Source organism: Motacilla alba, chromosome 9 (genome assembly GCF_015832195.1).
Source record: "Motacilla alba alba isolate MOTALB_02 chromosome 9, Motacilla_alba_V1.0_pri, whole genome shotgun sequence".
NCBI classification, from domain to species: domain Eukaryota; kingdom Metazoa; phylum Chordata; class Aves; order Passeriformes; family Motacillidae; genus Motacilla; species Motacilla alba.
The window spans coordinates 1,532,989-2,037,623 of record NC_052024.1 but is presented as its reverse complement, the minus strand read 5'-3'; the positions used below and the strand labels follow the sequence as shown (position 1 = coordinate 2,037,623).

The following is a 504,635-nucleotide window of genomic DNA, read 5'->3' as shown; positions in this document are numbered from 1 at the left end:
ATGTGGGAAGAGAGGCAATTCTCGGCGACAGATTCTCAGCTTTGGAGTTTACTCCATACAGCAGCCAGCTCCTGAACCTGGTGCTCTGCAGCTCTGGCAGCCGCGTTTTGAGCCGCTTCCCGCAGAACTGAGGCGTATGTGATCACCTGTGTGTCAAGGCAATGCCCGTGTGCTTCCCCAAATGAGCTTGCAGGCTTTTGGCCAGCGTCTAACTTGGTCCGCGACAGACAGAAGACTCAGCGATCGCTCCTGAGCCTTTGGAGAGCGGTTGTTCTCTGTGCAGAAAGGGGAGGGAGTCTGCCCGTGCCTCAGCCGGAGCACTTGTGTGGGCTTAAACTTTACAAGATAGCAGAAACCCCCCACATAAACACCATCACTGTGCCCTCCCCCCCCCCCCCCCCCCCCCAAATCAGAGATTGTAGCTTTTGGATTAGTCAATCACCCAGATGTGCAAAACTACATGGGAAAATGGTGTTGTTTATCCCATTGCTTCAGAACTGCTTGTTCTCCTGAGGGATAGGAGAAGTGACTGCAGAGTAGGAGCCATGGGGAGTGGAAGGGTGGCAGTAGGGAAAAGTTTGTTGCTTTCCTATGAAATGACCTAATGATTTCCTCTTAAATCTTCCTAATTAGATTAATCTGTGAGATACGACAAAGCAGCTGGAGAGGACAGGGAAAATCCCTGCAAAGACAGGGAGAATTTTGTAATGAAGATCATGACTGAGGTGACACATCATTACCACCAACAGTTAATAGCTTTGAGTCAGATACACCCATACTGTCCAAATCTTAATTCTCTCACAGATGACACTGTGCCTTTTGGCCTCTTGCATCATCTCTCAGTGATGCACAGGCTTAGAAACCCAAGGCTTACAGAGTCCCAAAATACGCCTCAGCTTGGAGCTTGCTTTGGGAGCTTTCTGGACTGTGGAAACACTGTTGTTCCTGGAAATATGTGGGGGAAAATCTGCCATGGATGAAGCATGACTTACCCTGTTTTTAAATGAAAACTCTTTTATAAATGCAAAAGTACTGCACACTTCAGAGCTTACCAAGTAGGTTATGTGGCACGAGGTTATTTCAGCCCATATTCCTGGGGATTTTTTTTTAATTTTATAGCCATAGCCCTTTCCTCTCCCCAGGCTTTGAACATATCACTTGAAGACCCATGTCAGATGTCTCATCTAACTAATCTGAGTACAACAACAGCAGAAAAGAAGCAGCAGAGGAATCTGTACCTACAGTGCCGTGACTGGAGGAACACCAGGATCTTGTTCCTTCTGTTGGAAAACCAGAGTGAAAGTCAAATACTTGCAGACACACGGGTAACAACAATCTCACTTGAGTCTGTTGAGGGGAATGAACTCGAGGAATGCAAACTCCAAAGAGACAAAGTACTTGATAGAGAAGAAAGGCAGAGTCATAAACCTTTTATCTGGTGTGGCTGCACAGAATGACTTGGGGTGGGTGACACGGGTGACCAAAATAGTTCCCAATTTCCTCTTTTCCTTTTCAAAGCCCAGGATTGGGTACTTGTTGCCATTGTATATCCACTGCTTGCTTTCAGCTCTGCCTGTAGTGACTTTGGGAAAGCTCTCTGTGAGCTGTGGCTGCGCCCCAAGGTTGCAGCACAAAGCTCTGTGCACTCACACAGCTGCTGGCAGGGCAAGAACTGGGGCTGCAGCCCTTGGGTTCTGGCCTTGGAGCCGTCCCCTGAGCTATAGATCATTTCACAGGCCAGAGTATTTCCCTTCTTCCCATACATCTCACTTGCCCCGGCTGGTGACAGTGCCCGCGGCAGGGGCTGGGGTGGCGTCGCTGCTGATGGAATCCTGGGAGAGCTCAGCACGCTCGCTGCTGTTCCCTGGTGAGACACCAGGCTGCCAGCCCCAGCACAGCCCACACTGCCAGCTCCAAGGCTCTTCTGAGAGCTACAGCTGAGCTACAAGCTCTGCTGCAAGCCTCAGTCAGTAAGTGACCACCAGCAGGTCATTTAACTCCTAAACAGGGCTAAGAGTGTTTCTTACCTACCACCTGCCTTTGGGACGCTCACATACTGTCATAATGAGAAGCTTAATAAGTAGACAAATTTGAAATGAACCCAAGCTGATACGAGCTCTTCAACAGAGAAGATATCTGCAAGTCTGTGCAGGATCCAGTCCTGAGCAAACAAATCTTAAATGGTGAGGCACGTCTCGTTTTGCTGTGAAGTTTTATACACATGCAGGGTTTGACCTAGGTGCATTTTAAGTAAATTGAAATAAACGTCTTCAAAGTGTCGTGATGAAAGTGTATTTTTGGCATCCATTATAAATTGGATTGTCTATATCTGAGGACCAGATCCAGTTTCTGAACATCCTCAGCTAAAAGAATGGAACTTGGCAAAAAGTAAACAAAAGATTGTCCAAAAACAGTCAGAAAGAGCTAGAACTGGGAAAGATATGAAAAGGCAGAGTAAAACACAAAGATGAGTAGACAAAATGCAGAGGAGGCAGAAAGCACACAGCCAGGCAGCAAGATAGCCAGAGGAAGACAGAAAATCCATCCTGCTCTGGAGATCACCTCTTGACAGTCCCGACAAAAAGCACTGCCCACTGAAAAGCTGATCCAAGCATTATGAAGCAAGAAGGATGAAGAAGAGCCAAATCATCTGGCACAAGTGGGGAAAGCTACCCTTTAAAAACAAGAAGTGAACAGAGAGGCTTTCTACAACCTCAGTTGTCACAGGGACATCTTTATTTCTCTAGCACTTTCCAAAACTTCTGCAGTGCAGTGGGCTTGCCTCTCTTTTACACCTTGATGCAAGTCAAGAATTGTACAGGCAGCAAACAATTACACCCACCAGACTTCCAGCTGGCTCCAAAATGGACCTATGCTGAGTTACAGCAACCTGGAATCTGACAGCAAAACCAAAACAGGAAAAAACACAGTTTTTTTTTCAAAATTGCCCTGTATCTTTGATGCCACATAAAAAAAATCAGTGCATTCTCCCTTGAATTCAGAGGTTTTTCTACTTTTTTCCCTATGTGTCAAGTGCAAAATTCATAAGCATGAGGAGTGAGGAAGGAAAAGAGATGGGCAAAGCCTGACTGGGCTACAGCTTCCTCGCTCCTCCCAACCCATGGAATGAAACCCTTTGCCCCTTCCCCTTAGCCAGTTTCATGATACTTTTGATTCTCTGGCAGCATCAGCAAATCTGGCACCTTTAGATTAAAAATCTTCATCAAAGCAGGAGTATCTCAGTACCTCTTCTGCCCAATCCCTTTAATCTCTGCAATAGCTGTTTCCTGCAGGATTCATGAAAGCCCCTGCCCCCCCCAACACTGGCTGGTGTTCAGCAGAAGCTGGACATGTGTTTTTCTGAATCAAATCTAATTAAGTTATTCAGAGGATTTACTAGATTACACCTTGCTATCTACAGCTACTTACTTCTTCACTGGCTCTCCCTTCACTGGAAATCCGGCATCTTCTCCTCCCCTCTGCTCACATTCCCCCAGGAAGCTTTCCTGACGTGCACAAACAGCACGTGTCTGGTTGTTTTGATCACCAAAAATATCAGATCAATCCCTTCGAATTGCTGGGGCATCTATGTACAACTGACAAATCCAGCTTGATCTCAGCTGACTTTGTAAGACACCATTTGCCTTCCCAAAATACCAAGACCTTTTGGGATTTGTGTGCTCAGATTAATTAATCAGGGATAGCGTTCAGTGGATGTACAGAACAGGGGACCCTTCCCAGGTCTTGAGGGAGCCAGACTGAGGCCCCAGGGCAATGAAAATCACAATTCTGGCTGCTGAGGAACAGAGGAAGAGGGGCTGCACAGAGCACAAGTGCAGCAGTGTACGCCAGGGCTGTGCCAAGCTGCTCCTTGACCTTTGGTGGAACAGACAGATTCCCTTCAAATGGAATTTTCATTTCCCCAGTGTGGCTAGTACTAGGAATATTAGGAACAGCTAAGTAATTTCAGACAGAGAATCAGGCTAATGCAGGTAATTGCCACTCTGTGCTGTGTTTTGAATTGAACCACACAGTTTTACAGCAGCGACTTAAAGGAATGTATTGCTTAATGACCTCTTACCAATGACTCCACCCTGCTAGACTGTACTTGTATTATATAAGAGTCTGAGATTTCCTAGTAGAAAGAAGTCTTAAAGGCCAAAAAATAAATAAATTCTATAAACCTGTTATAGAAACTGCTGTTAATTTGGTCTGCCCCAGGAAGTACATTTCATCCTTTCTGGGAACTTCCAGTAAAGCTTTTCCCACTCTCGAAAACATACACAGCAATGAACAAAGGATATGGACATGGCACTTGAATCTGATTTATACTTGGAAAGCAGAGCTTTGATAGTATGAAATGGCTCAAAATGGCCCCCAAAACTAGATGAGAAATATCTCCTTTCAGCATGCCCTATGGTGATGTACAGAAGATTCCTTCCCACTTCCTGCAAAAGTTGCAATCAGATGACTTCCTCTTAAAATTCAAGAGGTTTTATCCTGAACCTAATGGGTTTTGAAAGAGATTTTTCAGGTAAAAATTCCCCCTCGTTCTCATTGTCATCTGTCTGTGGCGCTGGCCTAAGGAAAACATGAGCAGGAAGACAGTCTGTTCCTGGGAATGCCAGCTCCACAGCCTGGTCCTGAGCACTGGTCCAAGGCACATGAGTGTGGGATAAGCATCCCAGACTTCTTTGAGAAGAAAAAGTTGAGAAGAAAAACTCATTTTGATATCCCACATTAACATTTCCAAATTTCTTTATAAAGAAAAGGATGCTCTTGTTTCACTTGGAAACTGAAAGAGTCTCAATCAGGCTCTAATTAGTTTTATATTCACCTCCTATGGGAAGAAACTAACAGAAGGGGAAGGAAAAAAAGGAATACTTTGTGAGCTACCAGTCATTGAAAGGACTCAAAGCCACAAAATCTGGCCCTGATTTTAGTCTCAAACCTGAATCTGCGTTAAAGTCTGTTGGAGGTGCAAACATCAGTCACATAAGAGCACAATAGATGCAAGTTCATTATATTGTAAGCTTTTCCTGGTTTATCTTTTCCTTTAACGCTGACAGAGGAAAAAGAGAGGGGACTGGAAAGCAAAGAAAATAAAAAGTGTCACAATATGGGCATCTGGCATTCCTAATGGAACTTCTCAGCTGGCACTTTATCCTCAGCTGTTGCTACATTAAACACCACAGACTAAAGCACTTTGGTGAATTAATACAATTACCTTGAGTTCTGCTCAAGCATGCATTTTTTCCCCCTCACGTTCAGTTAGGTACAGCAGAGCCTGTTTTTTTAGGGAAACTGACTGTGAGGAAACACTGATAGGGCTGGACTTCAAAGCACCCAACACCTGCAGCTCAGAGCAGAGGCTCTCCCACTCCAGGCTATGTCTGTGCTGCAGGAAACACCCAGCTGGTGTCAGCCAGGGGAGCAGGTAAGCCTGGCTCAGCACCAGGTAGCTGGCAGGACAGCTCAGCAAATGTTGGGCAGCTTTCCACACACAGGGGAGAAAATCTGACCTGGAGTTTGAAGCTGTGTCCTTCTCGTGCACTGTTAGTAAGATAATTACCAGGTGACACACATTTTTAATGTGTGCCAGCTTCACTGCTGATGTAACAGCACATGAGCAGAGTAACAGCTGGAATGGATTTGGGCCAGTGTGGCTTTCATTCTAAGATCTGTGCGTTTTGTAACACAAAGACAATGAATGCATCTGCTGTGGCTGTGTCATCTCAAAGGCGCTCCAGGATCAAGCCCCCAGAAGACAGAGGGATGCCAGTGCAGGTGCAGCAGCTCATCCTGGCCCAAGATTAGGTACCCGTACAATTAAACATCCTCATGGAATGTTACTGTTTCTTTGCTCAGTGCTGCATCCAGTGTTGGATTTTTCAAGATGCCAGACAACACAAACCCATCTTCTTAAGATTAAAAATAGAGCTCTTAATCTGATTTAATTTCCTCAACTTGCTAGATGCCAGAGAGCATGAATACAAGGAGATGCAGAGACATGGAGTGTTAGAACTCACCAGGACACTCAGTTTCTTTCCAGCAGGTGTTCAGTTGGTTGCTTGGTTTGTTTTTACAGTGCTACTTTTGAGCATAGCCTTCAAAAGACATTGTCTGTGATAGCTATGTATTTTCACACCACATACATAATTTTGTGTTAGGAAGGACTTTCCTTCTGTGGCTAAAGGAGCAAAGCTTCGTTCCCTTGCCTCTATTGTAGCAGATGCCAGGGACATGGCTTTTTAAAGCATTTTAAATAGAAGTTGGTGGACTGGGGGACCCTGGAGCACACTTTCAAATCTTCCTTGCTGCCTCACAAAAGCTAAGCAGTTAGGTGCAATGACTCACTCACACTGACATTTTTGGGAGAGAATGATGCCTTTTATAATAACACTGATATTCCTCCATTGATGTCTCAACACTAGGTAATTTAGAAAAGAAACATGTAGTGCAAGGTTGAAAGGTCACAGGCCAGCAAAGAACTCATGAGATCATGGGACCATGAAAGAGGCTTTGGCTTTAAATAAAATACCCTTTTTTCTTTTTGTTTCCTTTTTTTTTTAAGGAAGAGAAAACTTTTCTGAAAGGCCAGGAATTTAATCTGAACTCTTCTTTCACATACTGTACAAATAAAAACTACACTGCAGAACTACTTGGGGGGTTCAGTAGAGTTTATCTCCAGAGGTCACTTTAATCTATATTGAGTAGAGAAATAGAGGGAGAAGGAAGGACCCACATTCACTTTTAGAAAGCTGCCAGACCTGTCTTTAAGCTCTGACGTTACCATTGCCAAGCCAGTAGCCTTCTTAGATTATTCTCCCAACAGCCTAGTGGGGACTCTGCAGCCTAGTGAGTGTGAAATTAAATTATGAAAGATGGGATTATTTGTGGCTGTTGTGTTCTGCTCTATCCACACTGTTCTAGTCCTTTTGCCAGTCTCCCCTATTTTTCCCCTGTCAGGGTTAAAGGAAAAGATAAACCAGGAAAAGCTTACAATATAATGAACTTGCATCTATTGTGCTCTTATGTGACTGATGTTTGCACCTCCAACAGACTTTAACGCAGATTCAGGTTTGAGACTAAAATCAGGGCCAGATTTTGTGGCTTTGAGTCCTTTCAGTGACTGGTAGCTCACAAAGTATTCCTTTTTTTCCTTCCCCTTCTGTTAGTTTCTTCCCATAGGAGGTGAATATAAAACTAATTAGAGCCTGATTGAGACTCTTTCAGTTTCCAAGTGAAACAAGAGCATCCTTTCCTTTATAAAGAAATTTGGAAATGTTAATGTGGGTTATCAAAATGAGTTTGCAGAAACAAAGGAGATCTAATGTGCTGTGTTCCCTCTTCCTTCCAGTGCAGCAGCTAACAAATATTATTTGTTGATGCAATATATATAGTCCATATATCTTTAGTGTGAGAATTTGTTATTAAACCAATTAGGCACAGAGTGCTTTCATAACTATAGCTGCTCAAAATGAAAAAGACAAAGTGCTTTCCTAATGGAACATGCAGTTGATAAGAGAAGAAATTATTCTTTCATGTTTGCAGATATTAAGAAAATAAAGACTAGCTCCTACAATGAAGCAGCATATATTATCCTTGCTGTCCTCCCAAACTTGCATAATCAAATGCTTAATTCCTCTGCTTTCTTGTTTCTATAACATTAACAAGGTCCATAAAGTCTGAGGTAACTGAATCTAAGACACCTGTAAAGCTCACTGAGCATTGGGAAGAATTTATCACAGTCTTAGAAACAGCATGGATTTGCTTAGCCAAGGAAGGGCTTGTGCTGGATCCCAGCATATCCAGAGTTCTCTGCTTACAAGGAGCCTGACCCAGTGTCACAAGGGAGAGCTTTTTGAAGCCTCTGTCTGCCTGTTCCTCCAAACTCCAGCCTGCTGGAACAGCAGGACTCCCTCCTGACTCTTGACACAATGTCTTAGGATACAAGGTGTGGCTGGGGTGTGTTCTATCATCATCTCTCAGAGCTGGGGCAGTTCTCTGCTGTTCATGGGGCAGTTTTCTTTATCTCTCCCACAGCCAACCCTCCCTCCAGGAGATCTCTGCTGTCCATGGCCACTGAGTGTCCCTGCATGGCTGATCAAATTCCATCATCCCATGGGGAGATGCTGCGCCCAGGGCAGGAGCCAAGCATTCCTGCCTGGATACAATCTGAGCCTGGAACAGCACAGCAGCCTTTGCCCCCTGCATTCCCAGAGGAGCAGCTTTCTTCTCACTGCATTCCCAGAGGGAGAGCAGGCCCATCTCCAGCAGCCCTGGAGCTGCAGAGGAAAACTCCAGCCTTGTCCAGGATCCCTGCTCCAGCAGAAGCACAGCTGGCACTGCAGGAGGGCTGAGCCACCATGGAATGGCCCTGCTGCCACCACCCTGACACACAGGGGGTCAGGGCATGCTCTGACTCTGGCAGTGTTGGTTTGTATCACTGCATTTTTAGATTTTATTTTTATTTTCTTCCCTACTAAAGAACTGTTATTCCTGCTCCCATATCTTTGCCTGAGAGCCCCTTAATTTCAAAATTATAATAATTTGTAGGGAGGAGGTTTACATTTTCCATTTCAGGGGAGGCTCCTGCCCTCCTTAGCAGACACCTGTCTGTCCAAACCAAGAAATACAAGAAGCTCATGAGTACTTGCCTGTAATAAACGTGTGCCCTGCCTGGCACTGTGACACCCTGTCCTCATACAGGCTGCAGGCTCCAACATCCCTGTGACTGGCACCAGCCTGAGAGCTCAGGTTCAATCACCAATGCCTTTATCAGAATTTAGAGCTGTTCATTTAAAAGCTGCTCCCATGACCTCAAGGCAGACAAAAGCTGACCCATCAATGGCTGCCATGGATTTGATGGGTCACAAGGTAAAAACACCATGCAGTTTGTCCACAAGGGCCTTCTTGGGTATGGAAACACAGCAGTGTCTGTAAATCCTTATAAATTATACCAGTATGCTAGCTAACCTTCTTACGTAGGCTTGGACAATTTCCTCCCTCCTCCCATTGCTCATTTTCCACAACTCACAAGTGTCTGTTTCACACAAACAAGAAAAATGAGCTGGCAAACACCCTGCCCATAACTCAATTTTAAGGCAGAGAAATACAATTTCCCCCAAATCTTTCCTTCCTAATGTTTTGTGAAATGAACTGTTCAAAGCTATCTATTGAACAGAAGATGAAAATCCTTCCCTTCAAAAAAAGAAGCATAATGAATGTACTCTTCACTCTTCAAGAGCTGCAGCATAGCCTGCCAGAGAAAGCCCTCTTTTTCTCTATTTATGGGGTTTGATTAGGTGTTCTGTTCATATGGATTTGAAAGTTTTGATGCCATCCTTTTACCTGCTGGTTTTGTGTATGAAAAACAAAACCTGAGATAGCCAAATGCAGAGGTAAAACTGCAAAATTCTCTTTGTCAGCAGGGATGGCTGAACCTCTTTGCTCAAACTGCCCTTAACATCCATGGGATTGTCTGTCACATTGCTGTTTATCCCAGATATGATGTTTGCTGGAGAGATGCTGAGGCACAAGGGGCTGGAAGCTCTGTTGTGCGCTCTCCCTACAGAGCCACTCGTGGCCATTGCCAAAGCCAGCCCTGTGCTCTGACCCCTCTCCCTGCACTTTTCAGACTCTCAGTTTCCTTCTGTGGGTATCTGTTGTATTTGCAGGGACCCCCATGGCAGGGAGGAAAGATGAATCTGATTCCATGTTCTCAGAAGGCTAATTTATTTCTTTATGATACTATATAATATTAAAGAATACTATACTATACTGTGCTAAAGAATACAGAAAGGACACTTACAGAAGGCTAAAAAGATAATAATGAAAACTCCTGACTCTTTCCAGAGTCCCAACACAGCTTGGCCCTGACTGGCCAAAGAGTGAAAACAACTCCCAGCAGAATGCAATGAAACAATCACCTGTGGGTGAACAATCCCCAAACACATTCCACATGAGCATAACACAGGAGAAGCAAATGAGATGAGAACTGTTTCCCTTTTCTCTGAGGCTTCTCAGCTTCCCAGGAGAAAAATCCTGGGCAAAGGGATCTTTTCAGAGAATGCGAATGCCACAGGTATCTGAACCCATTTCAAGTTACAGCTTCAGGAATAGCAGCAGGAAGAACTCCTTGGGTGCCTCCAGAGCAGCACATCAATCCCAGGACCAAGCTCCAGGGCTCCTGTATGCCTGGAGGGGGATGCTGGGCACAGACTCCTGCCCTCTGTCCTGTCCTGCAGGGTGCCAGGAGCCTCCTGGGCATGGCTGGGCTCTCGGGGCATCCAGAGAAGAGCGCTGGTGTCATGTAATGCTTAGGAATAATTTGGAGCAGGAACAGGTACCAAAACCCTCAGGTTTGTGAATGCCTTAGGTGTGTTTGTGAATGTCTTTGGTGTATTTTTTTTTTGTGAAGTAGAACATTGAAAAAAAAATTTTTTTGAAATTGATAATAATAAGATGTTAATTTTTTTGGGATTTGTGAAAGAGAAGGGAGTTTAGCTTATAGCGGTTTCATTTTTTAATGACTTTATTAATTTTTTTGAATATTTTGAAGTAACTTTTAAGAATTGGAGGGTTTTTTATGAATGATAAATATTGGAGAATTTTAGGGATTGTTTGTTGGTTTAATGTGGGTTTTTGGTAATTGTTTTTAATTAATTTCTTAGGGTAACTAATTTTTTTTAGGGGTTATTGGTTTATTTAGATGTGATTGTTTATTTTTAAAGTTAGTTTTAGAGTGGTGAGTGTATTTGTGGTCTATTAAAATTTACTTTTAGTTTTACTTTTTATTGAGATAATAAGGGGGTTTTTTAAACTGTAATGGGTTTTTTTATAATAAAAGGATGAATAATTGTTGGGGTTTTTCAGGTTTTTAAATTTTAATTATAGATTTATTTTGCAGGTATAGAGTGGTATTTTTAATATTTGTAGGGGTATTTAGGGTTGTTATTAGTTTTTAGGTTTTTTAGGTGGTTTTTTTTCCCTTCCAAAATCGATATTTTTCTGGACCATATAGATATAATGATGCCAATAAAGAACACAAGTTACAGTTGTCCAGGAAAGTTCATAAGAACTCTTCACTCCTCCATCATGATGCAATCCGTCTGTGCAAACCCTCCAGTAATGCTGTGTCCTGGGCTGTAAGGTAAGTGTGTGTTCTATTCCCATCTGTCAGAGCTGGGGCAGTTCTCTGCTGTCCATGGGGCAGGTTTCTTTCTCTCTCCCACAGCCAACCCTCCCTCCAGGAGATCTCTGCTGTCCATGGCCACTGAGTGTCCCTGCAGGGCTGATCAAATTCCATCATCCCATGGGAGATGCTGCACCCAGGGCAGGAGCCAAGCATTCCTGCCTGGATCCAATCTGAGCCTGGAACACCACAGCAGCCTTTGCCCCCTGCACTCCCAGAGGAGCAGCTTTCTTCTCCCTGCATTCCCAGAGGGAGAGCAGGCCCATCTCCAGCAGCCCTGGAGCTTCAGAGGAAAACTCCAGCCTTGTCCAGGATCCCTGCTCCAGCAGAAGCACAGCTGGCACTGCAGGAGGGCTGAGCCACCATGGAATGGCACTGCTGCCACCACCCTGACCCACAGGGGGTCAGGGCATGCTCTGACTCGGGCAGTGTTGGTTTGTATTACTGCATTTTTAGATTTTATTTTTATTTTCTTCCCTACTAAAGAACTGTTATTCCTGCTCCCATATCTTTGCCTGAGAGCCCCTTAATTTCAAAATTATAATAATTTGTAGGGAGAGGGTTTACATTTTCCATCTCAGGGGAGGCTCCTGCCCTCCTTAGCAGACACCTGTCTGTTCAAACCAAGACACACTGTATGTAGTCATTTTCTTCCCCCACACTCCATGAATTCCCTTGCTTTCCCTGCCTGCTGGTTTTGTCCTGTACTCGACTAGAGGGGTTCCTTTAGGATGCTTTTCCTCCTGTTTGGGTAGATTGCTTTGCCTGTCTAATGCTCCTCCTGGTCCTGCCAGTCCTGGGAGCACGAGGCTCCGGAGGGGAGCTGAACTCACATCTTCCTAAGAGCAATCACAGAACCTGAGGTGGATGAGCTTCCATTTGCCTTGTTTTGAATTCCCTCAGCAGTGACCCACAGCCATGAAGAGGTTTTGTCTGCTTGCAGGAATCAAGAAAGTCAGGAGCTCACCTCAGAACTTGCTATGCAGGGTTGCTTGTAGCCATAGCTCTGGCTCAATGATTCATCAATTTATTTGATTGACAGGGTTGGTAGAAGATCTTAAGAGCTCTCCTGAGAATCAAAATCAAAAGAAAATCCATATGTGAGGGTGTTTATATCTTTTTAAAGCTTCTCTTATTTGGGAACTAAGCTCATCTACTTTTAATTTCATATAATGAGAAAGTATGGACTTAACTTAGTAAGAACATGGCAAATATTAATTAAGTACTAGAAAGTAAAAAGAATCTCAGTAGCTACCAGGGAGGATAAGTCTGAGAGATTGGGGTTTAGACTATATGAGGCTGAAAAAAAAATAATAATCAGAAAGCATGAGAATTAAAAGAAGTGCTTGTTAATTAGAGAATATTGAAAGCAGTGGCATATTAAAAAATGTCCCCTTTTCACCTGTGACTGTGGAGACAACTCCTTCCTGGAACTAAGTTTCTGTGCATGGTGCTGTTAGAGTGGGGTATCACATCATCACTATTGGATCACTTAATGACATAGAAGCATCAGATGGTGCCTTAATGTACCCTTCTCCCCTAAACCCTGTGGTGGTTTTTGGCTGACCTCAAGCTGAAATACCCATTTCTAAGAAACTCTCACATGGAAAAAAATGTTGCTCCTACACTGGCAGAAGTTCAGGGGGGCACCTGACTGACTTTCTGTATCCGTGGCTTCCTTCCCAGCTGAGCTAAATCAGCTCACATCAGCTGGGGATCTGCATCACACTTCTGCTTTCAGAGTGAAACCTGCTTTATTGGGAGGACAGAGACAAATAAACTATAAATAAAACTGCATAAGGGCTTTACAAAACAGTGCTTTAAAAACTTAACTTTTCATCAATCTAACTGCTGCTCTGCTCTCTGTGATGCCACTTTATCTCAGCAGAGACACAGGCAGCCTGTATTCTTTTAACCTCAGCAGGCTGTCACTGGTCTTTGATACAGCAGCTGTCTCATAGCTACCACTTGATTTCAATTAAACCAGGCTATATTTAGGGTGAAAATAGGGCTATTTTGAACTGCCATACCTGCCAACTTTTATTCATTCTCAGCAGTAGTTATTTTATTTGATGTACCTGGTTTTAAGCTGCGCCATCCATAAAATTAAAAAGATACCCGAAACTGTGATGTATTTCACATTCACAACACCAAAAAATCTATCATTAAAAGCAGCAGTTCTCCAGAGAAGAACACACTTTAAGGTGATAAATAACAAAATGCTCTCTACACAGGGCTGCTAGCACAGCCTTGCTGTGGTGAGGTGATACAAATGATTCGCTGGTGCCAAGGAGAACTAAACTGAAAAATGTATTTATTTTTCACTGATCACAGGGGTCTGTTGCTAACATAGAAAGGCTTGGTGTGTGGAACATCAGCACAGCACTTTTGTGTGGTGGTCCAACATAAAATGCTTGTTTTAGGGACAGATTATATGATTTGGGATTGAAGAGTTCTGTCTCCTCACAATTTCACTTCAGTCATTCTTTTCCTTCTCCTCTATCAATATCACATGTGCTTTGTCAGCAGAAAACAGGGGAAAGCCCCATTAACAGAGACCTCAACCCTTGTTTCCCTTCTTTATGGTGGGGAACACTGTATTAAAATATTCTAAAATACTGGAATGCTCAGGTGAGTGTGGTGCACTAACTGCCATAAAATCTGTGCCATGCACAGGCACCCTGGGACGCTGCCCTGGCACTGGGAGTGCCCCTCTGACAAAACGTGTGAGAAGCCTATGTGTTTAGATAATGCAATTACCTGCATGAAAAGATGGGGCACAGTTTTACATGAACAAGAAAGAAAATCTTCTTTGAGTCATCTAAAATTTAATAGGCTACGAACACAGCTAAAGCAAAAGATAACTCTCTCATGCAAAAGCCTTCTCATAAACAGTCTGTAATTACACTTGTGCTGCTGTTTGGTTGATGGCACAGGCTTTATTAAGTGCAAGAGCTGTTTTTCTGCAAGGAAGCTTACTGGAGAGTGGATTAAAACAAGCATGATCACATCCTGACATGCATAAAATGCTGATTGTCTCACTTGCCCTATATGCCAAGTGCTTACTCTTGCAAGGTATTTGGAGCTGTCAACGCCAGCTGAACTCAGTGAGGCAGAGAGGTGCTCAGCACATCTTAAAAAACCCTTGGCATGGAGAGCAGGCCTCAGACACACTTGATGTTTGCCAATAAAACATACCAGGGGAATGATGGCAATTACAGAGCAGCTATTTGTGTGAGCATTACTGGAACTCCATACCCTCCTTCAGAGAAAGGACGAGACCAAAGGGGGACGCAGAAGTGCTCCAGCTCTGGCTCACAGGCTGGAAACCTGCCTGACCCTGACAGAATAAATAAAGTGAACCTGTGGCTCGTTGCATGCAAATCCAACATGAAAACAAGGCTGTTTAAAGGGCCACATGGAGCCACCCTGAGAATGCCAGACTGGTTAGACCTCTGCAATGCATTGTACTGCAGCCTTCAGCTGTGTCTGTTTGGGTGTATTCATCACCTCCTTCAGCTGGGGCATAAAAGGGACAGGGCACACCAGGGCACACTCACTGGGGCATTGGGACATTATTCAACATTCTGCTTTAACACTGGTATTCCAAGCAAGGCCCTAAACACTGCCTTGTTCACTGTAATACCACCAAGCCCAGCTACGAAGACAGAACAGAATTTTTATTGTGTTTTTTTTTAAGTGGCAAGACGGTATCAGAGCACTTCAAAGCATCATAGAATTTATGTCCACAACAGATACCAAATACTCATCCAGACTGTTTTGTTGTTGTTGTTTTTTTAAACTAGTGAAAACAAATAAACAACCCAAAAGTTGTGCTTCCCTCTCCTTATTCTTGCACATACTGGATCATTTTGGATGAAACTTACAAGGAAAAAAAAAAAACCCAACAAAAAGCACTACAAGTACTTCCTTACCTTGGAAGGAAAATAACCCTGACTGGAAAATGAACCTAACGGTTCCCCTTTGGAAAAATGATGAGCAATTGGTAAGAAAAGAATCCTACAGTAAGCAGCGTGGGGCAAGCATCACATATCCCCAAGGCTGTTAAAGAGTGAGTTTAGTGCTAAGTGTGTGAGTGGAGAGGGAATGCCTCAAAGCAGAGAAGGATCTTCATTACCTGAGAGATACAGGCGTAACAAAAACCTCTGAATGGCAGCGATTCAGATGAGATGAGATTCTTCTTTTTTTAACCACTGGGGAAGTAGTTATGAGAGCAGCCCGATCAGGGATGTGTTAAAAATTCCATTTCTTGAAATCTTAGAATCCCCAGCAGACACACAACTGAAGATACATTGGTTCCAACAGATGCTGGGGGCTCAGTGCCAGAATCCTCCAGTGCATTGGGCAGAGCTGTGTGGGATGGTGGGCTGCAGAATTCCTCCTGCCCCCGACGCTCCTCTTCGTACAGTGAACACACTCTACTGCCATGACTGTCTTGTCAAGTGCATGAGTTTTTTTTGTTCTGAAACCTATGGCTATTGCTTTTTGGGTAGTCAGAGATCTTCTAACCCATTTTCCTCTTTCAGTGTGCACACCAGAGTTCTCCTTTCCCTGGAAGCGACGCCATGGCAGCGGCTGGTCCACACAAGACCAGGGTGCAGCAGAGATTGTCTCTGAGCCTTCAGAACAGTTCTAGTGAGTAGGAGTTTAAACTGTGTACTCAAAACCCACTGGCTTCCCAAAATTTTGTCCATGTCTCTGCAATCACCAACAGACACACAACAGTTATTCTGCAAAACCTCCTGGCATCCCACAGATCCTTCTTCTGTACAAACCAGAGCAGAAGACCAAAAACTTGCAATGTTCTTTTCTGTTTGATTACCATAATTTCTGTCTCTTCTGGCTTCCTTTTGCTGGAGCTTAGCACCATCTCTTATATTTTACCTTTTCTTAGCAATGTTTACAGATTCTTCACCTTTTGTTCTAATTCAGAACCATTCCTTGGAGCTTGTGTGGTTTTTAACTGCACGCCTAAAATACACCTTTAGTTCCTTGCTGGATTTTCAGTATTCTTGAGCTCCAAGGCCTTCATGCTTCTCTAACCACTCCTTATCAATTTATTCCACCTCTGATTCCTGTGTGCCAGTTGCCAATTTTTTCCCGTTGTTCTTTATTGTGAAGCTGACAAGGAGCACAGCAAAACTGACACAGCAAGGCACAGAAATGCTGCAGGAGCAGCTCAGAATTGACAGGTGACAGCCAGAACAAGTGGCAGTGACCAGGTTTTCTCCCTGAGATCCGATTTCACGTTCAGCATTCCCTGAGATGAAACAGGAATAAACAAGTATTTTGGTTTTACTCTTTTCTGTGACCTCTGCTATAGAAATAAGATGAGTTTAGACCCATTTGACTCAGTTTGGCTGGGGTTATTTGACAGACAATAGGCTGGCACTTATTTCCTAAAGCTAAAGCAACAGACATATGACTGGGGGGGAAAGGGAGGACTTCAAGGAAGGCCAGTGGGTCTGAGAAAATCTAACCGAATGTGATGGTGGGGAGGAACCAGGCAGAGACTCAAAAGAGATGAGATTCTTCTAGTTTTAACCACCAGGGAAGTAGGTATGAGAGCAGATCAGTTTTGCTGGCCCGTTGAAGGCTCATCAGTGTGTCAGGAAAGGCGTGAGGCTGTGGCCCCAAGTCCCCAGTGCCAGCCCCACTGGGCTGTCGGGGCCAGGGCTGGGGGCAGCTCCCTCTGGGCACAGGAATCTGACCATGGAGACAGCTCAGGGCCAGGCCCTTTGTGCTCCACCTGCCTGGGGACACCAGGACAAATGCAGAGAGGACCTATTTTAGTCACTGCATAGAAATAGTAGCCACCCACTATAAGTACTGCCTTTGTTCTTCTCTACTCCAGTCCAACACATCAGGCTTCCACAGCAGCCTGACCTTAAATCTCAATTCACTCCCAAATCCCAAGGGAGAGGGAGCTCTGTGAGAACTCCTGGAGATGGGTCATTAAATTAACATTTTTGTCTCATTAGCTTTTGAAAGCAGCAGTTACAGCACGAGGGACTTGACCTGGTGATATGCCTACACATGCACAGCATGCTTCTACTAAACCCATTAGACCACATCTGCCTAGAGTACATCCTTGTGGCCAGAACCCATAATATTAATCTCTGCTGTGTCCTACATCCAAAATCTAATTTTACACTTACTGTATTGGGAGATGCTGCATGAATAAAGGGATATGTCATCCTCCTTCCTTTTGCAGATGGAGCCACTCTGGGTCCCAGTCCTGTGCTGCAGGAATCACAGTCACTTTGGCAATGACATGGGGACCCAGAGGACACCAGAGGCCCAAGAGCACTGGTGGGAGCAAGGATGGATGGGGCTCTGGCACAGTGGAAGGGTCCCTGCCCATGGCAGAGGGCTTAGAAGTAGATGATCTCTAAGGTCCCTTCCAAGTCACACTGGGATTCTGAGAAACTGCAGAAAAAGTGTGCAGAATACACCATTCTGGATGGATCTGGTGGAAAAAAGACAAAGCTACCTCTCTGTGCCAATGCTGATGTTTCTATACAGTTACAAAATTTGATTAACACATCTAATAGGACAGACAGTACCTAGCAGCTGTCAGTAATTATTCAGCCTCTGGCTGGCTTGCTTATCCTGAAAAGATTAAAGAAGCTGCAAATGTACTTCACAGCAGAGACAAGGAACTAAACAAGATTATTAGCCTTTATGAGAATGAACACCAATAAAATGACACGGCAGGGCTCAATGCTATTTCTTGAACAAGAAGTCACTATTCTTTTTAAACTGAATATTTCACAAATGCCAAGTTCAGGTATCTTGGGAAGAACAGTGGGAAGTACTTAGGATCACAGATCCATTCCCTAGGCACAGGTACTGTATGGGATGCAGTCTGTGAGAACGGGGCAGGAGTGCCCCAGCATGGAGACATGCCATTCACAGGAGACGTCAGGTTTTGAGATGATGGCACAGAGAACAGGAGTTATCCTCAGGAACCAATATCCCCTGGGTTGTCTACTGCATATGTGTCATTAATCTGATGGTGACATTTGGGGCTGCCTCATTTTCCTGCTGCTCTGATTGTTAGGATTGCCCTCAGCACAAGTTTACTTCTAAAGCTTGGGCATGCTGAATCCCAAATTCTCAGGAGTATTGATGCCAAAATTTTGGGCAAAGCAGTGAGGAATCTCAAGAGTCTCAAGCTGTGTCAAGGGAAATACAGGTTGAATATGAGGAAAAAGTTTTTCACGGAAAGGGTGATAAAGTTCTGGAATGGCTGCCTGGGGAGGTGATGGAGTCACCATCCCTGGGTGTGCTTAACAAAGCCTGGATGTGGCACTGGGTGCCAGGGTTGAGTTGAGGTGTTGGGGCTGGGTTGGACTCGATGATCTTGAAGGTCTCTTCCAACCCGGTCATTCTGTGATTCTGTGAATTCTGTGAATTCTATGAATATTGTATTTCCCCAACAGCCAGGAGAAGTCAGAGCAGAGAAATGGAAATGGATGGAAACCAATCAGCAGGGAATCCAAGTGATTTAATGGATATGTGGCTCTGCCAGGCAGTACCATACTAAAGGTTAAACCCGGTTTTAAGTGAGACACTACACATTTAAAGCACCTCCCTCTACTTAAAGCTTATTACAGCAATCTACAAAGTCAGTGGATTGCCTTTTGATTACATCTAGGAGACTGCAAACATCTCAGAGATGGGGTCTTTCCTCTCCTAAGTATTTGCACAGCGTGCAAGACCAGAAGTGTCTTTGTCAGGCACTCAGGACCGTAATGAAATACAAACAACAGTTACCAGGAGGCAGCTGCTCAGTGCCACTGTTACCTTAGGCAAGGATAATGCTTTGCATTAACTAGAAGTGACATTGAAAACAGCTGAATTAGCCCAGTATTAGAGGTGTGTATTCCATACTGTGCTGTGCTTCGAGGAATTTGTGAGCTAAACACATTTTCTTGTCACCTACCCATGAAATTTTGACATCAGAGTACAAGAGAATGAAATATTAACTGATTCCTCAGAGGTTTAGAGATGATTTCTTTCTAAATAGGCGAAATAGTTAAAATCATAGCTGAAATTTTAAAACTCGGCAACTAACTTCAAGTTACAGCAAATAAGTGGAAGATCAGAGCTGATATTAGAATTGTGTTCCCTGGCTCCTGGTCATCCTCTCTTTCATTGTTTCCCTCTTGCAGACGCAGTGAATGTGAGTGACTGGTGGCAGTCAGGGGGGTATAACATGTGGCACCTTAGGAAGTGTAGTTTAGCATTAATTAGCATACACTTTAGATAAAGTTAATGGCCAACATAGTTGTCCATTGACTAAATGAAACTTGAAATTAGAGTCTAACTATCAAAGGAAGAATTTAAAGAGTTTTTCTCAATTTTTTTGCCCTCTAATTCTGATTAAAACCTAAATCAATGACCAGGTATAGCACAAGACTGTGTTTTAGTTTTGCTTTTTGGCTTTTTAAAACATCTTTTACATGGAGCAAGTTAAATGCACTGACTTTCCTTTAAGTTTAAATCTGACAAGGAAATAAGTGCTAGCTGTGTTTAGCAAAATGAGGCCATATTTGTGGAATACTAATTAGGAAGCCCCAACCCAAAACAATTCTCTCCCCACTGTTTAAATGGAAGGCTGGTGCATATCGAACTCTGTCATCAGCTATTATTCAAATTGAAATAGGTCAGGTCCCTGAACACCAGGAAATTAGCCTGGAAATTCCCTCAATTAATGAAACCCTGCCTGCCTGAATTCATACTGCCTTACCCATAACACTGGGACAATCATGGCTGTAGCATGTAAAATTAATCTCACTCTGTTACTTTCTGTGGAAGGGCATTTTGATTGCGCTCTGACCCCTGAGAAAAAGGTTAATACTTGTTCACTCTCCTGCACACTTTGCTCAGCAGACATCCAGCTCCTGCAGTCCAGCTCCCTGGAGCTGGCATGGGACAGAAAGACAGAAACCACAGTTGCCCCCAATGCATACCTTCAAAGCAAAATGATAGCCTGGTTTGATGAGACACCAGGGTACAGCAGCACTTTATTTTCTTATACTTTGTCTATTGACACAGAATTTTTCATATTTAATTTACCTTAAAAATTGTTCTTTTACAAAAATTCCTTCAGTTACTTAAAATGATGTGGTGGTTTTAGTTTGAAACTGGGTAGAAACACTAATTTTGTGTAGTGGTTTTGGTTTGTTAATTTGAGATTTTGTTAATTTTGAGATTTCTTGGGTGGTGTATTAATGAGTGTGGTGGGATTTAGTGTTGGTTAATCACTAGTGTACTTATTTTTTTGTTGTGAGGTAGGATTAGGAGAAAGTAAAGTAGGTTTAAAATTTTAAAAGGGTATAAAGAAAAAAATTATTGATAATGATTAAATGAAAGAGTAATGAAAATTAGGACAAAACTTTTAGAATATTTTCCTTTTCTTTACAACAACTATCAGTTGTTCTGTCTCCTTCCCTTTCTGCACACAGGATTTGTCCTGGAGCACCTCACTGTGCTGCAGGGTGCCATTGCCCCTGGCATTTACAGGCAATTCCACCCAACCAGATATTCACCCTTCCTGGAGTTTGCTTCAGGCTTCCCACAAGAGGTTCAGCTTTGCTGTGCTGGGTGTGAGGAGCTGGGCCACTCACTCTGTTTGTAACCAGCTCTGACCCTGTCACAGATACGTGCTCTGGAAACTGAGAATGAACTAAATGATTGCTCTTCCTTCAATCAAATGTGCCAGCTTCAACAATAATGTCATTGTCACAGTGATTCAAAACAAACAAAGCAGGCACAATGCAAGTAGCTGAAGTTCAGGGGTGGATTAAGTTCAGCTTGTGCATAACACCAAGTCCTGGTCCTGGTTTTGATGGCGTGGTCTTCAAGCACATGGAAGAAAATGCTCATTTGCACTCGCTGCCAACGTGAGTGCCATCCCACAGCTAGGGTAAAATAAAGTCATGTGTGGAAAAAAAGGTACAGAGACAGGGAAGGATTTGAAATATTAAATACTTGGCTAGGAGGAGAGACATCCACCTTACCCTCAGCCTGTACAGGGTGTGCTGTCCCACTAGGGCAGTGAAGTGCTCAGCTCTGCCTCAGCCTGCCTCTCCTGTCCTAAGGCCTTGGCCCCAGGCTGGCTCTGCCATTGGCTTCACAGGGGATTTTGGCCAAGGCTCTCTGCCTGCTGCTCTCTCTCGAGTCTCCCACCATGCCCCCTTCCTGTGACCTTACCCCTGCTGCTCCCAAAGTTTCACACTGCAGATCCTGCCTCTGTCCTTGTGCTGGCAGACTCCTTCTTCCAACACAGCCTTGAAATGGAATTTTTACCCTCAGGCCCTAATTCAGTCATGTTCTGCCAAAATCTGGTGTTGAAGATAACTGCTGCAGAAAATTATCAAAGTGCTCAGTCTTCAAGGAAGACTCAGTTCTCCTCACAAGAAAGAAACTTGTCCTTTCCTTTCTTTTCTAAATTTTTGAAATCCTTTGTTTTATCTAAGTGAACTTAGATTAAAATGAGCTTATATATAAATGTGGATATGAATATATATATAATGGCCCTAAGGGACCCATCAGATATGAGCTGAGAACAAACCCTGAATGAGGTAAGATGTTTCTGCTGGTCAGGACCCAGCTGAAACGAAGTGTACTCACCTGGCAAGAAACAAGTGAGTTATAAGTCACCTTCTCTGACCAGAGGTGCCCTTAAATCTCTTTAATGAGGTAGTCAAATTAGAGATGAAGTTAAAAGAGCATGCCTAATTTACATGCCTAATTACATCAACCATATACTCAAATTATGGCCTGAAGCTCTGCCCTTAAAGAGGCAGAAGCAAGAAGAGGATGAGGTGGGACTGCAGAGTACCAGGCAGTTTCAAACTCAGACCAGCCTTATGGCCAGAGCCCCTTATTTGGAACACAAAGCCTGGTTGTGGCACATGAAAACGTGGGCTCTGATCTTGCAGGGCTCCCTGGGCTCACACCCAAGGTTCCTGCCCTGGTGGGGATGGGCTGGATTGCTCCCTGCGCACAGAGGGCTCACCCTCACTGCTCTCTGCCACATAACACACTGCTGCAAGGAGAGCTGATCCCAGGCAGTGCTATTTCTAGAAAGGCTGTGCCAGAATAGCAAAAATCCAAGAGTTTAAGAAATGTAGAGCATTTTGCTTAGGAACTGTCACTCACTTGAGGCTCACCCTGCCCTGTTCAGCTGCTGTTCCCATCTGTACCCTCTGTTTGCTTTTCTATTCCTATTCTGAAACTGAATTGGCAAGCAGAAAATTTTAGTTACTGAATAAACTACTGCCAAAAATCTCTGAAGAATACACTGAAAAGGAATGAGGCTGCTGTGTGATAGGCAAAGAACAACTTCCAGTCCATCAGGCAGAGAGAGACTCTGAGCATCACAGCCTGTTGGGCCACGCGCTTGTCCCACAGGAGGTGGGAGCTGCTCCTGTCCAGAAATTGAATTGTGCCATTTTTAAGAACAACCTCTGAGTGACTAATGGGATCAGCTGTCCTGGAGTCTCTGGTACACAGCAGCTACTCCCAATGTACCTGGCACTGAGAGACTGGCAGCAGGTGCCAGCTGAGGGGGCTGACACTGTCACCGTGACGTGAGTTCTGAAGAACACACTCTGTGTGAAACTGTCCTGCAAGGGCAGGATTTCTTATGGCTCAGGCTTGCTCCAGACTGTGTTTTCACTTACTACACTGTGATGCCTGAAATTGGCTTATTAGGAGCATTCAGCTTATCAGTTAAATGGATTTTTGAGTAGCTCTTCATCATCTCCCTTCAATATTGTCAGGTTTTGAGGGAAGATGTTTATAAGCCATTATACAGAGATGTCTTTTATGTGCGATAAAGAGCTTTCTCCAAGATCTCTACACTCACACTCCAACATATAATCAGCTTTTACAGCTATATTAAAGTCTTCAGAATAGGTGGTTGGTTTCTGCAGTGGGAATCCCTGGTATATCTCTTAATTACACCATAGCTCAATACAAGAGTATAGGAATACATTTAATATAATACATATAACATTTTATCAGGAAAACTGCAGTTATTTTCAATAGAACAACAGTTTCCAGCCAGAAAAGCTGACCTGACTGTTCTTCTCCTGGCAAATGCTGAAACCAGCACATGCTGAAACCAGCACTTACACGCTGCAATATAGAAGAGGACAGGACAAATTATAAAAATGAATGCTTATACTGTAAATAGCTTTAAATGCCATAGGACCTGTGTGTAAATTAGGGTACCATTAGGCTATGCTCATTTACACCAGGCCTCTAAGTAGCCTACAACCCCGTACAACTCCAGGATTAATTGCTGGGGCTTTGTTAGTGAATGGTCTTTTGTTAGTTCTCTCAGCAGGCGTCTTGCCTCTCTGGGTGGATCGCCTCACATGAACCTGATACACCAAGAGCTGGGACATATCCTGTGCTCTCCCTGCAAGGGAAAACAGAAGTCTTAACAGAAGTTTTAATTGTCTCTTCTTATTATATCTCAAAATACGCTTCCTTTGTGCTTGTGGAGAATGGAGCAGGAATGACAGCGGTTTAGTAACAGCGAGCCTTTTCCTAATCTTTGCAATCAGATCTTTGGGATTTTGCTACCATCACACAGAGCAATCACTTCACACAAGTGAGAAATCAGCACAGCTTCAGCTCCTGACGAAGTTCAGGACAGGAACGAGCTAAGCCTGGGCATGCCACATCCATCTTTCTGCTCAGTGCTCTGTTTTGACAACTGCTGTGTTTGTGTCCTTTCAGATAATATTTGTCTAACACTAACAAAATCAATCTAATTTGAGAGTCAAATTTAACATGTCTCAATCTCTACCTAGGCTCCATATGTTGTGCATTCTGGTCTGTATTAACACAGCTGAGTGCCGTGAGGCATATTAACAAATCTCATCTGCAATTTGCTACTTGTTCTAAAAGAACTTTGTTGTAGAAGTTCTGCAGACAATTCACTGCACGTGTGAAGTCAGCAGAACAACTCATTTCCTACTCCAATAAGACTCCAGTCTCTGGCTGGGATGGTTGGTTGCCAGAAGAAATGGCTTTCTTAAAAATGGAAGCACACAATTGCCCTTCTTAGCTGCCCTATTATTCACTGTCAATCTAATGGCTTTGCCATTCATTTTTTCAGCGTTGATTCAGAGTTTTCTTTTGCTTTGAAAAGGTCACATTGCCTTTTCCTCCTCCCCTCAGATAACTTTCTTCATTTTTGTTACTACTCGTTTTCAGAGAACTTCACTCACATTTCCACCTTATCCTCATTTCTCCACCAAGTGTATGTATTGGCCAGCTCCTCAAGCAGCACAGGCAGATCCAATTCCAGTGACTCTGGCAAACCCACTCCAAATCATCTCAAAGTTTGCCGTGTGTTCCCAAAAGGATCAGGTAGCTTCTGGAAGTCATGAACACGAACAAATAAACTATCCAAAGCTGCTGTGCATACGTCAATGCAGTCTGGAGGGTTTGCATGGGAACCAACATGGTTTGATCAGGAAGATGTGCATTTTCCAGCAGTCCAAAGCGTATATTTTTAACTCGTAGAAGCTCTTGTTTACTCCATGTATTTTCCTTTTCTCCACAGCTGTATTACTTAGTCTAACAAAAAGGTTCAGGTCTCCCTGCCAAGCTTTCTCATAATTAGTAACTGTGAGCAAGCTAGCTGCTGTTATCCTTGGCCACTCTGGTGACACTCGGGACGTAAAACCATAAATTAGGTCAGTTGTCCTCAGCAGACTCTCCATTTCCTTTCTGTATTTTTACTGCACTTTTACAAAACCGCTCAGTACAGAGAAAGAAGAAGAATAATCTCATGCAGAGAACTTTTAAAATTCAGGTTAAAAAGGCAGGGAGAGGGTAAAGAAATGTTTTAGAATTTTATGCATCTGTGATTTCTGGGCACTGATGAGTGAGAGGATTCCCTGATCTGTGTTTATTTTTCCAGGATATCAATTTAATTTGTCTGTTTGAGTCCACTGCATTTTCACCTATTGTTCTTGCTTTTCCTTTGGGGTTAACTGAAGTAGTGCTTTTTTCCAGCTTAGAAACATTTAATAGTTTTCAAGGATCTATCTCTAAATGAAAGCAGAAATTAAAGCAGTCGGTTTGCTACAGAAGACAATCTGTTTTCTTTTATAGCTTTCCTGGCTGCTCAAGGGAAATACAATCAGGATAGAAGTGCTTGCAGTCTTGATAACCACTGATAATTTTTCTGTTAATTTTCTGACAGTCTTCTGTTACTACATTTATCCGAAAAAAAACCAGTTGTGAAGTTTTCCACTCAGTCCTGGCCCAAACAGCACAATGCCCTTGGGCACTAGTCCATATTGCACCTATTAATATCGTGACATGACCTGAGACTACATTCTCTCCTTCAATACCCTTAAACAGCTCTGAGAACATGGCAGGGCACTGAATCTCGTTATTAACTCATTCGTACTGAGCCTTCATTTCTGTCATGCTTCAGCCACATTGGGACAATAAAGGGTTGTTTTGTCTACCTAACTCAAAGCATTAGCTCTTTTTATAGCTTTTAATTTTAACTTAAGTAGGATGCCTCTTGCTAAATCCATCTTTCTTGGACTGCTGTCCGTGTGGAGGAAATGAAGCCAAGTTCAGTGAAACAGATCAACTAAATATTACAAATATGCACTCATCTCTACCCCCTCACACACAGAGCAGACAGCAGCACTTGCTACTGAGACACATAAAGGAAAGAGATATTTCATGAGTAAAGTTTTTTCTGAGCCATGTGAACTTGTTCTGCTTGCCTTAAGTGTGCTGTACTCACCAACAGACTTCCCATCAGTGTCTGTGACACCTTTAAGGGAATCACATCTCAAAAATATAAAGTTTGCCTCAGTAAAAGTCACAGAAACCTTTATTTAGTCCCTGTCTGAAAGACTAGAGAATATTCCTGAGACCAAGAAATTATACATAGACAGACAGGGTCAAAGTTCTTTAAGACAATGTGGATTGCAGAACTTTATTTTTACAGACACTTTCTGTTCTGACACCAGTCTTGATCCTGATACTTTTAATGTATCACTGCAAAAACCATCCAGAAGTATAGAGAAATAAAATAATTTTCTTTTTTAAAAATTCCCTCTTCATAAGGAGTTTGACTTCAGTGCTTCAGTGTATCTCACAAGTACTGAGTACACAAGAGACTTTGGCTTACTATCATTAAGAATGAGTTAGAACAAACTGTGAATCCCAAAGCTCTAGTTAATAGAAGCATAAAGAGGAAATTGGCAGGTAACAGTGAGGCAGTGGGCTGAACAGCTGCCATCAGCAAGGCCTATAAATAGATTTTTTTAAAGACATACACATTTTATTACATACAAACATAATGCATTTTTCCACTTTGGGCTAGTAAGAGATCCTCATTATTAAGAAACAAGGAGAGCAGCCACTTCACAAGTTTGTCTCAAGAGCAGATTCAAGCACTGCATTTTTATTCAACTTCCCACGTGCTTCTCAGGCCTGTTGTCTCTGCTGCAGAACAACACAAAGCTGATGTGTGACTCTAACTTCCCCTTGGACACACGCACTCTCAAACTGCATTTATGTGTTGGAGGTTTGCACAAATGGGACAGGACTGCTGGGATGCATTCTTTGAGTTTTATTGCAGCATCAGTTTCATTACATGGTTGAGACAATTGAAAGAGGGCAACAGCTCATGTCTTGCTAGCAGCAACTAAAAATTCCTTTGCAACAGAGTATTTTATAAAAATATATATTTATTTAATATATATTTATTTAAATATAATATATTTAATATATATTTATTTAAATACATTTATTATTAAAGTGTAAAAACTTTCTAGCCAGTAACATTGTTAAAGCTTACAGATAATTGTTTTAGCTAATCACTAAAAGCACACATACACCTTTACTTATCTTTATTGCTTCCCACACATTTATAAGCACTTTTAAAAGTAAATCTGACAGGTCTTACGTTGAGTAGAATCTGTGTGTGAGCAGGGGCAGGGCATGCAGTGCTGCTCCTGTGCAATGCTCACTCTCCACGTTGGCTTTGGCAAAAGCAGCAGCCAGCACTGCAGGAGAGCCTGAAAGGGCCATTAGGGAGTGCTCTGAACACTCTCCAGGAGAGCAGGACAACTGCAGAACCCTTGACTGGGCTTTTCAAAACCACCTGCACTTGTCAGACTTCTTTCCAGTGCAGCCAACAGCAGCTCTACCACTGCTCCCAGTAGCAGAGTAATTGGAGCAGGGCTGAAGCGCTTTCAAATGCCTGAGGGGTCCACACACAAATGGTAAAGCAGATGCAAAATGAAAACTGCTCGTGCAGACACCAGCAGTGATAACTGCAGATAACATGAGCTCAAATTTGGGCACCTTGCTCACTGAAGCACCATGGAGATGGATTCCAAATGACATTATGCTCTCTGTGAAAGTCCAAAGCAACCAACCCGCAGCTGGAGTGGATCTGTAGGATTACCTCCCTAAACCAGCCTGAGATCCCACTGTACTTCATGCCATGCCTCTCACTGGAATTATTCCTGCCAGCCTAGGTGGGGTAGTACCAAAGTCAAATAAAAAAGGGTACAGTTCCTGATCAAATGAAAGTGGGGTAGTACACAGGTCAAATGAAAAAGGGTGCAGTTCCTGGTCAATCCTGCTCGCTGTGCAGGATGTCTGATTTCCACCTCTCCAGGGCATCTAAGAACCCGGTCTGATGATAATTCACTGGGAGACATTTTCTCAAAAATACTTCAGGATGGAAGCTGCCTCAGGAGAGAAAGTTGAAGGAGGTACAGGTGAAAAATACAGAAGGCAGATGAAAAATGAAATAGCAGGTGAGAAAGAAGAAACCAAGACATAAAATAGACAAACAAAAAAAAGCAGGATTGGCACCCAGCAAGAATACGAAGCAGATGGAAACAGGTCTCTTCAACAACCTTTTCGTTGGTTCTGGTTTGGAAATCAATATGTTGATTTAGTGAGCTTTGGAGGAGTTTTTGTTTGTTCATGTCTACCTTTCAGAAATCAACAGCTTTCAACCTTACAGTCTGAGCTAAATTCACAGGCTTCAGAACACAGGCAATAAAAAATGACATAGAGCAAAGAAAGGAATATTGTGTCGTAAGGCTAAATACACGGTGCAGACAGATATAATTACTCAGGTTTCCATACACCACCAAGCTCAGAGCAGCAATATTAAAAGAAAGACAAAATGAGTGACTGCCACTGAAAAATCCCTGTAGTTACACTTCTGTGCCAAACGAAGGCAGAAACCAAAGGGTCAGATGCTTTTGTTTGGAAGTGATGTTGTAAGCAGGGTTTAAGGCTGGCCACACCTGCCTCCTCCTTTGCTGTACAAGGCAAATGATGTTAAATCCACACTGTAAATCAGCTCCCAGCAAAACCACAATTCAGGCAATAGCCCTGTAGGTTTCCATTACAAAATGGACTATTAGGATTAATGTTTTCGGAGATCATTTTGTTTAAATGCAATTTTTCTTCAGCATGAGCTCATGTTGTTCTAGTGGTGGGAATGATTACTGTTCTGAATGCCCTTGGAATCAAGATCTCCATATATTAAACCAAGTTTTGAATCAGACTCTAGGGAATTTTTCCTTCTTAGCAAGTCACAACGTGGCTGGGTACAGAGACTCTGCTTCAGCTGGATGCTTAATAGAGAATCTACTCAAATTCAGGTACACAAGAAAAAAAGCTGTGAGCAGCTCTACCCTCAGTCTCCAGGGAAATCACTTTTCATTTTGGGTATGTTGATGGATCATAGGGCAACAGCCATGGCACACACAATGAACTATTAGTGAGTTTGTCCCATAAGTTATCTGCACTTGAGATAGAGAGAAAAAAGTTTCATTTGCCTTAAAGGCAGAAATGTTCCACCAGAGGGGAATGATTGACTGACCTTGGAGCACTAAGGCTGATCATTTGGCACCAGTGTAAATGAAAAATTCAACATTACCAATGATTTTTGACTGCCCTAGAAAAACCAAATATTAATATGGTTTAATGCAGCACAATTGAAAATCCAGAATGCAATAAAACTTTCCTATCATGCTAGCACAGGGATTTCTTTGTGCTATTCATTCAAAGAGCAGGATATTCTCCCTCTCTGTTTCAAGTCATTCTTTCTGGAACCAAAACAATGTGGAATTACACAGAGTACCTGTCACCACCCTTCCAATATATGGACTCACAGGTGTTTTCAGTCTCAGAGAAATGATAAAACTTCTGTCTGCATCTTCCCACAATTTGTGAACACAGAGTCCTTGAGTTATTTCCCTAAGAAATATTTGGATACATGCTTTGTAGCAGTCTGTGAGGTACTTTGGCACTAGGAAACTCTGCTCCAGAGGAAAAGCTGAGACAGAAAAAGGGATTCTCTCCTGAGACAGGCGATGGTGACCTTTAGAGGCTCAGAGCTGATAAACAGCCCAAATCTGTGACATAGAGACCCTCAAAAGTCAGAGGCCAAATATAAGATTTCATATTTTTCCTAATCTGGAATTGGGATGCCACTTGTAGAAAAAAAAAATAATAGTCTACCTTGGAATAGTGTAAAATACGAACTAGCCACAGGGGATTCACATTTTCTAATTAAATGCCGATTAAAATCAATTAAGAAGCTATAGCAGTCCTGCACTAATGAGGGAAATCGTATTATTACCTCTGCATTAAGTACTGTATCATCCACTAATTCCATTTAATCACAGTGAAATTTTTTGTAATACAAAGACCTTGACTAATATTGCAGCAGATTTGAACAAAAAGTGATGCAGTTGCAGTGTTTCCCAGCCAAAGTGACACATTTTCCTATGGTGGCTCTAAATGCAATCTTGTGACAATTATAAGAGGCATCATATCCGTTTTTTTAATTCCTTCATGTTGGAATAGGTTGTTTTGGTTTTTTTTTAACTCAAAGGAGTGCCAGTAGTAAATTTTACTTGTCTTGTTAAAATGCAGGTAGAATGCTAAAGTGTTGTGACACATGATTTCTAAAATCTTGCTGCTGTGCCTGAAGGCTCCGGTAAGGAACAAGAAAGAGCACAAAGGTGAAGGCAGTATGTGATCTAGAAAAAGAACAGAAATAGGCATATTCATCAAGGGGAGGAGACAAAAGGATCCAAACATCTTCAGGGTCATATGATGTCCTAACTTTCCAAACAAAAGAATCATGAACAGGCAAGGAAAGAAAGCTAGATCTTTCCATTTGGTTTATAGAGAAGAGCAAATAATCTTGTGGTCTGGGTAGCACAGACCCAACTTCAAACAAGAGCAGGAAAGTCATTCCAGTAGGAGTTCTCCAGGACACATTGAGCCTTGACTAGGTTCAAATAGCTAACTGACCTCCTCAGGAGCAAGTGAAAGGCTGCAGAAGAGAAAGAGCATCTCTCTTATTGAGTATTAACTTGGATAACACACTCTGTAGTTTCTTTTCCTTGTAACTTAGTGTCATTATCTCAGAGTATGTTCTGGTAGCAAGCAATAAAGCTGATTCTCTAATAACCTACAGACAGCCCAGCATCCCTCTGCTCCTCCAGGCAAAAGCAAATTTGTTACTCAAGGGTGTCCTGCCCAATTCCTGGAGTGTGCCATCCCACTGGATAGGGGAGTGGGAAGGTTTTAAACGTCTGGAGAAGCCAGGGCTGGAGCTGCAAAATTTGTTGTAGCACTTTAACAGACCTTGCCCCTTTGTAGGGAGTCAGAATTGGGTTGGAAGGGGAAGAGAGGCTTTGCCAATGGGAACAGTGAAGTGAGAACCTGAAACTCAGAGCTCAGGCTTTCAGTGGCCTTTGCTGGTTGGATTCTGGTCTCTGTTTTGTAGCTGCAGAACTGAGTTGCAGCTTCCCACTCTCACTAGCCACTAAACATAAATGTGTATTAAAATGCTTTACAGCTATTGTAATGTTAGGTTGAATGGTGCTGACAATTTATTCATGGGTTACCAATAATGATGATTTTAATGTGATTTCTGTACTTCCCAAGGTTTTTTATGCAATCTCTCTGTGAAACATCTTTACTCTGTCATTACACAGAGAACTGGAACAGAAGAAAATCTACAACTATGTTTGCAAACATTATTGCAACTAGAGGGGGAAAGGGAACAAATGTTGTTTTGGAGAGTGGCACTGCTCACCACGCTGGCACTCACAGAGAAAAGGATCCTATGCTGCCACAGCATCCTCAGGGACTTTGGGAAATGCCACACTCCGTCCAGGCCAGCTGGTCCTGCAGCCATCTCTCAAGGGTGCCCAGCATGAGCCATTCATGCAGAGACACACAAAACTGCACAGGGAGGTTGGAGAAACTAATATTGATCATTATTTTAGAACACAAACTCATCAGTGCAAAATTCCTGGTAGGTGAAGAAATACTACACTTTGTCCCAAATCTAAATGGAGCATAGTGACACAGAGAGCAACAGATCCAATGATTTGTAGTGACTCAGGGGGCTGAACATGGGATAAACCCACTGTAATGGAAAAGATTATTGTACATTGGGTGTATTACTCAGAACACTCAGCCCTTACTGAACATTGCTGAAATCTCTGCTATGGAGGACCCTCTGGTAGCCAGACTTTGCTGTGGGTCCCAAGCAGAGCTCCAGCAGCCCATGAGGGCTGCAGTCCTACATACCCTGGAAACTAAAGCATGGTCACTATAATAATTCATGTGGTTTAGGGAATGAGTAAAAAAAAAAAATCAGAGAATAAAAGAGGAAACCACTAACAAGCAAAGTAATGAGCTGCAAAATGTCTTTAAAGTGAAATAGTGTTTATCTAAATCTCTTTCTTCTGAAACTTTCAACCTCTTCACAAGTCTTGACCAGAATCACCAAGCTTACAGCCTGGGCAATTCAAGCACTTTCTGTCCAATAAGAGGAGACTTACCCACGTGAGTTCTCCTCATTTTGGGCTGAGCCTTTACACCTGACGAAGATAAAAATCCAAAGAGGGGTTGGTAGTACAGCGTGCAACTGACAGAAACAACACTTTGAATGGTGTACATTGTCAAAAAAATTTCCATGTTGGCTTTTTATTAAAAAGCTTGCTAAGCCTTTCTAGGACTGACAGAGAGAAGGGAATGTCTTGCAGCAGTCAAGGCTCACAGGGCAATTGTTGCAGTTTAGAGCTCATCATTTTTCCTTCCTTTCATTATTCCTCAGCCCACTGTGGCTGACATTATGCATAACCAGCTCACAATCACTTCCTTATTGCATTTGATTTCCCATGTTTCACCCTGTGGATTTTATCTTGCTAATGAAACCCAGGGTATTTGTCCTCAGGTATTCACATGGTCCCCATTGCCAGAGAGCCCGAAGACCTGAACATCTTAATGGAGCCTTACAAATTCCACTGGCTGCTTCTGAACCACCCGAGATGAAAACAGACTTTAAGTCATTCAGGCTGGGTCACTGGTGTTGTGTATCAATTATGCAGATTCCCTCAAACGGATTCTGAAAGCATCTGTCACACATGAAAGAAAAGCTCTGTGAGCCTTTCCAAACAGAAATGTCTTTTGTTCTCTGACGACTTGGTACATAAAGGTGTGAAACGAGACGGTTCAAAGAGGCTTTCCTGTGACAGGAGCAAGGGGAGCCTATTGCAGGGATGTGGGGAAGATAGCTTTTCATGGATCCTAAGGACTGCGTGGCTGAGGTGGGGGCTGCCTGCCCCCAGCCCAGGACTCACCCTGGGGCAGTTCTCACTGAGGGAAGAGCATAAAGGGAATTCTGTTCCCTCTCTGAGCACACAGGAACTTTCCAAGAGGAAATGTGCACAAGCACAAGGCTATGAAGGTTTCAAAGACTCTATAATGAGAGTGATATGCTGATAATCAGCTTAATTCCCATTTCAAACACCAAAGTCCTTTTGTGAATCTGGCCCTATAGACTTAATCCTGCATATAGCTTAATTAGCTTAATTGTTGGCCATGTCTGGTGAAGGGAGGGTGGGCAGGACAGTGTGCTCTGGGGAAACTGTCCGCACCCAGCAGGTCAAAGAAAAGCTGATGGTGGATGGGGCTTGGAGGGCTCTAAATGGAAATGGCTTTGTTTCGGGAACAAGAAGCCTGGGAAGAGGCTGCAGAAGTTTGTGTTCAGATAGGCAGAAGTAACTGGGACTGAATGAAGAGGAACCTCTTAAAGCTTTTCAGGACCAGAACAGTCCCATGCCCAGGGCACTGAGGATTGCTTTTTCTTTCTTGTCTCCAGACAAATGTCTAATTTCACTGTTCATGACAGGAAAGTGAGCGTGCAAGGATCCTGTGACTTACTTCTGCTCCCTCTGAAAGAGCACAGCTCAAACTCAGCTGGATTTCCTCCACTTGCCCCTTTCCTTCCCTGGACAGAGTCCATGTGCTGGTACCTTGGGACACCTTGCAGCACCAACATCCCATTGCTCTGCCAACTGCTTCCTGACAGGCAGGGAGAACGTGAGCCTGTGCCTGGGGTCCTCCTGTGGAGGGGACTCTCACAGGCATGGAAAGGGCTCTGGGACCAGAGCTGCTCCTCTGCAGGGACACAGTCTGCCACATGCCCCTCTGGCTGACCTTTAGTCACCCTACACTTCAGGTCTCTGAAGTTACACTTGCCCCTAAAAATCACTAATAATTTGGCAAAAACATCATCCTTTCTTTAAAAACAGTAAAATAGAAGTTGGTCTTGGCTGGGCAACTTCTGGGAAAGTATTTTCTGTTGCATACAGGGGACATGCAATTTTGCTTTATGTAGCAAAAGGCAGGTATGTAATTGAATGAATCTCTTCCTAAGTATCCATACAACCTTTTTTAGGTGATTGAGACTACCAGAACTGAAGTGGATTGTAGAATTTTTTTTTCTTTACCCTGGTATGCATGGTTAAATGAGGAGAAGTTGGGTCAAGCTGTCTCAGTTTATAGAAGCCTCATTAAAAAGTAAAATAAGCTATCTTTCTGCAGTGATGAAACCATTAAATGTAAGTTCCATAAATATTTACTCACGTGAAAGAAAACCTTAATCCAAAGAGTTTGAGAGTAAAACAGTCTTGTTTTACTTGTCCTACTATAAAAAGAATCCGAGCCTGTCCAACCTGATCAAGCTGCCTCTCTAATATTGTAAACATGTGTATGGAATTGGTTTTTACATTTTCCCACGAGGTCCCAGAGGACAGCATCGTATTACATTACACACCAAAGCCACAAGCATTTAAACAGACAGAAAGTTCATCCTGGCTATCAGCTAGTTCCTCAGCCAGTCAGGCAAGGCAGTCAAACTGGAGTTAAAGAGCCTTTAAAGAATGTGGAGTCATCCACAATCCCAGATCTTCGTTGTACAGCAGAAACTACGAGACTCTGGGGCACATTTAAACAGCCAGAAAAGGGGAAGCAATGTCCCTAAACTCCTGTCCCTGTCCCCAGGCAGTGCTGTCAGTGTGGTTTGTGCAGCAGATGATGGATGCCTCCCTGGCAGTGGAGACTTGGCTGGAGTTTGCCCTTCCTCCTGCCCAGCACAGCTCACACTGGGGCAGATCTCCACAAGCTCAACAAGGCTGCTCACCTACCAACCAGGTGCTCTGCACTCCTCAGCATCAGCATTAAAAAGTAAAATTCCTGCTTTGGAGCTGCACTCCTAAATGTAATGTGAACACACACCAGCTTGAGAGAGTCACCATTCCTGCTGAGAGAGACTGGGGCCTCCCAAATGCCTCCAGCTTTAATGTTTGAAGCAAAGCCTGGCTCCTGGCAGAACCAGGCTCCCTATGCGATGGCATTCACACAGGTGCTGATGGACCTGTGCAGGATGGGCACTGCTGAGCTGTGAGAAGCCCTCTGAGCTCAGCAGCACTGCCCCTGTGTAAAGCTCTCATTTCTCTCTGTCTCTGTTAAGCTGAACAAAGTAGCTGTCAAACACTTCACCTTCTCTCCCCAGTGCTTGACTTGCCTGTTATTTCGGCTCCTCACACCATACTCTTTGTTTGAAGCACTAAGTATTAGCATGTCTTTCTCCCCCACCCGTGCTCTCCAATCTGTTCTGCTGCCTCAGACAGGTGGTGTGCCTTGGTAGACCATGCCTCTCCTGTTCCTCTCTGTCCTGACAGTCTCTGACCCCCTGCACACACTGTTCACGCCTCTAGTCAATGGGCATCTGTTTTCTCCTCCTTATGGGAAGGTTTCACCAAGTGCTCACCAGACTCTGCTCTCTAACAGTCCTTCAGTAACTCCACAAATAAGAATTTTTTAGAGGAATTTTGTTTGACTGTTCATACAAAAGCCTCCTTTCCTTTTGAACACACTTGTTCAAACTTACTTTGCACCTAGTTTCTCCTGTAAAAATAAACATATGCAATATGTTTTTTTCATTTAAGGCATAACTGTATTAGTCTATTAATATAAAAAAACCCAACATCCTCTGTACTTTTCCATTTCAAAATTGTGGTCCTGACTTGCAATAAACACTCCTTACTGAAAGCTTAATTGATGCTTTAGCACGGGAGCCTATTATCATTCAGTGTTTGCTAATATAGACAGTGGCTAGAATTTATATTTCTCACAGAAGTAGTGTTTAATTTTCTCCCAGTGTTACCTACCATTAGCAGATTTAGCTTATCAGAAAATGCAGCAATAAGCATACATAACTCCCAGCCTCTAACTGGGGCAAGTTAAAATTCTTCAGTTGGGATAAAAAAGAAAAGTGAAGGCAGCTTTTTGAAAGGCCCCCAGTCTTACTTTTTCCTGAGTTTTTTAAAAAAATAAACATTAATGAAAATATATTTGGCAGGAATAATTTCTAGGCAGCAGAAACATTACTGGACCTACCTCCTTTCACTCACACAAAGCCACTGGCCATGCCCTCAGGTCGCAATTGCTGTTTTGCTGCACCCTTCTGTGGCTGTTTGCATGAAAGATTAATGGAAAACTCTGGCTTGAGAGTCTTCATGGGATTGTATCGCAGCAGTCAGTTCACATGAACATGAGGCAAGCACTCTTTGCTCTTTTTGCCTTGTCCCTCCTACAAGAAGGGTTATCCCTTTGCTGTCTATAACCACCTAGTTCCTGATAAAAAAAAAATTCCTTTATGTAAATTAAGTAAATTAAGTAAATTAAGTAAATTAAGTAACATAGACAAAGTTCAATTAACATAGACAAAGTTCATTTAGACCCTCTCAGTATTCAGAAGAAAACTAAAAGTGAAGCTGGAGAAGCTCTATGCAGCCATGGCTGAGGCTTCAGAGGGAAGTTTGCAGGAGTGCACACACATATGTGCATGGAAAGTGTGTGTGATTGTATTGATATTAACTTACAATTTATGGAGATTATACCTGGCATCTCCAATTTTCAGGAGATTTAATTTATAAATATAATTTATGATTATATTAATTTATAGTAATTTTCTGGATCACTTGTGTGAAGTCACCACTTCATTTGGCTTTTCTGCAAATACTGTGGGACTTTGAAGATGTTTAAAAGCCATCTTTTCCAGACATCTTGTGAGGTTATTTTGACAGGGTTTATCCTTCTTAGAACCTACCAGTATTACAGAATAAACATATAGAAAAATATATTCACATTTATTGTTTCCAGTACTTTATCCAGGCGAACACATGCACATTATGGACATCCACAAACTCTCCATACAAGATGCATGTGGGATTTTATGCAATGTAAACTATATGCAAAACATGTGTTGGGGTTCCTGCAGGTAGGAGCTGACATGGATGTATGCAGATATATTAAACTGGACTGCAGTCTAGTTTTATTTCATTAAAACTGTACAGGAAGAAGTTGGAGTACTTCATAAAGGCATATACCAAAGGCTGCTGTATTCCCCCCCAGAGGAAGGCATGGGGATTTAGAAGGCCCTAAAAAGCTGCCAGTATTACAGCAGAATAACAGATATTTAAACTGCTGCTTCTGATCCACAGAGTTTCTGCAGCAGGGACAGAGGGAACGACTCTGGGACACAAGATCCCAAGGCTTTGATCAATCCCTGCTCATGCTCTGCTCCTGAGTCCCAACCAGTGATTTTGTGTGGGTTTGTTTTTTTTTTTAAGTGACTACAGTTATCCAGACTTCAACTATTTTTTTTTTTAATTTTGCTACAGAGAAATACAGATGCAGCATGAAACTCCTTATGAAATTCTGTGTGGGGAATCCAGAGAGAGTCCCAGTCCTTTTTGAAGAGGATTATCCATGTCCTCATTCCCCTCTGCAGGGACAACAACAGAAGCTACTGCCATCAGTCTGTCTCCATTGCTCTGCCAAATCCAACAGGCAAGGTCCCTGCTGACACAACGCCATTAAAATCACTGGATTTTCACCTTTGGAGATTTTCAGGGATTTCCTGGGAGGCAGAGCACAGATTGACCTTGAAAAGAAATTAAAGGCTCTGTCATCGATTGCCAATATTTGAAATTCAACAACCATAAGCTCAGGGAGGAGCAACACCTGGAAAGAATTCCACAAATCCTGTGGATAAAAAACATGCCTAAACAAAACAAGCACATGTTTCTCTGCTTAGCCCCCAGCAATGGGAATGTCATGTATAATGTGTGTGTAAACAGGTTTATTTCTAAGTTTTTGAGAGCCTGTGGTACACAATGCTATGGGTACAGAGTAAAGCCCATTAAACACACTGTCTAAATGCTTGGAAAACAACAAAAATGAAGAATCACAACATATTACAACCCTTCATTTCCAAAGTTTGGACTCCTTCATTTGAAATAATTCACATTAGAATTTGACATGGATTAAATGTTTTTGGGATCTCTTGATACTCAACCCTAAGTGTACATGAGAAGAATTCAAAACCAGACCTCCTTTTTCCACCCAAGCTTCCTCCTCCTGCTGTAGTTTCCAATGAAGTCACCACCCCCTGTAGCTCAGCACAGTTGTCACCAAGTTGAGTGAAGCTCTCTGAGTTGCATCAGGGATGAATTTAGAGCCTTATGTTGACTTTAACATGGGAACCTGTGGAACCAGACCTGCATAAGAAGGAAGGGCTATTTCAAATAAACATCTGGGGAAAAATAAAGGAGACAGGAGAACTCAGTGCTGTGCACACATCTCGAGCTGCTTACAGCTAGGTTTGCTTACAGCTAGGTTTGCTACAGCTAGTTATGGTGGGTAGGCTACACCAGGGTTAGCTGGAATCTATCCCTGGGAATTTTCCTGAGTGCTGTCAACAGTATGCCTGGCCTGGATCTTATTTTAGCCATCCAGCTTAACCATCATCTGTCTAACTCCAGAAGTGATGCACAGCCTCTCCTTCCACTGTGGTTCCTCTCTAACATCAAGAGACAGAAAACCATGCCCACATCTGTCACTGATTACCAGACAATCCCGTCCACGGGCCAGGGGAAGGATAAACAACATTTGGGGAGCTCTGTGCAGTGCCCAGGAAATTCCCTGCACAGTGGAGTGACACCAGGCTCAGGTGCTCAGGTCACACAGGAGCAGTTGTGTGCCACCACGCAGCCTGGCTGGCTGTCACCTGCCATCTCCCAGGCCTGCTGATGTTGTGCTGTTTGTTTGCTATTAATGCAAGGCAATGAGGATTTGGCATGATTTACTAAATGGATGCACTTTCCTGGCAGGACAAGCAGCAGAAATACTTCCTTCCAAGGAAAACAGTGCTCCTGAGACACAGCAACCACACTGAATGCCCTCAGTCCTCTGCAGTCACTGCTTCCCTACTCACACTGGGATATGAGATGGAAGAGACTTTCCTGCACAGCTCCAGCGAGCTTGTTTACATCAATAGATCAGACTGCTGAAAGATGAGATTTGAGGGGGGTCTGGCTGATCATTTGAAGCCTCAGTGGACTGGTTAGTTACCAATTAATTAGAAACAAAACTCACACTTGTTAAAAAAAAAAAAGAAGCTTTGGCAAAATAACAATTAATATATTTTATCTCAGTCCACACAATGATGTGTATTTCACAGTTTAAAAAAGCAAGAAGAGATAGAAGATTAACATGTAAGGCAAAAATGTGAAATACTCTTTGCAACTACTTTTTAAAGCAATTTTGACATCCTCAAAATGAGAAATGTTTGCTTTCCTAATATTTTCTTCCTTTTCTGTAGTACAGAGAAAGCAAAAGAGAGTGAATAAAAAAAAAAAAAAAAAAAAACCAAAAAAAAACCATCCCATTTTTTCCCAAGAGTTTGGATCACTTGGAGGACAGAGCAATAGTAAAAGTGGGCTGCTGACTCTCAGGAAGGACGAGGGTTTGCAGAGCCTGTGGGAGCCTCTGTGTGCAGTGGGTCTGAAACTCTCAGTGCTGCAGGACCAGCAGGAATGCATCCCTGCCCACAGCAAGGGCATCCACAGCACAAAACTGCCTGAATTGTGCTCCTCAGCACTGTCACCAGAGCTTTATGCTTATCTGTGAACTATTTGGGCAATGGCTGGGCTGAACCTCAGCCTGTGTCTGGGTTCTTGGTGGTGTTTTCAGTCTGAGCTGGAAATGCATTTTCTGCAGGCCAGCTCAGACATGTTTACTAAGACTGCAAGGGCTGATTTTCAACACCTTTAGAAAAGGCCTTCAAACTGCTTTCTGTTTCTTTCTGGCTTTTCCACAATCAGCTATCTCGTCTAATTCTGTAGATCCCACTGAACACCCCAGAAAACCCTGTCAACGTGTGCTGCCTCAGTTTCACCTTTGGAAACTTGAGAAAAATTTCCATAGTATTTCTCCCATGAAAGAAATCCTGCAAGCACTGTACTCTGTTGAAAACTTGCCTTTCACAGAACAGTGCCTTAATCAATAATCAAGGGAACAGCTTTGAATGCATAAAATGACGCAGGTCCACTTCACCACAACTATATGCTGAAATTTATTTTTGAACAGCAAAACATTTTCCAACAGATTGTATGTTAATGACAGTGCTGCTGGCAAAACAAACTCCCTTCACCCCGAGCTGCTTCCAGATGCTAAACAAAGCCTTAATAAACCAGACTGTCCTTTAGAGGTAACTATCTCTGAACCCGTGTGAATGATTTAACACACAGTGCTGTACATTCACTATCACTGCTATGTAAGATATTACCTCTGAATATGCAATGAGAGTTTTTGATTATAGCATAAACAGAATGAGAGATTAACAACTTCTATGAGGTTCTGCAGCTGGGTTTATTCAGCAGTTGCAGAGACTGTACAGAAATTCACTTTGTCCAAGATAACCATCTCAAAATGTATTCTCTCTATATATTTTTTCCCATATTATTTATTTGTTTCACACCTATGCACCTGCTTCAATACAGAGAATGAAAATAAATTCTGGGAAAGTCCTGCTGCTGGAAGAATATGGTAATCTCAAAAGAGTGATATTTAATCCTTGCCATTTTGCCATATAAATATTATATCCCTAATTTCTTTGATGAAGCCAGAGAAAGATGACAAGTCAGTTTACACCTCTGAAAACATCTTCATTTTAAAATAATTTAAAAAATCAAAATCATAATAAGCCAATGTGTTCTCTTCCAAAGACACATGTGTATTGGTAGAAATAGACTGATAAGATAATGCTTTGGCAAGGAAACAAGCACAGTCCTGGTGAATTCGGCATCTAAGGTGTTAATAACTCGCACTCTATACCTGGCATGATTCTCTAACTTGGAAAAAAAAAAGGAAAAAAAGTAAAATAGAAAAAACACCCCTGTGTTCAGGGCAGCACAGAAAAGCAATGCTACAACAGCAAAACAAATCAAACCCTGATCAATGACCCTGTGGTCACCTGTTAACAAAGACTCGTGCTGTGCTTCCGGTGCACTTTGTATTGCAGCCATAATATCCCCTTTCCCTGATGCTTTATGGAAATTGGACACATCTGAAATCACTTCTGGAAGAAGGACAGCCCTCCTATTTTGCCTTCACACATCCTTTGTGGTGGTGCCTAAATTACAGATGAGGGCTGGAAAACAGAGCTTGCAGCTAGATCAGAGTGAGGATGGCAGAAAGCCATCCCAATGACAGAGCTGAAGGACTTCAAACAGGGCTCAAACAGAGTCACTTCTGTCATGTTTTGGTGCCATTAGTGCCTGTTTCAAGCAGCTTCTGTCCTTCCCTCTCCTGGAGGGAGGGGACTATTCTCATGGAGCCTGGAAGGCAGAGAGCAGGGCGGGGACTATTTTGACTTTCTTGACTACTGAGGAATAAAATGAAAGAGTTCTATTTCAAATACAAGGACCTAAATTTTAAGTTCTCCAGCGGGCTGTTTAATTTACAAGAACTATTAACAACGGAGTAAAACCCCGTGTTTGCTCATCCCACTGCCGGATGGGATTTGTCAGGGTAGCAGAGTTGCCAAGCCCTGCTGCTGCTCCCTGACCAGTATCCTTGAAGAGGCAGCCACTATCCATGAATGAAACTTTGGGAAATGGGCAGCCCCACACAGCAGGGCACTGCTCAGGGGTGCTCCTGCCTGGGCACAGTCTGGCAGCAGAGCAGCTGGTCCAAGCACAGGGCTGGTGCTGACACCTCCAAAATGACAGCAGAGACATCTCTGAGCAGCACAGCTGTCTCTGCAGCCCTGGCTCCTACAAACACCTGCAGTGGAGGAGGTCCCTGCTTAATTCTGCAACTACCAAAACAGCAGCCAGAACATCTTGGGACATTTCTCAGTAAAAGGGGACGGGAGGCTGGGCTACAACAGGAATCAAGTAGATGGTAGAAAAAAAAACCCAAACCAAACCATCCCCCTCACTAAACATGCTCAGTCCCTCTGATTTCCCACTGATGTAATCAGAGTCAAAGCCACCTCTGAGCAATCCCACATGGCCAACAACCCTTCTAACTGCAGGCTGAGCTTCTGCTGCCTTAGTTCAGGCAAAGGCCTGGAAAGATGAGTTTTGGCCAGCCTGGACCTGCGGGACATGAACCGAGAGCATCTTCATGCTCCAGGTAAATACAGCTGCATGTGAGACCCTTCTGCACAGATCCTCGCTCCAGTGGGAATGCAAGACAGGACATTTCCTGGAGCCCAAAGTAATAGATGAAAATATAATAGGAGTCAAATAAGATGCAACTTTTTAAAAGAAAACCAAGTTTTTTGTAACCTTTGAAGTCTTTGAGCAGCAGTAGTCTCCCTCCCTTACCTCTGCAGCAGAAGCAACCCCCCCACAGGCAGCTGGGCTCCATCCCTCCATGGTTTGACAAGGGTGGGGATGTGTTTTTGTGTAAGGCCTGCACTTGACCCCTTGGGCCAGATAAAAACTTGGAAAAGACAAGGAAACTTTGTACTCTCACCACACCCCATTTCCATGGAAAGCTAAGCTGCCAAGCAAGGCTCTCATGTAAAAAGCTTTGCATAAAAATACAAAAGAAAGAAAATCAGTATGTTTTCCTGATTGCAATGACTTAATACCACATTATTTAGGGTCCTACTTAGTTCACTATCTTATCTTTATAGAAAGAAAATAAAACCCACATTTTGTTCGAAAACCATCCATATTTTCTTCAGATGTGCCTCACAGTCTGGGGTTTTCCATTGGCAGTATTTTATCAAAGATCTGATTTGTCAGGATAGCTTCTCATTCCTTTCAGAGAGTCTCTATAAGATGTTTCAAAAGGAAATTATAGGGATGCCCATGGAGTGGAGAGTTGTCATTAGTAAAGGTTTGTGTTGGAACCCTGATTGCTGAGAATTTTAGACTTTTTGTGCTGACAGGCACTGACCCCCAAGAGAACACTGCATTGACCCGAGGCCATAGAGAAGACTTCCAAAATTAAATAATAGAACTAAGATTATAAATGCATAATTTGAATAGAAGTATATAATATCACGTAATAGAAAACTTAGAGTTTAAAGTTTTAGAATGTAATAGTATGTGTATATATGTGTATATATATAACAAGATAGAAGTTTAAGAGCAGAAACTAGTCCTCCTTCTTCATGAGTTTGAGTAGTATTGGGTAATTGGATAAAAACGTCCGCATTGTGGACCACGAGTAGTTAGTTATTAAGTTAAAAATAAAAATAATTTAAGTGCCATTTCTTAATTAAACAATTTATCCTCCAAAATCCTTGTATAAAGAAAGATACAACTCAATTTTTAGTAAATTAGAATAAAGTACTGTAGAGCTTACAATTTGTGAAACTGTAACATAGAGTAAAACTAATAAACATCTAAGTCCAAACAAAAAATACCATCTCACACATTTAATCCTGACCTTAACAAAAAAAATCCCAAAGAACCCACAGGTTTAGGTTTGAGCTACAAAGGAAAGATTAGAACCCATACTCATAATTGCAACTGTGCTGGCAATACACAGAGGGAGCAGAGGGGGAAGAGCCCCATGCCCTGTGCCAGGGTTCAGGACACCTCACCTGTGTCTATTCTGCTCAAGAAACTCTCCTATAGACTGTCCCCAAATAATTTTCTGTGCTTTACTGGAAGTATTTAATTTTCTAACTTGAGGATGCAAATTTCTACTTTTGATCACAAAAGAACAGAGACAGATGAAAAGCAGCCCAAGCGTGAGAGCTCTGTAGGAGACAGCTGGAAGCAACCCCGCCCCCCACCAAGCTTTGATGCTAAAAACCTAACACAAAAATCATCTCCTCTTCTTCACAGGCTCTAAAGAAAACTCACAGAAGCCTGTCCACCATCTAATACAAGTGTTGCCCTTCCAGCTCCTGGGATTCCATCTGCTCCTCTCACAGATCCAGGTGACAAACTCCCAGCTTCTGCAGAGAGCTGCATTTTGGGATGACACTTCAGAGAGGAGATGCAGGCACAACCTCTGGCATCATTTAGCAACAAGCTAATGTTGGCTTTGGCCAACTTGCAGAAAGCATGAAATAACTGTGTTCACAACCACCGGGGTATTTTAGGGAGGATCTTAATGAGGCAACACTACTGGGAAAATGGAGTGTCTTTGACAGAAAAAAAATAAAACAAGTCTTCAAGTAGAAGAGGTTTTTTCCTGTCTAATCTAGATAAAAGAGGTAAATAGGTAAAAAATACATAAATTTGGCCTGGCCTGAGCCCAGGTTAGCTATGGAAGAAAGCGATGTGTGTACATGACCATTTAGATTGTTTTCTTTCTGAGCTCACACAAAATCTGCTCTCAGTGCAAAGTTTTCATAGGGACAGTGGAAATCATAACAAGCTCTCTGGAAGCAAAACTCCATGAACTCCAAGGTTATTGCAACTCTCTCCTACTTTTTTGTGATTAGAGCACATCATATCACCTGCCAAACCTTCTGTTGTTCACAGTAGAAGGTCAAAGTGCTTTAATAAGAAAAGATACAGCAGATGTGCTTTGGATAAAACTGCATTTTTGATCTGGCCACAGGCTTTATGAATGCCATTCTAATTACTTCATAAAATCAAACTCAGTTTTAATCCTACTCTTCTAGAGACTGACTTTCAGCCATGCTTTAATTAGAGATTAAAAACACACTTTCAAAAAAGCCCTCTTTGGGCAACAAAACACCTTGAGAGCACAGTGCACACTTTGCCACAAAAATCCCCATCGTACTGCTCTTCTAAATCACTTTTCCTTGAGTCAGACAAGGACAGACTACAGAAAAGACCCACCCCTGAATTCCCAGGAACATGCAGCTCAAAGCACAGCCTCAAATCTTCTCAGTCTGCTATTGACTACTGCCATCCCAGCTAAAAAACTCAAGCCAGAGTTTTCAGGTGTGGCCAATTCTTATTCTCTTACTCTTCCGACTGCCAGACCAAAAAAAAAAAAAAAAAAAAAGAAATCCCCTTGCTGCCCCAGGTGCATTCAATCAGGCAGCAATGAAAACAAACCCTCAGAAGGCAAATCCTCTGCCAATCCCACCCAGCCGATTCCAATTGCATAATAAGCCCAACCGATGGAGGCTTTCAGGTCAGTTCCTGATTTCCAGTGAATTTCCAGTGAATTCCATATTCAGGTTCACACAGTTCTGGGAACTCCTTTACCTATGGGGTATAATTTCTGATTTATCACCCTGCAATGTCTGAAATTCTTTCCCACTTTCCCACCAATGACAGCAGCAGCCACCTTGAGTCTCCAGAGCTTTGAAACATAGAAAATTGAACCTGTGGCATAATGGCTGTTTCCCTGCCCCCCAGAGCATGTTACCTAAAACAAGAGCCTGCTATGCTTATGTCTAAAGGAGGATTCAGATATTCCCATCTTTCTTACAGATCCACGTTTGTAGGCAGGGGTTTTCAGAAAGAGTACTGAAACTCCATTGGCCAAAGCTTATTTTAACTGGAAAGATGCAGCTCTTAGCTCACAGAGGTACATTTTTAACAAGCAACAGAGAGAGGAATGCTCTCAGTCCCCTGGATCTGCAGCAGGTACACAGGCACTGGTAAACTGTTCCCAAGATAAATGAGTGGAACAGCCAGGTCCAGAAATTTTGGAATGTTCCTATCAAGGAAACTTGCCTGGGTATGACATACTAGTTGAAATCTGTTCCCTCAAGCTCTCCTTTCATTTTCAGCAAGTCCCAACACGTAGTGGTGCAAATTATAGAAGGCACCAGTAAATAACAGAATATGAGACTATGAATGAAAAGGGAACAGGGTTTTGCAAGCAGTCTAGTCAAGCTCTGACCCACAGTGCATTGGTGGCCTCAGTTAATACCTTTTCAGATATTTCCCATCCAAGCCCTCCTCTTGCACTTGTGTGGGGCCACTGAACATCAAATGCATGTTTGGTGCAGCACGACAGCTCTGCTAAAAGCCCTGTTCCTGTTCATTTCCATGCAGTGCAGCACAGAGGGAAGAGCTTGTGTTCCTTGGTTTGCAGCAGAGAAGCTCCTTCCCCTTTGGAAACGCCTGTCTGGCAGCCAGGCTCTCCTTTCAGAGGCAGTTTTTCCAGAGGTGGTAATCTCTGATTACCCCAAATTACCTGGTAGCACAGTTTAGTAATGAAGGGTCTGGTCATTCTCATTCAGGCAGTGACTCTCCTTAAATGGAGGTGATTTCATGATATTCTGCATTATTTTCTTACAAATCTTTGCCTCACATAAGGAATAGTGGTTTCATTGCTGCTGCCATAAACAAGTAGTAAACTGAGAGAGCTCTGAAGTTGGACATCCCAGAGAGTTCAGAAGCTTCTCAATAATTGTAGGGTAAATGTTGTACAAATGTCTATATCATGTCAAGTAATGGTCTATGTATCTTGGATGCTTTTTAAAAAGCAGCCTGGAGTCAGTAAGTCATGCTGACACGTTACCCATTTTGGCCCTAATTGATGATCTGCCTGAAAAGAACAAAGCTGCTACTTTGGTTTTGGTTTTTGAGACTGACCACAAATGTTCACATCCCAAGACTGCTGGATTTTATTTGACTGCTCCTAGTAACAGAAATGCCTCTGTTACAGCAGAGCCAAGAAGCCAGACTGAAACCATATTGTGCTCAAGGCACTGCACACAGACAAAAGTACAAATAGCCAAAAGAGGAAAGGGGGAGAGATGAAGAGGATCAGCAATAGGTAAAACAACAAGTAAAAGAGCACATGCCTGGTCAGCAGAGGCACTTAAAGCACTGACAACTTTTCCCTAATGGGCTTGTCCTCTGCCAGAGCCGTTTGTGGAATGATGCTCCTCTGAGCCTTACCTTGCTTAACAAGCTGCTTTTCCTATTTTCCTGCCTTCTTGGGGAGAACAGACACTGAGGTTTCTATAGGACACAGGAAGCTAAAAGCAGCTTTTAACTAGGAGTGGGGAGAAGACCAAGGCCCAAAGTCCATTCCTTAAGGGGGGTGCAGAGAGAAAGAGGTTGGAAAGCCATATATACCCTCCCCCTCTGTGTCTCCCTCTGTCCCTCATCCTCCCTTTTGCAGAGGAGTTGCCATTCCAGTGGCATTCTCAGACTGCACCAGGACAGGTCCCTGGAGTTACATGAGAGCAGGAAGACACTACATGTTTTTACGGAGAATGTGAGCCTGCACAGTGTGGGAATTCTGGATTTGGGGAAATATAAAAAGATCCACACCACCAGGCAGCTTTTTAGATAAATCTATGTAAGATGACTTTCTCTGAGTTCACTTGGGGAAATTCTGGCTGCACAGCCCAAAGCATTGGGCTTTACATTTCAGAGAGCTGGCAGCAGGAGCAGCCTTGCAATGTGTGTGTGGCAATTTCAGAAGTCACGTGGCCAACGCAAACCAGAGCTCCTGGCTTTTGGGCCCATCATCATCTCGGTGTGGGAGGTCTGAGGGAGGACTCTCCATGCACTGCTGGGTGTGGTCCCAATTGCATGGTCACTCCTTGAGCCCATACATGACACCCAGACTGCACAGAAAGAGCCAAATCTGCCTGGGCATGGGGAGCAGCACAGCTGCACTGGCAGAGCTTCCTGCCCAAGCACAGCACCATTCCAGGGAGGAAGCCTGGGTACCTCTACTTGGCATAACACTGGATACATGCAGATCTCTAATTTCAGAGTTAGAGTATTAGAATAGACACAATATGCTCTCATTCTTTATGTAAGACTTTAAAAAAAGAAAAAAATCAATTCAAGCAACAAAGCAAATTTGATAAAAGTTTGATGAAAGTGTTTTTCCTGGGCCTGTACAGCCCTTAATAACATTCAGGATGGATACCTCTGCATGGACTTGCTGCTTTGGACAGTGTTCGGACAACACTGGGTAGGGAAATCTTTCCAGCAGTTTCCCACACAGCACCCCTGCACCCACAGGGAACAGGGATCAGAGGCAGCCAACAAGCCAACAAGATCTGAAGGAGATCAGCGGGACACTGCGGGATTATATTATTATGCCAGCCCAGTCATTCAGCTGAATACATGTTAAATTCAGCAGCTGGCTGGGGGCCAACCACCTCTTTCCCCTCAAGGCTGAAGAGCCAGCAGTGTGCTTGCAGGAGCTGCCCTGCACAGCCAGGCTGCTGGGCTCTCTCTGCACTGCTCAGCCCTTGCAGTTACAGTGTCTGGAAAAGCACAGCCTGTGCTGCTCCTGAGAGCCTCCTCTGCTCTCCCCACGCAGCACCGGGCACTGGCCTCCAACACCCCCAGAGGGAGGACTGGGCCCCCCTGCAGAACAAGTGCCTACCAATTAGTGACACTTACTGATTATATCTGTAGAGAATCATTATGAAAAATGCAGAGCATTATGCACCCACTATTAATCTTCTGCTTTTGTTGCGTTTACTCATGGTTTATGGCCCTCTGAGAAGGATAAATGATCAAGGCATGTACTCACATTGTTATTTGTCTATTTGTCTGCGCAACAATACACATGCTCAGCACTAAGTAGAAGTTATTTTTCATGAGGAATGCAGCTTTAAGGCTTTTCAAGGTCAGAAGGCTTCCTGAGGAAAAAAACCTGCAAGTGACTCCGGCTCATTTGCTGCCAGCTCTTCCTTTTAAAGTTACAACCCACACAAGACATAAGCAGGCTAAGACTCAGGAGGAATGGCCAGAGGAGTGCTGAGGAATTTTTGTCTTTTGCTAGGGCACAGTATGGCACACAGGTGTGTGTGTACATAGGTTGTTGTCAAATTGTTGTCAAATGACAGCTCCTGTTCCAAGGTATTTAACATATTGCTGAAACACCCCTTCCACTCTGAATTTGAGACAGTGGAATCTCTAGCTACTGCTCTCCTCACTGGCTTATAGCTCATTGTGAGCAACTATTTTGGCCAAGTTTTGTTTATAGCAGGGACTTATTTCTAGAGGTTAAGTTCTAGCAAATTCAGGCTTTCGTGCATCTGCGGTGGTGCTTAACTAGCCAGCAGACACTAACAAATAGCACTAAGAAATGTTCTTTGGCACTGCACAGCTCTTTGCAGGAACGGCCGGCTCTGTTATGAACACAGAGTACTTAAAACAATATTAGTTCAAACCTGGGAATGCAAAAGCAATACAAATATTTTAGTAGCTGCTACAGAAACTACGTTCTGGTTAAAATGATCAGATTTCCATGTTTACTTTGAAAACATGCAGACGTAAGTTCAAACCTCTCCTAAGTTTTAGTCCTAATATAGAAACATGATATTATGGTAGGGGTGGCACTCTGTTGTTTGAAAGATGATAAAGATGAGAGGCAGTATTTTCCATCTAATAGTTACATGGCAAAACACAGCATTTGTCCCTTCCTTGCTCAGAGAAAGAGCAAGGCTGAACCGGAGCCAACTGTGTCAGTGCAAGTCTTCCTGTCACTTCTGCAGCTTTTGGATCTGGCCTGGAAGCCCTACAAGACTATAAATACAAACCATGGCCTTAGCACCGTGTCACACACAACAGGGAAGTAAAACCTGTTGCCAAAGTAGATATCAGGTAAGGCCAAACATCTGCTGCCTGATTCCCCAAACAAAGCTCCATTCAGGCAGAGGGTTATAGCAAATATTTATAAAACACACTCACAGAGGAACTCGCTTTCACACCTCACGATTATCTTTTCTTCCTGTCTCTTTCAAGTCAACCAAAAATAGCAAGAGAAATAGGAGAAGATGAGTTTTCCCAAGATACTTGTTAAATGTATTCCTTAACATAGATTTTGTTTCCAGAAAACTGTTCAGTGCTCACATTTGCATGTATCAGATCCCTTCAGTCATTTCCATCAGTACATCAGCAGTTCAAGCAATCTAATTTCAGTAAGTCAAGATGTGCAAAGAGCAAAGCTAGTGGAGTATTTGACAATAGATATTCAGATATCATGGAGGACATTGAACAATATTTTCAAATTCCTTAATGAGATATGACTGAATAGATCTTGCCAGGTGATAAATGGGCACTGTTTGAATAGCAGGTAGTTTGCAGAATATTATCAATGCTATGCCAAGAATATTGTATTGCTAACAATAAATGTTTTGACAGATAATGATGCATTTATATATAAATCAATCAGACAATATACTCTCAATTACCATACTGTTAATTGTTCAGTCTTTTTAATTGTTGTGAATGGTGCTTTCATCAAGAGTTTTTTCTGTTATAAATCAGAATGGTTCATTTAACACCTCAATTTATCTTAGTCAAAGTGCAGAGATGTGAAGAGAGTAAAATTTGGCCTATAATCTTTGGAAATGATGGATTTCTCTTAACCTAAAATGTCTCCTTTGGCTTTCTTTATAGCAGGTGCTGGCATTGATACATGCCTTTTTGGAGACTATGGCTATGTCCAAGCTCCAAACATTATCCTGCAGTTACAAAGGTGTAGGGCAGGAGAGTCTAAACAGTTCTCTTACATTTGAAAATCAATGCAAACGCCATACACCATTTTTCTATTTATATTGTTTAGCTACAAAGATAGATTTCTATCTCTGCCTTTGGCGTTACTCTGAGTTGCCTACACTTTCTCCTGTTACCATTCCTGTAGCTGCTGCTCTCCCTCCTGGGCACACCTGAGGAAATGCTGTTGTTTGAGTGCTCTGATGAGATGGCACCCGTGCTTCCAGAGTGACCTGACCTACTTGCCACTTTGCGCTGCTCTACAAGTTCACTTGCTGCCCACCATCATTTTTGGGCTGCACATCTATTGCCTTCTGTGCCACTGAATCTCTGGGTCTGGAGTTATTTTTTCTCCCAGATGTCCTCCATATTGGTTTCTTCCCAAGCAGATTCTTATTCAGTGGCATTTAGGTAATATTACTAGTGCCTATCCTTTTTGCTCTGTCTTTCCTTCACCTTGAGCAGTATCCATACCAAGTCCACTCTGGCATTGTATCTGCTTTCAAATGCTAAAAAAACATGTTAGGCAATAATGGTTCTCATATGAGTGTGATCATTTTAACTAGATATCATTTTCATCAATCCCCTGCTTTTATTTCTAATTGTTTCTTTCCCTTCTGCCTGTCAGCAAGCAAAAGACACTTATGAATTCCAAAATATTTCAAAATTAAATTTTATGCATAAGTTTTCACCAGAAGCCACTTTAGTATCAAGTCAAGCCTTCTTCATACACAACAATCCAGGTTTCAGGTCAGGTTTCACTCTTACAGCCCAGTACAAGGCATGTGTTTGTGACTTAGCAGGGGGTGCTGTGCAAGGTACCTGAGCAGTCTCACATGGAAACCTCTGCTACTTGAAAAGGAGAGATCAGTTCCCCTTGCCAACAGGAGCCCATGACAGGAGGAGAGCAGGAGCAGGCATCCCTGCATGCAGGGACACTTTTGTGCATTCCCTCTGAGCACTAGCTGCTTGTTTGAGGCTTGCAGGCATGGCTGGAGTGGAAGCAGCAGCTCCACCAGAGCTGTAGCTCCAGCTGGCTGGATTGCACAAACAGCCCCCACACAAGTGCCACGTGTCCTTGCACACACACACTCCTCTCCTGGGACTCAGCAGAACTGCCAGGAAAGTGTTGAACGTGTACCCACACTGTGGTAGGGCACATCCTCACAGGAACTGTTCAAAAAGCATCAGACCAACCACACATCTGCAGGACGCCTTGCAGAGGGTTGGCATAGGCTTTACTTTCCATTTGGAAAACCCAGAAAATGTATTCCAGCCCTGCCTGTACAAGAGCAGAACTTTGTACCAACCTGTCTCTGTCCCTGGAGCTTCCTTAGTGGAACAAGTCTGTCTCTGCTGTTGCAGAAGGGACTGGGCGCCTATGTTGGCAGCAGACTCAAGGAAAAGATAAAAAGAGGAGGCTTCTGCATGTCAGACCTCCACCTGTTTCAGGAGAATCTGTAATTGTCAGGTGTGACTGACCTTTCTGGTCATCTCTGCACTGAGGCTTCACTTTAAAGGAATCACCTGCTCCTAGTGCTGACCTTCAGTTTCTTTCCATGGTCTTACTAGAGCTTGAAATTAGATCTACCAGACAGGAACTGCCAGGCTTTTCTGAATTCTGGTATTTCTAAAACATTCACAAATGCTAGACGTGTCTCTCTCTCACCTTATACATCCTAGAGGTCAGAGGGAAACCTCAGAAAAGCGTGACAACTCTGAATCCAGAAATAAAAGCTGTCAGACAGTTGATTTTTATTAGAGTAATGGAAGTTATCTGACAGAAATAAATGAACCCCTAAGAACATTCTCCTGTGCACACACACTTAGAAAAATAACCAGCAGAGGGAAAAGAGAGCAACCAAAAAAACCTTTTCCAAAGGCTCCTGTTATGTCTTTACTTTTATAACTTAAAAACTAGAGAGCAAAACAGTGGGGGGGCCTGGGTTTGGGGCATGACCTTTGTTCCCGGGCCCTTCTTTCCTTGCAGTGCACAAACGTTTGCTGCTCTGCATCCTGCAGAGCCCCTTGCACAGGAGGCAAGTGCCAAGAGGAGATGTGGCCCTGGGATGCAGGAATGAGCTCCTTCCCAAGGTTTTGCTTCCAACCAAACCTGTCATGGCTCTGTCACCATGGCTCTGTCACTGAGAGGATGGGGAAGATCTTGTCACTGCAAGGTTCACGTCCCCCTTCTACCTCAGTATTGTCCACTCTATGGTACTCGCCTGGGAGCACTGGCACTGGCTTTGAAATGAGAAGACTTCCTCTCAGAGAAGTTTTGTGCCATAGTTCTCTAAAACGCAGCAGGTTTCAGTGTGTTGTACCTGCATTGCATTGCCAGGTAGCAATTAGCAATTCCTGTCATATGGGCCCTAAATTCTGCAGGTCCTGCACTCATTTCCAAACCCAAAATGTAGACGCCCAGATGGTCCTTTGGGTTATCTGCCTTGGGAGTCCCTTGAACAAGGGACCAGGTGGATGCAGTTTGGTGCTGCTTGTCCTGTCCTCTCCTCTTTGACACCCGTTGTTTCTGTATCCCTCTGCTCAGTCCTGTGTGTGGAATCAGCCTGTTTCCTGCCTGGACTCCTCCCAGCTGTATGGAAACAAGGGCCTGAATCCCCAGACTTCGTTACTCAGGTCTGCACCACCATTACTGCCATCACCTACAAAAACTAAAAGCTTATGTATATTCTTTATCTTGTGGATAAAACGTCTAAGTCCTTCCATGTGCTAAACCATCTCATTTGGTTTGCTTCTAACACTTCAGCATTATATTTCACACAACAATTAATTCATCCTCTATTTCTCACCACACTGAAGGCTGTACCTTTATTGAAGTCTGTATCTGAGCAGAGCTAGTAATTCATCAGCACTCCAATATCTCTACATACAATGTGCTCATTTTGCTATAATGGGCTTTTTTAATCTTGCTGACAATTGAAATGTTGATATTGTTAAGGTTAATGACCCACTGATAAATACCAGAAAACACATTTACCCTCAAATAGTTTTTAATCACAGCTGTTGCAAAGTGTGACAAGAATGCTTTGTGCCTAAACAGGCTTTAGGAACAGTATTTTCTAAATATCTGAAGCTCCCTTTTACTACACCAGTGGTTTCTCTGACAGTTACTGGGTTTGCTTGCGTGCCAAGTTCTTAGGTTTATTACACTGAGTTTGTGTATGAACTGGCTGGTTTTTCTTTCACACTTCTTAATGGTCTGCATTGTGTGTTAGATGTGCTGAGATGCCTTCGATCTGCACTTTACAAATGATGAAATCAATGCGACAGAGTGAGCTAATAGAAAAGAAGAAAAGCCTGTGAGAGTTTTATTGGGGTACAGTCACCCCAAAGGTGCTCTCCCTGATAAATTAATGCAGCTCTGGGGACAGGGACGTAAGGAAGCAGGATCAACACTGATTTTTCACATTCTAACACAGAGTTGCATGTGAGGAGATGTTTGCCCTGTACTAAGCAAAAGGCATGCCCAGTTAATTCATGTGATCACTAAGCCAGCATGCAGAAAGGGCTAGAGAAGAAGTTTCCATTTTTAATCCACATTGTTTTTTGGCTGGATTTCTTCCAAGCATTGAACCAGCAAAAGAAATATGAAGCATTTTACACAGTGTTCCCAGAGATACTGCCCCAACTCTCTATAACCAAAAAATGTCAATATAGCTCCACTGGTGCCTGAGCAGCACGTGCCTGTCAGCTGATGATGTGACCCTAAACAGAGATTTCTGACTGTGTGAGCTCTGTGAAAGCAGACAGCAGAAATGGATATCAAGGAATGCACAGTACGAAGCGATGGGAATGCAAAAAGAAAATTTGCATTCAAAGCGAGCAGTATTTTGCAGCACTGAAGGAATTCAAGAGGGGAAATGAAATCCAAGATGTGGGTCTCATAAATTCCATGTATTGTCTCTACATGAGGGAAAGAGAGCCCTATTAGGCTTTTACTGCCCTTGATTTGTCCTCTTAATTCCTACTGAAGTGGCTGTAGAAATAGCTGGTACTTGCAGAGGCTTTCAGATGAACTGAGTGTTGCAGAGCATGTTAGCCAAATGCCACTCAGATCCATCTTGCCTCTCTCTGAAGCCAAGCAACTGAGCCAAAGGACAGTGCTGGGGAAGGACAATGAACTAATGGAAATGGCTAGAGATATATTACCTCTGGAAGTAAGAGGCTCGGTGAGAAATGATCCTTGCCATTTGCATGATGAAGTATAGCTGCTTTGGGAAAGTCAAGGTAACCATTTCCCTAGGGAGACTGGCCAACACGCCTCAGCTGTGTTCTGAAACAGCCTGTGCTCCCCGGGCTGGCACGAGGGCAAGCGCAGGGAGATTGCCCCTTCTGATTGCAGGTTGGACAAGGAATGGGCCTCTAGAGCCATGGCTGGACCTGACAACTTGCACTGCTCAGGTACAAATTACACAAACAGGAGGATTTAGGAATTGCTTCCTGGGTGAAACCAATGGATCCCTGGACTCAGGATCCTGACTGATCCAATAGGAGAAACTGTTTAGAGAGAGCCTGTCAGTCTGGTCACTCTCTGCTCTCCATTTACATTTTACTCCCCCAAAGCTGTTGTATCAAGGATGTTGCAGTGTGTATTGCACAGCCCTCTCAGTATCCATTTCTAGGCTCTTGCTCCATGAATGTCTAGTCCCTTTGTGCACCTGCTCATACAAACACGGTCACAAGACCAAGAAGTTCGCCACCCACTGCATAAGGAAGCACTTTCTTTTATCTATTTTAAACTTTTTTTACCAGCTCCACTGAGGTTTGTGAACACTTGAAGGGATTCAAACAGTAATTCCTGCTGCATCTCAAGGTAACAGTAAAAATACATATGTAGTCCCTGTTCCAGACATGAGAATTCCAGAGTCCTACAGAACCTCTTGAAAGTCTCCATGATCAAAGAATTAATCACACTGTTGGACTGATTCAGTTCTAAAGTACACTAGCAACATTATGTGAGTTTAGCCCACATACAGCACTCAGTGCAAAGGAAAAATAAAAAAAAACCCTCATTTTATACATGCATACACACATACCAGATGTTCTATATTTTTAGCTTGTCTGCAGGTGTTTGTAAAAGCAGTTTTGGGACTCATTGATTGTGGAGTTCTCCAGCCTGTCTTAAGCTTGCACCATTCAAAAAGAGATATAGTCCTAAGAGCCTTGCTGCTAACAAGCTGAGCCCTTCACAGGAGCTGACTTTTGGTTTGGATACATTTATTTCAAATTGTGTTATTCTCTGCTAATTAAACTTTTGAAAAGGAACATCGCTGACAAGAAGCTCGGAGTAATTTGCTCAGTCCTTGACATTAGTCAGGGAGCCTCAAAGCAGAGGCCACAGAAGTACAAGAATAGTAACCTCCAAGAGAAGAGACAACAGTCCTTAATTAGAGTCTTGCCTCAGATGTTGCTGGGAGGAGCGAGCGGAAGATATCAAAGATATCCAAAACCCAGATGATGCTGGTGGTAAGCGATCAGTTCAGACACACTGTGGCTACTGGATCCCTAGAGGCAAAAAGAAATGGAAGAAAGTCTGAGTACAGCTTGGAGACACAGATGCAGACTTGGCGTTTGCCCTGTGGAATTCTTGGATGCACTTGAAAGGTTCCTCTCAAGGATGAAAGTGCAGGCTCTGATTGTTTTTCTGACACCATCACATTATCTCACTCATTGGCAAATGGTCTCGTCCAATGGCTGCAACTGTTATTACATTACAAAATATGCAAAACAACAGATGTCTGCCAAAGTAATTGCCAAATGATTAATTGCATGTTAATGAAACAAGAATTTAGGAACAAAATTTAAAGAAAGAATCAGGTATGAAGGAAATCTGAAAACTGATGCCTGCATTTTCAGGCTCTATCTTGCTAAAGTGCACCATTAGCCAAGGAGACACTTATTTTTAGAGTCACGAGCAGCACATAAGTTTTTCCCACTCAGAGCAGGGTTGGTAATGGAGGGAGATTTTACCCTGCCCTCAAACTTCAGTGGAAGTCACTGCTTAAAAAATGAGTTCAAAACCACTCCCCTACTCCCTTCCCTTGCTCCAGCCAAAACTACCCTCCAGCAGGGATTGGCCAATGCAGCCTTTGTGGAGACTTGGAGAGAGCCGTGCCTTTTTTACACAGCCTTGTGTACACAGATCAGTGCTGTTGATGTCTACAGCAACAAGGGACTCTGTGAGCAAATGACAGTATATTTATTAAAATACATACTTTAACACCTCTCTCCCACATGAGCCACAGATTTAGGCACACCATGGTAATAATTTGGGAAGTATAGGACATAGACTAATTGAAAAATGGAAGGGCAGTAGCTCTGTCATCCAGCAGTATAAAAAAAAGGACTTGATTTAACATCTTAGAAGAACCAATCACAGGCAAAATGCCCATGGCACAAGTCAGACTCAAACTACTGCCTGGCACTGCAGCTTCTTGGCACCCAAACTAAGGGAGATTGCAGGCCCAGCCCAAAGGCCGCTCAGCCTCTGTCCACTGGTGGCCAAAGCCCTGCACCGTGTCCCTGCCACCCCAATGCAGTGGGGAGCTGCTGGGCTGCTCTCACACTGCAGCAGGCAGAAGCAGTCTCCTGGGCAGCAGTGGAAGTGAAAATCCTGGCAAGCCTGGCCTGTGGTGGAAATACCGAGCCTTCATCACTGCCTCCTGTTTCCTACAGATCAGTGATGGGTAAAGCCAGAGGCATTTGAAGGAGGAAAAGCAAAGCACTGCCTGTGATGGCAGTCCCCATTTTTCTTTTCCCTTCGTATACAACTGCACTCAGCTATGTATCTTCAGTTTCCAGGCTCAGGCCAGCACTGTTGGCAGCTCTCTGCCCACCCCAGCAATGCAAGGACACCCCGGGAGCACTCTCAGAGTCAGCTCAGTCTTGCAGCTCCCACTGGCTCTGCGTCAGGCTTGAATACAGTCAGGATTGAGCTAGAAACACCCAGACGTGTCCCAGCTACATCATGTTCCCTGGCACCCCCAGCCTGGTGCCTGACAGCAGGGATCGTGTTCCTTTCTTCCACATACAGTTAATTTATATAAACCAGCACTGACATTTATTTAGCTCTGCATAACACTTTCTGAGAGGCTCTGGAAAAGCAGGGCTTTGTCTGGGATCCTGCACTGTGTCAGGCCTAAGCACAGGAGGCAGAGGTGAGATGGGGAGTACAGAGCAGTGCCCAGTGTCTCCAGCCCCTCAACACAAACTTTCAAGGCATGGATTACTGTCAACTTTCATAGTATGATTCCTTAAACATTATTGTTCTGCCCTAGGTCACTGTCAGTGTGTACAGCATTCAGAGAACTAACAGCAACTGCAGGAAAACTTCACAGCAACTGATTGAAAACTACCAGGCAGCGATGTATGTTTAGGTAGTCAGTCAGAGCCAGAAGGGCAATTTGCTTGCTCCTACTCATGCTAGAAATGTGTGCTGACAATTTTAACTTTCCTAGATGTAATCTTTCGTGTTTTGAAGGATACAGCAGCAGAGCTGTAGGACTCTTTTGCATCCCATAATCAGCATGTACCACTTACAGTCCTTTTCCAAGCTGTCTGGCTGTTACCATTAGGAAAATACCAGAGCTCAAAACTCTGTTAAGACTTCCTTATTAGCCCCACTGACTCACCTCAAATCCACAACTTTGTACAAGGACCTCAAAACTTCACCAAGAAAAATACACTTCTTCTGTTCTCTTGAGTTTCTGCCAAGCTGCCTGAATGCTTCACCTTCCCGTATGTGATGGGGAGCCTTGTTCTTGCTGTTGGCCTGAAACACACCAAAGAAAATCCCAGTTTGAATCTCACTTTCACTTGGCTTCGGAGAACTTGGTAAAGTTTGTTTTGGGACATGTCACTATGGTCTTTTTCCTTTTTTAGTTACCATGGCTGCCCAAGAGAGACATGACGTGACAGAACATCTGCAGTGTGTGTAGCTCTCCTCCCCAAGAAGCAGACCAAGAAAAACAGCCTGGCAGTGCAGTCAGGTAAGTAGCACAGGACAACTTGGGTGCTTTTTGCTGCTGTTAAACCATTCAGATTCCTGTGGACGCTTCTACTTTGTGTGTGTGTGTGGTCCTACGTGTTTCTAGCAGTGCTTCATGAGATGGGCTCTACCTCTGCAAGCAAAGCTGTTCCAGCTCTCTTCTCCTCTGTTTCCACTGCTATGCAATGAAAATACAGTTGGCTGCAGTTATGGGGTGGAAAGAAAACATGCAAGGGATGCATAGAAGGAAGATGTATAGTCAACTTTCTGGGGGAAGAAGTGGGAACGACCTCCCAGCAAATATTAGCTACTGTCTCAATTTTTTCAAGAGCTTGGAAAAACAACGAAAGGAAAAAAAATTGCAGGAAAAAGTCTGTATATCTAACCTTAATTATGGTAATGGATCACAAGTGGCTTCTGGCACTCAGTTGGAAACGTGTCACCCTGTCAATGACCAGTGAGATGAAGCACCAGCTTGCAGCCATAAGCCAGACCAAGACAGGCTAGCAGTTGTGAAGAGAGCCCCAGGAAATCCAAAGTAGGAGAGAGTCCAGCATTGTCACAACTCTGAGCACAAGCTGGCTGGGTACCCTGCTCAAAATCATCATGCACAGTGAATTCACCACATTGCTCTTTAAATGCATCTTTCTGCATCAAATGGCTTGTAGTTAGGCTGTGTCATTTCACATTGCATTAACCTGTATCATATCATTTGGCAGTAAAATGATATGTCGTAACATATACATAACCTGGGACATGTCACACCCTATATTTACAGTATTTAGTATATTTTATTTGATTATGTGACCACCTTCTCAATTTTTTCGCACCTTCCTCTTACTGAAGCTGATGGAAGAAGCATATGAAGAACTGACAGGATAATCGGGATCCAGAAGCAGAAGGAGAGGATGAGTGACAGTCTAGTTCCACTAACTTATTACCAGCAGCATCATTTCAGTTAACCTCACATAATTCTAATTCCCCTTTCTGTCTGTGGAGCATCCCCTGTTGTCATAATGTCAGCAAATGCCATTAAGCCTGGATAGTCATTTGCAAAGCCCTGAATAATCCAAAGGAATAAAGCTGAATTTTATTAAAGCTGTTCAGTGTCTTCATTTGGTCTCTTGCTTTCCCAAAGATATCCGAAGGAATGTGGTTGTTTTCTTCTTGCCAGATAAAGTCTTTTCTTTCCTGGCCTAAATGAAAGACTATATGGCATCTTTTGTTGATTACCAACAGCCAGTTATAACAACATAATGTGTAATATGTCATCTATATCTGTAAATATGATTACATGATATTTACTTCTGTGAAATCTTCCTCATCCATGACAGGACAAAAGAGTTAAAAGCAGCCAGTGACTACATACTGTAATAGCACTCTGAATTTCTTCTCAGCACTTATCAGATCAATATCAATAACTGGAAAGAAGCTGGTCTGGAAAAAGACATGAGGATACAAATTTGTCATGATGCTGATGAGGCTCCAAGCAGAAGCACACTGCCAAGGTGGTGATGAGAAGAGACATGGAAGAGCTCTGACAATAAAGCACCGTTTCCCAATCTCCTACAATTCAAGTGCTTCACTTCCAGCACACCTGTTCTTCATAACTAATCTGCTCTTGGATGAAGACTTACACAGAATTGAAATTAAAAAATATCTACATCTCTCCCAGTCACAGTCACAACCAATCACAATGGACAACCAATAAACACAATATATGGTATGTTCAGTAGAAGACAGAGTAAAATTAATGAAGATACCCAGCCCTGGAACCCGTACACAATCATAAAAGCAGAGACAACCTCTCTTGTTACAAAACAAACTCTGTATAAAATTGTATATTGCTGTGCACAGGCAGTTTCTGGGCAGTTTCTATGTTACAGCACAGCAATAATTTAGCTGCACACAGCAGCCCTGCCTGGCAGTTTATGGAGAATCCATAAGGCAGCACAATATCCAAATAACATGTCGGGGGGATTTAGATGGGCACAGTGCAGTAACTGCAATTGGATTTGGGATGCTCTCGCAGCCTCGCTCACAATCAATTACAAGGCCCTTTGGAGCTGCACACGATCAAAACCTTCATTCAAACCTCCCCAACAGGCTGCTCTCAGGAACACACTTAGGAGTGGGAGGGCATAACACACTGTCACATCCTCCTGCCTCATTTTCCCTGCTCACAGCACCCCAGGGATCCCAGGCTGGAAGGTGTGGTGTGGAGTGGGCAGTGGCAGTGACAACAGCTCAGGGCCACATCTCTCCCTGGGGGCTGAGTGCAGGTTAAGTGACCACCTGGGTTCTCCAGTTTAGTTAACTGGGCTGCCAATTTATGCTCTTTCTTTTAAAAACTCACTAATAGAACAATTCTTTGCTTCAGATGAAGCCTCTGACTCTGTTTCTCTAAAATGACCTTTTCACGAACAGATGAGCACTGTTTATGTTCTCCCCCTTCCTGTCCCCAGTTTAACAGGCAATGCTCAGAGGCTGAGATGACCTCCATCAGATCTTCTGCCATCTAAGAATTGTAACACAGGAAATGATTGAGATTAGAGCCCATGAAGTCTATCTGCATGTCAAACACACTGTCTGTTGGTGTCAAAGGCCAGCACATAACGATACCTGATGTCTCAATTTCAAATTCATTTCAATCAGCTAATACTAAAGATGCATGAGAAGAAACAAAACACAACCAGTACAGCAGAACGATAAAATGAAGGAGCCAAAAAAGGTTGACTGACCCCATTTTTTTTCTGGACCCATAAAATGTGCCAACTCACTCTGCTCATACCTATGTCTGGCAGACATCTGACACCAATATGCTTTAAAAACCTGATTATCCCCTTTGGGAAAGGTAGACATCACTGAAGCCCACATCTTAGAGTTTTCCCTGCAGCTGGGCCTATTTCTGACCATCTCCAGCTGCTCTGTGGCACAGCTTTGCCTGTGGGATATGATGGGCTCCTTCCCTGGGTGCAGTGACCATGGGAAATGGGATTGGAGGTCCTGACAGTCAGCCCAGAGTACGTGGGCATTACAGAGCCAAATTCCAGTGGGCAGTGCTGGTGGGAAGGGGGTGATTCCCAGCATTGAGGTGGGACCCCAGCCTCAGCAGTGGTTCTGGGGGATGGTCTCAGTAGTTTCAAGGAACGTGTCTCAGCTAGAGACACAGCACTCAGCCACTGAAGGGAAAACATCTGCTAACTTGGCTCTGCATTTCTTTAATATTTCATATGATGTACTTCAAGTCACTCACTTTCTGTTTGTTTGGGTTTTTTTTTTTCTACACTGGATTAAAAGCTGGACCATTTCCTGATCCAAGTGGAGCTTACCAGGTTAAGTTTCATCCACGGCAAGATGTTACAGCATCTTGAATCAACAGTACAGTTTGGTGCCTACTGCTTAGTTCAGAGTTAAAGAGAAACCTGCAGGGTTAACAAGTAACAGGAAGCAATTAATTAAAGCTTTGATAATGTAATGTTCCTCTGTCGTTTCACTTCACAATAAATTTTACATCCTAAAGGAAGAACAAAACCTTGGAAAAATGTGTGCCTAACGTAAGAGACTGGCAAGCAAGGTGGACTCCTCAGCACTGTCCCAGGAATTTTGGCAGCTTTAACACTGTTTATGGAGTGCAGGTCTTTATTCAGAAATGCTTAGTCATTGAAGTGCTTCCTTAAATTGCTTTTTGTGATAAAATAGTCCATAAAAATTTGGATGCCTTCTCGTTAAAAATTCACTTTTGTTTGATAACATCCTCAGAACATTTGCAGCATAAGTTTCTTGTTTCTTTACCTTGAGAATTAAATCTTTTTACCAAAGAAGTGCAGCACATGTATCTTCTGACACATTCAGTGTCAGCCCCTCCTGCAGACAAGATGCCAGACTGGACAGACATGACAGCTGCTTTACTAAGGTTGTTTCTGCAGTACCAACAAACATAAAGGAATTCCTGCAAAGCCTTGGAGCCTGCAGTGGGCTCCACGAGTCTAAATGGTCTTGCTTTCCTTTGTAAATCAGAGTTCCAGAGTCTAAATTAACTTCCCAAACTGAAAAATCCACAGATTTGTCTTTTTAGCCTAAGGAGGATTGTCACCTAGAACATGAAAATTTTGGCTTTTAGTTTCTCCATCTCCCTACTTTCCCAAGGTTTTTCAGAACACAAAAAGTCCCTCTTTCTTAACCAGTGAATAACAATAGACATATGAACATGACAAGAAAATGTGATAGATGACAGCTCTTGCAAGAGCAGCTGAAAGCCAGGGCCCCCAGCACAGTCTAGCAAGTGCACAACATTATTATAGTTACAGATGAGACCTAGGGATGGATTCATGTGTGCAGTACTGATTGTGCATCTTAACACATTGCTAACTGGCATTTAACTTCTGGAATAGCAGCTTAAATCCGGCCATTAAATTCATTTTAATTAAATGTTTGTGAATGCTTTTTGCTCTTATACACCACAGAGATACTGCTAATGACTGCTCCATTAGTCTCCACACAGCAGTATTCCCTGTAGCAAGCCCCTTGCTGCTTTGCCCTGTTTTGGGGAGGGTGTCAGCATTAGTCTTTATGCACAGGGCCTGATTTTTCTGCTGCTGCAGGAAGACATCTCATTGCTCAGGCTGTCACTGCTCATCCCTCAGCACTGCAGGGGATCAGCTCCAGGGAGCCGATGCCGAGGATGGAGCAGGGCTTGCTGTGCTCACTGCTGTAGTCCTCAGTGTTTCTCTTCTGCTGCCCTTCCCCTGAGGCTGTTTCTTGCTTTCTCATAGCCTTGAACAGAGCTCCTGGGTGTTTACAGAAACTTAAAGGATAGAATCCATTTCCAGAAGGTTTCGTTTTGCTTCTGTACCTGTTGTGTTCCCAGACAAGCCTGAATGCACACGCAGGAATCCACAGGGGTCCCTGCAGTCACTCACCTTTCATCTCCCCACCTCCCCCAGAACCTTCCACAGCACTGAGCAGCACAGCTAGTCAAGCAAGGTGGCTTTAGAGGCTGTTGTCATAGCACCTGCCTAGTGACAGAGAAGGAACTTCCATTATCATCAAGCTTATCACCATGTCCACCCCACTCCTGCACGCAACCACACCATCCAAGGAGCTTCACCAAGTGATCTCTTCCCCCGATAATCAGATCCTCTCATCAGTCGTGCTGTGAGCTGCCCCAAAGCTTACCATGCTTCCAGTAAAAACTTCCATCCACACTCCATTTGTTAAGGAGGAGTTTGGCCTATTTGTTTCCCTCCCTTAAGCATGAAAAAAATAGGTTTAAATGGTTTTGAAGGAGAACTTTCGAATATTTCCCTGCCTCAGTCACCTCTGGTGCTATATAACTGTGCAGCAGTCAGATATAGTAGTAGTTAATCTTTTTTCTAATACCTTAGCATGCATGTATCACAGAAGAAAGAGGTTTAAGGAAACATTTTTTTAATCTACAGTGTGATCAGAGTTAGGTGGGTGGGAGGTTAAAATACCAGCAAGGATTCACAGGGAGACAGAATACTCTGGGTGGTGAGCAAATCCCAACTTCTTTTCTGGAACTGGTTAAAGATGATTTTGGAAGGGGTGTCACAGCATGACTTGGTTAAGCCTTCTGTAAACTTGACAAATAAAACTCTGTCAGAATAAATTGAGAAATACTGTTTTCACATGCTTAAAGCACTAATCTCTGGAACAGAGGGACTATTAGCAGGACAGTCATCTGTCTGCAGCTGCCAGAAGAGCCAGGAAGTGGGAGAAACAATATTCTCTGCTGCTCATGGATGGATAGACTTTGCTTGGGTTGGTGGGTGAATGGAAGGAAGATCAACTCTGCAGAATCAAGAAATTACAGCAACAGCCATCATAACTTGCTGCAGAAAGCACAGGAGCCTACAGCTCACGGGAGCTCTGAATTCCCACTGCATTAAAGTTCACAGGCAGAATGTAATTGGAAAGTTAATTCTCTTGTTTAAATAACCCTTAAATTTTACCACAGAAAGAGATTTGAAGAAAACTCCAAGCACATCACTGACTACCACAATGAGGAGGGTTGTCCAGAGTCATGAGTTGGTGCCTCTTTTCAAGATCCCAGTCTTTCAGTCAGGACTGGGGAAACTCTGGGAATGTGCATTTAGGATGTCCTCCAACAGGCTCTATCCAGCAGCAGACTGCTGGGAAGGCAAATGGAATGGCAAGGAAGTGTTCCCATTGGAGAATTGTGAATAAAACCCCAAGTGTATTCCAACAGAGCCTTTTTTTCACTGCATACCTCAACTTCCTGCCTGTGATGCCTCAGGTTTTAGCTTTTATATTTTTCACATTCTGGGCTACTTTAATGTGTGGGTCTCACATATTAGGGGATGGTAGGGATGGTAAACTCTCATCACAGAGTAGGGAGCCAAAACAATTCCTTCTCTACCTGGGCACCAAGGACAAATGATCCAGATCACAGGCCCAAGAGCATAAACAACAAGGGCTGAAGAGAGAAAAACAAGAGGGATGGGACTGCATGGGCTAAAGCTGTAATGGGACAATGAACTGCAATATGCAAATGGAGCAGAACTGATAAAAGTGAGAGACCCCATGAGCGGTCGTGCGTTTTGTGACCATTTTGGTTCATCCTGGGTGCAGCCCTGGCTGGGCTCTTGCGCTGCCCAAGGTGGATCCATTGAGGCCTCCTAATAAATCCCTACTTTATTCTTTAACTTTGCCTAGCCTCTGTTCTAGGTCAGCCTTCTCAAGGCATCACCTGAGGGGCAGCCCACTGGAACTTACACAGTGCTCTGGGCAGGACTGTTGTCAGGACAGCAATCAACTGAATCAGAAGGTCCAAAATTGAGGAAGTGTTCAGACACATTCAAGGAGAAAGAAAAGGATTTTAGACAAGCATTTCAAAACTGACTCCTGAGATGCTATTTCAAGAAGAGACATATCACTTCATTTTCCAGACCACTTATCCCACAGCTCCCACTGTGATGAGTAAGAATTTCTGGATGCTCAGCAGTTTTGGAGAGCAGGATGCCTCATTTGGGAACAGACGAGCAGTGGCAGCAGGAGTGTGGTGGTGGCTCAGCAGGAGCCCTGCAGCCCTGGGGAGGTGGCAGAATGCTCACCTGCTCCCATTCAGGGGGCAGCCCTGTCCAGCTGCTGGCCTTGGCATTTCCCAAAGCTCCCTTCACAACAGATTTCCCTGGATGCAGCTGTGCTATCAGGCTGCAGGAGTTGCCCACTTTATTGGTCCAAGGCAGGCCCTTGCTCCCAGCCCTGGGAGTCTCTTCAGCCCTGCAGGAGGAACAAGGGCACAGGGTTTGCTGCTACTGCCTGCAGGCTGTGGGGGTTTATCCCTGTGGGGAGATTCATCCCTGAGCACCAAAAGCTGGGAAGGCATGGGCATCAACCTTCCACTTTAAAGAGAAATATTTCACATGAGTCAATGGAAAAGAGTGAGCTGCTATGGATTTGGTGCATTGCTTCCTCCCAAAAGATGCCGATGCTGAATTTACACGTCCACCCAAAAAACCCCAAACACAGGTATTTTAGCTGATTCAGTTCCACATCCAGTGGGATGAAGAATCTGAAGTTTATCTTCCGGAAATGAAGGAAATATTTTTTGGAAAGCTGAAAGAACATGGGAAATACACTGAGGCTTTACCAGCCTTTAAAGTACCAGTGACTTATGAAAGAGAAATTTTTGGTTTCAGACTTTCAGAGTAGAAAGCCTGAAGGGCTGACTTTAATTAATTTACAATTTCTTGCAATAATCTAATTTAGATGTCAAACAAAAAGTTCTGTGTTATTACTTTTTGGAGAAATTACAATGTAATTGTTATTGTTTTCTGCTATAAATACTCTGATGGAATTAACAAAGGATATTTTTAATAAGATTTGCTTATCTGAGAGATAATACTTGAACATAATATAAACAGAATTCAGCCTTCATTCAGTGCTGTAATATTTTCTGTAGATGTGTTCACAGTAACATCAGAATTTAGCTAAAGGGAAACCTGTTTCTTTGTTGATTTTGCATCTCGCTTTAGCCATATATATCAGCAGCAGCAAGTGGACAACAAAAGTCTTGCAAAAATAACAAGTTTGCTATTTTCATTTGGAAATTCATATACTGGGCAAAAGACCATCACTCTTGTTTGGAATATGTCAACATATGGCCCTGTACTTCAGTGAAGATTACAAGGTACATCTGCACAGGTCCTGCTGTCTGTCAAGGCATTAATTTGATCATTTTGCTGTCTTTAAACAGAGTGTGCTAGCCACTGTTTTCACATTGAACATCAAATATTAACTAGGACAAATATACTTTGTAGACAGGATTACACCTGGAAGCATGGACTGCAACATTTACAGTAGACATTTTGTAGGAAAATCACAATGCTTTATCATAGTCAAAAGTTTCCAGTTTTGTTTTCAACTTGTAAATCTGAAAGGCATCATGAAGTTGAAATTTAAAGGTCTCACTTGAAGTTTCAGATTTCAGCATTGCTCTCTGCTATTTTTTCCCCTTTTTTTGTGAGGCAGCCAGCATTTTGATGACCAGATTTGCACAGAAGTCACTGGCTGACCATGCATGTGCGTACGTTCTCTTCCATACAGTCATGTTTGCTGTAAAGCAATGAGGTTTCTCATGGGATTTGAAAACTCTCTCCATATTTGTATGCAGCTGGATGGATAATCTCTCTATTTAAGCTTTTCACCTCTGTGGCTGGGGACTGTCCTCTGCACAGAGTCCTGGTAAGGGCTGTGTCAGATCTACAATACACAGCAGTATTTTCACAGACTTAAATCATGGGAGTTCCCACAAGGCAGTGACCTCTGTTTATAGAGCTAAAGTTTATGAGCTATATATTTTATTATATGACTGTCTGAAAACCATATTGTATTAAGTACTCTGCATTGCCATGAATCACTGTGGGACTGGCTGAGAAAATGTACAAGGGTCTCTCCTGCAGGGTCAAGAGTACATTCCTCTGTGACCCTTCATTTCAACATGAGGCAAGCATGGAAAATACCAAAGGCACTTTTTCCACTGATTGGATTGGAAATGGCTCAGAGTTTATTAAACAGCAGATAATTCCACTATCAATCTAGCATCTTAAAGTGGGAAACCACCAACAGAGAATAGACAAGCATGAGCCAACATTAAAATATAGACACACACACACGGACAGAACCTGCTATTTGAAGCAAGCAGCCCTAATAAAGCTCTTTTTGTTTTTCTTTTTTTTCTTTTTCTTTTTTTGAACATATTCCTTCTATTGCCTGAATGACTGTGGTCCTTTTTACCTTAACTATTGTGCCCAGTGAATTAAGGCAGTGTAAATTATTCAGGTATGTCTTGTGAATCTTTAATGAAGAACCTCCGTAGCAAAAGAAAAAAACCTGAACATGGAATTGTGTCCATCTGCAAAGGCCTTCCCTAATTCTATTCAAATACAGAACATTTTATTAGAGACTGAAATCATAAAAATAACAATTCAATACTGGTCTGTAAATTTCTGAAATCCTAAGAATTACATGAGCTCAGCATTGTTTTTACTGTCAGATTTTTCTCATTAGAATTCTGATACAGAATGCTGGAGAAAGCCTAGAAATTGTGTATGACAATAGTTAATTTCTGCAGGTAAAGTACAAAATCCCCTTCCTTTCAAGGATCTCAGTTTTTCATTTTAACAAGACAGATATTGTAGTATCTAATTTCATAAACAAAAATATTATCCACTTTAATCTACTGTAAGCATCTAGAATAACTAGAGGAGCTATGTTTTTATATATTTCATGTGAGTTAAAAGTGTTTTTCATGAAGAGATAATCGATATTGTGCTTTTAGAGCAAACTAGTGAATAGAAATGTTTTGCAGATAAAAGACATTGAAAGCTTTAAAGCAAATATACACCTTAGATAGCCTACCCTAATTCATCAGGCAGTTATTCACAATGGCAAGAAATACAGGCTTGAATCTTATAAGAAACTACAATTTTTTTTTTCTTGAAATTTATGAAAGAAAAGATTTGTTTGGAAATGTGAGTTTTCACAATGAGGCTTCCAAAAATGGCTACCTCTTGGTTTGAACTGGGCAATTAAGGCAGTGTTTAATAGAAATTCCCTGTATTTTCTTAAAAAACTCCAAAGAGAATCAACTCTTGCAGCATCAGTCTGACCTGACATTTGCTCTCAGATTCAAAGTCAGCTGAAAGGTGTGGGGTTTTTGTTTGGATTTCTTTGAGTGGTTTTGTTGTTGTTGTTGCTGTTGTTGTGGGTTTCTGTTTGGTTTTGTTTGTTTTTATTTTTGTTTTGTTTGGTTGGGGTTTTTTTGTTTTGGTTTTTTGTGGTTTTCCTTTTTTGTTTTGTTTTTTTTTGTTTTGTTTTTTAGTGGGGCCATAAGTTTCAATGCATGACCTTACATTAGGCACCCAAATAAGATGGCTCGGCCCTCAAAAAGGCTTAGTATAGTGCAATCTAAAGAAACAACATCTAAATTGTTTTTTAAAAAAAACAAATCAAACATTCTCATGCTCAAATATATCTTTATGCGTCTAGCTGTAAAATATGAGTGCTAGGACTTGTGATTTTCTTCTCCCAGGTGAGTGGCCTATTTGCCAGGCTATAAAAAGTCATTTACTCCTTCAGTCTGGCCCAATTAATATTTAATTATGTCAGGCAAAGTGGAACAGCTTGAGTGGAAGGACTTGAGGGTCCCCACACAGCCAAGGGTAGCCCAAACTTACAAATTCATGTGGCACAACAAAAGAAAAAGTGAATCCAGGTCTTCTGCATCCTAAGCAAATGTCCTAAATTGCTGGCTAGCAGGGAAAAAATTACCTCTTCTGTCAGCTCTATTTGCTGCTGAGGCCAAACCACTGTAGATTTGCTCTGAGGCTCAAGAGCCTTTGGGGAAAGGAAGACAGACTCTCAGGTTGTGAAGCCTGGCAAGGATTAAATGCAAGAGAAGTGCCCACCTAACCCCAAAACTGTCAGAACAATGCACAGCTGCGAGTGCTGTGAGGCAGCTTCAGCACCCAGGCAGAGGATTCCTCATCTTGGATTCCTGCAGCTCGGTGGCAGCCAAGGAACCAAAGCCCCTCTCTGACCTAAGCTCTGATCTGGGGCCAGATTTTGACTTGACAGCTGGAAGTGACAGGTAGAGGAAGAGAAAATGAATCCATTTGCCTGCACACCTTGTCTTCTAGCTGCCATTCAGTGTTTCATGGCAGGTGTTTTATATGCAGGAGGTTACAAAGAGAACTGCTTTGCTTTGTGTTTTCTTTATGTCTAAAAAGGGTACTCTTTGAACATTTGGGTTTGTCTCCCTCAATTCAAAATACACACTTCCTGGACTGAAAAGGCACATCTTCCCACTGACACGAGAGAAAGATTTCCAGTTCCCACCACCATTTCATAAATTCAGTTTGCAGTTCCTAGTAGAAGCAAAGCTCTGTTTATGCTGTTATACTGCACCTGAAAGCTTTAGGCAACCAAGGGCTAAGGTGAATTAACTCAGTGTTCTCTGTTCAGAGAAAATGAAATGTGGATGTTAGGGATTAGACATTTAGCTGAGAGGCCTGTGTGTATGAACAGCCCCTAAGTTTAGACAAAGCCCTAATGTTGAAAGAGCACAACTTAACCCAAAGCAGATTCTGGGTCCTGAGTTCACAGTGCCCATGGATCAGGCAGGGAAGGCAGCATGGGGAGTGGGTGGGAGGGCTGTGCCTGTTCCCAAGCCAGAATCCCTGCAAAGATGCCCAGATGGAGAGAGTTTGTGACCCCTCCCAGCCTTGTGCCCCACAGTGCTCCACAGAGCCCAGGCCTCTCACGCTTGGAGTTCATCTCCAAGCCCTGCAGCTCCTCCACTCTCCCAGTACAGAACTCCTGTTTCCTGAGCTCCTGTCCCAAATGTACTCCAGCTCACATCTTCCCTCTATCTTTTTTATCTTGGAAATTGTGCCCCAAAGCCTCCTGTATGCCACAGACCTGAGCTGCTCAGTGCTTCTGTTCCACATCCCCCTCTCTGCCAGGCTCCCTCCTGTCTGGCTCTGCACCCACCACAGCATCCCTTCACTCTCAGTGCCTCCATCCATACCCACTCCCCACCTCAGGCCACAGGCTCTGCTGGGCTCCAGCTGTTCTGCTTGTGCTGATTATTGACTATTGATTTTGTGGCCTCTGCTGTCCCTCACCCAAGCTCTGACACACCCCAGCATTTACTGCCACCTTCTAACCTCCCAGTCCAGCCAACCAAACTCGTGTCTTCCCAGGACCCTGCAGGAAAGTTGTTCTGACTTCTGCTCCTTGCAAACATTTTCAAAATCTGAACACAGGCTACACTGACCCAAAATCTGCCTGGATCAGCTCTGAAGAAATTAAAAATAAGCCACCTCCATGAATAGGATGTATGGAAGCTATAAAGATCTGCTAGTGTGAATTGGCTGTTGGGCCCCCAAAATAAGCAACTACCAGTCTGATTTCTCTGCACACAAATGTGGAACCAGCTTTGGTTTCCACAGTGCCTTTAGTCCTATCTTCCAGTGACTGGATGGTGCTGCAGGGGTATGCATGTTGGAAACACTGTGAAGAACCCTGGTGCTTTAAAATGTGACATAAATATCAATAAGCTGTCATCACAGAGCTAAGCTGTAAGCAATGCATGTGGGCTTATCACTGTCACAGCTTGGTGCCTGGGAATGGCTGCCTAATATATGTTATAGAACTCCCTTTTGCTCAGAAGCAGCAGATTAGAGTATTTTGTGACTTCTTTTAGCACGTGTTGCACATTTTTCAGAGGCCAGGCCTGAAAATGAGTTATCTGTAGGATATTCAACCAGGCCTGACATCCAAGTGGGACAGGATTTCTGTGGACATCGGTGCTGACTAGGCTGACTACTCTGTAAGTGTTGTTCACATAAGTCCTTAGTCAGCAGTTAGGGATGGCTCACATCCTGCTGATGTTCTCCAGTTTGGGGGGTTTCCTGCATTTAGCAAACCATGAAAATATGTAAAAAGGTTGGGGGTTTAAGTATTGCCTTTGGGGTTTCTTCTAAATATTGTGCAAGAATAATTCATCTTGATTTTAATGGATCTCATCTCCAATCTTACTTTCCAGTAATTTTATTAATTATAGGAATTTTAATCATTATTTTTAGCATTTCTAATCTCTATTAAGTTGATTAAATAAATATTTGGTGATATATTTAGATATGCATGTACTCAGATTGCTATGAGTATTCCCTGTTCAGTGAGGTTAATCTGTTACTAGAGGAAGAGAAGAGAAGAGAAGAGAAGAGAAGAGAAGAGAAGAGAAGAGAAGAGAAGAGAAGAGAAGAGAAGAGAAGAGAAGAGATAGCATACACTGCATCATTATGGAGACTGCAGTGCATCTAAATGTTTTTACCCATTTTTTGAGAAAAGGGACACTTCAAATGTCTGCATATTTGAAAATCTGCTACTGACCCGAGACATTAAATACATTCATACAGGTTTTGCTATTTCTAAGACTATTGTCACTACAATTTATGAATGTCATATAGTAACTCTGAAACTGTTCTGTGAACTCTGTGGATGTTGAGTCAAAATTTCAAATACTCAGCCCACAAAGATGGACAGGCATTTTAAATGGGCTTGTTGTTCACACAAGAACCTGCTTGAAATAGTCTGAATTTCAGAACAGCTCATCCACCAGCAGCTGCTACAACCATCAGCATCTTACTCCTGTTCAGATCTTGCCCAGTATCTCCCCTAGTTTTGCTCTAAATGCAGGCTTGAGCTGCAGCTGAAGCCAAAGCACACTGTCTGCCTCAGGACACCTCTGAAAATGCACAGTTCTGCCTAACAAAATGCTCGGGCAGCCTGAAACAGCTATATTCTAAGTGCTACAAAAGGCAGACAGAGACTTAGAAAACCTTCCCTTGTAATTAGAAACTTTGTGGATCTCTAGAGTTTTATATAATCATTTAGTAAAGAACTGAACCCACAGAGATTTTTCTGTGAGGCTCCTCAGACCTGTGTGTATTAAAGCAGTAAATATTTCATTTTCTTTATAAATGTTAACAGGAATAAAACGGAGCAAGATGCAACAAGACTCGGATATGTAGCACTTGGCTGGGGACACAGAGTGTTCTGTCATGTTTGTGGAAGTCAGGGCAGCTGCTGGAGCAGCAGAGCCAGCAGTGATGCTGAGTGCTGCTCTGCCTCCAGACTCGGTGTCCCAAAGGAAATCCCCAGCACACTGTGTCCCACTGCATCCTGTGACCTCCTCCCACTGCCCCACCGCATCCCCGGCTGCTCCTCCCTTGCCCAGGCCAGCTGCCCTGGCTCCCACCTCCCCCTCTGCCCAAGGGGAGCTCTGGGAATGCTGGCTGGGAGAAGGGAGGCCAGCAGTGCTGGGAACAGCTTCCGTGGCCAGGCAGCTACAAAGGCAACTTCAGAGTATGAATGAGAGCCTGGGAATGCCTCAAAACCAATTTTCCCCTCCATTTCTAACAGCAGGGACATTTTTACCCATCTTTTCCATAAATGCTCTGGGAAGGAGCTTATGCTGGCACTAGCATCATGTCACTCCAGAATAATTCCATCAGACTTATTACATCTAAGTGCTTCAGTAAATATTTAAAGACTCTGATTGCAGCATATACAGTTCCAAGAGATTAAAGAGAAATGTTACCTTACAGTAGCATATAATATAATTTACCTAAGATAATTAAATCAACTTAGTTAATCACTGAATCAACTAAATTTGCATTACCGTGACACGCTTAAGGAGTACAGGTGATGTGTGGCTGGAAATGTTAAAGTAATAATAATAACAATGGTTGGTCGGTGGAGCTTAATTAAAGTGACATTAAACCTCACAAAGTATCTTCACCACTAATCTTAGACAAAAGTCAAGTTTGCACTGCTGAAGAGGAAAGTACTCATTCAGTTGTGAAAAATATAGTTTAGACACTTATTTACCACTTCCCCTCTATAAATACTAAATAAATATCACAATGCCCTTAACCATTTCACAGGTGGGAAAGCAATGCCCTGCAGCATATACCTTCCAAAGCAACCAGTGGTTTTCATGAGGCCTAATCTCCTGGCCTTTTATTTGATACTTCACTGAGAACCCTTCAGTGGAGTGCTTACAGCTGTCCAGTCATTCCCTACTGTCGTGCTTAGGATACTCCAAGGTGATTATTCAATATAAAGGTGGCTGGTCAGAATCATTTCACTGCCAAAAAATTGAAAGTAAAGGCATAATAGCAGAACAACAGCCAGAGAAGAATAGTCAGAGGAATTAAGTTTAAGAACAGATGAACTACTGCCATTAGCAGCAGGAAAAATAGCTTTTTTTTTCTCGTGAAACAGTGCCACTGTATGGCTCCACTTCCCATTTCATTTGCTCTCTGCACCTCTGTGTATCACATAGCACCTGGATGCTGCTGAACTTGCACAGACACTCCTTCCTCAGGAGGAAACTGGCAATTGTCACTGCACACTGCACACAACAACAGCAATACACTCAAGGAGTCAGAGCTTTTTTCCAGGGAAAAGCTGAACTTCTACAATTTTACTGTTCTTTCAAGATGTAACTTCTTATTAAAGTTTCCTTCAATCAGAGACTTTCACTGGCAATACTATTGTTCCTCACCAACATCTCTGTAGCAACTGATTACAAAGAGAGCTGGTTCTCAGCAGAAAAATATTACAAACTCTAGTGCCCCAAATGGGAAGTAGTCCAGTTATGATTGCTGACCACCAAAAAAAAAGGAAAAAAGAAAAAAAAAAAAAAAAGGAAAGCATTAAAATTAAAATTTAACTCTTAGAATATTTTTTATTGTTACTAATAAAATTAATAATAGCTTTTCAAGACTTGAATGATCTGAGCATTTTTTTTCTGTCTTAACATCTCCATAAAACCTGTAGTTGTCTGTATTCTTCTTGTTACAGTCCTGAGAAACAGAAATAAGGTAATTCCATCAAAAGCAATGGATGAAATGCTACAGTGGGACCAAAATTTACTTAAAATCATGATTAACTCTTGTAATCCACCAGCCACTACATGTTAGGAACCTTCCTTCCCTTGTGCTGATCCACTGGGATTTTTAATGTCTTGCAGTTGTCAGCCTGAGAACCATCCTCATTCAGGCATATGCAAAGGCTCGTATTTTTAGCCTGGATGTGTTGATCCAGGTGGCACCCCCTAAATTTCCATTTCCTGGGAGTCCATCCAAGAGGAGATAAAAATCATCTCGGCCAACTGCATTGCAGGAAATGGGCCACGAGTGAAAAACCACGGCTGAGCATCAGCACCCAGCAAGGAGTGGAGCTCCTGGGAGGCCAAAATGCAGAAGGGAGGTGGGAGGGAGGAGCTGAGAGAGCTGGAGCTGCCAGCACAGCCAAAGGAGATCTGGGGAGTGAAACATTTGTGCTTGCTCTGCTTCAATCTGTGGTCAGTGTTCTCAGTTGTAATGCAGAGTCTCATCCCAGTTATTTTGACAAGAGTGAATTCTCTGATCAGATGAACTAGGGGACAGCTACATTTCAAATCCTTAACCCTTGCAGTTTAGAGTCACCTTTCGTGGCTCATCCTTGCCAGCACTTTCTGAATTTTCTGTTCTGGTATATAATGTACAATTTATATTCCTTTATTTTTAATCACCTTTACTGTGTAATTTTCTTAGGTACTTATCTACCATTTCATCCCCCTGCTTTGCCTAATTACCTGTCCCTTTCCTTCAGATGCTTCTTTTATTCCCTTCTTACTTTTCAGAATCATTAGCATTGCATTATTATTCTTAACAGCAGTACATTTATGTTTATTATGCAGTGTTTGCAAATAAATAGAGAACTGAATTTCTGGCTGTATTTACCTAAAGCTAAAAGGAGAAAATGCAATGTGCATTGAATTCTCATTTCATTTACTTGCTTATTTTAGAAGGAATAATTTTTAAAGACTTTTAAGACCTCTGCTTTACAATCAGTACTTTTTATAGCTTCAGTGCTGCAAGGAATGTAGGAAATTTTTTTATCAAATCATATCATTTTAATACACAAAAAAGTACTAATATTGAATCCAGTTTTCTTCTTCCTTGGATACTGCTCTTTTCCTTAAGGAAATTCTTGTAACTACATCAGATAACTGAAATGATCCTGAGTAAATGGTGACATTCTGCCCGGTGAAGCACTTCTTGCTCACCCGTATTTGACGCTATAAACCTCGTAAAAGGATAAACCTACACACATGGTGTTTTACTGCTGTTACCTGTTGGACTGTAATTTTTTTTTGCCTGGCTGTGTGGTTACCTTGCCATGGAGTAAGAATACTAAAGTGTTGCCAGGCCCTTCTCCCATTCAGGTGAAGGACAAATAGTCCGACAATACTACAGTGGAAGCAAAGCTAAACTCACCCAAGGCAAGCGTGGGGCTGTGCAGTAGCCACATTTAGGTCCAAAGGCCTATTAAATGCATAAGGATCAGTCCAGACATCCCTACCTGATCAAGGCCCAGCATGTCTGCTGATCACAGAGCCACAGATTCATCTGCTTTACTTTTGCAGAAGCAGGAGGAAGGTGGAAGCTGTTGGAGTATACCATTGCTTTGTTTGAGCTCATTTTGCTTAAAATTAGCTCAGCAATTATGGTTTTGTATAAGCTAGTCTTGCTTCCTGACAGCCTGAGCACTGACTGCCATACCCACAGCAGGCTCTCAGCCAGACTACATTAAAAAAATTGACACTTCACTTTCATCAAAGGCGGAGAGAAACTTAGCCTTTGAAGAAAGAAAAAGACATTCTCTCTTCCTCAGGGTGAGGCAGCAGTGCTTTTAATTAATCCAGGGAAACAGGGAGCTTCTTCCACCAGGGAAGGTCCCAATTGCCCAATTCTTAGGGAACCATTCACTTCGTGACTCCGTTTCTCTTTCTCTGCTGCTCTCTATTTAAAGCCCTGAGCTGTGTCTCGTGCCCTGGGCTGCTCTCACTCCCTGGACTGCCACACCCCATCCTAACACGGGGGCTGTGGATAGCCTGAGTCTCTAGGTCCCTTCTATGGCTTGTATTCATAGGAAAGAACACTTGTTAAACACTAAAAACTAGACAGGAAGTGACCCCAACATCTCAGTATTAATCCAAAGGTGATGTGATTTGTTACATGCATTCTTTTCCCTTTGTCAGCAGTAGATAAAACTATCTGACAATTCTGTGCCTTGCCCATTAAGTGTTGTCTGAGGCTCCCAGGACCAGCTGGACTGTGAGATGTGTGGTTCTGTGAGGACAGGAAGCTGGCTGGTGGCTGCTGCACGGCCCTGCTCACACAAGAACACAAGCCCAGGCTGCAGCTGGGTTCACAGAACCTGTATGGCTCTGGCTGCCGACAAGCAGGAGCTGTGAGCTCAGGGGATCCCATGGCACTGGACAGAGGTTGAAACAATAGAGTGGCAATTATTGCTTGTTCTTCTCCTAAGAAGTATCACTGGGCTAAAGCTGCTGCTTCCATTTCTTATTTTGATCTTGTTTTATCCCAGACAGTGGGATATTACCAGTCAGTGAACACATTAAATGATATACAAAGCAAAGCACTTATATCAATCTTTCCCTATGAAGCTCCAGTTGTGTTTTATTAACAGAAACATTTCAGTTTCATAAATACTTAATGAAGTGACTGCCTATAGCAGGGAGACACTCCTGAGCTAATTGTTGTTGTGGTCAAACCACCAAGCTGCTTAGTATTTGCTTGCAGCGTCACATTACAATGAACACAGCTGACAAACAGGTTATTAAAGTATTGGAAGCATCTCCTCCAAAACTGGGATTGTTTAGTTAGCACAAGTTATGGGAATGATGTGGACTTGGTGCAATACTGCAGCCAAGGTAATCAATGCACCTGTACAGTAAAACCAGAGAGCTCAGACTCTGGGCAAACTGTCAGTGACAATCTGTTTGTACCCCTTTATTCTCACCAGAGGAACAACAAGCCTGAAGTTATCCTGCTGGATATACTGGCGCAGCAGCCAGCTACAGACCAGCAGGGGCAAGAGAAAGAAATCCAGAAGGACAGAGGTGATCCCAGGAGAGGTTTGGCAGCATCCAAAGGCACACTGCTGAACCCTACAGCACTGCCAACAGGAATGGGATAGAGCAGCCACTGCTCCCAAAAGAATCAGGGGGATGCCTTAGGATTTTAGCTTGTATGTTTTCCATATATTTGTAATCCTGCAGTTCATTAGTGTATAACTCTCTCTGAACTCCATACACAGTGTGAGCTGCTGCTTTCCCATTTTGGGCAGACACAACAATTCCTCTCCAGGCCTGGCAATCAAGGACACCTCACTGCCTCAGGCCACAAGAAATATAAAAAGGGGAGCAGACCTGGGGTAAATGACTTCCTTACCTGAAGCTGTAATTGGAAGATGAACCCCAATATTCAAATGGACCAAATTTATAAAAGTGTGAAAACCCGTGACCCATGGTCCATTTTAGGGTGTAGCCCCTGGGGGGCTTCATCTGCCCAAAATGCACCTGAGGGCCCTTCATTAAATTTATCCACTTTTTATTCCCTTAATTTTGTCTGGCCTCTTAAGTAAGCCCTGAAAAAGGCATCAAGGACAGTGCTGGCTGCCCATCTCTTCTGAAACCAGGCAACGCAGAAAGGTTACTGCAAGATTAAAGTAGATGCAGAGGTTGTACACATGAGATACTGAAGAGGGGAAATGGTAAACCAGCATCTAGACAAGCCTGAAACATCAAGGTGTGAAGCCTTACAGTCAAACTAGTTTGGACAGCCACCAAGGGGTTTCTCTCACTGATGATAAAGTAAATTTAGTGTATGTTAACTTTGTAGGATGTTGAGCCACATTGACACAATGAAATTTATATCATTTTCTCCAAGATACTTTATATCACATATGCATTCTCATACCTAACAGAAGGGCACTAACACGTAAAACGAAGGTAGAATGTCTTCTTCCTTCTTTTATCCTTATTATTATTATTGAACTAGCTTACACTATTTATTTTGGCTTGCCCATGGGACAAAGCCTGACTGGGGATCTGAGAGGACAGAGGTGTGCAGCAGAAACACACCAGAAAGCCTGGGTGTGATAGAGTAGTCCCAAAATAACCTCCCCACTTGCTGCAGTGTCATCCCCATGTTCACTCAAAAGGCAGCACAAGAGAATTCTCATTCACACTGGGGTTTGCAGCCCAGAGCAGCCCAGCCGTACTGAAACCCCTGTACATGAAGCCCAGGGGAGAAAACAAGTAGCAAATATTACTTGAGTAGTACTGTAGCCTGGAGCTTCCAAAAATAATCATCAGCTGGTCTCACTGTGGGATGGGTGAACTCCAGATGCCGGAATCACCATGTAGGGCCTGAGGTATGCCTGGATTAGACTGACTGGATATGACTGACTACAGATTTTTTTGCTATTTCTATCATGACTTCTCCCTGCTACACTACACAGTGAGTCAGATTTCATGGTTAGAACAAGTGTGAGTCATACCAGGAATCGGTCCCCAAACCTGTAAAAGTTAATGTCTTTATTTTCCTTTTCAGAGACTCTTGCTGATCATCCACTGCTGTTAAGAGGTATGTAATGCAGCAGTCTGATAGGATTCAAATATTGAACCAAAAAAATACAAGCTGAACCAAGCACTGGAAAAAACAGAGATCTCACTGAAATGGGGTTTAGAAGTAAGTTTCAGAGGAAAAAAAGCCACATCAGGTCAAAGTCTGTTGAGCTGTGAGTCTGCAGCTGGCATTCTCAAAGGGTCGCCTACAACAGGCAATCTGTGAGAGCACCGGATTTCATTTCCAGATGTAACAGGGATTAAAACAAGGAAAGACAGCAGAAAATATAAAGTGGCATTGGAAGACTTCTGAAAGGAAAACACACATGGTTGATTGAAGGAAAATTTAGCTGGTGATTATGTCAGCATGTTGACTACAGATAGATATTTAAAGTGATAAAAATGCAAGTGAGAAAATAATAGAAGTTTTGCTTTCACATTGTTCCTTTCCCTTATGCATCACATCTCTATCTCACTTGGTAAGTTCCTTTCAGAAGTTTTCAAACTCAGCTCATGACTTGCTGTGGAGCTACCCATGGAACATCACTGCTCCATGCACGGGCACTAAGCCACATAGGACTGGTTGTACTGGGAAACTCCCTTGTGCAAGAGCGCCCTGGCTTCTCACCTACTTCTGTACAGCACATCCCGGCAAGCACTCAGCACAGTTCTGGGGAAATCCTGCTGTGAGGTCAATGGCTGCAAGGACAGCAGCTTATTTGGTGCTTTCCTTGAGTTTGGTACTGTTGAAAAGGAGATTTATGCTCTGTTGAGGGGAAGCCGGCTAGGAAGCATAAAAACAAACAGGGCACATCCAAGCCCCAGTGGAATGTGCTCCAAGCGCTGAGGCGGTTGCCAATGTCACTGTGAGGCCCCACTCAATTATCTCTGAAAGGTCATAGTGATCAGGAGATTTTTCTCAGGATTGGAAAAGCAAAGCTTCCTTTTATCTTCCTCCTAAGGAAGAGGATCCAGGGATCTACAGGCAAGTCAGCATCACCTTCATCCCTGGAAAGGAGAAAGTCCAGGGAAGAGTCACAAAGGTGATTGAGGAACTGACGTGTCTCTGGTGTGGAGAGGCTGAAAGAGTCAGGACTGCTCATCCTGGAGAAGGAAAGGCTCAGTGAGACTTTACCTCTGTGTGTAAATACCTGGTGAAAGAGTACAAGGAAAATGAGCCAGATGCTTCTCAGGGGCACCCAATGAAAGCACAAGAAGCAGTGGGAACAAACTGAATAGACAAAACCCTATTAAACACAAGAAAAAACTCCAAACATGTCTTTTACTATGAGGATGGTCAAACCCTGAAACAAGTCATTTATTGGAGTCTCCATCCTCTAAAATACTGAAGACCCAAGCAGACCTTGTTCTAAACAATCTGCTTTATAGAGGTTGCTTCCAAATGCCAGGATTCTGTGATGATTTTGTGTCATTCTGATTTTGTGTTTAACCTGGACACTTTAGCTGAGACTAGATTCTCCTGGATTTATTTTCCTAGAAGACTGTAGGATGATTTGAAAGCTCTTTTCAAATCTCTTATGATCTTCAAATCTGAAGACCTTAGACTAGAAAGGTCTAAATTGTGGACTAGCAAACTGAAGATCATCTTTTTCCAAACTAGTTTTTTCCCCCACGAACACAAGGTACACCTAAGTGCAAGGAAGAAGTTAGATGTGACCTACGTGGTCTGTCCCCTCCCCAACCTTGTTTACTGCTTTCTTTTCTGGACTTTTGTGATGCTGTGATTCTTGCCAACAAGCTCCGAGAACAGGTAATACAACTTAAAATCCCAGACTCCTAAAGGTTTTCAAGTGGTCTCCGTATACCACAAAATTCTGCAATGACAGGTTGATAGGAAGATTTTTTTAAAACACTCTTTACTATAATCCTCCAGATAGCACAAGGAGCCCTAGCTATAATATTTTCTTTGACTTAATGTAAAATTCATTAAATCCCATTACTTTAAATTACTGGCTGTTGGAAATTGGCGTAACTCCGCTGAAACCAGAGGAATTAAACCAACTGACTTTAGAAGATGATCCCACTATTAACCACAGTGCAACGGAATTTCACATTAAATCTGGGAATGCAGGTCTTTGGTGACAGCCACAAGCAATCTGATTAAAAACCACTCTGACTTTACTCCAAATCACAGAACTTTATTTCACAGACTTCTCAGGAACTTTAGGGTTTATAGGACTATCTGACAACCCAGTGATTTCAAGTCACTTAAAAATATAAATCCTGTGAGTCTCCCCTGGCCTTAAATAATATTAAGATATGAATTATGGGCCACAGCACCTGATCTCATCACCACATCTTTCCTCAAACTCATCAGGAAAGTGATTAGTTTCCTGATTAATTTACATTTTTTTAGTATTGCTATGCCTACACTACTACTAGGTTCAGCTTTTTCCTCTCACTTCTAGACATCAGCCATCTGATCCTGCTTTTTTTTGTTTTATGGAACCGGTTCTACACCCTGTCTCTGATACTACCCCACAGCACATACCTGGAGAACAATTATTTTGCCAAAGTAAACCAGCTAAGTCTGCTTAGTCTCCACTTAAGGGACAGGCTTTCCACCCCCTAGCGTCATTGTAGCTTTTTCCTGTACCTGTGAATGAATCCCTTCTGAACACAAACGCCTGAAATCATTCACACTGTTTAAGATGAAGTTAACAGAGAACCTATGGCTAAGCACAGTCTCTAGCAGAATAATATTTTAGGTTCATACTCATCTTGCTTACAGTGACAGGCATCTTCTGGTAAATGAATCTATTTCTGCCTTGCTTCTCCTTTTTCTTCCTTTTCAAATGTAGAGCTCCAATAGCATATAAGAAACTTATTACTGGTCCCTAGCAGCACAGACTTGCCCTGGGCACTGTGGAATTACTGCTCACTTTTTAAAGTTCAGTTCTTAGAATCCTCCTGCTTTTCCTGTATGTTTTGATCTGCTCAATTTTTGATCAGCTTTATAAGTGTACTCTCACCTAACCATGCCATTAACAATTATATTAAGCAAGATCAATCCATCTGTGAATCTAGTCTGACCTTTACTCCCCCCTTCAGCACAGCCTACTGTTGTCTCACATTCAGCCCACTTAATTCTTGCCTTGTCCATATCTTCATCATCCTGACTATGAAGTTACCATCTGGCAGGGCCACATGGGTTGCACACTTGCTGAGGCACAGAATACATGTGCGCATCCAAGGAAGGAAAAATGACTGTCAAAGACAACGGGATTAAGCAGAGGCTCATTTTAGGAGTGTAATCAGTTATTATTACTGATGTGTGCTTTGAGGATTAACATCTGAAGATGTGAAAATCAGACCATTAGGTTTTGGAAATTAACTATAGGATAAAGCTCACTTTATATCCAGCTTTAACTGAATTTATGTCAGTACCTTTTGCTCATGCATCTAGAGATGTAGACTCAAGAGAAATCAAGGACATAAACAGGCATTAGAAGATATGGCTTCCAGTGCCAATTTGACTTCCTTTCCATCCATATCCAGCCCTGTAAAAGGGCATTAGTGCCCGTTAGGATCTTTGTTTGATGTTCAGAGCTATGGATTTCTAAGCATTTCCCCTCCATACAGACCCTGCCTCAGTTACAAGCACTGCTAATATATGACTGCAGCATTACTCCCACAACCTGGAAGGCAACAGAAAGCATTCAAGGCAGCAAACACACAGCAAGAAGGAAAGTGAAGCTAAATTGCACATACTTCCAGTGTTAAAACATGCACACCTTTGGGGTCCATTAGCCACAGCTGTCTCTGAGTACCAAATGCAATCACTAATACCACATGAAGTGAGCAGGGCTTGTGCCTGTTTTCTCACCCCATCAGACAGTGTGTGGTACCATATGCAGTAAGCTTGCTATCAGTGAAATATACTATATCAATTATCATAACAGCAGAGAATTTCTTGAAAGGAAGATTCTTTGTGTCTTCCTTTCAATGCTGTGCTGTTTTCCCTGCTCTGTGTAAGAAATGTTGTGTGCCATTGCTGTCTCTACAACAGCCAGAGACTGGTACTAGAGGCTAAACAGGAGGAAAATGTTGGTGCTGCCAGAGCTGTCCATTTCCCCTACAAAGCATATCTGAGCAACCTCCTGGCAAGGCAGGGATAAAAGAAAGCCTATCCTTGCTAGTAAGCTCCTCATACTCACTTGTAAGACCAGTTGCAGGTTCCACTACACCAGAAGTAAGAGAAAATCATGACTGCACGCTCCCAGCAGCAGCAGACTGACAACCTGTGCTACTTGGGTACAGCTTAGAACAGAGTGCTGAGCACCTGAACCCAGAGAAATAATTTTCAGGTTTTTTTGTAAATAATCACTTGTTTTTTACCATAGCTTCACCAAACCTTTCAATAAGAAATCTGCTGAGAACCATTATTTCACAATATTGTGCTCCTCTGTCAGGTTACAGGAGGGGTAGCAGCCCCACAGACAGCACCGAGGCAGTACAGCCCTCTGTCAGGCTGAATCCTGAGATGCCAACAAAGGACACGGCCTTAGGAAGTGTGCTTGTTAAAGCCCCTTGTTTTCACATGCAGCGCTGAATTATTTGTTAAGCTCCCACAACAAACACAAAAGACAAAAGGAAATAACCACAGGGCAAACACCCACCTGCTGCTTTTAAGATGGAAGAAATTAGGTACCTTTTACATTAAGACCTTTTGTTTCATGGAATAATTCTGTTGTTCTAGTTAAACAATCCACACCTGGCACGGGCTCATTCCCATTGTTCCCAATGCTTCAGAGGGCTCACAGTGTAGAGAAAAACCACACTGCTAATGTTTCATTTCACTCCCCCTCTGATGCATGTTGTGAATGACTAAAAGTCAAACACACCCCTATTGGGATTAGAAATGATAAATTATTATAATCCTCCTACTGCTGGGCAGAATGGTTAGCAAGAGTATAAATGAAAGGCTGGTACTTTAGCACAACAAGCAACTGTGAATAGAAAAGGGATGGAGAGTTGTGGACACATAGTTATGGAGGAAAATGTGCCATGATTGATAGTCATGCTGTGAAGAAAGAAGTAAAAAGCCACATGCCACCTGGAAGAAATGCCTGTGCTTTGAAGGACTTAGAGAGAGAGCATGGTTCCCTTTATCAGCAACATTTGTGAAGCAATAGGAGGAAAGTATAAGGGAAGAAAAGCAGCCACTAAGTTATAGTTCCAGCAGGCATTACACCACATGAACAACAATTTAGTTATAACAATTGCAGTATTTTTGTTATTTTACTTCTTTCTGGTCCTGCCGCACAATAGACATGTGTCATCTACGTATGACATTTCACTAATGCCAGAGTATTGTCTCAGCTCCATGTGCTTAATGAATCATTATAACACTTGAAGTGCAGATTTATTCACAGGAACTAGAAATTATTCCCCTGTTTGGTCTGGGAGAAATAGGGGGCATGCAATCACCCTTGCACAGCCTCTAACCATTCTTGATCTGAAGAGCAATATGCTCCCAACTTTCTTTTTTTTCCCCCTAAATCCCTTCTGGACCCTGCATTCAATAAGCAGATACTCCACACCCTTAAGTCTGCTCACTTAGCACAGCAAAACCACAGGGTCATTTGGTCTGTTCCTGGAGAAATACTTCCCTCTCAAGTCCTTTGGAAAAGCCTGGAAATGTCCTGGGCTGGCAACACCACGCCTTTGAGGTTCTGCTGCTGCTAAAGGTGCAGTACAAACCCTGAGAGTGTTTCCAAGGAGAAAAAGGAACTGGAATAGCCCATGCTATGGTTGCCTCTGTAGAGTACTTCAAAATAAAAACCTGCAGAGGTGGCTACTGAAATCTCACTATTTGTTTCACCGCTGAAATGAGGCAGATTTAGAAACCATTTGTACGCTGTCAAGCAGTTGCCAACATTCATGCTCAGAAGGGTTTCTTTTGCATGGGCTGAAAAGTTAGTTCTTCCATTTACATGAAAGTTTAGCCTCTGGAGAAGTGGATGCCAGCAACAGAAGTCTCCCAGGAAACTCATGTGCTGGCAGCCTTCTCATTTTTTCCAGGGCAGAAGGATTTTGCAAGCCTGTCAGCAGTGAACTGTGCTTACTACCTGTCTTCCGGGGGGTTTGTATTTTGAAGCCTGTTACACTCAGCCGAGAACATCTGACACTGCTGCTTTAAAGCTGTTAGTGGAGATTATTGACATCTATTTCAGTGTTTGCTCCTTTGCTGAGCATGGATACTACTCTGGTTTTCACACATGTGTCAGCTCCAAACCTCTCAAAGGTCGACAAAAGCATTTGCTGGCTCTGATGTGCAAGGTGGCCCCAGCTGATCTGAAAGCAGACATTCCTCAGTGCCATCTCCTCTTGCCTCAGGTAATAGATCAAACCAACCAAACCTCTTCCAAGTTATGCTGTTTACTGCACCCAACAGCAACCAGGGGCGCTTTTTCTCCTTGCTCATTTCAACGATTTGTCCACCAGAGAGGAACTCTCAGAGACAGCCAGCAGTGCTGATGATATGCAACACTAACATTGCCCCTGTGCAGACCCATGCCTTGTTGTGGTCCCCAAATAGGGGTTTGGCTGAACAATTTCATTCATTTTTACAGAAGCCTAAAGCAGATAGATGCTTCCACAGTCTTCAACTCAAAAACCCTTACATAAGGAAGACCTGATTTTTCAGCACTATGAACTTCAGCTAGAGGCTAAATGAATGTTCGATGAATGAATTTAAGCCCTGTGGTCCTGCCTTTCCTCTGGATTACACAAATTAGTTGCCCTTGAAACAATTTATCAAATAAGACTTCAAAGGGGATTAATTGTACTCATGGGTTATTTCAGACACCTCATATTCCATTGCATAAACTATGTGTAGTTTGAAGAACTGATATTGCTGGACTTGATAATTAAATGTCACAAAATCTGGTTTATTTTCCAATTTTAAAATTTAATGAGGCAATAAGTAATAAAATGGACTGGGCAGTTTCCTCTACGCTCCTCCTTCCCAAATGTCAGCTCTGTTTAGCAGCCATTCCTGTGACAAGAATACTGTGAGAATCCAGTGTAAATAATACACTCCAGATCTGTGCAGACCAGACAAAACAGAGTAAATATCTGGCAGAGACAGAAGTGACAACTGCTCAGTTTCATTGCAGAAGAAATACTACCCCGTGCCTTACAGGTGATAGTCTCAGCTAAAGGTTTGCTCTCAGCTCAGGCCAGAACAACATCTAAAATCATTAAGCTCTAGACCTGACAGGCAATGTGAAATCAGCTCGACAGGGCCGAATGCAATGAAAGGATTTATTGCGTGTTCTGTACTTTAATTTTCATTTTTTTTCTGTGTGAACTTTAATTCTAGAAATAGTTGAATTAAAAAATAAGCAAGTAAAGTATGAGACATTCCTATGCTGGAATAACAAAGTCAAACAAGGCTAACATGTGCATCACAAAGTACATATGAAGGGGTAACAGGATGCAGTTTTAATGACTACTTCAGAGTGCTGTGAGGGAAATAAGCAAAAGCAGGAACACCCTGTTTCCAATTCATCTCAACAATGGGTCTAGAAATGGTTCTTGCAAAGCAAAGCCCAGTTAGTGGCCTGCTGAAACCTAATTATCTCCTTTACAAGCACCATCCCCACAGGGACCAAATCCAAAGACATTGTACGTAGACTGAAAAAACTCAGGATCTCTTTCCTATGGGAAATTCTGGTATTTTGTGAGAGCTTTGTTCTGAATTAGAACAACAAGAAGAAATTTAGAAATATCCAGAATTAAGGACATTGTGGAAGAAAAAAAAATAGAGAAGAAAACTGTTTGTTTTGTTTTCCCCTGAATGAAACAGAACAGTTTAATAACAGTTTAACAGCTCCCAGCTCTGGAGGATTTTCTGTTTTCTTACTCTGAGGGACTTCACAAGTCCTTGAAGTCATCAGTGGGATCCTACACAGAGAAGGACAAACCCTTGAACCTTTTGAAGGTCTCTGCCAAGGAGATTACAGTAAGCCACCTCACACTGAAGCCAGGGGTCCCAAAGCTTCTCCTTTCTAGACCCCATACCTGAGAACCTACAAGGCCTGAGGATCCCAAAGCTCTCAGACCACACATAAAACCTGCCCTTAAACGGAGTCCCTCAGCTCCCCAGCATCAACAAGGCAGCAAGAAACCACACAGCTCTCTACTAGAAACTCACGAATGTGTCAGCAATAGGTTGTCAAACAGCCAGGTTTCCTCAAACATTTTGGTTTCGACATAAGTGACATTTTCCAGCAGACTCTCTCTTCTAGGGGGGGAAAAACCCCCCAAGCTTGGAAAGTTCCCATCCAACTGTACTTGTGATATACACCTACAGAAATAGCATTGCATTTGAAGCCATTTCAAGCTTGATTTATATGAACCTTACAAAAAAAGTACAAACGCATGTGCTGAGTGTCTAATGGCACGCAATATCCTCCTGGGGAAAAGCACCATATCTACGTAACATTCCTGTATCACAATCTGTACATGTCTGGCTCTTAGTCATCGAAATAACACCTTGATATTTCATTTTTGTGACTGCTAATTAAAGCATACTACCTTTCTTTGTGGCAACATTCTCATGCACAGCTTGACATTACAGCGCACACAGATTGCCCAGAGAAATGCAAGCTTTTTCTTTTTTTTTTGGTGTGATAATTGATCTGAACTTGCCTGCATTCATTTCCCTCAAGATGTTTCAGATTAAATGAATGAATCTCAGGGCTGCAGTAGAGTGAGTATTAAAAGGATTATGCTCACCACAAGAGAGCCAGTACTCCTGAATCCACAATCACTTTTACACACTTTCTATCTGCTCTTCAGACTACGATGTCTCCTCACTAAATGTCAGCAGGTTATGGAGTTCTGCTGAGTTTAGAGATGCCATGACATATTTTGCTCAGGCAGACTGCATACTAAGAAGTACTGCTGGGGTTAATGACCTAATGGTAACAGCAGAAGACACCTTTGCAGGCAGAAGTTCACTAACAGAATTACTGAAATGATGATGAACTTTGCTCTCTTCCAGTTTTATACATCCCTGCACCCTAGGAAGGTGCAATCTCCTCACAGAATCACAACTTGTCATTTAGCAGCAGTGTCTTTACGCCTAACGATGGCTAGGACAACCCTTTGTCGTCTTCAGGAGGGGGAATCACTGTCTTACTTGCACTAAAATGATTTCTGAAAATGTAGGCTGGAACTAGCAATTATAACCACTGAAGGAAAGGTCACGAAACAGCAATTGCCACAGGTCAGCAGCATAGCAGAGTTTGCCAGCATTTGAACAGAGGAGATAGTGGCATTAAAGTGAAGTCACCAGCAGCAGGTACAAATATCTGTAGCTCTCACCAAAGAATCAGAATTATGTTCTTTGCCACAGATGTCCCTCCCTGCTCAACTGGACCCTTGGGGAGTAGATCAGTCTTACAAATGGACCTCTGGCCTCTGCTCTTTAATCTCCCATCTGACAGTAGCTGATACAGACCCAGCTTCCCCCACTCAGCAGGATCCCCCTCCAGATCCAGAACAGATCCCACAGAACAGATCACCTTCTCCAGCTCTCTGGTCAAAGCACCTCATTGCTTAGGGCCTTCTCTGCTAGACTGAATGTCCCAAACATCCCAACAGCCCCCACACAGCACCTGCACTTCAACTGTGAGCCCTTGAGTCCACCATCACCAGCAGGCAGCAAGAATCCAGATGCTCACTCTCCACTGGGATACAAACAATCCCCTTTGGTTCCCTCCAGAATGGAAACTTTAAGTTTGTAAATTTTGCATTCATATTAAAAGTCCTCCTTATTCCAGGGTTGGACCCAAAGTCATTTCTCAGAAGGTAGATACAGAAGCAAACAAAAACAGCAAAATAAGGATTTTATCAAACTTTACTATTTAAACTACCCATGAACCAGGCAGTTAGTGCTGGGCTACACCAGAGCCAGAAAGGAAGACCAGTAAACAGGAAGACAGGGCACATCAAATGAGAGACTGCAGAGAACACCTAGTCACTCTTTTAAATGCATGCATTAGATGGTATTTTATAGAGCAGGGAAGGAAAGTGTTTCCTCACCAGCAGTAAAGAAGCAGTCAAATCAGATAGCAGGAATTACAGGCACCCAGGCATTCTTAAACTGATTTTCCCTGTTTGTGTGCCAGAAATAAGAGGAGGGGAGGGGAAAAAAAAGTAACTTGCACATATGCTGCCTCCCTGCCTACATCTCCAATGAAACGAAAAGTCATCCTGTAACCACACATTTTCCTGGGAATGATGACTTAGATATGTCATCCCATTCTTCCTACACACACATGCACATAAAAAGCCACCACAGCTCCCCAGTTGTGGCCACTGAATGATACCATCTTTGTGTTTTAACCATCCAGTTCCACACAGAACCACTGTGACCTGATGGTGCATCCCTCTTACCTGCATTTCAGTGGCTCACCTGGGGAATATAATGCAGGAAGACACCACTTTCTTCAAAGTCTGTGGCAACTCTGCACATCACATAGGGCTGGAAAGAGACCACCACTGGACCCTACTGGAACTGCAGGTACACCACTCGTAACACACCAAGCACAGCAAAAGTAGGGCCAGGCATAGGGCCAATACACACACTCTTGCTAAGGGACCATCACACCAGCACTTGCCTCTAGCATTCAGTGCCCAGAGACTCTCACCTTGTCCCCCACACAGGCTGTAACACCTCTGCTCTAGCAGGAGAAACAAAAGGAATATCCATGAGATAATGAGAAGATGGGATTGATGGAGGTTAAGAACTCTCCCAGACAGCTTTAAAATGCGGCCTGTGTTTTAGCTTCCCTATCCCCCTTTCTGAAGGGAGAATCACTACGGCCACAAAATCAGCACCTGTGTGTGTGGGTTGGGGGAACTTCAAGTGAGAGAAACAGATTGCTCTTTAAAGCTCTTTTACGTAACATGGCCACAGAATCCCTCAATGGCCCTTAAAAACACTTCAACCAGAAAAACACATCGGATGACTGAGCAGCACAGGGGGAACAAAGTGCAGCTCTATTCTCAGCCTGACGTCTGAGAAACTTTTTAGATAGAAGTGGGATGGGAAACTCTCGTGATTGTGCTGTGCAGGAAATTAATCAGGGCTCCATGGGAAGCACTCCATTAAGGAATCAAGAGTATTCAGCACCTTCAGAGAGTGTGGGCCAGGAAGGACAGTGGGCTTTGGAACACAGAAGATGAGAGAGTAAGAATTTCTGCAACTGATTCTTTGTCAACGGGGTTGACACAAGAGGCAACCTTTAGAACACACTAGCATTAAAAAAAACTGCCCATGTTGATATAACAAGGTAATGTTGAACTATTTTTTCAAGGCTTTTTTCTTTTTTAAAAAAAAAATATATGATGTATTGGGGGAACCATACAAAGAATATTTTAGCAACCATAGCAACAAGTAAGCTGGCATTTAAAGGCTACTTGGATTTTCCCTTTGTTTTTAAGAAAAGCTTGAATCTTTTAATAGAAAAATGGTATGTCCAGAAAGGCATTTAAGTAGTTCTTGAGTAAATACCTCTGCTCTCCCCTGTGGTTCCTTGCTCACAAGGAACCTGGACTAAGCAAATTCACCTGTAGGTCACCCCTTGCAAGAATACAATTATCTGATTTATTAAAACACGAGCAAGTTGCTATTTTCAGTGAAGCACTGGAATTCCTGCTCTCTTCTGCTTTTTCAGGACAAGCTCCCTACTAGTGCTAAGTTCCATCTGTTGGCTAAGCAGAGAGCAGGGTTGGAAAAACAAAGAGCAAGGCTGGAAAAACCCATTTCAAGGAACTGAAAACAGACTGCACTATCAAATCAGAACAAGATTAAAATTGCTCCATTTGAAGTCCTGGAAAAATGTAATTTAGCTCTAGGGTGAGTGTCAATAAAAGCACTCCACTATGATTTCACACCTTATGTCAAAGCTTTACTATTCTTGCTGCAGGTAAGTTAGAAGGAGAAATTTATTGCTTTTTCACACTGACAAATATGTAACTTGTGTGAGTTGTGAGGGTGTGTTAGCCTTGGAAAAATAAAGCACCTAAAACATGGAAACCAACACGTTCCCCAGAAGTCACCCGTGCCAGATGCCTTCGCTGTCCAAGCGTTTTCCACAGTCAGAGCTGCAGCCAGCAGAGGCCTGGGCTTGCGAGGAGCTCAGGCTCTGTTTACCCAGGTGGGACAGGCTCTCTTGCACCACTTCAGGAAGGAACTGGCACATTCGTTAGCTGCTCTTTTGGGAGTTGCAGATGGCATCCCTCCAGCAAAACACGGTTTTCAAGTACTGACATGAAAACCCTGGAGAGGAAATAAATGCACAACACACACCTAATATCAATAGCTCTGCTTCAACTGGCTCCAGTGCCCCTCCAAACCAGCTCACTGTCCCTTTGCAGTGGACATACAGGCTTACATAGAGACAAGAAGGGGGAAAAAAACCCCAACTTCCCACTGTGACAAAACAGGTAATTATTTTTTCATTTAATAAAAAAAATACTTTGGAGATGGTGCCACCATCACCTGTGGAGAAAGAGAGCAAAGCATTCTTCTCCCTGTGGATAGCATGGACCGATCACCACAGGATGGCTGGGAACTTCCCTTTCTCAGAACACACCACCCACTCCAGCCTCATCTCCAACACCATTTCAATTACATGTCTGTGCTGCAGGGCTGGCAATAGAGCCAATGCACTGGGGAGGAGACGAGACATTTCTGGGGTAGCTCAGCTCTCATTAAAACACCAGATGCCTTGCTCACTGTGAGAGAAAAGCTGCGTCATTTGGCTGTTTTAACTTAGTCTTTGTGTGAGACGATGGCAAGAAATATGCTCTAAACTCAGCTTGACTTTGGATCTTCATAGAGTCATATAATCATTGGAGTTGGAAAAGACCTCTAAGATCATCCAGCCCAACCATTAACCCAGCACTGCCAAGCCCACCCCTAAATTGTGTCCCCAAGTACCACAGCTCCGTGTCCTTTAAACCCTTCCAGGGATGGTTACCACTGTCCTGGCCATCTGTTCCAATGCCTGAACACCCTCTCAGTGAAGGAATTCTTCCCAGCATCCAATTTAAACCTCCCTTGGAACAACCTGAGGCCATTTCCTCTTGTCCTGTTACTTAGGAGCAGAGACCAAACCCCACCTTGCTACAACCTATTTTCAGGTAGTTGTAGGGAGCAATAAGGTCCCACTAAGGCTCATTTTCTCCAGGCTGAAGGACCCCATCATTCTTGCAATACTCAAGGCATGGCAGGAGTATTAAGGCAAAAAAGTCAGAGCCACATTTTTGAATTTTCAACATGCTGAACTGCTTATAAATAAACTGTAACCTCTTGTGAGACTAAATCCCAGTACAACAACAGGGACTTAATGTTCTTTAAGCTTGATTTCTTATCTCTCTCCAGTTTCTCAACTCACCTCAGTGGTTTCTCACGCTCTTCTCTTGAGCTGTGGCCAAATGCTCCTCCTTCTGCAAGCAACCCTTCAACTCCAGTTAGTGTCTATCCTCACACCCCAAGCAAACAGGCCACTCCCACCTACCTCTTGCAGAAGAAGCTTGTTCTCAAACATCCTTAGCCAAGTAGCCACCATCATCCAGTGTCCTCTCCAGGCTGTTGCCAAGGAAAGTGGTGCAGAGTCCTAGGCCAGGAAGGCTGCAACTGCCTGATCCAGAAGTTTATCTCCTGCTGAAGGGAGACACAAGGCAGAGTCATCTGGCAGGATCTTGGCTACTGCATCCAGTCTCATGCCTTTATTGGGGCACCATCAGCTGATGCTTTTCACTGAACTGTAGCAGGTACCTGGCAGCTCCTGCTGCACCAAGTACTTGAGCACAGCTTGCTGTCTCCAGGGAAAATGTGACAGAATACCTGGAAGCATCCCAGGCCAGCCCTGAAATTAGAGCATTACCACTTAGGCTCCTTTATCAGAGTTTGTGAAGGAGGCTTTGGATGTAACTTCCAAAGGAGTGACCTCCATATGAATGGATCCAATTCCTCTGTTCCTTTAGGAAGTGTACAACACATTGGAACTCCTGTCTCTTCAGAATTCAGGGTGGGAAGGGAGAATCATTTTGCTTTGTAAAGGACACAGCTTATTTTATGCTGTGGGTATGACCCAACAATTGGAATAGCATGAGGCAGGTCTGACATTTTAACTTCGTGGTACAGCTATTAAACACTTTTGTTTATGCAGAATGTAGGTAGCAGAAAATTGGCCCTTGCTCAGACAAACCCCCTCAGACTACAGCAAACAGTGGTAGTGAGCACTGACATGCAACACCATGTCATTCTCCAAAGGAACTGCTTGTATCCCTGGCAGAGATGGAAGAGAACAGAGACTGGACATCACATACAGGTCTAGGGTTGGTCTAGAAGTGGAAGGGAAGACTGAAGAAAAAAAAATAGACTTGACTAGTTATGCAGATAAATGGAGGCATTTCATACAGACCTCTGTCAAAACAGGTAATGAGAGGCAGGCAGCAAAACCACTCCTCATGGATAGCAGCATGACTTATGTGGTATCCAGAAACACGATCATGTAAATGAAATAAATTATCCAGTATGTTGGCAATTTAAACAGAAAGTCTTGGTTTAAGAAATACTGTCAAATGTCACAACAGTGTACAATATGCTGTCCTCCGGGCAAAATAAAGGCAGAATATTTTTCTGCTTTAATTAATTTTTAGGAAAGAAATGTCCACATCAAACTAGGTCAAGATGACAAATCACCGTAAATAAAGCCTGCTATGTTGGTTCATCAAAATTATGTTCTGCAATTTGTTTTTTGGTCTAATTGGGATTCCACAGCACCCAGTAAACCTGGCTGGGCAGTCCATGTTAAGCTGTGGGAGCAGGGCACCAGAAAAAATTCAGCATGCCAGGATTTTGGAAGCTGCAATAGTGCCTGCAGAATCAGCCAACTTAGCATGCTCCTTCCAGAGGAGAAGTAAAGTGTTCCCACAAACCACACTGAGGCGTCATTAACACTGAACAAAAGTACAATAGTACTCTTGAGCAGGAAAGGGTGATTTCACAGCACTTGCAGATGAAAGACAACACGCCCCATAACACAGTATAAAAATATCCCCAAGCCTCCTGCTTCACAAAGTGATTCAATGAAGAGCTATAAATAAGCAGGAGGGAGTCAGATGTTACAGTGAAAGATCTTGGTGACTTAGTGACACATCAAGCTGATTTGGATAGTTAAGAATCAGTATGTTCCCCTAGCAATAAGATAAATAAGCATAAAAAGAAATATATAAGCCTTTCCACAGCTCTTGACAAGATAAACAGGAGAAGCTTTTCTATATACACTGATAAGATTATAAAAATGTGACCAGATGTCTTCTATGCTTCATAATAGCCCATGAACTCTCGAGACATCTGCAGAAAATGCTTTGAGGATATCATTTTGATTTGCTGCCTTCTGCTTCCCTTCAGTAACGTTGTTTCCCTTAACAGTGGACACAGATTGACTTCAAGCAGCTGTTCAACCCAGAGCAATCCGGTTCTCTTCATTTTAACAGGATAAGGAGGCTACAATAGCTCTGTTAAGTTGAAGGCCCTAGAGGAATAGTTTCTTGCTTAAATAGTACTTGCACTGGCAATCAAAATCAATACAAAGTCAAAAATGTAGAACCTCCCTCTGTCAGACAATGCCTATATTTCCAGGTTAGTCACACAGCATCTTTAAAAGCTGATCTATCAACCTTCTCTTTAGTGCTCAGTGGCAGAACTTAACCAATAGCATAAGATCAGTTTTGTCTTATTCCATTTCATAATCTGTATGAAGCTGGCAATAAAGCAATGGATGTTTAAGGATTGGCTCAATGTGCTGTTTTTGATTCACTTGAACCAATTGCTGAGCCAGTGGACCTATGACCAGGAGTAACTGGGCCACTCATTACTTGAACAAGGGCTGTTAAAAAAAGCAGTTGGTATTGGTGGCCCACTGACTATCTGCTGGATGAATAATGCTACTTTATTTTGAATTTATTTTCAGATTACCACTAAAGAAAAAAAAAAAAAAAGGAAGCTGAAAAGTATGAGAATAAAAGACATCCAATATACAATAAAAAAAAAGGTTACATAAATGCATGTTTCAAAGTTAGAAAAGGACATGCATTACCTTATGGTGAAAGAATTTCATGTAGCCTGAAGATCCCCAGATCTGCCAGGGAGACAGCGGCACTGGTTCCAGTGAACCAAACCTGCTGCTGCTGGACTCCAAGGTGAGCTCTGGGGATTTCACTCCTCCAGCACAGTGGTTCCGGGGCTGTGCAGGACTTCAGAGACAGCCACCTTGCATCTCTTTTTGCATCAACTTCACAGAGACCCAACTGAGGAAAGGTGTTTGGCAATTCATGTGCCAGACAGATGGGTGGGAGGAATGGTACTTGGAATGTTGACTAGTGTGAATGAAGCATTTGGGAATGGATTTGAAACATTATATAGTGAGCACAGTGTACTGACTAAATCACTGGAGCTAGAGAATCTGATTATGCATTAACAGAGCAGCCAGTTCCTTAGAATTTTACCCTGGTTTTGACTCTAGGCTTGCCTCTGTAGCCTTTCAGCAGACACCACTCCTACTAAAAGTCAGTCGTATTTACACCATGGTGGAAAAATGCATTGGCGAGTGGCTAAGACTAATTTTAAAAAGAACTGACAAAGTGAAATTTAATGAAGAGACAGGGGACTAGAGAGTGAACATTATTTAGATGTTTGTGGAGGAGTAAGTCTGCCTTTAGCTCTCAAAAAGTCAGGAAAAGTTTGCAGCTAAGGATTAATACAAATTCTCTAATTAATTTTATTTTCTATATATGTCTGCATGCAGAGGAGAGAAATGGGAGATGGAAACAGGGAGACCAGTCAACAAGAGACAAACTGAAGAATGTTGGCGTTCTGCATTTTTAGTGGGGTGTCTGAGATAAAATTATTCTCATTCTCCTTTTTTTTTACTCAGGTTCAAATCAAAAACCAAGGGATGGAGATATCTCCAAATGCATATCCTGTGAATTTCCCTAAACAAGCTTTGTATTTGGGATTTGTGGAGTCTTACTTAGTTATTCTCTCTCATTTATTGTCTGGACTACCATAACACAGCTTTAGCTTTCATTAAGTGTTCTTAAAACAAATCTGCCTTGACTGAAAGCTTCCTTATAAATTTCATGCTTCTATACTGCTTTTGGTTATCACTCTCTAAATTCTCTTTAACTTTCTGTCCATAAGATTAGAAATGCAGAGATACATTCAACTGTGAGCATCACTTTTCTTTTCACAATTGCCAGCACATGCACAGTCCAAGTAGCTCTTCTCTAAAATTTCTATTTCTGCAAAGTCATTTGAGTTATGTCAAAGAAACCTTCAAGACCGTGACACCAGATATAGATGATGACACCACACCACTGACATCTATTCATGCTGCTGTGTCATCACTGCCAGTGACGTGAAGATCAAGGTGGAAAACACTGGAATGGTAACTTTTTTTTTTTAACCACACAATTTTTTTTCTCCAGTGGCCTCTGCATGACCTTGCACAAGCTGTTTTCTCTTTCTTTTACTTCCCCTCTACTTTTACTTGGAATTTATCATCTTTAGGAAGGGCCTGTCTATGAATAGGCACAGCACATACCACTGTGATCTCTCATTTCAAAGCACTAAGTACTGACAGCAAACGATGACAAAGGTCTCAGAAATTAGAGAAGATGTGCTATAAGAGAGATTCTGCGTTGCCTCTTTAGATCCACTACAACATGAGAACTTTTCTCATGGTAGGTTTAGAGCTGGAGCAATGCATGCCCAAGAGTGCTTCACAGCTCATCTATGCATGATGCAATGTTTTACGCTTACGTTTCTGTTTTACCCATGTTCAATACGGGGGTTGTGGTGAAAAGCGAGGGAGGAAGAGCGCAACAGTACAGCCGGAAAGGTGATTCGGGGCAGGAAGAGACCCTGCGGGAGGTTTTTAACCCGCTGGGACGAGCACCCCGAAGGGCCGTGAGCCCGGCACTGCGGCTGCTGAGCCGGCTTCGCAGGGACACAGCCCCGAGCGCACCAGGCCGTGCAAGCACCTGCGACCGGGCCGGCAAACACCCGCTGAGGGCACAGAGGAACCGCCTGAGGGCAGCGGGAGGGAATTCACAGAATGACCAGGTTGGAGGAGACCTTCAAGATCATCGAGTCCAACCCAGCCCAAACACCTCAACTAAACCCTGGCACCCAGCGGTGTTTTAAACACATCCAGGGACGGTGACTCCACCACCTTCCCGGGCAGACCATCCAGAGCTTTATCATCCTTTCTGTAAAAAACCTTTTTCCTAATATCCAACCTATATTTCCCTTGGCACAGGGAAGGGAGGTGTCCCGGCCCAAAACAAAGCCCCAGAGCGGCACGGGAAGCACAGCCAGGCCGAGCTCTCGCCGATGCGACTGCAAGGACGGGCAAACCATTCAAACAGACCGAAAACCGGCGCACAGCAAACCCGGGGATGGGCAGAGGGGCCGGGCCGGGCCGCGCCGGAGGAGCAGCTCTCCCGCACTCCTTCCCTCAGCCGCCAGGAGCCGAGCGGACACCTCTCCTCCCCTTCCCTCACCGCCGCCTCTCCCCTCACGTCGCCGCTGTTCGGGGCTCTCCCGTTTCCCCTCAGCGGAGGTGGCCGGGGCAGCCACGTCCCTCATACAGCTCCCCGTGTCCCCACGAGCACCAAAGGCCACCCTGTTACACCGGCGGGGGTGGTAGGGTTGATAATGCACCCAAGGAGGCCCAGGTGGGCAGCACCTTTTGGGTGAGGGGATGAGCTCCCCGAGCCTGGCAGCCCTGAGTGTCTCTCCCTCCCCTGATGAGGGTGGCCGGGGCTGTGTCCGCTCCACCCTGCTGTCAGGGACAGGGCTACCTTGTGTAGGATGTGTTTTTGGGGGCTGGAGTTGTGCTGGGCTCCTGAGCTCCCCTGAGGGGGACATGGCCACCTGGCCAGCCCCTCCTGAGAGGGCTGCAGTGCCCAGGGCCCTCAGGCCATGTACCTGGGCATTGTCTGGCCCCATGTCCTGCCCCTGTCCCCTGGGGTTGGCCACCACTGGGGACGACACTCGCCAAAGCCTTTCCTTCCACATGTGGGCCAGGTCCAGGAGGAAGAGATGTCCTCTCCTGAACCCGTGGAAAGTGTACAAAAACACATGTAATGTCCTAATCAGGCACCTGTGCCTTAGGAACAGCCAACCTTTTTGAAGGGTGGGACAAAGCCAGTCTATTTTCTAATCTATATTTGAGCCCCAAACTATCATTAAAAACAACCTTTTTCTTCTCCACTTGACAGTCAGTCAAGTAGGCCAAACTCTCTCGACGGCTTTTTTATATATAGCAGATTCAAACCATATTGCTGTGAAGCTCCCATAGGGTCTGTACACTTGCTCTATTTAAGTACCTTTTAAGTATTCCAGTCTTTATTGATGTTTTTGTGAAATTTTGTGTGAAAAGAGTTAAGCAAACTAGTCCTGGAAATCAGAGCTTACTAAGTATTTTTTCACTATCATTTTCTGCTCCTGTTTCCTCAGCTCACCTTCCTTTCCCCTGTCTTTTGCCTTGCCCAGTGCTTTTGCCACTGTTCACTGTAGTGCGTATCTTCTTTCTCTCTCTCTCTGTGTTCATCATATCCAGTCTTCTTTTAGAAGAAGGAAAATGCCACATGATGCAACTGTCTAATAAACTACTTCAAATAAATTATTTTATTCCATGTGGGAATAAATCAACACAACAGATGCTGGGGTTTCTGACCTCTTTACAGGGCTTATCTTTGCCTTTGGTAGCAAATGAGAGGGTTTATTGCTGAAGGAGCAAAAGATAAACCAATCTTATTTAGTTTTCACTTTGCTGCTGGCTGTTGATTAGTGCATCTGGAGCAAGATGAGAAGCAGGATCAAAGGGGTTTGGGCACATGCATCTGCCTTAATTTGGATGTGGGCTTGGTCCAGCTGTCTGGCATTGGAGCAACCCTTGGTATAAATTACTTGAATTAAGTATCTAAGTCAAATGTGGGTCTTGCCCATAGTAGGACTGCTTAAAAGGAAATGTCTGAGGGAAGCCATTAGGAGAGAAAGAGAAGCTGAAAGACTCTAAGGAAGGTTAAACCTCGCTAGAGAAAACCTGATAAAATAAATTCTCCCATCTTCTCCCCTGCTGCACACACAGATGTTTGCCAACCCCAGTGGAGCAGGACAGATTACAAAGGAATTTCTTCCAGAGGATATCGTCAAAGGATGTGCACAGATGTATTTTAAAATAAATTGGGTGGGTATTGAATTCACATCATTATACTATATGTACTGCTTGTTTCTTCCTTAGTGGGTGACTCTTGGGGATCCTTCTCTCATTAGGTCCCAGACAGGAAAAAAAAGCACTTCTTCCTTAACTGGAGAACTGTGTAATCTGTTTTTTTCATTGATCAATTAGTCATCATGCACAAAGGCCATAAAGTCCGGCAGGGACCACATCACAATCTCCCATGGATAGCCTCTCTTTGATGAAAGCACAGTAGTTATCAAACATTCTTTATACACTGAAGATTAGGTTAAAGATGGACTTAAGCCTTCACCTCAGCTCATGAGTTACATGTACTCATAACTGCCTCTTGAGTGGAATAATAAATTTGTTCCTCTGTATAATTTATACTGCAAAGGATGGTAAGAAAGAAAAGCAAACCCAATATAGTCTTAAGAGAAAATATTTACCCTTCAATAACACAAAGAATTTCATTTTTTTTTCTCATATTGTTAATTTTCCTGAGAGGCTGTGAATTTTCCTTCATATGTAGTAATAAAAGGTGTCAATAACAGGAATAAAATGTGAGAATGTTTTTACCCTGTGACTTTTCCCTGATGTTAGAGTATAACCTTCCTTTTGCTCCACAAATGACATTTTACAACTTCGTGCTTAGTTTGCTCAGACCAAGTCTGTTTTTTTTGTTTTTTTTTTCCCTGTCCAGGACAAACAAATGAATAAGGATGACTTTGGGCAGTTTACTTCTTTCTGTTACTATGATCTGCTGCTCTTTCTCATTTTATTCCTCCTACTCCCCTCCAAGATAGAGAAGATGAGTCTGGGGCAAACAATATATGGAATTTGGTGGTGATGAATTTAAGTTAGAGGTTGAAAGTGGGATTGGGGAAAACACCACCTCTTTTTCACCTGTCTTACACCTGCTGGGCATGCTCCAGACCTTGCTTAGGAGCCTAGTTGAAGACTGCCATCAAAAGTTGGTGGTGCTCTCCCTCCTGAATGACTTTGCTCATGTCTAGACCTCCCTTCAAAGGTTAAATACTGATAAGAGGCAGAAGGAAAACTCCTCTTGGAGCGGAGCTGAAAAAGAGATCTAGAGTGATTATTTTAATGAGAGGATATTGTAAAGGCAGAATGGTTAGTAAATAGCATGAAAAAGGTTAATGAATATCTGTTGATATTCTAACAACAAATATGAGGAAAAAAATGTTCTGGAAGACAGGATCTAGGAGCATGATGGTAGGTAGCTCAACATGCTAAATGGAAATGTTTACAAAGCAAAAGGGATATCAAAACCAGGTTAAGGTTTTGCAGTGGTTCAGGAGGGTGCTGGGGACTCTAGATCCATTGTTACAGCAAATACAGAGCATAAAGTGAAATCCTGCAGGCAGATGAAATATGCATGCATGACTGAGTCCATTATTCTTTATGAGTTTGCAAGTTTTTTGAACTTACCTTGCACCTTTGTCTTTTCTACTTTCTTTTCTGAGACAGGGTATTTTAGACAGAGATGGGGCACCAGTTCACCCAGGAATGCCTAATTCTTTAGGTCTTCTCTCTGGGACTCTTTGAGTTGTGCTATTTTGGTGGATATTTTATGCCTTTTTTTTTTTTTTTACCTTTTAATTATGGTTCCTTCAATTTACTGATTTGCCTTCTTTCTAAACATTATGCTTATTGATTTTTGAAGATAACCATTACAGACGTGTACTCATTACCATGTACCATGAAGTCATTTGGGAGTTCACAAAAGAACATTTGCCCAGGTAATGAGAGCTGACAGTTCACTGACCTTTGCTCATGTGACAACACAAAGTACTGTCTTATACCATCATTAAAGTGAAGCACCTTGAAATCAATTATTATATCACTGCCTTGTTTTGATCTCAGTAAATGATGAATTAAGCCCTTTTATATCTAACCCAGAGTCTGTAATTCAGCCACTTTTACATTTTCTGCAGCCTCGTGCCCCAAGTCTGGTGCCCCAGAAATGCTTGCAGAAATACTCTGTCTTTACTTTTTTGTAGAATAAGTCCCAGATATGTTGAGGACTACAAGCCTAGGAATCCACAGAGGAGTGCCCATTGTAGCCAGCCAATACAAAATGTTCCACGGTGGTTTGTGCTTTTGGCTGTCTAAAGCATGGCCTCAAGTGATTTCTGTGTCCTTTTTCAGGAGAACAAAACACCCAGCAGTGAGCAGGACTGTCTCTTCTCTTACCTTCTGTGAGATCCCACAGCCCTCTGCTACCCAAGAGAGCAAGAGGTGTGCCCAGAAACAAACCCCAAGGGACTGCCTGAGACATGGGAGGCTCAGGTGTGTCTAGTTAACTTGTTCACTGAGAGGAACATTCCACTTGTTTTAGGGGCATTATTATTTTTATATTTAATACATTTTTTCCTTTTGAAATTGCTGTGTGAGCCAGCCCTCTGGAGCCTGTAAGATAAACCAGCTTTTCTCACAAAAGGACCTGAAGAAACCTACAGGTACATACAGGTGTTTCTGCACAGCTCATTAGCTATACATGGAGAGAGAAAGTGATAACAGTGCAGGACTCCTGCTGATCTGCCCACCTTCAAGACAAACCTAATTTCTGAGGCGGAGTTGAGTACTGAGTAATAGCAGAGCTGGAGATGGCTCCTGGCTGCCAGCATGGGCAAAAGGTAAAGGGAGAATGACCCTATAGGTGTGCTCTGCATCATCTTGGGGCCACCTTTAACTCTGGCGTCAGTTTTGGGGACCCCAGTTTGGAATGCAGCTGTTGACTGAGGCAAAGCAGGTGACATTGACAGGTAGGTTTTTCAGCCAGTACAGGTTTGAATCTTGCTGCTTTTGCATGTGCTGCCATGTGTTTCTGTGAGGATGGAACCCATTTGTAGGTTCTGCTCTGCCCAGGGATGAGTGATCAGGAGTTAGCAGGGAGCATCCAACAGGAGGAAGCATATTCCTATTAGCTCATTTTGCTCTGGGCAAGTATCAGCCTTGTGCTTTTGACTGTTCAGACAAAACAAGCTCCTAGTTCCTTGCCTGTCTGTGGATAGGAACATTTTCTTGGGAGTAGCATCAGAAAGTCAGTGCATTTACCAGTGCATTTACCCCAAAGAATTCCTGTTCTGCCCGTAAGAAAAGGTCAGGGAAGTAACCACTGTGTAGTGAGTTAGCACATGCTGATGTTCTTGATTGGTGTTGATTTTTTTTTTCAGATTTCACCCATGGCAAATATGATTTCTTCTTTGCATAGAAAAAAAACTTAAGGCTCCGGGAGTTTAATGAACGTGTTCATTCACAATGTTCTAATAGGTTACATGCCAGAGTAGGAGCCAAAAACATGAGTTCTCATTGTGGTTCTGACATGCAATGTAAGAGTGCTGTTCCCTGAGGTTCATTTCTCCAGACAGACAATGAACTATGGGGCTCTTCGTCTGAGGTTAATTGGAGTCTCTGCACCTTTCCTTAAATTAAAGAAATTCCCTGAGGAAATTGATGCACCAAATGTGTCTCAAGAAGTGTACATCCAGTTTAAGGTGGAACTGAGAAAGACAAGTGTGACCTCACCAGAGGAACACAGCAGTGCACTTGAGGTGTGTGCGTACCATGGACACTTTCCAGGGAAAAGCAAAGCCACTGCCACCCTTAGAAGTTTCTAATTCCTGAAGGATCTGAGGTTGTTCACATTTTAGACCCAGTAGGACCAAGATACTTTCTAGTTCTGCAGACCAAGTTACTCTGTAACAGAAGATACCGATTTTGCAGCTAGAAAAGTCTACCCACTTCTGGCTGAGAAAACAGAGGGCAGGCACTGTAACAGTTTGTGCTACGGGATAAGAGAGCAGCCTCCTGCTGCCCCAGCACTTGCCTGCATCAACAAATAATGAGTCATATGAAAAAGAGGTCTTTAGGTTTTAAAGGACAGCTCTGAAACTGAAGGGGTGTCTCAGGCATAATTCATTCCTTCCTGCTCCTGGATGGAGGAAGATCAGCAGAAGCTCATCTCCTTTTCTTCATGCCCTGTGGGCTTACCTGTGGAGCATCCATAACATTGTCTGCATGTGCCTTAATAAAAGGGAATGGCAGATGATGTGGGAGCCACCGAGAACCCTGGGGCAGAACGTGGGGTCCTGCTGCGAGAGACACCCTGTGTCCTCACCCCCTTGGGATCAGGGTACAATGCCTGTGGGAGCAGGGGAGGCAACCCCATAAGGATTGAGTCTTCTCTGGGGGTTTTCAGGTTCTAGGAGTTACCTTGGATCTGTGCTGCAGAGCCATAACTCCACAAGAAAACGCAGAGTAAGCGCTGTGAGTGAACAGGGCTCACATCTGGTGTAATCTCCTTCTGCTTGCTCTGGCAAATCCCTTTCATCCATATGTTGTTTTCTTGAAAACATGCAAGATGGGAAAGTAGTAGTCTGTGGTTGTAGGACATAATCCTGTAGGTGTAGGACATGGGTTTCTCTTCCTTTGGAATTCCTTATTTCTTCTAAAGTTAACTCTGAGTCTCCTTGAAGACATAATAAATGCAAATAAAACCTGTCTCTTTCTTACACAAGCAGAAGTATTTTCAGTTTGCTCTTTTAGGATGGTGGTAGTTTATGTTGGGTTCCTGAGTTAACCATGACTTCACAGGCGTTCTTTCCAAAAAAAGACTGTTTATTTTCAGATGTAAAACTGAAGTGTAGGAAGACTTCCTACACTGAAGTCACAGTGCCTCTCTCAGTATCATAAGGCAAAACATCATTCTGGTAAGTCAGTGGTTGTGTTTGGAGCTGTTCCATATTGGAACTCCTGAGAAAAGGTAGGCCAAATGCATTTTTTTTTCCCTGGAGTTTGGGTATGACCAATTCCTGATGTTTCAAAGCCAAACTGACATATTGCTCATAACTAAAACCAAACAACAAGAAGAACAAAAAAAACCCCAAAAAAACAACCCTGAAGAGGAAAGATGTAGATTGCTGATGGGAGAAGCGTGAAATGGATCCTGTGTCATTAGGCTAAGCAGAAGAGCCAGTTACTCACTGCAATTAAAGATCTCCAGTCCAAGATATGAACTCCAGCACCACTATTAAAGAGTGTCCTCGAGGCACCTCATCAGATCTGATGTATTCTGAGTATTTTTGGAAAATACATATGGAATCAGGTGAGAAGCAAAGCCTTTAAATAACCCTACAAATTTGAAGTGTCAAAGAAGCACTTTTAAAGCATCTTTGGGAAAAGAAACAACATCCTTTGAAGTGGAGGCAGGTTGGATTTCAGAATGAAGCAGCTTTGCAGATTTAGACACCTGCTTAATTAGAGGATGAATGTGAAATCCTTAAAAGGCTTTTATGAGGCAGCACTTCAGAGAACAAGCATCTCTTTAGCATCGGCAGAGAAGAGCTGTTGGCTATTATCTTTGGAGCTGGGTCAAAACCGAATATATTAGCAAAAAGCACTCTCCATACATGGTGGGATGAGCTGTATGCAATTCCCGGACCTCACACAGGAACTCTTTTGAAAGAATCAGGAACAGCTGGAGTCATGGATGCTTTAGGAGGCAATATGCGAATCATTATGCAATCAAAAAACAAATTGACTAAGAAAAAAACGGGTAGGTAGACAGGAGGCACACAGTCATGTAAACACAATCAAGATACATTTTGTTCATGATACTGTTGTGCTTCAGTGGTCCCTCTACAGTCTTCAACCAATAGTACCAGAACAGGAAGTAAAAGAGAGAAAACCTTTCCCACCAACTTCTAAGCAAGAAAAAAACCCATCTGTTTTGATAGAGCAGTGAAGAGAAGGTCATGGAAATGAGCTGTAAGAAATCCTTATGACAGCAAAGGTCTCTGCTGTGCCACTTTAGGTAGAGACATCTGAAAAAAAAAAAAAAGATTTGTTTTACCCCCCTCAAATAAAGGAAAACTGCGAAGTTTGTAACTGAAAAGTGATGAGAACATGAAGCTGACAGAAGAGAGTTCCTTTTCATGGTACACTAGCCTATATGAAGACAGAGCAGCAACGTGCTCCTAATCAAAACCATGGGAAAAGGAAAGGCTTTTAACAGAACACACAGTGATTGCAAGAACTCTGTCAATAGAGAACTCAGTTCTGACTGTTTATGTGGGAATTAAAGTTTTTTTGGAAAAGTCCTACCTGTTGTGGGAGGTGTGTGGCCTTTACCCAGGAGACCACTGCACGTATTGCATCTCTTCAGGGGTACTGAGAGCTCCCAGGAGAGCAGGTAGGCACCTTTACACCTGACTGTGCTTATTTCAAGAGAGGAAGAAGAACAATAAAGGAGTTATGTGCTGAAGAAACAGACCTTTCCTCGCCAGGCTATGGCCAAAATACAGAGTTCCTCAGCAGTTCTCAATGTCTGCACCCTTTAAGCAAAGCATCATCTGAACAGATTAAAATATATTTAAGATTTTATAAGCTTTGTAACTTATATCACGGATGATGAAAAACACTTAGAGGGAAAGAACAGATATTTTAATAGACAATGACAATTTCCTGCTGTGTATGATTAATTTTTATTCCAAATCGCAGTTCACTGTCTTTTACAAAGCATGCTGTTTAACTTTTCAAAGTAGCCTTGTTCTTCTTTCAAGACATTGTTCTCAGACTGTTTCTTTAAACTGCCTGTATTGTATTCAATGCTGAAAACAAGCAGAAGAAAATTGACGAATTTATGCAATAAAAATATAAGCAGATATACTGCAAATAAAACATGTACTTGAGAAATAGAAATACATATTAGAGCTTGAACACAGCTGAGGCCAAAACCAATCTATTCCAGAACTTAAAATACCCAAGATACAACTAATGTAAGATAAAAATGGAGCAGCCTATTAATTCCTGTAAAGTAAAATGAACTAAAACAGACTAGGATGCCATAAACTAGTTATTTAAAAAGCTAAATGGCAAAGCACATATTTTACTAGAGTTTCTATCCCAGTGTAGTGTAAACATCCATGCTGTGTTACTTCTGATACCAAAGAAGAGGAAGTAGCTGTATTGTGCAACAAATTGCAAGGTTTGGTGTACTGGCTTCCATTTTTATTCCAATAGGGCTCCATAGAATAAGTGGGATACAAAAAACATTCTCTGTAGTATTGCTGCTCCAACAGCCTGTGCCCATCTGCAGCTGCAGTGTTTTGGGAGGAGGTTTCAACCCTGTTGCTCACGCCTAATGCAAAAGCTCAAGTAAGTCAGTTAAATGCATCTCCTCATTTTTCAAGGAGCCCCCACTGAGAGCCTGACTGCTTTGTGGACTTGTCTACAGCTTTTGCCTACACATGGTTTGTTACCTGTGAGCCATAATCCTCAGCTTTTTTCCAGCCCAAAACAGAACTAAAAGGTAGATGTGCTCTTCCATGACAACCAGGTAAACTCTGACACTTGCACCAAACCCAACCCCACTCAGGGGCATCTTTGTGAGGCCTAACATCCTGCTTTGGTTTCCTTCCAAGCTGGATGTTTTGCATAATATAGAATAATGCTTGTTTCTGTTCAGAAGAAATTTAATTTCTTCACTACAGAACTGCAGCAACTCAGGAATTTGTCATTTTGCTAATCTGGAAACTCCAGGATAATTTTACCTGAAACTGAAGGCAAAGACACACAAGCTTCAGCTGAGGCAGAGCACAGCTGCCTGCCCTCTGCTGTGTAAGCTTCCCTGAAGACATCAAAGCTACCATCAGTCTTCTCCAATGAGTCTCACTTAATTTTTGAGACTAGTTCAAGACCTGGATCCTGTTTTAACATGAAACAGAAAAATCAGACTTGATCTGCCTCAAAGCTTGATGGGTATCAGCAAACCTTCTCTGAGAAAGAATTTCTACCCTAGGAGATACTCACAGAATAAGTATCTCCTTGTAGCCCAGCGACAAAGGTGTAGAACCAACTGCTGCTGCTGCCCCTGCTGTGCCCTAGAAAGGGACAATGCCAGAAGACTTAGGGCATCCCATGTCTCACAGATTTGTGTTACAGGCATGGGACATGGTCTGATCGGTGGCTGGGGCAATGCAAAAGTTAAGCATGTTTTGTAATCCCTGCAGTTACTCTTGATTTTCTGCACCTGCAAAAAGAAGGGCAGGAATTCCCATTCTTGGGCTGGATATGTATGTCAGGGTCAATTTACATTGTTAAACTGAAATCAAGGAAACTGCACTGATCTATAGGAACTTAAAGTCTCTTCCCGTATTTCACACCTCCAGAAAAGTATCTTTATTTTTGATGTCTCAATTTTCTATGCCTGGAGACTGTAAACATATTTTTTTCAGATCTTCTTTTTAGAAAGATTGAATTATTTTCCTCAGTATTTTGTGCATTTAAATAGAAAATTACTATTTACCTAGAAGCTTCCTTGCAAGATTGAAGCAATCTGGTTTAATTTCCACAAGTTTAACACAGTGTTCTCAACTTCTGAACTGAATATGCGTATACAGAAATGTGAAAATTACACTAGTATCTATATTCTTGAAGTCTTACTGCTTTCCTGTTTCATTACTGAATAAAACAGGCTACAAATCTGGGATGCTGTAGTTAATTATGGGAAAGTGGTATCAGACTTCCTCCATCTTAACTGCATTTAAAATGTCAGTAACTATTTTAGGTGCAATAGCCTAAAAGCCTAGCCTAGCTCATAAACCCAGAAGATGTATGAAAACGTGCTTTTGCATTCCCCTGAAAAGTAATTTTTACAACTGTGTATTTGCAAGGAGTTCACAAAACTAGCAATGCATTTATTTTTCAAATGAATTGTCCATAGCCTGTAGAATAATTCAAACAGGTGCTAATTAGGTGTACAGAAAGGCCACTGAGGACAATTTATAGATCCCCTTGCAAGAGAAAAAAACCAGAATAAATATTAATTGCTTATATTATACAACTAATTATTTTTAAGATGGCAGTAAATTAACTGCAAATATTATAATTACAAAGTACTGAGTAATTTCCTAAAGATTAATTGAAATGATTAAGTGCAAACAGCATAATTTTGCACTTTCTACATGGAAAAAAGAGACCAGTGTGGTTGTTAGTGGGTATTTAATGAAGCACTTCAAGCACATTGTGAGAGCACCAGTGGCCTCTCTTTGATGTGCTCTTCTCCTGCAAGGGAATTACAGGATTTCCATGGGGGGAAATCCTTGTAGTGTTGGTAATGACCAGAATGCCTAAACCAGTCTATTTTAAGGACAGTGACATGGAGTGACACAAAAAAAAATTTCATCATGGTCTGTCCAGCAGCCTCTTCTCAAAGCTACAGCAACTGCAGCTGCTTCCTGAGTAAGGACTGAGGCAGCTGCATGTGCAGTTGGAATGCTTTCTTTGCAACTGGTAAAAGGACTTCCACTGCAAGCAAGATATTGGAAATATCACTGTGCTGCAATAGTTTTAATTCACTTTGAATTCAGTAGCAGCTTCCTGCATGCAGGCTTCCTGCTGTGCTGTGTGAAGGTGCAATGCTGATGTACCTGGAGAAGGGAAAGGGACTTGAAAAACTCCTCTAGTCCGTGGGTGATTTCTTTCCTAGGAGTATTCTCCATGTTAAATGCAGGATCTTTTTCTGAATTTATTCTCTATTTATTGCAATCTCTCACCCAGTATTTATTTTTTGGTGGCTTAATATTTAATACAATTCAAATGTAGTTATCTAGAGAGTGACGATAGAACACAGAAGAGAATTCAGTATTGAGAATAATTCTAGACTTCTGAGGCAATGGGAGGAAGATAAACTTTTGTCCTTTTTGACTAACACATGTCAGAGCAGTAATGACATTGACAGAAAGAGGTTTCACTTTTCAGTGACACATATGGCATATGTCATTACAAGAAGCATCAAGAGCAGTAAAATGCAATAAATGCTTTGTACTTATGGCCAGTTGTAACATTAAGCCCTTACAATGTGCAAGATAGGGAACGTGTCCTACAGAGCTAAACTTGACCATGTGAGGAGACATGAGGAAAGCATGTATATCAACTGATTTCCCCTTTAAAATGGGTAGACTGCTTATCAATTTTCAATAAAAAGCTGGTATCCCTCTGACACATGCTAGCTAGGAAATTTTGACTCTAAATTTTGTTTAATGGGAAGAGTTCCATTCAGGAATGTAGGAACTTTATGGATTTTTTTTTTTGTCCTACTCAGTATCTCACTTCAATGTGTGTTTCAGCTTCTTTCACCTGAATAGACCTTGCTTAAACCTAATACTGTGCAATATTGAATATCTCAGTAAATATGGGCAAAAAGGCTTGACTAATATTAAAATCAAATCTACACACAACATTCATTAGGACAACATGAAGAAGACTCATACAGGATGAGAGAGTCAAATTTAAATTTTCTCTGGATGTTGCAGTCTTAGTATCAAAAGGGAATAGGGCTATTTTAAACACAGATCTGATTTAAGAGATCAGAGAGATGTGAATCTCACAGCCAGATACCCACGCACAGAGCCTCTGAAGTCAACGCAGCTGGACAGTATTATTTGTGTGCCCTTATCAAGCTCTGACAGACATTTTTACCTCAAAAGGTTCATTACTGAGAGATCAGAATCACAGTTCCTTATGCAATAATGAAGTTGCACTAGATGAGAGGGCACAGCACTGGCAATGTGCAAGCCAGAAAAAAGTGTGAGAGGCCAGACTGTGTAAAGCATCTAAACTGCAAAAAAAAAGTCCAATTCCTAGCAGGTGGCTGTGAAGTTGTCTGGAAGTGCAGTCTCTTGATTCTCTGCTGCTCTTTCCCTGGCCAGTCTCCAAGAGATGATTTGGAGAGGTGTAAAAGCTGCTTGAAATTAGCTGAGAACACTGGGCTCGGGACTCAGAGCAGCCAGCTGGAGGCTGCCATGCCCTGGCACCCTGCAGCCACCCACGCCTCTGCCCACCCCTTCTCATCCTCCCCTGGTGCTTCCACAGCCAGAAAGGGGACTGGGGACAGGCAGACCTGAGCCTCATACAGGAACACAGAGCCTGATGAGCACTGAAACACTAAGAACTGACACTGTGCCCATGGCAGCTTTGTCTGATTTGGTAAAAAGCCTGCATCACTCCCAACAGCAAATTGTACATTGATTTTACTCACAAATGTATGACAGCAGTTACTTTCCAGTGCTGGCATTAACAAATGTGGGCACAACAAAATACTCAAAGAAAGTCATAGCAAAACAGTAAACAATCAGAAAGCAGTGGCTAAATACAATTCATAACTGTTAGGCACAGCTACAGCAATGCTCTTAGACTGGTACCTTATTTTACACTGAGATTACATAGACAAGTTCTAAAGTATTTTGAATTTAGACCTTTGTAATTACATCATAATTACAGTGTCCTGGGTAACAAACTAAGACTTTGTAAAGCAGGTATCTTATTCATCTGAAAATGAAAGCTTCCTTTATCTGACACAGCCAGTGGGTTTTACCTTTGCTGGTGTAGATGGTTTGTTTGATGGAAAACATTGTAAAAATATAAATGCAACTGATCCTGAGGGAAAAAAATATAATAAACCACTAGTAAAAATAAACTGCATTGCCCTTTAAAATGGCACAATTTTTGATGCTCATTGTGAACATATTGCACGCTGGTTTGATCAGTACTCTTCTTACAGTGTAGAAGTGTTTTTGCATGAAATGTATTAATTGATGTAGAGCCCTCTTCCCTCATTCTGCAGCAAGTTGTGTCCATCAAAACATTGGTTGAATCCAATGAAATGAGTTGATTCTACCTCACCCCACGATCTGAACTTGTTGTGTTTTGTTACAGAAACTTTTAAAGGGTTTTCTTGTTTATCTTGAGAGATGAATACAAATACTTGCCAACCAATCCCCAAATCCAAACCCTTGATTTTTCAGAGGTTTCTGTTCAGCAAAATTATGACATTTAGCAACAACAAATAGCTCCCTGGGTGAATTATTGCGTACTTGCCTCCTGTGGGGTTTCTGCAGCTCCCTCTGCTGCAGCTGAACATGCGGCTGGCAAGATCACTGCTAAATCTTTTCCAGACCAGACCTCAGAAACACACCTGGCTCTGGCTGATCAGGTTCCCTCTCTGCAGCTGAGAAAAATCTGAAAACTCCCAACTGCACAGCTGACATCTGGCAGGATTGGAGCCCAGGCCTGAAACCTCATCCTTAGGAATCCTGATGGACACTCTCAGTGCCTGAATGATGACTGAGCACTGTACGTGTGAGAACACTAAATCAGTAGTCAGGCTGACAAGCATCAGACAGGGATTGCTCCAGTGAAGCCAGAGTGCTTGGTGGGGCAGGTGGTGAGTGTGAGCACCCGGGGCACATTTCTGTTTGTGCACAGAGAGCTCCTGTCTGACTCTGCCATCATAGTGCAGCATTCTCCAAGAGTGCCAGGCATTACAGAGTCCTTCCAGTGCACAAATGATGGGACCTGCACAACTCCGCAGGTAAAACAGCACTTTTCCAAAGGGCACCGAAAATGAACACAAGAAGCAGCATTTTTAATTATGGTTCCATAGAATGGTGCAGCTCACAAACCCTGGAAAACACAGGACAGCCATTTAAATACTTGTGGGAAAACTGATTTTCACTGATCGGACTGGGAAGCACTCCTTAGGGATATTAATATCCTTACTGTTGTGAAAAGTCAGAGTTAAAATATAAAATACTTGATGTTAATGTAAGTATCTTCTCCATTTTATTTCCATGTTTCAACATTAAAGTTGAATTATCTTTTAGAAAATTTAGCTGCTGCCACTTTAGAGACGCTGCCTTTGCAGCTGGGTGCATCCACGGTTCTGATCATACCTTTATGTCGTAAATATGATCTAAGAACCAAAACTGGAAATGAAACTCAAGCCCCACTTTCCAAACACAATTAGACACGTTCACTGATAACTGTCTGGAAAGGTGCAAGTGTAGTGAGCCTTTGTTCACTTACTGTCTGCTTATTCTGTACTACTGTCACCTCCTGTGAGGTGGCACCCAGCAGTAATCCTGGCCCACGGCACCTTCTTTGAGTCTGGCTTCTGTAATCAAAGTTGCCAATAAAATGCCTGAAGCTGGTCAGTGAGACACAGGGCTCTTCTTCTGAGTAATCTCGTGACTGGGTAACACCAAGTATCAAAGAGATGTTTTACAAAAACCAAAGGCAAGTGTTTTACATTAAATCTTACAAAACTGTACATAAGAATAGTCTACAACATGAAAATGGCCATTAAACGGTTGTAATAGTTATGAAATGTAGTAAATATAACAATTCTAATGTTTCATATATTTATCATATTAATCACTGTATTCATACAGTTGTGTTTGTATACATATATTCAATGGCACTGTAAACAGTTGTTGGAAAACACACATTAACTCTTAACCCATTAGAAGTTACTATAGTACTTTTTCATCCAAAAAGTTAAAATGCATCAATGTATCATTGACTTAAAAAAAATAGCCTTGTAATATAATGCACATTTGACATTTTCTAGGGTAGCAATCAAGATGAAGCATAACAGAGAATGTTCTAGATTTCAGAATGTTTTACATTTACACCTAACGTGATACAAAATTTTAAACATTAAATGTAATTAAATAATACAGTTTATGAAACAGTTGATTGCAGAGATCCATAATGCAGAAAATCTAGTTAGTGTCTAATGGGAGTTCCCAATAATTTATATCTCTGGGACCTTTATGGAAAACTTAAGATGGTTTCTATGTAACATCTCATAGGCAAAGTAAGTTTTAACTGAATTATCTTTTTTTTTTCTTTTTTTTTCTTTTTTTTTTCTGTACAGAGCTGCATTTAGGTGGATAAAACATTATTATGTTTATTTATGTTTCCCTTTGCTGGACATTCATCCAATAAGCCTTGAGCATATGCTTAAGCATCTGGTAATGACATTTTGTGGGACAGGGAAACTCACTATCTGTGTCTCTCAGTAAACAAAGTGGTTCTATTTTTTTCCACAGTTAAGGCAACTATACTGATATATTAGACACACCATATGTTTTTATGTTGCTTCCTACAATCTAAACAATAAGAGTGAAAAGAAGTTTCAAACATGCTTTGATCTTCTTGACCACTCAGGAGTTTCATCAAGCTGGTAGAGGGCACTTCCCCCTACAGGGCAGCAAGCTGGTACCTGGGCTGGTGGGAGGTGTCCCTGCCCACGGCAGGGGGGCTGGGACTCGATAATCCTTAAGGTCCATCCCAACCCCGTAACATTCTACCATTTTATGAACTGTAGCACAGCTTGTTAGCTGCTCGCTTAAAAAAACAAAGTATGGATTGCCTTGAATTTGAAGACTGACCATTCATATAACTTACCAGAAAAATTAAACAAATAAACAACAGTCAGTCAGATTCTAGCAAACGAAATTGATAAAACCAGTAACACACACATACACAATTTCTGGGTTTTCAGTTATTTCTACCCCATAACTTAAGCTACGCAGACCCTTGTGATCATCCTCGCTGTACCTTGGGTGGGCTTTGCCAAAAGCTATCTTCAGACATTGAACGTGATGACACTTGGTATCTGCCAACTCCAGCATTTCACTTCTTATTTATCCTAACAAATCACATCAACTAGAGAGCCATTTCCATTTGTTTCCAGTCGGGTAAGGCTGCAGGTATCAATGACAGTGAACTGGAGCACTAGCACAGCAGCTGCAGGGCAATGCAGCTACAGGGGACAGTGCCACAGAACTGCTAGTGCTGCCAGGATAGCAAGGGAGGGACTCAGGGCTGGGCTGCTCCCGTTGCCAGTTACACTGTGTTTGGAGGATGACTTGACAGTGCTTGTGGTGGTTGTGGTGTCAATCTTTTTCACGGTTGGTTTTGGTTCATTTCTGTTTTCTGGATGGGTTTTCTTGTCCTTGAGTATATCTGAAAACATGAAAGTGAACATGAGATTAATCACACATCTTTTAAATAGTGCTTGAACATATTTAAATATTGCTGGAACACGGTGTACACTCACTCTGAGTAACTGAAACATGGATGGAGACTGATGGGGCACTTACACTCATGTTTTAGCTGGGCTCAGCAGGGCTGCTCCGTCCTCAGCACCCACTGTTTTGCTCAACACGTCTCCTCTGCCTGCCTGGTGGCTACTCACAGACACAGCCTGAGCAGAATAACAGCTGTTCTGCATTGCAGTGGCTGGGCTCAGAACCTCTTCTCTCACAGAAAGTACCTGCAGTTTCACCTGACCTGGAAACTAGCTCATGCTTTAAAACGTGGAGTTAGGATTGAGTGGATTTGTAGCATGTTGCAGTGAAACGCCCTCCAGGCTGGTGGGGTGCTGTAGGAGATTGGATATTGACTCAACAGAATCCCAAAATGGTTTGGTTTGGAAGGGACCTAAGGATCATCTTGTTCCACCCCCCTGCCATGGGCAGGGATACCTTGCACTATCCCAGGCTGCTCCAAGCCCTGTTCAGCCTGGCCCTAAACACTTCCAGGGACGGGGCACCCACAGCTTCTCTGGGCACCTTGTGCCAGAGCCTCAGCACCCTCTGAGTACAGAACTTCTCCTAGTATCTAACCAAAATCTCTCCTCTTTTCATTTAAAATCACTACCCCTCATCCTTTTCACTGTCTGCCTGTGTAAAGGGTCACTCTCCCCGCTTTCTGTAAGTCCTTTGAGCACTGGAAGGCTTCTCCCTCCAGAAGCATTTTGAGGCAATTCCATGTATTTTCATATAAAGAATTGGATTCAGAAGAAAGTAGGAGTAGCCCTTTATTGCAAAAACATGGATTTGGTTTTTTTATAGGGAGAAAATAATAAATCTTCAGTTATGAAGACATTTCCAAGCTATTTGCAAATATTACTGAGACCATATTGCCCTTAAACCCTCTCATTGGCATTGTGGAGAAAAAACAAACAAACAAACAAACAAAAAGACTATTTCATCTGCTGAAGAGATGATGATTTTATAGTCAATCTGTAAAAGCACACCTGAGTGCTTGGAAAGAACAAATGCCTACCTGGAAGAATTTATAATTAACAATAAGTGTTCAGGTCCAAGTTTAAAGGATTTGTGTAAATAATGAATGCAGTGCACATACAAAAGAAAGAAAAAGGCATGGATTTGTAATGCAGATGAAACAGCAGTCCAATCTTAAAATGAAAACTCTGAATCACAGAAGCAAGTTCCTGGCAGAAACTGGAAAGATGGAAAGTATTCCAGAAATGTAAATGCAATCTGAGATCATTGTCTGCATGTCAGTAGTTCTGAACAACCATCAATAAATTCACTTGATACTAAAAATGAGCTATTGTATTGGGAAAGCACACATTGTTCTTTTGCCAGAATAAACTGTAAAAGAAAGGCAATGAATTCCTCCATTTTACCATAATATCAACATTAATCCCAGAGGAATGTGTGATTCCTACACCTGACTCAAGAGGGACTGCAGTGAGGGGACAGCAGCTGGCAAGGCATACTTTGGGAAAAGGGTATTCTGACATTGTGCTTGAAATTCCTTATGGCAAAGTGCAGGCAGAGCTCCTCTGTGATGGCAACTTGCAGTGGAGCTCACAGAAAGGAGGGGGAGAAAAAGCATGCTTGAAATGTTTGGAAAATATCAGTATTCTGAGGACATTTAAAGAAAAATGGACAACCTTCAGACTGTCATTAAAGTAAATTAAGAATAAATCATGGAAATAGGTGTGTTCTGACACTGCCTCGAGTCCTTTCCATCACTGTCACTCTCCTTTGCAACTGCAGGAAAGGCACTATTTCTCTGCTGCCTCTTATATCATCCCAGCCTGCTGACTTCAGCTCTCTGGGGCCAGCTGATTAAATTAAGACCTCACTCAGGTAAATCTACTCCCCTCTTTCAGCTGGCCATGTCCAGCATTGTAACTTGATTGGCGTCTATAAATTGGGCAGACTGAAATGTATTAATTCGTTTATTTTCTTACTATTGACTTTAACAAAAATCTAGGCTAAGATTTAATGCTATCAGAGAGACTGTTGGTTTTTAAAAGCTTTCCTCTCAGTCACTGCTTAATGCACTACATAACAAGCGTTAAATAATACATTAGAAAATTCTGCCTTTGTCCTTTCCAGGGAAGGACTCCATTCTGAATTCTCTCTCTGTCTTCACAGCAGAGGAGCTGCCGATGCTATTCATGGCCAATTCTAATTTGGGATCTAATTGTGCAAAATTGGCATTTTATTTATAATGCTCTGTTTTCTCCTTTCTTATAAAAAAATAAAAATAGCTTAACTTTCAATTCAGTTCAAAATCTTTTTCAATCCTCTATTTGGTTTTCAAGGCACAAATTTCAGCAGTATAAAGATTTCCCATTTTATTCCAGTTTCCTCAGAGTTCCTGTTGCTTACTCACTCCACGATTTTGGCTGAGAGACTCTGAGTTAAATGAGTTTTTCCTCTTAATTCTTTTCCTCTGAGTCAGAGATGGTTATGTTCAGTCTACTACTGACATTCAAAAGGCAAAAAATACTGATCATGCTGGGAAAGAAAAAAACGTTAGTGTGAAGACTAGCACAGAAATGAAACTTCAGTCTCAACAGAGCAAACCCCAGATGTTCAGCACCCATGAATTCAGCCCCCGGAGTATGACTTCATAAAACCAACCCACCAAACCCCACAGCTTTGGTTTTTCTCCTATTTACCTTCTGAGTTTTAAAGGCTTTATGGTTGCCCACTAGAAGCTTTCTCCATTGCTAGAAACTTCCTTCCACCATCAATCCCTCTCTCTGTTCCAGAAATGGAGTGGTTGAACTCTCTGAAGGCTCCAGCTCACCTCAGCCTGACAAGAGGATGTCCTTTGGAGCCCGGCACATGAATATCGTTCTGTGCTGTTTATTGTCACTGCACCATGGTGCTGATACAGCCACTGCAGTGGCGGCTGTGCTGTTCCCTCACCCAGCTCTCAGTGAGGATATTCAAATCCTGCCAAAAAGGGTGCTTAGTGAAGGCAGCTGAGTGCCAAAGCAGCCTTTCTGAGCAGCCTTTCGGGACTCCTGCCGAGGACAGGGTCTGCTGGGGTCACTGAAGATGGCTCAGAGTTCTCCAGGCCCCGTGACTACAGCTCATTTAGTCCAGGGGATTGAGTCCACTTCCTCAGCTGAACTCTCATCTGTGTTAACTGCTGCTGAACTCACATCTTGACAGTATAAACAAAGCACAGAATGAAAACGACTTGACCTCAGTGTTGAGAGTGTTCAGGATTATCTTCACCTCCGAGCTGTAACCACAGATTGCTGCCCAGGAATGCACATGCTGCTCTGATGGCACCGAGCTACTCATAAATACCTCTATGGATCAATACTATTCCTCAGAGACACCAGCTCAGGATGACAGGAGAACCAAAACTGCCACTGACATCTAATTTAGGAGGAGGAAACCTCCCCTATAGTGAGGACTGATTATGCCTTTCACATGCATTCAGTGAGTACACCTGAATCAGAGGCAGTAAAGATTCTGGGGCAGAACAATGCCATTATAATTTTTTAGGTTATTACTAGGTCATCAGACAGAAGTTCAAGTCATATTGACACCCAAGCCGTCAGCTCTCCCTTCCTAGGCCAAATAATTTTCAGTTTGCCACTGCTAGGGGTTATCAAAGATAAAACTATTTACTGGTGTTCTTGCATGCTATTGCTCTCTAGTGAGCGGTATCAGCAGGGTCTGCTTTAATCTGTTCATTTTTCCTACTGTCTTGCCAAGGGATGAACAAGTTCAGCTACTTAACAGAAACCTCCTTCCATTTTTGTCCTTCTCTTGATCTGATCTGAGCTCAGTCCTTTCTCTGTGATGGTTAATGACAACCACTGCTCGTCAGGCACTGCACTGTGACTGCCCAACAGCCTGCGTGCCTCTAAGGCTGCAGATCCTCTCACCAGACAGGGGTACAGCCCCTGAGAGGGGAGGCAGAATAAAAACAAACCAGAGAGATTTGCCAGACCAGTCCTGTAAATGTTAATTACAGCAGCCTTGCTCCTAATGGAGTGGGGCACTGACAGCAGAGGATCCGTGCTCATCAATCCACTGTGGGGATTCTGGACACGTTTCCATCAGTTTTAACCTGGAGCTACTGGAGAGAACTTTCAACCCAGCTATCTGGGAAGACAAAAGAAGCAGAGATTGTTTATTTCTGCTCTCCCCACGTTAATTACATCAAGTCAGACCATTTCTAGACTCTTCCTGTCCATTTCTTTCTAGACTTTCATGCAAACACTGTGCTTTGAAAAGACAGACTGTCAGCATCTACGAGAGCAAATTAATGCCTTGGTCTTGAATGCCTCATCATGGGTGTAATGACACTCATAATACAGGTCTGAAGTGAACTGGTCAGCACCTGCAGTTACTCTCCACATTGGAGCTCAGTTGCTTGATAAATTTCCCTTCGATCACAGGCTTGGGTTTGGCTGACAGCTTCATAAGAAATTAAAGCTAGGTGCAACTTGGTGGAACAGGCTCTTAAATTACAGTAGATGCTGCAGTGTTATTATTAGCTTTTTATCACCTCGGGTAGCAAAAGCTGAAATTACTTTTACATATTCAAAGGAAGAAGCTCTGAAATTGCAAAACAATGCTGTCGCCATAAAATGTACCAACAATTTCCAAATAATCCATTATCTTGACATTAGGACCAGCAGTAATTATTTCCAGTTACAGCTGCAGCAGACAAATGGGAACAGGAATGCTGTGGAAATGGGAATGTGAGAACTCCTAAAGTATGATAACTCGTGATGCAATTCTCCAAATTCTGGAGTCTGTTATTTTGGTCTGTATAATACCAGTCAGTAAAAGGTGGGTGTAATGTATGCTTTGTGGAGCCAGAAGAAGGGAGCAATGAACAGCTCTGTATGTACTGTTCTACCATTTTCTATTTCAGCCTGAGAATGCGGTGTCCAAAGAAGCCTTTTCCCCACATACCTTTGAATGAAAACCTGGTGTTAGGAGGAAAAAAACCCACTTAAATCAGAAAAAGAAAGAACTCCAGGAGTTTTAGGTGCATAGACCACTCTCTCCACTGAATTCCTGAGTGGCATTAGTTCAAGCCAGCCTTTCCAGAAGACTTGTGGGACAAGATTATGGGGGTAAGCTGATGTGTCCCGTTGATTTGGAAATATTTCCATTTCTCTCTTCAAGAACTTTCTCTTTTTTAAAAGAATGAGTAAGGGGATAATCATAAATTTGGACCAGGATTGTCTACTTCCACATTTTAGTTCTATATTAAGCTCTATGTGATGTGATCTTTGGCAGACTGCCATTCCCTGTGGACCAGTGAGAGAGCTACTTTACTTCCTGCACATTTTGCACATTCTGGATGCAAATTCTTTTGTCTGAGACCCATACCCACTCTGTGAAAGAAATAACATTGGCTGGAACTTTCAGAAACTAATTCAAATGTAATAAAGAAAAGGCAGGAACAGCCATGAGACATTTTGAGTTGTCAGGTGCCTGGAAGCCACACTTGCATGAAATGGCAGCTCCTTCCCCTTTTCCCAAGCAACCTTTTGGTCCATAACATCTGAGTGCAACATGCACATGTACAGAGAGAGCAGGACACTATCTCAGCTGTCCTGCTCTAAGGAAACCTGCCACTGTATGTGTTTGGCTTAGGGCCTTAGCAAACCCTGCAGGATTTTCAGGAGCCACAATACAACTGTATTAGTTCTGGGTTTAAAAGTAAACCTGCCCGTAGAACTGCTCCTGCCATGGTAAAATGTCAAGCACGAACAATCCATCTTTTCCTTGGGAAGAAATAATCCAACCTAGCAAACCTCGTGTGATTCAGCAGTACTTCCATTAATCAATCAGTCATTTGCAAGAAAAGGTTTTGTCATTTTGTTTATATTAATATGGGACTTACTCAAAAGCAGACAAGCTGAAAGTATAAGCTTAAAACATGCCAAACATATTTTACATTTCCTGGAAACATCTGTTTTTAGTCTGGTCCTAGGCACATGTTTGTGGTTGCATGTTTATGCTTGTTTAGTTTGCCCGATACCTCGTATGTAGTGTAGCACAGCTGACATGATATCCTGAAACACAGCATGGAAGTATCTGTAAAACATGATGTTCCCAGTAAATCTGTGGAACATTTGTTGTAACTTTCTTGTAATAAAAGAAACAACTCAAAAGCCCTGTGACAGCCTTCTGCCTGCACTGTATGGTGCAATTAATTAGCTAAGTTTGGAAATTGTGTACATGCCTCACTGGTACTATCAGGAAGACTGAGAGCGATCCTGATCCCGCATGCCTCGCATGCTCCAAACTCCTATTAAACTTAATGGCAGTTCGGGGGGATGCAGGAATGCAGGGCTGACCTTTATGGTTAAAGATGAATGTGAGCTCCAGACTTCAAAGATTAGGTGCCCCTGCCAGTCTGGAGTGTGCAAGTGATCAGCACGCCAAGTGCTGAAGGCATCTGCTAAATATCACGCCACAGCTCAAAGCTGTAATTAAGAAAAATATAAACTGGCTCGAGGAAGAAAAATATTAGTAATAATTGAAAATGCTTTGGCTCTTGCTTTTGTCCTGATGATCTCATTAGTTTTGGTTACAGAAACAGTTCTCACACTGGCTGACGTGGGGCATGCTTTGTTTGTGCTCTCCTTCTACCCACATCTTTCCCAGTTAACTTTTATTGCTCAATACAAAGGTCAAATCGAAGGCTTAATTAAATTGAATGTGGGGAAACTATAAACTTATTTTGGAAGGGAGTATAAAAATATTTAAAGCCATCCCAACTCCTCTCCCCCAGACACTCCTTAATTTCTTGAGAAGAAAAGGAGCATGTGTTATTGGCACTCTTTCCCTTAAGGAGAAACTGCACCTTTTCTGGATTCAAAATTTACATTTTATGAATATCCAACCTTTTCATAACCTGCTAATTGTATTTGCAATTGACATTTGTAATGAGGATTTTAATTTAGCTCTGCTGCTCTAAACACAGAGAGCTCCATTTTGTAACAGGCCTGGATATGACCTTATACTTCAGCAGAGTAAGTTCAACTTACAACCAGGATTGGAAGTTCCCTTAAACTTTGCTTAACTTTAAAAAGAACTTAGAGCACCAAGATAAACACTATTACCCACCTGCTTAAGCTAGGCATGTCTCTCAGCCCTCAGGTCTAGAAGTGAAAAGTAGTTCTGAAAACACTGCCAGGTCTACCTGGGCAGCATTTACAGTTTCTTCATGCCATGAGAAGACAACCACATAGCTTGAGAGTAAGGTCAGGTCTGAGTAGGCTAAAACCTGTGTACAGCAAGGCCAATCCCAAGGAATTTCAGGCTTCCTTGTGCCAGGCTGCTGCCCGAGCTGTGTCCATGCGCCAGTGAGGTTCTCAACGCTCCCAGTCAGTTTTTGCCCAGCCCTAGGGGCAGAAGGATTCTCTGGATCATTCTCCATCTCCAAAGCCCTCCATGGCTTGTGTTTGTGCAGCTGGCTGTGCACACGAGCCCTGGCAGCTGTGCTGGAGGTGGAGGATGCTCTGCAGGTCTGCTCTCCTCAGCCAGACCTTGCCAGCACAGGCCTGTGGGATCACACCGAGTGCAGGAGAGCAGAGAGGAATCTGCCAGCTGGGGCAGCAGTGACAGATGGTACCAGGGCTCAGACCCCTCCTGTGAGTGATTTACAAGGGGTGCTTGCACCCAGGTCTCTTGTGCACTGTCCAGTCAGAGGAGTTGTGCAGGGAGGGACATCTCAGCCTGAAGCAGGCTCTGCTTGGATACCTGGGTCTACCCTGGAAGCAAACTGGCCCAAAATACACTGTAAAGAACTAATCAATTAACTAACAGGGTGTCAGCCAAAAGAGAAGTGACAACAGGAACTGCTCTGTGCCCCTGCATGAGATGTGTTCATGCCTCCCCAAGGGGATGGCAGTGCGGGGCAGGAGCATGGACTGCTCTCTGCTCAGGAAGCCATCCTCTCACATTTCAGCATAAGCAGATCCCGTATCTGCAAGAAGTGAACAGGAGAAAATCAGTCCCTGCAGAACTCCCCTCCCACCAAGGGGTTGGGACTCAGGGCAGAGCCTTTTAGCTTAGCAGCCTTTAAAGAGAGGCAGGGAGAATTCAACACAAGCACTGCAGGCAGCTCGGCAAAACCCCAAGTGAATGGCCACAACTCACATCAACTCCAGCATGGCAGCCACAGGAAAACAATCACAAGCATCTCTAAAAGATATCTGAAAGGGTCTTTTCACCCTGCAAGCAGGCTGCTCTCATCATTCCTCATTCATTAAAAGCCAGTCAAATTCCTGCCCTTATTCCCATTGCTCCCTTAGAAACTTGGGCAGATACAATTCCTGCTTTAAGATTCTGAAGTCACCAGATCTCAATGGCAACAGAGAGCGTTTAAGATGCTTCCTGTATTTCTGTCATTTTTGAGCAGCCACAGAACCTTATACTAAACATCTCTTAAAGAGGTTCAAATAGGATATAATAATAATAATTGATGCTTAATTACAGAATAAACATTGAAATCACCTAAATCTACATAGCATCTGATTGCTTTTAATCTAGATGATAAAAAGGATTAGTAGTAATGCCAAACAATACTTCTAGTCCTTATACCAATCAGTAGGACTTTTTTTAATTGAATCTTTTCAGTATTTCATTTCACTCAGAACTGAAATCAAAAGAAACTGTGGCAAAATACTATCCTGGATTAATCATTTGAGCCTGAACATCAGGAGCAGTACAGAAAAACATCGTGGCATTATGCTTGCTTCAGCTGTGGTATGGGGAACTTTAATTAGTCTTTTCTGCTGCTCTAGACTGGCAACTCTTCAGCACTGCACATCCTCTATTTCACATTGCTGGTTTATCCGGCCGGCCAGAACCCCAGCTCCATCACAGCTGACAGTTATTGACAGGGAGGATGATTAGAGCCATCGCTCTGCTGAGGAGCTGCAGCAGCAAGAACATGTTTCATGTGAAAATACCGAAGGGCTTAAAAGCATTATCTTATTAGTAGCATGCAGTGAAACTGATGAACCCTTATCACAGTCAGCAGGATGATGAATACCCAAATCAACACAAACGGAAAGGAGATATACAACCAGTGTAAAAATAAACTTTTCTAATAGAAACTCCTACAAAACGAAGCCCCATCCATTAGGGTATGCATAAGGCTATGTTCTGTCAGTGTTCAGGCTGTGGGGCAAATTAAAGGAAGGAAATTCTTGTTTGGAGCTGGCAACGATCCCTTTCCTTTCCCTGCTCTGTTTTTGTAAGGATGTGAACTGCTCCCTCCAATTCTCATGGAGTCACCAACAGCAAAAGCACCAGACTGAGCTGAACAAGTCAGCCAACATTGGTACATAACAGACTGAGGGCTATAAATCATCCCTTTTTTTTGGGGTAACAACACTGCTTAACTTCACCTTGGCCAGGGTTCTCTCACTTGGCCAAAAGGAAAAAAACATTACTGCCATTAGCTCTCATGGGCTGAACCCCCCTTGAGGCATTGTCTCTATCATGAGAATGCTTAAAAACACCATTTTGAGAGTGATAAACCCTGCACTGGAACTCAAAGGTCTGGCTTCTCTCTGCAGTGTTGTGCCCAAGCTTGACTGCCCAGGTGACACCAGTGACAAAGCCCAAGGTCCTTCTGCAAGCATCTGTGCATGGTTCCAGGGGATCATGCTGAGGGGCTTAGGGTGGGTGGTGGTGAGAAAAAGCGCTGTTTTTTAAGGACAAGGAAGCTGGAGATCATGCTAGCATCAGGGTGTGGCTGGAAACATGGGGAGAGCAGTGGGGACCCCAAATCAGGGAATTCAGTGGGCTTTGATGAACATGAAGGACAATCTTTGCTGCTTCCATGCACTGAACTGGCATGAACACACACAGAAAACTTCTCAGGTGACTGAGCAGGTGGCTTGACCTCTGTGTGTTTCCAGCCAGCCAAGGAAGCTTTGACAGGCCTTCAGCCTGCTCTGAGATGTATCAGTTATATGTATTTTCTTTACTGCCTCTTCTTCCTGTCACAGGTGCTCCAACAAAGGGAAAACCCCCCTGGAAGTTCATGAGAGCTGACACCGTGTGCTGCGATGGATCTGTTGGCACTGCTGTGGTCCGTTATGCAAATACACATCAGTGGACTTTGTACAACATAAATTATGTAAATATCCGTGTAGAGACTCTTCAAAATGCAGATTACTTGCCTGATGTTTGGAGACAATAATTGAGATCTCTGATATGAACCTGTACTTGGGATTGCTGTGCAAGTTGGGCCAGCCTGTGGATGTGTAGGCCTGGCAAACCTCCTTTCACATGCAGACTCCATCTTGGTAAGAAGAAATTTGCAGTCCAAGTTGACTGTGTCATAATCTACTTAAGCCACATACCACCGACACCGCAGGTTATGAAAGATCCTGGAATTTACAGCTGCAGAAGGGCTCCATAAGATCCCATCTGGAATTGAGGTATACACTTGTTCATTCGGGATTATGAAGGGTTTTCCTTTTTAATTAAGAATTTGAATTTTACTTTGATGTGTGCCAGACATCCACACATCTGCATGAGGGCAGGTGGCTCATCCTTCTGCGCGGGCAAGGGTTTGAGTTCTCCAGGGGGTTCTCCACCCCTGCAGTCTGCTCCTGGCCTTGGCTGAGACCTGAGTCATAACCAGCACAGACAAACTGGACTTTGGGCTGGACCATGAGCTCAGGTCACCAGTTTGACACAGCAGGTAGGGGTCTGCTCCTCAGGGCTCCCACTCAGGAACCAGCTCAAGCAGTGTGGTGGTTTAACCCCAGCTGGCAGCTGAGTGCCACAGAGCTGCTGGCTCAGTCCCCTGTCACTATCTCTGAGGGCAGGAGAATAAAAAAAAAAAAATCTAAAAAAGTAAACCTTACAATAAGTAAATGAAAAGGAGAGAGGAATAAAACCCAAGAGAAGTCAGTGATGCACTGCACAGTTGCTCACCACCTGCTGGCCATGCCCAGCCTGTTCCCAAGCAGTGGCCAGTGCCTCCTGGCCAGCTCCTCCCAGTTTGTGTACTGGGAATGTGGGATGGAATCTCCCTTTGGCCAGCTCAGGTCAGGTGTCCTGGCCATGCTCCCCCTCAGCCTCCTCTGCACTTCCTCGCTGGCAGGGCATGAGAAACAGAAGGCCTTGACTCAGGGTAAGCTCTGCTCAACAGCAATCAAAACATCAGTGTCTTATCAACATTGTTCTCATCCTGAATTCAAAACACAGCACTGTACTAAGATGAAAATTAACCCTAGCCCATCTGAAAACTGGATAAAGAGTTGGATTTTTTTTTTTCCCAGAGAACACTAAACATCTTAGATTGGGCTCAACGGGCCCATTCCTGTCACCTGACATCTTACAAAAATCTAGGCCAAGAAATATATCCTTTGCTGGAAAAGAAAAACATCACAGACTGTCTACTTGGGTAAGGAATTTGGAGAAACTAGGTTTTCAGGAATAGTAAACTGAGCATCTGTTGGACTTCATTAAATTCTTATTTAACTTGAGTTGAGATCAGTGAAATTAACCTTTATAGCTCAACTGTGTTCTTCCTGCTTGAAGCAGCTGAATCAAAGCAGCTTACCAAGGGCATCCTTCTGCTTTATAACTTCAAAGAACATTTATTCAGAGACAGCATGTGAAGATCACATAACTGGAGCCAGATGATAGAGAAATCACTGCAAACTGAGGTAGGCAGGAAAAATACCTAACTTAAAGATAGATTAGAGATCTAAAACAAAGGTTCATAAAGACTGGTGTGTTACAAAGCAGAGGTAACAATTTCCCAGACAGGCAGAGACAGTGCAAGGTGAATGGAAGAGTCTTTTTAACCACTGCTGCTGAGTAGTGCTCCCTGAACCACGAACTATAAAAAGAAAAGGAGCTCAGAAGATGATTTGCAACCATGCAGTTTTCTTTACTGGCCTGTGTAGGCTCTTCAGGACATAGACAATAATTTCTGTCCACCTACAGTAGGCAAGGTTGTGATCTTGACTGGGGCATTCATACACTACTGTCAAATCAAAAATAGGAAGCTATAAACAGTGGTAATTAAAGGGCAGCAAAGAACAACAATGGACATTTTAACATTCAATTAAAACCCAACATTTACTGGTATCCACAACAGTTACCAAGTTACCAGCCATCCATAAGGTTGCAATCAAACCCTACACTAGAAACCCCAGTGATCAACAGCCCTCTAGTTACAAACTTATATTAGAACTATTCAAAATAATTAGAAGGGATAGAACTGATCACTTCACTGAATCTTCTCCAACTGACCACAAGTGTATCCAAGTCTGGGATATGCACTGAGACATCCCTCTGTCATTGACCTGGTACACTCAAGCACTACAGGCTCCTGACATCTCCAAAGCTGAAAGCAAGTCCAGGCTGTTGTAGCAGGAAACAGAAATACTCCTGTGATGTGTCACCCAGCCACAAGAACCCCTCAGTTCCACCATGGATATTCCAAAGAGCAGAAGGTATTGTGAGATGAGACCTTGCAACACTCAGAGCATTTATTTCCAGCTCCGGAGTGGGGGAAGGCAGGAGAAGATATGATCTTATATCTGTTTCTCTGCAACAAATTGTTGCACCTCACTGAATATCAAAAGGCAGTTTAGTTCTGCCATTGGTAGTAAATGAAAAAAATTGCTGTGGAGTGACAGTGGTCACGCAGCTCTGTGCAACTTTAATGGAACTAATAACATAGTTTCCTTGTAAAACACCAAGCCTTGTTTGTGCAAGGATTACTGTAGTAACATCCCTTAGGAGCAAAACAATTCCTTGTATATGGGCTGATGCACAATCTCTTCCCCACGCCACATTTCCACCAGCTTCCATTAAAAAATTAGAAGCAAATTGCTTGACTTGTGAGTTACGAACCTTACATCAATGTGCATTTGAAAGTGGACTGGGAGAAATGCCTGAAGTTTGCTCTGGACTTTACTCTCACTATCCAGTTGGGATGGTGATGCTTTTTGATAATAGATTTTGCTTAAAAGTGACACCTCTCAGAGAGAGATAATTTTACTAAACTGTCTCCAATTAGTGTGGCAGAGCATGGGCAGGCAGAGAAGTGGTGACCCCACACAGCTCAATCAGGTGTACCCCTGTTCAGCCAGACAGGAAAGGCAGAGGATGGTGGCATGGGGCCCATGGTGACAAACAGGAGAGCAAAACCTCCAATTGCACTGGCAGTGGCATGGATGTCAAGGGCCACAGGAAAGGCCCATCAGCAGTGAGAGGGAGACCAGGAGAAATGTGATAAATAGTTCAGGGGGACAGAAGACACTCAAAAACGGAGGTATTAAATGCCTTCTCTGCCCTGGCTTTGCTAACAAGGTGATTGCTCAGGTTCCCATGGCTCAGTCTGGGGAGTGAAGATCCCAGGACAGAGGAAAATCAAATTAGGGACTGTGTGTTGCAGTGGGATGAGGAGCAGCACTAAGGCTATGCAGGCAGCTGCCTATGGGAGGCTGTGAAAGCCCTCTCGGTGAAGGTTTTAAAACCCAGATGAGGCACACAGGGATGGGTTTGTCAGAGCTGACTCTGGCCTGGGACACTAATCCATCCTAGAGAAGCTTCTCCATCACTGTTTTCAATCTTTCAATTATCCATTCACTTTGATGAGTCTACTCCATGTGAAAAGCAAATGAAAACAAAGTATTCAATCAGTTTGTGACTAAATTTGTAACTATCTATAAAAACCAAGGGTGAACATCTTGTAAAAAGAATACACACTGGCAGCTATTGCTGATGAAGTGCTATCGATAGGCATTAAAGCTGCAAATGGCAAGGTGTTGGCAAAGCGAGAGGAATTGCTGCAGAAAGTAAAAAGCCAATCTGTATGATGAACAGAGTGTACATAAAGTACAGCAAATTACCAGACACACAGCCATGGGAGTACAGAGGCATGGGAGCTGATTAAGAAGTCCTTGTGAAGAAATCTTGAAGGCTGGCCAGTTCCCCCTAATTCTCTGGCAGGCGCTGCAGCCGCTCAGCCAGTGAAAAGAGCACTGTCTGTGATGTGAGCACACGCAGTCGTGGATTACAGGGAGATGATGGATGTGCCATACCACAGCAAATGGCTGCTTGGAACTGCCACCCCCTTTCAGAACAATCCTGCTTTTCAAAGCCTCAGTACTCTTGGCTAAAGGCCAGGGAGGGAGACTTGAAAGGCGCAGCTCGCGGGTTGCTCTGTGAGGAATACGCCGGGCGCGTGGCGGGATGTGCCGGGCGTCACCGGCACCTCGGCCGGGTGACATTGGAGGCTCTGCTGCTGGGCTGTGCTTGCTGAACACCTGACCCTGTACATTTGCAACCTGAGAGGGAGATGATGGCCATAAGTCCTCAGAAGCCAAACAGCTTCTTTAAACCTAAACAGATCTTCTTTAAACCTAGGAGCTTGATTCTTATTTATTTTTTCACTTCCTGGGTTTTCTCAAGACATTCCTTTTTCCTATTTCCTTCTAATTAAATACAATGGAGCCTTGCTCTTTAACCTGCTAACTAGAGAAAAAAAGTAATGACTTTCTGGTCATTTTAAGAGCCATCGAATTGTTTAGACTGAAGAAGACCTTTAACATCATGAAGTTCAACCTCTAACCCAGCACTGCCAAGTCCAACACTAAATCCTGTCCCTAAGCACTGGGGCAGGAGCTTGGACTAGATGACCTTTAACAAAGGTGCCTTCCAACCCAAGCTATTCTATGATTTTATGAAAATATGAATTATTTGAGTACTGTTAATAATGACTTGTGCCAAGGAAAAGTTAACAGAACAGAATTTGATTTAACTGAAAGATGAACTTGGCTTAGAGTCACAAAAGGACTGATTAAGCTCAGGGTTTGTACTGGAGGACTATTCTCTGCTTTACCAGCTCTCCAGGAAAACTTCAAGGCAGCAAAATCACAAACACAACTAAATTTAGTCTGATTTACCTGTCTATGTAAAAATTACCAGTGCTTTAATTCTTCCCGTTTCTGAGACAGTCTGCTTTAAATGAAAGCTGAGTACCCAGAGGTAGCCTGGTAAAAAATTCATTACTGTCTTTTTGCTTATCTATTGAAAAGGAAAGACTCCTCCCAAATTACAAACAAAACTGCTTTAATTGGGGATTCTGGGTGCAGCAGCAATGGAAATAATAAAGCATGCACGAGATTATGATTGTTGAACTTTCATCAGCTTACTTCATCGCTCTACAGCCAAAAATAATCGGAAATAGGCAATTGCAAACATCAGCCAAATGCTATTCCAGGGGCGTGTCTAAGTAATTTGTCTTGTTTTCAGACAAACCAAGTATCTGTAACTCCCATTAGAATCAAGACCTTGAAGTGCATCTCCAGGAAAATCCCCCCGTGGTGCTGTGGCAGGGCCAGGGAGCACAGCCGAGCAGTTTTCACTGCTGTGCATCCCCAAAGCAGAGCAGCAGCTGCTCCGTGCCCAGAAACACTTCCAGGAGTGTTCCACTGCCTCTCTAACAGGGCACACACAGCAACAAACGAGCACCACTTGTTTCAGGCAGCTCAGTACCTGGGACAGCTTTCCCTGGGGAGCTGCCCTCAGCACAGCCCATCCCACACAGGGTACAGCACAGATTAACAGCAGCACTCGGGGCAGGTGGAAATGGCAACGTTTCTGCTCTTCCTGTGTGGAGTGGAGGAAGAGGAGGGTTGTGGAAGAGTGTGGGGATGTCATTGGGATGGGAGGAAAGGTACAGCTGTTTTCTGCACCTTCCAATGTGCTTTGGTCTAAACCAGCAGGGCAGGCTGAGTTGTGTTTTTCTTTTCACAACTGCAGCTTGCACATGCAGCTGGGGGGGCTCTTCCACTTCTTTACACCCTCCTACATCACATCTGCCAGCCTGCCAAGCACTGCTCAGCACTGTGTGCACTAGGAGAGCTGGCTTTGTTCTGGCAGGGCTCTGAGCCACAAAGGTCAAAACATTTACAGGTATAAAACATACCTTTGACTCAGGTGTTATTGTGCCCTTATGTAGCCTTTAAAACCACTAAATTAAACCCCTGTTTTTTTTCAATAGCTCTGAAGCTGCGCTGCAAGTGTATTATGTGACTTCTGAAGGAACTGCCTGTAAAATGTGACAGAAAATGAATGCAACTAAACCCAAACAAACCCCTGCCTCACTCCCAGAAACACCACATCTTTTACATCCTGGAATTCTTCAGTAGTTAAAGTCATACTTCAGTTGAATTTCCACTGTTTAGGTAAAATTTATGATGCAACAGCCAAGTAATTTATATTCTTGTTTGTTATGAGAGTTCTAAATTCTGCTTTACTACAGATGTCAGCCACTCTACTATATTCTATCATTTGCCAGTGAAAGCTTTTCTTTGCAGTTAAGACATTCAGATGAACCACGTTTTCTTTGCATCTTTTTTAAATGAAAGGTTTCCTTGTCTCTGTAATTCCCACTCCCATCCTCCAGTTTCTGTTGCTCTCACTCTACAGAGACAGACTGAGATATTTATTCCCTTACTTAACAATGAATAGTACAACATATCAGTGAAAGCCTTTCTGAAATCAATGAGACTTTTTATGGAGTGTGCTACTACTCATTGTGAGCAGGAGTGTTTCGGTTTGGCCTGAAGAAAGACCCAAGATGACATAAGCTGGAATGAATAGAGTTACTCAGCACTACAATACACATGTTAAAGAGACCTGGGTAGATGGAAAACCATTTCAGCAGCTGCCAAGTGTTCTGACCCCCTAGAGCAGGTAACAAGAGACCCTGGCAGTTCTTAAGTCAAAGCCTGACTGTCTTGACAGTAATTTCAGAATAATCAATGGAAGAAGTAACTTTCTACATTCCTAAAAAGTCTTTAGTTCAAGTCTTAACAGACATTACAAACAGCAAGTATGGCAGCACTCCTGGGAAGTATCATTCCCATTTTTCAGAGGAAATGTCAGACACAAAGTGGCTAAAATGACCCAGGTGGTGTCACAGCAGAAACCTGCAATGGCCTTCAGAGTCAGCACTATACTTCCATCTTCAGTCCAGAAACCAGTGCAGCCAAATGTCAGTTCATTCCAAATGTGGCCATTTACTAAAAGCTAATTTACTGTATGTCCAAATCAAAATCAAACTGTAGGTGGTGACACACTGGCTTTCCAGCCTGCAGCTCACATGTAGCTCGTGGTTCTTAGCCCACAATAGCTGACGAGGGATTGGATTGTCTTTGTTCTGTTTGTACAGTCTGATCTAATATCAGGGTTCCAGGAATATCTGGATCATTCATTTATTGTAATTAGTTGGGGTGTACCATAACTGAATGCCTGTCCTTGTGAAAAACAGGATGGGCATCAAAAATAAAAAATGTGGAATGAAAAATAAACAGTAAGAATCAGATGTGATGACAGAAGTACACAACAGCTGCTGCTCTTGTGAGGTGCTGTGAAGTCCAAGCTGGAAGTATCAAAGCAGAGTTATGGTAGAGAAAACCGTCAGCAAACAGACATGAAACAGTGCAAGATGAAATAGCCTTCCCCAAATTATGCAGTCTGTGACAGGTTTCACATGTGATGTGATACAGGTTATCACATGTGATACAGTGAAGGTCCAGTAAGTTCAGTATTTCTGTGTGTGAGTGTGTGATTTGGAGTTTTTTTAATACTTCCTACACTGGAAATGAATGGTGCCAGGTCCCTGAAGCACAATTTGATAGACTACAAACATCCATTTACTTCAGACATTCTCAGCACCTGTGGGAAGTTACAAAGCCATCCAACCTACCTCTAAAAAAATAAAGGTATCCAATGACAACATATGCCTCAGCATCTGGAGATCACCATGCAAACCTTGCTTGCACAGGCTGAGACAGGCAGGAGTTTGCTTTTTATCTCACCTACTACATTGTTAGATTGTAATCCTTGAAATACACTGAATGATTATGAAAAGAACTTCATGCCTGACCAAGTATACAATGCAATTAACATTTTAAAGCCACTCTGTACACGTCTAATCTTCCTGCTGTCTTCACCTTCGTCCCTGTTTCTGTAGTGACCAATACTTATTTACCTGTGTCTCAGTTTGAGACACTTGCCCCAAGTTTCTGGAAGGAAACGAAGATTCTTTCCTCAGGTATCTCTATGCAATTTGCTTTTTCCTCTGACATTTCTGGCTTTCTGCACATCCTGATTGCTTCCCCTAGTCAAAGTACTATTTCTTCTGTTTGCTCCAAATGTTTTTGGGTTCCCTGTGTGCTGAAGGGAACAGCACAAGTTCTCTGACAGGGAGGGCACAGCCTGACACTACCAACAGTAACACCTGTGCAGAAACAGAGCTCAGTCTTTTTCAGGGATTGGGGATCTATGTAGGGAGCTCTGCTGGAGGGCACTGTCCTGGCACAAAGGGACCTTCACGGACTGCTGGCATGTAAAACCTTTACACCTGCCTTGCATCACAGCAGGAGAGGACACCGATTAATGCACAAAAATATTGAGTATCATCTGTTCTAAAAGACCAAAAAGCCTTGGTTAAGCTCTAGAGGGAGCAAACCCAAAGCTCCCATTCATATCCCCTCTCTAAAAGTGAATGGAATGGCTTTGCCCATATCCACACTCTCCAGGAGGGACTGCCATCCTGCACAGCCACAGGCTCTTTCAGGCAGTAATCAGCCACTGGAAGTGAAAGAATTCATTTGTACACGTAGAAATGCAGCATTAGGAATGCGCAGTAGCACGCAGAGCAGTCATTTCAATTTTACTTGTTTATGTACCTCTTGTAAAAATAATCATTTATGATCATTATAAACCCCCTCTAATGTAAATCAAATGAACAAACCAGTGCATTACTGCTGTCTGCTCTGCTCAGGTTATTTGGCAGCTGGGTCTGTCAGCACTGTCAGAGCCCAGGTAATCAGTCACCCACAAACGAGGGGGGTGAAGAAGATGTGGATGCCACGCTGAGGCTGACTTCGGAGAGTGAGGGGTTGCTCATCCCCCTCTGTGCAGGAGGCAGAGTGGAGCTGCTGCTATGATGCCTTAGGAGTTTAGCTTTTTTATTTTTCATATATTTGTAATCCTGCAATTCTTTGGTGTGCAACTGTAAAGCTCCATAGTCTGTCAGCTGCTGTTCTCCCCTTTTATTCAGACAACACAATTCCTCTCCAGGCCTGGGAATCAAGGACACCTCACTGCCTCAGGCCCCAAAAAGTACAAACAAAAGTGAACTGGGGGGAGCAAACTGGGGGTAAATGACTTCATTACTTGAAGCTGCAATTGGAGAATTAACCCCTGATATGCAAATAGACCAGAATTATATCTGTCTGAAAAACTTGTGACTATTGTCCATCTTGGGTGTAGCCCCTTGGGGAGGCTTCATCTGCCCTTAACGAAGGCCCTTCATTAAATATGTCTGCTTTTATCCTTTGAATTTTGTCTGGCCTCTGTTTCTAGGTAAGCCTGAAATAGGAATTTCGTGTTTGCACTCCGAAAGCAAAGGAATTACAGAACTTCATGTGATACCAACCCCATTCCTTGATAATCTTCTCATTATTCCCTCCTAGGTGACTTCATTCAGTGACAAAGTGGCAAACCAAAGAGAGAGGAAAACATGGGGAGCAATGCCTAAATCAAAAGAAAGGCTGCATGGAAAAAACTTTCCCTTGAGACTTCTGGCATCTCAAAACACAAATTACTTATTTTTACTGGAGAGCTGCCTGGAATAATCTGGGGAGAAATAAGGGCCTGTGACTTGCTCCAAGTTAAAAATACTGTTGAGAGGAAAGCTGAGGGCACTTTTTGCTTGTACCCAGCAACTTTTCTATGCAGTCTGATAGGTATCACATTATGTTATGCATGAGCACAAAAGAGAGCACAGAGGAGCCTGCTCCTCTAACAGAACCTCAAAAATAAAAGAGATTTGAAAGGAGATTTTTTTTCCCCTCTTGAAGAAGTCACTTATCAGCTCAAAAGAGTCCCTGTGGGGAAATAAACCTTCAGAATCCTCCAGTAAAAAGCTCCAATGCATTTAATCCTTCTTGAAATATAACCTTGGGTGCCAAGCAGGAAAAGAACGGGGATAATGGGGAGGAGAAGCACATATACCAAAATATCCCAGACAACATCCTGGGCTGTGCCCCAGAGTGAGGAGCTGTCCCCCAGACAAACCTTGGTGGGCTTCAGTTTCCTATGGGAACGTGCCCCCAGGCAGAAAATCCTCAAACCAACCATATTTACAACCTCTATTGCTAATTTATCTCTATCAGAAATACAATTTGCATCTTGGTGTGGCTCAGAAATGAACACATTTGTAAAGCAGACAGAGCACCTCTGAGTTCTACAGCCTTTAAGGAAAGATGCTATGAAATCCTGCAGTTGTCTGTATTCCCTGGGCAACATCCTGCACAGTGTTACCTGCTCAGCATGCAGCTCAAAATGAGTACAGACAGGTATTTGCTCTCATAATTACCATTTGATAGCAGGGATTATGTTCTGTCCTGAATCTGCCATCTCCCCCTAAAGCAAACCTGCCTGGATGATGAGCATTCATCAGAAATGAACTGATCAGGAGCTGGACTTGACATCAATGGTTTCCTCCCGGGTACTCACATGCCCCTTTCCATGGGTTGGGATCCAGTAACTCTCACTGGCACAGTGTCCCCAGAGCTCAGGGGTTAATGGCATGAGATCTGTGAGTGCAGAGCAGAACACAACACACACATCTCGGAACTGGCACTGGCAAGTGTCACCCTGCACAGGTCCACACACCATGGGAGCACTGCCAGCCCCAGTGAGCTGTGCAAGGGAGCTGCAGCTGAGAATCCCCACTGCTCCCTTCCCTGCTTGCTGCCATCCCTGTTGGGATTTATCTGTAATTCCCCATGAGGGCCAGCACTCTGGTTGTTCCCTCACAGTCTTTGGGTGAAGAGGTGATGAGAAAAGAAGTCCTGTAAACTGGAATAGCATCATCTCTGGATGGTATCTTTTTCAGTGCTGTCTGGGAAGCACAAAAAAGCCAGACCTAAAGGGTGCTGTGTGATAGACCTACTTCCAAAGATGACACCTCTGGTAGAAGGAAGCTGTCACCCAGCATGGACATGTCACCAACAAGGCCACAGAACACATGCAAAGGGACTGACACTTGCTCTCTCTAGAAACATTTCCTGTACCCCAAACACTGCCCTAGAAAACCAGACTTCAAGGCAAAGCAATTCCCCAAACAAACATTCCCAAGTGGCACCTACTAAGAAAATCAGCCTTGCAAATCACAGAATCACAGAATGACCAGGTTGGAAGAGACCCTCAAGATCATGGAGCCCAACCCAGCCCCAGCACCTCAACTCAACCCTGGCACCCAGTGCCACATCCAGGCTTTGTTAAACACACCCAGGGATGGTGACTCCACCACCTCCCAGGGCAGCCATTCCAGAACTTTATCACCCTTTCTGTGAAAAACTTTTTCCTAATACCCAACCTGCATTTCCCTTGGTGCAGCTCGAGGCTGTGACCTCTGGTTCTGTCAGTGCTGCCTGGAGAAAGAGCCCAGCCCCAGCTGAGCACAGGCACCTTTCAGGAGCTGTGAGAGTGATGAGGGCAGCCCTGAGTCTCCTTTTCTCCAGGCTGAGCACCCCCAGCTCCCTCAGTGGTTCCTCACAGGGTTTGTGTTCCCAGCCCCTCTCCAGCCTCATTGCCTCCTCTGGATGCACTCAAGCCTCCCAAGGTCCATCCCAAACTGAGGGGCCAGAGCTGGGCACAGCACTCGAGGTGAGGCCTTGACAGTCACAATCTGGCAAATCTGATCCTTTCTGGATCCCACTTCCAGCACTGTGGAAGGGATTTATCTTCTTCACGAGGTTGGTGAGGGAATAAAATCACTGTGTAAGTGTAGATGCTACAGTGACAAGTCAACCCAGTTCTTGAAGTATGTCCTACATCCTTCTGCATATGAAACAGATTAATCCTGAGGGACTGACACTGAAAGGTTTCTATGCTTTTTCGTCTTCAAAAATAGAACAGAAAAAGCACAGCTGAGATTCTTGGTGCTTGGTGATAACTGATGAAGGTCTTACTGAATCTTCCCCCAAATTTTTCATGGTAGCATTTGATCAAAAGGTTACTTTTCTGTACTAAGAGAGGATAAATTCTGTATTTTTTGTTAAAGGCAATTCTTTATGGAGGGAGGTGGGATTCTTCAATGCTTATATCAAACTCATAATAAGAAAATCACATTTCCTAGCAATTTCATAAGCCTCAAGGAAATTTTGAAAGTTCGATACTTTAAAACTTCCGTGCTTTTTAAAAATAGTTAGCCTTGAAAGGAAAATACTGTTGCAGCATATTTCCTATATGTAAATAGACCTGCTAGCTGAGAAGTCTTAATTACTTTCCAACTGGAAGCAAACATTCATCAATACACCAAAAAATCTCATGGATTTGATTCTTTGTTGTAAAAGACATCAAAGTGATGATAAACATGAATGAATGAATGAATGAATAGAAATGCAATAGAAAACTTGTCCATTTTTTTTTCAGAGATTTGCTAATGTAGTGGAAACAAGAAAATAAATTAATGAAGTTCCACCGCGTATTTACAAATATTGTGGGAAACATTTCTTTTACTGAAGTTGTCCAAGAGTTTGATTTTATCTAAGCCACATTACTGAAGAAAGCACATTTTAATTAAAACTCTTACTGCACTGAACACCTCAAGTCAATACTTACATACTATTAACATCAAAGAGATACACGTCAGTGCCCTGCTGAATGGGGACAGTCTGGTCATTTTGGGACATTTCTGCCACGAATCAGCTTCTGCCAGCTCCAGAGGAATCTCCTGACAGCTTGTCTCAGTGCTGGACAGCCATTCAGAGACACCAGCAGAGACATCAGCTCTTATGTCTGAAGTCTCAAGAAGCTACTCTTAATGAAACAGAAGAATTAAATAAAAAAAAAATGGAGGTACAGAAAGAAAGTTTGAATTCCACGGAAAGTGCAAAAGAACAGATGATAAAATATTGCAGTTGCAACTATTTGTGTGGACAATATGAACTTCTGCACAGAAATAAAAAGCATTTGACTGCACTCCCTGCAAATGTTAGTGCCTGTGTTGTATGAGGAAAGGAAAAGAAGAACTGGACAGTTCTAGGCTGAATCACCTCTTATTTGTTTTAAGCCAGCTTTACTGGCTTCAGTGAAAAGACTCTTGCCACTTAGCTTTGAATCAAAGATTTTAGGATTCTCTTGGGTGTGAATAAACAATTCCTAGGACTTTTGCATGCTTTCTTTTCAGACAGCCAACCTTTCTCTCCCTTGTCACTGAGGAGGTGGCTGTTCTCTGCCACTCCGAGCTTGTCACCGCTACGCGTGCCCCCGATGGGCTGGGCATCACTGTGGGAGCAGCAGACCCTTAGAGCAGCATAGCACATCTCATAGGGGCTGAACAGCCTCCCCTGAGTGTTCCTGATACTTTCACCCGTGCTCCTGCTCAGGATTGTCCTTAGAGGCATCAGCTCCATGGCCAGCAGGGCCAGCGGGGTCTCAGCACCTGCCAGGATAGTGCCCATCCCTTTCTGAAGCCTTGCCTGCCAAGAGAGTGTCTCTAACACACCCCTCCTCCCTCACTGCTGCTCTCCAGTGCCCCAGAAAGCAGTGGCTCAGAGTTCAGACACAAATCTGGCACAGAAGCAGCAGCTGACTCAACAAGCTGCCTGGGGAAACAGTGCCCTTTTGCAAGCCCATGCTGGCAGTTTCTGAGGTGTCTGGCTCCAACAAGGCAACTGCTGTTTGCTTTTACCATCACAAATACAGAGAAATGCAACTTTGGTTGAAGAACCTGCTGAAAACATTCAGCACCATTTTCCTACTGTCTACTTGAACTCTGCGTGTGCCCTTTTCCTCTCAGCAGCACTCCAATGGGAGGTAATGGTCTGTGACTGCAGAAGCTCCCAGGTAAGCTAGAGCTCTCTCAAGCTCACAGACATCCTCAAAAGGTCAATTTTGTGTATGTCTTGCTCCAACAAAACATTTGGAAGAACAGTTTAAGAGATTAATCAATTTTTTAACGAGTTGGGATTTTTCACTGCATGTATTTTCCTGTCATTTAGTCTTACAAAGATTGACACTGCTCTGATAAACAGACTGAGTTGGTGTAGTTCATCAGGAATTTCAACAACACTCTCTCAAACTTCTAATTCCTTTCTCTTAAACCTTGTACTGTGGAAATCCAAGACCAGATTTTGCTTCACCAAGCTCTAATAAAGTGTCTCTGTACAAAATTTATATACAAATCCTAAACCAGACCCAAGTATATGATTTTAATGGTCTGAGGTCATATTACTGAAGGTGCACAGCTCACAGTTTACATGACCTGCTGGCTGCCTTGTTTATCGAAATGTGTGATGGTGGCTAATTCTGTTTTATATGTCTGGGCTGGGCTGGGGTGAAGGTCAGCTGGAGGAGACAGCCTGGGGCCGGTGGAGGTCACTGAGGGAGCTACAGACAGACAGACAGAAGACAGCAGCCTGCAGACACAGAGCTGTGGGAACAGGGCAGAGGAGAAGCTGGACAGAGCACAAATGTGGCACGTGAGTGAAGGCACAGGAAGCCCAAAGCCCAGACAAGGAGCGATGTGCTTTCCAAATTCACCTCCTGCAGCAGGAAGCATGGCAGAGAGAATTCCAGCAAAGAAACTAGAGGCAGAGGCAGAAGAAAGAATTGAGAAATAAAACCCTGGGAAAGCATGTGGGGCAGCACAGGGGTGAGAGGAGAAGGCCCAGAAGGCAAATGGAGGGGACAAAAGTGGAGTGAGACAAAAAGAAAAAGGGCGACAAAAGCGTGGCCAACAATGGCACAACTGTTGCCAAAGAGGGGTGGCTGTGACAGAAACACTTCAGCCTTTGGATGCAGTCAGCAGCATTCAGAGTGGCCTTGTGCAGCCAGAGCTGGGCATGGGGCCAGGGCAGACACACAGGGCCTGAACTGGAACCTGCCCCATGCCCGTGCTGGGAACGGCGGCTCTGGAAGAGGGATGGATCCGCCAACCGCCAGGCTCGCTGCCTGCCAACGCAGGGGTCCCCCTGACATGGGTGGCATCAGCACTGACTCCACGATGCAGAAGGATGAACCACTGCTTTATTCTTCTATACTGTATTACTATATTCTTACATTCGCCTTCCAGCCTGTGCGATACAGCTTTGACCTGACTGGTCAACCAACCAAACCAGCAGCACCCTCTGGTAAACAAATCTCCATAACACATTCCACATTTGCCTAGCAACAGGTGCAGCAAGTGGAGATAAGAATTGTTTTAATTCTTTCTCTGAGCTTTCTCACAGCTTCTTTCAGCCTTCCCCAGGGAAATGCCTGGGAAGGCCTGTTCCTGCTCTCTGTGGCCGGAGAGCTGCTGCCACAGCTGCCAACGCGGGGCCTCAGCACCTCCGAATGAACCGGGGCTGAAATGTCCCGTGGCTGGATCTTCCTCGGTGATTTAACCATTACTGCAAAAAGCCTGCTGTGGATTTGCTTGGGTATTCCTGAAAACCCCGTGTGCTGCTAGAAAGGTCCTTTGAAAATTCACCTCAACACAGATTTGCACGGCTAAGTTCCAGCGTCCAGGTTTGGAAGTGCTGACAGAGCTGCCCAGGATAGCGCTGGGAGAGCGGCTTAGCTTCAGTCTGTCGAGTAGGGCTGGCTTAATTCTGCTAAGAACCTTTCCAGCCAGGATTTAAAACAAAAATAAAGAATTCACCTCCAGTTCCCTGTATGACGTATGTTGAGATACTTTGTACTGAAAACTTTTTCAGAGTAATTCTGGAAGGACAACCCAGTTCAAAGATACACCACGTGTTGGTGCTGTCATTTCCCAGACTACCCTGTTCCGCTTCAGCTCAAAATAAGAGAAAAAGATAAAAAATTAGAGAAAAACAACATCCTCCTGCATTTGTCTGCTGAGAATCAAGGAATGGAGTTTTGTTCTTTTCCTGTAAAAGAACTTGAGTAAGATCCTTTAAAGCCAATCTTTTAAACCCCACAGAATGCACTGCACAGGATTACATAGCCAATACTATAAAGTTTTTGCATACAAGCCCAAGTACATGAGCACAGGTACACATGCACAAAGAAAATAACATTTATCTTCATCAGCTGCAAGTTAACACATCCCTAAAAGGGAGAAGACTTGTACTCAGCAAGTGGGTACTCTGGGTTTGCCATTTAATATCTGTAAAGATTTCCTGCAGAATCCCTTTTTTCTTTCCAAAAATTCACATGCAAAGCACATTCGAGCCACCCATTTAAAGAGAAACTGTCTACTTGAGATAAGCTGCTCCCTACACATTTCTGCATTTATAAAATATGACTTAACTGAGAAAACAAAATGAAAATCTATTAGCTGCAATTCAGAGCTGTGACTGCAGTGTAATGGCTTCATTATGAGCGGGGTGATAAACATTCCCAACTGCAGGCTCTGTTTCAGCAGCAGCTACCCAACAGGAGCTACACTTGAGCTCAGTGACACAGCACACAGTGCCCAGCCCTGCTGCAGGGCAAGGACCTCAGGCTGGACTTCCCAGGAGGTGCATTCCATCCCCTGCCCCGTAGCCTTTGGAAAATGAAATGTTTTCTGTGTCTTTGCATTCCCAGCCTGCACATGGGAGAACAAAGGCAGAGTAGGCTCTGTTTTATTACAGCAACTGGCCATGAAAACATCTTCAGAGCCTTAAGGATTTATGCCATAATACAACAGCAGCCCCGGTTTTCTAAGGATTTTCATCTAGCCCCTTATAAGGGTCTGAGGAGATATTGCCGTGGTTTGGGGAAGTGGAGCCGTTTGCTGGGGGCTCTTGAGAAATAGGAGAGCTGGGCTTTGTTAGACCCTGCCATGGCCCTGTGCAGAGAGGATCAAAAGCCACCCCCTCTCCCTGTGGCACACTGTTCACCCCCCCAGACACACAGCTCAGGGCCAGAGCCTGCTTTGTGCGAGTGATCAGCTCCCCCATCCCACAGCAGCAGCTGCAGGCATTCCCTGTTTGGAGAATGTTCAGCGTGAGGTGCAAAAGCACACGTAGAGTTCAGCTGCTCCGTGCACTCCCTTTGTGCTCAGCTCGAATTAATTGCTTAAAAATCCAAATATGAATTACTCACATATTTGCCTATAAATTAGAAGCTTTCACAGCAAACATGGGCAAGTTATTTACTACCCACACAGAGCTCAAAGCAACCTTTAATAGTAGTAGCCACAAGGCCAAGTCCTGAGCTAAAAAAGCATCAAGCTTATGAGCTTTACAAACACAGAGTTAAAAAACCTGCTCCTAATCTGGAGAACAAATAGGGGATTTATTCAGAGAATGCCAGAGGGACTGTGGTAATGCCAGCAGACTGCTGCAGCCAGCCTCGTGGAAGGTGAGCAAAGTTCAGACTTGGTACACTAAAGCTCTTAGTCTAAGTCAGGACAAAAAAAAGGACACGAAAAAAGACAGAAACTGCAGAAGGAGCTTGAACCAGCATGGCTAGAGCTGATCAGGGAATAGATCAGGCTGCTTTAGGTAAGCACAGCGTAGAAGGAGGCCAAGTTTAGACCCACTCTCCCAGAAACACAGTGACAAATTCAGTAAAACCCATACCCTCTTGGTAATGCTGTGGGTTTATGCTGTTTGTTAGATGATACCCTGGTTTGCCCCAGGGCTGTGTTCCCCTGGCACTGAACTCAAGCTCACACTCAAGTTCCCACCTACAGATGCAGAGACACCCTTCCTTCCTTCCAGCAGAGCTCCTGACACATGGGGCAAGGTGTGGTGCTCATGGCATGGCCTCTCCCTGACCTCTTTGAACAGCTTAGAAATTATGAGACTTTTTAAACAAAGATTTTTTTCTTTCTTAGACTAAAATAAACAAAAAACCAAAACAAAACCAAAACAACACAACCAAAACCCACACAAATTCTTATTTATTTTGTGTTTACAAAGTATGTAGTATTTTAATTCATTTGCTTCTACACTTCCCATGACTGTATTTTTGGAATATCCCTTTTTTTTTTTTTTCTGGAACTGATTACTCCAAATGGGGTACCTTTCTCTAAGCCCCTAATTCCTTCCCCAGTGCTTGGTGAAGAGGAACAGGGTGAGTTGCACTCACTTGAGAAAGCTGATGTTTCACCCTATCTTTACACAATAATGCAACTGAAGTTTGAGAAATGGAGCGTTCAGGGATCAGGAAATGTAGACAGAAGGTGGAAAATTTACTGTCTTCAATTTTAGGCTTTTGCCATACAGTCTGATTTCTGTCCAAGAGGGAGAAAAATTTAAAATAAAGTTTCTCACAACACAGAATCAACCCTAGGAAGTCCCTAGGATACAGACTGATGGAGCACACCAAGGGCATTGCCACTTTTACATTTGCAAGGGTTTTTTGTCAGATACAGATCTCTGGCAAAATTAAACTACCCTTACACTCATATATTCTGATTCTAAATTTTAAAATAAATTTCTATGTTTACCTTAAAAAATTTGAGAATTAAAAAAATCTCCTACAGAAGTTTGTTTTATAAAATTGAAAAATTTAGCCAGCTCTCCCTGAGTTAAGCCAACCAAACTGCAGCTGCACACTTGACAGAGGACTCCTGAATGCCCTGGAGAACACAGACCTTTAGTTGGCACCTTCAGGTAGTGTAAGATGAACTCTCAGAATTTCAGTTCTATTAAACACCTCTTAACTACTTGGCACTGGCAGAATTTATCCCCAGTAAACTTAATTTTTATATTAATTAAGTACTGCTTAACACCATTCTCTATCATTAGGCAAAACCAGTTTTCTGGGAAAAGTCATCATCTAGAGGCAACTTCATTTCAGAGTGATCCAACTCTGAGCAGTGTGTTGTAATAAAGTTCATTTCTAGAGCACCTCAGCAGCACCATTTCACCAATATTCTGTGTGCAGCCAAGGCAGAGTCCCAGCACAGCAGGGCTGCTGAGGACAGCAAGTGACAAAGGACAAGGACAGAAGAGAGTGTCCCAGGTGTGCCTGCAGATGTGGCAGGAGGCTGCTCTGGATCTGCCACTGGGGGTGATGGACAAGAGAATTGGGAAACTGCGGAAGAGGAGAGGAGAGGAGAGGAGAGGAGAGGAGAGGAGAGGAGAGGAGAGGAGAGGAGAGGAGAGGAGAGGAGAGGAGAGGAGAGAACATGACACGACACGACACAAGAGGCCTTAGACTGAGATTGGTTTAGCTGGGATCAGTGAGAAGAATGAGATTCCCAGTCTGATACTGGTCTGAACTGAGGAAGAAGGTTTGTGGGCTAGCAGGACATGGCAGCACTTGTGTTTGCCCACGTGGGTGAGATTCCTGCTGCTTTTGTGGGAGCTCAGCTAAGGCCAACCCGACTGCCTGGGAAATCCTGCCCATGCTGCTTCAGACCACCAGCACAGGACACTGCAGTCATTATTTCTCGTTAAAACTCAGTGTCCTGAGAAACAGCTGTGATGCTCTTTAGAGTAAATTTCTGCCTTTCCATGAGTGATTTAGAAGCCCTTTAAGAGTTCTTTGTATATACACTTACTAATTGGTTCCTATAACTTTAAAATGCAAGTGTCCCAGCAGCTGCCTTGTCCCAGCCTCTGTAAGCATGTGGTCATCCTGATGATCCAGAGAATGCAGGAATACAATATTCCAACTCATTGTCCAGTCAATAAAGTGAAAAATGCCATTCCTGTTTTAGCAGATGGCAGCAGAAACGCAATACAAGGAGCAAGAACACTAATATAGAAATCAATATCTATTACAGTTTAAATCACATTGCAGTCCTGAAATGATAATAGCAATCCTTTAAAAGCTAATGCTGATCCTGTTTGTATTAGAAATCGGTTCAATGTATTTCAGGTTTTAATTCTGTTACAAAAATAATTACCTTTTAACCTAGACCCCCCAGTCCCCAGCCCCTCCTCCTTCCCCAGCCCCTCATCCCACAGAAGAAAAACAAACCAACCAGCAAAAAAAGCCCCCAAACAAACAAACTTAATCACTTCCTTCCTTCCAGTCTATGGCTGGGGAAGGGATTTTTATAACGGGAATTCCCACAGCAGCATGGCACGGTCAGTGCAGAGGGATTGTTCAGGCAGCTCAGTCCATTGCTGTGCAAAGCCCTTCTGGACAGCTACAGAGCAGCATGAAGAAGGAAGAAAAGAAGTCTTTAGAAACTGCTGACAGAGAAAACACTTCCTTCTTTGAGTAAAACTAGTGCTTTGATGCTAGAACAGCATCTTTTGATACAATCAGAAGAGCTACTAGCACAGCAATGCTGGCAAACCCCATCTCTGCTGGTTAATGGTCTGCCATGATCAGCAGGTGAGAACTGTCTGGGGCATCATTTCCACGGCAGATAGCAAAGAACAGACACTGGGAAATGCCCTCCAGGCTCTGGGTGTGCTGGGTCACCTGAGCAGCCTGGCAGCAGCAGGAGAGAGCCTCCAGCCTGGCTGCAGCACCCCAGCAGCCCCTGGCCCGAGCAGCTTTATGGCTACAGGGACCACAGTGGCTCAGGCATAGAGCAGGGGAAAACCAAATCAATTCCATTACCACTGCAGCCAGCAAAATCCCACATTCTGCACTGGTGTTCACACATCAGGGGAGAGCGTGATAAATCCCCAATGGCTCTAAGTCCTGAGACTGATTAAGGATGGGAAAACACATCTTACAGTGACAGTCTCAAGGAGTTCAATTTATTTAGCTTATCAAAGATTAGGTTAAGGCATGTCTGATCACCAAGTAAATACTTACTTGGGGAAAGGGAAACTGATAAGAAGAGGCTTTTCATCCTAGCAGAGGTGCAACAGTCCCAGAGGCAGAACATGAAACCAGGCAAATTTAGGCAGGCAAAAGCCACACACTTTTAATAACAGAGGAATAAACCACTGGACAAATTCCGCATAATTTTAGAATTATAAATGGGTATTTCTTTAGGAGATGCACTATACCACAGAGTAAAATTTTGGCTAGCTCTCAAAGTTGAAAAAAGCCTAGAATAAAAGGTAATTTTATTAGCTTTTTGATTTTTCATTTCCTCTCTCCATAGCATTCAACAAATGTTGTTTGATTCAATAAAAAAGCCTCAGTATCATAGATGTTGTTTCTAGCTCATTTTACCTCTCCGAAACCTACTCCTTTCTACTTTTTAGTACAAAACTACTCAAAAGCTTAATTTGCTTCCTTTTTTGAGTAAAACTGAAGTCTTTTTATGCCAGAAACAATCTTTTTCATTTCATTTGTTTCTTCAGCTTCATTTGGAAGAATTTCTATCTGTGTTCTTAATGGTGCATGTGTGTACGCACACACACTTTACATGCCAGGGCACAGGGACTGAGGTCAGGCTCCTTTACAGCACGTCCCGTTCAATGCCTTGCTGTCCTTCATCCACATGTCCAATTTCCCAAGAAGTTGTTTCTCATTTCTGATGACTTCCTGTCCTTCCCAGTGAGCAGAGGTGCAGGGCTGCCCCTGGTTTCCCTCTTGCTGGGCTGGGGAAGAGGAACCCTGCACTTCCCTTCAGCTTCACTCCAGCCTTTAGTGCGCTCAGTGCGCTGAGCCCAGCGGTGGCTGCAGGGGTCCTGCCATCTCCTGAGGGCTTCTGGAAAGATCTAAGATGTGGACTCAGTCATTTTTTCCCTGTGCACTTGCCAAAAAGCAGTGTCTTTTTTGCATGTTTGCATTCAGACTGGCAGAACTGGCCCTTCCCTCTGTTGCTGGGCTTCTCCTGATGTCTCGTTTCCTCGTCCCCTCCCACACACAAGGGAACACTCTGTTTCCTCACTGCTCCTGCTGGTCAAGAATGAACCTTCAGCCTCTGCCACAGAAAGAGGAACCTTCAAAGTGCAAACCTTTGAGATCAGCCTCTCAAGCACAGAGGCAGGCAGGTCCCAAATCCCTGTCCCTTGGAAAAGCCACTCTGCCTGTGACAAGTCATTCTTGGCAGCAGCCACGAGCAGTGAGCACAGGAGACAAGGGCTTGTCAAACACCTTGGAGCAAAGGGGGATTTTAAGGAAAAAAGACCAGGCTGGAGGGACTGCCACCATGTCCTGCCTTGGCTGACATCTGTGGGACTCACCCAACAGCTCTGTGTCTGCCCATGTGAGATGCAGCACACTTTATTCAATCTAGCCCTGATTATTGCTAACTGAATGGCCAGTGTGTGTTTGCCCAGCAATTCTGGCAACAAAGCCAGTGGCCCAGCAGGCCACCTCCTGTCCAGGGCACAGCTGAGTCCCAGCAGGGTGGGGTCAGATCACTGCCAAGAGCTGCTGCCCTGGACAAGTCCTCACCCTCTGCCTCTCCTGCTGCCAGCCATGCTTGCTGGATGTTACTTAAGTAAAAACTTTTGGTTTTTGGGGGGAGGGATCAGTGTTTATCCAGTGCTGTGATCCTTGACAACAGCTCCTGCATTTTGCAGTGACAGGAATGACATGAGAGCCACTTGTCCAAATGGTTTTGTCCACAGCACTCTTGACACCAGAGATCTGAAAAACAACTGTGCAACTGGAGTTTTCATATTCACTGATTTGAGAAAAACTAACCAAGCTTCATTGTGAACAAAATCCAAACTTAATTCCCACAGTCTTAGCCCAGCTGAAGTCTCTGGAAATTCTGGGTTTAACTTAATATTTGAAAAAATTTTCTTTATTGTCAGTCTCATATCTGAGCGGCCGAGATCAGTCAGCGTACACAGCAATGTACACATCAGCCTTTGGATCAAAACCATAAACGAAGATTTTTAGGAAATCTTGACAAATACTGAACAGTTCAAACAAACACAACAGCTAATAGGCTACATACATCACTTAGTATAATAAACCTCTGCTGATTTATTATGTTTTTAATTCTTGCAATATGCAAAACACTTAAATTAATCATTTCTGTAGAGGCGTAATAACACTGGGCTCCAATGTCATATCTCTGCAGTGCAGTTTGCCTGGAGGACTAATAAAAACTGATCATTAAAACAACTGGATTTGGCTTTGATTAGAATCACCATAGAATAAAGGGAATAAAAGGAATTACAAAGAAAAATGAGAAAAGTAAATGAAACAGACAGATACTAGTGAATACTGTACATTAATATTTACTAAGGAATTAGGATAAAAACTTTAATATGGCCAGCAATGAGGTGTGAAATACACCATATTAGCAGGTTACTCACTGCTGCACCAGAATATAAACCCACAGAATAAGGTGCAATCAGAGGTCATTTCTACACTAAATTACCCTCTACCCGATTTGGAAACACAAACAAAGCTTTGAAACAGAACCACAAAATCCCCTGCATATACACGCATGAAAAATAAATTACTTTGTTAATCATGTTAGACTGGAGATCAGATTTCACCCTGCTCCCACCATGACTGCTCCTGTCACCATTTCTGTACATTTCGCAGTCAAATGTGTTTTTCCTCTGCAAAGTGGCAACTTTCTACTTGAAAAACTACCAACTGTTTCCTTAGCACAAGTGGCAAAATATTTAATAGAAGATCAAACACTGATTGCTCTTTTAAAATTTCACTTAAGTTAGCAGTTCCCACATCTCCCTTTCAAATTAGTCCCACTAATATCTAGAGGTAGAGCATATTGGAATTTACACTTAATAGTTTTTTGGCAAGGACATGTTTCTGGTTTGCACATTCCATCCTGCCTTCATTTATTATGAGGAAGAGAGGGTGCAAAACCACCTGCTTTGCTGAGGTATCCGTGCTGCTCCTGCCTGCACTGAGCTGGCTCTGCAGTTCCTCACTCCAGCGTGGGACCCCATTATGCAATCTGCAGAAGTCACCACTCACAAGCAGCAGTTTTGATGATTTCAGTGTAACTAAACCTCAGAGGAGGGGACACCTTGCATCATGGAATATTTACAGCATTGAGGGACAGGCTAGTAAACTATAAACTTCCAAAGCCAGACATAAACTTGGCTTTACTGGGCCTCTCCTCCCAGTAGCTGCCATGTCTGAAGTCATTTGAAGGCCAGAGGAAGAAGTGAACTGCAGGCAGTGTAAAATGCAGGTTTACCACGTCACATTTGATTCTGTTCACGTTTAATTTCTGTAATTGAGATGGGTGATCTGTCAGTTTGAAAATGGGCAGTGAGAATAAGTCTTTAATGTGTCAATATGGAACACAGGGATTTCACGTTTGACTATATGCTGGTAACTCTCTGGACAAAGCTTTTAGGACTTTCCGTGTGAAAATCTCAGTGCCTGAACACTCTCCATATGAAAAAGCATTTGGATCAGGCTCTGAAGACAGAGGTGCTTGTTTTTTGACTTCCTGAGCCTTGACCCTGTACATTGAGTTCTGAAACACAAATGTAACTTAGCTTCACTCTGGATCTAGGACAGAAAAAAAGGACAAATACCTTTTCCCTAAGGCAGATGATTTTCATCAGGCACTGGCTGTATGTATGGTAGCTGGGATGGAGCTGAAGTGTGGACAGTATTAGCAGTATCACTTTAACATCAACATCACTACCAGCGCCCCAGCACTAACAAATGAAGTCATGACTTGTTTTTCACACTCTTCTCCTGGAAAGATACCTTTAACAGCTCTTCAAGGGGGATCAAAACTAGCAGTGGTAAACTTTCTAGGACAAAACCCATGCATAATCAATGTAATAAACGTAACTCCTATTGTCAGTGCTACCTATTGTACAGCCCCATTGATCAGTCCCAGCCTCTGCAGCCACTTGGGCACAGGGCTGAGCTGCACAGTGGGACCCAGGCTTAGTGACCTGTGACCCCTCAAGGTGAGCACTGGAAATAACTGCAAGCCAAAGAGGTATCTATTGATTAGCTCAACAAAGGAAAATGCACTCGAGAACCTGTTTTCAGAAGGTCCCTTAAGAAATACTGGAAAAAGAATCCACATCCCTATTTTATACTGTTTTTCAAGGTACAGCCTTGAAACCCACCCCCCAAAGCACAACAAAAGACCTCACCACAGCTGAAGTGGTGGCTTCCCAAAAGGTCTCTCTTGGATAAAAGTGGCAGATTTGAAAGGTCCTGGGGGCAGAAGCAGACTGAGTGTCCCCTGTGCCCTAAGCTTGTACCCCATGGACAATCCCTGCCCACCCCTGTGCACCTGCCTGTGGGCCATTATGATATGATGGGAGAATTGGCAAGTTTTCAACCCAGATCACTTCAAACCTCATCACAAGTGCACAGGCAGAGTTATGTGCCAGTAATGGAAAGGGAGGAGTGGGACAGGAGTAAACAGGGAAGCAGTAATGCAAACTGCCTTTTCAAAACCCTTTCACCCTTCATGCCTTGCTCCTATTAGGAAAACCAATACAGAAACGTGCCTGGGTCACTACATGCTTTGTTGGAGTGTGGATTCCCAAAACTCAGTTGCATCTCCAGGGTGGCAGAGCTGAGACAAAGGAGAACTTTCAACAAAGGCAGGGTCCCAAGAAGGGCAGAGCAGTGAAACACATCCAGTCCAGGCAAAGCCAGCACAGGGAGCCCGAAAGATGCAGAGGAGCAGCTGCCCCTGAGCCATGGACAGGAGTGGAACCACACGGAAAATGTATTTGACAATATTTAATTGCTCAAGGTACGAGTCCCAGATTGATTTTTACTGTTCTTGTACTTTGTTTCCCATTCAGGAAAGAAGACAAGGCAGAGCAGGAGATGCACACAGCAACCAAAGCAGAAATTAGAGACAGTGAGAGAAAACAGAGAGAGCAGGGAGTGTCACTGAGGGACCTCTTGCTTCCTGTGATACCCACAGATAAGATGAAACATTTGTATTTTCCAAGCAAATAAAGACTTGCTTTGACATCAATAATCTACACAGCACATCCTTCTAGTGGCACAGCACTGCCTCAGCTCTCAGACAGGGATTAGATCATGGGATACAAGTGTGCCTTTTACACTGCAAGCAACCTGTAAGACTGCAGGTAATGCACAGGATGAAGCTGTGGAGTAGATAAGCCCAATAAAAGTCAGCTAATATTTTTATGCAAAATAGGTGTTGTCAATAACAAATCAAAAAGAAAGAAAATTCCCTGGGTTACACTCCACAAGACCATGTTGATTAATAATGATCATTTCATCATTGTGATAAGGTTTTTATGTGGGGTTTGATTTAGTGCAGCATAATATTCTGGTTAAAAACAAATTATAACAAGTCAACTGAAAAAATTAAAGTGCTAGCTTGCCAAAGGATCATCATTAAAAGAGATTTCTAATGGAGCTTCCTAATGAATTTTTACTGGTCTCCCTTTATTTCCCAACACTTCCACCCATGCTCCCGATGGGAATAAATTATAACTGCTACGAAAACCTGGGGGTAACATAGGTAAATAAAGAAAAAAGGGTATCTGTACAAAGGAATACAGATCACCCATCTCAATTACAGAAATTAAACGTGAACAGAATCAAATGTGACGTGGTAAACCTGCATTTTACACTGCCTGCAGTTCACTTCTTCCTCTGGCCTTCACATGACTTCAGACATGGCAGCTACTGGGAGGAGAGGCCCAGTACAGCCAAGTTTATGTCTGGCTTTGGAAGTTTATAGTTTACTATTCCAACATTATGCACACTGAGTCACTGAGATATGTAATCCCCAACACCAAAGGCACTGTTGGGGAAAGCAATCTGAGTAATGAAAAACATTATTGCACATTTTGTACAGTGCACTGCTGTGCTCCCAGTGTAAACGGCTGCAGCAATCAATGCCTGACAAAGGAAATCCTCCTGCCTCTCACCATTTGTTTCTGCTTCCTCATGTGCCTTCTGCTCTTTCCTGCTGCTGCCAGCAGTGAGCCTTTGTCACCTGCTACCCCATGGGAGTGTCTTCGTGAGCCCCTCTCCAGTTCAATGTGCAACTTGGAGATCTCTTTCCCAGTCCTTTAATTGTTCTAACCCTCTAACTACATGAGCTATCACTGTTAGAGTTCATCACTTGTTCTCTGTTGCCTGAAAGCTGTATAATTAGGAGCAGCATGTGGCCTGACTTGTTTGGGGATACGACTGCTATGGAAATTGTTAAACACAATCAGATTTTGATTGTGTTGCTTTCCTTTCCTCCCTTAACCCATGTCTCAAGTCTCTCCCAATCCATCTTCCTTATCCCTTATCCTATACTCCCCCATGCTGTATCCCCAGGACAGCTCCTCTGAGTTATCTGTTGTGCATTTTACCTCTAAAGCAGGCCATGCACACGTAAGCATGTGAACAATGAACCACACACACGGCTCGCTCATGTGAGCTGGGGGTAGCCCGTAGCCCAGGTCCCCAGGGGGAATTCACACAAGCACATTTCCCTGATTCCACCATCTCATTTGCTCTGCTGGAAAACGTTAAGCATGAGGAATTATGCAGAGCACAGAATGCTGTGTGAATGGAGGTCTGAGCAGGGAAAGCTTGGGTGTTCTTAATGAGCACCTGCTGCAAGAGATGCTGCCAATATCCTGTGCAGATGACACCAGAGAGAGCAAGGCAGGTATTGATTGGTGCCTCCAGGGTTCAGGAGGAATTGTTAAGGGTCTCCTGAAAGCACAAGGCACAGCAGTTCCTCGAAGATGTGTGAGTTGCTGGTAATAACATTATCCCTGCCATCCCAGCTCCCGGATCAGCAACGCGCCGCGGAGCAGAACCAGCAAGAGGCTTTCCAGAAATAGAGATGCAAACGAGCATCCCATTTACCAACCCTGTCACTTTAAAGGAACTATAGATTAAATAAAGTCCAACTTGCTGTTTCTGAGTAGGCAGATTGTTGTGGGTAAGACACTTCCTACTGTGTTGACTTCTTAAATCTACCAGAGCCTGCTCGAAGAGGGCTGAAACCGATTAGACCCAACGTGCTAAATGTCACTTAGTCATGATATGTGAGGTTTCTTCCTGCCTCCTGTGGACTGGGAGAAAACAGGCTGAGCTATAATTTCATACCAGTGAGAGAAAGTTCGGTCACCAAAGGGCCAAGGAAACATTGCCAAGCTGGTGACGGTGGCAGGAGGTGGAAAGAATGGGGAAACAAGAAATAATAAATACGTGAACTATCGTGAAAGCTTTAAGGAGCTACAATTTAAAAGCTGGGGAGATATTTTAGGGAGATGAAACACTTGCTAATGTGATGCTTATATTAAAATTGTAACCAGATTGGATAGTGGTATAAAACATGTCACTGGAACCAGCATTTCCATATTGTATGTTATGAATTTTGCCTTAAGGGCAGAAAAAGCAGCAAATGAAACAGGAGATTTCCACCCCACCACCCCAGCTGAGTTTCATGTAGTTATTTCAGCAGGCTTACTTAGCAGGAGGCATACTGCAAAGAAGTATTTTTAACAGAAACTATCGGAATCAGACAATTCAGCCCTTTTTATGACTCTTCAGTGATAAGATCTTAACCTGAGGAAGGTGGTTTTAATTTCGCTTGAGCACTTTTTTATCTCGGTAAAATGCTGCAATGTGGGGCACTTCAAGTAGCTCACATCCAAAATGACAGCAGTATTTTATTATTTGTTGCAATGGATCTCTGGGAGAAGCAGCTGTGAGGGACAGAGAACGGAAAGGAAAGAAAGGTCAGAGGATTTCTTTGGGATGAACCCAAGTCACTCCCACTCAGTGGAGACAGGATGCCATGCAGGCATTCCTGCTATTGCCAGGCCCCTGTAGAGACACCCTCCTGAAGGGAAGGGGATTCCCTTTTTGGGCCTTCTCAGTCCACATGGGAGAGCACCTCCCAGCATGGTGGGGGCTCACTGCTGAAGCAGCTTCCTTTGTCTAAAGGTTTGTGACTGGAAGGAAATGATGAATCACCCAGACAAAATGGTGTTGTCAGCACAAATCGAAGGCTCAGCAGAAGAGAGCTCGGGGAACCTTCACTGTAGGAGGAGCTGCCAGGGCCTTGTGCAGCTCAACAGCAACAACAGCAAGGCTGAAGCACCTTTCACCTCTGCTGTATCCACCCAGACAACTCCAAAGGGGCCTTATCCTGGCAAATACTGGACTTCTCTTATACCTCAGCATGAAAAAAAAAATTGCAACCAAAAGGCTATAAAGCAGCTTCTGTGGATTAAGTTGACAGAATTTGAAAATAGCTAGTAATAAAATACATAGCTACTCCAGCCTATTTTCCATGCCATTTATTGCAGCTGGAGAGAAAAAACAAACACCAGGCAGATTCTTCATGGGTGGGGAAGGAGGGTGTTTAGGATGACAGGAATTACAGTAAAATTGTACTGAAGACCAATGGATATGGCACCTCCCTGTGTGGAAAGCCCCAAAGCTGGGCAGTGACTAGTAAAATAGCTTATTTAAACCTCAGATCCTTGGTAAATGTATAGAAATGTGGATAGCAGTGATAAGGCAGTCGGTATGGAACTGAGGAGAAGTTCTGGCAGCCCTTGATTTTTCTCCGAAAACTGAATTTTGGCTGCTTCTTAAGTGATTCAGTGTCTGCTAAATGTTTGACTCCCCCTCCAACTTACAAAATATGTTTGGCAGAACATTGCTTATTTCTATGCTAGCCTTGGGTTAAATACCCCTGAACCTCTCAAAAACCAGGCCCAGCCCCAACACCCAACCCACACTCCCAAAGTTGGGCTCCTGTGCTGCACAAAGTTTATCTGGTGGCTGAACTTTCCCCAGAGTTCACCCCGACACTGCAGGGCCCAGCATGCAGAGGTGTCTGAGAGGAAGGATGGGTTATCCCTCTGGGAAACACTTCTGCTCCTTGCCAGTCAGATTTCTGCATCCCTTCACCTGTGGCAGACACTGTGGTTTCTTCTTTACCCAGCTCAGAAGATGGCCAGGGTTCTGAATTGGACAGGAAAACCCTGGCCACACTGGAGGGAGTTTCCCCATTTGCTCAGGTATCATCTTTAAAATCTCTCACCTTTCAGTGATCAAAACCCACTCAAAGTGTTTTTTCCAACACAGAAGTGAGAATCCCTCTGGGTTTTTTGTCTGAGATGTGAGCTCCCAAGGCAGTGCTCCCCACAGGCCTTGCTGTGGAATGGTGTGATCTGGCTTTCAGCAGCCTGTGTCCCTTTGCTCACTGCTCACTCATTTGGAGCCCCTGATCCAGGCAGTACTGACACCCTTGTCATGGCCCCAGTCATCTTCCACCGAGCTTCAAGAGGGATTCTGTGGATGCAGGTTTGTAAATACCAGCAGCCCATCTGGAGCAAGGCTACCTGGGTAATTATCACTGAATCATTTACCTGGAGGCACAGTGTGACCCCTCTGGGACAAGGGTGGCTGCAGTATGGGGGAAGTTTGCCACAGCAGTTCCCTTGGACTGAGGTGTCCCCTGCTGCCCTCCGTCCCCAGAGCTCTGACAGCCTCACCTTGGGGTGACAACACTACCAGATCCTTGGGGGCCTTGGAATCCCATCAAAACACACCAAGACTTGGCATTTTCACTCATGTCAGGAGAAACACCGCTCCTGAACAAATGCGTTCAAGATCAGAATTTCCCTTTTAACCCAGGTCCACTCCTAGGAACTCATTAAGAGAAGCACACACTTATCTCTAGTAACCATTTGCTTTGCTATATCCTAAATTCAGATCCTTTTCACTTTCCTTCAAAAGATATTTATCATGGTAAATTTCTCCATTTTACATCCCATCCCTTTAAAGGTCAGGGTACAATGCTGTATTTATAGAAAAATCATAGTTATCAACAGCTAACATATGGGCTGCACTGAATAGCAGAAGTCATGGTATTTATATCGTATTTACTGAAAATGTGTTTGCAGCCTCATCCCTCCTGTACTGCTGGGTGATGCACTAACTTACAAATTAAACATTAACAGTGATGGCAACTGATTTACTAAATAGAAATCATAATGATTCACTAAAGCACAGCAGCACCTGCTGTTACATATTGGCATTTATGAGCATTGATGAATTTTAACACTACAAAGTGTTAGAGATACCAACTAATACACTCTCCACTCAGATCAATAGGGCTCATGGAAATCAGTACCAATCACTCTGTTCCCACTGGTTCCAACGTTTGCCTTCATGTTCAAGGTTTCATCTGCTAAATTCCAACCATGAGAGGCAAAAAGACAATCCAAATTAATTCTGCTGTGAGAGCAAAGCTCAGCAGTGAAGCCATGTTCTCCCCTGACTTACACCTCCTGTGACATCTCCAGCTCACCCCCACCTTCCCCTGGGTGGACAGGAGAGCAACTGCAAAGCCCAAACCACTCTGATGCTTGATTTATGGCAGTGGAGCTGCCCTCTGCTGCAACCTGTCCTGTCTCGGTGGGACATGAAGGTCTTTCAGAGCTGAACTGCTCTTTAGAGAGTGATTCATGTCCTGAGATGCTGCAAGCACAGCTCCTGTGCCATGTCTGGTGCCAGCCCCACTGCTGCCCAGATGAGCCAGCTGCTGCCAGAACGTGCCTACTGCAAGGACTGCAAACACGTGACACTCCAAAACAAACTCAGTTTGGGGCTTTAGTGTTTGTTTGGGTTTTTCAAAGCTTGGCTTTCCCCCAAGAAAACACTTATGGGCTCAGTGTTGCATTGTAAGGACAAGTTTCTTCCTTTCACCCTCTCTCCTACGCCCTGTGCCCCATTTCTGGAAAACCAGGGAATACCTGAATGAGTGTCAACAGCAGAGTGGCACCAGGGCACATTCTGCCCCTTATCTGACCACAGGCACTGGCCTGGGTTATCAAGTATTGATATACTGGGTTATCAGGTATTTAATGTGCTCTGCTGGCTGGTGGTCCTGCAGGGCCTCCAGCAAACCGACTGGGGCTCTGAAGCCAAACGCCTCTGTCAGGAAAGAAACACTTCTGCCAGCCTGAAGGACAGCAACTGCTTTTTCTTCCTCTTGCATGCAAGCTCACCTAGCTCAGAGGAGAAGTTTCCTGGCTTGCAGTGTGAGAACTCAGTGCTGCTATGGGCAGAGCAAACGCCTGGCTTCCTCTGGTTTAATGGGAATTCTTTCGGTCAGCTTGTGTTACTCTGCCAGTCTCCACAGATGCTGAGAAAAAGATCTCAATGTGCTCAGCAGTTACAGGACTGGTTCTTAATTGTTATGCACTGGCCTCTTAATCTACTAGAGAGATAAACCTGGTTGTTTTATAACCCTTGAAAACAAACATTTGAACCACTAAGGGTGTGTGCATATACATATACATATATATATATATATATATATATATATATATATATATATATATAAAAGGGTATATAATGTGAAGAAGCTGCTTAACATGTCCACAGGGACAGTATTATAGGAAGGAAAGGATGCAGTTCACCCTGCAAAGCTGACAGTCATGACATGGAAAATTCACTGCAAATCCTCTGTGCTGCCACCCTCCAAAGGTGGCAGCCAGTGCTGCTGAGAAGCGCTCAGGATGGCAGGCCCACCTCATAACAATCACCTTATTAAACTATCATCTGTCATCGTAATTTAATTACTTGGTGCCTAGGCCATTCCTGCTCAGGATTGTTTTTCAACACCTGTGGTAGTAGATCATTTACCCAGATGACATTTTATTTCATTTTTACAGTTCTAATCTAATCTGTGAGCTAACAGAATTGTTTTTGCTGTCGTGAATTCAGAGGCACACAAAGAGCTTCATTAGGCATCAGTCTCTTCATTTTGCTGATGCTTTAAGAAAAATTTACCAAAACTAAGCATTTCTCTCATTTCAGTATAAACTCTCCAATTCTCTTCAGGTTAGACTGAAAAGTATAGCACTCCATTATCACAGTACATTTAAAATATGCATTAAACACAAAACTACACCTAATCTTGTTTAATGCCAACATAAAACCAGATCTGTATCAACCTGAAATGCTAGATGGTCTCTCAAATTACTTAGTGTTTGAATTAAAGAAAACTGTTATTTTCATATGAAGTACCTGATCATGCGAACAACACATGCCAAGCCCTCCTCACACAGGTTGGGGAGTGCTGCAGACCTCACTTTTCCCCCTAAACACTGATTTCTGTCTGCTCTGCACAGGGAATCCAGGAGCTCCCCAAGCCTTTACAAGTCAGACTTCCCTCCCTGGGGAGCTGCACAGCCTGTCAGAATCTGTGGGGAACTGGCACAGCCAATTTGGAAGAACACTTCTTTTATTAACCAGGCAGATTACATTGAGCTGAAACCTTTGGGTAACAAGGGAAGGAGATGTACCCAGGCATGTGGGGATGCTGGCAGCCATGCCAAAATCAAAACTGTGACCTAAAATGCTTGGCACCCTGTACTGTACCCCTTGGGAGCTGGCATTTAATTCTTTGGGTGAAATTTTCATACAATTGTGAGACTGTGCTTCTGTTTCCAAGCCCTGGCCATGCTTCTCTCAGCAGCTCAAGGTTATAATTCAATGGCCTCTCCCTGCTCCACACAGGACCTGCTGTGCCAGGCTCCCGGCCAGCCAAACACCCCTCCCAAGCTCCACACAGCCTCCTCTCTAAAATAGCCAGGGGTCACACATCTGCCCTCCAGGGTTCCTCTGGTATCAGCACTTTCCTACACACAGTGCAATGCACACCTCTGATCTTCCAGAACAGAAACTGATGCCTTGGGATTTTAGCTTGTATATTTTTAATGTATTTATAATCCTGCAATTCTTCAGTGTATAACTCTAAACTCCATGTACAGTGTGAGCTGCTGCTTTCCCATTTTGGGCAGACACAACAATTCCTCTCCAGGCCTGGCAATCAAGGACACCTCACTGACTCAGGCCCTGAGAAATGTAAAATAAAAGTGAATTGGGGAGGAGAAAACTTGGGGTAAATGACTTCACTACCTGAAGCAGTACTTGGAAGCTTGACCCCCAATATGCAAATGGCCCAAACTTATAAAAGTGTGAAAACCTGTGATCCATGGTCCATTTTTGGGTGTAGCCCTTGGGGGGCTTCATCTGCCCAAAATGTACCTGAAGGCCCCTCAATAAATATAACTGCTTTTTATTCCCTTAATTCCGTCTGGCCTCTGTTTGTAGGTAGCCCTGAAAAAGGCATCAAAAGAATTCAGCAGAACCACAAAAACCAAGGCTTGTGCTCCTCTCCCAGCTGCAAGGGCTCAAGAGCCTTTGGATACCACAGGTGTATCCCCCTGGATGTGCTGGGGAGTTGGGAGTAATTGCTAAATTTCTTAAATTGAAAAAAATCTAGTTTATGGATCTGCTGCATCAAATAAAAAATACGGTTTGGTAATCTTAAGTAACAATAATCCACATTAAGGTTAAAAAAAAAAAGCCCAATTGTCTAGGACAGACAGCACAGGTACACTTGTTTAGGCAAGTCACAAAAACACGCCCTGTGACACGGAGTGGGCCCTTCCATCCCATCCAAGGCCTTTCCTCTGCCCCAGGAGGCATCTGCCCCTCCTGCTGAATCACTGCGAAATTCCAGTGTCCCCCTTGTTACCTGTTGGTGGGGGGCTCCTGGCAAAGCCCTTTTGGGCAGGGTTAAGTAATTTGTGATCCCTCCCCAGGGCTGCCTCCTGCAGCCAGCATTAATCACCGCTGCCAGCCTGGCTCCCACAGGCCTGCAAGGCAGCTTTATGAATTAATTGTTCCAGCAGGGATCTCATTTCCAGGGAATCATTAAACCTACTTTTACTTATTTATTTATTTTTAAGGAGTGCAGCATCCAGCTTCAATCTCAGGTGATGAAATTCTTTCACATTTACCTCTCTGGCTGATTTGTCCTTACTACTCTCTTTTTTTTAGGCAAAGTTCAAAGATTTTTCCTAAGATATGGCTATTCACAACTTTTCTATCATCTCAGTATAGCAGTTTGATACTCCACAGGAGCTCTCTAATCACCTCTGGGTTATAGAGAAGGGATAAAGGATGCAGGGGTTTTTTTTTGTTTTGTTTTGTTTTTTTTTTTTTTTTTTTTTAGAAAAGAAAAGAATCCACAAAAATCCCCCACCAAACCCCAACACAAAAACACAGAGAAAAACCTCAAGTTCACAAAAACCTCGTTGGTCTTTCAGGATCCCTGAGTTACTGTTCTCCCAGAAGAGACTTCATATTTGAAATTATGAAGAGTTTGTGCCACTCTTGAATTTCCTTTTCAAGCAATGATCTCTTTTAGTTTCCTTTAATGATATTCTTCAGAGCTCAGGGAACCCAGAGGCATTTGAAGCTGCACAGAGACTCACAGGTTCTATCCCATTTCTGAGGGGTTTTGTTTTGAAAGCTCTTTCAACCGGTTTCAGATAATCTTCATCTTCTTCTGATGAGATGTATTTTCTTCACTGAAACCCAAAGACATTGAGCTGGGAAGTGAAGATTCCTGTCCTGGCAGGAGCAGCACTGCCAACATGGATCCTGGATTGTGCCTTCTTCCCAGGGAACCTGTTCCAACCTCCTCTTCCTCCTCCTCCTGTTTACATTAGTGTAGCTAATGGGATGGAGCCAGAAGGGAACAAGGACTACAAATAAACTTCACAGCTAGGAAAAGATGAGTCTTAGCACTTTTCCATTCCCTCCCTACCACCCCCCAAACCATGACTGAAATATTTTTTCTCATTTGTTACTTGTGCACATCAGGAGTCAGTGAACAGCAAACACCTGGCATGGCATCTTCCAAAAAAAGGAAGCTGCAAATGGGCCTGCTGAGGCACAGGGAAAGATCTGGCATCCAGATCCCAAACTAATTCCCCTGGAACAATCAACCAGGACAACTGTGTACCTTTCCCCACAAAACCCTGGCTTTTGCTTCTTCCTCAGGAACAAAGCAAGAGACTTACACTTGCCAGCTGAAGTTTGGGGGACCCCAGACTGAATTTCTTTCTGAAAACCTACTCCTGCTATGAAAGCTGTATCACATTAAAATGAGAAGGCACTTAAGGGAAGCCCATTCTTTTGCTCTAAACCAAGAACCAAGCACTGCAATGATTTATATCACCTGCTCCCTTCCAGCATCAATATCACTTACATAGGACTGAGAAAAATATTCCATCATTTTGGTGGATCAGAGAAGATAATTAACAGATGCATAGGCTAGGCTGTATCTATGCATAATAATTTCTAACTGTTAAGTGTCCAAAAGTAAGAGATTGCTCATGGTTTCTTGAAAACTCCCTTTTGTCTTGCAGAACTGGACCTGCTCCACAGTGGAGCTCAGCACAAACACCAGCCTGATGGCTACAAGATCCTCAGAGAGCTGTGCCAGAAAATCTCCCCCCAAAAGGCTGCTCTATTGGCAAACACAGTTATTCAGGAGAAATTCCCTTCTGTGCAGGAACAGGGTATCAGCACAGCTCAGGATCCAGTTCACTTCTGTGCACAGAAAAGCCTGAAGTTACCCTGAACCTTAGGACACTTGGGTCCCTCCCTCTGGATGCATCCAGGAAACTTCAGCTTCATCTGTCAGCATGAGCAGACTAGAACAAAAGTAATCCATATTGTAAAATAACAAACTTCACTGATTAATTACATCCTCACTTTCTCTAACCATCATCAAATGTGCACGTGAAAAGAAATCCTTCTGCCTAAAAGAACCAAGGTGACTCCTCAACCCCCCATGAGGAAACACAGATGGAATTCAGCAGCAAGAAAAGGACAAGCAGATCTGATTTGTGACTTTCCCACGTGCCTGATTCCCACTTCACTAGCAGCTCCTGCAGCCTGGCAGCCACTGCCCTCCCCTGCCCTGGGCCCTTCCAGCTTCCCTCACACCCATGAAACCTGTCACAAGCTTGACTTGATGCACCTACCTTTCAGAATATCCTCTGATAGCAGATAAATACGATATGACAGATGACTTACACAACTGTTTGCAGACATGTTATTTGTTAAAAACCGTAAATAAATGTGGGCATGGGAAGGGGCCCTTTACTAAAAACCATAAATAAATGTGGGCACTTCACCTTAAGAGAGGAGGGAGGAGATGCCCCTGTCAGGGAAACCCTTCTGAGCAGAGCAGCCTGAAGAGCAGCACACCTTTGATGCCTTAGGATTTTAGGGGTTGTGTATTTTTCATAGATTTGTAATCCTGCAATTCTTTAGGGTATAACTCTGAACTCCACACACAGTGTGAGCTGCTGCTTTCCCATTCTGGGCAGACACAACAATTCCTCTCCAGGCCTGGCAATCAGGGACACCTCACTGCCTCAGGCCCCCAGAGATGGAAACAGAAGTGAGTTGGGGGGAGCAAACTTGGGGTACATGACTTCATTACCTGAAGCTGTAATTGGAAGATGAACCCCCAATATACAAATGGACCAAACTTATAAAAGTGTGAAAACCTGTGACCCATGGTCCATTTTTGGGCGCAGCCCCTGTGGGCCTTCCTCTGCCCAAAATGTACCTGAAGGCCCTTCAATAAATATAACTGCTTTTTATTGCCTTAATTCTGTCTAGCCTCTGTTTTTAGGTACCCTCAAAAGGCATCACCTTGCTCCTGCTGGATTTCTGCTATTCACACACAGAGGGCTCCTGCCCCACCACTCATCCCCAGCCTGATCAGCTGCTCTGTTCTCCTTGCCTCTGTAACCACCCGGGGATCTACTCAGTGGGAAAAGGCCTGTTTAATTACACACACCAGGGTGGGCTGCAGCCACACAGAATCCACCTGGCACAGCACTGACAGCTTGGGAAGGTCTGAGGTGAGCCCTGGCAGGACCAGCCAGTGCCCACAGCACGGCACCAGGAGCCCCAGGGAGTGGTGCTGTGCAATCTCTGCAACAAGATGAACTGTGTTCATTATTTTCAAAATTAGCATCAGAAAACAAAGTCTCGAGTTTCAATCCCGATTTATTTCCTCACTTAAATGTCACCTACTTTTCCTGAACGAAGCCTGCAATATTTTGATTTAAATTATAGTCATCAGTTAAATCACTCATTTCAGGTATGACAGTAAAAGTGATGTGTTGTAAAATTCATTCCTCAGCTAACTTGATTTTCATGTGTGTGACTAAAACAGCTGCTGCTTTCTGTACATTTGCCTTTGAAAACACCTCCAGAAATAGTGAGGCTGGAGAAATGCTGTGGTAAATAAAAATTGCTTTCTCTGGACTGGTTTCTGGCAGCCTTGGATGTGTAAAGAGAAAGACATTGGCTTTAGGAACTATCCATGTTTATGAGAAGGCTAAATATATTCATGAAAAGGCACACTGTTCATGGACATGGAAAGCAAGCTGTTTTCAGGAACAATTTGCATGAGATCTTACCCACTAACCTAGAAAAATAAATGGTGCATTCTACACACTGGGGAAAAAGAGCACAAAACCAAAACCAACAATTCCACCAAAACAGCAACATACCCTTGTCAAAGAGAGAAATCAAACACAGAACAGAAATTGGCATCCTCTCCTGCCTTGACATCTCTTCATCATTTTTACACTTATCAAAACATTCAGGAAGTCCTGACTCACCAAGAGGGCAGCAGACATTTGGGTAGAATGTCCAACACTTCCACATGTGGCTACCTCTTTTCCAGTGTGCTTGAAGGAGAAGGAAACATCCAGGTTTGATGGGAGCAGCCCAGCCCCAGCAGCAGACAGGAGCCACCTCACTCCACAGCTGGCCAGTGGCACAACCAGCCAACTGAGGTGGGGACATGCAAGCCCAGATGGATTAATGCTCAATAAATCCTTCCCTGACAATCACAGAAACATTCAGAAGCCAGCTAAAAAAGCAACAGTACAGAAAAAAAGTCTGTGGAGGTGACTAATTTGGTGAGTGAGCACAAACAGGATACACAACAGCTGCAGGCAGCTTGGTTCAGGCCCAGGACAACTGCAGGGAAAATGCAGCTTCTCTTCAGAGGTAATGAGGTTGTGGAATCCCAAGGGCACTGGCAATATTCCTCTGTCTGCTCTGGGGTGCCCTGACCCCCAGGGCAGCACTGACTTTGACCCTCTTCATGGAGAAAGTTTCCTAGACTTCAAGATAGACTGGAATCCACTAAAGTGTGAAATGGATTATAGAGAGCAGTGTAGGTGCATCACTTGGTGAGAAATTCAGGTTTTGGGGTTTATAGTATGTTGTGGATGGAAGCAAGATGGAGGGCACAGGGTGTTGTCCTGGGTTTCTTCTTCACGCTGCTTCTTCCTCCTTCTCCATGGGTTTGGGTGGCACCCTGCAATTGGGCAGAAAAGCCTGCATTGTGGGGTGTTTGGGATCAGTTATTGGGTTAAAAGGGAAAATAATCTAGGTGTCCTTTCTTAATTGGACAGTTTAGTCTTAAAAGACCTTGTAACAAGAGATTGTTAGCCATTTTGTGCCCTGCTCATGAAAAGCTGCCAAACTCATGGTTGTGAGGCTGTTTTACTGATAAATAATAAACACCTGAGTTCAAACATGAACTACTGTCTCAAGTGCCTTCAATCCAGACGCAGAGAAACCCATATGAGGAATGTAGAGAAATCAGTTGAAGCCCTTGTTCTCTGAAGAGGCTCAGCACTGAAGGAGGGAGCAGCTCCCACTCAGGCTTCCCTCCACAGCCCCGACTCCCCTGGGCTCCCCGGGCACGCTGCACGGCCTCAGGGGCATGGGCACAGAGCCTGCCAGGACTGTGATCCCCATCACCGACACCCTGAAAATGAGCCCTCAGACACGGGACATGGCCGCTGCACTGATGGACAGCCATGGCACCGAGATGTCATGTGGGGACAGCTGGTGCAGGGCACAGACAGCACGGGACACGGCCTGGCCCCACAGGAGAGCCTGCCCGGCCCACCCGAGACAAAGGCCAGGCCTTGTTACCTGCTCCCAACCCAGAGATAAAAGAGAAAGTTCCTACTTTTCTTTGGTTTTTAACATGTGTTTTTCACAGAAACGTGTATAGCTTTCCAGTAGCTGAAATTTCACACCTCCCATACAAAAGCAAGACACACAGCCACACCTGTAAGCTGGGAAGTGTTTCCACAGCCTTCAGCACATCCCTGTGTGATAGCTGAGTCATGCCATGGTTGACTCCCACAATTAAAAGGCAAATATCATGTATATATGTTAAAAGAAGTTTTATAGACTTATGTTTTACCCCCTTGTGTTGTTCTCAGGGGGTGCCCTGGGTTTGGGACATTTGGGAGGGTGGGATTGTTACTATGGCAGCACCTGACCTCCAACTGAGATGTCAGGAAGTGATCTCCACCACTGGACAGTGAAGAAGGAGTTGATGGACAGAACTGTGGGGGGGAACTAAAGGTTTAAAAGGTAAAACCTCCATTATGTGGGTAAGCACATGGTGGGAAAGATCCTCTGCTCCCGGCACTGACACCACAGTATTTTCTCTATTCAGTCTTCTGTTGTATTTTTTATAAGGTTTTAACAAACTTTTTAAAATTTTTGGAAGTGAGTAGCATTTCTCACACCTATTTCCCTAAACAGAGCCCAGTCCTGCCGCAGACACAGCAGCTCAGCCTGGGAAACACTGACTCCACATCCCCGCCCTGATCTGGTGGGAGAGGCTGGCACAGGGTGTCTGAGCAGAGCTCCTCCATGAACAGGCCTCAGAGCTGTCCCAGGCAGTGTCACCAATGTGAGAAACAACTGCTCACTTTTAAAAAATGTATTAAACTTTAACAAAAACTACAACAAAGGACTAAATAAGGAAAAAATACAGCACTGAGAGCCCCCCCTGCGGCTGCCTGCTACATGGCTCATCTGCAAAATGCATGTTCTACCTTTTCTATCCTTAGTCCCTCTGAAAGTTTTGTCAGCCAACTCTTTCTGTGTTGTCCATTGGTGGAGATTACTTTTTACACCTTGACTGGAGGTCAGGTGCTGTTGTGCTGCCCCTCCTGGGAACAAGCCAGCCTCCTCTAAGAGTCTTAACTACTAAGGCTGTTGCAAGGGGGGGAAGAGGACTGTGGAATGACATCTTACAATACCATTACTGTACATCCATATAATATCTATCTCTTAATTGTGAGAGCCAGCTATTACATTGCTTATCTGTAACACTGAGAAGAAGGCACAGCCCTGAGGTGCTCAGTGCAAACTGCCTGGGGAGCTGGGAACACCTTTTGTCTTCTGGACCTGGATGCTTAAAAACAGATATTGTGTTTGTAACTGTGTGACGTGCCTACACTGAACACCAGCCCCTCGCCTCATGCATTACAGGTGGCTTTGCAAATGTTCCCACCCCGCTGTAGACACTTCATTGACAAGCTGTGGTGAGTGGAGATTCTTGTAATGGCAGCTTAGAAGCTGCACCAAGTTTTTCACTGAGTGCAGAGACCACCACAGTCCTCAAAGCAGCAAGCAACACTGTCACCTGATGCTTCCCCACAGCCACACAGATAGAGCCCACCTTGCCCCTGCTCAGCCTGACAGACGAGGTGGCAAAACCCTTGGGACAGAAACCACAGCCCCTTTTGCCATGCTGGTTCTGTCCAGGTTCTGCACAATACCCATATTCTTTAGCCACCTTTTCCTCTGCTCTACGCTTTGCCATCCTCCCTCCCTCCATGCTCCTGCCCAGCCCAGCCCCAGGACAGTTGAGGAAGGTGGCAGCAGCAGGACCTGTATCCACCAGGACCAGAGCTGGGCAGCAGCAGGGTGTGCAGCGCAGAGGGTGCTGCAGGGTGAGGGCTGCTCCCCTGTCACCCCCCAAGGGGGCAGGAGCAGGGCAGCAGCCCCTGTGCAGGAAAGGGTTATGCTGCCCTGCCGTGTTACACAGACACAATCTCAGTTCCAAAGAGCAGGGGAAATGCACTTTGGAAAGCTCCAATAGTTCCAAGTTCATCTTCCCACGCACTCAGTCACTTATTTGAAAATGTAAAGGCACTTTACACAGCTTGTCCTCATTTAGAGCCTCTCCTGCCACGTATATATTTCCTTCCCCCCACCTTGCTTTCATTGTTACACTGCCACCACCACTGTCAAAAGTCATTTTATTTCAATTTCATGGCTTGATTGGGCTGAATGTAATGGAACCAGATACTGTGAATGAATGAAAGTTCCTTCTGTGAAGACCCATCATATTTTTGAGCTAAGTGGGCCATATTCAGCTGCATATAGGTACTTCATGTGCTTTCAGAGCATTAATCTGTCTGTACCAGGTATGAAGCCAGTCCAATGAGCCGAAACTAAAGTAAAAGCATTAAACTGGCCTTTGTTGTTCCATAAAGAAAAATATTATAAAGCTTTAATTGCTAGGTAATCAACATACTCCAAAAAAAATTAATCATACTATTTTCCTTGGTGCTTACACGGTTTAAAATAGCTAGAAAATTACATGCTTGTTTTCCCCCAAGGGGAAACAGTTGTAAACTGTTTCAAAGATGAAACAATTTACCCAGAACGTTTTATTTCAGTAAAATCATGACACCACTGCTGAATAAGGCTGCATAAAACTCAGTATTGCAGAGTGCTAGTGGCTGATGTGCTGAGTATTTCCTTCAGAAACATGATTTTCCTGAAATCCTCTTTTATGCTCCCATTCAGTGGAATGACAGGGTTGTACTGTGCCAGGGACGAAACTGCCCAGCCTGCAAGGGCAATACTTTGGAGACTACTAAAGCAATGCTTGAAGTTATTTGAAGGGGTTTCAAAGCAGCATTTTTTCTAACTTTTCCTAGTGGCTGTCCAGTGGCAGAGTTGAGGGAACTTGGTCCAAACATATTCACAGGATTCACTTTCAGGTAACTTCAGCAGCAATAAAACATGGAATTCAACACATGAATGAAACGTAACGGAACAAACCCACTGTATTATAGAGGTATTTAGTATAATACTTCCAAAATCAATCAATGAACAGGAGTACTAATCTTGAAATGTATACATTTTTAAAGAAGTCTCAGGTAGTGAGATTCCAGCCTGCTGGAGGCACATCTTGCCCAAGCTTCAAAATTATATTGGTGGGGAAAAATGAGTCTCCTTGGACGTGTGAGTGGTAGCCTGAGCACAAACAGGACTGAGGTGTCAGAGGGCCATCAGGACTGAGCCCTTCCTTTCCTAATGGCTACTACAGGACTATTCATCAATATCCAGTGGCAGACCTAAATGCCCATAAAGCATCTTAATGTGCACTAGAAAGCTCTTCTGAAGTCTGCTAGCCTTATTACAATCCTTCTGCCTTCTGGGTATGCACTTTAGGTGCTCTGTAGGGCAGGAAAAGCTTCCTGCTCTGTGCCCAGCATCCAGCACATCAAGGTAACAGAGACTCCTGGGCTCTCCAAGGCCTCCAGGCTCATGCCCTGTGTACAGTTTGGCTACTAAATCCTTCCAGGAAGTTTTGGAGATTACCAGCTGGTTAAGGAATAAACACCCAAATTTAGGTGTAGTTTCACAGAGATGGGAATCTGGATGTGAGGAAGCCCTGGATGTGCTGCGATGTTACTGACAGCAGCTCTGGAACATGGTTTAAACAGAAACTGGCATGGGGCATCTAAGTGCATTTTCTACTGCTGATCCTATCTTTGTCCAGAGTGACAAAAAAAAGTTGCTTTTTCCTGAGGGCCCCCTTTCCTCGGGTTCCCCACACAGGCTGAGCATGACCCTGTTCCCAGGTGCAGGAGATTTGGGGTGTCTCCCAGCCTGTGTGGGTCACGGCACACACTGTAACTGGAACACGTGACCCTCTGGATGAGGGGCTGAGCCCTCTGCATGGGGACCATCACCATCTGTGATGCCTTAGGATTTTAGCTTTACATTTTCCAAATTCTGAACTGCTTTGGGGTACAAGTCTAAAGCTCCACAGCCTGTCAGCTACTGTTCTCCTGGTTTATTCAGACAAAACAATTCCTCTAGGCCTGAAACCCAAGGACACCTCACTGTCTCAGGCCCTCAAAAATGTAAACAAAAGTAAATTGGGGGGAGCAAACTGGGGGTAAATGACTTCATTACCTGACGCTGTAATTGGTGGATAATATGTGAATGGACCAAACATACAATTGTCTGAAAAACTCATGACCACTGTCCATCTTGGGTGTAGCCCCTGGGGGGCTTCATCTGCCCTAAATGTACCTGAAGGCCCTTCATTAAATATGTCTGCTTTTATCCTTTGAATACTGTCTGGCCTCTGTTTCTAGGAAAGCCCAAAAAAGGCACCTGGACAGTGATGCCTCGCCTGGACACGGCATCCATAAACACACAGGGGCTGCTATCAGTACATGCTATCAATGAACCCAACCAATAAACATTAAAATGGGATTTTAATTCAAGTAACATTTATTATGGGAGGGTGGGGGGTGGTAAGTATTTGAGCTTCTAATATAAAGCTTGAAATTCAGAGAGCTGCCTATATTAACTCATCCACTCTTAATTTCCACATTTAATTGCAATACCAGCTAATTTTCTAAATTAAAAAAAAAATCTTTCTGAGGTGAAGTTCCTTATTTCAATAGCATCCCAATTGTGTTTCAAAAAAAATTTAGATGGCCAACAGACAATTTTCCTCTCAATATTTTTGGTAGATGGCTGATTATGGAAAATCAATTATGTTGTTTCTCATTAAATGGTCCAACAGTATCATGAATGTTAAATGCAATAAATTTTACATTGCAAGACAATTTCCATAGTTGAAATCATGAGGTCAGTGACATTATTAGCCTTTTCCCTAGATAAAGTTCTCATATTACTTCTGATTTTCTCTTCCTCCTAGAAAGATCTAATTTATGAGGGCAACCTAGTCTAGGCTGGGTTACTACTTGAATTCTTGCTATTGAGAAGCAGTCTTATCTACCAAAATAACAGAATAAAGCTACTTAAATATTTCTAGAATATGGATGAATTTTCCTATTGAAAGGAGATTACTTTAATACTACAGGAATAGGCACAAATTTGACTTAATTAATACATCAGGCAAAGAGAGGGAAAACTGCTTCTCATGCAAAGGAATTGACATTCATGGTTCTTGTGTTGGGCATGGAAACCTCAGCAAGGAACTAAAATTATAAACAGAATGTTCTCAACACTGAACACAACCTTTCCTTCCTCTGTCCTGAGCACATCCACCACAACCTGAATCCATAAACGACCCCCATGGTGAGCATTAATGGATTTCACTGTTCTCAACATGCAGAAACCCCTGACCACGGGGGTGTCCCTTGCAGCTGCACAGAGGCTCTGCCTGTGGTCTCCAGCTGCCACTCCTCTGACAGAAGGTGCTTGGGGGGGTCACAGGCTCCCTATCCAACAGGCAAAGGTTCCATGGGAACCCACACCACCAGTGCCATTCATGTTTTCTAAAACAAACAACATGAACAATATGAAGTTATTTTACTTGAAAGCATTACATGGTCTATGAAGGATCCAGAACAGCTTCTGGAGTGTGTAATCTCTGAGCAGGCAGAACCAGCAAACACACAGACCTGGGAGGATGCTCTGGAAACCACTTCCCACAGCCAGCACCAAATCCTGCACTTCCAGCACAGCCTGACAGCCAGGGCAGCTGAGGAATCCCTCTCCAGAAAGCACACTTGTCACAGAACACCAAAGGAATGAGGAATCCTGGAGCACAAATATCCCTGGGCAGGGCTGGCACTGCTGGCCTTTGCCAGAGGGTTGGCAGCACCCAGGAGAGGAGCTGAGTAAGTCTGTCAGGCTGGAGCATTGTTTTCCTGCTACCTCAGGGCAGCTTCTGCAAGAAGGATTTGTGTGACACTTCAGCAAGTCATACTCGATGTTCCTGGCACTTCAAACCTATGAAATTAAACTGTGGAATTAAAATTGGCCAACCTGGGATTAGGATTGGAGGTGAGTTCTGATCCCAGCAGAACTCTCCAACACATCCCTGCAGCTGCTGTTCAGAAAACATCCTTCTGCCCTCTGCAGAACCTTGTCTGACTGCAGGAAAGGAAACACTGAGTTTGCTTCAGCCCTCAATGACTTAACATGAGCACTGGGATTTCCCCCTCCCTCATTTTTTCTTCCTGAGGTGTTTTTCAGCTGTGGATGAGTGGATGAAAACATGCTGTGGCTGAAACCGTGCTTCAGGATGAGGAAAGTGTCTGTGGCTTGCAAAAGCACAAAGGCATAAACCTCAACCTTTCTATTAATAACTGAAGGAAAGAAATTTCTTTGCACATTATATCCTTGTAATAGCTTTTGTGATTCTATTTTTATAGCACCAGGGATTGCCTACCAATCTCAGTTGTCTAATAAACTTTCAGAACACCACACATAGGCAAACAAGCATTTTCTAATGTATTCCTGACTGTAAATATAGTACTACATAACACAAAATTAACTAAAATTGCAAACAAGACCAGGTATGGAAAGCAAACCAGCTTTGACAGTTCCCCCAGAAGAGAGAACAAAGTCGGCTGTTCTTCAGTCACAGTCAGCCCACATCACCTACATGGGAGAAGAGCAGTGCTTCACTTCCAGGTTAAATCCTGCTTCTCCAGGGTGTTACAACCCAAATTGTCACTTGCACAGACTGAAATTCTGGGGCTAGAACACGCTGCAGCCTATAGCTAACCCAGGTGCCTAACACAGGACTTCAGCACAAGCATCTGTCTGCGTGTGTTTACGTTCTGAACTGCAGGTTTACCCTCTGAACTGCAACACCACACACACACACTCGCAAAGAATGTTTTATCATAATAAAGGAATTCAAACTACACATTTTCTCACCCACATAAAGTGGGAGGAAGTTTACAAAAAAGCAATGAACAAGCCCCATGTGACGTTTGCTCAGGCAGTTTGCAGCACCTGAAAGTCCTGAGGCAAGAACCTGGCACACACACCAGTCCCAGCAGTGGAGCTGCCATCTTCTCCAGGGAGAGGAAGGTTTCAGAGAAAGTCAAGTGGGAACCTGGAAACAGTGGGAGCCCTGAAAGGTGTGGGGACAAGGAGCAGCATTCCAGGCAGAGGGATATACAGGCATCCTTCTGGCTCAAGAGCTGGGGCACTGATTGGTGCTGGAACCTCTGATGTCTGGCTGGTGTGGCTAGGCTAAGATTGAATACCAAAGCCCTCATCAGCTGTACCAAAAACCTGGAGTTTACATGGGTGGTCAAACTCAGCTGTGCCTCAGCCATGGTGGCTCCACACATTCCTCACAGGACAGGCTGAGCCAGCTGGGCTTTGGGGGGCTCACTTCTAGACCAGGTCCTAAAGAGGGAGGAAGGGTTTTAAAATACTGCTTAGTGCAAGGGAGAAATAGGCAGTGAAAATAACAGGCTTGGGGAAGGATCCTGAGCAATGCTGTTTCAGAAGACTGTGAAATTTACTGAAGAAAACAGAACTTCTCAGCAAAATCTGGTGCCACTCAGCTGCAGAGGCAGCACCACTTCCACCAGGCAGGAATCTGGCTCAGCTCATTGTCTCTGCACTGCCTCTCTGCTCAGGAACAGCCACAGTAAGATCTGGGAGTTTAAGGCGAAAAGATCCCCAGTCTGCTCTGCTCAGCTCAGCACAGCACAGGTAGCATACAAATAAAATATTCACCATGTGGGCTCTGTCTCTCGTGAATTCCCACCCTCACTCACGGCACGGATCTGATCTCTTCATTCAGCCCCTCACCTGCAGCCTGCACAGCACTGGAAGGTGCACACAGCCATTGCTGGACCTGGCTCACCCACCTGAGAAACTCTGTGCTGCTCCTACCCCCAGGCCAAACGTTGAGGAGTGTGGGGAAAAGTCTGAATTGTAAGGGGATTATATTAGATTCCCTGGAAGTTTTCAGGAAACCCCAGCTTCTTTACAAAGAATATTTTACAAATTCACCATCAAAGGCTCTCTCCCTAACAAGCAGCAAAAGCTCATGGAAAACAGTATCAAATGCAATATGCCCTGAGGCTCAATAAACCTGAAAAATTCTTTTTGTTGATTGTGTGAACTGTCCATGACCCAAGTGGTGGGTCAGGAACATCAGGCAAGAGAGCAGAGCAGGCACCAGAAAAGGTCATGAGATGGTGACCATTGCACTGCAGCCTCAAAGAGCTTCTTCTTTGCCCAGCTTAACACCTCCCTGGCAGAGCATCCTCTGCAGTGTGAAAGTAAATTCTAGGGGTTTAATTATGCAGTCATTAGAAAATAAGACTTTGAGAGTGAGGATAGAAAATGTGGAGTCATTAAAAATACAGAGTTTGAATAAATGACTGGTAATCTGAAAATGCTGCAAGATACTTGTTTGGCAGAATCTTCCCTTTTTAGGGCTGCAGAGACAGAACTGCTCATGGTGGGTAAAGTGCAGGATCCACACAATCTGCTGCAGCAGGTAATCAGCTGGATAATTTAATATAACTTAAGGAAGAACAATTAGACATCTAATGGCTAACAGAAAAGCAAAATACATCATGATTAAGGTTTTGCTGGAGGAAATGGGAAAGGCTAGAATGCTCTAGGAATTACACTACAGAGAAGTATGATTAGCACATCAGCTCAGTACAGATGACTTCTTGCAAAGGGAAACACAAGAGAAAAAAGCTTGCTGCTGCTCTAACCCTCCTTCCTAACAGAGAGTAGGGTAGTTCCAGTTTCAGCTCTGGTCAGTCTATGTGCAGTGCTAATTTCAGTTTTAAGATACTCTTTCATATTAAGAAAAGTACAAAAATCTTCAAGCCACAACACCGAATCAGGGACCTATAAAAATATTTTAAGTAATTACACACAGCACACTTGGATGAACAAGGCAAATAGATGATACTTCTTGAAAGCTCATCACTGTAGATTCAGGATGCCATCCACATCTTCCACCAAAAATAATCATTTTGCATAAGATGCTGCATTTACTCAAAGCCTTTTTTGATGAGGATTTTTAAAAACTCTCTACAGAAAAGAAATGGTATACTGAATGTGGGAGAATCTAGACCAGGTGCCACTTGACAGAAGGTAAGTGCACATGACACCACTCCCGAGGCACCATGGAGCATCTGATATGGGAAGTTTTTGATTTTGACTTCCAGGGTTTTGCTTATTCACTGATTTTATGGGGGTCAGTTAAAGCCTAAAAGCAATGCATCTGCCAACCTGTCAGAGGCATGAAACATACTCTGCATCTAAAAAGAAGTATATGAAGTTTAAAGGAGGTACCTGCAGGAAAGAGCACTGAATGTCTTTAATTATATTATAAAATAATACTTTTGGGCACTTGCCCAAAGCTCAGGCTGCAAGTTTTTGTGAGTAATTGCACTCTGCAGCAGGCACTGCATGCTGGAGTCACAAAGGCCAGAGCCTCTTGCACAGCCCGTGTGCCCTGAGGGGGCAGCCCAAACCCTGCAGGAGAGGCAGGAGAAGCCCAGTAATGGGGAATGCAGATGGAGGGACCTGGGATCTCTGCACAACTCTATTTGTGAGAAATGAAAGCCACTGTGCCTCGCTCTCCTCATCTACAGAATGGAGATTATCACCCTTATCTCTGCTGAAGTACTCTGGCATTTATGAATATAGAGAAAGTTGAGCAGTCAATCTTTCCTTTTTTGAGCAATTAAAAAAAAGTAAAAATCATGTGCTGCTATTTAGCACCTCTTCTTTTTCCACATGCAGAGAACATCCTGGAGCTTTCTGCTCCTCCAGTGGACTGTTTCTCTGACTTTAGTTTGTTAAATATACCAAAACAAGAGGGCAGGAGCAGAAAGCAAAAATAATATTCATTTCACAAAAAGTAGAAAACTAACTCTGGGTGTTAAAATAGTCCACAAAATTGGTACATTTTCAGTAAATGGTTCTATATGAATAGTTTAATTTTCTTAACCATAAGATTTATATAACAGCATTTTTTACACACTCAAAGCCTCTCGGTCTTTACTGGTTCATTGTAGGATGTTTAAAACCAGTGTCTGCAACAGAAAAATATTCTGTAGAAAACAGAACGGGACTTTTAGTGCTGTACTAGTGTCCAAATAACAGGGCAGATATCATTTTTGAACACTCTACCACATACACTCCTTCTCCTTTCATTTAAAAGCATTAGGGCTGTTAAACCTGTAAATGGCAGCTCCAGAGCCAGGCAATAAAAATGCACTTAGAGCTATTTTAGCCCCACATGTAAGTAATTCAACCCTTCAGATTATTAGAAAAGACATTGATAGTGACGCAACTGAGAGGCTTTTCCCACCATTCACACACCAGGCTGAGAAAGAGAGATGCTATTTCTCCAATCTGCTCCACCCCCACCTTTGTGCTGATAACCCTCTGCTGGCCGGGGGTGTCAATCTGTAATAAATCAGCCTGCTCAGAGGTCTTTGCACATCCCAGAGTGAGGGCACAGCTCTGCCCTGGCCTGACAGACACACCTGGAATGCACAGACACAAGTGTTCATGAGAGAGATGTCTGTGCCTGGCTTCCAGGGCAGCCTCCAGCACAGCTGGATGGGCTCACCCTGCTGGGATTTTGTCCCTGTGTGCCCACAGGCTGGGCCAGACACCACTGCAGAATTCTGCACTTGTTGCCAATTTTCAAGGTCACATCCTGGAAAAAAAGCCTGGAGAAAAGGAGGCTCAGGGGTGACCTTATGACTCTCCACAACTCCGTGAAAGGAGGTTGTAGTGATGGGGGGGTTGGTCTCTTCTCCCAGGCAAACACTGACAGAATGAGGGGGCACAGCCTTAAGCTGCAGCAAGGGGAATTCAGGTTAGACATTAGAGAAAAATTCTTCACTGAAAGAATGACTGGGCACCGGAACTGTCCGCCCAGGGAGGGGATGGAGTCACCATCCCTGGAGGTGTTTAACAAAGCCTGGATGTGGCACTCAGTGCCGTGGATTGGTTCAGGAGGTGTTAGGGCAGGGTTGTTGGACCAGATGATCTCAAAAGGTCTTTTCCAACCTCATTAATTCTGTGATCCTCAGTGGTGAGATTCACAGCCAGCACCCAGCCCTGCCCCTGGAGCTGGGCCGCACTCACACAGGGGGTTCTCCCTGGCGTGGCTGGCAGACTGAAACCCACCCTGAGGAAAGCCTGACTCCACACACAGCACTACAGCAAATGAGCTTACACACCACTAAAAATACACATCAAGTATCCTTGTTGGAACAGCCCTGATATTAAATTTGCCTGGTAACATCTGCTGGGTTCTTGAGTGTATTTAAAGAGTTAAATTGCAGGAAGCAACTTAATGCCTTGCAAATAGGACTCGGACTAAGACACATCATAATGTGCAACTTCAGCTAGTAGAACTAAGCTGGTAAAACCAAAGGCTTTCTCAGGCAATAACTGAATTTCTTAGGTACAAGGGTACAGTATCACTGTCACTGTGAAGGTATAACCCGTTTCTGTCAAACCCCTTTCCCTCTCTCAGAATTTCAGCACTGGTGGAATGAGACATGATTTTGCCTCTGGTCAATGCACTGGAATAATATCCTTCCAACCTGTGCTGGCCTCAAAAATCATTCCTATACAGCAGAGCTTTCCCTCTCTCCTCTGGGCACATCTTGGAAAAATAAAAGTACTGTTTGTTTATCTGGCTTTGTTCAGAGCCCAGCCAAGTTAAGGATGGATTTCACTCTTCCCCCAGCAAATGAAGTCGATAGGATCCCTGTTTCCCACTTGGAGGGAGGCATTCCAGGGTAAGCTTTGCACTTGGAGGGAGGCATTGAAGGGTAAGCTCTGCATTGCTCCATAACCAAAGGGCAGGAGCCATCTCCTCAGGTAATTTCTCCGATGCAGTGAGGAATAAATTGCACACATTGCCCCTCAAGGGGAGCACAGACGGCCGGCTGCAAGGACAAGCACTCCCAGCGAGCTCAACCAACACCTCCTGCTCCCCAGCCCACCCAAAGCCCAGGCACAGGCTCAGCTCCTGACACCACAGCACTGCCAGGGCTCCCACACCGCTTCTTCCAGCACTACACACAAGGACACCAACCCTACTCAAAATGCCTTTGCTAGTTTCATTTCAATTGGCATAAGGATGCAATCAGAAACATTCACTGTCTCTAATTAAAAGAGGATGCATCATAAAAAACAAGTGCAACTCTTTATTCTTCATTCATGGGACTGGAAATGGTTCAGGCACTGGAAGGTCAACCCACCTGGCTACTCTGCAGAGCTCTCTGAGCCAACACCCTTTATTTTCTTGACCATTACAAAGGGTTTGCTTTTTGTTGTTTTGGTGTTGGTTTTTTGCTTGAGGCTTTTTTGTTTGTTTTGCTCTTTTGTTTAGGTACTGGGAGAAGTTTAGTCCAAAAGGGTGGCATCCATTCAACAGAGAACCTGGCTGGAGATCCAGAATCCTTGTATTTCCAGGTTCCTAGACCTCCTCCTCCACAGTGGAAAGCACAAGCCTGCTCACACCGGCAGGGTCTCAGACATCAGGGAAGTTCCTTGGTCCCCTCACACTTCTGAGAGGGCAAATCCAGCACTTAAACTGCAGACAGCTCTCCCTGGGCTGGTGGCAAGGGGACTGAGGGCCAGGCACCACATTTTGGACACTCTGGCTTAGAGTACACAGGATGTCACTGGGGCTTCTCATCTATGCTGTTACTGTGGTATCATTACACCCCAGGAGCAATGAAAAACATCACAGCTTCTAACCAGGCTGGTACTGTAACCACCCCATCCTAAAGGCTGTCCTGAAGGCTCTGCATTTAGGAATTCAAAAAAGCAAGACCAGCAGTGTTGGCTTCCACTCCCAATTTGTGCTTTGACTTCAGCCTTTCTTCCTTTGGGCTTCCTGACTTCCAGCGTGTTTCCTCTGAAGCAGCAGAGCTGCCTGTCTGTATTGGCCAGAAAGGAGCCTGGGACACACCAGCAACCTCTGCCTGCTCCCAGCACCTGGGACTGCCTGCAGGGAGGCAAGAGCAGCCTGGTTTGCTGCCAGGGCCAGTGATAAGGAAACAGGCCCTGATAGCTGTGCTCAAGCCTTGGCCACAGCATCCACCACAGAGTCACTCCTGAGCTGAGAGAGTACCCAGGAAAAACCCTGCACTGTAAACCAAGCAAGAGGACAAATGTACTTCAGAAGGAAGCTAAAGAACCCCTAACACATCCACAAATGCTCAAAAAAACCTGATGAAGTCCCAAAATAGTAACCAGTAAAAGTAGCTTTAGAAGCTTTACTAGCTTTGTTGACACAGTAGCTTCCCAACACAATAACGTTCACTCATTTCTGATGAAATCATTATTGCTTGAACTGAATCTCCACAGAGAGCTTTTACTGAGGGCTGAAATGGGTGGATGTTTAGGAACTGAGTTGGTCTGAGTGTAAAAAATCTGCAACAACAACAAAAGACAGTCTTATATAACACTCTCACATTATCTCTGCATCTCTCTGATTTCAACTCATTATCATAATAAGAAAGAAAGAACCTTCCTTCATATGCCAGAACTTATCCAAAGCTAGAAGAAATAATAGTTATTAGAGTTTAGCCCTGTTCCTTTAGAGCAGCTGAGTCCTGGAAGCAATGCTATGAAGCAGCCCCCATACCAAGAGATGTATTGCACAGGCTGTTTTCATAAACCATCCTCAAACCAAAGACCACATTTCTTCACTCTGGCAATCGGTAAACCTAATTAAGGAAGAGAAACATTGCAAATGAATGCACTTAATTTTGAAGAAAATGTGCAGCGTATGCAAACTTGTAGCACATTGAAAAAATGGCTGGGCATCCTTTTTCCTCTCCTCAGGTCTCAGGAGCTCTGCAAGAAAAACAGCTACTGAGTCAAAGCAGGGGAAATGCACCAATTCTTGCCACACAGGTGTCACAAATCACCCCAGCTTTCTCTACAGACTCCCTTCCAAAGTCATGGAATCACAGACTAGTTTGGCTTGGAAGGAACCTTTAAAGGTTCCAAGCCCCAGAGTAAATTGCTCATCTACAGAGGCCTGCACACAATTCTGCTCTGGATGAAGAACCCTCATCGAGCAAGCCCCGGTGCCAGGGGCTGATTCAGTGTGGCCGGAGAGGATGGGAGGAAGGTGCAGGGTACCCATCCACCAACAGGCTCAGCGATCATGAATTCTCTGAAGATAACTCCTCTGGTATTCACAGACACAGAATCTCCTCCCAAGAGCAGCATTGAGGGAACAGCACTGCCCTGGTGTCTGAGCAGGGCAGGGCTCAGCTCCAAAGCTCTCCGAGTACACGCAGTGTCACACATGGGGCTCGTGTCAATGCCAAAACTTCTGGCCACAACCTGTTTAAACATGTTGTATTTTTAAAGGCTTCCTCCTAAACAACAACAACAAAACAGTGACTGGTAATAATAGAACTGGAAGTTGTATATAAAGGAAATGGGGAATTGTTTAGGCTAATCTTTAAAAGCACCCTTAAATAAGGTAAAATTGCTTACAACACACAGGGCCAAAGATTATGGTTATTTTAGGCTGATTTTGTACTGTGGTTTTTGGTTTTCAAATCACTGCAGGAAAGGAACAAAGTCCTGTTTATAATGTTACCTTGACTTAGACAAAAAAACCCAAGTAAATTTGCAATATAAAACTCAGAGGGGACAGGGATGGGCCTAAAACCTGAAATCATGTGGATTTCAGCATCTGCAATTACCTTCAGGGTAGGTAAGGATTCAAATGCATCCTTAAGCATGGACTGCCACAGTCTGTGGAATCTACATTTCTGTTGAGATGGTTTCCAGCTCCTTCAGGCACGTTGCAGGATGTCTCCTAATCAGCCCCTAGTTCTAATAATATGAGGGTTATGGTATTTTCTCACTGAATTACGGCCTGCAAAACCTTAGATGGTTTATTTTACATACCTGATTTCAGCAGTCAATTATCTCTTTAACATGAAAGGGCTCTGCAGCACTCCCTGGCAGAGCCTGTCAGCCACAGAAAGGTCTCAAATGATGATGCAGAGTGAGGACTGCTCACCCCTGCAACTACCAGAGAGGCATGGCTGGTCTGCTAACTGGCAACAATCAAATTATACTTTCTGAAACTACAAGCAGTGGAAAAGGCTGTTCCAGGTGAACACACTGCAGCAGATGACCTCCTTGCTCACTCTAAGCTCTGTTACCTAAAGCAGTGGCAAGGGAGAAACATTGCAAGGAGTGAAGTGCTTGATGTAGTGCCAGGGAGCCACAGGATTGCTGGGACATGCTTTGTGCCTTGGAACCCCAAAAGTGACAGCCACACCATGGAACATATCTGGAAGGGACACTGCTGCTTTTGTCCCATTTGTTTTGCCTGGTAAAACAGATTTCCTGTCGGCTCCAGACAGGTTATTTAAAATATGATGGAGCCTGTGAAGGGCATCAGTATTTGCAGTAGCCCCATATATCAGATTCTCTGGACATTTTTTCTATGCCCAGATCCAAACCGAAAGCAGACAGACTGTGACAGATTCTCTGTCTTGAAGCTCAGAGCAAAAGGTCTATGGAGAAAGAAAAAAAAAAAAAAAAACCAAAAAAAAAAAACTAAACCAAAAATCTAAAGAAGTGAAGTCTCTGCTTGTTTTTTCCCTTGCCTTTTCAGGGAGAAACAATCCTTCACTCAGAACAAATGAGGCTACAACTCCTGACTTGCAGCTGGCACACAGAACATTGAACAAGATTATGTAAGCCAGAGAATGCCACACAAACCAGTTGTTTCCCCAAAAGCTTCAGAAGCATGGAGTCATACATCTGATACATACCCTGAACTCCAAGGTCTGGCCCAGATTTGTATCTGGCTGTGTGAGTGCTGCCAAGGAACATCACTCAAAACTTGGCCTGAGCTGTGTATTTCCGTGGAAGGTGATTGCACAGAACTGAAACCAATGCACACGGATTCACAGAGCACTGCAAACACTGCACAGCCCTGCTGCTTCTCTTTATTTCTGAAGCCTGTAACTCCAGAAATGCCATGCAGAGGTGGGCAAAGCAGGCTGGCTCACACACCATGCTACTGCCACAGAGGCTCCTCTCCACCTGGAGCTCCTTAGGACTAAAACACACACTTAAGTCTCTGGGTCCCCCTCCCAGTTTGTTTCCGTCCTCATCACCTATCAGCTCTGAAGTGGGTGCAGCTGGTCATTTATCACCTATCGGGCTCTGAAGTGGGTGCAGCTGGTCATTCTGCTCCCTTTATCACCTTCCCTCCAGAAGGTTATCGCTTCTCCCTCAGAAAAACCCTCCAGTGACCAGCAGCACAGTGAGGTGGCAGCCAGGGCTTAGGAGACCCTGGCTCTGTTGCCAGTCCTGGTGCTGGGAGATGGCAGCACAAATCTAAGCCCTGCTCTGCCTCCCTTCCTGCTCGCCATCCCTTGAGCCTGGCACACCAGGGGCAGAGGCCAGCTCTCCCAGGTGAAGGTGATATTCCTCATGTCATAGCACCCTGGCATGGATGCATCTTCTAGACAGAAAAGTAATGCAGCTTTTAAAAAGCAGGAAAGATTTCACAGAGTCAACATCTGGCAGCAGTTGCCAAAACAAACACAGCATAGAAATATTTGTAAAATAGCTGAGGAGCACTATGGATAATGTGGCATTATACTAGAAACAGAGCAGCATATTAATCAAGGAACAATAAAGCTTTTAATTATATTTTAAAGAGTCTCACTTAAAACCAATGCAAAATATAACTCATGTGGAATGACTGGCCTATTTCCCATTGGCTCCCTATGCCAGTTCTCCAGCTGTAAAATTAAGAAAACAAGTCTTGGGGGCATAATGAGGAAAAAAAAAAAGATGAAAGACCAAGGGGCTCCAATAGAGCTGTAATTGAAACCATGTAAGTAGGTGGGCTAGAGATCACTATCCAAGTACTACAAAATTGTGTTTGTTTGGAAGGAAATACCACAAATATTAGAAGAGGATTTGTGGCCATCCAGTACACAAGAGCAGATTCACTGGGGAAGTCAAACACCCTTCAGCTCTCTCCCACCTTCTGTGACACACTGAGAGCTCACACCAAACCTTCTGTGGAACACTGACACTGCCTACACATGGCCACGAGGCCACTGTCACCCACTCACTGCATCCTGTGAGAGCTGGCCTGCCAAAACGCTCCTTCTTCTTGAGCTTGGAGCAGGCAGAAAGAGATAAGGCTGTGACATGCTCTAAGCTGCACCAGACAGGGTATTTTACACCAAATATCTGGAGGACACATGAATCAAAGGAACTTTCAGACATAAGGGACAGAAGATTGACAATATTTGCTGGTTTGAGGTGCTGAGAAGAGAGGCTGTCATTGTTTACTGTCAGCTCCACAAGGTCTATATGGCCCTCTGCAACACTCACCTCATCCTCAGCTTCCACCAGGAGAAGTGTCAGATTGATGGGAAGCCCTGCATGAGCAAGGTGCATCTCCATGGAAATCCACTGTGATGAAAGAATCTGCCACAGGAGATGGAGAGCAGAACAGCTGGGGCTCAGTGACACTGGGTGACACTCAGCTGATGAAATGGCAGCACTGGCCACAAGCACTTCGTGAGTTTTTGCCTTAAAACCCACCCCACTCAAACCCACTCTGTTCAAAATCACCTTTCATCTTACAATTTCAGGATAACTATAGTTAGAAAACATCAGTGCAGTAAAAGCTGTAACAACTCATTTAGATATTACCAAAAGGAGCGCTCTGTGTGAACCCCTCCCCAGGCCCCACACTCCCAGTGGTTTTTCCTATTCCTATTAAAGGGACCTAAATGTTTTCTCCTCCACAAAGCTCTGAATATTGTATTTCCTCATCACTGCACACTCCCAAAGAAGCAGGATTGTACTGTGCAGTGTGGGTTTAACACACAGGACTCATGGGAGGTGTTCATGGTACTGCACAAACTCATAGTTTGGTGTCACTTGAGGGCCTCTGGCAGCACCAAGGAAAAAAACATCACCCCAGCTGAACACCCAGAATATTGCAAATAATGGAAAAAAGGGATGATTGAGTAGATTCTAGTGACCAAGGAGTGTAAGGGCAGAGTGTGAGATATCAAAAGTCAACCTGAGACTCAGTGACAGATATGAAAGCCCGTGACACAGATGTTCTGCAGCTGGATTTGTTAAAAGAGAACAGTAAAGCATAAGAGGAGCTGTCTCACTGCTCACCATGTGGCTACACGGTCCCTCAGTTTTGGGATTATTTGTGATTATGCCTGTGAATATGCACAACTGGAAACAGAGACTGGAATGTCTCAGCAGGAAATGGATATGGAAATGGCCCAGTGTCCCATGTTCTGCCTGGGAGAGGCATTAGAAGACAGAGATTCACCATAAACAGCCATCATGGTGATGTCTCTGATGGAAAACCACAACAGTCACAACTCCAGGTCTAACTGTGATTATATCAAAGTCTGTAACAAACCCTGGCTGAGGGCAGAAAGTGTCTGTAGGGGAATAAGGGTGGAAATCCACAGGACTGATTTGTGCTCTGGCCTTCCCAACTTCTGAAAGCAGCAAGGGCCTGAAGTTATGTTCTGCAAGCAAGGGAAAAGTGAATCAAATTTCCAGCACTGGACAATGAACTTTTCAGCTCAAAGTAAGCAGCAGAGATTCTCCTCCTTCCAACCAGGCCTTAACTTCATGAATCCCTCAAAGAGAAGACTAAGTGGTAATTTATATTTCAAAAGATACAGACACCATCTCATGAGTAAGAGGGTATTTAAATTACAGGATAGCAGCACTGTAAACAAGCCAGGTCAGGCCCAGGAGCTCCCGAGGATGGGGTCCAAGCTTTGAGCAGTGCTCCAGGATACTAAACCAGGCAGATATTACCCCCAAGATATTATTTGGGCACATTTACTTTTAACTCTTCAACTTAACCCAGCAGCCACCTGTTGCAAAAACACTTAGGACGATACAGGCTGACTCCAGGATCATGCTCTGTAAATCACCATGCTGGACTTGAACAGAATGAAGTCAGAAAACAGCAGTTACCCAGGTAAAAGGCAAGAGAAGAACACTCTAATGCTGGGACAGCAGATAAGCTCGATGGAGAGAACCTGAATGAATTTTACTGTATTGCACAGGAGACTACCCAGGGGATGCTATTATACAAAAGAATTATTCCTTATCTAATTTCTGCACACCCAGAGGATTGTGTCCAGTGCCTGCAGACAATACATCTAGGTAGAATATTAGCACACTCTCCAAGAAGCAGGCTGAAAAGCAGTACATTTTCACTAGGGCCATAATTCCACAAGAGAGTATATTTTTATGGAAAAATCCATTTTTCACTTTCACAGAGATGTTTAAGTATTGCAATACATTTTACGATAGTTTCCTCAACATTAAAAATACAACTTCAAATAATACAGAGCAATAAATGTGACACTTATGAATATGATGGCAAATGAAGCAGGGATGAATTCTGGGCTCAGATCTTTACGGTGGGTTGATATATTGCAGCTCATTCTATGGGGCTGACATACCTGTAAATGCTGCTTTTCTTTGGCTATTTTTTTCCCCTTTTCTAGGCTTAATATTGCCAATTTCTTCTTGATTGGTGTTGGGTATTTTAGAGAGGAGAGAAGAAAAGAAATGAGGGGCAGGATGATGCCAGTTGTTGCATCTGGCACTCCGGTGACAGTTTGAAAATTACTTTTAATTAAACAAATGTTGATGTTTCAAGTCAAGAGGAATCTGAGCCTGTAGCACGCAGCTGGGAAAGCAAACAGACATGAGTTCAGCTGATAAGCACATGCTGAAGACAAGGCAAAGGAGGATATTGCCTGGGATCCCACATGATGCAGACACTCAGAGTGGCTGGGGCTGTGCTTGCACACGTGTGTGAGCACACGTGCACCAGCAAGGCCTGACCCAGCCAGGCTGGGGCCAGAGCTTCAGCTCAGTGAGAGGCTCTCCTCAGAATGCCTCCTGGTCAGAAAAGCAGATGATTTGCAAGGATAATCTGACTTTTGATGTGACATCAGCAGATATCACACCACCCTGGGCAGCAGACTGACCGTAAACTTGCCTTAGAGGTACCAGTCAACAAAACCAGCCCCCTTCTCCCTGTCCCTCCCCTGTCTCCCTTCAGATCAGAGTAAGGGGCAGCAGAACCAGCACACAACAGCTCTGCAGAGCAGCGAGCTACACGGGCAGGCAGTGGGGAAAACCCTTGTGATCCCACTGCAACAGAAGGAAACACTATGGAAACCTGGCGTAGTGCAAGAGAACGCTCAGAAGGAACAAAGCTTGTTCTTATGTGCTCTAGAGCCAACAATCAGCTGAAATCAGGCACATGAATGACCCTGACTGTAAAGGAGAGAGATGGAAGCATTAGAAGTAGCTTTTCTGTGGGTTAGAGCCTCTGGAAGGCAAACAGCCAGCCCTGCCCTCGCTCTCCCCACTCCCAGGCACTGCACAATGGTAAGATCAGCACTGTGTGCTCTCTCCACCCTACTGAGATCGCATTTTCCTCTCATCCAAAATCACAATCAAACCAAGAGAATGCCCCTGAGGAATCCTCCTGTTAGCAAGCCAGAGTCCAGAGGCGTTCAGGGCTCCTGCCCTGATCAGCTGCTGCTGTCCATGCTCTACATTTGGCCAGTCTGGCTGCAGGTGGAGCCAAGAAGGGAGCTGGGAGAGAGATTTCCCTTGTGGATTCCAGGCTGCAGAAACTGGAATCCCTCAAGCTGAGAGAAAGGGAAAAAAGAGATGATTAAGTAGATTCTAGTGACCAAGGAGTGTAAGGGCAGAATGTGAGATACCAAAAGCCAACCTGAGACTGAGCCAGAGATGCTGGGAGAGGGATTTCCCTTGTGGATTCCAGGCTGCAGAAACTGGAATCCCTCAAACTGAGAGAAAGGACGGTGTCTGGAGGATGTTGGAAAGGTATTTCTGATAGGCACTGAAAGCTTGCAAAGAATTAGCAGAGAATTAGGCTGAAATGGAGTTATGGTGCTCAGATGGGTGTGATCAGGCTGCAGCACTTCCAGGAAGGAATGTTTAAGGGAGCCAAGCCATGGAGCTCAGCCTGGGCACAGCTGCAGAAAAGGCAACACATGATAGCAGAGCCCAGGAAACCAGGAGCTTGGAGAGGGACCCCAAAGGGGGCTGGGAAAATGAGGAGCAGGGACAGCTGGCTCTGTGAACCTCCAGAGCTGTGTGAGCAGCAAAGGCACTCTGGTGATACACTGAATATGTTCTTTTCTGCCTAAAAAAAATGCCAATACCTGAATTCAAAGGCACTGACAGCTTCTGAGGGAGTGCCAGAAAATTAGAATTTAACTTTTTACCCATAAGCAATACCAAGGGAATGTTAATAAAGAACGGAAAGACAAACATGGGTTCACAGCTCACAGCCACAAGAAGAGCCTTGCCCTTTGAAATGTTCAGCTGCTCCCCACGCTTCAGCACTCTGAAACAAAGGCTGTCCTGGCTCCTTCCCTTGGCTCAGCCAGGAGGACCTTCCTCCCAGGTAACCTGTCCAGCACCTGGGCATTCTCCTCATGTCCCTCAAAGAAATTCACATTTGAAATTGCTGAGATCTTCAGACATGCTCATCTGACAAAAGTGCCCAGGAATTTCAGATAAAATGAAGAGGTTTTGAATACTGCATGGATTCTTGCTATCTGTTGTGAAAATGGATCATTGTACTCAGTTTTCTGTGAGGAAAAACCTAAAAAGAAATAATAATAATAAGAAAGCCCCAGATTCTCAGGCTGAGATAAAGACCTCTGTAGAGGTCAGAAGAGATGAGATCTGAGAAAATGAAAACTATGCTGATATTTATTCACATGGCACAATTAAGGTAGTTTGAGAAAATGCACTGAAATTTTAACACTTCTTGTAAGCCGTTACACTTTAAATCAAGGCTGTTCACAGATTGTCTCCTTTTAAAACCAAGTATTTTTTTTAAAATTTCAGTAAGTCAGAATGTTTCATTTCTCAGTCATAATTGCTAATCAGGAAGATGTGATACAATCTGCTAAATCTCAAGAGTGCTAAGATATGAAGGGCCTTTAGCAGTGGTACAGGTAATTAAGTTTGTTATGATTTCCTATATATTCTGCAGCAGAAAATCTGATTGTTCTTTTGGCAAGGGGCCATGTCTGTTCATCTTCAAAGATGACCCGCTTTAAATTTTAAAGTAAATATTATTTAAAGTGGAAGGTAATTTTGTTTTAATAGAGCATACAATACCAAAGCACGTTCTTCGTTACATGCAGCAATTATTTTTTTTGCTAATATACCATTGCATTGAAAATTTGTCTGATTTTTTAAATACATATTCGAAAGATGGAAACACTAAAGGCAGGTGATGTTAACTAAGATGACAGATCCTGTGGAGCTGTATTAACATACTGCATACTAAGAGTCTGGAATTTCATGACAGTCTGTAGTAAAGGGGAAATTTGAAGAAGAGGCTTTGAAAAAGAGGAGAACTTAGCACAACTTTTTCCTAATTATTGGTATTTCTCAGCAATTTCCATGAGACATTATGAGAAACAATGACTGTGGGAGATCTCCAAGGATTTTGCTAGTTGACAGCAGAAGGAGAATGTTATTTTGGGAGGATCATGGGGTTAGGGGCTCCCATTTCTCTGGACTGGAGGGAATACAAACCCTTTGTGCCACTGCTTGGGGGTGTTCCACATGGAATCAGAACTACTCTGAGACCTAAAAAATGCCATGGGTGTTTGGTACCTCCAGCAGAGCTACTCTAAACTCTCTTAGAGTCAGCTCAAAGGTGATTTATTTCATTAAACAGAAATTTACACACACTCTGATCTTAAACCTTGATGTTTCAGCCAGTATTCAAAGTTCTGAGTGCCGTTAATGCACACATGCTCCCACATCTGCTTCCAGCCAGCATATCCCATTAGTTTTCTTCCTCAAGAAACTGCCTCAAGTGAAGCCCCCAAGAAAGCCCTAACCACATGCATCTCACCACTTCCTGAGATTTACTCCCAAAACTATTTGACAAGCTATTAGACTGAACTGAAAAAAAAAAAAAAAAAGATGAGTGCAAGCATGTGGCTGCTTTGCTGCACAGACAGCTGCTTTAGCAGCGCCATGAAATTAACAGAACCTGACCAATTCTCATGTAGAGGCTTTGTTAATTTACAGACACAATTTGGATTTCTGGAAATTGCTTCCTGTTGTCCATTTTGAAATGATACTTTGGTAAATTATATTACTGAAATCTCCAACTCTAACAAATAGGTTAAACATAAGCCAAACTTGGTGCATGATATTATTAATAAGCAGACATTTAACTTCATCATGTTTGTGTGTTTTTCCTAAAAAGTATTCACTTAAACCAACGCAATAATCAAAATAAATTTATCTACACCCCGTAACAACCAGATTTCCTTAGCACAGACTAACACATTTGCACTACCTTAGCCCAATGAAGAATTAAAAAGAAGTATTATTGCAGCATTTTCAAGAAAAAGGTGTGAGCTTGCCAGGGATGCATCAATTATTACATTACCACCTACTGCCTGGGAGTTTAGCCATGCTGCTTTTGATGATGGGCATTTTAAGGCATTAATGCTGGGCAATTTTCTCAAAATTCCTTTCAGGACAAATCTCCTTAAGCTCATAACACCTTAACGCTTTCCAAGAACAAAAGCCTTCCATTCCACGAGAGCAGTGCTAATGCAGGATGCATTTGTGAGGAGTGACTTGCACCAGACCCCAGGAGAGAACAGATTACACAGCTGCTGCTTCTGTGGGGGCAGCTCGAGAGGCCAGGCAGGCAGAGAGTGCCTGATCTGCCATGGCCACACAGCTCTGACATGGGCACACAGCCCTGCCAGGTGTGGTTCTGCCACGGCCACACAGCTCTGCCATGGCCACACAGCCCTGCCAGGTGTGGTTCTGCCACGGCCACACAGCTCTACCATGGCCACACAGCCCTGCCAGGTGTGGTTCTGCCATGGCCACACAGCTCTACCATGGCCACACAGCCCTGCCAGGTGTGGTTCTGCCACGGCCACACAGCTCTACCATGGCCACACAGCCCTGCCAGGTGTGGTTCTGCCAGATGTGGCTCTGCCATGGCCACGCAGCCCTGCCAGGTGTGGTTCTGCCAGATGTGGCTCTGCCATGGCCACGCAGCCCTGCCAGGTGTGGTTCTGCCAGGTGTGGTTCTGTCAGGTGTGACCGCCATGGCCACACAGCTCTGCCAGGTGTGGTTCTGCCAGGTGTGGCTCTGCCATGGCCACACAGCCCTGCCAGGTGTGGCTCTGCCAGATGTGGCTCTGCCATGGCCACACAGCCCTGCCAGGTGTGGTTCTGCCATGGCCACACAGCCCTGCCAGGTGTGACTCTGCCATGGCCACACAGCCCTGCCAGGTGTGGCTCTGCCAGGTGTGACTCTGCCATGGCCACACAGCCCTGCCAGGTGTGGCTCTGCCAGGTGTGACTCTGCCATGGCCACACAGCCCTGCCAGGTGTGACTCTGCCAGGTGTGACTCTGCCATGGCCACACAGCTCTGCCAGGTGTGACTCTGCCATGGCCACACAGCCCTGCCAGGTGTGGCTCTGCCAGGTGTGACTCTGCCATGGCCACACAGCTCTGCCTCTGCCAGATGGGATTCTACCATGGCCACACAGCTCTGCCAGCTGTGGCTTTGCCAAGTGTGGCTCTTCCAGGTGTGACTCTCCCACGGCCACACAGCCCTGCCAGGTGTGGTTCTGCCAGCTGTGGCTCTGCCAGCTGTGGCTCTGCCATGGCCACTGAGCTCCATGGGCACTGCCAGGGCTTGGTGTGGCCCTGCAGATGAGAGTCCCAAAGAGGAGATTGGCATGGGAAATCCTTCTGTCTTGGAAGGGGATTTATGAGCATGTCCCAAATCCCAGGAATCACTGACATGGGTGACGTGGGTGAAGTGGAAAGAGCAGAGGACCTGAACACTCCCAGGGGAGGATTTTTCACTATTTACCTTCTAAACTTGCTGGCATTTACCCAGCAGCTGTGACCAGTGGGGAAAAGGATCATTGCAAAGACAACCTTAAGGCTCTTTCAGGGGAACACAGCAAACACAGAAAAGTTACCTGCACCAAAAACCAAGGCACCTGTCTGCAAAACAGGGGAAAGAGCTCTTAAGTAAAGACACACCTCTGCCAGTGTTCAAGCCTTCCTTGTAACAGGAGGGAGCAAATAAAGAAGGATCTCTATTTTATAATAGGCTTCTGCTTTTAACAAATTACATTATTAAGGTGTATAATCCATAAGTTTGTCTTAAAAAAATGCACATAGCAGAAAGGGATGGTGCTTGATTATGTAAGTGGTGGTGGATTGCACTGCACTCCAGTGTCAGCAGAACATAAAGGATTTGAAAACGATGATTTGATTTTTAACCAGATGCAGAGAGTTTGTCCATGGTTAGTGAGAAGCATTGTACTTTACATAAATGCTTCACAAATGGTGACACAGTAATTACAGCACCAGAAAATGGCCACTATCTGTCTGCTCTGCACTTTACAGACTAAATAGAGATTTCATGCATAATGAATACACTTGTGTTAGCCCAATTCACTTTTTCAATATTATTTTATAAGGTGAGAATAATATAAATTTTAAATCGTTATTCAAGTGCTACATCTATTTTATCATGAGTTACATTTTTAATAAAATGCAACTTTACTTGAAGCACACATAATGTTTGCATAATCTGTGGAAGAAAATTGGCACTCTAGGAATTAATAATTTGCTTATTTCTTTAAAAGCCTTTTGATGTATCCTGCAGATTGATAGGGTTTCAGAGTATTTATACAGATAGAAAAATATTTTCTGTGGTTGGCTATTTGCTCCTTTGAATAGATTTCTTTACAGTTTGCAATGCGTTTTCATACAGTTTGCAAAAATAAGTTTATGATTTATCTGTAGTTTAAAAAATTCATTTCAAATCTTCTTTGATACAACACACTTCCAATTTTTGTTGTGACACAGATTATGCAAATGTGCTCGACAAAGAGAATGCAAAGTGATTTTAAAGCAGAAGTTCAGCTGACAGTGCCCGGGCTGCTGTGGAAACTCCAAAGGATTGGGGGTTTACAGCCCCATGGATGGACATTGATTACTTGGGGCTTTTCTTGGATTAATGGGGGGGCTCCCACTGGGCATTTTCCAGTGATGCATTTGGGTGTGATACCGAACCACTGCTGTGTCCCCATTAGTGTCACACATCTTTTCATTTACTGACAAGCTGTCAAGGACCTGCTAACATGTCAGGACTTTGGAACGTGATTAAAGTGTTGGTTTTTTTTTTTTTTTTTTTTTTTTTTTTTTTTTTTTTTTGTTTGTTTTGTTTTGTTTTGGTTTTTTTATAAAGCTCTTTTTGGTTCATAATATCCATGTGGAGTTTGTGCTGAGGCTTAAAGCAGCTTGGAGACAGCCAGTGCCTTCCTACTCAAGTGTGGATTCTGCACATGCAGCAGAATCCCTGGAGCAGGGCAGAACCACACGGGATGCTGCATTCAGAGGAATCTCACATGCTGCTCAGCAGGGCAGGAATCCCCTCTCGGCACCAAGGGATCTGAGCAGGGAACACTGCTCCATGAAAATCTGCATTCCCAACCCCACAGGATCAGGAGGCCATGGAGAACAACACACACCAGTGGCTGTGGGCTGGAGAGAGAGAGGAGAGAGTTCTTCTGTGTGCAGCCACTGAAACTGTGGAGGCAATGACTGGACTGCAAGTGATGCCTCAGGATTTTAGCTTTTATGTTTTTCAGATCCTGTGCTGCATTAGTGCACAACTCCAAACTCCATATAAAGTGTTAAACTGTCTTCACATTTTGGTCAGACAAAACAATTTCCCTGGGCCTGAGATCCAAGGACACCCTGCAGCCAAGAACAAACAAAAGTGAATTGGGGGGAGCAAACTGGGGGTAAATGACTTCATTAGTGAAGCTGTAATTGGAGAATTAATTCCTGGTATATAAATGGACCAAACTTGTAATTTTCTGAGTGACCATTGTCCAGCTTGGGTGTAGCCCTTGAGAGGCTTCTGATAGCCCAAGGTGAACCTGTCTGAAGGCCTTCAATAAATACCCACTTTAACCTAACCTCTTAATCTTGTCTAGCCTCTGCTCTAGGCAGCCACCCCAAGGAATCAGAGGAGGTGAGGTTGCTGAGAAGCTGTCTGCCTCTCTTACAGGCCATATTTCACCCTGTCTGAGGGAAAAACACATGAACATGTGATAGTGCCAACCACAGAACTGCTCTGCAGCTACAAGAAAAGCCTCCAAATGTGAGCCTTTGAGTATGACACAGCCTCACGACTCAGTGCCTCTGCTGATGCTCAGGGCTTTTCTTCTGCTTTGGAAAAGCAAAACCCAGGTGGCACCTGCTGAGTCCATGCTCCAGTGCAGCCCTTGGAGGGCTGGAATGAAATCTGCAAGGACAGTGGTTGGAGAGACCCTGGCAGGCAAAGAACTTCCAAGAAAAATCCCCTAAGGTCCATGGAATGAACACAAGTGCAGCAGAGTGCTGGAACACAGGGATGTTTCTCACACCAAGGACTCAAGAAAAGGAATGATGTTCCCATGGCTTTAATAAAAAAATGCAGAGCTCCATGAAGAGACAAAAACTTATTTCCAGTGAACATGAGTAGTTGGTCATTTTCAAAAATAGTTATTTTTTAATGTGTGAATATCACATGAATATTTCAATTCCCAGGACTGTTCTGCAAGTACTTTTTATAGTAAGTGATGAAATGTTCCTGCCTGTTTGCAATTGTACTAAACTACTGTAATGGGATTCTCTGCTTGAACTTTCAATGGAGCTCTATCCCAGATTTGGGGCTGCATCCCAGTTTTGAGAGGATACTTTATTATCAATAGCTGAGTTGCAAAAGGAGCCATGACCTGTGTAAATTAGATAAATCAGGATATCAAAAAAAGACAGCGTCACAGTTGTTTGACCTGAACCAATGGAATTTCTGTGCTTTGGCACAGGCCAAGCTCAGTGCTGCAGGTCACCATGGGCAGCATCTTTGCAGCAGCCTTAGGGTTACCACACTGGCAGGAGGGAGAAGGGCAGCAGAATCCAACCCTTTGTTTGTTGGCTCAAACTGTTGTCTCATTAAGTCAAAAGCAAAATCCCCAGTGATAATTACTGGGTCAGAACCAGGCCAAACTCCTTCATCCTGTTCTTTTTCTGGCCCTTATATTCTTTCTTGTGAATTTTAGAATGTAATGCCTTTAAATCAAGAACTTTCTGGCTAAAAATATCAAGCTTACTACACATTATTATTATGATGATGATGAAAGCTATATATTATTTGCAGGGGGTAAAATATTCCAGCTTGAATCAATCTTTTTCCTTTTGTGTTCAAAACCTACAAAAAATATCCCCTGAAATTAACATTCTTCCAATTGCATATGTACAACAAATGTTTCCATTTTTCAAAATGAAACCTTTTCGATAGAGAAACAAATTTGTGGGTTTTTAAACAGGAAGAAAACTGCTTTTCACCCATTAGCTCTACTGTTTTTCTATTGTGTAAGAGATTTATCCTGATGGAGTTTAGCCCAGGGCACTGTGCTTGCCCCTCCACATCAGGTTACTGCAAATGTTCTTTGTGCTGTTGGAGCAGTGTCCTGCGTGTGCTGCAGCTCCATACATATTTAACCAGGCTGTTGCTTTACAAGCACATGTCCAAAAGATTTTATCTAATCAAATTTTAAATAGGAAATTACTTGTCTGACTTCACATCAGAAAGCCATTCCTTTCCCTGCTGCTCCAGATTGGGTTATTAGGACTTCACTATCAAATGGTCAGCAGCGTGTCTGAGTCACCACTCTTAATTCTGGGCTATAAATATCAGATGATGATTTATTGTCAGGCAGTTGCAATGCTGCAGGAGCAAATTCTCTTTAATCTCTTTACTTTGGAGAGGAATGGCAAATAGTTTGGAAAGCTGAGAATTTCTAAGGTTCTCTATGCAAGTAACAGTTCTATCAGCTGATTTCAGTGTCTCCCTCCACTTTCTGGTGATCCCAAGAGGTTTTCATGCCCACGCTGACCCAGTCCTGCTTCTCTCTGTGAACTGACTGCTAACTGTGGGCAGCAATTCCACGGTAAGTGGGCTAAAGCTCTGATGGTGACAATGTTCAGTGACTTTCCCAAGTAAATGGAATAAACTTTGAAGGAGTAGTTGTTCCCTTGTGTGCTACCTGCCTCACCACTGTTCAACATTCCTACCTCATCTGGGCCTCAGGTGAGAGTTTATGGTCTGCACAGTGACAGAAATGGTACTGTCTGCATACTCAAAAGTCGGAGCTTGCTCCCCAGAATATCCACTTACTGCTTTCAGCTCTTCCAAAATGCTAATTCTGTTTCTCCCAAAGGACACCAGAGCAAAGCGTCTCACCCTTTTTGGGCAATGGAGCTGCCCAGGCAGGTTGCTGGTGCAAGGGAGATTTGCTTGTGCACATCACACCTGGATCAAGAATGTGCATCATTTCAGAAAGCATTAAAGCAGGAAATGGACTTAAATCTCGCTGAAATGAAGACTAATCTGCAAACTTAACAGGACTGTTTATTTAGAAGATGAACTAACTAATGTGACACAAGATGCCTCAAGAGATTAAAAAAAAAGAAACCCCAAACCAAAACCATTTTCCTAATTTCAAAATACCTTTTTGTCATATTCAAAGTTTGGTTGGTTCTTTATAGGTTTTTATTTCAGAAATTATCCAAATTTGGCTTGACAAACTAATAGGCATTCAGAGAAGAACAAGCACAATAGGGAGATTAAAGAAGACAGCCTAAAGAATGTCAGACAATCTGTCTAAATCTTAAAAGACAGGAAGACAAGGAAAGAAAACATTTTCTGATTGTGATATTTAGGAGCCTGAACTAGGAATAGAATGTAATTTGGAAAAATAAAAGCTTCTGATACAAGTAAACACGAGGGGCAATTACTGGAGACAAACAGAGGAAAGCAGACTAACAGCAGTGTTAGAAGCGCTGTAGGATCTTGTATCCAGCTGACTTTTCCATCACTGAGAACTATGACAATGACCCTCAGTCATCCATAATTTAGGGACTTCACCCTGTTTGTACAGATTGAGGCTCCACTCTTCAGCACTTCATATAAACCCAAAAAGGTTTCTAACTTCCCAATTTTGCAAGTTAAATCTGGTTCCTGAGTTTGGGGCTACTGGGTGATGTCACAGCCCAACACACCCTAAAAGGTCTCTGAAAGGTGTTAGCTGTCCTGTCCAAAGTGGAGATATTAGGGGAATATTACTTGGCTGCTTTCAGGATCAAAGGACAGAAATAAACACTTAAAAACCACCAGAGAGGAGACACTCTGGGATAAAGCAGATGCAAAATCACCTGCTGAGGAATAATGTGCTTAATCTTTGAACACTTCTCAGGGAAGGTATTTAAGTATATGCAAGATCATCAGCTGGCTTAAGTTATTTTAAAGTACCTTGATCTCAAGGCAGCCAGATCCAGCCCTATAAATTCTTGATCCTGTTGATATGTCACATACTTTAGCCTGAAGTTCTGTTCTTTCTGTAGTAAATCGAGTCTAGAGCACAGAGCAGTTGTGCTGTGCTCTCTGTTACTGTAAAACTAAACTGTGCTTTCTTTCAGGGTATTGTTTTGATCCTAAATTTCTCAGCGGAGACATTCTGATGGCATATCTGCTGGCTTCAGGCACAACAGAACTCTTTTAAGGAGTGTTATTTTACCTTAAAATGGACAATCAAGGAATAGAAAACCTCCAAATGTGCACCTGGTGTACTCAAGGCAGCTTCTCCCTGAAAGCAAAGACAAAGCACCCCCAAGAAACATTGGTTCAAAAGAGGGAGGGAAAACAAACCAGAGCAGTTCTTTTCCTCCTCTATAAGAACAGCAACTGCTTAGGCTTTCCTTATGACCCATAAAACAAGGGAAGGTGTCAGAAGGGAATACCAGAAAGTGTATTTTCATTTGTCAGTAGCTTTCAGTTCTATTTCCACTGCCAAGCAGCTGCACCACCTGCCTTCCATCGTTGTGTGCAATGAGAGATGACAGAGGGCTTCTTAAAGCCTTTAATGTTGCACTAATTCATAACCTTACCTTAATTAACCTGGCAGAATCTACCTTTGGAAGAAACAAGACCCAGGGTTTGATTTTAGTATTTTCCTTCCTTGCAGAAAGGTGAGGAGGGAAGGTGGCACAGGTGCCATGGGTGCAGCACAAGGAGCAGAAACAATGTCCCTGTCACCTGGCCCTGGCCAGCTAAGTGTTCCTCCCTTGTGTGGCACCAAAACCAACTGGCAGGTGAACATGTTCCTTAGGCTTGCAGGATTGTTTTGAGAACTTATAATCTAATTGCATGAGTATTTTAAAGGGAGCTTCCATTAAATGATATGAGTTATTTGTTTTGGAGCAATTTGAAGGATCTTTCATTGTTAACTCCCCTTAATTAGTTTTGGCTTTATGATGTTTTGGGGGCAAATTGCCTTAGCTTTCACATTTACCCTACCACTGTGTGGCATGACCAAGATGCTGGTGCTCTTAGGTGAATTCTTGTCAGAAGGATGCAAACCACACGCCTCATGAGAGCTCCATGTGAAGGACTGGTTTTATTCTCCACCTGTAAACTCTGGGTGCCAGCCTGCTCCTGCAAATGACATTCTCAGAAAAAAGCACCACAACTGTGGGGTCAAAGTATCCACCTGCAGAGTGCTCCCACAGCCTGAATCAAGATGTCCTGCTTCATGTGTTTAGCATTGCAATTTTTCTTCGAAACCTGTCTTTCTCATATTTTAGCCATCAAACACCAAGGTGCTTCTTTTTGTTCATGGTCTTCATGGTTTGACTATGTTCCTGTTTGGGACCATTCACCTTTGCGACACTTCTGTTTAAAATAAGTCCTTTTTATTAATACCTGTGAGAAATGCTGCTGAGTGGGAACTCACTGGAAAATGAGATCAATGAGTTTTCAGTTTAGGGCTGTTTTCAAAACCCATCTCAGAAATAGATGTACACACGGAATTACCCCTGTGGAAAGTAACCAGATCAAATACTGCTGACAAGGGCAGTGAAAATTGTTCTGCTGTAAAAAGTGTGTTCAAGGGACGGAGATTACTGGTAATATTTTTAGTAGGAAGTTGGTAAAAGCTCATTACCCTTCAGTGATCTCCAGTGCAGCCCCCGATGGCTGCGTATTCAGAACTACTGCAAACACTTGAGACCCAAATGTCTTTATCCTGATCTCTCCAATGTTTAATTTCCTCCTACAGAACATGCATTGGAAGGCTTAGGGTACCTTAAGCAACTAAAATGTTTTACCTTTTAATTTTGTCTAAATGCTGCTAAGATGATCAGAAATGTGCTGTAATTTACATTTCTCTGGTGAAATGGTAAAATTGCATTTCCCCAGTTACCATTTTGCCTCTTTGAAGGCACCAGAGACAGCACCAGTGCTGTTCAGAGAGTCACAGAGCTGGCACACAGTCTGTTGTTCCTCTAGCTACTGCTCTGTTCAGCATTAGGAGAAATTCCTGCAGGGGATGTGTTTATCTGGTCGTGCAGAAAGTCATTTCTACAGCTTGGCAAAAACTCCTGTCTTGAGTAGATCTAAGCAGGAGCCCTGGTGGTGCTGGGAACTCTCACCTCAGGTCCGGGAATGAGAATCTGAAGGAACTGAATCCCATTCCTTTACACCTCAAACTGTCACATCATTGCTGAGGCTGAGGAAGATTGAGGAATGATTCTAGGATTCTTCTTCTGTTCATTCCAGTTAAAATTATACTGTGTAATGAAGAACACTAAACAAGAAAAAATAACTTACTCCTGTATTGGCAGATTATAAAATACATTACCCAGGGACAGAGATGAGGAAAACTCCCTCTCTCTCTTTTTTTTAAATCTCTCTTCTTCTCTCCCCTTGCAACACTCTCTTCCCTTCTCTGAAGCCCCTCTCAGCTGCCCTCTGATCCCAACAGCACGGAGCACAGCCTGCAGGAAGTGCCACTGCCACCCAGAGAATCTCTCAGCCAGGTGCACCCAGGAGGGAATGGTGGGACACCACTGCGACATCAAAGTCACCCATCTCAGGACCAGACCCCAGACCTTCCCAAGTTCAAATAAATAATCAAAAATCTGTATTTTTAATTGGATTATTTCGGTTTCTCGGGTTTCCTCTGCTCCCATGTCTCTTCCCAAACTGTGTCCTAAAACAGAAGCCACAGCCACAAATTTGCCAGCTGTGGAGCTACCACTCACTCTCCCCCACACATGCTGAAGACCCTGGCAGGGTTTGCTTCTGTTCCTCTTGACAGAGGCTCATGTCTCTCTACCACCCCAAAAGGCAAGCATGAGGTGGAGTTTTCCTGAAAATCAAATTTCTATAAGGGTTTAACCTGTTACTGTGCTGTTCTGAGGACAGAATGAGGCATTTATGCTGAGGGCAAGCTAGGAATTTATAGGCTTTCGAAAAACAGAGTTGGAGATAAAATGTCTTGAGCAATAAAGGATGTAGAAAAATGGCTGTGCAAGGCAGCAGGATGGGGAGGAGGTGTGATGGAGAGGTTTCTCTAGGCAGGAAGATAGAAGAGACTGAAAATGCAGCATTTCTGTGAGCCAGGATCATCTGTGAGGACGTGTGGCAATGAGAAGCTGACGAGCATGGCTGACTGCCAGCAGATATTATGATCTCAGAATATTGATGTTTTGTACTAATAATTACAAAATCAGCAGCTGTACAACTGCGTATTTGGATAAATACAAGTGTAAGTGCAGCCTGTGACATGGTGAATGGAAATGAAGTATGATTAAAATGACAGGTCACACAGTAATACTGATGCCAAGAAAAGACTGACAGGCTGGGAGAATGATAACATAATAAAGCATTAAAGAATCTCGATATTCAAAAGGAAAAAACTGATAATGGAAACATTCATATGCAGTCAGAGAAACACATTAACTTTTCCATTGCTGTTGAGAGCAGATTCAGATCAGATAGAAGACAGTAAGAAAAAAGAAAATTTGCTTGTCTGCACTTGTAAGGGCATATTGGGGCAAAAATGCCTCCTTCTCATTAGCCTTAAATAACAAATCTACAAGCAGGATAATCTCTTCAGATACTCTGAAAGAGAAGCAGAAAGCTGGGGATTGTCTACATAGCCAAGAAGAAAGCCAAGAGTTGGAATCATGTCATCTGAATGTTCCAAGAAGATTTGTTATAGATTCCCACCCAGGCAATGATCTGGACAATAAGGCAGGATGTTCAGCTGGGATGTCCAAAATTTGAAAGTTCTTGTTCAAGGGAGGGAGCTTCATGAAGAAATTAGGAAGGAATTAGGAAGAAGTTCAGAATAAACTGTTACTGGGATTAGGTAAGCATTTGGCAAAAATCACAGTAATAAAACACATTTAGCTCACAGTCATGGTCAAAGTCTGGCTGGGATGTCCCAGGATGTGTTTTTACTGAATGCCTGCACTGACAGACATGATTGGAAGCATTGTAAAAAATTTGCTGTGCCTGATGGTCAGGCACTTGTTGTCATTCCATGAACACCCCCTGCTTTTGGAATGGGGACACAGCAGAAGCCCATCTCTGTGTGGAACAAGGCAGTGAGCCAGGCCAAAGGAAAGCTCCGTATTCCTATTTCCAAACAGTCTCAAGTTTCAAGGCTTGTCAGGAGTGGTGTTATCACCTGTCTCACTTGAGGGCTGAGCTTTTTGAGCCACACATAGAGTCTAACCTCAGAGAGGTGAATCTGGTGCAAAGAGTGAAATTCAAGTACACCAGACACTTGGGGTTATCTATTCTATCCAGTGGAGGAAGGCCCAAGGAGGTACCAAACTGTATTTTCCTTCCCCACAGAACAGCTCCACTCCCTGGGACTTTGTACAATGTTATACCAGGCTCCTCAAGACAGAAGCTGGGATGGATTTCTGCCTTGCACAGGCTGTGTGAAACACCCAGCCTCGGACGCAGGGATCCAGGAACACCTGGGTGTCCCCTGCATGCAGCTGTGCTCATGGACTCGTGCCCACAGTGGTGGCAGCACAACCTTGTCACCACAGTGCTCCACAACTTCCACACAGCCCAGAGCTCCACACAGCTGGCTTTGGCCTTGCACTAAACATAGGTTTAAGCCTTCCTGTGGCCTAAACGTTTCCTCCACCTTTGTTTCAGAGTGAATCACCTGATGATTCCCCTGAACTGACCCCTAATGTTGGTTGTCACTGCTTGGGTGGGGCCTCATCACAGCACAGAGCTGGGAATTGGAATTCCTGGCACAAGCTTCCTTCCCACTTTTCACCAAACATTTTTCTCCTCTGGAAAGGAGGCAGCAGAGGCAGGACCCAGTGTGAACCTGTTGCTGCTCTCTTTTCATGAGCAGCAGGACACTCAATTCTCTCCCTCAATCCTGCAGGGCACTGAGCACTCCCTGCTCTCTCCAGCACCACCACCTGCAAGAAATGGCTAAAGAACAAGGACACCAGTGGACTCACACCATGATCAGATCCATGTAAGACACTGGCTCTGTGAGCAGGCTGGGCTCAGCAAGGCTCAGCCTAAGATGCTGCTTTGCCCTTCTGCCTAGAAACCTGCAGGACTGCAGCAGGGCAAACCACAGAGCAACTTCCCCATCCACGCTCAAGATTTATATGGCTGGCTTTCCTCTTCTTAAATCTCTCCCAACAAAGCTTTGTTCCAAGATGATTCACAGATGTTGTCATTAAAAAGTTGGGACTTGCCAACAAATAACACATGGGCCTGCTTGAGAAACTGCTGTTCCCACAGCTTTCCCCAGGAAGAGATACTTGGGGTAATTGGTAAGGCCTGTGAGAACAGGACATTATAAAGCATCTTCCACCATCCATAATTTTTGAAGAGAATCCTGGTTTCCTGAGAATTTATCTTGCTCATTTAAAAATCACATGGATAAACACACATGTTAGAGAATAGATAATTAAGCCCATTATCATTAAAGAAGTGTTTTTCTTTTCAGGTAATAGTGAATGGGTCAAGCAAAGACTTATTTGCAACAAACACAAACAAAATCCCAGCTCTAGCTAATAGACAGCCATGTATCTTAATTAGAGACATAAAAGAAAATGATTGATTGACATGCAGGAGTCTCAAAGGCCAGAAGGTGACAAACAGAAGGACAGGATTGTACTGTCCATTGCAGGATGAGCTCAGCTACAGAGAGAGCAAACCCCAACTAAAAGGGAATAAAAACCAACAGAGGGTTTTACAGTGTTACAGTGACCTGGCTGGAATCCCTTCTGTGCTCACCCACTCAGGACATGCTGAAATCTAAAACCCAGGAGCCCAGCCCTCTGTTGCAGCGGAAAAGCTATGTGGGGAGTCAGCAGGGGACCCTGTCTGGGGAGATCTTTACAATAGCTATGAACAGAAATGTTTCATGATGTTCACCCATTTATTGATGAAATTCTTGGTCATTTAGCAGTAAGGAAAAGGCTTTTTTTTCTGTGAGGTGGAAAGAAATGAGCATTCAGTAGGTTTTCAAAAACTAAAAGCAATCTCAGTCTTTTGCAATGCTCTCAACACATAAAGCAGTAAATATAATTTTCATATAGTTTTGAATAAATGACAGATGTAGTATCTATTTACTACATTCTCAGTTCTGTAATTTAGAGGCTGACATTAAAATATTTTCCTCTGTTTTTCATGGGCCTGTTGTTAAAAGCATGACTGCTTTGCCAGAAAGTTTGTGTTTGGAAAGGCTTTTCTTCCTTTGTCATTCCATTTTTTTTCATTCCTTTCATTCCTGCTGTGTGACTCTGTGCTCCAACATGCCCCAAAGAGCTCAGTGGCATCTCACAGCCCTCCTTGTGTCTCACCCTCACCTGAAGGACATTGCCACTGACCTCACCACCCTTCAAACTAGGGCTCCATTTGGGATTTGGCTTTAGAGCCAACTCACCACTCAATTTCCAGGCAAGCAGGGAACAGGCAGTGCTGTCATATTCCACTTCCACAAAACAATGGGTAGATGGACTGGATGAGTTTAAAGCTTAGGAAATACAAGTTCACAGGCTGTACAACTGCCAACATCATCTCACAGACATGCAGCAAGGGGAAATTCAACTAATCTGCTGTTTGTTTTTCTTAACATTCTATTAAAGCAAAGCAGCTCCATAATGAGATTACTGCATTTTATCTCTTAATTGTATCCAGATATGGAAAAGAGATTTACTGCTAGTGGCTTGTATACAGTACAATATTTTAAAGCTAATTATGATAGAGCATTACTATTGTCACACAATGAAATACTTATTCTTCTGTTATGAATCAATACCATTTTCTAAAATTTATTGTAACTACCTTTTTAATTGGATATACACTCTGCTAAATTCTGAAACAGACAGTTATATAAATATAATTCTTTTAAATCCAGGATGATATCAGCATAAAATATTTTAATTAAATAGATTGCAAAAAATGAGAAAAAGTAACATTAAGTAGCTTTCCATTATTAAATCCAGCTGAAAGTCAAGTCTAGAAAGCATTCAAGTTTTTATTTTTTAACTCTGCCATTGTCCATGGAAGCATGGATACACATCCTCCCCAAGTGGTGTATTAATAGTTTGATTGTTCATTGAAGACTACCAAGCACCTGGCTTTTGTTTCTATTATTCCACACAGAGAGGAAATCATATTACAGTATTTATCTTCCTAAATCCCCAGGGTCTAAACCCTCTACAAGTCTTTCCTTTGCTTATGGATGAAATATGGCAAACAATTAAAAAGTTAAGCAGAGTTTTAAAGTAACATTGTATCCAAGTTCCTTTGTTCAAAAATACTGGTGAGTAGATGGTGAAAACCTCTGCTTGATCTGTCAGTTGTATCATCAATTCATCAATTACTTAATGATTTTTAAAAAGAGTGTCCCTATGTGATGATGCCCTGATCACACAGGCCACCAATGCAAACTAAAATTCAAGTATTTATAAGCTGGCACTGCAATTAGCTGTTACACTTTGCACACATTCCAAAGTACACCTTTAAGCTTGGTTTTCCTGAAGAAATATTTACAACAGGGACAGCTGAAGTTTTGACCACAAGCTGATCACAACATGTCTGCAAATCTTACCTGAGTATGAGACACCTCCTCCCCCTCTCCACTCAGTGGCAAAGGGACAAGGAAAAGGCATTTGTTGATCTCAGCAGAACCAAGCAGCAGTTTAAAACCTACCTGAGCTCCAGCCATCTCAATGGGCATTGTTTTCAGCACTCTCATACCTGTATTTCATGTATTTACACATCCAACCCACATTAAATTTACACTAGGGTAAATTAAACCACTTACATTTTGATAAGATAAAATTAATCAGAACTTAGAGATGAGGTAAATCAATAATATCAAGTATTTAGATACATCTTACTTTTTATTAAGTTACTGAAAGAATTTAACTACATATCATATTGCCAGTATGCTGGTGGAAGTTGTTAGATATTGAAGCTGATTCTACACTTGATGACACATTATCCAAGTAATTTAATCAATAAATATTGCAGAATGCAATATCTGAGACTATTAAGAAATTTCATTTAAACAGCAGCTCACCACTAAGGAAAAACCCCACAGTATTCCCTATATTTTCTTCAAGAATATATACATTGAGCCAACTCTGGATCATCCTTCAGTATGATTTTGCAATAAATAAATGTTTATGGTAACACTTAGCATACTCTATAAGGTTATCAATTGTCTATTTATCTGAAGGGCCCACATTATGTAGGAAGGCTCTTCAGCATTCCTGTGATCCAGATTTCAGTGCAGACATTATTCACTCTACATTTAAGTCTTTTATCTGCATTCCAAGTGTTAAATTATATCGGGTTACTGTCCGTATCATTCTATTTTTACTGCAGCTCTTCACAGATTAAGATTCAAATCCTTTGAATTTAGAAGAATTTTGACAACAATTCAAGCAGTGTAAGTCTTAGCTCTGTCCACCTAATTGTGGCACAGGAATTTCTAAGCTCTCCAAGTGCCTACAGAAGCTATGTTTACCTGCTGTGTGCATCCTGTCCCCGGATCCTTGGCAGCCATCCTCATCATCACAGTCTCCACTTGACTCCATCTCCTCACTCCTTCCAGCCCCACTGCCAGCATCCCGGGGACCCCATCTCTCCAGCTTCAACTTTGCCTTCTCAGCATCCAGCTGAAATGGAAGAAGTGACAAACCAGCCATGGTCAGAGTATTCACACAGCTCCTACCCCTGGCACCCATCTGTTTATACAGCAACAAACACTTTCTCATGCACTTTCAAGAGCAGCTCCTCAAGTTGGAGACTGTTTCTGCCAATGGCATTCAAATATTCTGGAATAACAGAGTATGCAACTAAATGTTCTGCACCATAGATGACCAGGGCACTTATCAAACTTTTAATTGAAAACATCACATTTACCAGTGCCACCACAGGGAAGGCTGCTCCTACACTGGGGAGTCTTTGCTTCTTTTCTGCCAGGGTCAGAATTAAATGCATGAGATGGAATTTCTTTTTGGGACTCAGATGTTTATTAGTTCTTACCTATGTTCCAGTCTCACAAACTGTGAGTTCTAATGAACTTCATTCTAATAAACTAAAATGGAGACCTATCTATCTCTCTCTACAAGGCCTTTTAAGAATAAACGGTCTAATTAAGAAATGACACCTAAATTATTTTTACTTTTAGCCCAATAATCAACCACCTGTGCCTGCAATGTGGATTTTTTTGAACAAAATCACCCAAATCCATGGAGAAGAAGTGAAGAAGGAGCAGCCTCTGCCCTAAAACCTCCATCTTGCCTTATATATACTACTATATTCTAAACCCTTAAACTCTTAAGTTTTCCACCACGTAATGTTACTCACTTCTACTCAAACTCCACACCCACAATCCCAGTGCTGTCATTCCATTTTGCAAGTTTTCTCCAAGGCCTCAGGTCAATGCAGTGTTCTCTTGGGGGTCAGTGCCTGTCAGCACAGAAAGGCTGAAATTCTCAGTAACCAGGGTTCCAACACACAGCTTTTCCTTTGCCAAGCACAGTTTGGGGAACACTTGTTAAGGATGGTACAATCTGCCAGCTGTCCAAGTACTCGTTTTACAGCTGAAGACCATGACAAACTTCACAGCCGAGGGCATTTGCTGCTTTTCATGATGGGCTTGGTCACCTTAAAACCTTGCCCCTGTACATGATTTTTAAGATGCTGCCATTTAAGATGTCTGTTCCAACTGCAAGTTGTTCATTAGATTTCACTTGAAATATTTCCAGGACTGAGCATAGAATAAGGAAACCTTTTCTAAAGTAAATCTAAATGTATCACACCAGGTCATGTTTGCTCTAACAACATATTTACCCTCCAACACTCAGCTTTTTGATATTTAGATAACTCTTTCTCCTGCTGTCACCAGGAACAGCTGCCTACTAGTAGCACTGCGGAAATAAATGATTTTTCAGATCACTGGTAGTTCCAAAAGATGAAAATTCCCATTTCCTTGGGAGTGAATCTAAACCCAACCTGTGCAGGTCACACCCAGAGCAGCACTACCTGGAGGAAAGAAAAAAAAAACAAACCCAAATGGCTTAGACTAATAAATTGTGTTATAAGTCAAATACTCATCAAGGAAGGATGGTCCAGGAGAAGCCTGAACCTTTCCCCCACACCTGAGGAGCCCTGGCCAAATGGAAAAACTGTACAGCTCTGAAAGCCTCTGCAGTGCTGCCAGATTGTGGATCTATTCAATACCCTTCAGCACAAGCATCTTCCTCCCAAAGTACTCCAGACCCATTTCAGGCTTTGTGATCTGCTTCATCCCTGAGGACTGATTATTCTTGGTACTGAGCAAAATGTACTTTGAAATGTAACACTTTGGAGATTCAAACACTCCAAAGGAGCTGTTCTGGGAGCTGTGGGTGAACTGGAGCACAGGGCTAATACAACTGTATTAACTGGGCTGAAAGGATGGTGATGGATGCAGCAGTTTCTCTGTAGTGGGAAGCTTTGTGTCATAGTCTTCTTCTTCTTCAGGTGCTGGAGCTGCCATCCTCCACTCCAGGGCTGACAAATCCTTGGAGCGGAGATCTGGTTCTGTGGAACAACAGATGCCAAAATTCTACAAGGCAGAACTCAAGAAATTCTGCACCCTTCCACTGAAGAGCTCAGTTTGCTCCTTCTGAAGACACAAATAACTGCAGAGTGCAGTGGGAAGATCAGCAAGTGGGAGGAGAGGGTATGGACTCGAGTGGGGAAGCACGTTGAACACTCTCTAATTGTTACTGCATGTCTGGTTTTTATAAACAAGTTGCTTAATGTTGAGCCTTGGTATTCACAGCCATAAAGACCGATGTCACAGCAATACAAAACAACATTTTTGTTAAACAATTGGAAAATTTTGCCTATGAGGGAGAAAGATAACTCAGTTCTTTCACAAATTTATTGTGTCCTGGTCATATTAGAAAAGCCTCATCCATTCTTAGTTGTAATTCTTCAGAATGAAAAGAAATGGCTAAGTGGCAAACAGAACAGACACAGAATTTAATAAATTTAACTTGTTTGCAAGTCAGAGCAGAAATGTTTACTGCCTGTTAAGGCACTCCTCCTTTGCAAAAAAGATCTGATTTCATTCATTGCCCATGGCTCAAATCCTGATCTCTGCTCAAAACAAGCAATACTTGAACCAAATGGGCCCCAGCTCCAAGGAGGAAGCTGAGCTTTCCAGCACGGTGCACTGCAGCATTTCTGGGTTCTGGTGTCTTCACTGCAGCAAGAGAGGAGCCGGAGCTGCATCTCCTCTGTATCTCTGAAGGTGCATCCAGCCCTTCCTTGGCTTGTCAGCAGAGAGGGGCCACCAAATTACCCAGAGCCCTGATATCCAGCTTCACCATGACCACATCAGCTCAGGTGCGACCTCCCAACCCTCTGCTACCTTGGCTACTCTTTACCGGGCTTTTATGTCCTGTGGCTACCACTCATTCAGAATGATGGACCAGAGTGTGACTTTGTGCATCAGTAATGCCTAATCTATCAATAAACTCATTCCGGGAGATGGGATAGTGTAGCCTCTTCAGAGAGGAGCTCCAGACACACGGAGCATCCCTGTTGAGAAGGCAATGTCACCACTTCTCAGTGACTTGTGACTCAGCATCCTTCTCTTTTCCACATTCTGAAGGCACAGCTCTCCTTTGGCTACTGCCACAGGACTCCAGTGAGATCAGTGTTTCAGGGCAATAGCAAAGCTTATGGCAGCACGTCCCAGTCTACTTTTTTCCACAGAATAACAGAAACCTGTCTCGAAGGCCTGAGACTGCATCCTGGAGGTGTTTAAAAAAGCCTGGCCATGGCACTCAGTGACATGTTTTAGTTGGTGAGGAGGTGTTAGGGCATAGGTTGGACTAGGTGAACTTAAAGGTCTTTTCCAACCCAGATCATTCTGTGATTCTGTGAAAATAGCTAGCACCGACTGCATCAGGATGGACTGGAATGGTGGAGCTTTAGAAGACCATAAGGGAAGACATTAACCCTCACTTTTTACTCTCTGGTCCCAGGGGTTGGGTGTGGGCAGGGAATACCTGCTGTGCTTTGTGGCTGTGGGACTGCAAGGTCCCCAGCAGAGGAGCTGGAGGTCACCTGAAGGTTCAGGTCATCTTCAGAGACAGCCTGGCAGACACAGATCTGTTAGAACCCTTGAACAATTCTCCAGGCTGCTGCCACCGAGCACAAATCCTGCTGCTTCCCCAGATGGCTGTGGGGAGAAGCAGAGTGTCTTGCCCCTATTTAACACTGGGGAGCAGAGATGGGAGTCAGATGTGGCATTTCTAGCATTGCTTAAGAGCCACTCTTAAAAGGCCTTATTTTGGTGGCTCTTTCCCTGCCAGCTGACAAATGATGCCATCCAGCCACTCTGGCAACTCTGCACTATAGCTCCTGCCTGGCAGTGCCCTGTTCTGGTGCTGAGAATTGGTGCCTTGGTTAAATAATTGCAATGAATTTCAGGCTGGGCCCTGGAGCTTGTGCCTTTACATCCACAAAGCCCAAGATTCCTGGGAATACTGGAATCGTAACAGCTTAAAAATTAAGTTTTCAAGTTTTTTGTGAAAGATTTTTCCCCCTCTTGAAAAGGTTATATAAATAGATCAATAAGATTTGTACAGTCCAACTGGAAACTGACTCAAATCAGGAATTTTCCCAACTGCAATAAGCTTTGGATCAGGTTCATAAACCTCTGAAGGGTTTCTGAGAAACTATATACTGCTTCTGTGGGGAAGTTTTAGTGTCTGTATCTGACTCAGCTGAAAGGTAAAAATCACATATTACTATTCAGCTCTGAGTCAGACACAGATGACTCTCCTGAATGGATTTTATTTATTCCAACAAAGGTCCCAACCTTAAGTGACATTAAAAAAAAAACAAACAAGTTCTGCTGACATAAGGTTTTCTGGAGAAGAAAGAATTCATAGGAGAGTGGCTCCTGTCTTTCTCTCCTATTAATACTTCATGATGTAGCACACACATTCCCAATCACATAAAAGAATCCTTCAGACTTCAGAGGCTTCAAAGAGCCCCTGACACAGAACCCCCAAGCTCTCCACAACCAGTCTAACCCTAATTCGCACTCTGAGCACAGGTGTGGCAGAATACAAATTCACGATCGTGGTTTTTCATGAAGCTATGTTCCACTTGAATACTTCCACACCTTAATTAAATAATAACTGCTTCACTCCATGAAAACCATTGTAGTAAAAGGTGCCAATTTCTATCTGGTTCATTGATGAGTCTATTTGCATCATATATGCATGTGTATGACTTTAAGCTGTAGGATAATTACCCCATTTCATCAGAAAATAGGTTTTAAAAATTATATTTTACACCACAGTTTCAGACTTCTCAGGTCAGTGAACACAACAATGAAAATATTCTCTTTGAATAAAGCCACTTAAAAGTTGTGTGCTTGGAATATTCAGAGAGAAATTCCATAGAATAATTGCTCCAGAGGGATTTGTTAATTAGTTTTCTACATGACAGATTGCACTCTGAATGCTTTTTCCTTCTGAGGAGTCAGGTCTGAGGTGAAATGTGACTTGTGTCCACTGGCCATGTGAGCACACCTATCACTCTCTGGTGTTTCCAATGGGAGGAAAAACCAGCTGATTGTACACTGCATTTAGGAACTGTAAGCTAAGCATGCTTTTTTCTCAAGGTACTTACAAGTAGCTGCCTTTTAAAAAGTGCTCTAGTGACATAAATGTGGTTTGCAGAGACAAAGGTTTTGCCAGCTTATGCACAAATAATGCACAAAGCCTCATCTTGAAAAGAGTCATAAATGACTCATTCATTTCTTTAAAAATAAAAATAAAAAATCCTTTCTAAACCATTATTAGGTCAGAAATGACTACAACTGGAAAAGACAATGTGCCTTTGTTTTTGGCCTGTTATATACATTTTTTGTTAGGAACTGACATACTGCTTTAGGCATAAAGCTGCATTTTACTGGTGCCTTGTGACTGAGCAGATGTTCTGTCATTTCACAAAACAATAGCAACATAACAAATTTTAGACATAGCTGCTATATATATGCTTATTCCAAGTGGGACCTCTCTGAGATAACATTTATGGCTCATTTTCCTCCACATATGCTCTTATCTCCTTTATAAAACATGTGGCAGTTGCTTTTTTTCTTCTTTTCATATTATCCAGCACTCATCTATTACAATGTAAGCTGGGAAAATAAACTTATTTAGCTTCAATTTTGTCAGACATTTTCTTTGGTTCGTTCTTCCTTTGTCTCTATTTCACAGAAACCCAAAAAGGCCTGATGAATTATCCCCTTCTAGCTTCTTCAGGAAGTAGGAGGGAGGTTTCAAGGAGGTTTCTCCTGCTGCCACCAGGAACAGCTGCCTACTAGCAGCACTGTGGAAATAAATGATTTTTCAGCTCACTGGCAGTTCCAAAAGAGCTCCAAAATCCCCTTTTTAGCAGAAGGGAACAGACATCCAACCTTCTGCAACAACCAGCACCCCCAGCCCTCCTTCTGCTGTTTATTCAGATCCTTCCAATAACCTTTCATGACACATCCTGCCTCACAAGTCACCTGGACACATTACAATAATTTAAATTAACAGCTATACATAATTTATGGGGCCCACTTATGGGCTGACAATGGCTTTGGAATTTTACCCTCGTCCCTCCAGAGCAGACCTTTTCAGCTCAGGAACTGGACCAACACTGGTAAATTCCTTTGTTCTGTGGTTTTCTCTCCAGCCTAAGCACCTCACATTTACATACATTGATATTTGTATTTATTGTTTGTGCCCATGCTCCTAGAATATCCAAGTATATATATATTTTATATGCACTGAAGGGAAGGCTCTTTTGAGGCACATGGAAACATGCTAAGTGCAAGTCTCAGAAAGGGGGGCCCATCACCTTCTTTTGCCCTCTGCCTTAGTGTATCTCCACTCAAGCTACACACAGGAATTTCAAAGTCCTTTTTCCATTTTTGGCAATTTTTTCCCCAGGTTTTTCTTATCTGTTCTCTCATCAAGTTTCTCAGAATAATCCTACCCTCTCTGTACTGGTTTGGGACATTGCAGCTCCCCACAGAGCCACCTTTTGGATAAACGGCACCAATTTCTGGTTGAGCAGGACAGGCTTACAGGTCCAGCAGCAGGAGGGCCACGGGGACAGAAAGCTTCCTTGGGATCACTGCATGTGGCAGAGGAAATGACACAGCTGCTTCTAATGTCTTCTCCATGTTGTTTTTCATCTTCTGCTTCATTCTAGGATTATTTTGTTCCAGGTATGTGGATTATTTGACCAACCCTTCCACTCCTTCTGAGCATCCCCAGTAGGAGCTGTACACCTTCTGGGAAGGTCAGAAATTATTTTCTGATTTTATCCATCTTTTTTAAGCCAAAAAGCTGTTGGAATTGGTGTTTTGATTTGTTTTGACTTGCTTTTATTCACATCAAATCACTAAATTACTGCTTTCAGAAACAGCATCTGTATTCCTACAATGCCTTTAGATTCTTATGGTTTCAGTGGAAATTTCTTGCAAACATTCCTTTATTTTCTCTATGTTTCCCTCCTAATTTTATAGCCCTAGCTTCTCCACACACACTTTCCATCCTCTGTCATTAAGGCTTCGTATTTGCCCACATCTGTCTCTACCTGTGATTCCTTTTTGCTCTCCTGGTTTATGCAGAGTGACTAATTAACCTCTTCCTGATATTTTTATTCCCAGGTGGCACACTGGATACCTACAAATCCACACTTTCACTTATCTTTGACTACTTTTCATTTCTTCTCTGCATCCCTCCTCCAGCCTTGCTGTGTCTCTCTGATTTCCTGGACATTCCACTGCAGATCCACGCCCCAGAGCAGAGGAGCTAAAAGCATTTATTTCTTCCCGGTTAGATTACAATGTTTCAGCAGGAATCTAAAGATGGTTTTTAGATATTCACTTTGTTGCACTGCAACAAATGCTTCTATTAATGCTTCTATTTTTGCAGTTTATGGTTTCGGTTTTCCAACTGCTTATCCAAGGTGAGCTAGGAGACTGCTAGCACCAGGATCAGCTCAATATTCACTGAATTAAATTACCCAAGCTACAAATGTTGTCATATTTACTGATTTCACTGTGAAAGAGCAACAAGAATGTGAACTCAGAGAATCTTCCACTATTAGAAAGAGCTTCATAGTAACAGTTTGGGTAAAATGTCACCCCAAAAGCACTAATTGTGACTAACTGTAAAGCGAGCACAAGTCAAAAACATACTTATTCCAGTTAATAATGTGCTTAAACAGATGTTTAAAGAGAAGAAAGAAAATCTAATTTAAATTCAGCAAGTCAACTGGGGCAATGGAGCAGCAGACACTTCTCCTTGACGTCTGGTCTTGGTGTTGGGCTGTAACTTTATGGCATTTTGTGATGCACTAAAGAAGATCCTTCTGATCTGGTATCTAATATGCCTAACTCAAACATAGGTACTGAGTTAGTCTCTGCCACAGGTGTGAATTTCACCTTTAGACAGAAAATGTAGCCCAGTGTTGCCCAAAAACATAACTGGCTTTTTAAGTTGCAGTACGTGTTGTTTGAAAATAGAGCATATGGCAAAAAAATCTGTTGTGTTACACTGAAGACTCTCTGCATCTTGTTAAGGTAAAAAAGAGGTAAACAATTGCAATAAAATTGTAATATTTTGTAATAAAAATGTAACATAAACATAATTATTGCTGAGGAATAGGTAGTAGTTGCTTACAAAAGACCTTGGACTCTTCAAAGTAGTTCATTTTGGGGGGAAAAAACCCCTTTAGATGGCATAGTGTACTTTCTTCCAAAAATAAAACCTGCTTACAAAAGACTTTTTATCCTTCAAAATAGTTCAGTATTTGGGAGAGGGTCTGTTTGATCAACAGCTTCAGAGGCAGAGAGTTGCTGGGAGTGCGCATAAGGTAGTGAGAATGATATAAAAACTCCAGAATTTGGTTTAAAGATTAAGAATATAAATGATCAGGAGGTAGGTAAGTATGTCTGTCTCTTTTCAGTGGACTCTTGCTTACCCCTTAGCTCTCTGTGCATGATATTCACTACAGCATGGCTCAAATTCCATGTTTTGTATAGATAAAGTCTTGTATAGATAAAGTTTTGTATAGATAAAATATACTAAGATATACTAGCTACATAAAATATACTATATTTTATATAGATAAAATGTTTTACATCTAAAATATTATATGTATATAAATATACTATTTAAAATATATATAGTATATTATACTATTTTAAATATATAAAATACTTCATCTATATAAAATATACTATATTTTACTTTGTAAAATATACTAAGAGCCTGAGAAGAGCACGCCACAAAGATGACTGGGAGAATCTGACTATTGTTGGCAAAAGGGATTTCACTTTCCCTTAAATGCAGACATCTCTGAGAATAAAAGAAGCACAGAAAAAAACAGGTGGAAACAAGCATTTTAACTATCAGAGTGATGAGTTCTGGGAGCAGCCTCCCATGAGGAAGGTGGGGACAAAAATTCTCAAGCATTTACAAGCCCTGGCTGAACCAGGGGAGTTGCCTGTGATGTCGTGAGCTACATGAGGTATTTCAGGAGAGCTCTTCCACACTTCTATCCTGTAGCTCTACACTCCACTGGTTTCTAATATTAGAAAATTGATTTGTAAAATCCCAAACCAGAACTACCCCCATTAGCAATTAGGAGTGGGGTTTTTTTTTTCCTTGCTTCTCTGATTTCTATGTGGGAAAATTGTGTCTACCTAGCAAATTATGTCCATTCTTTCTTCTAGGCTAAGAATGAAGCCTCTTAATTGTGCCTGAAGTCAAAATGTGGTTCAAAAAATGTATTAATTATTACTGGGGCTTAACATGGTTTACAAATGAGCTCTGACTCATCAGGGTTTAGATGTCTAATAATAGCCAAGGACCTTGTGTCTGATCAGACTTGGGAAGTGTGAAATGAGAAGTGCCTGCAATCAGCAGGCTGGTCACACTCCATCAGCCTTGGAATGGCACCCTTCTGCTAGGCTGCATGTTTTTATGGGCTAAGTGAGTAAACACTGGCCAATCTCAATTGTCTAAGGAACAGAGCCAACCTTTCTCCTTGCTTTGTACTCTGACAGCAATTACCTTTGTTATTTGCTGAGGGAAATGTTCATGACATGCTCCAGTGCATGTTAATTCTGTTTCATGTTCTTGGATAATTATCTGTTTTCAAGCTCTATGTTGGGGAACATAATTTTCATACTATGAAAAGTTTGACATTTCATTGGAAAGACTTGTGAACAATCAAAGTCTCTCATTTCTTAGTAGTGCTCAACAGACCCAGGCTTCAAATTTGACATTTTGTGTTAAAACATGACAGAAGCAGGGATCTGCTTAGGCTCCTCCACACTAAATCACAGCAACGAAGCACTAAAATACAACATGGAATGAAGTATGGAAAATATGGAAAGAAGATGGGTAATGATGTTTGTCATCCATTTAGCATGTATCAATGCTGGGAGCTAAATCACCAATTATTCATTACACAAGCTAAGTGGCTTTATTGACACTGCAACCCAAAGCCACATATAAAAATAATCCCACTGTCTCAGGGCCACCACGCTTCTCTGAAATCCTGAGTATCATAAATATCTTGTATTATTTAGAAAGTGCCACATGTACCGGAAAAGAAAGGGAAAAGAAAGGATTGGAGCCTGTGCTGCTATGAATCAGCAAACTGAATTCTGTGGAGCTGCTCCAGTTTATTCCACATGAAGGGCCAGCCCAGATTTTTTCTGTTTGGGAAAGCATGGTGTTGTAACAGAACAGACAAATGCATTTCATGTTGCATAAGCCTGAGAGAAGAAAAGACTCTCCTTCCAGATGTTGTACTCCCATGGTTTCATGGTAACAGCTGAGGACATGATTGAATGCTTTTGCTAAATCATTTTTATTTAAAAAGGGAAGAAGAGAGAAGAAAATATTCTTCTGCAAGCAGCAGCTGTTACTGGAGCTTTTCTCTTATGGTTTTTCCTATGGCTTTTCATTGATAGCTTCCATGGAGGTTCTGTGCCCTCACAAAGACTGAGTTCACAATACTGTGTTTTTACCAGCAAGTCTCTCCTCACAGAACTCAGGATCTGTTAAATCTGGTAAATTTGATTAAGACTGGCTAAAAAGTAGATCCAGCAGGAGTGGCAAGGCTGAGAGGCAGGGACACATTACATAAGCTGTGTTTGTTTATGAAACCTGGTTAAAACACAACGAGAGGGCAAACAACCAACTGCCCTCGGCAGCCCAGCAGTGAAATTTCTGGAGAGCAGGAAGAGCTCTTTGTCTGATGCAGCTTTGCTTTTCCCCTCCCAGGTTTAAATTCTGTTCAGGCTCAGAACAGGCACAGTAAGTGGAAAAAGGTCAATGCATCGGTCTTCATGGAATATCATCTGCTCCTGCTGCCTTTTGAGAGCCAGTAACAAGATAATCTGATCACAAAGATCAAAAGCTCTCTCGTGGTGCACTGGGGAAACTGATAACTGCATCCTCCTATGCTGGATATCCTATAATTCAGAGCTGGGAACTGGCCCACATTTACCAGAGATGTAAAGTGGCTTTGAAAGTCTGTCTTTATCTCTCATTCACACTATATAAAGGAACTGATATTTCCTGGGAGAGAACAGGAATGTTCAGAACAGGGCTGCAGACTTGTGCTACCAGCACTTTACTGAAGGACTCATTTAAGCCATTTCAGCACATCCAAGCAACCATCACTTGCCCTGATGTTTTACACTTCTATTTTATACTTATTAATTCAGAATGTTTTCTTGACAAGTGACTAAGCTCACTCTTAATCAAACAGAATAATTTTCACTGACGTATCTTCTGAGATTTCTGAATTTCTCCATTCCATTTTTTATTTCACCAAAAATTTAATTCTTTATTCAATTAAAACAATCATCCTATTTTCTCCATTGATGGGTCTAAATTAGATTCTGCTCTTGTACAGATCGGTAGATCTTACCTAATTTCCAGCAGTGTTCAAAAGGAGCAAAAAAAAAGTATCAGCTCTGCTAAAGACCAGAGAGAATTCTGGACTGGAGCTGGCTTCTATTATTGTAAAGACCTAGTTTGGAATAGGTGAAAACCCAGGAAAATGACCTGAGAACTACCAGTGTAAGACAGTCAGTGGAAAACAAAGCATTCTATTGATTTTGTTTTCCCCCTTCTCAGCAACATGCCCTCCATTTCATTTGTATTTCATCTTTCTTGCCAGTTCCTCTTCACTGCTTACTCGTGGCCCACCTCTCTTCTTGTTGCCTTCTCAGAGCATCCTCTTTCCTGCCTAAATGCAGTCATCATTCAGCTGAGCATGAGGGCTCTTGGTCCCTTCTGTCTGAATGCATCACTAGGTTTCACATGTGGAAGCTCTTCTCCTGGAGAGCAGTCCCTGATGGGCTGCAGCAGCTCTGCCCAGCAGACACTGAAGGCTGTGAGTACCCTTCAGTCCTCCCACCTGTGTCTCTTCCCTGCCTCTGATCTCTGCAGAGCAAGGCTGGCCTGCCTTTCCATTTTGCTCTCTCACAGCTTCTGTACTGTTGGAACCCTGGCTGCTGAGAATTTCAGCCTTTCTGTGCTGACAGGCACTGACCCCCAAGAGAACACTGCATTGACCTGAGGCCTGGAGAAGGCTTCCAAAATGGAATGACAGAACTGGGGTTGTGGGTGTGGAGTTTGAAAAGAAGTGAATAGAAGTTTGAAAGAAGAATGGTGGGAAACTTAAAAAGTTTAAGGGTTTAGAATATAGTAATATATATAAAGCAAAACAGAAGTTTTAGGGTGAAGGCTAGTCCTTCTTCTTTATCTTCTTCTTCTTCTCCTTCTTCACCTTTTTCTTCCTAGGTTTAGGTAGTATCGTGCAATTAGATAAAGAAATCTGCATTGTGAGACACAAGTAGTTAGTTGCTGAGTTAAAAGTAAAAATAATTTAGGCGTCATTTCTTAATTAGACAGTTTATCCTAAAAAACCTTGTGGAGAAAGAGATACAACTCCATTTTGTAGTTTGTTAGTAAAGTGCTACAAAACTCACAGCTTGTAAGACTATAATATAAATAAGAACTAATAAACACCTCAGTCCGAACAAGAAATACCATCTTACGATTTAATCCCAACCTTAGCAGAAAAAAGCAACAAAAAATCCACACTATACCACTCAGAATCTTCCTTTCTGCAGGGATTCTCAGTGGAAACAGGGAGGACTCAACCCAGGGATCTCACCACTGACCACCAGCAAGTTTCCCCACGCTCTGGGAGCTCCCAGATGAGCTTGTCAGTAATGCAGTGCTCTAGAGGAGAAACATAAGCTGGGGAAACTCACACCATTTCCATGGACATGGTCCCATGAAAGACCAGATTCATGCCTCATTTGGATCAGATGACCAAATACACAGCGGGCTTCTTGTTATACTTCATGTTACGTTTCAGCAGGCATGAAATGACCAGACCCACGATTTGGGTCTTTGAAGTATTTCTGAGGTAACACAGCTATATTTAGCTGCTGAAAGGTAACATGGAGTACAGCAAAGAGCCCGCTGTGTATTTGGTAACATAACATTTTCATGTTATTCAAGGTAAGATGGCTCTAGGACAGCTATATTGTGCTTGTTGAGCATCCCATGTGGGATAACTGTCCTGCTGCGTGTCCTGCTGTCCTGCTGCCTGTCCTGCTGTCCTGTCCTTGTACCCCACATGGGGTACCTGTCCTGCTGCCTGTCCTGCTGTCCTGTCCTTGTACCCCATGTGGGGTACCTGTCCTGCTGTCCTGCTGTCCTGTCCTTGTACCCCATGTGGGGTACCTGTCCTGCTGTCCTGTCCTTGTAACCCATGTGAGGTACCTGTCCTGCTGCCTGTCCTGCTGTCCTGTCCTTGTACCCCACGTGGGGTACCTGTCCTGCTGCCTGTCCTGCTGTCCTGCTGTCCTGTCCTTGTACCCCACGTGGGGTACCTGTCCTGCTGCCTGTCCTGCTGTCCTGCTGTCCTGTCCTTGTACCCCATGTGGGGTACCTGTCCTGCTGCCTGTCCTGCTGTCCTGCTGTCCTGTCCTTGTACCCCCCATGGGGTACCTGTCCTGCTGTCCTGCTGTCCTGTCCTTGTACCCCCCGTGGGGTACCTGTCCTGCTGTCCTGTCCTTGTACCCCCCGTGGGGTACCTGTCCTGCTGTCCTGCTGTCCTGTCCTTGTACCCCCCGTGGGGTACCTGTCCTGCTGCCTGTCCTGCTGTCCTGCTGCCTGTCCTTGTACCCCCCGTGGGGTACCTGTCCTGCTGCCTGTCCTGCTGTCCTGCTGTCCTGTCCTTGTACCCCCCGTGGGGTACCTGTCCTGCTGCCTGCGGCCTGTCCTGAGGGGGAGCTGGGGTGTGACTGCACCCAGGGCTGGTTCTGCCCCAAAGCCCGGCTCTGCTCCCACTGAGCCGCAGCTGAGAGGCAGCAATAGGAAACAAACACAGCCCGGGATAAGCTGTGGCTTCCAAACAAAAAGCTGAGGCTGAGAGGCCCGGGTTTCAGAGCTGGCAGCACACACAGCCTGTCAGTTTTCCTCCCCGGCAAGGCCCTGGCGCTGCAGTGAAGGCCGAGCTGAGGCACTGTCGCTTCACAGCTCACGGCAGCCCGCTCGCTGCACCTCTGACCCCCAAGGTAGGAGTGAGCACACGCAGCTCTGGGAGGAACCACTGTGGCAAAAAGGATGATCCGAGCGAACAAAGGCAGGTTCCGTGCCCTTGTCCTCTCACCTGATGCCCGAGCAATCACATTACAGAGCCCCGACTGTGCCTTGGGCGTTTTCCTAAGCATGGATCACAAAAGGCAGAGATGGCATGAAGAGACCATGAAGAATTCACCCTTCTGGCCCTGTGGCTTCCTCTCCTTCCCTGGAGCTCAGACACGGCTGTGCTGAGCCCTGCCTGCTCTGGCAGCAGCCACACGAACCAGTGCTGGCTCTAACCCAACTGGGAAGGAGCAGCAGTCCCCGAAGAACCCCGGCACCACTACTGTATCTGGGGGACTTGTTTGGTCTGGGTCTTTGAAGTATTTCTGAGGTAATACAGCTATATTTAGCTGCTGAAACGTAACATGAAGTCTAGCAAGAAGCCCGCTGTGTATTTGGTCATCTGATCCAAATTAGGCATGAAAAAGAAGGGATCTATCTTTAGTTTAACTTCAAAGCCGAGGCCACAGTTCCTGCTGTCAGGCAGGTAGGGCTGGCAGTGATAGCTGTGATTACAACCGCGGGGGCAACACCCGCAGGGAAACGCAGGCAGCTGGAAAGGCTCAGCAGCACTAATGCTCCCTCTGTCTCTTTTCCCTGGCTGCTGTGTAAGTTATGGGGCACGCCGGGGCTATTCATTCCCATTACTCTGATGTCCTCAATGACTGACTACCGAATCAAAGCCCGCTCACTGATTTTACTCAAGGTGATCCCTCAAAAAATTTCCCCTCCCCAGTCCCCAGCCCTCCCCGTGCTGTCATAGGGCTTAACACAGAGACTCAGACCCCAGCACTCACAGGGACGCAAAGAGAATGGTGCTACAAGCCTTTTTACAGAGCAAAGTGAGCAAAAAGCCACTGTGGGAATTGTGTTAAGATCTACCTCCACCATAAAGCTCTCTGTTGTGCTCTCTGTCACCCTCCCCAGAGCTTTACCTGGCCTACTGTATTTGCAAGCTCTGCAGGGACTGCCTAGTCTTTTGGATTAATTACCAGCTTAGAGGGCTGTTCTTAGCTGGTCCCTTATTCCATCTGTAATAAACATGATTAATCATAATAATTAAAAGGATATCCCCCCTGCTTTTTGCTCTTTTATTGCTATACAGATGGTAGGTGGTTTTCTTTGTGTTTTCTTTTCTATGCCGGGTTATTCCTTTCAAATCTGATCTCCACTGTAATGTATGTATACATCAGACAAGTAAGTGCAATTTTAATATGGGGGATGATGCTTAATTTTGCCCCTTTTTATAAATCATGTTTCCTCTTACCCCACTTCATTCGACACATTACGCTCCAGGTAATGTGGACTTACACCAGTTATACCGTGACAACACACATTGCAAGTTTTGTTGTGATTATTTAAATACATGATGTTCTGATTCTTATTCATTTCAGCTGGTTTTTGTTAAAAGAGATGGCAATACGGAACCATAATGAAGGACCTTCTTGTCAAATTTAATCTTCAAGGAGGCTGGATTAATGTGAAGCACACAGCTGAGGTATCTGTGTTTTGAAGGGCCTGAGAGACTGTTTAATTGCTGCAATCTGTTGTGCCTCTCACATCTATTTGTGAGGTGTTCAGCACGGTGTGTGCTTTGCTGATCAGCTATTCTTTGTCTCATAATGAAGGAATGTTTTGTCTTCTGTCAGATATTAGCCACTGACATTTAAATGTTTAAGAACAGGAAATGAAAGAATGAATATTAACAAAAGAATGAAAACAGTTATGATGATGGTCGATACAACATTGTAAGGTGGTGTTTTACTGTTTTATTATGTTTTGTTTATCTCTCTTCTGTTCATTAGCCAGAAGCCTGGGAGTTTTCTTTCAACAGATCCTCTACTCTAATGCTTTCTAGAAAAAGGGAGTTTATTACCTCCAAATAAACTCTTACTTAGGGCTACATCCATATGTTTTCTATATCCTTTCTTTGGGTCTACAGTGGATGTTTTACATTAGTGGTCTCTCTCAGAAGTCCCCATTTTTAAGATGTCTCTAAATTGTCTTGATACAGGGAAATACACAGCAATAGTTGATTATACCCCCTAATTCTTCTTAGTATTCTATCAAAAATGGGAATTTATGTCACAACATGGGTGGGACTACCACTGGAGCAGAAAACTTTCATAAATTTTGATTTAATACTAGTAATAAATCATGCCTATATTATATCCATAGCAATCTAATACTTAAAATAAACATCCAGTGTAGAGCAGACCAAGTCACTGCTCACTTGTAAGGAAGGGGAAATTGACTGAAGCAACCACATTTTGCTATAATTTTCATGAAGTCTCCCTTCTCCCTGTTGTATTTCTCCCACGCCCTTCTTATGAGTAATACATATCCCAGATAAACACCCTAGAGCTTCTCCTCATCCATCCCATCCCTGCTGTGCTCCCACAAGCAAATGTCTCTATCCCCCTCTCCCACCACCCTGGGGTTATTTCTTCCCCCTTTAACTGATCTCACACACTTTATTCTGCCTCCTCTCGCTGCCTGCAAAGCCTCCATCACTGCAGTTTGCTTCTCACATCTACTCCAAGTCCCTTTATTCAGCTATGAAAGAGTGGAAGTACTCGGGGTGCTGATCTGGAGTTGCTGCCTTTGTTAACTTCTTTTTTGTACTACAACTTCCTTTGTACAGTGTCTTCCAAATTGTGGTGTACCTGATACTGGGAGCATGACTTAATCTCGTTTAACTCTTTGGAAGTTAGTGCAGCCTGCAAGATCAGAACTAACCACGCTCAGGCTACTCATTTTCACAGATCATATTAGTCAAGAGTTTCTTCATTTCTCGTTCAAGTGCCAGAACTGCCAATGGAAGGTGAGGACTAATGATCTACCTCCAGAAGAGAGCTTAATATTTAATGGTCCATGATCACTATTTACTTTGGACCAATCCCATACTGTATGCCATAGAGGTCTCTCTCTACTGTTCCACATCTGTTAAATATTTTAGATATTTTAGCTTTATATTTATGTAGTTGAGGTGCAGTATAATAAAGCCTGTTAAAATCAAGAGTGTATGAGGTTATATTGGGTATTCTGAGAAAGACAGATTTAGCAAGCTTAATGGAAACCATTCACTCCTCTGTGGAGACGTCACATTTGTTTCTCACAGTTTAGCACACTATGTTTAACTCAGTTTTTTCCATCAAAGGCAACTGATGTCTTCTAGCAACACATTCAGACATGGCTTCCTTGTTAGCTCCAGTTTCTCCAGAATAAATTAATACAACAGACATTCATGCATGTGAAGAAGATCATTCCGTATGCAAAATGACGTCTCCATAAAAACATAAAGGAGCACAACTTACTGTCTACATCTACTGGAATCCTTCCTTCTAAGTTCCTACTGGGCTTCTTGTTAACATTTGGGCAGCACATTCCCATTATGGCTACAAACTCCTGCTCTGATTTTCCTAAGCTTTAATCAGCCAGGAATGTCAGGCTAATGCCACAGCAATGCCACCTCATTTGCAGCGAACTGTTCCACAAAGCTTGAGTGTCATTAGGTGGATGGAGCATTACGGATGTGTCTCTGCCGTCAGGCTTCTATCCACAACCCTCTGCTGTCAGTATTTTTGCTAAAATCGAAGCTTTTATCCTCAGGAAAGACTCCTACCTTGAAGCAGGACATCTATCAAAGACCAAATTCCCTAATGATATTAGGGCTGGTTTAGATGAGTGAGGACAGAAGTACCCTCAGATCACGTTCTCACAGTTACAACTGTGGACACCACAGTCTTGGAAGCAACTGAGAAATGCAGATCTGACCAACAAAATGTGGGAACAATTCCCACTCTGACTCCTCACAAACGTGCTTTAAAGTGATCTCACTGGGCAGGGGTACAGGGCAAGGCCTAATGATTAAACTGGATGACATAAACTTGGAATTTGAGCCGTACTAGAGCAAATATCATGATCTTCACAGACAGCTGAGGGGGAAGCAAGAACCCACTAAAAAGAAAGACTGGCAGGCATATCTACTATTTCCTATAATTTACATCCTTAATCTTTAAACCAAACTTCTGCTTTATTTATTTGTGCAATTAAGCAGATTATTTCATCACTGGCTGTGCACAGAGCTTGGAGGATTTAGTTAAGCTCTTAAGCAATTCTGAAACATACTGCAAATACTTGTCCAAAAACATGCCCATACCATATAGCATGGACAGGTAAGAGAGTTAATCGGAGAAGAAAAAAGCTGATATTAAAGAGGAAATGCTCTCAGGGGACACTAACACAAAGCAAAAGACACATTATGGCTTGTGTGAATTACTTATAGAAGCATTTGCTCTCTTATTGCAGCATTAATCTTTGCAGTGGTGGGGTTTATCCTCACCCCTGTCGTGCAGCAGGCAGGGAGCTGCAGGTCACCACTGCCTCCTGCCCTCCTTCAGCCACCGACAGCACTGACCTCCTGCAATTTGTGTAGGTCAACAGTGCCTCTGGCAGAGAGAAGAGGATTTTTTCCATCTCTCTTACAAGTACCATTCAGACAATGCAGAGTTTCATGGGGCCTCTCCCCCACATCCCAAAGTTTCCTCTTCTCTCCCCTTCCTTCCACAAGCACAGGACCACACCAGCTAAGCTTGGCCATGTCCACCCTGAGTGCCACAGTCCAGACCCTTGTACTCATTCACATCAAGGCTCACAAGGACCTCACTGCCCTCTGTACTCCTGTAGAAGGAAGGGCTGGATCAAAAAAATGTGGCACTAACAGGCACAGGTGCAAAATCCCCCTCACAAGCCCCCACACTGCTGTCTGGCAGGGCAAGGCCACATTTCCAGGGCTAGGTTTTTGTCCCAAGTAGAAAATTAAAAAAAAACCCCTTCTGAATCTTGGAGGTGTCAAGCACAAAAACGAGAGAAACAACATCAGCTCTTCAAAAAATAATGAACACACCAAACTTCAAGCTAGAGGCTTCCTGAACGCAAAGCACAGCCCCACGTAACGTGACCTTCCAAAAGAGAATTATCACCTCCTGATTTATACTTGCAATATCACATCTTTTCTGCATGAATTTCAAAGTGTATGATAATGTACTACAAGTCCTCAGAGCCAGAGTGAATTGCTGAATAGCTGGCTCGGGATCAAAATGATCAGTATGCCATAAAAATGGCCCTACAGGTTGAGAGAGGAGTTCATCCAGCCCAGTATTCTGCTCCTGATGGTGGCACAAACCTGATACTGCTCCGTGCCCCTTCAGGCAAAGTGTGTTCATCATCCTGGTGACAACAGGCAAAGGAATTTGCTGACTCCCTCCTTGAAGAGCTGAACTGTAGCTGGTGGTGAGCACAGTGGGACATGGGCCAGAGCAGGAGGTGTGACAGCCTCAGGGGGCTCTCAGGGCCAGGTGACAGCAAGGCTTCAGGAGCCTGAGCCAGACTGCCTCTTCCTCCTCAGCAACCTGCTTGTCTCCCAGGTCTGCCTAGGGATTGCTCCCCACTCCGGGACTCTGAAGACCAGGATGGACTGGGCATGCTGGGAAGAGCTAAAAGCCGTGAGGGAACTGCAGCTTGGAGCCCAACACCACCAGTGAAGTTTTTCTCAATGCAGCTCTTGGAATCCTCCAGGTGAACAAGTGCACCTGTGCCTGTCACATTGCTGCATTCCTGAGTCTTCCCGTGGCCACAGCTCCCAGTGGGTACATTTAGCATGGCAGGGCACTGATGCCTTGGGATTTTAGCTTGTGTATTTCTCATGTATTTGTAGTCCTGCAATTCTTTAGTGTATAACTCAAAACTCCATGTACAGTGTATACTATACAGAGCTGCTGCTTTCCCATTTTGGGCAGACACAACAATTTCTCTCCAGGCCTGGCAATCAAGGACACCTCACTGCCTCAGGCCCCCAGAGATGGAAACAAAAGTGCGTTGAGGGGAGCAAACTTGGGGTATATGACTTCATTACCTGAAGCTGTAATTGGAGGATTAACCCCCAATATTCAAATGGACCAAATTTATAAAAGTGTGAAAACCTGTGACCTGTTGTCCTTTTTTGGGTGTAGCCCCTGGGGGGCTTCATTTGCCCGAAATGAAGGCCCTTCAATAAATATAACTGCTTTTTATTGCCTTAATTTTGTTTGGCCTCTGTTCTCAGGTAGCCCAAAAAGCCATCAGGAGAGCTCCATGAGGGCTGTGTTGCAGGCCCAACTGGCTGTGCAGCACCCGCTGCCACCAGCTTGTGTCTCCCCATGTCCCAAATACACTAGGGTGCCTCCTGCAGAGCTCCTAAGAGGCTTTAAAAACCACAACTGCAGATTTGATCCTGCTGACCCTGCAAAGAGCCCCATCAAAGGGCACACGCCAAGACAGGAGAGAGCCCTGGATGTGCCCGAGCCCTGCTCCAGCACACGCCTGGGAGCTGGGAGGAAATGCAACGTAAAGTGTCCATTTGTAATCCCTGCTAGCTGCCATGAAATAAAACCAGGGGCGTAGAGGAAATGCCTGACTGATAGTGTAAGCACTCATGTAAATGTGTGCAGGCTGGCAGGCTGATTTTCATCACTCAGGCTGCTCTATTCTTTGAAGATATGTCACTTGCCTGGATCACGCAGCTGTGTGTTTGAAGCTCACACTAGTTGGACAACATGATTTGTTCATGATCTTAATGTTTAGCCCTTTCACGGAAAAAAATTCCAGCACTTCAAGCTTTTGTGAGTCTGAAAGGCTCATTCAGTTTTTACGGATCTGCCTTAGCTTTTCTATTTCAATTATTTATTTGAAGCCTGAGCAGGCAATTTGATGAATGAAAGAAAGAGAGAGGATGGAGAAGAAAGCACACAAATATCATACTGTATATAATTTTGCCAATTATCACGCAACAGTCCTCAACCAGTTGAGAAGATTTAGTATTTTTGGTATGCTACTACATGGGGTTTCTTTCATTTTCTTGTTGCTTTCCTCTTTCCTTATTATTAATTAATCTATTCAATCAAGAGATAATCTAATTTTAGAAACTGATTCTGATGTTTTTGCCTACACAGAGCAGTAGTTATGCTATGTTATCTTCAGGAAACCAATGTCCTGATCCAAGAAAATCAAAGCACTGGATTCCAGAGCTGGAGGGATATTCACTTCATTCAAGGCTCTTATGCAAAGATGTTGAATTTCTCACCCCTGCTTCTTCTGTGCATATTTTTACAATTTTAACCCTGTGCATACACACATGGCTGATTTCCTCCCTTGCATCTCAATCAATACATAGAAATTTTAATAGTAAGATGCTGTTATTTCAGAACTGTCACTAGTGCCAGCCCATCCTGGGTAAGGTGGTTGTGGTGGCTCTCAGTGAGGCAGGTAAAGCACAAAACATCCCATCAATGTAGTTGATTCTTCATTTGACTTACTGTGGGGCTTCATTCTTTCTGAAGTGACAGGTTAATCTGGAAGTGAGACCCAGTGCACCTCCTCCTTTACTGATGTGAGTTTGGCTATATTGCTTCCCTGAGAGGATCTGCCCATACACATCTATAAACCTGCTGGCTTCCCCATATGATAAAAAGGTATTTTTGGAGTACTCCTTGTACAAACCCCCCCCCGAGGGAATCATTAAATAAAGAACGGTAATTCTTGCAGAGCTCTTAATGCCAACCTATTTCCCAGCAAAGATAATCATTCAACATTTTGCTGATTTTCCTGTTTTGTTCATCAGGACAGTCTCTACACACAGTGCCATGCTATTTCTTTTCATTCTATATTTTCCCGAGGACTGCTCTACTGGGGAGTGTGAAATTTAGGCCTGAAAGCATTGACTATTTTTTGAAGCTAACTCTAAGCCTCTGAGCTACTAAATTATTTCTTAAGCAGAACCAGCATACTCTTCATTTAGGATCATTCAGCATCCTCTTGATTACAGTCTGTTGTTACTTAAACTGCTGGAAAACTTTAGCTAGTCAGTAAGTTTTACACTGATCGTATTTTGCCAGTAAAATTTTATCTATGACATAGTTAAAGAGACATCTTTCATAGCTGCTGACTGAATATTAATCTGATTTTTTATTTCCACCAGACTCCATTAGAATGTAACTAAACATTAAAAATGAGCACTGGATTTGGTGAGGCTTATTCCCCCATTGCCCATCATTATGTGACTCCTGAGTCCTGTTTCTCTTCATCCCATTTGAGGTCCCATCCATCTGATTTATGGAGCAGGCTGTGGCAGGAAGTGGAAAGGAATTCTAAATCAGCACTCACTCGTCAGACTTCAATACTAAGTGCAAAATATGGTATTAAAGCAAGACTGAAAGCTTTCTTAGGAGAAATACCTCCTTGCTCAGGGCTGCAAGGAACAGCAGAGGTAATGGGATAAGTGGTCAGGAATTTTCCAGTACTCAGCTGCTCTGCACCTGTGCGCCACCAGCCAGGGGAGAGCTGGCGGCAGGCTCAAACATGCAGAGTACATTCCAGTGTACGACTTAATTGTGCTGAGAACCAGCACTGTTAGGCTGGATCAATGGTGCTGAGAGGAGCATTTCTACATCTGGGAGCTTCCCACACTGATGTGCAATTACCCTGCGAACTGTCCACTTACTGCACGGTCCTGCATGATGATGCCTTCTCCAAGAGACATTAAGGGGTTTCATTTCTGCTGCTCAGCTTTCTTTTCCATCTTAAACTTCCAAAGGATTCGTGCTATCTGACACATGGTGCTTATACTATCTGCACTGCTGAATTACTGCCTAAAAATGATACAAGCCTATTTTAATTAGATTTATTGGAAATCTTCCTAAGGCAAATTCTTCTCAGTTGCAATTACAGAGCACACCTGAGATAAAGGGACGTCAGTGGAAGGAATTATCTTTCTTTCAACATGAAATATAGTTTATTTGGCTATTTTCATTATCAAAAGAGGTAATAATATTTTCAAAAGAAGCGAAGTGGCTCATCTTTATGAATCATTAACCGTCTATCCATAAATATGCACAAAGCTGCAAGAAATAAAGGAAATGAGGTTTCCTGCCCTAGAGAGTGTACAAAATGATGCTATAGACAAACTTGCTGTGGCAGCAAAGCACTGGGGAACACCGATCACTTGAACTGTGTGCAGAATGAGCAAAGACTCAAAATTACCATGGCAAAATTTCCCTAAGATCTTTCAAGACAAGTGGATGCCTCCGGACTTTGGGTGCTGAGCCCTGCGAGTGCAGAACTGCCTCTCTTTGGGATGAATCCAATGTGATGCCTCAGGTTTTAGCTTTTGTATTTTTCACATTCTGTGCTGCTTTAGTGTGTGGGTCTGGGCTTCATATTAGGGGATGCTGAGCTCTCTGCACAGAGCAGGGAGACAAAACAATTCCTTCTCTAGCTGGGCACCAAGGACAAATGATCCAGATCTCAGGCCCAAGAGCACAAACCACGTGGGCTGAAGAGAGAAAAACAAGAGGGATGAGACTTCAAAACCTAATACTGGAATTGGACAATGAACTCCAGTATGCAAATGGAGCAGAACTTCTTAAAGTGAGAGACCCCGTGAGCGGTCGTGCATTTTGGGACCATTTTGGTTCATCCTGGGTGTAGCCCTGGCTGGGCTCTTGTGCTGCCCAAGGTGGATCCATTGAGACCTTCTAATAAATCCCTACTTTATCTCTGTCTGATCCCTGTTCAGCCTTCTCAAGGCATCCAGTGCACCTTCCCAAGTCCTGAGCAGGACCGAGCAGCAGTCCTCTGTAAACCTGCCTCTTCCCATGCAGCTGACAGCTCTTTGCACTCCTCTACCCAGCACAGCACTTCAGGAGGCACAGCCCCACCCCAGCTATGCAGAAGGCAGCTCTCACACACATGAGAGCAGGGCAAGTACAAGCAGAGGGAGAAGATGGGGTTAGGAAATAGGAGAAAACACGTGAACCATTGCCTTTTGCTTTCTTCATTACTCAGAACTGAGCAGCCCCCCCATCAGCATAAAAAGTTTGCCCAAAACAAGGCAGACATTGAAAGGATACCCCCCCAATGGTGACTTCAGGACGCCCCTGCACTGACTTTGCAAGGCTTACAAGAAGCAGTGCTTGTTTTTATCACTATATGCAGAAATGAAAATTGTATTTCATGCAAAAAGCTGCTCTGCTTAAATGGAACAGCTGATGAGAAGTAACCCCCTCAAATTGTGTTAACACCTGGTCCTTTTAGCTTCTGCTTTGAATGAGATTTTCCAGTTGAATTCTGAGTTGCTCAGGGAAGGAGGCTGGGAGAGAAGTGCTGACATCCCCTTCCCATGGCTGTGCTGGGGAAGGTACAGCAGTGGCACGTTTGGGATGTGAGTAAAATGGGAAGTCAGATGTTGTCACCAATATAAACCACAATTTTCAGCACAAAAGTTATCTTACATTTTTGGAAATGCAGTAACAGTGATGTTTAATTTAACAAAATGCTGGCATGTGACCATGCAGACTAAGCACAGCTAGGACTACATATGCAGATCCATGGCCTCAGTTGTATCTTGTTAGGTAAAATCCCATGAGATCTACATTATTACACCATAAATGCAGCTTTTTTCTAAACATAATACATGTTAATTGTGGCAGATTTGATGTCACCAGGACAATGACCTGAACAGAACACTGCAACAAACTGCCCAACAACAAAAATCTACAGCAAACAAAAAAACGCCATATCAAGAATGAGATGATCTTTAAAGTCCCTTTCAACCCAAACCACTCTGTGATAATAACTATATTATACATCACCAGGATATTAAACAAATCTGACAAAACAATAACCCTTGAATTCAGCATCTAAGGCAGAGCTACACACCATGATGCAGGATCTAATGAAGTCCTCATGCTTTCCCTGAAAGTAAATATTTTGAAGTATTCATGTAAGAGCTGCACATGAGCTTCTTATGTGGAACTCTGGACCAGCTCTCTCTCATTAGCAATACTAAATCCCTGGAAAAACCAATACAAATAAAAATATTCCTGTCCTTTCAAACAGCGTTTTAAAATGTTTTTCAGGAACATGCAATTATCCTAGCTGGGAATGGAATAAAAACTAAATAGAAACACGTGCAATTATTTCCTTAATAATGTTCTAATTTACTAGATGGATAAGCTCAACATCCATTCCATGCAGGAGAGATGATTTTAGCTCCTTGCAGCTATGGAAGTGCTGGCACAATCTTCTAAACCCAGCACACAACAGTGCTTGACGAGGCATTCATGACATCCGGGCTTCCTCCACGTTGTCACACGCATGGGGCAGCAGGGGTGTCCCAAGGGATGATCTGAGATCTCCAAATCTACTCTGAGCATTGCTCGGTCCCACACAGAAATGAAAAGATTTTCCATCTTAGGACAGATGTTAAAAGGGTCCCTTTTTGTGCTCACTATTATCACATTCACAACTTTTTTGCACATCAGTGACTGCTGTACTTCTTCTAATGTTCCTCCCAGCCCCTGACTCTTTCTTTTCTTGACAAGCTCTTACTTTTTACGTATTACATATATGTATATATATGTTATATATATATAATATATATACATATATAACACACATATATACATATATAAAACACACATATAATATATATAACACATATATTTATATTTTTATATGTATATAAAACATATATAACGTATAAACATATATATAATATATAAAATATATGTTCTGATATATATTATATATATGTATATGTATATATATATGTATATATATATGCATATCTATATATCTATATCTATATCTATATCTATATCTATATCTATATCCGTATAAAATTCTGCCCTGAATGTGTTCTTTGGATGCTTAAATGAAGATACCCAAAATGGAAGCAGCAACACATGTACCAGATGTAAGAGTGGTCAAATGGTCACTTGTACAAGTATTAGCTTGCTTTTGCAACATTCAGTATTTAACTCTTGGCTCAATAATCCTGATGCACTCCTCAATGCCAGTCAATATCCATTTAATATTTCATGCTCAAGCTAACCAGGGAGCACCAAATCAATCTGCCTCCCTGAGCTCTGGGAAGCACACAGGAGCTGCATGCAGCCCAGGGAGCCAGGGATGCTCCCCCCCGCTCTTGGGAATGTTCCCACTGTCCCCACTGCTGCCACCCCTCCCTGTGCAGGTGCCTCTGGCCTGTCCTCAGGGGAAGCAGATGACAAATCTTCACTGTTTGGCTCTTTGTGCTCCCTCTGCTCCGAGTGCTCCAAGCATCCAGCCTTGGTTTAGCAAGGGAAGCTTCAGGAAGCACAGGGAAGCTTCAGGAAGCTCAGAGCTGTGATCCTGATGGCAGGGCTGCTGCTGGAAGCCATGCTGTCAGCTGAGGATGGATCACTTCTCTTGAGTGCATCTTCTCCTGCTAATGGCTGTGCCTCCCAGCTCCGTGGGGCTCAGGGCTTTCTTTGGGTTGTTTAAGGAATAAAAGAAAGCAAAGGCTTTCATTCCTTGTCACTCTGCTTTGCCTGGCTGTCCTGCAGTGAGTGGGGGGTCACCCTTTAGGTATTCTCCCTCACCAGCCAAGGAAGGCACTGGAGCAGCAGGAGGAAGTGTTTGCCCTTTGCCTGTCCCTCACATCCTCCCTTATTCCTAAGAGGAATAACTGGGTTTATGCAGGGGAAGAGTAACTTTGCTCTCAGTGGAGGAGATGTAACTTCCCCAAAGCAGAGGGAATTGTGTTTTACTGTTAGTGTAGTTTAGGGGCTGAGAACACAACTGGCCTCTCTGAGGTGACGACACAGCTGCACCACTGCCATGGATTCACCTCTTCATGATTCCTGTGAGATTTTCCCTCATAATGCCCCCATTAGATAAGAGATGCTATTTTTCATCTGAAAGCCTGACAGCAGGTGACTTATCCAAGCACAACGATGGTGGCAAGACTGAGCCTAATTTTGGGAAATTACAAAATTCTGTCCTTCTCACTCACAGTGCTTCCAACCAAAACTGAGCAGATGATTTGATTTTCAGGATGTGTACAGGGAACTCCACTCATCAGCCAGCTGAGGGAGAACAAGCTAAACAAGAATGCTGACATCCAGGACCACACTTCAACTGCTCACATACTTTTTAAATTTTCAATTTAGCAATTACATTCCAAAAGTTTGTGTGTCACAAAACAAACAAACAAACAAAAATGAAAAAGGTGAGGAAAACCCACCAAATTATGAAGAGAAAGGACAAAACCAGCCCAGCAACAAGCATAACTTGCAGGACTAAAGGCAGCAGCAGCAGCAGCACGTGTCTCAAGGGCTCTGGAGCAACTGGCACGAGGTGGGAGCAGCAGGGACACATTGGGACAGACACTGCTCCCCTCCAGAGCCAGTCCTGCAGCCCTGGCTGCTGCTGGCAGCCAGACCCAGCCTAAAGCTCCTGCTTCTAATTACTGTGCTTGTGCATTACTGTTCCTCAGGAAACTTCTCATTTCCAGATCTGAACTCTGGAGATCAGGCTCCTTCCTAGTTATGTATTGATCCTTTTGAACCCAGATGCCTCCGGGGATGTTTAAATTGAACATTTTGTAGCAGTGACAGAGACCTGTGCTTCTCTTACGGCGTGTGATTGTGCCTGCAAATTTGTGGGGTAGACAGAAACTTCCCAATTTATTTTGGGGTGAAAGTCTGAACTTGCAAGCTTTTAGGAGAAGCAGAATTGTTTCAAATTAAATTTCTCTTTTATGTTACTGCTTCAAGTTTTGGCATTCAGAAACCTCAGATGCGGGGGAACAAAATAAAAAGGAAACTCAATTAAATTAGTGGCTCCCAAAGTTGTGTCTATAGCACTGGCTCGCCTCCTGATCTCCAGCTGAAATAAAACAGATGTGAGGGGAAATTAAGGCAGCAGCCAAAGCAAACGGTGTGACTTGGTCAAAAGGAACTCCCTCTCCCCCGCCAGATTTCAAGACTCCCCCTGCACCAGAGCCAGCTGAAGGGATAAAATTACTTTGCCATTTACACCTGGTTGAAGCTTTCTGGATTTCATTTCCCCTCTCCAATTTTCCCTCCTCCTTTCATCTCCCCCTCATTCCAGCCATCCTCTGCACAGGTATACATGCATGTATGGAAACACACCGAGCTAGAAATGCACAGCACATTATGGGCTGAATTATAAAACCCCATGATTTGCAGGGTAATGTATTCTGAAATGTGAAATGCAATCTAAATACTATGTAGAAAATTGCAAAGTGAGTCATTAAGACAATTTTTGGAGACACAGTTCGGTGTTGGAGCTCCAGCATTAGATATTAGTTAGCAGTTTGTGCAGTGTGGCTTTATGTTAACACCAATTACCATCAGCCCTGTCACTAAAACAACTATTTTACCTCACATTGCTTGGACTTTACTAGTGGCACTTTCTTTCAAACATAAATTGTGCAAAGCATGTGAACAGCTACAATGTTTTCATTAAGCGCTATTGATATCTCAGTTTATTGTTTCATCTTGTTCTGCTTGTAAACTGCTCTGAAGTTTGGGAGAGCAGAACAGATGCTCAGCACCACCTGTGCTGGGCCTGCCAGGGTGAGGAAAACCATTCTGCCAACTCAGTGGAAACAAGCAACACACCCCTCAGAAGGGGACTTCTACCAGCTGACGTGCACAGTGGAGGCTCACCTGACAGCAGAGCTGATTTATGGAAGAAAAATTCTTCAGTGGGAAATCTGAGAGAGACAGAACCAGGACGGAGGTGAAGAGCAAAATGCAGGGCAAACTTTTGTCATGTCCAGCTGTCAGGGCTCACCCAGCAGCTGGCTGTGAGAGAAAGGGGTGATGCCCCTGTTTGATGAAAAAGCCACAAACTGCACGATGGGCTGATCTAATCCCAAAGTGAGAAAAATGTGTGGGCACCTGTTACCGAGTCTAAATCTACTCGTTTGTTGTGCAAAGATAATTTAGCAGTATTTGAGGGGTCTGGGGTCCATTTGGAGGCTCCAGGCTCCCCTCCTGCTCTCCCAGTTTCTGTGGATGGTGGTAGCAGAGAGAAAAAGAGCCCTGGGGAGCAATCCATGCTCTGACACACAAGCTCTGTCTGCTCCTCACATGCCTCGTGCACTCTGGGTTCACTAAAAAGCCTGTCACCGCCCTCCTGCTCAATTAAACCCGGGAAAGATCCACACCAACCATTTGGTGAAGTGTCGTGAATACCCCCACAAAATAAACTTAAAGCCAACATGAATTGGCAGGCCTTCATTTTCCCTCATGAATATGCATAACTAATATAGAAAATGCTAATCTTGCCCTCCTCCACTTCCTTTCTGCCTTCTCCGTCTGCCCCTTTTGGAATTAAGCACTTATCTCCTATGGAGTGAATAGGGCTCCATTATGTGGAGGGCTGCAGAATTTTAATGAATTGCAAAATATAGTTAATTATGGAAAAAAGACATCTTCTGCACTTTTTCATGTAAATTAGACAAATTAATTGGTGTTCGGTATTTTTTTAAACACATGCAGCCCTGGGAGGGAAGGGAAAAAAGCCACTTGACAATTCAGCGTTGGAATGGTGACAGAGAAAGGAAAACTGAGGGGGCATTTCTGATCATGCACTAATCCAGCCCCCAAAGTGATGACCATAATTCCATGCAGAATCGTGAGAAACCCAGGGAGGGCTGTTTCCACAAACTCAGTTATTAATTTTTGAAGTTTTCACCTCTTTAAGCTCCCAGATCTCAGGAACACATATCAATAGTTGGGTCTGAGCACAGCTCAGGGTGGGAATTGTGTGGGATTTCCTCAGCACTGCTGGTGCCATCTCTGGGACTATTTCCCTCCAAGTGACACTGGCGGCACCTTGGATGGCAACGTGTCCAGCTGGGGCTGCAGTGACTCTGTTGGGTGAGGTTTTGGTTACACTTTGCCAGCATTTGCATCCAGCATCTTCAAAATGATAACGAGCTGTTCTGCTTGAAACCCTGTCCACGAAGAGAGTACTGCAAATTGCATAGGCTCTAGCAGTGAACAGTAAAAAATATTAAATATACTCCAGGAGAGTCTGAGTCCTTCAAAACACAACGTAAATCTGCACTGCTGACCTAAACAATGCACCTACATCCTGCCTTGGCTGCCCAAATCAATACTCATGTGTGGAAGGAGACACTATTTGTTGCAGGTGGGTTAAAGGAGTTCTGTTTAACTGGAGCTTAGAACAGAGCACTCTGTCAGCTGCAATAAAAGGAATGGGTTTATTTCTCAAAATGTAAAATTGACTCTGGATAGTTTCAGAGAAGGTTACTGTCACAAAACAACACGGCAGCAGCAATAACAGCATCTATTAAAATGACTATATAAAACATGCCATGGTGTATTAGGACTGCTCTTTATAAATAATATTGCACTCTTACATTGCAATGGCATCTGTAACAGAAGCACTGAGGCTGATTTATTTCAGTGCAGCAAGGCAGCATTACCACACTGCATTATTTTTTTTAATCTGGCTGGAGAAGTGCCCCATTTGGAACAACTGAACCCAGAATGTGCTGACATGGAGCACAATTTCATGTCCTGAGAACCTCTAAAGCAGTGCACAAAAATGGGTATTTGAGGGATCTGGGGTATGAGCACCTGGGAATGCTGTTTGCCCCCACACACCCTGTGGTCCAGCACATTGCTCCCCCATTTCATACATCCATTCTGTGTGTCTTTATTGGCACGTGGAAGAAAATATTTCCCCTTTTGTCTTAATATATCACAACTGGTATTGCTGCTGCCTGTTTAGGTTGCTTTAATACCTAATGATACTAAAAGCTTCAGTGAAGAGTCTTTGGGTGCTCTACAAGCAAAGAGACTCATGAAGATGAAGGTGCTGATGCAGCCAAGGGAGAGAGGAGCTCCTTGCTCACAGGGAGATGCCAAAGCAGGAGCCTAACTCAAAGGGGTCTGAGTCTCTCCTAGTATTTCTCTTCCTCTACCCTAGAGAAGGATCCTGTGGACACTAAAAAGGACTAACGTCAGCCTTTAACCACATTCCTGTACCTCCTTATCCAAGAGATTAGATGAAAACATCTAAAGCGATTCCAAGTTCAAAATTTATTACAAATATTAACAAAATGAACTTTATAACATTAATATGGGGTAAACACAAGAAAATTTTCTTTGTTGTTCTACACATGGAGTAATTGACATTATTTAGATTGATCTTAACATTTAAGTAATATTAAAAAAACCCAATTAAAAAGTAACTTGACTCTGATGGAAGAATGATAAATGCTCAATGCAATTTTATCCAAGTAAGAGTTCAAAGCCCTGCACAGTGCAGCTGATCCTCGCTGACATGAAGAGAACATGCTTCAGAGATATCAGGGCTTGTGTCAGGAACTGATTTATTTGAAACATGAAACACTTCTGCTGATCAGACCTTTTTAAGAGGCAGCCAGTCAGTAACTCAGTGAGTTGGGCAGGGGATGAACTTTGTTGTGGGTCATCTGCAGACAAGTTGAGATGTGGAAGTGCTGAAAGAGTTAGGAAGCATTAGGAACAAACTCCAACCAGATTAAATTCTTGTGGGAAAACCTGCCTGCTCCCAGGAAACATTCGTGCCTTGTTAGGAACTTTAGAAGATTAGGAAGGGTTTAGCATCATGATTTTAAGCACTGGAGGGAACCTCTGTTAACCTTTCTATGTTTCATTTTACTGATCATGATTTTAACTTTAAAAACCCCTCCACACAGTGTTCTTTTCCATCCCCAATCTCTTCGAACCATGCTACAACAGCTGACTTACATTTTGTTGTCAGATAACACACTTAGGATCAAACATCCTTGGAAATCCATGCAGGGCTACCTGGATCAGGCCCTGAACTAGCACTGAAGCACTTCAGCATCTCCTTAACTGTTAAGCAGATGCTACATCTTTCCTCTAGCCACTGATGAAAATTAAGATTATTTTAAGTCCTTTGCTGACAAGAATGGGATGAAGCATCTTCCTCCCAACCAGGCCTAGAAAACAAGAGGACCAATGAGCAGAGGCCTTCTTTGTACAGAGACTTTAAATGGGAAATGCAATACTATGGATAGATCTGACAGAGCCATTAGAAATCACCTAAGCAAGATGACATAGATCAGCTTTGCTCTGCATTTCCTTCTAGCTAGACTTGTCTGGGCTCCTGTTTTCTTAGGGTACCTCATGAAACTCAATCACCACTGAAGCCTGTGAGGGTGCAACACATGTGAACATAGTTGCTGAGTTTCAGCTTCTACACTACTGGTACCTCTAATTTAAATCTTAAGTAACTTAGGTTCTGCTGTGAACAGGAAGAGTGACAACCCACAGCAGCTCCTGTTTTCTTAGGGTACCTCATGAAACTCAATCACAACTGAAGCCTGTGAGGGTGCAACACATGTGAACATAGTTGCTGAGTTTCAGCTTCTACACTACTGCTACCTCTAATTTAAATCTTAAGTAACTTAGGTTCTGCTGTGAACAGGAAGAGTGACAACCCTGAGCAGCACGAGCTGATAACACCCCTTCAGCAGGTACCCCACGAACTAATGGGCTCTGCTGGGGAAGAGTAAATCAGCCTATTTCAAGTACCACCAGTTTGCTCTACACTGCAATTTCATCTGTCAGCTGAAACGTCCTGAATGTTGCATTATCAGTTGCAGTGTGTTAATTTGAAAAGGGGATGAAATTCCAGGCTCTGTGTTTCCTGCACTGCAATCAGCAACAGCTTCAGGAGCACTCCTGTGTGAAGCAGGATGTGCCTGCCTGGGCACAGCTGTGCAAAGCTGAGCTTCCCCACGCAGCATCCATTAGCATGGAAGGAGCCTTGATTAAAGGGAGGAGAGGGAGCACCAATTTCCCTGCCACACTGAAGCTCCTGCAGAAGCAAAGGACTGCCAGCTGGAATTAACCTCTGACCCTGAGACAGCTGTCAATGCAAGGTCCCCATCCAAACAAGCATTAAAGGGCTGCAGCAGCGTTCTGAGCACTGCAGGGCAGCCCCAGAGGGCTCAGGCAGCTCCTGCTCCTTCCTGCACACCCAACAGCACTGAGGGAGCCTGGACACCTCTCTGCAGGCTGAGCTCACCCACCTGGGCAGCCGTTGGAATATTCACCCAGGTAAAATGCCCAGAACATACAAAAATTCTGAAAATCTTATTACCATTCCTGAAGCTACTTAAGAAAACTGAGTTGAGAACAGTAAACCAAAAGTACATTTTAAAGAACAGATTCTGTGCAATAATGAATTCAGTTGCCATTATCAAGCTTCACTTATATTTGTCTAGATAATGAATGAGATCTATCTTCCTGATGCTAACAAAATTTATTTGCAAACAGATACTCTCATTGTCCAAAGCACTAGGAGATGCTCCTACCTGATAAACAGACATTGTACAAAATAAATAGCTTTGAATGGCATTTCAAAGATATGCTTCATTTATTTCTACTTTATCTGCCTGGAACGAAAAAAGGAGATCATAATGTTTTTGCTTGAATTCCTCATCTTAGCCTGTTTCTTGCAACAAGAATTAATTATCATCATCTATCCATTATATTATCCTGACAGATGCCCTTCAGCTTTTTCAGGTATAGACAGCAGAGAAGAATCTCAGTGTGTCCTTTTAAATAAATATTCTAGTGCTAACTATATGTAGTGTACACAAAATAGCCATTGTACAGCCCTGTTCTTCATGTACCATTTAAAAAATCCCTTCTACCTTTAATTGTTGCTGAACTGATCATTGTTATGAGGAAAGTGAGATGAAGAACTGTCTTGAACTAGTGGAAAGTTTGCTTAATTTTCAGGGGACATTTTTCTCTAAACAAATCTGTATTTTGAAATAAATGTTCTTAAGAAGAAACATTTTTAAACAATGGGATTACAAAATGCTGTAAGACAATTAGTCTTAGTACAAGTCTTAGGCTAATTAGTACAAACAGTCCCCTCCCTCATATGGTCCAGAAGGAATCACACTGCACTGTAAATGAGGAAGCTGAAGTTACTCCTCCAATTCCCAGTTTTCCAGGAAAGCTTAGAAGTTTGCAAGGTCAGCAATGTTGGCAAAGAAAAGGTGATTTCTATGAAACGTTCTCTCCTCCTTGCAGTCCAGCATTCTCTTCCACCACAATGCCCACTATTGCCTTCTAACCCACAAATAAAGGCAATGTTTTTCCAAGGACCATGTTATCCCTCGCTTCAACAGCATTTCCAACAATCAATCTAATGATCCTCCAGTGAAAAACGATGATTCTTAATTCTCTATTTAATCTCCATTTTTTTCTTTTTGATCATAGCTTTTTGTCCAACTTACTTTTTTCAAAAGCCTTCATTAAGAATGAAATGATGTGTATTTGATGAGTCTGTAGATAAATTTTAGAAAAACCCCATTTTGATTGAGCAGAGCCACTCAAACTCCCACGAAATCTGGGAGTTTGGCTCAGGTTTGAGCCTTACAAATTCCTTTTGCCTTGTTAGAATATTCTGCCCAGGAACACTGAAAGGGAAGGGAAGGGAGAAAGGACGGGAAGGGGAAAGGAAAGGGAAGGGATGCCATCAATTTTTACTCACTCCCAGCAAGGCTTTGGCATGTTCAGCCCAACGCCAGCGTGGTGGGAGGTGCTGAGGTGGCAGGAAGGAGTCCAGTGCCCAGACTCCAGCCCTGCTCATGGTCTGCCAGCTGGTGCTCTGAGCAGCCCCACTAGCAGCACAGCCTGAACATCTCCAGCTCTCCTTCCATGAAACAGTGGTCTTGCACGATCACTGATCTCAGAACACCACAGGAGGAAGGGACTGTCTGTCTGTTACCACAGGAAAAGCTGTGAAGGACAGACACATCCTTGGGAATACCAGGGGTTTGTCTCCAAGGTGGTAATTAAAACTGAATTCTCATTTGTCTCCTATATCCACCCTGAAAACTTCTCCATCTCTGACAGATCATCATCCTTGGCTTCCATTTGACTTCCCCAAGTCCTGCAAGGCTGCCTTCCTCCAGCTGAATGCTGAGAGAGATGCTCATGATGAAATAAATGGCCTTTCATAAAAAAAGCAGTCAGGATATTGAGTTCCCAGCCTTATTTGATCACCTTGCTGCTAAATGGGCTGTTAGCAGCTCAGCCTCAGTGTGGGATATTTTGTAATAGTAATCATGAGTTGTGGTGATGAGAGCTCTCACTACTAACCTATTCAGCCTTTCTCAGGGACTGGGGAAGAGCAACTATTTCTGTCTGGATTAGCAAAATTAAAATTAGAGAGCCTGCTTTGTTTACATTTAACAGCATTTACCATTGACAGCACACAATCTTCAAAGCGTGAAACTGCTGCAACCAAGGCTTTGCATTTCCTCCTCCTCCCTCTCCACACCCGTTTACACCTCCCATACAGTACATTTAAAAGCACCTTGTAGAACTTCATGCAACACGTGCCTCTCCTGAGGCAAGGCCAGTAGGGAGTTCTTGACCCTCACCCCTCTCCCACAGAACACAGAGCTGGAAGAAAACACCATTTCAGTGCCATGGCTTTTCTCCTCTCTGTGGGACAGGGACAGACACTTCAGGGCCTTCCCACAGAGAGCTCCTTCCACTCCCACGTGGGAATGGGAGCTGGCACCCAATGCTCTGGCAAAGGCTGGGCACTGACTGAATAACGAAACAATAGCTACCAAAAAATTGGGAAGGAACTCCCTTTTTAACAGAATATATATTTCTCTGAAGCATTTCCTTTTCCTAGCACAAACAATGAATACAATCTTTGATACAGGTTTAAGTATAAGGCTTCAATACCGCTGCATCCTGAAAAGAACCCCTGTTCCACTGGCAAGTGCCAAATGATTCCCAAAAATGGGAAGGAAGCTGAAACTTGGGAGAACCAAGAGAGATGCAGATAACACATGTTCCCATTGCTTCCTTGGTGTTTCCCCTGCTGGAAAACAGCCAGAAAGAGGTATTGGCACACCAGGAGGGAAATTGTTAAATTGTTTTCACAAGATTCCTACCAGAGAGCTGTGGGTGCAAACACAGTGGACAGTTCCTATGACATTCCAACCCAGGCATGCTCAGCAATGTGAACTCCTGGAACTTTGGCAGTTCATTCATCAAAACTTAGAGCTTTCCCCCTCCTTGGAAAGGTTTTTTGTTTCTTTATTTTCTTCTTTTTTATGGGTAACCTTTTGCCTCCTTTTGTGACGCAGTTTTCTATCCCTTTTTCATCTCCTCTTCTCTGACTCTTTACCTTTGCCATTAATCTGCAACAGGCAAACCTGTCAAATGTCAGCAACACCCAAAATGTCATTACAAGCTTGAAATAACTTTTCTTTTATTTTCTTTTTTTTTTTTTCTTTTCTTTTCTTTTCTTTTCTTTTCTTTTCTTTTCTTTTCTTTTCTTTTCTTTTCTTTTCTTTTCTTTCTCTCTTTTTCTTTCTCTTTCCCTCTCTCTTCTTCCTTTCCTTTCCTTTCCTTTCCTTTCCTTTCCTTTCCTTTCCTTTCCTTTCCTTTCCTTTCCTTTCCTTTCCTTTCCTTTCCTTTCCTTTCCTTTCCTTTCCTTTCCTTTCCTTTCCTTTCCTTTCCTTTCCTTTCCTTTCCTTTCCTTTCTCTGACTTTCAGCATGACTCAAAACAACTCTTTTCTAAAGAAATGCAATTCTAAACCCAAGGGAGTTCAAACTGTCAGCGTTTGATTTGGAGCTCTAGCATCCACATGTCCCAAGTCTCTGTTTAGGTCTGCAGAGGCATGTTCAAATAAATGGTAAAAGTGCAGCTTCTGTGAATTCTGAATTTTTCAATATATCTTGTTATGAAGCAATGTGTCATGTACATACAGCTTCCAGTCCAATTGTGATTACAATGGGTATCTTGATATCTCCTATTAATTGTGTAGCAAGGAGGCACTTTTTGAGCTGTTTCCTGGAACCAAAATCGTTCTGATCCCTTGATCTCATTCCTAATTTAGCCCTGAGCTACTTCTAGCCCTGACTTCACGGATATCTGACTGCTGCCACAGATTCCTGTGCTGGGGAGGCATGAGAGAGCAAGTGATGATTTCCTCCAAACAGAGACATTTTCCCAGAGCCCATCCCAGCTTCCCAGCCTGGGGTGTGGGTACCCCACACCACTGAATCCCCGCCAGAGAGCAACCTCTGCCCCACTACCCTGGGGCCATCCTGCAAGGAGGGAGGACTGGAGGCTCAGCAGTTGTGTTCCCCACCCCAGGCTTGCTCTGGTTCTGTAGTGACAAACTCCCTCAGGAAAACCCTGGAGAAAGAACAGGTTTCTATTCTCAAGCCAATAAATGAGATTTTAGGAGGATGGCTATCCACACACCAGGCACATGAACTTACAGAAACAATCCCATTGTGACTGGCAAACACTCCGAAACATTTGCTTAGACTTTGAAGGCTGCTTCAGACACATTCCCCTTCTCCCCATCTCGGGCTTCTTCAGAAAGTTGTGATTTTGCACACTTTTTGTACAGATCTGCCCCAAAAGTTACAGGCTGCAGTAGCTGGTTTCTGGAGCAGAAGCTGAGAGCTGTAGCATCACAAGCTGGTTCTGTTGGGTTTCTTTGGTGGTTTTCCTGCCTGCCTGAACACCTCAGCTTTCCTTTGAGCTGGGAACTGCACTTACATGGGCTTGGCTTACTGAAGATCATTTTCAGTGTGTAATCATCTGTCACTGCTAATTATTGCCACGTTGTTGGTCTATGTGAAAAACAATACCTGGATTTTTGGGAGTTTTCTAACAAAGCTCTTGCATTTGAAGCATTAAAGAGGCTCTGTGGCATCTGAAACACTAATAATTCAGAGTCATTCATCCAAAAAAGCACAATACATGACTGACATCTGTCAAATATATGACATCACCCCTCAGTTACACAATATAATAATTTATGGTCTAATGTGTTTAATAAAATGAACAATCCAGAGAAAAGCACAGAAACTAAAAGGTGATGTCCAGGGGAGAGTTTCTTCCTGACCTGTTAATTTAGATTTTCTGGAAACAGTGGGAATGAGCAGTTCTTAGCACAGCAAGGCCTTTCTGAAATGAAATTAACTTTCAGCATGTAACCATTACCCCAGAATGGTCCAAGATCACACATTAGGCTGTTGTGCACTACGTGAGAAACTCAAATTCTGCTCTGAAAAATACACAGAGAACATTTGCCTTTCAGTGAAGTGAAGCTCTTAACAATTCTTACTCATTATTGTGTTAGTTATGCAAATACAAACCCAACACCCAAATCTTCAATGTTTTGGGTTGCAGATCAATTAACACTTCCCCAGAAGAGACAGCAGAAAGAGAAAGGTTAAGAAGAGGCACACAGAGTTACTTATTTGGAGTAAGGAGTTTAACTGTTCTCACTCTCCAGCCCAGGAAACAGCCAACTTTAAGCACATTTTTGTTCACCAAACTGCTGAGTGTAACAGGGAAAGCACAACTGAACACAGGCACACATGGAATGAGATGTTCTGTGGGAAGCAGAACGCAGCCTGAGCACCTTTGGTTCTGTGTTCATGGCTGGATTATCTCACCTGTACTAAAGCAGGAGACCCGACTGAGGCTCTCCTCACAGCTGAGCCATGTGGAGACTTCTCATTCCTTCCCCTTAATGTGGATTCTTTGGGATACAGAACACAGCCCAGCCTTTCTGTCAGTGGGGCATGAGCAGGATCTCTCTCTCCAAACACCTATTCTCCTTCAACTTCTACAGTCTCACTTTATTTTTTTGAGGCTAGAACAGTGGTTGAAATGGCTGACAGGTTCAAGAGTTTCTGGGAGGATGAGCAGTGCACCAAGCTGTTCCCTCCCTGATGCTGAGCAGGGCGTGCTGCCCCTCCCTGCCCGTGGGCCAGTCCCACAGAGGGGACAAAGCCCTGCACTTGTCAGGCTTCACCCACTGCTCACAAGGCATGCCAAGGAGTGAAGGGAAGCTCCCCAAAGCTCTGCTCCAGTCTGGGCATCTGCTGCCAGCACTTCCCAGGCCTATGCCCTGGTTTCCAGAAGAAACACTCGAGCTTGTGACACGTGGAAATGCCATGGGAGCAGCATTTGGACCAGTGAACTTTCCCCGTTATTTCTGCTGCAACCATTTCCCCTCTTTCCAGTTTTTTTCCATTGTTATTAAAAGAACACAAAGAACTTGCAGCTACAGGAAAAGATTATCTGCTTTCTAACAGCAACAACAATTTGACATTTTCTGCAATGGTGAGGGGGGGAAAAGCCCAACAAAACAACCCAACCACCCAACCCTTTGAAAGGCACTCATTTGCCTGCAGTTATACCCTTACAATCTGAGGAGAGATGGAAGGGAACCTTTATCTTCAAAGAAAATTATGAGCTGCAAGATGCCTGTATTTAAAGATACCACACAAAATTAGCCACATAATTCCCATTTTTGGAGAGGAACCAGCTCCAGGGATGCTGCAGAGATCCAAATTTAAATAGTACAATCTTACTGCACAATGAATATCGGATAGGGCAGGCCAACAGAGAATAGCAAGGAATTAATGGGCAGCCCTCGACACATTTTAATTAAAAGAATCCAGAACAAAAAGTGTGTCTAAAAAACTCCCAAAAGACCTGGAAAAGATAGATCTCAAGGACAGAAAATCCTTTTCAGATCTGCACCCTTGTAAAGGTCATACTTGGCCAGGGTAAAGTGTAAAGTTTGGCATCCCAAACACTCAACAACATAAATTCTTACTTGTAGATTGAAAATTTCCACTGAATTGTATTAGAAGGCCATAAGATTGGTTACACTGGGTCATTCTACTGGGATGTGCAGGGCACTTGGTGTATCAATTCAAAAGTACTCACAAAAAAACCCACCCAGAACTCAGCTGCTGCTTCAGAGGAGCTGGAGGGATTTGCCCTCTCCTAGTCCCTGCACAAAGGGCAGCTTTGAGCCAGAACCTGTCTGCCACAGTCCTGTGTTCCCTGCAGATATAGTTCTACATAACCATGGCACATTTAGATTTGGGGAGTCACGTTTTAATCTAGAAACATGAACAGGCATTTCTGACCTCTGCCTTAGTCAGGAGCTCCAATACCCTGACAACAAATGAACCTGACCAACGCCATCAGATGCTGCTGAGACTTTTGTCTCACTGCTCCAAAAAGTGGCACCCAGCCTGACCACTCAGTGAGCTTAGAAACACCAAAGAGAGGATGTTGTCTTGGCTAGAATTTGAAATCATGGTTATTGAATGATGCCTTAGGATTTTAGCCTTTATACTTTCAGATCCTGTACTGCATTAGTGCATAACTCCAGACTCCATACAGAGTGTGAGTTACTGTCTTCACATTTTGGACAAACAATCCCTCGGGGACTGGGATCCAAGGACACCCTACAGCTTCAGGCCCTGAAAAGTATTTTAAAAAAGTGAATTGGGAGAGAGCAAACTGGGAATAAATGACTTCATTAGTGAACCTTTAATTGGAGGATTAACCCCTGATATGTAAATGGACCAAACTTACAATTGTCTGGAAAACTGGTGCCCATTGTCCAGCTTGGGTGTAGCCTCTGGGAGGCTTTGACTGCCCAGGGTGTGGCTGTTGAAGGCCTTCAATAAATACCCACTTTATTCTCTGCATCTTGTCTAGATTCTCTTAATTAACTAAATCTCTTAATTCTCTTAACCTCTGTTCCAGGTGGCCCCTCCGAGGCACCAATAAGCTACACGTGAAGGCGAGCAGAGGGCAGGGTGGAAGGGATAAGAGGCTTTTCAAGGATCAAGCACCAACCATGGAACTGCAGTGGGCATGGAGGATTCCTAGTGGGAGATGCTGCTGTCCAGAGTGAGCCCTCTGCGTGGGAAATGAGCACAGCAGATGGCAGAAAAAGGTATTGTGTGGACAAGCAGCCACTTGTCTTCTTTCAGAGACAGAGGGAGAAAAATCTCCTGTCAGTGTGACAGGCACAGGTAACCACCTACTGACAAAGTTTGCAGTGGCATGTGAGCATGCAGCTGAGCAAGCAGCTTTTGATTCTGCTGTTTTCAATCTGTGATGCTCAAAATTATTTCCATACATATACACACATCCACAGATGCCAGCCCAGCAGATTACAGCTGACAGCTCTCTGAAAGCCACCAAAGTCCAGATATGATGGAAACCTGCTCAAGCTGTCGGAGATATTTCATCTGATTTCTGTCTCATCCAAAACTGTGTATAAAGCCACAGTGAGGAACAGCATCCTCAAACCACAGACTGAGCTGCCATCAAGCACTGAGGACTCGCAGGTGCTAATGAGCACTTTGGGGTAAGAGAGGGGCTCAGAAGGAAAAAGACAAAGTTCTTCCTCAGTCCCTCATGTTGTCAGGACTCATGTTGCAATTTTCTTTCTGTTCAGTCCTAGGCTGGAAAATTAAAATACAGCATGATGAATTTTCAGGATTTTGTGTTCTTTAACAAATCAATGCCATTTTTTTTCTGCAGGAGCCAGACTAACTCTGCCTTCTCCCACTTCTCTTATGGGGCTTCCAAAATGGTGGGAGAAACTTGGCTGATTTAACTGCAGCAATGGAACTGTTCTGTGCTTGTAGCTGTGGTTGTCAAGGGTTTAACCCACATCCAGGGACTAACTGTGAATTTGCTAAATCTCCATCTTGCTGCTCTTCCCTCTGACAGACATTGAGGTTCCAGCTTTGCTAAATTCATATTATTGACCACTTTGAATGGCTGATACAACCAGAACAGAGGGATGCTGAGATTGACCTGAATTCTGGGGTTTGCAGTGAATTGCCACATCCCCAAGCTGCATCCTCCACCCACCTGACTCTTGTCAGGAGAAGCATGGCCAAGGCTCCCCCACACCCCCACAGGCAGATGGGCTGCTTCACACACGTGGGGCTTCTGCTCCACCCTGCTCCTGTCACCCACTTAGCACAGGCAAAATTAAACATTTCCTTTACAGCAGGGATGAGAAGAAGGGAGAGCAAAAAAAGAGAGTTGGAGAGAACCAGTGCCTTCCCTTATCCTCTACAGTCTGTCCACAGCCATTTTTACTCCACCCTGGGAACATCCTCTGATCAGACCCACAATATTAATAGAGACCAGGCCAGACTTGCTCTTTCTAGATACTTTCTAATCCCCCAGAAAAAAAAAAATGTTGTTGAAATCTGCCCTGGGATGCAACCAATCTCCTTAGGTTTTCTCCACAGACCAAAATTTCCTTGGATTCGAGGTTCTAGCAAATGATCTTGTTGTTTCTCTGTGTACCAGCCAAACGTATTGATTATATGAACTCTGAAACTGCCAGAGCCTAACAGCAGGCAGCACAGCAACTGCACACACTTTAGCTCCTTTTCACCAGTTTAACTCCAGCCTGACAGTTCATATGGAACTATTTTAGCTCACCACAGATTACAGTCATTCACATTTTCCCCTGCCTGAACTGATAAAAAAAGCATCCACACACAAACCTGTTCTCAGTTAATCAGAACAGCACCAGGCCAGTCCCAGCTGATGGTGTGCACAGGCAGTTCCCATGCTGGACACAATGCCCTGCATCCTCTGCCCTCCTCACATGCTCTGAGTGCATCACTCAGGCATTCCTTCCATGCATCTTTCCCAGGAATCAAGCTGCCATATGTGCTGAGCTGCAGTGTAGCCCAAAAGCCCCTGAAACAGGAGGAATGGGCAAGGAGAGAAACCTCCTGCACAGCTGAACAGGCTGAGGAAATGTGCTTGGGCTCCAACACAGACAGGCAGGACAGCTTGGGCTGCCTAAAGGAACACAGCCCAGAAATGTCAGAGCCTTTACTGGAACTGAAATGCTGCTCAGAGCTACTTTTTGCCTCCTTATTAAATAAGGCACTTTCTTATTTTCCTGGGCCCTACCTGTCACAGGTTTTACACTGCACCATTTAGCTCTTCTAATTGACTTTTACATGTCATAATTTCTCCTTCATTCGCTTCAGTATTTTTGTTTTGTTACTTTTGCTGCCTTTGAAATTGCAAAGTGCTTTTTCTTTGCCCACTGACCTGAGATGGTTTATGACCAGCTAATCCCATTTCCTGAGGGTGCACTCATGACTTTCTGGCTTTTACCATTACACTTCGAAGTTAAAGAGAAACTTCTTATTTCCAAAAGAAATTATTCACATTTTCAAAGTAATGGAATATATTTAGTTCTGCTTGACCATCTCAGAATTAAGTAGCAATTTGTTCTATTTTGTTTGGATTATTAGTTAATATATCATATTACCAACACAGAAAGTATTCTATATGGCTGGTTACTGGTGTGCAATTTGTAGTCTACCAAGTGCTTGGAAGTGATTAGCAAAGCTAGACAAAAGCCCTCAAAAATATTTTAAGCGATAACTAAAATAATCTTTATAATCAGGAAGTATAATATTGCTTCATATGGTTCATAAACACTCTAACTGAAGTCCAAAATTGAACTTTAATACTCAAAGTGATTAATTTTATACACCTCGGTTAGAACTTCTGTGTGGTGCTGCATGACTCAGAATTAACCTTGAGACCAGAACTTCATGCAACACAGCTCCTCAAACATTAAACTTTTATTTGAGGGACTGGCACAAATGGTCAGCTTCATCAGGGGGTTCAAAGCGCCTGCAGCTCACCACAGCCCCTGGCCCCTTCATGACTTCATCCAGCCCCAATTATAAGGCCTAAGACAAACCTCAAGCTTTCCATTTACCCTTCTGAAACCCATTTGATATTATTAGATTCTCTTATTTCAAATGCCACATCAAATATGGCTCAGCTTCATTTTCCTGCAGCCAAGCACAAGCCATATTTCATTATGTTCCCCAATAACGAGATTGTTTGTCTCCAGTTCACTCCCATGAACATGTCACTTTGAAAAACTGCTGTGAGAGACTCCTCTTATAGGTCCTGAAAGCAAACAAGACATAGCCCTAGAACGATGTTGAGCACTTTCTGATTCTGTTTGCAAGGCTGATCACTTGTATCTGGACATATGGCAGCATTCAAAACACTCCCTGCTTCCTTATCAGCAGGCTACATTCTGCTCATTTACTTCTGGCTATTAAAAGCTCTGTTCAAATTTGACTATCACTTGAATCCACTTCAATTAGTTATTAGACATACTTTTATAACTGTGGAAAAGTCCTCATCACATAGAAAAATAATCTTCCATATCAGAATTGTTAATAAATTTGAGCTGGAAACCTTTCCTCAGTGTTGGAAACAGCAGACTGTGTGCATCAGGGTATTTTACTTTTAGTTACACACGTTAAAATCACGTAGAGGCCAACCTAAATTCATCTTCAGATGCGCCTGAACTGTGTAAGACTGAGGACACTTTGTGGCTGCTTCTGAACAATTCAAGCCTGTTACCTGTCCCTCTGGGGGTGTCTCCCTGTGTGTGCTGAGGTTTGCACACTCCTGTGAGCCTGACACACACAAACACCTGGGCAGGAGCCCATGAGAGAAAGCAGGAGGGGCTGAAGGAGAGTGGGCTGGCAGAGGTTACTGGGAGCCTTGCCAGAGGACCCTCCCTAATTCCCTTTGTTGTTAATGGAGAAGGGTAATGGGGTAAAAGCCTCAAGATTTTGATTTATCTTCTCAAAGAAGGCAACAATTACACCTAGAGTTCATCTTCAGAAGGCTCACAGGCCCTGCATCTCACTTGTTTCTGAGCATGCACACAGCTGTAATTCCACACAGTGGGAACAACCAGTGGAATTATTTACATCTTTCAAGTTAGGGACACAGGTAAAGGTTGATTCTGGGCTTGAGCACGTTACACATGCTGGGTCTTGTTTGCTTTACTGGACCAATGTTACCTTTTGCAAACACTGCCCAAGGCTGCTCTATGAGCTTCCTGTGAGCTCTGAGCTGCTGTGAGAGGTAGAGAAGTGCACTGCTGCCCTGCACCACTGCAGCACCTCCTGCACTGCCGGGAGGCTCCTGCTCCCTGAGCCCTTGGGCCTGGGGGAAGCACCTGGCTGAGATGTAGGTGATAAAGGATGCCCAAAGGATGGCTCTCCTCCAGAGCGATGCCTGGGCTCTGCACAGCCCCCAAGCCAGCCTGGGGGAGCTGTGATGGAAGCGTGCAACTCCTACATGTGAAGTGGCAATGTCTCATTCACTGCCTCCTTCCTCACTTGGCTGCTGGTGCTAGGGCAACACCAAGGCTCCCCAGTTCTGAGGGGACTCAGAATGGTCCCCTGGGCCACTGTTCCGCATAATGACAAGTTCACCCATGACATCTGGGACTGGGAATACTCAGCTCCAAGTAGAGCCACTCCCACATAACTCTACTGAGGCACAGGCTCATTTCAGATGCAGCAAAAAGGCAAGTGAAATAAATGTATTATCTCATTTAAAATGCATACAGTCTCAAGAAGCAGGATAGAGATTGGAGGTGTCACTGAACAGTGCATAGTAAATAAATCATATTTGCAATGCAAGACACTCCAGCCAGCCAAAGCCTGAGGTGGTATGGGGCACAGAAACTGAGGGCCTGGACGTTTTCAGGACTACAGAGCTCCAATCTTTAAGCAGCATTTCCACCATGAAATCACAATTAAAGGCAGAAGTCCCATCTGTGTTCAGGAGGCAGAGCTGTCTGCAAACCCACCAGAGCTGTGGCACACAGGCTCTTACACACACCTCATTGCTATTCAAAATAATGAGCGGATGGCTCCTCGCTGCAACACCCCAGGCCTTCCAGCACCATGTGCACAGTAAATTTTCCTCCAACCCAGCAGTGTATGCAAATCCTCTGCTCTGAAAATGAGGTGGCTGCTGCTTAATCAGTACTCTCCATTTATTTACGTTCACCTGTCTGCTGGGAATCCAAGTCCCAACAGGAATCAGCTTCACACAAGATATGGAGACACTCTGTCTGCCTTGGCTGTCACTTCCTTTGGATGCTTTCCTACAGGAAGCAGGAATTTCCAGGTGTCTCACTACTGAGCCACAGAAATGCTCCTGCTGTATACACTAGAACATATTTCAGTGTATAAAGGTATAAAGTGCCTATTCTGTGCCCAAGACTTATTGTCCTTGAATTCAAGCTGGACCCTGAGAACACAAATAAACAGGAAGAAGTGAGGCATTTAAGAGTAGTATACTTATTTTCATAGAGATAAGCAAGCAAGCAAACACAAAGCAGAGGGGCACCAGGGAAGAGATGGAATCTCTCCCTCTGGAATGATGCAGGACCTGTTTTTACAGGGCCCTGGATAACCTAATCTAAAGCCCTGCTTTCAACAGAAGGCTGGATTGTCTCCAGACTGTCCCTTCCAATCTCAAATTATCTACTACTCTGTAGTAACTTTACAGTCTACTAAATGCTGGTACAAGATGCTAGAAGACTCAGAATTAAAATATATGCCTCTAAAAATAGTTTTATTGCTAATGCACTTTGAAAAAAAAGCCTTTAATCTCAGCTGACTATTACATGACAGCCATTCCCATCAGTGCTCTCTGGGGGTCTCTGCATTTGGTCACTTAAGCACCATGTAAGCCAGCACACACAATGCTGGACCTTGACTTGTACAGGAGGCTGAGGAAGGGCTGATTTTTACCATTCCTAACTATCCACATGGAACAATGTGTTGGAACCCCGGCTGCTGAGAATTTCAGCCTTTCTGTGCTGACAGGCACTGACCCCCAGGAGAACACTGCATTGACCTGAGGCCTGGAGAAGCTTCCAAAATGGAATGACAGCACTGGGATTGTGGGTGTGGAGTTTGAGTAGAAGTGTGTGATATCACACAGTGGAAAACTTAGAGTTTGGGGTTTTAGAATATAGCAATATATATAAGGCAAGATAGAGGGTTTAGGGTGAAGGCTAGTCCTTCTTCTCCTTCTTCTCCATGGGTTTGGGTGGTTTTGTCTAATTGGATAAAAAAGTCCACAGTGGGGCATGGGTGGTTGGTTATTGGGCTAAAAGTGAAGATAATTTAAGTGTCATTTCTTAACTGGATAGTTTAGCCTTAAAAGACCTTGGAGAGGAAGACAGCCATTTTGTAGCTTGTTAGAACTCAGGTCTTGTAAGAATGTAACATAGGTAAGAAATAATAAACATTTGAGTTTGACATGAAATACTGTCTGGAGTGTCTTCAATCTCAGCCTCAACAGAAACAGAGAAAAGAAGCCAAGAACCAGCAACAATGTTCATGGAAAACTGTGCCAAATCTCCTAGGACCAAAGACATTCCTTGCTAGGTTTTCCTCCTCAGCCCACGTGCTGCCCTTGTACCTGCACAGGGCTGAATTGAGTTAGGAGCAAACTGCACAGACTGTCTGGAGTGGAATGAAATCAGCTGATACACTCAGTTTGTCGTGCCTTTAAATAATACAACTAACTCAATTGTTGTAAAATTGACTCAAATGAGGCTCATTTTCAGAAACATTTCAATATGGGTAAGAAAGCCAGCAAAAGAGAAGGGTAAAGACTATCTATATGCTCCTAAAAGTCACAGATGGTGAAAAGGAGAGTGTGGTAGGGTTTGTAAAGTTCCTGCTAAACCTTTTCACATTTGCTGAACTCACGTTCTTTGCAAATGTCCAAGTCTTGACACAAAAGCAAGGAGACAAAAAATAAGAAACAAACAGTTATAAACAGAAGTGATACTCCCTATGAGAGGCTTCTCCCACACCTCATGTGATGGAATTCTGGATGCTGAGAATTTTAGACTTTCTGTACTGATAGACTCTGACCCCCAGGAGAGCAGTACAGTTGACCTGAAGCTGTAGAAAAGGCTTCCAAAATTGATTGATAACACTGAGATTATGGGTGTGTAGTTTAATTAGAAGTGTGTAATATCACAGTGTAGAAAACTTAAGAGTTTGGAGTTTTAGAGTACAGCAATATACGTAAGGCAAGACAGAGGTTTTAGAGTGGCAGCTAGTTGTTCTTTACCTTCTTTTTCCTTCTTCTTCATAGGTTTAGGTAATTTTTTATAATTAGACAGGAAAGCCTCCATTGCAGACTCAAGTTATTAGGTTAAAAGTGAAAATAATTTAAGTGTCATTTCTTAATTAGATAGTTTAACTTTAAAAACCTTATAACAAGAGACAGTTAGCCATTTTGTACCTTATGAATAAAAGACTACAGAACTCACTGCTGTGCTCACTGCTTGCTCACTCGTGTCAGCCAGCAGGCAGGTAAGGCTGGCAGGTAACTCTCAGCCTCTGGTGTCTGATGGAAGCTCTTTGTGGGAATTCTGATCAGTGAGATCAATGTGCAGCATTGAGCTGTGCAAGGAGAAAACAGGCTGGCAGCCACACAGAATTAATGCTGCTGAGGGAGAAGTGTTTTTCTGGAGAAGCAGGAATTGCTGCACTTGAGGAGAGGTATCTCAGGGTCAGGGTGGCAGAAGGCTCCTGTGGAAACCCAGGGCACAGAAAATACTTTTCTGTCTGCTCTGGGGCGCCCTGACCCCCAGGGGAGCACTGACTTTGACCCTCATTCATGGAGAAAGTTTCCTAGACTTCAAGATAGACTGGAATCCACTAAAGTGTGAAATGGATTATAGAGAGCAGTGTAGGTGCATCACTTGGTGAGAAATTCAGGTTTTGGGGTTTATAGTATGTTGTGGATGGAAGCAAGATGAAGGCACAGGGTGTCGTCCTGGGTTTCTTCTTCATGCTTCTTCTTCCTCCTTCTCCATGGGTCTGGGTGGTGTTTTATAATTGGGCAGAAAAGCCTGCATTGTGGGGTGTTTGGGATCAGTTATTGGGTTAAAAGGGAAAATAATCTAGGTGTCCTTTCTTAATTGGATAGTTTAGTCTTAAAAGACCTTGTAGCAAGAGATTGTTAGCCATTTTGTGCCTTCTAATGAAAAGCTGCCAAACTCATGGTTGTGAGGCTGTTTTACTGATAAATAATAAACACCTGAGTCTCAACATGAACTACTGTCTTGAGTGCCTTCAATCCAGACCCAGAGAAACCCACACCTGGTACCATAGCAAGCTCCCAGCTCTGGCACGGGGCAGAGGGCAGGAGGGCACCTCCCTCCACGTGGGGAGCCCAGCCCAGCCATGCTCAGCACCCAGAGCTCTGAGATCCCCCTGCTTTGGGGAACAGGCTGCCATGAAGCTCCGGGAGGTCTGTGGGCATTTCAGAACTGCATCCTGCTTTGGATAAAAGAGCAGCAGCAACAGTGTCTGTGTTGACCTGGTGCTTTTTTATTTCACTAATTAAGTTGATCCTACACACATATTGCTTTTTTGATTCCAGCTTGGCAGAGGAGCTTGTGAAGACATGAGGGAAATGAGAGTCTGATAAGCTAGGATCAGTTCTGGGTTTGGGGAACTCTCAGCCTGGCTCAGGGCTGTGTGAGATATAAGATACTCAAACCTTTACAGGTACTGTGCACAACAGCAAAACAGTGCCAGAGTGTCAGAAGCAAAACAGGCCTGTTTTAAGTCTGAATTTCTTTGAAGTGACAAAAAATGCTGTTTCACAACAGTGGCTCTGCCTGAAAGAGGATTGTTTCCTTTAGTCCTCCAATTTACTCATTACTTGAGAATGTTTCCCTCAGTAGAAGAGAAAAGCTCTTCCTGGCATGGCCTCTCTCCAGCACTCAGCCTTGCTCTCTAAACTCCAAAGTGTAAGGCAACAGACACTGACAGAAGAGCAGGGTAAAGCAAGAATTCCTCTGCCTTGCTCATGGCCCTGTTCTCTCCTTCAGAGACCACACTGGGAAGTTAGGACAACCTCACCTCACACCCACCATCAGCTCCTCTTCTGCTCTCCAAAAAGGACATGACTGCTCACATGGCACCAAACATTCACAGCTTTTACCTCCCCACACCCTGCAGTTCCACTGAGGACACAGATTCTAAGGGTGCTTGCCTGGGCAGACAGGTAAGAACCATCTAACACGAAGCTGTCACAGCTAAGTAACCCAAAGCTGAGGGCTGCAGGTGCTGTCCAGCTCCCCAGCTGCTGCCTTGTGCAGGGAGCTTCTGGGGCTGGCACTGGGCAGCCAAACCAGGCTCACAGGGACACCTGAGCTGGCTTCCAGCCCAGGTCTGATCCATCAAGCTGTGCTGCAACACAACCCCAATTCCTGCTGGAACCACATGGTTTGCTGTAGCTGGGAAGTTGTTGCAATGTATCTGCAAGGGTCAGGCCATAGTGGGCACCAGCGCTGCTTCCGAGTTTGGTATCAAAGCCTCAGGAATTCATCGAGGCTACTGGAACATCAATTGTGTAAAATTAAGAAAGAAGAGGCTGAGAAACCAAATACCAAGACTGCGAGAACTAAATAAGAGGACTGTGAAACACCTGGACTGTAACCAAGCACATACTGTGAGAAGTGCAGGCAGAAAACGAGGGAACAAGACAAAGGCACCAATCAGGCAGGGTGTACTTAGTAGTTTGTAGAATCTATAAATATGTGTGTAATGTAAATAATAAAGGGCTTCTGCTTGGTGACATTGGTCAGTTGTTCAGGAGTCCTGGATTTCCCGCAGCGGTGCCCGAACACTTCAGCAGCATGAATCCACTCCTCACCAGCAGGGCAGCTCCACTCAGGCTCTGCACAACAAGGCTGGGCTTTAGATGGCCTTAGTCCTACTCTCCTCCCCTGCCTTTTCTGCCTGGCTGCTCCCTTCAGCTGCAGAACAGAAAGAGAGGAAAATGACCCTGCTCTTGCTTTTGGACAATGATCAATCAATTGTTTGAAGACCTTCACTCTACCCTAAAGAAAACAATGATTAGCCCATAAAGCTCTGCTTTCTTTTCCCAATATGCTAAACTTACCACCTCCAAAAATAAGCATGCTATTGTACCTCAGGAATTAGATCAAAAGTAAATACCATGATCTCACTTCCAATGGTAATTACCTAAACAATGCATGTAACTCAGAATTACTGGAGTGATCAGAAAAATATAGGTAAAATAAGTATTTACATAAAAGAGAATTTGTCATTTCAGTTAATTAATTCAATGATGACTGCTGACTTTCTGTCTATAAAAAAAAATCAATTCCCATCAAAACAAACAGGCCAGATCCATGAGTCCCCCTCCCCTCTGAGACCCCCAGAAAGGGGAGTGCAGGAACAGCTCCTGGCCGTGGTGCTCACTGCAGCCCTTGAGTTCCCACCTTGCCCTGGTCAGCTCACAGCACATCCCTCCACCATCCTCTCCTCAGCAATTCCACCAGAGGATCCAAACCACTTCCCAGGGCTCAGGTTTCACTCAGCAGCTGCAAGAACCGGGCACCCACCCCAAGGGACAGACCCCATATTTGTTTTTTTTAGAGTAAGACTCTCCCAGCTATGTTCTTCTGTGTGTGAAATGCTTTGGCTCAGTTCTAGATTGGAACAGTAGCTCTGCCCTCCTCTCCCCCACTTGGCTCAAGTCACTTCTGAGATTCAATATGTGATTTTGATTTATTAAGACTAATTTCCCACAATGAGCAAAACAAAACACATACAATGGTCCATCTGGGCAAATAATTTCTGAGAAGGCTTGCAAGACAAATAGCACAGCACACTCTGAGACACAACACATGAATAATAAAAGGCCATTTTAGCATTATATATTTGCTAGCATATAATAAGACATGCTGGATTTACACTGAGGTTTAGATTTGTCTTGTTTTAAAATGCTAAATTCTACTTTAGTGGAGCCAGTATTTCACATTACTACTTCTACTGAAATCCTGATGCTGGTTCTAGGACTAAAAGGTAATTTCTCAACTCTAATTAAAATTATTTAGTTCTATCTCAAGTCACTATGTTTAACAAAACCAAACAAATAATCCACAGCCCTCAGACCAGCAAAAGTTCACTGATTTCAGCCAGGGATGGAATGTATCTCAATTAGCACCAAATTACAATTTTAACACATGCTGCCCATAAAACAATGTTCCAGTGATGTTTTTTCAGAGCACTGGACTAGAAAGAACTCTCCTGTTCTGATTCATGGACAAACCTCTGGCTCTGACAGGAGTTTTAGTGCCACAACAGAACCAAGGTTAGAGCTTCCAAACTACCTTTCTTTTTAAAATCCAAGAGGATTGGAGAGAAGAAAACACTGCCCACAGCCTGGAGCTGCCCAGCCCTGAATGAGGAGATTTCACATCTCCAGATGAACAGCCCAGTGACTAAATCACTGTCAGCTACTCTGCTTTTACATTTATATAGATATACATACATATATATATATACACATGTGTGTATTTCCTAAGAAATAGAAAACCATACATGAAAGACCACACAGAGGAAGATCATTCTCAGTCTTTGAGTAAACTGGATTGTTTCAAGCATTGGGATGAATTGTTTCATTGCATATGGATTGTGAAAAAGATCATAACTTAGAGCTGAACATTCAGCATCTAGATCTGGAAGCAAAGACATGTTTGACTTAGCAGGGGAGAAGAAAAACTGCCCATGAATCCAACAAAGACAAACATATTGAAAAAAAAACAGGATGAGAAACAAACTTTGTATAACTGATGAAGTAATCTGAGATGATAGTTTATTTGAACTGTAAGGGTGAACAATTTTTATGCAGAGGGCAGGAAATAAGAACCCAAAACAATACAGCTCATTTGGTCTTTCCTGGTCTTCACGAGATCCTAAACAGAATTGTCTCAGGTTTCATTAATTCTGTCTTTATTTTCCTCTAGGATGTGCATGTCTTGGTGCTATTCATTAATCAGCCATAATTAATACCAATAAATGTGGTATTAATTCAATTATCCCTGCTGTTTGCTTTGGGAGACAAAGGTGCTGGGGGCTGTTAATGCCTTCCCAGCGAGGTGAATTCAAAAAGGACCAGCACAGCTGCAGAGGTGTTTCCTTCAATGAAAAAATGCCTTTTACCTGACTGCAGACAAGCTGAGGCAAGATCCACCTCTGAGGCTTCTCTGCCCCAGAGCCTGGCACAGCTGCCCTGGAGAACTGACACCTCTGCTGTGTCCTGAGCAGCTGTCACCAGCTGGGAGGGGGAAAATGGCATTTCTGTGACAGTGACAGCTCTGGGGAGGGATGTGGGGGACAAGCAGTGTTCAAAGCCTGTGGGGGCTTTGAAATACCAGGGGACAGAAGCTGGAAAGTAACAATCTTTCTCAGGTGATGCCTCTCCTCACGTGCTTTCACTGGATGAAACCAAGAACAGAAAATTCTGAATCCTAGTCCAAGTCAGCTACAACTTTGGCTAAAAATCAAACCAACTTGTCTCCACTCATATCTCATATAAAAACTCTACAAGGTAATAAATTTTATAGATGTCTAAAAAATACACACTTTTAAATTAAGGACTACTTAAATTATTTATTGCATTATTCCCTATTGTATAACTCAACTACATTCACTTTCAAGATTAAATTATGGCTGGCTCATATTATTGGAATGAAACATCTCAGTGCTGCTGCTTTGAACTCTGCTCTAACAGAATCCTCTGTATAGAAGTCTGAAAGGAATTAAGTTACATGCATTTCTGAGTTCAGCTGGCAGATCCATGAGACTTTGGCAGAGAAAAAAAATAAAATACATGGGTCCACATTCAGAAAGATTTGCTTTGACATTACTCTCATTTTCTGCACCAGGTTATTGCACTGCCTTGAACTCCAGCCATGCCCTGAGAATTCATCTCTGACAAGAGCAAAACACACTGATTCACAAAACCTGTCAGGAGTAGATTTAGGCTGACAAAAACCAAGTAAGTCAAACCTGTATAATGCTTATTATATTATAATCCCTTGAGAATGTTGATACCTCCCTGCTAGTAAAGGTGCAGTCACAGCTTTTTCACTTTTCCCAGCATTCTCATTTCTTCTCAGGGCAATTGATCCTCGAGGATTTTTAACCTTGGCCTGAGAACCAGTTTAGTTTGAACTATGAAAAGCATTAGGCTAAAGAAAAACATTGACACATTTAAGTGTGATTTTGTGGCAAGAAGCAGCACTCAAAAAAGGTGCAACGGGGGACTATTGTGTTTAACATCAATTGTGGTTCACACCTGCTCTATTCACAAAGAAGAGGGAGGAAAAGATGTTATTTCTGCTGCTTTTTCCAAATCAACCTGGGACTTCACTTGATCTGTTTTTGCATTGCTAGAAGTTACAGTAAATTGTAGCTCAGTATTCTATTGATATGTGGATCAGCCACTAACAATAAACCCTTCAACCACCTTATCTGTCAGGGATGCAAATAACAGTAATTGTTGAATAATATTCTCTAAATTTCACTTTACTTCCAGCTTTGCCAAGTGGATATAAAATAGCCTGCTATTTGCATAATCATTTTAGGAAAAAAAAACAACAACGATGTGCTGAGGATTTCAGTCCCAGATGAAAAAAAAATAAAAATGAGGAGCTTCTATAATCTCCAACAAAGTGGCATTTCAGCCTAAATGACAGTAGAAATGGAAGATGCCTTGCATACAGATTATTTGTAACATGCTGGAGCTGGGATGCACCAAGTAGAACAGGAGCAGGACAAGAGTTTTATTCACATCCATGAGATTTAGGGTCACTGAAGTTATTAGGTCTTTCACCTTTGTGGACATGAGATGGAGCTCACAAAGAAAGGGCAAAGGCAGTCAGGGTGGGATTTCAACGAGGGAATTTTTGGCTGCTCCTGCCTGGCCAGTGCCACTCCTGCTCACAGTGGCCAAGCCCTGCTGGCCTGACAGAGGCTGCTCAGGGAGGAGGAGAAGTGGAGGAAGGAGGTGGAAGAGAAACCATCCCAGACAGCAGCGAGTAGATTTGCTCCAGAAATCCTTAGGAACTGCTGAGCTAAGGCAAATCTTTCAGGAAAATTAATCCTCTTGATTTGAACATAGCTCTTCCTAGCCTCAGCAAAGTGATCCAGCAGCAGGTTATTCTGATTTCAAACAGCTCTGAAAATCAGAGAGAAACTGAAATCCAACAGGTCCGAGCTCCCCGAGGGACAGACCCAGCACGGCTGGAGCTCGTTTCCTTGAGACAGAAATGTTGCTCCTTTAAAAATCTCATCACACCCTCCTCTTACCCGAGGACATGCTCTCCTCTGGGTAGCTTGGCAATATCATTGAAGTGGTAGGAGATTGCTGGGGCCAGGCACACCAGATCACCTGCGATGCACACTGTGGGCCTGGCTCTGCTCTCTGCTCCCCAGGCTTCCTGCCCCTCTGTGTGCTTCTGTGTGCAACCACTGCTCCAAACAGGGCTGCAAATGTGAAGTGCTTTGGAAGATACTCAGACAACAACTTATTTGAGCAGTGTTTACATTTCACCCTATACATCATTAAAATTTTTTTTTAAATGTATTCTTATGAAAAAAATCAATTTGTCCATAAAATTAGTAATGGAACTCTGTATAACTCCACAGTCTACACACACTATTGATGACACTTTCAACTCCTGATTTAATTGGCTTTTCAGTGTCAGTTTTTATTTGTACAGTAATATCACAACTGAAACAAAAATCCAAGAAGTAGAAAACAGCTACATGTGTTTGATGTTGCATGTGAGAGCCTCAGATATTTAGCAACTTCTTTGATGCTTTGATCTCCAAAGAAATCTTACTAAAATTATGATCAAAGGATTTTATATTATTCTAAGTGCTTAAGAACAAACCATCTTAGGGCAATAATCAGTATTCTGTTTAATCCTTCACCCTTGGAATCCATTATTGCTAAGCACCTCAATCTGATGGGAGTTACATTTACTTAACGAAGATATTCTCCTGAAACTGTTACAAGTCCCAAAAAGCAACATTCCAACTTACAGACAGAGCCAAGAGCTGGATTTTATTCTGCTGGCTAAAAAGTGCTTTCTGAAACTGTTTTTAAAATGTAAGTAACTTAAGAAAATTGGTATGCAGCTCAGACCAGGCAGATTTTTATTTTTCAACAGCAGACAAAGAAATAGAATTTCCAATACACAACTACTTTTGATTTAATCTATTTCTAACTATTTCCTATTGTCAGTGTTTATAGAGCACTATTACACAGATGGATATATCTAATATTTATAAAGTAAATTAACACTCTATTTTATAACATGCAAAGACAGATAAATAATGAATTATCCTTTTCATCAATCTGACCACATAATGCCTGTTTCAGTGCAATATTAAGTACTGCACCAGACTGGTTGTTGTAATCCCCCATGGTGAGTTAAATCAAACAGAGTGATACAAAGCATCCTTAAACTGCAGCCTCCAGAACAGGAGAATATTAGAGACCAGCAAGATGTAACAAAAACACTCATTACAGCTTAGATTATGGATTCATAGACTTGGTTGATGAGAGGTAAGGAGGTAAGGAGCAGCTTTTAGGAGCAAGTAGAGGAATTCCTGACTCCCAGTCACAGCCTTAACACCTTCCCAGATCCTGACTGAGCCACTCCCCTGAGTTTTACCTGTGCAGATTATTCTTCCTCCTGCACACCCACCCACCAGGGTGTTTCCCACTGTTTCTATCCCCACGCTTCATTGCTCTTTAATGGTGGAAGGTGATGTGCTGAGAGCATCCCTGCAGGCTGGCAGCAGAACATGCCTGCTCTAAGTGAAAATCAATCTTGCTAAAGCTGCTGGCTCCAGCTGTGGAGCTCCAGAGCTGTGCTCGGGCACAGGGAGCCACGCTCAGCTCTGGGGATGGCAGCAGCACCAGGAGTGCCATGGCTGTGGTTACTGACAACTGCTCAGACAAGAGAGCCAGATAAACTTCCCCAGGCATTGCTCTGTGAAGGTTGGAGAAGTCCAGAGAAGGAATTAAAACAATTCTTAATCTTTGCAGCTGGTGTTGTCGTCTCCTAAGAATGTTTCCAAGAGGGTGGTGTGTCTAATGAGCCACTGGTGTGAGGGATATTGACTGAGGAGCAATCAGGTCCACCTCCATCATAACTGTCTATAAATATGTGCTTTTTAATAAACTCAGCTTCTTCCACCATGAAGAAAATGGAGTCCTGTGTGATTTATTCCAATGCCACGTGCATCTGGGGGACCCACACAGATGGCAGAAGCAGGCACAGCTTAACCACATCTCTGACAAACCTGAAGGTTACCTGTCCTTTTGGGCACAAGAAGGCCTGTGAAGGAAATGTTTTTCTAGGGGCAAGGTGAATTCATCTTGGAGCACTCTCTGTCCTAACTTCAGCATTTACAGTATGGTTGTCACACCCTCACAGGCTCATTTTGGGTTTGATCTGTTGGTATCTACACCCCTGAGTGTGGGAAATGGATTTGTAGAGAATTTTCAAAGCTTGACAGAAGGTTTACATAGTGTGTATCTGTATGCAAACTTTGAGGTAAGAAATGCTGACTTAGAAATGCCATGGAATAGGACAGACGCCGTTGAGAGAGAAATGGAGCTAGAAACAAGTTTCAAAGGACGACCTGGCAAATAAGACTGGATACTTTGGAGAAACAGAACTATGAAAAATGCATTGTAGTAGGATCCACAAAGAGTAATTTTAGATGATTAACCTTTAGATATTTACAGCATGGTGTGGCAAAAGCTCACAGGCCAAGAAACACTTACAATATTGTAATTAGGAAATAGTTGGCTTCTGATAATGATGGTGTGAATTATAACATCTGCATTGCCTCACCCTTCACATGAGACTGAAAATGGAAGAAAAGTTTGTAAAACACCTCTCAGCTGCCCCACCTCTGGGCCAGAAAAGGGCTCAATCCCACCCTGAGGAGCAGGAAGCTGCACAAGCAGAGGACAGTCCCCCAGGCCAGGAGTGTCCCAGCAGGAGCAGCTGCAGCCCAGGCTCCACGGGAACTGGGGCAGGAGCTCCCCTGCTCCTGGGGCTCAGGCTCCAGGGCAGCTCAGCAGCAGCCAGGGAGCAATCTGCAGGGAACTGTGCCTTGCTGGAGTTCACAGCCCAGCTGAGACAGTGGGATCTTCAGCTGCCTTTAGCACAAACCCACACCACAGCTACCTCAGGCCCGCAGTCCTGCAGGGTGGAGTATGATGAGCAGCACCACCTGAAGATTCTACCTTCAGCTCCACCATAAAATGGTTCTATCTTTTACTTACTTGATTAAAGTGCTGAAGTTTATCAATTAAATTGTTGATGAGTGGGTCCAATCCTCTGACTTTAAGTTCTGGATTATTAATTTGTGCCTTCAGTCCATTGGAAACAACTCTGCTGGTATAACTGAAAAACAGAAAAAATAACACATCAGTGACTGGAACCACATCCATCAGAATCAAGAATCCTATTACAGGGGACTTACAAAAAGAAAATGTTCTGCAAATGGGAACGAAATTTATTATAAATATTTATGTTTTAAAATACACCAACCAGAATAAAAGTCACAGTTTCTTGCAGTATCATTTACCACTTTAAACTATTCAAGTCATGAACCAACAGCAATATCATAAACCACGGAGAGGTTTGTTTCATTCATAATTTAATATTTGAACCTTTGTAACTAACATTCTGGAGTTCTTCCATGCAGCAGTCAAAGCTGATAGCTTCCAAAAATTCACTCTTTCATTATTGCAGAAACTCGGGACATTCAAGACAGAAATGATGTTTTATGAGATTGAAGCAAATTCCAATGAAAGTGGGGTATGATTTGAAAATGATTCATAATCAAAGCGTGAATTGGAGTCCTCTTGTCAGAGCAGCTGGGGACACTGGGGACAAACTCTCTGGGGACACTGCACAGCAGCAGCTGCTGCTCTCCAGAGCTCCCTGGGAGCCCCACCTGTGTTAGACTCCCCCCAGGCACGGGCCACACCAGCAATTCCCTCTGAGCAAGCCCTGCTTTCCTGAGGAGCAGCAGATTGCTCTCACTGCCTGGTGACTGAGCAGCTCCTGCCACTCCTCTCTGGGGACACCCCACAAAGGCATTCTCAAGTCCTGCTTGGGCTGGGGCTCCACCAGGGTACCCTCATGGGGGAAATCCAGGGTTGTGCCCATTTGGTCTCTACTGCTCTGTCTGTACCTCAGCTGAGGAGCTGAACCATCAGCATCAGTGTTTGCTGAGCCCCGTGCTGCCTGCAAGTATCCAGACTCCTTCGGATTTGCTCCAGCATTTATCTGGGTACAATTTAAGTTCCACAGAGCTACAGAGCAGCCTTTTTTGGAGAGCTGGGGTTTTTAGGGTTGCATGAACCCCTGAGTTCAGCACTCACTTGTAACAAAGGGCATCAGGGATGTTTTGCATGACCAGCTTTGAACTGGACAAGTGTTCACAAACCAAACTCTCCCCGACTTTCACACACACCAGGGAGGCTCTCATTAAACACTCAAATTGGCACCTCTGTGAGTGAGGGAGCCACAGGCTCTGCTCCTTTGGATTGAAATGTGGAGAGGAACATCCTGCTCCATCTTTCACTTTGATCATCCCTGCACACCTGGATATGCTAGATGTTCTCCTATCAGAGAATTCTTCACTGTGAACCAATTTGTGCTGAAGCTGAGGACAGCACTTCTGAGTAGAAAACAAGGCTCAAATTCTATTGTAGAAAGGCAACAGAATGAACTGGGGGCAGACCTAGCTCTCTAGATCTGTTTGTCCTATCTCAATTTCAATTTAGGATGAATAACAAATGTATGCAAGCTGCTGGCACAACACACTGTAGGACACTGCTGCTAAAGGTGTGGCTTAGAAAAAGAAATAACTGAGAGTGGCCTGCTTTTTCAGTAAATTCAATAAATGTCACTTCCCAGGAAGAAAATTGTTTAGAACAGAGAATTGAGAAAAATCATGTTTTGCTTTAATAGCCAGATAGCGTTGAGTGGACAATGGTTAAGGAAAATCTTTTTCACTGAGATGGTATTTTTTGGTTCACTGAGCCTTTTAAAGACAGTGCTCTCTTTTTTCTTGGTAAGTAACTCAGAGATGTGTAAATTAATCTGAAGGATAAACTTCCACACTGCAACGGCACACCCAAAATGATGCTAGGGCTCAGGTGTTAGAAGCAGACCCAGCTGGACTTGTGTCCCCAGAATAACCCAGCTAATTAATTTCAGAGCTAATTAATTTCATTAAATTATTACTCTGAAGCCAAGGCTGGTGTGGATTGTAAAAATCCACATCAATGCATTTGGACAACATTACAACACTGCTGCATCTTACCTGCCTTTACCTTTATTCACAAATCATGTTATTTGCTGAATGCTCAAATGTTCTTCATGTGAAAACAAACACATGGTGACACTGCAGAAGTACAGGGACATGTGACACAGCTTCCTGAGATCATCTAGTTGTAAAACAGGAGAAATGTAATTTAATGGGTCAGCTCCTGGCCTCCACCAGTCTGTTTGGGGAATCCCTGTGTGCGCTGCTTTGTCTGATCAGAAATTCAGCCACAGCAGCAAAATGCAGGGGTTTTCCTTTTCACTGCTCTTGGCTGCTCTGCATTCAACCCCTGGTTAGAGCTGTTGGAATTTCTCTGGAGGCTTACACCACTATAACCCACGGTACAGAAACCTGTGGGGTGGCTGGGGTGTTTTCTGGCAAATGATATTGGTTTTTTCCCCATGAATCACCAGGCTCCATTAACTGCCCCTAAATGCAATTACAAACCTACAGCAGTGCATGGAATTTGCACAACCAGGGCCAGTTCAGAGACAGCAGCAGCATCAATGCCAGAGCCCTCAAAGGGAGCCAGAATGGGCAAAGGCAGGCTTAGCCAGCTCACACTTACTGCTGCTGCTAAATCCTCCCTTCCACACACATCATCACCAGGAGAACAGGGCCACTTGGAGTGAGTGAGTGAGCTCACAGCCCATGAAGACAAAGGGGATCTCCTGTCCTTCAAATCCTGCTAAATCCTCCCTTCAAATCCTGCTATCCTATCCTGTCCTGCTAAATCCTCCCTTCCACACACATCATCACCAGGAGAACAGGGCCATTAGGAGCGAGTGAGCTCACAGCCCATGGAGACAAAGGGGCTCTCCTGTCCTTGAAGTTCCACACCCGACTGAGGACTCCCTCTTTAAAGCTCTGGAGATATGCGTGCATTATGCACAGGTATTGCTGCTGCTCACAGTTAGATTCATCACATAGCTTATCTAAATTCCACGTGTCAGAGACTGCATGGAACCTGTGTGAATCCTGCTTTCATCTCCTTCACCTCCCTGGAGCCACCAGCAGCACATCAGAAGTGGCCCAGCTCTGGTCTGGACTGTGACCTGCCCAAGTGGAAAAGCCCAGAAAACCAACCAGGGTGGTGAAAGAGATGGGATCTGCCCCGTGAATGGGGTACAAAGCTGGTGGAAAAGGAGGCAAAAGACTTGGGCAGGGCACAAAGCAGCTCTTGGGTTTTCCCATAATAACCTGTTTTAGCCCTTGTTGATCATAGTGGAATTTTTCAACCAGTACCAACAGAAATGATGAAAAAATGCGTGGCAGATGACAAAATATTTCTGCTTAGATGCTGCTGTCTCGATGATGTGTAGAGTGCAATTCATTTTATAAAAATGAGATTCCAAGCTGTGCTGTCCTGTGTGCTCTCCCTGGGAGATCCCTGCTAGAACAGCCCCGAGCCTGGGGAGGCTCAGAGCAAGCAGGAGATGGTGATTAGAGAAGAGGGGCTCCAGCTCTCGAGGAGGAGGAGACAGGGCAGAGAACAGCAGGAGAATGGCACACCCAGAAAGAAGGGAGCAATCCCCCAGCCCATCCCAGCCAGGAGCCAAAGCCTGCACTAGGAGCAGACCTTTTGTCCATCGGACCCACAGCACCACCCTGCAAACTGCAGAGCCTTCTACTGCCTCTGTACCACCCTAAAATGCTTTGAAATAAACACTATACATTTCCTGAAAGATAATCTGATTACTTTACTTCTTTGCACTATCTAAACCATTTTTTTTTGTTGACATCAGATCCTGAATTACTGGAAATGTACATTAAGTAAGATCAGGAATTGGCTTGCTTTATTTAATAACCTGCAATTTAACTGAAATATTGTAGTACAGAATTGTTAACTCTGGTTACAGCTCTAGTACTTTATTCCAACTAAACCCAAAAATGTCAGCAGGAATGTCCAAGAAAGCTGCATTAAAATATTGTCACTGGAGCGCTCCTGAAAGTAACTGTTACACTGGAGCTCAGTGAACAGCTTGTGCAGACAGAATTTTCATCCAGACCTCAAGCCTCAGGCCAATGTTATTCCATTGATTGATCAGGCTAAGCTATGATACTTAAAAAAAACCAAAAGCAAATGATAAAAAAACCCCAAACAAACAGCCTCCCAAACCCAGCTTTTCCATATTTCAGAAAAACAGCATCAATTTTTTAGATCTTAGGTAAGGCTCATCTCAGGTTTAAAAAAAGATAAAAACTGAAATGCTGTTTACATATCAGACTGCATTTCAGCTGAAGGCGTATGTTTATATTTCATCAATAAATAAAGATAAATTAAGATATCTGAGTAAAAAAAATTATTCTAAGAAGCCAGATGCTGTTCTGAAATGTATCTTCTTAAATTCCTAATAAGAAAAGGAAGCAAGGTACAGAGTTTTCCCAAAGTCAAATATGCCTTTAAAAAAAAAAAAAGGCAAGTGTATAGAATAGAAAAAACTTTGAATAAGAAAATTATTTTCTAATAAAATAGAAATAACTTCAAATTCCAGGGAAATGATTGCAGGACCTGCATAAGGGACAGCTGTATAGATATAATAAATATATATATATGTATATATATGTATATTTATCTCTGTATATATAATAGATAAAAATACATATAATATTAATAGATACAGTATAAATATAATGAAATGTACATTAATTGTATAATACATAATGTATTATTAATATAATATAATATTATATATATGTGTTTTTTTTTTTTTTTTTTTTTTAAATATATAAAACCAGCAGTGCTATTTAGCCACAAAAGCCCAAGAGACATGGTGCTGTTTTCACACCCCTTCCCTGCCCAGAGGCCAGCAGCCAGGATGCTGTGGGCAGCTTTTCCAAGTATTGTCCAGGGATTATGCAGCAAGACCCCAGCACATCACGGGAACAGGCACTGAGCCTTTCAGGATTGCCCGTGTTGGAAATTCAGGATACCTGGAACATGAACTTCATCTCAAGGCAGTTCTCTTCATTTTAATTTTCTGTTCTCTGCTTGAGTATTTGACCCAACAACGCTGAGCAAGAGGCATCAAAATTTTAATTTAGTTTTTATTTCATTATGGGATGAATGGGACATCAAACATCACATGGAAAACTGAAAATCTGAGCCTTAGAGTCAGTTCATAGGAATCCAAGAAGTGCAGCAAATATCTCTGTGGGACAAAATCTGCTTTTGATTAAATAATTTGTCATAAAACCTTAAGAGTTGCCATAGATGTAGAAGAAGGATAAAACTCACTGTTCAGAAAATTTAATGTTTAATTGCAGAAATGTTTCTAATTTTGTGTTCACATTAAAAATAATTACACACTATACATCAAGACAGCAGTATCTAAGCAGGAATATTTTGTCATTTGCAATGCATTTTTTTCATCATTTTTGTTGGTACTGGTTGAATAATTCCAGTATGATCAGCAAGGGTAAAGCAGCAACACCTCTCTTAGACACACTGGGAAGGACAAACTCTTCCTGACTGAGACTGGAAAAAATCACATCTCACCACTTGTTTCTTTGGTGTTATAAAAACGTCCTATTTTCTGCACAAATGTAAAGACTATTCAGTAAGAGAAGAACACACTGAAATTTGCAGAGTGAAGCACCTAAAAGAAAATATCTGCTTTCTCAGCCTTTTCAAACACAACCTGCTAAAGCCAGAGAGCTCTGGAGTAATTGTTTATTTTTTTTTCAGTAACTTTTTAGCAAAATCATAAAGTGTTGAGACAAAGAGAGACTTTACAGCAATCATTTCACATCCAGCTCTGCTTCTTTCATCTTTGGGCATAACTTATTAAGCAGGAAATCATCCCAGGGATCCGTGTTGCCTGCAAACCCCCCAGAAGCAGAGGGAACTGAAATGATGAATTTCTACCCCTTGTTCTTGCCAGGGTGCAGCAGCAAAACCTTGTTTACTCCAGCACAACCCTCAGCACAGTGCCAGAGCAGCCACCAGCCAGCCCTGAGGGACTCAGAGGTTCAAGGGTGATGGGGAGAGGCAAGGGAAGAGCTCTCAATGTGCCATTTAGTAAGGAGCAATGAGAAATATGGAGAAGCCACTTAAGCAGCCTTGAGATCCCTTGAAAAGCAAATTCAGTTACATTAGGCATGGTTCACCAGATGGTGTGTTTTGTCTTATATTTATTCGGAATTTGAACCTTGGGTTGGAATGGTTTGCCTGAAATTCAATTGTGTGAATCCACTGATGATGTGCAGCAGCCTATGGTGTCCCCAAATTAATAATTTTTGGACAGTTCCCTTGCAGTTTTCAGATGCAGCCCCTGGAGCATGCAACCCTCTGACCTACAGGGGTAGGTTTTGCTTGTTTCCCAATTCACAGAAACATGCACCAACTAGTAAAAGCAGTGACATAAGCTGCAGAGTTGCAGAATGTGACATAGTTCATCAGGATTATCAGCTTTGATCTGATTGACCCCTCTGCCCACTCCTTCACACAGCGGCAGGAACAAGCAGAGTACATGGCAAACACAAATCCCTCCCTTGGTTTCACAGCTGCTTGTCACTCACGGGGAGCTCCAAGGAAGGAAAGAAAATGCTGTTTCCCTGAGCTGCTTCTGAGTTTGAACACAATTGTCCATGAGGAAAAGCCAGGCAGAGCAGGACTCCCCTCAGACTCAGCTTCCCCTGAGCTGCTGCACACAATGAACTGGAGAGGGGTGAGCCCCCCCTCCTCCTGAGCCTTGGCACTAAAAGTGACCAACACACTTCATCTCTGCTGTGCTTCATCTCTGAGCAGCTCCCACAATGGCACTGCTCACAAAAAGCTCTCCAATCACACATTCTGTCATTTCTGTTCCAGCTTAAACCTGGTTACACTCACTGAGCAGCACACGGCTGAGAGATCTCCAAAAAGGGATGACCAAACCCATGACCAGAACTGCTCTGTAAAGAACTAAGCTGCCAAAATAAACACTTTATTAAAAATATGTAAAAGAAATATTTGATAAACTTGAAATCTTAATAAGTTTACTGGCACATAATCAGCAGCCATGGCTTGTTTTTGAGGAAAGAACCACGGCATTGATGCCAGAGTACAATTCTGCTGGAGGAGCTGGAGTCACCAGGGTAAAATCTGGATGCACAAAGGAAAACAAAAGGATTTCATGTACTCTACACAATCAGCTGAGAACAGCTGCTGCAACGTTCTCTGAGAGAAAGGTTTCTCTTTTGAAAAATACCTATATAAGGAGTTCATTTTGAAATATTAAATAACTGCCAACAGACTACAAGAAAGCTCAAGTCTGGCACATAATGAGTTTAGCTGCCCTGAAGATTTTGTGAAGCAGAACTGACACGATGAGAATTCCATCTCTGCCAGAACTATTCTAATGGGCTCCAGTGGAAGTTTCACAAATAATCTTATTTATTAGCAATTATGGAAAACGATGAGACAAATGCAATGTGCTAATGGGATAATTAGTAAAGGAAAATCACAAACATTTAACATTTAACACGAACAGCATTTAAAATGGTCTTTCTCCACTTCTACAGGGCTGAAAAAGAGCTCCTGTAGTCTAGATTATAAAGACAGTTTTAAGACTGCAGCTACAAAACCAAGTTGCCAGATGGCTTCAAGTGACTGAACGATGCCAGCCCATGAACACCCTGAAAATCACTGAAAACCAACCTGAGAGTGTACATGTAAGAGATGTCAGCCTCCAAAAAGATGTGTTCATCAGCTTGTCCAAAATCATGCTGAAAATATACTGACTGGAGCTTCACAGACTATTGTAAATGCCTGAAGAGTGTTGCAAAAAGCTATTATTCCAGATTCTAGGTGGAACAGCCTTCCTTCTTTTCCTAGCTCTGTGAAAAGTTTCCTCAAGGCATACCACAGAAATTTGTAGAAGTTAATTGGAGAATCTTTATTATGTCAAGGGAAAGAAGGAACTTGCCTGGAATAACATCAGATAGGAAAGCTCTTTAGTTTCAAGTGAAATAAACTCTTCGGGACACACAAATGGCACCTCTATACCTGTCACACGGAATAGAAGCAGAAATGAAAATGATACAAACCCAAAAGCTGATAACCTAGCAGGGAGCTGGAGGCACAAAGAGCATTCCCCACTATAATGACTCGAGAAACAGAACAGAAAATAGAACAGTAAACAAAAAATATATATGTATCAAAGTAACACCTGTGGCCATTCCTAAAGGAAAAGTAAGGCTAAGCTGAAACACCTTTTCCTCTGCAATTCCCAGGCCAGGAGAGAGCCTTCCCTGAGTACAAACACAACAGAGCCAGGATAAATCCTGAGGGAGAAAGTGATGCTGCCCCTCTTGGAGGCTGGCAGCTTGCACTCTGTTCTGCTGTGCACTGCCAATGGAAACGGGAGATGCCCAACTTCTGAACCTGCCAGAGGGAAAACACTGCTGGAAAACAGCACTGACTCAGCAGAAAGAACACTCTCAGGAGAGGAGAGGACCTGAACTCTTACAAGTAAAAAATAAAAGCAGAAAGCAAATAAAAACAAAAAACAAACTTAGCAGAGGAGAGAAAACGAGCATGGAGCAAGGGTTCACATTATTTGCTTGACAGGATTTTAGACAGGCCAAGGCAGCAAGAATCCAATTGCCTTCCTGAAAACCCTGGTTGCAGACACTTAACAATTAGCCTTGACAGATGACCATGGCTATACAAAAGGATATTCTGTGATCCCAGCATAGGAATTTTTATGAAGCAAAATGGAAAATGTCCTAATTTGCACACTATCCACATATGTCACAGGGAAAAGACCTTGCCTGTGGCTCATTAAAAGCAAAACAAAACAAAACAGAAATAAATTAATACTGAGGTCCAAATTCCAGCTTTCCTCAGAAGCCAGTTTCTCCAAATGCATGTAGATACACGTGGGAGATTAAAGAACAGCTGTCAATAATGAGTACATGAAGTGCAGAGCTGTTTGAACTCAGCTCAGGGGCTGAACTCTGCCCTCCAAGCCCTTGCAGATCCCCCTGGCTTTGGCCAGATCTCATTCTCTGACACAGTTTTTCCAATATATCTGTGCAATACATTCACTGCAGTTCTTATCTGCTGCAGTTGTCTCTACTTCTGCCCACACCTTAATACCACAGAACCGGGGTTTGGTCCTTGAGTCCCGGATGGAAAAGTTATTTACCCTTCTGGGCTGCACTAGTGCAAGGTACATAGCTCCAATTTATTCCTATTTCCAGGTTAAAAACTTCATCACAAAGATGGTGGTGCTAAATTTTACAGAAGTATAAAGTAAACAGGGGATCTTAGTGCTGTACAGAAAGAGACCAGACACTAAGACCTCCAAGTCTCCTGACTCAAGGGTTCTCAAACTCCTTCCCTTCTGCTTTACCTTTTCCACCAGCAAGGCAGGGAGCTGAAGTCATCATTCCAAAGCCCCCAAGTTTTATTCTTGATAGAGCAATCTGTATTTTACTGCAGAACTACCTGTTCATCCCAGCAGCAGACCTACACATTTCATCCAATTTGCTCCTTTTGCAACTGCCTGACATGGAGCAGGAGAACTAATACTTACTGTCCCCCTAAGAGTAAAACAAGAGTCCAGCTGCACTCAGCAAAACCTGAGCCACTGGTGATGGCTAAATGTGGGAAATGGATTTCCCAGAGCAACAGGCACTGGACTGGGCTCAGCCTGGAGCCATCCTCACTGCTCCAACTCCTCCAGGCACACCAAAGCCTCTGCTACCCTGGCACCACAGGGGATGTGCTCAACACACACCACCCCAGTGCCAGCTCCACGGCTTAGAAGCACTGTTAAAGCAGCACTTTTACTTTTTATTAGCTTTTATCTAACTCAAAATTTGATGCAGTATTTCAGGATGTAGCAACAACCACTGTATTTACTGCTCCTGAAAACACTGCAGAAAATGTCAGGAGTAGTAAAGGGCAAGTAGGGTCCAGTTATGGAGACCAGAATGTCTTTGCACTTGCCCAAGACAAATGTTTACCCAGGTCAAGGTTGAAGAGCTTTAGAGAAATGTGGGAAACTGAGCAGCCTCTATTCATGGTTTTGTCATTAAACACAAAGCATTGTTTTCCTTGCTCCAGTGTTTGGTACTTCTCACAAAATAACTGCACTAGAAGAGAGGTCAAATGTAGAAAGATTTTCCTGTCATCAGAAACCTGGAACAGAGAATATTTATACAAAAATCAATTTATTTGACCTATACTTTCAATTTTTCTGCTAATACTGCTGGAGATTTGTGGTTAAATCTGATTTATGGAGATCTGGTTAAAACTGTTCCCTTCTGCAATTCAGCATCTCTCCCCCTTGATTTTGCAGAAAGGTCACAACCCCGAGTTCATGATTTTATACTTTGCTGCCACAGAGACAAACAGCAACACAAATTCGTACAAGTTCACTGCAGGATTAACAACAGCAAAACCACATTGTGGGGGGAAACACATTTAATGCACACAAATGCATACACCACAAAAATACTGTGCAGAAGAAGAGCTAAGAAGAAAAATAAGGGCAAGGAATCCCTTTCCCCGTGCCACAAACGTCCTCTTCTTGAAAACCCAAGCTGCCAGTTCAGTCATGGGATGCACAATCTTATTTTTGATAGTTACTTTTAAGGTAGACAATAGCAAATGGGAAGAGGAGCCACTTCTGACATAGTTGCGAGTTAGTGGCTTGTTTCCTCTAAAGTTTTGATTTCTGTTGCAGAGATTCCCTTCCCTCAAACCCCTGCAAGAGCTGCAACCCTCTGTGTTGGATGCAGACAAAATCAAAATCCTCAGTATAAAATCCCCAAGTAAGCAAACACAGGGCAGATCAGGAGGCTCACCAAGGCCAGGTAAACTCAAACAATCTGCAATTCACGCATATCATGTAGCACACTCACAAACACGCATGTTTTACTTGTTAGCTAAAAGGTGTAGACAGCTGAAAACAGAAGACTAAACAGAGTGAATGACATAATATAGAAAAATTCAAGCCTGACAGGACACTGTGCTGCACACAACAGAGAAAACCCCTCTAGCAAGGTCCTGATGTTGCAGGGACGGCCCTACAGGCCTCCTCTACAGAAAGCCCTTTTCCTGGCATGTGAGCATAATCACAAATAATCTGTTTAGCAATAACATTCTGCTCTTCTCAGTTTATATTCAGGGGATGAAGTTACAGTGCCTTGAGCAGAGATCTTAGAAGGACCCTGTTCCATCCCATTCCCACTGATCATCTGGGCATAAAAAATTTAAGTTCATACTTGGAAGATTCCAATGGGCAAGGAACCAAACTCTCTCCCACTTGCCAGGGTGAGGCACAGAGGTCAGGAGCCATCCAGCAGCTCCTGATCCTCTCTGTGCACATCAGGTGCCACAGGAAGCACTTGAGAGCTTGAGCGGGACCACCCCTGGTTCAAAAAGGAGCTGAGAGCTTCAAGTGGCTGCCACTGGCTGAGCAGACAGAGAGCTCTTTGCTCAAGCTCAGCAGCTGCCCTGACCTGTGCGTTCTTCAAGTGTTTGCTGAGATGCTGAGAGATTTTGCCCACCACACACAGTGGAGCTGACATCCCTCAGCAAGGGAAGTACAAACTCAGCCATAAGGAAAGGCCTGCAATTACCAGGGAGACAAGAAAAGCACAACACGAGAACTGGCTTTGCTTTTCTGCCAAAAAAATCGGGGGGGAAAGGAGGAAAAAAATAGACAGGAAGTCTCTTTTTTCCTTTTTCTTTTTTAAGATGTGTACAGTATTAGAGAACACAGGGAACCAAAGTAATTTTGAACACAAGACAAAAGGCATGAGAGAATAGCAGGCAGTTTGTTGTGGCACAATTATGGGCTACAAAGCACCACTTGTTATCTGTGTGCTAAAAATACTGCCATGATTAACAGCAAGGACCGAGGAGAAAACAAATAATAGAAGAATAAATGATGTAATGATGGTACAAAAAAGGAAAGCATGTGACATTTCAACATTTACAATAGGATCTGAACAGACTTCTGTTGTCTGCAGCCTCATCCATGTTGGAGGTATCTGAAGAACTTACAGAGGGTGGGCTGGGCTGGTACTCCTGAAGGCAGATGGAAGTGGCATTAGTCACTGTGAACAGCACACAAATATTACAGCTGCTTTTCAGTGTGGGAAAAACTCTGCAAGTCTGCACAGCTAACGGCGTAGGATGCTTAATTCTGCTTTTGGACACGATGGCCAGCACAGCACAAGGACACTGCTGATGGACAATTATGTCTGAAGCTGTTCTACAGAGATTTACAGGGAGAAATCACTACACGCACAAACCCACAGGCTTTGGAAGTTATGCTGGACAAAGGCAAGGGCAGCAAGGGAAGGAGGAAGCATTGACTGTCCTGTCCTACCAGTGCACAGAAAATCTTTCAACAGAGCAACTGGGTTAACAAGCTAGGAACCAAGTTGGTTTAAAGTCATTAAAACAAGACAAGTGCTCCCTGTACGGAATGGCAAAGTATTTTCTGCAGACATTTGTTAAACTTGTCAATCCTCTACTTTGAGATTGCATTTAAAGAACAATTAATGATAAAAGGGTTTTAAATTAGATCAAAATTAATCAAAAGAGGTGCAGGGCATGAGGAGGTAGTTTATTGCTTGCATTTTAGATGAATCATCTCTTTTTACCGTGGCAAAAAATTAATCAAAAAAATAAGGATCAATTTGGCAAAAGGTAAATTATTTCACCCGATTTTCTCTCCTAGTGTCTAAACTTAAGAGTTCATTAATCCCTGAGGTGTACAGGATATTCCAATGTGTCTGTCTAGTTTTACATACACTTACAAGTTTATGTTTGGATCTTGCCTTGGCAAGAGACTAAATACTACCAAAAATGACTCTCCTCCATGTAGACAGCAATGCTCAGCAATAATGGTCTCTCATTTATTTTGGAAAAGCATCTGAAACTCTAATGACAGCTCTCCCCCTGGCAAGTGGTGCAAACACAGCAAATTGCATGAGGGAAAAACCATTTAATCAGTGTTTTACTGGTTTTCATCTTGAATAGAGCAATATATGATCCACATAAAAAGATAAGGTAAAACTATTACAAATTACTGGATGATTAGCCCAGCACAGGCCAAATTTGTTAGGCAATCACAGCCTGTGGCTTAGTGCCACTGCTCTACAAGGGACTAGCCTGGAACTTGTAGAAGCAGAACTAAGAGCAACTTGTGATCATGCCTCAGGTTTTGGCTTTTTATTTTTCAGATTCTGTGCTGCTTTAGTGGGTGGGTCTGGGCTTCATATTAGGGGATGCTGAGCTCTCTTCACAGAGTAGGGAGACAAAACAATTCCTTCTCTACCTGGGCACCAAGGACAAATGATCCAAATCTCAGGCCCAAGAGCACAAACAACGTGGGCTGAAGAGAGAAAACAAGAGGAATGGGACTGCATGGGCTGGAGCTGGAATTGGACAATGAACTCCAGTATGCAAATGGAGCAGAACTGATAAAAGTGAGAGACCCCGTGAGCGCTCGTGCATTTTGGGACCATTTTGGTTCATCCTGGGTGCAGCCCTGGCTGGGCTCTGGTGCTGCCCCAGGTGGATCCATTGAGGATATCCTTTTAATAAATCCCTGCTTTATTCTTTAACTCCATCTAGTCTCTGTTCTAGGTCAGCCTTCTCAAGGCATCAGTGAGAGCACAATAGGGGGGTCACACCATGAGGATGCAGCCTCCAGCCCCCCTGCATCCAAAGGAGCTGCAGCTCTGAGCAGAGCTGTGACCTGCATTCCTTTGCCCTTGTGCCCCCTCAGTGCCAGGGAATTGTGTCCCAGCTGACATCTTCCCCTTCACAAAGCTCTCTGCTCTTGCACAGCTGGGTTCCCACACTCATGGGCTGGACTCCAGGCTGGAAACCTCAGTCTTAGTCTTCTGTGTGCACAGCTCCATGGGGAACACTCCTGGATGTAAGCTGGACACTGTTTGCAGCATGCAGACAGACAGACAGACAGACCACACCCATCAGTACAATTATTGTATTTGCAGGGAATGCCCTGACGAAGGCAGGAATGATGACTCTGACTCCATGTTCTCAGAAGATTAATTTATTACTTTATACTATATTATATTGAAGAATACTAAACTATACTAAAGAATACAGAAAGGACACTTACTGAAGGCTAAAAAGATAATAATGAAAACTCCTGACTCTCTCCAGGGTCCCGACACAGCTTGGCCCTGACTGGCCAAAGAGTGAAAACAACTCCCAGCAGAATGCAATGAAACAATCACCTGTGGGTGAACAATCTCCAAACACATTCCACATGAGCACAGCACAGGAGAAGCAAATGAGATGAGAATTGTTTTCCTTTTCTCTGAGGCTTCTCAGCTTTCCAGGAGAAAAATCCTGGGCAAAGGGATCTTTTCAGAGAATGCAAATGCCACATCCAACCAGCTCCTGGTGGACAGCCCACCCACAGAAGCTGGAGGATGATGTTGGGATGCTCACAGCTCCCCAAGCAGGTTAGTGAGGAACTGAGGGGTCTGGGCTCTGTTTCTAAGAAGCATCACTCTCACCTTTAACTCCACAGAGCCTGGAGCACAGGTTGCTCTCAGGAGCAGCCCAGGCTCTCTGCTGAATGCTGAAAGCTCTGCCCAAAGCCCTGCCAGGTGTCCCAGCCCAGCCTGGCACTAGAGCAGAGTGGGGAGCAATGGCAGCACTGCCTTGCTGAGGAGGCAGAGCAAACTTCTGCACATTTTCCATCCTGGTTTTTCACTTAGCACATGGAGGCCTTCGAAGGGAATGAGAATCCCATGTCTTATTCCCCTCTTAAACTTCTAAAATCTCTGTGAATCAATCAAAGGAGAAAAAAAGACTGAAAAGAAAGTAATTAGTGTAAGGAAACAGCTAAAAGCCAATAGGTAAGTCTTGCTTACCTCACCTATCCCACATAAAGCTGCTTAATTCCTGTACCATTACAATCTGACGGTCAGCTTGGGCAGAGCAGCATGGCTGGAGCCTGTGAGCAGCCTGCAGTGACACTGCCACAGCCAGAGAGCCCCTCCAGCCCAGGGCAGTGGCAGCAATTTGCTGCGTTTCAGGGACTCCAAGGTTTATGGGGCTGGTAGGCAACTGCTTGTGACTGCTGGAAACAAACCTCTTTAAGAGTTGGAAATGAAAAAAGCAGCCCTTAGCAGCAGCAGCTGTCCCTGCAGGGAAAGAGCAGCATCTGTCACACACATGGATGGCACAGCAGGGACAGTGTCTCAGAGTTTTGGTGGCTACAGGACACAACAAAGGCTGAGCATCCCTTGCAGGGTCTCTGTGACTCAGGGCATGGTCATGGTGTGGTGACCACACCATCTCTGTCTCTGTACCTGCTCCATGCAGGCTTCTTTTTGATTATTTTTTTTTTTAATGCAGGGGAAGTATTTTACCATAAAACCTGTTTCCACTTGCCTTGCTGAGAACCTGCCCTGTGTTTCCCTCAGGTTAGCCAGAGCAACAATCAGAGGCTGCCAGCACAGCACTGACATGGAAATACAGCTCCAAGCTGGGCCAGGGCAGGGGAACTCAGCGTCCCAGCTGGGACCATGGCCCAGCCCAGCCCATGTGCCCTGCAAAAGCTCTGGGGAGCCCCAGAAGTGACCTGGGCTCACAAGCAGGACCTCAGGAGCACCAGTGCTGCACCTCCAGTAAGAGACAGTGATTAATCACACAGCTGTATGCTGTGGGAGTGGAAATGAAAAGCATTTTATTGGCAACCTCATTATTTAGTGATAATTGGAGCCCAGTGTGCCATAAACTGCCCCCAGATTTTACTTTTTACAAAGAGAAGGTAAATTCACTGCTCCTTCCACAGATCCCTTCAGTTAGCCCCAAGTATAGAGGAAATTGGAAATGCAATGGCAGAGTTAAATTCAATATAGAATTAAACAAACCTTTCCCCACTCTGTGCTTTTCAGGGAGATGGGAAAGGGAGAACTGCTGCTTAAATTATTCCTGCAGCTTTACTTGCTTAGTCTCCAGCAGCTCTAATCTGTCTCATTTGTAATTTCTCCCAACTGCAGGAGGCACATTGGAATTGCCAGAGAAGATCAGCTCAGCTCACCAGCACATTCAGCCCTGAATTCCTGCCTCTGGCAACTGCCTGACTTTTAACTTGCACTGTAAAGCTAACAAAAGGTATTTTTCTGAACCAGGATGCCAGCTTGTAGCCCCAAGCTTTCAATTCACACCTTGCCCCCGCCTTTCCTCCCTAAGATATATATTGTCCTTTACACTCCAGTTATGCTGTGTACCTTTCACTGGCTTTCCCAAAAACAAGACACAGAAGGAATTTTTTTCCCCAATGAGAGAGATGTCATGAGGCAGATCTCAGGGTTCAGAAGGCTGGGATGTCTTCTAGGAGATAACAGAAGAAAAACCCAAAGCATCTGGTGACTGAAATGGCACCTACAGCTCTTATTCTCTAGCAAACTCCTGGCCTTGGCTATGGTTTTATATCAAAGGAGTGTATTACCACATTTCCTTACAAAGCAAACAAGCAGCAATTTCTGATTTAAAAAAACAAACAAAACAAACAAACAAAATTTTAAGCTTGGCAATATCCAAAAAAAGCCACTTCTAGCTTTTGTGGCAGAGCACCAGTCCCACTTCCAAAGTGCCCAAGGCACCTGAGAAGGGCAGGGACAGGGGTTGGTGTGTCCCCTGGATGAGTGTGACATTCCTAGAGCCAGCAGAGACAGTACTGCACACATGCTGCTGCTGCTTCAGCACACTGCAGAGAGGGAAGCACACTCTGAGAATTAGACAGCACTGAACACTGATTTGGGGCAGGAAAGAAGCTCAAGACTTCTCAGTTCTAATTTGCAAGGCAGTGCAGTAATTTTCTGTCACTTCCCCGTGCTCATTTGACATGCCAATCACAACAGGTGAGGAAGCACAGCTCCATTTTAATGTAATTTCGAGTAACAACAGCACATTATTGCTGCAGAGTGATTAGTACCAGCACCTCCAGCACAAGCTCAGTGGCACAGCGTTACTGCTCAAGGGCAGCTCTCTGCTGCAGCTCGTGCAGTGATCGCTCCTGCAGGAGCTCTGAAGTTCTCACACTGCGTTCAGTGGGGAGTGACTGTTCATCATTGTTAGAGCTGGGCAGGTTTATAAAAAAGCAGCTCTTGGTGAATTACTGCATTAACTCAGCAGAGAGGAAAAAGCCAGTTTGTATGGATTCTAATAAAAAAAAAAAATAAAGTCGTTTCAGCTCTATGAAACTATTACATTCTTGAAATTGTAATTTTATAGTTAAGTCTAATACACTGAGCAATTTAAACCAGAACCTGGCTGGGGATGTTCTGTACAAGCTATGAATATTCAGCAGCAATTTGAACCTTGAGCTCCCCCTTGTGCCACGCAGCCAAATTACCAATAGAATAATTGGGGTTTCCTTTCCAGCCCCGGCTGGGGGCGATTTTGGGAGAGCGAATCCAAGAATGCTGGAGCAGTCCCTGGCCAGCCCATCCCCACACGAGGGGTTAACATCCCACACAGCCCCTGACTGGGAGAAAAGACCGAGGGAAGGTGAGAACAAGGGGTTTGTACTTGTGCTCAGCTCACAAAAGGATGAATATTTCATAATGCCACTGACACATCAAAATGCAGCTGCAGCCTAATGCACGAGATCCACGTTAGATGCAAAATGCAGGATCCAGATTCACTCTCATGGACTCCTTCCTCCTGACCAAAGCACTGTTTGTGACTGTGACACGTTCTCCAATGAGTATTTCCTCCCTGAAGCCACATAATCTGAGGCATGTAGTGCTACAAGAAATAGCCTCTGAAAACCAAGTGCCACCTCCAGCCTGGCCAGTCTGATGTTTTAAAGACAGAGAACACCATAGGCAATAATTTTGTAAAGAAGAAATCAGACTGCTTCAAGAACAGTCTTTCTAATGCCTCATTGCAGATTTATTCCTTTACTTTGGAGTAATAGCTCATCTAGGAATTGCTAAGGAAAATACTGGTTGGTTACATTAGCTCCACTATGGGTAACTAATGCTGACACCTGAGAGCTCCAAGAATTACAATCACCCATTTCACCAACAGGAAAGTGTTTCTTCAAGCAAAGTTCCCTGGTTTGAAGTATTTCTGTTTTTCTCATAAAGAAAATCTGGGCCTGTAACTGAGTTTAGCTTATAAACCACACACAAATAAAAACCACTTAAAGGTGACAGTGCTTAAAAACCAAACTAATGCACATATAAGATACATCTTAAATGTGTATATCCAGAATTTCCCTTGCACCAGAGATTATATCAAGATGAAATGCTGCTCACCTTACAAACAAAGAGGAATTAGACTTGAGCAATTGCATTTATATTGAAATATGAAAGATCTGTGTTCATTAGATGTCTGTGGGCTGATGTTGTTCTGAGCCTTAGAGCACAGCTCTGCTGTAAATCTGCTTTTCCTGAGATTGATTCCACTCTCCTGCCCTGCTTTCTGAACCAGGGGTTCCCAGCATAATGACAAGGAGTTGACCTGAGTAGCCTTCAAATATGCTCCTAGGCTTTGAGGGGTTTTTTTTTGTTCTGTTTTAATAATTTCCCTAATTTTCCCATCATTTTCTATGACAATGATTTTATATTTTTTCCCAGACCCAGGTACTGATTTGCATAGGGCTGAATGCAGATCCCCCTGGAACGAGCACAAATTAGGCAGCTTCATCAGATGAGTATTCCTCATTTCCAATTTGGAGTTTTTTTGGTGATCTTTCAGTCAGTCTTAACCCAGTGGATATGGGCAATATGGATTTAATAACCACACATGGTTTTACTCACAGTGTTGCCTGGCACTATGTCAAATGCCTCACAGAAATCCAAATGTACTAACAGAGTTAACTTTATCAAACTTCTGCGTGCGCCAACAAAAACCCAGCACCAAGACTGCCTGATAAAATCCTGTTTACAAACCAGTGCTCCCTGGAATTCTCTTTCTACCTCGAGGTCCCACATGCCCCTTCCTAACTGCAATTATCAACTGCTGGAGCATCCCACTCACTGATTGTGGAACAGGGACCCCCGTGAGCTTTTCAGCCCAGGTTTCCCACGCAGTGTTTGCCAAGCAAAACCATTTCTGTGACCTCAGGGATGGAATTTGTTCCCACACAGCAGTCCCTGGAGAGACACAGCCCCCACCAGGGTCACACCCTGCTGCGCCCCTCAGCACTTACAGGTGTATTTGTACCTAAGCTGTGCATGTGGTGCCACATTTTGTGTACAGAAACAAAGAAAAAGGGTAAAAGCAACTACCTGTCATGGCACCCCAAGGCTGCCCTGTATGTGCAGAATGGGGTTCCCTCCCACCCATCTTCCACAGCAAATCAAAGCAGCTTCCATCAGGACCAGATCTACTGCACGTGAAACTGCTGTTTCCTTTTGTCTTTTAAACCAAATTTGTTGTGTTTCTTCCAAGTAATTTAATTCTAGCCTAATTCTGCTGCTGTAAAAACCCAGATAGCCACACTTGACTTTCAGGATTGATCAGGAGGGCACTTGGCTAAAGCTGATTGATTGTACCTTTTTCTCCACTCTTCCCTGGGATGTGTGACCTGAGCCTCTGGCCCTTAGTGGGAAAGCACCTGGAATGTGAATGTTTCTGTGCTCCCTGCTGCCCCAGGAAGGATCAGGAGCAGGCAGCCCCAGTTCCTAAGCACAACCATTCTTTGGGGGAGGTGGCCAGCAGACACGTCAAAAACAGTCTGATGTATCCACACTGCTGTAAGTGTCAAGAAATCTGGTGAGTGTGCAGATCTGAATATTTAAATATTTAAATATAACCAGCACACTCCTCTTACTCCCTTAAGCAACATAAGGAAGAATGTCTTAGCTCCCAGTGCCACCACTCTTCCTACTGCTCATTTTGCCCTCACAACTGGAGTGCATTTTTTACACCCACTTTATACATTTTTTACGTATTTTACTGTTTACAGCAAGAAAAGATCAGGAGGATATATTTTGAAAATTTAAGAGTCTTTAGATTTAAAAAAGAATTCTTCTCCTTCCTTATTTTCCACAGCAAAGTAGAGAAGGAGAAGATAGAAAATAGAAGTGCTTACAAAGCTACAGAAAAATTAAGTTACATAAAATAATTGTTTAAACTTTTCTGTCTTCTCTCTTGTTCAATGCTAAATGAAAAATAAACTCCCAAAACCTCATAATGAAGAACTTCAAAACTGTGATTTTTTATGGTTTTTTTTGCTATTGCTGTTGTTGACTGAGCTTGCCCATCGGTGAATGAAAAAGAACTACCATTTGGGGAGCAGGTTTATCTCTTCTGCTGAAGATGTGAGCCAGTTTTCAGACATTTGTTTTTTGATAAAAAATTAAAAAAACATGATCAAGTGCCCATGTTTCTAAGAAGAGCACAGCAAAAGGCTGACCATTAGATGGCCTGGACACACAAACTGAAATTAAACTTGTGAAACTTCAGCTCCAGAGTGTGTGTTTCTGGGAGATAAACATGTAATACATTCTGCCAAATCAAAGTTAATCTATTGTCATCTCTCTTTTATTTCATCAGCTCTTTGGATTAGACTACACAGCTTCACTGCTGTGCACCAGGAACTGAGTAGATGGAAAAATCTTTTTTATTCTTCTTACTTTAAAGAATACATTTTTCAAAGCCTGATTATAAATCCTTGGCTGGCAGGAATTACTACCATAAGTATTGTGTAAGAAATATATTCTCATTACAATGCAAAAGGCTTTCATGGTGGATTTGAGGAAAGTAATGAAAATTAACATTAAACCTGAAACTGGGCAGACACTGCACCTCTCCACACCAAGGCTAATAGCTTACCTTCAGATTTGCATACTGGCCCTAATTTGATATTTTTAGCTACAGAGCAGGTGCTTTTAGACATGTTTAACACATCTGCATATTTCTGCCTGCCACTGCACTGTAGTGCCTTAAGTCTGAAAAGGAAAATGGCACCAACCCTTCATGGAAGAGGTTTTACAGTGACTTCTGTGAGCCAGAGAGAAGTTTGATAAGAGGATCCATGTTCACCCCTGAAAGAATTCTCTGCCAAGGTCATTGACATAGAAACCAAGGAAGAAAGAAGGATAAATAAGAGAAACCTGCAACTGTCCATTCCAGTGAGCAGTTGGTTTGTCTCTCCTGACCAACGAGTAAAGTGTAAACTTAGGAGTTTTGTAAGAATGTGTAAAAAGCATGCATGCTAGAATAAAACCAGTTTGAAGCCTTCCGAAAATGGAGTGTTGTTTTCTGTCTCTCCATCTCAACTGTGACAAGCCTACACCACATCACTGCCTGTGGAACATACCCACAGTGACTGTGCCACCTTCCTGTACCAGCAAACAAATTTGGGCAGCACCTGTGCTTTCCTTGTGCCCAGAATGCTGCCCCACACCTTGTGGGTGAGGTGGAGCAGGGGGGCACACCTGCCTGCCTGTGGCAGGGGATGCTGCCCTCCACTCACCTCCTCCCACAGGGCTCTGCTGTGACCAGGAAAGATCAAAAACATGGTGTGGGGGTGTCCAAGACATCTGGCAGAGCTCCCAACAGGTCAGACTGCCCATCCCACGGTTCAGGGCAGTGGGGAACAGAGAGAACCCCAAAATGCAGCCCTGTGTGCTGGGACAGGCACCCAGGGGTGTCTCAGTGGTGTCACTCTGTGCTTTGTGTCCTGCTGCTCTACACTGGGCAGTGGCAGAGCCACACTCTGCACAAACTGACAAAAGAGTTACAGAAACGGTGTGTAAAAAGCACCAAGACCACCAGGAAACTGCCACCAAATGGAATTTTTTGCTCTCACTAATTTTCTCCTATTATTCTTGGCCCTTTTATGAGCTCCTCTGCACTGTTACTTTTTGTGCTATCTGCTGATAATTGCAGGCAGTGATGAAGTGGAGAACTGCTAGCAACTGGTCTGCTGGCTCAATAATGCAATCTCACATATGGACAAACCCTAAAAAGCAATCTATCAAAAGAAGAATAAGCCTCCCCTTTGTCCCAGGGGCAGAGACAAGGTTTTATTAAAAAAGAAGGAGGGGGTTATGGGTGAATGTCTTTGTTGAGAATTTTTACAATTATATTTCAGTTTTCCCCTCAACACTGAACTGCCACTTGCTCCCACATCTTCTGGGTGTTTTGCCTGTGTAGAACAACAAAATGCAAATGGGCCAGTTTTAATTTAAAAGCAGACCAAATAAAGAATGACCCTTAGGCTGTAACCTATGCATCAATCATTAAGCAATTTCAGGCTATTCTAAAAGGAGCTTTTCCACTGAAAAATTTTCCAATGAACTCTCAAGCCCATCCTCCAGTCTTGCTGAACTCATCAAGTTCAGCAGGAAACCACCACACTAAATGCCCCACAGTAACAACATTAAATTCTCTGGATGTTGGATATTTATTCTGCATGCAGTGTATTACATCCAGTACATCAAATGCTCTCTTAGCAAGTAAATAACCTCTCTTCACCAAAATGAGCTCACTCAGATTCTTAGTAACAGACAAAACCCCATGGGAGAACATAATTCACTAAAAACCAGTGCATCTCTGACCTCTCACCCCTTATGAGGGATCTTCAAGAACAGTTCTAAAACACAAGCTTTGGAACTAAAATTCATAACTCTGCTGGACATTAAAACACCCCAATAAATCAGACTCAGTTTATACACAGTGGTTCCAAAGAACTTTCTATTTCCCCATCTTTGTGAGCTGCAGATTATGAAGGACCTGCCTCCTCTTCTCTCTCTGCCTCTGGAACTCCCCACGGGCAACAACCCCCCCTTCACCTGCCCCCATCTCAGAGCCACATCCTCCCTGCCAGCAGCTCAGCTGATTTCCATAACAGAGTGACTGTGTGTGACATTCTGGCCTTTGCTCTGTTTCAGGCACCCACCCAGGAGCAGCAGGCAGTGGCCATCAAATTACTGCATGGAATAATGCCTTTATCCCAGCCCAGCTCAGGGAGCCACCTCACACTGCATTCCTTTGTTTCTCTCCTCTGGTTACTCAGTGAGCAGCCCTTCCTGAGGAGCTCTGGGCTCCCAGCAGGTAAAACACAGCCTCCTCTCCTCTGTGTGCCCAGGCCAGATACAACACAGCAAGTGGGAGGGACCACCAGGGAGCTCAGCTTCAGGCACATTCTGCTCAAGTCATCGAGCTGCATCTGGGGCCATGCTCAGTTCTGCTGCTGTTTAAACAGATCTCTGAATGGGCACCTCTGTGGTCCTGCTCCCAGAGTGCTCAAACCATGAGAATATAAGCACAGCCCCAGAGACCTCAGCTGGACAAAGCCTCTGTTTTGGGCCCCAGGCTACCTTAAATTTCCACCTGCTCTCTGTGACCTGAGCAGCTTTTCCCATTTTCAAGGTTAGTTGACCTCTCTCATCCTACCTTATTTTCCTTGGAAAACAATTTCTCCCTGTCCTGTCTTGCCCACATTGCTGACTGGCAGAGCAGGACAGTTCAGCATCAGAGACAAGAGCAGCAGCTGCCTTTGCACACCTGCATCAGCAACCACAGGCCAAGAGCAGCTACTGTGCAAAAGAACTTCCTCTGATTGCTGGTAATGACCCCATTAATTGCATAATTAATTAATTAATCCCAACTGAGTAAGCCAGGAGACTGATACAGCCAGGTGACTGCAACGGATGACAGCCTGCTTTGACTTCTGCCTTTCCCATGTGAAATTCCAATGAAATCACCAGCTGAGGACAACAGGTGCCCCTTCTCCAGGTGTGTTCTTCCAAATGCTTAGACTCTGTGGGACATCAATAACATTTCTTCCTGAAATTTGCAGTCATAGCTAAAACTGAAATAATCATGTGAATGTTCTGTGTAAGAAAGCATTGAGGACACATATCCAATTAAGGGGTTTCTAAAGTAGTGATGGGTTTTTAATTCCATTGTATCCTCCCCTGGGAAAGTGAAAAAAAAAAAAAAAAAAAGAAAAGGCAGGACTTGTGAAGTGGGGAAATGCTATATTCCACTCCTCCTCTCCTTCTGGACTTCCAAAGTTGAGTATGGAGATCTTAAAGGAGTAATTATTTTCTTGGTCCATTCAGAACTCAGGAAAGAAAAGCCAGAAAGCTGCCAGATGCTCAGGATGGCAAACAGACTGCTTGCACCCAGGGGACCAGGTTTGTTCAAGGATCCCCAATGCTGGGCTGCCTTCTGTGCCAGCTCCCAGCTCACTTCCCCTGTGACTCCCAAATTCACACCACTGCAATTCAAAGGGGATTCAGTTCCTCTCTTAGTAAGCTTGTCTTCTCTTTGTCTCCTTTGCTGAGCCTATCAGCTCAAGACAGAATTTACTGAAGTTAAACATTGTTTAGCATCTGTTCAGCTATAAATTCATCACTGCCAGACAGAAATAAAGATAATTAGTTTCCTGGAGTGCATCTTTTTTTTTTAAGTTGTTAATTACCTACACAGGGACCTGCACCTTTCATGGAATCAGCATAATCACAGCATTGAAATGCCATTATTCAAACTCCTCCTGAGAAAATATTCACCATCTTTATACCTCAGCAGCATGGAAATATCTACATTTTTTATCAGATGAAGACATTATTACATTCACCTTTTAAGCAGAATGAAATAAACAAGTTATCACAATGTTTCAAGTTAAATTTCTGTGCTACTGGACTGTAATACAGTAGAAATGAGCCACTGCAGGCACACCACAGTCAGGACACCTGGCTTCTCCCTCCAGTTTTACAGTGGCCATTCTATATGGCTGCCCCTGTATTTCAAATACCTTCTTACAAATTCAGGTGGCACTTACCCAGTGCTGCAGCCTTTTGTGCAAACCCTCCAACTGCTATGTATGAAGGATGGGGTTTTGAATTGCCTTCTTGCTTAGCATAAAAAATTCAAAAGTAGTGTAGAAATTGATTATTTACAGAGATGCCTGATCAAAAAATGACCACATATTTCTGTAAGGCCGTCCAGAGCAGAAAGCATAAAACCCAACAATATATAAATTTAACTTCTTGTATTGTTATACAAGAAACGTTTTTCAGGGGAAAAAAATCCCAAACTCACAGAAGAAACCCTCAAGTCCAAACAAATATGTAACACATACCAATTTCTCCCCATGAAACAAGAACTGCCAGCTGTGAATTTTTATGTGAATCCAGTAAGTGGACTTCCCTCTGGCCACAGGATCAGAACCTGAGACACAGAAATCCTCCCCTTTCCTGAAGCTTGATTATCCAATACCTTTGTATTTCAGACTGAAATAAATGACCAAGGGGGAAGAATTTCTCCCGCTGTCTTGCAGAGCAGAGAGGTGCAGCTCTGCCAGGATGATCCAGCTGATGCCCAGGCCCCTGTGGAGGAAGGGAGCCTTGTGTCTGCCCCAAAGCCCCTGCAGGAAGAGCAGCACTGTTGTATTTTCAGGGAATGCCCCTATGAAGGCAGGAATGATGACTCTGACTCCATGTTCCCAGAAGGCTAATTTATTACTGTATGATACTATATTATAATAAAGAATACTATACTATACTAAAGAATACAGAAAGGACACTTACTGAAGGCTAAAAAAATAATAATGAAAACTCCTGACTCTCTCCAGAGTCCCAACACAGCTTGGCCCTGACTGGCCAAAGAGTGAAAACAACTCCCAGCAGAATGCAATGGAACAATCACCTGTGGGTGAACAATCCCCAAACACATTCCACGTGAGCACAGCACAAGAGAAGCAAATGAGGTAAGAATTGTTTTCCTTTTCTCTGAGGCTTCTCAGCTTCCCAGGAGAAAAATCCTGGGCAAAGGGATTTTTTCAGAGAATGTGAATGCCACACAGCACCTTTTGGGAGTCCACTGGATGGATTTGCACGAGAACATCTCCCATTTCCTTCTGCACTGCAAACAAATGCAATCCCAACAAATGACTGAATCTCTGAGTTGTCAGACACACGCTGAGGATCTACTCAAGGAAGCTAAACCAGAGTTTAAACTACCAAAACCTAGACTGTTAGCCTCAAAGGTGGGTAAAATTAGTTAGATTATATCCTGGTAATGCTTTGTTCAGCTTATATTTACAAAAATTCTATGCCAATACTGAAGGGGGCAATGGAAAAAGGGGTGCATGGAAGGAATAGCTCTTCCCAGTGACAGCAGTGAAACAAATGTCTGAGCTGGAAAATGAAGGAGGAGAAGCACATGACATTTTCCCTGATGGAACATGCTGGAAATCCAGATCAATAGGACTTTGAGAGCAAAACTCCTGAAGAAAAGGACCTCATGAGGGGTTTAGGCTGGATATCAGGAAAAGATTCTTCACCCAAAAGGTGTTGGGTACTGGCACAGGTTCCCCAGGGCAATGGGCACAGCACCAAACCTGTCTGAGTTCAAGAAGCGTTTGGACAACGCTCTCAGACACGTGGTGTGACCTGTGCAGGGCCAGGAGTTGGACTCAGTGATCCTTGTGGGTCCCTTCCAACTCAAAATATTCTATGATTGAGAAATGGAATGTAAAATTCAAAGTTTCCACCAGAATTAAAATTCAAAATCAAATTCAAAGTTAACATCAGTACATCTCCTTGTAACGTAGAACATTGAAACGTTTTTCACTAAGAAATGTCTGAATATCCTCTCCTCCAGCTGCCAGAAGGTGGTAGTATTTCAAAATATTAATATTATTTATGAGGAAACACACTCCCTGGTTCCTGAAGGCTGGCTGCCTGCCAGGGCTGTATTCATTGCACCCACAAGAGTCACAGGCCAAGCTCTGCAAGGGCCTTGATCCAGAGCCCTGGGTGCCAGAGGGACTGGAAAACAGAACTGCAGAGCCCTGGCATTCCCCACTGGCTGCTGCAGGGGAAAATGCATTAATAGCAGCTTGTCAGTGGGGCAGGCTGACACAGCATCAAACATCAATGCTAACTCCTGGAATCTGCAAAGGAACTGAGCGAAAGATTCCCAGGCTGAGAACAGGCTCAGAAGGGTCACTTGAGGCCAAGTCTCACCCTGGGAATGAACACCTCTTTACAATGTCACTAAATCCTCCAGAGCTTCTTCTGCTACTTTCAGAAATTACTCCTCCAGTGAGGACAAAGCAAGTTTCAGGTTGGATCTGTAATTAAACAAGGCTGCCAAAGAACAAGTCTGAGTCATGTTAAAAGCCAGTTCTTGGCATACGGTGTCTGAGTGTCTATCAAGGTAACCCAAACAAAAGCCATTCCACAGAAGTGCTAGAAAAGAATTCTGAGCATTTATTCATAAATGAACAAAATTCTGCAAGCCCAGAACCAGGGTGAAATTGCTGCAGCCACATAAGTATAGTGCATGTTGCTTAGACCAGATGTGGTTAGTCAGAGGAACTGGTTACAGCAGACAAAAAGCAGATGTCCTAACCAAATAAATTAAATCCAATGTATTTTTGCAGGATACCAAAGGCAGAAAGGGCATGGCTGGCAGATCCCTTCTGAGCAGCTCTGCAGGTCCCCATTAGTGCTCTCAGGATGAGCTGAGGGCAGGTGGCACAGGGAAATGGCCTTTTGTGGAAACATGACAAGATCCCAGTGATTCTGCCAAATTGGACCCACAGAGCTGTGCCAGCTCACATCACCACAGAACTACTGCCAAACATCTCCTCAGCATGGAATATTACACCAAATTTTGAGACATTCCTCCTGTTGGTGGAGACTGAGGGGATAGAGGAGACAAACGAGGACAATGGCTGTGGCCTCCCAGTCCTGTCCACAGAAATCTCCTTCCTCTCCATGGATTCCCTCAAGAGCTCCAGCAAGGGCTGCAGGAGGTGACACAGCCCCAGGTCACCATCTGTCCCCTCCCCTGGAGAGGGGGGAACAGCATGCACAGAGCCTGGAGGGTTTTTCCAGGGAATATCCCCACCAAGAATCTCATTCCTGGCCAGGTTTGTGAAGTTCCTGCTGTACAAATCTGAGAGAAGCTGAGTGGCATTGCCCAGGTCTGACCCACCCAACCCAGCCACACCCAGAGGCTCTCAATGCACCCATTATTTACTACAAGCTAGGTGAGATAGTCCTCACAGGTGAGATATTCTTCACAAAGGTGACCCTTCCTGAAGACCTAAACAACATTCATTTAGAAATACCTGCATGTAGCTACCTGCTGGTAAAAGTGGAAAACCTCTCCCACCCCAGAGCTGCATATATTTACAGTCAATAAAATACTCCTGATTCTCGCATTTTGATTTTTTCCCTACATCTTTAAGACATAAATTTTGGCAGAAGGTGCCTTTAATATTCAGGGGGGAACAAAAGGAATTTGTACAATGGCACCCCAGGAACCAGAACAATATGCTGCCTTCGGACTGGTGTGATCTGTGCAGCTTGAAAAGTCATCTAGAAAACCCAAGTGCTATTAAAAGAGAAAGACCTTTTCTTGGGAAAAAGAATTCCTTAGGGCATGATACACAGAAAAACCAAACCACAAACTCCATGGATCTTGATTACACTGAGAGAATTGTGTGCTTCAAAACTGTTAGCTCAGCTCTGGTCAAAATCCAGTCAGAAGGAATGAGGCTGAAAAATAGAAGGCTATGTGGGAGATCAAAATCAGTCTCCTTCCAGAAGAGAGGAAACAAGCCCTGGGTCTTGGCTCCCACCACAGTGATGTGATGGGGGTACTTCAGGAACAGCGAAACGGCTCAGGGAAAGGTTGGTTGTACATGGTGTAGAAGTTTGACCTTTGAGGCATGAAGAAAACCTCCTGAAATTTCTAGGAATTAAAAGCAAAAAGATAAAACAATGTGAAAATAGCAGGAGGCAGAACAGCTTAGACTGATATGTTCAATCCAGCTTTATCACCCATAAGAGAAAAATATTAAACACAAGGGCACCCTAGGTAGCAATTTATTTTTTGAGTGTGCAAATATCACCTTCCTGTTGACCTTTTTACTGAGAACAGAATTTCTAATGCTGAGCTAAGAACTACGCTATCTTTTGGACACACACAAGTAAAATCAACACAGCTCTGTGGTGTTGGAGCAAGTGCTCACATTAGGCAAAATCTTCTTTTGGTCATTTAATCAAAATCAAGGATATAAGTTTATACATGAATTCTTCATACAAATCCCTTTTCTACTGTTTCCTTTCTTTAAACAACTTAGGGTAGAATTTCCAAACCCATCAGTCACACTCAATGCTCACCTCTGTAACAATTCACTGTTCAAACATCTCAGTGCACAGCAGGAACTCCAGAAGTTGCAATCCAGACTGACTGTCCCAGCCTTGCCACTTGCTGCCTCACACTCCAGTTATGAATATTGTGACTAAATATCTCAGTGTTCTTGCTACACACACAGGTAGTTCTATGAGCAACAGAATTAATGAAGCCTTTCCTTTGAGGATTTTTTCATGTTTAATAAAGCTGCACTCACCTTACAGCTTTTCAATGAATGGAAATATTAATGTGATTTCTCTGTGCTTCCTATTCTTGCAGGAATATTGCTGAGAGCTCTTCCCTTCCATCAAATGGGCTTAGACTAGCTCAAATTTCACTGAAGTTCTCCAAGAACTGAGATGTTAAGAGCAGAGGAGAACAGTGTGACTGCAGACACCTTGTTTCTATAGGAAACAATGCCAATAAAAAGAAGAGGAAAAGGCTTTTTTAATAATAATATTTTACTGCAGGGGGAAAAAAACAATTCAGCTGGGATCCTTGTAAATGCCTGGCAAGTTCTGCTCAGGTTTTAAACACATATTTGTTCCAAACATTTAATAATTGTGAGACTGTTTCAGGATTTCTCCTTCTGAAATGTCTGATTAAAGATTTTAGTGTCTTCAGGCCAGGTCAAGGAACAGTGTGTGAAACCCAACCTTTAAAGTCAAAGCTGCATCAGCACGGGAACGTTTTTAGTCCTTTTTAGGCTTGACAAATGGTTTGAAATGAGAGAATTTGCTTGTACTGATCAATGAACAGGGATTTTATACAAGAAAACCAGTAAGAAGATGGAAGTACCAACATGGAGGGGCAGGGCTATGCTAATTCCAAGAACATTTTGGATGAAGAAATTGCTTTATTTATTTTATTTTTAGTAAAGCACCATCCCACATACATACAGATGACAGAGCAACCAAGCCCTCAATCAGTGCACATACTACTCAATGAAATTGCTTTTATGAAAAGAGATGGCTTAGTCCTTGTAGACCTGTCCAAAAAGTGTTCTCACCTGACTCTGTCAGCCTAAAGGCTTGAATCATTTATTTGTGAGCTACAAAAATCTTCTCAGAGCTGTGGGGAGGAGGAAAAGGGGCACCTGGATGGTGCCAGCAGAGAGGTGGTGTAATAGAAGGTATTGAGGTACTGCTCATGTGCCTGTCACACCCAACAGGCCACTGGTTACCTCTTTAATTCTGAACAAGGGACAGCAGAACTGAGAGGGGTATTTACAGGAAAAAAAAGGGGTGTAGGGCAGCTTCTCTCCAGATTGCTGCTCTCCTGGAAGACTGACAATTCTCTCTTTTTTCTGGAAGTCTCCTTTCCTTCACTGAAGGCCATTCACACAAACGGAGCCCTTTTCTGACTCAGTGCAGGCACCTGAGCTTCTCCTCCCACACATTCTATAGTTGTGCTATGGGTGTACACTGCATATTTCTTGGAAGAAAAAGGCAGAGGAAAAAGCTGACAACAAGTTCTGCCAAATTTTTTTCCCTGTCCACTGAAGAATGAGAAAATTAGGGTAGGCCTTGGGCGAGAAAAGTATGTATTAAACAAAAGGTGAAAATCAGGATGATGATGAGAAAGTATTTATGGGAGGAAGGTCTTGGGAGGGAAAATGATGGTTGAGCTGCTGAACTGGAATAAATAGTACCATTGACTGTAAGAGTTTGTCAACTTTCCACCTTTTCCCACCATCTGTGGGAAAGCAAGGGGAGCTGGGCTTGTTTGAAAGGGCCACAGCTTTCAGGGAGTGACCCAGGGAGTCAAGTGGACTCACTGTGCCTTCACCCCTATGTTTAAACACCCCATCTTCCCCAGCCACCCAAGGTATGAACTTCTGAACTGGCACCAATAAACTCCGAGAGGCTTTCTATAAGAGATATAGCTGAGTTTCATCTCAGTTATCCATCACCTTGTACCATGTGTAATCATTTATGCTTCTCCAAAGTAGGCAAATGTGTAATTAAAAACCTGTGGCTGCACCTTGTGCAGATTTTCTGCTGGTGTAGGTGATTGGGAGTTGACCTTTTCCTTCCTTTCCCCCAAGAAATAACAATATTGTTTGAAAGCTGCACTGAAGTCGTGTAAGGAAAATTCTTGTTAGACTTTAGGAACAGACTAGAAGTGAGAATTTGAACATTCTTTTTCTCCGTGAGATGAGAAAATACCCTACACCACAGAGATGGACACCACCAGTGATGCAAAAGCAAAGTGTCCACAGGCTCCTGCTGGAGCACAGCTGAATGGTGGGCAGAGGATGGGCAGGACAGGGGATGTCAGACACCACGGGGTCCCTGAGTGGATTCACCAAATCCTCCTGAGTGCATTCCCTGCAGCCCCTTCCCAGAGCCAAGATGTTGCAGTGAGGGTTTGGAACACACCCTGACTGAGCTGGCAGAGCTCAAACCAGACAGCACAAGCAATTCAAACCTGACAATACACTGGAGTAAAATTAACTCATGGCATGGAGAAAGGGGACAAAATGTCCAGACAGGACAGAGCTGCTAATTCAACCTTTAGGAAGAAGCCATCTCTTTGTCCTGAAAAAAGTCCCCTGAACAGGGGTAACAACCTCAGCATTCCTGAGAACCGGCAATTCAGAGAATTCACAGAATGACCAGGTTGGAAAAGACCCTCAAGATCATCGAGTCCAACCCAGCCCCAACACCTCAACTCAACCCTGGCACCCAGTGCCACATCCAGGCTTTGTTAAACACACCCAGGGATGGTGACTCCACCACCTCCCCGGGCAGCCACTCCAGAACTTTATCACTCTTTCTGTGTAAACTTTTTCCTAATATTCAACCTGTATTTCCCTTGGCACAGCTTGAGTCTGTGTCCTCTGGTTCTGTCAGTGCTGCCTGGAGAAGGACCCCAGCCCCAGCTGAGCACAGGCACCTTTCAGGAGCTGTGAGAGTGATGAGGGCAGCCCTGAGTCTCCTTTTCTCCAGGCTGAGCACCCCCAGCTCCCTCAGTGGTTCCTCACAGGGTTTGTGTTCCCAGCCCCTCTCCAGCCCCCTTGCCTCCTCTGGACGTGCTAGAGCGTCTCGATGTCCTTCCCAAACTGAGGGGCCAGAACTGGAATTACTGGAGCACATTCATGGTCTTGTGTGCTGGCATGGAGAAGTGCACACCTCAAAGACATCTCTGGGTTAGAAGACAATTCTCTGTTACGCAGTTCTGGCAACAGCAGAGCAGTTCAGCTCTGGGGAAACTGGAAGCACCTCAACAAAACAAACCAGCAAGGGTACGGGCAAGAGCGTGCTGCTCCAGTGATGTCCTCCTGGCTGCCCAACCTGCATCCCTCCTGCCACGGGTGACTCCTCACCAGGAGAAGAAGGGGTTCTGGGTGGCTCCCACAGAAATTTTTTCAACTTCATTTTGTCTGAAATAGTTTGGAGGGAAATAGAAATCCAAACTGGGAGAAAAGCAAAGCTGTTACCCTTGTTCAACTGACAAGAAATTGGGACAAAGGCAGACTAAGTCATGGCTGTGAGCAGGAACTGTAGCTTAACTCCTATATCTCCTTAGATCCACACTTTAAACATCAGACTAGCCACACCCTTCTTCTTCTTCTTCTTCTTCTTCTTCTTCTTCTTCTTCTTCTTCTTCTTCTTCTTCTTCTTCTTCTTCTTCTTCTTCTTCTCCTTCTCCTTCTCCTCCTCCTCCTCCTCCTCCTTCTTCTTCTCCTTCTCCTCCTTCTCCTCCTTCTCCTCCTTCTCCTCCTTCTTCTTCTTCTTCTCATAAGAAGGAAGAAACACAAGCCTTAATGGTTTTTGTGAGCCTCTTTGACTCAGGGGTGTTACCTTCTCACCCTCCCCTCTGCCTTTTCTCTACAAGGCCCAGTTCCACACACCCTGAAGCTCCATCTCCCAGCCCTGCTCAGCTCTGTGCTCACACACCCTGCTGGGTGGCAGCATCAGGCCCTGGCTGTCATCCTCCTAACAGGATCTAAAACCAGATGAGCAGTTTGAGAAATTTTATCCAATAGGACCAGAATTCCAAAATATGTTTAAAAACAACTACAGCATAAATACATACACAAGGGGAGAGAAAGAAGCAGAACTGAAGAGTATGTTATCAGTATGGCTTCTGCACTGCTTTGCAGTCATTCAATGATGACAACAGTGAGAGTGATGGACATCCCAGCACCACTTCACAACACACTGTGCTTTGAGCAAAAGGTCATATCCATGAATTATAGATGACTAACTCCATCATGACTTACACTGATGCAATGCTAGGGCTTATATTGTTTCTCCTACCTTGATGTTCCTGGTGGAATATTAGATAGAAAAGGCATGTGCATCATAAACTACCAAAGCAGCCAAAAAAAGTGTCAAACTCCAACAGAAGCTTGTAGAAGCTGGAGGCAAAGATGAGAAAAGTCCTTGGCACAAAACGCATTAAATTTATTGAAAATACTATACTGAGTAGCATTTGGGGTTTTTTGGGTCCTCTGCCAACCTATTTTCTTCAATTCTACCAATGGCAAGCAACTTTCAAAAGGATTATCAGCCTCTTTTCCAATTTAAATCATAATCAGAGAATATGTTATCCTCCCCCTACACCAGCCTCACTCCCCCTCAGGCTCTCCCTTTGCCCGTGGTCACACGCAGCCACACCACTCCGAGTGAGGGAGCATCTGGGACAGTGCTCACACACACTCACTGCTCCCCCAAGAATTCCTCCATGGAATCACAATCCAGAGCCCTCCCTGGACTCACTGCTCCCTCCAAGCTTACGCATGTGGAAGAGGATGATCCATTCTGAAACTACAGGAGCTGACTCAGTTTCCATCTCGAGAGACTCAGTCTTTCTGCCAGCACGTCAGTGGGCACAGAGCACCGGGAGTGTGTGCCTGCCAGTGGAGGCACTAATTTACAGCACTTGGAAACGTGTCTGCTGAACCTCAGTGCAGCTATTGCTAATCGTGACTGGTGCAACTGGGACAAGAACTGAGCTCTCTGAGAACCAAAACTCACACTGATCCAAGAACGCCCGGCATTCCCCCCTCACCATTGTTGTGTCTGGCACAGACAAAGCATGCATGTAATAGGAATCCTTCTCATTAATGTCCCTCAGGAATCAGGGCTACTGAAGACTAAGGATCATGGCAACAATCACACAGCAGACCCACAAGTTAGGGAGGAAAAGCCTTTTCTCTCCAGTGTGGCAGGGCCCCACACACAACAGCACAGCTACTTGGGCTTGGGGGGAAAAGGGGAAAGACGCAGCCCCAAGAGAGCAGAGGGTAAAGAATTCTCTCTCAAAAACCTGTTTTCTATGTACAGTAAAAGCTTCAAAGCTCTAGGGAGCAGGGAGCTGGTTATATTGTTGAGGCTGTGGTTGGGTTGCTGGGATTTGGTAAATAAAAAACATTTTACAGCTCATTAAGTGGCGCTTTGGGAAATGTTCTCATATCCGTCTTCAAGGGGCTGTGGAGAACTTGCCTTGCCTGGTGGGTCTGGGAAGCAGTCATTTCAAAGTAAGGGTTTCAGGGAAGGTGTGCAAATACATTTCTGTATTTTATATAAAAGTACTGGTCTGAGGAACCTTACTTTACTGATATTGGTAGTTGCTAACGTGTTATTGCTTTCACTTGCTAGATTTGACTGAGGGGCTCTATCTGTTGCTGTGTAATGAAAAAGAATCATTAAACAGCCTGGAAGAATGGGACAATATCAGTTGGGCACCTTAAAAGATTCTGCAAAACCATGGAATTGCTGTCATACCTGCTCCACATCATATGAAAACTATTTTCTGGGTGTGTAGGTAGAATTCCCAGGTGGGCTGCACAGGAGCGCTCCTGGCCTCGCAGGGCTTAAGGGACAGCATTCTTTCCATAACTTCTTGATATAAACTCCCTAAAAACCCACACGCGTCTCTCTGAAAAACAGGGAGCACTTACTGCAGGCTGCTACTCCAGAGCAAGCTGTGCCAGTGGCTCAGAGCACTTCCAGCCATGGTAGGCCTTGACTGTACACAAGGAAACAGAGATGTAGCAGCATCTTTTCATTTTCCCCTCACGTTTGGGGTACAAAATATTCTAGGGGGGTATTTTTGTTTGTTGGCTGGTTTTTTTTAGGGTTTTTTAGATGCTGTCTCATCTTAGAAAGACTCCCAGTCACAGGCAGCTCTGTGGAAGAAAACCAACACGTTCACCTTTCTTCTCCTTTACCTTGGGTGTGTTTCCAGGGGAGGAAGCAGACAGACTTCTCTACTGCTTAATTTTATTTTGCAATCACTGGGGCAAAGAATACCCACCCCTGTTCTCTGTACCTCTGAGTTATTTGATATTCTGCCTTCAGAACTATGAGGAAAGTCAAAAAGCCCTACAAACATCTTTCAGCATGCAAAACTAACCAAAGTCTTTCTAAGCTTGGAACTACAGAAACCTGCATTTGGAGCCATATCTAAAACTGAGAATTACACAGGGAAGCAAACAGATGGTCAACAGAAGTGAGAAGTAACTTCTTTCACATCAACATTTTAAGGACTTCTTAGTTTCCTTTGAGATTAAAAGAAAACAAAGCCAACAAAAAACCCTAAACCCCCTCCCCGCCCCTAAAAAAAACCCAAGAAAAATCTAATACATTAAAGTGTAATTTTTTTTCTTTGTGAAAAGTAAGTTAATTAAGAACCCTGCAGGAATGCCAGAACAGTCAGGAGCTTGCAGGTATATGGGAAAAGCCTTGTAAGGGCTGGACTGCATGCCATCCCAGCCAACACTGCAGTGGGCTTGAGAAGCAGCAAAGATGTCCCTGTGAAGTTGTAGGAGTTTTTCACTCCAAGTCTGATCTTAGCAGTGAGCCTGAAAGAGAACAGCCAAGCCAACAGGGTGTGCCTGGAATTAATTTATTGGAAGGAAATTTGCTGATTGGCAGCAATCAGGATGGAGCTGACAGCCAAACATTTTCTGGGGCTGACTCAAAGAAATGATCCAGGACTCAGTTAAGAGTGTCCCTAAGGACAGAATCTGTCACTGCTAATTAGTTTATCAAAATGATGCTGTCCCATTGGGTAGAACCAATTGGATTCATCTTCACATTTGCTAAAAGTCCCTCAGTACTTTTTTTTCCAGCCAGCACACATGTACCTTTAGAGAGCCTTCCTGTAAGATGAATTTTAATTCTTCTGTGTTGTCCTTAAATCTTAATTGCCACAACTCCTTGTAGCCCAGTGCCATGCCAATAGGCAAAGTGACACAAATTTGTCACCTCCATCAACATCATCACCAGTCTGTGCCTCTGTGGGCTGCCTGCTGGAGCTTCTAAGGCTATGAAGCTGTGACACACAGTTCACACTGCCAAGGCAGAGGAAAATGTTACCTAACAGACACGAAGGAAACAGGAATCTGAAATTTATGCCCAGAAGTTTTAGAGCATTTCACCTCCCAGAGCACAGCCTCACTGTTCTTTCTGCTTCCCATGCATGTGAAAGTGGAAGAAGAAATTTCTAGCAATTAAAAGGATGCTTTTCTTAAAAATAAAAAAAACCCAAGCAAAACCATCAATTAAACAAACAAAAAAAGAAACTAGTTTAAACAATTTCAAAGGTAACTTGTGTGCAAAAGTGCAACAGCACAGCTTGTAGCTGCTTCAGCAACAGTTCCACACAGATGTCCAGACTTACAGGAAAAAAAGGTAGGAAGCCCCAGAGCAAAAACAGGAGAGAGGTTTGTGTTTGTCTTGGGGTTTTTTTTAATACTTTTGTCATCCCTTTCTTCACTGGAAAGTAATAAATCTTCTGCAGGAAAAAGTACCTGCTAGTATCATTAAGAGACTTAAACACGGCAAGATAAAACTCCCTGAAGCCAAAGCAGCTATTTGTGTCAGAGCAAACAATACAGTAATTTATACTTCCACTCCCAAATCTTATGTTACTGCAGAAAATGTGCTCCTTTAACAATTAATCATAAATCAAAGCACTGACAAGATATTAGTCTCCCATTCCTCTGGGAGACAAGTGGAATGTGCATCAAGAAGCAGAAGCAGGAGCTGGCCTGCCAGCGTGTCAGATGGAAGCTGTGCGAGGGGATCACTGCAATTCCCACCACCTCAGCAACAGGGAATTTCTGATTCAGCATTACCCCAGCCAAGTGGGTGAGCAAACCTCAAAGCCCACAGGCTCCATCTGAAGGGAGCTGCTCTCTCAGAACCCTTGCATGTGACTCAGGGAGTGCTGGCCAGGGAGCTGCACCCTCTGTGCACACTCTGTTTTTACACTTTTTGTGGTAACTCCAAGGGAACAGGGAAAAAGCAGCACTGACTTTTCCACGTGGAAGAGGGGCAACTTGTGTTTGTTTAATTAGTGATCATTACTAAACAGCCAGAGCTGTTAAATGCTGGAAACTTCAGACAGAAATTCTGAAACAATTCACACTGAGAACAAGGGAATGAGAAACTCGAGAAATAATCTTGCAGATTAAAATTTCTTGCAGAAATAATTTCTGCAACAACCTTCTTGAGATGTCATCACGTCATACTGTATATTTACCCAGCTGACTGCTTGCCCACAAAAAAAAAAAAAAAAAAAAAAAAGCATGACAACAGCCCTTTATTTTCATATAAAACAGCTTCTAGGTAAGGGAGATATGTTGTTTCATGTGTAGACAATTCTTTAAAGAAGTGTTTCAGGTGAATTAAAGGTATTTAGGATAAAAATGGAAGGATTTCTGAGAGGTACTTAGCAGTGCCTTCTCCCCCATTCTCAGACAGCCTGGAGGGTGACTGGGGGCACAAAGAGCACTCCTCACATGCCACAGGAGCTCCTTGCTACATCCATCCTCAGTGCAAGGCAGAGGGGGAAAGCATGGCACCAAAATTCAGGTCAGCACTTGCCCCCTCTGCAAAAACCCCAGGAATTCACAGATTCCTCTTATTCATCAAGGAAGCTACTTTTAGGCTTAGGGCTTAGGGTTTTTTTTTTCAGTAGTGGCATTTTTAGCCCCATGTAAAAAAAAAAAAAAAAAAAAAAAAGAAAAAGAAAAAGAAAAAAAAACACTATAAAATTGTGCACATCCTGCAGGGAAAAAAAAACACCCAACCCAAACCCATTTGAACAATATTAAAGTGCAATGTGTGGTGGGAATAAAGTGGGGAAAAGCAATCTAAACTTTGTAACTACCCTCCCAAACATCTCCCACCAGCCAACAGTTTCTTGTTTTAGGGCAGCACGTTCACACCACTCAGGTTTGAATACTTAACACTAAACACACATCTCTCATCAGTGTGAAATATTGCTGCCTGCCTGATCTCCACATCCTTCTCAGCCCTGCTGGCTCTGCTGGGATTGCTGAGCTGACAAGTACAGGACTAACGTGTAGTAATCTTTTCTTTTCCAGGGAGATTTTTTTCAGACAATTATTCTTAGAGCTTCTAACAAAACAAGCTATAATTTCACTATTTCTGTGACCAAGGAATAAGAAATCCTTATTACCATTTCTGTAGGGAATGCAATTAACAAATCTTGTGCTTACTTTAAATAACTGCTTAATGTATCTTGTTATTCCTACAGGATTTCTCACCTGACCAGGAGATCCTGTTTGAACGCCCTACATTAAGAATTTCAGTGGCATCCAGTTATACCTATAAAAATTCATCCCTTAAAAGAAAAAAAGACAGGAAATCCAGTGTGGCCTTGAGTAATTAAAAGATGCAGCCATTCCCCCACAGCCATGCAATGTGTCCTCAAAACCTCAAAAACATTGACATGGCTCAAATGGAACCATTCAGCAAATCTTGAATTTGCATCTTTGCTCTCCTCAATAATAGAATATACTGGTATATGTAACTCATGATAACAACAATTATTCTGTGTGCAGTAAATTCTGCTCATGGTCCTCATTTTCTTGGAATTGTTTGTGGAGGCTGGGACACTTCTTAACGAACAGAATCAGAATGGAAAAATCTTACACAACAGCAAGAAGACAACACTTTACAACATAAAATGCCTTAAAGTGGTGTAGTTTTGTTTTTTTTTCAATTTCTTCTCCTGAGTTGTCTGAAGAATTAGGTCACTTAGACCAGAAAAAGAAGTTACAACAGGTATTAATGAACTCAAAAGAAGAAACCAGCTCTAGTCTCCACATGTAACTGTCACAAGATGTCTACATCCCTCAGTAAGACTGAATTTAACATGACTGGGGTCTCTGAAAACTTCTGTTTAGCTTGGTAATTCGATTAAAGCAAGACTTCTATTTGAAATACTATTTCATGGTTTTCAGTAGAGAAGCTTCAAATCACTAATCTTACTAAAAAAATGAACACTAAGAACATTTAACATAGGTAAGGATTCTTCAGCATCTCTCAGAGTGGTGTGAGCAGCTGAGACATGTACCAGCAACAGCCAAAGACAATCTATTGCTTCCAGGTGTGCTCCGATGAACAGCATCTGCAACAGTTCTCAAAAAGCTGATTTTGTCAGCTGCTTGTGCTAAAATCCAGCCCTCACTGTGGCTTTACACAGTGATGAGGAGCCCTTCCCAGGTGACTGAAAACTATCTTGTTATATTATTGCTATTATCAACAAAAGGGCATGGAGAGAAAGGTTAAAAGGATTCTGGTAACCTTTGTAACCTTTCCTTATCCAGTTTTAGCTGGACCACTCCCAGTTAAGCATTACAATATTTAGTGACATTTCTGTTCCTCCTGATTGTGAGATCTTCCCTTTTTAACCAAATCCCTGCACACAAGAAGCTCAGCTGATCTCTGCATGGCTTTTTGAATCTCAAGCAATCACTGAAGCCATAGGATGGAGAGAACCACAGTTTACTTTTATTGCCTAGGAAAGTAAGAGATGCATTGAAAGCAGTGGCAATTACACACACTGTGTTTGCAGAAAGGCTGCTCTCTTTTGAAGTGCAGTTTAAGCTCAGAAACACTTTGCAGCATTACAGCCATTTTACAAGTCTGTTTTGGACATTTAAAACAGAGCATCTTTTACACAACTATCTCAAAAGAGGCATCTTGAAAATGTTTCCAAGTTTATTACCCAGCTTTATTTGGTTAAAGGAAGTTCCTTCAGTTAATGGGCTCAGTTTTCTAAATTGTGGGCTATCTGCAAAATTTCTTAAGGACTGAGGACTGGCCTCATCATCACTTGACTCTCTGCAGAAGGGCCAGGCAGGGTTTGGCAGGAGGATGAGCCCCACACCCAGTTTATCACAGGATTAGACTCGAAATGAGCTTGCAGAACTCACTGGCACAGAGTACAAGAGCTTGGGAAGGCTCCGACCAGGATGACACATTTATGCAGCAGTGGGAATCTGCACTCACTGGGATTTGTCTGAAAACCCTCAGGATCAATCCTCCAGACAGCTCTGTCCCACCCACAGGTGTCTGTGCACACGCCACAGCCTTCATACTGCACCCACTGCAAAACCTACATTTACACTGCAAAATCGAGGTTTACAAAACCTAGATTTCTGTGCATTGAAACACACCAAAAAAATAAAGCTGAGAGTTGTACAAGAGAGTTCAGTGTCTCTGAGCTGCTAAAATATAGAGTCATTACTTGTAAACAGCCAGTGTGCTTTTTATGGTTTCTAACCTGAAAACATACTTATCTTTTCAACACAGAATGGATCTAATCCTTCCCCTACTTTCCTTCAAAATAAACGTAAATCAAGCACTTTCTGACAAGTCACAGAAATGTCAAACTGTGCAACTGCTCTGGATGGACTCACTGTCATGTTCAGTTTATTCAGGAGAAGATTAAATTGCAACAAAAAGCAGAAAACATTTAAGAATTTTGCACCATTTGGCGTGCATACAAGTGAAGGAAAAGGCATGCCACACATCTGCTTCTTGTCATGATTCAAGCCAAAACTCATGTGACAATTGCTTTGCTTTTTATTACCATGCATTCCATAAAATTCCAAGCCCCTCCCTCCTATTATGGACATAGCGGTTTCCAATCTGTTCCTGGATGTGAAGTGTGGGGTAAAATTCCTGGTTAACCAACAATTCCTTATGAACTGTTAGGTAACAGGGAGGGTAGGATTCCTCCAGGGAGCCTCGTGGAAGGGTCACAGCAACGCTCAGAACCTGTGAAAGGCCTTGCACCAGGGTGGAGGGTGTGAGTAACAGCACAAAGAGCGTCTCCAACTCGTGCTGTCCCATCCCAGGTGTGTGTTTTGGGAGCTCTGATGGAGAAGGGTTTCAGTCCTTTGTGGACTTTAGAGTGGGGTGGGAAAAGGCTCTGGTGGTGGAGTTTGTTTTCTTTTGTACTGCTTGGCTCCCTTACTGAAATTCCCCATTTCCACATTTCCTGAGCTCACAAGGAACTGGAAATAATGGAAACAAGGAAATGGAAAGGGTGAGGTCAGTGCACTGTGCCTGATGCCTGCCCTGGCTCCTCTGATGCCCCACCAGCAACTCATAATCCACAGCTGGGCATCAGATATTCCACCCAAAACCCCCAGAGAATCAGGGAAATACTTAGGATGGAAAAGACTCCAAAGACCATCAAGTTAAACCATTAATCTAAAACAAAGTTCCCCACTGAAGCACGTCCTGAAGCACCATGTCCACACTTTTTACAGGAGTTTTTATCCATCAGGGAGGATCCACAGAAAAAATAATCTGAGACAACACAGCACCAGGGACTATTTGCCAAGAAATCCCTGTGGAGGGTGGAAGTGGGAAAGGTGGGGCTGACTCTCAGTGCAGAGATAGTGAGGAGGCAATGGGTGCCATCCTGCTGCCCATGGGCCTCTCCCCTCAGCAGAGCTGAACCCTAGGAAGCCACAGACACTGCACTGGGTGATGATGAACAGAATGGAAATGCACTAGGTCCCGACCAATTTACCTCACAACAATTCATTCTTACACAGAATCACAGAATGGAGTCAAAAGGAACCTTAAAGAACATCCAGCTCCAACCCCTCTGCTATTACAAGCCTCTAACTGATGAATTTTAAGAAAAGTAGATAAACAGTGAACTTTAGGTCATCCTTGACTATGGCCCAAAAGTAGACAAGCATTTATACAGTCTCCTTGACAAATTTTCTGTGAGGAAAAAACCAAAACCTAACTCCACAACCTTTCACCCTAAAGTGAATGGTGTAAAGAATAGGAGCTTGATATGACTGGAGAGATTTTTCTGGCTTCCCAAACATGTCCCAGAACATACTGCCTGCCCCAAGAAGTCCATACAATCAGGCTTTAAAGTTCCGATGTTCCTAAGAAAAGCCACTTAAAGTTCCTACTGAAAAACACTGCTCTTGATTTCAATCTTTGTGGCAGCTGACCTCTGCTCAGCTGGGCTAATGAGGTCACCTTCCCAAGCAAATAAATCAACATCTCTGCTCTGAAGTGAGCAGGGCAGCATTGATTTACAGCTCTTGTTTTGGGCCAAGGAAAATAATCTTCAGGCTGTGAGGGCTAAGCAATTCTTACTGGTGAGATCTAGAAAGCATTTCTAACATTATGTTACAAAGATTTATCCAACATTTCAGTTGCAGAAAAAGAGTCCTCTGTGCTTTCCAGTTCACAAATAATAGAATATTTTCAATTTCTCTGCTGAAATATATGTAAACCAGGTGACAATATTCTACCAGCAGATGGACGGACAAAGCAATGCTTTGACATCTTTCAAAAATTAGTGACTGCTAAATAACCTAAACCAGAAATCGTTTTAGTGTTTCTTGTTTCTTAAAGGTTTTGTTTCTCTCCTTCACATTCACAAATTAAACAGATTTCCAGCATAAAAATCAGCAAAATGGAATTATTTAGGTCATAACATTTGTGACTCTTAAGACACATCCAATAAAGCCAGAATCCCTCATTCTTTGGAACATTTTCTCCTGAAAGTTGTGGTTTGATACTGTAAAGAATCATCTATTTCTGCTTTCCTCTATCCTAACAGCTGAACCAAACACAGGAAACAAAACACCAAAACTTTAAAACCCAACAGAAGGCAATGCTTTCACTCAGCCTTTCTGAATTTGTGCTCAGCTTGTGAGACTGAGAAGAAGACTGCTCTGCTTCCTGGCAGCCCAACAGGGCTCCCCCAAGGCTGGATCTGCTGGGGTGCAGGGCTCAGAACCTCTGCCCTCAGCTCCTCTCTCTCACACCAACCTCAGAGGAAGAGAAATTCCCAAATACCCGCCGCGTGTAAAACACTTCTGCTTTGTCTCTGGAACCTGCAACATTATCAACAGAGAATGCCAAAGATTTTAATTAAAGAGTGCCTGGGAACAGTTTTGGGTTTGGAATTGAGTACTAGAATGTGGTCTGCGACCCAAGACAGCAGAACTCTGTGCATGTGAGACTTCAGATAAAATGGGCTGTAATGAAAAACTGTTCTCATTAAACTCCATCAACTCACTCATTTCTGGTAACCTAAATTAGGGAATATCTGTGAAAACATCACCATCTTCTCAATGTAACTGACTCTTTGGAAGCACTACTCCATGAGATTTGCAAAACACCACAGATTAGACATAATGGTAATTAAACATAAATGGTAATTTGGAGTAGGTCTTTCTCCTCAGGTCCTGTAGGTCACTCTTGAGTGGGCCTGCTAATGTGAGGCCATTTCCCTGAATGGAAATAGACTCTAAAATTGGGGTTTATAAACAGCCCAGACTTAAGGGGGGGAGGAAGGCAAACAATTTGAAAGGAAAAATCATGAAATAATTGCAGAAGCCAAACATTTCTAGCAGTATTTTTCTAACTTCTCCTCCTTATTTTGCATTTTCCAGCAGAAGCAAGCTGGAAAATGTAAACTGATGCCAAAGTTTACTGAAAGGGTACTTGATTCTGGTGCAAGTGGCCCTAAGATGTTGCTGACAACAATAACAATATTACCCAATATTGACAGTACGTGTTGAAAGCATGTGTTCTCCACCAGATGACACAACTTTTACACAGACTGGAAGCAAAGAGCACATTGGACCCTGATGAAAGAAAGGAAATTAGAAAAAGAGGAAAAAACAAAAAGGAAACAAAGAAAATACAAAAGTGGTGTGGATAAATGTTCTATCAAATAAGTAACCTTTAAAAAAAGGTATTTTTTTTCTTAAACACACAAGAGATTTGTAAATTATATTAAGGCACATGAAAAAGATGCCTGAAAGTGTCAGGATAAAGTGCCATAATCAGGCAGGTTCCATGCTGTGAAAATCCTGCTGGAACTGCTGAGGAATATCCATTTCTGTGTTTGCTTACAAAGGTAACAACATAAAATGTGCCTAGCTCACCTGGCAGTCAGGGAGCCAATAGATGGAAGGCAAACAATAATCCAGCTTTAGAAGAAAAATATCCAGTACAGATGGAAAAATGAGGAATTGGTTTTGTGTTCTGTTGAGGGGTTTTTATGATTATTTGGGGGGCTTTGGAGGGAGGTTTTCTTGTTTCATTTACTTTTAACTATTTCTTGTCTCTAACAGAACCAAAAGCAGGTACAAGCAAAAAAGGAATGGAGGGGCTTTTCTCTCTTCTTAATGTCTTCTGGTCCTCATGGTACCTTGTATTTAAATATCCCCTTTCACACACAGCTAAAAAAGGCAAAAGTAAAGACAGACATCTCAGAGGAAAGCAATGCTTCAGTTACTGGTTAGCCAGAACAGGGGACTCCTCTTCCCCAGCAGGAGCAGGCATATGGCAGGGTGGGATGGAGCCAGGATAAAACTGAGCCTGGCCCCTCATTCAGGGGAGGAGGCATTTTTGGCAGCCAGCAGAGCCCAACTGCAGAGCTGAATCACCCCCTCCAAGTGTCTGATGCTCTCTGCTGACAGCAAACAGAAACCCTGGCCAACAGGCTCCTAAATCACTGGCCTCAGATAAGCTGCTAAAATTAGGAAAGGGGAATTGAGGCAACATCCAGGACAGCAGAACAATGCTACAGTGTTTGAGACAGGAAAGCTGGCCTTGCATGGCACAAAATGATGGCAGACATGCCTTCCTGGCTGCTGAAACATTCCAGGGAATTGGAGTCCTAAATCCCTTCACAAGAAGGGAGCAGCATGAACTCCTGGACACACACATTTGATGGTTCCATCCATTCCCTTGGTGGCTGCAGGAACAAACCTGTGTTGGAGGAACTGAGGGGATGGGCTCACAAATCAAGCATTAATATCTCCAGTGTGCCAAATTCTGCTCTGATGGCTGTGCACAGGAACAGCAGTGCCACCAACAGCCACCCACAGGGCAGCAGTGACCTGCCAAGGGGACCATGTCCTGGCCATGAGCAATGGGAAATGGGACAGGGAGCAGGAGCCCTAAATGGAAACCGAGGAGGATGAACACAGACTGAGCTGCTCCAGAAGCCCTGCAGCTCTTCCCAGTGTGGGGCTCAGCAGGGGACGGGGATGCCTTGGAGTGGCTACCTAGAACAGAGGCTAGACAGAGTTAAGAGAATAAAAGCAGATATTTATTAAAGACCTTCAATAGATACACCCTGGGCAGTCAGAGGCCTCCCAGAGGCTACACCCAAGCTGGACAATGGGCACCAGTTTTTCAGACAGTTATAAGTTTGGTCCATTTACATATCAGGGTTTAATGCTCCAATTACAGCTTCAGGTAATGAAGCAATTTATTCCCAGTTTGCTCCCCCCAGTTGAAAAAATACCTTTTGTACTTTTTGTGGCCTGAGGCTGTAGGGTGTCCTTGGGTTCCAGGCCCAGAGGGATTGTTCTGTCTGACCAAAATGTGAAGACAGTAACTCACACTCTGTATGGAGTTCAGAGCTGTGCACTAATGCAGTACAGGATCTGAAAAATACAAAAGCTAAAGCATAAGGCATCCGAGGTGTGACTGGGATGGCTGGGAGAGGCTCTGAGGACAGACAGCCCTCTGCTCCCCAGCACAGCCAGAGAAGGGGGCCATGGTGCTGCTCCTCCCCTCAGCAAGGAGCTGGGCTGGAATCCTGGGATTCCACCTCCTCTGACTCCCAGGGAGCCTGGGCAGCCCCAGTCTGCAGGGTTTAGTGGGTGGCAGTTCCTACACACACCATCTTCCCTCTCCAGTTTCCCTTTTGGTTGGCACATTCCACAGAAATTCTCACTAGGAGCAAAGAAATGTGTCAGCCTTTCCCATCAGCTCTCACTTCCCTCCTGAAGTACAAGAACAGTTATTTCCCTTTTGGATCTGGCAAATCATTAGTGTCTAATATAATGCATAAAAGATTTTTGATAAAATATGATTTGGCCTGAAGCATACTTTTATTAAAAAGCTTAACTCTACTATATGCACAAGCATTAATAAAACACCAGATTATAATTAAAAAGAAAATATCCCACTTTTTTCAATGTCCTTAAAACTCCCACACACTTTTGTTTTCTTTGGTTTGATTTGTTGGGGTTTTTGTTTGTTGGGTTAGTTGCTTTTACACAAATAAAGTTGGTCAAAACCAAGATATTTCCCAGCACTGCCTTCTCACAGTGACAGTTAACATTTTCCATTAGAATATTAGACATATCTTGCCTGAGCTGAAGTTATTAACTGGAAAAATGAACAAAGTTTCTATTTGTCAACTCCTGAGTTAAGGAAATGCCAAATACTGCTTTGTCTGAGGATAGTTTAGAACACCTCTGCTCTGGGAAATTTTGGCTTCTGGTCTGGTGGGAAGATGGGAGCTGGAGTTCATTTGATCCCTTTCCAGACAGGGTGTCCAATAAGTGCTATCAGCCCAAATCCAATGGAAACAATCTCACATAAAGATCTGTAGCCCATTTTGACAATTCATATCAGGAATTTTTTTTTTATGCCACAGAAAATTACCATTTCTTTTGATTTTTTTTCCCCCAAAGCAGACTTTTCATCTTACTAAAAAATCTAATGTTGGCTGTTCAATGACAGCAGCCTTCTTTCAGTGCAGTCTCAATCCAAGAAAAGTGTTGGGATGGATTAAAAGCATATGGTGGAGGAGGAATTTCTGCATGTTCTACCATAGGCCAGCCACTTCCCTGAGCTCTGAGTAACACACTGCACTTAGTTAGAACTGAATCAAGACTATTTGGTTGTACTTCAAAGTGCATCTCTAAGGTAAACAACCTCCCATTTTCCTGAGAAACTGATATTCCCACAAGTGAAGTGACTTGCCCAAGGCTACAACCCCTGGCTTCCAAACCCAGGGTTAGCACCAGCCCTGTCTGCCAGAGAAAACGCTTAGCCTTGGATTGCTTTGCAAGCTCCAGGTTCATTCTTCATAAAAAAAGGGATGAAATATAATTACTTATCTCTGAGGACTCCTGTGGCCTATAAATAACATTTGTACATTGCTAAGTCAGAGCAAGCCTTGTCAGGGGTGGCAGAGGAAAAGCAGCAGTGGAAAAGTAGCTCCTTTTTTTTTGCTGTGTTAGTTGGACACACTCTTATGGGGAAAGCATGTTTTTAGTCTAAAAGAGTAGGCAAAATGCTGCAGTGCCAGCTGTGTACAACACCAGCTTTGTGGGCAGGGATGCTGCCAGCTGCCTGCCTTCAGAAGCATGTAACAGTAGAAGGATATTTTATGGAAGGAAAAGTTCAGATTATTTTACAAAGCTGTTTCATTTTCCCTAACTTTTCACAGATGCAGAAGTGTGCAGACATTTTTCACAATTTGCTTTCAGATGAATGCCATTTCACCTCACACCCCAACTCCTGGCCAACGCTGTCAGATTACACATTCTGGGACATTTGATGCCATTTGCAGCATTTTGCCTACTCTTTTAGACTAAAAACATGCTTTACCCATGAATGTGTGTCCAACTAACATGGCAAAAAAAAAAAAAAAAAGGAGCTACTTTTCCCCTGCTGAAAGATTCCCAAATGGACAGACTCATTGGGGTTGGTGTGAGACTCTCCACTCTCATTCCTCTCTGGCTTCTTGGTAGCCACAACCCCAACTTAAACAAGCTTGCAGAAACCCCAACTTAATCAAGCTTGCAGCAAATTACAGAGGCAATATTTTCTGCTCATCACACTGCACAGGATCATACTGAAATCACAGAAAAAAACCTCGATTTCTTCTCTGTCAGGTACAGAAAAAAACAATACACCAACAGAGACAAGAAGGAAAACCATGAAAGGAGAACACGTGCACTTCTAAATACTGTTGTTTCTTCTGAGGAAGCTTTTTTCCTAACAAATATAATAAAATACTGCTTCAAATATTTCCTGTCATAAATTTCTTCCATTTTCAGAACTGACTGAGTTTTAATCTGTATGTTTACAAGTGCAGTGTGCTCCACAGGTGCTAACAGAAAATTAAAAGTAACAGAAGCCCTTTTTGTGTTAATCTGTTCTCAGACTGACACGACTGAAGCAGAAGGCAGCAGCACCCACCTCTCTGTGCTGTTCTTGTGTTACAGCATGCCCAGTATCCCAGGCCTTTCCTAAAGCTCTCTCAGAAGTTTTTCTAATTACTCCATGCTGGCTCAACCCTCCCCCAGACAGCATTTGGAGAGCAGCAAAGGAGCAGCAGGGTGAAAATCACTTAACTGGCCCAGCTGGAAACCTGAACACCCCATCTTTTGCTAAGCCTGTTCTGCTGTGCAGCAATTCCACCAATATAATGACCTGTTTTCTTGTGCCTGGACACAAAAGGTGTTTTCAGACATAGCATGAAGCGTTACAAAGAGGCATAAGCTTCTTCAGAACAATCACAACCTAGAACACTGATAGTGAGGATGTTTTATTAAAGACCACTTAAGCTCAGTCCCTGATCCTACAGGGTGTGGGAGAAAATTCAAGTTCTGACACCACTTCTTAAAACTACTATTTACCCATAATTTACTTAAATTCCATACCCTTAACAGAAAGCTAAATGGTTTTATGCACACAGAATTTGTGAATTTCACAAGGATGCAATAATATAAGAGCAAAGGCAACTGAAAAGATTTATACTAAAGCCATATGAATCAACTTTGAAACTAGAAGTAGCAAGCAGAGCAAACAACAGTGTTCTGAGCAGCTGAACGAATGCCCCAGTGTGGAAGTGGGGATCTTTAGATAATGCCCCCCTGTAAGTGTCATTGCCAATTCTAATAGCAGCAATGCATCATTTCTGCAATGAGCAGATCATGGCTGTCCTGATAAAGCACAGGATAAAAAAGTACTGGGGAAAAATGTCCTGCAAGTCAAGCTCTGGGGATTAGAGACAGAGATGAGCATTAAGTTATCTGACTAAGGTGGTAGCTAGGTCACGGCAACATCAGGAACACAAAAGAAATCTTTCCACTCCCAAATGGCCCACCAGTGACAGGACAGTACAGTAAATACAGTAGAGGCCACATTCAGTAGAAAACATACAATGAATCACACTAGACTGGAATTCATTGACTCTGACTCCCTTGCTGCTCCAACTGCCCTAAACTTGGAACCACGGACAGCAGAACCAGCCACTCCACCATCTTCTTTTTGCAGTTTGCTCCTTTTCTGTGGAGAAGCTGCATCAGCTTCACATCTTGCCTGCAATGCTAGGGCTTCAGTGCCATTCTCTGGGGCCTGGGTCTGGTTTGGGTCGGGACCTGCCTGGGACACACACAGGATGCTCTGTGCCTCGGTGCCTGATGAATACTGGGAGCTCCTCTGTAACAGCATTAAACTTCTGCACGAAGGATCTCCCACTGCTGCTGCACTCTGAATGGTGCCAAAAGTTTATGGACTGTGACCCATCCAGCCCCAGCACAAAGGCACTAAACACAGTCTTCTCTGATTCTCTTTTTTGTCCCACAGTTCATCCTTCCAGTGACACGTGGCTTTTCTTTTAGGAAGCTTCCTGCTATTTTTACCAGGATCTCTGTTAGCAGAAGAGAACAAGCATCACTCTTTGGAACAGCACCAGATGACCATGGTGCAGACACTGCTTGGTGTTTACTCCACCCAGCTGAGCTGCTTGCAATGTTAGAACAAATCCTACAAGCAAGAAGGTGGCACAAAGCATCAGCAAATGGTCTGTGCCCAATGGTGATTATTTATGGTAAATGCCTCCAATTCATCACCTACCTGTTCAACAGGTCACGAGAAGAGATTTATCCCAAATAGCCACAAATTCCAGGGAGTGGGAAGGAGAAAGGCTATCCCCCTTTGCTGGGAAGCCTGATCTTCACCAGAACAGATTGCAGGAACAAATGCAGTTTGGATAAACTCAGTGGTCTATGATTTCTGCATTTCTCCTGTTCCTACATGTTTTTTTGTTGGGTTTTTTCTTTCTATTTGATAGAAGCAGCACAGGATAAATGAAACTGGCAGAATGTGTCATCCCATGTTTTCCTTTCCATTCAGCTGACGTGCTAATTTTGTGTAACACAAGAAATGAACAGCACTTTCCAGATGTATAAAATTGGGTTTTAATGACCAAGTAAGGCAGGTTGTTTTTTGTTTTTTTTTAATGGGATCACAGTTTCCTCAATTAAATTTTAAGAGAATTCAGCTTTGGAAACATTGAATGCTGTACTTTACAGTTCTCGGGGGGAAGTGAGGTGGGAGGATGTATGCCTATTTTCAAAGTATAGAGTTTACAAAGCATTACTTTAAATTCAGAGATTTTCAAGTTGGTTGTTCGTGTCTGCTTAAATGCCTGTGGGTAAGTGTGCTGAGGTCTGTAATACATTCCAAATGGTCAGTGCTGTCATGATACCCTCACAATTACTCCACAAGACAGATTAAATCAACCTTTTAAGAGTTGTAGAAAGGAAATATTTCCCCCTTTTCTAGCTAAGACAGACAATTTTTTGTGTCACAACCCCACCTAACAGCTCAAAAGGAGGGTGGCAGACTGTACTGAAGGTGCTCTGCCACACAGACCCCAAAAGCTCTGCCGGGGTGGGAGTTCAGCAAGCCTGAGCTGGCTGGAACTGCACAGGGGACTAAAAGGGTTGAGCTGGTCCTACCAGCAGCACCCTGGGCTTCCTACCAGCTGAGTAAGAACCAGCATTTTAAGGCAGAACTTGCTGAATCTGCCAAAGACAAAACAACTACTGACCAAGGGAGGTGCACATGTGTTTATGCGCCTGTCCACAAAGAGAGAGGAAATCTGAATTTATACACAGGCAAGTAAACTACAAAGAGGAAGTCAAGCGAGCTGTCAGCACGGGACTCCTTGCAGAATGGAACAGGGCTGCTCAAAGAACTGAAAGCATTAGAAGCAACTTGTCTGCTGCTCTTCTGGCTTTTTGTTAAGTCAGCTGTGAAAACCATGCAGGTAAGTGTTTGAGTAAGGGAGTAGTTTCTTGAGTTACCTGTCCCCACTGAGAAGCATCAGTCCAGACTGGGGACACTGGCACAGAAACCATTTTGTAACCACAGAGAACAGCAAAACTCCCTGAAGTGACACCATCTTCAAATTTGCCATTTTCACAGTTAATTATTCTTGCAAAAGAACATGGCAGAAATATGACATTGAGACAGGCTCTGACCTCCTCTTCAGAACCAGTTCAAGAACATGTTCAGATTTAAGCTCAACTGAAGTAACAGAATTTACCAATAATACAAATTTATTCAGTGTGTGGAAAATCACAGCAGTTCTAGAAGGGGCATTTCATGACACTGAGAGACTGGGCAAAAGAACTGAGGGGTTAAGTTGGACATCACCAGATGTAACCAGAGAAAAGCTGCCCTAAATACCAGCAAATTGGGGGGCACACAATCAGCCACCACTGCTCAGGACAGAGCAGAGGATTGTTATGGTCAGTTTGGGAACATCAGCTCACTGTTCAGCCACTGTCAGAAAGGACAAACATGATTTCTTTTTATATTTTCTTTCTTAGATTTCTTTCCCCCTTTTTTTTTCTCCCCATACAATTTTTTTTTTTACCACTTCAAAGCCACAGTAAGCCTATGTCTTGGATACTCCATGGAATTCCAGTTATCCCACCTCAAAGAGGACACTGCTAGAGTACAAAGAGGTATAAAAACGGCAATAAATGTTTTAAAGATGTGGGGTAGCTGGAATCCTAGGACAGACTAAACATATTAAGGTTCTTCAATGTGGGAACTAGATAGCTGTGAGTGGTATGATTAAAGTCATAAAACCCACAAATGGCCAGTAAAAGGAGGAAATTTGGTTTTTACACAGTCTCAGGGTGATTGTGGAGGAACAGGACATTAAATTAAGCAATCAGATAGCAGGGTTAAAAGAGGAATATACTTGGTTATATCACATATACTGGCAGCATGCACACACACACAGGTACTGCTCAGGCTGACAGTCAGCTCTCCCTACAGAGAGCTGCAGGCTCTGCCCGCCACTGAAGGGGAGAAGATGAACAACATCTTTTGAACAACAAAACAACCTCCTCTGAACAGCAGCACTTAAACTTGCTCACAGAAACGTGTTCCACCCATACCTGCATTGGGTTTGTCTTTTTTACAGCCCTCTGAACCTCCAACAGCAACTCCAGTGGCTATGGCAAAGTAACACCTGGGTTTTTTCACTGGTATTCCTACTTTTCTACTAGAAGTCTGACTTCAGGCTGAAAAGCTTCTTCCTGAGGACAGAGGCCCAGGACAGAGAGGATTAGAGCAAGTCAAACACCCCAGCAGTTGTTCTCCCCCAGATCAGGGTCATTGCAAATGGCACCAAGCTCCAGCCTCTGTGCAGTGCTACCAAATACTCACCATCTCCTACACACACAGCCAGGCATAGACACTACTGCTGTTTGTGTCTGCTAAAAACAGGGCTGATTTCCACTACCTGCAACTATTATTATTATTATTATTATTATTATTATTATTATTATTATTATTATTATTATTATATTAATTAGTAATTCATAAATCAAATAAATTATTAAATATTATAATATTATATGATATTATAATTTAGTAAATTAATGATTTATTAATTAATAACACCAAACACTATTTAACAGATCTGTACTCAGATGCTGTGTATGTACTTGTTACATTTACCAACATAACTCCCTGTACTTTATCTCCTTAGAAAGACTAGAGAAAAAAAAAAAGGACAAGCAGAATGTTACAATTTCTATTGTGCTTTAGGCAACGCTTGAATTTGAATTAGTAGATAGTACATTAAGATGATGTACCATAAAACCCAAGAGGATAAATCTGTAAATAGATTACAAGGCTGACTTTCAAAAGGATTTTAAGTATCCTATCATAACTGGTCCACCCAGTGTTACTGAAACATTCAACCAATTTTTCAGATCCTTTTATATCTAAAACATGTACCACACAGTGTCCATAGCAAGCTTTCCATTCAAAAAATATCTTTTTTAAAATGACACCTTTAACCCTAGGATTATCAAAACCTCATCTACCGGAAACCAGCCTGAAGACTTGTACCACTCTAGGCAGCCTGACTCAGCAGTGCAATTCACCTTTTGACAACAGCAGATCAATTAGGAGGCATCAAATGTATCAGCTGAAGGCCCCTGGCTGCCCAGCCTGGGATCTGCAGAGCCAGGAGTGTCTCATGGGGAAAAGGCAGATGTGGAAACACCCACAGGGACCCACAACAGCAAACCCAGCCTGCAGCTTGTTCTCAAACCATGCCCTGCAATTCCAGCACAACCAAGGGGTGTTTCCTGCCCACACTGATCACTCTGCTTGGTTGGGTTTGCTCCTTTCATTTAAACTGTATAAATAATCACTTTTTCTGCATGAGATAGAGCAGCTATTTCCTTCTAGGAAAAACATCCAGTGAAGACAAACACAATGCAGTCTTTCCAAGTGAGTAAACTGCCTGGACACTCATTTCCCCTCTCCTGTCACAACCCTGGCAGGAGGCACCTCAAGCAGTGAGAGCTGGCAGGTGGGAAAGCCCTGGCACTGCAAACACACCTGGGCTGCTCCAAGGAATTTACTGAAGTGCAGATCTCCAGGTTAGTTTGTTTCTGCAAACTATCGTGTTTCCTCCTTCCCTTTTGTCAGTATTTTGTTGGAATTCCTTTTAAATTCAAATTTCTTTATCTGTTTGGATTTCAATTCACACAACAATACCTCATTCACTATGAAAAAAACAAGACAAATTGGTTTTGGGTTTTTTTCCAGGGGAACTAATGTCGAGCAATGTGAAACCATGGTAACTGTCAACTTCCACAAGGTTATGCTATAAAAGAAAATGAATTGGTGCAACCATCTCTTAAACACTTATGTGGGTTATCACCATAGTAAATCTGACAAACCCACACTTCATCCTATAACCAGATTTTCATTTCAATAAGGGAAAGCATTGATCATTTTAACAAGCTATTTGTGATCTACAGTCAGCAGTTCCCACAGGAAGTAAATCTGTGCTGAGGGAAAGAGGGGAAGAGTATTTCTTTCAATGGTTTCTCCTCCATCAGCACAGGGCAGCAAGGGGTGAGATTTAGGGGCCCTGGCTGGGACAGGGAACACTCAGTAGGAGCAGCTAGAGGTACCTTGCAGCACAAGAATCTACAGAAATGTTAAGCTTTGTTGTCCTTTGAGCAAGGGAAAAATAAAAGACCATGAAGGCAAATTAACCCCACAGAGCTGCTGAAGGAGTAATGAACAGAATAAACCTGAGCACAGCAGAGCTGGGGAGAAAAGGCTTCCAGGAAAAAGTTTCCTGGTTATTAGACTTCCTACAAGACTCTACAGCAATGGCCAGTGACATCCTGGCGGGTTCTGCCTTACATTCCTCCTTCCTTTCCAGGATCTGCACGTGAAACAAGGAGAGTGGATGAGATGAGGGCTTCTGTCCCAGCAGAGTAACTCAGGAATCCCTGGTCTCCTACATCCAGCTGTATAATGGAGGCTCTGTTAGATGGCAGCACTCCTTCCAGCACACAGGATGGAAACCGAGCTCTGTGAGCCCCAAGGTCCAGGCTTTAGTCATGCTTAAAATGGTTCCTATGAAAACAATATGGCTTAGTTGATCCTCCCTGCTCCTCTTAATAAACTGCTCCAGCAGTTTGGTTCTCCCATGGACTGACATCTGATTCCCAGACTAGATTTCCCACTCTGCAGTCTGCACCCACTTACAGCCTTTGCCAGCAACCTTTTACACCTAAATAACTTCTGCCTCCACGGTGAGGCCTTTGAGAGAGCAGCCAGAGCCACTCAGTGCCCTCACTCAGTCCAGCTGCCCGAGCCAGGCTGTCCCTGTGTCCTCAGCCTGAATTCAGCCAGAGCTGACCCCTGGCTGTCTCAGTCACTGCCTTTTGCCCTGGGCCCACTCATGCCTCTCTGCACTATTTTCTCTCACACAGAGCAGCATCACCAACTTTATCCACACATCCCCAAGCTTCCTTATTATTCTATTTGCTGGGAATGTCCTGACAAAGGCAGGAATGATGCATCTGACTCCATGTTCCCAGAAGGCTAATTTATTACTGTATTATACTATATTATATTAAAGAATACTAAACTATGCTAAAGAATACAGAAAGGACACTTACTGAAGGCTAAAAAGATAATAATGAAAACTCCTGACTCTCTCCAGAGTCCCGACACAGCTTGGCCCTGACTGGCCAAAGAGTGAAAACAACTCCCAGCAGAATGCAATGGAACAATCAACTGTGGGTAAACAATCCCCAAACACATTCCACATGAGCACAGCACAGGAGAAGCAAATGAGGTAAGAATGGTTCTCCTTTTGTCTGAGGCTTCTCAGCTTCCCAGGAGAAAAGCCCTGAGCAAAGGGATTTTCAGAGAATGTGAATGCCACATCTTACAGCTGCTGGGAGCTCTGATGTGCAGTGCCTTTCTCCCAGCTCTGCAATCCCCACTGAGCCATGCCTGCTGCTCTGCCACCTTTCTGCTCTGTTCCCTCCACCTCCATGGAACACATGGAGCTTTCAGGGCCCTCCCTGCCTTGTTCCCAGCCCATGGTCCCAGTTTATATTGGCTTGCCGCTGACCACACCCATGTCCCTAGCTGGGGTCAGCACTGTCCCCCCACTAATGACAGCACTTGTGTAACTACTGCCCTCAGCAGCCTCTGGACCAGGCTGTGTATTCACACATGCTCATGCATATGTGTTGACAACAGCTAATAAATTAGACTCAGGCAATTTTTTACTACACATGATCATGAATGGTGTTTGAATTCTGTTACTAAAATAGATTTTTACCTCATGTGCCAGCCCTGACATTTCTAGTTTGTCCCATCAGACAAAAGAGTGATTTCTAAAAAGAGGAAACCAGTAGTAATGACACATTATTGACCCATCAAGAGACCTTAAGGGCTTTTTGTTTGTTTTCTTTTGGTTTTATGCACTGAGTTATGTCCAGAGAGAGATCACACAGCATTTTCATCATATTTCACAAAAGAAATGCAGCAGCAAGAAAGCACAGACTGAGGTGCCTCTAAAACCCAGTGCTGGTCAAAAAAAACAACAGTAAACACTGAGGATACAGCCTTTTAAAGATCAGAGCCTCAGAAATGAGCCTAAATATTGGCCCTGTCAGACCTGTCCTTTCACCCAAAGATGATCATTCTAGCCCCAATGAGAACACAACCTCTGGCTTCACCTGTTGTTTAAAACCCAAATACTCCAGCTGCAGAAAGGAATTTCATCTGGATTTCTGCTACCAACCTACACAATCCTGCTGGGAAAAGCTTCTGAGAGATGCAACTCCATTGCCATAAACGGCGGGAAACACAAAGTTGCTGCTGTTTAGAATAAATTTAACCTTCCCCAAAGCTCACGAGTGGAGTAAGCAGAGCTCCAGACAAGAAATGTCAGACAACAGGCACTCACAAGCACACTGTGAATTGATTACAGCAGACTCAAAACTTTCCTAGCAACTTTGTTCTGTCCTGTGTGCAGGCTAGGAGAGCTGAAAAAGTGAAGACTCATTATTCTTTTCAACTATCATTCCACAGGTATAATTTGATCTAAAAATCAGCCATGCTGCTTTTTTCTGAGTTTCTCTGTTTGTGAACACAGGCAGGAAATTCAGAAACTGCCATTATGAGATGACACAGAGTCAAACCAGAATTCTGCAAAAATTCAGAACTCTGACTCCAAAGTTTATGAAGAATGAGTTGCAAAGAAAAAAACTTGATCATTCCATTTTTTTTCCAATCAGATACTGGAAAATAAGCTAAAGTAAAAATGTAGAGTCTTAGTTTAATTTCTGAACCTCTCCATGCCTAGTTAAGAAAATGAAGCAGCCTATGGCATTGGTTTGTAGTGAAGCACAGATTTTTGAATACTTGGCAGACAGGAAACTAAAACAACATCTGTCAAAACAAACAGCTACTACAAACAGCAATCATGTACTGAAACAATTCAATTTTCTGCTGGTAGGAGATGGTGCAGCTCCACTGAGACAGAAGCTGCAGCAGCTGAAGGGACAGAGACTACGATGGACAGTGCTCCCAAAAAACTCTACTTAAGGAGCATTGGAACAGCCTTCCCCAAAATCTGTGTGAGTTACACCAGATCAAGCTTGGGTTGAAACCTCACTGCTGCTTAACAGATCTTATTGCAAAAAAGGTGATGGAAGTAAATGCTGTTTTTTTTTAACAAACAGAAGGTTTATAATGAGAAGGTGTCCAATAACCAATCTTGGTTTTCCATGGCATTGTTGATAAATTAGGATATGTTCAGTGTGTGATCACTTAAACACTTAACAATCTAAAACGGTTCAGCTAAATTATTTAAAGAAAGCCTTTTCTCACTCTTCTTACAACCAGTGACCTGAACCACTTGACATGTTTTATGAATGGACAGCTAACAGCATCCAGCACTACTGACACACACACTGCTACTTTGGGAACAACTCAGACTTAATAGCTATTAACCCTGCCACACAGAAAAGCTGAGAAAAGCATTATTAATACAATGTGAGCATCTTGATTAATTAAAAAGCTCTGGTTTACACATAGAATTTTCTGCAAATACTTAGAAACCACAGACACTCAAGTTGTCATACAAACTGAATGCAGTTTTATTTTTAAGCTGGATCAAGTTCTATTACCTAACACAGACCCTTATATAGAGAACTTCTATTAACTCTGTAAATAATTCTCATCAGCCTGTGAAGATGCAACTTAAAAACCCCCTTCCTATTAAAAAGGAACTTCATTATGTTCCAAGTCTGCTTGCAATCAGCAGTTCTTTGCAGGCAATAAGGTGGTTTAGGTCCTTTGCCAAATCTCAGTGTGTGGTCATTCCATAAAATTGACTAAATCAATACACTTGGAATTCTCCAGACAGTTAATTTTCCAAAGAACTTGCCTGATTCAGACATATTTATATATATGCAGAAAAATGCACATTACATCAGTTTCTATTTTTTTTTACTTTTTACATCTATTCAACTTAATTCAGTTCCCATTTCACTTCTAGGTATGTCAGCATCAGCTGTGCTCAGTGCTAATTCCAGCATGACTTATGAAAGGCTGTAAAACATTAAACTCACTGCTTCCATGGCTGTAACACCCAGCAACAGCTGCACTCCAAAGGTGTGAGGAGAGCGTTAATGCTCACCTACCATTCTTCACCATTGTCTTGGGTTGCAAGATGTGGCTGGGGTGTGTATTCTATTCCCATCTGTCAGAGCTGGGGCAGTTCTCTGCTGTTCATGGGGCAGGTTTCTTTATCTCTCCCACAGCCAATCCTCCCTCCAGGAGATCTCTGCTGTCCATGGCCACTGAGTGTCCCTGCAGGGCTGATCAAATTCCATCATCCCATGGGAGATGCTGCACCCAGGGCAGGAGCCAAGCATTCCTACCTGGATACAATCTGAGCCTGGGACAGCACAGCAGCCTTTGCCCCCTGCATTCCCAGAGGAGCAGCTTTCTTCTCCCTGCATTCCCAGAGGAAGAGCAGGCCCATCTCCAGCAGCCCTGGAGCTTCAGAGGAAAACTCCAGCCTTGTCCAGGATCCCTGCTCCAGCAGAAGCACAGCTGGCACTGCAGGAGGGCTGAGCCACCATGGAATGGCACTGCTGCCACCACCCTGACCCACAGGGGGTCAGGGCATGCTCTGACCCTGTCAGTGTTGTTTTCTATTACCGCATTTTTATTTTTCCTAGTAAAGAACTGTTATTCCTATTCCCATATCTTTGCCTGAGAGCCTCTGAATTTCAAAATTCTAACAATTCAGAGGGAGGGGGTTTTTGTTTTCCATTTCAGGGGAGGCTCCTGCCTTCCCTACCTGTCTTCCCAAACCAAGGCAATCTCACAGCTGCAGAATGCTCTTCACAGTGCAGTGGCACTGGAGAAAGCCAAATGACTGCACACAGCCTCTCCCAGGCTGCCCCAGCAGTTCCCAGAGCGTTTCAGCATTCCAGCAGCTGCAGTTTTCTTCCTGTCACTCCTGGCTGGGCTGACCCATGGAAGTGACACCACAGCAAACATCTGCCCCAGGGGAACAAACGGGATGCTGACAGGGAATGCTGCAAGGGAGGCCATTTAGGAGGTGCTGGCAAAGTTTTCCAAGTGTTCTGTCTATCAACAAAGAACCAGGAATTAAAATTTCATAACCCAAGCCCTCTGGCGGCAGCAGAAGAGGATCTGATCTCCAAGCCTTCCATGTGCAGAGGAAGGGTCCCAGAAAGAAAATTCAGGTACAAACATATCCTTCCTCACTTTGTTTTCTACCTTTTTTCAACAATGCTACTACCTTCTCCATGGTTTTATGGTTTTGGTTTAAATTTCCTTTTGTTTTAAATTTCCTTTCGTGACCTGTGCAGTTGATCCCATGACAGCTGACACATTCTGGGCCCACGAGCAGGGAGCTGCTGGACATCACTTGTGATGTGGCTTCCACACCAAGCAACACGATCCACTGGGGCTGACAGAAGCTCAGCAGCGTTTTCTCTGAACCTTGGCTCAGAGCCATGGAAAAACCCCCAGCAGTTCTCTATCCAGTCTATTTCCAGCCCAGTCCATCTCACCATACATTCTGATGAAATCTCCCATGGGCAGTTACCCAAATATGCTTCAAAATTAAAAGTACTGAATGTTAGATGATACTCAGCTTTCTGCTGCATTACCCAGGGAATAACACAGAGCTAAGCCAAGGCAACAGACAAGGAATCAGCAGAGGGTTTTGTAGAAGACGTTGAGTCTGTAGCACTTCACCTGGAATTTCAGAGCATGCTGTGGTATTTTGAAATCTAATGAAAAGGTTTTCTAGACAGGACAGAACTCATTGCTAATAAAGGAATAACAAAGAAACTCAAGAGAATACATTATTAGATGGATTTCCAAGAATTAAAATGGAAGGGATTAAAGCACAGCTAACAGCCCAATACAGTTTGTAATTAAACCTGAATTCTCAACTGTAAGAGCCTAGTTGTCAAATGAAAAAAAATTTAAAAAATTAAAAATTGCTTAAGTAGTTCTTTATCTTCAGGATGAAAAATATGAGCCAGACCAGCCCTACAGAATCAGCCAGAAAACATTTTTCCTGTGGTTTTGATCAGCAAAAATTACATTAGTTCCACATAGCTGAAATTAGTACAGCAGGAAGTTTTAAACATTTACTTCCATCAGAGAACTCTGCTTTTTTCTATCCCCAACTCCTGTGCTGGTGCTGAGGAGGCAGCACCAGCCAGTGGCTGCCAGGCAGGGACACCTGGGGCACCCCCAGCACATTCTGAACTCAGCAGGCACAGACATTGCTCCATGGACCCTTTTGGTCAGGAGGATGGGCTCAGCTGGAAGGGCTGCAGGAGGAGCTGGGATCAACACGAACACGGTGGCTTCTCTCAGGAATGCAGAGTTTTCACTTGCAATGCACCCTGGCCTGCTCCTGACAGATGTTTAGGGTGGGATGGGAGATAATCCCCTTTCCCAAAGCAATCAGAGATTGTCAGGAGTCACACAAAACTGAAACAGAACTTACAAATCAGGCTTAGAAAGATTAGTCTTTGCAAAGACTTTCAGTGACACAAGAATTCATTCCTCCAGGTAAGAGAGCACTTGGCTGTTCCTGTAGCCACTCAACCTTTCAGGAGGGCTGTGCTTCTGGAACTACCACGCGGGGAGGCAAACACCCTGAGCACCAGGGCATTCTGTCCCCTCAAAAAGGTCAGGTCTTCTCCAACTCTGCCTGCCTGACACCAAAGACAGCAGTCACACAGCTACACCTCTGCAGAGGCCCAGCAGATGTCACCTGCTCTGCAGTAAGAACAGAATTCAACTTCTTAACCCCAGCACATCGGTGACAGGACATCACTGCCACTTCACAGCAACATTCAGGTTCTCAAACCCTGCCTTCAGCTCCCCAACTCCTGGCTGCCAGCTCTGAGCTCCGGGCTCTCAGAGCAGCAGGGCTCTGACACGTGTCCTGTGCTTTCTGCAGATGTGGGGGCAGCTCCAGCTCTGTTTTGCAGGTTTGAGCCACATTCCCAAGAACATTACAGAGGTGCAAGGCAGCCTAACAAACTCTTGGAGGGATTGCTGGAGCTGAGTCCTCACACCCAAACCATGGAGATGTTCAGACAGGCTGCTAGGCAGAGTGACATTTCAGCACAGCACAGGATTTGCTGTTTGCCGTGATCTTCACTCTTAATTTGCCACAGAAACCTCTGAATTACAATTTCCTTTTATTGTCTTTTCTCTGTAGTTAAGTTCTCCTTAAAGACCAAGGTTTGTACCACCCACTCAAACATCTTGGGTGAGCTGTCTGACACCCCCCAGGAAAGCCCTCAATCCTCTCTCCTTCCAGTCCAGCTGCAAATAAACTCAGCCAGCCTCTACCTTCAATAACAGCAGACAAGGTGTCAGAGTACCCCACGGGGAGCCAGCCATGCCAGGGACACAGATGTGCTTGAATACAGCTGAACTTCTGTAAAACTATCCCTGCCAGGGTAACCCTACACAGAAGTGTCCATTCTTCCCAGTTTAGTTCTATCTCACCTTACATTCTGATGAAAACTGTCACAGGCAGCTACCCAAATGTGGTTTAAAATTTAAAGTACTGAATGTTAGATGATACTCAGCTTTCTGCTGCATTACCCAGGGAATAACACAGAGCTAAGCCAAGGCAACAGACAAGGAATCAGCAGAGGGTTTTGTAGAAGACAGTGAGTCTGTAGCACTTCACCTGGAACTTTAGAGCATGCTGTTGTATTTTGCAATCTATTGAAAAGCCTTTTCTAGGTTCCCAGGGAGTGCAGCCACCCAAGCCCTCCCACAGAGCAGTCTGTCCCCAAGGGATGTGGCCACAAGAATTAATCAATTATTACGGATCAAATCCGTCTCTGGTTTAAAATGACACAGTTCTATTCAAATTAAAACAGCTTAAAGGATGCCAGTTCTATATTCCAGGTATTGCAAATACAGCTAAAGAGAAGATGGGACTGGAACACCAGTAGATTCCAGTTGTTCCTTTTTTTTTTTTACTTTTGAGTCTGTTAAGGTATTGGTGGCATTTCTTCTCCTGCACACATTGGTAGGAGGTTGAGGAGAGATGAAAAATCCTGCAGTAACCATGGCAGTGTGCTACATGCCACTAACTGTGCTCGCCCGTCCTGCCTCTGCAAAAACAGAAAATTAAACGGCAGTTGGTTTTGCTTTGGCCCCAGGTGCTTTTGGAGGAGTTTATCCCTTTTTGTCTTGCTTTATCCAAAGCATTTTCCAGTTAGCTGATGAAGACTCCCCATCACGAATCCACCACAGACATTTGAGATACTGGAAGGTCTGCTGGTTCTCCTTAGTGAAACTCAACCTCCTGACATGTACTCAAAATCCCAATATGTACACTGAATTTTCCTCTGTGCTTCAGGGATAACATTTTAAATGCATTTCCTTAGAATAAGCCTGCCAATCCTGAGTCTCAAAACTCAAGTCTATTTCTATGTTCCTGAAGTAAACCAGGTGAAATTCTGATTTTAGACAAAGAGCCTGCCAAGGTTAGAGGTTAACACTGAACATTGTATTTTTCAAGTTAACCTACAGTGTTTGTCCCAAGCAGTTTAGTACAAGGAATTTGTAAGGACTCCCACAGCTGGGCAAGGAATGCATAACTTGCTTTAAATTTCTGTATGTGGAAATAGTACATCTATTAAAAACAGAAATGATGATTTGCCTTTTTTACATTATTTTTCCACAAACATATTGTTCAAATCATGCCCCAAATTCTTCAGTGCAAGTAAACTGCCAAATGCTGGGTATGAACAGAAATAATAACTGAGTATTTATAGAGAAATATTATCTCTAAATAAATGTGTTTATAAATAACTTAATTATTATCTGGAAAATGACCCCGGGAAAATTATGAGGTCACAATTCAGACCACTGCCACATTATATTATTCACTGTAAAACTAATTTATCCAAGGGTGAATCTGTGAGCTGAAAGGCAAAGTTAACTCCTCTGTTCAGTCAAGAGTTTTAACAATTCACTCTCAACTAGTCACTGTTTATTTAAAATGTTTTGAATTGCATTATTGCAATAAATAAAAAATCACAGGTGAGTCAGAGATGGGCCTTTATCACCAACTCCGTCTCTTCAGGTCATGAAGTTTGTCAGAGCCTCCTAAACTATCTGCAATATTGGACCAATTTTCATTAAAAAAAAAGACTTCTGATTTTTCACATTTATCAAACATGCACTTCAATGTTTAATTGTACTTATTCTAATTAAAGGACAACATTTATGTCAGAAGCGTTTTCAAAGCAATAAACTCTTCTACTTGACAACATTCTGCTCAAAGAATGAAGCAAATTTACCAACAGTCTTGAGAATTCCTTCATATTCAGGAAAGCTCATCTGGTGCCTTTTGGCCTAGAAAATAAGATAGCTGGGGGGTTTTGTTGGTTTTCAAAACCAGCTTTGAAAAGTTTTCATCCTGCTCAAATTTGCTTTTCCAGCACCAGCACAGCCTTCAAGAGCATTTCAGATGTTTCTACAGTAAGTGCTGCCAACAAAGACACCGAGATGTTTGCAGACCCCAGCTCCCCCCTCTCATCAAATCAAAGCTCAAGTGAGCAGGGCTGCCAGGAACACCTCTACAAACAGAATTATTCCTACACCAAGTACAGCAAAGACTCAAAGAAACACAAATCCAGGTCAAAAAGGAAATAAGTGCAGCAGAGAACTGAGAAAGACGTAACATTCCCTACTTAAGCATTGTAAGAAATTAATTTAAATCTAGTACATGGAAAAAAATGGTGCTGGTAATTTCAGATATTTGTATTATTTTTTAATTCTGAATAACACATAGATGAGCCAGACAGTTCCTAAGTTGTGAAATATTTGCAGCAATCACTTTGACAAGTTGGGTGCCATTTCTGTTTGGTAACTGATCAATGTCAAGAGCTGCTGGGTTATCAACAGATCTTACTGGGCCAAGATCTCTGGCTGCAACGTGGGTGAGAAAGTACTTTGAAAATATGATCACAGCACTCAACTGAGCTGGCAAGAGGCTGTCTGGACAGAGCAAGGGTGTTGGAATTAAGCCTTTTTCTGACCCAGAGATGGGGCAACTGAGAGGGGTTTTAAACACTTTTATTCCATTTTCAGTCTCATGTGAAGGGTGAGACAATACAGATGTTATAATTCACACCATCACAATCAAAACCCAACTATTTCCTAATTACAATACATTATAAATACTTCTTGGCCTATCAACTTTTACCATGCTATAAATACCTTAAAACCAATCATCTAAAATTACCCCTGTATTTGTAAGTAAACTTGTATGTATGTAAACTTTTGTTTATGTATTTGTATGGAAATGTATGTATGGAAATGTATTTGTATGTAAACTTTCTATCAAACTTTAAGAATTCTTTGCAAATTCATTTCCCACACAGGGGAGGTTCAGGTTTGACTCATGAGCTGAGCAAGGCAAAACTTCCACCAAAGCTCCTAATTTTCTTTATTCCCATCAATCCACTGGGCTGTTTCTGTTGCTGTGGGTAAACCACCAACTCCCAGCACAGAAAAGCTCATTTTAAAAAACATTATTGGGGAGGTCAGTGAAAGTACACATCAGGCAGGGACAGGCCAGCCAGAGGGGTTTGTATCAATAATATGGAGAGGCTGTGGGATAAACAATGTAAAAATTAAACTACTTTTAAATGACACTTCATGTTTGTCAAGCTGTCTTTGTGTTGACTCATCTGATGGAGGCAAATCTGCCTCTAACCACAAGGCATGGCTCTGAACCTACTGGAGCCAGCAAACACTCTGAGACAGCCCCGTGCCACTGGGAGGTCACTTTGGGGGCTGCAAAGGGGCAGCAGAGTGGGGTTTGTTCTGCCAAAAATATCAGCATGTCAGAGGTTTACCTGGTCTGTGTTGGGAAAACACAAAAGCTTTCACACGGGAGAACAAGGTCAGCCACATCCTCCCTTTTCAAAGGTGGGATTCACAGCCCAGCCAGCCCCAAGTGCAGAGTTCCACACTGTGCACTCTTCAGTGGGTGGGAAATGGTTTACTCCTCATGTTATCCCTCACAGCCAGAGCAGCTCCAGCAGACAGAGTGACAATCTCCCCACAGCACAACAGGTTTCCTGGCAATCTGGGACACTCTTCAGCCTTCCAAGCCAGAATCCAGATGAATTTTTTTCCCCATTTTGATGAATCAACATGTTTCCAGTGAAAACCAGCTTAAAAAAAAAAAAAAGCCTCTCCCTGCTTCCAGCTCTAACTCTGGAGTCTACCCCACCTTGCCACAGAAATTTCTCTAAGAAGTTGCCTGCAGCTGGATGTGTTAAATCACACACACATCACACTAGACCAAAGATATTTTGCCAGCAAGGAATACAAACCAGCAAAAAGGAGATTATTTTGTGTCTTTTGGCACTAAAGGTATGGAGAGCAGTGGAAACAGATTGCTCCTCCACCCATTAGATACAAAGCACCTGTAAGACAAATAAAACCAACCCCAAGGCCTAATTTAACTTCATGACAGTTTACAGCAAGATCATTCTGCTAGCACAGTAAAATCTGCATCAAACTGCCAGGTGTGTATATATATCCATATATATCCATACATACCTATATCCCAGTTCAGTTAATACCAATACCCCCATCCAGTTCCCATCTCCACTCATTTCTAATTCTCTGTCTCAAAAAACATCTGTCAGGAAAGCAAGAACTGTTACAGAGAACCTTGCACCACTATATATATATATATATAATGTATATATTTATATGTATGTATATATGTATATGTGTATATGCATATATGTGTAGGTAGATAGAGGTATATATTTCAACATATATCTAAATTATTTCACACAGAGATAGATTCCACTGAACAAGGCACTAAGGTGGGAGGAAGGCTGGAGAACTATGCAGAATTTTTTTACATTTCCACTAAAAGATTTGCATTTAAGCAACAGGTTTTATCTCAGCTACACCTTCCTCACATAATTCCCTTCTATTTGAAAAATTTAAAATTTAGTATTTGATTGGCTGTGATTTAACACTGGTGGATTCTTACTTCAAAGTCCACAGAATTTATTAGATTTTTTTTCCACTGACCTGCTCATTCCACAGAGTCTTTTCTTCACTGCTGGGACACGGGATGAGGAAAGGAAAAGGAGAAAATTCACTTCCAATTCACTTTACTTTTTTAAAATACACTGCTACTTTTAAGTCTCCAATTTCAACTTGAAATAATATCAAAATTTCAATGTCCTGAAAAATACTAAAATCCAAACATCACATGGGAATCCTTTTTATCCAACAGACAAAGGCACCACAGTTCCAACCCTACCCTATAGTTCTAGGAGAAAGGATTAGGTGAATCAGTACTAAAAACACTCTCACTGAAATCTCATTTAACTGAGATTCTGGAGAATACATTTCCAGCCCAATATCTCCAGGCTTTGACAGGATTTATCCTTCTTGTTTGTATTGCTGTATTGCATACCCACTGCAAATGAAAGAAAATGAATTTTACTTCCCTCCAGGAAGAATCATTGGCTAAGTTAGACTGAAGGATCAGATAAGCCTTTCACTTTCTATCTTTTCAACAGGACTTTGAGTGTGACCTTTCCTAAGAGGAATAGGTACAAAGTCAGTCTGCTGAACTCTGCACAAGAAAATAAACTTTATCTTGGAGATTTTCCATAGACTTCAACCATGTCTAGATTGTTCATGTTACAAGAGAATCAATGATTGGAGCACTACTATTTTAATACTGTAGTATTTTAATTGGAAAGTTTCAGTTTTCTGACTAAATAAGGGCTGTTTCTTCCTTCTGAATAAAAAAAATATAGCATACAAAAGAAAGAGCACCTGCCCATCACTCCTTATGCAATAAAAAATGTTCCAAACTTGCTAAAATAAAAAAGATTCACAAGATTCTATGATAGTATCAAATTAGTCCCTGTTACATTGCATCTGCAAAATACTGTCCCACGGGAGCAAGCTGGTGATTGGATGACAAGATTTATTCTTTCATGAATTCTGCTCAAAGGAGTAAAGTAGACATTGAGTAGGTACCAAATCTGAAAAAACTCTGAAATCAAGAATTAATTCTTTGTCTTCAAGTCCCTCAACCTGAAAGAAAACGCTGAGTGCTGCAGTGTCAAAAAAATGCCTTTGCGAGTCAAATGGCCATTTGCATTGACAGAAATGCTTTTCAACTACTGACCCAAGCCATCCATTCCAACTGCCTGCATATAGCACAGTGACAGCATTAACTGAAAAGAAGTCTGTCACTGCAAGGAAGATGAGGGTGTGATTTCACAGCAGGAGGACTGTTCGCAACTATCAGGTCATTCCAAACCAGCAGTGGGGTCTCCATGAATCGTCCAGAGAACTTCACTAAATCAGAGTGATTTGTAACTACAGCATGCACAGAACACAACCCAAAATGCAATCTGAAAACAAAAAGTGGGAAAAAATCCATCTTTAGAGAGAAGCACCAAAGTTTTGGAAGCTAACTTTGTGCTGCTCCCCTAGGCTGAACTGCAGAAGGTTTGGTGAAGCTGCCAGCAGAGCTCCTCAGTGACCCCAAAGCCAGCCTGGGCTCCAGGATCTCCAGCTGCCCACCAGGATCTGTCACCCAAACTCCTCAGCACTCCAGGCCAGGAGGACACAAATCATTCCATCAAACAACCTCCCCAACAGGCCTTGGGTGAGCTCCTCGTGCCTTCCATCAGGCTTCCTGGGCTCTTTCCTGTGGTACTCACAGCTTGCTCCTGGCTCTCTCTGTACCTTCACACAAAACTTCCCTCCTGACTCACATTTGCTTCTCATCTGGAGCTGGAGAATTCAACATATTGCTCCTTCTGGGGTAAAATTTTCTCCCAATAGCTGGCACATAATTACATTTAATGAAATGCCTGCACTGAGATCAATCTGTTGATAGTTTCCAGGACCAAAATCCTTAAAATTGTCTTTCCTTGATAATTTGCTTGAAACAAACCTCACATCACCACCAACAAAAATAAAGTTCTTAAGCATACAGATTTATCAGTTGATCTTACAAAGATGAAATCCAGCCAGATGGTCTGACACAAGTATCTGAGGGTTAGATACCATGTACAAACATCACTAACTTCTGTCACTTTTCTTCACACTTTTTTTGCAACATGGGTCATCATAGTGAGGACCTGCATTCACCTTTTTGAAATTTGTGGAGAGGAAGAAAGGAACAAAAACCAACAAAACATCCCAAGTCCTGGAAAATACCCTAAAACCTGAAAAATACTGCAAACAGAGAGATAGCATTTTGCAGTTTACAGTCACAAGGAGATCTCCAGAAATTGTTTACACTGATGGCATGAGAACAACACAAGTTAAATATGCTTTAAGTAAGCTAAGGCTAAATGACTGTCTCTCTTTTCCATATCCAGATGGCTGCTTGCTAGAGCCTAAGGAAATGAGAAAGGAGACAATGAAGGTGCTAAACTCATAAAAACTGAGAGTCTCTAAAGGAACACATTTTGAGAAAAAGTCACTATGATTTGCCACTTCCTTCCTCAGCCAGCTCTCACAGGCCCTGAGAGCCTAACAACCCATGACAAGATCTGTTCAAGCTCATGGACAGGTGTCCCCTAACCCCCCCACTCAGTGCAAAATCCCAAAAAAACAAGTTAAGGAACAAAGGAGAGAAGGAAAGAAAAGAAGTGTGGGTCCCTATAAGCTGCTACAAAACATCCTTCTCTTCTGTTCCAGGTAATCTGGTTTAAAAACCATTTACATGTCCAAGTTTCCTGGAAACGGGACTCCAAGTGGAAAAAGAGTTGCTATAAAATATCTCCTCCCCTGTCCCCACCAAATCAGGGTACTACACATCAAACCTGTACTCTGCAGTGACAGGAGTGTGTATGTATACCCTTGAACTCCTCAAGCACTACGAAACCACAGCAGGTATGGAGAAAGGAGAATGCAGACTTCACCGTGTCTCAAACATTTCTGCAATACCAGCCTTAAGTCTGCCACGTTCAGAGCAACCCATTGTAGCTAAAATCCACCCATGCACACCTGAGGAGACACTGTGCAATGGGAAGCTGTGTCTGACCAGCAGAATATTTCTACTTCTACCATCAACAATGATATTTCAGATCAAGCTAACTGGCATTAGGGAAATGACCATTTAATTTGGAAACTCAGAAAATCTCCTCTAGAAATGGAGAGGCAACAAACACAGAATCCCCTAGAGTGATTTTTAGAATGGTTTTTCTTTCTTCACTCCAAATAAATTGAAGTTTTATCTTCTGATCCAACAATTCTGTGTAGGATCCAAGTTAGAAATGGCTACAGCCCAACAATCATTAAGCTGAGACCATCCATTAGTGCATGGATGATTTCTTACATGAAGTCTTGCTTCAGGAACAAGATGCTCAAAAGAACAATTAAGAGAAAGACAGTACTCCCAGTGCAAGTATTTCTAATTTTGTCCTGAACTGACACTGGAGGATTCCTAGCAAAGCCATCTCTTCCTGTTCTCTGAAGAGCAGGCCAGAGGCAGAGTCTGAAACCAGTGGGAATCTCTTTTTATGATGTATTTAACTGGCAGCTCAAACTTCTTTTTCCTGCAAACACAATGACTTAAACGAGACAAAACCCAAAGAACTAAAATCCAAAAGAGAAACAAAATCCAAAGAACTAAACTAAAATTAAAAGGTACAACTCTAATCCTGTTTATCAGACCTCAAGTGCCCTCTCTACCAATTGAATTAATTACTACTCATTTCTGAGTAATAATTTCATATTGTTTCAGGCTGCATTTGTGTGTCAAATTGTTTTTAAAGCTCCAGTTTGTTTTTTCCTAAAGAGCTGGCATGGCAGCTAGCACAGAGCATAAATAAAAAATAAATAAATAATGCTCAGCCTTCCAGCAGCTGTATGCAATGCAAGGAGGGTGGGGAAGACAGGAACTGCAGCAGCGCCAGCCCCACAGCCCCAGTAACCCTAAACTCGAGTTCAGCAGACCCATGGGGGTGATCCATTTGCTGACCCACAGTCAATAAAAAGGCTCTATTTGGAGTTCAGAGCTGTCTACTACTGCTGATATTTAATGCCCGGGTTGGGGAGGAAGAGCAGAGAGGAATGCAGCTTCAGGCATCACCGGGACAGGTTTATGTGCCACGCGGGGAGGGCTGTGCCAAGCCCAGCTGTGCCAAGCCCAGCCTATAAAACAGGTGATGAAAGGAGCAGAATGTGGCAGCAGGCAGGAGATGTGTGTGTGCTGCTGTGTGGCACTGCAGGCTGCCCAGAAAGTCCCCTCCTCTTAAGGCAATCAATACTGGGAGATAATATATTTATATATTAATATATTTTATAATATTTAGCTAGCAATCTATAGCTGTCCGATTAAACACATGAATTTAACCTTTTTGGTTTCCATTTTGCCCATTTGGTATATTAACTACAGACACATATCTAGGTTTGGTGGTGGGGTTGGGGTTTTTGCTGCTGTCATCTTTGGGGGTAGGCTGTTTAGATTTCCTTTTTCCATTATTTTTTCCTTTGTAATTCAACATATAAGGGATCTTGTTAGTCTTTTTCCTGCTTCCCATCCCTTTCAAACTTGAAATTTTTTCATGTGTCTCCAGCTCTGGGAAAGTTACAGACTGGCAAAGTAACAACAGCTTTCCCCTTCATGCCTTTCTAAAACATGTGTATCAGCAATTTGAGGGCTTCGGGCTTTTTTAAAACAAAGTAAGATAAAAATTAAAAGTAACAGTTTTTTTCCTCCTCCAGGAAACTGATACAGAAAATATTTGGCTTTGTTTGGCTTTTCTTGTTTTTCTTTTGGCCAGAAAGCCCTTTGTTCTAAAAGTTAACCGTGCATCCAGCAACATGCCACAAGCAAAAGAGATTCTGACATGGAAATATGAATTAGAAATACTGATATTCTTCCTGTTTCCTCTCCATTATTTTGCAGTAAAAACTTCAACCTGTATTGCAATTCCATATTTGGAATATTGTTTTGTTGCCACAATCCTCAAACATATGCCGTAGAATTAATTTGTAATGACAGCATATATTGAAATATTAAAACTATTTTTGGATGCGTTAGACATGCATTTATCTCCAAAGAGCTCGGATGTAATTAAGCTGAAGTTATTTACACTTGAGAAAACTCAACAGAGCTATGTGGGAGTCAGAACCCCCATGAATGGGGCAGACAGTTAGTGTCACATCTTTGCCCCATGTTGGAATTACTCAGTAAGTTCCTACAAACCAACTTGTGACCATGAAAATTGTTTTAAAGCAAGAAAACAGAACACTAGAACTTTATCTTTTGTAATTGCTACAGACCACAAAATCCACTTCAAAAAGAAACATCAATGAAAGCCAACACAATCCCATGGAACTTCTCAGTCTTGACAAAAAGAAATGTTTGGAGAACATTCACTGGCACACTTCCAAGCAGCTCTCACTGCAAAAACTGCTGCATACTTTGGCAGTGATAGGAATGATAGAGTTTTGTTCTAAACATCTCTTTTCTCCTCAGGGTGATGTAGCCTCATGATATACAGAGTAAAAGAAATGACAGCAACAAGTTTAGCTCGTGGAAATGCAAGTGTATATTCCAGTTCAGAGTCTGAAGGGTGATGGAAAGACACTGATAAAATACAGAGGGGAAAAAAATTAGCTGGGGAACTGGAAAGGTCTTTTCACCCTGCAGAGCATCTACAACAGTGTCTTAGAATGCCGCTGAACCATCAGAAGGATGTGAAGAGACCTTTTTTCACTATTTGTCCTGGTTTTGCATGGAAGGAATTTAGGGAAGTTGAGGGGGGAGGGGAAGTGTTCTGAAGGGTTTGTTTTCATTCTTCCTACTTTTTTTTTTCCTTTTTAGTTGCTGTTAATAAAATTTTCTTTATACCCTTTTAAAGTTTTAAGTTTTGAGCCTGCTTTGCCTTTCTCCCAATCCTGTCTCCCAGCAGGAAGTGATTGGCCAGCACTGAACCCACCACACTCGTTGGTGCATTGGCTGGGAAATCTAAAAATTGGTGAACCAAAACCACTACACCATGCCAGCAAATTTTTACTTAGCACTTTACCTTTCCACAACATCCTCTCCATTCCAGCAGGTTGAGCTGTCTCTCATCACCAGGTCTCCATCACAAAGCCTCTCTGCTAAGGAGGCATAAAAGGTTCGGGACCTCTTCATGTAACTGATGAACTCTCTGCAAGGCAGGAAGAGCACATTTAACAACAGCACACTCAGCACTTCATTAAACCCCCTGCCAGCCCAACCCTCCACCAGAGCCAGACCTTAGAAAATAAGTAATCTGAATTAATTTCTACTTCTAGTGTATTTTTACTCCTTATAGATCATCCAGTTTTACTTAGTCCAGTGTCAACACACATAATTACACACCTAAAGGGTGCTTTTAACACTTGGTGATAATGTGTCTCTCACTAAATCTGAAAAAAGGCCACACCTGCTCTTTACAAACAGATTAAAAACCATTGAGGAAACATCATCATAAAAGGCATGGCCAGTACAGACAGTGCATTTCTGATAACCGTGCATGGAAAAATGCCTTGAGGGCAAACTGCTGCATCTTTTATAATCTGATTATACCTATAATATATACCTGGCTGAGGTAGCCATAAAAACAAACTAAAATAACAAGTGTTAATTCAGCAGCCAACTGAGAGAATTCCAGAGTGAGGAATTACCCTGCTGCACTGCTTTAGAAGCCCCTGTTTGGTATATTAGAGATGTGGAGAACAAGATTCAGGACACAGACTGAGCAGGAGCCATCACTGAGCTCTGTGCCTGTCTCAGGGCTCGTTCTGGTTTGCAGTGTGGTGCCTGGGGTACAGCTGGATGGAGCTCAGCACAAACCAGTCAGGATTTATCTCTCCTTAGCAGCAGCAGGTGCTTCAAACAACATCCAGGCCCAGTGGGAAATATCCATCGCTGTCACCTCTCCCCACAGCTCTCTTTATACCTTCTTTATACTATCTCAAAAGTGTTTAACCATCCCATTTACCTTCTGTGCTGAAATCCTGCTCTAGATAAATCAGTCATCACATGCTCCTAAGAAACTAACTTAGCCTAATAGAGCAGGAAAGCTGGGATTTAAAGCAAAGAAAAAAAGCAGGAATTTGGGGGCTTAAAAAGAGGTAATCAGCATTTCTACCTCTTGAGTACCAACTTACAAATATGAGCTTTGAGTATTCCTAGAGTAAAGCCAGGCCCAGCCAGAACAACCTAAGAGGATCAGTTCCAAAAAGAAACAGAGATGCCAAAGACTTTACAGGTTCTAAATCAGAGTCTTCTTTGAAAGAGGAGACCAGCACCCTTTTAAGAGCCTAAAGCTTGCCTTACTCAGCTCACCCCCAGAGGCTTAAACTCCTGTGCCTTCTCAGCAGAGTGGGGCTCTGACATTTCAAAGCAGTATCTTAGCAAATGCAGAATTCCCTGTTCCGACTCCCAGTCTTACTGAGTGAAAATATTTACTCTTCATCACTATAAAACTGAACACACTAGGGGAGAAAATGTAGAGTTTCCCAGTGTCCCACAATGTAAAAGCAGCAATCAAAAGTGTTCCAGCTCCTAGATTACAGCTGGAGGCGAGCTAGGTGTAGAGACAACAAAGGATGTCACCTTGTTTTCATTCTTACCGAGAGATTTTTTTCAAACTTCTTGATTTGTCATTCTTTGAAGCTTTCAGAGGCAGAGAACTGGAATAGGCCAGGGAGAATAAGCATCAATCAGGAGAGGTTGGGGAGTAGGGGAGAAGCAGGAATTCAGGCAAATGAAGAAAAGAAATGAAAAACAAAAGAGAAAAGTAAAAATTATTTGAAGAAAAGGTCATCAAGCACATGCATAGGACAATATTAAGAAAATAAATACGGAGGAAAATTATCATGAGATTTTTGCCAAGTATACATGCAATCAAAAATGTCAATTCAATACTGGAAAAAAGTACAACTGAGACTATTTGTCACAATCATTTTCAAGAAAGAGCAGAATTACAAATGCAGCACACGCAGCAGAAAGCTGAAAATAAATTCAGTGGTACCTAAATTAAGTGTAACTGATACCAAATGGAAGGACTGTAAATACATGAAGCTGTACAAGAAAACAATGGCAAACAGTTTAGGATGTGAACCACGGGAAGGGGGACACAAACTGGCAGCATTCATATTCTGGTACAATGAGCAATTTACTGCCTGTTAATAAATAATATAAATACAGGTATTTTTTGCTGTTGGGATTGCACCTCTGAAAAAACACCCAACTCTGCAAAACTGGAGATACAGACGTTCAGACTACAGTGGAGGAAGAACTGTGGAAATAGCCCTGGTGATTGTTTAGTGTTCTTACTGGAGAGAGCAGCCTGAGGACACGCAGAGGATGCAGCTCTGCCATCACAGCTCTGGCAGCTGATAGGAGGAGTGGCCCCAGGACAGGAGGGACCTGCCCTGGCCATCAGGTGAGTGGCACCTGCCTGCAGGAATTCCAACACAGCACTCAAACAAACAAATGAAAATTTGTAACAGGGAAAATCTGGATCAGCTGAAACTTCAGCCCCGGCCAGTGGTTCATGTGCATCTGACATTAATAATCTAGTTTGTACTAGCACATTATTACTCAAATGTTAATAAAATCACGTGATGTCTGACCCAACAGATAGTTTGTTTTAAATGAAATAGGTATCATTGACTCCAAACATTCCCAAAGGAATTCCTAAATCGTTGATTTTAAGATATATAAAAGATCTGTAAATTCATGGCATAAAGAAATCCCAACAAAATATAATTTCAAAGCCTCCTTTCTCCAGTCAGGGACCTAATATGTTGTAGTTCTTTGTTAGACATGTTTTATATACAGCTCTGTAAGCAGTCAGTGTTTAGTGGTTTGAAATGTTCCATGGAGCAGAGATGCTAAAGGCAGGTATTCAACTTTGCTGCAAGACCAGACCCTGACCAGAACAGCTCTTTGTGCTGAACTCAGCAATAACATTCCAATTTACTGAGATTCTCTACATGCCATTTCCATTCCCTGGACCATCATATGGTTTCAATTTTCTTGTCATCTCTATTACATGTTATAGTAACCTCCACATTAAAAAAATGACTACAGCAGCAACACTGCCAGTTTCAGTTAATCCCTGACTACGATTGTGTAATGGTAAAAAAAAATAATAATCAATTTTATGCTTTCCAGTTTAATCATAGGAAATGGTTTCTTGCAAGATCATGTAACATTTATTCAAGTTTCAGCTTCTTTCATTATTGTCCCTGACATTTAAGTGATGCATAACAAAAAATATGCAGGAATGGAATGCAGAGTAAAATCGAGAGCGATGGGAAATCTCCCAGGAACTCATGAGAGTAAGAGGAGAAGAAAAGGGTCCAACTACTGCAAAAGAGGATCCAGTTGCTCTGTGCAGACCTTGCAGATCTGGCTCTGCCGAAGGGTAAGGAGGGCTGGCTTTAGCCAGACCCCAAACACCTCCCCCTAAAGAACCAGGTCAGGCCAAGGGACACCATTTAACAATGTCACAACTTGTCTTGCACCAGCAGCCCTGGCTCTGCTCCACAGCTGAAACCAGGGTTCTCCAGCTCCTCAGAAAAGGAGCCTGATTTTTCACATGGCCTAGCAGAGACTCAGCAGCTCTGGAGCAAACAGCCATCTGCAGCTGTCTGGCACTGGGGTTCTGAGGGCACCTCTGAGCAGGCTGTACACCAGAGAGGAGAGGCCACTTGGTTGTGGTTTCTCCTCCAGATGAGCCAAGAACCACAGAGGTTCTCTCTGAGCTCAGGAATGTTCTGAAACACAAGGGAACGAGCCACAGCTTTTCTGTTTACTTGGGAAGTGTTGGCTCATTCCTTCTCTTTTTCCTCCTTCCCCTAAAAGGCCGGAGTCATGTTCCAGCCTCCCCTTGAATTACAGGATCATTTGGAAGGATGTCCATCACCCAGACCTACAGACAGACTCAGCAGGGCCAGGGTGACCTTGCACCTGAACTGACAGCAGCTGACATTACTGCTCTCCCTTTCTCAGCATCACCAGAAGGAGGGGCTTCACGAAAGATTCATGTAATTACTCTCATCATCTGGTTCCCCTGTAGCAATTTTCTGTCACTCTAAGTGCATTTTACACAACCCACTGCAGAAATTATTTAACCCATGTACTACAGATTTTTATTACCTTAAATTGTTTTTTTATTGATATCATATGTCATTAAATGATGGAGAATGAACAACACAGTGATGCAGCCAACCACTGTGTCTTTCACTCTATGGTTTCACAATTGTTTCCAAGAAGCAGAAGTACAAGCTTCAGGCAATGTGTTTTATAGGAAGTTGTAGAGAATAGCTTCAGATTTTCCACTTCTTACTATTTATGGCATATTTCCATCATTCATTTTTGGTGCACAGGCTCTCCACAATACCTATCAACACTGTAATTCAGTAATTTTTCATGCTAATTATATAAGCAGGGACTTAGTTTAGATTTTTTGGATAAATTAATTTTCAGTGTGCAGACCAATTCTAGCAAACTGTCTAATTTAGAGCACATGAGTTTATTTTCTTTTCCATCTACAAGCCTTGCAGTTTAAAAGGTCAATATCCAAACAATTCTAGATGGTTGGGAAGGGGAGCAAGCAGGTCATCAGGTGAGAAAGAGCAGCTTTCATGCCATTGAAGACACCAATCTGCAACTTTTGAAGAGAGCACCTGTTGACAGGTTGGCAGTTCTGGCTTTTGGGCTGCCGGTGTTAAGCCCCAGCCAAGTCAGTGATTTACACAGCAGATGGACCAGGGATCTGTGCTGTTAAAAGCCTATTTCAACCGTTCTTTGGATTTTTGTTGCTGAAGTTATTAATTTAATTTCTGTAATGCTCCTTTTCTCTGATTTGCATGGTAAAAATTGATTAACTCCAAGCACTAGCACAAACTGTTATAGTTTGCCTTTAAATTACAAAAGAATAAAAAATTATCACTATCACTCAAAACACTTTGCTTGCTGTTATTACTTTTATCTTTTGAAACAGTCTTTGTTCCATTCATGCAAACTGAGAATTAAACCAGAAATGGATAAAAATCTCATGTTCACAACTGAAATGCCAGAAGCCAGGCTGTGGAAATTTTAACATTTAACAATTTTAACATTGCTCCAGTCATCCACTTATCCAACAGAGATAAACACAGACTGCATGGGCAGTTTAATGCTGCTTTTGGACAGAGGTAACTGTCCAACCCCAGCACAACTCCACTGCTGGGGCTTGCTCCAGATTAACTCTGCTGACAATGTGCCAGCCAGAAACAGGCACTGGGAGTTTATGGGCAGTTTGCTCTGATATCTACCCGTGTATCGTGAGTGGATTGTGAAAAAATCCTCTCCTAGAATGTACAGAAAGCCAGGTCAGGAGCTACACAAGCTACACAAGTGACAGAAGAACTCAGGAGATGTGGGCCAGGGACACTCCTGTCCAGGCCAGTGGCAGTACTCAGCTGTAGGTTTCTCATATGGGGAACAGCTGAAGAACAGGAGCCAAGATGGACACAAGAAGCCTAAAAAACTACTTCAGCTCTTTGTTATGTAACAAATCCAAGAGATTCCAAAGGATTTTATCCCTCCTGCCGAGTCCAGTGGAATCAGGGACAGACAGTGCCAGGGCAATGAATTTTTCCTTTTCACCCCTTCCTCCTTCCCCCTTCTGCCCCAGGATAAGCTCATGAGTTACATTTTAGGCATTCTAGACTCAGCTGTGGAAATCAGTTTCCTCAGACTTTGTAAAGGAAAAGCTTCCACCATTTCCACTGAAAGATTCTGGAAATAATGAACACCTTGGTGTTAAGCAATAATACCAAGCCTGGCCTTTCTTGGAGAAACCCAAAATGTGACCCACAGAGTCACCCGTGTGACTGCCAGTGGTGGCAGCGGCTGGAGAGCACAAGAGGAGGTGACAGAGCTGTGGCTTTGCCTTGAACAGTGCCAAGAACCAACAGCACAAATTATGAGGCTGAGGGGTTTGTTTCAAAGCAACTGCAGCCTAGGGTTACCTTCTTCTATTGTTCAGGCTGGTGTGAGCCATCACAAATGTCTGGGTTCCAGTCACCTCCTTCACTGGCACAATACTGGCTGATGACAGGTTCCCTTCTTGCTGTTTGGGCTGTCCACACACTTTATCGACCTGTGAGAAAGGGAGGGAAAGTGAAACAGGATGTGAGTGGAAAAAAAACAGGATTTCCAACCCTACAAAAGTCTGCCTGTTCCCTGCAGTCTGTGTTCGCTGCATGAGAATTGTGAAAGATTCTTCATTCAAGCAGCTGAAACAAGTGCCTTGCAAAAGAAGGACCAAATTCCAAGGCAGGGCAAAGAATAGCAGAAAGTCAGCAGTCCTGGATTTCCCAGTGGCTACCTGGACTACAGCACACTTGGAAAGGCCGAACTCGTGACTGATGAAGTATTGGCAAACTAAACTTTGATTTAGAAACATACCTGGAGCTTAAAGGTACATGGATTTTGGTGGAACATCTGCCTCATGCATGAAGAGCAGAGTCTATCCAGAGTTTGAAGGGCTTGTAACCAGCAGATAACCAATTCTTCCAGCCTTTAACCAGGCCATGTAACATCACTCAGTCCTCACTGCCCCTCCCGACGCCTCTCCCAGGGATTTAGTATCAGTCCAGGAGAAAGCAGGCTTGTGTTTATCCTTTCTGCACTGTGGATCTGACACTGCTCATGTATCCTGACACATTTATTTGCTGTAACAGCTTTAAGTGACAGGAGGAAGACAAGTCTCTTCCATTCCTAATCCACAAATGTGGATTTACCCTGTGATGTTTTACCCGCACTTAAATCCCCAAGCAAACACAAAGAGACCACAAAGGGAATCCTGCTCTGGGCACGGTACCACCAATGACCTGAATCACACAGAATCCATCATCCCACACAGCCCTGGGTTTGGTACCCCTTCCTCTGAGGTCCCACAGCAACCAGCCAGGGTGAGATGGATTCTTACTGCTCTGTGCCCTCTCCTCCAGCCCTAGAACCCTCACGAGTCTGCTGAGCGTTTCACTCACAGGTGACTTCAGGTAACTTTTCTGTGCCTTTGCACCACTATGATGCAGATGTCAGCACCAGCACAGGACAATTTTGTCTGCCTTAGCCCATTTCCTCCTGGAGAATCACAACTATGCGAAGCTAGGACATTCTCCTCTGAAAAAACAGGCAAACAATGTGGAGAACTGGAAGCTCTGTGGGCATGACAGCTACTGTCAGCTTCAGTTGTTTGAGTTCCAGCCCAGACCAGTATAATGTGCTGTGAAGAACCTAAAACTGCAGCAGTTGAATGGGAACATAGTGGATCAATATCTCCAGCAGCAGGGTGGGAGCCAGCTGCCTCACTCAACACCAGGCACTGTGTACACTGGTCTGGTCTCACCAGGGACTAGCACAGTACTGGTTTAAAATACAACTATGGGAAATCAAGCAGTCCATTTCAGTCCCTTCTAAAATTATGAAAAGGAAAAAAAAAAAAAAAAAAAACCACTCAATGCAAATGAAAATACCAAACAAAAAAGCCTTTTGAACCCTTCAGAGCTGCACAGAGGGTATTACACAGCTGGAGCACATTCCTGCACAGGATGCTTTCTCCCCTGCACCCCAGGCTGCCCAGGTCCCCTACAGCACACAGACCCCAGTTCCCAGCAAAGGTCTCTGCAAAACCCATCTCAGATTTCATCATGTCACTAAAGTTCATGTCTTCAAATTACATACACCTCAAATCTTGTCACTAAGCATTTGAGAAGGTTTTTACCAACTAATCAGAGTGGTTTGCAAAAGCAATGTGGTTCTCATATACATGACCGATGGAGAACTCCCAAGTTTCTTGTTTTTCCTGAAAGAAGATTCTAAGATACTGAAGTCATCATTTCTGTTGTGAATCAACAGTTTAAGCATCCAACTGAAAACACCAACTTTGTTTTGATTTGAATTTTTGATACTACAGAAATGACTTTTTAGATTGCCCAGGTTTCAGTATTTCCTATGCCAAACCTATGCTTCAGGGCTTGCTTTTTAAGCTGTAGTAGCAGTTTCCAGCGTATCAAACAAAACCACACATATTTGAAGGAAAAAAAAATTCTCAGTGGAAAATTTTAACCAGTTCTACTCCATTAAGAATAAAGTTGTTAAATAAAAGGACAAGCCACACTTCTTCTGTCACACAGGCCTTTCAGTAGCATTCTTCTCAGCCCAGCTCCCCCAGCTGGTCCCAGGCCAGGCAGTCCCAGCAGCCCCTCTTGGGGGGTTATCCCTGTTTGGCATATTTGTTTCAGATTTTGAATGAGTTAAACAGAAATCTGACTTTTAATTTATTTTTTTAATGTGGGCTAATTTTCACACCTCGCTAACATGTGCATTTTTCTGCATAATAAAACAACAGAAAAGCCTGAATTTTACCAGCTAATTTGAGCAGTCACAAAGCTGATGGCACAAATGAGAACACTTATGTGTGCAAAACCATATCAACTTCCTGATGGGCCATTCATAAAAAATAAGACAATGTTGTGTAAATTGAAGAGTGTGAGGCACGCCATAAAAATCCCAAAAAGGTGTTTTCTGGAACTGCAACATCTGCAATCTACTGCTACAAGTTCCCTGTGTGTTAACAGTGAGGGCCACAGAGTTTCCCTCCCACCCTAAGGGCACCACAGAACTGCACTGCCAGTTTAACCCAGAGCTCCTGAATCAAGCCTCAGCACCCACAGGAAAATCACTGCACCTGGAAATGGGGACTGGAATGTCAAATTAATTAATTAATGTTAAAACTAATGAATTTTAAATGAATTAATTTTTAAATTAGGTTTCTTTAAATTTAATTTTAAATTAGTAATTTTTCTTATCCTAATTTCAAGGTGTAAGATTAGGAATAATCAGGAATCAACATAAAGAATGGCTGAGCCCATTCCTTGGATTTTTAAACTTAAAATAAGCCTGCCAATCTTAAATTACAAACTGACAGAAAATCATCCCCCATTAATGGCAGGACCTTCATGTCATTCCTCTTCTCTCTGCCATGATATTTAAGCACTATCTTCCAACAGTGAACATCTGCAGCTGAAAACTGGTATTCCCCCTGCCTTGTTACCTTCTGAATTATCAATCATGTTTCACAATTCTAACACTTTCATTCAGATTAAAGCTTTTTTTCTTACACAGCAATGATTCTTCTTAAATATCTGTTTTTCTAGCCATAGCTACATTTTTTCTGCTGTGAATTTTTCTTGGTAATGAAAAGCAGAATCATATATGTACACATTTTTTGACCTCTTACTATTTGTTATTCAAAAGAATGACTATTTACAATTATTACAGAGGCTTAACAAAATAAATGGAAAAATTCTCATCCAGAATCTTCTTGAACTCTTACAGCTTGAGTAACCTTAAACACTGAGGTTATATTTAATATATTTGATATAATCAAACATGGGAAAAAATGTCATGCCCTTCTGGATACCAAGAGAATCTTATCTCTCTAAAGCAGGAGACCTTTTCACTAGTCCAGAACAGTAATTTTCTTTGATTTTGTAATGGGAAGATTAGTGTTTTAAAGTACAAGATTTTCCCAGTGATGGGCTTTGAGTTGTTATTATTAAAATGCTGACACATTTGCCTGCCGGGTTTTGTCCCTGGATTTGTCCCCAGCCCAGCTCTGTAGAACCCCTCTGCCAAATGACATCCCCCAGCCCTAATTCCAGCCCTGCTGTGCCCCACAAGTGCCACAAACACCCTTCAAAGCAGGGCTGCTGTTTGCTCCAACCCAGGTTCCAGCTGCCACGTTTGAAGTGAGGTGAGGGAAGGGAGAAACTGTGAATTATGGGGAAATCAGGTCTGTGTTTTCAGACCTGCATGTTCACCAGGAGCTCTCACTTGCTCAGGGTCAGAGATGTCCTTGCATCACTCCATCAGCCACAGGAAAAGAAACCAACCAGTATCATTTGTGATTTTATGCTGTCCAAGCATCAACCAGAGTTTACTCTGGAAACACAGAATCCTCTCCTTGGGGTGTAAAGCATTAATTTCCAGTGCTCCAAAGCTGAGTGGGAGCCCATATGATAAAATGCAAGTCAGGGCTCATAGCTCATTGCCACTGCCTCTATCTTAGTGAACAAAATCAGACAAGAGAGCAAATAATCTCTGATTTTGCCTTCTTTTAAATATTGTCTCCCTTCTGGAATATGTTTCCTATTAGGAGCATTTTGCTGGTAGCAGAGTTCAGGAATACATAAGCAAACTAAGGGATTATTAGTTCATTTTCCTACAGGAATATGTTAGCTTTCACTCATGAGGGAAGCATTCTCTTCTCTCTCATCTTGAATCTACTGAATAGCTCAATTTCAATTAATTTCCTACAAATCTTCTGAAATCTGGCAGTTAGAGAAGCTGACCCTTAGATAGTAAAAGTTCCTCCAAGGAGAACTGTGTTATGAATTCCTCAGGGGCAGAAAAAACTTCTCTCAGACTTCACACTTGGACACCAAAGAATTCAGCCACAGAACTTAAATCCATAAAAAATAAGGTTCTGTGTGTGGCAGAAGAGATCCTTTTCAGGTACCAACACTGGGTACAGGGAGTGGGCAAATTCTGCAGCAGTTTTTCAAATGAATCAAATTCTACCCCAGATAAAAGTACAAATGCTGAGGATGGGGAGTGTTGTTCTGTAACACCATTAACAAAGAGTGGTGAGATAACCTGTCCTGGGCATGCCAGAAAGCTGCATCTGAATGCACACACAGCCTTTGTTCACAGGGAGAACAGGCAAGAATTCCTGCAAAAATGTAGAAGAAATACTTTACATGACCACCAGGCATTTCCAGAATCCTACCGAGTTTGTATCTAACAAACTTTTTCCATAAATTACAATGCTGTTATCTTCTGCTCTCACTGGATTTTAAAATTGCACTTTTTTGCTCAGTGTATCAAACTATCCATAATGCATCTCAAGAGCTAGAATAATCTTTAAAGCACACACAAGTCAGTAACTTTGTCTATTTTGTTAGGATTTTTTCAAAACATTTTCAGTCTAGCTGTATATATATTTACCCAGCTGAAAAGAGAAGTGGTTATTATTTATAAAGACAAAAAAAAAATACCAGCAGCACCTGAGAGGTCAAATGACATCTCCCCTTCCTCCACAATCCCCACTAGACTCAGAACTAATCTTCCCTGGCCTTTGTTACTTGTGACATTTGTCTTTAGATATTGACAACCTACAAAGGTTAAGCTTAATTTTATAATTAATTACAATAATCTAGCATGAAAAGAAAATTCCATTGGGAGCCAATCCAACTGAGCCACTTTAAGAGCTCTCGGAAAAATTAGGTGACTTTAAAAGATAACGTAACAAAATCAATTAAAAGGTTTTATTCAAATTTCTATTCAATCACTTTTCAAATTAATTACAGTATATCGAAATGATATTGTCTGGTTTTGTGTTTACTATTTATACCCATTCTTACAGAAAAGCAATTATCCAAATATTCCTGGAATTTCTTTTTTCACAGCGAGGTTAAAATTTAACAAAGAAAAACCCTTCCAAAAGAAAAACCCAGTTTCAAAGGTTCCATAAGGTTCAATAACCAAGTACAAGAAGCAGCAGAGAGAAACTGTACAAACACACAAACACATACGAAATAAGGAAATCCTTTCAGGCGCACCCAAAGCTGGGCAGCAATCCCTGCTGACGCCCCCGGGCACAGACTGGCTCCCAGGGGCACCAGGGGGCCCTGCCCGGCAGCAGGGCTGGACCAGCTCCTCCCCTGGGGAAATTCCCTGGCCCCTGTGAGCCCCAGCAGCCCACGGCAGGGTGAGGAGCCAGCTGGGTGTCTGAGGCTGAAAGGTGTAGCTGGGGTGTGTGTTCTATCCCCATCTGTCAGAGCTGGGGCAGTTCTCTGCTGTTCATGGGGCAGGTTTCTTTATCTCTCCCACAACCAATCCTCCCTCCAGGAGATCTCTGCTGTCCATGGCCACTGAGTGTCCCTGCATGGCTGATCAAATTCCATCATCCCATGGGGAGATGCTGCACCCAGGGCAGGAGCCAAGCATTCCTACCTGGATCCAATCTGAGCCTGGAACAGCACAGCAGCCTTTGCCCCCTGCATTCCCAGAGGAGCAGCTTTCTTCTCACTGCATTCCCAGAGGGAGAGCAGGCCCATCTCCAGCAGCCCTGGAGCTGCAGAGGAAAACTCCAGCCTTGTCCAGGATCCCTGCTCCAGCAGAAGCACAGCTGGCACTGCAGGAGGGCTGAGCCACCATGGAATGGCACTGCTGCCACCACCCTGACCCACAGGGGGTCAGGGCATGCTCTGACCCTGTCAGTGTTGTTTTTTATTACTGCATTTTTGTTTTTCCTAGTAAAGAACTGTTATTCCTATTCCCGTATCTTTGCCTGAGAGCCTCTGAATTTCAAAATTCTAACAATTCAGAGGGAGGGGGTTTACATTTTCCATTTCAAGGGAGGCTCCTGCCCTCCTTAGCAGACACCTGGCTGTTCAAACCAAGGCCCTGGACTACTCAGGCTCAATTTGAGCTGGCCCAGTCAATGAGAGCTGCAGGGCAGGGCTGATGGGCAGGAGGGGTCATACCCATCATTCAGGCAATTCCAAAAATTCCCATCTTTCCTTAGGCTCAGGTACCTCCCTACACATCTTTAGTCATAAATGAGTGTGCCACCCTTCTAGTTCCTATAGATGAGACATGGTTTTCTCAAATTAATTTTGGTCATGTTGAGGCATACCTGACCTGTTGATGATGCCCAAGAGCTCCCCAAGACAAGGTTCCTTTCCAGCCCCCTCTTCACTAAATGCAGCCAGTTTTAATCCCCCCCCCAGCACAGTCATTCCCCTCTGTTCAGCAGAATTCACAGGATGGCCCAGTGACATCAGGGATCAACACGCAGGGGAGGTTACTGAAAGAGGGAGTGTTTCTCCCTCTTCTGGCACCTTCTTTTGGCATTGCCAAAGACAACTGGGTAGGACAGACCCTTAGTCTGAGCCACCTGGAGTCTCATGTTCCTCTAGACATACTTATTGCAATTGTAATTACACCAAAATTGCAGCAAGGATGATTTTAAATAACTGGCTGAGTTGACTGACACTCCTTTTTCATCTATGAACAAATAACAATTTGCAGTGAATTATGAGGAACCTGAGCCAGATTGGATCTGGATAACTCAGTCACACAGTTCTCTGAACCTGCAATTCAGCTTCATTTTCAGGTTAACACACTTTTGTAGGTGGCCATCACCACTCAGGTATTCAGGTACAAGCCCAGACATACAAAACAAACATGCTAACAGGTTTTTTGGTACAACAGACAGCTCTCAGGGAAGTGTTTTGTCTCCAGGCTTTCTATAATGCAAGCAGAATTGCTTAGCAGTTTTCATCAATGGCTGGCATTATACAGGATATCCAAAAGAAGGCAAGAAACAGCAACACAGAGCAAAAACAGATGTCAGGTTCACAGGTCTGACAGTTCCTGGTCAAAATGTCCCCTTTCTCTGCAGGTAGAGACACCCTAAGAACCAACTTTCAGGAAAATAAATGGGGGAAACATTCTCTAAGTGTAAGAGTTTACACCAAATCCCTTCAGATAAACTGCTTCTGCTATTTTAAACTGACATCTGAGTATGTTCAGGGGTTAATTTAATATGTTATACATATAACAGATATTGGTTACAGATATATTACAGATATATTACATATATACATAAGCATGAAAGAGGGACAAGAGCATTCCTCTCAGGAATGGCTGATGGTGCAAATGCAAACCAGCTTTTACGATACATGAAGTCATGCCTCTCCCACGTATTTATAGGAGCACTTATACATCAAACCTGAAAACATTTGCCAAAATAGCAATCAAGAGCATAAAAACTCATCAATTTCCAGCAGAAATTTCAAATCCTTCTATGATTATTATTTTCTGTTCATCATTACTGTAAGCATTTCATTGGACAGGCAAAATGCCTGAGCTTTCTCCAAACACCATCATGGAAGCTGCCTAACAAAAATATGTAGGAAGTCAGAAGGTCATTATATACTTTCACACTGTCCTATTAAACAAAATAATACGGTAAGTTTATGCAATCAACATATGAAAACCAATGTCAACACCTACAGAGAAAGAATAACCTTCCATTTTGTGTTTAACTAATATAATAATTAGAAAAGACTGATAAACACATTCAATTATTTTTCATGAGATATATAATTTCAACTACAATTTACACCCCTATTTGCTGACAGTTGCTGTCAAAATAAACATATTCTCTCATGCCTTTTTTCCTGAACACAAGTAAGTGACTTCAGATGACTCTGAAGAATTCAGTAACTATCCAAGACCTGTAGCGATTAGGCAGCACAATTATCATGGCAGCAGCAGCTACCTTTAATAAAAATATTTAGAAGACATTTTTCACATTGAGACAAGTACGTCACATTTATCAGCAAATTCTCAGACCTGTCTCCCAAGGAAATCACTCCTAAAGCAGTAGAGATGTTTTGCTGACAGTGGGTACCAAACCAGCCACTTCTGTGCTCCTTTGCCTTAGGACCTCAGGTAGGTTCAGCAGCAAAGAGGACTGGGACCCTGCACAAGGGAAAATCTGCAGCCTCCCCTGGGGGCCTGAATTAGCACACCTGGGGCTCACCTGCACCACCAGGCTTCTGATTTCCAAACGTGTGTGGCAGGCAGATTCCCCTTGCACATGTGGGGAAAGGATGGAAGCTTTGAGCATTCACTACAGTGATTAATTAAAACGTGGCTCTGTTGGGACTATTAAACCAGTCCTGTCACTTCACTGGCTGAGCATTTCTGCAGCTGAAACCTCTGAAGATACCAAATCTGCACATTAAGTCCAAAACTCAATTTGGCCTTTAAGACTGTACCTTCGAATATCAGAACAGAGATCTTTCCAGCAAGACAACAACAAATTTACTTGTAAGGGCATCTTGTTTTGAACTTACAAACCACTTTTTAAATAAAGGAAACAAAGCCCCAAGAAATCTCTGAGACTGCCTGCTCTGCAGAATTTATCCTGGCTGTGCTCAGGCACAGGAATTGTTCCACTGTGCCTGATCTGTGCTGGAGCACAGGACCAGCCTGAAAAAAAGGAATAAAGATGCTTGGAGCAGCATCCAAGACCATAACTCCTCATTTATGGTTGTCAGGCCTTTTCAATTCTAAACTTTATTTGTGATCCATGCTTTCTTAAAACAAACAAAATCAACAGAAGGACTTACTTTAAACTATTTTATGTATTTTTATGGATAGCCAAGGAGTTTTGTCATTATTCACAAGCCTAGGGATGATTTCCTCACTGATGTCACATTGAAATTTGTGAGATGCATTTGTGTACCTCTCTGACCCATTTCTGATGAAGTTCTGCAACAAGAGCAAACAAAAGATAGCCTTTCTTTCAACTTGAGATTCCCCAGACTTTCTATATAATCTCAAAGAACACGAAGGAAATCGGACAGGATGTTTTTGAGCTGGAAGATAGTGAAAACTTCACATTATTACTTTTAAAAACACATCATAATCTAAAGTAAGTCTCCTTTTACAATGTTATGTCTTTCTTAAAGAGAGAGAAATTCAAGGGACACAGAGTGAAGTCAGCAGTGAGTTACAGTCACTCCAATAACTGTAATTGCATTCATTTCATAAAAACCTTTTGCCAGTGACTGGAAAAGAGTTACCAGCTCTGACTACAGGCAGAGTTAATGCCAGCAACATCGTCAAGAATCAATCATGCTTTATCAACCATGCAGTAAAGCAGCACATCAAGCATCAGATCACTTCAAAAGCAGCACGGTGAACATGTGTGGAACATTCAGCCCACGGAATGCACACGGAAAACTGACAGAAAATCTGGATTCTCAGCACAGAACCTGAATTTGCATGGAAAAGATGTCCCAAAAGGGCACTGGATTGGGGATCAGAAAACTTTAACTGAGCCAGCCCTACAGGTGAAGGCTAATGGTAGCCCAGAGTATTTTGCAAGTGATGATCTTCCCTTCTCTCCAGCACTGGCAGGGCCACCCCAAAACACTGTGCCCAGTCCTGAGCATCCACACACAGCATGACCCTGTTTGAGCACAGGGGTTGGACTAGATGACATTCCAAAGGACATTTAAGAGCAGGGAATTTAAAATCTGGAGGTTCCTGCTGGATGTGTGGATCCTTAATTGCAGCACAAGAAATCTCAGGAAGGGACCCAAACCAAGCAAGCACCCAAAGCAGAAGACAACAAAAGGTACAGAAGAAACCTCTACATTTTCTCCCATGTTTAAGTAGTTTACTGAAGATTCACCTCACTCCTCTTGAAATCAACAATGGAATATTAAGATTCAGTGCTTTTGTTTCCTACCTCTGGAAGGCACACAGGGCTGCCCTTCCTTACAGCACACTGAGTGTTTAAGCCACTGCATCAGGATAAAATACCAGGTAAGAACTGGAGGCAAGAGAACTCCCCAGACTGATGGGAATTCAGTGTAGACAAACTGCTGTTGTTCAACACCTGTTCTAAGCACTTCCAAAGAGAAGAAAAACCAATCTGAACTGCAGAGGGGAAAATAACTTAGTTAAATTTGGACAGCTCATGAACAATAATAAACAGAGAAAACGAGTTAGTTAAATTCACACAGCTCATGAACAATAATAAAAAAAAATAAACAGAACACTATCTAAAAGCACAGTGAAAGTTCCCTGTCAAGACCTGTCTGTCTAGCAAATACCATAGTGCAGCATTCCCAGCACCATGAGACCACTACACTCCTGGGAAGTACTCTGTTCACTTCCAGTCTGTAATGGCATTTATCAGCACTGCACCCTTCCCACCTTACAGCCCTCACCTCAAGGCAGGCAGTAACTTTGTATTTTTATCTCTATTTCTCAGACAAGGATGCTAAGGCAGTGAGATTAACAAAAAAATCTGAGAAGAAACCACCTAGGCAGGCCTGGAACTGACCAACCCCTGACAGCCAATTTCCTTCTCTGACAATTAAATCACATTCTGAGTTGCACGGCTTTGGCAAGCTGCCTGCACGTTGAGATACTTGCCTGTCTCTAACTTGTGGATTTGGGCTGCAGATCTCGAGAGCTGGTCTCACAAACATCCACTGGGTCCCGGGCTGCCCTGCAGGCCGGACTGTGCAGACAACCCAGGCATGATGCTTCCAGCTCATGGCCAAGACCACCCAGCAGCCCAGCACAGCAACAGCAGTTGGCAGTCACCACTGCAACCCAACTTATTGTTCACGGCTGTAATTAAACTGCCCTGAATATGCAAACTTGTTTCATTCACTGTTTCACTTGCCCAAAACAGGAACTCAAAGCAGTTGATTTCAGCTATGTGGTCTGTGCTCATCTGCTTTTCAAAACATGCACTGGATTTTTCACTAATAACCTCTATTTCTTTACTTCCTTCAGTGCAGCAGAAAAGAGTTTAATTTTAATTTCCCTTTTTCTCTAGCCTCTTGAGCACCACTGGCTCAAACCGAAGCTAAATTAAGCCACTGGTCCCCTCAATACATGTGCCAAGAGACACTGCCCTCAGAAAGCTGTCCCACAGCAGTGCAAAACAAAAGAAGAGGAAAAAGGAATTTAGTGTTTCGGTGGCTTAGTTTGAAGGCCATCCCTCTGCAAGCTGTGAGCTGCGCTGAGGGTGGGGAGGCAGCAGAGACACAGACAGAGCTGCAGGGCACTCAGCCCTGCCCTGCCCCTCAGACAGCACAGCACACTGCTCCACAGCTCCAACAGCAATTCCAACTGCTGAAGTGACTTCCCTGTGAACTGGCACTTTTGGAGAGCCCATCACTGCCTTCTTTACAGCACCCTCAGTGGCATCTCCAACTAAATCTCATTTGCAGATGATTATTGCAAAGCAGCAGAGCAATTATTCCATCCTCACAGCTTGGTGCCCACAGCTCACTCAGCTTTCATCCTCTGGCTTCCTCATTTTAGTAGGATGACTACAAAAATCTCTTAAAAGTAGCCAGCAAGGTTTTGATCTTGCAGATCCTGGGGTATATTCTGAAAAATGCAGCCAATAAATCAGTCAAATGCTAAATTTTCAGCATCTACTGAGATAGAACTGAAGGTCTTGTTTAGGAGCAAGTTCTTGAAGCAAGAGCATGGTAGAGCATTGAGAATAAAAGTCATCATTTGGTTGTAGAAAGAAAATTAAATCTGGGGAATACATACAGACCTGGGGTCAGTTAATTACCACATAATCCACCAAAGTTATCATTTTATTTTCAATTTTAGAATTTTGCAAGGCAATGTGATTAGATATACACTTACTTGTACAATCCTGTACACTTGGGGGCCAGTTTGGCCTGGTTTAGTGCTAATTGGAACTGCTTATTAAAATCTGCTGAAAGCATCTTGAGAGTCCTGTAAACATGACCACGTTCACTATTCAATATGCATCCAGGATAAATGGAATAATAACTTGTCTACAGCAAGCAGCTGACTCAAACCCTTCAGCCACAGTTTAACAAACACCAGCAAACAGCAGGCTGATATTTGTTTCCCTAAGCAAAAACTGTTAAAAATTGCTAGTCCCACTTTTTTTCTGATTGGTAAGAGCAGACATGACAAAACCTGTCACCAGAATGAGAGAGAGAGAAAACTGAACACTGAGGGAGAGAAAACTCTCTCCTGAATTCCAGATGCTTCAGTGTCTCCTGGAGCCCAAATCTCAGATGTCTTGGGTTGAGATTAATATAAGAAATGTAATTTGGGATGGGAGGGCAGTGCTTGTAGCAGACATTTTTTGCTACCTTTATAAAAAGTTGTCTGTCTGCAATAGCATGAATGGGAATCAAAACCGAACTCATTTTCTTTTCATAACCATTAAAAAATAAAAAATTAGAATCTCAGCAGCCTAATAAAACACATGGGAGGTTAAAAAGTAAAACTGGCTTGTTACTAAAACAGGTCTTAATATAGAATGCCCGTAATAATGAAAAAGGGTAAATGAAAAGCATGCTGATTCCTGTTATTCTTTGAGCTAGACCATGCCCTTGGGTAGTGCACGAAACCCCAGAAATGCAAAATATGAAAGTAATAAACATACAATTGCTCAGAACTTGATAATGATCTCTGTGAAACAAAATCTGAGGATTTTTGGTGAGCTTTGATGATTCTGAACATGGAATTAAGCTGAATGTATTTTAAATTAAACCTAAAATAAAAACAGCTGCTGGAAAACATGCATGACCAAATTCCTCATCGGAGCACGTGCTGCTTTTGGCTATTATCTTTTAGATTTTCAAACTTTACTGGCATTCTGTATATTCAACTCCAGTATGAAGCACAGCACAGTAGCTACTGCTGGCATCCAGTTAAGCCAATCTAATTTTATAAATGTTTGCCTGACGACTCAGAACCACTGCTATTTCCATTGGTGAAAGGATTACACGACCAAATAAATTTATTTTCTCTGGTAGCTGCAATTCTATGTGCAACAGGGCCTAAGAGAAATATAGATATTGTTAAGGTTCAGGAAGTTCCCCCTACTGCTCTGATGGCAACCCTCAAAGTCAAATAATCATATGGAAAAAAGACAGACAGCTAATTAATTTTCCTAAGAGTTAATTTGAAGAGCAAAACAAGATGGATTCCTAAGTGGAATTTTCCTGTATGAAAAAGATTTGTTCCATTTAAAAAGATGTTATTTTTCTGCTTGAGAAACTGGGGAACAATACAGGAGAAAGAGTCACAGGAGAAGAAATCACTTCTATTAATAAACATATGAAAAAGACTTATTCCAGCACAGCAAGCCAGAGGGCAAAATTAACAAGATGTATAGAATTCATTTCCACTTGTGACTGAATTACCCAACAAAATATATCCATGTCACAGTGGAAATGCCCTAATCAAATAAACTTTGAAATACCATTTATTTGGAAATCTGACCCCTCTATTCCCAAATCTACAAGATTCCATGGAAATTCAAGAGACATGCAAAACACAGAGTGTTCTGCAGCCCTGTGAATTTAATAACTTTCAGACTTGCCATGGTTTTGTTGATAAAACTATAAACCATGTGCATGTATTGTTTCCTCTGCACTTGGTAGGATGACAGCAAAAATTTGAAAAATTAATTTCACAGTACTCAAAAAGCAGTTTTCGATCCCATATTCATTTACCTTTAAAACCTGAATATCTCAAAAAGTAACCCACATCCTAAAACAGCCATTTCTATAAAAACCTTTCTCACTTTGTTTTAATCTCCTTGTAGCATGTGCATGTCTCAGAAAACACTTCAGAGTGAAAAGCCAGATGTTTTCTTTAGCCTAAAATCAGCCCATAACCACTGCCAAAATAAGGCAATATTAACCATACCTAATGACCAGAAGATAATTTTTAGAATCTATCCATAAATCTGAAATGCCATCAAATGGAGACAGTAGGAAAAGATTTCTATGCATTTTGGGGAAAAAATCAAAACCCAGTACAGCCCACATGCTCCACTGCTGAAAATGCCTCCCAGCACAAAGATGAGCTTTCATTGCTTTCTGCAGGAGTAATTCTCAAGGGTTTTGGGTAACCAAGTTACACATAAAGTTGTCCATGACAGCCATGGCACACAGAGGACAAGAGAAGAAATTGAGCTTTATTTGTGTATAATCCCCAGGAGTGAGTCCTGCAGCTCCAACAGCTGCCTACCCCTTCACAATCCCAAGTGTCTGCACCTGATCTGGCTACAGGAGCTGGAATTTATTCAACTCCAGAATTTCAGATTTCTCTTTTCTACCCATTAAACATGAATTTCACTCCTCAGCTTCCCATGACTCCCTGACTTGCTGAAGGACCTGCTGGCCTCTGACTGCCACAAGGCCCAGCTCTGCAAGGGTCACAAAACCATGAATGCTTTGGGTTGGAAGGGACCTTAAAGATCATCTTGTTCCACCCCCCTGCCATGGGCAGGGATACCTTGCACTATCCCAGGCTGCTCCAAGCCCTGTTCAGCCTGGCCTGGGACACTTCCAGGGATGGGGCACCCACAGCTTCTCTGGGCACCCTGTGCCAGGGCCTCTCCACCCTCAAAGGGAAGAAGCTCCTAATACCCAGTCCAAACTCACTCTCTGCCAGTTTAATACCCAGTCCAAACTCACTCTCTGCCAGTTTGAAGCCGTTCCTCCTTGTCCTGTCCCTCCAGGCTCTTGTACAAAGTCCCTCTCCCCCTTTCCTGCAGGCTCCCTTCAGGCACTGGAAGGCCACAATGAGGTCACCCTGACCCCTGCTCTCCTCCAGGCTCAGCAATCCCAATTCTCTCAGCCTTTCCTCACTCCATCCCTCTCATCAAAGCCCAAACCATAAAGTCCTGTGTTCCTGCTCCACCGTCCTTCCACAAGGAAACACAAAAAAGTGGCAACTGGAAGGCTGGGGTGATGTTTTTAGAAGGAACAGGGGCTTGCTAAGGAGTATTTAGCAGCACCCAGGCTTTTGTATGGTGGTCAAAATATTCCCTCCTTGCAACTCGTGAGAAGATAAAGTTTTCCAGAAGTGCAGGACAGCACTGCTTTCAGCACATCCAGCAAAATCTTCACACAGGAAAGCACCAGAGCTCAGTCCCAGTGATGGCAGCAACATCTGACAGACACGAGCTCCCCCTCCAACCCTGGCAAGCACATGGAGACCATACAGCTCAGGTGAAATATCAGAGAAAATCCCACTTTCTTTGTCATTTTTCCATGTTTTCCCATAGTTTATTATGGAGATTTAACTCACATGTCAGTATCAGAATCTATTTACAAAATAAAACCTAAATAATGTCAATGCTGTCAGGAAACTGACCTTAGAGTCAAAAGATTGCAAACTTTATTAAAGCAGTGAGCAATACAATTTCCAGTAAAAAAATGTGGAAGAGCACAATACCAACCATGTCAGCATGTTTTATTAGAAACATTTCATGCTTTTCTTGTCAAAAAAAGATGAAAAATTGCAGAAAATTAAAATTATTGGTTCTTATTTTAAAATATAGGAGGAGCTTCTTTTATCTTAAAATATCTTCAAATTCAAAAAAAGTTCAATCACGTCAAGTAACTGGACATAACATCTGTTTTGCAAGAGTGAATTTAGGAAAGTCACAAACATCAAACTGATCAGTTACACATAAAAATATGTATGTTTGATGTCACATCACCAAAATATCCCAGAAAACACATTCACTATGGCTCCTACCACTGGGGTTCACCATACCTCACTTTTGATTCATTACCTGGAGCAGAACTGGGACCTTATTGAAGTTTAATAGTTGTAAATAACATTACATCAATTTCCAAATTTGCACTTAAATTCAACACATACACTCTGGGTATACCATCATCACTGTCACATTTAACCCTTACTGCTTTCTTTAGGTGATGTGTTTGAAACAGATCAAAATACTTTCATTTAATCAAATTTTTTACCTCTCCACTTCTGGTAAACTCTGTGAGTATAATCTTGCCTATGCTCAGTATATTTAGAGAGCTTCTGTATTTACACTGGAGTTGTGAACAAGTTACTGGGACAGCCTGTATTTAGATATTCCCAGTCCATAATTCTGAGTGTGGATGGCACTGTAACTCAATGCTTTGTGTCAAAAGAATGCAAAGTGCACCCCCACAACAAGCAAATGAGATGAAATATAAAAATGTGCTGTGGCATGGAAGCTGAAGAAACTTTCAGACATTAAAAAAAGCACAGCAATAAAAAGGGAATATTTTGCTATGCAAATCTCAGTATTTTTTTCCTCCAAAGAGTCTTAGGTCCCTAAGTAATTCACAATTAATAGGCCTGCTCATGACAGAAAATGTGTATCTCATTGAAGGAAGAAAAGTTTGTTACTTTTACTCAAAAAGATTTGAGAGTTTCCAAAAGCTGTAAGTGGCATAAGCACTTCTTCAGAGAGGTACTTCTCCTCAGAGGTATAATCTTACCCTTTCAACAGGGGCCTGCTAAAAGAATTTATTTGTGAAAGGATAATCTTCTGCAGTTTGAACTTTCTCACCAAGCTGCCTGCTCATTGCTATGCGGGGTGGGAGGTGAGGCTGCTTGCAATGCCAGCCATGTCTATCGAATCAGAACTAACCTTTTGTTCCACTCATTTTCTCTGCAACTTTCTGCCATCAGCAGCCACCTCAAAAAAAATTACACTTTTGAAGCCCTGGTGCCTTTTAGGTAATTCACTTCCAAGCTGGTTCAAAATCAGGAAGTTTGATGGTTTTGTGGAAAGCCAATCAGGACTTTTTGCAGAACACAGGAATGTGTGGCCTTAACTTTGTCACCTCCACTTTGTGAATACTCATCAATACAAAAATGAAGGGAAGGTCATCTCATACAGTAACACCCACCGATACCAGGGTCCAAAAATAAAGACCAGAAATCTGATTTCCATTAGTTATCAATGCCATCAGAATAGCAAGATTCAGACAGCAAATCAGTTGCAGAAAGAAGAAAGATCCTAATAACAGTCAGCACTAGTGATACACAGAAACACACTAAGGAGAGCAAAGTAAGATTGATGACTACAGTACTCACTTCACTTTACAGAAAAGCAATATTCTTAAGGAATAAGTACCTGTAACTTACACCACAGACACAAAAAATATTAGTGCATGCTCCCTAAACATCATAAATGCCTACAAAACCATAAAACACATGCACAAGTACCCTGCAATCCAAAAAACCAACCCACAGTCTCTGAAGGAAAAGCACACAAAAACAACATATAAAATTAGAAAACCTTATTAAGCAGACACTGGGGATGTATCAGGAATGCAGCTTTATCACAATCTTAAACCAAAGAAAAAGCACGTGATAAAATTCTAAGTGTTTATGGTTTCTCTTTTCATTCAATGCTGCGTATTACATTTTCAAAGTCTTAAAAAAAAAATCTTGGTAAAATAATGTACTGTAGGGGTAGCACTGGGGAATGTGGTACAGAAGAAAAATTTCTTTGTTAGCCAAGCCACAAAGCATCTACAGAGGCTAATCCATCATGAAAATGCCAGGATGGCTGACAGCTGAGTGACAGAGCAGCCCTGGGCTCGCTCCCTTCCCCTTGCAGAGGAACCCCTTTGATTCCGTGTCTGCTCCTCCTGGGCAGCCCAGCTCCTGCACACAGGGCTGCAAGCAGCAGAAAAGGGGACAGCCTGGGCACAACGCCCTCCCAGGGAATTCACTGCAGGCTGGGAACTCCTTGTCAGGTGTAAGGGAGCTTTTCCACCCCTTTTCCTTCTTCTCCCCCAGGGGAATCAGGGAGCTCTGCAGGTCTGCCTAGCCCGTGCAAGCACCAGGCTCTGGCAGCACCTCCTGATATCTGTCCAGGAGCCCGTTCCCAGGAACCCCACTGCTGTCACCTGCAGCTGCCATGCCCCCTATCCCACCTGGGAGCTGCCATCCCAGCTGGGCGTGGAGGAGCTGCCCCGGCTGGGGCACAGCTGAGTGAGGAACCCCAGCCCCGCTGCACATGCAGGGTCAGGGAGTGGCAGTTCAGCCTTTCCAGCTGCCACTCAATCTCCTGCTACTTGAAAACGAAGCCTGGGCTTAAGTGCTTTATGGGACTGGGGCCAGACCGCTCAGTTTCTCGCAGAACTGAGCCCTGTGTTTTTATACCCATAATGTTAGCTCAATCCTTCTGCCAAGTAAACCTCTTTTCCCAGAGTTTTGTTTATTTTTCAGGATTGAGCACGGAGAGGGCTGGGGGTTAACCTCAAGTACAGTGGCCTTATTGCCATATATGTTGAAGACACTTTCTACTGAAAGGCAGCTCTATGAAGTACGCTCAGTTTATTAGTCCCTAACTCTGCAAGGGACAAGCAGAGCAGAACGGGGATAAGTGAAAGTGGGGTTCCCCCATGCAATCTGTGAAAGAACAGACAGTATGCAGATGAAAAAGTAAATTAAATAATGCCAAGTCCAAGTAACACAGCACTGGATTGTTTATGCTTTCAGTACCTAATTTTTCTCTGTATATTTTAAAAATCTAAAACTCTAAGATGAAAGAGAAAGGGAAACAAGGGAGTACTTGGAGAAAGACTTCAGAAGAAACACTTGAGCAAGACCACTCAAATCACTCAGAAAGAGAGATTATTTTCCTAATCATGACCAATGTGTTGGTGAGAAATGACCCTAAAATAACCCTAAACTTTTATACCTAAAGATAATCAGCTTCCAAAACCAAAGCAAGAGATTGGGTTCAGGAACTTCGTGAGAAATTCATTTCTGTAATACCCTCCCCAGGTGGTAGCAATGGCTGAGTGGGACAAGGCTGAAGAGGGTGGTCAGGTGGGGAACAGAACAGGACTGCGCTCAGTCCTTCAAACCCTGCAAGGCCACACAGCTTGGAAGGCTATGACATCCAAGCAGATGTTAAAATCTTTGTTTCCCTTCTGCTGTTCATGTAAGTGTACTTCCTTGGAGAAATTTCCCTCGGAAATTTAAGAAAAGTGGAAAAAAAATTAAAGTAAAAAATGGAAAAGAATTTACGGTCTTATGGCTCGGCTCAAGGAAATTTAGATGCCCCAAAGCAAAAGTGGTCATGAGGTCTTTGGCAGCAAACCAGTGAGGCACAGATTTTCTTGTTCTGTCCCTAAACTTTCATAAAGCATTTTACAAACAGTGTACACAAGGGAAACTGGAACCACTCAGACCTGGCAATGACAAGTTAATATTTTAAGTCTCACTCATCCATTAGTGCACAAAGTAATGATGGGACAAAGACAACTTCTTTGGAGTGTGATGTCAAAAAATGGTATTTATACTACAGAATACTGTAAAGAAGTGATGAAACATTTTCAAGGGTTCACATGCAGTGGGGTGGAACATGAAAAGACTTTTTTAAGTGTGTCATGTCTTAGGAATTGGAAATCCTGGGTCACCACATGTAGTCTCAAAATAGAACCACGGAGTGGGTACACATTTTCACAGTTAACTATAATGAACACGCCGTTCTTTTTTACTGTCAGATCATGACAAATATCACTTCAACTAATCATCATGAAGAATTAAGCTCATATCAAAATTCAGAGTCTACCAATGGAGCAGCTCAAATCCTGCTAGAAGCTGACTTCACATTAATATCAGGAATGAAGCCCCACAACCAAGGGTATATCCTGGGCAAGCTTAGACAAGGACAAGTACAGATTATATATACTTAATGATTAAAGCTTGCAGGGTAATGCATCACACACCTCAAAAAAAAAAAACCAACAAAACACAAAGTGCCTTTTTTTGTAAAACCCATAGGGCAAATTAAAGGGAGAGGAGCAAGAGAAACTGAACAAAAGCCCTGAAGATGTGCTGCTGTGTGGGTGTGAAAGGGGGTGTGTGTCATTCACATACTCCTGTCCCTCCCCAGGTATCAGCAGCAGGGAAGCAAACACCTGAGAAGGTCAGGCTGAGTGCTCTGGAAAACTCTCACATAGATTAGTCCAGCCAAGCCCCCTCCAGCACAGGAAAAATATGGCTAAAACCAGCTTGAAATGGTAGGATTAGCCAAGCAGGACAGTCTAAGGGGAACACAGACAATATTGATGTTGATAGGTCCTCACCAGCATCCCAGACTCCTCAAATACTGGGGGTGTGGGGGTGTCCATATTGTTTTTCTAGCTCTCTTCCATGTCTTTTGTCTCAATTTCTTACATTCCTTTCTGACTGCTTTGCCTCCATATTCTTCTACATCTCTTTCTCCTGGGTTCTTCTCCTTTTTTCTTTCCACACAAACAAGATTCTCTCAAAACCACTGCCTGTCTCATTCTAACTATGAATAGTGTAATTTTTCTCTGTTACCTCAATTCACTGTTTCAGTTCTTCCTGTGTGCCCTCTCTCCCCTTCTGCCAGTGTCAAGCAGTTCAGAAATATAAATGACAAATTCCTGTCACAAATAAAGGTATGATGTACAATTCCTGAGAATTTGCCTCGTTTAACTTTTCCCTGCAAACTTCTGCTCCCTAAAAGATGTGTTCCTCAAGTCTGAGCTCTTTCTCCCCAAATTCCCATCTGTGTCACACTCACTCACTAGGAAAAGAGAGAGGAAAGCATGTATTTACAATATAGAGAGCATGGTAGGAATGGGAACCAAGGGTAAACTCCATACACCAAGTACAGCAGTGAGTCAAACTGTCTTACTAAGTGAGGTTTTTAACAGAAAGTATTGCCAAATAAAGCAAACAGGGGACAAAGCATGGACATCTCCCTAAAAAGAGCCAACGGGCCTTTCAAACAAATACGTGCACATCTCTGAGTACTTCCACCATGATCCATGGGAGCAAACAAGGATCCTCTGTGAGGGCACAGTGATGGGCAGAAATGCCCCAATCTCCTCTTCCATCTGCCCCTCAATCCCCCTGCTGCACATCAAATTTCCTGCTGCTCCTGCCAGGCCAGCACACCAGGGCTCTGTGCTCATCTTTCAAACTGCACTCCTGATCCACTCCAGCTCCAGAGAACAGAGCACAGACCTGAATGCTTGAAACAGGCAGTTTAGAAATTACTGTATTTTTTTTCTCTTTCCCCTGTCCTCCATTCCTTATTAATATTTCCAGTAGTAAATGCCTTCTAGGGAGCTCAGCAACAACGAGGCCCACCTCTGGGAAAATAAGGATTCACGTGTTGCCATGGCTCACAAGCTCATAAACTATGGGTCTGTAATAAAAGCAACACAATTTCATTAGAGAGGATTAAAACTGTTTGATCTCCCAGAAAACAACTATAGGGGATAGTGTAGAGCAGAGAAGGTTTGCAAAGAAACAGAGGTTAGAGGCATCAATAGACACTTCAGGTAAGGAAACAGCATTATAAAAAACCAGCTTTGGTAGTTGTGTCAGTGACTGCCAGTAACTCAGGTGTAACACAGCTGTCAGAATGTTCAGGCTCTGTCTTGACTTGAAAAATCAGGTATTTTATACTATCTTCAGTTAGTGACACAGAAGCCAACACATGTTTGATGTCACAGACAACCAAATTTGTGTATCTTTGTATATAAATGGCAAATTCTGCTCTGAGCAGAGTCCCACAAAGCTGGTCAGGGCAGACACTTGATCCACCTGGCCCAATGGCTGCAGAAAACATTTGTCTGCTGCAGAAAGCATTTGTACTGCCTTACAAAGGCCCCATCTCTCTCTAGGCTTCAGGTATTTAAAAGGAAATGCAGGTCTTCTCTAAATGCAGGTACAAGAAGTTCAGTAACTACCATCTATAGTCCCATTTCCCCTTATATAAACTGTGCCCACTTCTGTGTTTATAGAGACATACATGGACTGGAGGAAAACTCAGTGAAGGCTTTCTATGGATGGACTAGAAGAATAAAAATTAAGTAAAGCTTCACTACAATTAATAACAGCCTAGAGAAGCACAATAAAATCACCAGGGCTTTTCAGCTCATCTGCCACAGAAGGGCACACACCCCATGAGCCACCAGGCTCCTGTTTCCCAGCTGTGCCCCAGGTTCATTCACAGCCTGACCATTTCAGCACCACGTGCTGATGCTGCTGCCAGTGCCTCCCTAGCACAGCTAGGAAGCATTACAGCATTTCTCCTGTAACACCAAATGCTGGTAATGGTGGTTTTGTCCTCAATTTTTCCAATTAATGTTAACCTAACTGAATGATTTACTGGGAAACAGGAGAGTAAGAGGAAAGTTTGTGCTCAGCTGGATGAAATATGTCATTTTTCCCAGTGTACAAGACAGAGGTCTTCACAAGAGGCAGCCTCTTTTGGGGCAGAAGGTGACAACAGAGCCAATTGGCTTTTCACTCCAATCTCATGGCCCATCTACTGTCTGCAGGCTGAAGCCTTGAACTCAAATGGAAAAACTGAACATTATCCCCAGGCTCCTGTAAGTGCCTTCAGGAAGCTGTGACAGCTGAGGACCTCCTCCCTCTCCACCTTCCCTTGGTACAACCCAAAGGTGCTGTCCCCATGTCTCCAGACGTGACTCCAGCTCGTGACTGAACTGTGGCATGTTGGGAAGCAGCCAGCACTGGTAATACCAAGTGTTTGACAGGTAAGAACACATTTTTATGTTCTTTCACACACTAATGTCTACAGCTTCACTTATTTTTTAGTCTTCTAGTCTAGCTGTACAAAACTTCCACTGAGTTTTTCTCCAGTCCACCTATGTCTACATAATCCAGAGAAGTGGGTACAGTTTATATAAGGGGAAATGGAATTATAAATGGTCGTTATTGGACTTCTTTTACTTGCATTTAGAGAAGACCTGCATTTCCTTTTAAATACTTGAAGCCTAGAGAGAGATGGGGCCTTTCTAAGGCTGCACCAAAAGCTACTTAGGAGCAAAAAAAAAATCAAAGGAATTAAAAGTAAAGACAGAAGAATTATCACACAATTTCAGCTGGAGATTGAGCAGACAATGCCCCAAGCTGTTTGTAAAAGAACCTGCAGCACTAACATTGTTTGGCACTGCAGGCCCTAGAAGGTGAGCAGGGAATCAAATGAAGACCTAGAAGTTAACAGATGCCCCCAAATGCCTCGTTGATAAAAACAGGACTGCAAGTTATTGATAGAAAATACAGTGCTAAAAGTTACTTTAGAGTTCAGTTTTTATATTCAACAAAATGTAACACTGTTCAAGGTACAATTTAGATGGCTGGTGTTTGTTTGGGGTTTTTGGTCATTTTCCCCCCAAAATCTAAACTATGCTAAATGCAAAAATCAATGAAAAGCTTTCTTAACTATCTTAAAAATGAAACTAATCTGGGAACATTTATTGTTTGAATTGGCAAATCCTCTCCTGGCAACCAAATGGTTAAAGAAAAAATAAGGAAAAAAAGCCTTAAAAGACTCAGGAGAATTAGCTGTTGCTAAAACAATTTTATGGTCCTTTCCACTCCAGTGGAGGTAGTTTGTATGGCTGACTGGAATCTATTCAGTGCTGTCAAACATCTAACACTCCCATAGCCAGACGCCTCACAATGAATAACAAGCAGCCTCGCTGCCAATATGCTCGAGCTGCATTTTTTAGCAGGGACTGGACCCCAACCCAGCAACACTCCAACTTCATTGTTCCATGCCTTGTTAATTTATAAGACCAAAAATTAACCACAACAAACAGAAGCGCCAAAATTCTAAAGCAATGCAGCTACAAAATCCATCATATTTAACAAACCACAATAGAGAAAGTCAGGTTCATAAAAAGAACCTGCACATCTAATTTCTCTTTTGTAGTTTAAATTGATTTCATGATAGAAAATAACACTCAGTTTCAGCAGACAACTTCCATAATCTGGGGAGGCTTACAGTAAGTAAGAAAGAAGTAGAAACAATGAATAAAGTGTACACAACTCTCGTTGAAACACTAAGCACATCATCTGTCATCCTGAGTATCATCATTTCCATAAATATTATCCCACCCATTGATTGCCTTGCTCAGTGCTGTGCTTCAAGCAGAATCCTGGACTCTTACCATATTTACATCCTTCATCTTTCAGCTCTAATAATGCTGAAGCGCTGACACCAGACTCTCATTGCAGGGAAGATAGAGAGTGCTCAGTGACAGCCCTGGCTCAGGGAAATTACAGCTCTGCTCTCCTGGCAGCTTTATGATTATGGCTCTGACAGGCCTTGTGTTCTGGAGCTCATATCCTGCCCTGGGCACATCCTCCTCTCCTGCAGCACCAAGCTAAAGTCAAACAGGACACACACATTTCCATGGAGGGATCTTTGAGCATTTTCAGCTTTGGGGGGAAAACGAGCACCATTCTCACCATGTTTGAAACAGCTGATGACTCTGGGGTTTACTTTTAATGATACTTGCTGCTAGAGTTCCCAGGATCTAATTCTCTGGGAACCATAAGGTGGTGCTGAAAAATTCCAGAGCCTGGGTTTGTAAAACAAAGTGAAGCAAAGCAGCTGTTTTGAGAAAAAGTGGCCATATCATGCAAACAGCTCTGTGAAAAACTAAACTCAAGTCCACAGCAGAACTCATGAGCTCATTCTTACTGAATAAAAATTGCTGCTGCACTTTCAGAGCTGAGCTGATCACTCGCATTAAAAAAGACACAGCTTTGAAGGAGTGAAGAAAAGCAGTGGGCTGTGAGTGTCAGTGTGTGCACAAGTGCTTGTGGGTGCTGGTGTTGGTCTTGACAGCACTGAACATCACTGAGGGACAGACTGGGCAGCCCTGCAATGGTCAGGGACATTGCTCCATCAGCCATGCATTTTTAAGGATGTATTTAGAAGAAGCAACAATGAGGTATCATTTTTTAAGCCTAAAGAAAAAAGCAATGAAGTAAAAAAGGTAAGATTCAGGGATTTACCACCACTGAATTATTTTACCTAAATACAGGTAGTATCCTTAATACAAAGTGATTTTTTTTAATTCATTTTTTACAGCACTGTTTAGGCCTCTTGCTCTGAAAGCAGGATGCTATTTCTTTCTACTTATCATTAACCTGCTCTCCTTACTCTCTGTATCTGGCCCTACAGCATTTATTAGCACATGCACTGGAGAAGAAACACCCAAATTATGCACAATTTCATCTGATTTAAAGCAGCATGCATGCACATCTCCAGAAAACACTCACCTAACAGCATTTCTGGGACCCCACAAACACACACAAATACCTGACACATTTTCAACATACACTTTGGCACAAGTGTCAAACAAGTGTACCTTCACTGTAAACAGGAAAAATTGTCACAAAACCACAAATAGTCCCAAAACCTTAACCACAAATGAGTGATCACAGATAAAGCTGGTCTCAGACCAAAAACAGGTAAAAAGCTATCAATTCCATTGATATCTATGTTTAACGTAAGCCTTTTAGGTTACATACTTACACAAAATCCAAGACTTAGGGAATGAAAAGTGGAACTTGAGTACTGCTCCAGCAGGCAGAAAAGAGCTTTTTATCTTACTATAGACTAATGTGTCATTAATAGTGTGGTTAAGCACTATCAGCAGCCAGCTGGGAGGCAAGCTGGGCCTCGTGAAGGAAGAGACACATCCCTGCAAATGCATCGTCACTTCTGCAAAAGCAGCTGAAGGCTGCACAATTTATGTCAAATCCAATTCTTAGCTACATGTTTAGTCAAACAATATGACAGCTGGATAACACCCAGCAAATATTCCCAGAACTAACACAATTGTAATTACGTGGTGTTTCTTTATTCCTGCTCCACTTGATAACAGACTTTAGGAAATATGTATTTCAATTTAACCTACTCCATTTTGACATGAATACTTAATTCCAAGCAGTTTCACTGCTACAGATGAGATGATCCTTACCACCAGGAAATCAGGCTACTCTGTGGCATCAAACACCTGCATGGAAGAGAACTGTCATTACCCAACAGGGGCCAGAAAGCTCCTTGTATCCCCCCAGGGAGCTGTTCAAGGCTACATGAGCTCTAATTCTGCAGAGGACTTCTGCAACAGATGGAAATAAGGCAAATGCATTAAACAATTCAGATTATTATTTCCAGAAATACTTCTACAGTACTCAAGTGTCAAAATGCTTTTAAATCAAGCAAATTGCACGTGGCAAGACTTAGAAAGCTGACTACAAGAATTAGATGCTTACACTCCATGAAATTCAGTTGATTCCAGAGATATAGCTCCACTGCTGCTTTTTAAAAATTCACCCATGACTGACCATAACATGAGAGCAGTATCTTAATGAGTATAAAGCCCAAGAGAAATGAACAAAAAATGTAATGCAGACTTATTTTTGCATGTTTACACCACGGTGAAAGCCATCCTCTTCCCTTTCCCACAGAAAAAGGTCATTGCAAGGTGTGCCCTCAGGGCAATTCCCCTGGTTTTTACAAGGTCTCCTCCTGCCCTGGGATTCACAAAGGATTTGAACCTGCTGTACATTCACATAACCTGGGCTCGTGAGAAAGGACAAATATGAAAGGACTGCAAGAAGTGCTGCTAAATCAGACAGGGCTGCTTGGAGATGTTTTACAGAAACCTCATCACAGCTGAGGGCTCCTCCAGTTTCTGTTTTCAGAGGAGGTTTCCTGCTAAGTGATTAGGAAAAGCAAAATATCATTTAAAATAACAAAACTTTCCCTGTCCTTTTTTATGGTTGTTTTCTGCAATCTAACCACAAGGAATTGAATATACTGCTTTAACCTCTGCTAAGTACAGTTTTTATACTTATTGACAGCTGGTGTTGATCATTTGAATTGGAAAACTTGCAGGAAGGAAGCACCTGAGTTCAGCCCTGAGTGTTCTCCAAAGTCTCCAGGAGTGTTTTATGATACCATTCAATGTCATTAATCAAGTAGTTCATTACTGGCTGGCAGAAACTCTTTGTTGCTGTGAACTCACTCAGCACAAAGTTATTTTGTTCATAGTACTGCCACTTCCTTTTCAAATTTGTAAGGTTACTGTGCATCAACCTCCCGCTGCTGCTGCAAATTTGGCACTCTTTTCTCTAAGCTTTTCTTTCCCTAAAGGTGACCATTTAACAGATCTTGGGCCTTTTTTATTTCTGCATTCCTCATAATTTAAGACACCTCAGTTATTTTCTGTAAGCCTTCCAGACACTGCTGAATTTTTACCAGAAAATTTATAGTAAAATTTTATATTTGTTTTCCCTAAAGGCCCTTCCCCTGTAAGTTCTGGCTCAAGGCCACTGCAGTAACACAGGCATTCCAGGATACCCCAAATGTGTTTTTCCACTGGCAGATGCCCCCTTCTGTCCTTAAACTGAATCTAGAAGAAATCTATACAGTTGGCTTGTTCAGTGCAAAGGTCCTATATGCTGCTTCTCAGCAGGGATCATCTGTTTTGGTTAAATGCAACATTTAAACCCACTGATGGGAGGAGATTGATCAACCAGCCACCAAGAACAACCATCTATCTAGATGTATTTTCTGTTTGGTTGGTTTTTACTTTTTTCACTCCCCTAAGCTCTAATTTGCTGTTAATTCTGTGTAATTTGCCCCCCAGGTCCCAGTGACATCCCCAGCTGCAAAGGGCCACAGCAGCAGTGGCTGGACAGGCATGGAAAGCCCAACTCCTTTGCCAGGATTTTCTTTGCCAGCAAGGACAACAGACCTTGCTAGAAGCTTTCACCTTCTCATGCCTTTCTTGCATGAACTTTTAAGAAACAACACTCAAATGATCTGCCAAAAATAGGCATCAGAGAGTCTCTTTCATTACAACCTGAAACCAGACCCTTTAAAATACAAATGGTATTTAATGGATCTTTTCTCAATATTATCCAACTTTCTCCTTGATGTCGCAGAAAGGTTGTCATTGATTTTGATCCAATTTTGATCACAATCACTATTTCTGTGCTTCTTGACACTCCTGCAATTCCATGCATCTTGCATCTTAAACATCCCTTTCTGCATTTTTCCTGCCTCTATCTGCTCCTCTTTCCAAAGTTTATTCTTCTATCTCTTTTTTATATCACTGTTATCACATTAATTGGTAAGCTTGTCTCCAAGAAACTAACTGCCTTGAGGCACATCTTTCTGCTTTCTCCTAGTGCTTAATCTCTGATCATATCTCTGTTTTATAATCCCTATCAAGCCTTTTATTAGCTTTTGCTTTTATTACTCCTAAAATCACAAAACACAATATGCTGGACTTTGCTCTTGCCTAATGGTTATCCATCCTAAAAATAGCAGGTCTGTGGCTTTTTACATTCTCCTCATTTAATGCTTTCTCAGCCATTATAACATTAGTGACAAGATAAATACTTTATGCTTACGAACTCCTTGCAGCAAGAACACAGAGAAGTACCAGATGTGCCTTCCCACATTCCATATATTCTGCTAGCACACATCCCTTAGCGTTTCCCACCATGTGGGCAGGCAGGCAAAGGGATTCTGTTCCAGACACGGGAGAGGGGAACCTGTGGAGCCATGAACTGGGCAAGGGAAACCCGTAAGAAAGGAAATCAAAGGAAAGGAAATCTGTGCCTGGGCAGGGCAGCAACTCCTGAGTGCCCACTGGTCCAGCAGGAAACCCATCCCACAGATGATGGGTGCCTGGCAGAAGCAGCAGTGACACTGTGGGGACAGGATGGCCAAGCCTCACTGAAGGCCCAAAGTGAAGCACTCAGACCTGGAGCTGGTGGGACTGGTCAGATTCCAGCCATTTGTGATCCAGCAGAAATCCTCACTCTGTTTCCACCACCCACCCCCAGACATGACCTGCTGGAGTAGGACTGCAGGTCCCTGCTGGCCCTGCACGAGCCATGAACGCCTCAGTGGGATGTGGCTCCAGCAGTGTGGGCAGAGTTTGTTGCACCACCTGCTGATACACCTGCCTGAAGTGCCAGCACCACGTGCACTTCAGAACTGCCTCTCCTCCTGCTCCTCTCTGTGTTTCAGTTGAGCATAGTTTACTTTCACTCTAAATAAAAAATAAAATTAACATCAGGATCGATGTGTAAGTACAGAGCTTGTACAGCAATGCAGTAACTGAACACGTGAAAAAGGAGAGCGGCTTAAAACACAAAGGCAGAAAAAGAAAGAAACAAAGAGGGAAATGCTAAGGAAGGGTAAGCCAAGTTGGTGTGCGTAGCTGGCACCACGAGGCAGCCAGGGCTCCTAGCAGGAGGAAGGACAATTAGATTGAGCAGATGAAAGCAATGATGCTGATTGCTGGTGCTGCAGACCCGGGCTGGCCTGCATTAGGCTAAGTAAGCTGGATGCAAGCCAGCATCATTGAACAAATGGCATGGCACATCCCCAGGAATCTGAGGAGAGATTACCAATATCTTAAAGGTGACCTTTCACACTTGCTATCCCAGCAAATCAGGCAATTCTCTTGGCTGTAATGGACAAGATCAGCAGAGGCCACTCTCCTGAAGTTATGCACGCCTCATACAAATAGGATTTTTAGTTTCAGATTTAATATCAATTGACTGCACCTCATTTGAGCACAGTATCCTAAGTGCTTTATTGGTTTATTTCAGCCCTTCCCCATTTTAAAGAAAACATAATCTAACTTTCTATTATTCATTATCATCCAGGCAGGCAACAAGAGTAAAAAAGAACCCTAATTTTTAGCCATATTGTCTATTAAAAATGTAAAATGTTTCCTAAAAGGGCAGGCGCATTAATTAAGGCTGCCTTGGGATAAATGAAGATTACTAGGAGTGCTCTGCTTTCCTGGATGAGTTTTCCATTATAATCAAATGAAACCAATTACTGCATTTGTAATGGAAACTACCTAAGCTGAACATTTCCACTTTTGCAGAAGCTGGGGAGTACAGTGCACAAGCAAAAAAAGGTCTCCAAATACTTAAGAAAGGAAAAGAGAATGTAACTTTTCTGGGGAAAACAAAGAATCCTGTAAGTAAAACCAACAGTAAAACACTGGGTACAAATCAAATGGCCCCAGTGTAATTGAGAATCACAGCCTGGATTCCCAGAAGCCAGCTCCAGCAGGAAATCCTGAACCGGAGCACTGAACTCCTTTCCGCTTCTTCAGAGGAGAAAATAAAGCTTAATTAGGCTCAATTTTCTAAATAATGGTTATCCTCTGTAACTAATCAGGAAAATTTTAAACCAGTATCAGATGAATGCCTGTTCAAATAGTGAAACATGCTCTGTCTTCTAAATATCATCTTACTCTGCAGGCAGCTGAAAGGATTGAAGGTAACACACACTGAGGCATAGCTTTTCTTTTCAAGCATCCTTTGCCATCCTACTGAGCAGCCCCTAGAACAACACACAACAACACCTTCTTCTGCACATGGAGGTTCTGCCAGTGAGAGAAAGCAAAGACAACTTCAGGGAAAAAAGAATTAATGGAATTTCAAACACAGCAGCATTTTCTAAACTTATTCCAAATGGAAGAAGGCAAATGTTTAAAGGTATTGCTAGGGAACTAAGAAGGCCTCAAATGAAATTCTATGAATAATCTTTAAAGAGAGTCTGGAGCCTGAAAGACACTTTGGAGAGAATTCTACTTCCAAATCACCTAAAAGGAATACACTCATTGAGTTCTTCCATGATTATCCAATATTCACCTGGATCATGAATTTTACCCCTTGGTAAGCTAAGCAAGTGCATGTTAATGATGAGGCTGATAAAGGCAATGCAGAGTTGTGTTTTAGCATTCCATCCATGAAACCAGCAATGAAGCTCTACAATGATTTTAGAGGTATCCATCCATAGTCAGATAAAACATATATATATATATATATATATATATATATATATATATATATATATATATATAGTGTACTTTGATTTCTGGTTCTCTTTTAGACTCATCTAAAAACAACTTCTGAGTGAAAATAGGGGCAGGGGCAGGAACATTGTACACAACATGCTCTAAGTTTAACACTCTTCCATGGGGTACATTGTGACACCACCAACAGACTTTAGCACAATGCAGACCTGCAGCACATGCAGGCTCCAGTGCCCACCATCCTACTCAAGAACCTGGGAAAACTTCATAAAGGTTTTCCATGATCATCTCTGAATGTCAGATAAACCAGCAAGTTTGCCATTCATGAAAAGGAAAGGAAAACTGAGGCAATATGAACTGAGTTTTAACTAAAATACCAAGTGAAATTCTATCAGAATACAAGTGGTTGGGGTTTTTTTTTATAATTTATGTATTATACTGACCCTGTCAGGAGTTCTACAGTGAAGGGAGCTACAATATTAAGGATTTTGGAAGGTTGCAAATATAGAAGCATTCTTCTTCTATTAAAAATCCTTCCTTTGTTTAGAACAGACTGCCACAGCTTCTTTCTGTAGAATCTCTAGACTACCTTCTCTCTTACACATTGTGGTAACCAAAGTTCTACACAGAAACTACATATTTAAATTTGTGCATTTCCATCTCTGCTCTCTCCAAGAATTCCTTTACTTTAAAGACAGGCAGATCTACCAGCATTTTTTAGATTAGTCTTTATACCCTACTTAAGGCCACACGGCTACATTTTTTCCACTGACAGCTGTGTTCACTTCATACAGATGTAGTCAGCTGCTTCATCAGTAATTTCAGTAATTTCTATCCTAATCTCCAACACCTTGAGAGAACACCTGCCAGTCATATGCTGTTATTATTTATGTGACAGTTCTACCATCCTAGTTCTTTCGCCTTAATCTACACCACTCACAAAGCTGTTTCCAGTTCAAGTGCATTTTTATCCTTTACTTATGTAAATGCTGGCAAATCAGTTTGAATTTTTTCACACTCTTTTCCCAACTTCTGTATGACAGATGTACTTATTACAGACCTGTACTACCTTCCTGATGTCTCAGTCAACACAGAAGTAAAAGGACTGTAAAATTGTGAAAGTCAATTCTTTTGCCTTTACTTAAAGGCTCAGTTTTCTAGGTCCTTATACCAAATCCTGTGGGATGTCCTCACATGCTACAATTACATGCCAGGATAAGACTCGATTGATATTCAGCATCAAATTTTTGTTTAGAAAACTGTGCGGACAAGGCAGAGCTCTCTGCTTTACCGGGCTCCTTCTAAAGCAACAAACCCTCCCAACCCCTTCATTCCAAAGCAGACTCTACTGAACCCCACCATAATTCTCCGTAAAGTCTGCATGGATTATTAGACACAAATCTAGTTAAAGACTAAAAACTGCTGCAAAGACAACACCAACTTGTTTAAAAGTTTATCCACAGAACGAGGAAACTGATCAGTGGGAGTGACAAATAATTGGGGAGCACTTACTGTGGCAGAGAGCTGTGGTCCGTTCAGCTGTGCGTGCAGGATGGCCTCGTTGATGGAGCTCCAGATCCCCGCCAGGGCCGTTTCCAGCTCGTGCGAGGCAGCCATTTCATTAGTCAGATATTCCAGCGTGGAGATGAACTCCCTCCACTGAGCATCCAGCTCCGCCACGCTGGCCAGGCAGCCCCTCATGACATTGAGGCAATATCCCACGCAGGGCCTGATGAGCGTCAGGCCCTGGCAGTGCGGGCAGTACTGCATCTTCACCAGGGCCCTGCTGCACTCCCTGCTCAGAGCGGCGTGCTCCGTGCTGTTTATCACCTCAATGCCCAGGCTCAGGGCCTGGCTCAGCATCCTGCTGGCCCAAAGAGATTTTGACAGCTCTGTAACCAAGTTTTTAGAATAGTGTCCAAAAGGATTTATGTCTTGCCTTGTAAGCCGCAGACACTCCGTGTAGTCCTCTGACAGATCTGTAATTCCTGGGTTTATTAGCCGGCTGTACACCAGAGGAAAGAGACTGTCAAAGAACCGCAGAACTGCACTTTCCACCGTGGTCTCTGCGCCCAGAATGTAGAGAGAGATGTCTGTAAACAGCTCCTTAACGGGCTCCGCTGCTTCTTTTGCCATGGGTCTGTAAGCTGTCTCAAACAGGGAACTTGTGCGGTTTTCAGCAAAGCGAAGCAAAGACTCAAAGGCCTCTAAAAAGGGGGCAGGGGAGAGAAAGAACTAGAGTTAATGGCAGGCACCTGAAATCTCAGTCAAAGGACTAACACTGTCCTGAAGAGGAACATCAATAGTTATATGAAATCTGCAATAGTAATGCAATAATAGGCAATACAGCTTTCAGCAGTAATCTCATTAAAGGGACCCTTAAGTATTGCCTGTGCATAATGAAGGCAACATGTAACACACAATTGTTTTTCTTAAAAAAAAAAAAAAAGATGACTGTGTTCTCACTAGCCAGACCCCGATCCACCAAGGACTCGCCCAGATTCCAGGCCAGGGCTGGAGCGCAGTCCAGGGCTGTGTAAGGTGGTTTTTAGAACTCACACTGCATTTGGGCAGTTCGGATGGGTGCACTTCCAAAGCATCCCTCAGCTCAATTGTAAGGCAACTGAATACACACACAAGCTGAAGATTTTGTTTCACAGTGCTTGAGTAGCTGGCTGAGAGGCACTTCTTGCAAAGTACAACTCCAAGATGAAGGAAAAGAATAATGCTGTGTGAATAAATTCTCTCCCCGTTAATATTGGCCATTTCTAGACACCAGCCAGTGCTTGGGGAGGACTTGACATCCTGCCCACTATGACCCAAAACCAAAGTGAAATAAACAAATCAGGAAAACATTATCTCCTTTAATTACACCATTTCTGAGTGGCCTAAGAAAAAATAATATTTAAGGAGTTCCACAGTTAACACATTTGAAATGGCACATGGCAAGTATTATACACTCAAACCACTGACTGGGGTGCTAGAATTCACGGACAGGGCAAGGAAGGGATCAGTTTTCCAGATTATTTTTAATGACACAGAAGACAGTAATCCACACCATTTCTACTGCTTCCTTTGGAAGCTCTCCAACAAAAAGCCTCTGACATAAATCATCCTTGCACTCCTCTGGGTGGCAAGCAGCTCCAAGCAAGGCAGGAGATCTGTCACTCCATACCTCCCGAGGCCTGGCCAGATAATGGGGCTGCGGTCTAATCCTCCTCTCCATTCATGGGAACATGGCTGTGTGATTACCTGCTCTGCAGTACAGCCCCAAATCACCCAGAGATCAGCCCCACAAAGAGCAAACACAATACACAGCTCCAGATTAGCACACCCTGGCAAGGTTCTGCAGCAAAGCCTGCGCTGTGCCATCCCTGGGACAGCTCCCCGGGCAGCTGACTCGCTGCTGTGATAAGCATTACAATCCCTTTCAGCACAAAGTGAGCTTTAACCACACTGATAATGCAGCACATCTCATTGGACAGCCATCAGCAGCATTTTGCACACACACTCTGCAAAAAATCACTTCAGCACTCGCACTGGGATTACAGCAACTAATACTTTGGAAGGGCTTATAAAATCCTAGAAATTAAGAAAGCAGATACACTCCAGCTGAAAAAGATGACAGTACATTCTTGCCAGAGAAACACCTTGCCAAGTTTCAGACTGAAGCAGAGCTGACGGCAATTCTGAAAATTGGATCCAGGACAGAAATCTTGACACAACCTAAACTGTGGGTTGTCGTGTGCTACTGCACACTCTTAAAAGGGGTTTTTGTTTGCCATATCACCTCTGTGTGTTTATTTCTAAAGGAAACCAAGCCATTGTTTTTATCCTACTAAAAACTCAATAGAAATATACAAAACGTAAAAGCAGGTGTTTAAGTTTCCTTCCTGTGCATGGTCCCTTAGAGATATTCAGCTTATCATTACATTATGGGAGCAGGGACTGTTGTCCACAATGCCACCAATGTTACACTCTTCCACATCCATAAAGGCACAACTGCAGGCATCGCTCTCCTTACCTAAAAACTAAATGAAATTCATTTACCACTGTGCTAGTGTCATTATTTTCCCAAGAAAATAAAAGCCCCAGTGAAACATAAAAGCAAAACATCCATTGGCAGCATACATCCCAAAAAAGAGATTTCAGCAGATTCCTGGAATACTAAGTTGCAGGCTAGAAACCATGTAGCATTTTATTTTCAAACCTTTTAACTGTGAAATTCTTACATTCTATCAAATAAATTTCTGCATTATTCTGAGACAAGTATGGAATCATGATATGTAATAATGACATTTATTTTTCATGGTGTAAGGGAAAAATTGTGATGGCAAAAAGCTTCATTCCTCCTCCAAGAAGAGTCTTCACACCAAAATCATGGCACAAAAATACTGCTTAGGATTATAGATGTGCTGCAAACCCCCGTAAGGCATCATGTGCTTCCTTATAACCACTGGTCACACACAAAATGTGACTCGTGCCTGAGGGCAATTACATTTCAGAAGGAAATATGCAGGTCCTTTTCCATTTTTAAGGCATTAAGAGATGTTTGAGACAATCAAATTACTGTTGTTAGACCTTTAAATCAGAAATTATTTAAAGGGGCTTCATGCAGTCAAATGATGTGGCAACAATGACAGTTTGAGTTGTGGCTATATAGGGCAGGAGCTGCTGAGGTGATAAATTATCTGCTTTTTAGTGCTCTTTGTGTGGTACTTTGTACAAAGTTTCTAAACTCCAAGGAAGGTTTACGACTGTCTGCAAGACCAGCTTCTCATCTATGCTGTCAAACTTCAGGCAGTTATGAACTCACAAAAAGCTGAATTCTAAGCCTAAAGATACACTGGGAGAATTATTTGATCATCTTTCACCGCCTTTGGCTTCAACACAACCCTACCAGCAGCATGGAATATATTGCAAATATACCAATTCTGAACAGAAATAAGCCTTAACTGAAATAATCCAACATTTGATGAAAATATCCAATTTAGAAGTTTTTGTCTTCCACTTGTATTAAAACAAATAGGAAGGTGGAGAGCAAGGTTTGTTCCCATGCTGCTGAAAAATCCATTTTTGATTTAAGACTACAGGAAAAGTGAAAGAACAGTTAGTTTTGAATTTTGAACGCCCACACTGGCGACTGCTTAATGAAAGCCAGGCAGCATCACCTTCCAGAGGGAGAATTTTGTTCAAACCGCTCATCACGTGCTCACCAAACACTTGACTCCAGCACTGATGAGCCCGGACACTCCAGCCCAGCTGATCAAACGCAGCCAACCTCTGGAAGTTCCCATCTGTCCTGCTGGGTTATGCAGTGGGCTGTGGGGACAAGCCCAGCTCGGACAAGATCCACGCTGGGTTTGCTGCTCCAGGGGCAGCCGCACCCTGCTGGGCCATGCTGCTGAAGCAGCCCACACGCTGGCTCCAGGCTGTCCCCAGCCCTCACAGGCACGCCAACTGGATTATGCTCAGTCTGACACACACATGAAATGTGGAACAGAACTCCCCAGCTAATTGAAGTCAGAAAGGGGTATGCTCATGGACAGCACCGGGCACAAGGGGAGTAATTTCCCAAAGGCATGTGCAAAAAAATCACAGGCCCCGGCTCACTAGTTATCTAAAAAGTCTTACATATCCATATAATCACCCAAAATGCCTAATACATATTCATTACCTAACCCCAGCTATCCCTGCTTTGTATGACAATGTATTTAAATGAGTCCAAAGTTCCTTTTACACCTGTGCAGTCTCCTGATTGAATTGGGACAGTGGGTTCTGAAGTGGGGCAGTGGCTTCTGGAATGGGACACGGGGCTCTGAAATGGGACAATGGGTTCTGAAATGGGACAGTGGGTTCAGAAATGGGACACGGGGCTCTGAAATGGGACAGTGGGTTCAGAAATGGGGTAGTGGGCTCTGAAATGGGGCAGTGGGTTCTGAAATGGGACAGTGGGTTCTGAAATGGGGCAGTGGGTTCAGAAATGGGGCAGTGGGCTCTGAATTGGGACAGTGTATTCAGAAATGGGACAGTGGGTTTTGAAATGGTGGTCTGCTGAGGTCAAAGTAACCTTTTACTTTTGCCTTGTTGGCAGGCTTTGGACCCCCTGGCTATAGCTCAAGTTTTGGGGCCCAGGTGCAGGCTACGGTCCTCTTCTTTTTCACAATTAAATCTTCATCCCATCCTGCTTCTTTAAACACAGTAAAGACAGGCAGGTGATATATTACCCTAGCTTTAACTACTTTATCTGCTAATCATTAACTATCCCTTATTATTTCTACTCTTCTTGCTATACTCCTGTTTCTATCCCCCCTACTAAATCTAGCTAAACTTTTGAACTCTTTCAGTTTGTTTAAACCCTTGATTCACACACAGATGGACAAACATTGCTTTGCAGGTACAGCATTAGTGCTTGCTCATTCCAAGCATGGCACAGCTTGGTTTGGAGCAAGAGCCCCCTTCTGACAGAAACACACCCACCCTGACACAGAGCACACTTCCCTTCTCCTCAGCCAGCAGCTACACCTGAAATTCCTCCTGCAGTGAGAATCATAAAGGTACCTGACTTATCTCACACCAGCTTTTGCACTGCAACACCACTGACTTCTTCAGTGGGATTTGATCCTGATTTAAATCCACTGCACGTCACAAAATGCTGCCAGAATGGAAGTGTTTCTGCTAGAGAATAGTGCTACAGGGAGAAACAAATGCAGGAGGAATGTGTCAATCTGCTCAGTGCTGGGGTACCAGCATTCTCCAAATATCTCCTCTATTTTCCCACCACCTGGGGGTCTATTTGGGGAAAACCAGGTAGATATTAAGTTTCTCGTGTCACATAAACTATTCATCAACTTGCATGACTTCCTTTCAGCAGGAATAGCTGCTTGAGTTTTTTTAACTGCTGTCACCTCTATCTTAGCCTAATCAAGTGCAACAGCCACCTCTCCTCCTGCACCCTTATCCTCCAGACAAGAACCAAAGATGCAGAAGTGCCACACATCTATTTGCCATTCTTTCTGCCACAATTTTTTTCTGGGTGTGTTTATTTTTTGTCAGGCTCTGAGACAAACAGCAACACAAGCTCAAGGAAAGATATGAGCAGAGGATTCAGTGAAGTGCACAGAGCTGGTGTCAGAGCCTGCATTCAGGGTTGCCCTCATCTCATGAGCCCCAGATTTCTTACTTGGAAGGCAGCAGATGTGGTCTCAGGGAACACACACAGATTGGAGTTTTGCAAGGAAATCTGGAGTGACATATGATAGCCATGCTTAGAGCAGGTTCATTTGCTTTCCTCACTCCTGCAAGACCTTCACAAACTATTGAGATCCTTACTCTGTAAGCAGCTGTGGGGTTCAGATGGAGAGCATTAGGCAAGGTTAAGCAACGTCCACCTTGCTGGATTATGATTTATCCCAAACCTACATTCTTTTCTTTCCAGAGATCCAACACAGAAATATTAACATGGAAACAATTTCACCGAAACAAAGGCAACCTAAACACAAGATACCTCTGCCCACAGAGGATTATTTCTGCCCCAGAGTAGCTGAGGCTTAGGTATTAATGCCTGAACCCAGAGTCCCAGCACTCACTGCAAACCACAACACGCCTGTGTGAAAGGGAAGCCACTGCCACTGCCACCAGACTTCTGCGTGCCACTCCAAGCTGGCACCTTGCCCACAGAACTGACCAGGTAAGACCACCCTGCTAAAGCAGCAGCTCTCCAAGGAATCTGTGATTCCTGCACTCTGCAGTAACTCACTGCCTGCTGGACTTCCATTTAAAAAATCCACCAACTCCTTAAAAAAAGAAAAAAAAAAAGGAAACTTTTACATTATAAACATCACGAAAAGATTTAACAATGCTCAAAAACCAAAACTATCTATACAGACTCTATACAGAAATAACATCTGTGTACATTTTAGATTTTGACTGTAATGACGAAAGAAGAATGACAAATTTAAGTAGCTCCATTATTTGTTTGGTCTCTCAGGACCACACTAATATTTGGCTCCTTTCCTTTCAACATCTTGCATTTATTACAGAGTTCCAGAATGAATGAAAGCTACACTTGGTTGAACAATGGCTTCCTTTTCATGCTTTCACGTCCATTAAGATTTCTGAATCTTTACAGCTTGCCAAAATAAAGAACAACATATTAATATTTTGCAGCAGTAGAATTTAAGTACAAACTGTTTGCAACGTGCTACGGAGAGAACAATGTACAAAGCAGAAAAATCACACCCAGGCATACATCTACATGGCACACAAATCATAAAATTCATCGCTCTGCTTTTTGGGTGTATGATGATTTCTAAACAAGTTGAAAAGAATATGAGCAAGGAGCGCTTAAAAACCATCATTAAACAAGATGAACAAGTGGTTGGGTTTGGTTTTTTTTTCAGATTACTTTAAAAAAGGATATAAGTGCAAAGGAAATTGTGTCATGTTTGCAAAGTCAGAACTCAAAATCCATTCATTCATTCAACTGCTTTTGTAAACAACTTCATGTACCTTTCAGCTTAAATTTCATTTCTGTGACATTTTGCTAGGAGCAAAATTTCCAAGCCTTCGAAGTTTCCTACTAATCTTCCTTATTCATCCTCCTGCAGAACACAGGGCCAAAGTTCTTTATTGATACCCTACTTTCCCATGTGCCTTGCTGGTTTTAGAATGGCAGTCTTCCTATACATAAATACAGTTGCTCTTGATGAAGCTGATCAGAAATAACATGTTAGTAAACACATGTTAATAAACACATGTTAAAAAACATGTCTAATGAGAGAATGATGTCTACCACATCCTGGCTGACACATCACCAGCACATGCATGAAACACAGCAACCTTGCTCCAAAACCATTCTGGGCCAGAGAAAACCCTGGAAGTGCTGAGAATCTGGGCTGAGCAGAAGCATCTCTCGCTGCCTACTCACCTCCTGCAGCTGCTTTTAACAAGGCAGGGCCAAAGCAGTTTCAGAAGTAAGCAAGTGAAGTCAGTTTTGGCTGGAGGGGGAAAAAGGAAGTTTGAATTTACTCACCTTGACAGTCTTTAGAGTTCATCAGTCCTTCACAATATAGACCAGATGGAGAAAAAGCAGCTTTCCATTACTGCGCATAAGGGTGAGGTCTTTATTTAACAGTCTCCCCTTGTCCACATTGACAACATCAGATAAATACTCTGCTGTGTACCTGTTGATAGAAACTTCTGCCCAAGCTGGAAATAAGTCAATGCCTCCTTCTCTGTTCCCACCCAACAGCTATGGACACTGCTCATTAACCAGGAATCAATGAGCAGAATTATTTACAGGCTACTATTACCTCCTTTAAGCTACTGCTTGATTCCAAGTGTAATTCAATACTGTTTATAACTTTTAAAAAAACTATGAAAAGTTGTAAAGGCTTTAAGAAGTTTTAGAAGTGAGACTTTGGGAGCATAAGAACACTTTCCTTCCTGGCCTTTCCTCCAGTGCTGGGAGCTGGGACAGAGGTTTGCCACAGGAAAGCCTCATGCAATATGAGTGTCAGAGCAGCTGCCCACCTACTGGAATCTGGGAATGTGGACAAAGCCATGGCATTTGGGAAAAGCCATTTCCAAATGTTTTGCTGGAAGACTGACTTCTAAGAGCAGCAACAGGAAACACACTGTTGAAGGACCATCTGAAAATTTCTGTTTTGGGATGAAGATTAGTCTTGCTTCTTTTATATGCACAAGTCTATTTTGGCAGCCTTGGCACAGTTTTGCAATTATAGAGAAAATAACCACACCCCTCAGACTGCTGCCCCAGCCAGCAAACCCACACCCTTTGCTCCATAACACAGTCCTACAGGAAACTTCCTTCTCTTACTATTTCTTCTTCTACTTTTTTGTAAATTTAAGCAGTTTATTATACATTCTTACACAGGGAGAAGGGGGGTGAATATGCAGCTCATTTTAGTGACACCAATGTACACTAGGTTATTTTGGTATTTGATTCTATTGAAAATAGAAATAACACCAGGTTTAAAACAGGCTGACTGCTTCAGAGGCTGGTGAGGGAAAGGGAAACAGGCAGTGGATGCACAAGCCCAGGAGATGCCTTAATAACAACAGAATGGGCCAGCAATAAACACAATCATTTGTTCTGCTCTGGTCAGTTTGCCTTGGAAGCACAAAGAATGGTTCCTGTAGACTGTGCTGGGGAAATATATCGAAACTGCTGGAAGAGGAAACCAGAGTGCACATATTCTTCAGACTTAATGGCCTTGGCTTCATGATTTCTTCATAATTTCCAAACCAGCAATGCTTAACAAGTTACAACCACCTGCAAAACTATTGGCCAAAAACAGTCTAGAGACAGCTTTACACTCCGCTGCCCCAAAGCAAAACTGCCCTTTTTAAAGAAAACACTATGTGGAGCAGTTTCTAGAAAATAATTGTTACACTTCACAGAATCAGTTTGGTGGCTTGACTTTGACTCTTCATATTTCACCTTCAAACTTTTTTTGTGAACACAATGAATGAGCTGGTAATTAAATTTAATTGTTTATTATTTCTGTATACTCGATTTCAGTAGAGTTGTACATTATTTTATACACTGTAATTATAGGGTAAAATGACTTTTTTTTCCAAGTGAGCAGTTTCAAGTAAAACCGAGTCAGTTGGCTGGCAGAAAGCTGGAGACCAGATGTGGAATTAACCTTTTATGACACCGCTGGGCTTCTGCTGACAGATAAATAAAGCAAGGAGTGTTTGTGCAGTAGCAGGCTGATGGACACCTAGCAGCAGCATGGTGAGATGATCCAGAAGAGCTGGAAAAGCCCTGAGGAGAATGGCTGGATGTGGCACAAAGCCGTGGCTATCGCTCTTATTTCCCTCTCATCAAAACAGAACTCCTAAGGATGATTCATAAAATTCTTATCTGCCAAGTTCAAACCTGTCAGCTGCTACTTAATAATATCAATTCACAGTTTTAACAGGATTTGCACCAAGATAACTGAAGAAAGAACCATGGCTGTGCTTCAACAACATCATCTGTGCCCTTCACTGGCTTTCCAAGGACAAGTGATTTATAAAAAACACTTCTCACAATCTGTGAGGGGAAAGTCACCAGCAGCTGTGTATCTGTAGGTGGCCAGCGGGTCACACAACTGTAACCATCTGAATTTATTTGGAGGTTCAACAGGCAGAGTTATCTGATTTATTTGATCAGTCACTTACAGGGACAGTGATGACAGTAAGTCACAGCTACAACAAGTAGCACAGAATTCCCAGGGTGGATTCCAGCACAAAGCACTTGCAAAGCAGCTCTGAATGACAACTCTGGAACCATCGCCGTTTCTTTCAAGGCAGACCCACAGGAACAGTCTACATTGCTTAAATTAGGACTGATCTAATTAGTCTAACGAACAAAGTTTCTGCCACACAAAAATGCATCCAGTTTTACTTTTCCAGGCTAAACTCCTGTGTACTGTTGCAAAGATGCACCATCAGCTGAGAAGACAACATTTTACCGTATAAAATAATTCTTTTCTGGTAAAAAGAAACAGCTTAAACAGTATTATCTTAGCAATGAACCATGGCTCATCTCTTCAGGGGATGAGGTAAATCCCTGGTGGCTTTCCAACTAAGTGACTTGCTGTGGGGTGGGGTTGGATTTTTTTACAAATTTTAGCATGGTTATAAAAACATAGCCCTAAGAAGTATGTTGGCCTAACAATCCAAGACTTGCATGGCCTTAGACAGGATGAATACTGGCTCTAAAAAACAGTCTGCCCTCAGTTTGGACTCTTTGGAGTAGACACTTGTGGTTCCTTTGAATTAGCAGAACCTCCAGCACCAAAGACCAGCACACCTTTTGTTCCTATTTTCAATACACAGTGGTTTATTCAGCTATAACTGCACATTTCTCAAAGCTGACAGGGTTGGTAGCCAAGCACCCAGTGAAGTGTGGAGCTCCAGGTACCACCAGGGCATGTCTGATTCTGGGTGACATGTCTGAGGGGTGACACTGCTCCTGGGGATGACAACGTGTCACACTCTGGCACCCAAAAATGCCACTGCCGCTGGGAGATGGTGCAAAACCCTTACCTCGTTCTTCCTGGGGTTCCAGAGCCTGTATTTTTTCACTGTTTAGCAGTTTTTCAGAGCTGAGAATTGCTGCACTACACATGACAGCACAGGGGAAGTTGGTAACTGCAAATAATGCCCATACTGCAATCTCTAGGATTACGACTTTCAGGTCATCTCTTCCCACAGACTGCTGGATAGAACAAAAGGGAATCAACTTCTCCTTGGACTTCCCAAACTACTCTTATCAGAAGGACCTTTGGAATAAACTATTTAGTGTCAACAGTGTAGTTTCCAGAACTAAACCAGACTTGTGGGAGAATCTCTGCAGATTCGTGCCTGCTGTATGGGATGGCTGGAGTGCCTGAGGCAGCACATCATTTATCGTGGCCCTCCAAATGCTCTGGCCTTTATGGAGCAAAAAATCCTCTTAACTGGAACCTGTGCCTAGGAAAGGGCGAGGACAACATTTAAATGACAACATGTGTAAGACATACACACACAAATATCCAGGAGCAAGCAAGAGCACTGTGGCCAGAAAATCCAAAATGCAACTGTGGACACAGCTCATGTACAAGTAAAATGTGGCTGTGTAGAGATACTGTTGGTTGATATTGCTGGTTTACATTGCCTGAGGAGAGAGACTATTCAAATAAATACTGGGCAAAAAAAGGCCAAAAATTGCTTCTGCAGCCTTCCTGCAACTGAAAACCATAGAGAAAGTAAAAGCTGTGCCAACTGTGCCCCGTGCCAGGTACTAATACCAGGGAGAGCAGATGCCATGGCTGGAGAAAGAGAGGGCATTTAACGCTGGTGGTCTCTGGGAGCTCAGACACTGCACAGGGACACAATGGGGCTTGGCCAGGGGCCAGCCAGGCCTGCCAAAGCACGGCAGACAGACTGCTCTCTGTTGGGATGCCTTAGCATTTTAGCTTGTCTATTTTCATACATTTGTAATCCTGCATTTCTAAAGAAATAATAATATGCTCTAAAGTGCATAACTTTAAACTCCACAAACTCTATATGGAGTGTGAGCTGCTGCTTTCCCATTTTGGTTCAGGCACAACAATTCCTCTCCAGGCCTGGCAATCAAGGACACCTCACTGCCTCAGGCCCTGAGAAATGTAAACAGAAGTGAGTTGTGGGGAGCAAACCTGGGGTACATGACTTCACTACCTGAAGCTGTAATTGGAAGATGAACCCCCAGTATGCAATTGGACCAAACTTATAAAAGTGTGAAAACCTGTGACCCATGGTTCATTTTTGGGTGTAGCCCCTGGGAGGCTACATCTGCCCAAAATGTACCTGAAGACCCTTCATTAAATATAAATGCTTTTTATTCCCTTAATTCTGTCTGGCCTCTGTTTTTAAGTAGTCTCAAAAGGTGTCAGGTGCTTGACTTGCACAGTGGCACCAGTGATCCCTGAGGCACCGAGCACTGGGACTTACCTGTGGAGAAGTATAAAATACAAAACATATCTTTAGAATCCAGAGGTGACCAAGGCACCCAGGACACTAAAACGTGTCCCTGGAACACTGCTGCACTGCAGGTCCATGTTTCCTGCAGAAACGCACCTCAGAGTTGCCATAACTTTAGCATACCAAAAATTGAGGTATTTATTTGTATACATCTGATGTATTAAATACTGTCAAGAAAGGACAGTACAAAACAGTATAACACTTGCAGTAGTTAAGAAGAAAGAACCAAAAATTCATCTCATGAGTTAATCAGGAGAAAGCAGGAAGATGCTGAAGACTTTTCATTCTTCTGGGAATCTTTTCATTAAAAGAAAAGCAACAAGACAGGGGTCTCTAGAGAGAATTTTCTCGACCCTCTGATTAAGGAGTTCAACTGGCAGTAGGAAAACTAATATGTTTGTTTCATAAGGTCATGAACTATTTCATGATTTCCAGCTGAATTAGTTAGGTGGTCCATTAAGATCTATTTCTAAAAATCTAAGCAAAAAATAGCTACAAGAGACAGGATTAGTTTAACAAAGATGAAATATGGGGGGACATGGCTTATTTTTCATGGTTTTGTTTAGGTAATAACATAGAAATACAAGAAATAATGTCCAAGTTCCGTTAAAGAGTAAGCTCATAAATAAGACTAAAAAAGTTTTAAATATCTATATTAAATCTGTATTTATCTACAACTTTAAAGCCGTCTATGTGGAGAGCAGTGAGGCAGCCCCGTGGGAGCAGCAGTGCAGCCGCTCCAGCCCAGCCATGCCAGCTGGCCCGAGCACTGCGTCCCTGTGCCCACGCTGAGCGTGTGTGGGCACATCCTTCAGCTGCCCAGGAACAGCAGCAGGGCTCTCACAGAGCCACCAGGCTGGAAGAGACCTTCAATATCATCGAGTCCAACCCAGCCCTAACGCCTCAACTAAACCCTGGCACCCAGTGCCACATCCAGGCTTTGTTAAACACATCCAGGGATGGTGACTCCACCACCTCCCCGGGCAGCCATTCCAGAACTTTATCACTCTTTCTGTAAAACACCGTTGGAATCCTGGATGCCGAGAATTTTAAACTTTCTGTGCTGGAGGGCACAGGCCCACAAGACAATACTATATTTGACCTGAGGCCATGGAGAAGGCTTCCAAAATTGATTGATAACACTGGGATTATGGGCGTGTAGTTTGATTCCAAGTGTGTAATATCACAGGGTGGAAAACTTAAGAGTTTAAGGTTTTAGAATAAAGCGATATGTGGGGCAAGATGGAGGTTTTAGAGAGGTAGCTGGTTGTTCTTCTTCATCTTCTTCTTCATGGGTTTGGGTGGTATTTTGTAATTGGACAGAAAAGTCCGCCTTGCGGACTTCGAGTGATTGGTTTCTGGGTTAAAAGTGAAGAAAATGTAGGTGTCGTTTCGTAGCTGGATGGTTTAGCCTTAAAAGACCTTGTAAAGATCGACAGATAGCCATTTTGTGCCTTGTTAGTGAAAGACTGTAACAAAGATGGGAAAAAATAAACATCTAAGCCTAAACACAAGCTATCGTCTCAAGTGCCTTCAATCCCCACCTTGACAGAGGCAGACAAAGAAGCCAAGAACTGGCAAAAAACTTTTTCCTAACAGCCAACCCAAATTTCCCTAAAGTTCTGTCAGTTATTGCCTGGAAAAAGAGACCAACTCCCACCTGACTAAAATCACCGTTCAGGGAGCTGTAGAGAGTGATGAGGTCACCTCTGAGTCTCCTTTTCTCCAGGCTGAGCACCCCCAGCTCCCTCAGTCCTGCACAGCCACGGTGTGCTTCCCATGTGTCCAAAAGCAGGACCCACAGAACCTTGCTGCTGTTCCCTCTCATTCTGGATTGACCAACACTGACTTCATTTTCACTTCACCCAGCCTTCTTCTCCAGCTTGTAGGGGAGCCTTGGCAAAGCAGACGAAGGAAAACATGAAAGGACCACGGCTAAGATTCGTGCAGAGGCTCTTTTGTACAAGTCATCTTCTAAAAACATTTTAATTAAGCGGCTTTTGCATTTTTCAGGCCCTTGGACAACTCCTATCCACAAAAACCAGCGAGAGACCAGCAAAAAGTATCCCCACTCTAATCTGAGCTGGAAACACCCTTTGGCTTGGTGCACAGACCAGCTGGGTGAGGGCCACTGGGCTCCTCAGCAGCACCCCAAAAAACACTGAACTCATCTAAGACTAAAGGCAGAGGTATTGCCCTTGGAGAAAAGACACAGGCATGCAACGCTTGAAAAACAGAAACCACTCCTGCAGCATCTATTTTCGGCTGTGTCCTCTTGTAGATTGCTCTGAAGACGTAGTTGATACCATAACACTGTAAGGTAATTGAAAGGACATGTTCGCTTGGAGAATCTGACCTTGTTCATGGACTTTCGTTCCATTCTGAACAAAGAATTTCACTAGACTATTGAAAAAAAACAGTGGACAAGACTTCCATGACTGATTTCAATGGAGACTGAATCCAAATCACTGTCAATTTAAGAAAATATTCAGGGTGTTGCTTTTTAAAATTACACACGCTTACAAAACCTCAACTCGATGGAAAAAATTAAAGGTGGATCAATAGCTAAAATAATCCTATATAAACAGAACACATATTTCTTTATGGTGAATAGTTTCCCCTCAATTTATCCACCAAATTCCTTCAAGAAAAGTGACTGGCATGTGTTCAACACATGGGTCAGAGCTGGCAGAAGTACATATGCTGGTGATTTGATAGCTGACCAGATGTGTGTGGAGAACTAGCTCCAGCTATTCCTGAGGGAAGGCACATGAGACCTCTTAGCACTAATCAATCAGAACACCTATTTTTCTCCCGAAATTCCTTCCTTAGAAAATACACAAAGATAAGTTTTTTCCAATCACACTGGCTACAGACATTTTACAGGGCAAGTCCCCATCACACCAAAGACATGAAATTTATGTGCAGGAAACTGCACAGTCCTTGATCAAAATAAAACCACTGTGACGCTGCATTTCAACACTGCCACACATACCCAGAGACCTTTTCAGATGAGCAGGGTTCACAACATCACAAAATTTGCTTATATTCAACAAGTTGCATGTTGCAACCTCATGCTTGCTTATTCATGCCCTGACGCTGAGGTGGGATGACTGGCCTGCAGCTCCCCAGGTCTTCCTTGTTTTTTCTCTAAAAAAGGGTTTCTCCTCTTCCAGTCAGTGGGAACTTGACCAGACTGCCAAGATGTCTCTAATATGATGGATAGTGGCTCAGCCACTATATGTGCCAGTTCTCTCAGGATTGGCATCCCAGAAGAGTTCAAGGGCAGATTTTTGTGGGAATGCATTCGTTTCCTTCTCCTACTTTCTCACATTGTGTTATCAAAGTAATCATTGCACTGCTTCCTCTGTTGCTTAGGGTTATTTTGTGAATTACTGAGGGTTTTTGGTTAAACATGGGTCATTAGTGATGGGAACTCAAGTGCAGAAATATTATACTTGAAATTGAGGGCCAAAGCATCCATCACATCTGTCACGCTGAAGTTTTAATATGCAATTGTAAAAACCTCTCAAATACCTGCAGCTTTTATAGTTCTGTTTAAAGTTTTGCAATCTTTGACTCAACAACTTAATGAAAAATAAAGGTTGCAGATAAATCAATCTGGTAATGAAAGCAAATTAGGCATTCTGCTCCAGCAGAATTCCAGCACGAATGAGTACACTGAGATTGACTGCAGCAATAAAATTGAATGCTCTCCTGAATTCCAATTCAGAGCTTCCCTTTCCAGGAGTTTCAGAGGAAGTTAAGCAAACAAGTTTTCAGAACTAAAGCACCAAAACTGTGATCTGTATAAATGGTGCCATAAGCTTTGACAAGCCCCAGCCTCTCTTAATTCTTAAGGAGTCTCTTAATTCTCATTACAGTCCTGCCTTTCCAACACCATGGGTTTTAACACAGCAAAGCCAATCCATTACTTTTATTCACTCATTAAGACAAAAAAAGTTAATTCTAGACAGAGAGTTTCACAGTATGGTCACTCTTGCTCTTCTATCCTAGAAACTCAGTTGATTTTAATCACTGAGTGCTGTCCTAAATTTGCACAATTTACACTGTATTAAGAATACTTAATACAGGGAGCAAACAGATGCTTAACTAGACGGCGAAGTTTAAGAAGGATTTATCTTCTTAAAATGCTTATCTTCATTTCAAGGTCACATGGAATCTATAAAAATAAATAATTTTTTGTACCTTGCTCATTTAGGTATCACATTTCTAACCTCGTCAGATTTAAAAAATAAACATGAAGTTTTAAAAAGCTGGTGGTGGTGGGACAGTAAGTGTGAAATATTCTGACAGCAATTTTGTTGGTTTTGTTTCAGGAGAAACGTCAAGATTCAGCTACTTTCACGAACAAGTAAATTCTCCACTTTTTCTTCTGTCTTTTAAAATTTAATAGACACCTCCCACTGTTTGAATTCTACTCTCTGAAGCCCTAGAACTGATTGCTTATTTTAAAAGAGACCCTTTGGCATGAAACTTTATCGGTGTAACCCTGGAAATGGGATCAAGCCCTTCAGAAGCACTGAAAGAAACCAAGAGAGGAACAACCACCCAACCAAAAAGGAAATTACTGGCAGGCTGAAAACAAGAGGGCAACAGATAACTCCTAAGAAATTCTGGGCCCTGAAGAAAAGCACATTTCTGCATTTCAGACCCTATTCAAAAAAGCATTTTTACATAGGCAAGGTTTATCTTGGTTGTGCAGTGCTGTTCTTGATCCACAAAATCCCCACAGAACTTCAGTGTTCACTTCTTTGCTGCCAAGAAAGTGGATTTGTAAAAAGGGGCCTTAAACTTTGCAGAACCATTTGAATTCTGTAAGGCCATTTCTGTTCCTCTGACAAATCTCCTGCCTTCTTGTTCCACAAAGGTCAGCTCGTGGAAGAGTTTTCTTTTGTCTTTCAGATCAATCTTGTATAATGATACTCTTCACAAGATTATGAAAAAAGATGTTGACTTGATTAATTTATTCTGGGAAATGTTAGGAACCAGCTCTCTGTAATAGAATAAAATATTTCAGTGAGAAGGGACTTACATCTAGTCCAGCTGCCTGACCAATTTAGGGCTGATCAGGTTATATCATCTTGATAAGGGCACTGTCCAAACACCTCTTTAATCACTGACAGGCTTGGGGCCCTGAGCACCCTCCAGAAACTCATTCCAGGCTCTGGCCACCCTCTTTGCTAAAGAAATGTAAAATGCCCAGACTAGACTTCACCTGGCACAGCTCTGAACCGATTTTTTGACCAAAAATTCTCCCATCTTGTGGAAATACTATGCCCAAACACATTTTTTACCCCATCCTGATGGAGGGAAGCTCTGTAAGAAACAAGAGCTGCCCAGTTCAAGAGATTGCCAAAGCACCCCTTAAATGAGAACTCACTGACGCTCAAAAGCCTGCACTGTAATTTAGTGAGGCACAGCTAGAGACAGCACACCAAACAGTAATTTAGCAAACACACACTGAGCAAGAGACACAAACCATTACAGTAAAAGTGGCATCAGGTGAAGGGGTTTCCAGATTTAGAGGATATGACCTTGAGGACTGGTTTTCTTCAGAGACAAGGAGCTGGAGATTTTTCACCTGGGGAGTTTCAACATAATAAAAGGAGCAGAGCACTCAGCAAAGGAGAAATTCACAGGAGCCCTGGAGCTGACTCTGAACAGGACAGAACAAATCAGTATTTACAAGCCTTATGAAATTTGAAGTTGTTTAGTATACTTTAGGCAATGCTGGTTCTTCAAGCAGGCTCAGGAACATTATAAATTTCTCTACAATACCTGAGCATTTGTTTCCCAATCCTGACCACACAGACAGAGAACAAAAGCCAAGCAGTCTGTCCCACTGGCCAAGATAAACATCCATCTACATCTTCTTATGCCTGGTATTACAGCAGACCCTTGAGGGATGCAAAAATGTACACCCACTGCCCCTCAAAATCTGACATTTGATTTCACTGAAAGCTGCTTAAATATCACAGAAATATCCAGGGAGTACTCAGAAATTATTTCTGGATCTGGTGGTTAGCTGGGATGGGATGGCATGGACTTTTGGGACACAAAGCAGAGAGGGATGCAGTCCCAGCTCTGAAGGCTGCCTCAGCTGCCTCACACAAAGCTGATGAAGCCCTGCAGTTGACAGCTCCAGGGTATAGGGCAATGTGCCCAGGGGACCTGCCCAATCTCTCACAGTCCTTCCTGTCTTTAACATACCACAAGAATTTCTTGTTGTTTGTTTTTATGTCTTTGACTCCTTGCTCTTCAAATTCCCTTTCAGGCTCTTCAGTTTCCTTCTCACAGTGCCCACTTTGGTCTGTGCCCCTGTCTTTAGGATTCACTAGTGTTGGATTTCCAGTTTCTGACAGCCATTTCTTTTGCTCAAATAACCTCCTGAACTCTGTGTTTAAGCATATGGATTCATTTGCCTTTCTGCTCCTTTTCTCAAAGGGTGCTGTTCCTATTTGCAGTGACAGGCTGTGGGGTGCTTAAGTAGCTACTATGCCTAAACTAGGATTTTAATTTCTATACTTAATCACAGCCATATATTTAAACAATGTTCACATTGTTCTAGTAATCAAGAGGGGACCCAAGAATGTCAGTCATTATGTTTTCCTGTCTCTGTATAATCTATGTTGGACTTCATGTGTAAAACTCTACTGTGCATATGAGATTTCCTGCAGGTTTAAAGTCAAGTCTTCATAAACCAGACCTACTCTTCAGCTGACTGAAGCAGATATAATAAAGGTAATAAAGGTAGCAGGTAATATTGGTATCTCAATCAAATACAGCAGTGGCATCTCCAGAATCCGTCCATATCACGTGGATAAGCAGTGGGTTGTTTTAGCTACATGTATTTGTGCAAAAGTTCAGATAGCAAAACTCTCCAAGAGCCCTAGGCTCTGAAAAGCACAGCATCTCTGGAAATACTGCTTATTAAAACTTCTGGGCAAGGATTGCCATCAAGATCTTAGAAGTTTGCATGTAAGTGACAAACACAACTTGAAAAAAGTTAATTTCCTGAGACGCTGGCAGGCATCTCAGCCCAGAGTTCTCAGGCATCTGGGACTTGCTTTCCATTTCAACTAACCTGACAGCACAAAGTTAAAAAAATTAATTAGAGACGGATTTCCTTGCCACAGAAACCATCCCATTCCTTTCAGCAGGGCAGCTCTGAGAGGAAAGTCTTCCTCCAACAAAGAGTATTGAAATTTGTCCCCCACCACTGCATGGCTGGTTTCAGGGATCTCCCTCAATCAATCACTTCATCCACAGATTAATAACAAAACCAAATTGCAATATATCATCCCTCTCACATCTTCAGTATCCTCCATGGATTTGCCTCCTTCAGCCTCTGTGAATCAATCCCCTCCACTTTTGCAGACCATCCATCAGGCTCTTTCCCACTCTGATTCCTTATTTCCTTACACCACAGACTTCTTTCATCTCTGTTGCAAACTTTGGAACAGTTTTCTCAACTCTGCTAATATCCCTCTCTCCAGACGATTCTTCCTACAGCCAGATGACCTCCACAAGTCTTTTCCTAACAGAATTTTGTCATTTCACATTCCTTTGTGTTCAGCTACTGAACAACACAGAAGTTACACATACAATAAAAAGCAGTAAGTTCATAGTGCTTACCCAACTGAGCTGTAAATAGGCTGCAAATAGGCTGAAATGCACTTATTGGGGAATTAAAACTTTTATATGAAACTTGTAAATAAACAGAAATTTAATTTACCATGCTGTCTTTTAAGTGAGCATTTGCTTTAGAAAGCACTTTGGAATACATTGATCAGCACATAAAATAACTTTTATATAATGCCAAAAGATTGAAATAACATCCTCAAGACACAAGCAAATAGTAAATTTTCATTATATCAACATTTTTTACCATCAATGAACAATATTTAATAGATCTGCAATTTTACTGAACAAAGACAAGACTACTGTCTCTTTCTAAAAATCTTACAAGATCTACTGCCTATTTCAGTCCCACTAATGTAGTAAAATGTAGGAGGGAAGGGCAGCACAGTTACAGCGAAGACAAAGGCATAAAGGCATGAAATCCTGTCCATTTTACAGCTACCTCTGAAAAAAATATATTTTCCTACAACCCAGCGTTGCACATAAAAAACAAATACAGCTGTCTGCTAAACACAAGCATGACAAAGCTCTACAGCGAGTCATAAAGACTTCCCACGTTGCACCAGAGAGAGGAAGGAGCTTCTATTGAAGGACTGTCACACCTATCAGCAAACACAAAATGTCTGTGCAGCCTGGAACAGTGGAACAGTGCCAGGCCAGCCCTTGGTGGGCCAGGAGAAAAGCTGAAATGGCTTTCCCAGGGAAAAGCTGCAATTGCTGCTGCTCAGGGACACTTCTGCAAGCAGGGAGCAGCACCAGCACCTGCACCGCCCCAGCACCTGAGCAGCTCACAGCTGCATTTGCTGCCTGACACCTCCAACACCGGGGAGAAACCACTCAGAAATTCTGGAATGGACATGTCAACAAAGGTCATTGAAAACTGCATTTGCCTAGGTGACTTAGAGGAATCAACTACAGGTAATTCTGCAGTTTTTCATTAATTTATTAGATTACTAATACTACATGAGAAAAATCTTATTCAACAATTCAAATTACTACTCTGGCTTTATCCAGCCATCAGCCTACATATTTTACACACTGCACAGTAATTTCACAATCCTAACTACTGACCAATTGTAACTGTTTTCAGGAAGGTCAAGGACATTTAACTGTGGGTGTACCAGTGCAGGGGGAAGCAGGGTGTCCTACACAGCCTTTCCTTCTGCGTGTCTTTCTAGCTGCTGCCCACCATGACATGGTCTCCCCTCTGTCAGGAGCCACTCTGCAGAGAGGCATTCCTGGAGTATCAGCCTGAACCTTTCCTGTCAGCTCAGTGGGTAATATTCTCTCCTTTTTCTGAGGACAGACCAGCTGCTGAACACAGATTTCTGTATTAAAAAAAAAAAAAAAAAAGCACAAACCACCACCAACAGAAAACCCACCCCACCAGTAAAAAGAACCAAAACAGAAAACCCACCCCACCAGTAAAAAGAACCAAGCTTCGACTTCCTTGGAGTATCCATTTCAGAGATCACTGAAATCAGAGGCTGGAGTATCATTCCTCCAGACATTTCCTCCTCCTCTTTTAAGTTTGAATTTAAGAGTTACAGATTTGTGCAGACTTTTGCCCCACATCCCTCTGCTTGAGGTGCTGAGAAGCACTGATGTATTGCAGCTCAGAGCTCCACACACGTGCCTCGAGCTGTATCCCTGTGCTGTGTCTAATAACCCAGGGAACACTGCATTAGTGCTGCTCTGCTGAGCACAAGGGCTAAATCTACCAAAAAACATCAGATATTTCTAAAGTCATGCTGTGCAACTGGCCTAGACATTTGTAATAAACGACACTTCCCAAAATATTCAAGATTCCAGCAAGAGGACATTTGTTGGCAAACACAGGAATAGAGTAGTGCTAACTTGGAGCCCCAGAGTTTAAACATTATCATTATTCTCAGGAACTGATAAGAAAGCATAACTGGCTTTGGGGGGAAAAATGGTAATGCTTTTAAAAAAATTTTTGATTTTTTGTCTTTCTGAGGCATTCCTTAAAATCTTCATTCAAAAACCACAAAACTAAATTCATTTTCTGATGATAAATAAACTCATGTACCAAATAAATAAAATAATACTGCTTTGCTGAAAAAATGAGGTTTTTTTTTAAGGATACAGAAACGGTAGGAAAATATGAACCCTGCTGAAAAAAGGAGGTTTTTTTAACAATACAGAAACGGTAGGAAAATATGAACCCTTACACAGAAAACATTCTAAAAAGAAAAGAGGAGCAAGCATCAGCACAGAATAAGCTAGCACCTAAAATCAACTGATTAGAACTGTTTGTCTCTTCAAAGAGCAGAATCTGATACAGGAGTAAGGTCACAGATCCTTTCACATTATCCAACCCTACCAAAAGCAGCAGATCCCACTCAGGGAGCACTCCCAGAGACTCCCAGCAGTATGGCCACATCGGCACTTGATTGACTGGAAATCTGACTCCAAAACCACATCAGGAAAGATGTTTTTCGAGGGCAAGTGTGAAATTCTGCTCTGGCCACAGTGAATAGGAGTGAGTGTTTTATGAGGCGTCTGTTATCTGTGCTGGCAGAAAGCAAAGCCTGCAGAGCTCTTCCCACATCTCTGATTTACCTCCACATTTCCATTATCTCGCTGCATTTCTTTTGATACACAAGTTATACCTTGAGGTCAATGAGGTTTGCATTTCTTTACAACTGGGGTAAAACACATATTTTTCATCTCTCAGCTCAAGTCTCTCTCTGCTTTGGAGCAAAGTCCCTCACAGTCAATGCTGATTATTTGTCTGATGCACAAAGTTAATAAACAAATTTTGAGTTCACAATGTTTGCCTGCTATAAACACCTACATTACACAGTCCCAAACTGTACCATAAAAAAGCAATCTTAATCAAGCAATTAAGAAATTAAGCCATTAAGAATTGCTTAAGAAATTAAGCAATCTTAATTTATTTATAGTTAGCCTTATTGAGCCCAGAAGAGCACCCACGTGCACAAAACTGATTGTGTTTGTGAGAACCACCATGGCTTGGACTGAACAGCACAGACTTAAGATATAAAACCTGAGGTCAATTTCTCCTTAAATGCTTCCAAAAATTCTGTAATTTTTCTGGAATCTGCTACTGTATAGATTTGAAACTGTACTCTGAGCTTTCCTTTATTTTTCCTGCAGCCTTACTCCCCTACCACCATCTTCCTGACAGGTGAGATATTTTTCTACTGACAGGCTAGCAATTAACCTGCTGCCACAAAAGAATAACAGAGTAAAACAAAATGTGAAAAATGAAAGATTCATCATAGGTATCACAGAGAAATCTAGAAACAGCATCGCTTCAATTAAGGTTCTTTTCCCTATGGTCATATAGTTTCTCCTGTACAAATCCACTGTTGTTCAGTTATTACCTCAATCTCAGGATTTAATTTCCTCCTCAGCACTTGAGATGCAAGTAGGAAGGAAAGCAGAGAATGAAAAATTGAAATCAAAGCCACTATACAGATCTTGTACTTCATCTTAGTGGATAAACCAGGAGCAGCAAAAGGTTCAGCTCCTTTCTCCCCAGTCCCAAGTGAAACTGAACCAGCTTTAAAATCCCAGTTACTTTTTTCCTCCTCAGAAAACTGAGTGGCTGCTGTTGCTTTTTGTCTGGTTATTTTAATTAATCATTAACATTTCTGCCTCCTCAATGACAAAGCTCAAAACATTCAGCAGAAGTTACTTTGGCTTTGCAAACACTTATGTTCATGAACACCTTCAGCAGAAAAAAAACCACTTTCACATGTTGATTCAAATGCCATGTTCATTGAAAAATATTTTGACAAAAAACCTTAAGGCAATTTATCACTTCTCTTGCACATTTCTATTTCTGGAAGTGACTTCCTTCCACAGAAGCCTGCCATGCAAGCAGCACAAATGCCAGGGTGGCAGCGAGGAGCAGCTGCTGGATGCAGTGGGTGCCTCCACTCCTGGACCCAGCCCTGTGTGCCCAGGCTGCCTGAGCTGGGAACCTCCACAGCAGCTGCTCCAAGCCTCTCCCAAGCATTTATCCTGAGGACCAGCCCCAGGCAGGATGGAGCACGCTGGCTGTGGGATGTTTGTTCTCACCTCACTCACCTTTAACCATTACACTTCACAAACTGTACCTGCAAATAAGAATTGTCTGACACATTCTCAATAAGCATCTCTCTACACAAATTAAATTAAAAAAAAAAAACAAACAAAAAAAACAAAACACCAACCACAAAGCAACCAACAGCAACCAACAGTTAAAAACTGCTAAATGATGGGCGAAAAGCCACTAAGCCAGTCTGATGCCAGAAAAATACCTATTTATATATGCAAGTTGAAATTCCTTTGTGGAAATAGCTGGCTTCCATTGTGCCACCTGAGAGGTTTAAAGCACTGACCACCCAAATGACAAATTAGAGAATCCGAAGTTGTAACTCCAGGCTATCTCTCCTGAATATAAGAAATACACACCTGCTTGAGTGAAACAAACTTGGCTTCTTCAGCCTAAACACAATCAGTTTACTGCAGACTGAACAGGCACCAACACAGGGACTACACCCAAGGAGAAGGGGTAAAGCACACACAAACTCCACACAGCACAGGAGACGCACAGCACAGCCCCCAGAATGATAAATCCTGACCAGAAATGGTCCAAGATCTCCAAATGGCCCTAATGATGCAGCTGTCAGATTACACCACAACAGACACTGTATTGAACTGTTGCTCCCATGCTGTCCCCGGCTCTCGTGTAGAAAATCTGACACAGGAGGCAGGTAAAGCTCTCTCCTGCACAGAAAACCTGCTCCAGGAATGTGATGAGACTTCTACCCCTTAGAACAGCACAAATGGAAATCCCCCTGACATATCTGTCTACAGGAGGAGTTTCTATAGATCCACAGAACACTGGAAAGAGGGCAAGAAAGGAGAAATGATGAATCCATTTCAGGAGTCCGAAAGTTTAAATAAGAAAAAGTCTGTTACCAGATGCCTTCATGTTCACTATTCAAAAACCTACACCTGCACTAGAGAATTCTCAGGAGTGAGAAAAGCTTAAAAATTACCAAGTTAATGAGACACAACTGCCATTTACAAGCTTCTGCTAGTCCCAGAGGTTTAATCCCAACAGTGTTCAGCCAGTTTTTACTTAATGCACAGCCAGTCATTCATTCCCAACTGAAATTAGTCAAGCTCTTGTGAATGACGATTGAGTAAAAGCAGAGTTATGACTTAAAGAACTGGTCCCAGGATGTCAATTCACTGTCATGAAAATGAAAACTGTGCCCTGTAATGCACACAATGCTTACTGGTACTACTGGGAGTTACTAGCTCTTGAACAGGCACAGAAATGAAGGTTGGTTTTTTTTTTTTTCTTTAATTTATTTTTAGGCCACAATAAAAATCCCATTAGGGAAATTACCTTTCCAAAACTACATGCAGACAGTACCTCAGAGCAAGCTACCAAATGTTTCCACCTTTAGGGTGACAAAACTTTGCAAAGAAACAAGCACACTTCAAAACATTGCTCCGTTCACCTCCCCACCTCCTGACACAACATGATGGACATTTCCAGGAACTTCACCCACCGAGTTCATAACCATGGAGGCCAAGGTCTGCGGCAATGATGAAACCAGGAGCAACAGCAAGGGCCTGAACACCACAGGAAAGACAAAAAGAATCAGGGAAACTCAGGGCCACACCAAGCCAAGAACCTGGCAGAGGAAGCCCCTAATGATCCAGGGGGAGAAGAAGAGGGCACTCAAGCACAGCCCCTGAGGAAAGGGGTTAACTAGTCCAAAAACACAGTCTTACTACCCAAGAGACTACAGAATATGCTCTACAGTATTGAGATTTATTGAGATTCCCAAATGAAATACTGAAATTGCATTAACTGGTGTGTTTTTCACACTAGAGAACTAGACTGAATTAGGGAGCCAGCATAACTTCTGAGCACTCTCAACAGAAAAAGAATCATCATTCTGGGAGAATCATTTCCCAAAAGAACGTCAGTTCTCATGGAAGTAGATAAAGATTTCACAAACACTTTTCAAAAGCACATCTTCTATAATTTTCATGGTTTCTTGTTAGAGGAAGCTCAGCTGATACTTTGAAATGGTAACTAAAAGGTTATGTTCTAATTAAGGAGAATATTGTCCATCTGTTATGGATGTAGGAAGGACCAATTAGAAGAACAATGTCTAATTTGATCAACCTCAGCTGGCCAGGTTAATCCATGAATGGGTCCAAACAAATATATAATCTTTTCTAATCACTACTGGATTAGCTGGACTAATCCATTTGGACATATATAATGTTTACCATATTTATTTCAAGTATCCAACCCTTTTCCTTCCCCTTTACAAGCTATATTAATTTAAGGCCTTGCAAGGTTTTGGAATTTTATTATGAAACCAGAAAAGCAACCTGGTGAGTAAATTTAAATGTTTTTTTTGGCAAAGAACGCTCATTCCCTCCTTGGTCCTCCATGAAAAATGGTAAACCATCATTTTGGAAAACAGTAATCATTCTGGTGTAAGGGACCTGGCAATGTTTGCTGGCTTTAATTTTGCATTAAAACATATCTGAGAAACAGGGGGCAACTGCAATTAATCATCTCTCCCAGCTATAGATTTTTAGAACTGCCCAGTGGGCATCCTCCCATTATCTACTGATACTTGCTGGGAAATTCCTCAGACCAGATGGTTCCTCCAATTCCAGGAGGTATTTAACCCCAAAAAACTCATGAAGATGAAAAGGACCTCCCTCCCATCTGTGGTTAACCTGTTTACGAGTACTGGGAGGAAGAACCCAACAATAAAACAAATCCACATCCACTGAAAGGGACTCCTGGAGGGAATTCTCTCAACCAGCTCCACACTGGATTGTGTCTTCCTCTTAACAGTGCTGGATTCACAAAACTAGCTGAGACAAGTTTGGTGAGAGGAAAATGGAACTGATCTTCTCAGGAAAAGAGGCTGGAGGTGTAAATGGCAGTAGCTGAGGCAGGGGAGGCTGACTGAGCTGGAAAAGGGAATCCCTTGCTGCTGGCAAAGGGAATCCCTTGCTCCCTCTCTGCTCTGTGGTGCCCACTGAGGTACCAGAACCGGCCAAGGAGCACAGGGAGCATCAGGAGGGACTGACACCCCCTCCTCTGACACAGATTGTGTAACAACTGACATGGCTCCTGCAAACTGTCAACAAAAGTTACCTGGCAGCACTGGATGAGGGATACAGGAGCTTCCTAATGCATTTGATCAATGTTCATTTTAATTGCACCACTTACACTTGCACCTTGCTTTCTTCCCCTCACTTAATGAAGCACTGAAAATCCAACCCTTCTCTAACTTCACTCATTTCAGTCTAGGAATTAGATTTTTCCTTCATTTATCTTGCATTATCAGTGTGGCAATGAGAGTGATGACCCATTTCACCCTGACCCTATCATTCCATTCTCCCTGTTTGGAGGAGGCTGCCACCATTTATTCATTCCCAGGCACATTTCTCTCTCGTTTTCAGTTGCACAAATGCATACAATAGAAAAGGTGTTTTATTTCCTGCTATCAAACTGGATGTTTTGATTAGGAGAAACTCAAAGACCTTGTGTGTAAAGCGAATGTCAAGCAAAAGGAGCTGCAAACCCTTTGAAGAGATGCTAGGCTGCAACTGAACCCAAAGTTTTTGAGAGAATTTAGGGAAAGAGAATTAGCTAGGCTTTTCCGCTGGTAATATTTAAAAATTGACTAATGAAATGAGGCACTTAACTCCCTTAGGCCCAGTTTAAAAAACTTCACATTCAATAATTAATCCCAGTCTGATTATGCCAGGGAAGAATTCTTAAATAGCACTGAGATCAGGGCTATGTAGCTCCACCCAGCTCCAGGTAAGCAATAGGAATGTTGAATATCTGAAGGAGAGCACCATATATTCCTGCTCACATCATAAAGCTGATAAAACACATTTCAGATGCTGTGAAATACTGCAAAATTAATATTCTGGGAACCTATTACACATTGTATTTCTTATGTTTAAAAGGTTTTATCTGGGCAATCTCAGTATTTTGTAAATACAGTCTGTCTGTCTCTTCTGTGGATAATATAGAATAATATAGTTAATATAGTTTTTCTCCTTAACAGGGAGAAAAACTGTATCATTCATTATGTAAAAAAAAAAAAAAAAAAATCACCTTGGTCAGAGTGCTTCCCTTCAAATAGATCTTAGACCTCCACATGACCCATTTCTAACAGATCCACATAACAATAAACTTTTAATTTCCTCCTCCAGCACTTCTCAGCATCATATCACTCTTTCCCATCACCAACGACAAGCACAGCAAATCTTTAACAAATGACCTAGAGGGTTCTACAACAGCTCTTATAAGTTACTTAATAAAACTGTTTCATTCACAAGTGTCTGGAGAGTTGCATGTTGATAGCTTGAAAAAGGGTTAAAAATGCAACTTGGATTTCCTAAGGGTTTGCAATGGAAGATCAACATTAGTAGTAATAAAGACCCCAATTTAACACACACTTACGGCAGGTTGTAAATAAAAGGTTTAAAGACAGAAAAATAGTCATTCTTAGATGGAAAAGGGGGAGATTTTGAAAGCTGAGAAAGTTAAATAAAATGCACTGGAAGCATGCCAAATTTAAAAACATTTTTCATCTGCACTGTTTCTGAATTATAGCATAAACAAAACCAATCATCTAATTAAGCTAATTACATCAATAATACACAATTAATTCCGCTGCAGCCTTGGCAAAGATGACGAGATAACAATTAATAGAAATGTACTTTTTCTGCCTAATTACAAGACAAAATGTGAACATAGCTTGAGAGCTTGGGTGCAGATCTCAATGGCAGCATTTATTTCTGGGGTGCAAGGCTGATCTGCACCAGCTCAGGGGCTGGCTCTTGGCCACACACTCCAGTGGCTGCTGTGAAACAAGGAGGTTTTTGTGGGGACACCCAGTGCAGCAGTCCCCTCCTTCAAACTTGGCCACAACCCACACTGCTCACACACTGCTGCACACCTCAGTGCTGAGATGCCTTGAGAAGGCTGACCTGGGACAGAGCCTAGACAGCGTTAAAGAATATTGCATTATTAATCCCTACATTATTAATTAATCCCTACATTATTAAAGAATAAAGTAGGGATTTATTAGAAGGTCCCATGGATCCACCTTGGGCAGCACAAGAGCCCAGCCAGGGCTACACCCAGGATGAACCAAAATGGTCCCAAAATGCATGACTGCTCACGGGGTCTCTCCCTTGGATCAGTTCTGGTCCATTTGCATACTGGAGTTCATTGTCCAATTCCAGCTCCAGCCTATCATGTCCCATCCTGCTTGTTTTCCTCTCTTCAGCCCACGTTGTTTGTGCTCTTGGGCCTGGGATTTGGATCATTTGTCCTTGGTGCCCAGCTGGAGCAGGAATTGTTTTGTCTCCCTGCTCTGTGCAGAGAGCTCACCATCCCCTCATATGAAGCTCAGACCCACCCACTAAAGCAGCACAGAACCTGAAAAATATAAAAGCCAAAACCTGAGCTGAACCCAGCTGAACCCAGAAACCCACAGCTCCTGAGCTCTGCATTGCTTCCCTCTCTGGGAACTTGGCTTTCACGTTGGGTTTTTGGTTGGTTCAGGGCCCTGTAAGTATGCAGAATTTGGGAAATACAGCAGATGGTCTGTGTGAAAGAATGTCTTTGTGGCCACGAACCCGTGCCACGCAGGGAGCTCATGCCATGAGCAGCTACGTGATCCTTCCCATTGTGACACCCTGCTCATCTGGGGCTCCTCACTGAAAACTGTCACAGTATCCCATGGACAACGTGACATCAGGCACAGGACCCTGCAGTACCATTCAGTGGCACTGATGATATCCAGCATTTACTTGAAAACCAATACAATGAACGGCTGTTCATTCTGGGGGCAGGAATTTCACCAGGACATGGCTCTGCTGGCAGGTGTTTGAAAGGAGGCTGAAAGCCTGGACCAAGTCCACAGGATATGGCAAAGACTCTGCACCAAATCACATCTTAAACAGAAATAATGGGACATGCATCAACTAAAGACACTAACTCCACAATTACTTCAGCTGATTTTGAACATTCATCAAAATCCATGTTTGCTGAACCCTACGTTTCAGAAGAACTGCTGTGAATATATGGGGTTTGTGCCACCACCTTTATTTTCCAGTATCTAACCTCCACATCATTCCCAGCCTCCATGGCAATAAAGGAGAACCTTGCCAGCACTGAAGAGCACACAGTTACCACATCTACACACAGCCTGACACAAAGGCTTCAAGACATTGAGTTTCTACTCCTCTCCAGGGTCTGCAGGGGTAAAGCTGGAGCCTGGGACAGTGTCTGGGTACCAACACCATGAACAGAACCATCTGTCCTTAGCACAGGACTGTGGGCTGAGCTGCAGCTGTCACAGGACAGAAATAATAGGAAAAACAGGGCAGGAGAGTCACAGAGATATGGAAGCAGAAAGGAAGAGAACAGGACAGAAACACAGGACAGTAACTACTGCCAAACCAGAGCAGATTTTCTTAGGGGGGTAAAATAGAGAAGACAGCACTAAATTTAATCCATGCATGCAGAACTTAACTTTGGCAAACCTCTACTGCAAAAAGCAAAGGCCTAAAAGAAACTAAACTCTTGTCAGCACGGTCATAAAGTTGAAAGAATTCAGGTATTTCTCCCAAAACAGTATCTAAAACTCACAACTTAAAAACCTTCTTGATGAAAGAAGCAGGAGTGGCCCTGCACAGCAGCCAGTGCTGCTGACTCCAGCTGGGAGAACACGTTGGAAGCTACAGCTCCACACCTCCTCCACCAAGGGAGTGCTCATTCCCATTCCACCCTGCCCGTGTGCAGCACCCCAGCTCTGCAGGCTGCCTGGAGAGAATTTAACCCACTCCCTGGGAATCGGGGAACTCTGCAAACCAAATGCTGCAGCTCAAGTGCCTTCATGCTCTAGCTGGAACAGATACTTAACACAAGTGACTTAAAATGCTGATTTCAGTCAACTGATACTTGCAGAACTTTATATTATTTTGAAGTTTTGCAAAAGACTAATTAGGAAACTGGTGGCAAATCACGTTCAACTGTTGCAAAGAACTAACTTCTATTTCATCCTGCAGCTGATGATGAGCTACCTCCATAAAGCTTTTAAGCTTCTACAGAAGCTTAAAAAATTGGTCTTCAATCATCTTTTTGTGGCTTCTCAAGGTTGCAGCTTCCTGGTGCCAGAAGTGGAATGACACCCAAGTTCACCCAGCACGAGACAGTTAGTGTCTGGAAGCAATACAGCTGCTTTTATTTTGTCGCCGTGCTGCCAGACTGACTTGATCAGGTCAGGACAAGCTGAGAGATCTCTGAACTGCAGGCAAGTGTCACTGACCTCTCCTCTCCCCATTACATTCTCCATGGATGTTCTCACAACCCCAGCTACATGTGTTTTGAATAATCTGTCCTATCTGGGTTATAAACTTACCCTTTTACCACCTGGAATAATCAAAAGCTGGCAACATTCAGAATTGAGGCCCTTATCCTACAAGCATTGAAAAGCAAGTATTTCACTCACCTCCACACACAAAAGCATGTTTCATAATAAAGCAGTAACTGGGATAAAATTACAGGCATTAAAATGGCATTAAATCTTCTGCTTTTAAAAATTACTACTTCAGTTTTACCTCTAAAAAAATGTGTATTTTCTAAACACCAGGGAAAATGTTACTGGACATATATTTTTAGATTAAACTGTCAGAATTTAAATGAAAATGCATTTTTAAGACAAGTTTTGACATCTAAAATAAATTTTCATACCTACTATATTGATTTAGGAAATTCCTCAAGACCACAGAGTGCAGATGCTACCAGCCTCCTTGGTGTATCCTGCCTTTCATGATCATACTGAGCATTTCAGAAAAGAATGCTGGCTCCAAAGCAAGCAGGGGCTGTTGGATGGGAGCTTTCCCTGAGAATCTGCCTTGTGGTCATGGCAATAATATTAATGAGGCTCCTGGCTCGTCTTTTATTAGAGACATGAAGATTTTATGAGTCCAAACCCTCTTAGAAAAACTCATGTAGGTCAAATGTGAAACTCAACTAGATGCTAGAAAAGTAATTGACTTGATTCAATCAAGACTCGACAAAAGTCTCTCTGAAAGGCTGAATTTTCATCAAAAATCCTGGATATCAGACAAATTCACACGTGGATTTGTAGCAGATTAAATGGTTTAAGGCAAGACCTTGCAAATGGACCTTGCTGTTTGCAGAGTATCAGCGGTGAAAAATAACACTTTGAGACTTTTAGTTAAACATCTGCTGTGCTGGAACACAACAGAGCGCTGGAAAACAACGCTGTGATGAGAATACTTGGAGGAGGAAGCAGTGTTTGTTTTTCTGGGAATCCCTTGAATGTTTGAACTTCAGTCCCACTATGGTCTCAGTCTCCCAGATAAGAATTATGAAGAACAGATACTGCAGAATGAATGTTTGTTAATTCATGCCCATTTATCAAACCCATATGTATACAACCACCTCCTACTGAGCTACTGTAAGTACTGGAGTCTCCCTCAAGTAAGCTGCATGTACAACTTGTAGTGAATCATTTCAAGGAAAAAGTGAAAAATCATTTCAGTCAGTGAAAAATCATTTCACTGTACCAGGACAAACTTATTTATCTTCATTTTTGCTTCAGCTTGTGTCAAATTATATGCAAGTTTGTATTTAATTTTATTCTATAAATAAAAGCTTGCATTTAATTTTGAGAATGCAAATGATCTCTTGGGACCTGATGGAAATACTCTTTAAATTAAGCACATTCTGGTCTTTCAGGACCCTGGGAATATTCTGTCTCTGCTTTTAGCCCATGCCATCTCTACATGATGTTTGGGGAATACATTTTTTTTTTTGCAATACCAAATTTCTGTACACAATTCAAAATATGTAAAAACTTACACCACACTGGATTGTTTAAGATACTTTACCTGAGTGCATCACTCTACATAAATCACAGGTCTTCAAATAATGACTAGAGATTAAATCCAAGGCTTTACACAGACAAGCTTCCTCTGAAATTACCTCTGTATTACAAAAGCTGAAATTCATTTCAATAGTATCTACTTTAATAATAATTTATACCTGTCACTAAACCCTCCAGTATTTAGCAAAGGTGATTTGGAGTAATATAATTTCCTTTTTCTTACATTTTTTTTCTTTAAAAAGCACCCACCATAGCCTGATGCAAATTTTTAGTCTGACAGCGTCTTTGTGCTCTCCTAGTTCCTCAACCACTTCCCATGATAATATTCCTTTAAAATTTTAAGTCAGTTATTTTAAGGAGGGAGCAGAGCTGGGGTCCTGCTGCCCCCACTTGAGATGACAGGAGACTGTGTGACAATGACCAGCAGGGACCAAGGACAAACAGCCAGTGAATCACTGCATGGCTGCAGGCAGCCTCCAGCTGAAGAGTTCCATGGATCACTCCCTGTCTCTAAACGCTGATGCTAAAGTACAGCTGTTCCCTTTTTTTATTTTTTTTCCTCCTTCCTCAATTGCTGAGTCTGTGTCTGCACAGGAAAACCAAACCAAACCAAACCAAACAAAACCAAAAGAACAAAAAAAACCCCAAAATATCTCAGCCTAACATTTTCAAAGGTCCTAGCGGGCAGGTCTGCTAAGCCCATGGAATTCCTGCCTGCTCAGCTGACAAGAACATCCTCTGTACATGGATCCTTCTGTGTCACTGGCTAAACAGCCAGAAGGAGAAATGTGCAAAGCCATCTCAAAAAGGAACCTACAGCAGTACCTTACCACTAATGAACCAAGCACTGCATCATCTCCACAAGGAGACAGAATGAATTTGGTTTTCTGTGATGTAGGTCTGCACTTGTATCACCTCAACAATATAAACACAGGTATGCATTTATTTAAAATGAATTTCAGTCTCATTTTTAATAAATACGGAAATCAAATGACTCACCCTCAACCTTACCCTTACCTGAACTGGCCAGGGGGGTTTGCAATCCATTCCCCTAAACAACACAGATCCAGAATTCTTAAATTTACAACTCAGAGCATTTCTATGACAAAGCTGGAATAAATGTTAATATGAGGAAGATCATAAAGTCTGATGCTGTATGAGTGATTCCTCTGGTAACTGAGCAGTACCAAAAGACACCAACACTTCCTAGAAGTAAAAAGGGGTTCAGCCATCAGCCCTCTGCAGATGATTTCAAAGAACTCACTCAGCATGACTCAAGGTTTAAAAGGACTGGCTGCTGGCCATTACATGCCTATCTCACTCTAATTTCTTTAAGTCTCATACCATTGCATTCTTTGTATTACCTTTACAAACACAGCCCTGAGTCTGAAAAAATTTGTTGCCATTCTTTACAAGGAGCTCAGCAGAGGTCAACAGACCTACATAAAGTGCCTGCATAATCCCACACAGGGTCTAAATTACTGCAACAGGAGAAAATACAACATTTCCCATCTTCCTGCATATGAGAGCTTAAATGAACCCTGAAACTCTTCATTAATTACAGATATCCAGCAAGCACAAAATCACCCTGGGGATTTTTTTCATTACAGCACACAGAGATATTAACTGCACCTCCCCATGCCAGTGCTTCCCACTCCAGGTGGTGCTCACAGCTCCTGAAAGGGCAAAGCCAGGTACCCACCTCCTGTTCCCTTTCTTTTATCATGTATCAATATGTCAACTTCACTCCAAATTCTCAGAGGCCTGCACTCTATCACACAGATCAAAGCTACTTTACCAAAACTGAAAGATGTAATAAATATTTAAGATTTGGTTTTTACACATTTGTTTCTGCTTACATATAACATTAAAGAAATTCCTTTGTTTTGACAAATTTATCAAAACCTGTGCATATTTCATATTATCGTTTACCTGAGGAACAGACTCCAACTTAGTAACACAAAAGTTACCTTTCACCCAAATATATTCCAACAAAAAAACCTTGTGCTCTTTGGTCACAAGCATCAGCGACATTAAATGCCATTTTAATAGCAAATGTTAAGGGAGTATATTATAACAGATATACCAATTTAAACCTTCTGAAGAGAAACAACAAGGTTAGGCTTCCCTAGTGATGGGAAAGATTCTGGTGGCTATCAAAAGGCCCAAATGATGCAAACACTCAAGGTTTAAGTACATGCCACTAAATTAACTGAGATTAGTAATGCTAAATTTGTTTGCGTTTGAACACTAGAGCATGGTTCATAGTTCGCTTATTCCAGAGGACCATGTTTAAGAAATAAACATAATGTAATGACCCATCCTCTTCATGACTAGAAAAATACTCATTCCCCACATTTCTGTGTTGAGGGGTCTCCTCATTTTCACAAAGAAAGAGATGAACTATTTCCACTGTACATTTTTGCGATTTCAGGGAACACTTACACATCTTCCTATGACTGGGCTGTACTGGATGTCCGAGCAAGAATAATTTGTGAACAAAAAATGCTTTTCACAATTCCACAAATACAAAACTGGGGTTTGGAAGGCCTACCAGTGGGGACAAATAAAGCCTACAATGCTGCAGGAGAAAACCCTTCTTGCTCCAGGACTTAAACCACTTTATGAAGGTTTGCCTTTAATTCAACTACAGGAGTATTATTGCAACTTCTGCAGGAAGAACTCCAAGTTACAACCACAGAGGTCAGAATGCACAAAGGAACAGACTTTTGGTCACTGGGACACATCTCTAGCACCCAAAACCAGTCCAATAATCTCTTCCAAAAGGAAAAGAAGATTGTTTTACTTTCGTTACCCACTATAATATGAATTTGGAATAACTGAACACAAAACACAAAGCATTGAAAAAGTCAATCTACATTTTGCAAAAAGCTGAAAGAAAACACTAATTATTCCTGTAACTCATAACTCCCTTACACTATTCTGAAAATAAAGCAGTATCTGACACTCAATATGCTCAGAACTGCTCTCATACCAATACATACATCCTTGTCCGAAACTGTAGAACACTAGCAGTTCTCTCAACTAGGATACATCTTGTTGGGGACAGCTTAGCTCAAACTCAGCCCTCTGCACAAGTGAAAATGTGAACTTTCATCCCTTTCCCAGCATAGCTGCAAGCCCTGATGCCTGCAGTGTAACATGAATGCTCTCCCAGATTCCGGCTCTGTGAAGCAATAAAGAGTTCCAAGTGCATAATTACTCAGCCAATCTCCCACCTTAGGCTTTATCCCCTGGGTTGGAAACTTCTGATTGGTATGAAAGGCCGTTCTCCTAGGCAGGAAGAGCAGGTTCTGTATGAGTCAACTAGGCAGAAAATACACGAACTCCATTAGTGGTGGGGTCAGCTTCAACCTAGGTGTATTTTTGTTCACAGAAATCTAGAGCCATTTTCATATCTTCCTATAGATTTTTAAAAACCTGTTTATCCTTTAAAGGCTACAGGAATTACCAAACATCTTCTTTGTAAAATCTCTGCACTTGAGCAGCACTCTGTGGGACTTGGTCACAGACCATGAGTCTCAAGGACTTTCCAAATGCACCCAATTCAACAGCCAGCAATCTCTAGTGACAGATGCCTCTGCCCTGACCCTGCTTTCATGTGAAGAGGCAAGAACCAGAAGTTATTTCCATCAGAGCCTTCATGAATTTCTTTAAATATATTTGCTAACCCGTAAGGCTGAAAGTCCAGCTTGCTCTTCCAAAACATTCCAAGTTTATCAACAAGAGGCTGCTGAGGGAGCTCTCTCCTGTCCTTCAGCAAGCCAGCCATGCTTTCCTGCTGGGAAGATGGGCAGTGCATTGCTTTAGCATTTGGATGTGTACCTGGGGCTTGGAACACTCTACAATCATGCAATTGTTTAGGCTGGAAATGACCTCTAAGGCCATTGAGTCCAACCACTAACCCAGCACTGCCAGCTCCACCAGTGAACCATGTCCCCAAGTGCCACATCCATGGCTTCTAAATCCCTCCACAGGTGGGGACTCCACTGCCCTGGACAGCCTGTTCCAGTGCTTGATAATTAATTGAATGTTTCCCAATATCCAATCCAAACCTCCTCTGGCACAACTCGAGGCCATTTCTTCTTGTCCCTTTTTACCTGGGAGAAGAGACTGACCCCATCTCACTCCATGATCACCAGCCTCCTCTCAGGGAGCTGTGGAGAGCAAGAAGGCCCTCCCAAGCCTCTTCTTCTTCAGGCTGAGCTCCCTCAGCTGCTCCTGGTGCTTCAGACCCTTCCCCAGCTCCCTTCCCTTCTCTGGACACTCCATTCTTAAGATTATTGTTCTGATCAGAAAAGCATTCAACTTCCTATCACAAGAAACTAACAGCACAGTATTGAAGTCTTAATTTCAGTAAAAATCATGTGAATGGCTCATTACTTTTCAGTTTCACTGCTTTGAGTGATTCACTGCATAAAGTAAATGATGTGTAAAGTGGAGAACAGTTCAATTTCTATAGGCTATTAAAACAGAAATATGGGAGGTTGGGAGCAGGGAAAATGGTCATGCTGCAGGGGAGTGCTGGTCCATTTAGAACCATTGCACGCATCTGAGTTTTACAGAAACAAGAAAAATTATACTGAAAAATGAACTCTTTTCAAAAAAAAAGTATTGCCCATTATAAATCATGCTCTGCAAGATACACAGAATACAGAATAATCCTTGAATCATCACATGCATTTGGCCATACTGACAGCTTGAGCATTAACTGCCACAATATAACTTCTACTACACAAAAGAATTTTGAAAATCCCCTTTTTCCTATATGGATGGCCCCTGGTTTTAGAGTCATGAGATCATATCAACAGGAGCATTTGATTTCATTTTTCTGTATAGAAACTGCTGAGCCCTCTTTAAAGGAAGGCGAAAAAACAAGATCCATGAAAACCAACACTGCAGTCCGGACTTTATGATACTATCAGTATGCAGATCAATGTCAAACACAAATTTTCTCGTGACAAAGATTCATAAGAAAATCCTGGTTTGGTTTGGGGCACCTTGGCCTTGACGGATTAGCTTGTGTGGTACCTCTGGGCTGCACTGCACTGCTTGTCCCAAACAAGCTCCAGACAATATCCTCTCCTCCACACAGAAATACCTTTTGAGGATGAAATTAAAGTCTGTCACTTGAAATCAAGGTGGAGTACTCACTAGGCTAATAGTTAAGCTGCTCCTATTAAAAGAAAAGAGCCTAAATCCTTTAGACTCCTATCAAAATCCCAAGTTTCAGAAGTCAGCACCTTTCCTCCAAAATCTCCTTGCCATGAAACTCTGACTCTTGAATAAGAAGTTTCTGAATGAGGAGAATGAGATTACTGCTGGTTTCCTCTTCAGGGACATCATTAACACTCACATTGAATCTTTCCAGCCTGTCTGTTTCTGCTCCACAATCCTCTACATCTGCAATAGAAAAATCCATCCCTCTCCTGCCAACTGCAATGCCCTCAATCCCCACAGAGTCCAAGTCCCTCTTTGCTCAGCAACTTTTTCCTTTTCTAGAGGACCTCACCTACCACTGACTGTTCACCTTCAGAAACATAATTTCACCTATTTCCTCCAAAACTTCACTAGGGAAACCTGTGATTTCCTCCTCTTACCCTACAGACTCAAAGCGTCATGCAATCCTTCCTCTGTCCCAAAAGCCACTATCCAATAACGCTGCTGTGAGCAGCCACTTGCAGGTGAAATAAATCTGGAGTGCTCCATGCCATTCTAACTGCACTCCTGACATTCTATCCTCTGCGCACACAATCGAAAACACGCAGCCAAAATCTCTACTCCTGGAAAGCTCAATTTTTCACTACCACGGAATTTGACCTGGAAGACCTACACTAAAGATGCACATCACTGACATGGCATGTGGAAAACCTGGGAGAGGTAAAGCTCTCAAACATTCCCCCGAGAATTTCTGAGCAGATTTCTGTCTGAGCATTCCTTAGATGATTCCTTGTCACCTTTATTTCGAGACATCCCATAGGAAAAAAGTGTGAAACCCAACTCTGTCCACTGCCATCCAATAACTTCAACCAGTTTAGAGGAGAACACACTTTAATAGAAAACTGGGACTGGAGTAGACACCAGTAGGAGCAGACATGGCACTAAATCCTGCTCCTGAGGTCTTACCTGTGTGCTTCTCATTCTGCCTTCAAGAGTCTGTGTGTGTACAGAGTCACAGCCTACAAGGTCTCTGCTGACAGATTTAAATCATGGCCATAATGTCACACCTGTACTAAAAGATCTGTAACTTAACAGTAATAATACAATATAGTAATATAGTAAAACAGAATATCTATATAGTATAATATATTATATGTAGTATATATATTATTTTTTATATATAGTTTAATATAATATTAGTAATAATTGTTGCTTATATTTTCTTTTTCACTGGAACCTAAACAGTTAAAATAGTTTTATTTGAAAATATATTTCAAAATTTATAAAAAAAAAAGACATCACTTTCTTTTATTAGAAGATGTACTGATTGAAGAGAATATGTCAGAGGGTAGTAAAAAAATCCAAAGAAATCATCAACAGGCAACATGAGTTACCATACTGCCAAAAAACACTAAAACCAACATAATGCAACAGTCATAGATTTATTGTTCTGGAAAGAATAAAGAGCCTCTTGAGCCAAGAGATGTTAGTGCATTAAAAATTGCACTGGATCAAAACACTAGATATAATTTCACTAAGGGGAATCATCAAGAAGCATGGAATTTACATGGCGTTTTTTTACCCAGAATACATGAAGTCAGCATCTGGCTTCTTTTATTAAAAGTAGCTTTTTTTTTTGCCTTTTTTTTTAATTTTTTTTTAATAGCTCATTGTTATGCTGTGTAGCCAAAACCATTTTATCCTGCTGGCAAACATGTTCAATGTGGATTTAATAAATAATATGACTGGGAAAGTAGTTAATAAATATTATTTTTCACCAGGAGATTCTGCTGCCTACAGTGAGAAGCTATCCAAGGTTAGTTTGAGACACTGACATGTGCCTATATGTTGATGTTTTGGGCTGGGTTTTCTTACTAACAAGGCATCAGGCACATGACTTTTGATGTCCCAACGGCAGCATTTTGATTTGAAAATTAAATGAGTGCCAAGTGCTGCTAATGCTGATTTGGGTGGGATTTTTAGCTCTATTTTTCTGGAATTCCAACATTATCAACAGGAGTCTTTTTCTACACAGACTGCAGGTGTAACTGCAAAGCACATGGGTTCTGTTCCAGGGAAAAACAGATCTGCTTAGTCAGAGATGCTGAAGAACATTCACAGAGTTAAGATTCAGTCTGGCTCTGATTTGAATCAAGTTGATGAATTGTAAATAGAAACACTCTAATCCCACACAGGGACAGCTCCCAGAGCCCCTCTGATGTGCTGAATGGGTTCTTTTAGAAAGGAATGCCACACTTCAAGAATGCTGATTGAAAAAATTTCATTTTCCATAAAAAAATAGGAGGAGGGCATTTTCTTTTTTTTTTAAATTCTCCCTGGCACCAGCCAAAGATACGCACACAGAGTTTTGATGAATTCTGCTCCTCAATTTATAAGCAACTGTGCCCACACCACACAATGTTCATGTGCCTTGCCTCAGTGTGTTTTTGCAGCTATTTAACAGACCACACAAGGTCACTGCTCAGACCTCAAAAGTAAAGATGTTGCATATGGAAACCTCCTGGTGTAAATGAGAGGAGATCACAAGGCACAGTCTTTTCGGTCAACAGATTATATGGGTTCAGATGTGCCGGTGCCAGAATCATTACTTACATTTTCAAAACAGATTTTAAGCAGAATGTAAGTGATTCTCCTACTCTTTTTTTAAAATTATTATTCTTTTGGGAATGGTTTGGTGTGACCCTTCCATACATTTCAACTTGATCTATAGTTTTACATTGACTGTCCACTGTCCTAACTCATAATAATTCTGAAATAAGTTCTGGGACTTGTTCTGAGTTGCAAGTTCTTAAAAAACAAAACAAAACAAAAAGACTGTACAGGTGAAGTTTTCACATGGCTTTCACTGTGAAGGATATTCATGTTACTTCTCTATAATTCCACTTCTAAAACATCACATATAGATCCATGCTTTAATTAATACAATTTAACCCAACAACATGAAATGGTTCTCAAAACAAAGTAGGAGGAAAAATATTTGGAGCATTGTTTTATACTATATGCATATTTAAAAGATTCATTTTTTTTTTTAATTGAAGAACAGAACTCTTTACTAACTAAAATGCCAAGGTCCTCCTCCCTCATCAATGAGCAAAACCAGAGATAAAACCATAGGTACAATATAAACAGAGTCCAAATTTGAGAATAAAAGAATTAGCACATCCACAATTCTCTATGCTTATAAGTACACTGGAAACAAAAACAACCAACCACAAATAGCATCCAAATACTAACAAGAAAAAGCCTTTTCTCACTTACAGCTCAACACAAATATTAAAACCGTTTCAGATAAAGTTTCATTTCCCACATCATGGATCAATAACTGCATCAGTTTTAAATAGCAAGCCAAGATGAGAATGTGTCCAAATTACTCTAAAGGTCATCATAAAGGCTTAATTCCATTTTTATATCAAATTTTTTATTTAAACAAATTGTCATGCATGCGAATCTGAGAAATTCAAAGGTTAGCGTGTAAATAGACTTGAGTTACTTCACTCAAGAGCCCTCAGGCTGTTGAAACTCATATCCTGGCAGACCAATAAAACTTGTATGAAATCAAAATGTTTGATCTCCAGAATACTGAGTTCTCTGGTCCCAAGCCAATAAAGAACCTAACCATGTGTCTGTCTGTCTTTAAAGCACATGAATCCAGGGCTGACCCTGACTTGTGCAGCCAGTGAGCCACAGCAAATGGCTGTGGAAGGAAGATGAAAATGAGGAGTTGTCCTGAGGCATCCAGAAACTTATCTGACAGAACAACAATATATTGAGTGTGCAGATTCTTTTTCAGACAAACTGGACTGTGCAGCACAGCCCTCCTAGGCTGGAAGACCCCAAGCATCTTCAGCTGATACGCTGCAGACACTGAGTGCCTGTCTTAGGTTGCAAGATGTGGCTGGGGGGTGTATTCTATTCCCATCTGTCAGAGCTGGGGCAGCTCTCTGCTGTCCATGGGGCAGTTTTCTTTACCTCTCCCACAACCAACCCTCCCTCCAGGAGATCTCTGCTGTCCATGGCCACTGAGTGTCCCTGCATGGCTGATCAAATTCCATCATCCCATGGGGAGATGCTGCACCCAGGGCAGGAGCCAAGCATTCCTACCTGGATCCAATCTGAGCCTGGAACAGCACAGCAGCCTTTGCCCCCTGCATTCCCAGAGGAGCAGCTTTCTTCTCACTGCATTCCCAGAGGGAGAGCAGGCCCATCTCCAGCAGCCCTGGAGCTTCAGAGGAAAACTCCAGCCTTGTGCAGGATCCCTGCTCCAGCAGAAGCACAGCTGGCACTGCAGGAGGGCTGAGCCACCATGGAATGGCACTGCTGCCACCACCCTGACCCACAGGGGGTCAGGGCATGCTCTGACTCTGGCAGTGTTGTTTTGTATTACTGCATTTCTATTTTATTTTTATTTTCTTCCCTAATAAAAAAATGTTCTTCCTATTCCCATATTTTTGCCTGAAAGTCCTTTAATTTCAAAATTATAGTAATTTGGAGAGAGGGGGTTTACATTTTCCATTTCAGGGGAGGCTCCTGCCCTCCTTAGCAGACACCTGGCTGTTCAAAGCAAGGCAGTGCCACGTTCTGCCCCGGTTGAGGCTGAGCCCAGCCCAGGACAACCCCAGCTGTGATGACACTCCTGAAGGATCACACAAAAAACTGGATGACTGCATGGAAATGCTCTCAGGAGACTGAAAGCTAAATATGGCTGTGAGGAGAGACACCACAGGGAGAGGGTGGCTAACCAAGCCCACTCCCCACTCCTGGCATGTGCCGGGACAGCACTGCATGAAGCATGAAAACAAAACATGACAGGTCACTGTGTTAGAGCAAAGCTAGCCCTAAAGCTGCTGCTCTGCTGCATAAAATAAAACCACAGATATTCACTAGAGAAAAGGGGCCTGTGCAATTAGGAGTCAACAGGCAGGAGTTGTTTGCCATCATGCAGCTGCCTCGGAGAAAGAAAAGGAAAAATCTTAACCCCCAACACATTCCTTTCTTTCTCTTATGGAATTTTCTCCCATTTGTTGCTGGGACAATAATTACTGGTACTTAAGAGAACAAAAGATGTGGCTGGGAGAAGGAGGAGGGGTACAGCTGGCTACTCTCTTACCTGGGGGGTTTCCTCTTGGGAAGGGCAGAGATACTGTGAGATTTTGGCCGGGGGGTGAGGGGCTGAGCTCAGCTCTACTCGCTCTCGGTACTGGTTTGAAAGGAAACCAAGTGAGAGTTTCCAAGCCAGAACTACTAATAGGATAATTAAAATAAAGGCAGAAAACACTGGCTTAAAATTGACAGAGTCAGGATACAGCCTGTCACCCTGTTGGTCAGGGTGGTGGTAGCAGTCCCATTAAATGGTGGCTGCAGCCCTGTTGGAGGGATAGATGTGGTTCTGTTGATCCTCTGAAGGTCCAGTGGTGGTTATGTAGCTCTTGTTCCCTGGGAATGCAGCAGGTGAGGGCCAGTTGTGGTGTTCCAAACCACAGATTATACCCAGGCAGGCATGCCTGGTTCCTTTCCCTGGGTGGAGTGTCTCACAACAGGATGAATCAATGCTATCAGTCATGCAATGAGACTTGATGGCCTGTTAGCAGAAGATATCCCCTGGAGGGAGGTATCAGGGATGAGTCATGAAGAGATAAAGAACACTGCCCACCTGCTTAGAACAGCTTAGGGAGATGGTGATAGAATACAGACTTTTGGTTACACCTTACACTGTAACATTCAGCATCTCAGGAGGATGGTTGAGCTATTCCTTATTGCAGGGAGAATTTGCTGCCACGGCCAGAGCCCAGAGCCACAATGATCCTCCTGCCCTGGGTGAGCCTGGGCTTGTGAAGAGCAGCCGTGGCTCTGGGACCTTACCAACACCCAATCTGACTGGGAAGGAGCCTCACCATCCATCCAGAGGCCTCAGGGGAAAACCTGAATCTGGGATCCCGAAGCCTCCCCCTTCCTGGAGGGCATGCCTCCCTGGCTGCAGACATCTCTGCCAGGAGAAGGGGATTGTCTTCAGAAACTCATCTGGGGTTTACAGCACGGTGGTCTTTGGTCAGGACAAGCAGGCAGTGATGCTGATGCACATCAGCACGTCCATTCCCTTCTCTCAGGCATGGACATGGAAAGACAATGCATTCTGTCAGCAGCTCTTGGTGCAGACGTGTGGGGCTGCTCCCAGCACTTCCCACAGGGAAAGGGCTTGGATACCACACTAACTCAGGGAACGTTTGCCTCATCCTCTCCTCACCTAGCAGCCTTACCCACTGCAAGTGCACCATAAGTCCTCAGAACTCTGAGGTACAGGATAACATGGCTGGGTTTGTTATTTTAAGCAGTGCAGATTGGTATATTCACATCTGACTGTGCTTCCATCCCGTCAGGCCTGTAATCTTACCACACAAATTTTTAAGCAACATGCAGTGCCAGAACAGCTCCATTTTGATTCCTGCTTGAACAGGACCTGGTACTGCACAAACCCAGCACATGGCCTGCTGGCACTTGATACGACAGCAGTCCCAAAAGGTGTGTCACAGTGCATGAGGGGAAGAGTGGGCGGCCTGGAAGCCTGCACTTTGCTTTTAGTATTTCAGTTTTACTGATCTTGAAATAAAAACTCACTAAAACTTGCTATAAAGCCCATCAGTCATAAAATAAGATCAAAAGCAGACCTATAGAAAAGATGTCTGCTTGAGGAAAAGACCTTGATGATGGTTTTAGAAATACAAGAAAGCACATCCTTAAATAATGTTTATAGCCTCAAAACTGCTCTGTTCAGACAGATTATAAAATTAGATAAAACTATCTATTGCCTTGAGTGACGACAGGAAAATGAACGTTTCATCCTCTACAGAACCAGGAATCTTCAGATAAGATTTGTCTCTGCCATCACAAGATAAATCACCGTGGGTCTCATGCTGCCGTGATTTACACCAGCTACACCTGGTGTAACTCAAAAGCCTTCACCCAAGTTACTCCAGCTGCAAGGAGCCATGAGGAGAATCAGTTTTCTGATACAGATAGATAACTTAAAGATCTTTGAAACCTTCATTAGTTCTTTGCATTTTCCTTGAAGCTGTGCCATCCCCAGCCTTATTTTATCTTTTTTATTCATCAGCACGTTATTTCTCAGCCTGCAGTGGGTAGATGTGCAGGTATGTATTTCTTTTTATACAATGTTTTCTACATGTCTTATTTGTCCTTGAATTCTTGGGTACTCCTTTCTGTAAAAGTAAAATCATTGATGAGGCTAGTCTTGCTGCTCAGACTAATGATGAACATACTTAGGAAAAAGAAAGGAAGGGAAGAAGTTTGGTCAATACTTAAAGAAAAAAAGAGATGATAAACCTCATAGCCCATTAGAAATTGTCTAGATTACAATGCAAAAAATTACAACAAATTCTGATTCAGACCACTGAAATAATAGTTCCTGTTCTACAATTAAAGCATACCTGACTCATTAAAAAGCTCCCCTACACTCTGAAGTTCATTGTGCACTCAGAAGAAATGACAGCTCACGATATCAAATGCCACATGCACGTGGTTAAGGCGTGCAGGAAAGAGAATGAGTGACCCACAGGATCCACACACACACAGGAGCTCCCTACCAGCAGGACAGACTGAAATGAGGGGACTTTTCTTCCCCTTAAACCAGTGCCCCCAGCTCCAGACTCAGATCTGCTGCAGAAGCAAACTGCTCAGCAGGATGAGAGGGATGTCAGGTGTGTGCTCAACAGCCACAGATGCCCCAAAACAGACTGGGTGTGGAACAGTGACAGCTTTGCTGGAACAAGGCAGGCTGAGGATATTGGAAAATGAACGGTTAACAGGGAAGGATGGCATCTGTTATGACATGATTTGATACTTTGGACACAGAAATTCTTCAGCCACAAAACTCTGAAGGTCTCAGACTGAAAACCAGTCCATTTTCCTTCCCCATTATATTGGCATAGCTAGTGAAACAAAATATCTCTACTTTGTTTGAACCCTCACCTTCTCTCATATCCTTTGCAGAAGTTACTCTGCATATTTGAATATTAAAGCATTGGTCCTCTTCCTCATCTTTTCCAAATTTTTTTCTAAATTTTGCCACCACATACAGCAGCAGCAAGAGTGAGGTAGGTGTGATAAACAGTCTCAAAATCTGGAGGGGGGTGGTGGTGAAAGAGTATTTTTGCTGCTACATTTAGCATGTAAGCTAAAACATTAGGAGGTCATAAGAGTAATTTTGTTTTCAACAAAAATTAACTGCAGTGGGTTTTGGTTCTTTATACATTTACTTTCTCTGCAGGACTAAATCTCCATGAATTGTATTATTAAATCCAAATGAAAAAGAGAAGTGGCTGCCTCTCTTTGCATATGCATATATCAGTACTTCACATTTTTTGTATCTGATATGTTCTTTTGGCACTTCCTGACTTTCTCCTGTCCCCCAGCAGGACCCAATGAATGATCCTTCTCTCAGGAATCCATTTTTGCAGGTTGCCAGGAGGAGGTTTTTCAGTAATGAGTTCAAGCTGGCTCATACCCATTGCAGTTCACTCATTTGCCACTTAACTATATATTCCATGGCACATCCCAATAAAGTAATCTTCACTGGGGAAACAGAACCCTTCCCTTTTCTTTGGCACCATAATTGAAAAGCTTTAGTTTCATTCTATCCTTGGAGCCAGGGCCCAAGCTCAATTAAATCAGTGCAAAGATTATCAGGGTTTTTAACTCCTTTTGGACCACAGCCAAGGCGAATGCTATGTTCTGTTTTGTAAAGACTACATACATTTAAATCAGAGAAGACTTTCTCATTCCTGTGTTTGCAGGTAAAAAACAATATTCAGCTTGGTAAGAGCTACTTCATCACTCACTGGTACTATATCCTCCTAATACCTGCCAGCACTGTTGAGTAGCTTCCTGCTCAGGGACAGAACCTGCATGCCTGAAAGCTCTCACCTTCATGAGAGTTATAAATATCAGTCACTGCCACACAAATCCTTACAGTGACTCCAGGACAGCAGTGGCTTCAGCAGGAACTTCTCAAGGAAACACTTCTGAATCACTGAAATTCCCTTTACTCCCAGTGCACAGATGCACTATTCCATTATTCCCAAGGGTACTGAAATTAGTTACATACATGAAGACTGATATATTCATAACTAATCAAAAACAATCAACAGAAGAGCAGTCTGGGTTAAAAGGATTCTCCCTCCTGCAGGTGGTCTGCTGTTTCTTTAATTTCACATTTGTTTGCTAGTGCCCCCAAAACATTAACCTTTTTGGCAATAAATGTGGTGGCTTTCACATTTTCTGACCATTTTTTCCCAGCTGACTATACTTCAAGAAGTTAGTATTTCTGGAGTGTGAAGTTTCAAGCATTAAAAAAATTAAAACTACTGCTTACATTTAGATGTTTATGTTTGTACCTTTAGACCTACTCCCCATTCTGTGTGCCATTACTTTGTCTGCAGTGTTCCAGCATTGTATACCTCATGTTTACAACTACCACGTTCTCCTTTTCTGCCAAGCTTAGTGAACAAGGAAGGATGCAATGTGCTACAGGAGGTGAGTCCTGCCAAACTCCAACAGCCTCTTTCCACCCCATTCACTCTGCTAAAAAAGAGCCTCAGATTTAGCGCTCCGTAAGAGCATTTCAGAGACCCACACGTCTCTGTGCTTCTGAAACAGAAACATTTCTCATATTTAATGTTAATTGCACACCTATATGACTGGCATCTGGATCATTTCCTGCTGAGTGAGACGCAGAAATAGCCCTGATTTTTGACTTCTAGTCCACAGGAAAACATAAAAATCAGCTCTTTGCCACATGTCAAAACTTCTCCTTAGAGCAATCTGCACAGGTAGAAACAGAAGGAAGGTATTCCAGAGAGATTAGGCCGTATTTTCTGTTAGGACTTTCACACAACCACCTGGCCCAAAACTATTGAGAGAGAAAAGGAGGATATCACACATGAGGAAGTGATTAAATGCATATAGAAAAGACTTTCTAGCTTAGATAACTGCTTTCTGTCTGCTTGTCAGCTGTTATTTCTCAGAATGCTATTTATCCACCCAAAATTACTGCCTACCCAGCTGTATGAGCACTGCTCTTGGGTGGAACAGGACTCTGCAGCTGGGCTGGGGCAAGCTAAGCCTGGTCAGGGGGAGAAGGAATGAGGAGAGGTTCCCAGAGCAGGGAGCTCTGCACGAGGTGCCAGTAGGGCACAGGGCTTCAAACATTCCAGCAATCCCTGGTTATGTATGGAAAATGCAGCTACCACGAAGAAGCCTTCTGAGAACACAGCTAAAAGGGGCAAAAAGAGATCTACAAGTTCTGTGTTTCCACATGTGCATCTCTAAAATCCTGGCAGCAGAGACACACAGTATATTGTTATGAAAAGCCTCTACTCCTCTCCATAGCCTTCTGTTTACAACAAATGCTATGAAACCCAACAAAAGCAATAATAGAAAGGGTAAAGAAATTACTATATCCCCTACAGACACACCTCTTTCCCTGAGAAATCTAAAAAAGGCTGAAGGAAGCTCTGACAGCACAAATCAGAAAAAAAGTTACACAACTGCAAAACAGTCAAGGCAAAAAGGGTAAGAACTGTTAAAGCTCTTTTTTCTGTTAAGAATCCATGAAGGTTTGCATCAATACTTACCTTCCAAATGTAAACATCTTCACAGGTTCTAATTTTGGCATGGTACAAAGACAGAAGTCTCAATACAGGAAAAGAGAGACAATCTCAAGCTTTTCTCTTTCCAATGAAAAGATTCAGAGCAGATGAAGTTATTTTCAGCAGGACAAATAACTTGTTGGATCCTCTCACATCTGAGAAAAAAAAACCCTTTAATTGCTATGAATAGCACTGTAGGACTGAGGGAGAGATCTGGGAGTGTGCAGGGAAAACAGGACCCATGAATTCCTTACTTCCAAGTCCTATTCTTACACTGCTTTCACTCAGATTCACTCCAAAGCCCAGAGCTCCTCCACACCAAGTGTGAAGAATAGGGGGAGGATGTAGAGGTTTTGGTTTGTTAATTTTAGATTTTCTATTTTTGGGGGGATTTTTTAATTCATGTACTGATGAGTGTGGTGGGCTTTGGTGTTGGTTAATTATTAATGTATTTATTTTTTGTTGTGAGATAGGATTAGGAGAAAGGTAAAGTAGGTTTAAAATTTTAAAAGGGTATAAAGAAAATTCTATTATTAGTAATTAAAAGAATAAAGTAGTAAGAATTAAATATTTTAGAATATATATATATTTTTTTTTTTTTTTTTTTTTTTTTTTTACTGATAATGTAAAGAAATAAAACTTAAAATTTTAAGTTTCAGTTTCAATGGGAAGCTGCTAGGAAGCAGCATCAATCCTTTTCCCACTGAAATGGCTAGGAAATAATGCAGCACATTTTATTTATAACACAAATCTTCCTAATCCCCAAATCTAAGATATCTGAATGTAGAGAAAAACGTCTTGAGCTTTTTGTCAGGCTGGTGACAATTAAGAGATTCAGTACTTCATTAAGGAAACCCCAACTCTCAGGAAAACAGCAAACAAAAGGCACAATCCAAGAACTGCTTCCAGAATATTCACACTCCATCTGCACAGCCCAAAGTGGAGGAATGCAATCCAAACAGATGTCCATGAAGAAGGCACAGGACCAGGAATCCACATGAACTTCAAATCCGGTATGTTGCACGTGTCATTTCACTGATATTTCTGAGGACAGATGGAAAGCCATGTCCATTAAAAATCATATGGAAAAGTCAGTTTTAGTGAGAATTGTGTTCATATACCATGGATTTCAGCAGACACCTCTACATGGTTATAGCACAGCAGCTGCTTGGATATACTGGCATTTCCTTAAAAATGCCACTCTCCCCACACTGGTCTATACAGGGCTGGTCTAAGTGCTCCAAAGCAGCCTTGCCACTGGGCAATCACAAAAAAACCCCACAAAAAAAAAAAAGGACACAATCACAAAAAAAAAACCACACCAGCAGGGTTCATTTCCTTACCTCTGAAGTCTGCTGCAATTCTAAAAACTTTTGATCATGTTTTGTCTGAAGTACATGAATAAGCTCATTTAAAATCAAGTACATCTCTTTTTAAACTAAAGTCTCCTCCAAGCCTGCCACCCCCAAAGCTCTCAGCTGATGGGTGACCAGGGAAGCCACGACTCTCCAGAGTATCAAGGAAATTGTGAGCTAAGATCCAACATGAATTCTGAAATCTGATCTAAAACTCCCAGCATAGCTCAGAATGCTCTCTCTTACACTGGAAAGCACGACCCTGTTGGTTTTACACACCCTCCATCTGCCTGTGCTCTGTCTCTTGTGTACAGGAACTGTGATCTTCCCAGCACTGTCACAGTGACTTAGGGCTTTATGTGCAGCCCCAGCCCACCAACAAAATACCTCACAACAGCAACAAGTCACTTTCTGTCAATAACTGTGTGAAAAGAAAACTTTATTACCTTTTTTTTTACAACTAAACACTAACAGTTTAGATCAGTAATGCATTATGTCACACAGCATTACTAAAAGGCATACATTCAAATTACTCAAAAAGCAGAAACAGATTACATCTGCATAACAGATTCATTAATTTGGCTAAAAATCCCAAAATAATCTAAGTCATTCTACCTTCGCCTTCTAAACCAAGGCCAAAAAAAACCCCAATGTCAGTGTACATGTAAATCTAAAAAAATTTAATTTTCTGAGTACAATATTCATCCACTGAGTCTACATTTGCCACACTGCAAACTGAAATGCCACCATCACTGAGGCACAGAGCTGAGATGGGAATCTATTTCTATTTCCTGTGCTCCCCTGAACATACTGGCTCTAACATTCTGCTCTCTTAACCTTGCAGTCCCAGTAATTTTCTTTTTAAGTCTGAAAATGCAACGGTGAAAATGAAGAATTTCTGTCCTTTTGCACGCAGTTATCTATAAGGTTTTTACTCCTATTTTTATTGAACTGCCCAACATTTACAATATTGCCTTACCCATACTCTTGCTCAAAAAACATCTACAATTCTGGATCCAGAAATGGCCTAAGGAAATGCCTCTCCTGTTTTCAAATCCACAAGAAAAGGGCTAATAAAACTACAAAAGGAATTTTTAATAACTGATCATCTTTGGGAGAGAAAGATGTGTAATAAAAAGCTGAATTATCATGGAAATACCCCCAAACTGACAGTCAGTGATCTTTTCACTCCAAAAACCACTTTGGAATGAAAAGTAAAAAATCAAAAATAAATCCTTTGCGCAGGATCTTCATACACTTACACTCCTATTCAGAAATTTGTCAGAACACATTCTTTCTCAGGTCTTCACCCACTTCTTTCTCAAAATGTCAGACTGACTTTGGCAAGCAAGAACTTGGGACTCGATTGCAGGGGGAACAGTTGGATTTCAGAGGATTTCCTGAAGCACTCCCACAGGCAGCAGCAGAGCCACCGGGCTGAGGGACCGGATGAAATCAGACTGGGCAGTCTTGATGGGAATTTCTTGATGGAAACACCATGTGAGAACAAAAGGGAAACAAAGGGAGAAAACCACCCACCTTCTAGAGCACAGGAAGGAGACAACAGAAATTCACAACGTGGTTGTAAAATAAGTGAGCAACTCCAGAAGAAAGAAGAAGAAAGTGGTGTCTACTAGAGGAGACACCAGGTGGCCAAGCCCTCAGATTCATGTGCTCACTTTGCTTTTGCAGGCTTTTTGGTTGGTTGGTTTTTTGGTTTTTTTAATGAATGAACAGTTTGTCTCCAGTCATCTTTGTGTTTTCTATCTTATCTAACATCTCGTTAGTTTGTTGGGCAAACAATGTTCCACCATGTTTTTCTACTCAGAAAATACAATCAACAGGCTGACAAGGCACTGGAGAGAACAAAGAGGAAGAAAAAGACAAATACACCAAAAAACACCAGCAGGTGAAATACGGACAGGGATAGAAGATAACCAAATACATGATCACACGATATATATATGTGTGTGTTCATTAGATTTCTAGGCACATTGCCTGAAAAGCAGTTATAAATAGATGATGAAGAGACTGTCCCTGCCCCAAATTGCTGACATTCTAGGCATCAAATGGCAGCCACAGGCAGACAAGCTCAGGAAGAAAGTTTACATGATGATTATCAAGGCTAAATGGATGCTATCTTATCTGGATGATTTGCTATTTCCTTTGAAATGTATTTAATGCTTCTTTCTCTCACCACTTCACATAGAATCATCCTGTCCTTTCAAAGCCTCAGGCCAAACAGTTCCATAAAATCTGTATGTAATGAATTGAATGTTACAAAGATATCTAAACAATACAGCACTTTTGCTTAGCAGTCAAAGCACTGCAATCACAGTCACCAGCCAAAAACTTCAATCCTGGTAAGTATATAATGATTTCCAGTGTAAGCTTCTGGCAATATCCTCCAGTTATCCACAAGCTCTGCACGTGCACTCCCCAGGAAGAACTGCACCATTTCACCAAGCAAACCTGCACTCAGGAACTCCTGTAACAGTGAGCTGCTCGCAGTGCTGGGCACTGCCAAGGGGGACTGCTGACTGCCACTGGATAAAAGGTCATTTCAGTGTAGTAGCTAAGACTTATTGGAGGGTTGTCCTATGTTTAAGGAGAAATCCACTATTAACAATACAGTCACCAGCTGTAGTTACCCTTTAAAGACTTATGTGGATGTCATCATTACTGAATTTGGTTTGCAGGACAGTGATTTCCATTCTACAGCTAGACTTAAGCATCCTTCCTAGGTTTTCATTTATTTTTCCACTTGATTTGAAAGCATAAAGTCACCAGAATTTTCTTATTTCCTCCATTACTCCTCTGATTTTTCCTGTTTTCTTTTAAAACTTGTGATTTCTTCTTCCTAACAAGCAGCCCAAATGACAAGGAGCAGCCAAGGAATGCATTAATGCAATCAGAAACACACAGAAATTACCAAGATCAACAGGTATTTATATTCCAGAGGAATCAGAGATGCTGATAAAACACCAGCATCACAGGTGGATAAACCCTGGCAGTGAAGGCACAGAGAATCTTAACAGCTCACACATCTCTAACATGAAAGGGAGCACAGGAAAAGCCAAAACTGTTCCCATCTGAATTTTTATTAGATATAGAATGGGATCAGTTGTTTGATTAGGGAAATTATTTTTTCAGTACAATTTAAATAACCTTGAAAAAACAGTGAAAGCCATAAAAACCCATCAGATACTTGCTTTTTGTAATGTACCCTATGGGAAATGAAACAGTATGGGAAGATTCTAGAGGCACACAGTCTTAGAGGACATGAGAGGCTGCAATTAACTTCTGCACAAGCTCATTTTATGTTTAATAAGCACTACAGGAAAATTTTAAAGGTAGGTTTTATTTGGGGGGGTTTTCCCTATTTAATTTTCAACTTGTACATAGAAATAAAGTAAATTTCTTAAACTGTTCATAGATAGTAGATCCCAGTGATTTCAATTTCTATGAAAAATGGAACAATACAAGACACCAAGTAAGAAACAATTAATTCTTTCAGTAATGTGCAGCATGAAAGCATCAATCTGAATCTAGAATCCCGACAAAAATGTACACACACCTTCTGAAAAGGTATTATTCCAAAGCATTGCAGGTAGTTTTTCAGCCAAAAGAAAAATACCACCTCACACCATTCAGAAAGTTTAGAGACGGGACACATAAGCTGCACGAGAGTTCAATAATCTCCATTCACAATGTAATGTTAACATTTACTCACAGTCCCTGGCCCCCAAAAAGATTTTGTTTTAATTTTGCACATTCAGGAGATAAAAGGTGAGAGCATTAGGGAGCAGCATATTGCAAATGTTTTATTTTGCTGAGAGAAGGACAATTACAGGAAAGAATTTAACACCCCCTTCCACCACCCCACATGCAAAGACTGAAATCTTAGCAAAGCCCTGGCCTCTAAAACCAAACATGGCACATAGAAGATAAAATCTTATAGGCAATAATAGATTTGTATTGGTAAAATTTCAGGATCAATGGACACCATGGAACAAGCAGGCAGTGTGTTTAAAGCAGGAGACCTGACACACAATTAAACAGCATCAGCATATAGTCAACATTGCTAATTCTGCTGTGGCAACCAAAAGATAACCTGGGGAGAAGGAATTATGGGAATTAAGGGACAGTGAGCCAAACAATGGATAATCACACCACTGGATAACTGGTACATCTTGGCCTAGACTTGGCAAGCTTTGGAATTATCAATTACAAGGGAAAGAGGGAAGCATGTTCATATTTCTGATCCATTTCCCTTTTTATTTACTGCCCATGCCCTCATTTAGGGCAAAGCAGCCCAACCATGCCAAGAACAAGGACAAGAGGAGCATCTCTCACTCCTGCAGCAAACATTTCAGGAGACTACAGTAAGACAAATTTCCTTCCCTTTCGAGGTCTCTAGAAACCTCTAAAAAATACTTTTTTAGAGGGATCCTATGGTATATCAAGTTCCACTTCAGGAAACACATCTTCCCTTCCCTGTTCCTCCCTTTACCTGTCTGCAGCACCAATGCACCCACACTGTAGAGAGTACCCAGGGAAGTGCTGTGTTTGCATTTCAACAAGGACCAGCAGCAGCTGAGCTGAGGTCACTGGGATGAACTCAGGCTTCTGCATCTGCAGCCCCAAAGGCAGCCAGCAGGGCTGCACCAGCAGGCAGCTCACAGCTGGGAAGAGATATTGCAGCCCTGGATGCATGCACAGCCCCAGCTCTCACTGCTGCTGCAGAACACAGATCCACTGGGGCCCTGGAACAGGAGGGGGACAGGAACACTCCAGAAGAGCCTCTCCCTCTGGTGGAAATCATTTTTGCCTAGAGCAAAACCAAACTCTGCATCCTGGCCTGTTGGACTTCTGGCTGCTGAGAATTTCAGCCTTTCTCTGCTGACAGGCACTGACCCTCAGGAGAACACTGCACTTGACCTGAGACCCTGGAGAAGGCTTCCAAAATGGAATGACAGCACTGGGATTGTGGGTGTGTAATTCAAATAGAAGCGTGTATTATCACATGGTGGAAAACTTAAGAGTTTGGGGTTTTAGAATACAGTAATATATATAAAGTAAGATGGAGGTTTTAGAGCAGGGACTGGTCCTCCTTCTTTACCTTCTTCTTCATAGGTTTAGGTGGTATTTTGTCACTGGACATTTTGTTCCTTGTGAATGAAAGACTGCAGAACTCACTGCTGTGAGACTGTAACTTGCAGCTCAAAGGTCAGCAGAGTACAACACAAGTGGGAAGGGATGGGGAACAACTTGTCTGAGTAAATGACCAAGCAGTACAGGACTACAAAAACCTACTTAGAAAAAAACACTTTGCATTTCTATAATCCAGCAGTAAATAACAGGAACCAGAAGCATTGGTGGTGAGCTTTGGCAGGTTTCTGCTGGTGATGGTAGTTTTTTTTTTAAACAGCTCATCAATTTTGGACTGCATCCATCTCCAGCATTGTGGCTACACTTCATGTAGTAATTTACTTCAAACCAGAGTGCACTTCTACAGCCAAGTCTTTGTTTTGTAAATGTCATTGCACTTCAACACCATAAACCAGACACCCCTATTTCAAGCCCCATTCCTAAATTCAGTAAAAATAAGTATCGGGAACACTGCAACAGAGCCAAATGAAAACAGAAAATGTTTTTGACTCCACAAAGCCCTGAGTAGTGTATTATGCAGTGTAGTGTATTATTCTTTTCTAGGAGAGTTCAGATCAGTTGATTTATGGGCCCGCTGGTGTTATCCATCCCAAGATCCCCTGAAACCATCCAGTCATCCCCATTCCCCATGGAGGCTTTCAGAGGAAAATCTTTGTGCTTAAGGACTTTATGGATAAACTAGGCATTAAATTTCAGGCATTTTACTGACATCCAGAAGTCCTGGACTGCTACAACAAGCTTCCCTTTTCATCATTCATGACCTTCCCAAGTCACCTGCTTGGATCAGATGGAAACAGGGCAAACCAATGTGCATGCACTGCAAGGCCAGGGCACCTGCAGCTATTAGAAACTGCAGCAAGGTGCTTTCCCAGCCAGCACCTTCCCATTCTGCAGAAAGCAGAAGGTGAGCACAGCTTTGCCAAACCCTGTGGGCTAGGAGCAAGAAGAGCAGAGCTCCAAAGCTCATCCTCCCTCCTGTAGCTGGGAGAACACTGGAACTGGTCCCAGCACCTGACCCTCAAGGTCAAATGAATGTTACTTCAGAAAAGCAAGACAAATTAGTGCTTTATGACCAACAAGCTTTGTTCATGGAAGCTTTCTCTTTGGAGATTAAGTGAACAATTCTTATTGCCTACTGTAAAAACAAGTGCAGAGTACAGTAATTCTTTTAAACTGTTCAGCTCAAAGTTTTTCACCATATCTCTGACAGCTGCCAATTTGGTGACTGAAAAGTGATGTAGGTTTAAAGTATCTTGTTCTGCCTCTGTGCAGAGACCATTGGCAGAACAAATAAATTATCAGTGTTTGGATTCTCATTACCTCAAATTAGCCTCAGCATACGATGACAGGAGCAGAGCCAAGCTGTCTGTGGGTCCTTATGTGGCACCTGTTAGCACTCCATAAAGGACACAGAAAAGGGAGGCCAGGTTCTCTCTGCAGTCTGACCACAACAAAGCTTTCCTGTCAGACTATCCATACCCCTTCTGACAGCAACTTTCAGCCTGCACGCCCACACTGCCCCTAATCCACTAACAATGAAGCACTTGCCACACTTGGAAATGTCCCCAAGGAGTGCAGGGACTGCATGAGGAAATTGGGGCAGGGATGGATGACTCTGCCAAATAACAGGTACCATCACCACAAAGACATCTATCTAAAACAATACATTTGTTTACATGCAAGCCTAAAATAACCACTGTGCCAAAGAAAACAGTAAGATCAGAAGAGAATCTTCAGGTTATCACAGGGGAAAGTGAGACACAAAATGAAAGTGACCTGTTTCATCATCCCTTTTAATAGTCCTGCTGGGCATTTCAGGCTGCAGCTACAGGAGCAAAGACAGGCAGGCACATCTTTGGGTGGGACAAAGTGAGCTGCTCCAAAATGCATCCACAACAAAGCCAGCTGTGAAGATCCAGAGGCTGACAGGAAGGATCATCACAACAGGCACATTCTCCTCTGTTACGCTGCTCCTATTACAGCCTGGATCACTCATCTCATGCTCTTACTCCTCCTTGCCTGGGATTCCATTTGGAGCAGTCACACATCTGTCAAGGGACTAAAACCATGGTTATGACCTCGAGGCTACACCATGGACCAGAACATGAAGAGAAAGCAAATGCATCAGCTTTCCATGAAACCCTCCCACGGGCCCTGCTTGCATTCAAGCTGTCAGACCCCCAGATTTTGTGTCACTGTATGGTTTTGCAGGAGCTGATTCTGATGCTGTGCCTCCCAAGCAGCCAGCTGGCCCTTCGATTCCTCTGTCCTGCTTCTCATGGGGAGGGCATTTTCAGCCTACAGTTGGTGCCAGTGGGGCTCTCCCTACTCAGATCAGTGCCTAGAGCACTTGGGACAGGCATTCAAACAAAACACATCCATGCAGGAGCTTGATTTAGTAAAGTGTTTGAGCAAAAAACACTTGCTAACATTGAAAACTTTAAAGGGGAAAAGTAGTGGGACAACCTTAGTGCTGAAGTTGAGCATATAAATGGATTGGGCACTGGCCCAAATACAACAAGCCTGCCCACAGCTGTGATATATTTAATCAGGTCTTACAGACTAATTATTTTGCACAACTAAATCCACCTGGGAAAACTGTCTTATTTCAGCTGTGGGCAAAGCTACTTAAATAACATTTTCACTTTCAAGAAGAAAACCCCAAACAGTATCTCTTCAACTCCAAAATACCCACAGCCAACTGCAGTGCCAAGGCAGTGCAGAGGGAATATTTAACCAAATTCATATGAAAACTCCTACTCACCTGAGAAAGCTCCTTATTATTAATACTTGTGGCATTTAAATGCCCCCAGAACTGTCTTTTGACTTCTTTGAAAGAATATAAGGAGATGATAACTTAAAAAGAAAAAGAAACCAACATTCTCTTTGGGTGTCTCCCCTTTCAAAAAAGTTGTCTCTTTTTCACAATCAAATTTAACTGCCACCACCATGTTCTCAGTGATGGACCACTGAAAATCCATCTCTTACACCACAGTAATCTTGAAAATTATTTCATCAGCATTGGTGTAATATTAACAGTATTGTCTGCTTCAAGTGCATTAAAAGACAGCTTAGATTTCCTCAGAAGCAGGCAGCAAGGCTAACTACTGCTTTGCTTTGACTAAACTAACAGTACTAAGAGTGTGTATATATAAAAGTAAATTGTGCATGAAAATTGTACAAGTAAACACCACTCCATACAAATGAATAAAGTGCTATTTTTCAGTAAGTCTGAGTCAGTTCTCCCTGCTGCAAAAAAAACCCCATGAAATCTAAAAAAGCATCTGAAAGCTTCTAAAAATCAGGATTTCCTTTTCTCAGGCTGTAAAATGTGCTGTTGGCACACTCACTTTATCATTCAAAACAGCAACAAGTGAAAACAGACCAAAAGGACAGAGTTAATTCAATGCAAAGATCTTCTCTCTCAGTAAATGTCTCGCACAGCACCACTCTTAGCAACAGAATGTTTATCCAGCACAAGATAAAGAGAGGGGCTTTTCCCTGACACCTGGGACCAAACCAAAGAACAAAAGCAGCTCCCAGTGCAAGCCAGCAAAGTTACATTTTTCAAGTGTTCCCACCTAATGCAGACAGAAGGCCAGCCACAGCAAGTCACAACAAACAACCTATTTACCCACTTCCAGAAAATGCTTGTAAATTTAAACTGTGTGAAATGTCTGACTACTGCTTTCATTCCATCAAAAGGCTTCATCTGCAGTGGACAATAAAGCCTCTGGCTTGACCCAAAGGGGCTGCTAGGTTAATCTATTCTGACCTTACCTTTATTCAATCATAATACTGAAAGATTGCTTGAATGAATAACCAGCATTTAACAATGCCAACAGGCACTCTTTCACTACAGTGCTCCTCTGAAGTGCCCTCCAAGCCAATTTTTTAATGAAAGGGGATATCAAACATTTTCAAAAATTAATTGTAAAATAAACCAAAAATGCCATTTCTCACTTGTGGATAAAAAAGGAATTATATAAAAAAAAAAAAAAGAAAATTTTTCTCTTGCCCCTTCATGTCTATTTCAGACTTCCACCATCACTTATTGTCAATTTTTGATAATATGCTGTCTCTTATTAACTGTCAGTCACATCTTTTATTTATAGTATTTTCACTCAAATGGGAGAAACTAGACAAAAAAAGATACTACTGATAAAACCTGCCTTCTAACAATAGATCTTAATCACCCAATCCTCAACACTTGGTATTTTAATAACTACTGTCTCCGTTTCAGAACCATTCCATGAGGGTGCTCAGCACTGAACACGGCCAAGCAGAGTTAAAATTAAGCACATAATTAGGCCCACAGAGGTCAGTAAGCTGGATTCACCACTCACTGACTGATTTAATCACTCAGCTACCATAAGTTTAAAGTTCAGAGTCTATGTTTAAATGCCCTTCTAGAGAAAAGCCTCCAGTAGTCAACATTACAGTGCACAGCTCTCCCCACGCATTTTTTTTCCTGCAACAGTACAAAAACCACCTGTATGAAGGAACTAAATAGTCTGATATGTGTCTGTTAGAGCAAGGAACTCTTGCATTTTGTCATGAAGGAAGAGCTGTATTCTCATTTGACATATCAGTTAGAGCACTTATTTTTTCAGCATCAACAAACAAATGCATCTTCATTTAATGTTCTACACCTGTAAACAGTTTGGCACAAGAGAATATAAAAAAGCATGACCAGCAAGGACTGAAAAGACACTTAAAAATGCCTTTAAAAAATCCACACTAACCCCAGAAACCCCTTAAATCTGTTCCTAATTAGATTTAGGAAGATGCTTAACATACCAGCCAAGATTAAGTGCCATCACCTCTATCCAAAACCACGACCATCAAAGAACTGGGAAGCAAACCATAAGGCAGTGACAACAGCATGCAATGCAAGAGGAATGAAAAATAAAGATGAGAACTTTCATTTGGATTGCAGAGGATAGTGTTATGAGCTATTTCAAATTTCCTACCTTGAAAAGCTGTGATGTGACCAACAATCATGTACTTCAGCTCAAAGTTCAGGGCCTGGATGCTCTGAGTCCTCTCCCTTCGAACAGCTGCCTGGTAGCTTTCTTCCATCTTTTTCGTGCAACATGTTGGTGCCCTGTGTTGACAGATCTGTAAATCTGACTCTTAAAGCAAACAAGAAAAACACAAAAATTAGAAAGCTCCTGAACTCACCACAAAAACAATGCATCCTAATGTCAGAACCACCACATTTTAAATTTTGAAACAAGACAAAACCCACAAGGAGTGACAATGTGAAACTCAGCTGTTGTCAGAAGGACACAAAGTTGTGGTTATTTCATTTCAATAACATGACATTATCAGCCGATAGTTATTTTACTCTCTCAAGAGCACTGGGCACAAAAGTCACCTGAACATAGTCAGGGGCACAGCAGAATCATGATCATGAAGATGCACCATCAAAGGGGCAATAGTTCCACCATACACCTTGCACTACAGGTATCAACACTTGAACATGTGAGTGATAACCTTGCCTCAAATCAGGATCCAATACTCACCCCTGGTGTGCCTCAAGGAATCACATATTCACCTCTTACACTAGGGGAACCTTCTTAAAAACATCTCTGAGCTCCTAGGCAGCTCACCAAAATAAAAAAATTCAAAGGCACCGCAATCACTCTCACCTTGCAACTACAGAGAAAGCTGAATGCTGATTAAAAACTTCATTCTTGTGGAACGTTGTTGTTCTGGTTTTTTTTAAATCACTCCATCTTTGTATGTGTTCCAGTAAATTTACTATCCTTGGTGAGGAAACCTACATCACAGAGTCGGGATGGACACACTCAGGGTCTGTTTGTTCTACACCATGGGACTTGCAGGTTCAAGAAAGGGCCTGGTACACACTGCAGGTGAGTATTTTCTGAAGCTCCACAAATACACGTTTTTAGAAGGGAAGGAAAAAACCAAGAGACTGCTGAGCAAGCAAACCCAAAAGCAGGGGCACACATGAATACCAGAGCCCAAAGGGTCACACAATATTAAGTGTGACAGTGTGTCAGGGGCCTCCTTCCCTCCACCTCAAGGCAGAAACAGAGGCCTTGAAGAAAACAGGCCACAGTGTCCACCACCTCCATCCCATCCCTCAGGCTCTGGGAAGGAGACAGCCTTTGCCAGGAACACCAGTGGCACACAGGCGGCCATGCTCCCCTCTGCCACCCCACCACTGGCTGTACGAGCCATTTTACTGCAGCTGGTGTGTCCCCACACTGCCCCTCCCTGTGCCCAAGGGGGTCTCTGCTCCCAACCACTGCAAACACCACTGGCACCCCCTCCCCACACAGCACCAACAGGGCTGGAGGGCACACGTGGAGGAAAACTGCCCCAATTCTCCAGAGAGCCACAACTCCTACCGAGGGTTTCTCACCCAGGCCACTGCAGAGAACCCAGACCAGGCTTTGGAATGAAAATATTAATGAACCATCACCTGCACTACCCCTCACACCTGGCCCTGCAGGTTAATGCACAGCAATGCATAACTGACAAGGATCTAAAGCACGAGGATGCACTCTGAAAAATCAGCAGACACCCCCAAAGGACGAGGCTCTGCTCAGAGCCAACTCCAGGGCAGCAGCTCACAGAGACCAAACCCACACTTAGGAGCTTCAATAAAGCTCCCTCGCCAGGGAAAAAAAATAAAAACAAGATAGCTAAAACATCTCACTTGACTTGAAAATGTTGCTTCCAGTTATAGCCACTCTTATTTGAAAGTGCTGGTAATTTACGTCAAGAAGGTAAAAACCAAAGCAAAGTATTTCAATTCACTACATTTTTATACAAGTTTGCAAACAAAGATCGAAGGTGTCACAGACTGAGCTGAGTCAAGCGCCATTTTGGAGGTGGATTTGTTTCACACTTCAATCTAATCTCAAAAACGGCAAACAAGAACAATGTGAAGCCCCAAGCTCTGCTGAAGGCCCCGCCAAAAGCAGCAGCAGGAGGGCTGTGCTCGTCACCGGCTGGGCACGCTGGTCCCAGGTTGGAATCAGCTCCATGAATGGGCTAATTTTAACTTGGATGGGCTCCCTGATCCAGTTCACCCCTTGAACACATTTGTCCTGTCACAAGGAACTGGGGGTCAGGGGAGGACCACTGCTCTGAGCTGGCACCAGCAAAGCACCAGTGAAATTGAAATGCAGACTGCAGAGCAGCTCGGTTACACACAGAGAGGAGTCCGGGCACAGGGGCTGGAAATGTCACTCAGCATCTGCAGGGCCGGGATGCTGACACCCAGAGCATCTCTCCTTACAGCTCTGTTATAGATAAGCAACGTAATAGCTGGCTCTCACAATTAAGAGATAGATATTATACGGATGTACAGTAACGTTCTTGTAAGATGTCATTCCACAGTCCTCTTCCCCCCCTTGCAATAGCCTTAGTAGTCAAGACACTTAGAGGAGGCTGGCTTGTTCCCAGGAGGGGCAGCACAACAACACCTGACCTCCAATCAAGAATCTCCACCAATGGATGGCACAGGAAGAGCTGACTGACGAAACTTTAAGAGGGACTGAAGATACAAAAGGCAGAACATCCATTTTGTAGATGAGCCACGTGGCTAGTAGTCATAGGGGGCTCTCAGTGCTGTAATTTTTCCTTATTTAGTCATTTGTTGTAATTTCTGTTAAAATGTAATGAACTTTTAGAAAGTGAGCCGTTGTTTCCCACAGCAGCCCTCTGCAGTTTTGTTTGACAGGGCTTTGCAAAGCTCAGACCTGTATCAAGAAAGGTTTGAAATGGCAGGAGCTCTGTGCTGGCCCTGGCTAGGAGGCAACCTGTGGCTACCAGAGCTGCCCCTGGCACTGCCCTCTGAACTGAGGCACACAGGAACCTCCTTCTCCTCCAGAAAGCTTTAAGGATACCGATATCCCAGCTGGAACTGCACTCCTGGGTTTCCCCACCCAGATATCTCCCCCACGAATGCTCCAGGAGCCTGAGGATTGGGATTTGTTGGTCCAGAGCCAAAATGACACAGAAGGCACTCCTAAATAGAAACAGCACTAAGCCCCTGACAGTTCAGGAGCCTGATGTAAAACACAGAGCATTGAAGGCCCAGCAAAGAGCAAGCCCCACTCTCCTCACAGGACTGTCAGGTCAGTGCTGTCATGCACACAGCCTGGCAATGTCATTTGCTCCAGCATTAGCCTCAGGGTATCACTTTTAACACAATTATAGAAACCTAATAAAAGGTTTCACTGCTATACATGCCTGGGTGCCGAGATTAAATTAGAACTCATTAGTAATGTCTTAATGTCTCTAATAACTCAGATACTAATTTTAGCTTATCTCATCTCTTTCATCTTGATGAAGAATACCCTCTCCAGTGGGAAGAGGGGAGGAGCAGGAACAGAGGGGTGGCCGAGGGGCTGAATCCCCCAGAGACAGAGCCCCCCAGAGCGTGCTGCCCACCAGCCACGGGACACAGCCCTAAGGGCAAACTGCTCCCTTCTTTAAGGAACAAAGCCTTCAATACACCAGAGAGAAAGCACTGTTCCTGAAAGACAGAAATTACCAACAGCATCATTTCAGGATTTCACCCTGCTAATTTCCCTCGAGGACTTGCTTACCAGCTTTCCCCAAGCTGCCTCTCATTTCCTAGCTAGCAATTTGGGAGGAGCCTCTACCTCAGCCTCCCCCTTAAAGCAGATCTAACTAGAGAAGAGCTTCATCCACTCAAGTTTCAAGCACCTACAAAGATGAACAATACCACAACCACTCAGAACCCATTTCAGTATTTGACTACACTCATGGTAAAATAGGTAAATTAAAAATGTCTATCTGAAGATAATTTCCCATGTTCCAACTCACATCAGTTTTTTTCAGTATACAGCCATGTACCTCCAAGAAGCTGACTCCACTTTCTCTGTTTCCTCCCAAAAGGTAGCATACAGCAGTATGGCCTCCCTTAACATTAATTTTCCTACAACTGAACAAGCCCAGCTCTCTATTCCCACATGTTCCAGTCCCTGACCATGATGGGAGCCCCTTGCTAGACTAACTTCGTACCACAGCTGCAAAGCACCTGCATCCAAGGCACCTCTCTAGTTCATTTTCTTATGCATTAACTTACTGACAGAGCAGAACACTTTCAACTCTACATGCCTGGGCTTCAATTCAAAAATGTTTATTATAGCTTTCCTAAAACAAATTAATTTTCTGCTTCAGATCAGATGTAAGGATTACTCTGCTGATTATGTACATTGTTTTTCCATTCAAGTCTTTCCCTTGAGTACTGGTTAAAACTATGGCCTGGCTTATTTTTTAAAGTGAGAAAAACTACAGACTTTAAAACCTTACTGTTATTATAAAAAACAGGATGAAGTATCTTGCTCCACTTTGAAAAACAGTCCCATTCAGAAGTGCAGGAAAAAAAGTACCTCAGTGTAAAGCATGTGTGTTTTGGAATGCATCAGTGATCCCTGTTGAAAACTAGTGTGCAACCCCAAAGCAATTAATACATGCCAAAGGCATCACCTTCAGACACTTCCCTGTCACAATTATAAATTACTTTAGGTGCTAAATGAGCAGAAAACTATGTATCCTTACCTGACATCCATCTGGCCGGCTCTATAGAAATCAGCTGTGGAGTATTTTGCTGTGTGTTGCATGGAAAACTTTTTGGTTTGAATCAAAAATTTTGGGGCTTGATTTTGAGCTTTGGTGCAAATAAAATCTAAGACTCTGGCCATTAAAACTAGTATCATTTTTCAAAAGCAGAGAGGCCTGCTTAGCAAACAAAATTAACTTCTTCCAAAAGCTGAATATATATTCATTTTGTTAGCCGACCACGTAGTTTAAAAGTTCTGTCTTTAAAATGTGGTACACACTGTAAAAGCCATCCTCTGAAACCAGAAAGCCAAATTTAACACACACTAACTGATGTAGCTGCACCAACTTTTTCAAAGACAGGCTGATTTATTTTTTTCAAACAAGATGAGCCTCTAATTTCCACTGCACAGAAGAGTCCTGAGCAAGCATGATCGGGGGTGAGCTCAGTGCAATCTTTCTTCTGACAGCTTCTGCCTTTGTATTTTGACAAACATTTCAACAGTATTTCCAAACAAAGCTTTAGTCCAAAGCCCAGAATTTTAAAGTTGTAGAAATATCCTCAAAGGCTCCAAGACTGATTATGCCTCAGTAACACAGAGAAAGGTGCCAGAAGTACGTTGCATTGTGTCTGGCCCAGCTGAACAGGAGCCAACACTTCATCCTCCTTGAGATTAATCCGTCTGGTATAGCTGCTGCCTCAGCTTGAGGAAAATTCAGCAATTAAACACAAACTAATTCGAGGAGGAGGCCAAGTCAAAAGAAAAAGGAGCTATTTCCAACAAGGGCTCTTCCTGCAACCACTTGGGGCATGAGCAGAGCCCACACCAGCACAGCCACATCAAAGACAGGGAATTCAGCCACTGTAGGCTGCCCCAAGTTTGTGAGGTTCTTGTTTCATGCAGCTCCCGAGCCCCAGCAGTGCTAAAACCATCTCCACCTTCACCTGCAAGACTGCTGTCAAGAAACTCACCCAGCAGCCATCCTCACCTAGCAGGGAGCCCAGCTCCCTGTGCACAGCCTTACACCACAGCTCAGGCCCACCACAAGCAATAAAATTTCTGCGACAGGAAAGACAAGCAAAGTATCTTCAGCTCATCAACTCAACATGTGCAGAGTCAAACAGCTGCTATTTTATCTGTCAGTGTGTCAGATATGGTAGAAGCATATTACTATGCTTGAAGTAGTGCCAGGAATTAGCACAAAAATCAACAAGCCAGTGCATCAGTGCTCTGGGACATAAAATAGCAGCTAACTCAATAAACCTGCTCTCTGGGCTAGCAGTGAAAGCCAGGCAAGCTCCAGGGAGCAGTCTAAGTCAAACTGAGGTGTCTTTTCTTCCTGCCTAGGTACCCTGGAGCCAGGCCTTCCCACACACATTTTCTGACTAGGCAGAAAGAACTTTCCAATAGGAAGAAAGAACTGTCCAATCTCAGTCCTTCCTCTGTTTTGTTAAAATAATCCTACTATCAGTTTTAAAATAAAGATCACACAGACAAACAGCACATTCAAAGGTCCCTTGAAAGCAAAAAGCTCATAAAATACCAAAGCAGAGCCCAAATTTGTCCCATCCACCTACAAGCAACTTGGCAACATGCATACATCCAGCAGGAAACCTTACAAGTGCAGTTTGGAAAACATAAGTTATGAAAATTTCCTTTCCCCCATCCCATAAACTGTATCTCCCCTAACAGAGATACCGTTTAACCTGATCAGCAGACATTGCCTTCTCACTGTTCTTTTGAAATACACTGAAACATGACTAAGGCTATGAGCAGATGTGCTATTCCAGTTGAAACAATCAAGGCTAAAAGGTAAACACCTCAAGTTTCCTCAAGCATAGCTTAGATAACCTACTAATGTAACTACCAGCAAGTGTAGCTACTTCCAACTTCGTCAAGTCAGATAGCTTCCATTTGCTCAAGAGTTCCTGAGTAGATGTGGAAAAAAGCATAAAACCCCACAAAACAGAAGAACTCCTTGATTGCAGGGGAATTAAACCTGCACATCTAAGGGAGGTGGGAACCTGGAGTGGGACAGAAGGGGGACAGCAAGAAGCACTGGATGTCATGACTCCAGAGAGCTGGAAGCATCAGCAAGTGCCACAGCCTGCAGGACAGCTGGAGACCATCAGGCACCAGCCCTGATCAGCTTCCAGAGCAGGAACTCTTCCAAATACACAGCTCTTAAGGGCAGCATCTGCACAATGAAATGTTGTAAGGCCTGGTGCTAGGTGCATTTTGTTTGAGTTTTTCTCTTTTTCCTCTGTTTGTTTGGTTCTTACTGCTCTTGTACTCTGATTTTTGGTGTAGTTTCCAAAGCACCTTCTGCCCTACCCCACAGGTAGGATTTTCACCCTGGCTTGTGCCCCACAGAACCTGTCCTGTGCCTGGACCCAATGAGCAAAAAAAGTATCTGAGTTCCCTAAACTGAATGTCCCTGCACTTACTAGAACCCACACAGGCATAAACCAGGTACTCCCTTCACTCCTCAAAGTCCCTCTCCTCACTCTCCTCAGACAAGATTCCCATCTACTGATCCTCCTCTGGCCCCTCAGCTCCCCTTCTTCTCCCTGCCTTCCTCCAACTCTTTGCACACCTGTGGGACATCCTGGAGCAGCTGGACACATTTCCAGCCCATGGGCCACAGCTTCCCTGCAGGGAGGAGCAGCTGCTGCAGGGAGAGACCTCCTCATGTCACTCATCCTCAGTTTTTCAGGCTGTTCCTGAGGAAGTCTGGCTGTACCCAGGAGCCTGAAGGCAAAGAGCTAAGAAGGCACTGTGGTCACTGTTCCTTGTCTTGTGCCTGTTACCAGACCTCTGGCAGGAGGAGTAGGGGATGGAACTCACACACAGAAATAAAAAGTCCTGTAACACATCTACAAAGCACCTACAATAAGAAATTTTCCAGTATTTCCCAGAACAGTCTGGTTGTCAGTAAGGTGTTGGAAGATGCATCTTTGGCATCAATGCCCAGCAGCCATAATGCCACTGCTGGTAAACAGACTCCTGAAGGAACAAAGTGATTAACTTCCACAGCTCACTGCCCCCTCCCTCTGGTCTTCCCCACACCAACCGTAATCTCAGAACCAGCAAAATTTCACTCCTAAATTCTTAATTGAGTTTGAACAGAGACTCAGACATTTCTTGAACAGAGACTCAGCTTGGTAGGTGCAGCAGCAGCAGGCAAGCACTGCCTGCCATGCCCAGGGACTGCACTTGGCCACTCCTCCGTGCCTGGCACTTCTTTAGATGGGTGATAAATTCTTTAATGCTGACTACATTTAGTAACTTCCCATGAGCCCAGTGCTAAGTGAGATATTCTCTGAATGTGGATCTGAGAGGCAGGCAGCAGGACACTGACTGCTGAAGAGCTTGCTGACTACACACTATATGCAAATTCAAAAGATTTACACTCTCAAGGATCCATCCTTTTTTATCCTAGAGTTGACACAGAAGCATGAAGACTGATGTACATAAAGTACATTATAAAACAACTCAGGTTAGTAGAGAGCAGTGGATTTCAGCAAGGGAGTTTCTACATTTACTGCAATGCCAACTCCTTCCTCCATTTTCCTGGGACAACACATGTAACTGAATGCAGAGGTGAGAGAAAAATTACAAGAACTTCCATTAATTTAACTACGACTCATCTTTCATTATGTCTCATCACATCCCAAGCAGTAAATCCCACACATTTTCTCCACCACCACCAACAAAAAAAAAAAAAAAAAAATCATAAATGCATACCAAATACTTTCTAGAGGAGTCTAGTAAATCTTCCCACTCCATGTCATCCAAGGACAACAATCAACCAACAGCTGCATTTCTGCTCTCCAGAGGGGACAGCATTTCACTGCCACAGAACCCTGCCTTACCTGAAGAATGAGACACTGAAAGAGGTGGGAAGACTCCAGTGAAACACAGCTTACAACAAGACTGAATTGTGTTTAAATTAAAGAAGTAGGTGTCTAGCCCTGTGCAGTTAAGGAAAAAACACCTTCTGAATGCAAATCACACAGGCTGCCTATCTAGTCCTACAGAGAGGACATAAAATTCTTTATGAGGGGTGTGAATCACCTCATTCATCTCAACTTCAAACCCTAATGATAATTCAAATGTTAGCAACTGTTTTACCAACTTTTTAACAGGAACTACTTCCTAATGTGCTTTACCTGCTGTGGTAAGATCCATGTAAGGTGGCAAAGCACAGAAAATTTCAAAGATATTGACAGGGTCACCATAAAATGTATTTCCTATTCTTCTTCATTTTATCTCTCAACATAAAAATCTGTAAGAGGGTTAGACTGGAAGAAGAAACAAAAGCAAAGATAAATCTAAAGGAACCAAGGGACTATTGGACATTTGGGCCATGGCCTCATAAAGGGAAATTGCAAGAACAGTATTGAAAAGGAGAGGAATAGCAACTCCTCAATACTCCCTTTCCTCCCAAAATTTGAGTACTTCTGTTTTTGCCATCTCACTTGAAAGCCAGACATGAAGCCAAGTGCTCAGACAACTATTTTCTCTTCCTTAAAAAAATGTACTAGTCTTGCCTAAGTATTAATTTTACAACCTAAATCCTAATGCTTTCAATAAGCTTTTCCTGTAAGCCTGTAACTTCATTTTTGTGTATGACTTCAGAATGAGAAATGGCTGGTTTAGATCAGTTTTTACCAGCATTTGAACATAATTCTTTAGGATCTCATTCTCACTTTCATTATTTATTTTTAGGGAGAAGAAAGAGGAAAACTATAAAAAAACCAGGTGAAATACCCAAGAATTTTAAGGAAAGCATCCTGCACTCTTGATACTATTTACACAAAAGGAAGAACTGAACCAAAACTAAGCAACTGCTTACTAGACAAGACACCCCTCACCAGGGCCAATTCTTCAACTTCATCACCCATGACACAGTAATTAATTAAAACAGGCTGCAGCTAGACTCCAGCATCACAAGGTCTCTGCACCTCCTTCCCTTTCTGTGGTTCCTTATGCAGACAATGCCGCTGCTGTCACTGCTGGAATTTGTCACAAAGTGGAATGTGACGCCACGAATCGGACCCACAAGCGTTGGGAGGCATCCCACAGCAGGAGAGACAAGAAAGAGCCCAGCCCACATGACAGTAACTGCAGAGGAACACTCACTCAGCATAACCGTGCAGAGGAACCAGCTGGCAGCCCCACAGGCCACATACAAGACACCAGGAGCCTGCTTCTGACCGTCTAGGCTGAGCCTACATTTATGCTCAGATCACTTCTCCCACTCCAGACCACGCGTGCAAGAAAGAGGAAAGGTAAAAATATCACAGACCTTGGTTCATCAGCTCCCTGATGTCAATGGAGACACTCAGAGGCATCAAGTCGTACAAAATAAAAGAAAATACAGTCGGAGCCAGTGCTGTGCAGGGCTTCATGTGGGCATTTAGCAGTTTGAGACTAGCACAGCTCAGTACTCACAGAGCTTTGGGTCAAACTATTGAGTAGGTCCTGGAACAGGGATCACAGCCAAGAAACCAGGGAAAACCTGCCCTTAGTAAGAGAAATCAAAATTAAAGAGAAAAATGAGCCTACAAAGAAATATGATTTAGAAATGCTTTAATTAGCTTAAAGTAACTTACATTTCATTTCAGACCAGTGCTTGTGATTTTTAGCTGCGTGCATTCAATGAAAACCAGTGGAAAGTCAAGCAGCTAAAACCCCAACCACATCATGGAGCTGGTGACAGCATTCATGGGTCTAAAGCAGCAAGGGCCCACGAGCAAAGTTCATCTAACCCCCATGAAATTAATGCCACACCAGTATTCCCCCTTAAGCACATGGCAGAGCTTGGGATGGGACTGCTCTTCTGCCCTTTCTCACTTATTTTGGCATTGCTTTGTTCTGTCTGCCTGGACCTTGGAGGATGTTCTGATTGTGGTAGGAGCACACAAGGAACTGGAGAATTACAGACAGTTCACAGTCAAATCTCACCTGAAAGGACCATGCCCTGATATCTGGGTACCAGTCACACCCCTAGGCTGGAAAGCAGCCAAGTTCACTGCACAGGACATTCCACCTGTGCAGTGGAATGCACAATTCCACCATCCATTCCTCTCCAGGACTCCAGCAGTGTGTTCAGCAGCAAAACCTGGATCTTTCTGGTACTCCTTGAGCCAGGATAATGGCTTCTGAAAGAGATGCTGCTTCCCAAAGGCTGAGGGGAGGCAGGAAGATGTTCTAAAAGCCTTTAAGCTGACGCCACAGACAAACAACTTTCAAAACCCAGTGTGGAAACTCGTCATGGGCTCCTACATGGGGCAATACAAAAATGCACGTTTGACCTTAGGCTCCACGCTTTGTTTCAGACATGGAAAAGAGGAAGATCTCGTCCATTAGTTTGCTTAGACCAGTAAGCAATTCTTAGTGGAGAATGCCCTCTGCTATGTGCATGTTTCCTAAGTGCTTTCCTAAGACCTGCTTTTGATTTGGACCCTGTGCACCTGTTATATAAATTAGGAAATCATGTTTCTCCCTGACATCACTCCAACAAGGCACCTCCACAGCACACTGAACTGATTATCCTTCCCTCCTCCCTTGAGCTGTTCCACCCAGAAGTACCGGCACTCTTGGAGCTCTGGGGTGGCCAGCACAGCCCTGGTGTCCTAGAGCTGCCTGGAGCCAGCTGGACACAGCCAGGGGCAGGCAGGGGATGGCAGCCACCGAGACACAGCAGCCAGGCTGGCACAGGCTGGCCCCAGGCAGCCCTTGCTGCTCAGCTCATGTTTTGGCACCTGGGATAGTGACTTACAACAAACTTTCCAATTCAAAGCCAAAAGCCCTGCCAACAAATGACACTGACACTTTTCATCCCAGCTGGGGCTTGTTTCTATCAGAGAAGGCACAGCAGGTCTGTTACCAGCAAGGGGGAAGCTCCCAGTAAGCTTTAGATCCCAAGCAGGTACAGCCAAACCACAGCTGCTTTTTGGGGAATGCAAATGTTTAGATTTCCTGACATATCTAAGGCAAACCAGATTAGAAAGAGTAAATTTGATTATTGCAGCTTGAAACTGAAAGTGCAATGCTTTAGCCAAATACAACTTTGGGCTGCTCCAAATGGTAACAGATATATTTTTCCCAAACTTCAAAACTCAGATTAGGAGATTAAAGCCAAGTCTTCTCTGAGCAGAAGTTTGAAAGCCTTTCTCTGAGAACTGAGCTTCCAATTCCTCTTTTTAAAGCCCTAGTCTGTTTTGGGAAGCCAGTGGTTTTTTCTACATACACTTTGTTCTCTTGCCTTCACACATATTACACCACCCTTTTTAACCACCCATGTAGAAAGAGAAGGAGCACTGCAGTTCTTAAAGCTGGATCTTGTTGTGAGCTGCAGGGAGGGAATATTTTCACCACCATCATGGGGCAACTATGTAAACTCCTGGGTGCTGCTCCCCAGATACCACTTAACAAGCCCCTGCTTCTAAAAACATCACGCCAGCCTTCCAGTCCCCACTTTTGTGTTTCTTTATGGAAGGACAATGGAGCAGGAGCACAGGACGTTATGGTTTGAGATCTGATTGGAGGGATGGAGCACCTCTCCTACAATGACAGCCTGAGTGAACTGCAATTGTTTAGCCTGCAGAAGGGAAGGATTCAGGGTGATCTAATTACAGCCTTCCAGTACCTGAGAGGAACCGACCAAAAAAATGGAATTATTGCCAAGAGCATGGAGTGACAGGACAAGGGGGAGCAGATTGAAGCTCAGAGTAGGCTTAGATTTGATATTAGAAATTCTCTGCTGTGAGGGTGGTGAGGCCCTGGCACAGGTTACCCAGAGAAGCTATGGATGTTCCACCCTTGGAAGTACTCAAAGCCAGGCTGGACCAGGCTTGGAGCAAGCTGGTCTAGTGGAAAGTGTCCCTGGGTTGGAACAAGATGATCTTTAGGGTCCCTTCCAACCCAAACCATTCCCTGATTTCACCCTCTGGGATACTCCCAAGACAAGCCATGTAGAGCCCAGCCATGCAGCGTTCTGCAGACAGACAGACAGACATGCTTTGGGGAGGACAGACACAAGCTTTGACCTGGAGCAGTAGAAAATGATCTGAATTTGGGCACGGCATCATGCCAGGGATGGCTACACTGCTGGCAGCATAGGATTGGATTAGAGGGATCTGGAGCAAGACCAAATCCACCTGGGGATGCAAACTTTACCCTCATCTTTGAGCCTTTCTCAGCCATGAAGAATAACTTCCCCACATCAGTAACAACAAAACATTGCTCAAGAATTAACACCCCAAAACAGTGAAACACTGATAAACAGAGGGTTAAGGACCAGAGCTCCCCTCAACCTGAAAAACTAAGAGATACTCAGACTTGCTCTGGAAATCCCATGTCTATTTGCAAGACTTAAAATTTGATCGACGTCTTCTGTTTTCAATTGCAACCTCACCTACACACCTGCAGTACAGTGAACTACCTACCACCAGCAAAATCTAGGGTGAATATTTTATTTAAGTTGGCAGCAAATGCTCTCCATGTCTTCAGGTATCTTCGTGCTGCCTTTCCACAACAATGCAGTTTCCCACTGGCAGTCCTGCAACTCGACTGCTGCTCAAAGTCTGATCACTTGAGAACTGCTTTTTTCTCCATGCTCCCATCTACCACTACATGGGAGATCTGTGAATTTATTATTTTGCCTTCCTGATCATGGAATTTTATATCCCCACACTCTGTTTGCTCCTTCTTCACAATACTCAAACCTCTAAAGGAGGAATAAACCTATTCTTAGGGCTCAAATACCAAGTTGTAATCCTTAACGAGTCACCACATCTGGAATTCACTTCATTCATACCAGGTGCATGGGACCCAAATTTAGTTTAGATTCATTTACACCTACAAGTTTATTGCTCTGGGACCAGTGCAAAAGCACAGAGCATCGTTTCAGAGCAGAACAAACCACAGCAGCTGTCATATGAGTGTTACTGCAAAGAGGAAGGCCCTAAGAATAGGATAATGCTGTATTTTAGCAAGGAAGAGCTAGGTTTTGCATTAGGAAAAAACCTATGCAGTAGGGTAATTAAGCACTGGAACAAACAGACAAAAAAGGCTGTGATCTTCTCTCACTGATTTAAACAGTTTATTCTGGCCACAAGTAGAGGGAATGGACCAGATGATCACTTCAGCTCTCTTTCAGTACTATTTTCTGTTATTATAATCTTTCAGCAGCTCTCAGCAGTGTATTTTTCTAATTACATCCAGTTTTCAACAGATTAGTCTCCCTTTATTCACATTTCCTAGCACAAACACCCAGAGCAAGCTGTTCCTGGACACCAGCTCCTTTGGCACTATGTTGCTGTACCTTTTGTGAGGATTTGGCCCTTAAGATCTCTCAAGAGTAGAGCTTTAATTTCACAGCACGGATCTTGCTCATTTTACTCCATATTTACCGAGAACAAAGGGAAGACTATGCAAATGCCCTGCTACTTAGACCTGAACAAAGTGGAAGCAAACATGTAGATGTGAATGGGAGACATAATGGTAGGAAAAAAAGCAGCCCTTTTGAAAAGTGAAATGACTTTGTCAGGGTCCCTTTGCACTACGTGCATGGATGATTTGTGACAAAACAAAAAAGTGCTAGCCTAGCACGTCACCCATGTCAGAGATTAGAGCACTTCAAAACCTTCAGTAGTTCAAGCACTTGCTGGAACTTGAAAGGCTTTCTTAGGCAGTGCTGAGCTTCTTTATGGCTTTTACACGACTTTGATGTGCACCTAAGAGTGAGGAATCTTAATCTGAAAGTTTTCTATGGAAACACCCATTTTGTATAATAAATCAGAAAATCTCATCACCGTGATTAATGTCAAGTCAAAAGTTTGCAAATTTTTTTTTGCCAGAAGTTAAAGATTCAGAGTCATTGTTTTGATACCCAAATAAGAACCCTGAATTTCCAAGCACTTTGGTTACCTTTAAAAGCTTCTACAATAAAGGCACTGGTGCAGTATTTCTGATCATCGACAAAGTATGGTGTGCATGGAAGTAGGTGCTTATGCAAGTGTCACTTTCTCCCCCATTCTCACCCCCCCCTTTAAAGCAAAGATTTCAAGCTTTCCTGGAAGTTAAGGGATCTGGGGATGCACAATCACTTTCTCCTGTGTTACAAAACCTCTTCTCCGAGTGCAAACATGGATGTGTAAACATCAGCTTCATTTCCCCCCTCACTACACACCCTTAACCCCTAGGAGCATTAATGGGAATTATGCATGCATAACGAGCACAGAATAGTCCCCTTATGAATAGGGGCCTTGTTGGAACAATGAATACATTTAACCATTAACATCTAGGGATGTGCCCAACTATCCAATTTAACTAGCTGCCAAACAAAGCTACCATGACCTATCTGATATTGTCAGGTTTGCCACTGCAGCTCTCTGAAATTTGTCTCTCATTTGTTTCTGAAGGAGGTGACAGTGGTCGGCGTGGGGGCTCTTTGTCACAAGGAGCTCCTCGCAGGAGGATGGGCTCCAGAACCCCGGCACATCCACCATGGGATGGAAGAACTCTGCAGAGGCACAGACCATGACCCCAGGAAGCAAGTAGAGGCATCAGAAGACCAAAAAAAAACTCTATATAATTTAAGTACATATATATGCTGGCCATCAGTATTAATAGACACTCAGTAAGAGCAGAGAAAGGCAGAATATGGGACAGAATCACATAAAGTAGGCTGAGAATTACATTTCAAAAGAAAAGAGTGGAAAGACAACTTCTAGGTGAATAATTTTGTCCTCTACAGGTCTGAAATTCCTATGCAATTGGCTGGCTACACTTGCTCTTTATTTCTGTATTTTAGCTTGCATCAAAATGCAAGCCAGAACGTGAGGATATGTATCAATAATACCCTCCTGAGACTGAATCCACAAAATAAATGTAATGGTATCATCTGTGATACTCAAAATTCCTCCAATGTCTCAATTTCTTTCTGTATTCTTCCAGCTTGTGCTGTGAAATTTCGCAAGTTAAAACTTTACTCATTATTCATGCATGTATGAATACACTAAGAAGGTAATTAATAACCCTCCTTTAAAACTGATGCACTGAAAAGACTAAAGTAGATAGATTTATTCTCCTGGAAGTGCATGCATAGTGTGCATCCATAAGAAAAGGCAAGGTTGTGATTGCTCCATCATAAATCATTTGTGTAACTCTGCTGAGCTGCTCGGTGCTGTACAATGGCACAGAGCCCCAGGAGGGTCCAGGACAGGCAAGCAATCCATAAAACTCATCTGTCAGACTGCCAGGGTCAGCCTTTGGGCAGCACCTTGGACAGAAGTGAGCACTGCTGACCCAGAAGGTTCCTCTGGCTGCCACCCCACTGAGCTGCGGAGCTTCCCCTGCCATCAGATACCACCACTGGACTCAGCATGGAACTAGCAAAGCCACTAAGGGAATTTCACTTCACATCCTGAAACAGGGAGGCAAACCTGGTCTTCAGGTTCTTCTGCAGGGTGGTCTGCCAGACCAGTGCTGCTACAGCAGCTCAGACACGAAGGGCTCATTGTGTCATCACCAGCATTGCCATAAAGAATATTTATCTGTTAGAAGGGACAAAATGCAGCCATAAAAAAGTGTCAGAGCAGCTTGGCACAGTCCTGCTACACCTACTTCACACACAGCACAGGGAGCTCCCTGTCCAGACCAGGCTCAAGCCCCAGCACACCTGGATCTACAGATCACTGGGTCAGGAAGGACACAAAAGAGGGAAAAAACCTTGGGGAAAAAATACAAAACCTCGTCCTCCTCATTCTGTGCTATTGAATCCTGTGCACCCAGCTCTTAGCTTGAAGCTCTGGTTACTTTTGTGCATCTAAACAGAAGTTACCATGCAGAAATATTTTGTGTTTTGCCATCAAATAATATACTGCCTTAAAACACTAAATTGTAACTGCTTGGTAGAAGATTTACACAGGCTTGCCTCCCTATCTTATTCTATCCTTAGGATAAATCATTAAATATTAGCTAGATGTTTTCTTTCCTCCATTCGTGCTGCTCAGAAGTTCCTTGTATGTGAACAAAGCAAAATACCTTTAAATATATCTTCATGGATATGAGGATGAACTTACCATCTTAAATGCTGATACCTAATCAACAGATTGATGCACTCCATATAAATTTTATCACAGGCCTGGCTGCTGTCTGGGAATTGACTCTGATCCATCAAAATGTGTATTTTCCCCTAGAAGCAAAGCTATGATCTAAACTGGTATGTGATGAGTATGCATTTGAACGATTATTAAACACATGCCTCTTTATCATGTCATTTTACGCTTTCATGGGACAAAGATTCAATTACAAAGACAAAGACTTTACAGTATTTGGAACTGGTTTTATACCATTTAAAGCAAAACCATTTCACCACCCAGGGTGCATTTTACACATATCCTTGCTTTTTACAGATCCTCAGGCTATGACATTTTTCATGATTAATCCTTATGAAAGGTCTTATTTATTTTGATGCATCCATTTCATTGATTTATATAGCAATTATCGTGCCAACTTTGTTTCCACTTACCACATTAGTGCCTTTTCATTAGCCCTGCCCTTTGGTTAAGAGCTGTCTGCTCAGACCTGCCACACTGACTGTGGGGTTTTGGGAACATTATTTTCTGATAACAATCTGGTAGCAAAACTTCAGTGGCACATAAGGTATCCCAGAGGCAGCTTTTGGGAGCCACCAGGATTTTAGGATGAGTCATTTCCTACCAAGCTTTTTTTCCATCCCGTGGTCCAGCTCAACTCCAGAATCGCCAGATCTTGAGCAGACCATTAAAAATAAAAATCATTACACACACTTTTCAGCAGAGATTTCTCTGAGAATGAATAGACCATGTGAATTGTAGCAACACTTGACTCAGTCTGACAAGAAGATTGTGTGCTGGGGGAGAGTAGGTTCTCTGCTGACTCTTGGATACCTTCCCAAGACATTTACAGGAAAGGCTGATCTGAGTAACTAAGTCATTTTTCTTCTCACCTGGACCAAATGCTCATGCAAGTCACCAAGGACAATGATCTTGGGGCTCATGGATATGAAAACTACAGGTTTCCATCTGGCAGTGGAACGGCAATTCCATCTTTATGAGGCATTAAGTAAGTTTAAACACATTTTTGCTGCCTATAGATTACTCCCAAGAGAGCGTTACAGAGTGGGCAGCTGGTCCTGCGTCAAACAGAAATTTAAGACATGGGAAAAGAAGGGGAAAAAAGATGTTACTGCTGGTGAGACCTTGCCTGTACCCACAGTCATGAGCAGCTTCAGGTTAACACTTCTGTTGACAGTCTGAGCCTGAAGAGTGCTATAAAATCCTGAAAAGATTAATGAAGGAATGATTCTTACTCCAGAGGAGCTGCAGGCTGCAAAATCAAAGCTTTCCTTCTACTCAGAACAGCTATTTCAGCAGGCACAGACCACAGCCCCTGACTGGATGACAGAAGTGAAGCTTTCAGATTCAGCCTTCAGTTCAGAAACCAGCCTAACTTCTAGCCTTTTCCCTCACCCAAGGAGAGAATTAAGTGAAAGTCAGCCTGAAGAAGTGAAGGTATAGCTCAATGATATTTTTTCTAGCTGCAATCTACCATCCTTTCATGGGGGGTTTTCAGCAATAATGTTACTCACAGCAATGTATCACGATATAGCCTGCAGACAGGGAAACTGAGGCACAACTGCTCTACTGAAGAGAGGAACAAAGATGGGAACAGAATCCATTTCACATTGGACCAGCCCACCCCCGTGTGATATAAATCATCAAGAAGCCCGTGTGTTCATAAATAAGCAAATATTAAGTGCAACAGGAAAAACAGCTTCCACTTAACAAGGTGCAAGGTAATGCCAAGGACATTTCAAACTTGGGTAACAATCAGGTTTGCCAAAAAGAAACAGGAACCTCATGGAAACAGGACTATTTTTTGGTGCCTTTTTTTACAATTATAACCACCCTATAGAGTTCCTCTGCATAAACAGAACTGTGCTCATCCAGCAATGTTTCCTCCCAGATAGATCCTTCCTCCACCCTGCCGAAGGCAGTCCCACACAACCACACGTGCAGGTGGACAGAATACCCAACTGCAGCTCACACCAGAGCATTTTAGTCTCTCATTCTGATGGGGTAAAAACTTCCCAGAGCCAATACAGCAAGTCCACATCTCCTCTGACACACAGCAGACACTGACAGAATGTTACTGTGAGCAAAATGCCTTCCTGAACTACACCTTCACCAGGGGAACCTCCTGTTCTCATTAGGGAGGCAGAAAAGCTGAGCGGGAATAAAAGAAAAACAGAAGAATTAAGTGTGGCATGACCCACTTCATAAGAAAATGGGCAATTTATTAGATATTCTTGGACATACACAAAATAGGGATCTAGCTCATGCTCCTGTCTCAACACACATGGGAGCTGTGCCACAGACTGAGGTGGGAAAAGATCCAGTCTAATGCATGCACCACACGCAGCAAGGGGCTTCTGATGGGAATCTAGGACTTGTCTGTCATTATTCAGAAAGTAAAACAGTTTTCATGTATAAATTGTTAATGCACGTCCAGCTCTACAATGGGATATTCAATACACACACAGTAATGAACACTCCTGCTGATTTAAGGTGCAGCATGACACAGGAGAATAAAGGAGGTTTCACTAGAACAAAACCTGCCCTTCAGAAGCAAGTTCCAGAGCACAGCCTGGGCATCTTCTGCACTCTTTGTAAACTGCTAGTACAACAAGATAAAGCTAAGGATCCCTTTGGTAGTTTTCTACAAGATGATTATTTATAAGGTAAAGAGTTGCTAAAATTCTTTCACAAATGACATATTTTCCATGTTTCCCAGAAACCAGCCTAATTCTCTCTTACTTACCATATGTTTACAGACTGGGGTTTCTGCACTACACTCAGACACTAGTTAACCAGCCAGAGGGAGAACTGGGCATATGTGAATGAGTAGGATGTTCTCGTGCTTACATGATTACCCAAGGAATCACAAGAGGACTTTTATTCTGGTTCTGCTACCATTCACTGCCTGAATGCGGTCACATCACGTCACAGACTCCACTTGGGTTCACCCAGTTGTCCTCCTGAGAACTTGGAGAGCAGTGACAGGCAGGCACCACCACGCTCCATGTCCCAGAAAAAGCTGGGAGTGTCCGGAACTCCTCGCAGATCCTGTGCCAGGGCGCACTGGAGGCTGTAACACAAGCCAGGGCTGGCAGGGCACAGCCAGCGCAGCCCCCGCCCGGGAGCCATTCCAGACGGGGCAGCACGCGTCAGGTTGGAGCTATCCAGACTCCCTGGAACCAAAGGCTTAGTCCCCTGGCAGGATTCACACAGCCCTCCACCCTTGGAGACTGCTTAGAATCCTCTCTCATCAAAATGTCAACCAAGGAGCTCCTACAAAAACGTCCCAGCTCAGTCTGTGATAATCAAAGTACACGATCGGGGACATATTACCTCATTTCTCAGTCTGGGGAAGGCACAAAAAGCCCTCCCCGTGGATCACAGCCAAGGCAGGAGTACCTTTACCTGACCAGTCTTTGCTATTTGCAGCGAATTACCCTTGAAACGTTCCATTTGTTCCAAAAAATTAGGGGATGAGAGAGAAGCACAGATTCCACCAGAGGAGAGGGGAGTCTTACAGACAGACCAAGCAGATCTGCTGTTTGAAACTGCCTGCAGCTTGGATGTCTTACCCATCCCATATCCAAACATGTCCTTAGCCCCGCACTCATCAATGGATTAGACTTCACGGTAGAAAAATATCTCATGCCTTTTGGGAGAAGCTGTGGAGGAGAAATTTAAAAGGAAACTCCTGCTCATCTCTAAGAGCTCATTCAGGTAAAGATTTTTCAGACAGGTTTGCTGCCAGATTCTCAACACATCTTAAGAGCAAAAGCCTTTTTTTTTTTTCTCCTTAGGAGTCTTCCTCCTTCCCTTGCCACTGCATTTTATTCAGGAGGCTGGAAGGTCCGGCCCAAACTCTCCGCCTCACTTCAGGCCATGCTGACAGCCCTCTCCCACCACCCAGCAATCCCAGGAACCTGCCTGCAGACCAGGTGAGCAGGGAAGCAGCTCCCAGCCCACCAGTCCCTACGAGGCTGTATCCAGGATCCACCAGCTGACAGCTTCAGCACTGCAACCACAGCTAATGCCACAGGAGGGGGTAGGCTACTAATTCTCCCAAGCATTTCATTTGATTCCAGGTGAAGTGGGCACCACCCATAAGAGGAGACAGAAAATTTACACCTGTCTGTCTGTCTGTCCGTCCATCCCTCCCTCCCCAGGCACTGGGTTGGGCCTCTCTCCTTGACTGAGCTGCTGGTTTTCCTGAAGGGTCTAAGAACTCAGTAATCATTAAGACTTTAACCTCTGCCAGATTTGTTGTATCAGCCCAAAAATACCGGCTTGAGATTAGCCAAGGGCTTTCAACACTTTGGTGACTGAAAATATCTAATACACAGACAGCAGGATTGCAAAAGTTTCATTTTTTTAGAGAAAAGCCCAAACCAACACGCAGGTGACTGAGGAGCACCCAAGGGCAGGGCAGGTCTGGCCCATGTGAGCAGCAATAAAAGCTCCTGGCACTTCACCCAGGGCTCAGTTCAGCCCAGCACGCTGCTCCCCAGTGCCACCCCCAGCTGCCCACCACTATTCCACTTCAGCTGGCATCCAGCATCTCCAGGGGATGCGCTTTAACGTTTGTGTGGCATTAAAATGCGTAATAAAATGAGCCCCAATGTCAGGAGAAATGTGGGTATATTAAGATACATTTGCTGATAACAGCTGCCCAGGAAAATGCTGGAAAACACTTCAGTGTTTAATTAAAAGAGGGCACAAGACAGGAGGCATTAGTGCCCAGCAAGGGATCATCAAAGCACACCAGCTCTGGTGGAGCAGAGTGATACTCAAGGAACAGGGAAGATCAATATGCACCACTTGTCCTCAGCTCTGCTCCAGCCCTCTTCAAAGGAAACCCTTTTTAAGTTAAAATTTAAAAGCATTATTACCCTCCCTCGCCTTCTCTCTTGCCATTTCTTTTCTGGGAGCTTGTTATTCAACAGGGAAGTTGGATAGGACACAAGAAGACAATGAAACCTGTCCACAGCAGCAGGGTTGGAACTAAATGAGCTTTAAGGCTCCTCCCAACACAAACGATTCCATGATTCTGTGATTCTCTTCAGCATCACAGGATCTACACCTTCCTTCCGAATGCACGCAACTTTGTGAGAAAGTTTCCTCTACAGCACTAGAGTTTTATAGATAATGTAAATCCCTCAATTTAAAGTTGGAGGAACTTCTTCCAGGAAGAGCTCAGGAGGGAAGGTTAAGCATCCATCACAATGGATGAAAAGCCTTGTTTTGCCTCTCTTCCAGCTCTCCAAAACAGCCACCATCTGATGCCTCTATCAGCACAGAACAGTAAAACAAGCTTCAAAATGCCATTCCTGCAAATCTTTTCTTGCCAGAAAATGACAAATGATTCCTCCTCCACAGGTAATTCTACACCCCTGTGACATCTCAACTACTTCATGCAAAGTGAAGATCACCAGCACTCTGCAATCGATTACAGCCGCAAGAGATCAGCCCAATGGCCTATCAAATTTAATCCCCAAGACAGAAACCCGTGCCAGAAAACATATCCAAAACTCATCTAAGACAAGGAGTCTTTCCATCAAACTCCACAGGCTTTGAATTGAACTGCTCTCAAAAAAAAAAAAAAAAGTAAAAATAATAAAACAACAACCCAAATTGAAACTTGTACCACCACACACCTCTAGGCAATTGAAGCGGCATGATGTAGTTAAAAATTGTGTTAGGAGATTGAGATTCTCTTTTTTATTTCAATGCCTGCAAACACTGTCTTTAAAGAGATTCACTGAACTACTTAGTTTGGAAAACACGTAAAAGGGAGGAATGCGACTTTATTATCTAGATATATGATACATTCACAAGAGTTTAATTACTAAATGCTTCATCCCCTTACCAGGTTAGTTGTAGAATACGCACTAAAAAAAGTCTATTCTTATTATCTATGTGTTACCTTTCCCTTTCAGTGCTGCCAGGCATTGTTCCCGAACTCTGAAAAGGCAAAACGGAACACTCTGCTCATCAACTTTCACAAGTGCTGCAGACTTACTGCTTAACTAAGCAAAAGCCAAGTTCTGTTGGCTGTATCCCCCCAAGGTGTCACCTCTGCCTTCCCCTCTGACAGCGCTCCCGAATCCATCCGCAAGGTAACTCTTCCCGGGTCAGAACTTACAGTGCGTTCACCCCCCGTCTGACGACCCCACACCTGGCCAGCAAAACAAGCCTGCCAAAAAACTACCCGGTTACTGACTCGGCTCCTGCCAAGGGACCCCTCCCGTGGGGAAGGCTCTGCCCAGGCACTCAGCAAAGGGACGGCAGCGGTGCCAAAGGCGGCACGAAGCCCCGCTGCTCGCGGTGGGCGCCGGTCAGCAGCACCTGCACGGAGCAGAAGCGCAGCAGTCACGCCGCTCTCCCTTCCCGGCAAACGCCGAGCTCTGTCAGCCAGCGGCGTGCCCGGTGCGCTCCGCTGCCGCTCCCCGAGCCCGGGCACGGGAAGCCGCGCCGACCGGAGGGAGCCGGGGCGGGCAGCGGCAGCGGAGCGGGGCCGCCGCGGGACCCCGGCTGAGGCGAGCCCGGCCCCCGCCCCGCAACCCTCCCCTGGCGGAGCGGCCACCCGCGGGTGGCTCGGTACTGACCGGCCGTGGGCACGTCGGGGACCAGCTTGAGGGGCCCGATCTGCCGCAGCTGGAACGCCGTCCGCACTTCGTGGCAGCTGGGGGACCTGCCCGCCGCCGCCGCGCCGCACAGCCCCGCCGCCAGCAGCCACAGCCCCAGGACGGCGCGGCTCCCGCCGGCGGCCATCTCGCACCCCGGCCACGGCCGCGGGCGGCCCGAGCGCTGCGGGGCGCGGGCCCTCAGCCGGTCCCGGCGGCGGCAGCGCTGCCCCCGCCCGCCGCCCGCGCTCCTCCTCGGCGGGAGCGGCCGCCGCCCCTCCCCGCCCCTCCCAGCGGGGCCCGAGGGGCGCCGCCGCCCCCCGAGCGCGGCGGGGGCAGGGCCGGCGGCGGGCCGGGAGCCCCGGCCGGGCGGGGGGCGCGGGGCCGGGAGCCCTGGCCGGGGGCAGCGCCGCGCCGCCGCCGGCCGGCCCCGCGGGACGGGCGCGCTGAAGTTTGCGCTGAGCATCGCTGCGGTCCCTGCAGAGCCGGCCAGGTCGGTGCGAGGCGCCCGGCCGTGCCCGGAGAAGGGAGATGCGCGCTCTCGGCGTTGGGCTGCTCGGAGCAGGTACAGAGAGCGAACGGAGCAGGAGGAGTAAAGCCCCGAGCACTGCAGGTTACACACTCGTTCACGGTTTGCTTCGAAATTCCTAGCAGATGACACGGAACGGTCTTCGTGAGACAAGCGTTAACTCCAGCCAACAGTCCCTGCAGAGAATAGAAACTTTACCCCAGGAAACACATCTTTATACACCAAATGCAGATATAAATTGTTCATTTGTACCAAAGCCAGCAGCAGTTCCATCCTATGTGGTTCGGGGGGCATAGCCCCCTCCTGGGGATCACAGCACCTTCAGAGAGGTTGTCTGCGATCTTCTCACTGCCCTCAGGAAGCTTTTGTGTCAACTGCTTTACCACACGTTTGAGAACTATGCTCAACACCTATGAATATTTTCTATTTCACAAAAACATTCAATTTCCAGAGAAGCCAGACCCAAGCAGTCTCCCACAAAGAGTCCCACTTGCACAGTACCTCTCAGGCATATGGAGCACGTTACCAGCTACAAGAATGACTATTGTTTGGGGCTGTTATGTCTCATTTCTTGAAGGTTACTTGCAACCCTCAAGATGCTTCTAATGTGCTTCTGGAGCAGCGGGGGAGCCCACCTGCAGCTAATTTAACCATTATACATTCCCATAGGTCGTAACGAGAGGCTGAACTCAAGTGCTGATTTTGCCTAAGTTGTATTTTAATAGCTAGAAGCACAAATCCTTTAAGCAATTTACTTGTATTAACTTTGTTCCTATCAAGACAACAAGAGATTAATTTCCCCATTTTTTTGAGAAAAAAAAACCACGAACAATTTGATGTAGACCATTTAACTCATAAACTAAAAGAAAAAACAAACTGGAAGAACAGACCAGCCATATAATCAGGCTTCTTAATTCAAAAGTAGAGAACAAGTCACCTTGAAAGCCCTGTGCTCACCCAGTTTAGAGCTGCAGTGTCTGGCTCATCCTGCAGCTTTCCAAGGTCACACAAGAGCCCAGGACACAATGGAGCAAGCCAGCACACCAAAGGGGCTGAGCCCCAGCAAGTCCAGAGCCCATGGACACCGAGACAGGCTATACAGCCAGCAAGGCTGAAGTTATGCACACACACATGAACAAATCAAGGTGGCAACAGGTAGATTAAAGAGAGATGAGGGAATAATCGGCATCAGTGACAGAACAAATCAGCATCATAAGGCACAATACCCCAGCTGCCAAACTGTTGTCCATCATGTGGGTTTATGAACCCAAGGAATATGTTATAACAAGTTGCCCCCAGTTGCATTCTGTTTAACCTCGGGCCCAATCCTAAAAGACTTTATTCAGACAATACCACCATTTGACTTCAGTGGGAGTTCTGCCAGAAAAGAAACGGCAGGATGATGGATCTGACAAATAATTTACTTGACAAATAACAGCATTATTTGGCATATACGTTATTCTATGAATAGCATCGAATCCGTCCTGTGCAAGGGCTTGAGGCGTTTAATTCAGTGGGGGTTTTGCTATTGTTTTCAGTGGGTGGCAAATTCAAATCCCTAGTTCTTTTCTAACATGATTTTAGTGCCTCATCTTTGTATGATGGGTGCTCTTTTCATCACCTGTCTTTTTAAGTTATGTCACTTGTTTGTAATTGGTCCTCATATTGTTAGCAGAGGACAAGCCCATTACATCATCTCCAGTTCCCCTCCTTGCCTCAAAATCCTGCTAAGGAACCAGAACTATTCCTGTGCCCAGCAGAAAACTCAGTGAAGTGGAATGTCCATACATGTAATACTGGTTACTTCATTGCATAAGGAAACATTTACATTTCTTGTGATTTTGTGATATCTATACTGAGAAGCATTAAATAAAGACGGCGTGTTTCAGGTTGGAATTTAATTTTTCCCCCCCCCTCTTCCAAAAGAATTAAAGTAGACCTTTCCACACGCTGTCCAGGTGTGTGTTTTTGCCACTGATTATATCCACAACAATGAGGTGTAACAATGAGATGGTCATTATCACCTGAGCAGTCCCAGGTGATGTGCATGCACACAGTCCACAGGCAAATGCACCCCTTGCAGCCCCGGGGGTGACACTTACCTGTCACACCTCCTGACACTGTTTAGGTGACAAATGAGAACCTTCTGACACCACTGAGCATCCAAGATCGCTGCTTAAACCTAGCCAGTGAAAACTGACAGGCGCTCTAGGGGTCTGTCCCTACAAAGTGATCCTCAAACCCAGCGTCATGTTTGGCTTCCCAGAGGACTGGGAACACACACCACAGGCAGGATACAGTGGGCTCCGTGGAATTCAGCCCCCGTTTCTCCAAAACACACGCTCCACATACAGCAGGGCAGTCAGACTGGCTGCAGGGGAGGTGGCAGGTGCTTAATGGCAAACACACGCCTGAGTGCTTTGCTGGAGCAGGGCTGCAGATAACACCAGAGCTGTTTAGCCAATTATTGTACATGACATTCTACCACACTTGAGCAATTTGCTTGGAACAATCACAGTTTACCTTGTCAACAGGTGTCTTGTATTTTAACAAATGAATATTTATCAACTGTACATCACTGAGAACTGTATCAGTACTTCTTACAATGAATGGCCACATAAATCTGCCCAAACAATCCGCTCAGCCTAATCCTGCTAAAGTGACCACGGCACTCAGCATGAGCTTTGGATGTGTAAGAAAAGCTGGGATCAGGCTTAGAAACAGGGTTTTGTGTGCCTGCTGCCTCAGCCCTTCTCTGGGTGAATATAGCTGGAGCTGAGCCAGTGATTTAAATGGAAGCTGGACTAATTCCCTTATGGTTAAGATAAGCTCAATCTCCAACTGGACTTTCCACCAATGGGACTTAATGGGCACGAGGTTTGCTCTTGCCAATTTGGCTTCCCAAGGAAAGCCTTGCTGTTTGTGTCTCAGCCATGCCAGGAGAGCCAGCAAACCAGTCTGTACAGCCTTAGTTTATCTTTGGAGGTCCAGTTCTTCAAGGTACATGTTTCACTGCAGCACCTGAAGAACTCAGTAGACAGAAGTAAAATTAAGGAACCTATTTATGTCATTGGGATAAGCCCAAATGACATGCTGATTTTCATTTAAAAAACCAACTTAATCATCCTCAAAATAAGTGTAAAACCCTCCATCTGTAATTAAGACTAGTTTCCTTTTTCAGGGTTTTATAGTTTTCTGGTGTTTCTCCTTTTAAGAAAGTTAAATTTATTTTCTGAAGACTATTTCAAGTCAGAGCAAACTTTAAAGCTGAGTATGAAATTTTAAATATAGATCTTAATAGTAAAAAAGTCATGCATGAAATATTCATAAATATGCCAAGACTAAAAAGCACTGCTAGAAAATTATTTCTGGTGATTTTACTCAAAATTTTCTCATCCTGTTAAATGATGAACATATGAACCTATTAGAAAAATTACCAGTCTATGCCTGCTATTTTTTTTTTCTTAGAGATGCCATTTCCTTCTCTTCTCCTTTCCTCCCAGTACTGAGCACAAAGAGAAGGATCATGCTGCCACACCATGAATTGTTTCCCATGCTGCATGCACTCCACACAGAAAAAATGTGTGCAGGCCTTTCTGACGGTCAGAATGCAGTATTCCTGTGCTGCCTCATTATTTCAGGGATATTTTTCACTTTACCAGACCTACTGAAATGCACACTTTAGAAGTGCCTGTGGTATGTTTTTTTCCCCTGAAAAAACGCCATCATACCTGAAAAGCACAGCCCTTAAGTGTACCATAACACTAATTTTGAAAAAAGTTATTAGACCACCAACTAATCAAATATCTATGGAAGAAATACAATTGACTGTATTTATTAATTGATTGAACCCAGCAAGTTAGGACAGCCACCAGTTATCCTATAGACAATTCTGAAGATTGAAGATACTTCCACTTTTTTATCTTTTTCCAGTGTTTCAACAGTATGAGAACAATTATTTTGTATCAGACCAAAAATCCTTCAGCCCCTTGACTTATCTCCTGTGGCAGAGATCAGACCTGCTGTGCTTATTTAGAGATTACACCGTGTACAGCATATCAGAGTTCTCCCTCTCTAGACATGTTTCAAGTCCATCCTGGACCCCAGAGACTGCTGTGAGCTGAGAACATCAGCCTAAACTCCCAGAACAGCAGCTTTTTGGTAATATAAAAACTGCCCTGAGAGATAGTTATCTCAAAATCCCATTGGAAATGTAAGGGAGGAAAAGGCACAGATTTTAATGACTCAGAAAAACAGCACCTCCCAGGGCTGATGAGTGATACAATCCAAGAGGAACACCATGGGAAGGTGACTGTGTGGTATCAGCCTTCCCATCTCAGTAATACCAGCTCTTTCTGTCTGAATTCTTCCTCAAGCATCCTGGTCACCGAGCAGCTGAGAAAATGAATATACTCTTTGGCCTCACCTGCGTGGCTCAGCATACAAATTAATTTAACTGGGACAAGCAAGAATATTCTTGAACTTTCTCATGTGAGAAGCTGCCTCACAGCCCAAGGGAAATCAAGAAGATTACTCAAGGAGTAAAGGCTGCATAACACCAGCAGAAGTATCTAGCTCTGGTTTTGCTTACTTAAAAATACTAATAAGGGAAATAAGTTTCATATTGAAAAAGTCAGAGTGGATACCCAGGGAAGAGGGATGTGTGGACAGGCTGTGACAGGGCATTCGTGCTTCTCTGAGCAGTTGTAATGCACATCAGCCACCCCCTTACCTCCCACAAAATCTGTACTTGGGGCTTCCATAGTGAGACACACATCACATTTCAAGTGCTGATTTTAACTTTAAAATATGCATCAAAAGCTGCCTGTAATTTCTGATAACCTTACAAGAACTCCTGGCTTTTTCCTCCCTGACAGGTAAAGATCACAACATGTTGGCTGCATATAATTTCTGAGAGCGGTACAAGAACTCCTGCCTGGTTCCTCCCTGACAGGTAAAGACCACGACATGTTGGACTTTGTTAACAGACATTGTCATTGAATTCAAAACTGCTTCTAAAACTTCAATTCATTCTTCTTAGAAAATAGTGCCCTTATTCAAAAGCTTATGGTATGGAACAAGATCATCTTCCAAAAGTACTATTTCATAAAAAATTTAAAAGATCAGATAAAATTTATAATAGAAGTGTGAATAGCATCCTTAGAATATTTGTAATAGCTTTTTCAAGCAGAACAAAATGCTCCAACTTCCACTTTTCTAGCTGGGCACTCAGAAGAGCTGATTTTTAACTATGTGTCAGAATTTGAAGTTAATTAAAACTAATTGCCCACTGTACTGTAAGCGATGCCACTGCATTTTCAAATAGCTCTGTTTCCATGGGATGATTTACTTAAAACTGATGTCTCTCATTGACTGAATTCTGGGTTTGCCTTAATTGTATTGTTCAAGTTGTTTATCTTTGCTTTCTGCCTTGCAGCTTTACATGAAAGGTCATCAATAGCAAAGTTCCTCGCTAAGATCGACACTTTATCAACACGAGAAAAAGCATCCTAGAATATCAACTAGTTTATCAAAATAAACAAACTCCTTTGACATCTCACATTACCATTCCCACCAGCCACCTCTTTCTGTCCTCACAATATTTGTGTGTGTGCTCAGCCTTGTAGCAAAACTTCATGGCTCGGAACCACTGTACTGTACAGCAGCATTTGTTCTCTTTCCCACACGGGGGTAAATTAAACCTCCTTAATGAGAACCTGTGCACACCAAGAGCCTTTCTGCTGCTCCCACTGCCGCTGGTGTGCATACAGACCTGTTCAGCCTCGTGTGTCCAGAGTGAAGGTCTCTCTGTGCTGGATCACGCAGAGTGGTAGGGTGTCCTCCTTCATGGGAGGCCGTGAAGGGTAAAAACCCAGGGTTAAATAGGGGCAAACGTGGCCAGGCACAAGTTTCTGCAGCTGCTTTCCAGCACGAGGGGCTGCAGGACTGCAGCAGCACGGGGGGATTATGTCTGTCAGGAGTTCAGGAAACAGGGGAGGAGGAGGAGAGTGCTCTGCATTTCTCGCGACAAGGGTCGAGCCTAGTGAAAAAGCACAGCCCTTCAGGCAATGTGGCAAAAGCAGGCTGGTTGCCACCACGCTGATGCACAGCATGGCATTTCACATCACCTGCTCATTCAGCTGATGACAGAACTTGCCTTCCACTCGTCTGCTTCCCCCACCTGGCATCTGCAAAGGGTGCTAGGACCATGTTTCTAGGGCAGAGTCAGCCTTTGGCATTCCCACCTGCTGCTGTGGGAATGCAGGCTCCACGGGAAGCCCTGGCACAACAATCACTCCTTTCCCCGTGGTTTGGTTGTGGGAATTACCCCAGCAGATCCAACAAGAACCCTGGTGAAGTTCAGCACACAGCACCTGCCCTTAACCAAAGCATGCTCCAGTCAGCAGACAGCATCACTGGCACCAGCAACCAGTAGGGAGCTGGAGTAGGTCCTGAAGATAACTTTTGTTGCTATAGAAAATGTACTCTAGAGGACCAGATGCTGTATTATTATATTTTCCAGCCTAAGAACATGCCTTCAGAATTAAATTTAACAGCCACAAACTCGCCTCATTCCCTGAAGTCAAATCCTGCCCAAACCCATCCCAAGTGCCAAGACTCCTACTCAAGCCCATCTCCAGAGGTCAGGTGGTGCTCAAGTGAGACAGACAATGGGCTCTGCAGACAGCCTTCAGCTTGCCTTGCATTTTCAGACAGGAGTCCCTGCAGTCACTCAGCACAGTCATCCACAATCTGCATAGAGACCCAGTGGGTGTATGACGGGCTGGAGGGCAGGACTGTGCTAAAAACTGCTGGCATGGAGACAGACCATCATTTACCAGTACAATCTGCACTGGAGAGATGTGCAAAGTGAGAGACATGAAAAAAGCACCAGATTTCACCAAGTCCAACTTCCAGATGTTAAATTCATACAATATTCGTAGTCCACTTCATTATGAAGGGCAACAGCAGCTTGATAGCCTGGAGACTGGATCAGCAAGAGCAGAACAGTCACGAGTCACTGTTGAAATACGCCTGGGAAGTTTGCCTGTGCTGTCTGAAGCACATTTGGTTAAAATATGCTATTCATAAAAAGTACACATTGTGAAGAGCTTTTTCTAATTGGCATTCACTGTTGTCAGTTTTAGACAAACACTCTTGCTAAAGATCTCACTGCAGAAGACTTTGTGATAAACATTTCCAACAGGAGGATTCTGGAGTGGAAGTCCACACTTCCAAGAAAACTGTGAAAAGCTTCCTGGTTTCCCAGTGCTGGCAGCAAGTCCCATAGTTTCTTTTTGGTTCAGCAACTGCCCAGTGCTTTCACTGGGAATGGACTTGTAGAGGTGTCCCTCGGAGCAGGAGCTGGAAATGGTGGATTTGGGAAAGTCTCTGGCATAACTTCTTCTGTAGGATCATTGTTAGTGCAAACACTCAGCACCTTTGCAAACTGAGCAAGTGTGATACAGAATCAGAAAAATAAAGAGTAATTACGCTGGGTTACATTTTAATGTATTATATATGCCACATGTACCACTGTGTTTTTTAAAAACTATATTTAACCACTGGTTTCCTTTGTTTAAATATTGAAAAGCACCTTTTGCTGTTTTCCCATCGCACCACAGAGTGACTTGTAGATATAATGCAACAAGTAATCCTAGAGCTGAAAAGTGCTTTTCAAAGGAGAAGAGAACCTGATTGCAACAGCTCCGTTAACCCCTGTGTGTGAGTGCAAACTTTTCCTAGTTGGTTTTGCTCATGAGTAGCACAGCAATTGCTGCAATTCTTCACAAAAGTGAAACAGGGACGTTCAACCCCTTTAGCTCCAGTTCTGCTGTGGGAACAACCCTTAATGTTCACCAATTTCAGTCCAAGTTTTTTCCCTGTACTCATGGCTCTTGCCAGCAGATCAGCAATTTCTATTGCAACTCCTCTGGGGACACATCACTGCAGCTTCTTAATGCCACAAGTTTCGTGGTGTTTTCACTAACAGAGGGTGGAGCAAACAGTGACACAGCTCCTCTGTTTGGGGCCAGGCTGCTGGCACCCCTCCCTCAGCACCCGCTGCTCTTCGGGATGCTGAGCAGCTCCTGGCCTCCTCTGCTGGACACTGAATTTTTCATGGACATGGCTGTAATCTCTCTTCTCCAAGAGACTGCAGGAAAAGGCAGATGAGCCCTGAGCAAGGATAAATTAATGCTGACATTTGCTGGAATAATGTACTCTCTCGAGCCTCTGCATCTATGACGCAAATAGAGGCTGCTGGCGACACGAGTTTATATGCAACTTTCTGCTAAATCAGAGCATCATCTGCACAAATCAAGCACTTGGGAGACATCCTGAGATTTGTGATGGTCCCTAGAGCCATAGCTGGGTTCTGAGCCATCTATTCTCACTGACTGCTGAGATTCCTTACAGGCAATTTTTAGTGACAGAACGGAGGATAAATCCCACCCGTATTTCACAATGTAACAGGCAAGCTTTGTTTGACTTTGAAGTACAGATTACTCAGTGCTGATAGCACTACCTATTCCACACTACTCATTTTCTTTCTTCTAAACCAAATCCAGGGCTGGTTATAAGTGAGTTTCTGCCCTGCACAGTCAGTTTGGGACAAATGTGGACCCCAAGGCAATTATCCCAAGTTCTTCACACAGTTGAAGAGTTGAATTAATCAGGATTTTCTACCTGTGGCAAACTGTGGGTGTGTGTGTGATCCAAGACTCCTCAAAAGCAGTGCAAAGCTCCTGTGGCCCCAGTGAGCTGTGGGACAGGTCTGCTGTGGCCTGGTGCTGCTGTACAAATTCATCTCTGAGCACGCAGAGACAAGGGCTGGTGCCATGCTGTGACTCCTGAGGATCACACCCACGTTCTGCAGAATCTTTGCCCTCCAAGTCAGCACTTCCAGCTCACTGGGAGGACCTCAGCCTGAAGCTGAGGGTGTCAATGTTTTCTTAATAGGGTTTCTAAACCTCCCATCAAACAATGTATTAACCACAGCTCTGCTCAATGGCTGAAGTCAGCGTGCAAGAATTTAGCCCTTTAAGCTATGACTTAGGGGCATAGATCTATCCAAAACAAAGCCTTAAAAGTCATCAATAAACTGAGTACCAGGACAAGGTGTAAACTCACAACCAGAATTTGCACTTTAAGATGTTGATATGTGGCAAGCTTCTTTGTGAAGAAAAACAGAGAGTATGAGCAGGGCTTTTTTTAGCTCTGATATACCACTTAAGCTGTGGCATGCTTCATTTGCTGAAATGGAATATAATATGTCTTTGTATTGAATTATACTTGGGTTGGTTATTAAATGAAAACTATTATTCCATTATAGCCATAAGAAATGGGAGTGCTGCATATGGCTGTGTGCAATCCATTAAGTGGCTTATGGAGCCCCAGACCCTTCAGAGACCATTACAAATCCATTCCATGGCCCTCTCTGCCAGATTTTACACTCTGATATCTGCACTCGAGGCAAGAGGCATAAGGCTCTGTAGAACCACTATTAATCAGCCTTTATACACTGCTTGTGCCAGCACAGACAAAGAATATTCCAAGCTTAAACCTATTTCTCATGTATTAAAGCTATTCCTCATGTATTGTTCCGTAGGTAAGTGCGTGATGCATGGATACAGCTTCCCTGTTCCAGGCTGCTGTGCTAACCAAAGTACATCAGGCTGAGGAGTTCACAAGCAGCTCATCTGCGCCAATGCCCATCTGAACCAGCCTCTTGCAAGGCAATAATTAACAATACAACAATTAACAAAACAAGGCAATCATCTTGCACTGTGGGGATAATTTTCAAGGGCACAAAGTGAGAATAAAAAGGAGACTTGCCTTAATTGACTAATAGACAGTCTTCCTTAATATTCCTTTTGGTGGCTGGGGCTTTTTTTTATGCAGAACTCTATTTTCTGTGTAGAGAATCTTTAACATTAGAGTTATTTACAATGATTCAGCAAGATCATTTGTTTTTGCAGCATTCTTTAAAACAATATGATCATCCAGCTTTGAGTCTGCATGGTTTGTGTTTAAAAAAGGTCAAGCTTACAGTGTGAAATCGATCTTTTGTAATTTCCTTTGTATCATCTAATGCGGGAGGGCAGCTTGGATTTAAAAGACACCGAGTTAATGACTCCAGCAAAGATGCTAGTTGAAAGCAAAAGTTTGATCCCAGTTTTAACCGGAACTGTTTCGCTACCCAAAATGAATTTTGGAAAATTTGAATTTTGGTAAAATTTTGGTTTTATTTGGCTAGATGAATTTTCCAAGCTGCCTGATACAATCAGTTCTCTCCTTTCTCCATTATCCGTGCCATGCTCACCAACTCAACATCAGTACTCAGAAACTTTTACCAGGAAATTATGATGACAGAAGGAGGCATTGGCTCCCTGTGAGTCTGGACAGGACTGGTGAACATGTTGATACAGAAGTCCTACAGAAAATGGTTTGTCACCAAAGCCAAAGAGGGAAATGCTCCTGTGAGTTGCAAGTATCCAGAAACCTCATACAACAGCAGCATTCAGCCCAGGAGAGCACGGGAGGGAGCCCTTGGTAAAGGTGGTGACAGGGAGACAACAAATCCAAGCTGCTGGAAATGGACACCTGGCTCTTTCTGACTCCATTCAAGGCAGAACTGAACATCTCTTTGCTGATGGTCAGAGGATGTTTCTTACTAACACGTAAGAGAGGGGAAAATGCAGGAAAATGCTTAAGGGAGAGCCAAGCAGGAATTGTGAGGTGCTTGGAAGCAATGGCATCGACAGCCCGGCATGTTAGCACTGCCACTGCCAGAGCTTTGAAATATGCCTTCACTTAAGACACACACAATCTTATGTATTTAGTACATTTTCTGGCAATAGAGTGAAAGCTGATGTGCTAAAAATGCATGACTCATGCAGGCTGTTAGATTTCATTTCCTCCTGAGGAAAGACAACTGCTCTTGTCTTTGTCTTAGGGCCAACATTTTGGGTAATCCACCTTTGACACTTACAGCCCTAAGCCAGTTGGGATTTCTCTCTGGGTCAATTCCCAGTCCCTCCTCCAAACAGAACAAATGCTGATACAACAAAAAGCTGATGCAATTCCTCAAAAGAGTGAGGTGGCTGTGCAATGGGTGTGGGCTGCCTCAGCAAGGCAGTAATTAATTGTCTAATTAGCTGTTCTGAATCACTACCACTGTGCACACAGGGATCCACAGGTGAGCTGTGACAGCAAAACATCTTTTTGGCAGGCCTGTCACGATCTGTTCATAGCTCAGCACAGGAGTTGAGACAGCCCCACCTCTGAGATATCCAATCTACTTCACAGGAACGAGCTCTGAACTACAGGAGACAGAAACCCAAGGAGGTTTTTCATATTTTTGTTGACCTATTGTTGCCAGGGTCAGAGTTATTTCAAGTTACACAGCACTCCACCACCAGGAATTTTCCTATGGACTTTTCTTCATTCAGTAAATTCATTCAGAGGAGCTGAGAGCAGATGCTTATATAGAGGTGATAGAAGAGGGAAACCTGCCCAACTTGGCAGCATCTAGGAGCATCTGGTTGCAATAACACATCAGAGGTTGCTATTTGACTTAGAGAGACTCTGTTCCTAATGCAACAGAAAACCCTTCCCACAACTGGCAACAAGAACTTGACAAATTCCTTTTTGTTCTATTTTTCCCACTATTTTCAATACCATGCCAAGCTTGTGGCCAGAAGGGAACCTCCTTTCTGTATGTCATCAGTAGGGCACTTGCCTTTTATTTTTTTATTTTTTTCTCCTTAGCACCAGTGCTTTTGAAGAAAGGAGAACAGCCAAAAATATCCTGAAAATGTTCTCAAGGGAAACATCTTGCTGGAAAGAGGAATGGGAGATAATCCACCCTGCTAACTGATGTTCATGGCAGACATGCTCCTTCTAGGCATTTAAGTCCTCCTGGTATCTGATCAGTCCAGGCTTTCAAGCCGCTTCCTAGAAACTCTTGAAAATTCTAAATGTATTTTTTAGTCCCCAGGTGAAAAATTCAGGGAGCTACAATCACGTCCACCCCAAATTCTTCTGATTGAAGAGTTTCTTTTATTAGGAAAATTCCTCTCTCTTGATACCTCAGTTCACCCATGAGAAAACAGGCATGAAGCACTTTTTAGGTGCTACATTCCTTCACAGGAAAAGTACAAAAGCATTCTTTACGTCAAGCTGCCTGCACTGAATAATCTTCCCTCATTTTATTTCCTTTCTGGAAAGACACCTTTTCCCCAGTCCTTGTTTCATACCAAAGGGAAGATGAACATCTACAGACATCTGCAATCAGGACTTCCAGAGCTGCTCACTGGAACGGGGAAATCATACAAACAACTCCCTGCTGTGCCCCTCGGTACCCCAGGATAAATCTGCATTCCCCTGCTGCAAGGACAGGGCAGGTCACTGAAGCTGCCAGAGCCAACAGAACAACCTCTGACCCTCTCTGTCTGACTGCAAGGAAAAGAAAACCTGCTTTGGCAGAGCACAGGGGGCTTGGAGGTGGCAGCAATGGCCAGGCACTTGCAATTAGCTGCCAGAAATGGGCACACAAGGGCTGCCCCTGGCGTTCAGGGAGCTGCCCTCTCCAGAGGGAGCCTCTCTCTGTTGGGAGGCACCCTGCAGAAAAAGGCACTGTCACTAATTTAGAATTTCAGCTGAAAAAGGGTAGGGATTTCACAGAAAATGTGAATTTCATAAATTGTAAGATTTCAGCAAGTTGGGGCAAATCTCCAGAGGAGGTAAAACTTCACATAGAAACATAAAACTTACCATTAAAGGCAAAGCCAGCTCAAAGTATTTCATATGGAGGAAAAAAAATCAAGTTGTACAACCTTGTACCTTCTGAGGAGCACAGTCCTCTATCAGTTATGTCAGCGCCTGGAGGATGCATTTACCCCTCAACACTTTTGATTAAGGAATCATTTGGATCAGATCATTTTTGGGAGGGTAATTTCTCTGTGCAGGAACCTCAGCCATCAATCCCCTGCACTGCCAGCTGAATGCCAGGGTCTGTACCAGCAAAAGCAGAACTGGGCTGGAGCCAAAGCTCTTGGTACTACAAACTTCACATTTTAAATATGGTATTTTACTGCTATTTAGTACTTCTACAAGAAAGCAGATTTTTCTCCAGTGAAAAAAAAAATAAGCATCAGTATCTCTGGCTGGATGCTATGCACGAATTCTTGAGCATTTCCCATTTTTAGAGAATGTCACTGGTTTCTATTTGCTTCTTTTCACTTTTTTGGTAGTTAAAACAAAGCATTTTTTTTCCTTTCTAAAGCCAAACCCTCTCTCCAGATGACAAAACACTACAGCAAATGAAATGAAACTGATTTATAAGAAAAGAAACCCCCATTCAGAAGAGTTATTCCAATTGGTTATGAAAGGCATTCTGATATAGTAAACACGTGTTAGAAAAATAACAGAATTTCTGCTTATAAAAAGACAGTTCTCAAGTGTTAACCATTAATTTCAAATTAAATCAGCTTAACAATGTTCTAAGGTAGCAATATAGCTAAGTAATTTCCCCATTAGATTTAGTAAGTCCTTTTGTGGGCACCAAGATGACGTAAAGCACATGATATACAAATAAATCAGAAAAAAAAAAAATTACTGGGTTTTTTTTCATAATTTCTCTGAGGACACTGAAATTTCTCATTAAAAGAGGGCCTGGCTGCAAAGAACAAATCCATCTAACAAATTAATATACTGGTGATGAAACATGTGGAATATATACAGCAGGATTATAAATATGGATTTTATGCATCACTGTACAGAATATGCAGTGAAATCTCCTCTTCCCACAAATGTAATAAAGGAATAAACATGTTGCAGGAATAGATTTACTGCACAAAGTTCCACATTTAAGAGGTCTCCTGAGCTGTGTTATGTGCTAGGTATGCTCTGATTGATAGCAGCTTCCAGTGCAGGCCCCTTTATCCCCTAACATATCTCCCTGTCAAAGCTACAAACTATTTTTTTCCCTCTTTGTCTTTCTCTTCCATTCACTGACAGTTAAAACACTCCTAAACAATGACAAAGTTCCTGTAAACCCTTTCTCATATGAAAAAGGCTATACTCTGCTAAATTTCTAAGCCATCCTTGCTCATGAAGTGTTCTTTGACTCCACCCACCAGGAAAGGGAACAGTCTTTTGAAAACTGCCTTGTGTGCAAGGAATCCCAGAGCAGCCTCTGACCCTTCCCTCTAAAAGCCATGGGAATTTCCTCACACAAGTCACACAACCCAGTGCAGATCATCCTGCTTTCCTCAGAAGAAAAGAGGCACTGCCATTTAACAGGGAGCTGCTCGGTGTGCATCTTGTCCTAAGGAAGAAGGAACATCCCTCTGCAGCTCTGGCTGAAGCTCAGCTGACACATCCATCAGGAAAAACAGCAAGGAAGAGGTGATCAGCCCTGGGCCACTGTTTTTAAAGAAAACCCCCCTTTTGAAACTGATGTAAAGTAAGTCAGTGCTATCTGAAGAGGGTTGAGCCCTGGGTTTTGTATTATTTTTACATGTGATTGTCAAATCATTTACTAACATAAAAATTGCAGTCTGTCTGACACGTGCATGCATGCTCATTGAGGAGCCTTTTACTGGCTGTGGAACCATTTCTGCTGCTTGCAAGGCTGAGCATAAATCCCCAGGCCTGCAGAGTGGACAAATGCACTCACAGCACCCTTCAGACACACTGGGCCAATTTATTCACCAGTCCAAACCAAAATCTGTTCTAACTTCATTGAATCAGCCTCGCCCCCTTTGAAGACACCGGTCTTATGCCAAACCCTGGTAACTGCACATCATTTGTTGGTTGTTTGCATTGCAATGAAGTGCTAACTAGTACATCTCCTGTTAAAGAAAGAGTGGCATTGAGTAATTCTAATCAGTTCCTTTATGAGAAAGTCTGTTTCCCTTCTGCCCACGTTTGCTGTCTGCATGCTAATTCACCCCTGCTTAAACATGCACTGTTGTCACCACTTACCCAAGTAAATCTGGATTTTTTTTTATTATTAAACCACATTAAGACAGGTGCAGTAAATGATTTATTCATCTGGATTGCATTGTTCCTCAGACAGAGACATCCACAAACACCATCATAAGTCAGTGTAAAATATGCACTTGCTTTAGCTACACTGCTCAATTACTGATTCCCTGCAGTTCTAATAGTTTTTACATATTCTGTCTCCTCTATCTTGGGCAATGTGCTGCCATTTACAAAATTCACTAGAGGAAACCTATGGCCTACTGCCCTACATTAAAGCCCTGCTAATTAATTACAGATACTCTTCCAGGACTGTGTTCTGGATCAATGAGAGAAAAAAAAATGTGTCCCATACTTTCCCTTTGTTTTTCCATTTCCACACCACATCTAATGGCTCTTGTATTGAAACCCTATGCTGAATGTAATGAGATGCAAGACTCTCCTGCATCCATGGTTACTATTTACTAACAAAACTGATGATGTCAGGAATTTAATTAGGTTGTTTCTAGCACAGAGATTTTAAACCATGAAATCATTAAAGTGTCTAATCTTTTCTTTGTTTGCATTTGATAAAAAAGTAAACCCCAAACTAAACACCATTCCTGTCACAGAGAGCTAAGCTTCTCAGGGTTTGCCAGGCATTACACACTAACAGGTTTAAGAGTAATTAACACAAGCTAGTCCACACACTATTCTTTTTTCAAACTACACCACAGCAGCAGCATTGCTGGGCTTCAAGATAGCACCAGTGTTTTTATTACAAGTCCTTACTTTCAAGATTTATTACTTGGCTGTAAAAATGAGTTTCAGGCTAAAATTTGGCATATGTGCTCCAGGAATTTGTTTTCAACACCAGGATTGTTATAATCCTGCATAGATCTGGGACATGCTGGGATGGCACTACAGAGAGAAGTGGGTGCAGGGGCTGTGGAAATATCCCATGTCTAATGTGGAAATATCCCATCTAATCCCTGGGCACCCCCTTCCATGGGAGCCCCCCCTGCCTGCCCCACTGCCAGGGGCTGGGCAGCCTTTATCAGAGCTTGGCATCAGAGAGGCTCCAGCCCAGAGGTCAGTGGGTGGAAGGACACAGATCTCCTCACACTGCTGCCCAGGCAGAACCTGTCCAAGGTCCAGCAGTTCCTTAGGGAGCCAGCAGTGAGGCCACCAACACAAGGCAGCCAGGTCCAGGAATCCACCTGTGATCTGAGCAAGGTTCACTTTCAGGGTGTGATAGAGAGAGCTGCAGTCACCCACCCACGGGCTGGTTTTGGGTTGTTGTTTTTTGGGGTTTTTTTTGTCAATCCCTTTCAGCCCTCAGAGATCCTTCAGTAGGAAGACCCTCCTGCCATGGTGCTGCTGCCACAAGAGCTCCATGGGGAAGGCCAAGGATGGGAGCACACAAAGCACCTCCCACCCTGCCAGCTCAGCCCACAAACCTGGAGCTCAGCTCAGACCACACGCTTGGGACCCCACGACCCTCCCGGGTGGGATGAGCAGAGGGGGCTGGGCAGCAGAGATGCAGCCTGTGTTCAACAGGGACAGAGACCACAGGGTTGCCATCAGTACAGGTAGCTGATACCTGTTACCTTCTCTGTTCTAATCCAAAGGGGAGCAGCACTGAGCATGGTCTTTGTCCCTGCTTTTATAGATGACACACCTGCAACCCAACAGAATCAGAAAAAATTCTTCCTTGAGCAAGACCTAAGTGAAAAAAAACTAACACCAATATTTCTTGCGTGATATCAAGGTAGTTTCCACTGGCTGCTGTCGAGGCGGTCGCGACACAAAGTAGAGACCACAAGCAGCCTCAGTTGGCAACTGTTTATTATTGAACATGGCTGACTTTTTATACACTCTCTGCTTGTTTATGCTTCTTCTACCCTAACTATTGGACACAATAAATTAACATAACACCATTGGTGAAAAGTTAGAGTGACTTAACTAACTTTCTAAAAATACTTCATCCAGCTGTGAAGTTCTTATCTTTCTTCTCTTCTTCACTTCTCTTGGTCTCCTTAGTTACAGCCTTGAAGAGAGCTCCTTATCAGCTTCTTCTTGCTTCTCAGCTTCTTCTCGCTCTTTTGGCTAACAGGCCCGCTGGTAGCCCCTTCCACAGGCTGCTCTGAAGGTGGGCTGGAAGTGCTGCTCTTCCCCACCAGCATCACACTCCTATCAAGCTCTGGGCCACCTGTGACCTGTCCTACACAGCTGAGTGGCTGTGTATTCATCTCCTCTGCAGGACACCCACACTGCACAATGCAGCCAAAAATTAATATTTATTGCATGATATCAAGGTAGTTTCCACTGATGCCTAGAGAGGCTACCTGTAACAGAGGCTAGACAGTGTTAAAGGAGTAAAGTAGGGATTTATTGAAAGGGCTTCACAGGATACACCATGGGCAGTGCAAGAGCCTGGCTGTGGCTACACCCAAGATGGGCCCTGGGTCACGAGTTTTCACACTTTTATCAGTTTTGGTCCATTTCCATACTGGGGTTAATTGTCCAATTCCAGCCCCAGGTTATGCAGTCCCGTCCTATTTTGCTCTCCTTAATTTGCTGGTTTTTACACTTTTTGGGCCTGAAGCTGTAATGCTGTCCTTGCTTCTGGGGCTGGAAAAGGATTGTTCTGTGTGACTGAGCTGAGGGGAACTGCTAACACTTTATATGAAGTTCAGAGTTACACACCACTGCAGTGCAGAATCTGGAAAATATAAAAGCTCAACCTAAGGCATCGGCACCAGCTGCTCTGAAGGTGGGCTGGAAATGCTGCTCATGCTCCTATCAAGCTCTGGGCCACCTGAGATGTGTCCTCCACAGCTGAGGGGCTGTGCATTCATCTCCTCTGCAGGAAACCCCCCTGCACAATGCAGCCAGGGTCCCCCAGGAGGCCACTGCAGCACAGCCAAGTGACAAACTGAGGATTACTGTAATGCCCTCGGGAGAATTAGAGCATGCCAGGAAAACTCAGCCCCGTTCATCTCTACAAAAGGGATAAAACTGTTCTGTATCACTATTAGCACCAAAGCTTCTTAATGTGCAAAGCCAGAGGTATCCTGTCAAAAAACAGTAGGGTATCAGGCAAACTAAAGAGCTCCATTCAACCCAAATTTCCCAGAGTCATGTTTCTGCAGTTTTGACAGCTTCCTCTTTGTCATCAGGAGTAGAAACCTCCTGAGAGTGTCTGAAGTTCTAAGTGACAGGAATGTGATCACACTTAAGAGTTAAAAAAAAATATAATTAAAGAATCAAAGGTATAACTTCAAAAGAAAAATAAGCTAGAAGTCAAACTCAAATAAATCAACACATGGAATTGCTAAAGGCCCCAAATAAGCATTTTCCTGAGCACGTCCTTTTGAACAGAAAGCTGTTGAAAGGTAGATTGGTAGAAGATCATTGCATTGGACTATAAGATAGTGGTTTAGTTTTGTCATGTAAGATAAAAGCAACTCAGATTTACTGCTGCTTCACGTAGCAAAATTCTCATGAAATTCAAGATAAACACTGAAAAGGATTGCAGTAGGGTAAGAGGGTTTTTACTTTTGAATGATTAAACTTCTCCTAAAAAGTGTTATGGTGGTTTGGTGAAAGCCTTTTGTTAATCCTAGCAAATTATTTTGCTTGCAGAAGAAACCAGAACCTGAGGTTTCTTCAGTTCAAACCCACTTATTTTCTGTATTATATCCTAAACTTTCATTTGAAGATTGAAGTATTTAACAGAGGTTTTTTCAAGTTGTTCTTTTGGGGTTTTGTTTTAAATTTCCAGCTTTGAAAATGAGACTTCATTGAAGTCTTCAGTTGAAGTTCATCCCACTTGATTTTTGAATCATGAGAAGTATTGATGGAAATAAACTAAACCAAAGGTGTGATCATCTCACACTCCAGAGAGACTGCATGGGTGCCCCTGAATAACCTGGATTAGCATGTTGAGGGTGCTTGTACACTGAGTTTGGACCAGCCTGTCTCCCCAAGCCCCTCTGTGGAAATGATTTGTGAAGCCAGTTCTGTTACTCAGAGCTCTGGAGACAGTGCCCATGTCTGTACAGCTCAGGCTCTAGGCTTGCTTTAAAGGCCAGTCCCTGACAAACCCCACATCCTTTCATTCCATTTCCTGCCAGGCTCGTGCCAGTCCTCCAGGAACAAGGACAATCTGTTCCTGTGGGAGACAGAATCACAGCTGAGGAGAGCTTTGGACAGAGGGGTGGGGCTGCCCAGTGTCCCTGACACCTTCGGTTCCCCTGCAAGGGCAGTGCAGGCTGTGCCCACCCACTCCACACTGCGGGGGGAAGGCACTCTGGCCATGGAACAGGGGGGCACACACAGGGTGGCACACACACACACACACAGGGTGACACACGCACACACACAGGGTGGCACACACACAGGGTGGCACACGCACGCACACAGGGTGGCACATGCACACAGGGTGGCACACACACACAGGGTGGCACACACAGGGTGGCACACGCACACAGGGTGGCACACACACACACACAGGGTGGCACACGCACACAGGGTGGCACACACACACACACAGGGTGGCACACACACACAGGGTGGCACACACACACAGGGTGGCACACACAGGGTGGCACACGCACACAGGGTGGCACACACACACACACAGGGTGGCACACACACACAGGGTGGCACACACACACAGGGTGGCACACACACACACAGGGTGGCACACACAGGGTGGCACATGCACACACAGGGTGGCACACACAGGGTGGCACACGCACACAGGGTGGCACACGCACACACACACAGGGTGGCACACACAGGGTGGCACATGCACACAGGGTGGCACACACACACACAGGGTGGCACATGCACACAGGGTGGCACACACACACACAGGGTGGCACACACACACAGGGTGGCACACACACACACAGGGTGGCACACGCACACAGGGTGGCACACACACACACACAGGGTGGCACACACACACACACAGGGTGGCACACACAGGGTGGCACACGCACACAGGGTGGCACACACACAGGGTGGCACACACAGGGTGGCACACGCACACACACAGGGTGGCACACGCACACACACAGGGTGGCACACGCACACAGGGTGGCACACACACACACAGGGTGGCACACACAGGGTGGCACACACACACAGGGTGGCACACACACACACACAGGGTGGCACACACAGGGTGGCACATGCACACACAGGGTGGCACACGCACACAGGGTGGCACACGCACACAGGGTGGCACACGCACACACACACAGGGTGGCACACACACAGGGTGGCACACGCACACAGGGTGGCACACACACACACAGGGTGGCACACGCACACAGGGTGGCACACACACACACACAGGGTGGCACACGCACACAGGGTGGCACACGCACAGGGTGGCACACACACACAGGGTGGCACACACACACAGGGTGGCACACGCACAGGGTGGCACACACAGGGTGGCACACGCACACAGGGTGGCACACGCACAGGGTGGCACACACACACAGGGTGGCACACACACACACACACAGGGTGGCACACGCACACACAGGGGGGCACACGCACACACACACACAGGGTGGCACACACACACAGGGTGGCACACACACAGGGTGGCACACACACAGGGTGGCACACGCACACAGGGTGGCACACGCACAGGGTGGCACACACAGGGTGGCACACGCACACAGGGTGGCACACGCACACACACACAGGGTGGCACACACAGGGTGGCACACACACACACAGAGGGTGGCACATCCACACAGGGTGGCACACACAGACAGGGTGGCACACACAGGGTGGCACACACACACACACACACAGAAAGGGTGGCACACGCACACACACACAGGGTGGCACACACATATACAGAGGGTGGCACACACACAGAGGGTGGCACACACACACACACAGAAAGGGTGGCACACAGCCACACCACACCCCTGAAGCAGCCCTGCCCAGCCCTGCCCAGCATTTTGCCATTCAGATATTGCTTCCCCATTTTCCCAAGGCAAGGCTCCCCAAGTGAGCCAAGGGGACTCCTGGGTGTCACCATTTGTGCATGGGCCACAGCAGGGCTTCAGCCCCCGAGCTTTCTCAGCCCAGGAGTGGAGCCACCGAGGTGCTCTAAGGACAGCCAGAAGAACCTGCAGCAATAGACTTGGCCACAAGCACTTCTCCAGAAATGCTTTAAATAAAGAGATGCCTCATTGCTCATAAGTCACCTTAGAGCAGCAGGCAGAGAGGACACTGAAGATGAATCTGAGTGAGTAGCTATTACTTAAGTGAATGACAAAGGCTGTTCTAACTGAGCATTTAATTACTTTGACCTTGTAATAAAAAACATCCCCTTTATATTTGTTCCAGGTTTGCATAATCAGTTTCTTTCCTCTTTGATCACTTAACCACATGCATTTCTCCTGCACAGAGCTTTGCTATTGTTCCCATCAGACTCCAAAATGCCACTGTGCACTGTTATTGCACAAAAAGCAGAAACAGCGAGTTCGGGCATTCTGCCATTGCCATTTCACTTATTTTCATCTTAAGTGCAAAAATGTTCTTTGTTTGGCAAAGAATAAGATGTGTGTGTCACAGTGGGGAGGGCAAAAATATGAGCTGAAAGTCAAGCAGGGTACATTGTGCTCACCATGCTGTGTTTTTGTGGGCTGAAAGTCGCCCATGATCAGCGGATCCAAAACTCACCATGGGGAAAAAAACCCCACATAAAATCTCCCCCCATCACCTCAATACATACAGATAGTGAAGAATTACCAAGATATCCTGGTCTTTATTTACTATTGGAGACTGATCTTTTAAGCACTGGTTTTGTCAAAGGAGAGAGGAGCAGGCAGAGCAAAGGGGAGTTATCAGAAAGAAAAGTGTAACCTTCAGCATATCTTCCACCAGAAAAGTTAAGATGAACACAGGTAGAAGTATAGGAAGAAGCAGAAGGGCTGGCAAAGAGAAATGGCTTGAATCTGTGGTAGCTGGGAGGTCCTTAAAATGGCTGCTTAGTTGATGTGTTCCAAAACCAAAGTGCAGGGCAAGGGCCTGAGGCCAAAAGGGAAGAACACAGCTTGTCCCAGCAAGCAGGAATTGAGGACTCCAGGTTCCCCTCGTGCTGAGCCACAGGAAGAGGTGTGAGTGTAAAAATGCTGCAGATTCATAACAAACCAAGTCTGAGTGGTTTGAATATTTCTTCCACTAGAATGATGGCACAAGGGAAGGCAGATCATAGTGCCAGAAAGGAGGCAAAGCAGCTGCAATTCATTTCAGCAGCAAAGAATCAGTAGCAAGAGCAAAATAAAGAAATACATTTGTGTAAGTGAGGAGTCTCTGGGGAGGCAGTGTTAACATGGCCCAACTGTGGCTCAGAAGAGATAAGACTGACCTGGAGATTCATCCTAGAAAGATCCTAAATGAACAGAACTTACACAGTATGGCCAAAACAGGAGCCTTAGAACAATCTGGGGAAAAAAATCCCTTTTAATTGTTATTTGGGAGGGCATTCTCTAATTCATCAGTAGAAGTTAATCACCATTAGCAGTCACTGCCAACTATTTCAGCTGAAGATTATCAGTCCCATCTGCCAAGACACAAAACTGAAGTACCAAAACTAACACCCAAGCCTGGAATATATGAGATCTGCACTCAGTTTGTGGCACAAAAAGCAGACCTGAGGGCCCATTTCAAAGACAGAATCAAGGAACAGATGATAAGGGTGGAAGAGTGTCTTCTGCTGTGACATACATGAAAGTGTTGTTTTAGTTTAACCCTTTTAAATCCAATCTGTACAGACCTCCATGAGAATTTTAGTAGTTAGAGAAAGCCAAGTGTCATCACAAAGCATCACTGCCTTCAGTTCTGTGGGACTTTTTTGCCTGTTTGTGAACTGAGACTGACAGGTAACAGTTCTTATCATCCTGCTCCCTTCTCACCAAACTTTGCAGCACAAGCTCTGTTCCTGGCCCTCAGGGTTCAGTGCCTGGGACAAAGGAGCTCTGGACTCAGATAATCAATAACACCCACAAGATAAGCATCAGTAAGATAACCCACAAAACCAGTTTCTAGGAAGTCTGTAGCTGTACAAGAAAGCCTAAAAACAACACCACCCCCACCCCCCCCTTTCTGCCAAAACACAGAGAACTGTTTAGTCACTAATGGGACTGCTGGTCCTAATGATTAATTTAAACAAAAAAACTTTTTTATGACCTAAAATTGGTTCATACCTGAAGTGTGTTAAGCCACGCCCTGGGAAAGAGAGTTCTCCTGTGTTGTAATGAAAGGATGTTCTGTCAGCAGCCTGGCTGAAAACCGTCCTGAGCTGCTGCCATCTCTTGTGGATTGGGCTTGGAGAAAGGCACAGGCAGAGCTCCCAGGGGGTTTCACAGAGGCAGCATCTGCAAGGACTGCTGTTGGAGAGCACTGCATTTCACCTGAGGCCATGGAGAGGCTTCCAAAATGGAATGACAGCACTGGGATTGTGGGTGTGGAGTTTGGATAGAGGTGTGTGATGTCACATGGTGAAAAACTTAAGAGTTTAAGGGTTCAGAATTGTCGGAATCCAGAACATCCCTCTGGGTGCCCTGGCTGGCCAGAGCCGCTGGCAGGGGGCTCTGAGACCCTGGCATGCAGCCAAAGACACACGTGGGGTTTTGATCTTAGCCCGTGGAGCAAATTACCAACTCTGTATGAAGAATTACAAGCCACACACACAAGTTTAGGTGTTGTAGTAGAAGTAGTCACGAAGTGAAAGGAAGGATTTTTGAGTGCTGTACAGGGGGGTTTTAAGCCTTGCACGCAGGGGTCCAAGTTTTGTACATGGGGGTCAGGGGTTCTAAGATGGAAGGATTTGGGTGTGCCCTGTCCTCTTTCTTTCTCCTTCCTCGCCTCCATGTTCATGGTGATGTTGGCACTCACAGATTGGTCTAGAGTAGAAAGTCACCATTCAATATAGATAGCAGGCATTGGGGAAAAAGCATAAACATGTAGTATGTAATATGTGATATAAAGGATGGCAGCAGCCCCCTGGGAGGGCAGTGTGCCTTTGTCTGAGCTGCTGAACGGGCCACAGCAGCTCAGGGAAAGAATCTTGTAGATAACCAGCAATAAACAACATTGAGACCGGACAACAGAGGACTGCTGAGTCTTTCTTTGAAGGCACGGGTTGGAGGAGGGACTTTTCCATCTTTCGGGGTCATCCCAATCCGGGGGTGAAAGATAGGAGGTTTTAGGGCACAGGCTGCTCCTCCTTCTTCTTCTTCATGGGTTTGGGTGGTTTTGTGTAATTGGACAGAAAAGTCCACATTGCGGACTTTGAGTGATTGGTTATTGGGTTAAAAGTGAAACTAATTTAGGTGTCATTTCTTAATTGGATAGTTTAGCCTTAAAAGGCCTTGTAACAAGAGATAGTTGGCCATTTTGTGCCTTGTTAGTGAAGAACTGCAGAACTCACTGCTGTGTGTGAGGCTGTAACATTGATAAGAAATAATAAACACCTGAGTCTGAATGCAAAATATCATCTTGAGTGCCTTCAATCCCGACCTCAACAGAGGTAGACAAAAGAAGCCAAAACCTGGCAGACTGCCCCTCCTACCTAAACATTTCCTAAGGATAGCTAATGTTAAGTGTAAAGTACTTGAAACTTTAAGGAGCAGGAACAGGTTGAAGTTCATCTTGTTTTTTTAGTTCTGCTACAGATCACCACACTGGAGGTCTCTCTGGGCCTGTGTGGTCATTTAAAAATAGCAATAAAATGCCTCCAGCCACATATTTTTAGGCCATAAAACCTCTGTGTTACACACCTGAGTTACTGTGTTACTGTCCAGCGTGTGAAAGATGCTCAGCCCTGCAAATGGAAGAGTGAAATTACATACTTTCTGAGACATCCATCCCTTTTAAAGTTTGTCTAAAGAGAGTTTCCAGAAATACTGAGCTATTTCACAGAGTCACAGAATCATTAGGGTTGGAAGGGACCTCTGGAGATTATCCAGTCCACCCTCTGCCAAGGCAGGGTCACCTAGAGCACAGGAACACATCCAGGTGAGCTTTGAATGTCTTTTCAAATTAATCCTTTATATTAGAATGTATCAAAACAGATGAAAGTGAAGAAGAGAGTCAATTTTTCTAGCAAGAAGGCATTGAGTTTCTGTGAGGTTCTCTGATGAACTGAGACAAACATGAATTGCTGCTTCATGTAATGTAGCATTAATTCCTTGCCCCCTTGATCAAGAGTGGACTTTCCACGGGTCCTAATTTCACTTACAAGAACAGTTCCACATCATACCTTGCACAGGCTACTTTCAGGTGAAAACAGAGTGTAAAATAAGTAGATATAAGATTTTTTTATTAATTTTTTTCCCATGAAGCAAAGATTGTTTAAAATTTGTCTTTTCTTCTGAAATGGCACTGTGATTGCTGCACTCATTCTGAGAGCCTCTAGGTATGATGTTTAGTGTCTAAGTGCTCCCTTGGCTGCAGCACCCCACTGAACACGGGGACGTGGGATGGCTCTGGGCTCCAGGGCTGAGCACAGCCCTCGTGCCTGCTGCTGAGCAGGAGCTGACAGAACTGCAAAGGCAGCTGCAGCTTCTCTAGCTTGACTGGGCTGGCAGTGGAGATTCAGCAGAAGCCCTTGCCCAAACCCTCTGGGGCAGCTCCTGGTGAGCAGCTGCATGGTGAGAGGCTGCTCTGAACAAGCTGGGCTTGCACTGGGCTGGGAGCACACCCTTGTCATGTGCCCACAGCAGCAGGAGGGCTCTAGCAGTGACCTGAGGACTTCCCACCCCAAACAGCAGCAGGGACACAAACGCTAAACAAGAGTTTCAGAGCCCTGGTGTAGCCTGGTGTATGCAGGCATGAATGAACTAGACTGAGAGCACCTTGTGCTGACCTGAGCGCAGTGTGAAGAGCCTGAATTTCAAAAGCTGCTCACAAACTCCATGGCCACATGAATAGGCAAGGCCTGATTGCTCAACACATTTACTTTGCTACCTGCTGAAGTTAAAATGCATGGCAACGGACCCTCTCCCTGGCAGCCCCAATACTATCCATTTCTTTACCAAACAGACAGAAAGCAGCTTTGTAAAGCAATCTGTAAAGTTTTCCAATACTTCAGCTACAGGGTTAAGGGTCTGCAACCCAGATGGGGTGCTGCTATTCTCAGTGAAATATACTATTAATTAGCTGCTGACAGCACAAACCAGCTTTAAACTGTACAACTGGAGGAGGGTGGGGGAGACATCAAATGAATCTGATCTTCAGGGGACAAGATAGAAAGGTAACAGATGTTGGTGTGCCCCGACCTTGGTCTCATCACTGTTCCTGTAGGACTAAGGTAAATAAAATTTAACAACCAAAGAGAAAAGTGAAAGGGACTCATCTGTAACAGCTCCCAGCTATGCTCTAGCACTTTGGCAGATGATAAAAGCGAGGGTCAGGTCCTCAGCATGAGCAAGTGCAGCTGTACTGAGTGCCAGGTGAGGATCTCCAAGCTCACAACATGGACGTGACCCAGCAGCAGCAGCAGCAGCAGCACAGCTCTGGAAGGAGCTGTGAGGAGAGGACCTGACACTCCATCCTTCACTGCTGATGGATGCCACCCACTCAGGAGAAACGAGAAGACAGAGTGCCCTAAAGGCATTAAACAGCCCTCAACCCCTGGTAGCACAGGGTGCTGACACATGCACAGCCTCAAGCCTGGCTCCTTCCTGGACAAGGAAATGTCCTGTGCCTTTAACAAGTCAGCCTGGATGGTCAGATACAAATACCACCTCCTCCTTATTTCTGAAGTCCATGAAACAAAAACTAGAATTAACAATAACACGCGGCACAGGTGGCTGCTCAGACTGCAGCTGCAGCAGTGAGCATCCAATACACAAACCAAACTCTAAGGTACCTACACATCCTTTGGGCAGGAGCTGTGACATAAAGCCACAAAGTGTCTAACAGAAAAAGCCACTTGGGACTACCACAACCACAAGGACAGCTGAGAAAAGTGGCTGAAGAATGAGAGAAGAGGCTAAGAAGCAGAAATAGAGGTCAGAGATCAGGGAAGGAGGATATGGGAAGCACTAAAATGCCATCCAATTGGCAATAATTGTTCTGCTGGTCTGCCAATCCAGGCTTATTTATGACTTCCAAGAAACCAGGCTCACCTCTGGATGCCCAGCACACCACCAAGCTGAGACCTTCAGAGTGAGCTTTTAAAAGTAGCCATGATCAGACCTGTAAGGCTGAGAATAAACAGAAGAACAGTGTGCTCCTATTGCTCTTTGTGCTGCCCTCACAAATTCCCTTTCATGTGACTAATCAGACAGAACAAGCACTCCTGGAGCAGGATGCCACAGCTGATGAGGCAGGCAGATTATCAAGCACAATTTGTGCCAGCTGAGATCAGGATGAGCTGATGGCTTCTGGAGAGGCTTGGTGTTACTCACATCTGCCTTTTGTGACACGACATGTATTGGGAGAGGAAGGAGCTGAAGGGTTCTTCACACTGCAGAACCCTCAGCAAGAGGAAAACAAACTCCTGTCTGATGCCAAATCTATTCTTCTTCTCTTCAGCCTTCTTGCTGACACCCAAACATCCAAAGTTACGTGCAGGATGAGATCATGTCAGTGATCTCAATCTGAATGCTACCACATGGGTTAATTGTTTTGCTGTCTGCCACACTGAGAGTGGTTTAAATTTCCCATAAGTTCAGCAGCCTAATTTAAGAAAAAAACTATCCCAAACTTTAGACATTAATCTTGGGTGCGATTCCAGCACAATCAATGAGCCACAAGGTGGGAAAAAAAAAGGGAAATTCTTTTATCTCAAACAAGACTAAGGTTACATGGGCTACAGAGAGAAAAACTGCCTATTTCTTACAAGTCAAAAATAAAACTCCACATTTGACAAAGAACAAAAACACATAATCCAGGGCAAATGCCACCATTTAAAATGTATGTGTCAACATCTCTCACATAGATCAAGGAAACAGTAATGTTTATGTGCTATCAATAAAACTTCCAGAATCTCTTTCTTGCCCCAAGTCAGGGTCAAACTCAGTTTGTCACAGGTATAAATCAAAGATATTTGAATTTAGACACTGAGGATTTTATATGTAAAAACTGAGCTCTGCAATCTGCGTGTATGGACACAAGAATAATAAATAAGTTATAAACTCTGTGTATGGGTAGAAATGACTAAGGTCTGGACTCAAAATACATATACATATATATATATACACACACACATATACATATATATATATACACACACACATATACATATATACATATACATATGTATATATATATACACACACACACACACACACACACACATATATATATATATATATATATATTCTGTATATCTAGGTTATGGACTGATTCCCTCCTAATCTGAAAGTAAAACACATCTCTAGGAACTAGAAGGATGAAGCCCAGATTTGCAAGGGTATTTAAAGGACTTAAATATGCAGGTAAATGCTGAATGGATTTTACAAAAGCTACCTGAACGTGCTAATATTTGCCTCACTGAAAAACAGCCTCCTTTGTTAAGCTGTGCAAATCCCTGGTAGGAATTTACCCATATTTAGCTGCTCCAATGGCTTTATGAATCTGCTTCCTTATCTTCCCCCCATTACCCATCAGCTAACTAATGGAACAAATCTGAGTAAAACACCACTCAAAAGATAAATAGGGAGAACAACTTGCTAATGGATAGAGAAGGAGATTATTTGAAGAAAACCCAAATGATTAGTGCAGACTGAATAAGCACATGATGAACAAATTAGAAACATCATCAGCACGAGGACAGAGGAGCAGGTAACCATTTCATTACAGAAAAAGGCAAGATCTCAAATTAGCAAAGCTAACTTTGTGTCACATGGCCTCTTCACACATCCATACCATGGAATGAAGTACCTACTCACATTCTGCCTGCTCCATCCTCTTCATAACACTGATATTAAACTTATCACAGTTTCCCACCCATTCTACCACAGCCTTCCCTTCCCAAATCTGCTTTAATGAAATTTCCCTCTAACATCATGACCTGGCAGAGCTGACTCATGCTTCTAGGCTGCTGATCTGTTCTAAAAACAGCTTCAAGTTTTCATCATCCACTCCCTTTTCAGGCTGAGGTATCAGCAATATGACAGCCTTGCCTGATCTCATGGGATTCCCATCTGCAGACACTCAGTTCCTCTGTCAGGAATCCAGATTCATCCTAAGGCAAGCAGGTAAGAAATCAGGGATACCTTGGGTTTAAAGTTTTCCTGTTCTGTGTTGCCGTGCAGCTCTTAGCTTTATATTAAGTGTTACTGGGCTCTTTGCAAGGGAGGTGAAGACAAAACAATCCTATTCTAGCTGGAGACTCAAGGACAATCTCCTCAAACTTCAAGCCCAAAGCATGAACAATGTGAAATGAGGAGGGCAAGCAAGCAAGGAGGATGAAACTTCATCATTTGAAGCTGTTAATTGGGCAGCTAACTCCTGTATGCAAATGGACTAAAACCTATAAAAATGTGAGATCTCATGACCAAGCTCTCTTTTGCTCCCACCTTGGAGCCCCCTGGGCAGAGCCAGGACTGTGGCTCTGGTACTGCCAGGGTGTGGCCTCTGAAGGCACTTCAATAAATATCAATAAATCTCCACTGTATTGCTCTGAACTCCATCCAGCCTCTGCTCCAGCTCCTTGAGGCATCACCAGAATACAGCTCTATCTTAAAAATTGTATTTTCAGATCTCAGTGTCAGTGACCAAATAAGACAGAAGCCTATCAAGAAAAGGTTAGAGGTAACTAGAAAACTAAATCATGCTTAGGGCTTCTGAGGATTTGTACTATTTTGGCTTCTCTACTTTGCATGTGCTTGCTTACTAAAAAAGGAGACCTTAAAAAAAGGGAAAACCCCAAATAATTACCTTTGCAGATGAAGCAGCAGTTATAAGCCACACAGAAAATCACTACAATGCAGGAACCCAGCTTTGTGCTCATGATAGGCATGCCATCAGGTAGAAACAAAATATGTGGCCATAACTAGGCAATCAGGCACTCAAATCTCTACTGAAGCCCCTCTGTCCACTGCCAACAACAAGCTGTAGGACAAATATTTAGTTCTAGAGTCTGACCTAACATGTAAGCAAATCCACTTGAACAGCCAATGACATTTTGATTTAGCTGATTAATGAAAAAATATAAAAGGTCAAAGTGGCATGGTGGGGAATATTCAGTGAGTGAAACTGCAATATGCCTACTGCCTGCAACAATTTGGCCACTCATTATTAACAGGAATAGTGTGAGGAGCTGTTATATAAAGGGACAGGAAGCAGCTCCCATCGAGGGAGAAAAAGGATGATGAACATGTTGGAACACGTTATTCATCCATTCTCATTTGTGCTGTTTCCTCTGCTCTAGAGGAAGCTAATGCTAAAAATAAAAAACCTCCTCAGAGTTTAACTAGGATTTTATCATCTGGTACCTTCCATGTTTAAAGGAAATGCGTCTGCTAAATTTGGAAGTTAAATAGAAGGAAAAAATTATGAAGAACTCAATTTTGCTTATAACTTTTGCTCAATAAACACGACTCCCCAACTGGTTGCATCAAATATGATGACACAAAGTTTATTTGGCAGCTTCTCCTGTGATGTTGTCCAGGGAACAACTGTGCCTTGTCAGCAGAATTTGTTGGTTTTTTGGAGCACACAGAGAAAGCTGTGTAATAACCCCAAAACCAGAGCAGATGCATTAAGCAGTACCTCAGCTTGCAGCAGAATGTTGTCTCAGATTCTCCCTCACACAATTTATTCACTCACAGCAATTGCAGCAAGAGATTACTGTGTACATTGGGCAGCTTGCTCCAAACCCTTAAATCTCAATTCTGAAGAAAAACCCAGAGTCCTAGAGGTCTATACCTAGTTCTTATAGACCAGGAACCATACAACTAAATTACAAAACCCCTCATCTCTTTAAAAACAAAGCTGATTTTTAGCCACAACTCCCCTTTCAAATATCACCTGAGCAACTTCTGGGAATGCCTTTTGCTAAGCACGATCAACATTGGGATTGCCCAGAGCAAGCCCAGAGGAACAGCAGGGCTTGTCCCAAGGGGCATGGCCAGAGCCACGACCCTCAGGCGAGCATGGGGAGAAGGAGAACCCTGGCAGGAGGGCACTGGAGTGGCACAGAACAACCCAAGTGCTGAGAACAGAGCCTGGGCTCACTGCTAGAGCTGGCCCCAAGGGCTGGGTTTTGTCGTGGTCTCACTTCTCAGCACGTGCACAAACCATCTCATTTCACCCCCACCTCCACAAGGGCTCAGGCCCAGCTGTTGAGGTGTACACACCTACAAGTTCTGTTTCCTGGAATCACCTGGGTTTAAATTTAAGGTATCCTACTGGAAGCAAATGATGTTCTCTGGGATACTCAAAATCCTTCCTGTTTCCCACAAAAAAACATCTCACCGTAATTTTCAATTCATTCTGAAGCATAATTGAACTTACACAAAGTTTATAAAGAACAGGGTTCCACCTCACACCCTCCTGCCCTTCTAGGTGTTTTAATGGTGATAATTTACTTACAAATGAAGGCCTAAGCTTGGTCTTGTAACAGGTCTAAGACACTTTCCATACATTCAAGTAGATGCAGTCATTATCAGATAAATGCTTAACACTACTACTGACAGATAACATCATTTTGAAAGGTGCATCAAGAGCAAATCACTCACTAACTTTTGCACACATACTTTTTTCCCCACAAACCAAAGGGAAAACCCTTCAGTATTTTCTTCTCAGGAGACTGGCCAGTAAAAGCCACACTATTAAAAAAGCCAAAGGAGCATGTTTGAGTCACATCTTGAAAGACTTCTCAGATACTGAGAGCTGTGTGAAAGGAATCAGAAGAGCTGAAACAGAGAGCACCTGACTCAGTGGGATCCTGATTTAGGATGCTGTAATCCTGGGAGAGAGCCAAGCCTGTGAGTCAGATCTCTCAGCCAAGAAACTACAACACACCTATTATTTCAGGACAGAAAATATTTTTCTCTGACATATCAAAGCCCTTGGATTCTCCTGGTGGCATATCAGGCCTTTCACACATAGCAGCAGTGGCAGGGGAATGGATGGTAGGGTAAGGGGGGGAGAAAGGCAGCAAACTAAGGAAGCACCTCCATCAGAATAAAGATAAAACTAGAGTGGAGGGCTCAGAGTCAAAAGTGGAGCCTCTTGCAGTGCCTTCAGCCTTCCTTGATAAACCTGTTATCTCTAAAGGCCTCAGCTTGCAGAGCACTTTGGGCTTTACCTGCTGAGTCAGCTACGTAGGAGCTTCATCTCACAGAGAGCCCCACAACTATTCCAGGTTGCTTCTGTTTGTTAAAGACTCCAGTGTAATGCAGGAGCTGATGAGGAATTCATCAAATCACACAAAAACAAGCCTATTCACTTTAAATCTCCTTTCTTCAGTGGATGTGGGCCCCAGTGCGTGGTTACAGATGCCTCTGCAGAGAGCTGCCCTGGCTTCTGAGCATTCAGAGCCACAGGGAGTCCCGGGCTCACAGCACAGCCTTGCTTTCAGCTCCAGGCTCAGGTGCATTTGCTCACCACCAGGCAGCAGCAGGTTCTCAGGTGCTGGAGCAGAGCAGACACCTGCATGCAGCCTTGCAACTGGAAGCAGCTCTCTGAACTGGGACATTAATGGTAATTTGACAGCTGGTTGTGCTGCAAGCTCTTTTGGTGCTCTGACTACACTGATAACACAACAAAAATGGAGGTGTTTCCAAAATGATATTTTATTATTCCTCTGGGGAATGCCAATCTACCTGAAAATGGTAAATTTCTCTTAGGGGGTACCTTCCTGATAGCTTAAAACTCCTATAGATCCAGGGAAATTATTAACATCCGAAAGGTTAATGTCATTTGATTGCTTTCATATGAAGCACGCAATCATTTGATATCAAGAAAAATTCCTCACCTGGTGTAAAACACAATAGTTTCTGCATTTATATTTATTAGGCTTTCACTTCATTTCAGATTCTTTGGAATTTGTAAGCTATTCTTTGTCTGGTAATTTGTAAATTACTCCTTTCTCACCTTATTTTCAGAAACAGGTTTTATAGTTCTTGGTTTTATGCCTCCAGTGTCCCCTTTACTTCAATTTGCCTTGAGACAAATGTAACCATGCTGTAACCATGTGTTTGCTTACTGGAGCCACAGTAAATCTTTTTTTAAGGATTGAAAATATCCTTGGCAATGTTGTCCTGCCTTCCTGAGAAAAAGTGTTCTGACGGGTTCTAAAGCAAGTGCAGCTGGACTAACTCTGGGGGGGAGTTTTCCTTAGGGGAGCCTGGCTTCAGTTTTTAAAACTTGTGCTGGATACCTCAGAAAATGCCTTCAGTTTCTAGGAGCAAGAAGAAAAAATGCAAAGAGGCAAGAATGCAAGCCTACAGAGTGAATAGAGAAGATGAGAGCTCCTAAGAACATTTTGTCCTACTTACTTCATAAATAATTGGCAATAAAAACTTCAGAAAATTTAGCCTGCACACACTGCTAATTGGAAGATCTTTTGATAACACTTGAGTGCAAAAATGTTTACTTTAGTCATCTTATTATTTCTGGAACCATCACATAGCCCATGTCTGATATCCTCCCTTTCTCATTCCGTTGCCTGATAGCAAGCACACAATAAAACAGAAAAATGAAACATTTATAGGTAACAGATGCAAGACTGAAACTTCCTCATTTGTTAAGATTATTTTTCATGATTAACTGTTGTTACTAATTCTTTACATGTGGCATTACAAACAGCAATTGGAGTATCCTCAGGGCTCAGCCAGTGCTGTATTTTGTATTGCACACATGGAGCCTAAGACAGCCAAAGCTCAACAGATTGAGGCACTTCAGTCTCACTGACCAGCATTAAGACACGCTTTGGGATTAGAAAAAAAACAAAGGAAATGCTCAGATCTAGTAAATCTCACAGGTATCAAGCCTGACGTGTCTGTTCAAGCCCCTCTGGTGATTTCCAAGTCCCCTAAACAGGTGGAGGAACACGTGCTATATACCCTCACCACTTGGCAGGAAGCTTCATAAAGGGACTCCAGCCTGGACAAATTGTCAGTGACTTTAAACAAGTAATTCCTGGCCTGTAACCTGTCCTGGGTACCCTGGGGTAATTGGCTTTAGCAGCAGGGTGGGTTTATTGCCCTTGAAGGTGTATTTTGGAAGCTACATATGAGATTTATTGACATTGCTACAGAAGCGGTGGTCCAGTTTCTAAATCATTCCCTGCAGTTTATCAGGGAAGAGCTTACAGGAGCAAAAACCAAGTTGCTAAGTGCAGGTAAAAAAAAAGTCAGCTCCATTTCATTCAGTAAATTTATTCTTATTTCAGGCTAAGGTCACAGAGAGAACTTCCCTCAAGGGGTTCATCTGAAAACACCCCTAAGAGATGAGCTCTGGAAATGTGGCTGCAGCCCTGCTCAGTGAGGAGGGAACGTGGCTCTGATCCTTGTTGTTATGCTTGGGAGTCCTTGCTCAATTTCAGAGCTTATTTGCAAAACAAGGTTATTTTGCTTCTTTCCTCCCACCTTTTGTATGAGCCACCTAAATTACCTTCTTTATGGAGCAGCCCTTCTGTTCCAGTCCTAATTACAGCACAGCAGACCCATCTCAGGGCAGCCTTGATCTATAAACCACCATGCAGAGAGCTGCCACTATGAAAACCACAATATTCTCATTTCTTGACCCAAGTACTCAAGAACTGTCATTTGCCTGTCACATTCACAAGATCTTTTTTGCATGTAATTCACTTCATAACTATTGCTTTCTGTACAACCAGAATCCTAAAGGACTGAAATAACTTCTCACCCTACAGTCTAAATATAACACTATAAGGAAATGCAATTTTAAATCTTTTACACTCTACAGGAACAAGCAGGAGAATTTTTTCTCTGTGAAAAGAAGCAGTACTTTGTGCCAGGTTCAGTTAGGTGTCTGTGAATAATTCCAATGGTTACCACACCAAAAGGCAGCAACTGGTAACACGGTTCATGTTTGACAACCATTTTTGAGCACATGAACATGAATTGTCTTCATCCTCATTTTAAAGGCTAATGCAACACAAATCTAACTTTCTCAGGTTTATGTGATTCTGAGATCAGAGTAGATCTACATCAGCATCCCAAAAGGTATCTGGAGGTCACTACCACTCTTAATGGCATACTAAAAGACAGGTTTGGCTAAGCTCAGAATGGCTGTCCTGTGATTTTACCAGTGCCAGTCCATCAGGACTGAACCCTACCACAAAGGGGCAATCTATAAAGCTCCTCATTTTCATTTCACATTCATTGCACCAAAACATCTGCCCAAGCAGTTTTTGCTCATGGGACACAGACTTTGTGCTGTTCAGGTGCTGGACTCTTCAGTGACTACAGCCAAACCCCACAAACAATACCCTACTCTTCTCTAGAGAGGGAAAATCAGTCAAATTTGAAAACTAATCACTTACTAACCCAACCTGAATACAGCTTCTAGGAACAGCCTGCACTTGCATGCACTGCCTTTGTTCCTGCCTTGGCCTCCCTCAGCTCAGAGATGGAATCTCCTCCTGCACTGGAGGTCCTTCAGCTCTGTAGTGACAGAGTTACACTGAAAGATGAACTGTGCATTTCTTCACTGAAAAGCCACCTTTAGAAAAACCCATAAACCAGGCAGCTGTTACACATCTGATCCCTAGCATGCATCCAACAAGAGCAGCCCAGATTTCCAGCACAAGTGTGTCAGTTTTACTTTCATTTAGGAGTTATCATAGCAGCTGTGGATAAATGTGCTTGTACTTGGCCAAGAATGATTAAAATAGGCTTCTTAGGAAGATTTCTACTACAGATAGAAATTTTACCCCAACAGTGCAACTAAGCCAGAGGGGAACTCCAGAAAACATCTAGTGCTTCAAGTTATAAAAACACAACATTTCATTTGTTAATATTTTAAGAGGGAAAGCAGATTAGTGCAATGGAAATGCTGCACTTCTGGGTTAGTGGGGTAACCCTACCCACTATCCCAAACACACTCAGTCACCTGTTTCAGGAAGCTTCTGGGTGCCACAGCACAGAAGCAGAAGTGCTCTGTATCCTGGCATACAACTGGCAGCACATCCGTATTTTTGCCACATCCCAAAGTGCACTACAAAGAGCCACAGGATGGATTTTTCCTTCATTTCCATTGGCATGGCTGGAGTGGTACAACAGGAATCTGCTCTTCCCTGTGATCTCTCCACAAGTGCAGTGCTCCAGCTTCTTGTAAGAGCAGCCGACTGCAAAAACCCCACAGACCCTGGGTTCATCTGCAGCCATCAATACATATTTGTGAAGAAACCCTGAAGAACGTTCAGGTTCCTCAGCCCTAATGCATTGAGCAATGTAACAACTGGAAAGAGCACATTTTAAAGTGAGCATTGTATAAACATTATTTTCTGCAGCCGTCTGCATCTTTTTTCTGCTGTAACCACACATACTTCAGCATGACTCATGCCCATGACAGAAGCCTGGAATTCCCATGTCCCAAGCTATAAGCCAAGACAGCAAGTTATCCAGTTTCCAGAGTCTCCTCCTGTTTTCAATCCAGCATTTCCTCTCACCCAAACCTCCCTTCTATACAGCATTTTGCATTCCAAGAGTTTTAGAGACAGCCTTGTCCTCCTCTTCTGTTTTTTATACGTGGAGGACAAGCTGTGGCATATGGGTTAATGACCATACTTCAAAACAACCCAAAGCTACAAGGTCACCCCAACTTATTTTGGAGGCACTACAGTTTGGAGGAGTTTTTTTACACACTGTCGTGGTTTGAGAGGAAATGAGTTTTTGGGAGGTGGTACTGGTCAAAACCAATAGGTGCCCAGATGTGGATATTGGCACCTGGTTTGACCATTGAGGATATGGATCCGCCTCTGAGAACACAGGGGTTAAAAGCGATAGCTCCCAGGATCTTCTCTCTCTTGGTTCCGGTGGATGGAAGAGTTCAGACCTGCCCTGCCCAGCTTCGGGCTGGGTGGGGGAGGGGAAGGCCACGCGGCCGAAGGAGGTAGGCCGGAGCCATGGGCCGGAGACGGGAGGCGATGGCTTGGATAAGAGTGAGTTCCCCACAGAGACGGAGGGGTGGAGGAACTCAGAGAAGCAGCGGGCAGCCCCCCCTCCTCGAGAGAGAGAGAGAGAGAGTGAGAGAGAGGTGCCAGTGCTATCTTGGACGTGATAGCACCGGCCGGGCCGAGGCAATGGGAACCGTGCCCAGTGAAGAGTGCGGAACTGGTGTGGGAGTTCGTAATGAGCAGAGACTGTGATTTTAACCCTTCTGCGGAAGGTGGAAACCTTGCAAATGTTGATCCTCCGGGAGCTGAGAGAGAGGAGAGAGACGGATAAGAAGGAATGCGCAAGTGTGATGCAGAGGGGTGCAAGTGAAGAAAGACTGGGAGAAGCTGAGAGAATCCTAGGTGGAGGAGATGATGGAGTGGCTTTTGGCTGGACTTTTCTTGTATTAGCCATGGATAGAACCTCTCCTGTAATACAGAGACTGCATTTTAGGGGGAGGCTGCGCCAAAGGAGTGATGTGTGCGGAGACGACAGGTGATGAAGAGATGGTGAGACCCCTCGGCCCCAGGGGGTGAAATATTGGGGGGGACTGGTGTCCCAAAATGAGGTGAGAGAGACTGTCGTTCTCTTCTGGAACTGGGCAAGGCGTCCTTGAAAGGGGAAACCCTAAGAGCAGCTCTGGTCCATGTGCAGTGGTGAGAGCACTGAACATGGAAGGAAGAAGTCACGACGTGTAGTTGCTGAGTGACGGGGATTTACCTGTGGTGGCACAAGGAGGGCTCCTTCTCTCCTTAATGAAATGAGAAGTGATTATCTGAAGGGTGGAGATGGACTGAGTTGATTATCTGAAGGGTGATGGACTGGATTAAGATCTAAGGTTCTGTAATAGTCTGTAAGAATTGAGTGGGGGGAGGAGAAATGTTTTAAAAGGTTTTCCATTCTGCTCTGTGTGTTAATTTTATTGTAATTGTGTAATAATAAAGTTTTTTTTTCTTTTGTTGCAAGTGGAGGCCTGCTTTGCTCTGTCTCTGATCACATCTCACAGCAGACACCAGGGAAGATGGGTTTTCATGGGGGCACTGGCATTGGGCCAGCGTCAAACCATGACACACACACACACATAAACTGCCCAGCAGCACTGCTAATATCTGGACATCTACAGCTCCTGCACTAAACTCTGTGTTGGCTCATTCCTTGAGCAAGGCAAAGAACGTGATCCATCAAGTGGAAGCAATTTAAGAGTATCCTCTAAAAATCTCTGCAGGTGCCTCACGGATCTCACACTTGTTTGTCTCAATGAGCTGATATTTAGTAGCAAACAGCACTGACCCATTCTGAACCTTTAACTGGGAATGCAATTAGCATAATTAGCTGTTAATCTACATATAACAGGGACCTGGGACATTCTCGGTGTACAGCTCCTCTGCCCACAGAGGATCCATGTTAGGGCTAAATCCAACCTGCAGTGCCTGGTGCTTGTTACAGCACTCCCTGTGCCTCTCCCCTCACAGCGAAAAAGGAATCAGGAGATGAATCACAGATGCAGACAAAACCTTCCAAGCCACATTCAATTTGGTTTCTTTATCATCACTTAGTCCAGATACCATGAGATGTTCAGCTGCACAAAGGCACAGACTCAGATGTTGTACTAATGTTATCTATTATTCTGTGCCTCTGGGAAGGGGGAGGGGAGCTTTCCCTCTCACTAACTGCATATTTTTAACATCTGCTATTTTAATGCAATTTAAAAAAAATATTTCTGAGCTCTGCAGCAATGAGATTATTGGATGGCAGAGTCCCATAGAGCCTAAATTAGGTGTTTCAGGTCACAGGAATCTCTCATTTCAGCCTTTTTTTAGAGGCACACAGTACCTGGGGAGAAAGTTCAGCTTGTTTGCATCTAAGAACACACAGTGTAGAAGAATGAGGATTTATTTAAAGCTGCATTTTATACATTTCAAAGAGAAGATTTGGCAGTTTAAAGGTGTTGAACACCAGCTGAATGTGCTTTTAACCTTATCCTGCCAAACGAACCAGAAGACTTCCCCCAGGAAAACTCACCTGTCCTACGAATTCCTGGGAATATTTGGGATCAGGAATTTCGGGAATTTTGGGAATATTTGGGATTGGGGAATTTTGGGATTTGGGAATTCTGGGAATATTTGGGAATTTTGGGATTGGGGAATTTGGGAATTCCCAGGAATCTTTGAGATCCCGATTTTTGGGATTTGGGAATTCCAGGATTTGGGAATTTTGGGATTGGGGAATTCTGGGATTGGGGAATTCTGGGATTCCCAGGATTTGGGAATTCCAGGATTGGAGAATTCCGGGATTTGGAAATTCTGGGATTTGGGAATTCCAGGGCACGGTGCTGAGGGTGAAATCTGTGCCCTGGGGCTCGCCGTGCAGGGGGGCAGTGGGAGACAAGGAAAGCCCTGTCGGCAGCTCACACACGCTGTTCGGGGCTCCTGCCCGGGGGAAAGGCTCAGTCACAGCTGGGCCGGCTCAAAGCAGCGCTGCAGGGCCGGGACACGGGCACCCCCAGCCAAGGGCATCCCCCGGGCACACCCAGCCAAGGGCATCCTCCCGGGCACCCCCAGCCAAGGGCATCGCCCGGGCACCCACAGCCAAGGGCATCGCCCGGGCACCCACAGCCAAGGGCATCCTCCCGGGCACGGCCAGCCAAGGGCATCCTCCCGGGCACCCCCAGACAAGGGCATCCTCCCGGGCACTCCCAGACAAGGGCATCCTCCCGGGCACTCCCAGACAAGGGCATCCTCCCGGGCACCCCCAGCCAAGGGCATCCTCCCGGGCACTCCCAGCCAAGGGCATCCTCCCGGGCACGGCGCTGCCCCATCCCGCTGCCCGCGGCCAGGGACGCGGAATTGGGGCCGATTGGGCTAAAAGAGCCCCATCTCGTGCCTCCTGTCAGTATTACACAGCGCTGTTACCCGAATAAAAGCTTTGTTTCTGCGTTAGCTCTTTGGAGCTCCGCAGTTTCTTGTGCTGGGAGAGGTTTCCCTTCCCAGTAGCTTTTCCCAGGAGAGCTGGGAGCAGGAGACCAGCGCAGAAGAGATTCCCACAAAGGCTCAGCTCCCCTTTCAATGCCCCTTTAGAACACAGGGCTCTCCAAAATTCTCAACCCTGTTCGCTTTTTGTCCTAGAAACATGGACTCAATCATGAAATCTGACACGCCTGAAGTCAGTGGTTTTGATCCCATGGATTGTTTGTACGCTTAATACAGAAAAGCTGTGTCTGATTTTGTTGGTTCCCACTAAAAATGATGAGGTATTGATGCTATCTGAATACTTTCCTCATTACATCAAACTGCAGAAAACATTCTGTGGCAATTTGCACTTGTGACATAATGAGTGTCAATTGCTACGGAGGAAGCACAGACAATCTGAGAACTAAGGGATGTGAGGATTCAAGTGATTCTCACAGACACCTTTATCTTAACTAGGAGTAGTCTTGCTATTAAATTCCACAAGCAAGCAGCACTCAGAAAACCTCAGCTGGTAGCAGTGCCTGATTTTCCTCATTTTTCCAGTGCAAGGAAGTGTTCAGAGGGTCTGGTTCCCCTCAGGAAAGCCCCAGGGCTGTTGTGTCCCTTTTCAAACCTTGACAGCGACCCCCCGCATACAGCACCAAGGAAAGCTCAAGGCAGCTTTTCCAGCTCACCAATTCACCACAGTGCTTTTCAAGTTCCCCCCTCAGCTTTTGCGCGGCGCAGATTTTCTCTCTGATTGTCTCTGCCCTCTTGGCCATCTCAGAAGCACCTCTGTAGCCCAGTGTGGTGGGCCAGGAGCACAGAGCAGAGCTGGCTCCGTGTGCTGCAGCTCTCAGCAGCACAGGGCTCACCCCAGGAACCCCACATTTCTCCCCAGGAGCCCAGAGCCATCTGCCTGCCCTCACCTGCTTGGTCGTGGCCTCCGAAGGAGCTCACTTAAAGCTGGCTTGGGTAAATAGAAATTGTTCAGTCTCTGGCAGTGCAGACATGCCTAATCCACACCAGCCTGAGATTATAGATCAAACACTTGTTCTTGTTTTGCTATGGGAAGCAGGCTGTTTTTAAGGGGGGGAGGTTGGAAACCTGTGCCATTTCCAAATATACTGCAGTTACTGATCTCATCAAAGTAAGAATATTTCCTTAATTTTTTCCCTATCACCTAATTTTTGTTGTGTTGCCTGTTTTATTCTCATTTTGACTTTAAGGTCATTGCTTTCAAGACATTTATACAGCACCAAGTACAAAAACATGAAACATGTGGGTCTTTAGCATTATCAAAATATAAATGCATAATCATATTCTGCATCTCTATCCTACAGGAAACAGAGCTCGTATAGCATGCAAGAGTCCTGGGGCAGGACTCCTTCCACTCTGCTGCACTTCCAGGCTGTGCAGGAAGCCACAGCCTAAAATTAAGATTTTTAGGAACATAATTCCCAAACCTGAAATTGCATATCTGACATTCTGAGGCATGGGCCAGCTTGGCTCCAGCTTAATGAAGTGCTGTAGCTGCAGGATGCTGAACAGAAACCAGAGCATGTACTGGTCAAGACCAGATGCAGGCATTAATGTGGTTATTCCCACACTTTTTCTGGTCCCTGAAGTCTGTCTCAGCTGGATGCTCTGCAGTGCAATCACCCTGACACAGGAGCAGCTCCAAAGAACTCCTCTGTGATGAACCAGTGGGACTTAGCTCAAGCAGGAGCCCCCAGCTGCAAAGGTGAAGCAGATACAGTTGATGCCAAACTGACTGGAGCTAAAAAAGGAGATTATGTCAGTGCATTTGCTCTTGCCTTCATTCCTCCTGTCACCCAAATGGGCTAAAGCTTCGCCCTGTCAAAGTCTGTTGGAGAAACAATGTGCTCCACTGTTAATCCTGACTTGCTGCTTTTCCTGCAGTACAGTGGCTTTCCCAGCTAAAACCAAGGCCCCCAGATCCCTCACCCTGTGTGTCTGGAGGAGGCATTATTAGCCTGAGCTTATAGGTGGGGAACAGACAGATTAAACACTTTGCCTCCAGATTACTCAAAAAGTCTGAGCCCAGGGCTGAGCCCAAGAACTGCCTCCCAGCCCATCCTTCAGACAGGCTTTTCTTGTCTCCAGTAGGATCTGTAGTTATTCCATTGGAAAACCATAGAAATGATCTGTTACCATTTCTGCACATTAATGTCCACATGAGGTTGACAGAAGGAAGAAAAATAAGGCAGTGGGGAGTAGAGTCAGAGAAGGCAGCATGTGATAGCTGTCAAAATTATTCAGGACTGACATCCCCAGGTTTTTACACCCGAGGAACTGAGTCAGCTTCCTCCCAATATTTATTGGGATTACTGGCCACTTCCAAGGTCAGCATGTGCCAGATACTAACATTACTTAAAACAGCACAAACAGCTTTTAGCGATCATGAAATTCATCATTCTCCAGGTGCTGATAAGCCTGTTTCTAGTCCTACTCCGAATTTGTTATTTTTAATAACTTACTCTGGAAGGATTTGGAATGTGAATTCCCTTTTCCGTTCATTCCCTTCTGTTATTACAGTCAGGGATTCCAGCAGTTGGTTTCAAGTGATATTTACTACTAAAAGCCTGTCAGATGTGCTGACTGGTAAATATTCATTACTCTGAAAAAAAAGAAACCCCTCTTTCTGTTGATGCACTGAATTTCTGCTCTCCAGGTGGTCAGCTGCACACCACACAGACAATTTCAAAACTAGGAAAAACTTTGTTTTGAATTCCAGAACTTCAAATATTAGTAGCAGCAAAGCAAATGAGCACAAAAAAATAGTGTTTTCAGTGACCTACATAATTTCCCTCAAACAGCCAGCAACATTCTGAGCCAGTAAATGCTGAAGCCTGTAAGCCCCAACTCTCATCTGTTATATCCGACATTCCTGCTAGGCTTTAGAAACTCGCCCTCTCCCTGTTCCATGTCAGCCTTGCTGGGGAGATCCTGCACTGGGACTTGAGGAGGGGACACTGAGCTGGTTTGTCACCTGTGCTGGTTTGTCACCTGTGCATCCTTCCAGCCCTGCCTGCCACCAAACTCCAGGGGTGGCCCAGGTGACCCTGCTGGCCACAGCAGCAGCCTCACTTGGGCACTTCAGGAGGAAGGATGTGATAGCTGCTCTGACAGCAGCCCTACTCCCCCTGGAAATCCAGGATTCCACAGGGAACCCCAGACTATGGATGTGCAGAGCCTCACTGGGAGAAACCTCTGAACCAAATGCAAAGGAAGCCCTTGGCAGCATTTTCACCCTGGGAAAGGAAACCAGGGGGATGAGGGCTCCCCAGTCCTCCTGTTCCCAGGTTTCACAGCTGGTGAACAGAGGAGGACGAGCCAGCTTTGTGAGATGTTCAGGGCTTATCTGTGCACACAGCACTCAGGTTTGGAGGCCAGACCAAACGGAGGTCTGAAAGGCTTTCAAATATGCCAGACTGGCATAAAAACCTAACTGGTGGCAGTAGAAGATGAAGAACTGAGTCTAGATTACAAAACCTCAAAGTTTTCAGTGGTTCAGATGCAGCTCATGCTGTGCAGAACTATTGCAAAAACATTCCTCCAAAAGCTCTTCCCAACATCTGCACTTTTTCAAGTCACAATTAAGGGCCACTGAATGTTCTGTTCCTGCTGTTTTTCCTAAAAATCACGTCTTGGCAAAAAACCCAATGTGACATCTTTCCTGCTGCAATGTCCTTCCTATGCCAGCTACAATGCCAAGCATTATTTATAGCCACATAAAGCCAGGATGAGCTTATACAAGAGTGTCTTAGCAAACCCAAATTAAGAAGGAATTGCAAACAGATCAACTTCTTTGTGTAGTAAATCTGTTATCACAAATCTAGGACCTAGAGAACTGCAAGCCTGCATAACAACAGAGAAGTTCATTGGCTGAGTCCTCTCCTCCTCCCTCAGGCAGAATCTTAGAATTATTTAGGTTTGGAAAAGACCTTTAAGGTCATCAAGTCCAACAGTTAACCAAGCAGTGCCAAGCCTAAGCCACAGACTAAACCCAGTACACCTCTTGCAGATATAAAAGCACTGTGAGACTGTACAAGCACCACCAGGCCTCTCCACTTGTCCTAATTTTGCATTCCAGACTTTCACAAAATTCCCCCTGACCTACACCAGTGTGATCCCATCTACAATCAGACAATTATTTCAAGGCAACACAGCAGCAGTTTGGAGAACTTGGAGAACACAGCAAACTGGGAGCAAGCCTGAGGGATGGTGTCATTGAGCACCAAAGAGCAGGTGATGTGACTCATCCCATTCCTGGTATTTCAAGGTGCTAATTCTGGCTCAAGAACAGCAGTGAGATATCAAGGTATGGGAAGAGTGGGGCCTCTGGAAATGGTGGGCACGTCATGAGAATGAGACCTGCATCAGACTGCAACACAGAATTTCAAAAGGAACAAGTGAAAACAATGAAAACAATGAGCTTCCTGCAATTAAAATATTATCATCTCACATTATTTTTTTGAAAAACTACAAATTTTTCCCTGTAATGATGAGGAGGATCACACTACTCATATGAAGGCACCAGACATTTTTAAAGCCTACTTTCAATATACTTTAAAAAACAAAAGCGGAAACTTCACCTTGCAGCAGTCTTCTCTCACTTCAGGGTTTTCACAACCCCAGATCACAGTGACTATTCAAGGAAGGACCCAATGAGTCCAACACTTCCTTCCCTAAGGAGTGGTCCTAGAGATGCAGTCGCCAACGGCCAGGCTTTTCTTCCCCAGGAGGGGACCCACTGCTGTGCTTTGTGCACTGGACCTTCCTGTGACCCTGTGTTCTGCACTCAGCCCACCCCTCCCTTCTGCTCCATCTCAGAAAATTCCTGCAGCACCCACGACTGGTACACAGGCAGAGTGCTCAGCAACAAAACATCCATAAACCCTCTTCTAAAGCACAGCTGAGCAGCACAGCCATGCTGGGACTCCCCTCATTCCACAGCTCTTTTCACATACCTGACCACAAGATATTAAATGAAAGATGTTTCCAGCAAACTTTGGTATGAGTGTGGGCTTACAACAGGTTCTTAAATGAGTGCAGTGAGGGTTACTGCAGTTAACTGCCCTAATCATTCCATAATGCCAAAACATCCCACCATGGTATTTGCAAGAATGAGAAAAGTATTTTTCAGAAGCACTGAAGTCCCCATCAATGAGTACTTAAAATCCTTCTGGAAATTGCTTCTTCACTCTATTTTAATCTTTTTGTAGAAGTAACACATTTAACTGGTGCTGGAATGCTGAGCAAGTAATGAAAAGGTCAATCCTAGCAACTAGAGCTATTTCAGTCTAAGGTATTATACCACACCTATCTATATTCAGCAAGGTTGGAAAGCCAGGTGCTCAACAGTTCAGAGATCTGCTGAGCTTTTGTGCTGCTTCCTGAAAAGCCTGTATGATGATACAGTCTAATTACATGATCACATCTTATTTTTCTCCAGAAGTTCCCCATCTTATTCAAAAAAATGACAATATTACATTTCATCTCCTGTGACCAGTCCTTACCCTTCTGCTCCTCTTCACGGCACACTGCTCAAAGCATGCACTAAAGAAAAAATATTTCTTAATGGCTTCTTCCAGTGCTCAGCTCTCGCATCCAAGCACTTCAAACAAATTATTCTCACAATAAAACAGGGAGATGAGGTGCTTTTACTGGGTATACAAAACAGACTCTGCACCTGAGATAATGCACTCCAGACTTCCATCTCAGCCAGCTAGCAGCAAATTTCAGAACTCTTGACGTGATATTTGGTTTTTGGCACAGAAAAATTTGTGGTCAAAACTGGCTTAAGGGAAGTCCAGGACTGTGGGCACTGAGCAGAACTGACTGAAAATAATGAAAATATCCAGAGAGCAGACAGTGCTGACTCACTTCCACAGCAACCCAGGGTGGGCACAGGTAAGAGGCAAGACTCAAACTCCCCGTCCCTACATCTGACCCCTTCTCCCTGCAGTTCCCAGCAGCTCCTGCACTCCTCCTCAGGCTCAGGGTGAAGTGTTCTTGTGGCAGACGGTGCAGCCAGTCCCCAGGCACAGCCAGGACAGGCTGAGCACTCAGGAAATGGCATCCCCTAATCCTGCACTTCAGGGGCAACAGAAGCTCACCAGGTAACCTTTATCCACCACAGCACACCCCCCTTCTCCCCTGAGACCTCACCATTCCACCTGCTTTTGTGTGGTTTCACAGGCCTGCCTGTCTTAAACTTAGCTACTCTTCCATGTCCAGTTCTTAAGACTTTTCACTCCTAGTTTTCTTTTCCCATCTCTCCATTTAGCTTTTATCCTTTCTGCAGACCAGCCACAGTCATCCTCTAGTTGCAGGGCGGCACGCAGCCACAGAAAAGGGTGTGGAAAATCACATTTCTGGGGAAATAGTTACGTATCCTAGGAGCCAAGCCCAAGCATTGTCAGGATGAACTGGGAAGCAGCTACCAAACCAAATCATTTCAGTCTGCAAGACTAGAGAGCATCTTAAAACCTCTCACTTGGTTATGTTTGGATGGCTTTTCCCCACAGAAACAGGGGCCATCCCATTAAACCAAAATATTCTGCACTGGAAAGCTTAGCCCACAGTCCAGGAGCCTTAAACCTTTCTGAACAAAAGTTTATAAAACAAACAGTATATAAATAAAGGTGCCATTGTCGCTGAAGCTTCCCAAAAACATCTGGCTGCATGCAGATATGCAAAGTGGAAAGTTTTAGTCCACAGTCCTTACAGCCTGATGAGGTCTACAAGAAGGGGCAATGGACCACTTTACCTGAAGGAGCAGCTCCATCTCTGACTGTGCAAATCATCTCCTTTAAAGCCCTGCAGCACAAACGAGTGGAAGCAGAGCTTCCCAGCAGGCCCAGGCTCCCTGGCAGGGCACCCAGGGGCCCAGACTGTCACCTGGGTGTGTCCACACGCACAGAGGTGTTCCAGGTGCTTTGGAAACAGACGTGGTGTCAGCACTAAGATGCAAGTGGGGCTGAAGGGGAGACAGATGAACTCAAATTAACACCTGCACATGGATTGTGAGCAACTAAAGGACACCAATATGTCAGGTTGCATTTGTCCACCATGCATCTATAAAATACACTTGCACACTTTGAAGTTTGAACTCAACACTGCTGATGCTTCCACCACTCCTTCAGCATCCTGTGCTGAAGTATGGATATTGCCATGCTATAACAAAAGAGGCCCAAAAGTGCCACAAAAGTCTCTCTGCTCCCACTGCCTCCTCCCCCACCACAGGCACATCAGTCAGCACAGCAAGCTCTGCAGCTCCCCAAGGAACTAAAAGTAGCAACGTTGGAGCAAAAGGATTGAGTGTCACTGGTGACGAGGAGAAAATTTTGTCACGAAAGAACAGAACCATCTGACACGTGGAACAGCAGCAGTAATTTGGAAATTAGAGACCCAGGCATATGCTTTCTAAAATTATCCATGAAACTAAACCCAAGGGCAACATACTTAAAATACTCTTACAGCCAGGCTGCAGGCCTGCCTTCTGAGCTGGACTGGCAGAGCTGCCTGTCCTGGGCAGGACCTGGAATCTGCCTTTGGATGAGCACAGAGCTCAGCTTTAGCCTGTCCATCCCCACCTCCAGTGCTGTGTGTGACAGGGCTGGGGAGACACACCCACACCTGGGGGAGCTCTTGTTTCATGCCTGGTTAGTCAGTGTAGTCCACATTTATTTTAGTGCTGCCTAATTGACTTCCCTCCCCCCGGGGCAGCAATAAGCACAGCCAGAACATTTATTTGTTTGATGCAATGTGATTTTCAACCAACTGCAGAAAAATTGGCTTCTCAGTTGGGCTCTCAAGGACAAAAGTGACAGTGCAGACAATATTTATCTGAAAATAGCCCCAGTTGCCCCTCAGCGCAGCCCTGCCTTCAGGCAGCTGTCCCTGGGTGGTGGCTGCCCAGTAACTCACCCTGCACTAACAGAGGGGAGGAGACCCCAGGCACAGAGCAGCACTGGTCAATCACAGGCTGACAAGGCTAAACTGGGCCCTGGTTCACCAGGACAGTGTTCAGGGATGCTGATTTAGCTCAGTCACAGCTTCCCCTGGGAGCTTGCAGTGCCGATAACATTCTCAAGTGCCAAAGAAGCATCATGAGATAATTCAACCACCAGCTTTACAACTTTCTCTTTTCACCAGCCATTCCCCACCTTTTCCTCACTCTCTCAAAACCTCCAGTTTCAAACAAACTTCTGCTGTCAAATCAAGAGATCTTGATACCAAACCATGCAGCAGAAGTGCTCCTGCTCTGCAGTTGCTTTGCACCAGCTGCACCCCAGTGACACAATCCCCTGAAGTCAGTGACCCTCTCCTCCCAGGGCTGGGTGTTCCAGGGAACACAGAAGCAGTGCCACAGCACATCAGACAGGGACACAGAGATTCTGCTGTGCATGGAACAGCAGAGGAAGCCTCCAGTGGGAATGCAGCCCTAGGAACAGCCAAGAGCAGGAGAGGCAGCTCTGGTGCTTCTCAATGACACTGTCATGGTTTCACCCACATGCCATCCCTGTGCATAAAGGGGGAGCATGGAGTCAGTATTACTGGCAAGAAACAAGTGTTTGGGAAAGGATTTTGATAATGAAAGGAAGGACTTAATGAAGCATTTCACAAAAAAAAAAAAAAAAAAGTGAGAATAGGGAACAGTGACACTTGCAGAGAAAAACAAGATTAATATGGGCATTAAGGGGGCATTATTAGCCCAGCAGAAGGAAGAGTAATAAGCAACCAGGCTGGAAGAAAACATGTGGGAGTTACAGTGGTAGTCTGGATAATCAGACAACATATGGCCATTTAACAGTGAG

The 504,635-nt window shown here is 43.3% G+C and overlaps 1 protein-coding gene across 2 annotated transcripts; it reads right to left on the bottom strand.

The window, feature by feature from the left end:
- Positions 1-112,899: 112,899 nt before the first annotated feature.
- Positions 112,900-455,459, bottom strand: LOC119704448 (glypican-5-like). Of its 2 annotated transcripts, XM_038145739.1 has the most exons (9): positions 455,198-455,459; positions 431,863-432,024; positions 371,858-372,552; positions 339,218-339,348; positions 334,823-334,882; positions 333,247-333,372; positions 260,766-260,886; positions 202,723-202,873; positions 112,900-114,034 (listed from the first exon to the last, which is right to left on the bottom strand). In XM_038145739.1, exons 1-9 carry the CDS (start codon positions 455,361-455,363, stop codon positions 113,832-113,834), a joined length of 1,815 nt encoding a protein of 604 aa, XP_038001667.1. In that variant the 5' UTR covers positions 455,364-455,459; the 3' UTR covers positions 112,900-113,831. The 2 variants fall into 2 exon arrangements, with proteins under 2 accessions (XP_038001667.1, XP_038001668.1); XM_038145740.1 differs by lacking the exon at positions 334,823-334,882.
- Between the last annotated feature and the right edge of the window lie 49,176 nt (positions 455,460-504,635).

What these genes read in the sequence shown, in the direction of transcription:
- LOC119704448 (XM_038145739.1), bottom strand. Translation starts at nt 455,363, where the DNA reads ATGGCCGCCGGCGGGAGCCGCGCCGTCCTGGGGCTGTGGCTGCTGGCG. An exon ending in AGTTTGAAAAAAATCTCTCG is followed by an intron (nt 333,373 to 334,822) that starts GTAAGAATGAAA and finishes CCTGCCTTGCAG; the next exon opens with AGAGTTCATCAGTTACATGA. An exon ending in GGACAGGATGCACACAGCAG is followed by an intron (nt 114,035 to 202,722) that starts GTAAACATAGCT and finishes TCATGTTTTCAG; the next exon opens with ATATACTCAAGGACAAGAAA.